This window comes from Giraffa tippelskirchi, chromosome 6 (assembly GCF_054371585.1).
Source record: "Giraffa tippelskirchi isolate mGirTip1 chromosome 6, T2T-mGirTip1v1.2.pri, whole genome shotgun sequence".
Taxonomy (NCBI): Eukaryota; Metazoa; Chordata; class Mammalia; order Artiodactyla; family Giraffidae; genus Giraffa; species Giraffa tippelskirchi.
Window position 1 is genome coordinate 156,472,738 of NC_137280.1, and position 576,716 is coordinate 157,049,453.

Genomic DNA, 576,716 nt, shown 5'->3' on the forward strand with positions numbered 1-576,716 from the left:
GTTCAGTTCAGTCGCTCAGTTGTGTCCAACTCTTTGTGACCCCATGTACTGTAGCACACCAGGCCTCCCTGTCCATCACCAACTCCCGGAGTTTACTCAAACTCATGTCCATTGAGTTGGTGATGCCATCAAACCATCTCATTCTATGTCATCCCCTTCTCCTCCTGCCTTCAGTCTTCCCCAGCATCAGGGTCTTTTCAAATGAGTCAGTTCTTTGCATCAGGTAGCCAAAGTATTGGAGTTTCAGCTTCAAAATCAGTCCTTCCAATGAATATTCAGGACTGATTTCCTTTAGGATGGACTGGTTGGATCTCCTTGCAGTCCAAGGGACTCTCAAGAGTCTTCTCCTACACCACAGTTCAAAAGCATCAATTCTTCGGTGCTCAGCTTTCTTTATAGTCCAACTCTCACATCCATACATGACTACTAGAAAAACCATAGCTTTGACTAGACAGACCTCTGTTGACAAAGTAATGTCTCTGCTTTTTAATATGCTATATGTTAAAATTTCAATTTCTTTTTATCTCAATGCAATAGCATAATAATATACACATACAATCACATATATGATATTTGTAAAGTGAATAGAATAATGTGACTGTATCATATAGCTCACATAAGTTAATGCATTTCTTTTGTAAATTTCAGTGGCGAATAAGATGTTTGTTTAAGACCCCTCCCCCCCACACACATTTAAAAGTAAACATTTAGATACTTGTAACAGAAATTTTTTTTCTTTTTGAAATCCACTTATAATTAACTCAATTTTCTATATTACTTTACAAATAAAGACAGACTTTGTTTCAATAATCACAAGAATATCACAGTTAAGAAAAAAATAGTTTTATATTCTTTGTTTTTGCTTTCAAGATCACATCCCTAGCATTGATCCAGCATAATTTCTGTGAGGGTAAAACAAATCTTAAATTCTCAAATGATGTTAGAACTGCTTTTCCCCTCAATTAACTTGAAATGCATTTAAATACAGTTTCTTATACTAATAATTAGACATTACTATTATCAACTACTTTTACATGAAGTAGCATAACATAATAGAGTAATGTTGAAAATAAAGTTATATTAATTTGGAGTTATTGAGGTTTGTTTTCTAACCAACTTCTGTCAACTTTTTTAAAATTAACAGAATTCTTCTGATAAGCAAGAAACAAGAAGCCTTTCTCATTAAAACAAATAGTCTATCCTGAAGCTGACACTCCTGGTAGAGCAATAATTATTATGTCAGTTCAGTTCAGTCTCTCAGTCACGTCTGACTCTTTGCAACCCCATGGACTGCAGCATACCAGGCTTCCCTGTCCATCACCAAATCTCTGAGCTTGCTCAAACTCATGTCCAGCGAGTCGGTGATGCCATCCTACCATCTCACCCTCTGTCGTCCCCATCACCTCCTGTCTTCAATCCTTCCCAGCATCAGGGTCTTTTCCAATGAGTCAGGTCTTCATATCAAGTGGCCAAAGTACTGGAGTTTCAGCTTCAGCATCAGTCCTTCCAATGAATATTCAGGACTAACTTCGTTTAGAATTGACTGGTTTTATCTCCTTGCAGTCCAGGGGACTCTCAAGAGCCATCAGGGAATCCCATATTTAATTATAACCGTGTATAAAACTGATGACCTTTGGTTTATTTGTTGATGTCCTCAGAGAATAGAATCTTTAACATAGATGGATGCTATTTCTGATCTTGACAATCAGAGTCATATAAATCTTCAAATATATCAAAATATTTTTAAAGATAATTGTAAATATTTACAGTATTTGTTAAATAAAACTCAGTTTTCAAGCATATGGATAACTTTCACCAAATCTTAATCAACTGTAATGGGGAAAAATCCTTTTTGTTAAAGCAATTAAAGAAGAACATTATTTACAGAAGCTGATAGTTATTTATCAGGTAATACTGAATTTGCCTGGTAACTGAGATAACCTGCAATAATTGTAAGATAAATTGGTATTTATATTTAATTATAAGAAATCCATGCTTCATTTAGTTTGTACATACAGCCAGCTGAAGACAACCGAAGTGCAGCACATATCTTTGTATTTACATATAATTGAATATGTAATGTAATTTACATATGGGCTTCCCTGATAGCTCAGTTGATAAGGAATCCGCCTGCAATGTGGGAGACCGGCGTTCAGTCCCTGGGTTTGGAAGATCCCCTGGAGAAGGAAAAGGCTACCCACTCCAGTATTCTGGCCTGGAGAATTCCATGGACTGTATAGTCCACGGGGTCACAAAGAGTCGGACATGACTGAGCAAATTTACTTCAAATAAATCACATTTTAGTGTTCATTAATTCAGTAATTTTGATGGCTTCATTATGAGACTAAATAACTATTCTGTACTAAAGTGTTTTCATTTTATATCTAGTAAATTAATTATGGATTCAGTTTTCCACTATACCTTTCATCTGTAGTATTAAATGAAAACTCCGAATAGCTGATTATATTTAAGCAGATTGGGTGTCGTGTCTGACAAGATACATCGTTTTATTTTGGAATTCCCTTACCCTTGCAGGACTATTCAAAGTGATATCCTTGACTACTCAAGGGATAGACAACATGGACATTCAGATAACATGAAAGTCCTTTAAAAGTCACCATGTTAATTTTTTTTTTTTTTTTAATTTCCAAGGAAATCACTTCCTTATTTAAATGAAGCATCATTCTAGACTTAAAATTGGAGAATGAAAACAGAAGGATGGGGTATAAAGAATCTGTTAAGACATGAGAAAAACCACTGAAAGCACGAATAGGTGTGTTTCATGTTTAACAATGGAAGAAAAAGGTATCAGAGCACGTGGCCAGTGTGACATACATACTAGAATGCATGGTTCTAGTGATGCACTCCACTGTGTAAATCTCGATTTTCACTTTATTCTGCAGTTTTGATCTTCTGAGGATTGTTTTCAGGAATACAGCTACATATTACAAAAATCTCCTGTTAAAGTGTAGAAATAAATATTTCAAAGTTGGAATAATACTTTTAGCATTTTATAGTTAGGCATAAAAAATGTGATGAAAAGTCCCTTTCACAGTAAAATACATATCTGCTGCCTGTGGCTGATACATGTTGAAGTTTGACAGAAAACAACAAAATTCTGTAAAGCAGCTATCCTTCAGTAAAAAAGTTAATTAATTAAAAAATAAAAATTGCATACAATAATCTTCAGGATTTTTAAGCTTTCTGTACTTTATTCTAAAGATAAATGCAATTGAGAAATACAGTAAAAAGACTTCCCTGGTGGTACGGTGGCTACGAATTTCCTTGTCAATGTAGGTGACAAGAGTTTGATCCCTTGTCTGGGAAGATTCCACATGCTGTGAAGCAACTAAGCCCACGTACTGCAACTGCTGAGCCTGTGCTCCACAGCCCATGAGCCGCAACTTCTGAAACCACATGCTGAAACCACTGAAGGCCATGCACATAAAGCATGTAATAAAAGAAGCTCTGTAATAAAAGAAGCCACCGCAACGAGAAGCCGGTGCACTGCAACTAGACAGTAGGCCCCCCTCTCTGCAACTCCAGAAAGCCCTCACACAGCAATGAAGAACCAGTACAACCAAAAATAAAATAAATACTTTTAAAAAATAATTAAAAACAGAAAACCCACTTTTTTCAATAAGAAAAACTGAATTTTAAAACATATATGTTGGGCTTCCCTTGTGGTTCAGCTGGTAAAGAATCTGCCTGTAATGCGAGAGACCTGGGTTCAATCCCTGGGGTTGGGAAGATCCCCTGGAGAAGGGAAAGCCTACTCACTCCAGTATTCTGGCTTAGACAATTTCATGGAGTGTATAGTCCCATGGGGTTACAAAGAGTCAGACACAACTGAACATCTTTCAATTCACTTCAATATATATGTTATTTCTTTTTTGGCAACCATAAACTTGTGTTAAAAAAAAAAAATCACTATTCCAGCTAAGTTGAAACATGTGTCCTTAACATAAAAACAGAAATTCAGAGAATAGCTTTTAAAGGGCAAATTTATATTTGACACTCAAAAAATAAAAATTAAGAAATATTATACTAAGATTTACTTCTAAAGTTAAAAGCAAATTAATGTTATCTTTACTTGTCAGGACAATAAACAAGTAATTTAAAAATTAGTCTGCTTAATAATTGGCATGATATGCACGAAGATATATTACTTCTGAAAAATATAATAAAAGATAATATAAGTTTAACATTTATTCTATTCCAGATGATTATACTATGATTCTTTTTAAATTAATACATGGACTGGTGTGGAATAACTAGCCCAAGGTGCCCAGGAGTAAATAAAGCTAAGCTGTGTAATTCTACGCAGTCTGGCTCCGATTTCATGTCCACAAACACTGGGCTAAATGTTTTAGTAACTGAAGGACTTTGATAACAAGAAACATGTTTTTTATGAAGACAATCTCAACGGTGAACACTTGCAGAGGTTGTGAAAATTGTTCTTTATATTAAGCTAAATTTTGTTTGTGAACATAAAATATACTTTAAACAGCTTTTGTTCTCTTAGCCGTTTCCATTTCTTTCTCATCAAAACTCCTTTACATTTTATAAAGTTGCCTGTCACATTTAGCTAAATGTAATGTTGGTGTGTTTGACATTTGGGTTTACGTATATAGAACTGAGTTTATTCTGTCAACTCACCAGGTAAAGAGACTATCTATGAATTCATCTTGTAGAACCAAGGCTATGTTCCTACAATTTGCATGTATATGAGAAAAAGTTAATTGGTTTCAACATCTAGTTAGAATTACTAGAAAGTCAAGAAAATTTCAGATTCAGAAAATGAAGAGAAATCAAATGATGTGATATACTGAATGTCTTAAACGTCATTAGGAATAACCTATTTCTAACGTGTCTGAATGACAATAAACAACATGTAAAAGATAAAAGTTGATAAAAGATGGGAAAGAAGACTAAGAGATTAATATATATATTTGAACAGAGACTGTTTAGACCTGGTAAATTTTATTACCACCAAATTGACTCTATAAATAAATACTAAAAAAGAAAATGAGTTTTGCATTCATAATTTACTCAAAAACACATATTCATGGGAATAACAGAAACCAGACATTAAATACAAAAGAAAAAATGAGGCATCTTTTGAAAGCTTTTCTTTTCCTTTTATATATTAATTTCTAATGGAGTTATATACACTTGAGACATGGAACCTACTATGTGCCAGAAATTGTTCTAAATAACTTGAATATCATCTGTTTTAATACTTGAAACTAAATGTAGGTTGATGATCAGAATAGTGAGGCTGAGACTTTAGGTAATTTTCCCATAGAGAATTCAATTAATAGCAGTTACAGCCAGAATTCAGGCTCAGCTTTATCTGATTTAAAACCTCAAGTTTTTCCCGTCACTCTATGCTATTTCTTGAATATCAGACTTAATAATGCCATAATATTCCAATTAAAAGAAGACATATATTATAATTACAAAGGAGTTTACAGCATTACTTCTGAAATCAGGAGCCTCTTTTTATTTCAGGAAGTAAAACATCACTTCTGAAATTCAAATTAATTGTAATTCATAATCATGATGCTGTAAATGTCAAACAACTTTGCAGAGAGGGAAAAACAAAGATAATTTTTTAAAAAAGGAAAATATACCATCTTACAACTTCTAAAATAGTAAGAAAAATGTTCCTCTCAAAACCAAATATGATTTTAAATTCAGACACTGGAGAAGTTTCACTGCATCAATCTATATGTCTCTTTGTGTGTGTATACATTTATATATGTGTATATATATACACACACACAAAGTATATTAAATTATTTTCTGTCAGTATGAATTTTCTTTGGATCTATTAATGCACCCAAAACCAACTTGGTGGTACATTTGGAAAGACCAAAGGAAAAGTTTTATCACAAAATTATATAATTGAAAGAATAAATACTATTGGGGTAAAAAAAAATTGGCTAATATAGGAAACATTTCTCCAATGTCAAATAGTTAACCAGGAATCTTTCCTTTTGGGCTGCTTCACTTTGATTAACAAATTAATACATGATACTTTAACCCTGTAAGAATTTTCAGTTTATATTCACTATTTATACTTTCACAAGTGATGGCTGAAAGAATATGTTAATTTTCCCTTTCAAATATTCTCTCTGAACAAATAACTAAATGGTTGAAAAACTGCCTAGAGACTATAAGGTCTCTGATTATAAAAGTCTCAAATGATGTATTATTGAAATTTTTTTTTGAATGAAATGGGGAACTGTGTAAAAGTAATGAAATGTGACTTCCCACTCAATAGAGACTAGTTTAAATGAATGGAGCTTGTAGAGTTCCTGTGTTTTTTACGGACTGAAGCATTTCAAATACACTCTCACAATTGCACTATATAATCCTCAGCTAGCTGAATGAGGGCCAGGCTAATCAATTTGATATGAAATTTTTGCCCATGACAGTTGCTGAAGGAACTCAACAGGTTCTTCACAATGTATTTTGGCTTCATTAATTGTAAACCTGTTTTTGATTCTGCTCTCCATGACATCTCCAGTCTCCAGAGGATCATTGAAATGACAAGCTTCCTTGATCAGCTCATCTGAATGTTACAGCTGCTTTTCAGGGAAAGTGAAAGCCATGAATCCATCAGTCAAAGGGAAATATGCTAATCCCTATTGTTTAGTGTCTACTGACACAGAAGTGAAAAACTAAAATGTTGTATCATGAAATCATGTCCTGTGAAATATTTTCTTAAAATATATGCAGTTAAAATCCATATGAAAACTGCACTAATCTGTAACTGATACAAAATGAAATAACACATTTTAATGAGACAAAATCTAATAAATGAATGACAGTGAAAGTGTTAGTCACTCAGTTGTGTCTCTTAGAGACCCCATGGACTGTAGCCCACCAGGTTCCTCTGCCATGGAATTCTCCAGGCAAGAATGATGGAGTGGGTAGCCATTCCCTTTTCCAGGGGATCTTCCTGACCCAGGGATTGAACCCGGGTCTCCTGCATTACAGGCAGATTCTTTACCATCTGAGCCACCAGGGAATGAGTACTGATTTAAAAATAATACTCTGTATTTCATTTGCAAAAATATTTTTGGAAATGCATGTCTTTTAACCTCACTTCCAATATATCTTACAGACATATAAGAAAGAGGTTAGGTTAAGATTTTCAATTTTGGGTATTAATGCCTGAAGATATGTCTCAGTAGATACTTCAAAGTTTTGTTGTTATTCAGTCACTCAGTCCTGTCCAACTCTTTGTGACCTCATAGACGCAGCACACCACATTTCCCTGTGTTTTACTATCTCCCAGAGTTTGCTCAAACTCATGTCCATTGAGTCAATGATGCACTCCAACCATCTCATCCTCTAAAGCACCCTTCTCTTCCTGCCCTCAATCTTTCCCAGCATTGGGATCATTTTCAACGAGTCAGCTGTTTGCATCAGGTGGCCAAAATATTGGAGCTTCACCTTCAGCATCAGTCCTTCCAATCAATATTTAGGGTTAATTTCCTTTAGGATGGACTGGTTGGATCTCCTGGCAGTCCAAGGGACTCTCAAGAGTCTTCTCCAACACCACAGTTCAAAAGCATCAATTCTTCGGTGCTCAGCTTTCTTTATAGTCCAACTCTCACATCCATACATGACCACTGGAAAAACCATAGCTTTGACCAGCTGGACCTTTGTTGGCAAAGAAATGTCCCTGCTTTTTAATATGTTGTCTAGGTTGGTCATAACTTTCCTTCCAAGGAGTAAGTGTCTTTTAATTTCATGGCTGCAGTCACCATCTGCAGTGATTTTGGAGCCCAGAAAAATAAAATCAGCCACTGTTTCCCCATCTATTTGCCATGAAGTGATGGGACCAGATGTCATGATCTTAGCTTTCAGAATATTGAGTTTTAAGCCAGCTTTTTCACTCTCTTCTATCACCTTCATGAGGAGGTTCTTTAGTTTCCTTTCACTTTCTACCATTAAGGTGGTATCATCTGCATACCTGGGAATACCAGACCACCTTACCTGCCTCCAGAGAAACCTGTATGCAGGTCAAGAAGCAGCAGTTATAACCAGACATGGAAATATGGACTGGTTCCAAATTGGGAAAGGAGAACATCAAGGATGTATATTGTCACCCTGCTTATTTAACTTATATGCAGAGTACAACATGTGAAATGCTGGGCTGGATGAAACTCAAGCTGGAATCAAGATTGCTGGGAGAAATATCAATAACTTCAGTCTGTCCGTATGACTTTACTTGGCATGATAATCTATAGGTCCATCCATGTTGTTACAAATGGCTTTATTTCCTTCTTTTTTATTGCTGAGTAATATTCATATACATATAATTTGTGGCATGTATATAATTTATATTTATTTTATGTACAAATTATACACCACACACACACACACACACACACACACACACACACACACACACACCCCACATATTCTTTATCCCTGATAATATGGATAGTTTCTCAAAGCAAATTTGGAAAACTTAGCAGTGGCAACATGACTGGAAAGTCAGTTTTCATTCCATCCCAAAGAAGGGCAATGCCATGGAATGTTCAAACTATTGCAAAATTGCACTCATTTCACATGCTAGCAAGGTAATGCTCAAAATCCTTCAAGCTAGGTTTCAACAGTACATGAACTGAGAACTTTTGGATGTACAAGCTGGGCTTAGAAAAGGCAGAGGAATCAGAGATCAAAATGCCAACATCTGTTGGATCACAGAAATAGCAAGAGAATTTCAGAAAAAACATCTACTTCTGCTTTATTGACTACACCAGTGCCAATGTCCATATTTCTGTGGGTCAGGGATCTGCAAATGACTTAAATTCATTGGTTGATTTGACTTAAGGCCTTTCATGAAGTTGCAGTCAATGTGTCCCCTAGGGCTCCAGTCATCTGTAAGACTGATTGGTGCTGGAGGATCTACTTCCAAGGCAAATTAGTGTGTGTGTTGACAATAGATCTCTGTTCCTCACCCTGTTGATTTTCCATGATAGTTAAGCATTCTCATAACATGGGAGCTGGCTTCACCTAAAGCGTATGAGGAGAAGGCAAAGCCAAATGTAGCCTTACAAGTCAAACACTGCCATTTCCACAATAATCTACTGGTAAAAACAGATCATCTCTGTTTAATGTGAGAAGGAGATAAACAACAGTGTGACTACCATGAGGTTGGCATAATGGGGGGGCTTCCCTGGCAGCTCAGTTGGTAAAGAATGCACCTGCAATGCAGGAGACCCTGATTCGATTTCTGGGTCGGGAAGATCTGCTGGTATTCTTGGGCTTCCCTGGTGGCTCAGTTGGTAAAGAATCCACTGGCAATGGGGGATCCAGGGTTCGATCCCTGGGTTGGGAAGATCCCCTGGAGAAGGGAAAGGCTACCCACTCCAGTATTCCAGCCTGAAGAATTCCAAGGACTATACAGTGTTGCAAGAGTTAGACATGACTGAGTGACTTTCACTTTTACAATGTAGAGGCTGGCTACCAATGATGACTTCAGTTCTTTTAGTGAAATGTTAAAGAATAATATTGATGAGAATCTAAACTAATGAATTAGAGAAGACAATAGAATGTAAGCAATGGATATTATAAAACTATTTCATAGGTGTAATAAGCAAAATTGAAGGATATTTTGGTTCAGGAATAATGGTTGTCAAGCCATGATGAAAAGAAAGATTGAATGTTGCACATTTTTGTTTTAGGTGGAAATGGAAAACACGCAGCAACAACAACAACAAAAAAACACCTCTGATAATAGTTGATACAGGAGAAAAATATTTTAAGCAAGTGAAGAATCGTGAGTTCATCCATTTATTAATTAACTCACTCATTCAAGAAATATTTATGATGGTACATTATGTTCAGGAAATTGGGCTAGAAGACAGAACTGAATAAGAGACATAGAATTGAAAAAGACGAATAGCCCTTGCCTTCACGGAGCTCACATTTAATAAGGAAAGAAGTGAGCACATCTATGTTTTATAATCTATTATTTTAGGAAAAAATCTACCCATGATTCAACATCTTTTAGATACAGCCCCATTTATCTGCTTTCTATTATAGCAGCTCTCTCAAATACATTACCTATACTTACTCTATTTGCTTCTAATCTATAGGTTTCTTCCAGTTCATTTTATTCAAATATCTATTTCCATCCACTTGACAGATTTTTTTTTTTTTTTAAACCCAGTGACTAATAGCTCCCTCTTTGGCAAAGTCAATTGTCTTACTTTACCTCTAAACAGACTTTATTTTTTTGGGCTCCAAAATCACTGTGGATGGTGACTGCAGTCATGAAATAAAAACACACTTGCTCCTTGGAAGAAAAGCTGTGACAAAAACTCAGTTCAGTTCAGTTCAGTTGCTCAGTCGTGTCCGACTCTTTGCGACCCCATGAATCGCAGCACGCCAGGCCTCCCTGTCCATCACCAACTCCCGGAGTTTACCCAAACCCATGTCCATCGAGTCAGTGATGCCATCCAGCCATCTCATCCTCTGTTGTCCCCTTCTCCTCCTGCCCCCAATCCTTCCTAGCATTAGGGTCTTTTCCAATGAGTCAACTCTTCGCATGAGGTGGCCAAAGTATTGGAGTTTCAGCTTCAACATCAGTCCTTCCAATGAACACCCAGAACTGATCTCCTTTAGGATGGACTGGTTGGATATTCTTGCAGTCCAAGGGACTCTCAAGAGTCTTCTCCAACACCATAGTTCAAAAGCATCAATTCTTCAGTGCTCAGCTTTCTTCACCGTCCAGCTCTCACATCCATACATGACTACTGGAAAAACCATAGCCTTGACTAGACGGACCTTTGTTGGCAAAGTAATGTCTCTGCTTTTAACTATGCTATCTAGGTTCGTCATAACCTTCCTTCCAAGGAGTAAGCATCTTTTAATTTCATGGCTGCAATCACCATCTGCAGTGATTTTGGAGCCCCTAGACAGTGTATTAAAAAGCAGAAACATCACTTTTCTGATAAAGGTCAGTATAGTCAAAGTTACGTTTTTTCCAGTAGTCATGTACAGATGTGAGAGTCAGATCATAAAGAAGGCTGAGCACCAAAGGATTGATATTTTCACACTGCAGTTCTAAAGAAGACTCTTGAGAATCTGTTGGACTGCAAGGAGATCAGACTAGTCAATCCTAAAAGAAATCAACCCTGAATATTCATTGGAATGGCTGATGTTGAAGTTGAAGCTGCAATACAATACTTTGGCCACCTGATGTGAAGAGCTGACTGATGGAAAAAGACCCTGATGCTGGGAAAGACTGAAGGCAAAAGAAGAAGAGGGTGGCAGAGGATGAGGTGGTTAGATAACATCATCAACTCAATGGACATGAATTTGAGCAAACTCTGGGAGGCAGTGAAGGATGGGGAAGGCTGGGTGCTGCAGTCCCTGGGGTCACTAGGAGTTGAACATGATTTAGGGACTGAACAACAACAACATTGAAGTATAGTTGATTTACTATGTTGTGTTAGTTTCTGGTATACAGAAAAGTGATACAATTATATATATATATATATATACACACACACATATATATATATAATTTTTAAATATTTTTCTCAATCTTGTTTTATTACAGGATTTTGACTGTAGTTCCCTGTGCTATACAGTAGGTCCTTGTTGTCTATCAATTTTATATATAGCAGTTTGTATCTGCTAATCATAAACTCCTAATTTATCCTTCTCCCACTCCGTTTCCTCTTCGATAACCAAAAATTTGTTTAATATGTATGTGAGTTTGTTTTGTGAATAGGTTTATTTGTATCATATCTTAGAGTCCACATGTACATGATTTGTTAGACTACATTTTTTGAAGTACCTATAATTAAAGCAATCATTCAGAAGGAAAATTTGTATATGAGCATGTTGAAAGATGAAAACTGATTTTTTCAAGAATTATGCTAACTTCCTATTTCCACTTTTTTGATTAAGGCCTAATATTTTATTAAAATTGTCATGTAATTGATTTTTCTCTATTGATCTGTATAAAATAATATAAAAAATCATTGTCATGAAAACCTAATTATTTAATCTTTTCACAACTTTACATATAATTTTCAATTTTATACACTATAATAGAGCAGTGTATAAACATTTATATAGGAGAACAAAAATAAACTTCTAAGCAGCCACAGTGTGCTAATACCTTATTCTTAGGGGAGAGAGTATGTGATTATTTGCCACTATTCTGGGTGATTGGTGTACTAGAATATATAGTCAAACTCATTTACCCAGCTTCCTAGGGAGAGTGGTATTCTTTTGTTGTGTCTTTTTGATGGCAACTTAACTTCACATGTCTGGCATTGAACTGAGTAACCCCTGTTGGGATTTGAAAATCCTTTCACAATAGGCAGAATTTTTCTATGTGTAGACTGGGAGAACTAGGATGGGCTCAAAGTAAGAAGATTTAAGAACTGTAGGTTTGGAAAGGAATAAATTGAAGAAAGAATTTTAGTATGCATTATGACTGCTTTTTGTTCAAAATTCTAATTCAATGAAAATCAATTTGTTCATACTAAATGGATAAATGAGGTTGCAACAATAGTAGAGTTAAAAGGCATTTTAAGGAAAATATTAATAACAAATTAATTTAGCTTACAATTCAATCCTCACTTGTTTCAAAGATTAAATAATATGGATAGTATAATATTAATGCCAAATCTCATAATATTCTTTATATATTATTGATGTACATATCTTTACTTCAGGTATGCTAGTGAATCTTAGTGATCTTTATCTCCCTTCCATAATTTATAAAGCCAGTCTTTCTCTCTGATTTATGGAAAAGCCAAAAATTGTATCTACATTTTTTTTTCTTTAAATCAGGGGAAAGAAACTCTCTTGCCTTTTCTTCCTATTGCATCAGTTCAGATTTTCTCATTGTATATTCATTTGTACCAAAATATTGTCCCTCACTTCTTTCCATGGATTATATATATAGTAATACATTGCATCCCCCTAAACTTGACCACTCACTTCCTTTCCAGTCACTAATGTTCATAGCCCTTTCAATCTAGGGAATCTTTTGTTTCATTTATAAACCTATCACACAGAAAATACCAATTTATACTTTATAAAATATTTCTTTCAAAAAATAAAAAAATAATTTCTAAAGAAAAATATAGTAAACTATTGCAATCAGATTAAGGTTATCAGCAGGAATTATTTTGCCAGTCACATTTTTCTTCTACCTGAACATGCCAATCAATTTCCTCATAACAACCCTTACAAATCCTGCTCTAGTCATTATTATCATTCCAGTGAGATTTTGATTCAAAAAATTTTAAATGACATGATATTAATTGACACAAATATAATCCAATTCACACAAATATAGCAATGCTACAAATACTGGATAACATAACATAACGGGAATAAGAATATTTCTAGGCTTTAGGCAAAGTAAAATATGGATAGGTTCTCTTTCTATACATGTAGAGTGTTACTTGTTTTATAGTACATGAAAGGAAACATCAGTCAGTTGTTTGCCACACAAAGATAATCATCTATGTAGCACAAAACAAGATGAAACTCAGGTCTGCATACTTATATGTGTTCATCTCATCTAAAATCCAGTCACAATCTGAACACAAAGCCAGGATATGAGCACTCACAATCCCTGAAACATCTGCACAACAGGCAGGGTCAATGACCCAGGAATAAGCATGCATATGGCAATGAAAATTGGACACCACTCCCTTATTTCAGTAGCAGAAGAAACACCAGGAATCTGTATGACATAAATTTTAATGGGAAAAAAAAAAAGCCTCTTTTAAACAATAGTCATTAAATTTATAGACTGATATTATTTTCCACCCAGGCAGAAGCAAAAGAATCTATTTATAAGCCAGAAAATTGCCCACTAAATTAGATAAGGTGCACATACTGACAAGATTTCAAGGGTTAGCACTGATTATAATTTGAAATCTTCTTAATTCTATGGTTTAACTTAGGCTCTGGTACCAAGAGTAATGAAATGAAGTATATTTAGTTCCAAAACTGAATCTTTCAAAGAGAAGAATTAGAGTGATAAGTGATAGATAACATAAAAGGTAATAAGGAGATGCATTAGATGCACTCACTTAAATTTTCAATATTTCAATTTGTGGTAATTAGATATAAGATAGGCAGATATTATTTTGTCATCACATATGAAATAAGGCTTTGAAGAAAAAATAAGATAAAAGGTATTATTTAACGTGTATATAGTATATGTGCGTGTTGTACATATATTTTTTCTGCTAAGTCGCTTCAGTCGTGTCCGACTCTGTGCGACCCCATAGACGGCAGCCCACCAGGCTCCTCTGTCCCTGGGATTCTCCAGGCAAGAATACTGGAGTGGGTTGCCATTTCCTTCTCCAATATATTTTTTCAGATGCCCCCAAAATAGAAGGAAGGTATGAATTTTAAAACTATGTTGAAATTATGGCATTTGAATAAGGTCTTTAGGGAGGTGAAGAATTCCATCAGTCAAGAAAATGAGAAATAATCTGTATGACTATGACTTCTGTCATCTAGAGTAATATCTTAAAACATAAAAAAGACAGTTATTCAAGCTTTCATTTATAGGAATACAGAAGAAAAGAATAACTAATTTGATAATTTATATAGTCATGATTCAACTTTTTGCAGGTTGGCATTCTACATAAGATGAGTGATAGAGTGTTAGAGAAACATATTTAAGCTTTGCATTTAAATTACAGTACTGCTGATGGAAAGCTCACTATTTAATTGTATTATTGTAATACTTTGATAGAAAATTAAAGTGATCCAAAATCTGATCCTCCACCACTGGCTATAGATATAAATGGAGGAATACTGGTTTTTTAAAAGGAATATTTAAAAGGAATATCATGCCTAATAAGGCATGTGTTCATGTTTTATGTCTTCCAAACCCTGAAAATAAAGGCACTTGCTAAAATGGTAGAAAATAAAGTCATTGCTCTCTATAACTGTTTGTCAAAATCATACAGTTATAAAATTTAATTGTGAGCTTTCCACTGTCATCTGCACACAGATAATTTTCCTAGAATTTATGTTGTTAACATTATGTAAGTAATTTATAACATATACTAAATTGGACAGCTTCATGCAAAAAATAAACCACTTGGGTTTTCTTTGTTTTTTGTTTCTTTTTTCTTACTAATCTCTCTCGCCTAGATTAATATCTGAAACAAAACAGATCTTGATAAATATTGATTAAAAGAATGCATGAATAAGATAAGAAATAGTTACAATTAAATTACACAATTCTTATACATTATATATTCAGTTTATGCTTATAGAATAAATGTATGATATTAAAAATGTCTTCCAAATACAACCTCCTATATTTTTCTCTTCTGCTATATTTTATAGCCTCAAATAAATATTCCAAATATATACTATATGAATAAAGCTTATATATAAGATACTACATGAACAAGGATTGATTTCAGGGATTTTCCATTTTGGAAAAATATATACTAGGGATCTCTAGATAATAGTCAAATTAGCCTTTGGTGAATTGATTCAACTATTTAACAATAATTACTTTTATTTTTATTTTTTTTTTCTTATTAGGAAGTTTGAATGTGAATAATTTCAGATATAATACATTTTAAATGAAACATGAAAGCAGATGTTACTCATTTGAAATAGGTAATTTCAGCTACAAAACAGATTGATAAGAACTGTATAAATTAATATAAAAAGAGTAAAGGAAAATACTTTTAGACTTTTGTTTCACTAGGTGACAATCTCTTAAATAACCAGAAGAATTTACCACATTAAAAAAAGACTCATTATGTTATGCTTATGCTCGGCGGCTGAGAAGGTAAATACTCTGCCTGCAATGCGAGAGACCTGGGTTCAGTCTCTGGGTTGGGAAGATCCACTGAAGGGCATGGCAACCCACTCCAGTATTCTTGCCTGAAGAATCCCCATGGACAGAGGAGCCTGGCAGGCTACCACAGTTCATGGGATGCAAAGAGTAGGATATAACTGAGTGACTAAGCACACACACGTTATGCTTTATAAAAACCACTAATTTTCACAGCTTTGTCACTCAAGTGGAAACTTGCATTAAAAACATCCAGTAGCACTGGTAACTGTAACATTTCTTATTTATTCTTTAAGTTTTCTGCCTGTCACTTTTGCAATTAAGGCTGTTCTGATACAGTTACATTTTTCTGGCTTTCTAAACATTTATTTTCTTTTTCTCTATCTTTTCAATGATGTTACTCTTCCCTTACCTCCCTAAGTCTTTTCTGTCATTCACTCATTTTACTAAACCCTATTGGGTACAAATAACATACCATAACTGTATTAGACTTTGAGAATAAAAATAACTACTGTATGGTTTCTGAGTTCAGACGAGTATGGAATACAGAAAATAAACCCAGTGTTTAACAGGGAGCTTGTTATGAAACACTGGATGATACAGAAATACAAGATCAGAGACTAGAATAAAGATGTCTAATAAAAAAAAAAAGCTTTATGACATATAAAGATAAAAATTGAGCTAGCAAAGTTAAGGAATAAATGAAAACAAATTGTCTATATGCAGTTGTCAACATAAGTATTTAAGGACACAGAGCGCAAAATTATATTGTAAAGGTTACTAGAAATCATAGTGATTACTGACAGCCCAAAGCCTCAGAAGGAGGAAAGTCATAAGACCTACACAAATGGGGTAATCTGTTTTAAATAATTACATTAGTAAGAGAGAGAAAAGAAGTTTACCTGCAGAAAAATTTGGTTTGGTCAGAAAAATGGAGAGATTTCCTGGATGATGATCTCAAATTGTAAAGTGTACTGTAGTGTGTGTGTGTCTGTGTCTGTGTGTGTATGTGAAGAAAAAAAGATACCTGTTAAAAGTGAACTTGGTGTGAGTATGAAAAATTGGATGAGAATGGTCGCTGATCAAGACTCCTGAGAATGACTGGGAGGTAGCAGTGAATGACAACTGAAACTGGGAATAAGTACTGGTGCTTATTTGGACAATTGTATGCTTTCCTTCAGCAATGTTCAGGGGTTTAGTATTAAGGCAGAGAAAGCATAAAGTTGGATTTATCTAGAGGGGTGCTTTGAAGTTGGGAATATTGCAAGTGTACAGTATAGAGATAGGTTAGATTAATGATAAAGTGATCATAGGTGTACTGGGAAAGACAAAATACTGAATGGATTGATTCATCAGGTTGGGGGGAGAAAAATGTTGATAGTCTCACAGTAGTAAAGAACAACTTCTTGATAAATAAAAACATCTGGGATCTTTAAAGTGTTTCTCCATTCTCTAATATTGCATTAGTCAGCAAGAGCTATCAGATTTTCTTTAAAATATCTCTAGCACATCTTTACTGTCTAGACAGTAATTTTTTATTCAATTTTTGCAAAATTGTCATGATTTTCAGGGGGCATCACTGACCACAAAACCTTTCTATTCAATACAACCCTGGGTCTACTTCCTTCTATTTCAGTGACAAATTCAAGGTCAGCATGTAAAATAAAATCCTAGGCTGCCACTGACCTAATCAAAACAGATGTCTATTCAAATATTATTATAACTTTTTTTTTCTAAACTCAATAGAAGAATTTGAAGCACATTTCCCTTAATGATAATACCTCCACCTGGGCACTGTGATCTCATTTTACTGAACATTAAGGATATTTTTCTATTATGTGCTGATGACTTCATTACATAAGAGGAACTCTCACTCTTTCTCTAACTGCAACTCCTACAACTGCTTATTCCATTCAGCTACACTGACTTGTCTCATTACTTCATGGCAAATAGATGGGGAAACAGTGGAAACAGTGAATGACTTTATTTTTCTGGGCTCCAAAATCACTGCAGATGGTGACTGCAGCCATGAAATTAAAAGACGCTTACTCCTTGAAAGGAAAGTTATGACCAACCTAGACAGCATATTGAAAAGCAGACACATTACTTTGTCAACAAAGGTCCATCTAGTCAAGGCTATGGTTTTTCCAGTAGTCATATAAAGATGTGAGAGTTGGACTATAGAGAAAGCTGAGTGCTGAAGAATTGATGCTTTTGAACTGTGGTGTTGGAGAAGACTCTTGAGAGTCCCTTGGACTGCAAGGAGATCCAACCAGTCCATCCTAAAGGAGATCAGTCCTGGGTGTTCATTGGAAGGACTGATGCTAAAGCTGAAACTCCAATACTTTGGCCACCTGATGCAAAGAGCTGACTCACTGGAAAAGACTCTGATGCTGGGAAAGATTGAGGGCATGAGGAGAAGGGGACAACAGAGGATGAGATGGTTGGATGGCATCACTGACTCAATGGACTCAATGTGGGTTTGGGTGGACTCCGGGAGTTGGTGATGGACAGGGAGGCCTGGTGTGCTGCGGTCCATGGGGTCGCAAAGAGTAGGAGACTACTGAGTGACTGAACTTCATCACAAAAAACTTTTTATACTCTGAAGCTCTGCTTCTATATTACATGCTAACAGATTTTTTTTTTCCTAAAAATATGTCACTCCAAATCCTACTGCATTAGGCTAAATGTTTTCAGCTGCAGTTATAATTTCCCAGTATATTTTATACTACGTACCACAGCGCCTCAATGTGTTTCATAGCAAGTTTCTAATCTACCCTTGCTCTTCTCACTCTATGAAGTGAAGTGAACTCGCTCAGTCGTGTCTGACTCTTTGCGACCCCACAGACTGTAGACTGCCAGGTTCCTTCATCCATGGAATTTTCCAGGCAAGGATACTGAAGTGGGTTGCCATTTCCTTCTCCAGGGGATCTTTCTGACCCAGGGATCGAACCTAGGTCTCCCGCACCACAGGCAGACTCTTTACTGTCTAAGCCACCAGGCAAGTCCCCAAGCTCACTCTGTAGCAACCAACAAATATTTAAGGGTAGTGTTACCATCTATTTTCCACACCTACACAAGGAAGTGAAATGCGCTTGAACAAACATGCTTTTTAGAGGGCTAGCTGGCTCCTTATTAATCAGGCTTCTTTGTGATGCCAGTATAAATCAAGGGTCCTTGTGACACACATAAGTGCTTTAGAAGTCAGAATTGATGACTAGAGCAGGTTTAGATTTCTCAGTTATCCTGTGGTAAATCTTTATTTAGCTTTAAAACATTTTTCCACAGGCCTGAACATCATTTCAGTAATGGAAAAGGATATTAACTATAGTTGTCATTAAACTATCTTTATGCTAGGTTATTAAAGTTTCTTGGATCCATTTTATTAAAAAAATTACTTAGCTGATACACACATATTGTAACATGCCAAACCTTGATGACCTGTCAGAAATGACCGAAGTTTGTGCTACACAAGGACTGGAGTCTGGAAAATATTATAACTGTAGGAAAGTCCCTGGATTGAATCTTGTCCCAGCTATCTTAAGTAACCAATTTCTGGCATTGAGAGAACTCTTCAGTTCTCTGGTTCTATTTCTCTAATTGAAGAATGAATTAATTATAAAATTAGATTTGAGATAATCATATGGTTTTTATCATTCAATTTGTTAATATGGTGTATCACTTTGATTTATTTGTGAATATTGAAGAATCCTTGCATCCCTGGGATAAAGCTCATTTGGTCATGATGTATGATCTTTTTAACATGTTGTTGGATTCTGTTTGCCAGAATTTTGTTTAGGATTTTTGCATCTATTTTCACCTGTGATACTGGCTTGTAGTTTTCTTTTTTTGTGGCATCTTTGTCTGGTTTTGGTATTAGAGTGATGGTGGCCTCATAGAATGAGATTGGGAGTTTACCTTTCTCTGCAATATTCTGGAAGAGTTTGAGCCTAAGGATAGGTGTTAGCTCTTCTCTAAATTTTTGGTAGAATTCACCTGTGAAGCCATCTGGTCTTTCGGTTTTGTTTGTTGGAAGATTTTTGATTACAGTTTTGATTTCCATGCTTGTGATAGGTCTGTTAAAATTTTCTATTTCTTTCTGGTTCAGTTTTGGGAGCTTATTTTTTCCTAAGAATTTTTCCATTTTTTTCCAAGTTGTCCATTTAATTGGCATATAATTGCTCATAGTAATCTCTTATGATCTTTTGTATTTCTGTGTTGCCTGTTGTGATTTCTCTACTTTCATTTCTAATTTTATTGATTTGATTCTTCTCCCTTTTTTTCTTGATGAGTATGGCTAGTGGTTTGTCTGTTTTATTTATCTTCTCTAAGAACCAGCTTTTAGTTTTGTTGATATTTACTATAGTCTCCTTCATTTATTTTTCATTTATTTCTGGTCTGTTTTTTATGATTTCTTTCCATCTACTAATGTTGGGGTTCTTTTATTTTTTTTTCTAGTTGCTTTAGTTGTAAAGTTAGGATGTTTATTTGATGTTTCTCTTGCTTGAGGTAGGGCTTGCATTGCTATGAACCTCCCTTTTAGCACTGTTTGTACTGAATCCCATAGGTTTTGGGTTGTTGTGTTTTCATTTTCATTTGTTTCTATGCATATTCTGATTTCCTTTTTGATATCTTCTGTGATCTGTCAGTTATTCAGAAGCATATTGTTTAGCCTCCATATGTTTTTATTTTTTATAGTTTTTTTTTTCTGTAGTTGACATCTAATCTTACCACATTGTGATCAGAAAAGATGCTTGAAATTATTTAATTTTTTAAAAATTTACCAAGGCTATGTTTATGGCCAAGGATATGATCTGTCCTAGAGAATGTTCCATGTGCACTTGAGAAAAAGGTGAAATCCATTGTCTTTGGGTGAAATGCTCTGTAGATATCAATTAGGTCTAACTGGTCTATTCTATCATTTAAAGCTTGTGTTTCCTTGCTAATTTTCTGTTTGGTTGATCTATCCACAGGTGTGAGTGGGGTATTAAATTCCCCCACTATTATTGTGTTACTGTTTATTTCCCCTTTCATACTTGTTAGCATTTGCCTTGTGTATTGAGGTATTCCTATGTTGGGTTCATATATATTTATAATTGTTATATCTTCTTCTTGAATTGATCCTTTGATCATTATGTAGTATCTTTCTTTGTCTTTTATCACAGTTTTTATTTCAAAGTCTATTTTATCTTTTATGAGTATTGCTACTCTTGCTTTCTCTTGGTCCCCATTTGCATGAAATATATTTTTCCAGCCCTTCACTTTCAGTCTGTGTGTGTCCCTAGGTTTGAGGTGGGTCTGGTCAGAATGGCTGCCATCAAAAACTCTACAAATAATAAATGCTGGAGAGGGAGTGAAGAAAAGGGTTCCCTCTTACACTGCTGGTGGGAATGCAAACTATACAGCCACTATAGAAATCAGTGTGGAGATTCCTTAAAAAACTGGAAATAGAACTGCCATATGACCCAGTAATACCACTTCTGGGCATACATATCAAGAAAACCAGAATTGAAAAAGACACAAGTAACCCAACATCCATTGTAGCACTGTTTATAATAGCTAGGACATGGAAGCAACCTAGATGTCCATCCACAGATGAATGGATAAGGAATTTGTGGTACATATATACAACGGAATATTACTCAGATATAAAAAAGAACACATTTGAGTCAGTTCTAATGAGGTGGATGAAACTAGAGCCTATTATACAGAGTGAAGTAAGTTAGAAAGAGAAACACCAATACAGTATATTGACAGATATATATGGAATTTAGAAAGACGGTAATAACCAACCTATATGCAAGACAGCAAAAGAGACACAGATGTAAAGAACAGACTTTTGGACTATGTGGGAGAAGGTGAGGGTGGGACAATTTGAGAGACTAGCATTGAAACATGTATATTACTATATGTAAAATAGATGACCAGCGCAAGTTCAATGATGAAGCAGGGAACGCAAAGCTGGTGCTTTGGGACAACCCAAAGGGATGGGGTGGGGAGGGAGGTGTGTGAGGGTTTCAGGTTGGGGTGATACATGTACACCTGTGGCTAATACATGTCAATGTATGGCAAAAACTACCCCAGTACTATAAAGTAATTAGCCTCCAATTAAAATAAATTAATTAAAAAAAATGTAGAATTGAAAACAATTCCTGTTCTCAACTTCTATCATGTCAATATTTCACAACTGTTAAAGTAGTAATTATTCAGATGATAGAGAGCAATAACAGATTGCAGTTAGAAATTATTCTTTGAGTTTTCATACAAGGCATACTTTTGTCTGCACTTCATTCAGGTCCTAGAGGATGAGGACCAAAAGGAATTCATGTTCTCTTCTTCATACTCATGCTCAGTCATGTCCAACTCTTTGCAACCCCATGGACTGTAGCCTGCCAGGCTCCTCTGCCCATGGAATTTTCCAGGCAACAGTACTGGAGCAGGTTTCCATTTCCTACTTCTGGGGATCTTCTCAATCCAGAGATCAAACCCTCGCCTGTTTTATCTCCTGCACTGGCAGGTGGGTTCTTTACCACTAGCACCACCATTCTACCCTTAGGCTCCATTCAACACTGTGCAATCTAGAGTGGATAATAGTGGACCTTCTGAAAAGCATATGTCACAGGGAGTGTAATCTATACAAAATTATAACTAGTATCAAATATAGATTACTTAACACAGTTATCACCCAATGGCTTTCAAAACAGTAATAACAAGACAGATCATGTGATAATTCAGAACAGTCTCATCTCACTTTTTACCTGTGATCTTCCAAATTAATTTCATTTGCAAGGTATATTGCTGTTTTGGGGTATCAATACAATGGAATAATTTAATAAAGTATCTTTCATACTAAAACAACTGTTTAAAACAAGACTAATAGCCAGGACATGGAAGCAACCTAGATGTCCATCGGCAGATGAATGGATAAGAAAGCTGTGGTACATATACACAATAGGATATTACTCAGCCATTAAAAAGAATACATTTGAATCAGTTCTAATGAGGTGGATGAAACTGGAGCCTATTATAAAGAGTGAAGTAAGTCAGAAATAAAAACATCAATACAGTATACTAATGCATATATATGGAATTTAGAAAGATGGTAACGATGACCCTATACACAAGACAGCAAAAGAGACACAGATATATAGAACAGTCTTTTGGACTCTGTGGGAGAAGGCGAGGGTGGGATGATTTGAGAGAATAGCATTGAAACATGTATATTATCATATGTGAAACAGATCGCCGGTTCAGGTTCAATGCATGAGACAGAGTGCTCAGGGCTGGTGCACTGGGATGACCCTGAGGGATGGGATGGGAAGGGAGGTGGGAGGGGGGTTCAGGATGGGGAACACATGTATACCCATGGCTGATTCATGTCAGTGTATGGCCAAAAACCACTACGATATTGTAAAGTAATTAGCCTCCAATTAAAATAAATAAATTAAAAATAAAAAATAAAGAAAGAAAAAGAAAAACAACCATGCTTAAGACAAAAAAAAAAAAAAAAAAAAAAAGACTAAAAGCCTCAAATGGAGTCATTTATGCAAAGCCCCAGCCACCAAACAGAGACCTGACTTAAAAGAGTTTCATCCTTCTCCAAAACAGAATCTTAAATCAGTCAATCAGGAATCACCGAACCAGCACCAGTTAGGTATTCTGATAGCCCCCTGCCTTCCCCTAAAAGAAAGTTATCTTGAAATAACAACCCTTCTTTTTTGTCAAACAACTTCTTTGTTTCTATTCCTTTCTGACTATAGAAGTCTTTTTATACAGCTCCTCAGAACTACTTTACCTGAGACTGGATGATGCCCAACTCATGAATCATTGAATAAACTCATAACATCTTTAAAACTTACTCAGTTGAATTTTGATTTTTAATACACCAAAACATGAAAAGTGGAAAAGTTATTAATCAGAAATATATTTTATTATTTCTCTATAAGTATATTTGTTTTGTTAGAGCCATGTTCAAAAGTTATGAAGATAAACCAAAATGGAAAAAGCTAACATTTAGATTCTATATTTTATCTAATAAAAAAATCTTCCTAAAATATATAATTTAACAATATTTATTTTTTAATTTTAAAAATTTGAACTGAACTGAAATTTTTTTTGCTTGCCTATACTTCTAGACCTATATGTATATATGTCTAGGCTTTTGTGATATTTCATGTTCCAAGGGATGTTGTCAACAATACTTAAGTATGTATTGCAAAAATCCATGTGTGTGAAATAAATGATCCTATTTTATAGACATTGTGCAAATTTGTTGTTTCACTCCCATGCTTTCAGTTTATCTTTTTGTCTCCAGGACCAGTTCAAAATTTTACTTTGCAAGACTATGTGAAATTATTATTTTAATTTTTGAAATATTCTGAGACTGAGATTCTTTCACAGCAGCAAATAAATCATAAAGAGAGCAAAGGAGACTACTGCTTCTTACCTAGGTCAAATCACTAAAATGATCACAGCCAGAGATAAATTCTGCCATTTTCTAGTTTGGAGTCTAATTTATTTATTATATTTTTCTATACAGCAATGACACCTGTCATAAATAATAGGTAGGAAAACACGAATTCAAAAAGCAATCTCCCTTTACTTAAGCAGGGGGAACGATGATCTTCTCCTCAAAAAGCTCCCAGGCTATAAGATTCAGAAAGACCACAGTTCTTTACAAAAGTAAAGAATCTTTTTAGTCATTTTTCCATATTCTATCCACTGCTCAAGCTTCTCCCAAATAACTTTCTCATGTACTGAGGGTGCAGTCTTTAATTCCTCTGGTTTCTTCTAAAATTCTAAGTTCTAGCTGGAGACCTCTTGTAAGTTTAAGCCTTGTCTACTGGCTCTGCAAGTGGCTTCTGGGTACTGACACAAGCAAATTACTCCCAAGGTATATGAAACTTTAAAGGACTGCTTATCACATGGGTTTGCAGATTCAGCTTAGATATTGGTCTCTGTTTCTTGCTGAATTTCTTGAGAAATTAAATAAAATTTTATTTATTCATCCTTTACCTCTGTTTGCAATGCTAAATTTTCGAAATACCTAATCTGCCATATTGCTTGACATAGAAGTGTTCACTGGTCTTTACCTCTTATATTCCATTTTTATTCTCCAACTCCTTTGGACAAAGCCCAGGGAAGATCTCCTGACACCACAGTGAATGACTGGCCTCTATCAAATTTTGCAATAATAACAACAACTGAAGCAGTAGCCAATCCACCATTTTGTTATTTGACTCCCTCATTCACTCTAGCTTTTAAAGATATTTCTGTACTATACTTTTTCAATGACATTACACAAAGTATGAGATACCAAGTAATGCTCTGTAAATGCATCTATGTCCTGACAATGATATGTCGAGTATACTTTAAAATGTCTGATTAAAACAAAATCTTCCTTATATTCTTATTGTTATAAAATACATGGCGGTGACTAGTATCAGATATAGTCCATAATTAAGAGAGGATAAGAAAGAGAAATGGTGATGTGGTTGAGTATATCCAAAGTTAGAATATATAAACTAGGAATTTCAAAGTTGAGAAAATCTGAACACTAATTAAAATTGCTCTCACTATTTACAGTGCAGACATGTATACACAGACACACACACTCTCCATACTACTGCTCATATATTCTGTTTAAATGTACAGAACTGTTATTTTCTCACTCTCAATTTCTTTTCTTTACTACACCAAAAAGTTCAGTTTGTTTCTCCCACTTCAGGTCTTTTTTTTTTTTTTTTTTAATATGGTGTTCCTCTGCCTAAAATTAATTTCCTATTCACCCGAATCCCCTCATTTCTTACACAACTATCTTGCCTCCATTTTTCATGCTTTAAATTAAATGTCATCTCCTCGGAAAAGCCTTAGTTGGCTACCAATATAGACACTTGCCTTTATTATTCACAATTTCTTCATACTACTGTTTTCTTCATAATATTTAGGAAATACAGCATCGTGCTTTTGTTGCTTCACCTCTAATTAAATGATTTATCTGTTTAACTGTTTATTTTGTGTTACTAATATCAGGTTATAAACTCTTGTCAGAGTTTGTTCACTAATAATATATTCAGCATTCAAAAGGGAATCTACTCATCTAGTAGGCTCTGAATATCATTAACTGAATAAACAAAAAAGTTAATCTAATTTTATACGGTACGCTATATTATTCATCAGAGATGTGAACTAAACTCTTTCATTTATAGAATGAATAACAATATGACCAATTGTAACATCCTCCACTCAAAAAAATCCCCAGTTGTTTGTAAGAACGTTTTACCATCTACTTTCAGAGGATTACTTACCACTGATTATTTGGAAGCAAAATATCAAACATCTGTGTCTTGTCCTTGATCTGTTCAGTGTGGTTTCCTTGTCCTTAGTTCACTCTTTAGGCTTCATGCAGAGAACTGAGGAGAGATGAAAACAAAATATATTTCACAATGCCATAAACAAACTTATAAAATCATATGTTTAGATATCTACTCAATTTTATAAAAAAAAATCAAAAAGCTTCATCTTACTGAATTTTACAAATACAATAAGGAAATCTGTGACATTTTTAACTGATTTATTTTTTCTCAATAGATTTTCTTTGTCTATGGGTTTTGAAAATCTGTTGTGCCTTTAGGAAAAGGGAATTTAACATTATTTTGTGAGTCATTTAGTAGATATATTTAATCAAATGGCTCATATTGTTTCTGAATTCTGATAATTTGTTACTGCTGCTGCTGCTGCTGCTAAGTCGCTTCAGTCGTGTCTGACTCTGTGCGACCCCATAGACTGCAGCCCACCAGGCTCCCCCGTCCTTGGGGTTCTCCAGACAAGAACACTGGAGTGGGTTGCCATTTCCTTCTCCAATGCATGAAAGTGAAACGTGAAAGTGAAGTCGTTCAGTCATGTCCAACTCCTAGCGACCCCATGGACTGCAGCCCACCAGGCTCCTCCGTCCATGGGATTTTCCAGGCAAGAGTACTGGAGTGGGGTGCCATTGCCTTCTTCGAATTTGTTACTAATATTTCCATATTTTTTCTATCTGATTGTTGAAGCTACTTGGATGGATATTTTACATCCACGAATTTTTTGTGATACTTTTCACATTATTTTTTTTTCCTTGATTCAGGAAATTTTTTCTCAATGTTAGCCTAAAAACTTTAAAATTTAAAAAAATCAATCTTATGATTTTAGACTTACAGAGTTGCAAAATCATTACAGACAGTTCTATTGTATCCTCTAAATTTTCTTTTGTGAATATTTATCTTACATAATATAGGACAATTATCAAAACTAAGAAATTAACCTTGGTATAGTACTATTAATGAAACTAAGAAACCAACTTTGGTTTAATACTATTAATAAAACTAGGAAAATAACTCTGGTTCAAACTGGTAAACAGTAGAATTTGTGCACAGTCCACCCTCCCCCTGCCCAACAACCAATTAATAGACTTTCACGACTGAGTGACTTTCACTTTCACTTTCCTGTTCCAGGATTCAATCTAGAATCTCACCTTGCATTTAGTTGTTATATCACTTATCTGTGAAAATTCGCTGGTCTTTTCATGTATTTCAAGACTTCGAAGAGTAATGGCCAGTTTATTTTTGCAATGTCCCTCATTTTGAGTTTGTCTAGTATTTTCTTAAGCGTATACTAAGGTAATACATTTTGGGGAAAGGGTATCATAGAAGTGATGGCTCTCATTGCACCATATTAGAGTATACATTATGATGACAAGTATTACTCATGTTACTTTACCTTGATGAAGCATGTATCTGTGAGGATTCTACATTATAAAGCCTATATTATTCCTTTTTTAATTACTAAATAATTGGGGGGAAATATTTTTGACAATACAAATATGACCAGTTCTCCTTAAATATTCACTGGTTTTACCACCCACTGAGGATCTTGCCTGTAATAATTATTACTGTAGTGTTCTAATGATGATTTTCTCTATATCTCATTCCTTCTACATTTATTTTTCTATAAGGAAGAGACATGCTTTCTCCCCATTTATTTGTCCAGTTATTTATTTATACACGTGGACTCATTTATTTATTTTATTTGGAGGTTATAATTCTATTCTATCATTCATTATTCTGTTACTCAAGTTATTCCAACAGCATTGTCCAGTGGGAGCTCTTTCAGGTTGGCTCCTGTGTTCTTTTAACATTCCCCCTCCTATTCTTCATGAAATTTATTCATCTGATACTGCTAGATGCTCTAGGCTCATCTCCTATTTTTCTTCCCACAGCCCTGAAATCAATATTTTCATGAAGGATCTCTGAATTTTTCTATTGGAAAATTATATTTAGAAACCAAGATCTGGACATTAGGTGTACTTATTGTTATTGCTTCTATTTCCTCTTAGTGAAAAGATCTAAGCATATGTATTTACCAACCCCTGCATACATACACATCTGTAATTATGTATGCATGTTTGCATGTAATCTGTCATCTCACTTCTCTGTCACTTATCATCTATATGTCTAGGCTGATACTCCAATCCAGCACCACAGGGCTTATTCTAATTTCCCCCCTTTAGTTATTTATAAACTTTTCCCCCAAAAGTCAAAATCTGCCTCTCATTGTGTACAAAGAATTTACTTATTTGTTAAACTCTCTTATAACAATAAAGTAGTTTTAGATTTTTTAAGCCATATCCAAGGGAGAAACACATTTACCAGAGTATTTAGATACATTTCTTTATACATTCACCCTTATAATATCCAATCAAAACACTACTTTCCAAAATTCTTAAAGACCAGATTCTCTTTTCTTCCATCCCCTTCAGTACGTTTTTTAAATCTCAGTCGTAGTTGTTATTTTGTCACACTCCATCTATGTCACCATCCTGATTTTTTAATTTAAAATTATATATAAAAATCAGTCAGTCATGTATGGTCCCACAGGTTTTGACAAATTCACAGAACAGTTTATTCATCACTACAGTTTCACAAAGAACAGTTCAATCCCCAAAACAGGCTCTTTATATTCAGTATCTGCCTCTCAAAACCCAATGCATGGCACCAACTGATTCAATTGATCTAATTTTCCAACCTTACAGTATTATATTTAGAAACCAAGATCGGGACATCAGGTGTACGTATTGTTATCGCTTATATTACTTCAAAAAGCATAGATTGATGGAATCATGGAAAGTATAGTATCTGGTGTCTAACTGCATTTACTTAGCCAGTTATATTAGAGATTTGGGAATCATCTATTTGCAAGGATATACAAAAGTTTGTCCATCCATTCACTGGTTAGAAAAGATTTGTTTTGTTTTCAATATTTGGTGACTGGGAATAAAGCTGTTATAAATATTCAGAGTGTGTGTGTGAACATACATTTTCATTTCTCTTAGAGTAATACTGTTGGTTCATATGGAAAGCAGAATTACATTTGACTTTATAAAATACTGCCAAATGCTTTCTAATGTGGCTGTATAGTTTTGCATTTCTAATAGAAATACATGAAATTTCTAGTGCATTGCATTATTGATATAACCTGGTATTGCCAGTACTGTTATTGTTATTTTGCTTGTTTTGTCATTTTGATAGCTATATAGTTTACCTTACTGAAGTTTTAATTTGCAACTCTCTAATGATTAATAATGCTGAGTTTCTTATAATACGTTTATTTGCCACAATGCCACCTTCTTTGGTGATAACCTCTGGTGATACCTATCTTCAGCTCTTTCTAGCATATTTTATTGATTTTATTGAGTTTTGAGATTTAGATTTGTTTTTATATTTTAAAAGCAAGTCCTGAGATGGAAATTTTATTTGTAAATATTTTTTTTGACTGTATCTCTCTCAATTCACTTAATGGTATCATTGGCAGAAAAGTAATTTTAATTTAAAAATTTCAATTTATCTTTATAAAAAGTTCAGTTTATCTTTTACTTTCTTTAACAGATTATACTTTTGCTGTTTGATCTAATATCTCTTTGCCTAAATCACAGTCAGGTAAATTTTCTCCTAAATTTTTTTCTAAAAAGAACATTTTTGTAGATATTATAGCTTTATATTTTTCACTTAGAGCTACAGATAGTTTTGCATTATTAAGATGTCCTGAAGAAGGAGGCTGAGAGCTGTCACTGCCTGTACGGCTTCCAGATAACTCACTCCCTGCCATGGAGGGGCTGGATCTGGGATGATACTCTCCTTACCAGCAAGATCCAGGACTACCCAGATAGGAACATGAATATTTTTAGTACGGCACCCCTGCTTGAGGTGTTGGACAGGAGAGTGGAGCCCTACACCACCACCTACTCAGTACACCAGCCAGTAGAAAACACAAATGAGACCTATTGCACTGATAATGATTCTCTCCATTATATCTGATTCAGAACCATAAAGCTGACCTGGCCCACCTAACAGTGACCTGAACCATCTGGCATTGGCCACCATAAGTGGGGTCATTACCTGCCTGTCCTTCCTTGAACAACTTAATGCTGACCTGCTCAAGCCAGCATGAACATGGTTCCCTTTCCCTACCTGCATTTCTTCATGCCTGCTTTGCTCTGCTAAGCATCCAGGGCAGCCAGCAGTACCGGGCTCTGACAGTGTTGGAGCTCACCCAGCCGATGGCAGACACCAAGCATGTGATGTCACCTGTGACCTCTGCAGTGGTTGCTATCTGACTGTGGCCATCGTTTTCAGAAACTACATGTCCATGAAGCAGATGGACGAGCAGATGCTTAAGTTCCAAAACAAGAACAGCAGCCATTTTGTCAGGCGGATGACCAATATTATGAACACAGCTGTCTGTGACATTCTGTCCCTGGGGGCCTAAAAATGTCCGCCATCTTCATTGGCAACAGCACAATACATAATATTTCTTATAATAGTCCAGTCAGATGGTGGGAGTTTACCGCAGAGGATAAGGAGGAAGCCAGCGGAGAGCAGCCAGGATCCCTCATTGTTGTGTCTTGCCCCTCTCTCCCCAAGGCTTGGCCTGAGGCAGCTCCTGTGACTGCCTAGCGACAGAACGACATCCGCCAGGCTTTTACCAGCAAACGGCTCTAAGTGGACCCAGGTGAGCCCAATTAACCTCGGGCCTTTTGAGCGGTGGAGAGCCACAGCCCCACCTGCCCTGGGGAGGGCTGACAAGGAGCAGAGAAGTGCACTCAGGAGCAGGAAGCTACTGACTAAAGTGCCCCTGAAGGCCCGCTGGGTGAGAAAAGGCAGCGTCTTCAGCAGCAGCGTCTCCAAGGAAGACGTGGAACTGGCCCCAGAGATGACTTCCAGTGGTTCTGAGCGAGACCGCCCATTAAGCCCTACAACTCCTCTGCCCCCAGAATCCTCCACAAAAGCGGACTCCTGCTGATCCTGCTCAAGGCCTGCACCCAGCTCCAGCTGATTTTTCTGGCGTTGAGGTTCAGAGGGTTGCAGATATGCCTTATCTTCAAGCGCTCCTTCTGGAACTTTTGTTGGTGTCATTAATTTCCTCTTCCACCCGCAGCAGCATCCAGCACAGGACCAGCATGACACCTTCTGCCTGGGATATCCAGTCAAGGCCCTGGAGTTACCAGTGAACTACATCCAACGGGTCAAGCAGGCCTGGTCCCGGGTCTGCCGTGAGACGCTCCCTGGGGAACAACCTGGACTGCGAGAGCCGGAAAGAGGCAGGTTTAAAAAAAAAAAAACACACCACTGTGCGCACATGCGCACCACGTCGTTCACGTCCTTCAGTCCGCGCGCTCTGCCGACCCGCCCTGAGGAAGCCAGTGGCGCTATGCCGAGTACCTCACCACAGACGGTGTGTTCCTGAACCACAGCCTGGACGCCTCACACCTAGTGAGCTCCTCTAGACAGAGGAAGGTGTGGCTGACCACCACCTCACCCCAGGCCATCTCAATGTGTCGTGAAGGAGGTCTTCGCCAAGCTGGTATCATTCGCCTCAAAGTGGCCTACACGGAGCCCAGCAAGGAGGCGTTCAGCTACCACCAAGGCATGCGAAAGTGGGTGGAGATTGGGTGTACGGGCTCTAATGTCCCAAGATACTCCTGTCTCTGGGACTCCCTGAAAACCTATTGGTTGTTGCCTGGGACCTCTCGCTGGAGCACCTGACTATGATCAACTCTGGCATCAATAATATCTGGGAACTGGTGAGCCCAGGATGAACCTGCAGATGCTGGTAGACAGTCGCTTAAGCCGCTTGAGCCGCTGAACCGGGATTCAGGTAAATATACTATGATTTGTTGGAGAGAAAGTGTTGATGGGGTGGAAGAAAAATGGAAGAGGGAAAAGGGGAGAAGGAGAGGCATCTTGTAGATTTCTTTATAACTTTGTTTAGAAATATTCTGTTGACTAAATTTCGGGAAATCTACTTTTTAGTTCCAATTCTATTCCATCAATCTATGGATGTATCTTCTTTCCAATACCAAAGTAACTTGATAGTGTAGCTTATAGTAAACACTTAAATTGAAATATGTAAATCTTCCAAATTTATTCTTCAGTTTTAAAATCATTTTGTGTCAATTCAAGTTTCATTGTCTTACCATAAAATTTTTACAGTCAGCCTTCAGATATTTACAAAAATCTTGCTGAAACTTTAATTAGAATTGCACAGAATCTTCAGATCGAGTTGGGAATAATTTTTTCTAACAATATTGAGGCTTCCAATCTCAGAAAATGGTATTTCTCTTCAGTTACTTGTTGCTTAATCGTTTTGTGCTTTATAGTTTTCAACAGACAGATCCTGAACATATTTGTGTTAGGTATTTACCTAATATTTCAATTTTATTTAGTGCTCTAGTAAACAAAATTTATTTTTTTAAAATTCCAATTGTTCATTGCTCGTAGGTAGGAATAAAATTGGTATTTTTATGTTGACTTTATATACTAAGACTTGATAAAATTGATTAATTCTAGAAAAATTCCCGAGTTTTTCAGATTTTCCACATAGAAAATCATTTTCATCTGTAAATAGAAGATGGTTATCTCTACTTTTATATTCTGTGTTCTTTGAATTTATTTCACTATATCAGTATATTGGCTAGCATATCCAGCACAATGTTGACTATTAGGAGAGTGATTGCCCTTCCCTTGATGCTGATTTTAGAGATGAGCATACAGGTCTTCACTATTAAGTATGATGTTAGCAGGGTTTATTTTAGATACCCTTGTCAGGTGAAGGAATCCCCTTTTATTCCAAATTTACTGAGAGTTTATCATAAACTGATAAACTTGTTGTCATTGTTTCAAATGCTTTCTCTGCGTGTATTTAGGATCTTGAGCTTGTTAAGTCTGTTAATATGAATCACGTTGATTGATATATAGATGTCTTTTATGGAAGACATTTGAGTTTATGTTCATGAGGATTATTAATCTGTATAATTTTTTCCGTGTAATATCTTTGCATAGTAGTGGTATTAGGGCAGTGCAAAGCTCATAAAAATAATTGGGAAATAGTTACCCCTACCCTATTTTCCAGAAGAGAGTATAAAAAAGTGAATGTTTAGTAAAAATAATCAATGAAATTATTTGGGATTGGGGTTTTCCTTATTCAAAGCATTTTGAATAAATTTCAGTCTCTTAAAAAGAAATATATCTTAGAAAGACACCCAGGTTATCTATTTCTTCTTGAGTGAGATTTCATGATTTGTATTTTTCAAAGAATTATGACAATTTCATGTAAAGTGTTAAATTTATGAGCATAAAATTGTTCCTAGTGTACTACTTTAAACACATGTTAAATAGTATCTTTTCTTCTCTTTCATTGTTTCAGTAATTTGTATCTTCTCTGGTGTTTGTTTTATTTTGTTTTTTGAGTTTTTTGTCAGAAATTGAAAACATTTATGAATTCTATTAAAACATTTAAAACCTAGTTTTGAAATTGCTTTTCTACTCTTTTTACTGTATTCATCATCACTGTCATCTTCTCTATCTTACCTTCCTTATGTCTCAGTTTGGTTTAGCTCACTTCTCAAGTTTCTTAAGGTTGAAACTAAGATAACTCATTTGGAGGTGTTTCTTCTTGTCTGATACAACATTTAATGCTATAAGTTTTATTCTATGTACTGATATTAATGCATTTTAAATTTTTTGGTGTGTTACATTTTTCTTTTAATTCAGTTCAAAATATTTTTTTCTCTTGAGTATTTTGACCATAAGTTATTTAGAATTGAATTAATTTCAAAATTGTGTGGATTTTCCATATTTCTTGCTTTTACTGGTTTTTAACTTTTTTCTGTCCCAGCTACATACTTCATTTGATTTTCATTCTTATCAATTTGTTGAGCTGTTTTATGATGCAGAATAAGGTCAGTATTGAAGAATGTTTCCTATATATGTACTTGAAAAGAAAGCTTGTTCCGCTTTTGTTGAGTGACGTTTCTCTGCAATTGTCTTATCAATTAATTATCAATAGAAAAGAGTATTGAACTCTTTAACTATAGTTTTACCGTTGCTATTTCTTTTTTCACTTTTACCTTTTTTTTGAAACTTCATATTTAGACACATTCAAATTTAAGTTTACTCTATGTTTTGGAGAATTGACCACTTCATCATTATACGATGTCTTTCTGTACCTGTGATTTTCTGTGTGTGTGTAACTTTCTTTGAACTGAAAGCTACTTTGTCTGATATTTGTATGGTAATCATCTTTAAAGATGTTGCTGTATAAAAAAGAATTTATTTGATTACTGTTTACTTGGTATGCATTTCTCTTTTCCTTTTCTATTATATTTGAAATGGGATTCTTATGGACAGCATAGTTTTGTTTCATGGTTTTTATTCGGTCTTGCAGTCATTGTCTTACTGGTTTGGGAGATCACCTGGACTTGAAATTTATTGCAGCTATGTTTATTCTCAGGGCACCATACTCTTTAAATTTCTGTAGTAATAACTTGTATTTAGGGTTAGGTTTTTCAGATCACTGCCTGCTTGACTCTGAGTTTTAAGTTTCCCCTTTGATCTGTATCTGAGAGTCTTTTTGTATTCTCTTATACCTTTCCAACAGTTCTCACTTTACTTCTCATTCAGCACTTGGTAACTTGGTGGTGGGAGGGACTGTGAAGATTGAGCATTCTTTGTTGTTTTAATTAAACATCCTTTTCAGGCAAGCTCCAGGTCAGTGTCTCAGGGGTGTTGCACTCTCTTTTTTCTTGCCTCTCCCATGGTTTTATGTGGCTGAGAGCCACTTATCCAGGAACGTTCTTTACCTATTCCCTTTCTGTTCCCCAGTTACAATGAGTTTTAAATCTAAGGGTGACAGAGTCTGTTGCTCTTCTCTTCACAAATTATATAGAGGAAATATAGGAAATGTAGGGGTGAAAGTTCTGAGTGGAATCTTCTATCCTGCCTACATAGATGCAGTTTCCTTCTCCCAGGTCTATATCAAATTGGATACTTAGTGGTCTTCCTGATATTTTCTGTGAATATCTAATAGATTTTGTTCAGAAAGAACCTACAAAAGAATGGGGATTACCCCAATTTTGTGATGCTCCAAGGATTTCACACTGCCCAACACACTGGAGTTGACTTAAGTAAACATATCAGCTATTCTGGCTAAAATCTTTCAGATGTCTTGTTTATATTCCTTGGGCATGTATGTGATCTCATCTCTTTTCCAGAAGATATCCATCTTTCCTTAGGTTGGAGGCCAGTTCTTCCTCAGCTTTACAATGGGTTTGAAAAGAAGTCATGAATTTTAAAGTTAATCTAGGTCTTCTACATTATAAGGATGAGAGTGACACTCCTTTTAGCCTGGGCTTCCCTTGTAGCTCAGCTGGCAAAGAATCTGCCTGCAATGCGGGAGACCTGGGTTCGATCCCTGGGTTGGAAAGATCCCCTGGAGAAGGGGAAGGCTACCCACTCCAGTATTCTGGCCTAGAGAATTCCATGAAACATACAGTCCATGGGATCACAAAGAATCAGACACGACTGAGCGATTTTGACTTTGACTTTTGACTCCAGAGGGGAAGCCAAATGTTTTATTATCATACTTTTAATTTTCAGAAATACTTTCTTTCTCTGATTATTTTTTTCTGCCTTTGAATAAAAACCTGCTGTTGCTTTAAGGATGTACAATCTACTCTAAGAATATTTATAAGAATGTTAAATATTATATTTCCAAAATTATTTCTTCTTTCTCTGCTGTCATCTGTTCTGTTTGTCCATCTTATACCTTTTACCTTATTGTTTTATTTTTCTCTACTGTTCATTTTTAAATTTCCATCTCTCTTTATGAATTAAGGTTAGGATAATTAATGAAAGTGACTGACCATCTTCTAGTATATTTCCCCAACAGTCTTCCCCTTCGAATGTAAGACTTGCATGTGTGTCTGCATGCTCAGTCACACCCAACTCTTTCTGACCCCATGATCTGCAGCCCACCAGGCTTCTCTGTCCTTGGGATTTTCCAGACAAGAATGCTGGAGTGAATTGCCAGTTCCTCCTCCAGAGGATCTTCCTGACCCAGGGATCGAATTTTCGTCTCTTGCACCTCCTGCATTGGCAGGCAGATTCTTTATCACTGAGCCACCTAGTAAGTCCATAAGACTTGCATAGAACCCCTCTACACATATTTTTGAAAAGGTTTTACTTAGGTGTGAAAATGGAACGGATGCAATAAGCTGTCACCTTCTCCATAGCCAAGTTAAGATGAGATTTATTCTGAAGCACTGATCTGTATTCTTAGAGCCCTCCTCTACTCCCTAGTGTATCTTCGCTTTTCTGAAGGAATCCCACTTTAGTTTTAATGAAAAAATATCACACTGCACTAGTTACAGTCCTTTGTGCCTGCTAATTTTAAATATAGTTGAGTTCATTGAGCAGAATGTGTTTTATACCTATTGGAGATTTTTCTGTGGGTGAATTTTCTTCATTTTGGCTTATTTATTTCCTCAATTCCATCTACTTTAAATTATCTAGAGATTTTTTTTGCAGTGAAATGTGTTCAGCTACTATGGTCTGCATGTTTGTGGCTCCTAAGAATTCATGTGTTGAAATTCAACCCCAAAGTGATACTATTAGGAAATGAGCTCTTTGGAAGTTATTAGGTTGTGAGGGCTGAGCCCCCACAAATGTGATTAGTGTCCTTATAAAAGATTAGTGTCCTTTCAATATGTGAGATTATAGTGAAAAGTCAGCCCTCCTAAGCAGTGGACCCTCACTAGACACAAAGTCTGCCAGTGCCATGATCTTGTGCCAACCAGCTTCCAGATCTATGAGGAATAAATATTTACTATTTATAAGCCACCCAGTCTATTGTATTTTTGTTATAGCAGCCTGAACAGAATAAGACAGAGTGGTTTTTATAATTTTCTCTGTGTTCTTCTGGATTTATTCTTCCTTTCTATTTTTTTAATATATTTACTGTAATTTCAGTGGAATTTTTCAGGAGGAAACAACTCTCTAAATATAATTTTTAAGACCATCATATTGAATTTAAATTCTTATTGAACTTTTAAAGCATTCATTTCTCCTTTAAAAAGGAAATGAACTTCTTTTAACAGGAAAAGTGTGACATATTGTAATACTTCAAGTTTTGGTTCCAATTTGTAAATTAATGAAGAAATTTTTGTTACATTTTTTCAAGTATAAAATAAATTTGCACAAAAATATAGGATAGTCATGAGGAAATGTTATATAGATACCATGTAGAGACTAAAATATGTATCTCCTATTTCAAACATTTTATAAGGTTTCTCTTGAAATGTACTTCTATAGAATCTTTTACTTCTCCATGGGATTTTATAATCAACTTATGTTTTCATCTTCTCTATAAGAGTAGGCACTGAAGGGATAAATAGCATCCTCTAAGTATAGTTTGAGTAAAACAGAGTTTTAAGGAAAGCTCTTAAGAATCTGAGAGTCTAAGGCCTGTTACCCTACTCAAATAAAGGCAATAAGCAGCATAACAATGGTGGAAGCAACAACAATAAGCAAACCATTATAGGTTTAAAATTTTACTTTTAAAGATATTGGAAGCTGAAGAACATCAGTACAGAATAGGAGTCTAGTGTTTCAATCTGAATTTGTTTTAGGAAGTTAAATTACATTCAAAACTGAACAGTATTTTTTTCTTCCATTTTACTTGTAACCATTATGTCTTTTGTTTGTCTCAGTAACAAATTATGTTATACAATGTATATTTCTCACCTGAGATTCACTTGACAACCATTTCAAGAAAGTTTTCTTTTCATTTTGTTGTTATTGTTGCTTTTAATAACATTTTATCTTTATTTTATAAGATGCAGTAATTTCAACAGGAACATTTTTCTTGGGGTGGGGGACTAAGGTTTATAAGACAAGGGAGAAATTCCCTTTGTAATACCTCATTCATTACTCATTTGTTCTCCTTATAACCTCTCTGGCTGCTGTTACTTCCTCTATGAGAGAAAACAATCTGCAAATTTTATACATGTATGCCCAACTTGCTCAGAAATATAACGAGTATCAAGGATCAGAAAAGAAGAGTGAAGGGAGGAAGGAAGAGAAAGAGAAGCACGTGAGGATGAATAATCAAGAAATAAATGCATTCAATTTGTTAATCAAACAACCATTCTATTGTTACTTACAGAGTAGATGGAAAAACACTCACAGAATGAGAGAGGAGACCAGATTATATCTTAAATCAGCGAAGATGCTTATTAACTCTTTTCTCTTTCCTGCTGGTACTGTGGGACGAGAACAATTCATATATATTGAATTTAAGAATAATCTCCAACTTTCTCTTGGAGACCCCATGAATTCTGATGAACAGGGAGACTCAGTACTGAATGACAACGTAGAGGTGAATGTATTGAGCTGACCAAAACGTTCCCCAAAGTTTTTCTGTAAGGTGTTATGGAAAAACCTAAAGGAACCTTTTGGCTAAATAATACTTACATTTCCATCAGCATCCTGTGGGCCAGGGCAGGTATGAATGTTCCCTTCTATAATTTTCAGGTAAGTAGCATATATGTAAGATTCCAAATGTTATCAATATATAAAAACTGAAAGACCTAGAGAGCCTAGGTCTGAAAGACCCATAGACCAATAAGATATGAAGACAGTAACAGTTCGGAAAGAATGAAGAATCCTCAAGAAATCCTCATTTTTGGGGTCTTAAAAAATAATCTACTTATGACCTAAATTTGTAGGCATGATTTTTCATGAGAGAGCAACAGAGCCAAATGTTTGTAGGGTTTTGTTGTTTTTTTTTTTAATCTCCATGTGTCTCTTTCAGCTATGAACTCAAAGAAGAGCACAGTGTTACTACCCAATTTTTAATTACCTATACTTACTTTCCTTAGAAGTGAATTTATCAGAAGAGAAATCTAGGCTTTCTAGTATTGTCTCTGAGTTGCTTGTCTGTTGTTTCTGCCCTCACTTACATTGCTGAGTTCTCCTACAGATGTGTTATTCCACAGCAGGTACTAATCCCAGGTCTTTCATATTAATGCATTTATGTTAAACATCTAATGAAACAAAATACCATTCATGATGTTAGAAGTGTGTTTCCTCGTAGTTGTAGTACCTCACAGTGGGTAGATATGTATCTTTCTGGTGAAACAAACTTTTCCTGGGGAACAGTGTTAGGAACACGACACAGATTGAAATAAAATCTGGTAACCTCACATCATCACATCCACCTCTGTCTAGAACCTCAGATGCTTGTATCAAATTTCCTACAGTCTAGGATGCATCCTATAGTTTCTTTATAAACTAAGATCGTTAAAACCAGAGTGCGACCACATCAGCTTTGAACATGCATTCCTCTTTAGCCCTACCTTACTTGGATGTATAAGTGGCAATTAATATTATTTGTCAAAACAATGAATGGATAGATGAATAAGTAAATAACAGTTATCATGTAACTGGCTTCCATAACATAACATAGATCATAACTTAGCTGTTTGTGAAATATGCATTATTTTCATCTCTACAATATAGTGAGCTATTAGCTTTTTATTTGCTATTCTCTTTTATCTGTGTCTAAGGGGCTAAGTCGGAGAAGGCAATGGCACCCCACTCCAGTACTCTTGCCTGGAAAATCCCATGGACAGAGGAGCCTGGTAGGCTACAGTCCATGGGGTCGCTAAGAGTCGGACACCACTGAACGACTTCACATTCACTTTTCCCTTTCATGCACTGGAGAAGGAAATGGCAACCTACTCTAGTACTCTTGCCTGGAGAATCCTAGGGATGGCGGAGCCTGGTGAGCTGCCGTCTATGGGGTCGTACAGAGTCGGACACGACTAAAGCTTCTTAGCAGCAGCAAGGGGCTAAGTAAAGCAGAAATCTATCTGAAGTCAAAAAGTCTAATCCACTGAGCACACAAAATGTAGCATATTTTACAACTAATGAAAAAGTGCAGGAAGTTCCATTGTAGAGCCTTGGTAAATTACCTAATTGTCAGATTGTTTTGTCTACTTAACTTCAACCTGCATCAACTATCAAGTGCAGTGTTTCTCTGTAGCTACCATCTTTTAGCTACTTTTAAAAATTATCTTGCACTTTCATTTGTAACTACCTAGGGGTGAAATGCAATAGCTATTTTTGTGGTGGTTAGAGCACTCCCTGAAGAGATGCATTTACATTTGCAAAGTACTTTTGTTCCTTTTGAGACTTAAATTACTGCTCAGCAAATGCAGCATACTGCAAATACCAAGGCTCCTATAAAATAATATATTAAGACAGATTGTAGATTTGTCTAAGATTACTGTTTTTGTTTTTATACTTACTATTTCTATTTTGTACCAAGCTTCTTCTCTTTGTATTGAGTGAAAAAAGTTAAAGGAATTTATTGTCATTCCCCATTCCAAATGCAAGCTATATAAGCAGGTAAAAATATTTGATTATCATAGAAGGTCATTTTGGAATATCAGTTCCATTTTCAGTAGATTCTTTCCATTTGGGAAACAATTTGTGCTTCATGGGAAAAGCAATTTTTTGTTTTAATGATTATCCAGTGAACTCAAAGCGGGCAACATTATCTTAGTGAGTATGTCAAATTCTCTACATATACATCATTGAAATATTTGGCTTCGTCTGGGTTCTTATTTTGAAATGGTTCCAAACTAAACCTCTTTTGTTTGTGGTAGTCAAAATGGTCTCTCCAGTCTACGTCCTGAATTACTTTAGTTCAGCTAATATGCACCTACTTATGAAGACCCGATAACCTCAATTTTTATAGCCAAGTAAGCGGGAAACAAACAAAAAGCATCAATGTAAGATAAAAAAATAATTCTGTGACAAATGCTCTATGATATTGTTAAGAGATACTGGAGAGATAGAGTAGATTCTTCTATTATAGATGTAGGTACATACCTTCTAAACTCTCCTGATGTGTACATATATAAAACAGATTTAAAAAACAAAACAAAACTTTGATTAAGATCTAACCAAAATCCTTTTCTGGGAAAATTTTCCAGCTTTATCCAGTTAATTCTGCTTGTTTACTTATGCAATATTCCCTTTGCAATTAATTACTATGAAAGAATTATAGTCACTTTCTTATTTCATAAGTGGCTTTATATATACATTAATATTTCTTTAAGTATTCTATTTATTTTCCTAGTTTTTTTTTTTATAAAGTCTATGAAGTAAAGAGGTTTGGCATCCTTCATTTCCATATTGTCTCATAACTCGTAGTCATTTATACTAAAGAGGTCTTCCCTAGTGGCTCAGACAGTAAAGAACCTGCGTGCAATGTAGGAGACCTGGGTTCGATCACTGGGTTGGGAAGATACCCTGGAGAAGGGAATGGCTACCCACTCTAGTATTCATGTCTGGAGAATTCTGTGGACAAGGAGAAGAACAGGGTTAGAATATTTCTCCAGTTTTAATTTTAGTAATTATTGGTATGTATTAAAAAAGTAAATATGAGAAGTATAAAATTTGTATCACTATCAGTGTTTTTTATTTGAGATAAAAAGTATAACATAAATACATCTTTAACACAAATTACATGTTTAAAATTTCACAGTAAGGAAAGCAGTCATAGAATGGTAGAAATCTAAGAATAAAATTATAATAAAATTTTATGCTTTATTTTTCATTACTTTTTTCCTATTTTTGTAGTGATTTTAGTAAGTGGCACAAATTGCTTGGAATACTGAATCTGATCTTTATATATAATTAAATAATGCATTTAAAAATGTAATTACTAACAAAGAGATTAAAATATAATCATAACTTTGTGAAAACATAAAACACATATTCATATTCTCATTTACTATTTTCTTTAATAAAGCTTTTGTTCTTTAAGAGTTAGACACTCTGAGCATCTTTCAAGTTCTGGGGAAATTGTTCTTTGTGTGCTTCTTTTAATCTTTTAATCCCTTAATGAGCCTAATAATGTTCTGTGTTCTAAATATAAATTGTCTTGTAACCTAAAAATTCTGCATATTTGTTGCCTTTTTCATTAACCACTTCTTCATTGCTTTAAAATAATATTTTTGTGTTTTAACTTTCTTAATATTTATCCCACATATGATTGTTTAGTTTTCTACTTTAACATGAAACATTATTTTTCAGTCAACCACTTCTTATAGCACTACCCTAAAAGGATTTCTTCAAATTATGCCATAGCTACTTCTAAGACATTAGTACTCAGTTCAGTTCAGTCACTCAGTCATGTCCGACTCTTTGTGACACCATGGTCTGTAGACCCCCAGGCTCCTCTATCCGTGGAATTCTCCAGACAAGAATACTGAAGTGGGTTGCCATTCCCTTCTGCAGGGGATCCTCCCAACCCAGGGGTCAAACCCAGGTTTCCTGCATTGAAGGCAGATTCTTTCACATCTGAGCCACCGGGGAAGCCCCAGGTTTTTTGTTTTATTCAAGTTTAATTAACAAAAATAAAAATAAAAGCTTATTATTGTGTTTCAGTCTCTCTTCTAAGTTCTGTCAGTGTGTATTTTAAAGATCATATCAAATTTATGTGGCTGCCCTGGTGAGTCAGATGGTAAAGAGTTTGCCTGCAGTGCAGGAGACCAGGTTTGATACCTGGGGTGGGAAGATCCCCTGGAGAAGGAAATGGCAACTCATTCCACTATTCATGCCTAGAAAATCCCATGGGTGAAGAAGCCTGGCAGGCTACAGTACATGGGGTCGCAAAGAGTCAATATTATTTTTTTCAGTCTTAATCTAATGGTCACTGAGGCTCACTAGTTAAAACATTAAGCAAAGTTTACAATGGCAGATATCAGAATTTAATCTCCACAAGGCCCGATGCAAAAGCCATTGTGTGGAATTTACCCTATACCAGGAAAAATGGTATTTATAAATTTTACTTTCATTATGCTTCTAACCTCAAAACTGAGTGCATGTTTCCAGTTGCATCTTTGTTCAGATAAAGAGAGAATATAAATTTGAGAGATCTTTTATCAGCATAATCATATTGTCTTACCGGTCATTATCACACATTGAAATTTTCTTCATACTACAATGTGTACCAGAAAAATTATCAGTTGTTAAATATGCTTCACTCTGTCTGTAATTTCATAATCCTATTCATCACAAACTTTTGATTCCTACTTATAAGCCTAGCTATATGTGATTTTTACACACCTTCGATTTACTGTTGATCTAAATAATCCTGTATCACTCATTATTTGGTGAGTATAGAGTAGTATACTATGTAAGAAAATAATCATAAATGATAGAACTTTTTAATATATGCATAAATATATATGAATGCATTTACATGCATATATAAAATAATATATATATCTACTTATATACTTCATGTATAATTAATATGTAATAAATGAGTTGACATTTAAGATTGCATTGTAAAACCCATACAGATTTAGAGATCTTAAGCATTTTTAGGATTTTCTGATAATTTCAAGGATATAGGCAATCAAGTGACACAAAGAAGTTGGAAGGAGAAAGAGAAGCTCCTCAGGTCCTTCCTTCCTGTTTAGGATATGTTCTGGGCTATAATCATACAGCAGATATGTGAGATTATTCTCCTCACATAGTAGGAAAAATTTCAGTTATAAAACATCTTCTTTATAGTCTAAAAAGTTTAGCACTTAGGCACAATTCTCCAGGGAGCTCTGACTGAAATCCATACATCCTGGTTTGTTCTCTTAGGTATTTTTTGTAAGCTATGATAATCAACTTTCAGTGATCCAGTTCAGACATAAACATACCAGACCAAAAAAAAAAGGGGGGAGGGACAACATAATATATTAAATAATTATGCATATATTCATGCTTTAATATAAAAATGTGGAGTTTAATATTATATATTAACCTATATATTTAGTTTCCTGTTAAATAAATACTGTTATTTAAAAATAGGGCCAGTGAACAGAGACAATTAGTAGTAATTAACAGTAGGACTTATTATACTAATAATATCTGTGAGAAAACTAGAGAAACATGTTTAAATGTTTACTTCTGTCACCTAATATAACAATTTATTTTACCTCTTTTATTAATCTACATTCTTTTGTATCTGGCTTATTTCACTTTGCATTATATAAGTGAGATTCATTTTTGTTGCATATACAGTTCACTCATTTTCTTGACAGAATAGTATTATATAAACACCAAAATTAGCTTATTCATTTACTATTCTGGACATTTAAATTGTTTCCAGCTTTGCCCTCATATAAAAATTGCCGTTACACCTGTGTGTATACAGAGAGAAATGTGTGTGTGAAAATGTATGAATAAAAAATGAATATTTTTATTCATTTATGCCTGTGTTACACTCAGTTGTGTCCAACTCTTTGCAACCCCATGGACTGTAGCCCATCAGGCTCCTCTGCTCATGGAATTCCCCAGGCAAGAACACTGGAGTGGGTAGCCATTTCCTTCTCCGGGGGATCTTCCCGACTCAGGGATTAAATCCAGGTCTCGTGCATTGTAGGTGGATACTTTATCATCCGAGCCACCAAGGAAGCCCCATTGTATGCCAAGGGATGGTAAAATTCTAGGTCACATGATATAGGAGGTAGTTTGTCACTAAAGATGATTGTCAACAAGTCCTCCCATGCCTGAATGTTTTTAAACTCTTCCTAAACTCTTGCTGGGAAAGATTGAGGGCAGGAGGAGAGGGAGATGAGAGAGGATGAGATGGTTGAATGGCATCACTGACTCAATGGACATGAGTTTGGGTAGACTCCAGGAGTTCGTGATGGACAGGGAAGACTGGCATGCTACGGTCCATGGGGTCGCAAAGAGTTGGACACGACTGAATGACTGAACAGAACTGAACTGAAACTCTTTCTTAGATAGGCTATGTTACTGTATATTTTCAAGTTACATAAGTGTAAGATTTAAAAAAAAAAAAATACAGAAGAGACACTAATAAGACCAGTGGTGGGACAAAATATTTACAGAAGACACACCTCTAAAATTCTTACTTTCCAAAATATGCAAAGAACTTTTTCTGTTTGTTTGTTTTTGAGGCCTACCTGGGATCCAAATATACAAAGAACTCTTGAAACTCAATCATAAAAAAATGAAAAACCAGATTAAAAAATGGGCCCAAGACTTTGACATCTCCCCCTGCAAAAGATATATAGATGACCAATAGGTGTGTGTAGAGATGCCTCACATCGTATATTATCAAAGAAATGCAAACTAAAACAACAGTGAGATACCATTGCACATTAATAGAATGCCCAAAATCTGGAACACTGACACCACCACATGCTGTGGAAGGCAGAACAACTGGAATTCTATTACTTTGCTGTTGGGAATGCAAATGGTACAGCTACTGTGGAAAACAGTTTAGCAGTTTCTTGAAAAACTAACATACTCTTACCATACAATCCAGCAATTGCACTCCCTGGTATTTGACCAAAGGAACTGAAAACTTATGTTCACACAAAAACCTGTGTGAGACTATTCATAGCTGCATTATTCATAATTGCTAAAACTTGGAAGCAACCAAGATGTGTCCTTCAGTAGGTGAATGGATAAACTATGGTATATCCAGACAATGGAATATTATTCAGCTATAAGACAAAATTAGTTATTAAGTTATGAAAACGCATGGATGAAAGTTAAATGCATATTATTAAGTAAAATAAGTCAATCTGACAGGTTATATACTGTATGATTCTGACTATATGACATTCTGGAAAAGGGAAAACTAGGAGACAGTAAAAAAATAAGTAGTTGCTAGTGTTTGGTGAGGGAAGATGAATAGGCAGAGGATTTTTAGGGCAGTGAAAATACTCTATATGATGTTATAATGATAGATAAATGTCATTATACGTTTGTCCAAACCCATGGAATGTACTACATGAAGAATGAAACTGAATGCACACTATGAACTTTGGTTGATTAGGATGTGTTAGTATAGGTTCTTCCTTGATTAAAAAAAAAAAAAAAAGTACCATTCTGGTGAGGGATGTTGTCAGTGTGGGAGGCTGTGCTTGTTTTGGGGCAAAGGGTATATGGGAAATCTCTGTACTTCCCCTGAATTTTGCTGTGAATTCAATGCTGCTCCAAAAACTACATGCTATTACAAAGAAAAAAAGATTATTTGATACCATTTGGCTAATTAAACCGATATTACCTATATTTAATGACATATTTCTTTCTATACTGTAATACAGTAGGCTATTTTTACTCTTTGTTTCCTTTTCTAATAATACTTCTCTAAGCCACCTAAAGTATTTAGGACACTCTTCTCTTATGTAGTGGTAAACCTGAATTCAGTCAAACATAAAATTCATTTTGATTTGTAGCTCAGCTCTTATCAACCTCACAGTACACTGATTTCTGACGTCAGTCCAGTGTGATGATTTCCAGCTATAGTCTCTCAACAAAATCATTTGAGAATGCAATTTGTAGGATTTTACTTACCAGCACCAGCAAGTTAGGCTTGCGGGAATCACTTTCCATGTCACTGAAAATGTCTATACACATTATATCTACAGGCTTGTTTTGGTAGACCAGCTGTTTGTTAATCATGTTCTTTGTGTCTATTCATCATAGGCTATTCATGTTTTAAAATGCTCATTATTTTCACATACTACAAAGCATGTTGAAAGTTTTTATTAGCTAAACCTCTGTTTTTCAAAGAAATTTGTTTTGAGAAGGGAGATGATTTGAACTCTTGAAAATGAAACTGGATTTTAAGTAAGTTACAGTCTTAATGAAGAAATTGAGAAAGTTCTATTTAACTCACCTGCCCTTTTCTAGTGATATTTGTATATAGGAGTTCTAAAAGAGTCTTATTACCCCAAATGAGTCATTTTTAGTGTATACGTTATATTGTGACCCACACTAACATCAGACACCCTTGTGCAATCAATTCATCCTTTCCTAGACTATAGCCACTTCAAAGATTATCAGATTCTTTGAAGAAACAGCATATATATATATAATCTTTCTCAGTGCATTTTCAAATTAGAGAAGGTCATTCTTCTTTCCCCATGCTTTGAAAATATGATTTCATGCCAGACCCACATTTTAACATCTTTATGACCAGCCACAATGATAGCAGTCTTGTACGTACAGGTCTAGAAATTTATCTTTTGACATTTTTATAATGTACAAAATATATCAATAAGTGATTCTGTAACTTTTGAGACAACCAAAGATGTTTATTATGATATCCTAGATATCACACGTACACAAATCACACTCCTTTTTAGCATACAGGCTATAAATTTTGGAGAACATTTAGTAGGTATGACTTTGCATTTTCTTTGCTAAGAACTCTACAGTTGAATGAAATTTTAGACTTTTTATTTGCACTGTCTATTGAATATACACATTGATTGGCAAAGTCTACTTTGTATTTGGATACAATATCAGTAATCTTTTATGTTTTCTGTGGTTTTATTAAATGTTTGTATGAGTAGGTGATATCAAAGTGCATTTTCCAACCATATATGTTAGAACTGGGTCAGGTTTTGTTGTTGCTTTGATTTGACACACCACCTGATGCACAACAGAAATAATTAGGTCTGATGGAATCAGCTACATGTTGGAATGGGCCAGTCCATCTCATATCAAAATGCTCCCTTCTTCCCCAGTTTTAATTTCCAAATCAGACAGTGTTACTTAACTCAGATTCATAGAATAGTTAAGGAAAAAAATAGAATAATGTGTTTGTGTAGTATATCCAAAATAATTCAGCTGTCATTATTTGTGATTGAGCATAATTGTCTATATGGAACACAAAGCCCTTTGCCTGATTTAGAGGTTCATGCCTTTGTTGTCCTAGAGCTGTGAGTTTTGGTACCTGTGTGTACTTTGGTATTTGTTTCTCTATCATGCCAGTCTCAAATTCCTTCCTGTATATTGTGCAATATGCTCTGTCTTGGTTATACTTCCCTAACCCAGTTGCATATGAGCTTCCATAAATGTAGCAGATTTACTTAGCCTTCATTTATGGTAATATCTGTATAACACTTGCATAGATATGTTTATGATTCTCATTTTCATTATCTTATGAAACATGGTCATAATATTACAAATATTAAACTAGTATTATATTGATAGCATAATATTTTATTATAGACAAAGTCAAAGGACTATTAACACTTCTACACTTAAGTTGTACACTAAGTCACATCACTCAGAGTGATACAGTAATGGACAATCCATTACTGTGTACCACAAATTATGATTGCCTACAGCAGATGATGTGGCACAAAATAGCAACAGCTACCATGGAAGTTGGGATTCCCAGGTGGTGCAGTGATTAAAATAAAAAAATCCTCCTGCCAATGTAAGAGACACAAATGACTCAGGTTTGATCCCTGGGTCGGAAAGAACCCCTGGAGTAGGAAATGGCTGCCCACTCCAGTATTCTTGCCTGGAAAGTTCCATGGACAGAGGAGCCTGGTGAGCTACAGTCCATGGGGTCACAAAGATTCCGACATGACTAACGCAACCAGCACCACCAAGAAGGTGGATAATCTTTACCCTATCTGGTTGGATTGCATCACCAACTCGATGGACATCAATTTGAGCAAACTTCAGGAGATGGTGAGGGACAAAGAAGCCTGGTGTGCTGCAGTCCATGGGGTTGCAAAGAGTTGGACATGACTGAGTGACTGAACAATAATAATCTAGTAGTTGATACTAAAGAGAGTGTTTCTTTTAGCCTGTATTTTTTGGCTACTTTATGAGTTTTCTATCAAGGAGAGAAAAGAAAGGCTTTTTAAGTGAATGATGCGAAGAAATAAAGGAAAACAATAGAATGGGAAAGACTAGAGATCTCTCCAAGAAAGTTAGAGATACCAACGGAATGGTTCTTACAAAGATAGGCACAATAAAGGACAGAAACAGTATGGACCTAACAGAAACAGAAGATATTAAGAAGAGGTGGCAAGAATACACAGAAGAACTGTACAAAAAAGATCTTCATGACCCAGATAATCACGATGGTGTGATCACTCACCTAGAGCCAGACATCCTGGAGTGTGAAGTCAAGTGGGCCTTAGGAAGTATCACTATGAATAAAGCTAGTGGAGGTGATGGAATTCCAGCTGAGCTATTTCAAATCCTAAAAGATGAAGCGGTTAAAGTGCCAGCAAATTTGGAAAACTCAGCAGTGGCCACAGGACTATCGGAAAAAGGCAGTTTTCATTCCAACCCCAAAGAAGAGCAATGCCAAAGAATGTTCATACTACCACACAGTTGCAATCCTTTCACATGCTAACAAAATGATGCTCAAAATCCTTCAATCTAGGCTTCAATCCTTTAATGCTCAAAATCCTTCAATCCTTCACATACAACACTATGTGAGCCAAGAACTTCCAGATGTAGAAGCTGGATTTAGAAAAGGCAGAGGAGCCAGAGATCAAATTGCCAACATCTATCGGGTCATAGGAAACACAAGGGAATTCCAGAAAAAACATCTGCTTCATTGACCACACTAATGCCTTTGTGTAGATCACAACACACTGTGGAAAATTCTTAAATAGATGGGAATACCAGACCACCTAACCTGCCTCCTGCAAAACCTGTATGCAGGTCAAGAGGAAACAGTTAGAACTGGACATGGAACAACAGACTGGTTCCAAATAGGAAAAAGAGTATGTCAAGTCTGTATATTGTCACCGTGCTTATTTTACTTCTCTGCAGAATACATCATTTGAAATATCCATCTGGTTGAAACACAATCTGGAATCAAGATTTCTGGGAGAAACATCAACAACATCATATGTTCAGATGATACCAACCTAAGGGCAGAAAGCAAAGAGGAACTAAAGAGCCTCTTGATGAGGACTCATGGGCTTGAGTTTGAGCAAACTCCAGGAGATAATAAAGGACAGGGAAGCCTGGTGTGCTGCAGTCCATGAGGTCGCAAGGAATCAGACATGACTTAGAGATTGACCAACAACAACAACACATGTAATTAAGTGAAGATAACATTAATAGTGTGGAACCTAATGCGATAATGCCAGTGTCCTTATAAGGAATATAAATTTGAACACAGAGATAGACAAGCAGAGGAAAGAGTGAAGCAGAGATTGGAATGATGCATATATGAGCCGAGAAACATCGAGGCTCACCAGGATGAGCCAGAAAATAGGAATAGGCAGGAAATAATTCCTCCCATAGAACCATCACAGAGAGTATGACCATGCCCACCTCTTGATTTTGGTCTGGTCTCCAAACTTGTGAAGAAATAATTTTCTATTGTTTTAAACCATGTGATTTGTGGTACTTTGTTACAAAACCCTAGGAAATGGGTATACTCACTGATTATTATCCTTCCCAATTTGAAATACAAAAAGAGTTCCTGTTTGGGCAAGTAGAAGCCATATTCCTCATGTGACTCTATATGAAAAATAAGTTTATCTGGTAGGGCATTGTATCATTTACTGAGACCGTTATAACAAAAGATCACAAATGCAGTACTGTAAAACAACAATTAATTTTTTTCTCTTAGAATTCTGGAGGCCAGAAGTCCAAAAACAAGATGTGAGCAAAGCCATACTTTCTTTAGAGGTTCTTTTAGCTTTGGCTGATTGTCAACATTCCAGGACTTATGCATACATCACTCCAGATCTCTGCCTTTGTGGTCATGTTGCCTCCTACTCTTTCATCTGTCTACTTTTTTATTAGCCATAGTATTTATTGCCCACCTGAATAATTAGCTGAAATTCTTTATCTCAAAATCCTTAACTTATTTTCATGTTTCGCCAGATAAGATATACTCTTTCATCATATAAGGTAGTATTCACAAGCATTGTATATTAGAACATGAAAATATCTTTTTTGAGACCAACATTCAGCCCACTACAAGATTACAAGGAATGTAACCCTTTGTACATCATGGTTTATAATTCCTTAATGATACTATTAAATGTCTACCATTTTTGTTCTATTGCACTCTTATCTATAGCTTAATATCGATGTTACTAGAAAGTAAAATTTTATTGAAAATGCATTAATTAACGTAATTTTTATTGGATACTTTATTTTGCATGTTTTCTAAAATGATGAGGACATATGTATAAAACATAGTTTTATCATTTACTTTAAAAAAATCAACCAAATTCCAAAGTGTTTACCTTAGTGGTATTGTGTATTCTATGGATTTGGACAAATATATAATGATATGTATGTATTTACCATTATAGTATAGCTGTAGTTTTACTGCCCTAAAAATTTTCTGTGCACTGTTTACTTTTCCCACCTAACCACAAGCAACCATTGATCTTTTTACTGTCTCTATAATTTTGACTTTCCAGAATGTCATATGATTGGAATTGTATATTATGTCACATTTTCACCTTGGCTTCTTTCGTTTATTAATATGCATTTGTTTCATCCAAGTGTTTTCATGATTCATGACTTGATAGCTTATTTCATGTAGCACTGAATATTCCACTATCTGGATGTTTATTTGTCTATTCATCTCCTGAAGGACATCTTGCTTCTGAGTTTTGACAATTATGAATGAAACTATTATAAATATCTGTGTGCAGTTTTTGTGTGGACATAAGTTTTCTGTTCCTCTTGGTAAACACCAAAGTGTGAATGCTGGATCATAAAGTAAGATTATATTTAGTTTTGTAAGAAACTTCCAAAATAATCTTCTGAAGGGACTGCGCCATTTTTTGTTCCCATTAGAAGTAAATGAAAGGTCCTATGACTCCACATTATAGCCAGCATTTGGACCTGAGAGTGTTCTAGATTTTTGGCCATTTTAATAGATGTATAGTATCTCATTGCTGTTTTATTTATTTCCCTGATGATGTATGACTTTTCATATGCTTATTTGCCTCCTGTATATCTTTTTTGACAATCTGTCTGTTCAGATCATTTTTGTTGAAAAAGTAAAAGGAATAAAAATGTAACCATTAATAATTATTTAAATATGTTTTGTAATAAAGTGTTTCAGTGGTTGCTCACTTTATTTTTCCTGTACTGACTAAAGGGAACAGATTCATTTGGAAAGAATGAAAAAGATTAATATAACTCTCCTTTAGACATACTAATGAAATAAAGAGCTAAAATTTAAAGTAGGATAATTATATAGACAAAAATATCTTTAAATCCTTTAAAATTTGTCTTGTATTATCAGTGACATTTTTATTAGATTTTGAAATATTATGTAAAATTTTGTGTTTTAGATATATAAACACATTCAGTTCATGTCACGGAATGGTCATCGACTAATAATAGATGATATATTTAATTTTATTAGTGGTGCTATTAATGATAGTAGTAGCAGTAGTAGTGTCATGGGAAACTACCAAAATGTACTTGTTGTGAGGTTACTTTTATACTGAATTTGAATATCAGTAAACTGGATGCTTTTGGTATTCACAACATTTAAAATACAAGCATGTCTCCAAAGAGTGATCACCTGATTTGAAGAGCAGCTGGTAAACTGATCATTTTCCCATCACCCTTCCAATTGCTTTGAATTTTCTGCTGGAGAGAACTTTTTTTTTTCAGAATGATGAAAAACAGAAGAGTTTGTCTTTTATCATAGCTAGATGTAACAATAATGGAGTCAGGGGAGAAGATTAAGCAGAGTAGTATTCTAAAAAGGTATTATAATAGCGAAATTGCACCCGTTAAACAGGCAAGGAGAATTTAATCAAAGCTCATGCAGTAGGGAAGAGAGGCCAAGACTCAGTCTCAACTCAGTCTGCTCATACATACAGGAGAATTTTAAAGGTCACAGTACAAGGGCCATCTGAGTTTGCTGACTGACTTTAATCAAAGAAAAAGTAAACTTTTCTATATACCTGTGATAAGAGATGATTTTACAACTTAGAGCTAGGTGCCCACTGGATGTAGGCACCAACATGTTCCTTTCAACAGAAAGAGGGAGATGGGGTTGTATCTACCTTAACATTCCTTCTCAAAGAGATGTCTCATCCCCCAAGTACTTGAGAATGACAGTCCTGGATGGTAAAATGATAAGAACCTGAAAAGATTTATATACATCTGAATGGGGCAGAGAGAGAGAATTGACAAGTTTTGGGTTTTTTTTTTTTTTTGAGTAAATGTTCTAAGAAAGGTTAAAGACTAGAGCTTAGAAGTCAGTCTAAAATTCAGTCAAGCTTAAGGGGACACCGAGGCCTCTTGGTCAGTTTTATTAGTCTCTTTTATCACAAAAAAGGCTTAAATATATGTAATATTAATGTTATACCAAGAAGGCATTATTTACTAAGAAATATCATTTATAAATATTTACAACATGAATATATCTGAAAATATTTTCAATTTATTTGAAATAATTCTATAATGAAAAATTAGTTTTGTTAAACTTATAAAATTAATGTTCACCCTATTATTAGCTTTTTTAGTTTTATTGAGATATGTTTGTTGTATCATTGTATAAGTATAAGGTACACAATATATTGATTTGATATATGTATATATTGTAAAATGATTACCAGAGTAGTTTTAGTTAATATTCATAACCTTACACACATAGTTATTAATATAACTTTTTCCTTGTGATGAGAACTTTGAAGATTTACCCTTGTAAGAACTTCCATATGTACAATACGTTAACTATTGTCATTATGTACATTACATCCCCAGCACATATTTAGCTTATAACTGGAGACTTTTACTCTTTGGCCCTCTACCCCCTTCCTCTGGCAACCAACAATCTACTGTTTCCATAAGTTTGATTTTATTAGAGTCTACCTACCTTTCTCTGTCTGACCTATTTTACTCAATATCCATTAATGTTGTTACAGATGACAGGATTTCCTTCTTTTTGTGGCTGGTAAAGTTCTAATATCCAAAATATACAAGAAACTCATACTTAATAGAAAAAAATAGCAATCCAATTTTTAAAATGGATTAAGTATTCTATCGTGTATACACATATACACAACACATTTTCTTTATCCATTCGTTTGTTGATGGACATGGGTTGTTTCCAAGACTTGGCTATTGTAAATAATACTCAATGAATGTTCAAGATGCAGTTATCTTTTGGAGATAATGATTTCAGTTTCCTTTAGGTATATATGTAGAATGGAATTGCAAGATCATGGGGTAGTTCTAATTTTCTTTGAGAAACTTCCATACTGTTGTTCATAGTGACTATACTAGTTTGCATTCCCAATGCCTACCAACAGTGCACAAGGAAACCCTTTTCTCCTTGTCCATATTTATCATCTTTTGTCTTTTTGATGATAGCCATACTAAGAGGTATGTAGTGACATCTCATTGTAGGTTTGATTTGCATTTCCCTGATAATGAGTGTTCTTGAGCACCTTTTTATTGGTGGCTGTAGGTCTTTTGAATATATTCTATGTGTATTATCTATTCAGAACATTTGCATGTTTTAAAAAGTTATTAATTTTTCCATTGAGTTATTTTAGTAGGTTATATATTGTGGATAAATAACCCTGTATTTTATGTATGATTTGCCAGTATTTTCTCCCATTTCAGGTTAACTTTTCATTTTTTTTATCATTTATTCTGCTCTGCAGGAAATTTTTAGTTTAATGTAATCCTGCTTGTTTATTTTTGCTTTTGTTTCTTGAGCTTTAAGAATTATATCCAAAAAATCATTGTGGGGATTCATGATAAACTTTTCCCCTACATTTTCTTCTAGGAGTTTTAATAGTAATTTAATAGGCTTCTAGTAATTTAATAGGCTTATTTAATTAAATTACCATCTGTACAAATCTGAGATAAAATATAGCTTTCAGAATAACTAAGGAAATCATCAGGTAACAAACTGAACACAACAGTTTAAAAAAAATTCAATCTATCTGAAAGCAAAAGGTGGCACATAGACATCTATTACCTTTTCTTAAGGGCTTAATACATAGTAAGAAAGTCAGGTGACTTCAAGCTTTTGATCATGTTATCTGAAGTATGAAATGAAAATAAATTTCTTCCAGAAGAAATTGATTTTTAAAAATAGCTTGATGCTCTGTTTTGTCATTTGTTTATCTAAAATAAGAGAAAATCTTAGTCTGGTGGCTGTTACATGGGAAGGTATAAAACAAAAGGTGCAGGATGGCAAAAGAAAATCATTTTCCTTGCAAATTAGTAACAGAAAGTTAATGCAGTTTTTCAGATCCTTTCTTAAATGTTTCACATTCAGAGAACAGTGTGGTCTATCTAGCCTCTGAAAAAAATGTTCTATTTCAGGAGGCTCCATTAAGGTTTTAGAGGTATTCAGCTTTTGATATGTCCTCAGTTGTGTACTGTCCATAAGCCAAAGTTTCCCTGGTTCGAATATATCTAATATCTGTGCTCTACCACTGGCAATGTGAGAGCCTACTTCAAAAGTACTTGGTAAATCATTTTGAACTACTGCCATAAAAGAATCATGCTGAAAAGTATTTTGTTTTTGTGTGTTTTCCTTAAATCTTCCCTTAATTCACTGCCATAGGCAGAAAACATATCCTAATGAGAGATAATAGCTTCTATATTCTGAATAGATAAATATATACAAAATGATAATTAACTACAAGTGATAATTGTACACTTTGTATGCAACAACAGTTTTCAAGAAGTAAGGTTTTTGTGCATTTCTCTTTCCTACATTTATTGGTTTGTTAAATAACCTTATATCATAGCAAAATTTCTTTTATTAGCCAAAAGGAGAATAGAGATTTTTAGCAATTATAAGTTGATTCAATTTCAAAACAACAGCAGTTAATGCAATTATGCACAATTACTTAAAAAAAGAATTGACTGCTCAAAAATCAATGGGAAAGAAAAGACTCTCTTCAACAGATAAGCAAGTTAGTAATTATTATTAACCTCCACAGGAGACAAAGTATAACACCAAAAGGGATCAAAGTATAACACCAAATGGGATGTGATCTCTGTTCTGGGATATCATTTCTTTGAATTTTTTTTTTTTTCTTTAAAAGGAACTTTCAAGGTTACTTACTTAACTAACTTACTAGAATGTGTTCAGCATATATTTAATGTTTATTTTGTAGGTGAGAATCATGATTATGTGTGGCTTTTTAGTTATAACAACAAAATATGTCTAAACCAATTGTTTAAGGAATTTCAGTGAAAGATTACCTTGATGACATCTATTTGTTAAATATTAAAACAGCCCAGTGAAGACATATTTCATTGGCTTTCACCCTGTGTCTATGTTCTACTGGGTTGGAAGGGTTATGATTTTCATGCCAGTCACAAAGGTATCTAAGCTGCCACCTCAACGACACATTGTTCTTCACTACTGATGCCTTGTGCATGCTGACTCAGGGTGAAGTTAAAAAAAGACATTCTGACTTTGAGGACACTACATTTGTTTTGCATGTCTTCTTCAAGATAAGATATCACAACGTGCATTTCTGAAGGGTGAGTGCAAACCCGAAAAGGTTGAACTGGTCAAAAATAATATTGACAGTTCTTTATGTTATACTGATTGAAAGGTAACATATGATGAGAAAATAGACATAACTGCCCAATAATAAATTAGGCAAGTTTTATTTCCTGAAAATTAAATTGACATAAGATTGATGAAAGATAAACAAAACATAAGTTACATATTCGCCTCTTATAATCTGAGGCAGATATGACTGTCAACTGAATGATACCTCGGAGAATGAAGATTTTAGAAATAATGGTTCTCAGTATCATCACTGCTACTGGCAGTGTAGGCTTGACAGCCATCATTTGGTGTATTTCAAATGTTCTAACTGATCGTCCCCAGACAGAAAATCTCATCTTGAATCATCTCTTTGTTCCCCTTTGCTTACAGTTCAGTTCAATCTCTCAGTTGTGTCCCCGTGGACTGCAGCATACCAGGCTTCCCTGTCCATCACCAACTTACTCAAACTCATCTCCATCGAGTTGGTCATGCCATCCAACCATCTCAACCTATGTTGTCCCTTTCTCCACCTGCCTTCAATCTTTCCCAGCATCAAGGTCTTTTCCAATGACTCAATTCTTCACATCAGGTGGCCAAAGTATCGGCGTTTCAGCTTCAGCCTCAGTCCTTCCAATGAATATTCAGGACTGATTTCCTTTAGGATTGATTGGTTGGATCTCCTTGCAGTCCAAGGGACTCTCAGAGTCTTCTCCAACACCACAGTTCAAAAGCATCAATGCTTCAACACTCAGCTTTCTTTATAGTCCAACTCTCACATTCATACATGACTACTGGAAAAGCCATAGCTTTGACTAGATGGACATTTGTTGCCAAAGTAATGTCTCTGCTTCTTAATATGCTGTCTAGGTTGTTCTTAGCTTTTCTTCCAAGGAGCAAGCGCCTTTTAATTTCATGGCTACACTCACCATCTGCAGTGATTTTGGAGCCCCAAAAAGTAAAGTCCCTCACTGTTTCCATTGTTTCCCCATCTATGTGCCATGCAGTGATGTGACCAGATGCTATGATCTTAGTTTTCTGCATGTTGAGTTTTAAGCCAACATTTTTACTCTCCTCTTTCACTTTCATCAAGAGGCTTTTTAGTTCCTCTTTACTTTCTGCCATAAGGGTGGTGCTATCTGCATATCTGACATTATTGATATTTCTCCCAGAAATCTTGATTCCTGCTTGTGCTTCCTCCAGTCCAACATTTCACCTGACGTACTCTGCATATAAGTTAATTACATAGGGTGACAACGTACAGCCTTGAGGTACTCCTTTCCTGACTTGGAACCAGTCTGTTGTTCCACGTCCAGTTCTAACTGTTGCTTCTTGACCTCCATACAGATTTCTCAGGAGGCAGGTCGGGTGGTCTGGTATTCCCATCTCTGAAGAATCTTCCAACAGTTTGTTGTGATCCACACAGTCAAAGGCTTTGGCGTAGTCAATAAAGCAAATTAGATGTTTTTCTGGAACTCTCTTGCTTTTATGATGATCCAGTGGATATTGGCAATTTGATCTCTGGTTTCTCTGCCTTTCCTCTGCCAGCTTGTTCATCTGGAAGTTCACAGTTCGCGGACTGTTGAAGCCTGATCCAGTGTATCATTCAGGGATTCTTATGTGTACTTATTTCTCTAATTATATACCTTGCTACGTATCACCACCCCTTTGATGCCCATTGCAAGTCATACCTCAATCTTTGAGATGTATTCCTAGTTTCTGAGGTAATGCTCAAAATCCTTCAAGCTAGGTTTCAACAGTTTGTGAACCAGGAACTTCCAGAGATCACATTGCCAACATCCATTGGATCATAGAAAAAGTAAGAGAATTCCAGAAAAACATCTACTTCTGCTTCATTGACTACACTAAAGCCTTTGACTGTGTGGGCTTGTGCTCATGCTGAGTTGTTTCAGTTGTGCCCAGCTCTTTGTGACACTATGGACTCTAGCCCTCCAGGCTCCTCTGTCCATGGGATTCTCCAGGCAAGAATACTGACGTGGGTTGCCAGGGATCTTCCTGACCCAGAGGTCACAGCAAACTGTGGAAAATTCTGAAAGAGATGGGAATACCAGACCACCTCACTTGCCTCTTGCAAAACCTGTGCACAAGTCAAGAAGAAACAGTTGGAGCCAGACATGGAACAACAGAATGGTTCAAAATGGGGAAAGAAGTACACCAAGGCTGTATATTGTCACCCTGCTTATTTAACTTCTATGCAGAGTACATCGTGTGAAATGCCCAGCTGGATGAAGCACAAGCTGTAATCAAGACTGCCAGGAGAAATATCAGTAACCTCAGATATGCAGAATACACCACCCTGATGGCAAAAGGGGAAGAGAAACTAAAGAGCCTCTTGATGAAGGTGAAAGAGGAGAGTGGAAAAGCTGGCTTCAAACCCAACACTCAAAAAACTAAGGTCATGGCATCTGTCCCATCACTTCATTGCAAATAGATGGAGAAACAGTGGAAATAGTGATAGATTTTATTTCCTTTATCTCCAAAATCACTAATCACTACAGTGACTGCAGTCAGGAAATTAAAAGATGTTTGCTCCTTGGAAGAAAAGCTATGACTAACCTAGACAGTGTATTAAAAAGCAGAAACATTACTTTACTGGCAAAGTTCCATATAGTCCATATACTGTTTTTCCAATAGTCATGTTCAGATGTGAGAGTTGGACTATAAAGAAAGCTGAGCACCAAAGAATTGATGCTTTTGATTTGTGGTGTTGAAGAAGACTCTTGAGAGTCCCTTGGACTGCAAAGAGATCAAACCAGTCAGTCCTAAAGGAAATCAGTCCTGAATATTCATTGGAAGGACTGAGGCTGAAGCTGAAACTCCAATACTTTGGCCACCTGATGCGAACGGCCAACTCATTGGAAAAGACCCTAATGCTATGAAACTTTAAAGGCAGGAGAAGGATACAACAGAGGACAAGATTGTTGGTTAGCATCACAGACTCAGTGGACATGAGTTTGAGCAAACTCTGGGAGATGATGAAGGACCGGGAAGCCTTTCTTCCATGGTGCTGCACTCCATGGGATCTCAAAGAGTCAGACACAACTGAGCAACTGAACAATAACATAACTTCTGAATCATCCTGTTGTATAAGTTTGTAATTTTTCACACTATTCTATTAGGCAAGAGTATACCCATATCCCTGTTTTCTTACAAAGCACCTCTCAAACTTCAGTGTGTAACTCCAGTATACACCTTTCTATGATGCTTTTGATGGCCACGATGATAGAATTTAGCACTCTCTCCTTAGACTTGTCACTACACTCTGTTGAAGTTTCCATCTTAGCATTAATCACCTTGTAGATTTAAAAATTGCATTTTCCTCTACTTTTTTATAAACTTCTAGAAGATTGGCTTACATATTATTTACATTTCTACCCATGATATATCATGTAGAGTAGATGTTTAATATAGACAATGAATTAGTGAGATTGATCTAAGTATTATAAGAGAACTAAAGGAAAAGGGAAGTGTTCCAGTGTGGGAAAGGACTGATTAGCACGTTATAGTTGCTCAAGCCCTTTACTCCTTTATCTTGTAAATCCCTTGGTCATATTATTTTAATGACTTACAGTATAATCCTACCTGTTCAAAAATTCACTGCTTTGTTTTTTCCACATAATTTTTAAACTAAGGCATTGGTACTAGAGATTCTGATTTAGGAGTTTTTAGCCAGGGTTCAATATATAGCAGTGTGTATTTAAATTAAAATAAGTCATTTTCAAACATATCTATAATGGAAAAATATATTTAAAAGCCAGAGTCCCTGACCTTTAGTGTTGCATGTTACCCAAACATCCAAAGTCCTTTGCTATCTGGTCTCAAACTAGCTTTACAGCAATATATCCCACTATTGTGCCACACAAACAATTTGTTCTAATGGAGGAGGAAGAATCATTCCATGTGTCTTAAAATCTGCATGTTGTTTTAGCCACTTGACTAACTTTTAATTTTATTAGTACTGAATGAAGAATTTGTGAATGAGAATAAGGCATAGTACAAATATGATTTTAGAGTCAAATCCTGCTTTCAATCCATTCGTATGTCTGTATTATCTCTGAGATTCTCAGTTTCCTATCTTTAACTTTTACAGATTAAATATGATAGAAGTGAAGCACTTGGTAAAGTATAAGTTTTAAATGAAAATTAGTTGTTTTCCCCATCATCTAACTATGAATATTTGTATGCTGTTCAACAGCATTTACATGTTTGTGCATAAATCATCTTCAGCTTTAAAATAACTTTTAAATAGAATTATAAATTGCATGACCGATTAAGACTTTGCAAGCCAAACACTATAAAGTTCTAGGTAGCATCTTTCACAGCCTTAGAGAAAATGCTCCTTTCCATCACTTTGAGGCTGAACCATGTATTGCTACATTTGAAGCCTAGTAAGTTGTATATATAGGACATTTGGCTTTGAGATAACAATCAAACTTTTGACTCAAATAATAAGTGATCAAAATTTTGAGAGAGAAAAAACTTCATTTTGTGTGCTTTCATCTGTTAAAATTGTATATTTGTAAGATGACGTCTTCCTCAGTCTGTCTTTTAGAGTTTATTACTAACCTCACCAGGAAAATTAATGATGTAGGACAAAAGGCTTGAAGTTATTTAGGAAATAAGTGTCTTATATGAGAGTTGGTAATATGACAAATGTCTTTTGAAACAGCATGAGTACTAGTCAGCATACAATAGACATGTGCATTAATATATTAGTGGATGCATTTGAAATGATGATATCATTGCCTGTGACATGACTGTGATAGTACAGTGTCATGGAGGTGTTAACCATTTATTTCTTCAAATTTTATGGTTGCTTACTGTGGGTCTTGGTGGACCAATGTATTGATTGCTGAAAGACACAAGTTAATAGAAAGGCAGTCAGCTAATATTGCCACTTTTTGATTTTCCACTTGGATAGTTAGATGCTCAAATGTTATTTAGACATCAAGATACCCACCAAAGAAGCCTTGGGTTGAAAAATTGCTATTGGGGTATAGTTGATTTAAAGTGTTATGTGTGTGTGTAAATATATATTTCCACTGTTTTAAAGATTTTTTCCCATATAGACCCACTACAGAGTACCGAGTACAGTCCCCCCCTCAGCTATACACTATGTCTTCATTAATTATCTGTTTTACATATCGTAGTGTGTATATGTCAATCCCAATCTCCCAAATTATTGCTCCTCTCCCTTTCCTCCCTAGTAGCCATGAGTTTATTTTCTGCATCCATGACTCTTTTGTATAAGTCAATTTGTGCCATATTTTTTATCAATACATTCCACATATATGCAATATCATATGATATTTGTCATTCTCTGTCTGATTTTCCTCACTCAGCTTGTTTGGAAACAATAGTCTTTGCATTAAATAATTGTGCACTCATATTTTGCAGAGATAATTTAGCTCTAGGTCTTTGAAATATATATACATATATATATATTTTTTTTCCTCAGTGAGATTTTGTATTTTCTCTCCTGTCCCTAATTCTCACACTCTTTCACTGCAAGGAAAGTTGACTTTAATCAGTTTCTTAAAAGAGCAAGCACTTTCTGGTTCACTGTTTTGTTGAATTTTTCAAACCTTTAAAGATGTGTTATGGTAATTTTCTAATTGAATCTGGCTTAATCGGCCACTTCAGAATGGTTTTATGCATTTTAAATGTGTGGCAAGGCTCTTATCAGTGAGCTTGTATTTAAAAATGATTTGTGTGGAGGCTAAAATGCTGTAAACAGTGCTGTTGGCCTTTGGCTGTCTATTACAAGTGCAGTATACGCTAATGGCTCAGTAAGTGTTTGTCTCTTTCAGAGAAGAATCTGAGCAGAATTTTCATTTAAGTTGTGAACAAGGGCCTAGAAAGCTATTTTGAAAGTGAACATGTTGAAAAATAAGTTTGTCAGCTTTCTTATGAATGAAATTTCCATTGTATGTGTTATATAGGCTACCTACACATGTCTTCTATTTTTCAGGTACCAGTGATCCGTCCCATGATAGCCTGAAAGTAGGAAAACTGTTAAAAATAGGTTTTACAAGAAACTGTAAAAAAGCTATTTTATAGTGTGTGCGTGTGTGTGCTCAGTTGTGTCTCTTTGTGACCCCATGGACTGTACTCCGCCAGGCTCTTCTGTCCGTGGAATTTTCCAGGCAAGAATACTGGAGTAGGTTGCCGTTTCTTGTTCCAGGGGCTCTTCCAGACCCAGGGATCAAACTTGTGCCTCCTGCTTGGCAGATGGATTCTTTACCACTGAGTTGCACACGAACATAATTCAGCCTGTAACTAGACTTTGGTTTAAGATACAGTGTTTGTAATATTCAAAATGTATCACATTTATTCCAGAACTTTATTCCAAACTTCTCTTCAAAATTATGAGTTATGATATTTAAACTCTGCACAATAATGTTGTTCAGTTCAGTTCAGTCATTCGGTCGTGTCCGACTTTTTGCGACCCCATGGACTGCAGGACGCCAGACATCCTGAGCTATCACCAACTCCCGCTCAAACTCATGTCAATCGAGTTGGTGATGCCATCCAACCATCTCATCCTCTGTCATCAGCTTCTCCTCCTGCCTTCAAACTTTCCCAGCATCAGAGTCTTTTCAAATCAGTCAGTTCTTTGCATCAGGTGGCCAAAGTATTGGAGTTACAGCTTCAGCATCAGTCCTTCCCATGAATTTTCAGGACTGATTTCCTTTATGATTGACTGGTTGGATCTCCTAGCCATCCAAGGGACTCTCAAGAGTCTTCTCCAACACCACAGTTCAAAAGCATCAATTCTTCAGCACTCGGCTTTCTTTATAATCCAATTCTCACATCCGTACATGACTAAAAGAAACCATAGCTTTGATTAGACAGACCTTTGTTGCCAAAGTAATGTCTCTGCTTTTTAATATGCTGTCTAGGTTGATCTTAGCATTTCTTCTAAGGAGCAAGTGCCTTTTTAATTTCATGACTGCAGTCACCAGAATTCTATCAGATTTTCTCTTTTTCTACCTCTGTACACTTATAAAATAGCTATCTCTCTGTAATGTATCAGCATTTACATTAAATTATGAATTACTTGATGACATACTGAGATCCTCTATCTTTTATACTCCCAGTGTATGACAGGCTAATGATATGATGCTGGGACCTAGTGAATATTTGTTGAGTAAATTTTATCGCTCATCACTGGGGCACAAGCATAGCACAGAATGAACTTTTGTGCTAATTAGAATAAGGTGAACTTTCTGGGAAGACAATTAGATGAAGTGCTGTTTCCTTCAGAGCTATTATAATACTGCCAGAGTTCATTATTTGGAAAGTAGAGAGAAACCTGGATTTCATGCTTCTCAGTAGATTATCTTTGTGCAGTTTTTTGCTGATCACGTCTTCAAACATATTTTGCTTTGCTGTTTCCTGAAGAAGGTTTTAGCTATGTATTAATGTAGGCAGCATCAATAAAGCCATGGAAAAGAAGACAACTTGTCACTTATTATCTGCTCATTAATGTGGTTTAATTACATAATGAATTTAACACTATAAATTGTAACCATCTATGGTTTAGCCAGGTTTATTCTTGTTGCACAATTATGGTAAACACATTCATTATAAAAATTACCAAGGTAAGCCAGTACAGAAAGAATCAAGTTAAATTCATTACCACTAGTAGAAATAGAACTCAAAACATTTCCCCTACTCTTAAATGGAGTTACTTGTCCCTTAGAGAAGTACAGGTTTCTGAGTCAACAGATAATCAAAACTACTAGATAAAGACGGTTATCTTTCTGAAGAGTATCAGTATTGCTTAGAGTTTAGAAGAAGAAAGTACCCAAATTTTATGCTATGATAAGATTTCATCAGTCATAATCAATGCAGAATTATCAGTCAATATGCACTGGGTTGCCAGAGAAAACTTGCTTTTTACGAGTAGTTTTTATAGGATGTAGTGTTTGAAAAGTTAGAATATTTCTGTAATATGGATCTCTGACAGCACTAATGTCACAGTTCAATTCCAGTAAAAAGATATGTTACTGCTGATATAAAGGTGCTAATGCCATAGGCCCCATAGAAAGTCCTAGTCCAACCAAAACAAGATGGAATGTTTAGCTTCTCTGCTGGTAGTCAGCATGCCCTAAATCACAAACACACTTTTAACAACATTTTTTTATTCTTTTAAAGAGGGTTTGATACCATATAAATCCATATTTTTTTCTCAACTAATTCATTCTCTCTCCCTCCTCCTCCACAGTCCCCCTCACTCCGTTACACACACACACACACAATTTTCATACATATCAAAAATGTATTCAATCATTTGAGGTCTAATGAAATTGCAGCTGTAGAGTTCCAGATCCACTCCAAAACACAATGAGTTAATTGATTTTAGTGTTAACTTTTTTTAACTTTTAAAGAATATTAGTAGTTAACTTATATTTTTCTCAGGATTTTGGTGACTAGAAATAGAAAGTTTGAAATCTGAGCATTAAGACTGTAAATTATAAAATACATTAAGACGGATTCAGAATAACTTGATATCAATTTTTATCATAGATGTTATAGTTTTCCTGAGCCTTTAGAGGAGAAGCAGCTCCCAAATGCTAAATATGACAGATGAATCACTAGTAGACAAGATCAATCAATCTGAGAAACAAACAAACAAAATAATAATTTAATTAAGCTTTTTATTTTGAGGTGATTAAAGTTTTAAATTAAGTTGTTAAAAGGAGTAATAGATGTTCCATGTATACTTTACCCAGTTTCATCCAATGGAATCATCTTGCCAGACTATAGTATAATATCAAAGCCAGGATATTGACCTTGATACAGTAAAATGGAATATTTTCATTACCACAAGGATCCCTCATGTTGCAGTTTTATAACCACACACACACACACACACACACACACACACACATAAATTTACTTATACATTTACAGGGTTTACTCTGATCCCCAGCCCCTCCATAAACTGTGGTAACCATTTCTATAAATTTGTGATGTCAAGAATGTCACACAAATGGAGTCAAACAATATGAGACCTTTTGGGATTGGATTTTTCACTCAGCATAAATCTCTGGATATCCATCCAGCTTTTTGGATGAATCAGTAGCTTATTCCTGTTATTGTTGAGTTACAATTCATGACGCAATTTTTTTCCGGTTTATTTAACCACTCACATTGAAAAATTCTGAATTGTTTTAGAGTGAGCAAGTTTTTATTGGCGTTATTTTGTTAGCACTGTTGTGTTTCTGCTGTCCACTTCTACTCCGTCTCTGAATGTATGAGGCAAAAAACCAGAAACCAGAGAACTTACTGTTACCTCGTTTCTTGAGTCTGCCTTCTGCTCTCTACTTCTCAAAGTCTTACGTTTGCTTTATATGTCACGTCTATAGATTTTAGTTGTACTTAGAGGATTATAGAATATATGTTTGCCTCATGTTCTGGACGTGCAATTTAAGGAAGGAATTTTAATCGATCACAGTTGAAAATCAACCTGAACAAAAAGTGAAAGTGTTAGTTGCTCAGTCATGTCCAACTCTTAGCAACCCCATGGACTGTCTTCTCTGTCCATGGGTTTTCCAGGGAAAAATACTGGAGTGGATAGCCATTCCCTTCTCCAGGGGATCTCCCCAGGGATTGAACCTGTGTCTCCTGCTTTGCAGGTAGATTCTTTACCATCTGATCCACCAGGGAAACCTATCTTGTCTAGAGACAAGATTTATATGAATTTTAGATCCTTCGATTATGTTCTATGCATTTTGACATATGTTTTGTGCTCTTGCTATCAGATATCCCACTTTTTATCTTTAGGAAAAGTTGGAAGAAGGAGCTTCTTGGATTACTAGTAGCATTCATTTTATTTATGGAATTTAGCATTATTATAAGCTGAGTTCCATTGTGCACTGTGTGAATTTTTTAGACCTACTATACACCAATTTTCATTAATCACACTTAATAGCACATTCTCATAAGCACACTTTTTCACCAATTTGGAATATTTAAATTCAAATTCTCATATTACATTGTTACTTGGAAAATATGTGAAGCCATATGGATATGCAAATTATTGATTTATTGGCAGTGGGTGTGAATAAAACACTGGGAGCTGCAATAAGGATGCACTGTGCCTCCAAAATCTCTTGAGTGCAAAGTCTTGTATTTCATAGATTGTTGTACAAAGTTTTGCTAATTCCCACCAGGGGTGTTGATACTAGATAGACTAGGGAGGAAACATTGCTTCTAAACACTATTTTCTTCATTTGCATGTGATTTTTATCACCATAATAACATTATCATAAGGTGAGGACTTTAGCATCTTAGCAACTGGTAATAGCTCTTCAGTTATTTAGGCTCTACTAACACATTAATTCTCTCCAAACTCGAGCATCTTTCTAGGTACATCACTCACATAACTGAATGTGTACATGCTCAGTCATGTCTGACTCTTTGTAACCCCATGAGCTGTAGCCTACCATGCTCCTCTGCCTATGGGATTCTCCACTCAAGAATCCTGGAGTGGGTGCCATTTCCTATTCCAGGTGATCTTCCCAACCCAGGGATCAAATGTGTCTTCTGTGTTGGCAGGCAGATTCTTACACCAGTGAGCCACCTGGAAAGTCCCTACTCACATAGTTGATAGAGTACAAAACATTCTGTACATGAACTAGATTCTTGTATTTCTCTTTCTTTATAATCTGTTTCTCCTTATAAATCTCTATAATATTTCCTAAATTTACTAACTTTACACATTTTTATTTTTACTAATATTATCTTCTCTTTTAAATAAATAGCTTCTCTTTCTAAACATCACTATCCACTCAAAATTAGGAGATAAGTAAACAGATGAAAAGTATTAGCTTCAGTTGGAGGTTCTACATTTGTCTGTTTCTTTTACTTGAACAAAATGTTAAAGATGTTGATTATTTGGACTATTGTATTGCTAATAAGAAGTGAATTTAGATTATACCTGTAAAATAATTTACATAAATAGGACTAAACTACTCAGAAGACCACATAAATAATATTTCACTCTGAGATTGTATCCTTTATCTGATGTAAGTCTCCTACTGAATAACTGAGCCATAGTCCAGTGGAGAATACCATACACCATTGAGAGAGCTATTAGTTGCCTGTGATCATAGCCGTTAGGCTGCCGATGGAAGTTGAGAGATGCCACTTCTAAGATTATCACATCTCTCTGGAGAAAATCTACACTGTTATAATCTTTACAGCTTCATACAATGGCATTATTAAATGACTTAAACCATCTACACTTTATTTGAATAGAATAGTATATTAAATTAACATTGAATTGCTATAGAATTTTTATGAAAGTATGTGTGACAGCCACATTAATTCTGAATGAATTCATTATGACTAGTGCTATTACAGTGAATATAAATGAGTTAACAATGACATAATGCTAAAAAAAATCAGTTTGCAAAAACAGGACACAAATACTCCTTTATAGTGTCCAGACTATTTTTTTTTTAATTAGAGGATAATAACTTTACAATATTGCGCTGGTTTCTGCCATGCATTAACATGAATCAGCCGCAGGTATACATATGTCACAGCAAGATCCTCTTTGATCCACCTTCTAGAGTAATGGAAATAAAAACAAAAGTAAACAAATGTGACAATTAAACTTAAAACTTTTGCACAGCAAGTGTTAGTCACTCAGTTGTGTCCTACTCTTTGTGACCCCACGGACTGTAGCCTACCACACTCCTCTGTCCATGGAATGCTCCAGGAAAGAATACTGAAGTGGGTTGTCATTTCCCACTCCAGGGGATCTTCCTGACCCAGGGATCGACCCTGGATCTCCTGCATTGCCGGCAGTTCTTTACTGTCTGAGCCATTTTGCATAGCAAAAGAAACAATAAACAAGATTAAAAGACAACCCTCAGAATGGTAGAAAATAATTGCAGACCATTTTTTGTTTTATAGCAGTTTTGTGCATATCCCCTTAAATCCTAATAACAATGTTTCAATAAGATATAATTTTTAGTGTTAGCAAAGGATTGATAATTGATGAATCATCTTATTTAAACTCTGGTTGTTGGTTGGTTTAGTCACCAAGTCATGTCCAACTCTTGCAACCCATGGAAGTTCCTCTGTCCATGGAATTTCCTAAGCAAGAATACTGGAGTAGGTTGCCATTTCCTTTTCCAGGGGATCTTCCCGACCCAAGGATTGAACCCCTATCTCCTGCATTGCAGGCGGATACTTTACTGCATAGCCCACCAGGAAAGCCCCTCTTTAAGCCATGCAGCCATGCTTCAAGGTAATAATGTGAACACTCCCTTCACTCTGCATATCTCAAACTTTTCTGAGCCATTCAATTAAACTAGTAAAAACCTTCAGTTGTTTTGGAGCTAAGAAATATTCTATCAGTAGGTATCCATCCTCCAGCCACATGGTCTGGCAACAGATATAGCAGATTAATGAGAACTGCCATGTTTACTTTGTCACTCCTTGAAATACTGCCATGTTGACAGCTCCCCTGCAATAAAATCCCAATTCAGTATCTAGTCTGTGCTGCATCTCAGGATTATATTCAATACATGTGTCTGTTCAGGAGCATCATGGCCAAAAATGTTGATGTCCCAGATGACTATACTTGCTAACAAAAAGCAGAAATCATTGAATCAAAATGCTTCTGATGTTTCCCATAGGTCCCTTTTCTGAAAGCTTACAATATCAATCAGTGAGCATACCTCAGTAACATAATGAAGTTTAATGAATGAATAGTATTTAAACTTACAAAATTGTAGCTATAAACATGCCTAGGGAAAGACAGCATTTCTCACTCATTAGGTCAATATTCTTTGAAACCTACTATGCCCTAGCCCTTATGGACTGAGAATATACTTATTGATAAGGTCAGGGCATCTTTTACTCATGGAGCTTGTAGCATAGTGGGGGCTCTCCTGACCTCTTAACTGTCCTTTACTCAGTTCAAATATCACTTATTATTAGAAGTAAAATGACTGTATGTCCTTTGAACTATTTTCACATCTTTCAGCATGGCTTTATTTATTTTTGACTTACATAATATCAATATTTTCTTAACCATATAAGCGTATGTCCAATGTTATTGTTACTTAAGAGGAATTATACATGACAAGCGGTCTAAGAAGATGGTTATTATCCAAAATAGCACCCCCATGACTGTTAATTTTTATATTTACTTCTTATTATTCAAGAGATTTTTGTTGTTGTTGTTCTTTGCCCTAAATGTTTCCAAGATATGCTTAATACTTAAGCTGCCTAAGAAATGAGTCCTTGATCCACTCAGTTTCATTGCCTTTCATCCAGGTTAAAAACTGTGTAAGAGGTATGGGGAGCATGACACCTTAAGTTCCCAAATGTATACTATGGAAAACATTTTAAAAAATACTTATTTTTATTGATCACACTAATATTAATCACTCGCTTATATATGGCACTACTATGTCAGCATCTCATATCTTGTGGTTTCAAACCACTGCCTCTCTACTCTTTCCTCCAGCGCTGATATCAGCAAGTTCTCTTCACTAATATAAGCAAGATTATCAGTTTTCCTGCACCAGGTGGCAGGGGGGGGACCTAATTTGTACATCCATCAGTCCATTTACCTCTAAAGAACTCACATATTCACTCCCAAAACGTTGACTACCTGTGATCTTGGTCTTATCACTACAGCTTCTGAGACTTTCCTTGAGAAGTAAACCTTATACTGTATCCAGTCTCTTTTTCATCTCTGACATCCTAGAATTGGAATCTTCAGTAAATAAAAAGCAAGTGGATAGGATAAGATGGTTGGATGGTATCACCGATTCAATGGACATGAACTTGGGCAAACTCTGGGTGATGGTTAGGGACAGGGAGGCCTGGAGTGCTGCAGTCCATGGAGTCACAAAGAGTTACACATGACTTGGCAACTGAACAATAACAGTAACAACAACAAGATAGACAGAGAAATGCATTAATAATACATAAAGGTAGCAAAGAGAATACATGCATTTTAAGCTGGATTTTTTGCTATTATTACCAAGTTGAAATAAATATATAAAAATGTGGAAAGTAGCAATTATAAAATATGTAGATCTTACCATGTTGGAATTGACTATTAATATATGAATCCTATAGTGTTACTTAAAATATGCCACCAACCATGTGCTAAGGTCCATAGCAGTTATTTTTATATTATGTTAGGGAAGTTACACTTTGGGGTTTTTCTAACTGTGGGAGCAAGAAAAATCAGCCCCATGTGAAAAGAGTGTCCAAGAGCATCACCTGTACGACTTCTTGGATCTCTTGGTAAATGGATTGTCTTTAAAATATGGCAAATGGCATACAATAACTTAGTTACATCACTACTGAGTCTTTGAAATGGAAATAATTGCTTAGTTGATCAATTCCAGATTCTCAATGAATCTATAAATAAGGATGATAGTAAGGTAAATTTTAAAAGCGTTGTGATGAAGTAGAAATAGCAATAAACTGGTTGTCTAAATTTAAATCTCTACTCCAGATTACTGCCTACTGTATCTTTAAAAATATATTTATTTTTACAACTCTAAAACTATTGGGTAAAATCTAAAATACACCTTGTATGTATATTAATTCATTAGATAATTTATTTTGTATAATAGTATAGAGTTTATGGGCTTCCCCAGTGGCTCAGCGCTAAAGAATCCACCTGCAGTGCAGGAAATGCGAATTCAATTCCTGGGTTGGGAAGATCCCCTGGAGAAGGAAATGGCAACTCACTCCAGTATTCTTGCCTGGGAAATCCCATGGATCAAGGAACTTGGTGGGCTATACAGTCCATGGGGTTGCAAGAGTCAGATACGACTTAGTGATTCCAACAACAACAATAGAAGTTATAGATATATAGGTTATACATATATTTGTTTATACCTATATTTGGTTATAGATATATTTATAGATTATCTGATGGTTCTCAACATTTTGTCCTTCTGTTCTTGCCTTAATGTGACATACTCAAAGAACTGGTTCCCTCCTAGTGTCATGACAGAAGAATGCACCACCCAAAGCCAAATAGCAACTACACAGAAGTGATTCCAATGGACAGGGAAGCCTGGCGTGCTGCAGTCTATGGGGTCACAAAGAGTCAGACATACTGAGTGACTGAACTGACGGAGCAGTGATTCCAATATTCATTAGCAGTTGATGAGATACATTAGCTTCATGTTGATTAGTAAAGTTGCTTATTTAGAAAATATGTCATGTTTACCAGGCAAGACATTTTATATCCCAGATTGTTTTCACACCTCAGTATCTGTGATATGAAGGATACTTCTTTGTGGTCTTCTAAAAGATGGTGACTGCTTATGTCTCTAGGGGATGAGGTACTGGCTTGAGGAAGAAAAGGGAGAGTGATAAATCTAAAAACCTTAGAAGAGGAAGAGAGAACACATAATGTTTTTCTTCTCCAAATGGACAGCAGGAACAGATTTCAGCTTCTATCAAGAGAAAGGCTGAAGGCATAAGTGTCATAGGCCATCCTTCTTGATCGATCTAATGAAATATGGAGCAAACACGGAGCTCTTTGTGTTTATCATAGCAAGTACTGGTAGCAGATCAGGGTGTCGTTGTGAATAACTGATGGATGATTCTACAAAGGAACCTATAAGATTGTGAAGGAGTCTTTTGAAATGATTGAAAGAAGTCATAAGAGGAAATTGGATAATTGAATAGAAGTTGAAATTTTGCATCAGTAAGTCAACTTTTACTGTTATCAGTTTTCTTTTTTATAATATAGATACTATATGTATACTATTTAAATTAAATTTATTAATTTCTAAATATTAATGATGGTTAAATTGTTACAATAGTGAGTATTATGATAAAATACTAATATTAATTATACTGCATTTTTTACTTCATTTGCAATATTTGCATATGTAGTTGTAAATGGATTGATATTTAATTGTATTTATACTCTGTTTTTAAGTATTGAACCTAAGCATTGGTATGCAATCCTTAATATACTTATCCATAAATTATATTATGATTATTTATGAATGGACTCTAGAGTCCAGCTACCTACATTAAAGGGTTTCCCTGATAGCTCAGCTGGTAAAGAATCCGCCTGCAATGCAGGAGACCCTGGTTTGATTCCCGGGTTGGGAAGATCCACTGGAGAAGGGATAGGCTACACACTGCAGTAGTCTTGGGCTTCCCAGGTGGCTCAGCTGATAAAGAATTCTCCTTCAATGCAGGAGACCTGGGTTCAATCCCTGGGTTGGGAAGACCTCTTGGAGAAGGGAATGGCTATCCATAACATATTCTGCAGAAAAAATGATTTTTCTTTAGTTCTTCTTCACATTCTGCCATAAGGGTGGTGTCATCTGCATATCTGTTGTTTTTGATATTTCTCCCTGCAATCTTGATTCCAGCTGTCTTTCATCCAGCCTGGCATTTCACATGAGATACTCTGCATATAAGTTAGATAAGCAGGGTGACAGTATACAGACTTGACGTACTCCTTTCCCAATTTGGAACCAGTCTGCTCCAACTCCGGTTCTAACTCTTGCTTCTTGACCTGCATACGTATTTCTCAGGAGGCAGGTAAGGTGGTCTGTTATTCCCTTCTCTTTAATAATTTTCTACAAATTGTTGTGATCCACAGAGTTAAAGGCTTTGGCATAGTCAATAAAACAGAAGTAGATGTTTTCCTGGAACTCTCTTGCTTTTTTGATGAGCCAACAGTTGTTGGCATTTTGATCTCTGGTTTCTCTGCCTTTTCTAAATCCAGCTTGAACATCTACTCACTCCAATATTCTAGCCTGGAGAATTCCATGGACTCCATAGTCCATGGGGTCACAAAGAGTCAGACATGACTGAGCAACTTTCAGTTTCACCTACATTAAAATCCCAAATTCCAAATGCAATAGTAGATGTGCAAAACCAGATATTCATAATATTTATGTCTAAATTTCCTTATCTGCAAAATGTTGAGTATAATACTTTGATACTTTAGTATAAATATTCTTAGTACTTTAGAAACTTTGTACTATTCTTTAAACAGAGTCTTATGGTAAAATAGTACAAAGTTTCTAAAGTATTAATATTAATTACTCAGAAAATATTACAAATAACCATATAGGTTATGCTTAGGTTTAAATAAATTGAAATTCTTTCCATATTTTGCTATTCTAATCAATTTAAGTACTGACAAAATTTTGTATAGCACTTAATTTTTCAGTTATTATGAAATCAGTTCAGTCACTCAGTCATGTCTGACTCTTTGCCACCCCCTGGACTGCAGCATGCCAGACTGAGGCAATATCAGTAGATTCAGAAATTCCAATCAACAGCCTAGGAACCTTACTCTCAGCAGAGCTTTGATGAAATGGTTCTCTGTGACTTGGGACTCTTCAACTGAGTCATGATTTCCAGTCTCCTTCATTGCTTCTCAACTGTTTTTTATATCCACTCAGGACTGAAGCACAGTGCTTCAGCCTCAGGGCTGAGGAATGTTCTGTTTGTCACTAGGTCAAAGCTTCTTTTAGAAATAAAATTTTCTATTCTCCTGCCTCCTAAATTTCAGCTGCTTCTTTTCTAAGTAGCCTACACCTAAAGGATCAGTGATGCCCTACCTTGCTGTCAATTGTATTACTTTATGAATGTAAAATTAAATCTAAGCACAAACTGTTGACTGGAGTCACTGTTACCTGTAAATGGATATCTAGGATGTCCTTGTCTCAGCTCTAGTGTCTTTTAATTCTGGACGGTGATGGAGAATGCAGGTTGAACTGTGTCTGAATTAGCCTGGCCAAGAGAAATCTAGAGCTTAACTAGAATATGTGCTGCTTGTATCACCTCTGCTGTGGGTCCCTTGTTGCACCTGGACTTCTTCTCAACATCCTCTGTGATACAGAGAGGATACTATGCTTTACTACTGAGCCACAACTTGAAAATTCCAAAATATCAAGTAAATTTAATTGCTTTAACTAGTATTTCTAAAGCACATGTGTTTTATAGTTATAATCTTTGATATATAATGTTTATGTAATTAAATTTTATAATACTAATAGGGCAGGTATAATTTACTGACTTGAGATAAGAGAAACAAAATAAAACTCATGCTTTCTAGAGGACAAACAGAAAATAAAACATTAGCATGCAGATGCAGCTCACTTTAATTAGTATTAGTATATGTATGTATATTTCCTCAACAAAGCCATTATCATTTTAAGTAAATTGGAAAATGACTTCACCAGTTGAAAAATAGCATATGAAGTTTTTTAACACTCAATCAAATACATTTTGAAATTCACATTCATGTATATAATGATTGAATTAAAATATAAATTGTCCAAGAAGTTTATAAAAGAATATTATTAAATTGAATGCCAATATGAATTTTTAATACCTTAAACTATTTTATGGTTGTAATTATCTTTCAGTGTGTATATATGAATTTTGTTTTTGTGTGGCCTCATTGTAAAATGGTTCACATTGTAAATTCTATGCATTTGTTATATTGCATAGTCAATTTGAATATTTCTTTTTTTTCCCACTCCAAAGTAAGTGGAAATAGTCCTCAACTTTTAGAAACTATACTAACAATAATCATTGTCCACAGAAAACCTTTGGTATAGCAATGGAATAAATATTTTCTTCCAAATTAATGTATCGGCTACAGTTTTAAGCTGTGTAGAATCTGTGGGTGAATTCAAGTAGTTATTCAAACTCCTTTAAACAGTATGGTGTTTTTAATGTAAGTCCATATGATAATTTTCCTAAAATACCATTGTGTTTTTCAAGACAATTATAAATTTTTAAAATGAAGGACCACTGCCTTAGGGAAAATCTGGCTATTCTATAACACATTTCAGAATTTGAATATACAGTTATATGCTTAAAGAATACTTTTTCCTTGGTCATTGATTCTCAAATTATATACTGTCAACCTTTTAGTTGGGTAATGCCAACATGACTTGAGGCCCCAGGTTGGTTGGCCCTGATCACAAGTAGTTATGCCTGAGGCTTCTTGGAGAACAAAGCTGCTTTGAAAAACATGCTTCTTAATCTTGTTGTAATACAGTACCTCTGACAATCCCTGTTCTGGCCTAGGATGCTGAGTAACAAAGAGACCCTTTTATACCTATGCAGTGATAGTGAACATGCTGCTGTTCATTGTGGACAAAGGTCATATTTTGGTTGCCTATTGTTGTATATGAAAGTGCCTCAAAATGTAGCAGCTTAGTACAGCAAACACTTATTATCTCAAGCAGTTCTGAATGTTAGGAATGCAGGAGCATCTTAGTTTGGTGCTTCTGGTTCAGAGTCTCTCATGAAGTTGCAGTCAGCATGACAGCTAAGACTTCAGTTATCTGAAAACTTGACAAACTGGACGAATAAACTTCAAATCTCAGTTACCTGGCTGTTAGGAAGAGAATTTAGTTTCTCCCTATGTAGGCCTCTTCCCAGAGCAAGTGCTTTGACAGATGCAAGAGTAATATCACACTGCCTTTATGACTTAGTCAAGTCACACACCACTATTTTTGCCTTATTCTACTAATTAGAAACAAGTCACCAAGTTCAGTCCACTCTCGATGAAGAGTTTACATAAGGGTATGTATACTAGGAGGTCGGGATCATTGAAGGCCATCAACTCTCCCAAGCCTGTGGGCCACATTCAACACATCACTAGTTAGATTTCTGAACGTGAATGGAGTTCCCTTCTGACTCCCTACATTCAACTGGGAACCACAAACATGGGGAAAACTGTGAAAACACAAACATACCAGTATCTAACATCCTCATAGGTAAAGGAGCATACCATAACTAGAGCATTGACCCAAAATCATATATGAACACACACAGTAGGTATGGCTCTGGTTCCTGAGTGTGTAGTTGAAATAAGTATTACAAATATCTGACAGAATCTTTGCTTGAGAGCTATTATCATGGGGATGACCCATGGGGAAGTCCCAGGAACATTTTCTTCCTCAAGGGTAAAATCATAGATTGAATTAGAACAAACACAGGAAAAACACAGAAATCTTTATTCCTCTCACATTTTCATTTAATTATTCAGTTTTGCCAGAAGAAAATACAAATGGATATTAATATTAGTTTATCTATAGAGATTGTTCTAGACATAGGCTCTTTACTAAAAAAAAGTGAATATTCTGGTATCTGCTGTACAAATGTAAGTTTGGAAAATGTCTTATTCTCCATCATGATAAGGAGAAAATACCATGGTTTTTATCTGACAAGAACTTTCATTTCTATTGACTGTCATACCTCCTGGGACATATAAATTATCTGACTCTGTGCCACAATAAAATCTGTGAAGAAAGTTGATGCTCTCATTTTATTTTCTACATAATTTTCTACATAAATGGTATCATCTATATTGGACTAAGGAGCAAAAATATTTGTTAACTGTATACCTTGGTGACATGCACGACAGACTATATAAGATAAATTCCATGAAAATTCAGAGAGTCTTCAATAATGAATCAGTTCAGTGCAGTGTCTCAGTCGTGTCCGACTCTTTGTGACCCCATGAATTGCAGCACGCCAGGCCTCCCTGTCCATCACCAACTCTCAGAGATTACCCAAACCCATGTCCATTGAGTCGGTGATGCCATCCAACCATCTCATCCTCTGCTGGCCCCTTCTCCTTCTGCCTCCAGTCCTACCCAGCATTAGGGTTTTTCCAATGAGTCAACACTTCGCATGAGGTGGCCAAAGTATTGGAGTTTCAGCTTCAACTTCAATCCTTCCAATGAACACCCACGACTGATCTCCTTTAGGATGGACTGGTTGGATCTCCTTGCAGTCCAAGGGACTCTCAAGAGTCTTCTCCAACACCACAGTTCAAAAGCATCAATTCTTCAGCGCTCAGCTTTCTTTATAGTCCAACTCTCACATCCATACATGACCACTGGAAAAACCATAGCCTTGACTAGAGGGACATTTGTTGGCAAAGTAATGTCTCTGCTTTTAAATATGCTATCTAGGTTGGTCATAACCTTCCTTCCAAGGAGTAAGCGTCTTTTAATTTCATGGCTGCAATCACCATCAGCAGTGATTTGGGACCCCCAAAAAATAAAGTCTGACACTGTTTCCACTGTTACCCCATCTATTTCCCGTGAAGTGATGGGACCAGATGCCGTGATCTTAGTTTTCTGAACGTTGAGCTTTAAGCCAACTGTTTCACTCTCCTCTTTCACTTTCATCAAGAGGCTCTTTAGTTCTTCTTCGCTTTCTGCCATAAGGGTGCTGTCATCTGCATATCTGAGATAATCGATATTTCTCCTGGCAATCTTGATTCCAGCTTGTGTTTCTTCCAACCCAGCGTTTCTCATGATGTACTCTGCATATAAGTTAAATAAGCAGGGTGACAATATACAGCCTTGACGTAGTCCTTTTCTTATTTGGAACCAGTCTGTTGTTCCATGTCCAGTTCTAACTGTTGCTTCCTGACCTGCATACAGGTTTCTCAAGACACAGGTAGGATGGTCTGGTATTCCCATCTCTTTCAGAATTTTCCACAGTTTATTGTGATCCTCACAGTCAAAGGCTTTGGCATAGTCAATAAAGCAGAAATAGATGTTTTTCTGGAACTCTCTTGCTTTTTCTGTGATCCAGCAGATGTTGGCAATTTGATCTCTGGTTCCTCTGCCTTTTCTAAAACCAGTTTGAACATCTGGAAGTTCATGGTTCACGTATTGCTTAAGACTGGCTTAGAGAATTTTGAGCATTACTTTACTCGCGTGTGAGATGAGTGCAATTGTGCAGTAGTTTGAGCATTCTTTGGCATTGCCTTTCTTTGAGATTGGAATGAAAACTGACCTTTTCCAGTCCTGTGGCCACTGCTGAGTTTTCCAGATTTGCTGGCATATCAAGTGCAGCACTTTCACAGCATCATCTTTGAGGATTTGAAATAGCTCAACTGGAATTCCATTACCTCCACTATCTTTGTTTGTAGTGATGCTTTCTAAGGCCCATTTGAGTTCACATTCCAGGATGTCTGGCTTTAGCTGAGTGATCACACCATCATGATTATCTGGGTCGTGAAGATCTTTTTTGTACAGTTCTTCTGTGTATTCTTGCCACCTCTTCTTAATATCTTCTGCTTCTGTTAGGTCCATACCATTTCTGTCCTTTATCGAGCCCATCTTTGCATGAAATGTTCCCTTTGCATCTCTAATTTTCTTGAAGAGATCTCTAGTCTTTCCCAATCCGTTGTTTTCCTCTATTTCTTTGCATTGATCACTGAGGAAGGCTTTCTTATCTCTCCTTGCTATTCTTTGAAACTCTGCATTCAGATGGGACTGTCTTTCTTTTTCTCCTTTGCTTTTCGCTTCTCTTCTTTTCCCAGGTATTTGTAAGGCCTCCTCAGACAGCCATTTTGCTTTTTTGCATTTCTTTTCCATGGGAATGGTCTTGATCCCTGTCTCCTGTACAATGTCATGAACCTCTGTCCATAGTTCATCAGGCACTCTGTCTATCAGATCTAGCCCCTTAAATCTATTTGTCACTTCCGCTGTATACTCATAAGGGATTTGATCTAGGTCATACCTGAATGGACTAGTGGTTTTCCCTACTTTCTTCAATTTAAGTCTGAATTTGGCAATAAGCAATTAATGATCTGAGCCACAGTCTGCTCCTGGTCTTGTTGTTGCTGACTGTATAGAGCTTCTCCATCTTTGGCTGCAAAGAATATAATCAATCTGATTTCGGTGTTGACCATCTGGTGATGTCTACGTGTAGAGTCTTCTCTTGTGTAGTTGGAATAGGGTGTTTGCTATTACCAGTGCGTTCTCATGGCAAAACTCTATTAGCCTTTGCCCTGCTTCATTCTGTACTCCAAGGCCAAACTTGCCTGTTATGCCAGGTGTTTCTTGACTTCCTACTTTTGCATTCCAGTCCCCTATAATGAAAAGGACATCTTTTTTGGGTGTTAGTTCTAGAAGGTCTTGTAGGTCTTCATAGAACCATTTAACTTCAGCTTCTTCGTCGTTACTGGTCGGGGCATAGACTTGGATTACCGTGATATTGAATGGTTTGCCTTGGAAAGGAACAGAGATCATTCTGTCGTTTTTGAGATTGCATCCAAGTACTGCATTTTGGACTCTTTTGTTGACCATGATGGCTACTCCATTTCTTCTAAGGGATTCTTGCCCACAGTAGTAGATATAATGGTCATCCCAGTTAAATTCACCCATTCCAGTCCATCTTAGTTCGCTGATTCATAGAATATTGATGTTCACTCTTGCCATCTCCTGTTTGACCACTTCCAATTTTCCTTGATTCATGGACCTAACATTCCAGGTTCCTATGCAATATTGCTCTTACAGCATCGGACTTTGCTTCTATCACCAGTCACTTCCACAACTGGATATTGTTTTTGCTTTGGCTCCATCCCATCATTCTTTCTGGAGTTATTTCTCCACTGATCTCCAGTAGCATATTGGGCACCTATCGCCCTGGGGATTTCATCTCTCAGTGTCCTATCTTTTTGCCTTTTCATACTGTTCATGGGCTTCTCAAGGCAAGAATACTGAAGTGGTTTGCCATGCCCTTCTCCAGTGGATCACATTCTGTCAGACCTCTCCACCATGACCCATCCGTCTTGGGTGGCCCCACACGGCATGGCTTAGTTTCATTGATATAGACAAGGCTGTGGTCCCTGTGATCAGATTAGCTAGTTTTCTGTGATTTGCATTCTAATAGTTGGGGTATGTCAGGATATCATTTAAAGTGATAGAACAGGTTCTATTAATAGAACCTGCTGTCCAAGGGACTCACAAGAGTCTTTCACCACGGTTTGAATGCATCAATTGTTTGGCGCTCAGCTTCTTTATGGTCCAACTCTCACATCTGTACATGACTACTGTACCTTCTACCATTAAGAAATAAAATCTTTGGTGGACTTCTGATGGCTGATTGTGTACCTCTGATTCATATACTGGCTAATACAGAATCTTCTGACTTTGAATAGAGCCAGGGCAAAGGAAAAATATTTCCAACCTTGTCAGGTTGCAAGTAAGATAGTCCATCATTTAGATATTTTGGAAATTGAGATTATGGTACTCTAAAAGGAAACTTACTATGGAGACCCCACAGTTTTAGAGAAAAGACATTTCCTCTTTGGAAAATATGAATTCTGCTTTTGACAAACATACTTTGGATTGTTACGGGGCCTTAGTAGAGACTCAAATCATGGGACACCAGATGATAATCAACATAAAGATGCTGTGCCGTTCAGTCACTCAGTTATGTCAAACTCTTTAGGATTGACCAGTTTGATCTCCTTGCTGTCTAAGGGGCTCACAAGGGTCTTTCACCACAGTTGGAAAGTATCAATCATTTGGTGCTCAACCTTCTTTACGGTCCAACTCTCACATCCGTATATGACCACTGGAACGACCATAGGTTTGACTATACCCAACTTTTTTGTCAAAGTGATTTTTCTACTTTTTAATACACTGTCTAGGTTTATCATAGCTTTTCTTCCAAGGAGCAAGCATCTTTTAATTTCATGGCTGCAATCACTGTCCACAGTGATTTTGAAGCCCAAGAAAATAAAGTCTGTCACTGTTTCCATTTTTTTCCCTATCTGTTTGCCATGTAGTGATGGGACCAGATGCCATGATCTTAGTTTTTTGAATGTTGAGTTTTAAGCTTGCTTTTTCATTTTCCTCTTTCACATTCATCAAGAGCTCTTCAGTTCCTCTTTTTTTTTTTTTTTCCTAGCAGTATGAAAAGTAAAGATGGTCTGGGAATTGTTTTATCATCTAATCTTAGGATTAAGTGGTAATACTTCTTGTATTTACAATAACAGCTCTTCATTAATTGGACTTGATATCTAGCAGATTATGGGCTTCCCAGGTGGATCAGATGATAAAGGATCCGGCTATAATGGAGGAGACCTGGCTTTAGGTCCCTGGGTCGGGAAGATGCCCCAGAGAAGGGAAAGGCTACCCACTCCAGTATTCTTGCCTGGAGATTTCCATGGACAGAGGAGCCTGACGGACTACATTCATAGTGTCACAAAGAGTTGGACACGACTGAGCAACTAATACACACACATACACATACCCCTAGCATATCATATCAAGTAAAGGTTGGTATACATGTGTAAGTCAATGAATATCATATTCATATACTCAGAATATCAAATTTGCTAAATTTCTGATGCCCAATAATTTTGCACCAGTTATTTTGAGAATCTGATAATATAATTCAAGTATCTTCTTTAAATAGAAGGGAGAAGGAAAGAATTCACATAGGTATCTGTAATCAGTACATCTTATTTTTCACAATGCTTTTAAAGAGAGATAAACTCTTCTTGTTTCAGATTGTCTAATTTCAACAGCAGTGATCAATCCTGAATAACTTATATAGTAATATGTATCTTGGTAACCAGACAAATAGTACCTTATACATTGGTAATGTTTTTGTTCATGGAGAGATATCTTATTTTACTGGAAAACTAGATTTCAGTTTGCTACCTTGACTCATATTTCTACCGTAACTTTAAGTGCTGTTAAAAGTGCATCATGCTTCAATGCAGTGTGCAGAATATGCTTTTGTTTCTGTGAAAAAAGAAACTAGTTTTGAAGTAAAAGAAAATATGTAAATTAACATAGAATTGACTGTGAATCACAAACTGTATCACTAAGCTGGTCTTATAAGAGAGGAATGGATTATTAAAGATATAATTTTAGATTATGTGGTCAATTAGATTATGTATTCTGATATAAGGGCTTCCCTGGTGGCTCAAGCAGTAGAGAATCTGCCTTCACTCTAATATAAAATATCAAGGATTAATGAATGAAATAAGAGAAAAGCCTTTTATATACACAAAGGAAGTTGTGAACCAAAGTGATAAACTGAGATCTGTATTACAGCCACTCTGGGTATATTTGACAGTCTTGGTAACCAAGACCCTAGTGTGTAAATGGTTAATATTATAAAAGCAAGCAAGAACTTGGAGACTTGCAAGGTGGGATGTTACAATTGAGTAACCACATATGGTTCCTACTCTGGAAAGGCTACTGTCTCAATGAAACATGTATAAGAAAAAAGCCCTCCCTCCTCTAGCAACATGTTCGTAACAAATTCTAATAGATTCATGAAAGTATGAGTTTCATGTTGTGATTGCCACAAGAATTTACGTGGTATTCTATATCATTCTCAGTCTCTAAGTACAGAAGTCAACAAATTATGACCTATAGGTGGCTGGCTGCTTTTGTAGATTAAGTTTTATTGAAACACAGCCATGACTGTTGATTTGTGTATTGTCTGAGGCTGCTTTTGGGGCTGTAAAGACACAGTTGAATAAAATTTTAACAGGAACTGTCTGGCCTAAAAGCCTAAAATATTTATTAGATAGCCCTTACAGAAAACATTTGCTGACCCCTGCTCTAGTGGTTCACCTTTATTGGCACTGCAAACCTAACTTAGACAGTAGTAACTTTATAACAAATAAGTGTCTCATCGGTGATTTGCCATGGGAATCCTGTTTTTGAAAAATTTCTTTAAGACAGCTAAACCTCTGTCATACCAGCCAAGACCCCTGCAACAAGTTCAGAATAGATCTGACATTAATATAATAGACAACAAAAAAGGTTTGTAAGATGACTGAGATGTCACCACTCTTTTTAACAATATGTGCTGCACTTTCTTACCATCAAGGAAACTTGCCAATGATTTAATGATTCATCTTGTTACAGACCGTAGAATTCATGAATTTACTTCCTTTTATGCTCAGTTCACATCTTCATGACTGCTGTCTGAGAGATGGTAGAAACTTCTGCCAGCCCAAGCTGGCAAGGAAGTTTTCCCATCTAGAAGATAGATATCAACTACTTGAAAACAATTTGAGCAGCTGTCTTTCAGCCTACTTCTGGTCCTTAGCCTGCAACCCTCTACCAATTCTTCCTCTTTATCGTTTAATAGAGTGGGGGACTTTTTATTTTCCAACTGACCATAAAATTTGGTGAAAATATCCTGTATTAATTGCCATGGACTTACCTCAAATCACATGACTCATTCCATGAGATTATTTTACCTCTTGAAGGCCATATCTCTGTCACCTTCTCATTCTTGTCACCAAAACTGTCAAGAGCCAAGAATGTTCTAAGATTTTATCCTACTTTCAAGCTAAGGAGTTAACCTTCCAGTTTTACAGGTGCTGCCAGAAGATAGGAAACTCCAAGTTTGGGGACAAAGGATTCAGTTATTCACAGCACAACCAGCAACCTGAACTTCAACGTATTTGATTCTGTTCCTCTTACCCCTTGGCCCACTGAGATGATGAATTTGGACCCAGAAGGGTGCTTGTATACAAAGTAGGATGCTTTCCTGAGTTTAGGCACCCACATCTTTTTATAATGGAAAATAAATATTCCTAACATTTGCTCTATCTTCCCAAGTTTCTATCTTCCAAAGTTATTCACTTACACTGCTGAAAAAAAAATAGTCTGAAACAAAGACATTCAGTGCTTCTGGTTCCAAACACACAGAAACACAAGGAACCCATGGGAAATTGTCCTGTAACAAATAAGGGATGAAAACATGCAAATATAGAGCTAAACAAAAATATAGATGGTAAGAATATACACATACAAAGTGATCTTTTCATGTTTGGAAACTGCTTGCTACTATCTGCCCCTCTAGTAAGGGACATGTTTTATCTGGGTGCAGACTAATTCATGATGTCCAGCGCATATGTACTGCCTCTAAATTAATCACCAAAATAATTTCTTTCTATTTTATTTTTCTGTTTATAATCATTGAGTACAAATTTTGTTCTAAATAAACTGTTTTTTTTCAAATTGTCTAAACAAATGAAATATGTTTTCAGTAATTTAAATTTATATCCTTCAAAGTGTAAGTAGATCAGTTAAATCAAATATTACAGATTCTTATTCTTCTATTTCTTCTGGAGGGGAGTAAGAATAGAGGACAGCAATGCTCTATAAAGTCAGATGTTTCATAAGCCCCATGCTTCCTCATATAATGTAAAGAATAATGTCTTTCTAAAATAAGTTGTATCACACTATATTTCTGTTTTTCATCTCAAAAGGATAGGCCTCATGCTGTGAATTCAATTCAAATATAAGTGGTGTGTTGTACCCTTGAACATAGTCACGTTGCTAAAGACCAGTTTCACAGTTGGAATTAAATGTTTTTTAATGGTGATGAAATATGTACATGATAACTATCATTTTTGGAAGTAAAATAGAGATTTTCAGCAGGAAGGCAAAAGGATACTGTTACTAAGTTCAGTAGGTTTTTTGCACAAAATGAACAATAATTTTCATTGGTTTCAGATAAAGTCTACATTTTATTATAACTCAATGTTGTTAACACCCTATTCATTATTTAATACAAATTAATCATATCAATATATCCCCAAGCAAAATTTCCCTTCATTTATTTGGTTATTCATTGAATGTTTTCTACTCTTTCCCTCTAATTATTTTTCCTAGGGTTATTAAGATATTTTCAGTATTTAGAAATAGCACATTTCAATTTACTGATTTCTAACTACCACACACATTAAAAGTGAAACTTTTGAGATATCTTTTAACTTTGAAGTAATTATTATGTTTTTAATGGTGAGACAGGCAATAAAACTTCCTCTGTGAAGTTAAAAAACAGATAAGAATTAAAATAGTGAATAAGTGGAGAATGAAGTGTTAGATTTAAGGATAGTATAGCTTTAAATGCATGACTGATGAGGCTTTTAGTTATACATAGGTACATCCTAGTCACCAGATCAATTGAACAGCTACAAGATTTTCCCATAGGTGGAAAATAGACCCTGTTTCTCTTATCATATAGTAGAGAGCTCATCAGGCTGTTTTCTTTTTGTGGGCAAATAATCCTTAAAATAAGTGTTGAAAGAGCTGAGCAAGACAGCATGTGTATGTGCATGTATTCAGTCATGTCTGACTCTTTGTGACCCTATGGGCTAAAGCCCACCATGTTCCTCTTTCGATGAGATTTCCTAGGCAAGAATGCTGGAATGGGCTGTCATTTCCTCCTCCAGGGGATCTTCCTAACCCAGGAATCATATCTGTGTCTCTTACATTGGCAGGCAGATTCTTAACACTGAACCATTTCAGAAGCCTGAGCCAAACAGCTTCAGTTCCTTATTCCAAACCCACTGTCAGGGAGGAGTAAATGAGCAATGAATGGAGCTATTACTCTGGACCTTTTCCTATGGAAACATGATTTGATTGGAGTCTCACATAACAGTAAATTTATTAGCAATCCCATCTAAGTGAAAGAAAACTAGGTAAGAAGTCAAAAGATATGTATTTACACATCAGTTCTATAACTGATATGTGCTTTTTTTTCAAATTATAACTCATTATGTTAGTTTTAATCCATGAAACAGACATAATGAAGCATTCCCTAGCAATTATAGCACATGTCCTATTGAATTATTGGTTTCTTGTTTAAGTTTTTTGGTCTAAGATCCAATCTGGCAATAATGCATAGAAATAATCACACTGAAATGGAAAATAAACTGGAAAGGTGAACAGCAGTGTGAAATATTTATAATTATATAGACATGGGGTGCTTCCCCAATGTCTCAGCTGATAAAGAGTTCACTTGTGATTCAGGAGACACAGGTTCAAACCCTGGGTCCGGAAGATTCCCTGGAGGAGGAAATAGAAACCCACTTCAGTATTCTTGCCCGGAGAATCCCATGGACAGAGAAGCCTGGCAGGCTACAGTCCAAAGGGTCTCAAAGAGTCAGACGCAATCAAGCAACAGAGCAAGCATGCATAGACATGGGTATACTTGAGGGAATAGTTGAGATCTTAGTATTGCTTTCCACTGATTTATTGATATTATGAGTAATGATTCTCACTGATATGTACTTTTGCCATAAGGAAATTAAATTTACCATATCTATTTACTATAAATTTTAATCATTGAAAACATGAGATTCTATTCAGCCATTTAAAAACAGAAAAAGGAAACTGTGCCATTTGCAACAACATAGATCTTAAGGATATCATGCTAAATGAAGTAAGTCACATAGAAAGACAAGGTCTGTATGATCTCATATGTGAAATCTAAACAAACCAAACTCAGAAACTTGAGAGTGGATTGGTCGTTTTCAGGGGTGGGAGTGGGGAGATAAGGTGATAGTGGTCAAAAGGTGCAAACTTCCAGTTAGAAAATAAATAAGTTCTGGGATGCAACATACATCATGATGGCTATAGTTAACAATATTATATTTTGTATTTGGAAATTTCTATGAGAGTTAATCTTAAAAGTCCCCATTGGATTTTTGTGTATTTACAAAAGACACTGTATGTCTAGAACCGTAATGTCTATTTATAGTTGAAATAGACATTATGGCTGACTTTATTTTAGGGGTTATCTCGTATCCACTCCAGCTTACATTACTGCAGTTAAGGAAGCGTCTCTATTATGCATCCACTCTGAATATGTAGGGGCTTCCCTTGTGGCTCAGCTGGTAAAGAATCTGCCTACAATGCAGGAGACCTAGGTTCGATCCCTGGGTTGGGAAGATACCCTGGAGAAGGGAAAGGCTACCCACTCCAGTATTCTGGCCTAGAGAATGCCATGAACTCTATAGTCCATAGGATCACAAAGAGTTGGACACGGCTTAGCAACTTTCACTTCACTTCACTTCTGAATATGTAGGAAGACTCACTTAGGAGGATAAACAACTTTCCTCTTTCTCCTTTTCTTATTTATTCTCTTCTAAGGGAAGAGGGGAATATCATTAATCTAAAAAGTGAAAACTGTTGACTTGTTTTGGTTTAGCTCTCCCCTTAAGCAAAGCCTTACAATTAGTTAAGTGTGGGGAGTTTACTTGAGAGGAGATCCCAAGACACAGAAGAGATAGGAAGGAAAGTAGCAATGGAAGAATAAATGTTAATAAAGTTTATATTAATAAGCTGATGGCAGCTGTGGGGAGCAGAGGAGGGAAACTTGCTGAGGAGGCTCTGAAGAATCTTATAGAATGTACATCATTGAATTTCCTTTTAGAGGACAGAAAAGATGGCGGTTATCATCCAGGGCTTGATCCCAGAAGATTACTCCCCCAGCTAAGTGGTGGACCTTCATGTAGGCAGGAAGTAGCAAAGCAGAGCCATCAACTTTATCAGCACAGAAATCAGGCCAAGAGATATCCCAATGCATAGTAAGCTTTTGCTGCAAGGCATCATTTTAATAAGGGATCTGAGTAATCACTGTATTGAAAAGCCCAATTATCTTTGCTCTCCCTATTCCATATTTCTTGTTGTGTTCCAGTTGAACTCATTCAGGGTGAGTTTTGGGAGTGACTAGGAGGCCTCTGCTTAAGTCAGGCTCTCTAACATATTTTTATTAATTGTCTGAGTTTGGGAAGTTATCAGGAAATTGCATAGTTGTTAATAAAGATGGTAACTTTGGATCTCATTTGCTTACTGATCCTTTTGTTTACTGAATAGGTCTTAACCCTGAGGGGGGAAAGAGGGGTAAGACTTAAGGATGGAAACTTCCAAGATAATGATACTTTGTATGCATAGCAATAAATCTCAGGCTTCTGCATCTAATAAATTCTTTCATTTAGTAATTTTGACTGAGCAAGAGCATGCAACCTTGAAGAGTTAGCTATTTTGAACTTTTATCCCTAATTAATAATATTCAGCCCTCAGTGCTCAGACTCTAGGTTGTGTCCAACTCTCTGTGACCCTCATGGACTATAGCCCACCAGGCTCCTCTGTCCATAGATTCTCCTGGCAAGAATACTGGAGTGGGACGCCATTTCATATTCCAGGTTCTCCCAACCCAGGGATCGAACCCGCATCTCTTATCTCTCCTGCACTGTCAGGCAGATTCTTTACCACTAGCAACACGTATAAAATTAATATATGTGTATATATATATATATATATATATATTCTAAAATAGAACGCAATTATGATATATACAATAATATGTATTCATATATGTATCAAACATTTAATAATATATAAATGAACCAAGTTAGTGATAAAAAGTCAAAACACAGTGGCTTAAGAAAGATAGAATGTAATCTTTCTCTAAAATAAATGTCAGCAAGTCCATTGTTCAGGACAGCTATGGCAGGTGTGTCACATAAAGTACTGTCCTGGCCTTTCTCTTGTTCTTGTATTAAAGTGGGCTTCCATTCACAAGATCATTTAATGTGCTAAGATGAGTCCTCCAAATTAAGCTATCATAAATGTACTCTATGTAACAGAGAGGGGAAGAAACAAAGAAGTAGGGGCCAAGGCTCATGCTGGTTGTTGTATAGGAAAGACTCACACAATATTGTTCTCAACACATTGTTCAATTTTGTCACTTGTTCATAGCTTAGCTATAAATCAGATGGGCCAATACAGTTCTTATTTTGGGGAGCAATGTTTCCAGCAAACATTATTGATGTATGACAAAAACCAATGCAACACTGTAAGCAATTACCCTCTAGTTAAAAATAAATAATTTATTTTAAAAAGAATCCTTTGAAAGTGGAGTAGAGAAAGATGAAAACAGAAGACTCTACACATGGACATCACCAGACGGTCAATGCCGAAATCAGATTGATATATATTCTTTGCAGCCAAAGATGGAGAAACTCTATATAGTCAGCAAAAACACGACCAGGAGCTGACCGTGGAGCAGATCATGAATTCTTTGTTTCTAAATTCAGACGTAAATTTAAAAAAGTAGGGAAAACCACTAGACCATTCAGGTATGACCTAAATCAAATCCCTTACGATTATACAGTGGAAGTGACAAAGAGATTCAAGTGATTAGATCTGATAGACAGAGTGCCTGAAGAACTATGGACAGAGATTCATGACATTATACAGGAGACAGTGATCAAGACCACTCCCAAGAAAAAGAAATGCAAAAAGGCAAAATAGTTGTCTGAGGAGGCCTTACAAATAGCAGAGAGAAGAAAAGAAGTGAAAGGCAAAGGAGAAAAAGAAAGATAAACCCATTTGAATGCAGAGTTCCAAAGAACAGCAAAGAGAGCTAAGAAAGCCTTCCTCAGCAATCAATGCAAAGAAACAGAGGGAAAAAAATAGAATGGGGAAGACTAGAGATCTCTTCAAGAAAACTAGAGATACCAAGGGAACGTTTCATGTAAAGATGGGCACAATAAAGGACAGAAACTGTATGGCCCTAACAAAAGCAGAAGATATTAAGACGTGGTGGAAAGAATGCACACAAGAACTGTACAAAAAAGATTTTCATGACCCAGATAACCACAATGCTGTGATCACTCACCTAGAGTCACACATCCTGGAATACGAAGTCAGTGTGGGCTTTAGGAAGCGTCACTACAAACAAAGCTAGTGGAGGTGGTGGAATTCCAGTTGAGCTATTTCAAATCCTCAAAGATGATGCTGTGAAAGTGCTGCACTCAATATGCCAGCAAATTTGGAAAATTCAGCAGTGGCCACAAGGCTGGAAAAGGTCAGTTTTCATTCCAGTCCCAAAGGCAATGACAAAAAATGTTCAAACTACCACACAATTGCACTCATCTCACATGCTAGCAAAGCTTCTCAACATTTTCCAAGCCAGGCTTCAACAGTACATAAACCGTGAACTTGCAGATGTTCAAGCTGGTTTTAGAAAAGGCAGAGGAACCAGAGATCAAATTGCCAGCATCTGTTGGATCATTGAAAAAGCAAGAGTTCCAGAAAAACATCTACTTCTGCCTTATTGACTATGCCAAAGTCTTTGTGTGGATTACAAGAAACTGTGGAGAATTCTGAAAGAGATGGGAATACCAGACCACCTTACCTGCCTCCTGAGAAATCTGTATGCAGGTCAAGAAGCTAGAGTTAGAACTGGACATGGAACAACAGATTGGTTTCAAATCAGGAAAGGAGTATTGTAAGGCTGTATATTGTCACCCTGCTTATTTAACTTATATGCAGAGTACATATATATGTATGTATACATATATATGCGGAATGCCAGGCTGGATGAAGCACAAGCTGGACTCAAGATTGCCAGGAGGAATGCCAATAACCTCAGATTTGCAGATGACACCACCCTTATGGCAGAAAGCAAAGAAGATCTAAAGAGCCTCTTGATGAAATTGAAACAAGAGAGCGAAAATATTGGCTTTAAACTCAACATTCAGAAAACTAAGATCATGTCATCCTATCTCATCTGCTACTACTGCTACTGCTAAGTCACCTCAGTCGTGTCTGACTCTGTGCGACCCCATAGACGGCAGCCCAGCAGGCTCCGCCGTCCCTGGGATTCTCCAGGCAGGAACACTGGAGTGGGTTGCCATTTCCTTCTCCAGTGCATGAAAGTGAAAAGTGAAAGTGAAGTCGCTCAGTCATGTCCGACTCTTAGCGACCCCATGGACTGCAGCCTACCAGGCTCCTCCATCCGTGGGATTTTCCAGGCAAGAGTACTGGAGTGAGGTGCCATTGCCTTCTCCGAATCTCATCATTTCATGGCAAATAGATATGGAAATAATGGAAACAGTGACAGACTTTATTTTTCTGGGCTCCAAAATCACTGCAGATGGTGACCGCAGCTTGCTCCTTGGAAGTAAAGCTATGTCCAACCTAGACAGCATATTAAAAAGCAGAGACATTTCTTTGCCAACAAAGGTCCGTCTTGTCAAAGCTATGATTTTTTCAGTAGTCATGTATGGAAGTAAGTTGCACTCTAAAGAAAGCTGAGTGCTGAAGAATTGATGCTTTTGAACTGTGGTGTTGGAGAAGACTCTTGAGAGTTCCTTGGACTGTAAGATGACCCAACCAGTCAATCAAAAAGAAATCATTCCTGAATATTCATTGGAAGGACTGATGCTGGAGCTGAAGCTCCATAACTTTGGCCATCTGATGCGAAGAACTAACTCATTGGAAAAGACCCTGATGCTGGGGAAGATTGAAAGCAGGAGGAGAAGAGGATGACAGAGGATTAGATGGTTAAATGGTATCACCAACTTGATGGACATGAGTTTGATCAAGCTCCAGGAGTTGGTGATGGACAGGGAAGCCTGACGTGCTGCAGTCCCTGGGGTCGCCAAGAGTCAGACATGACTGAGTGACTGAACTGAACTGAAAGAAAGATGACTGTCCACAGTTAGCTTAATGGTATTATAAAGAGCAATTAGATATAAAGAACAATTGGAGAAATGCATATGAACAGCTTAGCAAAGGGCCTATTACAAGGAGACAGTTCAGTATAGTTTATTTTTAATAATCGTCATTATCTTCATCTTCATCATTGTTAATTATTAAAAGATTTTATTTGTAGAAATCTATGTCTATATTCTTTCAATATATCTCTAATTCTTGAATATGTGTAGTACTGGCTTTTGCATTATCGTTTCAGATAGTGGAATGAATTATACCTGGATAGAGATAATCAAATTAATTAGAGACTTGTTACCTATAACACATCACTATCAGAGAAGACCTCAAAAAAGAAGTTTGCTTATTAAGTAGTTCATGCATTCAATCTCAGGTTTTTTCTTTGATTACTGATGCAGTTGTATATATATGTGTATTGTTGTATTAGTTGCTCAGTCATGTCCAACTCTTTTGAGACCCCATGAACTGTAGTCTGCCAGGTTCCTCTGTCCATGAAATTCTCTAGGAAAGAATACTGAAGTGGGCTGCCATTCCCTTCTCCAGGAGATCTTCCCAACCCAGGGATTGAACCCATGTCTGCTGCATTGCAGGCAGATTCTTTTCTGTCTGAGCCACAAGGGAAGCCCATTTATAGCCACATCTTATTTCTTTTTTAGATATTATGATATTAAAATATTCTGCCAGCTCCTCTTTCTGTGTATAACATTTTCATAATCCAAGTTAACCAGATATATATTTTAGAAACATTCATATTAATATCTGGTCAGATTTGTTGCTCTACTATATGGAGTAAAATAAATTTTTATCAAACCTTATGAGATTTATTCTACTCTCATAACTCTTTGTTTAAACCTTTAAAATATTTTCTTTAGTTTTTTTATCTCATTTCAGAAATAACTGTCCTAGACGTCAAATTTAAAAAGTAATCACCAGACACATCCACAACTGGGTGTCACATCTCCTTTGGCCCAGCCGCTTCACTCCTTCTGGGGCTACTGATAATTCTCCTCTGCTCTTCCCCAGTAGCATATCGGACACCCTCAGACCTGGGGGACTCATCTTTTGGTGTCATATCTTTTGGCCTTTCATATAGTTCATGAGGTTCTCACAGCAAGTATACTGGGATTGTTTGCCATTCCCTCCTCCAGTGGATCACGTTTTGTCAGAACTGTCTGCTATGTCCTGTCTGTCTTGGGTGGTCCTGCATAGCATGGCTCATAGCTTCATTGAGATATGCAAGCCCCTTCACCACAACAATGCAGAAATCCATGAAGGGAAATTTAATTAATGATGATAGTAATTATCCACATATCTTAAGTTTTAAGTCAGATAACCAGCATTAGCAGATTGGACCTGTATAAGTTCTGAATTTTTTAAAAAACATAAATATATTTTAAATGTCTAAATTAAAATTTAAATAACATAATATTAGAATAATATTTCTGAAAATATCTTTGAGTTCTAGTCTTTCTGGGCCTTTGAACTTCTTGCTTTTTATTTTCTTTAGTTTTCTAGCTTGTTAATAAAAAGAGTAATGTTAGTAAAATAACAAAAAGGTTTACAAAGCCTTGCCTTAATTTTTCTTTCAACATAAGAAAATCTTTTTAGCAGGCTACTACATTTGTGTTCATAATCATATGTAAACTGTGACAAGTAGTTTAAATGGAAACTGGTTCTTTGAGTCTGAATTGGGAAAAAATATCAAGTTTCAACAATTATGGGAGGAGAGGATTCTGCCATGCTAGCAGTTTCTAAAACCAAAACTTATAAGCCAAAAAAATAAAAAATCAAATCCTTAAGAATTATTGTTATTTACTGAGCCTTCCAAACAGACAACAAAGAGACGTTTCCTGATTACTACATGCATATATAAAAAAATCTATGTGCTCCCACCCTCATTTTCTCTTTTATGCCTCTTCTTAATGTAAATATTAAAGTAAATTTATCCACATAAAATGTGTGATTTGTGAAACATGTTAGAAGCAACTGCTTTGAGTAACACAGACTCTAAAATACCTAGAGGAAGCTTAACATCTGGAGTGATCTTGAAAGAGAAATTATCAAACTCTTTTCCTGCTCATTCAGTTAAACTAAATATGTTATAGGTATTGATAATCTTTCTATTCACCAGACATTGTAGTAGGGGTTATACAGATAAGTCTCAATTCAGCCTCTTTTCCTCTGTTTTTAGCCAAGTGCTCTAAAGGGTCAGTCATCTTTACTTGTAACCCCTTTGTCTCAGCCCAGTCACACCTACCCCAAAGTATTGTAGTTTCAGCTGCAGCATCAGTCCTTCCAATGAACACTCAGGACTGATCTCCTTTAGGAGGGACTGATTGGATCACCTTGCAGTCCAAGGGACCCTCAAGAGTCTTCTCCAACACCACAGTTCAAAAGCATCAATTCTTTGGTGCTCAGCTTTCTTTATAATCCAACTCTCACATCCATACGTGACTCCTGGAAAAAGCATAGCTTTGAATAGACGGACCTTAGTTGGCAAAGTAATGTCTCTGCTTTTTAATATGCTATCTAGGTTGGTCATAACTTTCCTTCCAAGGAGCAAGCATCTTTTAATTTCATGGCTGCAGTCACCATCTGCTGTTTTCTTGGAGCCCCCCAAAATAGAGTCTGCCACTGTTTCCCCGTCTATGTGCCATGAAGTGATGGGACTGGATGCCATGATCTTAGTTTTCTGAATGTTGAGCTTTAAGCCCACTTTTTCACTCTTCTCTTTCACTTTCATCAAGAGGCTCTTTAGTTCTTCACTTTCTGCCATAAGGGTGGTGTCATCTGCATATGTGAGGTTATTGATATTTCTCCTGGCAATCTTGATTCCAGCTTGTGATTCATCCATCCAAGAGTTTCTCATGATGTACTCTGCATATAAGTTAAATAAGCAGGGTGACAATATACAGCCTTGACAAACTTCTTTTCCTATTTGGAACCAGTGACATGGAGTATAAAAATTAAGATCAAAGCAAATAAAAAATGAAACATTAAAAATACTTCTAAATTCTCATCTACTATATAGAAGAAGCAAACTAAATAAAGACCACCTTGGATGTTTAATCTAATGAGCATATATGAAATTGTGCACTCAGAATTTAGAGAATACATGTTATTTCAAGTAAAAAATGGAGCAGTTTTAACCCATTATCAGGAACCATACTAAGCACATTTCAATGAAAATAAACTATCAATGCCATGCAGACCACCTACACTAATAGGTCAGAAATGAACATGGCCAGCAAAAGGCTATACCTCTTTTTTTCTTGGGATGGATCCTTTAATAAATGGTACTGATAAAAATGGATGCCATCTGGGTAAAAGAAAATAGATTCCCTACCTCATTATAAATATAATGTCCAGATGGATGAAAATGAAAACGTAAGCAGCAAAAATTAAACAACTTATGAAAACATAGAATACAATGTATTTCTGATCCTTTATAAGGAAGAGTTTCATAAGGATTAAATGCATATGTAAGAAAATATATTTATTTCTAAGTGTTAAAATTATAAATTTATAATAATAGAATGTTTTATAATAGATTTCTATATCATTTATTTAAATTAATGTATTAAAATTAAACAAAACACTCACAGTTCAGAGCGTAAAGACAAAGAACTCAATTGAAACTAGATGAAAAATACACACACAGTTCACAGAAACTGAGCCGTATCCTCCCACTTTATACATGGTTTAGCTTTCTGCAGTTTCAGTTACCTGAGATCACCTGCAGTCTGAAAATGTTAAATGGAAAACTCTAGATATAAACATTTTGTAAGTTTTAAACCGCTTGCCTTTCTGAGTGGCAGAATGAAATCTCATGCCCTCTTGCACCATCCCACCTGGGGTGTGAATCATCCCTTTGTCCAAGGGTATCCACGCTGTATGCATTACTGCCCTTTCTAACAATATAGGAAAAATATAGTATATAGAGAGTTCAGTCTGAAGTTTCAAGCATCCAGTGGAGGTCTTGTTACGTATTTTCCACACCATGAATAAGGGGGAGGTGCTGTATGTACATTTTGTTTATCATGACAATTTTAATTCTAGTTAGAGCAACTCTCTCATACAGATGTACTGGAGGCAGATGGAGATCTTTTGTTGCTGTATTATTTGTAAGGACAAAAACTTGGAAAATAATTAAATGTCTTTCAATTTCAATATAGTAATAAATTATGGGATGTTCATATAGTGGTACTCTATGAAATAGTTAACAAGAATGAACTACAGCTGTAAGTATCAAAATGGCTTATCTTGAAAATATCATGCTTGTGAAAGTAGAGAATTGTAAAAGAATATTTACAGGATGATAGCACTTATGGAAATTTTACAAACACACAATGGTACTGTATATTTTAGGGTACATAAACAGGTAATGAAATATATATTCATGCACAGAGAGAATAAACAGCTTCAGGATAAATGGATCAAGAAGAGAAGAATAGAGTGCTTTAACTTGTTCTGTAACATTTTTGTTTTTATTTTAAAATATTACAAGGAAAATATTATACAAAATATTTACATCTAAATTCTGGATACATGAGATGTATTACATATTTTAAAGTAATAAACATTTAAAAACTTTAAAAATAATTTCATAATTTATCAGTTTAGAACTTAATGAGTTAAACAGCATTAATTTATACTGTTTTTTTGTACTGGTAATAGATCACAAAGATACTATGATTGAAATATTAGGCAAGCACTTTCAGGTTTCCTATATTATTAAATTTTTTGTATTTCTGTGGTGGGGGGAAAACTAAATAATTTCTGTCTCTTATGCTTAATACATACTGTACTGGATTTCTATATTAGCTATCCCTGCCAGAGAGCCTCATAAGACCAGAAATATTTTTACATTAGTAGCATTATTAGTTCAGTACAGTAGTACTCTGACATATATATATATGTTTTTTTTTTACTTTTTTGTATATTTTTATTTTCCTGAGAAAGTTTTGTATGATATCTAATTTAATTTCATTCTGTGAGATACAACAACTAATAGTATGCAATTACATGAAGAGATGAGGCATATTTTACTTAGTTTTTTCTTTGAAAATATAAAAGGACTATTTGTAAGAAAAAAATGAAATCATACACTTATAATACTTTTATAGAATTTAAATGGAGTTAAAATTAAGCAAATATAGTTAATTTATGTGAGAACACCGTTTCAAACTTCAAAGAAATAATTCAAAACTGCTTATGTTTCAGATTCAATTCTATGAACTTTATAAATATTAACTCATATAACCTCATATGGTTCTGTGAGGTAGGTATTGAGACTGTCCTCCTTTTTACATGTGTCAACACTAAGGCACAGAAAAGTAACGAAATTACTTAATATCATAGAGCTCAACAGTGATGGATTTAAGTAATGAACCTGACCCCAGACACACTACTTCTCACCACTTTCTATGTCCTATTGCTCAGGCAGTATTATTTTTAATATATTTTTGCCTTGATGCCAGTCTGCAATTGAATATATGATTTGAGGTCACCCTATTGGACTGCTTGTAGATACCTGCACTTATTTAGGGACACATGAGCTAGTGTAAGCAGTGCAATTATCAATGATAATACATTCAAACAAGGAATTCAGTGACCTGCTGCATAGGTCCCCAGTCACAGGTCTATTTTCCTTTTTGCTGAAAGAAGAGGTAAACTAATAACAACGTGGAGTCAGCAATGGGATTGATCTCTTTACAACTAAAATAACTCACAAACCTTAATTAAAGCAAGAAATGTGGTCAAATAAGAAATAACCTAGAGTATGGGATCTTGTAAATAGTGTAAAGCTTTCATTTCCTAAAGCTTCTAGATCAACACCTCAGGCAGTGTAAGTAGCCAGTTTAATTTTTACTGAATAAACTAAATGGATGTTACTGTTGTTGTTTAGTTGCTAAGTCATGTCCAACTCTTTGCATTCCAGATCATCAGTTTCTCTGAATTTAGAATTGTTTTAAGATGACATTACTGCCAAGGAAAAACTTGAAAAACTTGAGCCATGGATTGTTAAAGAGAATTGCCAGATTTATCAGAATGGCAGATAAATGTTTGGGGAAATAGCATTCAATGCAGACTTATAAAGATAGCAATAAAACATTAGTAGAAACTGAGGTTACAAAAAGTGCGTAGCAGAAAAGAAGTCTAAGAGATTATCCTTTGGTTCATCCTCACTGTCTTTGTTAATTTTTTTTTCCATCAAAGATTCATTTTGCTTTCTCCTAAATCTTCCTTTCAGCTTGCTGTACTTAAACTGTATTGCAATTCAGTTCTAATAAGAGTCTGTGTAGGTTGTTATATACTATTTTAAAGAAAAAGATTTTTAAAAAGCAGAAAATTGTCTTGCTGTTTCATATTACATTTAATCTGACTTCAAATCAATATTAATTTTCAAATTTCTTAAATCACCTCCATTCAACTAAATTGTAAAACTCTACCTTTCATAGGCATGTCTGTTTTCTAAATAAATTAAAATATTTATATATATATATATATATATTAATGCTAGCACAAATTAAAGCTTTTATCCTTCTTTCTTAAAAACTACTTGATTGGTCTAATTCTCCCTTACTTTCACAGGCAAGTGTCATTCACACTTCTATACAGTAGCCTAGCAACAGCAAATTTCAAGGCCTTTATATAATAGCATTCTCTGAAATAATTTCAAAATGATGCCACTCTCTGAAAGCCAAAAGAATACTGCTAGCAGAACTTTCCTCCTTGTTAAAGATTTAGTTAGGTGGACTTCCTAATTACTCAAAAACAGATTTGAAATCCAAAAATATCAAATACCTATTTATAAAACTACTTTGAACAGCAACAACATAAATCAAATAATGAGGAAGTTTGCAACCTAGGGGGCATTAATACCACTTTCTGGTTTCTAACTCTTTCAAGGATAAGTAATGCAATCAATGCACTTAGATAATCAGATTAAATCAGTTGTAATTATTGAGTAATGTGCACAAAAATATAGCCAAACTAGTCAAGTAAGATTGATTTCCAAAAGCCACAAAAGAGATCTGAATTTAAGTTAAATCACCCATAAGAATTAACTTACATTATTATAATACAAAATGATTATAGGGTAGAGTGAAAAGTGACAATCACCACATATTTGGCAATTTTTTCATTAATTGTCTAGAGAATAGAATTGTCAGAGATAAAATCTGGGCCTCCTAGTAAAATTTGAAATTCAGATTAGCAACAAATAATTTTAGTGTAAGTATGTCACAAGCAATATTTAGGACAGACTTATGCCCTAAAAAATTTTTTTGTTGATTACCTGAAATTCATATTTAACTGAGTTAGCCTATAGTTTTATTTGCTAAATATAGAAACTCTTATTACACAGTGATTTGGAAAAAAAAACTATAAAATAAGTTAATTGGTCACCTTGCAGACATTAGAGACCAAATAAATGTTTAACAACCTGAGAGTACTGCTAAAGAATTTAACCTTTTTTAAAAACTGAAGCATCACAGTATTCACTAGGTACTTTGACTAGAAAATAATATACTAAACAAATCTGATTTATGAGATGTTTCAGAATTATAATCTTTGAAATGTCCAGTTTGCACATATTTTCTGTTTATTCAATAAGTAATAGTCTTATGGGAATATTTAATATATACTTCTTTTCTTAAAATCATTTTATACTTGAATAAAACAAAAATACAATGAAAGAAAATGTCATGATGTATTATCCAATAACATAGTGGATAATAGCAATGCTTTCAGATTGAGGGATAGAATAAGGCTATGTCAACAGCACTAACTGACCTAATTGAAATGAAATGATGTAGTTGAATATTTAAGAAAGCATAGTAGTGGATGCAGGTTCACTCAGGGATTGAAATGAGGAAATCCTTGTTACTTTTATTTCACTAGTTACAGTAAGTTTTCAGCTTATAAAAAGTGGAGCACAGATCCTGGAAATTGAAATCCTGTACTAAAGCACAGCCAAGTGCAGGACAATCAATGGCAAAATCAAATTGAAGTTGATGCCTGTTAATCAATGTGACTTAACTCTGATTTGGGAGTAAGTTCTTTTGACGGTGAGAATATAAACTCTATTTACTCCCCTACATTTCTGCTAAAAGTGACAGTCATTTCTTATCAGTGATGATACGGAGCCTTTCCAAACATAGAATGTTCAAGAATGATGACTGCCGGTGGATGGGAGAGGGATGGGAGCTGGTTGTAAGCCAATTCTGCTGCTACAAACATGCTGTTTACAAACACTAAGCAAGATAACAGTTGATGTCATATATTCTCGGTATCTAATGGTAGGGGAACAGCTTACGTGGAGACTTACATAAGTTGTTTAACCTGTCAGCTTCTTTCTCTTAAATGAGATAAACCCTAAGTCTTTCTTGCTGTTACCAACTCTGGCTGTACCAATGACCAAGACCCTTATCAATGAGGTGTGATTGCCTTACATAAATTGCCTAGACACAGAAGTATTCATAAGCATAGAAATACTAAAATCTATTCCCTAGGCTAACATGTTAAGGGAAGGTATTCTGAATATTTCTGGAGTCCCCACTGTATCTTTTATATGAACCAAATTTCAGTCATTTATGCAAGTGTATTGGACCTACCTATGTGTATTAAAAGAGGTTGGACACTTTAAAAAACATTAATAATATTTGACTTAGGAACCTGTGTTTCTTTCAGTAGAGCTATGTTACAAATTATATATATAAGCATGCATTTTTATCAGTTGGATTCTTGTGAGCCAAAGCCAGGACTAAAACCATTATGCAAGGATTCCATATTATGATTTTTCTTAAACCCTCAACTTAGTGCTCTGTATTGGAATGGAGATAATGCGCATGTAAATAAAGCTCTGGTTAGAGTATTTTTCATTAAAGCAAATAGACATGGAGCATAGTAGCTATGTGAATTTGAGCAAGGTATCTTGTTCTCTTGTGCCTCTTTTTAAACATAGTATATAATATTTTACCAATCTCATAGGACTGTTGTGAATGTAACTAAGAACAGCACAATACAGTCTTGTGGTAAATGCTCAGTAAACGTAAGTTATTGTTACCAACATGAAAGCTACAACTATTATCAAAATAATTATTTTTAATATTTCCAATAGAGAAAGCAAAGGCATTTGATAAAATTTAACATCTTTTTTGTTAAGACCTATCAAAAACTGGGTATGGAGGGAAGGAACATATCTTAACATTAATAAAGGCCATATATGACAAACCAACAGCTGAAAGCTTTTCCTCTAAGATCAGGAACAAGATAAGGATGTGCACTCTTGCCACTTTTATTAAACTAGTATTAGAATTCCTAGCTACACCATTTAGAAAGGAAAATGAAATAAAAGTCATCCATATTAGAAAGGAAGAAGTATAACTGTCACTATTTGCAGATGATATGATACTATATATAGAAAACTCTAAAAACACCAAAAAACTGTTAGAACTAATAAATGAATTCAGTAAAGTTATAGGATACAAAATCAATAGATATAAATACATGATATTTCTATATACTGATAATGAACTATCAGAAAAGGAAATTAAAAAAACAATTTCATTTATAATTACATCCAAAAAATAAAATATCTAGGAATAAATTTAACCAAGGAAGTGAAAGGCATGTATGCTGAAAAGTATAAGAATCATATCAAAGAAATTGAAGAATGCACAAATATAAGAATAAAATATTCTGTATTCATGGATTGGAAAAAAGTGACATAGTATATCAGCTGAACAGAACATATATTTATAGAACATTGTATCCTCCAAAATCAGAATACATTCGTTTCAAATGCACATGAAACATTCTCCAGGTCTATCACATTCTAGGCTACAAAACCAGACTCCAAAAATTAAGTTTGAAATCATATAAAGTATCCTCACTACCTCAACACTAGGAAATTAAAAATCAAGTAAGGAAAATAACTAGGAAAAAGCACAAACATTTAAAACTAAACAACATACAACTAAACAGTATTGCTAAAATGTTACTACCAGCTAAAGCTATCTATAGATTCAGTGTAATCCCTATCAATATACAAGTGACATATTTCACAGAACTAAAATAAATAATTCTTAAATAGTATTGAAATTCAAAAGACCCCAAATAGCCAAATCAATCTTGAGAAAGAAAAATAAAGCTGGAGGTATTATGGCCCCTAATTAAAAACTACACTGCAAAGCTCTAGTAATGAAAACAGTATAGCACTGGCTCAAAACCAGAGACACATATCAACAGAACAGCTTGGACAAAAACCTACACATATATGAAAAATTAATTTATAACAAAGGAGCAAAGAACATACAATGGAAAAGGAATAGTCTCATCAATAAATGGTGTAGGTAAAGTTATACAACCACATACAAAATTATGAAACTAGACCACCTGTCTTACACCATAGACAGAAATAAACTGAAAATGAATTATAAACTTGAATATAATACCTTAAACCATAAAATTCCTAGAAGAATATGTAGGTAATAACATCATTCACATCTTTTTGTGAATCTGATTCCAAAGCAAGGAAGATAAAAGCAAAAGTAAACAAATGGGATTACATCAAGCTATTATAATAAGTTGCCACACGGTAAAAGACACCATTATCAAAATGAAAAGGCAGCCTACTGAATGGGAGAAATTATTTGCAAATCATATATTCAATAAGGGATGAGTGTCAAAAATATAAGAACTCACACAATTCAACAACAAAAACACAAACAACCCAATTAAAAATTAGGTAAAGATCTGAACAGATATTTTTCAAAAGAAAACAAACATATGATCAATAGACACATGAAAAGATGTTCAATGTCACTCATTATTAGGGTAATATAAATCAAAACCATAATGAGATATCACCTCACACCAGTTCGAATTGACTATTATCAAAAAGAGAAGAAATAACAAGTGTTGAAAAGGATATGAAGCAAAGAAAACCCTCATACACTGCTGGTGAAACTATAAATTAGTGCAGTCACTATGGAAAACAGTATAGAGATTCTTCAAATTAAGAATAGAATTATCATATGATGCAGCTATTCCACTTTTGGAGCTTATCCGAAAAACACAAAAGAATACATAATTCCAAAAGATACATGCACCTCGATGTTCATTGCAGAAGTTTTTACGGTAGCCAAGACATGGAAACAACCTAACTGTTCATTGATGGATGAATGGATAAAAAAATATGTTTTGTGTACACACACACACACAAAGATACACACACTGGAGTATTACTCAACCACGCACACAAAAAAAGAATGAAGTCCTGTCATTTGCAGCAACATGGATGGACTATGAAGATATTCTGCTAAGTGAAATAAGTCAGATGTAGAAATACAAATACCATGTGATTTCACTAATATGTGGAATCTAAAAAAAAAGAAGCAAACAAAATTAAAACAACAAACTCATACAGAGAACAGATTACCAGTTACCAGAAAAGAAAGGGCTTTGGTGGTGAGTGAAATTGGTGAGGAGGGACAATTGTTTGGTGAGGTTTGGTAACTAGACTTGTGATGGTTAACACTATGTGTGTGCTAAATCACTTGTCATGTCTGACTCTTTGCGATGCTATGTACGTTAGCCCACCAGGCTCCTCTGTCCATGGGATTCTCCAGGCAAGAATACTGGAGTCAGTTTCCATCTCCTCTTCCAGGAGATCTTCCTGACCCAGGGACTGAACCCACATCTCTTAAATCTACTGCATTGGCAGGCAGATTCTTTACCATTAGTAACAGTTTTTAGTGGATGCAATATTGAATTATACTACCATAGTACCCCTGAAACTTATGTACTTAAAAAATTAAATAGGTAAATATATTATTACAAATCTGGGAAGATCAGAGCTAATTAGAAGTCGATTCTGGTTTTTTGCTTGTCCAGTGAATCCTCTACACAGATATCAATAAATTCAGGTTTAAATAACCTGGTGAAGAGAAAAGGAGAGCTTTTCACTTTATCTATATTCATGGACTATTTATAAAATATAGCAGAATGTAAGAGAGATAATATGAGGACAGTTTTAAAGAAAAAGATGAACACGGAAAGCAAATTTATTTGCCTGTACCATTGCCAATCACCAGTCAAATCCACAACTGAGATGCATCCTTGCCTTGAGAACCCCATGAATAGTATGATATGGCAAAAAGATATGACACTGAAAGATGGATTCCCCAGGTCAGTAGGTGCCCGATATGCTACTAGAGAAGAGTGGAGAAATAACTCCAGAAAGTTTGAAGAGACAGAGCCATTGTGAAAACAACGCCCAGATGTGGATGTGACAGTGATGGAAGTAAAGTCCAATGCTGTAAAGTACAATATTGCATAGGAACCTGAAATGTTAGGTCTGTGAATCAAGGTAAATTGGAAGCTGTCAAACAGGAGACAGCAAGAATGAACATTGACAATTTAGACATCACAAACTGGAATCAAGATTTCCAGGAAAAATATAAATAACCTCAGATATACAGATGACACCACCCTTATGGCAGAAAGCAAAGAGGAACTAAAGAGCCTCTTGATAAAAGTGAAAGAGGAGAGTGAAAAAGCTGGCTTAAAACTCAGCATTCAAAAAACAAAGGTCATGGCATCCAGTCTCATCACTTCATGGCAAATAGATGGGGAAACAATGGAAACAGGGAGAGACTTTATTTTCTTGGGCTCCAAAGTCACTGTAGATGGTGACTGCAGACAGTCTTTTAATTATGTTAAAAGACTTGCTCCTTGGAAGAGAAGTTATGACAAACTTAGATGGCATATTAGAAAGCAGAGATATTACTTTGCCAATGAGGTCCATATAGTCTAAGCTATGGTTTCACCAGTACTCGTGTATGGATGTGAGAGTTGGATCATGAAGAAGTCTGAGCTGAGCGCCAAAGAATTGATGGTTTTGAACTGTTGCATTGGAGAAGATTCTTGAAAGTCCTTTGGACTGCAAGGAGATCCAACCAGTCAATCCTAAAGAAAACCATGCCTGAATATTCACTGGAAGAACTAATGCTGAAGCTGAAGCCCCAATACTTTGGCTACCTGATGTGAAATGCTGACTCATTAGAAAAGACCCTGATTCTGGGAAATACTGAAGGCAGGAGGAGAAGGGGACAACAGAGGATGAGATGGTTGGATGGCATCACCAACTCAATGGACATGAGTTTGAGCAAATTCTGGGTGATGGTGAAAGACAGGGAAGGCTGACATGCTGCAGTCGCAAAGGGTCAGACATAACTGAGCTACTGAACAACAACATTTTCTCTCCACAAGAAAATTAAGTTATATGTTGTTAAAAAAAAAAAAAAAAATGATAGGAACTTCCCTGATAGTCCAGTGGTTAAAAACCTCTGCATTTCCAATGCAGGGAGGCAGAGGTGAGGGTTCTATCCCTGGTCAACGAACTAAGATCCTACATGCTGCGTGGGTCAGCCAAAATAATAATAATAAAGTAATCCCACGTTTCTAAAAAGAAAAAAAAAATAGCTAAAACTTCTCCAAATGATTGTGATTATCATACAACATGCTTCTAAAATGAAGAATACACATGTAAAGTAATTTAGAAACTATTTTGAATAAAATTTAAAACTCATCAGCTATGTAGCTAAAAATAGGACTTGCATATAAAATTAAGGACTTATGTTAGGGAAAAAAACGATAGTTCTAAAATGAATTTTTAAATTTAACAGATTTGCTTTTCCACTTATTTAATCTGATTAGAATAAAATTCAATATTTTCTTTTTTTTATCTCTGAAATGCAGAGACTTCTTTGCATATTAACAGTTAATATCAATGTTGATTGTCAATCATATATTTTGGATTATCTTATTGCTATGAAATATATATATATATATTAACTTTTCTCACCACCATCCCATAGTGTACATGATTGTTCAAAGAACTCTATTTTCTGTGTCAAATTTCCCTCCATCATTTCCTCACTTTATTTAACTTCTTTTTAGCAGATTTTTAATGATACTAAAGAGTACCTTTAGTAATAAGGTGGGAAACCATTTCCTTCTCCTTGGAGAAGATGATGAGTGGAAAAAAAAACAATGTCCATAAAGCTAATACTATCAGCTGCCTCCTCAGAACTCTTCAATCCTGTCAAGAGTACAATAGACTTGAACATTTTCTTCCGAAAGAAAACTGGTTAGAATGCTGTGGATAGCTATCCCATCTCTTCTTTTTTTGAACACTTAATCTTAAACATTACATCAGCTCTAATGAACTACCTATTCAGCAATTTCTCATTGATGGGTTTAAATTCACTTAGTCGAATAATCTGTTTTTGTATTTTTATGACCTATGTTTTGTTAGTGGTAGGAAATGAAGGAATCCTTACATTCACAAAAGACATTGTTAAATGCCAGGAAAATAACAGATTATGTGATACTTTCCTCTATGCATACTTAGTTGTGAAGGAAGAAATAAAGAAAAAACTTTTTACAACTAATATTATTAGTACCCTCTGACCTAGCCATGTGAAATTCCTTGTAGGTAAAACACTTGTTCTCTTTTTACTCCTATTTTTTGATACCTCCATCTTTCTACTTTACAGATTAATAATTTTCCTTTTCATGTAATTTTTTAAAGACTTTACTGGCTACTCTGTTTTAAAAAGAAAAAAAGAAGCTATTAGTGTCTTGTCTAATGATTTAATGCAAGTAATTGGACATTAAAAATATCTCAGTAAGCATCTTAGCTGAGGATTTTCAATACTGTAGTGAGACAGAAGAACAGAAAAATTGGGCAAAAACAAAATCTTGTTTTATGTACCCTTCATAAATCATCTTCCATCAAGCTTGTCCTACTTACTAAAAATAACATTGTTTCTTATAGATCCTGACATTTCATATATTATATGAAATGGGATACTCAAGTATTTCAGCTTTGCTGCTCTCTCATCTAGTAGACATTTTCTTTTTTGTCAAATAAAATACTTTATCACTTAGGTATCCATTGATAGATAAATAGACAAATGCCATTCCTTGTGTTCCATTTAAAAAAAGCAGATACAATTAAATTTTTGTTATATGATATAAAATTAATTCACAGCTGAGGATGAGTTTTAAATTACTTGTACTGAAATTGAGATCATTCATCATTACAAATAATTGCATCTGGCAGGAATTCATAGAAACAACTTCACACCATGACTCTTGATAAGTTCACTATTCCTAACTGTGACATATCTTTTCATCTTAACTGGAAACCTCAGGAGGTAGACTGTGTTCCTAATTGAAAACATAATTGAAAACAAAATATCACACAATGTCATTTGGAAAGTCAAAGTTATGATTTACACATGCAATGAAGTAAAATTAACCATGTACCGAAAAATAAAGATGTCAAATTCAAGAGTGTTTTAATAATCCATGAGCAATGGATGTAAGGGGAAAAAAGATAGTTGAAATAAATTTATTTTCTTAATACATTGTTTTGTTTATTCATAAAAGACCTTTGTATCTGAAAGTGAGTCAATATTTTCTCTGGATATTGAAAACCATTATTTATATCTACATTTATATAATGTAGTCATTCAAGACACTGACTCTGAACAGAATAGACAAACTGCTGTAGTTTGAATACTGTCTCTACTTACTAAATATGTGACCTTGGACAAGTATCTGAACATCTTCAGGTCTCAGCTTCCATATCAACAGAAGGAGAATATCAGTATTAACCATGGGATAAGGTGGCACAGTGTTAAAGAATCTGCCTCCCAGTGTAGGAGATGCAAGAAATGCAGGTTTGATCCCTGCATAGGGGAGATCCTCAGGAGTAGGAAATGGAAATTCACTCTGGTATTCTTCCCTGGGAAATTCCATGGACAGAGGAGCCTGGTGGACTACAGTCCATAGGGTCACAAAGAGTCAGACACAATTGAGCGACTGAGCACACACACACAAGAATGCTACAAAGACTAAATTAGATCATGTGTGCAAAGTGCAGAACATGGTGGTACAACTAAATGAACACACTTAATCATGAGGTGCTCTTGCCAGCCTGGTAGTGAGTGATCCACTGAAAAATCATCATCTTATCACCCCCTTGCTCAGATCACTTTAGGTACCAACTGCTATAATTCAGATTTTCCAATTGTGGAAACTGAAGTAAAGTAAATAGAGCAAATGTCTGTTAGGGATCAGCATCAGTGAAATGAAAGCAAAAAGCAGAATTAGGTAGAGGGGACAGAGTAATAAAACCCTTGGTAAATCTACTAGAGAGCTCCAGAGCCTATCAGAGCTATCCTGTGTCAGGTAGAAATGACCTGTCCGTAACACCCTACCTAGCCCCCAATCCATCATCTTCAAATGCATGCCTGTCCTATGGAAAGGATGACCTCAGGCAAGTGAGCTCCCTCCTGGCCTACCCTGAAGGGGCTGGCTGCTGCAGCAAATATTTCCTTGAAGCGGAGGCCTATGTAGCACATCTCTATGCATGCTGCATTCACATCCACTGTCTTAAAATATATAGATATGTATGTGAAAGTCGCTCAGTTGTGTCCTACTCTTTGCGACCTCATGGACTATACAGTCCTCGGGATTCTTCAGACCAGAATCCTGGAGTGGGTAGCTTTTCCCTTCTCCAAGGGATCTTCCCAACCCAGGGATCAAACCCAGGTCCCCTGCATTGCAGGTGGATTCTTTACCAGCTGAGCCAGGAGGGAAGCCCATAGGTACGTATATTTATATTTAATAATTTTAAAAGTACTCGAAATCCCCAAAGTAAATTTAACAGCCTCCTGCTGTACCTTTCCCAACAATAATAAATTGAATAAGAAAAATAATTTGATGACATGAATAAATGAATACTCGCTAGCATCTAAACTTTTAAATAAGAATTTTATTTTACCTCAATATTTCACCTATTTCTACACATTTAATATTCTCTCCCTGTTTTTAATACCTCATTTATTTTTCTTCAGACCTCTTTCTATTCTTTATTTTATTCACTCCATTCTACTTTCTTAAGTTTCTCTCATCTACTGAGATCTCATTAGCATTATAAATATTCCTTGGCAAGAGCTGACTTATTTTACATTTCTATACTCTACTATTTTCTTTCCTGAAATACTCAAAGAGCAAACGTACTTGCACGTGAATATTCTATCAAAAGAGAAACAAAGAAGGAAGATGGTATCTTTCATTTCCAATGGCCTTTTGCCCCGTTATCCTGGCTCTGGGGCTACCTAATGCTCCATGTTTTCTTCCCCACAGATCAGTAGCTACTTTTGTACAGAACTATTCATCTAGGAACCAGATGAACATGTCTCTTCTCTGGAGACATTTCTTGCTTACGTTCTATTAACTCAGAGACTTTCATGCTGTCCTTTCTAGATCCTTCTGGTTTCAAAGCCTTTAAACATCTTATCTTCACTACCTAGAAATACTGCCTACCCTCTTTAGGGAATAAAATGTCTATTTCTCTCAGTTCTTTATCAAAAAATCCAGCCATGACCATCCATAGTCTATGTTCTCAGAGCTCCTTTTTCTTTTCCTTTGTAACATTGATCACAAGTACAGTAAGCACATGTTAGTGTAATTAGTTATTAATAATGATCTTACAGTATGAAGAGTTGCATATCAATAATAAGATGTTTGTTGCTATAATTTCAATTCTTAGCACTGAGAATATACCCCAATTCTGGAATACACTCAGTGATTAACAAATATGTGGTTGATTAATTAATAAATAAGTAAAAAATAAGGAGCCTTATAAATAATAAAAAAGTAAACATAAGATGCTCAAAATTATCTTGGTCTTTTTCCATATCTATATAAAAATCCTATGAAGTAAAAGACTTCAAAAAACAAAAACCTCATAAATGGCAAATAAAGAAATTTCTGTTTTAAAATTGGCCCTTATTTAGCTTTCTCTGGTACTCTCAGGAAATCTATTAGTGATTTCTTTCACTGTGAAACTCGGGGTTATTGTCAAATCATTCTTAAGCTTCCAGTATGAAAGGAGTATGAAGTCAGTAGGCATACAGATTTTAATAAAAAAAAAAGCACTTCTATTTCTATGCTTAAAGAAAAGTTGGTTTATATCCCATTATGCAATTTACTATATGCCCATCAACAATATGGATTAATGTATTTCCAAAGTATTTCTTTAGTCTATAAACATATTTTTTGTAAGTACTTTTTAAAATGCTTGACTTATTTTTTGTTATTTCAAAACCCCAAAAGAACAATATGATATATCATATATCTATGTTCAAAGGAATGAAGTTTGATAGATTCCGAGTATAATTATCACTAGCTATGTTATTTGAAGCATTCTCAAAATTTACTTGCTCGCTGAACCCTTCTAATGTGGAAAGTCTAAACTTGTTTATTCTTTCAACAAATAGTACTTTAACACATACTGTACTACACTTACATTTTATTATTAATTATAACACTTAATTATTAATTTTTGTCATAAAAATAAATGTAATAGGAAAGAGTTATATTTCTGTGAAATACTAATTTTAAACCAATAGATGAACTCTCAGGGTTATTCATTTCCTTTCCTACCTCTGTCAGATGTTCTGGTACTTTAATCTGTGATGAACATGGGGAGGTATAACTGTGTGTATTCAAATAGCACATCTTTTTTGGCTTTGCTCATGTCTGGTGAACTGGAAATTAAACTTCAACTATAGGAAGGTTATGGCCAACCTAGATGGTATATTGAAAAGCAGAGACATTACTTTGCCAACAAAAGTCTGTCTAGTCAAGTCTATGGTTTTTCCAGTGGTCATGTATGGATGTGAGAGTTGGATGGTGAAGAAAGCTGAGCGCCGCAGAATCGATGCTTTTGAACTGTGGTGTTGGAGAAGACTCTTGAGAGTCCCTTGGACTGCAAGGAGATCCAATCAATCCATCCTAAAGGAGATCAGTCGTGGGTGTTCATTGGAAGGACTGATGTTGAAGCTGAAACTCCAATACTTTGGCCACCTCATGCGAAGAGTTGACTCATTGGAAAAGACCCTGATGCTGGGAGGGATTGGGGGCAGGAGGAGAAGGGGACGACAGAGGATGAGATGGTTGGATGGCATCACCGACTCAATGGACATGGGTTTGGGTGGAATCCGGGAGTTGGTGGTGGACAGAGAGACCTGGCATGCTGCAATTCATGGGGTCACAAAGAGTCGGACATGACTGAGCGACTGAACTGAACTGAACTGATAGTTGTACTTTGCTTTTCTTTTGAGATACAATAATCCCATTTTAGTAAAAAGCTGATTGAAAAAAGTTCACTGGAAACATTTGTTAAGTGTTTGCTAGAGTAAGTTAAGGGTTTACTATTGACAAATTTTTGGTCAAAGGAGTTCTGAACCTGATGTCCTCTGCTTTTAATCTAAGCACCCTTGAGAGGTCACTTTCCTGTCTATTTAGATGAACTAAACATGTTCAACATTTTTGGGCTCCAAAATCACTGCAGATGGTGACTGCAGCCATTAAGTTAAAAGGCTCTTGCTCCTTGGAAGAAAAGCTATGACCAACCTAAACTGCATATTAAAAAACAGAGACATTACTTTGCCAACAAAGGCCCATCTAGTCAAGGCTATGGTTTTTCCAGTAGCCATGTATAGATGTGAGAGTTGGACTATAAAGAAAGCTGAGTGCCAAAGAATTGATGCTCTTGAATGTTGAATACTTAAAAAATGATGCTCTTGAACTCTCAAGATTCTTGAGAGTCCCTTGGACTGCAAGAAGATCCAACCAGTTAATCCTAAAGGAAATTAGTCCTGAATGTTCATTGGAAGGAATGATGCTAAAGCTGAAGCCCCAATACTTTGGCCATCTGACGTGAAGAGCTGACACATTAGAAAAGACCCTGATTCTGGGAAATACTGAAGGCAGGAGGAGAAGGGGACAACAGAGGATAAGATGGTTGGATGGCATCACCGACTCAATGGACATGAGTTTGAGCAAATTCTGGGTGATGGTGAAGGACAGGGACGGCTGACATGCTGCAGTCGCAAAGGGTCAGACATAACTGAGCTACTGAACAACAACGTTTGTTGGTGATGATGGACAGGGAAGCCTGGTGTGCTGCAGTCCATGGGGTCACAAAGAGTCAGGCATGACTGAGCGACTGAACTGAATTGAAACATGTTGAACATGGTTCACTTGGACAGAAATTACAAGTAACAGAATATTTCAATTTTACAGATGAGGCTACTGTGTCAGAGAAATAAAGATGCAGAGTCAGATTATTATCTAAAAGTCTAAGCATAAATCCAGTGGGAAATACTCCATCTGGGAAAGACAAGAGAGGGTTCCAAGATAGTCACCAGTATAAAAAAAAAAAAAACACAAAGACATAAAACTTGAGTACAATACATATTTAGATAGGTGGAGAAGTAAAAGCAGGTTATCAAGAGGGAGTTTTTAAATAACTATATTTATTGATTTCTGCAGTGTGGATTCTCACCTGGAGATATTTCTCAGATCTTTCCCTTTTAGGTTTGACTTCTGTGAGATATTAGAAAAATTTGAACTAACTGATTAATTAAATCTCTTAATGTGCCTTGCTTGATGCCATCTTCCCAGATCAGCACTGTAAAGAGAAAGAAACTAAAAGCACTATTACCCCTGTATTTCTTATATCCTGGGTAAATTCTTACTCTTTGACTATTATAGTCATATTGGCTTCTAAGAAAAAAGAAATAACATTTTTATGCAGAGCTTCCCCTCCTGTTATAGCTGAGGTAAGGATGAATATTTAAACAGAACTTTAATTTTATTTTAGCCTCCACAAGGCAGAGAGAGCAGCATAGATAGACAGTTCTCTCAGGATCAGGCCCCTATGTTTTCCCATCTTCTGGCTTGCCTTGTTGTAGAAATGTATACATTTCCATCTTCATCTTTACTACCTGAACATCCACATTTTAAAATAAATTCTCAAAAGTCTGTTCCTGAAAAATCATAATCTCAAGAGTAGTTATACTTCCCTCTCAACAGCCAAAAGCTGAAATTTTATTTTCAGTTTTGTGCCTAGAAAAGTCTTCCCTAAACAATTGATAACAGAAATAGCCATCTCCTTTAGATATTTCTTTAACTTATTTCTAATTTCCATAAGAAAAGCTATATAAGAATTCATATATGGTTAACAAAGTGAAATAGCAGTTCAGTGAAATGTTATTAGATAGCCATTAAATTATTTGACATATATTGTACAGAAAAGTAGATTAAAGGAATTGTTTTAACTTTTTAAATTTCTTTTTAATTTTTCTATTCACTTAAAAAATTTAATTTTTATTGGTGTATGGTTGATTTACAATGTTGTATTAGTTTCTGTTATATAGCAAAGTGAATCAGTTATGCATATATTAATACATATATCTACTCTTTTTTAGATTCTATTCCCATATAGGTCATTGTGCATGTATGGTCAGTTGTGTCTGACTGTGTGATCCTATAGACTGTAGCTTCTGACTCCTCTGTCCTTAGGTCATTTCAGATGGGTAATAACTGATTGCGTAGGGTTGTTGAGTAGAGTTCGCTGTGTTATACAATAGGTCCTTATTAGTTATCTACTTTATGTATAGTAGTATGTATATGTGTTTTAATCTTTTAATAGAAAGTTAGTAAACAGTATATATCCCTGTGGTTATTTATGTTTAAATCTCTGTCTGCCCCTGAATTTCACTGTACCTAATTAAAGATCATGTCTTTGCTACAAAATCATAGCTAGAATTAGTACATTTCAACTCTTAAGAGAGGAGAAATGCCATGAAATGTAATCTGTTGATTCATAAAAATATTTATTAGAGCTTACTACATGGCAGGTGCTCTTTTAGTTTATGCACATCCAAAACATACAAGCAAACAAAAAAACAGGTCTTTTTAGAAGTAACAGCTATGTTAATGGGAGAAAGGAAACTAAGGTCATTAATAGTGTGATAATGTCAAGTAAAAGAAACTTCTATTTGAAATATTATTTTTGTACTTAGAAAAAATTTAAAACAAATTAAAATATTGAAATGTTGACAACCAGAGTTGAGTTTTTTAATATCTGTATTGTTTAAAATTTTATAAATGTTTCAAATACGTTGATAATAACACGTGAATATACAACATCACAACTCATAAAATCTGGCATATTTATTCAGTATAATTTTATTAATTGCACAAGTAGCAGGGCAACAGAATTAATAGATGATGTGACCAGAGTACTGAGTAATTAGAATGAGAATGTTAAAATTAGATCATTAACCGCCTGTCTTTTTGCCTAATGACTAGGTATCCAACGAAACTAGAAACAAAGGAAGGAATAATAAATTAAGTAAAGAATTGTGTTTAATTGCACATAGTGAGTTTGTATATTAGAAAGCTAAAAAAAGGGGGGGGGGACTTGGGAAAGATTATAATTTATATGGAATGCAGAGTTTATTTAGTTGGATTTACTGTTAACTGAAAAAAATAAAACGAGCTACTGTACAAAGCCTCTCTTACTTGAAACATTGCTGTTCATTGTTAACATTCTCAAAAGTATAGAGTCATATACTGTCATAGAAATCTTACTGAATATCACAAGTTTTCACTGGTAATTGCAGATGTGATGCTTATTTCTAGTTTTCCCCTCTAGATCCAATTTCTGTTCTTTGCCCTCCTATGTGCCCTGGGGAGATATGATCTTCATGAACTGCATCAGGGAGCCCCTTTACCTCTAGCTTGCTCTTGCATTTTTAACAAAAGGCATACACTTACAGTAACAAGGGAAAAGGGCAAATGAAGAGGTAGGGTATTTTTGCCAGTCTCTATCCCTCCGGAGCGGACAGAGGTAGGTGTGTTCATCCAGTGGGCCCTCCCACACTTACACCCGTTTTGGGGAAGCAGTTAACTACTCTGTGGGCTGGCTACTTCACACTTAGGAACTAGGAGTTTCTAGCCCTGGGTGCTTCCCACTTCATTTGATGTTTTATATCCTCGGTCACATCTTTGGATTTCCCTGGTAGCTCAACTGGTAAAGAACCTGCTGCAATTGAGGAGAACTTGGTTTGATTCCTGGATTGGGAAGATATGCTGGAAAAGGGATAGGCTAGCCACCCCAGTATTCTTGGGCTTCTCTGATGGCACAGCTGGTAAACAATCCACGTGCAGTGTGGGAGACCTGGATTTGATCCCTGGGTTGAGAAGATCACCTAGAGAAGGGAGCAGCTATATACTTCAGTATTCTTGCCTGGAGAGTTCCATGGAATGTATAATCCATGTTGTCACAAAGAGTTGGACATGACTAAGCAACTTTCACATTCACTGCATATTTTTGTTAGCTTTATATTTATACACATATATTTTTAAAAAACTTGCAAATTGTCAACAGAAAATTATAAACAGAAACTAGGTCTCATATGTTATATTTTGAATAACTGAAATATAAATTAATATAAATGTCTCAAGGGATATTGTATCTCTTTACTTTAATGGGGATATTGTTTTAAAACTTACATATATTGATTCAAAAATGGTATGTTATAAACTATGATGTATAATTAGAAGTATTTATAACTCCTACACAAAAGATCTTCACTACCCAGATAATCACGATGATGTGATCACTCACCTAGAGCCAGACATCCTGGAATGTGAAGTCAAGTGGGCCTTAGGAAGCATCACTACGAACAAAGCTAGTGGAGGTGATGGAATCCAGTTGAGCTACTTAGAATCCTGAAAGATGATGCTTGAAAGTGCTGCACTCAATATGCCAGAAAATTTGGAAACCTCAGCAGTGGCCACAGGACTAGAAAATGTCAGTATTCATTCCAATCCCAAAGAAAGGCAATGCCAAAGAATGCTCAAACTACCGCACAATTGCATTCATCTCACACGCTATTAAAGTATGCACAAAATTCTCCAAGCCAACCTTCAGCAATACGTGAACCATGAACTTCCAGATGTTCAAGTGTCTTTTAGAAAAGTCAGAGGAACCAGAGATCAAATTGCCAACATCCACTGGATCATCGAAAAAGCAAGAGAGTTTCAGAAAAACATCTATTTCTGCCTTATTGACTATACCAAAGCCTGTGACTGTGTGGATCACAACAAACTGTGGAAATTTTTCAAGAGATGAGAATACCAGACCACCTGACCTGTCTCTTGAGAAACCTGTATGCAGGTCAGGAAGCATCAGTTAGAACTGGACATGGAACAACAGACTGGTTCCAAATAGGTAAAGGAGCATGTCAAGGCTGTATATTGTCATCCTGCTTATTTAACTTATATGCAAAGTACATCATGAGATATGCTGGGCTGGATGAAGCACAAGCTGGAATCAAGATTGCTGGGAGAAATATCAATTACCTCAGGTATGCAGATGACACCACCCTTATGCGAGAAAGTGAAAAGGAACTAAAGAGCCTCTTGATGAAAGTGAAAGAGGAGAGTGAAAAAGTTGGCTTAAAGCTCAACGTTCAGAAAGCTAAGATCATGGCATCTGGCCCATCAATTCATGGCAAATACATGGGGAAACAGTGGAAACAGTGATAGACTTTGTTTTTCTGGGCTCCAAAATCACTGCAGATGGTGACTGCAGCCACGAAATTAAAAGACACTTGCTCCTTGGAAGGAAAGTTATGACCAACCTAGACAGCACATTAAAAAGCAGAGACATTACTTTGCCAACAAAGGTCCATCTAGTCAAGGCTATGGTTTTTCCCGTAGTCATGTATGGATGTGAGAGTTGGACTATAAAGAAGACTGAGCACCGAAGAATTGATGCTTTTGACCTGTGATGTTGGAGAAGACTCTTGAGAGTCCCTTGGACTGCAAGGAGATCTCACCAGTCCATCCTAAAGGACAGTCCTGAATATTCATTAGGAGGACTGATGCTGAAGCTGAAACTCCAATACTTTGGCCACCTGAGGAGAAGAACTGACTCATTTGAAAAGACCCTGATGCTGGGAAAGATTGAATGTAGGAGGAGAAGGGGACGACAGAGGATGAGATGGTTGAACGGCATCACCGATTCAATGGACATGAGTTTGAGTAACTCCGGGAGTTGGTGATGGACCGGGAGGCCTGGCGATCTGTGGTCCATGGGATCGTGAAGAGTTGGACATGACTGAATGACTGAACTGAACTGAACTGAAGGGGTTCTTTGCTTTGACTTTGGCAAGTAACTTTAAATGAGCAACTCAAGTTAATTTAATACAGCTAGGTTTGTGTTTGTGTGTGTGTGTGATCAGTCATGTCTGAATCTGTGACCCCATGGACTGTAGCCCACCAGGCTTCTCTGTCCATTTGATTCTCTAGGCAAGAATACTAGAGTGGTTGCCATTTCCTACTCCAGGGGATTTCCTGACCCAGGAATCGAACCCGCTTCTGTTCTGTCTCCTGCATTGATAGGCAGGCTCTTTGCCACTCTGTCCCCTGGGAAACTCAAGGAATTTTTTTTTTTTTTTTTGATTCATGAGAAATTATTCTTCTAAGAAGTTTAAAATTATTTTCTAAGACAATTAACAATATTTATCTTAGATATTTAAGGTATTGATAAACCAGGTTCTCATTTTTTTCCGTAAGTTAAAGATTTTTAATAAAGTTGGTTTTAGACTTAAACACATAACAGGCAAAATTGCAGCATCTTTTATTGAAATGTGACATTGCAGCACAGTTCTTCGAGGCACTGGAAATATTCTGACAGAAGAAGTAGGAGTACTGAGAAATACATATATTGGACCCAAGTTTTCCCAGATCCATTATTTATTAGTAAATGTTTCAAGTGAATTTTTCTTATAGTTTATATTTCCAAAACTAAGCAGTGCACATTTGTCAGAAAAACATATTAAATCCTTTTCTCAATGATTGAGAAACTTAATTCATTTATCCACTCATTCAGCACACAATTATTGAGTATTTTAATATTAGGCCTTATGTTAGGAACTGGATATAGAATACTGTTTGTAAATCTCAATATATATTATCTACTCTCAAGAATTATACAGACTAAGAAATGTAGACAATGTAAAAAACACAAATTGCAAAATTCAAGCTATTATACTATAAGGACATAAAGTAGGTGCTATTATAGTCGATGAAATAATCAGCAAATTTTGCTATTGATAAGGGTATTCTCACTTGGGAGATGACATTTAAACTGAAACCTGAAGTATGAGAAATGCTGCCTGGGAGGATCTGGGGAAAGAGCATTCTTGGCAGGTAGAACAGCCAGTGCAGAGATTATGGTATATTTTAATAATATAAACAGTCATGTGTAACAAATGCAGAGGAGACTGCCATGAAATGAGGTTTGGATTGATATAGTAAAACCACACCTTACTGAGGTTTGTAAGTCACTTAGTGTATCTTGGTTTCCTAGCATTGCTGTTACAAATTACCACAAATTTGGTGGCTAAAAAATTTATAAATTTGTTCTTTGACAGTTCTAACAGATAAAAGTCTGAAATCAAGGTGTCTGCAGAACCACACTCCCTCTAAGGATGCTAAGGAAGCGTTCATCCCTCCTACCTACTGGTGATTGCTGGAGTTCCTTTGCATTCCTTGACTTGTGATTGTCTTCCAGTCAGCTTGCATCATCAGCTCACCTTCTCCTATGACTCCTTGTGCCCTAAAACTTTTCTTATGGTGTCAGTCATTGCATTAAAATCCACTCTAAATCCAGAAGGGTCTTATTTGAAAATTTTAGCTTAATTACATCGGAAAATACCTATTTTCAAAAGATCATATTTAGAGATAGAGGGAGTTAGGGCTTGGGCATATCTTTTGGGGGGCACACCTCAACCTACTACACTAAGAGTTCAGAGTTATTCTGAATAATATGAGTAGCAATTGAAAATTTATAAGCAGGAAACTATCAATATAGATTTAATAAAAATAGCTCTTTTAGCTGCTATGTAGGAAGAAGTGGTACTAGAAAAAGCAAGAGAATAATCTATTTAGGGAACTGCTTTCACAGTTTAGATGAGCAACTACAATGGCCAATGGCTCAAACTAGAGTATTACCAGTGGAGTTAAAGAAAAAATATATCGATTCAAGATACATTCTGAAGGTAAAATAATTAGCATGTAGCAGTGGATACTATAGTCCATGTGTCAAGGTAAGGAAGAAGAGAGAATGATTATCACATTTCTGATTTGAACATTTCAGTGAGTAACACTACTGAAATGGAGATAGCAGGTTTATCTAGTCTATAAAAATGTCTATTTCCAAGACATTTTACTTGAGAGCTAATAATAGAATATGAAATTAATGTAATTTTGTTTACCGGAATTAGTTAACTAAATATTGGACCAAATTAGATCCAACTTTCTAGATGAGTAATATGTAATTTTTTAAAAGAAAATATACAACTCTATTGGATATTTGCATTAAAGCAGAGTGACATTCCTAATTGACAAATAGGGATTGGACAAAATAGGAATCATCTTTAATTCAATTATTTAGATCTTTAATTCATAAAGAAACGTGTGCTATTTCTTAGAGAATAGCTGGATGGTCAAATTCTATTGATGTTTAATGTTTTGAGGAAGCTAATGTCCTGTATAAAAGGCAACCACTGTGGGCTTTATGTAGCTTTCATGCATATAATAAATACAAACTCACATGCAAGTTGCAGTCAAAGAAAGCATTAAATGTATGAAAATTTCTACTGTCAACACTGTTGTGTCAACTACCCCAGTAAATAAACCAGTGAAAACCCATCATCACCTAGAATTCTTGCTGCCCTCCAAGGGACTTATTCAAAACAACCTTTTCCAGCTTTCTCCTTTTCTCTATTAAATAAAGTTCCTCTTTGATGGACATGCCTATGGCTTTTTCTATAGCCTGCTTGTCCCAAATTGAAATAGTTTCCCAAATGAACCCATTTTTCTGGTGAAAAACAAACAAACAAAAAAACCTCAGTGTCACCATGAAAACTAAAGATATACTTTCAGTAATTTTTCACTATTCATAATATGTTAAATATTTGCATTTATGGGTAATAGTTCTTAATTATCTTTAACAAAAGCATAAGTTTAGAAAGCCCTATAGCAAATCCATTAACAAGGTTTATTTTAGGTAAATCTCTTATGAAAAGCCCCAGTCCATCTTAAAGGGAGGCTTGGAGACTAACAGATTAGAAATAAAATATGAACAGAATACAGCTATCAAAGTACAAATAATACTATCACCTCCTTAGCTATAAAATTAAGATATTCTTGATTCTTATCTTGGGTCATGTTCCCTTGAAGCAGAGTTTGGTATGAAAATTCAGATGTGAAAATTTATATTTTACTTCCCAATACTCACTTTCATTAAAACTGTGTCTCTGGCTTCCAAACATTCTGGATATTTTAATCATAATGGACTACTAAACTCTTTCAGAGTTGCCTCTCTTTTGTAGGAGTACACTTTACCTTCTTTAGAACCTTCTTTATTTTATAAAGTAGCTTTTTCATGTACCATTGTTCAACATTTAGCTTGTCACAAGGAATTCACTGATAATTTTTTTAAAAGTTAGGACATCTGTGGTAGTCCAGTGGTTAAGAATTAGCCTGCCAGTTGAGAGGACATGGGTTGGATCCCTGCTGTTAGATTCCAAGTGTCTGCAGGGTGGCTAAGCCGGTGCCTGACAACTGAGCCAATGCTCTAGAACCCTTGAGCTACAACTTCTAAAACCTGTGGGCCTAAAGCCTGTGCTCTACAACAAGAGAAGCCACATCAATGAGAAGCCCACATACCACAAGTAGAGAGCAGCCTCTGATCACTAAACTAGAGAACGCTCACATAGCAACCAAGACATAGGTCAGCCAAAAATAAAGATACTTTTTTTAAATTCAAAAAATTAATATATACTATTGAATATTTATACTATTTTTATTCAAATTTTAGCTTTTCTTAGCATATTTTTCCTATTGAGTATTATTTCAACAATTATCAACAAGACCGTCAGAAAACAAAATGTCGGTAGTGATAAAGGAATGTGAAATATGTTAGCAAGAAAAAAATTGGATAATACTAATGAAATAAATGCATAGTTGAAATAACCTCTTTTGTATAACATTTATGTACTAGACTGTATTATACTATAAAAATTGTATAACATTATGAGGAACAGTTTTGGTTTTTAAAACTGAGACATACAGTGGCAAACATATATAATACTACCATTACTAATTTAAGTTCAGAATCTGAGGCAATGTCATGTGTTGTTCACTTGCCATAAAGCACTAGTATCTCCTCTTGTCTGCCCTTACTGCCTTCTGTGATCCATGACTTAGCACTTCTTTCTGAATATCTAATAATGTATATACTGCAGACACTCAATTTACTTTTTGGAATCCAACTTGACTGGAGTCAGGAGATGGTTCTGGGAACTTAATGATGAAGCATGTCTTAGAGTTGGTGGCTGCATCATTCTATCTTCACAGGTACTTTTCTAAACTTTGTAAATGAAACTAGGAATTTAAGGTATAAACAAGGAACCTCCCTTGCCAGGTAGCCCACTGGAAGCTTATGAAACCAGATTTTCAATTAATTGTAAATGGACCGGATGGACTACGGCAAGAGGGAAGATAAAGCTAACAAAAACTAAATAATAGTTTAATTATTAAGATTACTAAATAATCTTAATAGTTTAAGATTGAAAAAAGTTTATTATTTAAATAAAAGTTTATTATTTAAACTTAAAATAATAAATAATAAACTTTAAAGTTTATTATTTAAAAGTTTAAACTTTAAAGTTTATTATTAAAAAGTTTATTTAAAGTTTATTATTTAAATAAACATTAAAATCTGTTATGGTTTCTCTGAAAACATGAAAAAACAAAAATAATGATGTGCCAAATAGGAATATGTTATTAAAAATCGACACAGCAGACCTAGGATAAATGGTCAAAACTTTCTTGAACTTCAGAACACATTTCTATGAAAGCATGTTTCTGTGCTTTTAGAAATCCACTGGATTTATTCCACTGGTTAAGATAAAGAATATGTCAATCATTTTGCTCTTTGAACATGCCTCTCCTCTTAGTTCTTCCATACAGTTCAGTTTGTGCTATTCTCTGAAAGATGTATGCATCATTTGTCTCCTCAGTCTTCCTTGAGCACATATAGACATCTCATTTTCATCTTTACAAAGTGGTAAAACTGATTGGATATGCTGTTTTTCCCAAACCTAAGTAGTTGTTGTACAAAATATACTAAATATAGTCTTCATTAGTGATGTAGGTGAAACAAAATTTTGCCTTTAACCTCTTGGAAGTTAAACCCCTTTAACCTTTTTCCAAATGTGCCTGAGAATTAAATTGACATAAAACCCCCTGATACTGGTAAAGTTTAAAGACAGTAGGATAAGGGGATGACAATGGACAAGATGGTTGGATGGCATTACCAACTCAATGGACATGAGTTTGAGCAGGCTCTGGGAGTTGGCTATGGACAGGGAGCCCTGGTGTACTTCAGTCCATGTGGTCACAAAGAGTCGAACAGGACTGAGTGACGGAACAACAACAAAAAATAGATTAACAACTGAAAAGCATACATATTTATGTAAGTTGTGACAGAGGAGCCCTCATAAGAACATGAAAAAAGACCCAGCAAAATCTAAATACATTTATACTAGTTTGAACAGAGGGAGACAATTGTAGAAAAGTAACTGAAATATATATGGGGAGATCAAAGGAAGATAAGAATTATTTTAACAAAGTTTGAAGCCAGTAGGAACCTGAAATGTCTTATAGTTGTCTGAAGATTCTTCAATTACTATGTCAAACGACACAGATGTTTCTCTTGCTTCATATGATAAAGATCAGGGATCTACATTTATCCAAAAAGCTAGAGAGGCACCATTTGTCCCCATTGGAATGGTAGGTTTTGCAGCAATTGTTGCATATGGATTATATAGATTGAAGAACAGGGGAAATACTAAAATGTCTGTTCACCTGATCCACGTGTGTGTGGCAGGCCAAGGCTTCATTGTGGGAGCAATGACTCTTGGTATGGCCTATTCCCTGTATCAAGAATTCTGGACAAAGCCTAAACATTAGAAGAGAAGATGCCATCTTGGGCTTGGTGGTGGTAGTGCTTGCTTTAGTTAGACATCTCATATTGAGATTATATGTTTATGCTGAAAATAAGTTGTTTGGGTCAGACAAGAACATGGTAATTTGAATATTTGCTTCCTTTCTTGCAGGCATGATTTGCCTGGTGACCAAGTTACTAGTGACTAGTTCACTAGCTAGGTCATTCAGGGGAGTCAGATCAGCACAAAAGAAACATGTCACTTTCAATAAAGTTGATAACGGTACCTGTCCACCTTCTTAAACTCTTCTGTTGAAATAAGTTCTAAAGAAGACAACAAGCCAATCCTGAAAATGCTCCCAGTTGCTGCAGAATATCATATATTTTTGATGTAATGTAGGAATACCATCCGGAGAAGGCAATGGCACCCCACTCCAGTACTCTTGCCTGGAAAATCCCATGGATGGAGGAGCCTGGTAGGCTGTAGTCCATGGGGTCGCTAAGAGTCGGACACGACTGAGCAACTTCACTTTCAGTTTTCCCTTTCATGCACTGGAGAAGGAAATGGCAACCCACTCCAGTATTCTTGCCTGGAGAATCCCAGGGATGGGGGAGCCTGGTGGGCTGCCGTCTATGGGGTCGCACAGAGTCGGACACGACAGAAGCGACTTAACAGCAGCAGGAATAGTATCTACCCCAGTTAATTTAATTTTCTCTCTTGTAGACTGAGTGCTGTTTTAAGGTCTGGTTGGCTCTTGAGGAACCTTTCAGAACACTGCATGGAATGCAACATTTTAAACCTCACTGCAAGTCTGTGTGTTTTTAAACCAAACCTGAAAAGCTGGTGACAGAGCCACTTTGAGGTAGTATTTATCTTAGAATCATAGTTGTGGGCATGAGAATAGCTTAAATTGTAGATCCCTTTTAGCTCTTTTGTAATTGCAGAATTATATTTTGCTGCTGTTATATTAGAATAATTTTAAATGTTATTTTGAAACAAATGTATGTTTTAAGTGCTAATGCAAAGATAAACAAAAAACACGTTTTAAATGTGTGCAGTAGGTTTATTTTCTCCAAAAGAATCATCAGCTAAATAAAATGCCTATAATGGAAGTGATTGATGAGCAAACTGGTTTGGTCAGACATTATACAAACTTTTGGTATATCACAGAATGCTTTGCTGTACTTGTGAAATTCTCTTGTCTAATCTGAATTTACATTCCATGGTGATAACATGGTAAATGTAGTGTTATTAAAGTAAGTGAACCCATCAAAAAAAAAAAAAGAATTGTTTTAACAAAGTCTGTTTATTCTCTCTGCAGAATTCTTATTTTCTCTCAGCTTTGATTCCAAGTCGAAAAATATTTCTTTTCTCCTAGTACATGGAACATATCTCTCACATGGGAATTTTTAATCTCTTGTTTCAGGAATAAAAGGAGATTTAAATGCTCACTCTTCTTGCATCTACTGTTTTTAGTGCCTTTAGCTCAAAATAATTCTTATGCCAAAGTCACATATTTTGAGGTGGGATATTCTTCTACCCTTCAATGTCATACAGTATAGTAAACTTTGGTTGATTGAATATTATAATCTGAGACTAGCTCAATGTCTTACTCTCTAAATTAGTTGGATAAAATAGAGACACCTTAACACACAGGTCTGTTTATACCACTGTAATAAAATCAAAGAATTATTTTACTAACGCCTTTTTCCCCTGGCAGATAATGAAAACTTGTAGCCATTTTTCCAAACAAACCTCTCTACACATCATTTACTTTCTCAGATGCAAAGTTGACATCACTATTAAACATCTGTACAGTGGAGTAGTATGTTTTAAATTACTTACAGCACTGTTAGAAGCTTGGATCATCATTATCATCATTCCTAGTAGCTGTCTGGACAGTAACCAGCTATCGTGTGCAGGCAGACAGCCTTGTTACAATTAATGAGTTTGATCCTTCCAGCAATTGCTTCAGACATTATATCTCATTCTTAAGAGAATCTCTATAAAATACCATGTTCTTGAAGTTCAGAAACATTTGAAAATTCTTTATGGAGCACTAGTAAATCCTTTGTTTAAAAGAAAAAAATGAGAGAAATAAAAAGAGAAAAAAAAAAATTCACATAGGTGCAATTTTGGATTCTTATAGATAGAAAATTCCCTGACGGGCCTGTGGTATTTTTTGAATGATTAAAAACACAGACTACATGTTATTGATAAACTAAGGCTAATTCAAAAGTTGAAAAGTCCTTTCTAGTAATGATGTTTTATTTGATTTATAATGATGACTTATTGATACAATAACTGAGACATTCTACTAGCATTTTTGACATGGGAAAATAATTAGCTCTGATATGCAATCTATGAATATACATGTCCATAATGGCCAATATAGAATATTAAGCGTTCTGGGTTTAATAAATGTTCCACATAGGATAGCATATAGAAGTCATGTAAGAATATAAAAGGAAGCTTAACTTAAAATAATGGGTTATACTCATGGGCAGTCAATGGGAAAGGTTAGGGAGATTAAATTTTGTGCATAAAGGTTCTCTAAAACAGATGTAGTATTTTATGAATATATACTTTATAATATAGCATATACATTATTTCCCTAAATGTATGTTAAAGAATATAATTTCTCTAAATATTATCTAATCTTCAGAAATTAAAAAGTATAGAATTCTTACAAATATTAGTAATGTAATTAAGAGAACTGTATAATACAATTAAATTATGCTACATTTTCTCTTATAAATAAAAAAAAACCCAGTGTTAACAATCAGTCAGCTAAAGTGAGAAAGCCAAGCCAAAGTTCATATTTCCTTACATCATAGAATTTTTAACTTAAGTAATCTGGATGGTTACATAATGTTATGGTGTTTTATTCCCTTAACATATCTAAGAAAACATTTGACATATAACATATAAAGAGGATATTTATAAAATACAAACAATTAAATGTTGAAAATTATGAGAACACAATGCAATTTTAAAAGGATGTTTAGGACTTGTATTTGGTTTTTAAAGGAGTTTTATTAATGAAGACAATGATAATTAAGTATGATAAATCTCACGTGCCGATCTCTCTCCATTATGGCCCTGATGGTTTTGTAGTTAGTGGCATCAAAATTTTCAGTACCTTTCTGTTTATATTTCTAGTAGCCTATATGAGTTCAAATATTTAATGCATTAATTATTGTACACTATCCACTGGTTTGATGGTTAATTTATGTATCAACTTGACTGGATTAAGGGGTTCCCAGATATTTGGCTAAACATTATCACTGAGTAAGGTTTCCCAGGTAGCTCAGTGGTAAAGAATTTGCATATCAATGCTGGAGATGCAAGAGACAAGGTTTTGAGGTTTTGATCTCTAGGTTGGGAAGATCACCTGGAGAAGGAAATGGCAACCCACTCCAGTATTCTTGCCTGGGAAATCCCCTGGACAGAGGAGCTTGATGGGTTCCAGTGCCCTGGGTCGGTATTACTGAGTATTTCCGTGATGGTGTCTTCAGATGAAATTAGCATTTAAATCAGTAAACTGAACAGAGGAGATTGCCTTCTGTTTAGGGCATTGCCCTCTGTTTGGGAGATTGTAGATGAGAATCATCCAGTTGATTGAGGGCCTGAATAGAACAAAAAGCAGAGGAAAGGAAAATTTGCTCTTTTCTTGATTTACTCTTTTCTTTCATTTTTTTCCTGCACTTGGATTGGGACATACACAACAGTTCTCTTTGATTTTCAAGCCTTAAACTTGAACTATCACTCCAGGTTTGCTGAGTAGACTCTGCAAACAACCTAGTTGGCATTTGGGAAGGAAATTTCAAGTTCTCTGTATTCAGAGTATGGCCAAGCCTGAGTTTTTTCTTTTTTTTTTTTATGGAGGGAAATAGTCAGAAGAAGGATTTTCTAAATAAATAAACAGAAATAATGAAGGCAATCACAAAGAAAATTATTTTTAGGTTTGATCAAATAAAACTAAAATATTTCTGTATATTTAAAACCCCAACAATAAGATAATTTCCAAAGGTAAAGTTAAAATACTATGTGAAATATGACAAAAATACAAATGCTTTAACAAAAATTTGAGGAGATAATTTCATTTAAAGATGAAAATGAATAAAACGTGTATGAGTTAACCCTAACTAATAAACAAACAGCTGAAAATTACGGTGGCTCAGACAGTTAAGAATCTTCCTGCAATACAGGAGACTCAGGTTTGATCCCTGTGTTGGGAAGATCCCCTGGAGAAGGAAATGGTAATCCACTCCAATATTCTTGCCTTGAGAATCCTTTGGACAGAGGAGTCCATGGGGTCACAAAGAGTCGGACACAACTGAGTGACTAACACACACACACGCAATTGTATGTCTATTTCCAATTCTCAATACCAAAAAATAGTAGGCTTCAGTACAGAAAGATGATCACCTTATGTTACTGGTTATAATGTAAAGGACAACTTTTTAGGAAGGTGAATGGGTAAGATAAATCAGAAGTCTTGAAAAATTAAAAGCACTTTGATTTTATATTTCCACTTTCAGGAATATTTAAAAACAAAATTCATGCACATGAATAAAGATTTATGCAATTGTTGCTCATCACATCATAGTAAAAAAAGCAGAAACAATGTTAAGTGCCCAGTAAGAATGATGGCTGGGTGAGATTATTTAATATAAGTGGTTTAAAGTCAGTTAATCCCTGATAAATCAGTAAGTGTTTGGTGATATTGAGTCATCTGTCTGTAGTACAGATTTTTTTGCACATCAAAAATTTAAAATAAATTTTTGCCTCCATCAATATGAAGGCATTCATACTCTTATTATTTTCCAAATGAAAAAAGCCATTTTTTATTATTTTCTCTCATGTCATTTTAATATTATATAAAAATAATCTGAAATAAAGGCATTGAATAAATTTAAAATATAACTTTTTTAAAAATACAATATAACACAAAATTAGCATGCTCAAATAAATTTGATCAGCTGTTAAGTCTTTCTCTAAATATCACCGTCTGCCAAATCAAGACAGATGACATTTGCCTTCAATTATGACCATCCATTTTGCAAATCTGACTGTATTTGACCAGAAAATTAGATCTTAAGTACTTATAAATACATGTGCTTCTCTCCTGTTTCTGAAAATACATAGGATAAACATGCTAACCAAATGTTATCCTGTATGTTCAGCCCTAATGGAAGTAGATTGCACTTCTGAATATGAAATTCTAACAAAATTTAGCAAAACAAAACATATTACCTGCTAGCACACTTTATAGAAAAATATTTTAATTCAAACTGAATATTATTAGCATTATATTGACAATGGAATTACAAGCATATCTCAGGGAGATAGTGGTTTAGTTCCACACCATCCCAGTAAAGTATATATTGCAATAGAGTCACATGAATTTGGAGGTTTCTTTTTTTTCTTTTTTTAAATAAATCTATTTATTTTAGATGGGGGCTAATTACTTTACAATATTGTAATAGTTTTTGCCATACATTGACATGAATCAGCCATGGGTTTACATGCGTTCCCCTTCCTGGACCCCCCACCCACCTCCCTCCCCATCCCATCCCTCTGGGTCATCCCATTGCCCCGGCCCTGAGCCCTTGTCTCATGCATCGAACATGGAATGGTGTTCTGTTTCACATATGATAATATACATGTTTCAATGCTATTCTCCCAGAACGTCCCACCCTCACCTTCTCCCTCAGAGTCCATAAGACTGTTCTATGCATCTGTGTCTCTTATTCTGTCTCGCATATAGGGGTATCGTTACCATCTTTCAAATTCCATATATATGCATTAGTATACTGTATTGGTGTTTTTCTTTCTGGCTTACTTCTCTCTGTATAATGGGCTCCAGTTTCATCCATCTCAATAGAACCGATTCAAATGTATTTTTTTTAATGGCTGAGTAATATTCCATTGTGTATATATACCACAGCTTCCTTATCCATTCGTCTGCTGATGGACATCTAGGTTGCTTCCATGTCCTGGCTATTGTAAACAGTGCTGCGATGAACATTGGGGTACACGCGTCTCTTTCAATTCTGGTTTCCTCGGTGTATATGCCCAGCAGTGGGATTGCTGGGTCATTTGGCAGTTCTATTCCCAGTTTTTTAAGGAATCTCCACACTGTTCTCCAAAGTGGCTGTACTAGTTTGCATTCCCACCAACAGTGTAAGAGTGTTCCCTTTTCTCCACACCCTCTCCAGCATTTATTGCTTGTAGACTTTTGGATAGCAGCCATTCTGACTGGTGTGAAATGATACCTCATTGTGGTTTTGATTTGCATTTCTCTAATAATGAGTGATGTTGAGCATCTTTTCATGTGTTTGTTAGCCATCTGTATGTCTTCTTTGGAGAAATGTCTATTTAGTTCTTTGGCCCATTTTTTGATTGGGTCGTTTATTTTTCTGGAATTCAGCTGCAGAAGTTGCTTGTATATTTTTGAGATTAATTGTTTGTCTGTTACTTCGTTTGCTATTATTTTCTCCCATTCTGAAGGCTGTCTTTTCCTCTTGCTTATAGTTTCCTTTGTTGTGCAAAAGCTTTTAATTTTAATTAGGTCCCATTTGTTTATTTTTGCTTTTATTTCCAATATTCTGGGAGAAACAAAAGACTTATATATAGAAAACTATAAAACACTGATGAAAGAAATCAAAGAGGACACAAACAGATGGAGAAATATACCGTGTTCATGGATTGGAAGAATTAATATAGTGAAAATGAGTATACTACCCAAAGCAATCTATAGATTCAATGCAATCCCTATCAAGCTACCAATGGTATTTTTCACAGAACTAGAACAAATCATCTCACAATTTGTATGGAAATATAAGAAACCTCGAATAGCCAAAGCAATCTTGAGGAAGAAGAATGGAACTGGAGGAATCAACCTGCCTGACTTCAGGCTCTACTACAAAGCCACAGTCATCAAGACAGTATGGTACTGGCACAGAGATAGAAATATAGATCAATGGAACAAAATAGAAAGCCCAGAGATAAACCCACGCACCTATGGACACCTTACCTTCGACAAAGGAGGCAAGAATATACAATGGAGAAAAGACAATCTCTTTAACAAGTGGTGCTGGGAAAACTGGTCAACCACTTGTAAAAGAATGAAACTAGAACACTCCCTAACACCATACACCAAAATAAACTCAAAATGGATTAAAGATCTAAACGTAAGACCAGAAACTATAAAACTCCTAGAGGAAAACATAGGCAAAACACTCTCCGACATAAATCACAGCAGGATCCTCCATGACCCACCTCCCAGAATTTGGAGGTTTCTAAGAACATAAACTGTGAAAAATTCTGAAAGAGATGGGAATACTAGGCCACTTGACCTGTCTCTTGAGAAACCTGTATGCAGGACAGGAAGCAACAGTTAGAGCTGGACATGGAACAACAGTTCAGTTCAGTTCAGCCGCTCAGTCATGTCCGACTCTTTGCGACCCCATGAACTGCAACACGCCAGGCCTCCCTGTCCATCACCAACTCCCTGAGTCCACCCAAACCCATGTCCATCGAGTCGGTGATGCCATCCAGCCATCTCATCCTTTGTCGTCCCCTTCTCTTCCTGCCCTCAATCTTTCCCAGCATCAGGGTCTTTTCCAATGAGTCAGCTCTTTGCATCAGGTGGACAAAGTATTGGAGTTTCAGCTTCAACATCAGTCCTTCCAATGAACACCCAGGACTGATCTTCTTTAGGATGGACTGGTTGGATCTCCTTGTAGTCCAAGGGACTCTCAAGAGTCTTCTCCAACACCACAGTTCAAAAGCATCAATTCTTCGGTGCTCAGCTTTCTTTATAGTCCAACTCTCAGATCCATACATGACCACTGGAAAAACCATAGCCTTGACTAGACAGCCCTTTGTTGGCAAAGTAATGTCTCTGCTTTTTAATATGCTATCTAGATTGGTCATAACTTTCCTTCCAAGGAGTAAGCATCTTTTAATTTCATTGCTGCAGTCACCATCTGCAGTGATTTTGGAGCCCAGAAAAATAAAGTCAGACACTGTTTCCACTGTTTCCCCATCTATCTGCCATGAAGTGTTGGGACTGGGTGCCATGATCTTAGTTTTCTGAATGTTGAGCTTTAAGCCAACTTTTTCACCCTCTTCTTTCATTTTCATCAAGGGGCTCTTTCGTTCTTCTTCACTTTCTGCCATAATGGTGGTGTCATCAGACTGATTCCAAATAGGAAAAGGAGTATGTCAAGGCTGTATATTGTCACCCTGCTTATTTAACTTATATGCAGAGAACATCGTGAGAAACACTGGGCTGGAAGAAGCACAAGCTGGAATCAAGATTACTGGGAGAAATATCAATAACCTCAGATATGCAGGTGATACCACCCTTATGACAGAAAGTGAAGAAGAACTAAAAAGGGCTAAAAAGGACTGATATTGAAGCTGAAACTCCAATACTTTGGCCATCTGATGCGAAGAGCTGACTCATTGGAAAAGACCCTGATGCTGGGAAAGATTGGGGGCAGGAGGAGAAGGGGATGACGGGGGTGAGATGGTTAGATGGCATCACCGACTCAATGGACATGGGTGGACTCCGCGAGTTGGTGATGGACAGGGAGGCCTGGCGTGCTGCAGTTCATGGGGTTGCAGAGAGTCGGACACCACTGAGTGACTGAACTGAACTGAACCAGATGACCAAAAATTATATAATGATAAAGTTTGTATCACTTATTTTTTTATTTCAAAAGATAAACTAAATTTATGAAAAGGTGTTTTTAAGGCCATGTATCTAATAAATAATGCTCTGAGAATGTTTGTAATCAGGTATTACATTTAGTCTCATTCTTCTTCTTTAAAATAATTGAGCAAACACTACCAGTAACCATCCTATCATCAACTCATTAAAATTTATTTTAGTTTTTGATAGGTCATTCTATACCAAGCTTTTAATTAATTTTAATGTCACTTGTTTTAGAAAGGTGTAGCACACATTATCTAATCTACTAATTTGTGGTGAGACTGTCTATATTGGTCTCTGCTCAACAAGATTATGAAAATATTTAAAAAAAAATAATAACAGGAATAGAGACAAATAGAGATAAAGTGTGTTTGCTTAATAAGTGTCATTTGTGGTAGCATTTCTAATAACAGAATTTAAATAAGACTATTGAAATCACCTAACACCATTGCCATTTGGGAATATTTTTCAAATCACTGCCAAGTTCCACATGAAACGTACTGTAGCCTTTTTAGCATGAAACTGGAAAAAGTTTTCTTTTTGTTACTCTTCCACAATTTTACAATGTGACTTTTGCCTTTTTTTTTTAAATCTATCAGTGGAATTCCTGGCCTAATGAAATTTGCTTTTTTTTTTTTTTTTCTGTTGTGTGTGTCTACCTTCTTCCCTGTGGCATCCATACTTCAAAATGACAAGCACAGTTTTAAAAACATGCTTTCACCTTTGGGCCATACTAATATAAAACATCTAAAACCTATTTGTCCGTCCACCTTGCCCTTAAATTTAAGTCTTCATAATAGTCAGTTATCCTCATACGTGAGCAAAGCTAATGGGCATGGAGGTCAGCAGTGTTTCTATGACAGATTGCTTTACTATGGTTCCTTTTACTTGTGGTATGCTTGATCTTTATCATTTCTGGAATTAGTTTGTAAACTAATTTTTGACCAGGGAAACCTTCCTCACTTTATGTTAACTCTCATTGTTTTCCTAAAAAGGAAATACGTAAGTTTTCTGTATTATTAGAAGTTGTATTAATACGCTACTAATGTTATTATTTTTATCAAATAAACATTTACATATATATGTACTGACATCGGTTCAGTTCAGTTCAGTCTCTCAGTCGTGTCCAACTCTTTGCGACCCCATGAATTGCAGCACGCCAGGCCTCTCTGTCCATCACCAACTCCGGGAGTCTACCCAAACCCATGTCCATCGAGTCGGTGATGCCATCCAACCATCTCATCCTCTGTTGTCCCCTTCTCCTCCCGCCCCCAATCCTACCCAGCATTAGGGTCTTTTCCAATGAGTCAACCCTTCGCATGAGGTGGCCAAAGTATTGGAGTTTCAGCTTCAACATCAGTCCTTCCAATGAACACCCAGGACTGATCTCCTTTAGGATGGACTGGTTGGATTTCCTTGCTGTCCAAGGGACCCTCAAGAGTCTTCTCCAACACCACAATTCAAAACCATCAATTCTTCGGCACTCAGCTTTCTTTACAGTCCGACTCTCACATCCATACGTGACAACTGGAAAAACCATAGCTTTGACTAGACAGACCTTTGTTGGCAAAGTAATGTCTCTGCTTTTTAATATGCTGTCTAGGTTGATCATAACTTTTCTTCCAAGGAGCAAAAATCTTTTAATTTCATGGCTGCAGTCACCATCTGCTGTGATTATGGAACCCCCCAAAATGAAGGTCTGTCACTTTTCCACTGTCTCCCCTCTATTTGCCAAGAAATGATGGGACTAGATGCCATGATTTTTGTTTTCTCAATGTTGAGCATCAAGCCAACTTTTTCACTCTCCGCTTTCACTTTCATCAAGAGGGTCTTTAGTTCCTCTTCACTTTCTGCCATAACAGTGGTGTCATCTACATATCTGAGGTTATTGATATTTCTCACGGCAATCTTGATTACAGCTTGTGATTCCTCCAGCCCAGCATTTCTCATGATGTACTTTGCATATAAGTTAAATAAGCAGGGTGACAATATACATACAACCACAATGTACTGCTTTCCCTATTTGGAACCAGTCTGTTGTTCCATGTCCAGTTCTAACTGTTGCTTCCTGACCTGCATACAGATTTCTCAAGAGACAGATCAGGTGGTCTGGTATTCCCATCTCTTTAAGAATTTCCAGTTTGTTGTGGTCCACACAGTCAAAGGCTTTGGCATAGTCAATAAAGCAGAAGTAGATGCTTTTCTGGAACTCTAGCTTTTTCGATGATCCAGTGAATGTTGACAACTTGATCTCTGGTTCCTCTGCCTTTTCTAAAACCAGCTTGAACATCTGGGATTTCATGGTTCACATACTGTTGAAGCCTGGCTTGGAGAATTTTGAGCATTACTTTACTAGCGTGTAAGATGAGTATAACTGTGCAGTAGTTTGAGCATTCTTTGGCACTGCCTTTCTTAGGGACTGGAATGAAAGCTGACCTTTTCCAGTGCTATGGCCACTGCTGAGGTTTCCAAATTTGCTGGCATATCGAGTGCAGCACTTTTACAGCATCATCTTATAGGATTTGAAATAGTTCCACTGGAGATCTAGCACCTCCACTGGCTTTGTTCATAGTGACACTTCCTAAAGCCCACTTGACTTTGCATTCCAGGATTTCTGGCTCTAAGTTGGTGATAACACCATTGTGATTATCTGGGTTGTGAAGATCTTTTTTGTACAGTTCTTCTATATATTCTTGCCACCTCTTAGTATCTTCTGTTTCTGTTAGGTCCATACCATTTGTATCCTTTATTGTGCCTATCTTTACATGAAATATCCCCTTGGTATCTCTCATTTTCTGGAAGGGATCGCTAGACTCCCATTCTATTGTTTTCGTCTATTTCTTTGCATTGATCCCTGAGGAAAGCTTTCTTATCTCTCCTCACTATTCTTTGGAACTCTGCATTCAAATGGGTATATCTTTCCTTTCTCTTTTGCCTTTTACTTCTCTTCTAGTCACATCTATTTGTAAGGCCTCCTCAGACAACAATTTGCCTTTTTGCATTTCTTTTTAATTTCATATTCCATTAAATAATAAATGATAATAATAATACTTTAAAATAATCATAAGTGGGTTTGTAAATGCAAATGAAAATGTATTGATGAAATTTCTTGTTAATTCCAAAGAGAAATCCAGCACTTATTTGGCAACTTCTTGATAGTGTGTTAGTTTCACTTTGTTTCAATTCATATATACTTTAAATATACTTTAAATTCTTTACATGGAAACAAGATTATATGAGCAAAGGAGGTATAAACTGCCTAACAAAATTAAGGGGAGGAAGATATAACAAATTTCTAACTTAACAGTAAAATTAATTTTGCCACAAAATAATTTTTTTTCTTATATAGAACATAGATATATTAAACAAGTAAAATTAAATTCTGGCAGAATTCCCTTGCTGTGCAGTGGTCAAGACTCAGACTGAGCCCTGTTATGGCCTGGGTTCAATAGATTCGGGGGAACTACAATCCCATATGCTATACAGTGCTGCCAAAATAAAGAGCAGGGTCCAATGGCATAATGGATAACACATCTGACTATGCATCAAAATAAATAAATTAAAATAGCATAAAATTAGATTCTGGCATATCACCTTTTTACATAGTCTAAGAAATAAAAATTTTATTGCAGATCTTCCTAAGCTTTGTAAAAATTTGTACTACAACCAGAAATAATGTTTGGAATGGCATAGGCTGAATCACAAAGCAGGCTTTTTAAAAGAACTAAATGCTTAGCTTAATCTTGCATAATCTAAATCTCATGCAGTGTTGGGCAGACATCTGCGTCTGCTTTATATAGCAGTAAAGCTGCATCATTTTACAAAAGTCAAACATCAAATGATGACTCATTTTAAAGAACCAGTCACTTCATAAGCTATAAAATGGATACAACTGATTATTGATAATGATTTTATTCCTATTTGAAAATAGACTTGAGTTTATTACCCTATGTTAATGTGCCAGGGTCAAACAGGCTTAGGTAATTTCACCGTGAGTATTTTATCCCTGAGTTATTTAACTTGTCTCTGCCTCCCTACACACTAATGTTAGAGGTTAATAGCAATGTTCTATTTTATCCAGTGCTTTACTTCACTTAAAGCAATGATGCATGACTTTCATTAAAAAATAAAGTAAAAGGAAGTACAGAAAAAATTACCATTTGAATTCAGGGCAAAATAACCTTACCGCAAAAGAATATATTGGTGGTGACTATCTACCTCAAGTTTAGCTAGGCATACAACATAATTGTAAAATAAACTATATTTAGAATTTTATCATACGAAAGCAGATAGAATATCAAATTACAGAATTTCCAAAGTACTGAGCCGTATTGCTTCTAATACATGAATATCTATCAAAAATACCAGGTAGACAAAACATTTTCTATTGCCACAGTTTATTTATTGTGGAGGTGTGTTTTTACCATTCTCATAAAGTACATTGCTTAATAAAATGATTAGTGGGATGATGCTGAAATTAAAGTGTTACTGAAAAACAAATAATAGATATTAGCACATAAATATGGACTCTAGAAAAATGATATAAACTATCTTATTTGCAAAGCAAAAGTAGACACACAGACATAGAGAACAAATGTATGGACAGCAAGAGGGGGGTTAGGATGAATTAGGATATTGAGATTAACATATAAACAATATTGATACCCTATTCAGTTAAGTCACTCAGTCATGTCCAACTCTTTGCGACCCCATGGACTACTGCATGCCAGACCTCGCTGTCCATCACCAACTCCTGAAGTTTACTCAAACTCACATCCATTGAGTCACTGATGCCATCCAACCATCTCATCCTCTGCTGTCCCTTCTCCTCCTGCCTTCAATCTTTTCTAGCATCAGGGTCTTTTCCAAGGATGGACTGGTGGGATCTCCTTGCTGTCCAAGGGACTCTCAAGAGTCTTCTCCAACATCACAGTTCAAAAGCATCAATACTTTAGTGCACAGCTTTCTTTATAGTCCAACTATCACATCCATACGTGACTAAACCATAGCTTTGACTAGATGGACCTTTGTTGGCAAAGTAATGTCTCTGCTTTTTAATATGCTGTCTAGGTTGGTCATAACTTTTCTTCCAAGGAGCAAGCATCTTTTAATTCCATGGCTGCAATTAACATATGCAGTGATTTTGGAGCCCAAGAAAATGAAGTCGCTCACTGTTTCCACTGTTTCCCCATCTATTTGCTATAAAGTGATGGAACCAGATGCCATGATCTTAGTTTTCTGAATGTTGAGCTTTAAACCAACTATTTCACTCTTCTCTTTCACTTTCCTCAAGAGGCTCTTTAGTTCTTCTTCACTTTCTGCCATAACAGTGGTGTCATCTTCATATCTGAGGTTATTGATATTTCTCGTGGCAATCTTGATTCCAGCTTGTGCTTCTTCCAGCCCAGCGTTTCTCGTGATGTACTCTGCGTATAAGTTAAATAAGCAGGGTGACAATATACAGCCTTACGGTACTCCTTTCCCAATTTGAAACCAGTCTGTTGTTCCATGTCAAGTTCTAACTGTTGCTCCTTGACATGCATGCAGATTTCTCAAGAGACAGGTCAGGTGATCTGGTATTCCCATCTCTAAGAATTTTCCACAGTTTCTTGTGATCCACACAGCCAAAGGCTTTGGCATAGTCAATAAAGCAGAAGTAGATGCTTTCCTGGAACTCTCTTGCTTTTTCAACGCTCCAACGGATGTTGGCAATTTGATCTCTGGTTCCTCTGCCTTTTCTAAAACCAGCTTGAATATCTGGAAGTTCACGGTTCATGTACTGTTGAAGCCTGGCTTGCAGAATTTTGAGCATTACTTTGCTAGCATGTGAGATGAGTGCAATTGTGCGGTAGTTTGGGCATTCTTTGGCATTCCCTTTCTTTGGGATTCAAATGAATACTGACCGTTTCCAGTTCTGTGACCACTGCTGAGGTTTCCAAATTTGCTGGCATATCAAGTGCAGCACTTTCACAGCATCATCTTGTAGGATTTGAAACAACTCATTTGGAATTCCATCAGCTCCACTAGTTTTGTTCATAATGACACTGCCTAAAGCCCACTTGACTTCGCATTCCAGGATATCTGGCTCTAGGTGAGTGACCACGCCATTGTGGTTATCTGCGTCATGAAAATCTGTTTTGTAGAGTTCTTCTGTGTATTCTTGCCACCTCTTCTTAATATTTTCTGCTTCTCTCAGATCCATAGCATTTCTGTCCTTTATTATGCCCATCTTTACATGAAATGTTCCTTTAGCATCTCGAATTTTCTTGAAGAGATCTCTAGTCTTTCCCAGTCTATTGTTTTCCTCTATTTCGTTGCACTGATTGCTGAGGAAAGCTTTCTTTTTTTTATATTTTATTTATTTTTTTTAATTAATTTATTTATTTTAGTTGGGGGCTAATTACTTTACAATATTGTAGTGGTTTTTGCCATGCCTTGACATTTCTTATCTCTCCTGGTTATTCTTTGGAACTCTGCATTCACATGGGTATATCTTTCCTTTTCTCCTTTGCTTTTCACTTCTCTTCTTTTCACAGCTATTTGTAAGCCCCCCTCAGACAACCGTTTTGCCTTTTTGCATTTCTTTTCTTGGGAGTGGTCTTGATCACTGCCTCCTGTACAATGTCACAAACCTCTGTCCATAGTTCTTCAGGCACTCTATCAATTCTGATCCCTTGAATCTATTTGTCACTTTCCCTATATAATCGTAAAAGATTGATTTAGGTCATACCTGAATGGTCTAGTGGTTTTCCCTACCTTCTTCAGTTTTAGTCTGCATTTTGCCATAAGGAGTTCATGATCTGAGCCACAGTCAGATCTTGTTTTTGCTGACTGTATGGAGCTTCTCCATCTTTGGCTGCAAAGAATGAAATCAGTCTGATTTTGTTATTGACCATCTAGTGATGTCCATGGTTAGTGTCTTCTCTTGTGGTGTTGGAAGATGTTTGCTATGACCAGTGCGTTTTCTTGGCAAAACTCTATTACCCTTTGCCTTGCTTCATTCTGTGCTCCAAGGCCATATTTGCCTGTTACTCCAGGTATCTCCTGATTTCCTACTTTTGTATTCTAGTCCCCTATAATGAAAAGGATATCTTTTCCAGGTGTTAATTCTAGAAGGTCCTGTAGGTCTTCATAGAATCATTCACCTTCATCTTCTTTAGCATTACTGCTCTGGGCATAGGCTTGGATTACTGTGATATTGAATGGTTTGCCTTGGAAATGAACAGAGATCGTTCTGTCATTTTTGAGATTGCATCCAAGTACTGCATTTCAGACTCTTCTGTTGACTATGATGGCTACTCCATTTCTTCTAATGCATTCTTGCCCACAGTAATAGGTATAATGGTCATCTGAGTTAAATTCACCCACTGCAGTCCATTTTAGTTCGCTGATTCCTAGGATGTCAACGTTCACTCTTGCCATCTCTTGTTTGACCACTTCCAATTTGCCTTGATTCATGGACCTGACATTCCAGGTTCCTATGCAATATTGCTATTTATAGCATCGGACCTTGCTTCCATCACCAGTCACACCCACAACTGGATGTTATTTTTGCTTTGGCTCCATCTCTTCATTCTTTCTGGAGTTATTTATACTCTGTATAGTTAGATTTTGAAGGTAAGTTGTTGCTGTTGTTCAATGTCTACTTATATCCAACTTTTTGTGACCTCATGGACTGTAGGCTCCTCTGTCCTCCACTAACTCCTGGTGTTTTCTCAGATTTATGTCCATTTAGTCTGTGATGCTATCTAACCATCTCATCCTTTGCCACCCCCTTCTCCTTTTGCCTTCGGTCTTTCCCAGCATCAGGATCTTTTCTAGTGAGTCAGTTCTTTGCATCAGGTGGTCAAAGTATTAGAGCTTCAGCTTCAACATGAGTCCTTCCAATGAATACTTAGGGTTGATTTCCTTTAGGATTGACTGATTTGATCTCCTTGCAGTCGAAGGGACTCTCAAATTTTCTCCAGCACCACAGTTTGAAAGCATCAGTTATTTGGTGCTCAGATGTCTTTATGGTCAAGCTTTCACATCCATACATGACTACTGTAAAAGTGATAGCTTTGAGTATACAGACATTTGTTGGCAAAGTTATGGCACTGATTTTTCTATCTAGAGTTGTTATAGCTTTCCTTCCAAGAGCAAGTGTCCTTTAATTTCATGACCATAGTCACTGTCCACAGTGAATTTGGAGCCCAATAAAATAAAATCTGTTCCTTCTTCCATGTTTTTCCCAATCTAATTGTCATTAAATGGTGGTACTGGAGGTCATGAATATAGTTATTTTTTTTTTAATTTAGATATTCAAGCCAGCCTTTTCACTCTCCTCTTTTGCCCTCATTGAGAGGCTCTTTAGTTCCTCTGCACCTTCTACCATTAGAGTGGTAGATGTGAAGTTGTTGTGTAGTAGTGTATATGTGTATATATGCATATATACACATACATATATGTATATATGGTAGTGTATATGTGAAGTTGTTGATATTTCTCCAGCAGCAATCTTGATTCCAACTTGTGTTTCATCCAGCCTGGTGTTTCACATGATGTACACTACATATAAGTTAAATAAGCAGGGTGACAATATAAAACCTTGTCATACTCCTTTCCTAATTTTCACCAGTCAGTTGTTCCCTGTCTGGTTCTAACTGTTGCTTCTTGACCTGAATAGAAGTTTCTCAAGAGACAGGTAAAGTGGTCTAGTATTCCCATCTTTTTAGGAATATTCCATTTTGTTGTGATCCATACAGTTAAAGGCTTTAGCATGGTCAATGAAGCAGATGTAGATGGTTTCCTCGAATCCCTTGTTTTTGCCATGATCCAACGAATGGTGGCAATTTGAACTCTGGTTCCTCTACCTCTTTGAAACCCAGCTTGTACATCTGCAAGTTCTTGGTTCATGTACTGCTGAAACCTTGCTAGAAGGAGTTTCAGCATAACCTTGTGAGCATGTGAAATGATCATAATAGTATAGTAGTTTGAACATTCTTTGACATGGCCCTTCTTTGGGATTGGAATGAAAACTGAGGTTTTCCAGTCTTGAAACCACTGATGTGTTTTCCAGATTTGTAGGCATGTTGAGTGCAGCACTTTCACAGCATCATCTTGTAGGATTTTAAATAGCTCAGCTGGAATTCCATCACCTCCACTAGCTTTGCTCATAGTGATGCTTCCTAAGGCCCACTTGACTTCACATTCCAGGATATCCAGCTCTAGATGAGTCACCATACCATCTTAGTTATCTGGATCATTAAGACCATTTTTTGGTCTGGTCTTTCTGTATATTCTAGCCACCTCTTCTTAATCTCTTGAGGTTCTATTAGGACCTTTCAATTTCTGTCCTTTTTCATGTCTGTTGCATGTCTAATTCTTGCATGAAATACTCTGTTGATGTCTCCAGTTTTACTGAAGAGATCTCTAATCTTTCCAATTCTACTGTTTTCCTCTATTTCTTTTGCATTGTTCATTTAAAAAGTCCTAGTCCTTCTTATTTCTCCTTGCTATTCATTGGAGCTCTTCATTCAGTTGGGGGTATCTTTCCTTTTCTCCCTTGCTTTTAACTCTCTTCTTTTCTCAGCTATTTGCAAAGCCTCCTCAGACAACCACTTTGCCTTCTTGCATTTATTTTTCTTTGAAATAGTTTTGTTCATTGCCTCCCTATACAACGTTACAAAGCTCCATCCATACTTCTTCAGGCACTCCGTCTATCAGATCTAGTCCTTTGAATCTATTCTTCACCTCCACTGTATAATCATTAGGGATTTGATTTAGTTCATACCTGAATGACCAAGTGGTTTTCCTATTTTCTTCAATTTAAGCCTGAATTTTGCAATAAGGAGCTCATGACTGTCAGCTTCAGGTCTTGTTTTTGATGACTATATAGAGTTTCTCCATCTTCAGCTACAAAGAATATAATCAACCTGATTTTGGTATTGACCATCTGGTGATGTTCATGTGTAGAGTCATCTCTTATGTTGTTGGAAAAGGATGTTTGCTACGACCAATGTGTTCTCTTGTCAAAGCTCAGTTAGCCCTTGTACTGCTTCAGTTTCTACTCCAAAGCCAGATTTACCTGTTATTTCAGGTATCTCTTCACTTCCTACTTTTCATTCCAGTCTCCTATGATGAGAAGGACATCTTTTTTTGGTGTTAGTTCTAGAAGGTGTTGTAAGTCTTCATAGAGCCATTCAACTTTAGCTTCTTCAACATCAGTGGTTGGGGCATTGACTTGGATTACTGTGATGCTGAATGATTTGCCTTGGAAACAAACAGAGATCATTCTGTCATTTTTGAGATTGCAACCAAGTACTGAATTTTGGACTTTTCATTGACTATGAGCGCTACTCTGTTTCTTCTAAGGGATTCTTGCCCACAGTAGTATATATGGTGGTCCTCTGAATTAAATTTACCCATTCCTGCCATTTTGGTTCACTGATTCCTGAGATGTAGATGTTCACTCTTGTCATCTCCTTCTTGACCACATTCAGTTCAGCTTGATACATGTACTTGACATTCCAGGTTCCTCTGAAATATTGTTCTTTACACAGCATTGGACTTTCTTTTCACCACCAGACACATTCACAACTAAGTACTTGTCATTTCCACTTTGGCCCAGGTGCTTAATTCCTACTGGAGCAATTAGTAATCACCCTCTGCTTTTCCTCAGTGGTATATCAGACACTTTCCAACCTGAGGAGCTCATCTTCTGGCACCATATCTTTGCCTTTTCATGCTGTCCATGGGGCTCTCCAGGCATGAATACTGGAGTGGGTTGCCATTTCCTTCTCCAGTGAACCGTGTTTTGTCAGAACTCTTCACCATGACATGTTCATTTTTGGTGGCCCTGCACAGCTTGGCTCATGACTTCACTGAGTTACACAAGCCTCTTGCCATGACAAGGCTGTGTTCCACCAAGGGGGTTTAAGATTAGAGGGGAATATAAATAGGTAAAAAGGAAAGGATCAAAAGAGTTTCTTTTATAAGATGGTATAATTGGCTATGTGAAATTTTTACATCCCATTTTATGCTATCAGTTCTCATATTAACTCTATTTTTACATATACATTTTGTTTTGAAAGTACAACAGTGGTTCAATTATTCACCATTTTTAGGAAATACAGTATCTTTATCAATTGAGGGATGCAAAATGATTTCTACTTCTAACTGCAGAGTCTACTATTCTGGCCTTAACTCTGAGCTCTGCTTGTATCTGTTTACGACATTTTGGCTGTATTTTATTTTCATAGTTTTCACCATTACATTCATTGTAAATGTTTCCTTGTGTAAATAATCACAAATGAAATCTGTAAAAGGATTGAAATTGGTTGTCCTCTCACCTGCAAGCATCCACTGTATATTAGTTTTGCCTGTTTTTACATTTCACATAGTCATACATTATATACTCAGCATAATACGTTTGAAAGTATCTATTTTCTTGAGTTTATCGATGATGCATTTTATTTTACTGTTGACTAGTATTAATGAGTGGCATCTCTGATGGTTCATCAGTAAAGAATCCAACTCCAGTGCAGGAGATGTGGGTTCAATACCTGGTTTGGGAAGATCCCTTGAAGAAGGAAATGGCAAACCATTCCAGTATTCTTGCCTGGGAAATCCCATGGACAGAGGCATCTGATGGGCTACAGTCCATGAGGTCGCAGAAGAGTCAGATATGATTTAGCGACTAAACAAGTATTAATGAGTACATGAATATAGCCAAGTATAATTTTGATGATGGACAAAGGTAATGTTTTAAGTTTTTAGCTGTCATGAACAAAAGTGGTATAACCGTTCTTGAGCAAGTCTTTCTAGGAAAGTTTGTTTTCATTCCTATTGAGTAAAATCCTAGCAGCGGAATTTCTAGGTCTTTTAAAGACATGTATGAGAAACTGCCAAACTCTTTCCAAAGTGGTATTGTTTCTTAACTCTTTTCCAAAGGCATTGATTTTTACATTTTGAGTGTGAAAATGAACATGAAGACTACCAGTATTGTTTGCTCACACTGCAGTGATCCATGCTAAAAGAACAATACCTGTCATTGCTTTTTCAATATCTATACAAATGCCAACAAAAGAAAAAAGGCAAACATCTTACTATTGCTATAAAAATAGTTTTTACCTCATATGTCTCTTGAAAAGAACTTAGGGACTCTAACTCTAACCCTAACTCTGTGTGTCTATGGACTGTAATTTGCCAACCATATCTCTTGATTTATTGGAAATATTGGAAAATTTATATTATCCTGGATATAACACAGTGAGTTAATGCATTTTCGTTTAGTCTCTCTCTTTAGAAATGATTGAAACATTCAGGAAAGAAGAAAGGGAAAGAGATGATTGAAATACAAATGAAGTCAATATAATTATTGTTTATATTTCACTTTCACTTTCAGTTGATTTCAGATGATTTTCAGATAAAGTTAACAGATTACCTTGTTTTACATAAGTACTATCAGTAAAATAAATGCTTAAAAATCAAAACTAATTAAATCTTAATACCTGCTAAATATGTTAATTTTAATATGGTTCCTTTTGAGGTTTATAGGTTGCTAAATATAAATATGTTAAATCTGCAATATAAATGCAAAATGATAATGACAATAATATACTTTCACTGACTATGGAAAAGCAAAATTTCTACATAATGAAAATGACAGACTGAAAATTATGACTTAAGAATTAAAATGTCTTTAGCAAGGCTTTATTTTCCATACAAAATACAGTCACCATATAAAGAACACCAAATAGAACAAATACAAGTATTAATGATCTGTAGAAATGCAAATTTTTAAAGAAACTTCCTCAGCTGCATTTTTACATTATAATATTATATTATTATATGTATAAATTTATCACGTTAGAAAATAAATAAGATTACTACCTAAAGATAAAAGTAGAAAGTAGAAAGAAAAAAATATATATAAAGTAGAAAAAAAAAAAACATATCTCAGTGGATTAAGAAACAACAGAAGTTTATTTCTCTCTCATATCTGATATAGCCATCAGTAGAACAGCTGCAGTTCTGCTTCACCATTCTGTTCAATCCAGAACCCAAGCTGAATGAATAGTACCAGTCAGGGATATACCATTCCAGAGGCATCAAGGAAGAGCAAGAAATTTGGTGGAACCCGAAAAGAATCCTTAGGGCATCAGCTTGTGGCATGAGCCATATGTGCTTACATGTCATAGACTAAAGCACATTTTGTGGCAAACCCAAAGTCAGTGCATGCAGCAACATAATTCTCTTTCAGGGAAGGCAATAATTGCAAACAATAATACAGTCTACCAGACTGTCAAAATTGTATAGACCATTCTATATATTAAAATTATATCCATATTGATACTTCATTCATTTTGTATATTTTATAGAATTCCATTATATAAACAGCAATTCACTGTTCCATTTTATTGCTATTAAAAATGTCCTAACTATAATTTACATTTCAGTACATTTATGCCTTTGTGCACACACAATTAACAATTTATTTATTAAAACGGGTCTTACAGTTTTACAACCAACAGGTCAGATGTGACCCTGGAGATGGTGAAGCAAGCCCAGCAGCCACTTACCTACATTAGTGTCATGCTCACATGTTTGGCTGCACCTTACTGAGTGACTAACACTTCCATGAGGGCAGTAAGCACCTCCAACAGTGTGTCAGGCAGCAGAGTATGGGATGGGTGGCACCACTCTCTCAAGATTCCCAGAAATGGCAGGCTCATCAGAAAGGCAGTGAATTATCCTATGCAATTATTTTATTTAAAAACAGTTATGGTACAGAAGAGTTCAAGTCCAAGAGCACAAATGTACAGTAATTTAGGACAGAGGTTGGTGACCTTGCCCATGGCCTGCTGGAACAGACACTGTTTGATATCTGCATGGATTCTGTCACCTTGGCAGCAACCAGTTAGGGAGTCACAGGCTGGGGCCAGGAGTTATATATTATAATTGTGTCACTGTTGTATTGCTATTTTTTATTTAGCTTGGGTCTATGTGTGTTAAGATCTTTGTATTTGCCTGTTTTAATATGTTTACATTGCTCCTCTTCCCCTGGATGAATGGTTGGCTGGCTATAGAAGTATATATCGACAGTTATTTTCAACTGTCTTCAACATCCATTGTTGCTGATGACAAAGAATGTTACTGTTCTAATAATTGTAGTGACATTTTTTCTCTCTGAAAGCAATTTAGACTGTTCATTTTAAATGATAGTCATTAGTTTCACACCAATGTTTCTACATTTACAATGTATCCTGACCAAAATTCCACTGTACACTTTCATTCTAAGGCATTTATATTCATTCTAAGGTATTTATTTATATTTCATGTTGTATTTCTCCAAGCCACTTCCTTATCTTTTTTTAGATTACATGGTAGAGCTTTTAAATCTATCCTCCGTGTCTCTTCATCTCTCTTTTTAAAACATTTTATTTATTATTTTTGGCTGTGCTGGGTCTTCCTTGCTACACAGGCTTTTCTCTAGTTGTGGAAAGTAGGGGTTACTCTCTAGTTGCCGCGCATGGTCTTCTCATCGTGGTGGCTCTCTTGTTGTGGAGCATGGGCTCTAGAACATGGGGATTCAGTAGTTGTAGTTTTCTGTCTCTAGAACACAGGCTTAGTAGTTGATCTGCAGCATGTGGAATCTTGCAGTATCAGGGATCGAACCTGTGTCTCTTGCATTGGCAGGCAGATTCTTTACCACTGAGCCACCTGGGAAGTCCATCTCTTATTGAAAAAAAAACATTTTTTACAACAAGGACCTACTGTATAGCACAGGGAACTAACTATACTCAACATGTTATAATAACCTATATACGAAAATAATTTGAGGAATATATATATAAATGTGTGTGTGTATATATATATATATATATATATATGAATCACTTTGCTGTACCCAACTAACACAAAATTGTAAATAAGTGTACTTCAATAAAAATGTTTTTAAGGGTAAGAAATATCATAACACTTTAAAATAACAATAATGTATACATAAAATGAAGTTAGAAAGATCTTTCTGGTGATTATCTCAGGAGGATTTATGAAGTATTTACACATTCTATGTAATTCAGCTCTTCATGTCCAAAATGTTTTGAAGCAGAAATTACAGTTGCTAAAACAAAAATGATAAAGATGTAAGTAATAAAAAAAATCTTTTTGTCTTTCAGCAGAAGACCCTGAGTGAGTTCCTAAATGTTAGCTTCCAATTAACTGAATTCTTCGAGTCCAGAGAAAAAGTTACCTTGTCTGTTTTATATTTTTAGAAAATTCCAATTCTTTCTTTTTTAAAAAATCATGTTTTAATTTATGTTTGTTTATTTGGTTTCAAAATGCCATTTTTATTTTGTATTAGAAATTTTGTCTCATTCATCATTTTGAACACCTTTGTCAGAAAAATTTTATAAAATTACTGGCTCCTGAAGAAAATCCACATTTTGATTGTTGATTTTGGTGATTATGTTTCTCCGTGTGTATTAGTCACTAAGTTGTGTCTGACTCTTTTGCAACCCCATGGTTTGTAGCCCACCAGGCTCCTCTGTCCATGGAATTCTCCAGGCAAGAATACTGGAGTAGATTTCTGTCCCCTTCTCCAGGAGTTCTTCCCAACCCAGGGATCAAACCTGGGTCTCCTGCATTGCTGGCAGATTCTTTACCATCTGAGCCATCAGGGAAGCCCTGGTGTTATTTTTCTCTGGACTATATTTATTTCTGTATTTTGGAATGTAGGTTTTCAGGCTCATTTTATTGGAAAGGATAGTGTGACTATTATTGTTGATTTTTTTTTCTCTCCCTCCGCAGCTTCTTCCCTTTTTCTAGTATTTTTTGCTTGTGTGTGTGTGTGTGTGCGAGTCACTCAGCCAGGTCCAACTCTTTGTGACCCCATGGACTGTAGCCTGCCAAGCACCTCTGTCCATTGGATTTTCCAGGCAAGAATACTGGAATGGGTTGCCATTTCCTTTTCCAGGGGATCTTCAGGTCCCAGGGATCGAACCTGCATCTTTTTCTTGTTTCTGCTTTAATCTTTAGGTACCTATGCAAAATGGGGCTTCCCAGATGGTGCAGTAATATAGAATCTGCCTGCCAATGCAGGAGTTGCAGGAGACATGGGTTCAATCACTGGGTTGGATCGAAAAGAGTCAGACAATACTCAGCTACTGAGCATGCATACTCATACACACATGTACAGAATAGGTCTTACTATGGCATATAGTGGAGCTTCCCAGGTGGCTCAGTGATAAAGAATCCGCCTGCGATGCAGGAGACGGGGATTACAGAACCTTTTGGCATTTTACATTATTTCCTGTATAGGAGAATGTGTCTGTGCCCTAGTCTTTTAGGTCTGCAGTTTTTTGGGAACATGTGATCTGAACAAAGACTGGTATAGCTTGGGACAGGTGAATGCAGTCACCACTATCCACTGTCAGAGAAAGAATATAACTGCAGTTTCAGTTTCAGCTGTAGCTTCAAGTGCTGATTTTTATTTTTGTGTTGTCCAGGGCCTACAAAAGTTTTATTTTCTGTTTTTTAAGCCAAGCTAGAGTTTTAATTTTATCTTTTTACATTTTATTTATTATCATTGTGTGTTTGAAAAAATAAATTATTGGGACATCAACTCGCTATACCCCTCTGGCCTGGAAATCAGCATGGAAATAACTGCCAATTCATAAATTTTTTGAGGGTAAATAATTTCTAGGGAGAGAGAGACCTGAGTGAATAGAGCAGAAGTCCACTGGCAAAATATAAATTTGTTGGTGAAGGGAGCAGGGAAGAATTGTGGCCATTTCCTCAGCATGTGCTATAGTCCTATGCTTTTGATAAGTTTATGAGCTGAAAAATAGGATTATAGCTTCCCAGGTGGCACAGTGATAAAAAATCCACCTACCAGTGCAGGAGATGCAAGAGACGCAGGCTTGATCCCTGGGTTGGGAAGATCCCCTGGAAAAGGAAATGGCAACCCACTCCAGTATTCTTGCCTGGAAAATCTCATGGACAGAGGTGCATGGTGGGCTATAGTCCAGGGGGTCACAAGAATCAGATACAACTGAGAACAGCATATACACAGTGATTAGCTAGATGGAAATAGACTTTTTTGGCCCTACTCATCCCAGCTCTTAATAGCATCATTTATTGCCTTGTCTGTAATCTGATATTGGAGGAAGGAATAAATATTCTCTGGAAATAAAATATTTGAAAGAAATACACCTTTTAGAGTAGTTCTGAGTTGGCCAAAAAGTTTGTTCGGAGTTTTGCATAAGGTGTTATGAAAACACTTGACTGAACTTTTTGGCCAATCCAATATTTGAGGTTGAGGAAGAACTAATGTACCAGATGGCACCATTTAAGTCTCAAAGAGTTCATTTGCCTCCAACGGATCATTTCTTTAACACTAGTTATTTCCAGCCATTCTGATTAGCAATACAGTTGAGATCTCTTTACTTGACTGAACCATGTAAAAAGGAACCTTTGCTCAATTTTGCAATGACTTTCATGATGAAGACTAGAGATAATATGTAGAACTATAGCTAAAATGATTTGCACGTTGGCATTTTCCTTTTTCTTTCTGTGAAGACATTTGTAATCCCCTAAGTACCCTCTCCTTTTGGGTCCTGAGGTTATAACATATGCTTATAAATTTTCTGTAGAGAAATTTTTGATAAAGACTGAGAAAATGAGTGAGATATACCGTAAAAGTCAAGCTTCCAGTGAAGCATCAATCAGTTCAGCATGTAGATCTGAAAGTGTAATTATGTTTAAGATATCTTGGCAATCTTAGAATGAATGATAAAATATCTTGACATGAAAATCAAATACTTTATTCTACATGTTTTGTTCATGACTTAATTGAATTTTACACTGCAGTTCTTAATATTTTTGATTATCTGTTTTATCCACCTATAGTGAATAAGACTATAAATATTAATAATAAAATAGTAAAAGTGAACAAGGAAGTTGCTAAAGAGAAAACTGTAGAAAAAGGGGAAAACATGACAGGCTACCAAAATACAATGAAAACAAAAGGATACAATAACAACCATTCATTGAGAAAATATTTGCATTATATTTGGAAAACTATTAAAATTAATAGTAAAATATATAATGAAATTGAAAAAATTTCTAGAAAATGGAAAATATTAAGAAAAAATGTTTAGAATGTAATAGAGAACATTTTCATTAGCATATTTCAGCAAGCAGGTCATGGAACACTGGTTCTATGTGATGTGAATATATTACAGAACGCCAACATTTTTCACTGTTTGAAGTCTTGGGGTGTACAGAGGCAGTACTAAAAGACCTCCAGAGTTCATTTTCTAAAGTAAAAACATCCTTTCCTGTTTATCCTCTGCACTTGGAATTGAAGGTATTAGGAAATATTATTCTGTATAATTGTTAACAAATAAGAACAGAAATACTCAAAGAAATAAAGCCATTAATATCATCTAAATTGTAAACTTTTTGTTGGCGGAAATTATAGAGTATTACTCATCTTTGTGTCCCACATTCAGCAGGTCCCTGACACATAGAAAGTGTGCAGTAAATATCTGTGAGTGAATGGCAATGAGGGATAGAGGCAAAAAAATGTGGTACAAACTGAAGCTTGAAGAAAAGGAATGAGAGAAGAATAGGAATAGAGAGAGAGATTAAAGTAATAGCCAATGACACAAGCAAAGTCATAGAAGATGTGAGAAATATAAGTAGGAGAGAGCAGAAACTAAGACTGTGGGGAAATGTTGAATTGTATTGATATATGTTTTAGATTGAGCTTCACTGGTGGCTCAGCAGTAAAGAATCTGCCTGCAATGCAGGAGACCTGGGTTCAATCCCTGCGTCAGGGAGATCCCCTAGAGAAGGGCATGGCAACCCACTCCAGTACTCTTGCCTAGAAAATCCTAGAAAAATGGATAGACAAGACTGGCAGGCTGCCGTCCGTAGGGTCATACAGTCAGACATGACTGAAGTGACTAAACAGCAGCAGCAGCATATTTTAAATTGAATGATACATCAGCATAGCATATTGCTTTCAGATTAATGGGGAAAAAAGCCAAGCTTGGCATAAGGCACAGGAAAGTAAGTGCCCTGCAAGATGTAAGCATCTAATTTTGCTTCACTGACTACACTAAAACCTTTAACTGTGTGGATCACAACAAACTGTGGAAAATTCTTAAAGATATGGAAATACCAGACTACCATTACCTGCCTCCTGAGAAATCTGTATGGAGGACAAGAAGTAGCAGTCAGAATTGAACATAGAACAATAGACTGGTTCCAAATTGGGAAAGGAGTTTGTCAAGGTTGTATCTTGTCACCTTGCTTTTTTAACTTACATGCAGAGTACACCATGCGAAATACTGAGCTGGATGAAGCACAAGCTGGAATCCATATTGCTGGGAGAAATACAAAAAACCTCAGATATGCAGATGAAAGTGAAAGTGAAAGTCACTCAGTCGTGTCTGACTCTTTGTGACCCCATGGACTGTCCATGGTATTCTCTAGGCCAGAATACTGGAGTGAGTAGCCTTTCCTTTCTCCAGGAGATCCTCCCAACCCAGGAATCGAACCCAGATCTCCCTCACTGCAGGTGGATTCTTTATCAGCTGAGCCACCAGGGTAGCCTAAGAATACTGGAGTGGGTAGCCTATCCCTTCTCCAGCAGATCTTCCCGACCAAAAATCGAACCGGGGTCTCGTGTATTGCTGGCGGATTCTTTACCAGCTGAGCTACCAGGGAAACCCAAGACTGTAGCCTGCCAGGATCCTCTGTCCATGTAATTCTCTAGGCAAGAATCCTGGAGTGGGTTGCTATGCCCTCCTCCAGGGTATGTTTCCGACCCAGAGATTTAACACAGGTACCCGCGTTGCAGGTGGATTCTTTACTGTTTGAGCCACCAGGGAAGCCCCAGATATGCAGATGACACCACCCTTATGGCAGAAAGCGAAGAGGAACTAAAGAGCCTCTTGATGAAAGTGAAGGAAGAGGGTGGAAAAGCTGGCTTAAAACTCAACATTCAAAAAATGAAGATCATGGCATCCAGTGCCATGATTTCATGGCAAATAGATAGGAAAACAGTGCAAATAGAAACTTTCTTGGGCTCCAAAATCACTGCAGATGGTGACTGCAGATGTGAAATTAAAAGAGGCTTACTCCTTGGAAGAAAAGCTGTGACAAACCTAAACAGCATATTAAAAAACAGAGTCATTACTTTTCCTACAAAGGTCGATAGAATCAAAGCTTTGGTTTTTCCAATAGTCAGGAATGGATGTGAGATTTGGACCATAAAGAAAGCTGAGCACCGAAGAGTTGATGCTTTTGAACTGTGATGTTGGAGAAGACTCTTGAGAGTCCCTTGGACTGCAAGGAGATCCAACCAGTCCATCCTAAAGGAAATCAGTCCTGGGTGTTCATTGGAAGGACTGATGCTGAAGCTCCAATTCTTTGGCCACCTGATGCGAAGAACTGACTCATTAGAAAAGACTCCAATGCTGGGAAAGATTGAAGGCAGGAGGAGAAGGGGATGACAGAGGATGAGATGGTTGGATGGCATCACTGACTCAATGGACATGAGTTTCAGCAAGCTCTGGGAGTTGGTGATGGACAGGGAAGCCTGGCACGCTGCAGTCTATGTGGTCGCAGAGTAGGACACGACAGAGTGACTGAAGTAACTGACTGAAGATGTAGGAATAATATACTTGCTTTCATACATATTTGTTAAAATCTTTTATAAAAATAAATATGCCATATTATTTTTATGAAGTCCAGCATTAAGATAATTCTGGAGGAGAAAGCAAATGAAACTGCTTAAACTGTGTATATCTGGTGGGGGAAAAAAAAAAAACTGGAATATTTTTTTTTTTTTTTAATGTGGTATTAAATTGACCACAATCAACTGCTGCCATTTTTTTAAAAAAATAGATATTCCCCAATTTACCCCTTGAGAATTCGATTACAGGATAAAGCCTAATAATTAGGGTATCTCATCTCATCAGGACTTTCTAATAGTTTATCACCTTTAGAAAATGGGTTTAGCAAATGACATGAAAGTGGAAGTGGGTTCTTCTAACATCTAGTATTCACTTTAATAACATTCTTGAGAACTGCTTTTAAAAGACATAGATGAAAGCCAGTCTAGGTCAATACAACTATCATTTTATTTTTCCAGGCAATATGTGATTTATTTTCATATCAGTCATTAACTGAAGACAAAAATTTTCCAGAACTTGACCTCCTAGGCAACCAGTTATTTAAAAATGGACAACATGAAAACTAATACTAAAAATATCCTAATGCCATTTTTGTGAATCACCTTACATTCATATATTTTATGCATTTCTTTATCCATCATACTGTTAGAGACAATTCTTGATTCACGCATGTGTGAATCCTATGAACATTTTTTAGTAGAAAGTGAATCACCTCCCTGGTGGATTCACTAACTTGAAAATCCAACCCTGATTGGCCCCAACAAATAATGCATTGTGGATTTTGCTTACTATAGGTTATTTTGGTTTAATTATGTTGTTTTCACTGTAATTATATGCTTTGAAATCACTGAACCAAGAACCTTTCCATAATGAAAGGAAAATTAGTTGCCTACATAAAGCTATAAAAGTTTAAATTATTTAAAGAAAATTAGAGTATTGTCTGTAGATAGGATGATGAGAAATGGTTTTAATGATCATGTATAATTTTTAAGAAATTGGTGCTAAAGGCTAATTACCTATAAGCTGTTTAGAATTTACAGCCACTTCCACATGTCATAGAACAGTGGCATTTTGAGGATTATTCACCAAATGATTACTTCTGATATTTTTAAGATAAGTGTACTCTATTTTGAGGGCTACTTTTCTCAGTGTAGTGACCTTAACTATACAGTTATCAACTTTTATGGTGTCCTGTCTTGAAGTTACACACTTTATCTTTCCTGGGTATTTACATTATGTAATTATGGGAATTATTGATGGTCTTTTCAATATGATGGCTCCATGTTCTTAAAATGTAAAACTTTGAACCTTTAATTTTACATTTTAGTTTTATTATTTGACGTCAGTAAAAGAAAAATGAGGCTTTTGAAAGAAATTCATTATAAACATTTCTTCTTGTTACAGTTATTCCACTTAACTGTTTCAGTTATATCAAAGGACAAGCAAGAATGATCATTTGAGAATTTTGAAAACCATAAAAGATATTATAAGAAACTTGATCATTTTTCAGTAACTGAACTAGAACTACATTAGACATTTAATATATCCAGTAAAAGTGCAGATAAAATGAAAGCAGTATCATAGTAATATATAACTAGAAACTAACATTTCAATGACTTCTTCAAGTACTGAATATAACATCAATTGCAGAAAAATGGTCTTAACAGCTCATTAGGCAGCTACAAAAGGGAAATTCCCCAAATAATTTTGTACATCATTCTCAGATATTGGCCATTAATAAAGTGGTAAACATTTCTCAGGATAGAAAATATTTAGAGATTGAGTTATAAAAAATAGAGTTATTTAGATTTCAGTGACTCAGAATCACCTTTTAGTATTTTTCTGAGAGCATTCTACAGAACATGCTGTTTAAAAGGATAACTGTCATTACAGGTTTTAGGAGTATATGTCTGTAACTAAATTTAAATGTTTTATACAATAACATTTTAGAGAGTTGTTTCTTTTTAAAGTAATACAAATTCTGAGAATTGATTTATCAAAAATTAAGGGAAACTTTGTATTATGATAAAATATACTTTAAAATAAACCTTTTATTTCAATTTTATTTACCTAAAATTTAGTCATCATTTAATATCTTTATAGGTTATTACTGCAACCATTTATATTTTATTTCAGTAAATATGTAGAATTTAGATTAATAGATTTTTCAGCCCTATCTTATGCAAAGTTTTGGAAATATTCTGATACTTTAAATCTCTCTCATCTCCTTATTTGTATTAAGAACACAAGGAACAAATGATACTAACTGAAGAAATTTTTCAAGAGTTTTGTCACATGATAAAATATGCTTTTTTTCCCCCTATTTTTCCCATTAAAATAAAAAAAAAAAAAGGAGAGCTCACACAAGTGGAATTTAAAATTTGTGGAGGGAAAGAGTTAGGGGACAAAGTTTTTATTACTTGCATAAATTCACTTAAATAGCTTGTTTTCTTTAATGTAAAACAGAGATATCATAGAGATCATAAAGACAAAATCAGTGACATTTTGGGCTTCCCTTGTGGATCAGCTGATAAAGATTCTGCTTTTAATGAAGGAGACCTGGGTTCAATCCCTGGGTTGGGAAGATCCCCTGGAGAAGGAAAAGGCTACCCACTCCAGTACTCTACCCTGGAGTATTCCATGGACTGTATAGTCCATAGGATTTCAAACAGTTGGACATGACTGAGCGACTTTCACTCACTTCACTCACTCAGTGACATTTTACATTCTTTAAATCTTTAGTTACCTTGATTCTGGGAAAGACTGGGGGCAGGAGGAAAAGAGGGCTACAGAGGATGAGATGGTTGGATGGCATCACTGACTCAGTGGACATGAGTTTGAGCGAACTCTGGGAAATAGTGAAGGACAGGGAAGCCTTGTGTGCTGCAGTCCATGGGATCACAGAGTCAGACATGACTTAACAAATGAACGACAACTTTTTTTAGACTTCCTTCCCATTTAGATCACCACAGATCACTGAGTATAGTTTCTTGTGCTAAATAATAATATGTTCTCATTAGTTATCTATTTTATACATAGTGGTATTTCCCAATTCAGCCTGCCCTCCTTGATAACCATAACTTTGTTCTCTATATCTGTGACTCTATTTCTGCATTTCCAATAAGTTCATCTGTACAGTTTTTCTAGATTCCACATTTAAGCAATATTTTTCTCTTTCTGACTTACTTCTCTCTGTATGACAGTCTCTAGGTCCATCCATGTCTCTGCAAATGGCACTATTTCATTCCTTTTTATAGCTGTAAGTATGAAAATATTAGGCGCTACCCACTCCAGTATTCTTGCCTCAGTTGAACACAACTGAGTGTGCTTTACAATTTTATAGTTGAGTAATACCACTAGTCATTTCAGTCTTGTCTGACTCTTTGCGACCCCGTGAACTGTAGCCTGCCAGACTCCTCTGCCCATGGGATTCTGCAGTCAAGAATACTGGAGTGGGTTGCCATTTCCTTCTCCAGGGGATCTTCCTGACCCAGGGATCAAACACAGGCATCTCCTGTGCCTCCTGCACTGGCAGGCAGATTCTTTACCTCTGAGCTACCTGGGAGGCCACAGAGCTCATTCTTAACTTCATCTTCACCTTATCCCCACTTTAAGAGACATTGTATATATGTACTACATCTTCTTTACCTGTTCCTCTGTCAATGGATATTTTGGTTGCTTCCATCTTCTGGCTATTGTAAATAGTGCTTCAATGAACATTGGGGTGAATGTATCCTTTCAAATTATGGTTTTCTTTAGATGTATGCTTAGGAGTAGGATTGCTGGGTTACATAGTAGCTCTACTTTAAGTTTTTTAAGGAACCTCTATACAGTTCTCTGTAGTGGCTGTACTAATTTACATTCCCACCAAGAGTGTAGGAGGTTGCCTTTACTCCACACCCTTTTCAGCATTTTATTGTTTGAAGAATTTTTGTTGATGACCATTCTGACCAGTATGAGGTGATACCTCACTGTAGTTTTGATTTACATTTTTCTAATAATTAGTGATGTTGAACATTTTTTCATGTGCTTTTTGGCCATCTATATGTCTTCTTCAAAGAAATGTCTATTTAGATCTCCGTCCCATTTTTTTAATTTTTTATATAAGCTACCTGAGCTATTGGTATATTTTGGAGATTAATCCCTTGTTAGTTAATTCATTTGCAGATACTGTCTTCCATTCTGAGGTCTTCTTTGTTTTGTGTATGGCTTCCTTTGCTGTGCAAAATGTCTGTAAGTTTAATTAGATGCCATTTGTTTATTTTTGTTGTTTTTAGTACTCTAAGGGTTGGATCAAAAAAGATCTTGCTGAGATTTATGTCAAAGAGTGTTCTGCCTGTGGTTTCCTCTAAGACTTTTATAGTGTCCAGCCTTACATTTAGATCTTTAATTCATTTTGAGCTTATTTTTGTATCTGGTGTTAGTGAGTGTTCTAATTCCTTCTTTTACATGTAGCTGTCAAGTTTTCCCAGCACCACTTATTGAAGAGACTGTCTTCTCTACATTGTATATTCTCCCCTTTATTTTGTCACAGGTTAGGTAAATATAAATGTGTGGGCTTACAATTTGGGCTTTCTAATATGTTTCATTGATCTATATTTCTGTTTTTGTGCAATTATATAGTCTCGATTACTGTAGCTGTGTACTGTAATAGTCTGAAGTCAGCGAGCCTAATGCCTCAAGCTCTGTATTTTTTCCTTAATATTGTTTGGCTATTCAGGGTCTTTTGCGTTTACATACAAATTGTCATTTTTTTGTTGTTGTTCTAATTCTGTGAAAAATGCCATTGGTAATTTGATAGAGATTGCATTGAATATGTAGATTTTCTTGGGTAGCATAGTCATTTTCACAATATTGACTCTTCAAATCCAAGAATATGGTATATCAAAAAGAGATTTATTTATTTATTTATTTATTTATTTATTTATTTATTTCATTGCCTTATTAAATTTTTATTCATTCTGATCCATCCATTTGAGATTTTTCTAAAAGTATGTGAGGATTGATAAATAATTTGATTTGAATAATGACTAAAAATTTTAGTTGCGTGATTTTTGTTTTCAATGAACGAATTAGCAAAAAAAAGATGGGAATCTATGAGTAATCATTTGAAATCTTACAATTTATTTACTCTTTGAGGATGTAATAGCTAAAAATAGTAATTTTAAATTAATAAATCACACTGATATTCTAGAAAATATAATGATTATGAATCTTTTTATATTATGTGATAAATATGCTATGCTTTTTTCCTTCTATTTTTTAGTTAGGGTATAATTGTTCTATGATATTGTGTTGTTAGTTTCATGTGTACAACAAAGTGATTCAGTTATATATCTTTTGACTAGTGTGATGTAATATGTCGTTGTGGTTTTTACATTTTTGTAATAACTAATGATGTTGAGCATCTTTTCATGTGCCTGTTCACCATCTGTATGTCTTCTTCTTTGGAGAAATATCTGTTTAGATCTTCTGTCCTTTTTTTTTTTTTTGAGTTCTGTGAACTCTTATATATTTTTGATATTAAGCCCTTATTGGCCACATGATTTGCAAATATTTTCTCCCATTCCATAGATTGTCTTTTAATTTTGTTGATGATTTCTTTGGCTGTGCAAAAGGTTTTAAGCTTGATTAGGTCTCATTTGTTTATTTTTTTATTTTATTGATTTTGCCCTGAGAAACGGATCTAAGAAAATATTGCTACAATTTATATCTGAGAATGTTTTGCTCTTCCAGGATTTCTATGGTATTATGCCTTACATTTAGGTCTTTAAACCACTTGAATTTACTTTTGCATATGGTATGAGGGACAGTTCTAATTTTATTGATACACATATAACTGTCCAGCTTTCCCAACATTACTTGCTGAAGAAACAGACTTTTTCCTGTTTTATTTATTTTTTCTCCTTTGTTGAAGATTAATTGACCATAGATGTGTATATTTATTCTAGGCTATCTGTTCCATTGATCTTTATGTCTCTTTTTGTGCCAATACAGATATTTGAATGTCTGTTTTTTGATTACTATAGCTTTGTAATATTGCCAAAATTCTGTGACGGGTATGCTTTCAGATTTATTCTTTTTTCTCAAGATTGCTTTGACAATTTCGGGTCTTTTGGGGTTCTCTGTAAATTTTGGGTTTATTTATTCTAGTTTGGGTAGTATGGTCTTTTTAGTTACACTGATTCTTCCAATCCAAGAGCATCGGATATCTTTTCATTTCTTTAATTATCTTCAGTTTCCCATATCGATATTTTATTATTTTCAATGTGTAGGTTCTAACTTCCTTGGTTAACTTTATCCCTAGGTATTTTTTGATGCAGTTTTAAAAAGGATATTTTTAACTTTCTATTTTTTATATTTTATTGTAAAGAAATGTAACAGATTTCTTTATATTAATCTTGTATTCTGCTACCTTGCTGAATTTATTCAGTAGTTCTGGTGAGGAGATTTTGAAATTCTATATATAGAGCAACATGACATCTGCAACAAAAGTGACAGCAAATTTACCTCTTCTTTTCCTTTGGAAACCTTTTATTTCTTTTACCTGTCTGATTGCAGTAGCTAGATAGGACTTCCAATACTATATTAAATAGAAATGGAATAGTTTGAGAAAAGTAGGTAGAAGTTCTTCTTTGTATTATTTGTAGAATTCCCCAGAATTCCCCATCTGGTCATGGACCTTTGTTTGCAGGACTTTTTAAATTATTATTATTACAGATTCTTTCATTTCTAGTGATCATTCTGCTCAAATTGTCTGTTTATTATTGACAATTTTAGCAGTCTGTATGTTTCTAGAAACTTACAAATGTCTTCTAGGTTTTCAGTTTGTTGGCATTAATTGTTCATTGTATTATCTAATAACTTTTTTGGTATTTCTGAAGTATCAATTGTTATGTTTCCTTTTGCACTGTTTTTGCTTATTTGAGTTATCTTACTTTTCTTCTTGGTAAACCTGGCTAGAGATTAAACAATTTTGTGTATCCTGCAAAAAAAAAAAAAAAGATTAAAAAACCCTCTTGGTTTTAAAGAACTTGTCTGTTGCTTTTAAAATTTCTATTTTGTGTATTTCCTATCTGCTTATCTTTGTCCTTCTACTGACTTTGGGTGTTGTTTGTTCTTCTTTCTCAAAGTCCTTTAGTTGATAGGTTAGGCTGTTTATTTGAGATTTTTCTTGTTTCTTGGGGATGGCCTGTAACATTTTGAACTTCTCTCTCAGAATTGCTTTTGCTGCATACCATAGATTTTCTAAGGTTGTGTGTTCATTGTTATTTGTCTTAAGGTATTTTCTGATTTCCTTATTGATTTGATCTTTGATCCATTGGTTTTTTAGTAGTGTATTGTTTAGTCTCAGAGTGTTCATTGATTTTCACTTTTGTTTGTGTGGTTTCATGCTGTTGTGATCAGAAAAGATGCTTGAAATAATTTCTGTCTTTTTAATTTGTTTAGGTTTATTTTGTGATCTAATTTGAGGTCTATCCTAGAGAATATTCCATGCACATTTGAAAAGAATGTGTAATCTAGGGGGATTTTTTGGATGTAGTGTCCTGTAGATAGCAATTATGTCCAACTAGTCTATTGTGTCTTTTAGAATCTCTGTTGCCTTGTTGATTTTCTGTATGTATTGCCTTGTTGATTTTCTGTATGGAATATCTGTCCATTGATGTCAGTGATGTGTTAAAGTCTCCTACTATTATTATAGTTCTGTCAAGTTCTCCCTTTTTATCTGTTAGTATTTTTTTAATTTTTTGTTGCTCAGTTGGTAAGTCATGTCCCAACTTTTTGTGACCCCATGGACTGCAACATGCTGGGCTTCCCCGTCCTTCATTATCGCCCCAAGTGTGCTCAAACTCATGCCCATTCAGTTGGTGATGCCATCCAACCATCTCATCCTCTATCACCCTCTTCTCCTCTTGCCCTCAACCCTTCCCAGCATCAGGGTCTTTTCCAGTGAGTTGGTCTTCTCATCAAGTGGCCAAAATGTTGGAGCTTCAGCTTCAGCAGTAGTTCTTCCATCAACTATTCATGAGTGATTACCTTTAGGATTGACTTGTTTGTCTCCTTGTAGTCCAAGAGACTCTAAGAGTGTTCTCCAGCATCACGATTATAAACCATCAATTCTTTGGTACTCAAATTTCTTTATGGTCCAACTCTCACATCCATATATGAGTACTGGAAAAACCATAGCTTTGACTATATGGACCTTTGTTGGCAGAGTTATGTATTTAGGTGGTCCTATATTGGGTGCATATATGTTAACAAATGTAATATCCTCTTCTTGTATTGATATCTTTATCATTATATATGCTCTTATTTGTCTTTGTGGGCTGGATTTTAAAGTCTGTTTTGTCTACCATGATAATTGTTGTTTAGTCACTAAGTTGTGTCTGACTCTTTGGGATCCCATGGACTGTAGCCTGTCAGGCTCCCCTGTCCATGGAATTTTCCAGGCAAGAGTACTGGAGTGGGTTGCCATTACCTCCTTCAGGGAATCTTCCTAACCCGGGGGTTGAATCCAAGCCTCTTTTATCTCCTGTATTGTCATGTGGGTTCTTTTACCACTACACTTCCTGGGAAGCCCAAATATATTGCTACCCCTGTACTCTTGCCATTTCTATTTGCATGAAATATCTTTCTCCATTCTTTAACTTTCAATCTATGCATTTTGTTCTAAAATGGGTCTCCTATAGGCAGTTCTTATAGATTCCTTATTTTTCTTTTATCCAATCTGCCATTCTTTACCTTTTTGTTAGAGCATTATGTGATTGACATTTGAGATGATCATAAATAATTATCTGCATATTGCCACTTTTTAAACCTTGTTTTCCCTTTGAATTTTGTAGTTCTTATTTGATCGTTTTTTCTTTTTAATTTTGCTTGTGTGGTTTAATGGTTTTCTTTTGTATTATCCCTGATTTTCTTTTTTTTTTTTAGTTTTTGTGAGTCTATTGTATGCTTTTGATTTGTGTTTACCCCAGTTTTAGACCATAAATGTATCTCCTTGCTGTTAACTAATAGTCATACAAGTTCAAATACATCCTAAAAGATTTGCATTTTTTATTTAACTCCCCTATGTTTTGTGGGTTTGATATCCTATTTTAAATTTTCCTTTTTATCCTCTTGCTATTAAATGTAGCTATTATCACTTTTACAATGTTTGTTTTCTAAACTATGTACTGGCTTATTTGGACAAGGAACTGGCAACCCACTCCAGTATTCTTGCCTGGAGAATCTCATGGGCAAAGGAGCCTGGCAGGCTACAGTCCACAGGGTCGCAAGAGTCGGACATGACTTAACGACTAAACCACCACCACCAACAACACCAATACCACTGGCTTATTTAAATGATCTTCAATACATTTATATCTTTATCTATTGTGATTTTCTTACCTATAGATTCTTTCTTCCTTTCTATTTAGAAAAGACCTTTCAATATTTATTTTCAGTTCAGTTCAGTTCAGTCGCTCAGTTGTGTCTGACTCTCTGCAACCCCATGAATCGCAGCATGCCAGGCCTCCCTGTCCATCCCAACTCCTGGAGTCTACACAAACCCGTGTCCATCAAGTTGGTGATGCCATCCAATCATCTCATCCTCTGTCGTCCCCTTCTCCTCCTGCCCCCAATCCTTCCCAGCATCAGGGTCTTTTCCAATGTGTCAACTCTTCGCATGAGGTGGCCAAAGTATTGAAGTTTCAGCTTAAACATCAGTCCTTCCAATGAACACCCAGGACTAATCTCCCCTAGGATGGACTGGTTGGATCTTCTTGCAGTCCAAGCGACTCTCAAGAGTCTTCTCTAACACCACAGTTCAAAAATATCAATTCTTCAGTGCTTAGCTTTCTTCACTGTCCAACTCTCACATCCATACATGACCACTGGAAAAACCACAGCCTTGACTAGATGGACCTTTGTTGGCAAAGTAATGTCTCTGCTTTTAAATGTGCTATCTAGGTTGGTCATAACCTTCCTTCCAAGGAGTAAGCGTCTTTTAATTTCATGGCTGCAATCACTATCTGCAGTGATTTTGGAGCCCCAAAAAATAAAGTCTGACTATTTCCACTGTTTCCCCATCTATTTCCCATGAAGTAATGGGACCAGATGCCATGATCTTAGTTTTCTGAACACTGAGCTTTAAGCCAACTTTTTCACTCTCCTCTTTCACCTTCAGCACGAGGCCCTTTAGTTCTTCTTCGCTTTCTGCCATAAGGGTGCTGTCATCCGCATATCTGAGGTTATTGATATTTCTCCCAGCAATCTTGATACCAGCTTGTGCTTCTTCCAGCCCAGCGTTTCTCATGATGTACTCTGCATAGAAGTTAAATAAGCAGGGTGACAATATACAGCCTTGGCATACTCCTTTTCCTGTTTGGAACCAGTCTGTTGTTCCATGTCCAGTTCTAACTGTTGCTTCCTGACCTGCATACAGGTTTCTCAAGAGACAGGTCAGATGGTCTGGTATTCCCATCTCTTTGAGAATTTTCCACAGTTTATTGTGATCCACACAGTCAAAGGCTTTGGCATAGTCAATAAAGCAGAAGTAGATGTTTTTCTGGAACTCTCTTGCTTTTTCGATGATCCAGCAGATGTTGACAATTTGATCTCTGGTTCCTCTGCCTTTTCTAAAACCAGCTTGAACATCTAGAAGTTCATGGTTCACGTATTGTTGAAGCCTGGCTTGGAGAATTTTGAGCATTACTTTACTAGCGTGTGAGATGAGTGTAATTGTGCAGTAGTTTGAGCATTCTTTGGCATTGCCTTTCTTTGGGATTGGAATGAAAACTGACCTTTTCCAGTCCTGTGACCACTGCTGAGTTTTCCAGATTTGCTGATGTATCGAGTGCTGCACTTTCACAGCATCATCTTTGAGGATTTGAAATAGCTCAACTGGAATTCCATCACCTCCACTAGCTTTGTTCATAGTGATGCTTTCTAAGGCCCACTTGACTTCACATTCCAGGATGTCTGGCTCTAAGTGATTGATCACACCATCGTGATTATCTGGGTCGTGAAGATCTTTTTTGTACAGTTGTTCTGTGTATTCTTGCCACCTCTTCTTAATATCTTCTGCTTCTGTTAAGTCCATACCATTGCTGTCCTTTATCAAGCCCATCTTTGCATAAAATGTTCCCTTAGTATCTCTAATTTTCCTGAAGAGATCTCTAGTCTTTCCCATTCTGTTAGTTTCCTCTATTTCTTTGCATTGATTGCTGAGGAAGGCTTTCTTATCTCTCCTTGCTCTTCTTTGGAACTCTGCATTCAGATGGGAATATCTTTCCTTTTATCGTTTGCTTTTCGCTTCTCTTCTCTTCCCAGGTATTTGTAAGGCCTCCTCAGACAGCCATTTTGCTTTTTTGCATTTCTTTTCCGTGGGGATTTTCTCGATCCCTGTCTCCTGTACAGTGTCTTGAACCTCTGTCCATAGTTCATCAGGCACTCTGTCTATCAGATCTAGTCCTTTATATCTATTTGTCACTTCCACTGTATAATCATAAGGGATTTGATTTAGGTCATACCTGAATGGTCTAGTGGTTTTCCCTACTTTCTTCAATTTCAGTCTGAATTTGGCAATAAGGAGTTCATGATCTGAGCCACAGTCCACTCCCAGTCTTTTGCTGACTGTATAGAGCTTCTCCATCTTTGGCTGCAAAGAATGTAATCAGTCTGATTTCGGTTTTGACCATCTGGTGATGTCCATGTGTAGTCTTCTCTTGTGTTGTTGGAAGAGGGTGTTTGCTATTACCAGTACGTTCTCTTGGCAAAACTCTGTTCGCCTTTGCCCTGCTTCATTCTGTACTCCAAGGTCAAATTTGCCTGTTACGCCAGGTGTTTCCTGACTTCCTACTTTTGCATTCCAGTCCCCTATAATGAAAAGGACATCTTTTTTTGGGTGTTAATTCTAAAAGGTCTTGTAGGTCTTCATAGAACCATTCAAGTTCAGCTTCTTCAGCGTTACTGGTTGGGGCACAGACTTGGATTACCATGATATTGAATAGTTTACCTTGGAAACGAACAGAGATCATTCTGTCGTTTTTGAGATTTCATCCAAGTACTGCCTTTCGGACTCTTTTGTTGACCAGGATGGCTACTCCATTTCTTCTAAGGGATTCCTGCCCACAGTAGTAGATATAATGGTCATCTGAGTTAAATTCACCCATTTCAGTCCATCTTAGTTCGCTTAATCCTAGAATGTCGACGTTCACTCTTACCATCTCCTGTTTGACCACTTCCAATTTGCCTTGATTCATGGACCTAACATTCCAGGTTCCTATGCAATAGTGCTCTTTACAGCATCGGACTTTGCTTCTATCACCAGTCACATCCATAGATGGGTATTGTTTTTGCTTTGGCTCCATCCCATCATTCTTTCTGGAGTTATTTCTCCGCTAATCTCCTGTAGGTTAGGTTTAATATTGCTCTATTCTTTAAGTTTTTGCTTGTCTAAGAAATTTTTTTATCCCTCTTTCTATTCTAAATGATAAACATTCTGGGTAGAGTGTCGTATATGGCAGGCTTTCCCTTCCCAGGACTTTGAATACACCATGTAATTCCATTCTGACCTTCAAAGTTGCTGCAGAGAAATCTGCTGATAACTTTATGGGGGTCCCTGTAACTGACTCTTTATTTTTCTATGGCTGCCTTTAGAATCCTCTATCTTTAATTTTTGCCATTTTCATTATATGTCTCGGGGTGAATCTTTTGGGGTTCACCATGTTTGGGACCATCTGTGCCTCCTGTGGAGAAGGCAATGGCACCCCACTCTGGTACTCTTGCCTGGAGAATCCCAGGATCGGGGGAGCCTGGTGGCCTGCCATCTATGCGGTCGCACAGAGTCAGACATGACTGAAGCGACTTAGCAGCAGTAGCAGCAGTGCCTCCTGTACCTCTACCTTCCTTCCTTAGGTTTGGGAACTTTGCAGCCATGATTTCTCCAAATGCATTTTTAATCCTTTTATCTCTCTTTTATTCTTCTGGAGCCCCTATGCATTGGTTGACATGCTTTATATTATCTCATGGGTCTTATAATTTGCTTTCATTTTTTAATTTGTCTTTATCTGCTGTTCTGATTGAGTGGTTTACATTATTCTATATCCCAGGTCACTTATTTATTCTTCTGCATTATTTGGTCTCTATTTATTACTTCTAGATTCATTTTTATCTTAGCATTTTAGTTGTCTAATTTGGATTGGCTCCTCTGTATAGTTTCAAGTTCCTTGTTACAGTGATCTGTATTTTTGTTGATAATCTTAGTACCTTTAAGACTTTTATTACCTGATTTTCGAACTCAGGGTTGAGTACATTGGTGAAGTCTGTCATTAGTTGTTCTTTCACAGTATTTCTCTTGTTCTCTTAATCAGGAGTAGTTCCTTTGCTTTTTGAAAAATTTTCCTTAACTTTGTCTCTGAATTTATGAGAAACATTTGTTGACTGTGGTCATGAAGGGGTGTTTTTATGTGGGAATATTACTGTGTAGATTGTGTGAGTTCAATATTTTTGGTCCAAGGGCTATTCTTGATATGGATTCCGGGCATGTCTTTCCTCAGAGCGAGCTGGCTGTTATCTTGATAGTTGGTGTGACTGGTTTTGTTGTGTCCAGAGCCCACGCTAGATGCTGGATGGGGCTTCCTCTTTGGTCTGTGGCCCTTTTGGGGGTGGGGTTTGCTCCCAAGCTTTTGGAGTAGAAGCCCTGCGAATGTGGTTCAATAAAGCTCCATTGCCTTTAAATGTATTCCCTGTCTCAAAGGAGTTGACTCCTGTAGTAAGTGAGGCCTATGTGGTCATAGCAAACCTGTGTGTCTCCTGTGCATGTATTCAAGGTTCTACTCAGAAGCCCAAAGTTGTATTCCTTTCTCTGCTGTGTTCACCCCAGACTTTTAGTGCTAGGTTGGTGCAAGGGGTTGGAGAGCTGCGGCTGCAAGAATCAAAGTCGTTATGCTATTGCCTGGGTCCTGGGCTCCCTCTGTGGCAGAGCTTTTCCAGGATTTGTACACCCCTAGCTCTGGCACCTAACTGCAGTGTAGGGTAGGCAGAATCAGAGTGCTCCAGCTGAGAAAAAACCTTCCCTGGGGCTGTCCACAGGAGATGTGCCATTCTATGTCACCAGGTATGCTTCCCAACAAAGGCTGATGCTAATGGACATTCCCCCTCTGTGCAAGGCTTACAATGAGCTTTGCTGCTTGAGCCAGACCACACCCCAGGTTGTCCAGGGTGGTTCCTCCCAGCTAAACTGAGTCTTTTCATAGGTCTTCTCTGAGATGTAGCACCTAGTCATCGGGCATACTAGTAGCCCTGCCCAGGGGACATTTCAGGGTAGGAATTGCAACAAGGTGGCAGCTATCAATGTGAAGTATCTCTCTGCCATGGTTGCCATCAATCAAGCAGATTCCAGGCCTCCCTAGCCAGTCTATCTCAGCAGACTTCCCAGAAGGCAAGGGGAAAGTTCCTAGGACGAGGATTCCTAGGATGAGTCTACCTGTGTAGACTTGTCCTCTTTCTTCCTCACAGCTCCCTTCCAGGGGTGCCAGTATGGTCCCATCCCAGTGTTCTTTGTTTTGTTTTGTTTTTCCATTCTACCTGATTATATGGTGATCTTTCTGCAGCTTTGGTTATATAAAAGATCTGCCAGTTTCCAGTTGGTTTTCTGTGAATATTGCATAGGTAAGTGTACCTTTGATATGTGTTTGTAGTGGGAGATGAGTTTTACATCCTCCTACTCTTCCATCTCGATCTCTGTTAGATTTTTATTTTTTCCTTATTGATACTTTCTGATAGCTCTTTATAGGATATTTCATTCAGTTTTTACAGTAACTAAATATGTTATGCGTTACCACTTTTAAATATTCAAGGAGAGAACTATGACTCAGCTTGATAAGGAAATGAGAGGTTTCCCTCTAATCAATATGCTCAAATGAAAAATCTGAATTCTGATCTAATTTGGACTAATTAGTTTTTTTGGACTAATTTGTTTTTCAGCTAAAATGTTGAAAAGAACTTGATCAAAATCTTGTCTTTGGTCAGCCATCTGGAAAACAAGCTTCGTATTCCTCATACCAAAGAGCTTCAGATGAAGTGAACATTAATCCCCTAGATCACCTCCCTGGTTATAGAATATTTCCTGTTATAATCCTGCACTATCCTTTGAAGTTTACATCCTACAGCAAAAGAACTATCAATTTCTGTTTGTTTGGTCATTGTTTAAACACTCATTTTGAATTTTGATTAGGAATATCTTTACATATAGTGGATGAAGAATTATAAAAAAAACCACTTGTGATTTGAGTTTCTAACCATGTTTAGAAAAGCTTAATGTGTTTAATTTTAAAGATGAGGTTAGCAAAACATTGTGGGGAGAATAAATGAGAACATTGAAACAAAATGTACATTCTCTCTCTTTCTCTCAAATGTAGAAAATATCTATATCTTACATAACTTTTGAAAATCTATTCAAATATTTTATGATTTTAGACCCAGCACCATGATGTGCTATATATAACTAGGTAGTTAGTGGAAATAGTGGCAATAGAGAATGAAAGGTCAAGTAGAAGACAGGAAGAGTAAGCTGAGATAAGAAGTGACACAATTAACAAATTGTAGAATAACATAAAAGAAACATTTCTTAAGAAATATTCAACCTTGATTTATCGAGTATTGTAATAATAATTTGCATCCATATATAGTAATATAGACATTTCAAAGCCTTTCAATATACTATTATGTTAACAATACATTGCAGATGTAGAAGCAATTGAAATTCATCAGAAAGATAAAATGTCTTGGATAAATAAAAAACAAAAATGGCTGTTTACTCTTTGGAAAATTTTTGCTTGACATGATAAGCCATGAAAAGGCAAAAAAAGTAAGTATCTTCAAAGGAGTAACTTGCTAAATAAAGAAATTATTATTTAATTAACTTTAGTCATCAGTAAGGACAGTGTCTTCTCTGGATAGGATTTTAAAATAGCATATTTGTTTAATTAAAGAAAAGCAATTACCATTTTCAACAAAAAGTCAATTAATAGCTTTGTGAAAAGGATAAGCAATTTTATTGAAACATTTGCACACTATGAAATTAAAATGGCAGAACCAACTTAATGCCAAATAGTAAGAAACTGACCATCATATCAAATTGTTTAGTCTTTCTTGCAGTACCAAGTTATTTTTCTGTATCATTATTTACTAAAGTTATAATTACGACTGTAAACATTGTTTTAATTAAAAAAAACAATGAACTTGTTCAAACATGGATTACACCACCAAGTTACAGGACATCATGATTTAAAGAACCAAAAATGAGTGTGCCAGCAGGACTGGTGTATATTCAGTTGATTCCAATCTGACCAAGAAGCAAGATGCTTCTAAATTTATTTGATCCATTTATGTTAAATTTAAATTAACATTTTCTAATTAAAATTACATTTTCTAACTATTAATTTGTGTTTTGAAGAGGTTAATAGCATTATTGGCTTTTCCATATTTTAGAGTAAGACAACACACAGGAAAGAGAGAAAGAAAATTATATCTGGAAAAGTTGTTTGAGCAATTGAATAGATTAAGAAATAAAACCAATCTGTAAAATGTGAAGTTTTAATCAGGCAGGAGGATAACAATTATCCTAGCTTGTGGAATCATGCTAATTGTGCATTGTTTCATGCAAAGTTAAATGCATGGGTATTCATCAATCTTCATGTGAAACATTCTCTAGTAACCCTTAGTAGAAGAGAAAAAATATGTTGAAGGCTTTTCTAAATATCTGTTTTCTCCTGAAATAGAATGTTTTAAGCCTCTGTATATAGTGGACATATAGGGAGCTTATACTATAATTATTTTATATATATATTAATATAAATTGTTTCAATGTTTAAAAATAGAAATTCCCCACCTTATGAAAAATGGACCAGTGTCTTCAATGACTAATTGTGAAATTATGGGGAATTTTGTGAAGATGTTTCATGCTCAAAGGCAAAATCTTCCACCTTTTATAATTTTCAAATTCACAATTTCATTGGTTAATATTGGTCACTAATCAAGTAGTGAACTAGCAAAACACAGCTAGATGGCATGGTATCTATGCACAATTTTCTGTTTGCTCCTACATTAGGAAATTAAGCTGACTGTATGATAAGACTAATGGAACCTATGATTTCAATATTTTTTAAAAAATTAAAAGAAGATTGAACCTTTTAATTATATATTTTCGTTATTACTTCTGATATCAAAGAGAATTAAAAAAAAATATAAATCTAAAACATGTTTTTAATTCCAAAAGTTTTTGTTTAAAAGTGAGGTTGGAAATTTAATATCCTGAGTTTCTACCCTTTTCTATACCTTTTTTCTTCTCTCTGATTTAACTCCATGGGCTCCATTATCATTGTTTAGCTAGATTTTTATCTGTCAAAATTCTAAAAAAGAAATAGTTTGCCCCACATCTTTGTACCACCTGTCTATTTCAGCTCTTAGTAACTTTATTCTAACAGATCATCTATCATCTGTTAAGGAGATATTTTATTTGACTCACTAATGATCTGGACCATCAAGTTGGTAAATAATGTTGAAATAGAATAACCACTAGAGACCATATTTAAGATGTACAGTGTGACTTTTGTAAACATGTATTGTGAAATGACTACTTCAATCAATCTAAACATGCGCATCACCTCATATAGTTACCCTTTTATGGGTGTAAGAGCTCTAAAAAATACTCATTTAGCAGATTTAATGTATATATAATTATTAATCATAATCACCATGATTAACATTAGGTTTCCAGAACTTATTTATTTTAACTGAAAGTCTCTTTTTTTGACCAACATCTCCCATTTCCCCACTTAAACACCATTCTACTCTCTTTTACTTTGAGTTCAACATTTTAGATTAAATACATAAGTGACTTATGTAACAGTTATCTTCCTGTGTCTGGCTTATTTCACTTAGCGTATTGTCCTCCAAATTAATCCATGTTGTTGTGAATGTCAGCAACTCCTTTCTTTATAAGGCTGAATAATATTCTAGTATATTTTATTTATTCATTCATCTGTTGATGGACACTTAAGTTGTTTTCTTATCTTGGCTTCCATTAATAAAGCTTCAGTGAACATGTGGATGCACATATCTCTTGGAAATAGTGATTTTATTTCCTTTGGATATATGCCCACAAGTGGGATTGTTGGATTATATGGTAGTTCTATTTTTAATTTTTACTGGAACTTTACTGTTTTCCCTATTGGCTGTGCCGGTTTACATTCCCACCAACAGAATATCATGTTCTCTTTTTCTACATCTTTGCCAACACTTGCTTAATTCTGACTTTTTGGTAATGGCCATCTCAACAGTTGTGAAGTGATAAAAAATAAATAAGAGAAACTACATCAATCTTGCCTTTGTACAGCAAAGGAAATAACAATATGAAAAGGCAGTCTATGAAATAGGAGAAAATATTTTCAAAACAAATATTCAATAAGGAGTTAATATCCAAACCATAAAAGGAATTCATGTAATTCAATAGCAAAAGAAAAAAATTCAATGAAAAATGCTCAATTGATAGACATTTTTCCCAAAGACATACAAATGGCCTACAGGTATATGTAAATGCTCAACATCACTAATCATCTGAGAAATGCAAGTCAAAGAAAGCTTTAATCACATGCTGGCTGGGGAGAAGGTCTTGATGAATCACAGAAAACCAAATAGTCACAGAAGTCAGTGTTGACAAGAACCCGTTCTCTCATCTTTCTATGGAGAGGCGGCTCATCTAACAGAGTTCAAATATTATGGCCCAATTGTTGAAATAATTTTTTGGGTGTGAAGAAACAGGAGCTTGTAAACATGGTAGATATTTGGTCCCATTGATAAGACCATTCATAGAGTAAATGGACTGTGAGTAAGAATAGGCTTTTTTAGCATTTATTAAGATTTTATCATATAATTGTTTAACTTCCATTTTTCTAATATCATGCTCTAAATCTCCTGATTATTTCTTAGCTCTCAATAGCTTTCCTACATCTGTTATCATCTGTAGTATAGACCTGAAGTGTGGTTTTATTTGATAGTCATTTCTCATTTTAAGTTAATGTATCATTTGATTATGTTTTATTTATTCTTATTTCTTCATGGAAAGAAAATGAGCTGAATGGAGGTATAACTGTCCCCAAGTCTATGAAAGATATAAATCTCATTAATTTTACAAAGTGGTTTCATAAACTTGGGTAATAAGAGTTTGCCTCTGAAAAATAGATTTGGTTTCTGTGTACTGAGAAATCAAGATTCTGAGCCTATAATGCCAATAGACAGCACTCAGACCATGGCAAATTCACCAGATAACAAATGTCACTCACGAGGTTATTGGGAAATAGTTTTTTCTAGGGACACCTGAAATTGCCACATGATGCTCTTTTTAAACCACAACTAGGACATCTGGAACATAAACCAAATGACAGAGAAACTTAGAATCAAAATTCTTTGCAATTTGTAGCATGTACTATCACTTTTGCTTCTTTCAGACTTTATCTGCTGCAACTTTTGAATTTCATGATTCAAAGATGAAACCAGATTTTAAAGAGGCAATGGTCTAGGGAGGGCGAATGACATCTGAGGCAATATGACACGTTTTCCTTTCTCCAATACACATTGCCACTGTGCTAGAATTGGCTTAGATTTGATATACTCTTTTGTATGCATAGAAGTGTGCTTGGGAATACACATCCTCCTCTACTTCTTAACTATGCCTTGTCAAACAGATATTACTTTTACTTTTCCTCTCAGAAAATCTCTGATAAGTTATTTTATAGTGTGTATTATTTAATTATCATCAGAGTCAGACAGACCAGGATTCCAACATCATTTTTGCTATTTTTCATTATGTAAGTAGAGGAAAGTTAAGAATTATATTAGTCTTCACTCTGTTATGCCAGTGAGGGATCACCAGGATTTAAGCTTCTCCAGAGTATTATTTAGGTTCCTTCTGTGGTTAGTGAAAATGTAGAACAGGAACGTTTTCCTAGATAGAGAAGATGTTTAGTCAGATACAAAAGTATGGTTTATAATAGGCATTACATTCGGGGGAGAATATATCTCTTTAAATTAATGTATGGATTATACCCCTTAACGTTGAAGAAATACTTTACCTAACTCTGAGCAACTTCTACTCTAAGGTAATATTTATATTTTTTAAATAGTGGAAGTCTCTTATATATGTGTGCTTATTAAGGCAATTGGGTGTCTACCCAGTCTATTTATCAGCAGGTTTTCTGGTCATAGTTAGGAAAGATTTTCTTCTGAGTTTTTGGTTGTTTGTTTTATAATCCTTTTAAATGAGCAATTTCAAAATTGGGCTTTAGACTCACCATACCATCTGATGAATATTTGCAGAATTTAATAAGTCTATCACAAGTTACAAGCCTCACAGCTCCAACAAAAGTATAATTAATAATTTTACTTATTATTGAACAGAATGTACAAATATAAATTTTCCTTTTTTAGAAAATAATACTTTGAAATACATCTCTAGGGTTTAAGGTGACCTACTATTTTCCATAAATTAGTTTAGCAAAACAATCTTTTCCTAGAGTTTATTTTGAAATATTTTTTGCCCATGCTTTGTCAGGGCTGTACTGGTATGCTACTAGTGGGATAATCAAAATTGATACAAATGACTAAGGACAGAGTGTAAGAGTTCCACATATACAGATTAGAGGATAGCTTGATATTGTTTCTAGTCGACATATCAGTGCAACATAATCAGTTATCTAAGAAAATGACAAGTTATTTGCAAACATACATTTAACCTTGCTCTTCTTAAAGACATAGTTTAAGTGACCTAAAGAAGTGTCAGCAATATGTTTCTTTAAAAGATCACCAAGGTAAACTGACAGTCAGAAAAGTTCAGTTGAAATAAAATGAAGCATGTCTGTCCCCTTGAAATGGCAGTCTTTTATTCCCATCTGTTGCCTGCATGCTAAGTTGCTTCAGTCGTGTTTGACTCTTTGTGACCCTATGGACTGTAGCCTGCCAGGCTCCTCTGTCCTTTGGGTTTCCCAGGCAAGAATACTGGAGTGGGTTGCCATTTCCTTCTCCAGAGGATCTTCCTGACCCACATCTCCTGTGGCTTCTACACTGCAGGTGAATTCTTTACTACTGTGTTGCAGGGGAAGCCTGCCATCTGTTGCAGATTGGTTTAAAGATTTTTACAAGCTCCGAGTTCTGAAAGTGATCCTTAAGAGGTTGTTAAAGGGTCTGAAGATAGCAGGATCAAGGCAGCACAAAAAGATTTCTTACTACCTAATATCCTGAAACTTGGATGGAGTTTCCTTCAAAAATGCAGTTCAATGACAATAGATCCACAAAGTGAAAGAAAGTGAGGTCACTCAGTCGTGTCCGACTCTTTGTGACTCCGTGGACTATAGCGTACCAGGCTCCTCTGTCCATAGGATTTTCCAGGCAAGAGTACTGGAGTGGGTTGCCATTTCCTTCTCCAGGAGATCTTCCCGACCCAGGCATCAAACCCAGGTCTCCCGCATTGTAGGCAGATGCTTTACAGTCTGAGCCACCGGGGAAGTCCAGACCACAAAGATCCATGTTTAATTCCAACAGTGTGTTGGCACACTCTGTAAAAATAATAGAATAATAATAATTGGTCTCAGTAGCTTACAGATCTATATCCTTAAAAAAAAAAAAAAACTCAAGGCTTTCTTTCTGGACACAAAAATTATGTTACTTTATTAAGGAGGGAAATTTGAGACTGCAACTCTTAGCTACTTTTGCTTTTAGTTCACACTGTGATGGCAGATTTTGAGATAGTATCATGTAATCGCAGTTCTATAAAACTGGGTTTCTGCAAGTGATTTCAGTGGAAGACCTGTCTCAAAAAAATTAAAAACTAAATGTCTGTAGCAAATATATTTGAAACTCATTGCAAAGAAAATCCTCTCAAGACCTACAACAGTAACATATTAAAGCTCAGAGTATCCTCTTTTGTTCTTTAATTTCTTAAATATGCTTAATTACAGACCTTCATTTTTGTGAACACTTATTGATATCCACTGGTACAAAGATTTATAGTGATGTTGAAGCCACAAAGATCAATGAGCAATAGAATAACGCTCCAAAGCCAGGGGAAGTGATCATTCATGTTTCTTAACAGCTACTTTCACCTTCAACAGCTCTCTCACTTCTAAAGAATATATAGGAATGTGATACATCAAGCCTGAAGAAATTAAAGCTATATATTCAATAAAGTCAAGAAATTGTAAATAACCCAAACTAAGTGTAAAGTTATCTAAATTAGTTAAAAGCCCTGTACCACAAATTATAAAAATTTTTAAAAATCTTAAAATGAGTGTCCTCTGTATATTTCATCACTCAGTGTGAGAGAATGATTAAAATTTTAGTACTGTACCTCATTATGTTTTATGTACAATATCAATAAAACACACTGAGGAAATTACCTTTATTATAAAGGTTAATTCTGCTATTTGGACTATTTGCCAAGACTCCATTTCTAATTTTATATTCAGAGAAGGAAACAGATAACAGACATTCTATTTAATTATTACCATACTACTGTACTCTAGAGGAGAAATCAAATGCATTAGCCTTTATAACTCACAAGGACAAGAAAAGACACAAAACACCTGTTTTTATATGTTTATTTAATTATTTCTGGAATTTGAAATCTATTTTTTGAAGCATGAACAAAGAGAAGGATGGAAAATGCATTTTTTTAAAGGGCACAGTCAGCATTCAATGTATTAAAACCATTACAGCCTAGAGATTTAATATTGCTTCTGAAATCAGTCCAGATAATAAAGATTAGTTTTTATTTTTGTATAAAGAATATATATTTAAATGATACCAGTGACCCAGCTGAATCAAAAATATTCTTCCAAAACTTAATAAGGAAGAAAGAGTACATAAGAGTACCAAGTCAACATTTTTCAGAGATCATTTTTATCTGAAGAAACCATAACAGAACTATCAAGATTACACTTGGTGATAGCATCAAGGTGTGGTTTAGTAAGAAAAAATAACACCATATTCTACTTCTGCTAAACTTATTAAAGATCAATTCAGTCTTCTCTGGACTCTATTCACATTCTTTCAGTTTTGTATTAAAATTGTTTCATTGAAAAAGTTATTTTAAAAGATGATTAAAAAGTTATTTTTAAAAGATGATCACCAGCAATCAAAGAGAAATTGCTAATCAAATAGGTTCTGACCAGTAGCTGAATTTTCATCATTTCTATCAAAGGCTGGAGGTTAAAGGGAAATGAAGAGGACTTCCCTGGCAGTTCAGTGGTGAAGACTCCGGCTCCCAGTGCAGGGAGTGGAGGTTGATCCCTTGTTGCAGAACTAAGATTCCAAATGTCACAAGGCATGGCCAAAAAATAAAAAGAATTTTAAAAAATGAAGTATATTTGGTCTAAATTGATCACCTCTACGTATAAACCACTAACAATCTGTACATAAAATGCCAGTGTTGTATAATTAATTTTGAAATAAATAATTTTAAAATCTAGAGTATGAAAAGTCATTATTGATACAATAAGGTAATAAATGCTATTAATTTGAAGATCCATCAAATATAGTCTCAATACCTAGGTAAATGGCACTGATAAGTTATAGAGATACACATTCCACAGTAGTCTAGTAACCTATAATAGATACGAGTATCACAGCATAAATCCACTAGGTAAGTCTTCTAATTATCAAATAGATAATACTTGAAGAATAACATATAATAGATGTTATAAACTTTTAATGAATTCCATCATAAACTTTTCATTAGAAAGAAAAGAAAGACGACCTAGTATAAGAGCTTCATCATACAGGTAAATAAATGTCAGAACTACTTTGTGATTTTCTGAGTGGGGCTTAGCTATCTGTAGAATAAATAAGTAAGAAAGGTAGTTTAATACATAAATCCAGTTCATATTAAGTGATACGTGTTTAGGACATTAGGAATGGATGATAAGTTTCAACTTCATCACCTAGTTCCAAGAAATAACATTTAAAGAATTAATGTTGTTATAATTATACAAATTCTCAGTATCACTGGCATGTTGTTGTCGTTGCCAATTCATGTCTGACTCTTTGTGACCCCATGGACTGCAAAACACCAGACTTCCCTGTCCCTCACCAACTCCCAGAGTTTGCCCAAGATCACCGGTGTATTCTTATTCAAATAATTAAACATTAATATAGGATTAGTGCCCTTTATATTTCACACCATTGTCTTGTGAAAAATCAATATCACGAAGAAGTTTTATGTATATGACTTCAAAATTGTTGCTGTTTGTCTACTTAATGTAATGTTATTTCTATAATAGTGTTTTTCAGATGAAATCCAACTTGATAAGGATAATTGCATCAATTAGTCCCCTTTTCATCCTTCTTGAAAGATCTTTGCCTCACTGTTCAGTTCTCTGATAGCTCTTTGTTACTCTTAAAAAGCAGTTGCAAATGAAAAACTTCAAAACTAATCAAACACAAAACCATGAATAGAGTTGGCATTTAAAAAGAAATCTATTAAGTAGTACTTTTAGAAAGTAAGAAAAACAAAACTCAATTACATACCTGATATTTTCATGCCTATCTCCTTCGAGTGGTTCAATAAAAATAAGTACTTGAGATTTTGTCTGTTACTTTAAATGATCACCATCCATTCATCTGCTTATTTATCATATAAAATTTGAAATATTCATTCAAAAATATAATAGGTTAAGATGAATGCTTAATAACTAGGGGGATGATATTTCAGAGATTTCTCTGATATTCTTTCCTTTTCAGTCATTCAGCATGGTAGAGATGTTTTCAGATAATCAAAGCTGATGAAATATTCTTAATTTTCATAATTTTTCAAATTCTGCTTGTGCTTTGTACATCCACTTAGCAGCTGAAGACTTGTTAAGCAACACAGAGAAATTTCAATGGCCATGATCTATAAATACTAACAATTACTGGATTCAAGGATTTGTCTCACCAGTTTCTTATAGGTATAGTACAAAGAATCTGCTTACTTAATATACTCAGAATATTATTAAAATTTTAGATTTTCATTTAACATTATTTTTAGCCCACGTACGTACCTCCAAACTTCCAAAGTCCCTCTGAATCATCACAATTAAAAACTTTCTCTATGAAGTGAAGTGAAGTGAAGTTGCTCAGTTGTGTCCGACTCTTTGCAGCCGCATGGACTGTAGCCTACCAGGCTCCTCTGTCCATGGGATTTTCCAGGCAAGAATACTGGAGTGGGTTGCCATTTCCTTCTCAAGGAGATCTTCCCAACAAACACCATTAACAAAGTGAAAATAAGTCACAGATTGGGAAAAAACACACAACATACATCTGATAAAGATCTTATATCTAAAATATAGAATAAGCTCTTAAAACGCAATAATGAGAAAAAATTAAGCTAATTTTTGCAATAGGAAAAATATTTGAATAACCAAAGATGATATACAAATGCTTAATATGCATGAAAAAAGTTGCTTGATATTACTAATGTTAAAGAAATGCAAATTAAAACAATGACATACTTATACACCCTCACTAGAATGGCTAAAATTAAAAATGAAACTTACTTTACCAAGTCAGTTTGGCAAAAATATGAAATAGGTGAAAGCCTCATATATTGCTGGTGAATATTGATACTATAGAAAACAGTTTGACAGTTTCCTAAAATGTTAAACATATACCTATTATATGTCCCAGAGATCTGACCTTTAGGTATTTACCCCCAAAATATGAAAATTTATATTCACTCAAAGAGTTGAGTTAATATTCATGGAAACATTATTTATAATAATCTGGAAGTAGAAATAAGCAAATATCCATCAGCTGGTGAATGTATAAACAAAACTATGAAATACCTTTACAACCTAATACACGTCCATAATAAACAGAAACAAAGTGTGACTTTTGTTCACTTTTTAACAGCTAATCATTGAGATATAATTCACATATCATATAATTTCTCCGTTTAAAATGTCAATGGTTTTTAATATATTCATAGATCTATTTAACCACCACCACAGTCATATATATAAAAATTTTAGCAGATTTGTTGAAGAGTGGCATAGCAGAGCTCTCTTATTCTATCTCAATGAAGTCTATCTCTACAAGTATTATTAAATGTAAAAATATGGATGAATCTCAGAAACATCTTGCTAAGTAAAAGAAGATAGACCAAAAATACTACAAATTGAATTAATATATATATATGTAAAATTTATTAAATAAGCCAAACTGTACAGAGAGAAGGCATATCAGTAGCTGCCTAGGATCAGGTGTGGGGGCAGGATGGAGTGGAAATAAGCATGAGAATCATTGTTTGTGTAAGAGAAGTTCTATAAAAGTGAATATGGATGAAAGTCCACCTATATAAGTCTGTTAAAACATAAAGACAGCTCTTACCCATAAACTGAGTTATTCTTATAGCACAAAAACTATACCTCATTAAGGCTGCTTTTCTTTAATATATCACTGAAATTATATAACAATAATAAATAATATAATGAGCATAATTAAACAAAATGCTTTCTGAATGAGTATAAGATCAAGAAAAAGATCAAAGTTTCAATTATTTTAGTTAGAAAGGTAAATGTAAGGCCAGTGTAGTATAAGGATTAAGTACCTAAATTGTGTAATCTGCTTATTAGATTTCAGGTATAAGAAAGAAAGAAAGAAAGAAAGTGAAGTCGCTCAGTCGTGTCCTACTCTTTGCGACCCCATGGACTGTAGCCTACCAGGCTCCTCCATCCATGGGATTTTCCAGGCAAGAATACTGGAGTGGGTTACCATTTCCTTCTCCAGGAGATCTTCCCAACCCAGGGTTTGAACCTGGGTTTCCCACATTGTAGGCAGAAGCTTTACCGTCTGAGCCACCAGGGAAGTCTCATAAGATCTACCTCTTATTAGATGTGTGATCTTTGACTATTATATATGTTCAGTTTACTCATCTAAAAACAGAACCATTGTAAAACCTTCCTTATGTGTTTTTTTGAAAATTATGAGTTAATAAATTTTAAAAACTGAGAGGAGTGCCAGTAATGAATATTGACATTCTAGCTCAAAAAAGGGAGAAAATGGAAAGGTAAAAGTAACTGGTCCTTGACAATTCTCAGTCCAAGTGGGTAAAGTGTGGAGAAAAGTTGTAATAATATCAGGAAAAATATGAGGAAACTACACACAACTTTCATTTAAATACATGCATTAATTCTGCCATAACACTTCCAGAAAGATTATTTCTTTGCTGAGGATATCAAAATGAACAAGAATAGCCATTCTTCACACTCAGGAAACTTGAATATTATTTGAGGAAGCTAAAAGACATGAAAATGCATTAAGATATAAAACTAAAAGGAAAGTGGATGAAAATTATCATTATATATAAATGCATCCGCTTCATACTTGGGGAGATGGTGAGGGACAGGGAGGGCTGGTGTGCTGCAGTCCATGGGGTCTCGAAGAGTCGAACATGACTTGGCAACTGAATAACATAGGATGCTGTCATTCTCTTCCTGGAAAATCTGTAAGAGTCTACTGGTGGAGTTTGAAGGAAGGAGATTATTATAAATAATAAGAACATTTAACTCATTATTATGGTGAAGTGCTGCAAAAAAGACATAAAATTCTGTCCTATATTCCATTAAAAACCAGTTGAGTTTTTGCTTAGTAGCGAAGTCGTGTCTGACTCTTTGCGACCTCCAGGACTGTAGCCCTCTAGGCTCCTCTGCCCATGGGACTTCCAAGCAAGAATACTGGAGTGGATTGCTGTTTCCTCCTCCAGAGCATCCTCCTGACTCAGGGAATGGACCCAAGCCTCCTCTATCTCCTAGGTCTCCTCCATTGGCAGGCAGGTTCTTTATCACTGAGCCACTGGGAAAGCCCAAAACCCAGCTAGAAAATTAATTTGACAACATATACCATTCACATAAATAATAGAATCTAACATATCTAAGAAAAACTGTTAGGTAAAAAATGTAATATCAGCATTTATATAGGTGAAATTAAATAAAGATGTAAACTGAGGTATGGTTTGGAATAATATATCCAGTTCAAGGAAAAATAATTTACCTAATTTTTATTCTGTAAAATTGATGCAGAAATAGTGACACAAACTTTGTGATATTGGCCTGATAATGGAGGAAAAAAAGAAATGTTACTGCACTTTGTGTATTGCATTTTATATATTAATAAGGTGTTTTCAACTATTAAAATCATCATATAAAGTAAAAAATAGAAAATGTATTCATTTAGAAACTATAGAAGCCAATGGATAGTCTATGGAAGTAAAAGGAAAACAGAAGTGAAGGAATGATAATAACATTAATTTACCTAGTGAGGAAATATTGACTTACTATAAAAATATAAGGCAACAAATAAAATTTTAAAATTTCAGGGTACTTAATAGAACATAAGACAATAACAAAGTTATTGTAATATTGAAAAGTACAATATACAAATATTAGATGTTGGTGGAAAGAACTCTGACATCTTTTAGTTGACAAGTGGAGAGTCACAGTTGAATGTGTAAAGTAGAAAAATCAGAGGGAAGTCTAGGCCTTGCATTTAGTCCTAGAAAAGTAAGGACCAATGAACCAAAACATTAAATGATTTTATATGGATGCTACTGATTAGAGGGCTGTATGTAGAGATTAGGTCAGACAGAGACCATTACATTTAAAAGCCCTTATGCTATATTAGTATTTTAAAGTTTGCATATAAGACTTGTAATGAATTATTAAAAATAAAATCTGTGATCAAGCCCTGAAATAATCAAACAGGAGAGCCACAAATGCTCTTCATCTGCATCCTCCCCTAGGATGTACCAAACTAACAAGAAAATTATTTTTCTTAATTTTTTGAGATATTATTTCTGAAAAGGTAATCTCAGAAAAACTGTAGCTGACTCCCACTTGTAATGAATGGGAAGTTTCATTAGAATCAAAATTCACTACCAGTCTTATAAACTGCAATTGAATAGAAGTATCAACACCATTTCAGAGAAATTGGGGTAAACTTAAAGGTAAAAAAGAGGCAAGATTTATTCTGGGAGAAAAATTACATTATGTTTACCCAAAACAGGTCTGGAATTTTTTGAATACTAAAGATGGATAAAGAGAATTGTTTGGAAGAGGAGAAAAGAAGAAGGTGAGTGAGGAGTAAGGAAGGGAACATAAGAAAGACGTCCAAGGACATTGAAGCTGGATCAGATGTGGAAGAAGTGTCTGTAAGCAATCTTTCCTAGTGAAGATGTAACCCATAAAATTACTCTTACTGTGAGAAGCAAGACCACGGTAGCTATTTCACAGTACATAGTACATTAACTTCTATCACTCCTACATCTAATTCTCATCTTTAAAGAAAAAGAAACTGAATTTTTCAAAATTAATCACTTCAATGAATTGTTTTCTACACCAAATAATTAGATAACTGATAAAATTTCAATAGAAACATAAAATTAAGTACTTCCTAATCATAAGAACAAATGCAGCACCAAAAGCAAGATATTGATAAATTTATCTAAATGAAAATATGAAGTTATAGTGTAGTAAAAACCATCACATACAAGAGTATAAACAAAGAGAAATTGAGGAAAAAATATATTTGTAATAGGCATGAAATTGTATACAAATTTTAATAATAAAGAGTTGATACAAATTTAAAAGAACAATATAAATATGTAAATGTCAATACTTGAAAAATCTACCCTCAAAAGAAAGTGACAAAACATAATGTGTAAGTGTACTTATTAAAGCACTGTTCATATTAGCAACTAATTTTACAGAGTTTTAAGCGAGAGTAGGGGTCGCTAAGAGTCGGACACGACTGAGCGACTTCACTTTCACTTTTCACTTTCATGCGCTGGAGAAGGAAATGGCAACCCACTCCAGTATTCTTGCCTGGAGAATCCCAGGGACGGCGGAGCCTGGTGGGCTGCCGTCTATGGGGTCGCACAGAGTCGGACACGACTGAAGTGACGCAGCAGCAGCAGCAGCAGCAGTTAAATGATGCTAATATATGGGGACATTAAATTAAATATAATGGGGTGTGGGGTGTGGAGTGGAGGGGTCGGAGGTGGGAGGGAGGTTTAAGAAGGAGGGGACATGTGTACACCTATGGCTGATTCATGCTGATGTATGGCAGAAACCAACACAATTGTAAAGTAGTTATCTTTCAATTAAAAATAAATATAATTTTTTAAATAAAAAAAATTCAGTAGAGAAATACATGTAATAATATAGAAAGTTGTCATATTATAATAGGGACAAAATGTTTGGCCAAACAAAATTATATTCCATTATACTCACAGAAGAATGTAAACATTTAAAAGACTAAATTGGCAGTACTGTTTATTCCTAGATGCTGATTTTTTCCTTATCTGTATTTTCTTTTTTGTCCACAAATATGACGTACATGCTTAAAAATAAAATAGCTTAAACGTGTCAATATAGCTATCTACTGTTTTATCCCAAACTTTTAAAATATTATGCAAAACATTTATCCCAATGTTTCTGTGTGTTGTGAATAAATTTAATAGAAAAAGTAATCTGCATACTTTATATTTAATGCAGATAATTGGGTAAACCTTTTTTCTGCATTTATGTAGAAAAAGAAGGAAAGGGATTTATGCTAATGTCAGTCTTGTAAACAATGGGCATCCTTGGTGGCTCAGCAGCAAAGAATCCACCTTCCATTGTAGGAGGCGTAGAAGATGCTAGTTTGATCCCTGGGTCTGGAAGATCCTCTGGAGAAGGAAATGGCAACCCATGCCAGTACTTTTGCCTGGGAAATCCCATGGACAGAGGAGCCTGACGGGCTACAGTCCATGAGGTCACAAAGAGTTGGACACGACTTACAGACTGAGAATGCACACACACATGTAAAAAATACACTTGTTTCCCTCACTATTGAAACACAGTAATTCCTCAGTAAATTAGCAGTTTTAAGTCATACCAGCTGCTGAAAAAGCTGTAGCTGAGTTTGAATATATTTGGGGAAACATATATGTCCTGTTTATTAATCAAAAAGAAAGTATTGCAAATTATTGCTTTGCTGTTGTATGCATTTATGAAACACTTGCAAATATTATTTCTTCTGTTTCTTTTTAGTGTCAGGAACTATATTTTTTAAAGATTGCATTATACAAATTACCATTCATTCCTCAAAACACTCAGTCAGCCAACGGAAAAATACATTAAATAAATCATTACTTTCACTTTGGGGGAAAGGAGCTATTCCTTAGTTCCATCAACTAAGGTTAAATCAAAAATGGCAAAATATATTTCTCAGTTTGCAAGATGGAGAACTATGAAGTTGAAAAACTAAAATCCGCAAGCAGTATATTCTCTTTCCTGTCACATTTGTAACCAACAGAACTATAGTTACTCACTGTAAGTCTGAACTTCATAACATTTTTCTTACTTGCTGTATATGGTACATGCCTTTTACAGTCTGTTTCATTCCACGTACTATAAATTTAAAGCTGAAACACAAATCTCAGAAATTTAATTGTGCATCACTACAGGCTTTTATTTAGGATATTTTAAGAATGTTTAATATTTTTTTCCAGAGTACAAGACTGACATTAGCATAAATCTCTTTCCTTCTTTTTCTACATAAATGCAGAAAAAAGGTTTACCCAATTATCTTATTTTTTTCAATATAAAATATCAATAGAAAAAATGGGAATCTGTACTACATCTCAAAAATAATAGATATTTGCATCTATGTGAAAGGAATCAGAATTACTTTGTTTCCTTTTCCAAATAAAGTTTGTGCGCATGTGTGTAATAAAGAATTTAACCTTTATGAAGAAGAGGTTTGGCTTTGTCAAACCTCAGCTTTAGGCTCCGTATGTCGTACATAAGTATCTTTTCCCAGAGTTGACCCCAACTCTGGTGGAAGGTTTTAATGACATGGTATCTGATCTGTCTTTAGAGGGCCTAGAGGTTAAAGGTGAGCCACTTAAGTAGCCCAAAATATCGACATGATTGAGCCTTAATAAATTCTGGACACAAAACTTAGGTCAGCTTGTATCATTGCAAAAATTCCATACATATTTTTTCACACTTCATTGTCAGGAAATTTAGCACTGTTCATGAATCCACAGGACAAGGACAATGGAAAGCAGATTTTTTTCTAGATTCTGTTCCATGCATCCCTTGGATTGGCTGGTTTTAATCTGTAATCTTTCACTGTGATAAACTGTTCAGTTCAGTCACTCAGTTGTGTCTGACTTTTTGCAGTCCCACAGACTGCAGCACACCAGGCTTCCCAATCCATCACCAACTCCCGGAACTTGCTCAAACTCATGTCCATCAAGTTGGTGATGCCATCCAACAATCTCATCCTCTGTCATCCCCTTCTCCTGCCTTCAATCTTTCCCAGCATCAGGGTCTTTTCAAATGAGTCAGTTCTTTGCATCAGCTGGCCAAAGTATTGGAGTTTCAGCTTTAGCATCGGTCCTTCCAATGAATATTCAGGACTGATTTCCTTTAGGATTGACTGGTTTGATCTCCGTGTTGTCCAAAGGACTCTCAAGAGTCTTCTCCAACACCACAGTTCAAAAGCATCAGTTCTTTGGTGCTCAGCTTTCTTTATGGTCCAACTCTCACATCTGTACATGAGTACTTACAGTAATAAAATTTAAGCATTGGTATAATACATTTAAGTAGCTTCTATGAGTTCTTTTAGTGAGTTGCTACAACAGAGGATGGTATTGGATACCTCCAAATTACAATTGGTGTCAAAAGTATGTGTGGTCTCATGGAACTGCTTACTAGCTTTACAGTCATAAAGAGTGCCTCAAGAACTATGGATAGAACTTCATAATATTTTATAGGTGGAAGTGGCTAAAACCATCCCAAAGAAAAAGAAATGCAAGAAGGAAAATAGCCATCTGAGGAGGCTTTACAGATAGCTGGTTAAAGAAGATAAACAAAATGGAAGGAAGAAAGAGGAAAATATACCCAACTGAATACAGAGTTTCAGAGAAACATAAAGAGAGATAAGAAGGCCTTCTTAAATGAACACTGCAAAGAAACAGAAGAAAACTGGTAGAATAGGAAAAAAATAATAGAATGGGGAAAACTAGAGATTTATTAAAGAAAATTGGAGATATCAAAGGAACATTTCATGCAAGTAGGGGCACAGTAAAGGACTGAAACAGTAAGGTCCTTACTTATATGGAGAGTGCTGTGCTGTGATATCAGGAAAAATACTGGAAAATTCACAAACATCTGGTAATTGAAAACATACCCCTGGGCAATCAGTGGTCAAGAAAAAAAATCCAAAGGAAAATAAAAAACATCTTGAAGCAAAAATGAAAATAAAACATACCAAAACTTATGAGTTGTAGCAAAAGTGATTCCAAGAAGGAAGTATACTAAGAAATGCTTACATTAAGAAAAAGGAACTGTATTGAATGAATAGCCTAACTTTCCACCTCAGAGAACTCAAAATGAAAACCAAACTAAATCCAAAGTTAGCAGAAGAAGGAGAAACAAAGATGAGAACAGAATGATAAAAGTATAAAATATAAGAACAATAGAAAAGATCAACAAAATTAAGAAGTTTTTAGGGTAAAATAGAGACACCTTTAGCTTGTTAAGAAAAAACAGAAAAGACTGAAATAAATAAAATCAAAAATGAAAGCAAAAGATAGTTCAACTGATACCACAAAAATATAAAGGATCATAAGAGATCACTATGAACAGTCTTACACCAACAAATTGCATAACCTAGAAAAAGTGAATAAATTCCTGAAACCATATAGAATCATAAAGACTGATTAATGACTCCATAAGACATGGACAACTGGAAGCAGAACTTTTCTACTCTATTCCATGCATCTCTTGCCTTGGCTGATTTTAATCTTTATCCTTTCACTGTAATAAACTATAAACATGAATATAATAACTTTCAGTGAGTTCTTTTAGTAAGTAGTTATGACTGAGGATGGTCTTGGGAACCATGAACTTGCAGGTGGTGAGAAAGTTGTGTGTGGTCTTATGAACTGCTCAGTAACTCTGCAAATTGCAAAAATACAAGCATAGGAGCTAACATTAATAATAGATTATTAATTAGTAATTAGCCACATGCACGAATCAAAATAGATAATTTATCAAAATGGAAATTTAACTAATGCATGAATATCCTGATTCATTTTCTTTTTTAATCCAAAATAAAGTTAAGGGCTTATTTTCTAGAAATCCTTTAGGTTCATAATGTCTCCATGTATAATTTTTCTTAGACATTCAATTGTCAGAGGCATGGGAAGTTGGAGAACTCTTGGCCTGCATGAGCTATACTTCTACTTGAGTATACTTTTGCTTCAAAACAATGCAAATATATATATATATATATATATATATATTTTTTTTTTTTTACCAATATCTTAAGTTTTCAAACTCATTACTCTTCTGCTTTTGAACCTCGACTATTCAGTGGACCTGGAAGTCAAATTAATTTGCTTATGACTCAGCATGATAGGATTTATATCAGTCTTCAGTATATTAAAAGTATAGAAGATCTGATAGTTCTTCAAGAAAACGGAAGTCTGAGTAAAAAACAAATTATGAAAATTCAATTTGAGTTCAAAGTTCTGTCCCCAATCTCATTTACTATCTGGAGGGACAAGAGTTTTCTTTTGATGAACAGATTAAAAATTAGTTTGTCTAAAGTCATTCAGTGATTATCATACATCTAGGATTTAGTTTTCCTTATCACATGATGAAGGTAAAAAAAAGTCAAAATTAGGTTTAAACAAATATTGTCCAAGAGTTTAGGTTAAATTAAATGTAGAACCAGATTTTTTTCCCAACACTTACCATGTTTTCATCTGATTCTTTGAAAGATTTGCTAAAGATATCTATACTGTATTTCTTTAACAATTTCTTTTCATGCAAAGTCAAATTATAGCATACACATCTACAATGGTCCTTAAACCTGAGGTATGCCCAATCTAATTTCTTTAATATATAACATGTTCACATTATTGTTAATTTGTTTTGTATTCTATGTTAACTATACACTCTTTAGAAAAGTATTAAAAATTCATAATGCCTAAGAAAAGCATAAAAATAATGAACAGATTTCATTTTTGAAATTACATATTAGAGACCAGACCTTCTAATAAGGGAAAAAGGATCTGTCCATTCAATTTTTCTATTTTTATCTCACTGTCCTCCTTTATAGCATTTGTCACAATGTTACATTGCTAATTAATTGTTTAATTATTAGAGTTGAAATTTGTTGCTATCAGCAAAAAATAACAATCCACTGTTTAGATAATTATTAGTTTATTATTTGAATTCCTTGTGAAACTATAAGCTTCATAGATGCAAACTTACTGTGGATGTGCTCATTAGCATTTATATACACTAACTCAGCACCTGGCGTGGAGCCTGGCATCAACAAGGGCTCAGTACTTTTTTAATAGAAAAAAGAATGAATGGATTAAACTTTGGATCAAACCATGGAATTAGTTATAACAGTTACTATAACATGTGGGCTTGTGTGTAGGTGATTGAATATGTGTGCAAAAACTGTAGATTATATATTCAAAAGTCTTCTTTCGTTCATTTAAAAAGAAAGCCTCCAAGAGTTTAATCGAAGATTGTGGTGTTGCTGGTGGACAATGAATGGGAGAAGACTTGATGCTCTATAGATGCTCTGCTCGTAGGAACACTTACTAGTACATGGCTCATGGTTTGATTAACCCCTGTTCATTTTAAAACCTTTTCTGTACAGTAACCAATGCTAACTTCCACCTGGGCAGAACCTATGTTTTCAAAACTGAACAATTTGACTGCATACAACTAATTCATGATGAATGGTAGATATCTCGTTTCAGGCTCAGAGCTCAATCTCAGCCTGTTTTTATTTTTCATTATTAAGATTAATATACCATATATTACATGAAATGGTTTGATGTGAAAACACCATTATCTTACTGATATTAAATAATATACAAAAATTTTATAATATGTTTACTCATGTGGAAATCATGTTAAAGAATTTATACTTCCAAAGTTGCCCTCAATATATTCTGTCAGTGTTAACACTAATGTTATTATCTTGAAATCTGACATCCAAAGGAAAAATAGAATGTGAATCTTCCTCACAAAAGTGTAGAAGCAGTAATTTTCTTCTACAATGCTAATAATTCGGTCACAAAGAAAACATAATCTTATTTGCCCTTATTCTACTGGAAGTTAGGCAGTATACCTACATTTAAAGGCTATTGATTAATTTGATTTTCTTTTTAAATTAAAGAGAAATATTTAAAGAGTTAGGAAACATTTTCTTTGTATTATCTACCTCTTATACATACAATCACTAAAATGGATGTAAAAATTGAAATTACTGTTTCATATATTCATCAGATCACATTTAGAAAGAAGCTGTGTTTTGTGAAGAAACATCACCTGATTTATATATATGTATATATAAATATAAATCAAAATTAGAATCTTTAGATAAGAACATTTTAATTTATTTAAGATAAATATAGTAATTAAAGCAACTCTGAACTACTTGTTTTTAATGTAACATCTTTTGAAGAAACTATTTTGTTCTTTTTGAAATATTGTAAATGTACAAATCACAGTACCTTACATTCTTTTTTTTCAATAACAAAATTCCATTGATTAAACTCACTGTATTAGTTATTTCCATTGTATGTGACTAAAAACCAGTTCAGTTCAGTCGCTCAGCCATGTCCAACTCTTTGCGACCCCATGAATCGCAGCACACCAGGCCTCCCTGTCCATCACTAACTCCCAGAGTTTACGCAAACTCATGTCCATCGAGTCAGTGATGCCATCCAGCCATCTCATCCTCTGTCGTCCCCTTCTCCTCCTGCCCCCAATCCTTCCCAGCATCAGGGTCTTTTCCAATGAGTCAACTCTTCCCATGAGGTGGCCAAAGTATTGGAGTTTCAGCTTCAACATCAGTCCCTCCAGTGAACACCCAGGACTGATCTCCTTTAGGATGGACTGGTTGGATCTCCTGGCAGTCCAAGGGACTCTCAAGAGTCTTCTCCAACACCACAGTTCAAAAGCATCAATTCTTTGGCACTCAGCTTTCTTCACCGTCCAACTCTCACATCCACACATGACCACTGGAAAAACCATAGCCTTGACTAGACGGACCTTTGTTGGCAAAGTAATATCTCAGGTTTTAAATATGCTATCTAGGTTGGTGATAACCTTCCTTCCAAGAAGCAAGCATCTTTTAATCTCATGGATGCAATCACCATCAGCAGTGATTTTGGAGACCAAAATAATAAAGTCTGATACCGTTTGCACTGTTTCCCCATCAATTTCCCAAGAGGTGATGTGACCAGATGCCATGATCTTAGTTTTGTGAACGTTGAGCTTTAAGCCAACTTTTTCACTCCCCTCCTTCACTTTCATCAAGAGGCTCTTAAGTTCCTCTTCACTTTCCAATAAGGATAGTGTCATCTGCATATCTGAGATTATTGATATTTCTCCCGGCAATCTTGATTCCAGCTTGTGCTTCTTCCAGCTCAGCATTTATCATGATATACTCTGCATATAAGTTAAATAAGCAGGGTGACAATATACAGCCTTGGCATACTCCTTTTCCTATTTGTAACCAGTCTATTGTTCCATGTCCAGTTCTAACTGTTGCTTCCTGACCTGCATACAGGTTTCTCAAGAGACAGGTCAGATGGTCTGGTATTCCCATCTCTTTGAGAATTTTCCACAGTTTAGTGTGATCCGCACAGTCAAAGGCTTTGGCATAGTCAATAAAGCAGAAGTAGATGTTTTTCTGGAACTCTCTTGCTTTTTCGATGATCCAGCGGATGTTGGCAATTTGATCTCTGGTTCCTCTGCCTTTTCTAAAACCAGCTTGAACATCTGGAAGTTCACGGTTCACGTATTGCTGAAGGCTGGCTTGGAGAATTTTGAGCATTACTTTACTAGCATGTGAGATGAGTGCAATTGTGTGGTGGTTTCAGCATTCCTTGGCATTGCCTTTCTTTGGGACTGGAATGAAAACTAACCTTTTCCAGTCCTGTGGCCACTGCTGAGTCTTCCAGATTTGCTGGCATGTCGAGTGCAGAACTTTCACAGCATCATCTTTGAGGATTTGAAATAGCTCAACTGGAATTCCATCACCTCCACTAGCTTTGTTCATAGTGATGCTTTCTAAGGCCCACTTGACTTCACATTCCAGGATGTCTGGCTCTAGGTAAGTGATCACGCCTTCTTGATTATCTGGGTAGTGAAGATCTTTTTTGTACAGTTGTTCTGTGTATTCTTGCCACCTCTTCTTAATATCTTCTGCTTCTGTTAGGTCCATACCATTGCTGTCCTTTATCGAGCCCATCTTTGCATGAAATGTTCCCTTGGTATCTCTAATTTTCTTGAAGAGATCTCTAGTCTTTCCAAATCTGTTGTTTTCTCAATTTCTTTACATTGATCCCTGAGGAAGATTTTCTTATCTCTCCATGATATTCTTTGGAACTCTGCATTCAGATGGGAATATCTTTCCTTTTCTCCTTTGCTTTTCACTTCTCTTCTTTTCCTAGCCATTTGTAAGGCCTCCTCAGACAGCCATTTTGCTTTTTTGCATTTCTTTTCCATGGGAATGGTCTTGATCCTTGCCTCCTGTACAATGTCATGAACCTCCGTCCATAGTTCATCAGGCACTCTGTCTATCAGATCTAGTCCCATAAATCTATTTGTCACTTCCACTGTATAATCATAAGGTATTTGATTTAGGTCATACCTGAATGGTCTAGTGGTTTTCCCTACTTTCTTCAATTTAAGTCTGAATTTGGCAATAAGGAGTTCATGATCTGAGCCACAGTCTGCTCCTGGTCTTGTTTTTGCTGACTATATAGAGATTCTCCATCTTTGGCTGCAAAGAATATAATTAATCTGATTTCGGTGTTGACCATCTGGTGATGTCCATGTGTAGAGTCTTCTCTTGTGTTGTTGGAAGAGGGTGTTTGCTATGACCAGTACATTCTCTTGGCAAACCTCTATTAGCCTTTGTCCTGCTTCATTCTGTACTCCAAGGCCAAATTTGCCTGTTACGCCAGGTGTTTCCTGGCTTCCTGCTTTTGCATTCCAGTCCCCTGTAATGGAAAGTACATCTTTTTTGGGTGTTAGTTCTAAAAGGTCTTGTAGGTCTTCATAGAACCATTCAAGTTCAGCTTCTTCAGCATTACTGGTCGGGGCATAGACTTGGATTACCATGATATTGAATAGTTTGCCTTGGAAACGAACAGAGATCATTCTGTCATTTTTGAGATTTCATTCAAGTACTGCATTTCGGACTCTTTTGTTGACTATGAGGGCTACTCTATTTCTTCTAAGAGATTCCTGCCCACAGTAGTAGATATAATGGTCATCTGAGTTAAATTCATCCATTCCAGTCCATCTTAGTTCGCTGATTCCTAGAATGTCAATGTTCACTCTTGCCATCTCCTATTTGACCACTTCCAATTTGCCCTGATTCATGGACGTAACATTCCAGGTTCCTATGCAATATTGCTCTTATAGCATCGGACTTTGCTTCTGTCACCAGTCACATCCACAGCTGGGTATTGTTTTTGCTTTGGCTCCATCCCATCATTCTTTCTGGAGTTATTTCTCCACTGATCTCCAGTACCATATTGGGCACCTACTGACCTGGGGAGTTCATCTTTCAGTGTCCTATCTTTTTGCCTTTTCATACTGTTCATGGGCTTCTCAAGGCAAGAATAATGAAGTGGTTTGTCATGCCCTTCTCCAGTGGACCACATTCTGTCCGACCTCTCCACCATGACCCATCCGTCTTGGGTGGCCCCACACGGCATGGCTTAGTTTCACTGAGATAGACAAGGCTGTGGTCCGTGTGATCAGATTAGCTAGTTTTCTGTAATTATAGTTTCAGTGTGTCTGCCCTCTGATGCCCTCTCGCAACACCTACTGTCTTACTTTGTTTTCTCTTACCTTGGACTTGGGGTATCTCTCCACAGCTGCTCCAGCAAAGTGCAGCCGTTGCTTCTTACCTTGGACAAGGGGTATCTACTCACAATGGCCCCTCCTGACCTTGAATGTGGAGTAACTCCTTTTGGCCCTCCTGTGCCCATGGAGCCGCTGCTCCTTGGACCTGGGGTAACTCCTTTTGTCCTCCAGCCCGGGTTAGCTCCTCTTGGCCACACTTCTGCACGGACCATCGCAGCCACCTTTGAAATAAATAGAAAATAGAAAGAAGAATAGAATAGAAAAAAAATTATTTTTTATCTTCAAAGCAATTTCATCATTTCAAAATATCTATTAGCAAATTTATTGAAATTTAAAAATACAACTTTTGACTTACTATATAAAAGTTTAACAATATAGTACATTATATCACTATACCAGGAATATGTTTAAATTATTCATGAAGGATAATTTGATTCTAAAAATGAATTAATAGATAAACCTTATGTAAGTAATACATTTCATTATCTTGATGCATTCTCTTATTGGAAATGCATATTTTAACAGTAAATAGATTTTCCCTGTATCATTTGACAGATTTTTTATCCTACTGTGGCTCAGATCATGAGATGCTTATTACAAAAACCAGGCTTACATTAAGAAAGTAGGGAAAACCACTAGGCCATTCAGGTATGACCTAAATCAAATCTCTTATGATTATATAGTGGAAATGATGAATAGATTCAAGGAATTAGATCTGTTAGACAGTACCTGAAGAACTATGGATGAAAGTATGTAACATTGTAACATTTTACAGCAGTGACCAAAACCATCCCAAAGGAAAAGAAAAGCAAGAAGGCTGTGGTTGTCTTAGGAGGCTATACAAATAGCTGAGGAAAGAAAAGAAGTGAAAGGCAAGGGAGAAGGGGAAAAATAACCCAACTGAATGCAGTGTTCCAGAGAATAGCAAGGAGAGATAAGAAGGCCTTCTTAAAGGAACAATGCAAAGAAGTAGAAAATGAATAATGCAAAGAAATAGAGAAACAATGCAAAGAAATGGGAAAGACTAGAGATTTCTTCAAGAAAATTGGAGATATAAAGGGAAAATTTCATATGAGGATGGGCACCATAAAGGAAAGAAATGGTAAGGACCTAACAGAAGCAGAAGAGATTAGGAGGAGGTAGCAAGAATACACAGAAGAACTATACAAAAAGGTCTTAATGACCTGGATAACCACAATGGTGTGGTCATACACCTAGAGCCAGACATCCTGGAGTGTGCAGTCAGGTGGGCCTTAGGAAGCATTACTATCAACAAAGCTAGTGGAAGTGACTGAATTCCAGCTTAAAAGTAAAGCGAGGCACTCAGTTGTGTCCAACTATTTGCGACCCCATGGACTGTAGCTTATCAGATTCTTCTGTCCTTTTATTTTCCAGGCAAGAGTACTGGAGTGGGTTTCCATTTCCTTCTCCAGAGGATCTTCCCAACCCAGGGATTGAACCCGGGTCTCCCGCATTATAGGCAGACAGCTTTACCGTCTGAGCCACTAGGGAAGTCCAGCTTAGCTATTTAAAAACCTAAAAGATGATGCTGATAAAGTGTCGCACTCAATGTGTCAGCAAATTTGGAAAAGTAAGCAGTGGCTTACAGGACTGGAAAACATCGATTTTCATTCCAATCCCAAAGAAAAGCAATGCCAAAAAATGTTCAAATTACCATTTAGTTGTGTGCATTTCACAGGCTAGTAAGTTTATGCTCAAAATTCTTCAAGCTAGGTTACAGCAGTATATGAGCTGAGAAATTCCAGATGTAAGAGCTGGTTTACAAAAGGCAGAGGAAAGCCAGAGATCAAATTGCCAATATCCATTGGATCATAGAAAAAGCAAAATAATTCCAGAAAAGCATCTACTTGTGCTTCATTGACTACCTTTGTGGACCACAGAAACAGTGGAAAATTCTTAAAGTGATGGGAATACCAGACCACTTTACCTGCCTCTTGAGAAACCTGTATGTGGTCAAGAAGCACCAGTTAGAACCGATCATGGAACAACAGACTGGTTCCACATTGGGAAAGGAGTCCCACAAAGCTACATATTTTCACCCTGTTTATTTAACTTATATGTAGAGTATATCATGTGAAATGCCAGTTGGATGCATCACAAGCAGGAAACAAGATTGCTGGGAGAATTATCAACACCTCAGATGTGCAGGTGATACCACTCTAATAAGGACAGGGAAGCCTGGGGTTGCAAAGAGTTGGACATGACTTAGCTACTGAGCAACAATGGCAGAATGTGAAGAGGAACTAAAGAGCCTCATGATGAATGTGAAAGAGGAAAGTGAAAAAGGTGGCTTAAAGCTCAACATTCAAAAAAACTAAAATCAAGGCATCCGGTTCCATCACTTCGTGGCAAATACAAGGGGGAAACGTGGAAGCGGTGACAAATTTTATTTTCTTGGGCTCCAAAATCACTGCAGATGGTGACTGTAGCCACAGTATTAAAATGTGCTTGCTCCTTGGAAGAAAAGCTGTAACAAACCTAGACAGCATGTTAAAAAGCAGAGACATTACTTTGCCAACAAAGATCCATCTAGTCAAAGCTATGGTTTTTCCAGTAGCCATGCATGTATGTGAGAGTTGGACCATAAGGAAGTCTGAGCACTGTAGAACTGATGCTTTTGAACTGTGGTGCTGGAGAAGCCTCTTGAGAGTCCCTTGGCCAGCAAGGAGATCCAACTAGTCAATCCTGAAGGAAATCACTCCTATATATTCATTGGAAGGACTGATGTTAAAGCTAAAGCTCCAATACTTTGGCCATCTGATGTGAAGAACTGACTCTTAGAAAAAAAGCCATGCTGAGAAAGATAGAAGGCAAAAGGAGAGGTGGCAGCAGAGGATAAGATGATTAGACAGTGCTACCAACTCGGTTGACGTGAATTTAAGCAAACTTTGGGAGACAGTGAAGGTCAGGGGAGCATGGCATGATGCAGTCCATTTGGCCACGAAGAGTTATTCACAACTTAGTGACTGAATAACAATAAATAATAGTTTTTCTGTTTGAAATTACATTCTTTACAGTGACTAGAAGACTTTTTTTTGACTCTTTTTAAGTGTAAAATATTTATATTTCACTGCATTTTATCCCAGAGTAAATAGGGAAGCAGAATAGTGGTAATAGTTTTTTAAAAGATTCAGAATCACCATTTTGTTAAACGTGCAATTTTTTGTTTTAATTTTAAAAAGTAAAGACTCCTGGGATCAGTCAAAACATACATGAAAAATTTTCTTTTGGTGCAGATTATCATTTTAAGTTAGTTTTTGCTGATGTATAAAATGCTATTGCTGCTTACCTATTTATTGTATTTATCTATTTGCTAAATTCTTAATAATGTTAGTAGGTTTGTATTAGCTATTTAGAACAAAGCAAACACTATTTTAATTTTATCTTTAGTTCCGATATTGGCACTGTTTTTTACTCATACCTCACTTTTTCCACTCATCAGTTCATTCATTCAAGAAATAGGGAGAGCATGAGACTTGTGCCAAGCATTTTCCTAATTTCTAGGGCTGAAGGAGTGAAAGCAATAACCACAGACTTTGGTTCTTATGAAACTCAGAATCTAACAAGGAGGTTGGAAAACTCAAAATTTAATTCCAACTGCTATAGTATTATAAACATAAGTAGCAATAGAAGCGTATGCTGGAAATTCTTATTACATGGTTCACATTTAAGGGAAATAATATAACTAAATAAGGAAATCACAGTAATACTGAAAGGTACAATTTTTAAAGCAGCAGCTGCTTTTTCTGAAGAAATTTTGATAGCTTGAGAAATGAAGGACTTCAAAATAATAAAAGGAGACTTAGATAACTCAGTAGGAAATTACTTTCTCTCTGCCAAATGCCAAAGTGATATATCAAGGTGTTTTCATTGTAGCACCAGTGAGTAATATACCCATATAGTAGTGGTAAGCCTTAAGACAATTGATTATACGCATATATGTAGTATTTACATCCATTTTTATGAATTTATACAATGGCAAATAGGAAATAAAAAAGAACATTTCTACTGAAATACAGTCCTTGAAGGCTTCATACTTCTAAGTCTCAACTTTGACAGAGACCAAGAAATTTTTGCAATTCCCATATCAGCCATGTCCTAAAGAAATAATAAATCTAATATAAATCAGCATGGTTGTCCAGGCAATGTGAGTAAAGTCAGAAGAGACATTCTGAAAAACAGAAGATGGGGCAAAAATGGGCAGCTAAAAATACACACAAGTGTAGCAGAAAGGAAAATAAAACCATAATTGTAAAAAATGTATATGTCCCCTTTCTGTTAAGAGATATATTTTTAATGTTATTTGGAAAAGAGTCAAATATCACAACTAAAAAATCAAAATTATTTATATTAAATATTTTAAAGAGCATTTATAGAACAGACCAGACATAAAGAGAGAATTCAAATTTGAATGTGAATATTAGCAAGGTTTTGAAAATCATAACATAAATATGGTGAGAAAGAATACATGAAACAAAGGTCAGGAAAAATACATTGAGAGGGCAAGCATATGATAAATGAAGTTCCAAAAGAAAATAGTGAATAAAGGTATATGCCATATTGAAAACAGTAATTGATAATTTTCAGGGAGTATATAAAACACCAATCTTCAGATTAAGGAGAAGATTAATAACTTGTGAGTTAGTTATCCAATAACTCACAAGAAGGAAAAATTTTAAACTTCATCCACCTAGATACATTATAGGATAGGTACATAAAATCAAATGCATGGAAAAATTTTAAGCAGGTCATTAATTTATAAATTTTATTTAGCCTGTGGCTTCACATAAATAAAAATGTATTGAAATGAAAACAGTCAGAATGTATTAGAATAGTATCTTCAGTGTGCTGAGAAAAAATTTAACTGCCAGCTAAGAATTATATAGCCAGAAAAGTTGATTTCAAGGATAAAGCCAAAATAAAGACATTTTCAGACATGCCAAATCTAAGAAAATTTGAAATTAATAAGCCTCACCAAAGAAACTACAAAATGTCATAGCTCTTGAAATAGAGAAAAGTGATCACAGAAAGAAATTATGAAATGTAAAAACCACAGAGTAAAGAAAATAGTAACATATATCTAAAGGTAAACACACATCTGATGAAATAATAAAAGTAACTTGTAATTTATAGAATTTCAAAATGAAATGATAGTAGGTAGAAAACAAATGCAGGAAAACAGAGAAGTAGATAAAGATATAATTATTAGTACTAGACTTTATTAGATACGCATTTTAAAATTTCAACGCTAACCACTAAAAGAATATGCCATATAAATAAGATGGCAGAAAACAGAGCAGAAATCATAAAGATGTAAATGTACTACATTCTTTTGTTATATACATATTTTTAAGACTGCGAATAAAACAAATATAAAGCTAACATCCAAAAAAACTTCAAATAATTTCTTCTGAAACTGCAATACTCCACAAACACTCAATTTATTGTGATGAGAATGCAAAATGCTGCAGCCACTTTGGAAGACAGCTTCTAGCAAAGCTAAATATAGTCTTAACACAAAATGTAGTGGTCATTTTCCTAGTTGTTGTTTAACCACTAAGTTGTGTCTGACTCTTTTGTGACCCTACAGACTGTGGCACGCCAGGCTCCTCTGTCCATGGGATTTCCAAGGCAAGAATACTGGACTGGGTTTCCATTTCCTTCTCTAGAGGATCTTCCCGACCCAGGGATCAAACCCATGTCTTCTGTACTGCAGGTGGATTCTTTACTACGCAGCCACCTGGGAAGCCCCATGCTCCTAAGTTTTCACCCAAATAATTTGATTATTTTTGACCACAAACAAAAGGAAAAAAAACAAGAAAATATCCATAGCAGATTTATTCATAATCACAAAATATTGAAAGTTATCAAGATACATTTAGTAGGTAAATGGATAAACAGTTTCATATCTAATAATGTAGACTACTATTCAGCAATAAAAAGGAATGTACTATCAAGACATGTAAGACATGCATAAATTATTAATGTGTAACAAGTATAAAAGCCACCATGAAAATACTACAGTGTATGATTCCATTGATATACGTTTTGAAAAAACTGAAAATATAAAATAATGAACAGATCAGTGGTTTCCAGGATTTCAAAAGGAGAAAGGTAGATTAAGTAAAGCACAAGGTGTTTTTTAAGGCAGTGAATATATTCTGTATTATGCTGCAATATTGACTATGCGCACCTATGCATTTTTCCAAATCTGTAGAATTTGTAGCACAAATAGCGAACCATAATGTATGCAAAGCAAGCAAACAAAAACCTTAGGAGGTAGAGGATCCCAGAATGGAATGCAAAATGTTAAAAATATTGAACTATACTACCAATGATTAAGACAATCTCACTGAAGGGTGAGAATGATAACTTTGCAAATGAGCAGACTCTGCAAGATGAATGACAAAAAAATTGCATAAGCACTGTACTGTACTCCAGGGGATAAACTCTTCCACATGGGGGAATGGGTAGACAATTCTAAAACTATTTTACTTGTATACTGGAAATGAACAATTTAATATATGGATGGTGGATAGTGGAAATATTTGTCACCGTTGGAATGGAGGATACAAATAAGGGGATAACTCTGGAGTAATCCATGTAGTAATAAACTAGAGTTGCAGATATCATATAAACAAATGTTTGATGTAAGAGTTGGAGCAAAGAAGGCTGAGCACCGAAGAACTGATGTTTTCAAACTGTGGTGCTGGAAAAGACTCTTGAGAGTCCCTTGGATAGCAAGGAAATCAAACCAGTAAATCCTAGAGAAAACCAACCCTGAATATTCATTGGAAGGATTGGTGCTAAAGCTGAATTTCCAAAACTTTGGCCACCTGATGCAAAGAACCAATTTATTGGAAAAGACCCTGATGCTGGGAAAGACTGAGGGCAAGAGGAGAAGGGGGTGACAGAGGATGAAATTGTTGGATGGCATCACTGACTCAATGGATGTGAGTTTGAGCAAACTCTGGGAGATAGTGAAGGACAGGGAAGCCTGGCATGCTGTTCATGGGGTCACAAAGAGTAAGATATGACTTAGTGACTAAACAGCAACATGTTTAGCTTATTATAAGCATATATGTTTATTGTAGTTTATAGAAATATGTAAATACATGAGTTTGTATGAACAGATATATTACCTTGCTCTATGAACTGAACAGGCCTAAAAGTAGGACTCCCCAGTATAAAGAGCATCCAGATTTAATACCATTCCCCAATAAAAGAAGCCAGAACTTCTTAGAGAAAAGGCAGGTTATAGAACCAGGGCAGGAAATATACATGAGACTGGAGCTTCTTATAGTAACAGAAATTATGGAAATACTTAAAAAATTTACATGGATGAGGTTAAGCCAAGGGGACATAGGACCAAACTGAAATAGCTCCTAAAGGCAAATAATGCAACACTTTGAACAACAAAATACATAAATTATAGAAAACACATAAATTACAACCCAAAGTATAAAATGAATGTCATTGTGTTCATACTGACATAAGTGATTGAATTAATAAATCGGGGAAAGAGATGCATCTCCCTTGCAGAAGAATTTCAAATAATTTATCTAAATACTCTACCCTCAAAGAGGGGAGGAATAGCTCACTATTCCTGAAGTATGGTGTACTTAAGTAGGAGTGACTTCCTTTTAAAGAGTAGAATATGAAGTGGAGACAGGAGGGTTGGGGAACAAGACTATCTTTACAGTTAAGAAACCTAACAAATACTACCTCAGCTGGAAGATCAATGTTAGTATCAGTGATAAGTTGATATTACATAATCTTGATATGATGTAATAAAAATTATACTCTGGTCTGTGGTCTTCCTCACAAAAGCCATTTCCTTATTCTAATCATGAAAAACACACCAGAAAAATCCTGATAAAAAGGCATCCTACAAAATACTTTATTCATCAAAAATAAGAAGGATCTGCAAAACAATCAGAGTGAAGAGCCTAAGGAGACATAAGTAAATGTAATGTGGTATATTGTATGGGATCCTGGAATAGAAAAAAAAAAAAAATAGGAAAAAGCTATGGAAATTTGAAGTATGTAATTTAGTTAATAATAATGTACAATATTGGTTCATTAAGTGTGAAAATTGTACCATACTAAGATAAGATGTTAACAAGGGAAACTGAGAATAAGGTATATTGGAACTCATCTTGCTATTTTCTCAAAAATTTTCTGTAAATCCAAAACTGTCCTAAAAATAAGTCCTATTTTTGTAAGTACTCAGAAACACTTAAGAATTATTGTGGTGTAAGCCCTGACAGTTGGTTTTCCTTTTTTTGTTTTGTAAGTGCATGATTTAAGCTTTTAATTGCTGAGGCATCCACTTCAAAGATGGCTATCTTGAACAAACACATTGCCAGCCATAGGACTAGATAAAGAGTCAAGTTGCCTAGCCCCCAACCCCCAACCAGCCTTCTTTATTTTAGAGATCTTGTTTCATTTCATAAACTGACCATTTTGGCTACTTATTTTTTCTCTTCCTATATTTAAATACTGCTCTTAAGTTTTAAATTCATCGATAAATAGTCTATGAAACTCTAGGGCCCCACCATGGTCCCCAGTGAAAGCAGAATCTCAGGCCCTCAGTAGCTTGCTTTCTTTCTGTCTCCAAAAATTTCACTGTGTGGTTCCAGTCATGCTCCAAGATCTGTGAATAATAAATCTTTTGTCCAAAGTTTCCTAATGATTATTGCTGAGGACATCGTGAAAACATAATAAGAACCAATTATAAAATAAATTAACAAATAAAATGTTTACATAGATGTAATGTATAGCACAAAGAATATTATCAATAGAGAATATTGTGGTAACTGTGTATTACACCAGTTTCTAGTTTACAGATTAACGTAAAATATCAAATAACTATGTTGTACACCAGAAATTAACATAATATTGAAAGTTGACTATGCTCCAATAGATAAATAAAGTGAATCAAGTCAGAGAAAGAAAGAAAGGAGAGAAATAAAAGAAAGGAAAGGAGGAAGGGAAAGAAGGTAAGTAGGCAGACAAATAACAAGGGCTGGTCTAGCAACATTAGTTGTCTTCAATAGGCTCTACAAGCATAAAACAGCTGTATACTGTTGAGATTATGAGCTAAATCACTCATTCAGACAGATTTTACACCTTATAGTATACATGACTATAGGCAAAGTGCTCATCTCCTTAAATTTCTGCTTCCATTGCAAAATGGGGAAAACATTATCTACCTCACAGGTTTTACTGACATTAATGTGCCCATGGTAAGAGCACAGTAAATGGTTTCCTTTATTACCTTCATCAAAAACTTTTTGATAAATTGTTATAAAGAGAGGTGCATAAACATATAAACACTCATACATACAATCATAAAACCGAACATAAATTAAATAGAGCAAATACATAAGAAAAAAATAGGATTAGAATGGTTCTTATTGGAAAAAAAATAATGAATTTGGTAGTCCATAAATTCAAATTTTTAGACTAGATTAAGATGTTATTTAATCGAACATAGAAAAAGTCTTTTATGAGAAGACTGATCACAATTTGTTTTAAATAGAATACCCTGGAGTACATGACAAATATTACATGTTTTGCAAATGTATTTGAATTAAAATTTTCACAAACGTTCATGTAGCAAGCTATTAACCCCATGTGTTACTATCTGTAAAAAAAAAACACCTGTTATTTATACTATAGGTAAGGCTAAGAATATCTCTAAAAACTTTGCATCATAGCACAACTCTCTTATTTCTAAAATCTTTAATATCTTTGAAACTTTATGTCCAAGGAAATAATAAATGTAAAACACAGATTTTTTGAATGCTTTCCATTTGTGTATTTGAGAAGATAGAACACTATTGTATATCTTTTGTATGTGTTTGGGGAAAATAATTTGAATAGTAAGTTGATAATAAAATATTTATGTGAAATACTTTATTGAAAAGCAGTACTTACCTGAACCTCATGTTATTTTAGAAAAGTAATATACAGAATATTTCTTAAATATCTGAAATATGACATATTGTTGAAAATTATGTTTTTTTATTAACTGAACTTGAAAACATCCCTGGCTAACAAAAGAATTTTGGTAAAAATTTTCATTTAATTACAGAAATATTAAATAGTTCCATTTGGTTTTCTAACATGTCATGTATGCCTATACTTTCTGGTAAATATTAAGATCTATATGGTCATGCTGATAATGGCCAAAGTTTGGACTTTATCCCAGGAGCACTCCCTTTCCTTTGTCCCTAGTTATGTATTGGTCCTACTCTCTAACCATTGGCCATCGATCAAACTGTAACCAAAATTTTCATAACTAGTAGTGTGAAGCCATGTTTCTAAAGAGTTTTGTCAGATCTTGAAGAAATAAGAGTATAATATTGTTCTTTTATTTATGAGTGGGTAAGCATGTTCAAGCAAGCAATTTTTTAAGTTTTCAAGTCAAAAATACTTTCTAACACCATTAATATGTTGATTGTAAAATATGTGCAAATTCACCATTGTGATAGGAAAAATAATGCAAGACTCTCCATCCTATGGATAATAATCAAGATGAAAATAAAATGCAAACCTAATTCGAGGACTATAAATGATTCCAGGAAGGCAGAGTGATTCAGTAGGTTTTGTACAACTTCTAAGGGATATAGCAGTGTTATCTATCCACAATTCTCCTTAACTATCCACTCCATATAACTGCTTTGTTACAACAATCATACTGAATCACTGTCAGTTGACACAAAACTATATAAGGATAGAGATCAATATAAGATCAGAATCCCTAAATTCAATGAATGATAGCTAAATTCATGAAATTGGTTCAAGACTCCAGATAGGAGTCTGCCCCTAATTTGTACCTTGATCCTAAACTTTTTTTAAACATCTTTGAACTGAATTACTTCATTTGTTACTTTAAAATAACAATGACATTAATTACTCCCCAAGACTGTATAGTTAGAGTATTTTTGGTCATAAATATATTATTGATATGTTTCTTTTGTAAGATTATTAACTTCGAAAGTATAACAATAACCTATGTTTCAGTTGTATAATTGTATATAAGATATATATGGCTTTATAATAGTGTAGAGTTCCACATGTTCTATAAGTTAAAATTCTACTGAAAAGTTCCCTCTTCATATATTTTTAAAATAAAGGAAACAATTATCAAAAAAATACTTTAAAATTTTAATAATAATTTTGAAAAAATAATAATTTTGAATGTTTTGATCAAAGTAAAAGTAAAAGGCAATCAGCAATGCACTAAACTCTCATTGTCACTAAATTAGACATAGCAAAGCTGTTTAACACAAAAAATATTTTACAACAGTCTCAGAATATGTGGAATATTAACAAGATTGATTTTCTTGAACACTTTATCCCTTGAAATTATGTCAAGAGAAAAAGAAAATAACATGATATTTTAAAAGTGTCAATATGCTTTAATATAAAGAACAAATGCAGAGGAATAGTCAGTCTTTACAAGCATCAGCTTGTCATTTTCTTAGTATATCAAATAATGCACATTCTGTAGAATAAATAACTTGGCAAGTACATAGAGGTTAAACATGTGCATAACCACACAATCAAAGAAATCTGACCACCCCTGTCAATAAACTCAACATGAAGTGGCAATAAGATCATTTATAATAATCTCCAAAAGAAAATGAAATGCCAAAAGCAATAGGTCAAGAGGAAAGCAGAGTGAGGATGGGGAAGGACATCTGAGTTGCAATAAATTCTCACAAAATACATCTAAAATCTACAAATGGCTCAAAGAAGACATTTGAAATCACGGACATGGGACAGAAATAATTTCCCTATCAATTCAAATATCAGGGAATATTCTCAAGGTTTAATTTTCTGCTTTTCCTTTGCCTAAATGTCTTTCCTATCCGTTTCCCTGCAGAAGAATTAATGATTGATAGTCAGTATGTATGTCAACAGAAGCCATAAATGTTAATTTTAGATTTCAATAATGACTAAATCACAGTCAAAACCTAATGGAATAGGCACTGTGATAAGGAAATAAGGCCTAAACCAGCATAGATTATTTGAAAGAGATAAGCATGGAAAAGAGAAGTGGTGTTATCCTATTGTATATTGTGACTATACACAGACATTTAAGATGAGCAATCACAGGGAATCTGATAGAGAGTATTAAAGTTAGTAGGGAAGAACCAGTAAGAAATGGTAGTGTGGTAGGAATTGTAACTGGGACTTCTAGGTGGGGTAGAGAAAGCAGATCATGTTTTGTCCAATCAGTTTATCAGATCTGTTTTGTGTCATAATATGTTGGTTTTGGGAATAAACAGAAAGCCAATCATTAGCATGGCATGATATTAAAGGTTCTCCCAGTATGCTGTGACATTTATAGTATTTAAATCATTAAAGAAGTAAACTAGGAACAGTCAGTATTCTTGATTATTATCTTATCAATGAGGACAAGCTGATTTAGCATCAAACACTGCAAAGAAGAAAAGCGGCAGGTTAAGCCACTAAAAAATGAGTCCAAAGAGATATGATTGTTTATTTAAGGGAAAAGTCAAGCAATTTGAAAAAGGAAACTGGAGATATAAGAAGTACGTAAGAGAAAAACATTATGAAATTATAATCAAATCTTGGTTATATAATTACCCTTTCTGTAGACACCAAGACCTGAGACATGACCTTCTCCCTAGCTAGACTTTGCTTAAGCATATTACCAGCCCCCTTCTCTTACCACCCCTCACTGAAAGAAGGAAAAAATGAAACCACTCTTGTGGACTGTGCACAGGGTATATAAACAAGGAGGACTCAGTCACTGTTTCCGTTTCTTAACCTTCATGAGTACAGCATAATTTATAAATGTCTGTGTATGCAAGTCAGTTTTGTCCAATGACAAGCATCTTGGGAAGATGAGCATCTTCAGTTAGCAGCTGTTATTTTTTAAATAATTTATTGGGGTGAAATTCACATAACATAAAGTAAACCATTTTAAAGTGAATAATTTAGTAGTAGTTAATATGTTCACAATGCTGTGTAACCAATATTTGTATCTAGTTCCAAATATTTCAATCACTCCAGACTAAGGCCCTTACCTATTAAGCAGTTTCTCCCTTTCCTTCCCTGCTGGGCCCTGGAAACCACCAATCTGCATTCTGTTGCTATAAATTTCATCTATTTCAGGTATTTTGTATATGGCCTTTTTTGTTTGGCTTCTTTCACTTACCATTATGTTTTGTGTGTTATTCCATGTAGTTTCACGTATTAGTACTTTATTTCATTTTATAACTGAATAATATTGCCAAATCCAGAGATGTGAAGTTTTACCCATATGTTTTCTTCTAAAAATCTTAAGATTTTAGCACTTATATTTATGTTATTGATCCATTCTGTGTAAATATCTATATATAGTGTGAGACGTGAATCCAGCTTTTTTTTGCAAGTGGAAATCTATTAATCCAAGTATCATTTGATAAAAAAAAAAAAAAAGATTATTCTTTGCTCTATTGAGAAGTCTTAGTTTTTGAAAATTAATTGACCATAGAGGTATGGGCTTCTCTGGTGGCTCAGATGGTAAAGAATCCACCTGTAATGCAGGAGACCTGGGTTTGATCCCTGGGTTGGGAAGATGCCCTGGAGAACATGGCAACCCACTCCGTTATTCTTGCCTGCAGAATCCACATGGACAGAGATGCCTGACGGATCACAGTCCATGGGTCGCAAAAAGTCAGACACAACTTATCAACTAAGCACAGCACAGCACAGAGGTATGTGTTTATTTCTGTACTCTCAATTCTATTTGATTATTCTATGTTTATCCTTATGCTAAGACCACATTTCTTTGATTAGTAAGTTTTGTAGTAACTTTTGAAAATTTAATGTCTTAAACTTCATTCTTCTTTTTCAAGATTTTTTTTATCACTCAAGTCCTTTATAATTACATATGAAGTTGAGGTTTGGATTTTTCATTTTGTGAAAAAAAAAAAAAACTATTGGTATTATGATAGGAATTACATTGAATCTGTACATCACTTTGGGTAGTACTGACATCTTAACAACATTGTCTTTTACAATCTATAAACACAGGATATATTTTCATTTATTTAGGACTTTAATTTCTTTTGCCAATAGTTTATAAATTTCAGTATATAACTCTTTCACTTAGAAGAGTAAATTTATTCCAAAGTATTTTATTCTTTTGGACGCTATTGTAAATGAAATTATTTTCGTAATTTTCTTTTCAAGTTATTAATTCCTTTTCAGATTATATATAATACAAATGAAATTTTTGTTTTGATCTTACAACTTGCACCTTTACTGAATTAGTACCAGAGTTTGTGTGAATATGTGTATATGTATGTGTATATATTTATTCTTTGTGGTTTTCTATATATAGAAAGAAAATCTGTATAGAAGGAAATTCCCTTCTATTCCTAATTTTCTGAGAGTTTTTGAAATGAAAGGATGTTGGATTTGTCGAATTATTTTTTCAAATGTTATCTTTGTGAAATCATATTATTTTGGGGAAAAACATTAAAAAAAAAACTCTCTCAAAAATGGTCCAGAGACCATAATACAAGTAAACTCTAAAAAAAACAAAAGAGGAAAGGAATAGGATTGATAATCATAGAAATATCAACCCCTGAAAAGATTCTAAAATAAATAATCTAATAATAAATCATCTAATAAATCTAATAAATCATCTAATAATCAATTTACAATCATCTAGCTGTATATGATCCTAGATAGCAATGTATATGAATTTAGAAAGTGGAAATAAAGCCCCTCAAAATGTATTAGTTTCTATGATGAAAGACTACATAAATGGAGAGAATAAGATGAGATAATAATTGATAATCTTATATTTTAATTATAATTTTTACTATAATTTATGCCATTGTAATCTATTAACAAGAACCAAGTAGAATTAGACTGATTTTTAGTGTTGAAGATTGATATGAAATTTTAAGTGTCTTTGGTATACAAGTGAAATATTTCTTGTTATCCATTTATTAGCTAAAGGATATTTAGGTCATTTTCAGTTTGGGGTAGTTATAAATAAAGCTAGAATAAACATTTGCTTGCAAGTGTTTGTGTAAAATGTTTTGATTTCTTTGGGGCAACTATGTGGTATGTTGATATTTCATTGCTTCTATTGCAAAGTATCATGAATTTAGGGGCTTTGGACAACATCTATTTTTTTTACCTAGTGGATTCCCTGGTGGCTCAGTGGGTAAACAACCCACCTGTAAATGCAGGGGATGCAGATTCAGTCCCTAGGTTGGGAAGATTACCTGGAGAAGGAAATGATAACCCACTATAGTACTCTTTCCTGGGAAATCCCTTGGACAGAGGAGGCTGGAGGCTACAGTCCATAGGGTCACAAAAGAGTCGGACACGATTTATTTACTGACCAACAACAACAAACTTATTTGCTAACAGAATTTCATAGGTCACAATTTCAACCACAGAGTCTCTCAACTGATTTTTCTGTTTAGGGTCTCTCAAGGCTGAAATCAAGGTCAAATCAGCATGCCTGCATTGCTTATAGACTCTCTGAAAGAATCTGTTTTCAAGTACTTCCAGGATGTTTGGGAGAAATCTGTTTGTTCCATTTTTCATGTGGCCCCCTCCATTTTCAAACCAGCAAAGGTACCTTGGGTCTTTCTCGTACTTGGACTATCTCCAACTTCCTCTTCTGCCCTCAGCAAGGAGAAGGCTCAGCTTTTAAGAATTCATGCAATAGAATTAGCTGCTTGGATAATCTGAAATAATCTCCCGAAAATTGTGATAAATAACCTTAATTACATTTTCAAAGTCCCCGATGTCTTGTAAGACAACAGTCCCCATCCTCTTTGGTACCAGGGACTGGTTTTGTGAAAGACAGTTTTTCCACTGACCAGGGGTAGGGGAATGGTTTCAGGATGATTCTCATAAGGAGCACGCAACCTCAATCCCTCATGTACACAGTTCACAGTGGGGTTTGCACGCCTATAAGAATAAAATGCCACTGCTGATCTGACAAGAGGCCAAGCTTAGGCAGTAACAGGGGTGATGGGGAGTGGCTGTAAGTACAGATGAATCTTAACTTGCTTGCTGGTCCCTCAACTCCTGCTATAAGGCCTGGTTCCTAACAGGCCAGGGACCAGTACTGCTACTGGTCTGTGCCCCAGGGATTGGGGACCTCTGCTGTAAGGTAGCATTCAAGAGTGTCCAGTTGGAACTCCAACCACACTTCAGCCAGATGTGGTGCTGGAGCTGACTCTGGGGGGAAAAAAAATCAAAGAACCGATTCAAATGTATTTTTTTAATGGCTGAGTAAATTCCATTGTGTATATGTACCACAGCTTCCTTATCCATTCGTCTGCTGATGGACATCTAGGTTGCTTCCATGTCCTGGCTATTGTAAACAGTGCTGCGATGAACACTGGGGTACATTTGAATCGGTTCTATTGAGATGGATGAAACTGGAGCCCATTATACAGAGTAAAGTAAGCCAGAAAGAAAAACACCAATACAGTATACTAATGCATATATATGGAATTTGAAAGATGGTAACGATAACCCTATATGCGAGACAGAATAAGAGACACAGATGCATAGAACAGTCTTATGGACCTTGAGGGAGAAGGGGAGGGTGGGACGTTCTGGGAGAATAGCATTGAAACATGTATATTATCATATGTGAAACAGAACACCATTCCATGTTCGATGCATGAGACAAATGCTCAGGACTGGGGCAGTGGGATGACCCAGAGGGATGGGATGGGGAAGGAGGTGGGAGGGGGATCCAGGAAGGGGAACACATGTAAACCCATGGCTGATTCATGTCAATATATGGCAAAAACTACTACAATATTGTAAAGTAATTGGCCCCCAACTAAAATAAATAAATTTATTAAAAAAAATCAAAGAAAACAACAGTAACAACAATAAAAACTTCAAACAGTTGTCTTCTGTCTTTCATAGTTTTTGCCAAGTACTATCTTGTATTTTCTCTATTCTTCTATATCTGCTGTATCTATTTTTCAACTGTTGGTTTTCATGTTTTTTTCTCTTCATATCTGTATTGTATGAAATATTTTCAATTAAATCTCACTACTGCTTTAATCAGTTTGAGTATGCTATGTCTATGTATGGATTTCTATTGTTTTCTTCTGTTTGTTTGGTTTTGATTTTCACTGTTTGAAATTCTCTGAGCATGAAATTTAAATTTAATATCGGTTCAATATTTATGGAAATCCTTAGCCATAACCTTTTCAAATCTTTCTTTTGTCCTCTCGTGTCTATACTGTCCTGTGATTCCAATTAAACATATGTTCACATTTTATATTATTCTACATCTCCTGATGTTCTGTTCTAGTGTGTGTGTTTTTTTTTTCTCTTCTCTTTTTGTTTCAAAGTGTAATCGTTATTGACCTGATTAAAATTCCATTAGTTCTTTTCTTACCTGTGTTGAGTCCATCAGCATCATACTTCATCTCTCTCACTTAACTCTATTTAACTCTAGATTTGATTCATTCTTGTGTTTTTCCACTTTGCTGAAATTCCCTAAGTGTTCATATATGTCATCCACCTTTTCTATTAACATAATTTGAGGGCTTTTTCCTTAGTTTATACTTTCAACATCTAAGTAATTTCTTAGTCTTCTGTTGAATACTTTGTTTCTTATTTATTTTTTATGATCTTACTCCTTTGCATATCTCATAATTTTTAATTTCATGTCATACATAATGTGTAGAACAACAGAGACCCAGGGAAAGAGGATTGTGACTAAAAACAGACATGCCTATTCTTTTTCTGCTAGGCCTTTAGTGGGGGAGATCAACCAATGTTGTTAGGAACTATGCACAATTTGGGTATTATTTTCATTATAGATAGTTTTGTCATACCACCAGCTTCAAACCTTTATGGCATTATCTGTGTGTGCTCAGTAGTTTCAGTCATCTCCGACTCTTTGTGACCCCATGAACTGTAGTCCACTAGGCTCCTCTGCCCATGGGATTCTCCAGGCAAAGACACTGGAGTGGGTTGCCATATCCTCCTCCAGGTATTATCTGTACTAAGGCTTTTAGTTGGTTTATCAGTGGGTTCTCCTCAATGTTCTAGTTCTATCCTCAGTTTTAGGCCTTCTCTATGTTCCTGCATATCAGAGAAGTTCTCTGCATTTTCTTTACCATTCCCCAGTAGATACATTGTTGTTGCTTTCCTTCACTGACCTAAGCATAAGAGACAAGAAGCATTATCTCTTTTCCTGGCTCAGCCTCATTTTTAAGTAGGTTCTACATCTTTGGTTCTTAGGGGTGAGACTTTCTCAGTTTATTCTTTCTTTCCACAGTGAGAGGAGAATTTTAGTTGTATTGATTCATCCTTTAGTGACTTCTGCCTTTAGCTCTTTTGGGAAGAATGGACTGGGTGGTTCTTTGTGCTTTCCTTGTAGCTATGGCAGCTTCACTTCTTCAAGCTGAACTACTAAGGGAGAATTTCTCTGCTGTTTATCCTGCCCCCGGTATTGCTCATGCACATCCAGGGAAGTTGTAAAGTCGAGCCTGCAAGTATAAGCTGCTCCCATGTTCCGTGTTTACATGCCAACCTTCACTCAGAGTAGCAGTGTGTTAAAATTGTAATGAGGTTCTTCTTACCTGTGTGTAAGCTTTGTCTGTGTACACTGCCACGGGTGAACTAGTGCTCATGCCACATCTTTCCTAGTGCTTCAGGCTAGCTTTCTCTATGATCTTAGATTCTGTTGGATTCAAGAAAAATATAACTGTACACTATCCAGTTTTCTCTTATTGTTAGGGTGAGAGCAGCATTTTTTTTCAGGTTTCTAAATGCTTGACAGAAGCCCAAAGTGAGTTATCTTGAAGATAAAATGAAAACTGTATGTCTGTATAGATAGATCCTAAAGGCCAGGGACCATGTCTTTTTTACTTATATAACAGTAGCCTCTGGATTAAGAGGAGGCATATAGTAAAAACTCAATAAGTGTTATTGCATTAGATTTATAATCTTGTCAATAGCAGAATGAATATATTCTTAGCTCACTGGCTTACAACTAGGGTGACTTTACTCTCCCTCCACCCAGGGGACATTTGATACTGTGTCTAGACATTTTTCACTGTTGTCAGGTCCAGGGACTAGTGTGTGTGTGTGTGTGTGTGTGTGTGTGTGTGTGTGTGTAACATAGACAATTATTGATATTTGTATTTCATATAAACATCAGTTTTGCTGAGACTGACAAATTCTCAGTTCAGTTTAGTTCGGTGCTCAGTCGCATCCGACTATTTGCAACCCAACGACTACAGCATTCCAGGCTTCCCTGTCCATCACCAACTCCCAGAGCTTACTCAAACTCATCTCCACCAAGTCAATGATGACATCCAATCATCTCATCCTCTGCCATCCACTTCTCCTCCTGCCTTCAATCTTTCCCAGCATCAGAGTCTTTTCAAATGAGTCAGATCTTCATTTCAGGTGGCCAAAGTATTGGAGCTTCAACATTAGTCCTTCCAAGGAGTATTCAGGACTGACTTCCTTTAGGATTGATTAGTTGGATCTCCTTGCAGTCCAAGGGACTCTTAAGAGTCTTCTCCAACACTACAGTTCAAAAGCATCAATTCTTCAGCACTCAGCTGTCTTTATGGTCCAACTCTCACATCCATACATGACTAATGGAAAAACCATAGCTTTGACTAGATGGACTTTTGTCAGCAAAGTAATGTCTCTGTTTTTTAATATGCTATCTGGGTTGGTCCAAGCTTGTCTTCCAAGGAGCAAGCATCTTTTAATTTCCTGACTGCAGTCACCATCTGCAGTGATTTTGGAGCCCCAAATAATAAAGTCTCTCACTGTTTTCACTGTTTCCCCATCTATTTGCCATGAAGTGATGCGACTGGATGCCATGATCTTAGTTTTCTGAACGTTGAGCTTTAAGCCAACTTTTTCACTCTCCTCTTTCACTTTCATCAAGAGGCTCTTTAATTCCTCTTCACTTTCTGTCACAAGGGTGGTGTCATCTGCATATCTGAGGTTATTGATATTTCTCCTGGCAATCCTGATTCCAGCTTGTGCTTCATCCAGTCCAGCATTTCACATGATGTGGTTTGCAATTAAGTTAAATAAGCAGGGTGACAATATGCAGCCTTGACATGCTCCTTTAACAATTTGGAACCAGTCTGTTGTTCCATGTTCAGTTCTTACTGTTATTTCTTGATCTGCAAACAGATTTCTCAGGAGGCAGGAAAGGTGGTCTGGTATTCCCATCTCTTGAAGAATTTTTCACAATTTGTTGTGATCCACACAGTCAGAGGCTTTGGTATAATCAACAGAGCAGAATTAGATGTTTTCTGGGACTCTCTTGCTTTTGCTATGATCCAATGGATGTTGGCAATTTGATCTCTGGTTCCTCTGCCTTTTCTATATCCAGCTTGAACATCTGGAAGTTCACAGTTCATGTACTGTTGAAACCTGGCTTGGAGAATTTTGAGCATTACTTTGCTAGTGTGTGAGATGAGTGCAATCGTTGTGGTAGTTTGAACATTCTTTGGTATTGGAATGAAAACTGACCTTTTCCAGTCCTGTGGTCACTGCTGTGTTTTCCAAATTTGCTGGCATATTTAATGCAGCACTTTCCCCTGTAGTCAACAAAAGAGTTCAAAATTCAGTACTTGCGTGCAGTCTCAAAAACGACAGAATGATCTCTGTTCGTTTCCAAGGCAAGCCATTCAGTATCGCAGTTATCCAAAGTCTGTGCCACAACCAGTAATGCTGCACAAGCCAAAGTTGAATTCTTAGTTATAGAAATAGAAATTATAGAAAAAATTTTATATAGACTAAGATAATAAAGAGTCGTGAATAGACAAATGTATCAGAATATCTAATAAGATGTGTTAAAACCACTGACTTCTCTTTGTGTGTAGGACAGATTTAGCTGCATGTAATGGAAACTCCAATTCAAAAGGATATAAACAATAAAGAAAGTTATTATACCAACTTAACAGGAAATATAAAAGTGAGGAGACTTTAGATAGGGTAGCTTTAGACTTGTAGTTGCTTTCCTTTATGATTTTCCTGGTTCCATTTTTCTTTCTTTTTTCACAAATAGTCTTTCAGTTATTCACGTGAGACAATAAAACATATCATTCTGAAGGACTATATACATTTTATTGCCATTCTTATAAGCAACTTTGGTTAGAGACAGAAACACTTCCAGACATATAGAAAAATATGCTATTTTTATACAGTATGTACCATAAAACAAACATTATAATATTAAAATCAGAGTTGAATTCATTTAACCTACAAATCAGATTTCTATTTTAAAAGTTAATGAGAAACTATATAGAAGAATTATATAGGTGCATTGGGGGAAAACCAATTAGTTTAATGTGCTGAATGGGTTGTTGGCTTTGAATTAAGGAAATAAGTTAAATGCCAAAAGCAAATGCTAAAACTCACTTTTCTATGTTTAATCTTATGATTTTAAACCAAACTAGTAAGTTGACTTCATAGGCAATTCTCCTATGCAAGAAAGTAAATATCAGAGGTCATTTTTGGCTTATATCTCTAAACTGATGCACTACTTTTTGCTTTCAAATGATTTAAAGTAGAGAGAAAAAAGATTATAGTCATTCATCTTCCTAATGTTATCTGCCTTCCAGACTGTACTCTGCATCTCTAAGTTGAATTTTTCAATAGGCAAATAATTCAATAGAGAAAAGGAAAGAGAAATATTCCCTTAGAAAGGAAATATTTGAACTTTCCCTTAAAAAGGGAACATTTGTGTGGCAAGATAATTTGGGAGATATTCATTTATGATTGCTCCCTGCTGTTCTGATTGCCTTATGAAAGATTTGTGATGGGTTTTCTAAACTTTTGTTTATAAACAAAAACTACTGAAACAAATTGAGGAATACAGATTTTTGAGATAATACAGCATTCAGTGAGAATAGGAAAAAAATGATTTATTTAAAAATATAGAAACAATATATATAATATAAAAATATATAATGTTTTAAAATTACCCTTATTTATAATCATACTTCAGGCATTAGAAAGCAGAGAAAAGTGGAGAGTTTGGGTCATCCCCCAAAAGAGCATCCACTGAATGCTGTGTATAGATTTTTAAAAAAATGGAAAATATTACCGTGAGGAATATTGCTGTAGTATCACAAAACTTTATGCAAGATGACCTATTGTTTGAAAACTTAATGTTCTACTCCTACTGGTTGACCTGAGGAATCATTGCACATACACATGTGTGTGTGTGTGTGTGTTTAAATGTGAATTTATCTTTTATCATCAGCTGTTTATGTACTTGGTCCCCCATTGACTGAGGATCCCCTAGCTTGCATTAATAGCATCTTAATTTTTTGATTGTACACAGAAGAGTCTAGCAGGCATCCCCAAAAGGGCCACTATTTTTTTTTTTTTTTCACTGCAGGAAATAAGTGACTTGCAGAAAACACAAATGTAGAGGCTATATTAGTGCCACAGGGCAGGCAGGAGGATACTACATGCAATTGCCCATGACTAAACCTGAAACCCAGAGAAGGCAATGGCACCCCACTCCAGTACTCCTGCCTGGAAAATCCCATGGACGGAGGAGCGTGGTAGGCTACAGTCCATGGGGTCGCTAAGAGTCGGACACGACTGAGCGGCTTCACTTTCACTTTTCACTTTCATGCACTGGAGAAGGAACTGGCAACCCATTCCAGTGTTCTTGCCTGGAGAATCCCAGAGACAGGGGAGCCTGGTGGGCTGCCGTCTATGGGGTCGCACAGAGTCGGACACGACTGAAGCGACTTAGCAGCAGAAACCTGAAACCAGAAATAAAGTTGAAAGAACGAGAAATGTCAATAAAGCCAAACTGGCAGTTTAAAGAGCTCTGGTGGTAAAGTGGAGGATGGATTAGAAATGTTATTGGAGGTTGTAGGAGAAAATTGACAAGATATGATGAGCTCAAAATTAAAATTCTGACAGGGGGGATAAGATAAGCAGAAGGACTGGGGCAATATTGAGGGGATTCACAGTGTAAGCCACCGGGGAAGCAAATAGATTTGAGTAACAATCAAAAAGAGAGTGCAGAGTTGAAAGTCATGTTTCTAAGAATCTGGTAGGAGGATAGTTAGGCTTTTTCTAACCTAAGAGGGATAGAGAATATTTGAAAGAAAAGTTTATACATTTCAGTTGTGACATGTTTTTATGAGAAATCTATGAGATATACACATATTGAGGTTTGGAGTTAAAGGAGACAATTCTGAGCTATATATAGCAAGATTTGAGGCTTTTTCTTTACATTTTTAAGAGAGACATGTCTTAGCAGTAGGAAGTTAAAGAAATATAAATAATCAGCAGGATCCATAATTCAGTTCAGTTCAGTCGCTCAGTCGTGTCCGACTCTTTGCGACCCCATGAAATTGCAGCATGCCAGGCCTCTCTGTCCACCACCAACTCCCGGAGTCCACCCAAACCCATGTCCATCAAGTTGGTTATGCCATCCAACCATCTCATCCTCTGTCGTCCCCTTCTCCTTCCGCCCCCAATCCTACCCAGCATTAGGGTCTTTTCCAATGAGTCAACTCTTCGCATGAGGTGGCCAAAGTATTGGAGTTTCAGCTTCAACATCAGACCTTCCAATGAACACCCAGGATTGATCTCTTTTAGGATGGATTGATTGGATCTCCTTGCAGTCCAAGGGACTCTCAAGAGTCTTCTCCAACACCACAGTTCAAAAGCATCAATACTTCGGCACTCAGCTTTCTTCACCGTCCAACTCTCACATCCATACATGACTACTGGAAAAACCGTAGCCTTGACTAGACGTACTTTTGTTGGCAAAGTAATGTCTCTGCTTTTCAATATGCTATCTAGGTTGGCCATAACCTTCTTTCCAAGGAATAAGCGTCTTTTAATTTCACAGCTGCAATCACCATCAGCAGTGATTTTGGAGCCCAAAAAAATAAAGTCTGACACTGTTTCCACTGTTTCCCCATCTATTTCCCATGAACTGATGGGACCAGATGCCATGATCTTAGTTTTCTGAACGTTGAGCTTTAAGCCAACTTTTTCACTCTCCTCTTTCACCTTCATCAAGAGGCACTTTAGTTCTTCTTCACTTTCTGCCATAAGGGTGGTGTCATCCGCATATCTGAGGTTATTGATATTTCTCCCGGCAATCTTGATTCCAGCTTGTGTTTCTTCCAGCCCAGCATTTCTCATGATGTACTCTGCATATAAGTTAAATAAGCAGGGTGACAATATACAGCCTTGGCATACTCCTTTTCCTATTTGGAACCAGTCTGTTGTTCCATCCCCAGTTCTAACTGTTGCTTCCTGAGCTGCATACAGGTTCCTCAAGAGACAGGTCAGATGGTCTGGTATTCCCATCTCTTTGAGAATTTTCCACAGTTTAGTGTGATCCACACAGTCAAAGGCTTTGGCATAGTCAATAAAGCAGAAATAGATGTTTTTCTGGAACTCTCTTGCTTTTTCGATGATCCAGCGGATATTGGCAATTTGATCTCTGGTTCCTCTGCCTTTTCTAAAACCAGCTTGATCATCTGGAAGTTCACCATTCACGTATTGCTGAAGCCTGGCTTGGAGAATTTTGAGCATTACTTTACTAGCGTGTGACATGAGTGCAATTGTGCGGTAGTTTGAGCATTCCTTGGCATTGCCTTTCTTTGGGACTGGAATGAAAACTAACCTTTTCCAGTCCTGTGGCCACTGCTGAGTTTTCCAGATTTGCTGGCATGTCAAGTGCAGCACTTTCACAGCATCACCTTTGAGGATTTGAAATAGCTCAACTGGAATTCCATCACCTCCACTAGCTTTGTTCGTAGTGATGCTTTCTATGGCCCACTTGACTTCACATTCCAGGATGTCTGGCTCTAGGTGAGTGATCACACCATCGTGATTATCTGGGTATTGAAGATCTTTTTTGTACAGTTGTTCTGTGTATTCTTGCCACCTCTTCTTAATATCTTCTGCTTCTGTTAGGTCCATACAATTTCTCTCCTTTATCGAGCCTATCTTTGCATGAAATTTTCCTTTGGTATCTCTAATTTTCTTGAGAATAGCAAGGAGAGATAAGAAAGCCTTCCTCAGTGATCAGTGCAAAGAAATAGAGGAAAACAACAGATTTGGAAAGACTAGAGATCTCTTCAAGGAAATTAGAGATACCAAAGGAACATTTCATGCAAAGATGGGCTCGATAAAGGACAGAAATGGTATGGACCTAACAGAAGCAGAAGATCCATAATCAATGGAGTACAAATGATCATAAATGGTACTGAATCTGTTTTGACTCTTGTTTAATGAATTTAGCCACAAAGCAAGAATAATTAAATCTGAACACGCACATGCTTATGCAGAGGAGAAGCCTATATGACGGTGTTTTCATAGGCTGGCACATGCTTTTAACTTTCAACCAATTTGGCAAATATGACCTTGTTTAATATTCAAATTGACTTTAGAACTACACAGAGAGGCATTGTCTTTATTTATTGAATGGAGAAACAGTAGCCCAGGGAGAAGAAAGGTCTTCTACAAGTAATAAATAGAGCACATTACATAGACTCAGTTTCTTGATTCTCCATGAGTACTCTGTCCATTATACCTTATTTGTTTTTACTCAATGAAATTATAGGCAAGTGATAATTATTTAGTACTTAATTATTCACTACAAATTTATAATATTATTTTTAAATATTATATTAAGAAAGTAATTGCTGTTATCTAGATTCAAGAATTGATATTTGAGCCTAGTCATAACAACAACAGCAGCAACAAAACCTGGGTAATTTACCACAACAGAAATTTATTATCTCTAGGAGTCCAAAAGAAAGCTGAATGCCAGGGAATTGATCCTTTTGAACTGTGGTGTTGGAGAGGACTCTTGAGAGTCCTTTGGTCATCAAGGAGATCAAACCAGTCAATCCTAAAGCAAATCAGTCCTGAATATTCATTGGAAAGACTGATGCTGAAGCTAAAACTTCAATACTTTGACCAGTTGATGCAAAGAACTGACTCACTGGAAAAGACCCTGTTACTGGGAAATATTGAAGACAAGAGGAGAAGGGGATGGCAGAGCATGAGATGGTTGGATAGCATCAACCAACTCAATGGACATGAGTTTGAACAAGCTCCAGGAGCTGGTGATGGACAGGGAAGCCTGATATGCTGCAGTCCATCGGGTCGCAAAGAGTCGGACACGACCGAGTGACTGAATTGAACTGAGGAGTCCAAGATCAAGATACTGGCCTATATAACCTCCCTCTAAATCCTACAGAGGAATTCTTTCTTTTATCTTCCTAGATTCAAGTGATTTCTAGCAGTCTCTTGTTCCCTGTCTTGCAGACACTTAATTTCAGTCTTTATCTTCCTTGTAGCACAGTGTTCTTCCTTTGTCTCTGTCTTCAGATGGCCTTCCTATAAGCTCACCAGTCATACCCGACTTGGGGCCCTCCCTGCTATAGGATGACTTCATCTTAACAAATTATATCTACAACAACTCAATTTCCAAATAAGATGGCATTTTGGGAAACACGAAGTTAGGACTTCCATATGATTTTGGTGGGTGTGGGGATGCAAAAATTCAACCCATAAAACCAATATACCTAATTATATTAGTAAAATACTATATACTTGCTATTAAATTTAATGAATATATTTTAAATATTAGAAGAGGCATTCAGAACATTCAGATAGATAAAACCCACTTTAAATTACATTGACAAAAAATTCTTAAATGACTTCAGGATATGATATTTAATTGACAAAGAGAAAACGGTGATTTACAGAGTCTTGAATTCTAATTTATATGTTAACCAGTAATTTTATTTTTCTTGATATAAAACTACATAATTTTGTATTTTAGCTTATTTTCTTTAATATAAAAATACTTCCATGACAAAGACATATGAAAGATTGTTATTCACTAAATAGATTAAAAGAGAGACAAAGAGAAATTTGCATTTTTTTTGTAGATAAGGAAGAGTGTTGCCATAAGAAAATATTAAAATATATTTCTGCATGCAAATATATTTATTATATACAAATGTATGGTTTAATTTAATGTTTTTTTTCATTTCATATAAATTCAAATAATCCATTTAAACATCATAATAATGATGTAGTTTGGCACCTGCAATGAAGGAGACCCCAGTTCAATTCTTGGGTCAAGAAGATCTGCTGGAGCAAGGGTAGGCTACCCACTCGAGTATTCTTGGGCTTCTCTCATGGCTCAGCCAGTACAGAATGTGCCAGTAATGCAGAAGACCTGGATTCGATCCCTGGGTTGGGAAGATCCCATGGAGAAGGGAACAGCTACCCACTCTAGTATTCTGGCCTGGAGAATTCCATGAACTGTATATTCCATAGGGTCACAAAGAGTTGGACACAACTGACTGATTTTCACTTCACTTGATCTTCATCTACTTGATAAAGGGTAAAACAGTATCTCTTTGCTGTGAAAAGAAGAGAAGCTAAAGGCAAAGGAGAAAAAGAAATATATACCCATTTGAAAATAGAGTTCCAAAGAATAGCAAGGAGAGATAAGAAAGTCTTCCTCAGAGATCAATACAAACAAATAGAGAAAAACAATAGAATGGGAAAGACTAGAGATCTCTTCAAGAAAATTAGAGAGACCAAGGGAACATTTCATGCAAAGATGGGCTCAATAAACGACAGAAATGGTATGGACCTAACAGAAGCAGAAGATATTAAGAAGAGATGGCAAGAACATACAGAAGAACTATGCAAAAAATCTTCATGACCCAGATAACCGTGATCACTCAGCTAGAGCCAGACATCCTGGAATGTGAAGTCAGTTGGGCCTTAGAAAGCATCACTATGAACAAAGATAGTGGAGGTGATGGAATTCCAGCTTGGATATTTCAAGATGATGCTACGAAAGTGCTGCACTCAATATGCCAGCAAATTTGGAAAACTCAGCAGTGGCCATAGGACTGGAAAAGGTAAGTTTTCATTCTAATCCCAAAGAAAGGCAATGCCAAAGAATACTCAAACTACCTCACAATTGCACTCATCTCACATACTAGCAAAGTAATGATCAAAATTCTCCAAGCTAGGTTTCAACAGTACATGAACCATGAACTTCCAGATGTTCAAGCTGGATTTAGAAAAGGCAGAGAAACCGAGATCAAATTACCAGCATCCGTTGGATCAATCGAAAAAGCAAGAGAGTTCCAGAAAAATGTTTACTTCTGCTTTATTTACTACGCCAAAGCCTTTGACTGTGTGGATCACAACAAACTGGAAAATTCTTAAAGAGATGGGAATACCACACCACCTTACCTGCCTCCTGAGAAATCTGTATGCAGGTCAAGAAACAACAGTAAGCACTGGACATGGAACAGCAGACTGGTTCCAAATAGGAAAAGGAGTATGTCAAGGCTGTATAATGACACCCTGCTTATTTAACTAATATGCAGAGTACATCATGCGAAATGCTGGACTTGATGAAGCACAAGCTGAAATCAAGATTGCTGGGAGAAATATCAATTACCTCAGGTATGCAGATGACACCACCCTTATGGCAGAAAGTGAAGAAGAACTAAAGAGCCTCTTGATGAAAGTGAGAGAGGAGAGTGAAAAAGTTGGCTTAAAACTCAGCATTCAGGAAACTAAGATCATGGCATCCCATCACTTCATGGCAAATAGATGGAGAAATAGTGAAAATAGTGAGACTTTATTTTTTTGAGCTCAAAATCACAGCAAATCATGGCTGCAGCTATGAAATTAAAACATGCTTGCTCCTTGAAAGAAAATCTATGACCAACCTAGACAGCATATTAAAAAACAGAGAGATTACTTGCCAACAAAGGTCCATCTAGTCAAAGCTATAGTTTTTCCATTAGTCATTTATGGATGTGAGAGTTGGACTATAAAGAAAGCTGAGCGCCAAAGAATTGATGCTTTTGAACTGTGGTGTTGCGAAGACTTTTGAGAGTTCCTTGGACTGCAAGGAGATCCAACCAGTTCATCCTAAAGGAAATCAGTCCTGAATATTCATTGGAAGGACTGATATTGAAACTGAAACTCCAATACTTTGGCACCTGATGCAAAGAACTTACTCATTTGAAAAGACTCTGATGCTGGGAAAGACTGAAGGCAGGAAGAGAAAGGGATGGCAGAGGATGAGATGGTTGGATGGCATCACTGACTTGATGGACATGAGTTTGAGTAAGCTCTAGCAGTTGGTGATGGACAGGGAGGTCTCTCATGCTGCGGTCCATGCGTAAGCAAAGAGTTGGACATGACTGAATGACTGAACTTAACTGAACTGAAAACAGTTTCTCTTTGCAAAGTGACATAGAAAATGTATTCATATCATGCTGTAACCAAAGTTATATATACTATTAATAAATTCCATTCAAAACACCAAAAATTTTTACTGCATTTGCCTCTTCATGTATTAAAGGAAAGTACATGTGTATCATGCTGCAGGGGGAAAAATTTTAGGGCAGCTATATCTGAACACAGAGAAAACTGCAAATTTAATAAACCTTGCATGCCATTTCCTTCCAAGATATAGTTGGTGTATATTACATCAACTATAGTAACTCAAATTTGTGAGGTAAACGGAAATTTGGGCAGTGGGGAGTTTTTCTCTTTTTTTCTCCCTTTTCTTCTTAAATATAAAATAAATTGTTTCTTTGTCATTGCTCAGAAATAAAGAATTAAATAATGACTATTTATCTGCATAATGCCTTGGAATTATAGAAGGAAAAGAAAATATGTTTTACTTTTATAAGTATTTGTCGTTCAGTGGTATACTATGTTAATCATTAACAAATATAGGCAAGGAAAACACACAAAAACACACACACATACACAAACAATTAAAGACAAATAACTCTCTGAGTGGCAGAAGTACTCTGAAAAACACTGTTTCCAAAGATCTTAATTATGTTGGCAAATCCCACTCTAGTGCCAGGTTTGAAGAGGCAACCTGACTTTGTTAGCCAATCCTGAACTCTTGGAAAGTGATTCAGTGACAGCCCTAGTCCTTCTTGTATGCAAATTAAAGAATGAGTCAGGTATTATTCCTTAGGCTTCTCCAGCAAGGGCCATTGCCTAAAGCCCTTAGAGCTTAAGGTACAGTCCTGGCCCTTCAAAAGTTAATACTTTGAAAAAATAAAATGAACGAAGTTAAGTCAGTCAAAGTTTCTCTTTTATAGGTTAAACAGGTTTTGTGGGGAAATCTAAAACCGTCCTCAAGATAAATATAGAAGAAATTGGGTGAAATAGGTAAAAACTAGAAATATGTAGCTTCAGAGTTAGGCAAAATAGTCTTCCATCTGGATTTCCTTCTTTGAGCTATTTACGTTTTTAGAGCCTTAGTTTCCTCATCTTGTAAATGGAAGAGATAACTATAACCATATATCCAGATAATTAGACCATCCTTATAAGTCTGTTGTTAAGTCTAAATAAAAAATTCCATGTAAATCAGTTGGCACATAAAAAAAGTGCCTTATACATTTTAGCTATAGCAATAATTAATATAATCGTTTTATATAGTTGTTTATATGAGAAAAATATTGAGCAAATGCTCAGAAGACATTTCTTTCAAATGTTGAGATCCTGTGTATTTTAATTTGACAAAATCATTAAATAAACATATAATTCCATGGGGCATTGTTTAATTCATTTCTTTCATGCCGGTTATTCATAATCATCATTATATAAATATATATTAATATTGGGACCTGTCCAGTCCATACCTCTGCCCTCTATGTTTAGTCATGACCTTACTGTGGTTGCAAGTGGGAAAAATTATCAGTATACTTAACAAAATCTGAACAAATTTTATTGGACCCTTGCATGCATACATGCTAAGTCACTCTTGTCCAACTCTTTGCGACCCCATGGACTGTAGCCTGCCAGGCTCCTCTGTCCATGAGTTTTTCCAGGCAGGAATACTGGGGTAGGTTGCCATTTCCTGCTCCAGAGGATCTTCCCAACCCAGGGATTAAACCTGCTTCTCTTGCTCATCTTTCATTGGCAGGCAGATTCTTTACCACTATGCCACCTGGGAGGCCCTGAAAGAGAATACTTTGACAAATATAAAAATAGACAGTGGTTCACTAGATCATTTGCAGTATCCAGAATTAAATGAGCAAGCTGTCTCATGTTACCCTTACCTTCTAGAATAATAGCTAAACTATATTGTGCTTTTATGTTACATCAAGTACCATGCAGAGTAAATTAATTGCATCATCTAATCCTAATCACCTACCAAAAGTCCCACCTCAAAATATACTGGAGGTTAAGATTTCAGAATATGAATTTTTCAGGGGCTGTAAACATTCAGTCCATAGCACTAGTTAATTTGAATATGATAGGTTCTATTTTATATACAGTAGTATGTATATGTGAATCCCAATCTCTCACTTTATCCTCCCTCCCTTTTTCCCCCATGGTAGCCATAAGATTGTTTTCTACATATTACATGAAACAGATAACTAATAAGAACCTACGGTATAGCACAGGGAACTCTACTCAATACTTTATAATGAACTATATTGAAAAGGAACCTAAAATAAGTGTGGATATATGACATCTGGTCCATTACTTCATGGCAAATAAAAGGGGGAATGTGGAAACAGTGACAGATTTTATTTTCTTGGGCTCCAAAATCACTACAGACAGTGACTGCAACTGTGAAATTAAGATGCTTACTCCTTGAAGAAAAGCTATGAAAAACCTAGACAGTGTATTAAAAAGCAGAGACATCACTTTGCCAACAAAGGTCCATATCGTTGAAGCTATGGTTTTTTAGGAGTCATGTATGGAAGTGAGAGTTGGACCATAAAGAAGGCTGAGCACCAAAGAATTGATGCTTTTGAACTGTGATGCTGGAGAAGACTCATGAGACTCCCTTGGACTGCAAGGATATCGAACAAGTCAAAGGAAATCAACCCTGAATATTTACTGAAAGGACTGATGCTGAAGCTGAAGCTCCAATACTTCGGCAACCTGATGCAAAGAGCTGACTCTCCGGAAAAGACCCCAATGCTGGGAAAGATTGAGGGCAGGAGGTGAAGGGAGTGACAGTGGATGAGATGGTTGGATGGCATCACTGACTCAATGGATGTGAGTTTGAGTAAACTGTGGGAGATAATGAAGAACAGGGAAACCTGGAGTGCTGCAGTTCATGCGGTCACAAAGAGTTGGACACAACTTAGCAACTGAACAGCAACAATAAATATGTATATATACAACTGACTCACTTTGCTGTACACCTGAATAACGCAACATTATTGTTTAACTATACTCCAATAAAAAATAAATAAAATGTTTAGCTGATATAAAAAATATTTCTACTTGTTATATATATAGCAAATTATGTTTTTATTAGACCAACTTATGCATCATAATACATATGAGAGTTTCTACTGCTAATATCTGTATCATAAAGGGCATGTCTAATAAATCATAGAATTTTCTTTTATTGTATAAGATATTAAAAGTAAGCCTTTTTGATTGAATTATGCTGCTGCTGCTGCTGCTGCTAAGTCGCTTCAGTCGTGTCCAACTCTGTGCGACCCCATAGACGGCAGCCACCAGGCTCCGCCGTCCCTGGGATTCTCCAGGCAAGAATACTGGAGTGGGTTGCCATTTCCTTCTCCAGTGCATGAAAGGGAAAAGTGAAAGTGAAGTCGCTCAGTCGTGTCCGACTCTTAGCGACCCCATGGACTGCAGCCTACCAGGCTCCTCCATCCATGGGATTTTCCAGGCAAGAGTACTGGAGTGGGGTGCCATTGCCTTCTCCGAGGTTGATGCAAAAGTCACTGCAATTCTGCATTGTTGAAATTTGCCATGTGATATTGGAATACATTCTTAAATAAATGTGATTATATTATACTTCACTGTCATGACATGTCTTTTATGTGTTTTTTTTTTCTAATGACTTATTACTTATTGCTTGTTATATTTACTTTAGACTATGAAAATGATGCTAGACAAAAAGCAAATTCAAGTGATTTTCTTACTCAAGTTCAAAATGGGTTGTAAAGAAGCAAAGACAGCTCCCAACATCAATAATAACTTTGGCCCAGAAACTGCTAATGAACATATAGCTCTCAAAGACTCTATGTTGGTTCAAGAAGTTTTGCAAAGGAAACTGAGCCTTGAAGATGAGGAGTACAGTGGCCAGCCATCAAAAGTTGACAATAACCACAGCTAATCCTTTTACAGCTACATGAGAAGTTGCCGAAGAACTAAACGTAGACCGTTTTAGGATCATTCAGCATTTGAAGCAAATTGGAAAGATGAAAAGCTCGTAAGTGAGTGCCTCATGAGCTGACTGAAAATCAAGAGAGTCATGTTTTGAAATATTATCTTCTATCCTACACAGCAGCAGTGAACCATTCCTTGATCGGACTGTGATGTGCAACGAAAAGTGGGTCGTGTATGACAACTAGAGATGACCAGTTCAGTGTGATTGAACTGACAAGAAGCTCCAAAGCACTTCCCAAAGCTGAACTTGCACCCAAAAATGATCATGGTCACTGTTTGATGATCTGCTGCCCATTTGATCCACTTCAGCTTTCTGAATCCCAGTGAAACAATTACATCTGCGAAGTATGCTCAGCAAATCGATGAGATGCACCAAAAACTGCAGTACTGCAGCCCGCATTGGTCAACAGAAAGGGCCCAATTCTGCACGACAACCCCTGACCTCACATGGCACAACCAATGCTTCAAACATTGAACGCATTGGACGACGAAGTTCTGCTTCATCCATCATATTCACATTCTCACCAACTGACTACCACTTCTTGAAGCATCTCAAAAATTTTTTGCAGGGAATATGTTTCCACAACCTGCAGGAGGCAGAAAATGCTTTCCAAGAGTTGGTCAAATCCCAAAGCACGGATTTTTATGCTATTAGAATAAACAAACTTATTTCTCATTGTCTAAAATGTGTTGATTGTAATGGTTCCTATTTTGATTAATAAAGATATGTTTGAGCCTAGTTATAATGATTTAAAACTCACAGTCCAAAACAGCAATTACTTTTGTAAATCTTGTGAACATAAGAGCCTGGTGGTCTATAGACTGTGGGGTCGCAAAAAGTTGGACACGACTGAAGTGTCTGAGCACGTGTGCAGTCTATATATACTTTGTTGGGCTTAACAGTTGCTGCCTAAAATGTACTGTTATGTGAAGATGAGGTAGGTGGAAATGCATAGATGTGGTGAAATGGCGGGGAAACAACTGATTTGTGCAAAGGTGAATTTAGTTGAATATGTCATTGCTAGTGTCTGCTTCCATAAGCATTAGCAAAAACTTACCTCTGCGTAGAGCTCAAGGACCTTCTAATCAGGACTAACTAACCACAATCTAAGACCCTTTTTCTGTTGTCCCATTCTTAGGAAAACTTGTGCTTAAGAAAGAAGACAAAATTCAACAGGCATTTATAATAAAAACTCTCAACAAAGTGGGTATAAAGGGAAGGTACCTCAACATACTGTATTTGACATACCTACAGCCAACATCATACTCAATGGTAAAAACCTTTCACTAAGCCAAGAATGCCTGCTCTTGCCATTTTTATTCAACACAGTATTGGAAGTTCTAGCCACAGTAATCAGACAAAAAAAATAAATAAAAGGAATCCAGATTGGGAAGCAAGTAGTAAAACTGTCACTGCTTATAGATGAAATGAAAGTGAAAGTGAAAGTTGCTCAATTGTGTCTGACTCTTTGTGACCCCATGGACTCTACAGTCCATGCAATTTTCCAGGCCAGAATACTGGAGTGGGTAGCTTTTCCCTTCTCCAGGGGATCTTCCCAACCCAGGGATCAAACCAGGGTCTCTACATTGCAGGCGGATTGTTTACCAGCTGAGCCACCATGATACTATATATACAAAATCCTTAAGATGCCTCTAAAGGACTGTTAGAACTAATCAATGAATTTAATAAAGTTGCAAGAAAATTAATGTACAGAAATCTTTTATGTTTCTATACAGTACAAATGAACTATCATAAAGAGAAATTAAGGAAAATGCATTTACATTTGCATCAGAAAGAATAAAATGCCTAGGAATAAATCTAACCCAAAAGGTAAAAGAGCTGTACTTAGAAAATTATAAGCCCTGGTAAAAGAAATTGAATATAACACAAACAAATGGAAAGATACACTATGATCCTAGATTAGAAGAATTAATATTGTTAAAATGACCATACTACCCATGACAATCTACAAATTCAATGCAATCCCTATCAAAATTTCAGTGGCATGTGTCACAGAGTTACAACAAATAATTCTAAAATGTGTATGGCAACACAAAAAACTCTGAATGGCCAAAACACTTTTGAGACAGGACAAAGCTGAAAGTATCATACTTGCTTTAAAACTGTACTACAAAGCTACATTAATCAAAACACTATGGTACTGGTACAAAACAGACATACAAATCAGTGGAACAGATTTGAGACCCCAGAAATAAACTCATATTTATCAACTAATCTACACATAAGAGTTTAGAATGTACAATGGGTAAAGATTGTCTTCAAAAATGCTTTTGGGAAAAGCAGAGTTTAAATAGCATAAGAAAAGACCTAGTTGATGAGTTCCTATGGTGAACAATATCATAAAGGGAATCTTCACCCTATAATTCATCTGATTATAAATGTTTTGTATTACCAGATTGACTTAAAGTGATTATACTCCCACATACATCTTTTCATTATCTTTGATTTCAACTCACTAAGTATAAGAGAGCTCATGCATATAGTTCTTCCTCTGAAAGATTTTAATTGAGGATCTTACTCAACTTTAGGATATTACTTTTTGAAGTTTTTAAGTTCTCTCTTTCAGAAGTGAGTATGCTACAGATTTAAGTTTTTTATGGCCAGCCTAGTTCCTCTTACGAACATTTCTCTTCATCTTATTTTTCCTTTCATGAAAAATATTTTAAAACTGGATGTGGGGATAGAAAATTACTATGTATCACATCCATATTCTCACTTCTAAGTCCTGACAGATCAACTGAACTTAAAATGAGCAAATAATATCAGTGTGACTGGTGTCATTCCTTCCAATAATAAGTTTGACTGAGAATTATTTATCAACATGAATCCTCTTAATCCTTGGTGCCAATATGATATGATGTTTGCTTTTAGTAAGTGCAATAATTTTTTTCTAAATTCTAAATTCCCATTCAACTGTATATTTTCAGCCTCATTATCATAGTAGTTATATAATAAGCACTAAATGTATGTGAAGCACTTGACTAAGATTCTTAGATGTATTGAATATATTGCCTCAGTTAACACTGATAATGACACTATGAAGGAGTTATTACCTCTATCATCTAGGTAAGAACAGTCAAGTGTTTAGAGGGATTAAGTATCATGGCAACCCACTCCAGTACTCTTGCCTGGAAAATCCCATGGATGGAGGAGCCTGGCAGGCTGCAGTTCATGTGGTCGCTAAGAGTCGGACACGACTGAGCGGCTTCACTTGCACTCTTCACTTTCATGCATTGGAGAAGGACATGGCAACCCACTCCAGCGTTCTTGCCTGGAGAATCCCAGGGACGGGGGAGCCTGGTGGGCTGCCGTCTATGGGGTCACACAGAGTCGGACACGACTGAAGCGACTTAGCAGCAGCAGCAGCAGCAGCAGCAGCAGCAGCAGGGCCATACAGAGTATGAACAGAGTAGACTAGAACTCGTGTTTTTAGAAATGACTGTATTTTAACTTAAAAAAGAGATTTTAAAGTTGGAGTTAACTTTGAGATAGAGTTGATAAAAAGAATCTGCAATCATAAGCTATTTCTTAGAATTGTAGTAGAACATATTGAAAGCTTTATAAGGTGCTAATTTGTGCTTTATCTTTAAAAAAATTTGTTTTGTCCAAAGTGTTAAATACAGCAGAGTGGACTTCACGAGGTTAGGAAATGCAGTCATTTTTAGGACTTCTGTAAGCACAGTTAAATTTAAAACATAAATGGAATTATGAGTGTAGCACTTTACTTACAATACATTATTTATGACAATTAAGAGTCCTATATAGAAATTTGCATAACTATTTTTTCTTGGACTTTTTTTGTCAAGTGATAAGTAACTTTGGAGAATGCTATCTTTCAAAGTTACTTTAAATCATGTATTCAAGGACCTATTAACACAGGTTCTACTGCCATAAAGTAAAACTATAAAGAATGTGGTACATGTATGCAATAGAATATTACTCAGCCATAAAAGAGAATGCCATATGCAGCAATATGAATGGGACCTACAGGTTCTCATACTGAGTGAAGTAAGTTAGAAAGAGAAAGACAAATATGATATTGCTTATATGTGGAACCTAAAAAAGGGCTTCAAATGAACTTATCTATAAAATATGTAGAAAATAAACTTATAGTTCCTGAGGCTAAAGGGGAGAGGGATAAATTGGAAGATTGGAGTTGACACATGCACACTACTATATTTAAAATTAATAACTAACAAGCATATACTGTACCGCATAGGAACTCTACTCAGTACTCTGTAATGGCCAATATGGGAAAAGAATCTTAAAAAGAGTGGATATAGGTATTTGTATAACAGATTCACTTTTCTGTACATCTGAAAGTGATACAACATTGTATATCTATTACACTCCAATAAAAATTTTAAAAATAAATAAATATAAAGAATGAATGAGAAAGAGGGAAAAATTAATCAACTATGAAAGTATTTGACTTTTACACTTGAATGGGTGTAAATTCATCTGGAAAAGACCAAACATCATTGATGATACTAAATGACAATTTGCTGCTGTCATTTACTCTTCCACAAGTTTCAGTGGCTCTCTAAGGTTAATTTACCATGTGTAATGATAGTTTAATTCAATATCTTACCATAGATATGCACTCACACATGAAATTCAGTTTTAAAATTTCATTAACATTAAAGTTAAAATACATATGTGTGCATGAATGTGTCAGGGGAGGGGTGCTAGTCGTCCATGATTTTCCTGGTCTAGTCAACTTTTTATTTAAAATATGTTCATAGTAATATTTCACTGATGTGTATCACTGCTTTTGATATGTTTCTGAGCTGTTGCCAGATGTCACTCAATATTTTCTACTAGTCTCTCATAACTTTATAAATGGACATTTACATTCTACTACATTCTTTATTTCTCTCACCTTTCTTAATAGATGCTGCCCATTAATTTACTTTAGAAAATAGCTTCACAAAACACTAAAATTAACTCAGAAGTTTTCAAAATTATACAACATATACTAATGTACCAGTTATGAATTTAGTTTCTCAGCTCCAAATCCCTATCCATATTGGACTCTGTGATCCTAGACCTGGGTCTTGTAAACATATGTCCTTTGTCAGCTGTCATGAAGCTATGCTTCATCGATAGAGTATACTGGAGGGTCACTGGAAAACAAAGGGATTTCTCTTTTAGAATTGGGTAAATTGCTATAGGCAGGATATTGGAGTGCATATGATTTCTGCAGTGTCAAGCTTTTGCAACACCACCAGGTTCTGTACTGCTAGGCTTCTATAGCACCTGGTGAACAGAGTCAGGTAGACTGGTGCCTCCTCTGAACAGCCTACACCAGCACCCACTCAGGCAGTTTTGTAGCTTCAGTGAATGCCTTTACTACCCAGAGTCACAACTATTTACCTTCCAATGAGTTATGGATCTCAGTCCTTACAAATAATCAGGCTTTTGGTTGGGAAACTCTGTCTCAGCCATGAGGTTAGTATCTGTACTCTACATCACCTGCTCTTACGTTATTTAGAATTATCTGTATTCCTTTCTAGCCAATCCTCTGTTACTCTAATTCCATGTTATGGTTAGTAACTCTTTATGTTAAACTTTTCCTGTCCAAATTATTGTAAGATTTCTATCTCCTGGTTGGTTTCTCATTAATATCAGTTCAATCACTCAGTCATGTCTGACTCTTTGTGATCCCTTGGACCACAGCACATCAGGCTTCCCTGTCTGTCCATCACCAACTCCCGGAGCTTGCTCAGTCTCATTTCCATTGAGTCAGTAATGCCATCCAACCATCTCATCCTCCGTCAGCTCCTTCTCCTTCTGCCTTCAATCTTTCCCAGCATCAGGGTCCTTTCTAATGAGCCAGTTTTTTGCATCAAGTGGCCAAAGTATTGGAGCTTCATCATCAGTCCTTCCAATGAACACTCAGGACTCATCTCCTTTAAAATGGACTGGTTAGATCTGCTTGCAGTCCAAGGGATTCTCAAGAATCTTCTCCAGTACTACAGTTCAAAAGCATCAATTCTTCAGCGTTCAGCTTTCTTTATGATCCAACTCTTACATCCATACATGACTAATGGAAAAAACATAGCTTTGACTAGATGGACATTTGTTGGTAAAGTAGTGTCTCTGCTTTTTAATATGCTGTCTAGGTTGGTCATAGTTTTTCTTCCAAGGAGCAAGCATCTTTTAATTTCATGGTAGCAGTCACCATCTGCAGTGATTTTGGAGGCCAAGAAAATAAAGTCTCTCACTGTTTCCATTGTTTCCCCATTTATTTGCCATGAAGTGATGGGACCAGATGCCATGATCTTAGTTTTTTGGATGTTGAATTTTAAGCCAGCTTTTTCACTCTCCTCTTTCACTTTCATCAAGAGGCTCTTTAGTTCTTCTTTGTTTTCTGCCATTAGGGTGGTGTCATCTGCATATCTGAGGTTATTGATATTTCTCCCTGCAATTTTCATTCCAGCTTGTGCTTCATTGAGTCTGGCCTTTTGCATGGTGTTTTCTGCATATAAGTTAATTAAGCAAGGTGACAATATACAGCCTTGACGTACGTACTCCTTTCCCAATGTAGAGGCAGTCCATTGTTCCATGTCCAGTTCTAACTGTTGCTTCTTGACCTGCATACAGATTCCTCAGGAGGCAGGTAATGTGGTCTTGTATTCCTGTCTCTTTAAGAATTTTCCACAGTTTGTTGTGATCCACACAGTCAAAGGCTTTGGCGTAGTCAGTAAAGCAGAAGTAGACTTTTCTCTGAAATTTCCTTGCCTTTTCAATGATCCCATGGATGTTGGGAATTTGATCTCTGGTTCTTCTGCCTTTTCTAAATCCAGCTTGAACATCTAGAAGTTCTCAGTTCATGTACTGTTGAAGTCTAGCTTGGAGAATTTTGAGCATTACTTTGCTAGCGTGTGAGATGAGTGCTATTGTGCAGTAGTTTGAACCTTCTCTAGCATTGCCCTTCTTTGGGATTGGAATGAAAACTCGCCTTTTCCAGTCCTGTGGCCACTGCTGAATTTTCAAATTTGCTGACATATAGAGTGCAGCACTTTCACAGCATCATCTTTTGGATTTGAAATATCTAAGCTGGAATTACATCACCTCCACTAGGTTTGTTCATAGTGATGCTTTATAAGGCTCATTTGACTTCGCATTCCAAGATGTCTGGCTCTAGGTGAGTGGTCACACCATTGCGGTTATCTGGGTCATGAAGATCTTTTTGTATAGTTCTTCTGTGTATTCTTGCCACATCTTCTTAATATCTTCTGCTTCTGTTCAGTCCATACCATTTCTTTCCTTTATAGTGCCTACCTTTGCATGAAATGTTCCCTTAGTATCTATAATTCTCTTGAAGAGACCTCTAGTCTTTCCCATTCTATTGTTTTTCTCTATTTGTTTGCATTAATCACTGAAGAAGGCTTTCTTATCTCTCCTTGCTGTTCTTTGGAATTCTGCATTCGCATATATTTTTCCTTTTCTCCCTTGTCTTTTCTCTTCTCTTCTTTTCCCAACTATTTGTAAGTCCTCCTCAGACAACCATTTTGCCTTTTTGCATTTCTTTTTCTTGGGGATGGCCATTCATAGTTTTTCAGGCACTCATTAATATAATCAATAACAAAACAGTTGTGTATACTATACATCCTCAGTGAAACTGAAGATCTTTCGGTCAATATGGTTGAGGAAGCATTTGTGTATTAGATATACTTAAGATATCTATGGAGTAGATAGAAGCAGAGGAACACACCAAGACAAGGATTTGTTTATAATACAACTTTCTTTTAATAATTTAGTTTAGTGTGACATTGAAACATAGCTAATAAGGCACTGGGAAGCATTTAATTGGAGAAGGTAACTTGCCTAGGCAAAGTAATTAATGCAAGTCATTATAACAAGATAGTTTTAAACATGTAAATGTGGCAAGTTCCAGGTCAATCTTACTTTTACATTGAAATAAATGAATTTAATTTATAAATGTGCAGGAGAAGTAGTCATTCCCAGGCAATTTTATATTCCCATTGTAAGTGATGCAGGAGTCAACTGCAGACTTAGAAGCTTTAAAACAGAATACATGTCAATGTGAAAAGTATTTAACTTCACTTCAGATAGCTCTACTCTAAAAAATACCTGTTAAGTGAGAAGTCAGTGGAATCCTAAACAAGAGAAAGTAAATGCTAATCAAGGGACTGACTTCATCTATGCATTCCTGGCAGCTCATACAGGTCCTTATGCATTTTGGGCACTCAATAAAATTTTGTTGAATGGATGAGTTCATTAAGCTATATGTGGCTAGGATTTTACTTTGCTCTTTATAAAGTACAATATTAAAAATTATAATGCTGTGAGAAAGAGATTAGAATTATAAAATTATATACCTAATATAACAAACTAATCTTTACACATAAAATAATTTTAATTGTAGGTAGTACTGCAAATAAAGTAGTGGCTATGTTAACCCTTTTTTTCCCAGCATGAAGAGAGTGGTGAAGATAAAAGCTTTGTTTTGAAACCACTGGTAGATGTTTATGGATTTTATAACATTATAAAATGGTTATAAATTTAAAACACTGTAACCATTATTATTGCAAGTCACCTGTTGACTTGTTATCAGCATGTTACATTTTTACCGTATGTGTGTTTATCATATTCTTTCTAGACAAATAGTTTTGTTCTAATGAATACTAAGGAAATTCTTGCCTTCTAATGATCAGTATAGTGAGAACACAAAGAAACATTAAACCAAGAGCTAAAAGATGTGGGTTTTGTCCTCACCCCTCCAAATTTCACATCAACCCCTGCCCCACACCACGTCATCTCTTGTCTGTAGGATAAAGTAAGATAAGTGTTAATTTCTCCTTTTGCAATTTCTCCTTTTACAATGATAATTTGCTTAGTTTCATGTCAAGAATTGTTTGGGGCATGCAAAGAGATAGTGTAAGTAAATATGTTTTAGAAACTGTTAAGAAATAACAGGTATAAAATATTCTATAACAAGACCATATTACAAGGCAAGGCTTAAAGTCATGTTTCCACAAGGTTGGTACATATGTATTGATTGGTATTTGCATGGGAGCCTGCTTGTGTGGCAATACTTAGTGCTATATAGGTGTATTGGACATTATTATACAGTGTTAAGTTGTTCAACAGTTCTCAGTTTAAAAATCACCTGGGCCCTTGTTATCTTCTGGGGCACTTGCAGATTCTCAAGTTTTAGTTCCAGAGATTTGATTTTGGAGATCTGATGCATATGCTGGGATTAATGCCTAAAAGCAGCTTGGGTGAATTTTATGTGTGTGATGCTACTTTGAGAACTATTTTTCTAATGTATGTCATGTTCACGAAGATGATGCTGGTTAATACATGACTGCCACTCTTTCTTTGTGTGTGTATTTTATCATAATCTACAATTTCTACTTTTCTCCTAAAAGGTTTTCCTTTTGTTACATTAAAACAAAAGAGAAAACATTTGGATTCAGATGATATGATATAGTTGAAATAGTTGCATTAGAAAAACAGATGCTAAATATCATGGCATAACATATAAGATTGAGAAAGTTTCAAGAGTTCGAAAAGGCTTAAAGAAATAAATCTAGGGAACTGTAGAATCACTTTTGTAACTATTTCTGTGCATTTTGAATTGCTCTATTTTGTGATATTGATTTATCTTCCAGTTACATTTATGACAGTTTTTAGAGGGTCACAATAAAAATAGGAAGCAGAAAAACAATTAGTTTCCTAGATAAAATAAAATCCCTGAGGGTATTTCCAGTGTTTATTTGCTCAATTTTTGTGTTGTTTGCATAATATATTCTAACAACTTAGTGATTTCCCAGCCTTCATAATGATTTCATTGATTTGTGTGTGGTTCATGTCTCAATTTGAATGCTTGTATTAATAAATATGTTTTCTAAGTAGTATCAAGTTTAACAAATAAAAAAAGAAGTTGTTTATTTAAGCTTATCTCTATAAAACACAATAACCTCCCACTCAGAATTACTGTAAGAATTTAGAATGAAGCTAAAGGATTTGTTGAACAACTGAGATTAGTGGTATTTCCATTGATTTTATTATTGCAATAATAATAATAAAATAGCATAATTTTGATAGTTAACATTGACTGAACACTTATTATGTGCCATTTCAACTTGTAACAATTTGTGAAATTGATGATATTATCATTCTGTTTTAAGGATGAGGAAACTGAGGTTTAGACTAGTATGCCCAAGGTTACACAGATTGTTAAGTGATAGCCCTGGGAGTTGGATCACCTTATCTGATTGCAAAAATTGAAAAAGTTCTAAATGTTAAAAAAGAGGAAAAAATCTCACAAATTTTCAATGACAGAATAAAGCATGTTTCTTACCATTTAGATGGAAAATAAAAATACGTACTTAGTTCCTTTTAAAAATCTAAATAAATTTTCTTGGTAAATACACAAATACATTCCAAATAGCTTTCTTTAGGGTGATAATCCTTTAAAGTCATCAGAAAAGTTAACTCTGGGTTTTCCTCTAGGCTTTTTTCTCCTTTGGCTATTTGCGACTAGATGTAGAGCAAAGGGGGCTTCCCAGGTGGCGCTAGTGGTATAGAACCCGCCTGTCAATGCAGGAGACATGAGAGACATGGGTTTGATCCCTGGGTCAGGAAGATCCCGTTGAACAGGGCATGGCAGCCCAATCCAGTATTCTTGTCTGGAGAAGCCCATGCTCAGAGGAGCCTGGCAGGCTATAGTCTTTAGGGTTGCACACAGTTGGACATGACTGAAGCTACTTAGCAGGCACACAGGTAGAACAATGGCTTGGTCTGATGTCTTGTCATGATTATGGGTAAGCCTTCAAGCAATTGTAAGAATAATTGAAAGATAAGTGCACATTCACTCTGAAGATTTACATATTCATGCCCATATACATATTTATCACAACTGTAAGTTTGAGAACAAGTAAAGGCTTTTCACTTGGGGCTTCCCTGGTAGCTCAGATGGTAAAGCATCTGCCTGCAATGCAGGAGACCTGGGTTCAATCCCAGGGTCAGGAAAATCCCCTGGAGAAGGAAATGGCAACCCACTCCAGTACTCTTGCCTGGAAAATTCCATGGGTGGAGGAGCCTGGTAGACTACAGTACATGGGATCGCAAAGAGTTGGACATGACTGAGCAACTTCACTGGTTCAAAGGCTTTTCACAACACATTTCTGTGTGAATACCTTGAGTAGGGCAGAATCAGGCTTCCCTCCTCGCTCAGCTGGTAAAGAATCAGCCTGCAAGGCAGGAGACTTGGAAAGATCTGTTGGAGAAGGGAATGGCCACCCGCTCCAGTATTCTTGCCTGGAGAATTCCATAGACTGTATATTATCCATGGGGTCGCAAAGACTCGGACACAAATTAGTTTTGAATTTCATACACTAAGAAGAACCACATCTCAGGGCCTAATTAAAATCCTATTCCCATTTAGCTAAAATTATCTAAACATTTGGCAAGATGACTGTGAAAATTAGAGTTTATTTCAACATTAACTCGTTATTTAGAAATGATTTGAATTATGTTAAACTTTGAACAAAATAGAGAAAACTAGTTTTGTCAATTTGTAAAGAAAATTTGAGAACACCTGAAAAAGTGTTATTAAGTTATATTTTGCTTTTCTGAGTGCATCAATAATGTGTTTAAAAATGGGGAAAAGAGTTTAGGCAGAAGACAAAATTGATAAATTCTTCACCCCACAAGAGACTGACCGAAACTTGCCCAGGAGTGTCCGTGAGTCTCCAGCAGAGGCATGCGTTGGCCTGCTGCAGGGTTGAGGGCAGTGAGTGTAGCAGTACATGCATGGGATCTTTTGAAGGAGGTCTCCATTATCTTAATTACTTCTACTATAGTTTGGCCCCAGGTAAATAGCAGGAAGGACATAGTTCCACCCATCAACAGAAAATTCCATTAAAGATTTACTGAGCATGGCCCACCCATCAGAACAAGACCCAGTTTCCCTTTCAGTCAGTCCCTCCCATCAGGAAGCTTCAATAGTCTCTTATTCTTCTCCATCAGAGGTCAGAGAGACTGAAAATCATAATCACAGAAAACTAATGTATCTGATCACATGGGCCACAGCCTTGTCTAGCTCAATGAAACTATTAGCCATGCCATGTAGGGCCACCCAAGACGGACGGGTCATGGTGAAGAGTTCTGACAAAATGTGGTCCCCTGGGGAAGGGAATGGCAAACCACTTCAGTATTCTTGCTTTGAGAACCCCATGAACAGTATGAAAAGGCAAAAAGGTAGGACACTGAAAGATGATCTCCCCAGGTCAGTAGGTACCCAATATGCTACTGAAAATCAGTGGAGAAATAATTCCAGAAAGAAAGAAGAGATGGAGCCAAAGCAAAAACAACACCCAGTTGTGGATGTGACTGGTGATAGAACCAAAGTCCAATGCTATAAGAGCACTATAGCATAGGAACCTGGAATGTTAGGTCCACTAATCAAAGCATATTCAGTTCAGTCACTCAGTCGTGTCCGACTCTTTGTGACCCCATGAATTGCAGCACGCCAGGCCTCTCTGTCCACCACCAACTCCCGGAGTTCACCCAAACCCATCTCCATTGAGTTGGTGATGCCATCCAACCATCTCATCCTCTGTCGTCCGCTTCTCCTCCTGCCCCCAATCCTACCCAGCATTAGGGTCTTTTCCAATGAATCAACTCTTCGCATGAGGTGGCCAAAGTATTGGAGTTTCAGCTTCAACATCAGTCCTTCCAATGAACACCCAGGACTGATCTCCTTTAGGATGGACTGGTTGGATTTCCTTGCAGTCCAAGGGACTCTCAAGAGTCTTCTCCAACACCACGGTTCAAAAACATCAATTCTGCGGCGCTCAGCTTTCTTCACCGTCCAATTCTCACATCCATACATGACCACTGGAAAAACCATAGCCTTGACTAGACGGACCTTTGTTGGCAAAGTAATGTCTCTGCTTTTCAATATGCTATCTAGGTTGGCCATAACCTTCCTTCCAAGAAGTAAGCGTCTTTTAATTTCATGGCTGCAATCACCATCAGCAGTGATCTTGGAGCCCCAAAAAATAAAGTCTGACACTGTTTCCCCATCTATTTCCCATGAAGTGATGGGACCAGATGCCATGATCTTAGTTTTCTGAACGTTGAGCTTTAAGACAACTTTTTCACTCTCCTCTTTCACTTTGATCAAGAGGCTCTTTAGTTCTTCTTCACTTTCTGCCATAAGGCTGGTGTCATCTGCATATCTGAGGTTATTGATATTTCTCCCAGCAATCTTGATTCCAGCTTGTATTTCTTCCAGCCCAGCTTTTCTCATGATGTACTCTGCATATAAGCTAAATAACCAGGGTGACAATATACAGCCTTGGTGTACTCCTTTTCCTATTTGGAGCAAATTGGAAGTGGTCAAACAGGAGATGGCAAGAGTGAACATTGACATTTTAAGAATCAGCAAACTAAAATGGATTGAATGGGTGAATTTAACTCAGATAACCATTATATCTACTACTGTGGAAAACAATCCCTTAGAAGAAATAGAGTAGCCCTCATAGTCAACAAAAGAGTCTGAAATGCAGTACTTGAATGAAATCTCAAAAATGACAGAATGATCTCTGTTCGTTTCCAAGGCAAACCATTCAATATCATGGTAGTCGAAGTCTATGCCCTGACCAGTAATGCTGAAGGAGCTGAAGTTGAACAGTTCTATGAAGACCTACAAGACCTTCTAGAACTAAAACACAAAAAAGAAGTCCTTTTCATTATAGGGGCCTGGAATGCAAAAGTAGGAAGTCAAGAAACACCTGGAGTAACAGGCAAATTTGGCCTTGGAGTACAGAATGAAGCAGGGCAAAGGCTAATAGAGTTTTGCCAAGAGAATGCACTGGTCATAGCAAACACCCTCTTCCAACAACACAAGAGAAGGCTCTACACATGGACATCACCAGATGGTCAATACCAAAATAAGATTGATTATATTCTTTGTGGCCAACGGTGGAGAAGCTCTATATAATCAGCAAAAATAAGACCGGGAGCAGACTGTGGCTCAGATCATGAACTCCTTATTGCCAAATTGAGACTTAAATTGAAGAAAATAGGGAAAACCACTAGACCATTTAGGTATGACCTAAATCTTATCCCTTACGATTACACAATGGAAGTAAGAAACAGATTTAAGGGGTTAGATGTTATAGACAGAGTCCCTGATGAACTATGGATGGAGGTTCATGACATTGTACAGGAGACAGGGATTAAGACCATCCCCAATAAAAACAAATGAAAAAAAGCAAAATGGCTGTCTGAGGAGACCTTACAGATAGCTGGGAAGAGAAGAGAAGTGAAAAGCAAAGGAGAAAAGGCAAGATACCAATATGAATGCAAAGTTCCAAAGAATAGCAAGGAGAGATAAGAAAGCCTTCCTCAGTGATCAGTGCAAAGAAATAGAGGAAAACAACAGAATGGGAAAGACTAGAGATCTCTTCAAGAAAATTAGAGATACTAAGGGAACATTTCATGCAAAGATGGGCTCGATAAAGGACAGAAATGGTATGGACCTACCAGAATCAGAAGATATTAAGAAGAGGTGGCAAGAATACACAGAAGAACAATACAAAAAAGATCTTCACGACCCAGATCATCATGATGGTATGGTCACTCACCTAGAGCCAGACATGAAATGTGAAGTCAAGTGGGCCTTAGGAAGCATCACTGTGAATAAAGCTAGTGGAGGTGATGGAATTCCAATTGAGCTATTTCTAATCCTAGAAGATGATGCTGTGAAAGTGCTGCACTCAATATGCCAGCAAATTAGGAAAATGCAGCAGTGGCCACAGGACTGGAAAAGGTCAGTTTTCATTCCAATCCCAAAGAAAGGCAATGCCAAAGAATGCTCAAACTACCACACAACTGCACTGGGTCTCACATGCTAGTAAAGTAATGATCAAAATTCTCCTAGCCAGGCTTCAAAACAGCACGTGAACCATGAACTTCCAGATGTTCAAGCTGATTTTAGAAGAGGCAGAGGAACCAGAGATCAAATTGCCAACATTAGTTGCATTATTGAAAAAGCAATAGTGTTCCAGAAAAGCATCTACTTCTGCTTTATTGTCTATGCCAAAGCCTTTGACTGTGTGGATCGCCATAAACTGTGGAAAATTCTGAAAGAGTTGGGAATACTAGGCCACCTGACCTGCCTCTTGAGAAATCTGTTTGCAGGTCAAGAAGCAACAGTTAGAACTGGACATGGAACAACGGACTGGTTCCAAATAGGGAAAGGAGTACGTCAAGGCTGTATATTGTCACCCTGCTTATTTAACTTATATGCAGAGTACATCATGAGAAACCCTGGTCTTGATGAAGCAAAAGCTGGAATCAAGATTGCTGAGAGAAATATCAATAAACTCAGATATACAGTTGACACCACCCTTATGGCAGAAAGTGAAGAACTAAAGAGCCCCTTGATAAAAGTGAAAGAGGAGAGTGAAAAAATTGGCTTAAAACTCAACATTCAGAAAACGAAGATCATGGCATCTGGTCCCATCACTTCATGGCAAATAGATGGGGAAACAGTGGAAACAGTGTCAGACTTTATTTTTTTGGATTCCAAAATCAGTGCATATTTTGACTGCAGCCATGATATTAAGACACTTGCTCCTTAGAAGAAAAGTTATGACCAATCTAGGCAGCATATTAAAAAGCAGAGATATTACTTTGCCAACAAAGGTCCATCTAGTCAAGGCTACGTTTTTTCCAGTAGTCATGTACGGATGTGAGTGTTTGACTATAAACAAAACTGAGCACCAAAGAAAATGATGCTTTTGAACTGTGGTGTTGGAAAAGCCTCTTGAGAATCCCTTGGACTACAAGGAGATCCAACCAGCCCATCCTAAAGGAAATCGGTCCTGAATATTCATTGGAAGGACTGATGCTGGAGCTTAAACTCCAATACTTTGGCCACCTGGTGCAAAGAACTGACTCATTTGAAAAGACCCTGATGCTGGGAAAGATTGAAGGCGGGAGGCGAAGGTGAGGCCATAGGATGAGATGGTTGGATGACATCACTGACTCAGTGGACATGAATAAACTCTGGGAGTTGTTGATGGACAGGGAGGCCTGTCTTGCACAGTCCATGGGGTCACAAAGAGGCAGACACGACTGAGTGACTGAACTGAACTCCTCCCTTTCTTCTGCTTATGGTATCCTCTAATGTTAGTATGCTCAACATTGTCTCAAAATCTGTTGTTAGCCTCATTTTTTTTAATTCTTTTTTTTTTCTGTTCAACTTGATTGATTTCCACTACTGTCTTCCAGTTTGCTGTTCCATTCCTCTGTATTATATCATCTACTGCTGATTCTTCCTAGTGTACATTTTATACGTTGTATTCTTCAGCTCTGTTTGGTCCTTTGTATTTTCTAATTCTTTGTTAATCTGTATAACTCTTATCTTGAACTCTTTATCAGACAGATTACTCATCTCCACTTTACTTAATTCTTCTGGGGTTGTGTCTTCTTTCTTCTATTGCAACATATTCCTTTGACTCCTCATTTGGTCTAATTCTCTTGGCTAGTTTTATCTTTTAGGTAGGCAGATTAAAATTCTCATTCTTGGAGAAGTGGCCTCAGTAGGAGACATGCTATGGGGCCCAAGCACACTGCCCTTTGGTCGCCAGTCTTTATGTCTAAGTGTACATTCTATGAGGGTGAATGGGTCCTTTTACTGTGGTAGGACAACTTCTGTAGGCTTACTGCTATGCAGGACTGGCCCCCAGCCCAGTTGGTTGGTGCAGTGGCTGCCTGTTCACTGGTACATGAGGCCAGGTCCAGTGTGGCTAACTAGGTAGGGAACACTAGGGTACCAGATCTGCTACTAGGGGGTAGGATGGGATCCCAGTGCAGCTGGCTTCTTAGCCCCAGGGATCTCATAACTGACGCTAGCTTCTGGTAGGGGTGTAAGTCCCTAGTACAAAGAGGCTGAAAGGATGATTCCACAATAGCACTTGTCAGAACCAGTGTTCTCATCATACAGTGAACTTCCCAAATAGTTCCTGCCAGCATCTGTGTCCCCAGAGTGAGTACCAATTGCCTCCTCCTTCTCCAGGAAGCTCTCCAGCAAGTGGGCTGACCCAGGCTCCTTTGAAATCACTGTCTCTGCACTGCAGACTCAGAGCATGTGAGATCATGCACACCTTTTAAGTGAAGTAGAGTCTCTGTTTCCTACAGCCCTCTGACCCTCCTATACACCAGTCCTGCTGCCCTTCAAAGTCAGACCTTTTGGAGGCTCATTTTCCTGGTGCAGGACTCCAAGTCTGGGGAGCCCAGTGGGAGGCTCAGATCCCTTGCTACGTGGGGAGCATTTATATTGTTGTTATTCAGTTGTCAAGTTGTGTCAGACTCTTCTGTGACCCCATGAACTACAGCACGCCCTGCTTCCCTGTCCTTCACTATCTCCTGGAGTTTACTCAAACTCATGTCCACTGAGTCAGTGATGCCATCCAACCATCTCATCCTCTGTTGTCCCCTTCTCCTCTTGCCCTCAATCTTTCCCAGCATCAGAATCTTTTCCAGTGAATTAGCTCTTTGCATCACGTGACCAAAATATTGGAGCTTCAGCTTCAGCATCAATCCTTACAATGAATATTCAGGGTTGATTACTTTTAGGATTAACTGGTTTGATATCTTTGCTGTCCAAAGGACTCTCAAGAGTCTTTTCCAGGGCTTTGTCAATTGTAGTTATCTTCCTGTTTGTGTGTCACCCACCCAGGGTGTGGGTCTTAATTATTTCACATCTCTGCTCCTTCTATCCATCTCATTGTGATCCATTCTTTATATCTTTAGCTGTAGATAATGTTTTCTGCTAGTCTTCAGAGCATTCTTATACCACAGTTTATTTCAGTGTTGGGATTTTTATAAAAAATTAGCTCTCCACTCATTCTCTTATCATTTATACTAGATATATATATATATATATATTTTTTTTAACTTTTCAGTGTCTTAAACTAGAAGCTCTTAGAAAAACAAAAATTGTTTGTGCAGCTTCTATGACCCAGCAACTCAGCAGAGCTATGTTTCATAGGTGCTAGAAGAGGAAATTCTGTAGTAGAATTTCAAGCTAGCATTCTTTGGCAATTGGAATATTGTACATTTTAATTAGCTAAGTTTTTAAACTTCCAAACATTCCTCTTTAAGAAGAGAACTAGTTTAAAATGTTTTCCAAGTATTCTCACATATATAAAATACTAAACTAGAAAAAATGAGACAGACTTTAGAATGATGATTCTTTCTGTGTTTGAGTATCTTGCATTTTATAACATGATCGCTGGACTTGGTTTTCTTTAAAGCATCATTGTTCGTTTACCTTTTATTCAACATTTTCTCATTTGCTCGGAAAATGAGAAACTCCATGATGTTCAATGAAACTTTTGACAATTTAATAAAGAAACCTCAGGAGTGCAGAGGGTAAGCAAAGAGATTTTTTTCCCTCATATCAGGAAGTAGCACTGAAGTGGTAAATATGTGGTTTTATTTCTGTTCTTAGTACTGTATCCTGGCCTGCCTGCCCTTAGTTTTAAATTGGGAAGCATCTCAGAGAATCCTCTGAACAATAACTAGCTTTTCCATTTTCTTGTGATTTTCTACCTCTATTACCTGAGAGTAGCAGGCACGCACAGCTAGTTCAGGTTCACTTCCTCCCAACCATTTTCTTAGTGTTCTACTTCCCCTCTCCCCACCTCTGGCCAGCCAGAGGGACATGTTAGAACCTATATTCTCACAAAGGAATATCTGACTGTATTCTGTTGTACTGTGAAAACATATACACAAGACACGACACTGGATAGGCAGGGGTAGCAGTATACCTTGGGTCTGTGCTTTTCTATGCTTCTATTTAAAATTATCTAAGGTATATTTTTCTCTGAGGGAGGAAAAAAAAAGGTGATCTGTATCACTAGATGATATATCCAAGCCAGGCCAAATTACCTAGAAAATCTTGTATATGATAAAAGAAAAAAGCACTTCTCTCTCCTTAGAAATTACAGTCCAGACACAAAATAATAATGCTAGTAATAGTAATATTGTGCTAAAGGACAAGAATGATTCTAGGACAGTATCTGATTTTTAAAAGTGAAAAACAGTGCTTAAAAACATTGGAATTAAATCAATAATTCTCAACTGAGGTGACTTCGCCCCCGAGGAACACTTAGTAATGTCATGATGATTTTGGTTGTCACAGCTAAGGGGTTCTACTGGCATCTGGTAAGTAAAGGCCAGAGATGCTGCCAGACATTCTTAACACACAAAGTAACCTCAACACAACAAAAATTACTGGCTTAAAATGTTAATAGTGCCAGGATAAAGGAGCCCTAGATAGGTGTTACTAAAGACTGCATGTTTGTGTATCCCCACATTTTATATATTGAAGCCTAGTCCCCACTGGATGGTGTTTGGAGGTGGAGCCTTCCAGAACTGATGAGGCCTTGAGAGTGAGCCCTCATGAATGGGATCAGGATCCCTATCAAGGAGGCTCCAGAGAGCGCCCTGCCCTTTTCTGCCCCATGAGGTTAGCGAAAAGACAGCTGTCTGTCAATCAGGAAGCAAATCCTCACCAGACACCAAATCTGCTAGTGTTTTGCCCATGGATTCCCCAGCCTCTAGAACTATGAGAAATAAACTTTTGTTGTTTAGAAGCTACCTAGTTTATGGTATTCTGTTACAGATGCCTAAACAAACTAAATCAGATGTTAATTTTAAAATCTGTTTTTTCCAGGAGGCAATGGCAAAATTAAAAGAATACAAACAATATAGTACATTATTTTGAATCTTAAAATGAGATAAGTATGATAAGCCATATTATACTTTCAAATCAGACAGGAAATATATAAAATAAAATACATCTTCTAAAACCTCTGGATATTTCACTGGAAGCAAATGCAGGTCATTTCAGCACTGTCAGCCCTTTCAGTAACTAATAAGTTTAGCTTCTATTGCTATTCTGATATTTTTAAGAATTCTTAGAAATTTTATACATAGAGAGCAAAGAACTCTTTAGGAAACATTGTTCCATATGTAACAGAAGTGTATCTTCTGCTTCTAGCTGAAATTAATCTTTTCTAACAACTGTATTTTAAGTACCTTCCCTGTTTAAATGTCACCTTCTCACTAAGGGCTTCCCAACTTCCCCAGGAGAGAATTAGTCACTTTTCCCCTGGTGCTACAAGGATACTTAGTGCACATCTCAGTTATAACTCTTTCAAGATAGTATTTAAAAATCTTGCTTATCATTATCCCAAAGCCCCAAACCTGGAGTTCATCCAAGACTGAACTTGGATGAACTCTTATTTTTCTTAAAACTGATCATAGTGCCTGAAATGTAGTGGATGCTTAATAAATATTGATGAAGTGAATGAATGAGAATGCATATGTGATTTGGGTTGTAAATTTCAGGAAGTCTTAACTTGAACTTTTAGACTTCATGATACTGAGTATGGATTAAAAGTTCATCTATCCATCCATTTCATAAATATATAAAACACATCACAAGTTACGCTCTCATAAGAATTTAATATCAGAAACTTGTAGAGTACACAGTGTTTGATAGCTTCAGAGATCATAAAATACCATTGTGCATTCAGGGACCAAAAGGAAAAAAGGAAAAGGGGGAAGACAGAAGAAAAAGAAGTTCCTCAAAAGCCACTGGGCATATAGTTCTATATCATCCTCCACTTTCCACCCCCAGAGGCTGTCCTCATGAAACAGGCCTTAAAGCAGAGAACAATGGGGATTAAACTATTTTTTTACCCCAAAAAAGAGACTGGAGTATTACCTTAAAAATTGTTGATATCAACGGACTTCAAGTATTAGAATTACATGTGTCCCAGAGGTTAATGAAAGAGACAGACAATTTTAACAAAATTAATTCTATGTCCTAAAATTCTTTATGTCCTCTTAAAGTGAAGTGTCAGGCCATTAACCTTCCCATGTCCATATTCATAACAGCTCTGTTTCTACTTTAGAAAAGAGAGACATACATTTAACTCAACCAAAATTTTACTATGGTGTAATAAGGTGTACTTGAAGGCAGTATTTACTTAAAGGAGGGTAAAACTATCAGTTTGAAATATTAGTCTTTATACAGCCTCCTTGAATTAAGGCATCATAATCCCATCATAGAATTTCATGCCTTTTCCTAGCTGACACATATTTTGGTTAGAGGTGAAGCACAGCATTGAAAATGAGGTAGGGATCTTCTGAGTTCAGATATCCTGTAGAATAGAATGAAGACAACTTTTAATTTATGTAATTTACTTTTCCTTCCTCCACAACTTACAAAGAATATATCCCTCTTGAGAGAGAATCCTGTGAGAGCAATGCATAGATAGATTCCATATGAAATACTGAAAGTGTCAGAATCTTATTACATCTAGGAAACAAATCTCATTGCAAAAGACCGTACTTATTATCTGTCTTATATCTACAATGATTAAGGTATATATGAAACAAACTGTGAAATGTCTATTTTATTGCCTGTGTGTGCTTAGTCTTGTACAACTTTTTGAGACCCCCATGGACGGTAGCATGCCAGGCTCCTCTGTCCATGTAATTTTCCAGGCAAGAATACTGGAGTGAGTTGCCATTACCTACTCCAGGTGATATTCTCAACCCAAGGACCGAAACTGCGTCTCTTGCATTTCCTGCATAGGCAGGTGGATTTTTTTACCACTGTGCCACCTGGGAAGCCCATTTTACTGCAGAACTTTGTGACAATTCCCAGAAAAGCTTGGTGATGACCCTCACTTACTCTTGTTGACGTCTGTGTGTTCATTGCATATTGCATGATTCTACATTAACTTTCAAAACACCAGTGTCACATATTCAGGTGAAAGAAATAGATCCAAACTAAGTTGATATTTTGGTTTCTCCTGGCCCTTTACTTAGACTTAAAGGAAGAATATATTTCTATTAACTTTTGTCCCTAAATTCTTAAATATTAGAAATCCATATTCAGTTTTTACTCAGGTTACTTTGCAGATTTCTATCACATTTTAATACATTTATCTTATGTTACAAGGATATATATTGGATTCTGCTGCAAATAATATATTTAGCAACAATAATTGGGCTTCCTTAATAGTTAAATTGGTAAAGAATCCACCTGGAATGCAGGAAACCCTGGTTTGATTCCTGGGTTGGGAAGATCCGCTGGAGAAGGGATAAGCTACCCACTCCAGTATTCTTGGACTTCCCTTGTGTCTCAGCTGTTAAAGAATCCACCTGCAATGGAAGAAACTGGGATTTGACCCTGGGTTGGGAAGATACCCTGGAGAAGGGAAAGGCCACCCACTCCAGTATTCTGGCCTGGAGAATTCCATGAACTGTATAGTTCTTGGGGTCGCAAAGAGCTGGACATAACTGAGTGACTTTCACTTTCAGTAACAATAATTCATATACATTTTAGTCCTATTCTTCTAAATTGTCTAATAAGTCCTCCTCTCTCTCCACTCTCCCCTCTGTTTTCTTAATTTTTACAGTTAGTTAAAACTTTCTTCTGAAAAGAAAAACATTTATTTATGTATGGGTACAGTTAATGTACATTTATTTATGTATAGGTACATTCCTTAAATGCAATCAAATGTGTGATGCCTGAACACTAGAATAGGAGTTTCACATAATTTAGATTAATCGTTCTAAATGTTGAAATGATGTTCTAAATCTTCTTTCAACATGTTATTCCAGCCTCCCCAAACTACCACAACTCTAAAGATTGCATATTTTTTCTGTCCTACACTCCTCAATGAATCAAAATGGCACTTTATCATTTCTGTACATATATATGAAGAAGAAGAAATGTTTTCAACCATAGATGGTTAAAAGTATCATTTAGACCTGGTAAAAATTATTAAGGACATTCAAGTTTTCTGTGAAGTTTGACTAACTGCTAAATGAAAAATTATTTTTCCTTGAAACCTAGAAATGTACAGTTCAGTTCAGTTCAGTTCAGTCGCTCAGTCGTGTCCGACTCTTTGCGACCCCATGAATTGCAGCACACCAGGCCTCCCTGTCCAACACCAACTCCCGGAGTTTACCCAAACCCATGTCCATCGAGTCGGTGATGCCATCCAACCATCTCATCCTCTGTCGTCCCCTTCTCTTCCTGCCACCAATCCTTCCCAGCATTAGGGTCTTTTCCAATGAGTCAACTCTTCGCATGAGGTGGCCAAAGTATTGGAGTTTCAGCTTCAACATCAGTCCTTCCAATGAACACCCAGGACTGATCTCCTTTAGGATGGACTGGTTGGATTTCCTTGCAGTCCAAGGGACTCTCAAGAGTCTTCTCCAACACCACAGTTCAAAAGCATCAATTCTTCGTCACTCAACTTTCTTCACCGTCCAGCTCTCACATCCATACATGACCACTGGAAAAACCATAGCCTTGACTAGACAGACCTTTTTTGGCAAAGTAATGTCTCTTCTTTTTAATAAGCTATCTAGGTTGGTGATAACCTTCCTTCCAAGGAGTAAGCGTCTTTTAATTTCACGGCTGCAATCACCATCAGCAGTGATTTTGGAGCCCCCAAAAATAAAGCCTGACACTGTTTGCACTGTTTCCCCACCTATTTGCCATGAAGTCATGGGACCAGATGCCATGATGTTAGTTTTCTGAACGTTGAGCTTTAAGCCAACTTTTTCACTCTCCTCTTTCACTTTCATCAAGAGGCTCTTTAGTTCTTCTTCACTTTCTGCCATAAGGGTGCTGTCATCTGCATATCTCAGGTTATTGATATTTCTCCCGGCAATCTTGATTCTAGCTTGTGTTTCTTCCAGCCCAGCACTTTCTCATGATGTACTCTGCATATAAGTTAAATAAGCAGGGTGACAATATACAGTCTTGATGGACTCCTTTTCCTATTTGGAACCAGTCTGTTGTTCCATCCCCAGTTCTAACTGTTGCTTCCTGACCTGCATACAGGTTTCTCAAGAGACAGGTCAGGTGGTGTGGTATTCCCATCTCTTTCAGAATTTTTCACAGTTTATTGTGATCCACACAGTCAGAGGCTTTGGCATAGTCAATAAAGCAGAAATAGATGTTTTTCTGGAACTCTCTTGCTTTTTCCATGATCCAGCGGATATTGGCAATTTGATCTCTGGTTCCTCTGCCTTTTCTAAAACCAGCTTGAACATCTGCAAGTTCACGGTTCACGTATTGCTGAAGCCTGGCTTGGAGAATTTTGAGCATTACTTTTATTATTAAGGACCTAATATAAAGTCACAATAAAATCAACTATAAATAAAGTATTTAATTACAGTCACATGGAGAGCAGTCCCTTAAAAAGAGAAAGCTAAATAAAAAGAAAGAAATATGAACTCTATTGAGAAAATAAAATGCCTAAATATATTTAAAAATAGAACAATAGGAACATCAAAAAACCTCTGACCCATATAATATAGTGCATTTGAAAAGTGACATAGGTGGAATTGCATCAATTAGAAGATATGTTCATGAGGAAAGGGGGAAAATTGAAGTGATATGTTTTCCAGGTAAATATTATGGATAAAATTTTTTCAGTTGACTCACTGATATGTTTCCCTCTGAGATTTAAAAGTATACCAAACTACATAAATGAGAGAAAAGCAAAAGCTGAGACAAGTGAAAAACAAATATGCTTATAAATTCTGGAACTTATTCTGTTTGATGGATAAGCACTGAGTTTATGTAAAATGTGAACATATGTTTAATACAGTGATAAATAGTTCTGCTTCTGAGACCAGACATACCTAAGATTCCTTACACAACAAAGCCTTTATTTCCTATTTTTAATGTGAGTCTGGTAGATCTATTGAGAGAAATAATATTCAGCACATAAAGAGCTTATCTCAGTGTCTGGTACAAAAGAAGCCTTCTAAAGTTAGATATACTATAGGTAGAAACAAATTGTGTGGTCTTCCTTGAAAGATGATTTTTATTTGGGAGATGATCTGAATATGTTCACGTCTGGATTGACAGAAATGCTTAAGGTAAGTTTTGAAAAGAATTTATTCTAGCTCTACAATTGCATGGCCACATTTTCAAAGAGTCAGAAGTTCTGCATATGGACAATATGACGAGAGTATAGACTACAAGCTACTGAATGTCAGTTTTTCATTCTCTAACACATTCCCCAAATCATTTTATACTAGTATATGTTCAAAGAGCATAAGAAAAATTTTGACTCAATATATGGATCAATGATCTTATATATCTAAACACAGATTGTTATTTCTATTAATCCATCCCTCAATTTTCAGAAGATTTCTTTTCTATCAGGACAGCAACCCCTGTCATGTGAAAGGCAACGTCTCAGTAATAAAACCAGCACAAGCACAAAAAGACATTGTACACAGGAACCGTGCACTGCTAAGATGAAGACATTATAATGATGCAAAGTAATGAGCAGAATAACAATTTGCCTACAGAAGACAAATTTTCTTCCCTTAGAAGGAAAGCCTACAAAGAATACCAACAAGAAAGCATAACATCTCAAACTGCTCAAACGGGGATATATTTTCTTATCAAGCAGTACTTTTCTTATCGTGATGAAAAGGAAAATGGATTCATGGCTAACTCTGATAAGTTAACAGAGATAATGTGTTGTAGTAAACATTAATTTATCATTCCATTGCTAGGAAACAAAAGGAAATAAAATAATAAAGAAAGAAGTAATGTTTTGGAACAGAACTGTATAACCAAACAATGAAAAACTGAATAAAACTGGATAGCTGGCAATTAAATAAAATATTTAAAATTAAATTCTCTACTTTTGAAACAAAACATTCTAGTTCCTCTTTAAAATAAAGTAGCCATAATTAAGTAAAAGTTAGAAACAATATCCATCGAAAAAAGAATAAATGAAATTGTCAGGTACAATTTAGTAGCATGTTGAAAATCTCATTTGTGAGTGGAAATTCTCATTAACCAAGAAGTTTTTTCCAAATAAACATGTTAGCCTTCTGTTAGCTGATCATTGCAGACATCTTCAACTATCCAATGAAGTAATCTGTCTTCCTTTTGAAATGCAAAAAAGTTTAAGGATATTATCAATAATGTTGTAAAGTTATAGGCTACTCTATGAAACTGAAAACAAAGGACAAAAATTAGATTTACAGTAATTCTAAACTAGATCCCTCTGTTATCAAGTACCATAGGAGTAATACAGATGTATAAGAGACACTGTTGTACAAAGCAATTAGATTAGCACTTGCAGCCATGCTATTGTTGAGAAGAATACATATCTCAACATTATTTTACCAATTTTAGCAACATAATCAATACACATAATTCCTGCCAACATACCACTTATCTGTATTTTGTTGTATCTTGTTACCATTAAAATTGTCACATGTTTATCATGTATGCCCCTCTTTGTGGCTTAAGTAGCTTAAATATGCATTCACATATTTCATTCAAATTTTTGTTAAGACATGTCAAGAGTTCTTTAAGAGATATACTCAAATGAAAAAACTGAAAACTAAATATGACTTTGTTGTTTATATCAAATTAACACAGATGTGATCTTACCCCGTTCGAGCCCCTGGCAACTACTAATCTACTTTGCATCTCTGAGTTTGTTTATTCTGGACATTTCATATAAATGAAATCATATAAGTTATCATTAAAACTTAACCAAAACAGTTCAAAATATAGGGAACTTATAGACTCTTGAGAATAAGAATGAGAGTAAGAAATATTAAGAAAAAACAGTAAAAATAGGAAGACAAGGCATCTGGGAATAATGTATGATGTCTACCGAAGGAAACTCTAGAGGCAGATGACTTGAGTTCCTTTACATATTCATTCATTCAGTCAAAAATATTTATGTGCTTCCATGTACCATTTTTTTGTTTTCTGTTGTTTTAGTTGTTCAGTCACATCCAACTCTTAGCAACCCCATGGACCCCTGCCCTGCTTCTCTGTCCATGGAATTTCTCAGGCAAGAATACTTGAGTGGATAGCCATTCCCTTCTCCAAGGGATCTTCCCAGCCCAAGGATTGAAACTGTGTTTCCAGAATCTCCTGCATTGCAGGGGGATTCTTTACTCCTGAGCCACCAGGGAAGCCCAAGAGGGTTATTACATATTGATAAAATGTTAAATCTCTACTGTCATGTATCAGTTCTGATTTTATATCAACAAATAATAGTTTAAAATATGCAAAGCTAAAATTAAAAGGAATAAATTGAGAAATCAACTGTCAAGGCAGATTTTAAACCTCAAACCCTAATAATTGATAGAACAAGGAGATAAAATAGTTAAGCGTATGGCAAAATGTACAACATATACTTGATCTAAGGACACATATAAAGCAATGCCAACAACAAGTGGAGAATACATATAATATCCCATGCGTATAATCTGGCTCAAACTTTTAATTGTTCATCATACTAACATCTCATTTTTAGTTACAGAAAACAATTTAGTAACATTCAGTAATAATTTCTGAGAAAAATTCTCAGTAAAGTAGAATCCAAGAGGATTCCTTTATTGGTTTGTTTTCTTCACTCTAGTGAAGAACCTCAGCAAAATTCAGACCCACAAGAAATGATGTATTTGCACACAAAGCAGGCCTGACTACTGACCTTCACCATTGTATATGAGGGATTTGTGGTTTTTGGTATCATCAAGAGTCCCGGAACTAATGTCCTGTGAATACTGAGGAACAACTGTGTATACTATTGTCTTAGCTTTTCCTGCTATTGGCATCCCTGTGAGGAAGAAACCTTGATGAAAGTTTTTTTTTTTTTTTTTTGACATTTTACATTTTTGTTGTTGTTGTTTAATTGCTAAATTGTGTTTGACTCTTTTGCGAGCCCATGGACTGTAGCCTGTCAGGCTCCTCTGTCCATGTGATTCTCCTGCCTAGAATACAGGAGTGGATAGCCATTTCCTTCTCTAGGGGATCTTTCTGACCCAGAGATCAAACCTGAGTCTCCTGCGTTAGTAGGTGGATTCTTTACCACTGAGCCACCAGGGAAGCCCTACCATTTTTTAGGTCCTGCCATTTTTGACTTTTGGTAGTGTTTTTGTTTTTTGTTGTTTTTACCATGGTCAAGTTATGTAAGTTATCTATGTCTCAGTTTCCTCTACTGTTAAAGGGAACTATAAATAGAATTCATACAGTGCATGCATTCACATGCATTGCATTTACACAATGTAAACCCCCAGTAAGCTGGCTTTATTTATTAACCAACAAGTTGAGAAAAAATGCTCCCACTGCAATATTGTAAGGATTCATCCCTGGGAATTCCCATCCCTGGGAATTTTACTTTTTAATATGACTTGCATTTAACATTATGTTATTATATATCATACATCATACATAATGACATATATGAATTCTCCTTTTATATAAGGTCCTGAATATGTTTCTTGGATAACTGTTTCATAACAAAATAAAATATTCACTTAATGTCCATATTTGTTGGTAATTCAATTCTTGCCTTTCCACATCGTATGGAAAGTATATATTTTTTTAAAAAATGGAAATATTACTAACACCAAAAATCACTTTTCCAGTTAAAATCCTTCACCCAAAAAGAACTCAGAAAAATAAGCATATTTATAGGGTTGAGTGGTATGTGGAAAACCCTAGAATCAGTCATTTTATACCTTCTGTTTCATATGAAGCTTCACTTTAAAGTCATATAATAAAATTTTGAAGAAAATCCCTAGGTGATTAAAGACAGCATAAACAAAGATAACCTGATTATTTTTAATGTTGTGTAGTTTTGACCATCCTTTTTAATTTCCGAGGTACATTTAAAAAAATTACAAGTATAAATGATATAGAAAAAAAAGAAGAGAAGGGTTTTAAAAGCAGAAGCGTAGATCCAAAGGTGGGACAATCTGTCACAGCAACAACAGCCAAGAAAGGAAAATTTCCATAAAGGAAATTGTCCCACATGAATAAAAGAAAATTAGCTTGATTCAAATGACCTGTACATACCAACTTAATTTCAAGGGTGATTTTGCTTTGTGAAAACCAAATTGGTCATCATAACATGAATATGATGCTGACACTGTCATGCAGTCTTTGAGTCTGGCACATCTATTTAGTATAAATACTACAAATATTCAATTCCATTCCAATTTTCCCTATTTGAAAAGCTGCAACCTATTTGGCTTTGACTTGTCCACATATATTCTTTATACATAAAGTTTTCCTCTTTTTTTATTTTTCATTTGCTTCTGATTGTGTGCATGCTAAGTTGCTTCAGTCATGTCTGACTCTTTGAGACCCTTTGGACTATAGCCTACCAGGCTCTCCTGTCCATGGGATTCTCCAGGCAATAATACGGGAGTGGGTTGCCATGCCCTCCTCCAGGGGATCTTCCCAACTCAGAGATCAAACTCCAGTCTCTTATGTCTGCTGCATTGACAGGCAGGTTCTTTACCACTGGCGCCACCTGAAAGCCCATAGAATAGTACATGTTAATTCTAATGGATTCAAACAAAGCTGGGTTATTTGGCAGTAATCTAGGTAATCCAGAACATACTAATATCAAATTTTATTTTATAATAAGAAATTATTCTGCTTCATCACATTTTAAAATTGATATGTAATTAACATAGCATAAAATCCACCTTTTTATATGATACTCCAATGACTTTTAGTATATTTGTAAGGTTATGCAACCATCACCAGTCCCTCCCATTTTCCCTCTCCCCTCAGTCAATGGCAACCACTAATCTACTGTCTATGAATATGCTTTTTCTGAACAGTTACTATAGAAAGGATTGTGTGTGCTCAGTCACTCAGTTGTATTCAACTCTTTGCCACCCCATGGACAGTAGCTTGCCAGGCTCCTCTGTCCATGGAATTCTCCAGGCATGAATACTGGAGCGGGTTGCCATTTCCTAGTCCAAGGAATCTTCCTGATCCAGGAATTGAACCTGCATCTCTTGAGTTGCCTGTGTTGGCAGGTGGATTCTTTACCACTGTGTCACCTGAAAAGCCCAGAAGGGATTATACAATATCATCAAAGTACTATCACAAAATTTGAAAACCTAAAGAATCTGCATGATTTTGAGAATACAATAGTAGAGCAAAATTAAATATTTATATAGAATAGTACTGATAGGCAGAGAAATGTGATATAGAAAGATTTGTAGAAAAGATTGTTCTAAATAGAATGCTTAATGGACTTGTGGACACAGAGTGGGAAAGAGAGGGTGGGATGAATTGAAAAAGTAGCATTGACATATATGCACTATCATATGCAAAATAGATAGCTAGTGAGGATTTGCCATGTATTAATAACACTAGGAGCCCAGCCTGGCACTCTCTGATGACCTAGAGGAGTGGGGTGGGTGGATGGGAGGGAGGCTCTAGAAGGAGGGAATACATATATATAATTATGACTGATTTATGTTGTTGCACAGCAGAAACTACCACAACATTGTAAAGCAATTTTGCCATTATTAAAAAAAAAAGATACAACTTTAAAAAATTTGATTTCCACCTCTTATTGAATCAAAATCTCCAAGAAGAAAGCCCAGTCATCCATATTTTTAAAAAGTATTTCTGGGGATTATATATTTAACCAGGTTTTGGAAGCTTTACCATATTTGGATTCATTTCTAATGAAAGTTATTTCTAGTCATTGATTGAATCAGTGACACATTTGCAAGATTTTAAGTCATTGAATTATTCACTTGAAGAAAAGAAAAATATATGAATAATAGATTCAATAACAATCATACTCCATGATAATGTTTTCATAACCTTTTAACTTGTTTATGCAAAGATTTATTTCTTTACTGTGTTTCTCAGACATATACAGATGTGCATAATTAAAAATTTTTGAAATGAAAATTAAATTCATATTTATTTAGCTTTCTTTGTTCTTTCCTTCATTTGTTTTGCATAAACAATGCTACACTTACTCATCCAAATCAGTGCAAACAGAGAAATTATGCTCCTGCAAATTATTTCATTTATACTTCTAAGTAGAATCATAATTACCAGAGGAAAATATTTACTTGATAATTCAAGTGTCATGAACATTCTACATAAAATTTATTTCTTCACATAAAAAAGTGATCAGTATTGAATTGAATATCCTTCACAAATTTTGCCATTAGTGTCTGCTTCAAATTTATCTCAGTAACTGAGTGCTTCCATTTATTTTAATGTGTACTTTCTTTTTTAATTCATCTTTTTGTATTTAACCTCTCTGATACAAGATTTGTGAAATTGAGTTGCCAGAAGGTTTTAAATGATACATAACGTTTATTGCTAAAATAGAAGCTCTGGCATGAAACTACTTGACTGATGTGGCAAAATCAGAAACATTTTTACCCTCTTTGCTCCACAGAAACAAATTATATAGTTTAGTTTCAGAGTTACATTGCAGTTTTTTAATTAAAATTAACTTTCCATTAGCTCTGCTTCTAATTCTTCAGTTATAGATTTCTTTTGCCCAAGAAAAGAAAAAAAAAATATATATATATATACACATACACACACATATATACCACACGTGTGATTTTTTCCATGTGAAAGGCAAGGGAGGGAGCAAAGAGAGCAGTGGTTGTATCTAGATGAGCAGTGAAGGTGAGAGGGAGAATTAAAAGTTTACAAGCAACTTAACTTTGAGATTGAATCTTCATCACAAATATAATTTCAGATAAAGTTCTATCTCAGAGCTAACCTTGAATATCCAAACGTATCAAAGAGCATGTGACTTCCATATGGTTCTTAACTACTCTAATACTTTTCAGAGGGATAATATACTGCCTCAAGCCAATTCTTTGTAAATTATTTACTCCCAATGTTAGATGATGTAATGTACTCACTTCCTAAAACATTTTAAGTGTCTTGATTATCCTTAACTGAGTACTATGTACTCCAACAAAATTCTAATATTTAACATCCCTACTTCCTGTTATTTCCTGGGCAATCTTTACAACTGAGGTTAGTAGGCAGAAAGCTACATCAGTATTTGGAACTAAAAAAAGATTTGGTCAATGTTATTGCAATGAATTGAGGAAATCCTAAATATGCCTCCACATTTAAAAAATAGAAAGTCTTTCTTCACTGACTTAATCTTAGTTTAGTTTCAGAGTTACATTACTGTTTATTTTTTAATTAAAATTAACTTTACATTAGCTCTGCTTCTAATTCTTCAGTTATAGATTTCTTTTTCCCAAGGCAAAGTAGATAATATTTTATAAAACATTTAAGGCATTATTAAGGGGTCCTTCAGGTTAATCTTTTTATAATACTAGAAATACTTTCCATTGAAATTAATCACCAGTTTTCTAGTTAATCAGTTTTACAATTTCAGTCTTTCATGTGCAGAATTTAGTCCATCAGTTACGTATACTGTAAGAATTTTTCCTTTTTTTTTTTTTTATTTGCTCTTGTTCTCTTGCTTCACTCTGTCTTCCCTTGATCCTACTGACAGTTTGGATTTTTTGAACACTTTTAAATAGCTGATTAGCCACTTCTTTTACTTCTAATCTCACTATATCCAAAATAATTTTTTTCCAATTTTTACAAGGTTGTAATCCACACATGTACCTATAGAATACACCCTTTACTGCTGAGTCTTTATTGTCAGATCATTACTCATATCTTAAAATAAAACCTGCATTGTGATGTCAAATTGTGCCGATACAATATTTTCACTACAGTAGCCTGAAGCAATATTGCATTCTGGAACTCAGTTGCTTGTGTCTCTTAATAATCTTGTTGTTTTTATATCTATATCCAAATTATTAAATGATTTAGAATATATTGGAGTTTATCTTAAACTAGAGTAAATCGTGCAATATGACAATGATGTTTGATTTGAAAGCACAGATGTGTGTATTGAAATGATACATATGACCCAGATCCAAGGACAATCTTTTAATCAAATAATTACAAAAGCAAATTTAATACTCTAGCCATAAACGTGGCTCCTGTGCGGGATTCCTTTTTTTTTTTTTTTTGCCACTGATTCTGACACATGGAAAATTCTAGTTATCTCTCTTCTCCCCTAAGGAATTCAATAGCTGATTGCATAAAGCATCTTGTTCTCATTCCGACAAGGTGAAAGAATTAGTGCTCTACATAGTGATCTTGTTACCACTACCTCACTTCCTAGCTGTTGCCTGCTTACTTTTTTTGCTCCTATACTACAGAAAAAGAAAGTGACTTAAGTTTTATTTTTCTCCTTTAGAGTCATGATGAATAATCATAAGGATGAGCCAATATGTTTTAAAAATCCAAAGGATAATAACTCTGTTGCATCCATTTTCTTAAAACAGATGCTCCATAGAAAGCGTATTTCATTTTGAAACCTTAAAAATATTGCCCAGCATGAGTTTGGATAGATATATAGTTTATAAGTCACAAGCATTTTAAAAATCACAATAAACAAACTTACAAAATCAAAATAAACTGTTAATATGTATAAGATGCTATAGTGCCTGTTACCTAGATTAATATATACTGAAACTGCATTTCTTTATGAAACTGAAATATAATTTATTTTTTAAATGACTAAGAACAATAAAAAAGTATAATAATTTCACAGTAACAAGGTAAACAATATGAATGTCATTGTGGAAACCTGCCTCTATCTTGTTGGCACCAGGACCCATCCCCACCTACCAGCCTGTCAGTATCATTACTGAAACATATCAGGCCAAGGAACTAACTGGGCAGAGACGCAGTCCCAACCACTGCCAGACTTGCTGCCTTCAGACCTCCTGAGTCCATAGCCACCCTAGGATTCATCCCTCTCCAGCAGTGAGCCTAGGACCTAGCCCTATTCACAAGCGTTCAACAAACCAACTCCAAGACACTCCACGCAACAGTGAGACAGCACTAGCCACAGGATGCCCTGACCCTCAGCCCTGAGCACCAGCAGGCTGAAACCAGCTCTGGGTCCCCTGGGCCTTACAGACAGAGGTACCAGGACGTGGCTCCACTCAGAAGCAGACAGACCCCAGCCCCAGGACATCTGGAACTCCACAGACTGCTCTATTAGGACCCAGACCACCTACTAAGAAATAAGCATCAGGAACCCTTAAGCCCCAGTCCTCCCCACCAGTAGGCCAACACAATCACTGGAACACCTTGGGCCTCCAAGCCAATGGCCCCAGGATCCAACCCTAACCACTTTTGACCTGACACCAGCTTTAGTTCTCCCCAGAGACCCTGGGACCAAACTCTGCCCACCAAGTAGGCATGTGCCCTAGCTCCAGTTCCACTCATGGCAGGCAATACCTGCACCAGACATGTTGGGCTACTCAACCAATCACCCAGGATCAAGCCCCCCATTCACCAGTGAGTCGGCATCAGCTATGGGACACCTCAGACCCCACAGCCAGCTGTGTCAAGAACTAGGCCCACCCACTAACAGGCCAACACTAGATCTAGGAACATGAATCTACCCATCAGTGGGCCAGCATTAGCATTGGGACTTCCTGGGGATCTGCAACCAGCAGCCTTATGACCCTGTGCTGCCCAATAATAGCCATCTACCTCCAGACAAGATCAGGTGTGGCAACCAACTGGATCAGAGACCAGGCACACCTGGCAGAGTGCCTACAGTTAACCCACCACACATAAAGACCCTTGCAGCACACATAGGGGTCACTCCCAGAGCAAATATCTGGTGACTGAGTGTTGAGTGTGCTTCTGGGACACATAAAACATCTCCTGCAAGGAGGAACTACTTCAAGATTGGGAAATGTAACCAAACTACCAAATACATAGGAATAAAAACAGCAAATTAGGTAAAATGAGGCAACAGAGTAATACGTTCCAAAAAAAAAAAGAAAAAGACAAAATACCAGTAAAAGAACTAAGTGAAGTAGAGATAAATTGTTGTTGCTGTTCAGTCCCTCAGTCTTGTTTGACTCTTTGCAATCCCATGGACTGCAGGAGGCCAGGCTTCCCTGTCCTTCACTATCTCCCAGAGTTTGCTCAAACTCATGTCCATTTGGAGTCAATGATGACGTCCAACCATCTCATCGCCTGTCACCCCTTCTCCTCTTGCCCTCAATCTTTCCCAGCACCAGGGTCTTTTCTAACGACAGTTCTTCACATCAGGTGGCCCAGGTATTGGAGCTTCAGCTTCAGCCTCACTCCTTCCAATGAATATCCAGGGTTGATTTCCTTTAGGATTGACTGGTTAAACTCCTTGCTGTCCAGTTCAGTTCAGTTCAGTAGCTCAGTCATGTTCGACTCTTTGTGACCCCATGGCTGAGCTGGTAAAGAATCTGCCTGCAACACATGAGACCTGGGTTTGATCCCTGTGTTGGGAAGATCCCCTGGAGAAAGGAAAGGCTACCCACTCCAGTATTCTAGCCTGGAGAATTCCATGGACAACATTCCATGAGCAACTTGCTGTTCAAGGGACTTTCAAAAGTCTTCTCCAGCACCACAGTTTGAAAACATCAATTCTTTGGGGCTTAGCCTTCTTTATGGTAAAACTTTCACATCCATACATGACTACTGAAAAACACATAGTTTTGACTAGATGGACCTTTGTCAGCAACCGATGTGTCTGTTTTTAAATATGCTGTCTAGATTTTTCACAGCTTTCCTTCTAAGGAACAAGTGTCTTTGAATTTCGTATCACGCTCATGGTCCGCAGTGATTTTGGAGGCCAAGAAAGTAAAATCTGCCATTGTTTCCATTGTTTCCCCATCTATTTGCCATGAAGTGATGGGACCAGATGCCATGATCTTAGTTTTTTTGAATGCTGAGTTTTAAGCCAGTTTTTACTCTCCTCTTTCACATTCATCAGGAGGCTCTTTATTTCCTCTTTGATTTCTGCCATTAGAGTGGTGTCATCTGCATATCTGAGGTTATTGATATTTCTCCCAGCGATCTTGATTCCAGCTTGTGCTTCATCTACACCGGCATTTTACTGATGTATTCTGCATAGAAGTTAAATGATCAGGATCACCTTACTGATATACTCCTTTCCCAATTTTGAACTAGTTGGTTGTTCCATGTCTGGTTCTAACTGTTGCTTCTTGATCTGCATACAGGTTTCTCAGGAGGCAGGTAAGGTGGACTGTTTTTCCCATCTATGTATTCTTGCCATCTCTTCTTCTTAATATCTTCTGCTTCTGTTAGGTCCATACCATTTCTGTTGTCAAAAAGACAACAAATAACCAGTGCTGATGAGTATGTGAAGAAAAGGGAAGCCTTGTACACTATTGGTGGGAATGTAAATTGGTGCAGCTGCTATGGAAAACAGTATAGCAATACCTCAAAAAACTAAAAATAGAACTGTCATATGAGCCAGCAGTTCTACCCTTGGGTGTTTATACAAAGAACACAAAACACTAATTTTGGAAGAAGATACACACTACTATGCTCATTGATAAGATTGTATAGTTGATCGGATATGACCAATGAGAAAGAGGACAAAACCAAGATTTCATTCAGATTTTTTTTCCCTGTGGATTCAAAATGAATGGTGATGCCACTAGATCTGCAACTCATAAGGGAGGGAAAAGATAAGCTCAATTTTGAACATACTAAGTTATTTTGGCACGGGTGAAGTTACCCAGAAGGCAACTGGATATTTGCTTCTGGAGCATGGAAGAAAGATCTAAGCTGAGGATACAGACATGAAGATCAAATCCAGATAGTTGGTAACAGAGATTATGTGATTAAATAGTGGCTCAGATGGTAAAGCATCTGCCTACAATGCGGGAGACCCGGGTTCAATCCCAGGGTTGGGAAGATCTCCTGGAGAAGGAAATGGCAACCCACTCCAGTACTGTTGCCTGGAAAATCCCATGGACAGAGAAACCTGGTAGCCTACAGTCCATGGGGTCGCAAAGAGTCGGACACAACTGAGTAACTTCACTTTCACTTTCAGTTATACAAAATGAGGCTTTTCCAAAAGGAATATATTTCCAAAAATAATGTTCTCTCATAGTTTGAAATCCCCACCATACCAAATATTTTCTCATTTTGAGCCACCAACAATGATGGGTACATTTAAAAATCTCCAATTTTAATAGTCATATTGCAGTCAAATTTTCTGTATATTTCTTCAGTATAAGTGAAATCTTTTGAATGTATCTTATTTGCTGTGGATATATTTTAAGTAACATTTAATGTATATTCCCAAATCTTATATTTCAGGTCCCTATTTTAAGATATTTAACTATATTTATTTTGAACATTTTCATTAAAATTGGTATGTTCATATTTAAATTGTCTCTAAATTAAGAGTTCTCATTCAGCAATTTTTCTTCATTCCTAAAGACTTCTTCTCAGCTGACTGGTAAATAAAACATAAGATGTAAGAATAGTAACTTACTTAAGATTTTTTTTAAACCTTCATTTTTTTTTCCTATGCCCATCAGTTGTGTTGGCTTCATTAAGATCACTTACTTAATATTCTTAAAGAAAATAAATTGCTGAATGACTGAATTTTCCAAGAAAAAAAACTTTTTAATTTTTGGTACTTACTTTTTCTTTCATTATTGTAGACTCATAGAAGAAAAATGTAGAGAAGTTCAGAATATCAAATAAAGTACAAATTTATTGGATTCATATCGAAAATGCTAACAAAGACAAAATATGCCCAGTTGTCTGCCATAAAGGTAGGAATTTGTTTCATTCATTTAGGTATGACCAACCTTATTTGGCCAGAATTATTTTAAAATGACCCAAATATTGTCTGCTTTAAATTATTCCATCTCTATGAGTGGTCCCACCATAGCTCCATGTGAATCAGCAAAGCTGGCACGCGAGGCTAGTAGCAGCATAATATGCCAGAAAGTTCTCACTTCCCTCACGATTCTCTATTTTTCTCTTCCCTCCTTCAGATTGCAAGATTTTCAAGGATAGAACTCTCCTCCAAATGCAAATTCTCATTCTAAGTGAAATGTTTGCTAAATTTCTGATATTAGCCACATTTCCTGAGACTTCAGCTCAGTTGCTAAAAGAATCTTCCTGCAATGCAGGAGACCCTGGTTCGATTCCTGGGTCGGGAAGATCTGCTGGCAGAGGGATAGGCTACCCACTCCAGTATTCTTGGGTTTCTCTTGTGGCTCAGCCAATAAAGAATCTGCCCGCAATGTGGAAGACCTGAGTTTGATCCCTGGGTTGGGAAAATCCCCTGGAGAAGGGAAAGGCTACCCACTCCAGTATTCTGCCCTGGAGAATTCCATGGACTATACAGTCCATGGGGTTACAAAGAGTCAGACACAACTGAGCGACCTTCACTTCACTTCACCTGAGACTTACAGCACGTTGTTTCTTCTGTAGCCAGCACACCATGGACACAAAATAACACACAAAAACATGTTTCATAACTATTAAACAAAAGTTCCTAATTTCCTGAGTATTAGAAGAAAAATGCATTTATTTTTCCTTCCCTTTTCCCTAATGACTGATGCTACTCAGTTCAAGTGTCCCAGGTAGTCTTTTACAATGCTAGACGTTAAGGAAGGCATGTGTGTTCAGTCGTGTCCAACTCTGTGTGACCTCAGGGACTGTAGCCCACTAGGCTCCTCTCCATGGCAAGGATGGAGGCAAGGATACTAGGGTGGGTTTCCATTTCCTTCTCCAGGGGATCTTCCAGACTCTGGGATCAAATCTGCATCTTCTTGGTCTTCTGCATTGGCAAGCATATTCTTTACCACTGAGCCACCCGAAAAGCCCTTAGCATCACAGTGCTTAGCACCAGCAACCAAAATCTCCGTAGTCATACATAAATTAATCAAATTCTTAATAGTTTATTTGTTTATGTGTTGGCCTGATTTGATATCACTGATTTCGGTATATTCATCACTTACTTGTTTCTCTACATTTATACCTATACTCCCACTTAAATTGAATTAGTTTCAAAATGAACATGCTTGAAATACAGCAATAACTCCATCACCTGCAAGGTGAAATGTAAAATCTTTATTCCAGTTCTTTGTAATTTGGCCCAAACATTTCTTCCCCATCCTGTTCTATTGAGGTGCACTGTCTCATAAGAATCCATCAGTGTACCACTGTGAAATCTGGACATTTGCCATGTAGATTCACAAATACAACCTTTGGCCTGTGCTCTTTGCTCTGAGAAAAAGATTGTTCATGAGATTGTTCTTTCCTGTGCCTTTTCCTAGAGAATCTTTAATTGTCCTTGAAGCCTTGGCACTAAACCTCAGAACTCTAAACGCCTTGCAGCTCCAAACTAATTGCACTAGCACAACACAGAATCGGCTTACTGCTTAGTCTCTCAGTGAACCTTCAGCACATATTGACTGACCTGCTTTTGTCTTCCTGATGTACTGAAGCTAATGTGGCAAACAAGACAAAACCCCTGCTCTCATGAAGCTCCTGCTCTTGTGACAAAGGCAGAAAATCAGTGCAAATAAAATGTAGTGACAGATAGTAATGCTACCATGTGCTAATCCTTCAGTTGAATCCAACTCTTTGTAGCCCACCAGGCTTCTCTGTCAGTGGCGCCATGAAGAAAAATAAATTATGGATTGGGGAATAAAAAGATGAAAGAAGGGTTAATTTAGCTAGGATCATCTGATAAGATCTGGGGTGTGGTTTTTAAACACTTGAATAAGGTATTCTTGTAGATACCCTCTTCAAATTGTAATTGTAATTAAGTTTGAAATTCTTTTATACATTATCCTTGAATTGGGTAGTTTTCCATTCAAAGGAAAAAAAATGGCTTTGAAGACAGGAAATTGAAATGTCATACATTTACATCAGAAGCACATTATTTATTCTACAACATATTGGGCCAAAGTCCTTTATTTCAGTATGAATCTGCTCATTAAAGGTTTAATATCATTTTTCATACAACTCAAATATTGATCTCATTCAAGTGTAATGAGAAATCAAAGATAAAAGTTCTAAATAAAGATGTATTTCATGATTTTTAGAATTTTTTTCTCAACCTTTGAAAGCTTTTCACTTATACTCTAAATCAATAATAATTTTAGTGACCTATTTTTATGAATTATCATTTGATAAAATTATTTTTGTTTTTATTAATTATTTCCAAAACATTTTCACAGTTCTCATACAATGACACAATTTTCTTCCCTACACATTTATGTAATTTATGTCCATATGTAATATTATTTAAATTATGAAATTATAAAAAGCACAATTCACAGAGACATTGTTGCAAAATACTGGTATTACTTTTTTTATTAAGTTAGTTGTAGATAGATGGACATTTCATTATTATTATTATTTGAGCTGTATCACTCTACTATGTATACTATTATATGTGTCATTTAAAAAAAATAAATTAATAGTAGGTTCAGTTGACATAAGCATGATTAGGAAAAATAGCCAATTCTCTTGGTAAGCATGTACCACTGTTTGTAGTGAAAGCAGAAAAGCATCTCCAAATTACCCTTTCAGTGTACATGGATATCCATCAGTTATGTGTTATAGTAGGAATGAGAATGCCAGTTCATGTGCTACAATTCAATTAACTACTAGGTAGAATTTCTTTAAGAAAATTTCTCTTACATTTGGAGGCAGGCATCTGTCTCATCTAGTCATTTGTGACCTCTTTACATTTAGAGCCTGACTTTTATTCAGATCTGTATAATTTTCAGGACTTATAATGGTAATGACACAGTATGCACTTAATATTAAAATACTTGTTCAATGAATAAAGGAATGTTGAATGATTGAAACATATGCACATTTGTTTTACATATGCTTTTCTCTGTCACTTGAAAAACTGAGTAGTTCTTGTTCTAATATTTTGTTATTTGCATCTTGCTGCTTCACTTAGTAACTTGGAATTAATTGAGTAATAGTATTTTCAGTCTGCAAGTTGTAGTCACAGGAAAATGAGTTTCAAAAATGCACATGATTTCCTATTTTGGGGCATGAAATGAAGTTGTGTTTATAATGTCTGGTTGGGGAAAAAAAAAGCTATATTGCATTATGAAGTTTCTATAGAATTATAGCAATTATTTAAAGAGTTACAAAGAAGTTATAATCACAGTTTACCCAGAAACTGTTAAATATTTAAAATCCCTTGTAGAATCCTAAAAACATTAATATATTTAGACAGGTATTTTATGATAAAATTAAGCACCATGGCTAACAGTCCTGAATGATGTTGACAGGCTATAAAGCCAAAACCTTGTTGTATTAACATTTGCATCCAGGATTAATTTTGTTCATGTACAGAAATAAATGCCTTATTGAATTCCATAGAACATAATAGCTGCTCTATAGGCATAGAGCCATACCACAATATCAGCTTATTAGTCTTAGAAATTACAGAATTCCAGCTCTAGCTATTCTTTGTTAGGTTCAAAGACCAAACTATTAAACAGGAATACATTTATATTTCTAAATGCTCAAAGTATGTTGTCTCTTTGGTATTCTCCATTATGGAGAATTATATAAAATTAATCCTTAAAAACATCTTCTGACGCTGTGTCTACATGATGCCAGAGCACTAAGATGAAAAGTAAAAAAAAATTAGCTATCCAAATGTCTGTTAATATCTGGTGTCTCAGCATCATGTGGATAGGACACTGAAAATTTTCCTTCATTGTATATGCTCTGAATCACTTGTATGCATTAAAAAAGTAAATTTGAGCAGGCTGCTCGCTGAGCAAAGTCATCCTCACATCAAACTACAGTCTTGAATATGAGCATCCTTCTAGGAGCTAGGAAATACCCCTAAATAAATTTAAAGTCTCAGCTGGCCAAACCTAAGTTAGCTAAATTTGATAAGCATATATATATATATATATATATATATATGGGTTTCCCAGGTGGCACTAGTGGTAAAGAACCTGCCTGCCAATGTAGGAGATGTAGGAGACACAGGTTCAATCCCCTGGAGGAGGGCGTGGCAACCCACTCCAGGATACTTGCCTGGGAAATCCCATGGACAGAGGAACCTCATGGGCTACAAGCTCATGGGGTAACAAAAGAGTCCTCAGACACGACTTGTGATAAACAACCTCAAATTTTTTCTATCGGAGATTGCATACAAAAGCATGGAAGTATAAATGTGATGCCTTTGGGTAACAGAGTACTTTGATGTGGCTGAGATGTAGGATGCAGAGGAACTTTAAGTCACAGAGCAAATGAAATGGTACAGTTCCCCATAATCAATGGGAAAAAATCCTTGATACAGCTCTGAAGATCCATGTAGTGAAGCAAAAAATCTTACTTATTGGGGCATATCTTTGATACCACAAAAACTTTAATTTGATTTTTGGCACTCTCACTTGCCTATCTATTTAACGGGATAACTATATATTAAGTAGCTCTCTCTCTCTCTCTCTCCCCCTCTCTCTCTATATATATATACTATTATATATATAATATTACTGTTATATACACTGTGCCTGAAGAACTATGGTTAGAGGGTGATAACATTGTACAGGAGGCAGCGACCAAAACTATCCCAAAGGAAAAGAAATGCAGGAAGGCAAACTGGTTGTCTGGAGAGGCCTTAAAATAGCTGAGGAAAGAAAATCCAAAGGCAAGGGAGAAAGGGAAAGATATACCCAACTGAACTCAAGAGTTTCAGAGAATAGCAAGGACAGATAAGAAGGCCTTCTTAAATGAACAATGCAAAGAAATAAAGGAAAACAGTAGAATGGGAAAGACTAGAGATTTCTTCAAGAAAAGTAGAGAGATCAAGGAAACATTTCATATGAGGATGGGCATGATAAAGGACATAAATAGTAAAGACCTAACAGAAGCAGAAGAGATTAAAAAGAGGTTGCAAGGATACAGAAGAACTATTCAAAAAAGATCTTAATGACTCAGATAACCACGATGGTGTGGTTACTCACCTAGAGCCAGACATCCTGGATTGTGAAGTCAGTGGGCCTTAGGAAGCATTAATAAAATAAAAGCTAGTGAAGGTGATGGAAATCCAGCTGAGCTATTTCAAATCCTAAAAGATGATGTTATTAAAGTGCTGCACTCAATACGTCAGCAAATTTGGAAAATAACAGTGGCCACAGAACTACAATAAGTCAGTTTTCATTCCAATCCCAAAAAAGGGCAGTGCAAAAGAATGTTCAAATGACCATACAATTGTACTCAGTTCATAATGCTAGTAAGGTTATTCTCAAAATCCTTCAAGCTAGGTTTCAGCAGCATGTGAACCCAGAACTTCCAGGTGTACAGTTCAGTTCAGTTCAGTCACTCAGTCGTGTCCGACTCTTTGCGACCCCATGAATTGCAGAACACTAGGCCTCCCTGTCCATCACCAGCTCCGGGAGTTTACCCAAACCCATGTCCATCGAGTCGGTGATGCCATCCAGCCATCTCGTCCTCTGTCGTCCCCTTCTCCTCCTGCCCCCAATCCTACCCAGCATTAGGGTCCTTTCCAATGAGTCAACCCTTCACATGAGGTGTCCAAAGTATTGGAGTTTCAGCTTCAGCATCAGTCCTTCCAATGAACACCCAGGACTGATCTCCTTTAGGATGAACTGGTTGAATCTCCTTGCAGTCCAAGGGACTCTCAAGAGTCTTCTCCAACACCACAGTTCAAAAGCATCAATTCTGTGGCACTCAGCTTTCTTCACCGTCCAACTCTCACATCCATACATGACCACTGGAAAAACCATAGCCTTGACTAGACGGACCTTTGTTGGCAAAGTAATGGCTCTGCTTTTAAATATGCTATCTAGGTTGGCCATAACCTTCCTTCCAAGGAGTAAGTGTCTTTTAATTTCATGGCTACAATCACCATCAGCAGTGAGTTTGGAGCCCCAAAAAATAAAGTCTGACACTGTTTCCCCATCTATTTGCCATGAAGTGATGGGACCAGATGCCATGATCTTAGTTTTCTGAACTTGAGCTTTAAGGCAACTTTTTCACTCTCCTCTTTCACTTTCATCAAGAGGCTCTTTAGTTCTTCTTCACTTTCTGCCATAAGGGTGGTGTCATCTGCATATCTGAGGTTATTGATATTTCTCCCAGCAGTCTTGATTCCAGCTTGTGTTTCTTCCAGCCCAGCGTTTCTCATGATGTACTCTGCATATGAGTTAAATCAGCACGGTGACAATATACAGCCTTGACGTACTCCTTTTCGTATTTGCAACCAGTCTGTTGTTCCATGTCCAGTTCTAACTGTTGCTTCCTGACCTGCATACAGGTTTCTCAAGAGACAGGTCAGATGGTCTGGTATACCCATCTCTTTCAGAATTTTCCACAGTTTATTGTGATCCACACAGTCAAAGGCTTTGGCATAGTCAATAAAGCAGACAAGCTGAGCTTATAAAAGTCAGAGGAACAACAGGTCAAATTGTCAACCTTTGTTGGATCATAGAGAAAGCAAGGGAATTCCAGGAAACATCTACTTTTGCTTCATTGACTACACTAAACCCTTTGACTGAGTGGATCACAACATATTGTGGAAAATTGTTAAAGAAATGGGAATATCAGACCACCTTACCTGTCTCCTGAGAAACCTGTATGCAGATCAAGAAGCAACAGTTAGAACCAGACATTGAACAACTGACTGGTTCAAATTTGGGAAAGTAGTATAGCAAGAGTATATATTGTCACCCTGCTTATTTAACTCATATGCAGAGTACATCATGCGAAATGCTGGACTGGATGAATCAAAAGCTGGATTCAAGATTTCTGGGAGAAATATCAATAACTTCACATATGCAGATGATGCCTCCCTAATGGCAAGAAGTAAAGAGGAGCTAAAAAGCCTCTTGATGAAAGTGAAAGTGGAGAGTGAAAAAGCTAACTTAAAACTCAGCAGTCCAAAAACTATCATGGCTTCTGGTCCCATCCCTTCATGGCAAATAGATGGGGAAAAAATGGAAGCAGTGACAGACTTTATTTTCTTGGGCTCCAAAATCACTGTGGACAGTGAGTGAGTCATGAAATTCAAAGACGCTTATTCCTTGGAAGGAAAGCTATGAGAAACGTAGACAGCATATTAAAAAGCAGAGACATCACTTTGCCGATAAAGGTCCATCTAGTCAAAGCTGATTTTTCCAGTAGTTATGTATGGATGTGAGAATTGAATCTTAAAGAAGGCTCAGCTTCAAAGATTTAATGCTTTCAAAGTGTGTTGCTGGAGAAGACTCTTGAGAGTCCCTTGGGCAGCAACATCAAACCAGTCAATTCTAAAGGAAATCAACCCTGCATATTTATTGAAGGACTGATGCTGAAGCTGAAGCTCCAATATTTTGGCCACCTAAATGAAAGAGCCAATTAACTGGAAAAGACCTTGGTCCTGGGAAAGATTGAGGGCATGAGGAGAAGGGGATGACAGGGGATGAGATGGTTGTATGGCATCGCTGACTCAATTGACATGAGTTTGGGCAAACCCTGGGAGATAGTGAAGGACAGGGAAGCCTGACATGCTGCAGTCCATGGGGTTGCAAAGAGTCAGGCAAGACGGAGTGACTGAATAGCAAGAAAATATTTAATACTTATACGTCTGTATAGTTTGCCTCCCAAACTAGTTTGTTCTCTCTGTAAAGACAGTAGTAATGTTTGTTTCTTTGCAAACCTTCATGCCCCAACACGCTTTAAGTACTAGCTACAAAATAGCTCTATTTTCTTTGCTTGTTTTTTTCCCCACAGCCTACTTAGAGTTCATCAAGACCTCCATTATTTCAAACACTCCTATTTTCCCATTTGTTATTTCCATGTCATTTAGCTTTCTGCCTAGCTTGGAAGGACACAGTAATTCCTTTCAACAATATCTTATATGCATCCTGGAATTATTTGTCCCCATGGCCATTTCCAACAAATCTGTCCTGCCAACTTCAAGACTGTGACAAGCAGGTGTATGTTTTACCCCCTCCTGCTTCCTCACAGGTGTTGCTATAGAAAATCATGAAAATTTGCTAATGTTTTCACAACATATTCATGTACCCTGAATACAGAGAGGTTTTCAGTTCTATCTAGATACTCTCTAATTTTTTAAGTGAATTCTAATTTCATTCACCACAGATATGATCACCATCTAACAACACTTATTCTACAGGCCTTTGTCTACAGAATAATTTCACTGCTCTAATAATCTGTGTTCCATCTGTTCTTCCCTTTCCACATAAAGCCCAGACTACCACTAGGTATTTTTTCAGGTTATTATTATTATTATTACTATTTAATTTTCTATTTTATGACAATTTTTAGAACATTAGGCTTACAACAAAATTCAAATAAAAGTGAAGAGATAACCATGTTTCCCCATGCCCCCACACATGCATAGCTTCTCCCATTATCAACATATCCCATCAGGGAGATACATTTATTACAACTTATGAGCCTACATTGACACATCATAATCACCCGAAGTCCATCATTTACTTTACTGTTTACTTTTGGGGTTATACATCCTTTGAGTGTGGACAAATGTGTAATGACATATTCATTCTTATGATTTCATACTAAGTTATTTCTCTGACCTAAAAATCCTCAGTGCTCTGTCTATTCATTCTTCCCTCCTAACTACCATTTGTCAACCCCTGAAAAACACTGATCTTTTTTTTTTTAACTTTTATTTATTTATTTATTTTTTTTTTAACTTTACAATATTGTATTTATTTTGCCATACATTGACATGAATCCACCATGGGTATACATGTTTTCCCCTTCCAGAACCCCCCTTCCACCTCCCTCCCCATCCCATCCCTCCAGGTCATCCTGGTGCACCAGCCCTGAGCACCCTGTATCATGCATTGAACCTGGACTGGCGATTCGTTTCACATATGATAATTTACATGCTTCCATGCCATTCTCACATATCATCCCACCCTCACCCTCTCCCATAGAGGGTGATCTTTTTAATGCCTCTGTAGTTTTGCCTTATCCACAATGTCTTATATGTAGAATCTTTCTCTTAGTAATATCCATCTAAGTTTCCTCCATGTCTTTTCATGGTCTGATTACTCATTTCTCTTCACAACTGAATAATATTCTATTGTCTGAATGTACAATTTTTTTTTTTTCATTCACCTACTGAGAGACGTCTTGGTTCCTTCCAGGTTTTGGCAATCATAAATAAAGCTGCTATAAACATTCATGTGCAGGTTTTTGTGTGGACATAAGTTTCCAACAATTTTGGATCAATACCACGGAGCATGATTGCCAGATCATGTGGTAAAAGCATATTTAGTTTTATAAGAAACAACCAAACTGTGTTCCACACTGGCTGCATTTTCCACAGCAATGAATGAGAGTTCCTCTGTTGCTCCACATTCGTCCCAGGATTTGGTGTTGTCAGTGTTCCACATTGTGGCCATTCTAATAAATGTTTAATGGTATCTTATTATTGTTTTAATTTGCATTTCTCTGGTGACAATATATGTGGACCATGTTTTCATATGCTTATTTTCCATTTATGTATCTTCTTTGATGAGTTGTCTTTAAGGTCATTGGTCCACTTCAAGTTTTTCATTTTTTTACTCCTGAGTCTTAAGAATTCTTTATACATTTTGGATAACAGTACTTTATCACTTTTGTCTTTTGCAAATATTTTTATTTTATTTTTAAGATGATGGGCTTCCCTGGTGGCTCATCTGCTAAAGAATCTGCCTGCAATGTGGGAGACCTGAGTTCGATCCCTGAGTTGGGAAGATCCCCTGGAGAAGGGAAAGGCTACCTACTTTAGTATTCTGGCCTGGAGAATTCCATGGACTATACAATCCATGGGGTCTCAAAGAGTTGGACATGACTGAGTGACTTTCCCTTTCACTTTCTTTTCAAGATGAGGTTGAGTTTCTACTTGTTTTAATTTTCCCTTCATTAGAAGTTTTAAGTTTGGAAGACAGGTGCTTATGTAGATTCCTGGCACTATCGTTATGTTCTCACATCTTTTTTGCTAGACCTATCCTTCTTCCCAGCTGCTAGGTCCATGAATTTTACTATCCCCAAATTGCTTCTTCTACCATCATTGTACAATCACCCCAAAGCTCTGATGTTTTCCTTTGATCTTCATACTTCCTTCTCCTGCACATTGCAACTCAGTCAAATATAGCTTTTCAATGACTATAGCAACTCTTCAATTTTTTTTCCATTCCTACCTGCAGCTCTGGGTTATGTCCTCATCATTTCTTATTTCCAACTACTCTAATAAATTTCTAACTGGTACCTATGGTTTAAGTCTTCTCTAACCCATTTTGATGCATAGTGATGATATTTAGAAAAGTCTTAAAAACACAAATCTACTTATGTTAGTTCTCATTACAATAATTTTGCCTCATTGCCTATTATCTAAATAAAACTCCTTACACTTTTAAGCCTGTTCTTCAAGTCCTATCTTAATTGTCCTCAATATATCCATCTAGCTTCATATTCTATTGACTTGTTTATGCATTCTATATGATTGACAAACAGAATTGGGTCAACATTATTCAGAATACTGTGCTTTCCACTCTATGCCGCTAATCACATTTGTCCTCTGCTTAGAATCCTTTCCATTGTCATTGCTTTTCAGAATTCTGCTATCTCTCAATGATCAACATAAAGGTCACCTCCAGAAGACAAATTTATTAACCTTCTCAACTAAATCAAGCTATTTCCTTGTTAACACTTTCATTGTTGTCTTAAGCATTTTTGCTATGGCATTTATAATAAGATTTTTATGTATTATACATCTTATTTTATAATTATTAATATTTGTTATTTTTATATTTATTTTATGCTTTAAATTTATTTTTATTTGTTTACTGGTAATAAGACCTAGTATTTTTCAAATGATTATGTTCCTGGATATATGATCATTTAAAAAATAAGATATGATCTACTCTTCCTACTGCCATTATATTTATCTTTGTTAAACAGTTTTGAGCCTATGGCTGTGTTGGCTTAAAACTCATACACAAGCACTGTGTGATTGAAAATGAAAGTCACTCATTCATGTCCGACTCTTTGAGACCCCATGGACTATACAGTGCATGGAATTCTCCAGGCCAGAATACAGGAGTGGGTAGCCTTTCCCTTCTCCAGGGGATCTTCCCAACCCAGGGATCAAACCCAGGTCTCCCACATTGCAGGCGGATTCTTTAGCAGCTGAGCCACCAGGGAAGCCCAATTATGTAAGTGTGATTATGTAGCCTAAATCCATACCTCACTTCTTTTGTTAATTAATGTATCAATCTACCAAATATTTGGTAAATGAGTAAGGTGCAAGGAATTCTGAGAAAAATAAATTTTTTTTTTAAAGTTTTATTTATTGATTGAAGAAGAGATAAATGTGTCAACATTTCATTCAGTGTTTTCCTGATGTTTTATATTCCTTATCCTGAAAAACCTATCAATAATGAATTTTCCCCAGTATTCTTTCTATAACTGAGAAGCAAAATGACAATTTTTCATGTGGTTCAATGATTAAAAGGAAATCAACACCTCAACTTTACTTACTTAAACTTAAAAAGTAACAATATATTAGCTTTTATATTTCCACCTCCAGCAAAGGGAAAATCAGTGTCTCTGTCTGAGAACAAAAAACTAAATTAATTTTTAATTTTAAAAATGTTTTAAATATCAGATTTTAAAATGCAGTAATGTAATTAAATCACTGTGCTATACACCTGAAACTAGCTCAACATTGCAAATCAACTATACTTCAATAAACTACAAAAGAAAAATAAAATAAAATGCAAAAATATGTTCTAAAATCTGAAATTTCTGTTTTCAAATAAAAGCATCTATTATTTATTTAAGACCAACATATCTGTTTTTCAAAAACTGTTTAAATTAGGAATTCAGCTTGGAAATTGTTAACACAGGATGTAGTAGTATTTTTAAAATGGTTATTATTCTCTGACTTACATAAATCTTAGATATAAATCCAAGTCTTCCTCATGAAATTCTACTATATTATAGTATTCTCTACATATAAATTAATAGCAATAGAATAAATTTACCATGTAACAAAAGAAATCTTTCGGTATTCAATCAAAAATTTAGATAATACATTTACCAAATATTTGGTAGATTAATACATTAATTAACAAAAGAAGTGAAGTATGGATTTAGGCTACATAATCACACTTACATAATTGGGCTTCCCTGGTGGCTCAGCTGCTAAAGAATCCACTTGCAATGTGGGAGACCTGGGTTTGATCCCTAGGTTGGGAAGATCCCCTGGAGAAGGGAAAGGCTACCCACTCCTGTATTCTGGCCTGGAGAATTCCATGCACTGTATAGTCCATGGGGTCTCAAAGAATCAGACATGACTGAGTGGCTTTCACTTTCAATCAAAGTGCTATCTACATTGATGAGCATGGGGAAAATATAAAATGTGATACCAGCCCTGGACAAAAAACATTTTCTTGAACCCACTCCAACTGATCCCCACAACTACCTCTGAGTATATACCTATTGTCTTTGAAACCCTCTGGGTTAATCAGAGAACTAGACACCATCAGCTTTATTCTAAATCAGTTGTCAGGCTCTTTACCAAATTAGTTAGTAAATAGGCATCTAGATTTATTATTCCTTCTGGAGTACTTGCATTTTAAGAGACTTTGCTCGTTAACCTAAAAAAAATGTATCATGAAGGGGAGATATAGGGAATGTATTAGAAAAATAATCAATTTTTGGAGCAGCTTTTCCCATGCATCAAAATCAAAGTACCATAGATATACTTCAGAACGCAACTTCCATACCATCAAAGTATTTTGCATACTCAGTTCACTTCAGTTCAGTCGCTCAGTCATGTCCGACTTTTCGACCCCATGAATCGCAGCACGCCAGGCCTCCCTGTCCATCACCAACTCCTGGAGTTTACCCAAACCCATGTCCATCGAGTCGGTGATGCCATCCAGCCATCTCATCCTCTGTCATCCCCTTCTCCTCCTGCCCCCAATCCTTCCCAGCATTAGGGTCTTTTCCAATGAGTCAACTCTTCGCATGAGGTGGCCAAAGTATTGGAGTTTCAGCTTCAACATCAGTGCTTCCAATGAACAGCCAGGACTGATCTCCTTTAGGATGGACTGGTTGGATCTCCTTGCAGTCCAAGGGACTCTCAAGAGCCTTCTCCAACACCACAGTTCAAAAGCATCAATTCTTCGGCGCTCAGCTTTCTTCACTGTCCAACTCTCACATCCATACATGACCCCTGGAGAAAGCATAGCCTTGACTAGACGGACCTTTGTTGGCAGAGTAATGTCTCTGCTTTTAAATATGCTATCTAGGTTGGTCATAACCTTCCTTCCAAGGAGTAAGCATCTTTTAATTTCATGGCTGCAATCACCATCAGTAGTGATTTTGGAGCCCAAAAAAATAAAGTCTGACATTGTTTCCACTGTTTCCCCATCTTTTCCCCATGAAGTGATGGGACCAGATGCCATGATCTTAGTTGTCTGAACTTTGAGCTTTAAGCCAACTTTTTCACTCTCCTCTTTTACTTTCATCAAGAGGCTCTTTAGTTCTTCTTCACTTTCTGCCATAAGGGTGATGTCATCTGCATATCTGAGGTTATTGATTTTTCTCCCGGCAATCTCAATTCCAGCTTGTGTTTCTTCCAGCCCAGCGTTTCTCATGATGTACTCTGCATAAAAGTTAAATCATCACGATGACAATATACAGCCTTGACGTAATCCTTTTCCTATTTGGAACCAGTGTATTGTTCCATGTCTAGTTCTATCTGTTGCTTCCTGCCCTGTATACAGGTTTCTCAAGAGACAGGTCAGGTGGTCTGGTATTCCCATCTCTTTCAGAATTTTCCACAGTTTATTGTGATCCACACAGTCAAAGGCTTTGGCATAGTCAATAAAGCAGAAATAGATGTTTTTCTGGAACTCTCTTGCTTTTTTGATGATCCAGCAGATGTTGGCAATTTGATCTCTGGTTCCTCTGCCTTTTCTAAAACCAGCTTGAACATCTGGAAGTTCACGGTTCACATATTGTTGAAGGCTGGCTTGGAGAATTTTGAGCATCGCTTTACTAACGTGTGAGATGAGTGCAATTGTGCAGTAGTTTGAGCTTTCTTTGGCATTGCCTTTCTTTGGGATTGGAATGAAAACTGACCTTTTCCAGTCCTGTGGCCACTGCTGCGTTTTCCAGATTTGCTGGCATATTGAGTGGAGCACTTTCACAGCATCATCTTTGAGGATTTGAAATAGCTCAACTGGAATTCCATCACCTCCACTATCTTTATTCATAGTGATGCTTTCTAAGGCCCACTTGACTTCATATTCCAGGATGTCTGGCTCTAGACACTCATTCGAGTGTCTGTGATCACTCGACGGAGTGATCACACCGTCGTGATTATCTGGGTCGTGAAGATCTGATCTTTTTTGTACAGTTCTTCTGTGTATTCTTGCCACCTCTTCTTAATATCTTCTGCTTCTGTTAGGTCCATACCATTTCTATCCTTTATCGAGCCCATCTTTGCATGAAATGTTCCCTTGCTATCTCTAATTTTCTTGAAGAGATCCCAATCTTTCCCATTCTGTTATTTTCCTCTATTTCTTTGCTTTGATCGCTGAGGAAGGCTTTCTTATTTCTCCTTGCTATTCTTTGGAACTCTGATTCAGATGGGAATATCTTTCCTTTTCTCCTTTGCTTTTCACTTCTCTTCTTTTTCCAGCTATTTGTAAGGCCTCCTCAGACAGCCATTTTGCTTTTTTTCATACTAAAGGAAAATAATTTATAGTTTTTGTACTTTAATATGGTAACTGCCAGGTTCATTTTGATACTTCAATTTTAAAAAGAGGTAGATAATGATTATAATACAAAGGAAAAATAATCAAAATTATAAAATATAAGAAAGAAATTTTGAGTGATTAAAAGAGAAATTAAAAAAATAAATGAGGCTTGAAACATCTAATCCAATTCTGAGTAAATAAAGAAATTTTATGTTGTAAAAATAAAAAATAGGAAATTAACATGTGATACAATATTATTAACTGAAGTACAGATTTTGTTCAGTCCTCACAAAATTTTATGCTAGTGTCCATTATTTGTTTTCATACCTTATTCAATACTCCACATAGTATTTAATTGCCCTAAGTAACTTCAGCTGCATGCAACAAATACTGGTAAATACTCTTTTCATTATTATTCTATTACAAATATTTTCTAATTTTCCTTGTTATAGTTTCTTAGATTTTCACCTCATTTATAAGCACACATTTAATTTCCAGATTCATCAGATTTTTAAAGTGTCTTTAATATTAATTTTTCATTTAAATGCTTTCTTCTCTGCAATCACCCTCTGTGTTTTTTCAATCTTCTAACTTTACTAAGTCTTTCAATGGCTAAGTCAAAAATCCCTCTTGGTGAATGTCACACTGCACTTGAAAACATGTGGGTTATTTTCAAATGTCTTTTGATATTGATCTCTATCATAATTCCATGGTAATAAGAGAACAGACTCTGTATGATTTCGATACCTTTAGACTATGAAATTTTGCTCCTGGTCTTATGTCTCTGGATATGTTCTAGTGTCTCCTAGTTTATAGTCTCTCCTACTGTTGTGTGAAAATTACAAAAAATTAATTATGTAAAATTTGTTCATAATGCTTTTCAAGTCTAGTATATTCTTCTACTTATCTGTACACTCATTCTATTAATTTCTGAGAGTTTGATATTGAAACTACAACTAAAAGCTTAGTATATCCACTTAAACAATTGTAACATATAGTGGAACTATATGTAACTTTGTTCTGTATTTTCCAAGTCTTCTGTAAATGAGTTGTCATGTTTTCATAATTTAAAAAATAAGCAAAGAAGATAAAAAATAAAGATGAATTTGGAGAGAACTGAAAAAAAGAAATTATGTCTACTTCAGTTTTGGATTGATATTGAACCATAATTCATTCATTAAAATCCACTGAATCTATAATCTACTCTGTAGAAAAAAACTAAACATTTGTAAAAGTGAAAGTTAGTCACTCAGTTGTGTCCAACTCTTTGCTATCTCATGGACAGTAGTAGCCTGCCAGGCTCCTCTGTTCATGGAATTCTCTAGGCAAGCATACTGGAGTGGGTTGCCATTTCCTTCTCCAGGAGATCTTCTGAACCAAGGGATTGAACCTGGGTGTCTTACTTTGCAGGCAGATTCTTTACTGTTTGAGCCAGCAGGGAAACCATATCTTATAAACTTTACAACGCAAAGTTTCCAGACATTATAAAAGAATTGAATAATGCTTTGCATTATTACTGCAAATGCAGATCACTAGGTAGTCTATAAACTTTAAAATACAATGCCATTTTTTTTTTTTTAATGAAATCTATGGGCTACCCTTGTGGCTCAGACAGTAAAGAAACTGCCTGCAATGTGGGAGACCTGGGTTCAGTCTCTGAGTTGGGAAGATCCCCTGCAGAAGGAAATGTAACCCATTCCAGTATTCTTGCCTGAAGAATCCCATAGATGAAGAATCCCATGGACAGAGGAGCCTGGCAGGCTACAGTCCCTGGGGTCACAAAGAGTCAGACACGACTGAGCAACTAACACTATGGCTTTAATCCTTCAAGTAGATTTTTTTGTTCCTTTTGTTCAGTACTCAGCACACTCTTAAACACTAAAAATAAGATCATATAAGCAGTAATGGCCTTGTCTATAAGACCCTATTTTCTGAAATAAATTTTAATTCTTCACAAAATGCCTTGCCACTCATTTATTGAAATTGAATGAAAACTAGTAAATACTTGGTGTTTCATTTTAAAGATAATAAAATTTTCCCTTTAATAAAAGCAGATGCAGTTTTGTTTTATGGTGAAGACTTCGCAAACATAAATGAGAATAAGGAAAAGAAAATGAGTTTGTGGTTGTAGACAGGCAAGGTTAACCGAAAACACAGAAAATCAAGCCCAAAACTTGGTAGTGTGAAGGGGGATGACCCAGTGGATGATGTAAGGAGCTTGGTCTCTTAGGAAGAAGGAAATGAGTCGATTTCCTGATACTGTAACAGGTTAGCACTGTGGGCAAACATTTAATATCTAACGACCCAGCACCAGTCCCCCACTGTCACCTTACCTAGTGAAAACAGCTGAGTTGTATGGAGCCTAAGGGACAAAGAAAGAATGAGAAGGGTGGAAACAGGAGAGAGAAAGACACAGAGTAAGAGAGAAATTACCCTCGGTTGGAATAAATAGAATTACCCAACTACAGAGGCGAGGTCAGACCAGCTTCGTATACCAGACATCAGCAGACTCAATTTAGCCTGAAGAAATGCCCTCAGGTAGGTAAGTGTGAAAGAGAGGGTAATATACCATACTTCCTTTACTTTCTCATGGGTTGGTCCTCCTTCCATAACCTGAGAAAGTGGCTTGTGTGTTAGATGTGTTTCCTGAAAATAGCAAAAATCGTAAATTTACCACCAAGGAGTATTTGAACTATACTTCCTGGTTAATTCTTGCTGTGGAAAATCTTTTTACTGCATTTCTCACCTAGGTCAAATTTTATATGCTTGCATCATATCCATGACAGGAACATAAAATATCAGATGTACCCTCTTAGTTTTTATTTAGATTATGTTGTAACCTTTGAAAACAGGTGTTTTCCTACTTTAAAACTGACCCAGAGAAAGATACTTCTAGATCTACAGCAAAAAAGTTCTTTCTTCCAATCAACTTTTCAAGATTCATACCCTGAAAAGTATGTAATGAAAAAGATCTTTCTTCTCTATAAACAAGTCTCTCAAGAAGCTCATTCTCTGTCTTAATTTTTTTTCAGTGCATATAAGAGTTTCATAGACAACATTCTAATCACCCCCTGAGCCTTCAGTACTCCATACTAAGAGTTTTCTGCATATTTTAACATTTTGATTAAATGCCTACATATTTTCTAGTCACTTTAATGATTAAACAAAACAGTGTGAATAATTGTAATCATATAATTTATTACTTGACTCAAATTTGACTTCTTTGTTTAAATTGACTCAAATTTGATTTCTTTGTTTCAAATCTGACCAGGCAATTTGTTTCCACAATTACTAAATAAAAGAAAGTAAACATTTTCTTATTGAAAAGTCAATAAATATATCTATTTTTCAATTATACTTCAAAAATACACCCAGGAGTGCATTTGCAAATAAGATGCTTTAGCTACTCATTTTATTAATTTTGCCATTTGAACTTGGCAAGCCAGTTTTTCAAAGCACTGGTGTGTAAAAAAAGGGCTTATTTTTGTGTTTTTTATATAGTAAGTTTCAGCTGCTGATTTATTTCATGCAAATAATTAAATACCAAATTACAATATGTGGTGAGTAGAAAATTGCTAACAGAATATGCCTATCAAACCTGAGGAATATTAAAATGTGCATATGGGTTCAGTTCAGTTAACAGAAAAATTGGATCCCAATCATTTGCTCTTGATAGCAATTTTGCCCTCTGTTCTTAGGTTCACTTGATATAACATATCAAGACAAGCTATATTTGCAAAATACCACCTGGGAACATGCCTTGCACAAAATCCATTCTTTGCTTAATAGTTCTATGCATGTTTTGTATATTATTTGAAAAGTCTTCAAGTACACAGTTGACATGTAACTAAGGGATTCTGTTTCTCAACTTTTCAATAAAAAGTAGCACAGCTAAAAATCACAGCTAAATTTCTGTGGAGTAATATATCAAAGAAGCTGATTAAAAATGGAAAGGTTTCTTATGCTTCATAAAGTCCTGTCTAATATCTGTGAAAGTTGAAATACTAATTAACAGCATAATTGTGTGAGAGCAGCTAAAAATAATATTTTCTAATTAATCCTTCCATTTAAAGAAAGGCTTTTTCACACCTGCTACTCAGGTTGTTGTATACTTTCATTAACTTCATTTCTTATCAGAATAAGACTGTGGCTTTACTATGGTAATACAGGGTCTGAAAACATTACCAATGCTTGCTGTATAAATATATGGGTACTGAGAAAAAAAACAAATTTTAAGTGTGATTATTATATGTTATAATAATGACACCTCTCAACAAATTCCATTCATATTTTTGGCACATTTGATCTTCATAATTACTTAGTTATATTCTATCTTAAACTGAAAAAATATTCCACTGAAATCTTTAAAAATGCATATTATATAGTCACAAGGGATTTGTATATGAAAGAAATGAGAGACTAGAGTAGCTAGTAACTAGTAGACTATCAATTTATCATAAACAAAGTCATTACTGTCTTTCATACAATGAATTCATGTTATCATATTTGTACACATATAAATTAGCATAATGTATATGCTAATACTCAGTAGGTTTATCCATATTGTCTCTTTTAATATAAAGGCTTTATCCATATTACTCTTTTACTATAAAACAATCCTATGAGTAGTTACTACTGTATTTTTTCTTTTCATTTCACAAATAAAGAGATTGAGGGCTATATTTTCAATTCCTTTGAAACTCTTAAAAGGGAAAAAAGATAAAAATTACTTGACAATTTTCACATTAATCAAGAATAGCTCAGCCTCTTATCCTCAGTGGATACCCAATAACTAAATAAACATTTCTGTCTTCTAAGAATGTTCCACTGGATCCTGGTTTCAGGAATTCTAAGTATTACATGAAAATATTGCAGCATCCAATATGTTTGGAAAGTTTTAGTCAAAGTTAAAAATAATTTCTTTTACTTAGGACTTCTTAGAACCTAAAGTATGTCAATGTACTAAGAAGACTACAATTTGATCTATTTTTCAAAATTTTTAAACTAGAGAACCTTCCTTTTGCAGGCCTTCTCTTGAAAAACTAGTTTTTGGCAAAACATGTTTTCAGAACATTGCTTTAGACTTTTGTGTATCCTAGTGATTACTCATATGTTCTTTGAAAATGTTAGTCCTTTGAAAACAATATGTCATTTCAAGTTGCAGTTTTTGTGCCTGAATTATTTGTCCTATAAGGGAAGAAAACTGATCATAAACCTGTAGATTTATATAATAAATGAAAACAGTGTTCACTGCTCAGTTTTAATATTTGGTGTGTTTCAGTCAGGTATTTTAGTTCTAAGCCACAAAGACAAATTCAAGTTGATATCAGCAGAAAAGAAATGTACTAAAAAAATATTAGTAGCTCATACAATCTACAGGAGAACTGGGGAACCAGGCTCAAGCTTAAGACAGCTTAAGATGGTCTTTAAGATTACATTGTAAAACTGCTGCCACCCAACCAGTTCCAGTTCAAACCATTGCTAAGACTAGCATTACTGCTGTGTGACAGTGACAGCTGACAGTGGGTACTATAGTTGGTACCGCTACAACACTTGCCCCAGAAACTCAACCATGTTTTCACTAACTCCACTATCAGGAGGAAGTTTATAGTTTCCTCTTGCTTGTTATTAGCTTCTGAATCATTCTCTGGGATGGATCCATTTGATTGGTGAATCCACGGACATGTACCTGCAACCTACCTGAAGGGAGGCTGGAAAAGAAAGTATTTGACAATTTCCTATTCCACCCTCCCATCAAGACTCATAATGTAAGGAATTCCTCAATCCCTAAGAAGCAGTTCAGGTTCTAAATAGTTAAAATGGATTAGAAATATTCACCAAATGGAGGCACAAATCTCCTGTGTAAATTTAGCTCAAATGTCTATGGCTTGCTTCATGTCTAGCCATCCATTTCCTAATTTGATGAGGCTATGGAATTCTACAAAGGTTTTGTCTCTTTAATTCACGTATATAATAGCATTTGTATATTTATCAGGAATGCCTAAGTCCTGTAGCAGGAGCTTGAGGCTCCTAACATGACGCTTAAGTTAGATAAAGTTATTTTTTTGTCTAAACTTTATTGTAAACTAAAACTATAATCAAGTGATAAGCCTCTGAAAATTTATCTTCTAGTTTATCTGCTCTGAAAAAGTGAAGGGCTCGCTCATGTCCGACTCTTTGCCTCCCTATGGACTGTAGCCTGCATCAGGCTTCTCTGTCCATTGGATTCTCCAGGCAAGAATACTGGAGTGGGTTGCCATTTCCTCCTCCAGGGGATCTTCCCAACCCAGGGATTGAACCCGGGTATCCCGCATTGCAGGCAATGCTCTGAGAAAACATAATCTATCTTCTACTCTCATCTCCTACTCCAAGGTAGAGATCAACAATTAATTGCAGTTTATGTTTAAACATTCAAAACTGGGCTTCCCTTGTGGCTCAGCTGGTAAAGAATCTGCCTTGCAATGTGGGAGACCTAGGTTCTATCCCTGGGTTGGGAAAATCCCCTGGAGAAGGGAAAGGCTACCCACTCCAGTATTCTGGCCTGGAGAAATCCATGGGGTCGCAAAGAATCGGACACGACTGAGTGACTTGCCCCCATAGAATGTCTCAAGTGTCAAGCCCAGCCCTCAAGAAAGTAAAGTGTTACTCCAGGGAGAATTATATGTACATCCATTCATCAGATATCAAAGTATCTAATATGGCACTCAATTAATCTATATTATTTTATGCTGTAATTTTCAAAAGGAAAGTTTTTCTATAAGATAATACAATTTAATGTCCCCTAACTCTATCTTTTTAGACTCCATGGTTCCAATTATAGAGGACATTATAGAGTGCCTTAGGGGTTCCCTGGTGGCTCAGATGGTAAAGAATTCACCTGCAATGCAAGAGACCTGAGTTTGACCCCTGGGTCAGGAAGATTCCATGGAGGAGGGCATGGCAACCCAGTCCAGTATTCTTGCCTGGAGAATTTCAAGGACAGAGGAACTTGGTGGGCTACAGTCCACGGGGTCAAGGAGTCGGACATGACTGAACGACTAACATACATAGTATGTCTTAGCAGCACACACACCCCACACACTCCCTAGAATTTAATGGCTGCTTTCTTTATTGTGAGATTATATAAGCTTCCTTTATTTTCATTCAGAGCCTCTCTCCCTGCAGGAAGCTTCTTTCCACAATGAGAAAGTGGCCCTCAATTTTACATTCTCTTCACTAAAATTTGCCTGTGTTAGAGACTGTATTTATTATATAGTCTGTAGGTGGATTATTACCTCATCCCTAGACTACAGGAAGCAATCCATTCGTTTAAATCTAGCTTCCTGATCTCACTTAGGAATAGAAAGATAGGGAAGAACCACACAATTCTATTTATTTAAACCATGTTCCTTCACTCTCCTTGAGGGCAATACTCGAGAGGTACAGTTATTTAGAACATTCTTTACTGAAGCTATGGGCGAATTTTTAATGAAAATATAATGGGAACCTGCTGTATAGCACAAGGAACTTTTGTGATGACTTAGAGGGTTGGGATACAGGGGGAGGGAGGTCCAAGAGGGAGGAAATATATGTGTACATACAGCTGATTTGTTATACAGCAGAAACTAACACAACATAGTAAAGCAATCATACTCCAATTTAAAAAAAATAAAGTATAATGGGGCAAATTTAAAGCTTTTCTTAAAACTTTTCTCAATCCCAAAACAGTCACTTAGAAAATCAAGCCCTTCACAAATTTCCATTTAAATATCTTTATTCTCTTTCACACATTCCCACTACCAATTGGATTTCTTTTATAGGCTCCTTAGCACCCTGAAAAGCAACACCTTTAGAAAATTCCTCTGTGCAAATCTCTATTCATCTGTTTAGAAATGTCTGCAACAGAAAATGGTTTTGCTGCCTGGATTCTTCTGCCTCCTTCTTTAGTTTATTTTCTCAGTCTGAGTAGCTTCAATTCTAATTAGCCCACTCAAAGGCTTCATCATAAGAACAAGATAAATATTGGGAAAGGACCAGGTGCTGAATGTTACGTTCCTTTAGATATGATTTCCTCTCTCAATCTCCTCTCCAGTTTAATTTGAAGACTTGGGTTTTATTAGCTGATACCCCTGTTATATTCACCAACTTTACATTTTATAAGAAAATACGTAATTTATTAGGAGAGAACAATGTAACAAAATGAAAATCACATTTTCTAAAAATCATCTATTCTGAAATGCCCTTGCTATCTCACAAAATAAGTCACACTTTTTATGTAAAGTCAAGCTTAAATTTTATCTTTCTTCCTCCTTAAACTTGACAGAATAAGAGCATTTTACAGGATGCATGTCACTGCTCTTCTCTTTGAAATTAGCCAGAATTGGGAATGTTTTCCCTCTGTCATATTTCCTGGAAATATCATCAGTTTTGTCTTTTAAAGTAGTAAGCTGAAAATTGCTCATACAGTGCCAAAGACCAGTACTGATAACTAATGTCCAATGAAGAAGAAATAATGATGATTTTTTTGCGACAATGAAGAAAAATGTATATATAATGATTTAATGAATTATCAAAATGTTCTAATAACTGGTCTAAGGAAGAATTATTACATACATATTATTCTGTGTTCAAAGTCATTAAAACATCTAAAAAGATTATTTCTCAAAATAGCTACTTTGACTTAACTATTGATAAAGTAATTAACTAAAATGAGCAATTTCAAATCCACTCTCCATGTCCTGCTTACATAAGATTTCTTATTATTTCATTTCCTTGCCATAGTAAAGCTACAACTGAAGAATATGGTTAAAGCATGGGACAAATTTTCAATCTTTTTCCAAATTTAATACAAGGAGAAAATATAGATTTTATTTATTTATTTATTTTTTGAAAATATAGATTTTAAAAACAAATGAAAACAAACACAAGATGTTGCAAATCAACAAATCAGTACTTTTAAAATTCAAAGGAGAAAAGTGCATTTTTAAATTTCTAGTCACCGGAAGAAACATAATTCTAATTAATAGGATATACAATGTCATTTCATGCATGCCTGCGTACTCAGTCACTCAGTCTTGTCTGACTCTAGACAGGTAAAATAGCAATGATAAGTAAAAATGTGTTGTAGAGCTAAGTCACACTGAAATTGTTATGTGGTTATAAAAAGGCTCTCGAGAGAGAGATTTTCTAACTACCTGGCTTTAACAAGTTAAATTCTCTGTGACTCAGTATTTCCTATAAAGTAGAGATAGTAGGGCTATTGTAATGATTTGATAAGTTTATACATAGAGGCACCTAAGAAATAACCTGGCGAAAATAGGACAAAATGTGTGTTATTTTTTATTGTTATGTGTCGTTGTTGCTGTTGTTTGTATTTGCAGTACTACGCACTGTAAGACAACAGCACACTATATTAACTAAGCTTTGTAAAAAAGATTTTTTTAGTTTATGGCTGTACTGGATCCTCATCGCTGCACGCAGGCTTGCTCCAGTTGAGGTGAGAGGAGGCCACTCTTCATTGCGGGGTGCAGGTTTCTCATTGTGGTGACTCCTCTCATTGCAGAGCAGGGGCTCTAGGCATGTGAGCTTCAGTAGTTGCATCACCTTGTCTAGTAGTTGCTGCTAGGGGGCTCTAGAGCACTGGCTCAGTAGTTGTGGTACACGGGGTTTAGTTGCCACAGGGCATGTGGAATCTTCCTGGGGCAGGGATCAAACCCGTGTCCCCTGCATTGGCAGAAGGATTCCTAACCACTGGACCACCCAGGGAAGCCCCTAAAATAAACTTTTAAAGAGAAATATGCATGGCCCATCTTTCTTTAAATTCTCAAAAATACATCCTGTGAAAAATATACATTAATAACAGCAGATTCTTGATAAGACTACCTTTTGAAAATACCATTATTGTATGTAATTTCAAAAATAAACCTATGTTATCTCAAGCATTTAGATCAGAAGTCATTTAGGACCTAATATGTGCTAAGTCGCTTCCCTCATGTCTGATTCTGTGCAACCCTATGGACTGTAGCCTGCCAAGCTCCTCTATCCATGGGATTTCCCAGACAAGAGTACTAGAGAGGGTTGCCATTTCCTTCTCCAGGGGATCTTCCAGATGCAGGGATCAAACCGCATCTCCTGCATTAGCAGGTAGGTTCTTGACCACTAGTGCCACCTGTGGAGAAGGAAATGGCAACCCACTCCAGTATTCTTGCCTGAAGAATCCCAGGGACAGAGGAGCCTGGTGGGCTGCCGTCTATGGGGTCGCACAGAGTCGGACACGACTGAAGCGACTTAGCAGCCGCAGCAGCAGTGCCACCTGGGAAGCTAAGATGGATGGATCCAAATTTATCACAGGAGAATGATGCTAGAATTTAGCGTAATAAAGACAAACCTCAGATTATTCTTAAGTAGAAGTTCTAGAACATGCTTACCATGATGCACAATTCCCTAAAAGGAAGAAAAATAGGGTTTCACATTTGGCCAAAATGCTTAAATGTCTCATCAGGCTATGAGGTTAATTGTCAAGAACAATGAATTATTGTAACCTAAATGGAGGGGACTCTTTATATTGACTCAGAAAGATTAACTGTGGTATTTTTCTGCTTACTAACCCAAACATATTAGTCTTTTCACTTTCTCATTTTCTCTTATTTATTAGATATTACCTGCTCTTAAAAGTCAGTCTCAAAGCCTATCTCTTCCAAAAGCTCTGACTAATTGTTATCCCTTTCCCCAGGGGAAGTCATCCCACTCATTTGAATTCAGACTGCAGCTGTTTTCTCTTTATCCATGTGTCCATTTATTCTGAGCAGCCTTTTACTTTTAGCTAACTTTTCATAGGCATGTTTCTTCTGTAAATAGAAAAAATATAAAGTTCCTTGAGGTCCAAGACACACTTCAATAGGTTCTATTCCCCTAATATATCTATGATATCACTTTGAACACTGTAATTTCATCAATATGTGTTACTTGATGAAAGAAAGGAAAAGAGAAATAGACAGATTATCCACTTTTTTATATTAGAAAATCCTAGAATTGTCCGTTTGAAGTTAAAATACAATACTATTGCAAATGACTTAATATTTGCTAATGGATCAATGACAGTAAGAATGTGATATGAAAACAATCTCAGAGTTAAATAAAACATAAAATAAGAAAAAGTGAGCCAATTGTTATTATAATATTTGTTTTTAGAGAAACAAAACATTTCTTTTATTTTCAAATTATTGCAAAGAAATTCCAGTGGACTTTCCTTAAGATATTTTCATTGACTTCTTTAACTGATGGATAGATGGCAGCCTGCAAAATTATGCCCTCCTCCTAAGTAGTACTCTGCTTCTATGTCATTCAACCATTAAATGCCCCATAACCAGGTGACAGTTTCAGCAAAATACATCTAGTATTATATCAGAGCTTGTCATTCTTCTTGCCAGTTGCCTGACCATAAAAGGTATCTGAATCAGAGCAAGCTACTGAAATTCAGTCAAAATAGAGAGGGTGTAATTGGGAGACTGGGGACAATAGAGATCAGAGTGACAAGGAGGGCAGGATTTTATAACTACTGTAAAGGGTAAGGACAAATTTCTCACAATGAAAATAGATATTTTAATTAGAAATAGAATGACTGTTTACAACTGTCTATAAAATATAATGTGCATAAGTAGTCATTATTCAAATAATTTAGGCTCCTTTGGAGTATTGTGCAACTAGTGTATAAAAAACCAAAGGAATTTGGAAATACCAACAGTGGACACAAAATGGTAATTCTGTGTGATAAACAGAGTGTTCTAATAAATGCAGTTAAGACTTCTTTTTTTTTCATTCTTCTTTTCAGTAAATGGTATTTAGGAACTGAAGAGGAGTTATTTGGAGAAAAATAAAATTCCATCTATAAACTACATTTATAACACAATAAACTAAAAGCAGTATAAGGAGCAAATGTGAAAAATGAAACCATGAAAAATTATAAGAAAATGTGGTACTAAAAAGTCTACATTCCATAAAAGAAAAGATGAATAATTTTAATTAATTAAAAAAATTTCTTGCCTGGCCAAAAACGAAGAGTGAAGTCAAAAGACAAATAACAAAGAAGAAAATGTGGTAATGTCTGTTATAGAAAAATAGGAATAATATTTCTAGATATAAAATTCCTAGAAATAAAAAAAAAATCATTACAGTAAAAAGCATTATGTGGAATGTGTTTATTGAATACAAGGATGTTGATCCTAAATGTTTTAAAAATTCAAATTAAAACTGTGCAGAGTTATTTCTCTTCTATCAAAGTGGCAAAAATGACGTGTTGGCACACTCTTGCACTGGCTATACAGAAACCACCACTCTGCACAGCTGGAGGGAATGAGAAACGGTACAAGTCTACAAAGGGCAATTTAATAACATTTAACAACGTTACAAAAAAACTTACCTATTACTATGAAAGTATACACTTAAGAACTTTTAAATAAACCAACATATTTATTAAATGAATGGACAAGGTATGCTATGCAGCACTGTTTGTAATAGTAAAAGACTAGAAAAAACCCAAATGATCCTCTGTATGTGACTAAATAATGGAAAATTACAAAAACGAGAATTCGATGGAACCACTACCATAAGAACTATATTCATGTATAAGGAGGTATCTCCATGATATCTCATTAAGAGAAAAAAGCAGGGAGCAAAGCAATATAGAATGTTACTGTTTTTTTCTATATAAATTAAAAAAGAAAGCAGAATTATATATTCATATTCACTGGCAATGTTATACATGATATTAAATAATACACAGAAAGGCTTTTAGAAATGGTTAACCATTGGCTCAGAGAGAAAGAACATAAGTGAATAGGAGGAAAATAAGATTTTCATTGACTCAGTTTTGTGTTTAAAGAATCATGCAAATATATAGTGTATTTTTAAAATCTTTAAAGCCTCTTATTATTGTGTAGCATGTAACATATTGTTTCCTTAAATGACATTTGAAATATATTGGCTCGCATAGAAGATGGCTGCCTGTAGAATTGTTTATAGTTCTCATTCCACAATCATCAAATTCATTCATTGTCTGGGCATTTATAGAACATATTGCAGAAGGAAATGCTCACTAATTTAGATCATTTAACAGAAAACAAAACATAGAGAATACAGTTTTTCATCTCTTGTCAAGGCAAAGATTATACCAGTTCTAAGGAGCATCTGTCAGATGCTATTATCCTTATGCTCAAATAACCTCTCTCAAGAAGTTCACAAGTATAGTACTGGGTAAATTTTCCATGTCTTTTTATAATATTTAAAATTCTACCCTTTCAAAAATTTATTTAGCCCTATGATATAAGCAAGAATAATATGGCTATTTCTACTTTCAAAAAGGGAAACAGTTGCAATATAACACTGAAACATTTTAGTCCGGCTTATTTATACAGAATAGAAGAGAATCAAGCCTTGAAGGTAAATTATCTGACTCCTAATTAGCACTATCAATCATGTCCAATGGCTCTTGACTACCGTGAAATGATATATCAATGTGTTTGGCCAGCACATATAGCCCTCCATAAATAGATTCCTATCTATTTTTCCATTGCTGCCATATATATCTGTTATGCACCACCCATACTGAGATTTTCTGTTTTTCCACCTTGGATTTTTCAGTTGTTTTCCCTTAAGATTGCCGTGGCCTCAAATTAACCACCATCTCAAATGCTGTCTTTTAAAAATTATTTTTTCAATGGAAGATAATTGTTTTACAATGCTGTATTAGTTTCTGCTGTATAACAACATGAATTAACTCTAGTATACATATATCCTCTCCCTCTTGAGTCTCCCTCCCACTGCCCCCCCCACCATCCTACCCCTCTGGGTCATCACAGAGCACTGGGCTGAGCTCCCTGTGCTATATAGCAGCTTTGCTATATAAATATATAGATAGATAGATTTTATACATGGTAGTGTATATATATCATCTATTTCTGCTTTATTGACTATGCCAAAGCCTTTGACTGTGTGGATCACAATAAACTGTGGACAATTCTGAAAGAGATGGGAATACCAGACCACCTGACCTGCCTCTTGAGAAACCTGTGTGCAGGTCAGGAAGCAACAGTTAGAACTGGACATGGAACAACAGACTGGTTCCAAATAGGAAAAGGAGTACATGAAGGCTGTATATTGTCACCCTGCTTATTTAACTTATATGCAGAGTACATCATGAGAAACGCTGGGCTGGAGGAAGCACAAGCTGGAATCAAGATTGCCAGGAGAAATATCAATAACCTCAGATATGCAGATGATACCACCCTTATGGCAGAAAGTGAAGAAGAACTAAAGGGCCTCTTGAAGAAAGTGAAAGAGGAGAGTTAAAAAGTTTGCTTAAAGCTAAACATTCAAAAATTAAGATCATGGCATCAGGTCCAATCACTTCGTGGCAAATAGATGGGGAAACAGTGGCTGACTTTATTTTTCTGGGCTCCAAAATCACTGCTGATGGTGATTGCAGCCATGACATTAAAAGATGCTTACTCCTTGGAAGAAAAGTTATGACCAACCTAGACAGCATATTAAAAAGCAGAGACATTACTTTGCCAACAAAGGTCCATCTAGTCAAGGCTATGGTTTTTCCAGTGGTCGTGTATGGATGTGAGAGTTGGACTATAAAGAAAGCTGAGCACCAAAGTATTGATGCTTTTGAACTGTGGTGTTGGAGAAGACTCTTGAGAGTCCCTTGGACTGCAAGGAGATCCAACCAGTCCATCCTAAAGGAGATCAGTCCTGGGTATTCATTGGAAGGACTGATGTTGAAGCTGAAACGCCAATACTTTGGCCACCTCATGCAAAGAGCTGACTCATTTGAAAAGACCCTGATGCTGCGAAAGATTGAGGGCAGGAGGAGAAGGGGACGACAGAGGATGAGATGGTTGGATGGCCTCACCGACTCAATGGAGATGGGTTTGGATGGACTCCGGGAGTTGAGGATGGACAGGGATGCGTGGCGTGCTGCAGTTCATGGTGTCGCAGAGAGTCGGACATGACTGAGCGACTGAACTGAACTGACATTCTCAGTTCACCCCACCCTCTCCTTCCCCTGCTGTGCTATCTTCTCAGTGACATCTTCCCTAATCATTCACTCTGTAGTGTGGGTCTTCCTTCACTTAAAATATGAAAAATATCATCTTTTATGATCACTTTTCTTGGCATATCTTGTCCTTCCATCTAGATTAAAAACTTTATGTGGATAGGTTTGCAATTTTTTAATCTTACTGTTTCCTATTATACATCCATAATAAAATTTTGTTGAGAATGAATAAATATTCAGAGACAATAATAAAAGCTTAAGGAAGGATAGATTTGAAGACAAGAGGGTAATATAGAAATGGAAAAAAAAATAGCAACATGAAAAAAAGTGATTGAAATTGAGGACCAATTCAATGTGGGAAGATAAAAGAAGTAAAAGAAGGCCGATGAAAAGAAATGTGTTATTGCTGTTAATGCAGAGACTATTTGTAAATGAAAGCTGGTTTCAGGGGAGCTTTCCAGGTCTAGTTTGAAAAGTCTAAAAAATAAATGGAAATAAAATATATATCCTCATGATAAAAGTAAGTATCCCAAATATAGAGTGTGTTTCTATCTAAGTGGATATTATTGTTAACAATAAGGGAATGAATGAGATCAGAGAAGGAGAGAGTGTACAGAGAGGAAAAAACCGATCCTAGGAAAAGCACAGCATTCTCCAACAAGGGTCGGAGGGTAAAACAGACCCATGAAAGAGACTGATGTACTAGGATGGGTAAAAGGAAGGAAACCAACACACTCCAGCACTACATGTCCTAAGAATTGAGAGGTTTTTACAAGAAAATGAAGGAAGGAAACAACTCTGTCAAATTCCATGGTTCAAGTATAGTTCCATCAGGGTAGTCATATGTTTGTATGAAGAATAGTATATATATGTATGTATACACACATATGTATATATACACACACACGCACACATGTGTGTGTGTGTTTATAATATATGCTAATAGAGGTAAATATAATTCAGTCATGCTTGTTACCATCTACTCTAATAAATTTCTTAATTCTAGCATGTAGTAACAAAGAATATTGGGAAATTTTCTGTATCTGTCGTTTTTCACCCTAACTTTTACTGTGGAAAGCTAACACTCATATGCTATTGACTTTCGAAGCACCATTTGAGGCATAATGAGCCTGGATCATTTTGAGGATACCAAGAAAAAAGCTAAGTTTATCACTAATGCATTTAATGGGAAAACTTTCTTGTACATTCATTTTCAGAGCTTGCAAGGTCATTATAGTCTATTAGGAGTACTTTAAAGACAAAAGATGAAACATTCTATTTGAAGCCACTATATTCAATGCATTATCATTATTCCACTAGTGTAATAGGGGTTACCTGTTTCAAAGAGTAAGACTACTTTGTAATAATAGGTGATTTTTTTTCCCATTACCTTTTAAGTAGGTCCTGTTACAGCCCCCTCTCACCAAAATCTCTGCCTACCATAATGAATGAGAATAACAAACAATTCAGACAAGGATAACTGTAATCGAAAATAAATATCCCTAATGCCATTTTACATATTACTTCAAAGATCTTACATTTAATTTTCTTGAATATATCCTATGCAATGATTGCTTACAAGAAAAGAATTCACATTTTTTTGAAATTCAGTCTTTTCAAAATGGAAAGGAAAGTGTGAGATAAACACATCTATTCCATGCATGTCTAATGTGCTGTTGTTTAGATTAAAAAAAAGTGTTTTTAGCTTAAAATGAAAATGCAGTGATCAGAATGTTTCAATGTAATTTTTTGAATAGAATTCTGCTCTTGTTCCTTCAGTAGAAAGGCACTCACTTTTTAACAAATTATATAGGTTTTGAGCAGTCCTTTATCAAAGCAGGAGAAAATGACTTAGGATGATATGCACTGATTTCCTGCTTTTTTTAAATTGTAAATGTGAACATTGTGGGTGAAATGTATACAAGTATATTTGTTGTTATTGTTCAGTCACTAAGTCGTATCCAATTGTTTGTGACCCCTTGGACTGTAGCAATTCAGGCTCCTCCTCTTCCAGTATCTCCCGGAGTTTGCTCAAATTCATGTCCATAGAGTCAGTGATGCTATTTAACCATCTCATCCTCTGCCACCCCCTTCTCCTTTTGCCTCCCAATTTTGAACCAGTCCCTTGTTCTATATCTGGTTTTAACTGTTGCTTCTTGCCCTGCATACCTTTCAGGAGGCAGGTAAGGTGGTCTAGTATTCCCATCCCTTTGAGAATTTTCCACAGTTTGTTGTGATCCATACAGGCAAGGGCTCTAGCATAGTCAATGAAGCAGAAGAAGATGTTTCACTGGAATTCCCTTGTTTTTTCTATGATCCAACCAATTTTGGCAATTTGATCTCTAGTTCCTCTGCATTTTCTAAGCCCAGGTTTTACATCAGAGGTTCTTGATTCAAATACTGTTGAACCCTAGCTTGAAAGATTTTGAGTATTACCTTGGTAGAGTGTGAAATGAGCCCAATTTATCGTAGCTTATATAAGAAAGTGGGGACAATTACTAGACCATTCAGGTATGACCGAAATCAAATCCATTATGATTATACAGTGGAAGTGAGAAACAGATTTAAGGGACTAGATCTGATAGAGTGCCTGATGAACTATGGATTGAGGTTCATATCATTGTGCAGGAGACAGGCATTAAGACCATCCCCAAGAAAAAGAAATCCAAAAAAGCCAAATAGCTGTCTGAGGAGGCCTTACAAATAGCTGTGCAAAAAAGACAAGCGAAAAGCAAAGGAGAAAAGGAAACATATACCCATTTGAATGCAGAGTTCCAAAGAATAGCAAGGAGAGATAAGAAAGCCTTCCTCAGCGATAAATGCAAAGAAATAGAGGAAAACAACAGAATGAGGAAGACTAGAGATCTCTTCCAGGAAATTAGAGATACCAAGGGAACATTTCATGCAAAGATGGGCTCAATAAAGGACAGAAATGGTAGGGACCTAACAGAAGCAGAAGATATTAAGAAGAGGTGGCAAGAATACACAGAAACTGTACAAAAAAGATCTTCACGACCCAGATAATCACGATGGTGTGATCACTCACCTAGAGCCAGATATCCTGGAATATGAAGTCAAGTGGGCCTTAGGAAGCATCACTATGAACAAAGCTAGTGGAGGTGATGGAATTCCAGTTGAGCTATTTCAAATCTTCAAAGATGGTGCTGTGAAAGTGCTGCACTCACTATGTCAGCAAATTTGGAAAACTCAGCAGTGGCCACAGGACTGGAAAAGGTCAGTTTTCATTTCAATCCCAAAGAAAGGCAATGCCAAAGAATGCTCAAACTACTGCACAGTTGCACTCATCTCACATGCCAGTAAAGTAATGCTCAAAATTCTCCAAGCTAGGCTTCAGCAATACATGAACCATGAACTTCCAGATGTTCAAGCTGGATTTAATAAAGGCAGAGGAACCAGAGATCAAATTGCCAACATCTACCGGATCATCGAAAAAGCAAGAGAGTTCCAGAAAAACATCTATTTCTGCTTTATTGACTATGCCAAAATCTTTGACTGTGTAGATCACAATAAACTGTGGAAAATTCTGAAAGAGATGGGAATATCAGACCACCTGACCTGTCTCTTGAGAAACCTGTATGCAAGTCAGGAAGCAACAGTTAAAACTGGACATGGAACAACAGACTGGTTCCAAATAGGAAAAGGAGTATGTAAAGGCTGTATACAGTAATAATCCTGCTTATTTAACTTATATTCAGAGTACATCATGAGAAACGCTGGGCTGGATGAAGCACAACCTGGAATCAAGATTGCCGGGAGAAATATCAATAACCTCAGACATGCAGATGACACCACCCTTATGGCAGAAAGTGAAGAAGAACTAAAGGGCCTCTTGATGAAAGTGAAGGTGGAGAGTTAAAAAGCTGGCTTAAAGCTCAACCTTCAAAAACTAAGATCATGGCATCAGGTCCCATCACTTCATGACAAATAGATGGGGAAACAGGAGAAACAATGGCTGACTTTATTTTTCTGGGCTCCAAAATCACTGCAGATGGTGATTGCAGCCATGAAATTAAAAGACACTAACTCCTTGGAAAGAGAGTTATGACCAACCTAGACCACATATTAAAAAGCAGAGACATTACTTTGCCAGCAAAGGTCCATCTAGTCAAGGCTATGGTTTTTCCAGTCGTCATGTATGGATGTGAGAGTTGGACTGTAAAGAAAGCTGAGCACCGAAGAATTGATGCTTTTGAACTGTGGTATTGGAGACGACTCCTGAGAGTCCCTTGGACTGCAAGGAGATCCAAGCAGTCCATCCTAAAGGAGATCAGTCCTGGATGTTCCCTGGAAGGACTGATGTTGAAGCTGAAACTTCAATACTTTGGTCACCTAATGCGAAGAGCTGACTCATTAGAAAAGACCCTGATGCTGTGAAAGATTGAGGGCAGGAGAAGAAGGGGACGACAGAGGATGAGATGGTTGGATGGCATCACTGACTCAATGGACATGAGTTTGGGTAAACTCCAGGAGTTGGTGATGGAGCAGAGAGTCCTAGCGTGCTGTGGTTCATGGGGTTGCAGAGTCAGACACCACTGAGTGACTGAACTGAACGATATAGTAGTTAGAACATTCTTTGTCATTGCCCTTCTTAGGAGTTGGAATGAAAACTGACATTTTCCAGTCCTATGGCCATTGCTGAGTTTTCCAAATTTTCTGGCATATTGAATTCAGCACTTTAGCAGCAGCATCTTTTAGGATTTCAGATAGCTCACCTGGAAGTCCATCATCTCCTCTAGCTTTCTTCATAGTAATTCTTCCTAAGGCCCACTTGACTTCAGGCTCTAAGATGTCTGTCTTTAGGTAAGTGACCACACCATTCTGCTTATCTGGGACAATAAGACCTTTGTTGTATAGTTCTTCTGTGTATCCTTGCCACCTCTTCTTAATCTCTTCTGCTTCTGTTAGATCTTTGCCATTTCTGTTCCTCATTATGTCCATCTTTGCATGAAATAGTCCTTGCTATCTCCAATTTTCTTGAAGAGATCTCTAAGCCATTCCCATTCTGTTGCTTCCCTCTATTTCTTTGCATTATTCATTTAAGAAGGCATTCTTATCTCTCCTTACTATTCTCTGGATCTCTGCTTTCAGTAGAGTATATCTATCCCTTTGTTCTTTGCCTTTTGCTTCTCTTCTTTCCTCAGTTATTTGTAAGGCCTACTCAGACAAACATTTTGCCCTTTTGCATTTCTTTTTTTGGAGATGGTTTTGTTCACCGCCTCCTTCCTGTACAGTATTACAACTTCTGTCCATAGTTGTTCAGGCACTCTGTTTATCAGATCTAATCCCTTGATTCTGTCACCTCCATTGTATAATCATAAGGGATTTGATTTAGGTCATACTTGAATGATCAAGTGGTTTTCCCTACTTTCTTCAATTTAAGCCTAAATTTTGCAATAAAGAGTTCATGGTCTGAGTCATAGTCAACTCCAGGTCTTGTTCTTGCTGGCTGTATAGAGCTTCTCCATCTTCAGCTCCAAAGAATATGATCAATCTGATTTCAGTTTGATCATTTGGTGATGTCCATGTGCAGAGTTGTCACTTGTGTTGTTGTAAGAGGGTTTTTGCTATGACCAGTATGTTCTCTTGTCCACAGTCTATTATCTTTTGCCCTGCTTCATTTTGTACTCCAAGGCCAAACTTGCCTGTTATCCCAGGTATCTCTTGACTCCCTACTTTTGCATTCCAACACCTATGATGAAAAAGACTTATTTTTTTGGTGTTAGTTCCAAAAGGTCTTGTAGGTCTTCATAGAACCATCCAACTTCAGCTTTTTGACATCAGTTGTTGGGGCATAGACTTGGATTACTGTGATGTTGCTTGGTTTGCCCTAGAAATGAACCAAGATCGTTCTGTCATTTTTGAGATTGAACCCAAGTGTTGGATTCGGCCTCTTTTGTTAACTGTGAAGGCTACTCCATTTTTTCTAAGAGATTCTTGCCCACAGTAGTGGATATAATAGTCACCTGAATTAAATTCACCCATTCCCATCCATTTTCATTCGGTGATTCCTAAGATGTCAGTGTTCACTCTTGCCATCTTGTGTTTGACCACAACCAATTTATCTTGATTCATGGACCTAAAATTTCAGGTTCCTATGCTAGATTGTTCTTTACAGCATCAGACTTTACCTTCACCACCAGACACATTCACAATTGAGCGTTGTTTCTGCTTTGGCCCAGCCTCTTCATTCTTTCTGGAGCTATTTTTCTGCTCTTCCCCAACAATGTATTTGACACCTAATGACCTGGGGGGGGGGGGTGCTCATCTTCCAGTGTCATACTTTTTGCCTTATTACACTGTTTGTGTTAATGTGCCATTTTTGTATTGAAAAGCATTTTTACCTAAAGCAAGGATTGTCTATATTTTCTAATAAGAAGCCCACATAGTAAATATTGTAGGGTTTGCAGATATTAGAGTTCCAGCATGAAGCGGCCATAACAATACATAAGAATTGATGAGACAGTATCCCAGTAAAACTTTAGTTGCAAAACCAAGTGGCAGGCCAGTTTTACCCTAAGGCTCATGGTTTCCCAATCCCTGGCCTAGGGCATAACAGCAATGTCTTTCTTCCTGCCTTATTGTTTGATTGTCTCCCACTCATTAACCTCTCAAGCACAGAATATTTGTTTTCAGGATATATAATTTGAGTCTAGAGGTATCACTCCCACCTATCCTTGTGTTGTACAATGATTTCTAACCTTTAACATATTGGTTGGAAATCTTAAAAACACAAGGCTACTATTACTTCACTATGAGATCTTAGATTCCCTTTAATTTATAGAAGTTGAATTTATGTTGTTTGACACACTGTTTTCTGCCAATAGTCTTAAGTATCAAACAATTAATCTTTTAAATGACAATGGAGAGTAATGAATGAACATATATTTGTCATATTTTTTTTTAATTATGGTCCTGTTGATGTTAAAGTACCATTAACATCATTTGTGATCTTAATTTGCTTTAAAAATAGTCAGTATTAAGCATTTTATTGTATGTGTGAATGTTAGAAAAAATAAGTCCTAAGACAAAGGGCAAGTATAAGCACTAATAGTTTCCCTTTGCAAAATTATGTTTTCCTCCTCTCTTATTTTCATGGGAACCAGCTCTCCTAAAAGGTATGCTTAGTCAAGGAGTAAATAACTTCCTTCAGAAACCACATAAATCTTATCTACACCACTTGCATCCTTCAGTGCTCTGGGAAGCAATATAAGTTCTGACCCTCAGGTCTTTATGTATTTTGTACTATCTCTGGAATTTTCCCTCCCTATCTCATTTTCTCAGTTCCATGTTGAAGACCTCTGATCTCTGTTTGGTATTGCCATAATGAAATCTTGCTTGGAACTCTTTTTCAGAAGAGTTTTTATAAACATTGAAAAAATAGAGGATTAGAAGTAATTTTAATAGATAAAAATGTTGTGTTCAGAAAAATTTATAAAATATTGAAAGAAACTATTTTTTTTTTCTTAAAGTACAATTCTTTTAAAATATAAAACAGTCATCAAGAGGATCCAGTTAGATTTTCTAAACTGGTAAAATCACGAAAGCAAGAAGTCTAATATATTCAAAGATGGGGTCGTCTCTGTAGACCCCACAGACAAGCTAGATTTAGACTTCCTACAGAAATACAGTAGACAATCAATAAAGTATGAGATAACTCACGCTTGATATACAATATTCATCACTGTTAGAAAATAGCTCTATTTCCATATATAGTACAATCATCTTTTGTTTCTTTTAAATGTTTTTTTCTTAAAAAAAATATAAGAAGAAATATAAATAAATAAATAAAACTTTTAAAAATTTATATCTTCTGCTGACCTAATATAAAATAGTGAAAGATAAAGCAAAAAATTAATTAAATAAAGACAGAGTCAGCAGAGACATATTGTACAACAAATTCAGAAAGCAAATCGGGATAGGAATGATAGTCAAAAGACCACTAATATTGAATGGTCAAAAAGATTAAGATTAAATTCTTAATTGACACAAGCCAGAAGCACCAGATAATCAATATTGAATAGCATTGATAAGAAAGGAGTACATTAGGTAAATGACCTTGGTGTAGGCCTTGGTATATACGAATTCTACTCTTAGGATTATTCCTAACTACTTACTATTTGTTACCTACATCTAAGCAGTATATTGTATAAAACAATTCATTGAAGTATAGTCAGAAATCTTGTATCATTTTAATAAAGATTATAGCACTCTGTGATGTGGTCAGATTTCTAGGGATTCATTTTATCCTTTCTGTAAGCCCGTCTTGCATCTTCCATGCACCTTGCTTTTAACTGGTGACGCTCTTCAAAGCCCATATTGTAATTACTTTGCCTTTTCTGCACGGAGAATTGGGGTGTCTTGGAGTGAGTTTACTTTGTCCCCACAGGATAGTCTTAGTGAATAATCAGCTAGAACAGTGGATTAGGAGCCTAACGGCCTTGCCTCAAATCAAGACAGACTCTAATGCATAGGTTTCATCCAAAGGTTCCCCATGGGATGGATCTGAAGCTGGGATTTTCTATAAAATTACATCCTTTTGTGACTTCCTTTATTTCTCTTTCTTGCTTTCTCCATCCCTTTAAAGATTTATCTTAGCAACATTTTCTTAATAAGTTGCTTTCATGAAATCATTTTGTCAGTGTATGCTTTTAGACAACATGATTTAAAGAGAGATTATGAAAGTTTGGATTGATTTCTAGTAATTTTGTATATTTCCTCTTATTTGTTATTTTCATTGCATCTATCTTCCTTGTCCTGATCTATTTTCCTATGGTAAATGTTAGTTTTAAAAAAATGCTGGAACCTAGCAGTCAGAAGTTGGAGATATGGGAAAAGATTATACCATAATTTGTATTCAACTTTATTTGAGAATGGAAGAAGAAAGGGTGGGAAAATCAGATTCCAGTTCAGAGACTTAACCAAAAAAATGAAAAGTCAGATGTAAGGCTTGCAAAGGAAAGAGAAGGTATGTGGACTTAATCCAGGGTTGCAAAAGATGTGGCTAAAAATTTACTTGGTTGGAGTTCTACCACGATCCTGTTGAAAGATGATTCAAGAAGAGGTGGTCTACAATGTGGCAGAAATCAGGCATCTAGTCTGTCAGCTCATAAAGATAATTATGTATGTCAGGGTGAAGCTAAGGAACACATACATATATTCAACTAAATGCCCTGAAATGCCTATATGAAATGGAATCCACTATTCCCAACTTCTACAGTATCACTTTATCCCAAATTTGAAATAATATCTCACTTTGTCTTTAGTTTAATATTCATATTTATTTATGTAACTTGATTTCACTAATATTTTTGGAGGTCAGAGACTATGGAGGTGGTGTAAGATAGGATGCAAACAGTTGGGTATGATAAACAATATGCTTTTTATCAGACTCTGAATCTCCTTACATATCTAAAGAAATCTCTAGAGATTCCTTTATTGTATAGATATCTCTCTTTCTTACAAGCCTGCAAAAATTAGCTTGAGACAAAGAAAAACACTACACAGAGGAAGCCACGTCAGTCTATTGCCCTGACACTCTCAGGAGAAATTCAGATACTGAATAGTTTAATGAATACACTGATTGAGATACAATTCCTTTAAAACACATAGGAAGTGTATCAGAAGCCAGAATCTTTCAAAGCTACTCCCATCTGTTCTCTTAACTTGTCACCTCAGTTCTATAAATACCTTGGCAGTCAGTAAATAACCATTGGCCAGTTGGACTTGATAGACTGTATATTATGTATCCCTCAAAAGACTAATTTACAATCAGGTTCTCAATGTATACTTTTTCATGTTTTTTTCTAGAAATTGAAGTATAGGTGATGTACAATGTTCTATAAGTTAAAGTTGTACAATATAGTGTTTCACAATTTTTAAAAGTTATACTCCATTTATAGTTATTATAAACTAAGTGCTGCCTGTGGGCTAAGTCATTTCAGTCGTTTCCAACTGTTTGCAACCCTGTGGACTATAGCCCACCAGAATCCATAGGATTCTCCAGGTGAGAACACTGGAGTGGGTTGTCATGCCCTCCTCTAAGGGATCTTTGCAACTCAGGGATTTAACCCGCATCTGCATCTCTTAAGTCTCCTGCATTGATAGGTAAATTCTTTATCACCTGCATCTTTTAAGTCTCCTGCATTGATAGGTAAATTCTTTATCACCAGCGCCACCTGGGAAGCCTAAAACTAATGGTTATATTCCCTATATTGTATAATATATCCTTGTAGTTTATTTTATACCTAATAGTTTGTAACCCTTACTCCCCTACTCCTATATTGCTCCTCTTCTGTGCCCTCTCCATACTGATAACCACTAGTTTGTTCTCTATATCTGTCCATCTACTTGCTTGTTATATTCACTAGTGTTTTGTATTTTTAAATTCCACATGCAGATTAATACAGTATTTGCTTTCCTCTGTCTCACATTTCACTTAGTATAATACCCTCCAAGTCCATCCATGTTGCTACAAATGACAAAATTTCATTCGTTTTTATTCTGAATAATATTTCATTTTATGTAAATACCACATCATTATCCATTCATCTGTTGATGGACACTTAGATCGCTTCCATTTCTTGGCAATTGTAAATGCAGCTATGAACATTGGGGTACATGTATCTTTTCAAATTAGTATTTTTGCTTTTTTTGGATATATACCCAGAAGAGGAATTTGTGGGTCATATGATAGCTCTATTTTCAGTTTATTGAGGAATTCCATATTGTTTTCCACAGGGGTTGCACGAATTTAATATCTCCATCAGCAGTGTACAAGGGCACCCTTTGCTCCACATCCTTGCCAAAATTTGTTATTTGTGTTCTTTTTGATAACAGTCATTCTGACAGGTGTGAGGTGATACCTCAATGTGATTTTGATTTGCATTTCCCTAATAATTAACAATATTGAGCATCTTTTCATGGTAGCCATCTGTATTTCCTCTTTGAAAATGGTCTATTCTGGTGTTCTGCCCATTTTTTTAATCAGTTCTTTTTTTTTCTGACATTGAGTTTTTGTGTGTTGGATATCAACCCCTTATTGGTCATATCGTGTGCAAATATTTTATCCCATTCAGTAGTTTGTCTTTTTGTTTTGTTGATGGTTTCCTTTGCTGCATAAAAGCTTTTAGGTATATTAGGTTCCATTTGTTTATTTTACTTTCATTTCCTTTGTTTTAGGAGACAGATCTAAAAAAAATATTGCTGTGATTTATGTCAAGGAGTGTTCTGCCTGTGTTTTCCTCTAGGAGTTTTATGGCTTCTGGTTTTACATTTAGGTCTTTAATTCATTTTGAATTTATTGATGTAGTGGTATCAGAGAATGTTCTAATTTCATTCTCTTATGTGTAGCTTTCCAGTTTTACAGCACCACTTATTGAAGACACAGTCCTTTTTGTACTGTATATTCTTGCCTCCCTTGTCATAGATTAATTTACAGTAAGTGGATGGGTTTATTTCTGGGCTCTCTATTCTGTTCCATTGATCTTGATTGTACTGCTTAATTGATAGCATTCATCCCAGGTGCAGCTAATATTTTATTTTATAAGAAACACTTAACTTTAAATATTTCAGATAAATCTTAGAGATTTTCATACATGATCAAAATCAAATATTCAATAAAAGATATTGATTTTAATGTGGATTATAAAATTTAGCAAGAATATCTCTAGCACATGAGGAATAATTTTACTATGTAATTCATGATTACTAACAAGGAAAAATACATACTATCAAGAAAGAACTTATTAATCATTAATAATCAGTTTATTCCTTAGTGTTAAAATATCTTTTACATTTAAAAAGTAAAAAATTGTACAAAATAAGAAAATATTAAAATTTATAGTGGTATGTTAAATGAGAGGTGAAAGACCCTCCCACTTCTGAGAAATTAAGACTGATTGACATTTAGGTATGTGTGCTTCAGGATAATTTTTCAGGTCTTATGTATGCCTTATTTTAAATTATGCTTTAACAATTGTATAATATTTCATTCTATCAAAGAATGAAAATTGTTTAATCTTTAATTGATGGTCTTCTAAATTACTTCCAATAATGCTTTCTATATATATTCAATCATCACATTTTCATGTGTAAAACTATATATAAAATAACTATTTTATATTAGGAAAATGTTTTGTATATTACATAAATTTTAAATTAGGGAAATGCAAGTCAAAATCACATTGAGGTATCACATCGTACCTGTTATTCTTTTATCTATAGCAAGAAAAATTACTATTTTTTACAGATATATGTCTTTATACTTAAAGCAAGAAACAAATGATTCCTAAAGAGTCTTGTTTAAGGAGAGTAACAAGAAATTTTCTGCAAGTTCTAAATATGTTTACTTCACTAAGTATCATGATTCACATTTTTTGGGTAGCGAATTTACTTATAATGAAGAATAAATCAGGATTTCTCTAGTTTTAGAAATACTAATATAAGCACCTGCTTCATTTTATCAAAATGGTTTGAGTTAATCTACAGGTGTTATTTATCCACTGTATACTATTTGGGAAATGATTGTGATTGAGAGATTGTCACTTTGACATTGGAAAAGCCACACCACCTGTTTGCCAGGAGAGTACACAAAGAAATATTTTCCTTTAAAGGAATAGCCACCAATACATTAAAAAGTATCAGTGTAAGAATAATGTATCATACTTTTTTGCTGAAATGAAATATATGAGACTACTAAGGTCATATTTAAGAAAAATATAACATAATTAGGAAAGAATGACTAAAATAAATTAAAAACAATAGGAAGCTAAAAATTGGAGATAAATATTTTTGTTATTATAAATTTGAACTGCTTTTCTGTATTTTCAATATAGTAAAAATTTAACTCAACCATTTTTTCCTAAAGAAATCAAAATATTTCAAGGAAATAATATGTTAAAAATGATTCAGTTGATGCATATTTTTATATATTTAATAGAAGATGAATACTGGAAATTTAGAGATTTTGTTATGCATAATGCCATAACCATAGATCAGTGTTAAGGAGTCTGTCAATGCCTCTTAATGTTTGCATATGTTATTTTAAATGAAGATTTGGTTAAAAAAAAAAAGAATGATAATTTCCTCTATGCATGAACAATAGTCCATGACTAATTGTAAGAACCGACAATCTGCAAAGGCCTTTATGCAGCCAACTTAATAGACTTTCAATACTTCACTATATGAAAAATATGTGTTTTCTTTTGTACACTTCTAAATATATTTAGTTTGCTCTTTATTTTATAAACATTTAAAATTATCCTTATGTGTATGCAGTGCTAATACAATAATAACATTGATCCTTTTGAACATTTAATTTATACTCTATCTGAAGTATATTCATGCATATGGTGTGAGGTTGGGGTTAGACACATTTATTTTTAATGAGAATATCCAATTGATTCAAAGCAATTTATTGAAAAGATATCCTTTATTTCTGCCTCTCGTTATTTCTATCATAAATAATTTTTTTCTAAATGTGCAGACCTGTTTTTGAATTTCTTATTGCTTCATCCCTTTGCTTATTCTTTCCCCAGTACCACACTGTCTTAAGTGTTATAAATTTATAATAATTTGTGAAATCTGGTAATGCAAATTCTTCAACTTTATTCTTCAAGTGCTCTTAGGTATTCTAGATACTTTGTATCTTCATATAAATTATAGCATCACCTGATCAATTTGCACTCACAAAAATATTTGTTAGAAATTTGATTGTTATTACATTGAACTGTAAATCAATTTGTGAAAAAAATGGCTCAGCAATATTTAGTTTACCAATCTATAGCCATAATATATCCCTCCAGTCAGTTGGGTTTATTCAGCCCATTTTGTTGTTATTGTGAGAACTTACCCATCTGTATTTTTTACAATTATTTTCAAGTGTTTGATATTTCAAACACTACACTATTGTAAGTAGTATCTCCCTTAAATTTCATTTAATTTTTCTCTACCTATAAAATGATTTTTTAAATATATTTGAACTTATATCCCACAAACTTGCTAATTTTACTTGTAATCTGTGACTTCTAATACATTGCTCACAAACTGATTTTATTTTTATATACATATAATAATATCTGAAAATAATAACCATTTTTCTTCCTTCTGTATACCTCCTATTTGTTTTTCTTGCATTATTGTTTTTAATAAAAACTCTGTACAAGATTAAAAAGAAATATTGATAACAAACATCCTTGTCTCCTCTCAGACCTCATAAGCAAGCTTTTAGTATTTTACTATTAAGCATAATATTTGCTATAAGATTTTTGTAGATACTCTTTATTAATTTAAGGAAGTTCCCTATCATATCTCTTTTGCTAAAAGTGCTTTCATTATTGACCATAGAATTATATTAAGAGATTTTTGCATTTATTGAGATTAATATATGATTTTTCTCCTTTGTTAACTTGGTGAATTACATTGAATAATACTCAAATGCTAAATTAAAGATGAATTCCTGGAACATGATGTCACTTTGGCATCATAGGTCATTTCTAGCTTCGGTCCCCCTCACAAGCAGACCAGCTAGCAACTTTCTGTAGATGAAAAGATGCCACTGTGAAAATCCCAGAACCAGGGGTGAACTGAAGATGGAGAAGTACTGCATGAGAAAGATAAGAGTGGTTTTATTTTGACACATTACCACTGCCCCCATGCCAGCTCAGTGCCTCCCTGAAAGGGCCTCTCTCCACTCCAAGCCTACTGTTTCTCCAGAGGGAAAAAAGAGCCCAATTGGACATCCAGCTTCTCCAGCCTTGTGGAACACTTCCTGGGAAGCTCACTCCAGTTTGACTTTGTGGGAATTGTACTGGGGGAACCTGCAGAACTCAACCAGGGGGAATCAAATAAAGGTGAAGGGTAGTTGAGTTAATAGTAACCAGAGCTCAGATCTTGGCCTACTGTGTTTTTGCTTGCAGCAGTACCACTGAGTAGAGACCCCAGCCAGTAACTCTGCCCTTTTATAGAACCAAGTCAGGGCCCATTCTGGCCAGGGACCTTAGTTGTCAGTTCTGCCTGATTTGTATCCGCAACCAGTGGACCATATCAACCACCAGGAAGTCCATTCTATGGCACCACCTGAGCAGGAAACAAACACAGTCCCTCCCAACTTCTCAGCCTGGCCCCCAGTCCCACCACTATAAGAAGTGAGGCTACAGATACCCTCAGCCACAAAGCACATCTACAGAATGTGCCTGGGCAAGGAGCCAAACTACCATTTCTAACCAACTATTGAGTGCAGCCTCTGGACCCACACAACTATGGAACCTGAACAGTGACCTTGAGAAGACTTGAAGCCCAGCCTGCAGTAGTGCTCAGCCATAGAGCCCAGTCTACAATCTCATCTAACAGAGGAGCCCAGCATAAGGTCCAGCTCAATTGGTAAACACAAACAGCCTGTAGCCTTGCCCAGTTAGAAGCTGAGACAATGACCTGGGCCAATTGCAGAGCCTATCCTTTGGCCGCACCCAGCCAGGAAGCCACCCACCTGGGCACAGCTAAAGGTCCCATCAAAACAGAGAGTAATTGCTGTGACCTCACCTCACACTAGAGCAGAGTCAATAGCCTACTTAATCACAAAGATCAGTCTATGGCCCTGCCTAACATCAGGGTACAGCCTGTGGCCAAAACTGAACATAGAGTCCAACCAGCAGCACCAACTGGTTGGGAAGCACAGCTTAAGGTCCCAATCCACCAGGAGAGATTATCCAAACACAGGATCCAATCAGACTTGCTGGTGGCTCAAGTGGTAAAAATATCTACCTGCAATGGAGGGAGACTAGGTTCTATCCCTGGGTGGGGAAGATACCCTGGAGAAGGAAATGAGAACCCACTCCAGTATTCTTGCCTGGAAAATCCCATGAACAAAGGAACCTGATGGACTATAGTCCATGGGGTTGCAAAGAGTTGGACAAGACTTAGCGACTAGACCACCACAACCAGTATCGCATTGCCAGGAAACACAGCCTGAAACCTCACCCAACCAGAAGTGATTCAACAAAATGAAAAGACAACATACAGAATGGGAGAAAATATTTGGAAACCATTTATCTCATGAATTTATCTGATATCTGGTTTGTCTCATAGAACTCAAGAGCAAAAAAAAAAAAATCAATTAAAAAAATTGGCAAAGGACCCCAATAGATAATTTCTCAAAGAAGATATACAAATGACCAACAGATGTATGAAAAGATGCTCAAAAGCACTAATCATCAGGGAAATGCAAATCAAAACCATGTCATCAGTGTTCAGTCACTCAGTTGTGTCCGACTCTTTGTGACCACATGGACTACAGAATGCCAGGATTTCCTGTCCTTCACTATCTCCTGGAGTTTGCCAAACTCATGTCCATTGAATCAATGATGCCATCCAACCATCTCATCTTCTGTCACCCCCTTCCCCTCCTGCCCTTAATCTTTCCCAGCATCAGGATCTTTTCCAATGTGTCGGCTCTTCCCATCAGGTGATCAGGGTATTGGAGCTTTAACTTCAGCTTCAATCCTTCCAATTAATATTCATGCTTGATTTCCTTTAGGATTGACTGGTTTGATCTCCTTGCTGTCCAAGGAACTCTCCAGAGTCTTCTCCAGCACCACAGTTTCAAAGCATTAGTTCTTCAGCTCTCAGCCTTCTTTATAGTCCAACTCTCACATCCGTACATGACTACTGGAAAAACCATAGCTTCAACTATATGGACCTTTGTTGGTTAAGTGATTTCTCTGCTTTTTACTACACTGTCTAGGTTTGTCAGAGCTTTTCTTCCAAGGAACAAGCATCTTTTAATTTCATGGTGACAGTCACTGTCTGCAGTGATTTTGGAACTAAGAAAATAAAATCTGTCACCGCTTCCAGTTTGTTCCCATCTATTTGCCATGAAATGATGGGATCAGACACCATGACCTTAGTTTTTGGGGTTTTATTTATTTATTTATTTATTTGATTGAAGGATAATTGCTTCACAGAATTTTGTTTTCTGTCAAACCTCAACATGAATCAGCCATAGGTATACATTTGTCCCCTTCCTCTTGAACCTCCATCATCTCCCTCCCCTTCCCACCCCTCAAGATTGATATAGAGCCCATATTTGAGTTCCCTGAGATATACAGCAAATTCCCATTGGCCATCTATTTTACATATGGTAATGTAAGTTTCCATGTTACTCTCTCCATATATCTTGTTGAGTTTTAAGCCAGCTTTTTCACTTTCCTCTTTCACACTCATCAAGAGGCTCTTTAGTTCCTCTTTGCTTTCTTCCATTAGGGTGGTGTCATCTATATGTCTGAGATTCTTGATATTTCTCCCAGCAATCTTGATTTTGATATTTCTCCCAGCAATCTTGATTTCAGCTTGTGATTCATCCAACCTGGCATTTTGCATGATATACTCTGCATAGAAGTTAGATAAGCAGGGTGACAATATACAGCCTTTGCATCCTCCTTTCTCAATTAGGAACCAGTCCATTGTTTCATGTCCTATTCTAACTGTCACTTCTTGACCTGCACACAGTTTTCTCAGGAGACAGGTAAAGTGGTATGGTATTCCCATCTCTTGAAGAATTTTCCAGTTTGTTGTGATTCAAGTCAAAGGCTTTAGTATAGTCAATGAAGCAGAAGTAGATGTTTTACAGGAATGCCCTTTCTTTTTCTATGATCCAAGGATGTTGGCAATTTGATCTCTTGTTCCTCTCCCTTTTCTAAATCCAGCTTGTACATCTGGAAGTTCTTACTTCACACACTGTTGAAGCCTAGCTTGAAGTATTTTGAGCATTACCTTGCCAGCATATGAAATAAGCACAATTGTGCAGTACTTTGAACCTTCTTTGGCATTGGCCTTCTTTGGGATTGGAATGAAAACTGACCTTTTCCAGTCCTGTGGTCACTCACTGCTGAGTTTTCCAAATTTGCTGGCATGTGGAGTGCAGCACTTTAAAAGCATCATCTTTTAGGAATTGAAATAGCTCAGCTAGAATTCCATCACCTCCACAAGCTTTGTTCATACTAATGCTTCCTAAGGGCAACTTGACTTCACACTCCAGGATGTCTGGCTCAAACCATGATGTGATATAATTTCATACCTGTTAGAGTAACTATTATCAAAAAAAAACAAGATATAACAAGCGTTGGAGAGGATATGGAGAAAAGAGAAACCTTATGCCCTGTGGATGGGAATGTAAATTTGTTCAGCAATTCTGAAAAATAGTATTGAGGTTTACCAAAAAATTCACAATAGAACTACCATATGATCCAGCAATCCCACTGTTGTGTATATAGCCAAAGGAAATAAAATCACTATATTGAAGATATATCCACACCTTCCCATTCACTGTAGCACTATTTATAGTAGCCAAGATATAGATAGAGATGAATAAATAGAAAAATGCGGTACATATACATAGACAAAGGAACATTGTTCAACCATAAACAGAAGGAAATCATGCTGTTTTCAACAACATGCAGATGAAACTTTAGGGTATTATGCTAAGGGAAATAAGACAGAGAAAGGCAAATACTGTATGATCTCACTTATATGTGGAATCCAAAAATAAAAATCGAACACATAGAAAGAATGATCATTGGTGGCTTCCAGGGGAAGGGAATTGGGGAAATGGGTGAAGGTAGGTAGTCCATGGGTACAAACTTACAGTTATAATATTAGTGAGTTCTAGTGATCTAATGTACAGCATAATGACTATCAATACTGTATTGTATGTGCTGTGCTTAGTCTGACTCTGTGACATCATGGACTGTAGCCCACCAGGCTCCTCTGTCCATGGGGATTACCCAGACAAGAATACTGGAGTGGGTTGCCATGCCCTTCTCCAGAGGATCTTCCCAACCCAGGAATCAAACCCAGGTCTCCCGTAATGCAGGCAGATTCTTTACTACCTGAGCCACCAGGGAAGCCCAAGAATACTGGAGTGGGTATCCCTTCTCCAGAGGATCTTCCCGACCCAGGAATTGAGCCAGGGTCTTCTGCGTTACAAGCAGATCCTTTACGAGCTGAGTCACCAGGGGATATAATTGCTATATAACACATATTGTATTGAAAGTTGAAAGAGAGTAAATTTTCATAGTTCTAATCACATTACACACAAAAAACAAAAACTATTGTAATGATTTCATGATTATAAGTATATCCCATTCACAAGTATATCAAATTCCACATTGTACACCTTCAATTTGCATAATGGTATATGTTATCCTTCATTCCAATCCCAAAGAAATCACCATCTGCAGTGATTTTTTTGGGCTCCAAAATCACTGCGGATGGTGATTGCAGCCATGAAATTAAAAGACACTTACTCCTTGGAAGGAGATATGACCAACCTAGATAGCATATTAAAAAGCAGAGACATTACTTTGCCAGCAAAGATCCGTCTAGTCAAGGCTATGGTTTTTCCAGTGGTCATGTATGGATGTGAGAGTTGGATGGTGAAGAAAGCTGAGCACTGAAGAATTGATGCTTTTGAACTGTGGTGTTGGAGAAGACTCTTGAGAGTCCCCTGGACTGCAAAGAGATCCAACCAGTCCATCCTAAAGGAGATCAGTCCTGGTGTTCATTGGAGGGACTGATGTTGAAGCTGAAACTCCAATACTTTGGCCACCTCATGCGAAGAGCTGACTCATTTGAAAAGACCCTAATGCTGGGAAGGCTTGGGGGCAGGAGGAGAAGGGGACGACAGAGGATGAGATGGCTGGATGGCATCACCGACTCGATGGACATGAGTTTGGGTAAACTCCGGGAGTTGGTGTTGGACAGGGAGGCCTGGCGTGCTGCAGTTCATGGGGTCACAAAGAGTCGGACACGACTGAGCAACTGAACTGAACTGAACTGAACTGATATGTTAACCACATTTCAGTAGAGCTGGAAAAAAGTTACATAAAACTGTCTCCAGCATTTCACAGCACATACGTGGCGGAGCCAGCTCTTGAAAGAACATTGTAATTTGCTTAATTCCTGGGATGCACTAGGCATGCTGCTGCTGCTGCTGCTGCTAAGTTGCTTCAGTCATGTCCAACTCTGTGCGACCCCATAGACCGCAGCCCACCAGGCTCTGCCGTCCCTTGGATTCTCCAGGCAAGAACGCTGGAGTGGGTTGCCATTTCCTTCTCCAAAGCATGAAAGTGAAAAGTGAAAGTGAAGTCACTCAGTCGTGTCCGACTCTTCACGACCCCATGGACTTCAGCCTACCAGGCTCCTCTGTCCATGGGTTTTTCCAGGCAAGAGTACTGGAATGGGTTGCCAGTGCCTTCTCCGGCACTAGGCATAATATAATGTAAACATAGATGGCAGGAAGGGAGAGAAGAAAAGTGAAAGAATGGGAAAGAAATGGTTAAAATTAGTTTAACATTTTAAAATAAAAAGATACAAAATATTCACAAATTATAAATGAGATTTCCCAGCTAAACTAAAGTGTATGCACATAAACAATGACTAAGTTTACTCTACTTGCTGCTTTTTTTAACTTATCATTTATACTCATAAAATTCATGATCTATTAGCTGTTTATTTACATTAATGCCTTGCTAGTTCACATTTATTTAAACTGAGGTTACTCATTGAAGAAAAATATTACTGTTTAGAAAGAATTCAACAAGTTCATATTTCAGATATATCCTGGGTGCTTCTAATTTTATATTTCTTGTTTTCAAATCCTTTTTCCATTTCAAATCCATTGCACTAAACAAAAAGTATGTTTATTTTATGTTTGAGGATTTTGCCTTATTTAACACTATTTAGAATTTTCCCTGTTTAAAATAGTTCCCCATAAATCATATAGCCCAATAAAGAAAGATTTTGTGAACTTAGACACTTTTGTACTGGGCAGTAAATTGTTTCACAAAATTATAGGTATGTATACAATTTATTTTTTATAATTGTCAAAACCACAGTATTTTAGAATTATGTCTTTTGAAAATAGGAAGACTTGTGAATGTTTCTGTCAAGATGACAACTACATAATGACTTTGCTTTAGTATATATGCAGTTTGAAAATCAAAATAAGTCTCACATCTTGGGAAAAGAGCAGCAGGGTTAAGATTTCCCCACATTTTCAGTATCTCTTACAACAAATTAACAAATTCACCAGCTGATTTATAGGTGTTTAGAAGATATTAAATGAGTTTCCTGTACATTTTTTCTACTGTTTGATTAATTAAGTACAATTCATTTGGGAGAACATTAAAAACTGGTGTTTGTTTTGCCCTTCAAAAATCATTCAGGAAAACCATTTTACAGTTTGTTGCACTGCCTTGCCAATTCTAATACGATCTGTCCCAGACAAACCAGGGTTGGAAACTGGTCACAACACTTAACTATCCCTAAGAGCCTGAGTAATTTCACATAACTATTTTTATGGTGTGTTCTCATCTGTAAAAGGGGATTAATACCTCCCTAGGCAAAGTTAGTGTGGAGAGTAAGTAAGATCAAGTGCTCCTGACACTGCCCGGTTCCCAGCAGGTGCCCTTGCACCCTCAGAGGGAGTTAGGCAATACTGTGAGTAGCTTAAATTTCAATCTGGCATTATGCTGCCTAGGTTTATAGACCTACTTCTACATTTCCTGGCTCAGTGACCTTGGGCAAGCCACAAATTCTCTCAACCTGAATTTTCTCATTTTTAAAATAAGGGTAATAATACTGCATGCCTTGTGGGTGGATGCTGTGATGTTTAATCAAAATAATGTATGTAAAGCATTATTAAATTAAACAAGGAGGCCAATAGAGTCAGGTGTTTCTAACACCTTGTCATCCAAAATAAGTAAATCCTAAGGCTGTAAATGCCTCTAGATTAAGGATCAAAACTTAAGGACAACTAATCACAAAGAACCAATTAATTTTTTCCAAATAATACAACCACTTAAGCGATAGCCAATCAAATCATTTCTTTGCTCCCCACTCTTGTTTATAAAAGTCTTTCCCCTAGTTCCTATCCATGGAGTGCTCCTAATCACTTTGGTTTGGAATTGCCTCATTCAAATGGATTTTTTGCTCAAATGAAAAAAGTATTAAACAAAGGTGAAAAAATTCCTATTTGTTATCTACTATTGAATGTTTCTTATGTATCTTATTACCTTAGGTAATTAGTAAAAGCAGTTGAAATAATTCTGAGAGTCTGGGCTTGTTCTAATGAAATTGAATGCCCAAGAAAAGGTGGAAAGGTGGAGTATTGTTTTTGTAATTGATCAACTCCTGGAAAGTGTAATTGATAAAAAATTTTGTATATATAGTATAAATATAATTTAAATAGCATATTACAAGAGATTGTATACATGAGAGTGTAAGTGCCAGTCATGTGCCAAGTCACTTCAGTTGTGTCTGACTCTTAGTGACCTCATGGACTGTAGCCCGCCAGGCTCCTCTATCCATGAGCTTCTCCAGGCAAGAATACTAGAGTGGGTTGCCATGCCCTTCTCTAGGGGATCTTTCCAAACCAGGGATTGAAGTCATCTTTAGTCTCATGCATTGGCAGGTGGGGTCTTTACCACTATTGCCACCTGGGAAGTCCAAGAGTGTAAGTACACACCAGTAATTACATAGAGATAGATATCTACAGGCAAGTGGTCAGTTTATATTCAAATAGAAAATAAGATTACATGATAAAGTGAAATAGAGAGGATCTCCTCTAAATCTTTCAATTGTGTAACAAACTAAGAAAAAAAATTAACAAAGACAAACCATTCTTAAAAATATTGACAAAGATTCATAACAATGTCTTATTTTAGGTTTGCTATATCAGTTCAGTTCAGTCGCTCAGTCGTGTCCGACTCTCTGCGACCCCATGAATTGCAGCACGCCAGGCCTCTCTGTCCATCACCAACTCCCGGAGTCTACCCAAACCCATGTTCATCGAGTCGGTGATGCCATCCAACCATCTCATCCTCTGTCGTCCCCTTCTCCTCCCGCCCCCAATCCTACCCAGCATTAGGGTCTTTTCCAATGAGTCAACCCTTCGCATGAGGTGACCAAAGTATTGGAGCTTCAGCTTCAACATCAGTCCTTCCAATGAACACCCAGGATTGATCTCTTTTAGGATGGATTGATTGGATCTCCTTGCAGTCCAAGAAACTCTCAAGAGTCTTCTCCAACACCACAGTGCAAAAGCATCAATTCTGTGGCGCTCAGCTTTCTTCACTGTCCAACTCTCACATCCATACATGACCACTAGAAAAACCATAGTCTTGACTAGACAGACTTTTGTTGGCAAAGTAATGTCTCTGCTTTTAAACATGCTATCTAGGTTGGCCATAACCTTCCTTCCAAGTAGTAAGCGTCTTTTAATTTCATGGCTGCAGTCACCATCAGCAGTGATTCTGGAGCCCAAAAAAGTAAAGTCTGACACTGTTTCCACTGTTTCCCCATCTATTTCCCATGGAGTGATGGGACCAGATGCCATGATCTTAGTTTTCTGAAGTTGAGCTTTAAGCCAACTTTTTCACTTTCCTCCTTCACCTTCATCAAGAGGCTCTTTAGTTCTTCTTCACTTTCTGCCATAAGGGTGGTGTCATCCGCATATCTGAGGTTATTGATATTTCTCCCGGCAATCTTGATTCCAGCTTGTGTTTCTTCCAGCCCAGCGTTTCTCATGATGTACTCTGCATATAAGTTAAATAAGCAGGGTGACAATATACAGCCTTGACGTACTCCTTTTCCTATTTGGAACCAGTCTGTTGTTCCATGTCCAGTTCTAACTGTTGCTTCCTCACCTGCATACAGGTTTCTCAAGAGACAGGTCAGATGATCTGGTATTCCCATCTCTTTCAGAATTTTCCACAGTTTATTGTGATCCACACAGTCAAAGGCTTTGGCATAGTCAATAAAGCAGAAATAGATGTTTTTCTGGAACTCTCTTGCTTTTTCGATGATCCAGCGGATATTGGCAATTTGATCTCTGGTACCTCTGCCTTTTCTAAAACCAGATTGAACATCTGGAAGTTCACGGTTCACGTATTGCTGAAGCCTGGCTTGGAGAATTTTGAGCATTACTTTACTAGCATGTGAGATGAGTGCAATTGTGCGGTAGTTTGAGCATTCTTTGGCATTGCCTTTCTTTGGGATTGGAACGAAGACTGACCTCTTCCAGTCCTGTGGCCACTGCTGAGTTTTCCAAATTTGCTGGCATATCGAGTGCAGCACTTTCACAGCATCACCTTTGAGGATTTGAAATAGCTCAACTGGAATTCCATCACCTCCACTAGCTTTGTTCGTAGTGATGCTTTCTAAGGCCCACTTGACTTCACATTCCAGGATGTCTGGCTCTAGGTGAGTGATCACACCATCGTGATTATCTGTGTCGTGAAGATCTTTTTTGTACAGTTCTTCTGTGTATTCTTGCCACCTCTTCTTAATATCTTCTGCTTCTGTTAGGTCCATACCATTTCTGTCCTTTATCGAGCCTATCTTTGCGTGAAATGTTCCCTTGGTATCTCTAATTTTCTTGAAGAGGTCTCTAGTCTTTCCCAATCTGTTGTTTTCCTCTATTTGTTTGCACTGATCGCTGAGGAAGGCTTTCTTATCTCTCCTTGCTATTCTTTGGAACTCTGCATTCAGATGAGAATATCTTTCCTTTTCTCCTTTGCTTTTCACTTCTCTTCTCTTCCCAGCTATCTGTAAGGCCTCCTCAGACATATAGGTTTGCTATATATGTACTGCTAAAAGAAATACATATTGTCCAGAGCTAATTCCTTCAGAAAACCGAAATCATTTATTTTAAAACACCAGAGAGAATAAGATGAGCTTAAAATATACCCAGTTGATATTATGGATTGTTATGATACCTTCACGATCAAAGATTTTCAAGATGGCAAAGTAGAAGAATGTGCACTCTTCTTCTCCTGCAAGAACTCCAAAATTACAACTCACTGCTGGACAACCATCAACAGGAGAATGTTGGATCCCAGCAAAAAAAGATGCCCCAGGTCCAAGGGCAAAGGAGAAGTCCCAGAAAGACAGTAGGAATGGAGAAATCATGTTTAGAATCAAACCCCATACCCACCAGAGATGCTTAGAGGCCTCACACAAAACCTTGTGTGCACCAGGACCCAGAGACCCCATGGAGACTGAGCCAGACCTGCCTTTGAGTCTTTGAGTGTCTCCTGCTGAGGTATGGGTCAGCAGTCATCTGCTGCAGGGGCAGGGGCTCTGGGTGCAGCAGACCTGGTTCACACAGCTTGTGCCATAAGCCCTCTTGGAAGAGGTCACCATTCACCCCACCATAGAGCCACCGAGCAGGTGACCCACAAACTGCAGAACAATTGTACCATATAAATTCTCACACTGTTAAGAAAGTTCTAGGACCCATGACAGATTTCCCAATCTGGGAATCTGGCAAATGGACTGAGAACCCCCAGGGAATTTGACTTTGGAGGGCAGTGGGATTAAATTACAGAAAATCCACAGGACGGGGGAAACAAACTCTTGGATGGCACAAACAAAACCTTGTGCACACCAGGACCAAAGAGAAAGGGGCAATGACCCCACAAGAAACTGATCCAGACTTGCCTGTGTATGTCCAGGAGTCTCTGGCAGAGGCATGGATCAGTGATGTCCTGCTGCAGGTTCAGAGGCACTGAGTGCAGCAGTGCGTGCATAGTACCTTTTAAAGGAGGTTGCCATTATCTTCATTACCTCAACCATTGTTTGGTCTCAGGTCAAACAAAAGGGAGGGAACACAGCCCCACCCATCGTCAGGAAATTGGATTAAAGATTTACTGAGCATGGCCCTGAACAAGACCTGGTTTTTCCCCACAGTCTCTCCCATCAGGAAGCTTCCATAAGCTTTTTATCCTTATCCATCAGAGGGCAGACAGAATGAAAACCATAATCACAGAAAACTAATCAAACTGATCACATGGACCACAGCCTTGTCTAACTCTATGAAACTATGAACCATGCCATGTAGGGCCACCCAAAACGGACGGGTCATGGTGGAGAGTTCTGACATAACATGGCCCACTGGAGAAGGGAATGGCAAACCACTTCAGTATTCTTGCCTTGAGAACCCCATGAACAGTATGAAAAGGCAGAAAGATAGGACACTGAAAGATGAACTCCCCCGGTAGGTAAGTACCCAATATACTACTGGAGAAGAGTAATGAAATAACTCCAGAAAGAATGAAGAGATGGGACCAAAGCAAAAACAACGCCCAGTTGTGGATGTGACTGGTGATGGAAGTAAAGTCCCATGCTGTAAAGAACAATATTCATAGGAACCAGGAATGTTTGGTCCATGAATCAAGGTAAATTGGAAGTGGTCAAACAGGAGATGACAAGAGTGAACATTGACATTTTAGGAATCACTGAAATAAAATGGACTGGAATGGGCGAATTTAATTCAGATGATCATTATATCTACTATTGCGGGCAAGAATCACTTAGAAGAAATGGAGTAGCCCTCATAGTCAACAAGAATCCGAAATGCAGTACTTGGGTGCAATCTCAAGAACGATAGAATAATCTCTGTTTGTTTCCAAGGCAAACCATTCAATATCACAGTAATCCAAGTCTATGGCCCAAAGAGTAATGCTAAAGAAGCTAGTTGAACAATTCATGAAGATCTACCAGACCTTCTAGAACTAACACCCAAAAAAAATGTCCTTTTCATCATAGGGGACTGGAATGCAAAAGTAGGAAGTCAAGAAATACCTGGAGTAACAGACAAATTTGCCCTTGGAGCACAAAATGAAGCAGGGCAAAGTTTAACAGAGGGTTGCCAGGAGTATGCACTGGTGATAGCAAACACCCTCTTCCAACAACACAAGAGAAGACTCTACTCATGGACATAACCAGATGGTCAATCCTGAAATCAGATTGATTATATTCTTTGCAGTCAAAGATGGAGAAGCTCTATACAGTCAGCAAAAACAAGACCAGGAGCTGACTGGCTCAGATCATGAACTCCTTATTTCAAAATGCAGACTTAAATTGAAGAAAGTAAGTAAAACCACTAGACCATTCATGTATGACCTAAATCAAATCCCTTATGATTATACAGTGGAAGTGATAAATAGATCAAGGGATCAGATCTGATAGACAGAGTGCCTGAGGAACTATGGATGGAAGTTTGTGACATTGTTCAGGAGGCAGTGATCAAGACCATCCCCAAGAAAAAGAAATGCAAAAAGGCACAATGGTTGTCTGAGGAAGCCTTACAAAAGCCGAGAAAAGAAGACAAGGGAAAGGCAAAGGAGAAAAGGAAAGATATACCCATTTGAATGCAGAGTTCCAAAGAATAGCAAGGAGAGAGAAGAAAGCCTCCTTCAGTGATAGTTGTAAAGAAATAGAGGAAAACAATAGAATGGAAAAGACTAGAGATCTTTGGGAATGGGAAAGCCTATCTTCAAGAAAATTTGAGATACTGGGGAGTATTTCATGCAAAAACGTGCACAATAAAGGACAGAAATGATATGGACCTAACGGAAGCAGAAGAGGTGGCAAGAATACACAGATCTATTAAAAAAAAAAAAAAAAACTTCATGACCCAGATAACCAAGATGGTGTGATCACTCACCTAGAGCCAGACATCTGGAATGCAAAGTCAAGTGGGCCTTAGGCAGCATCACTATGAACAAAGCTAATGGAAGTGATGGAACTCCAGTTGAACTATTTTAAATCCTAAAAAATGATGCTGTGAAAGTGCTGCACTCAATGTGTCAGCAAATTTGGAAAACTCAGCAGTTGCCACAGGACTGGAAAAGGTCAGTTTTCTTTCCAATCCTAAAGAAAGGCAATGCCAAAGGATGTTCAAACTACTGCACAATTGCACTCATCTCACATGCTAGCAAAATAATGATCAAAATTCTCCAAGCCAGGGTTCAACAGTGGGGTGAACTATGAACTTACAGATGTTCAAACTGGATTTAAAAATGGTTGAGGAGCCATAGATCAAATTGTCAACATCCGTTGGATCGTAGGAAAAGCAAGAGAATTCCAGAAAAACATCTACTTTTGCTTTATTGACTACGGCAAAGCCTTCGACTGTGTGAATCACAACAAACTGTGGAAAATTCTTACAGATGGGGAATACCAGACCACCTGACCTGCCTCCTGAGAAATCTGTATGCAGGTCAAGAAACAACAGTTAGAACCAAATATGGAACCACGGTCTGGTTCCAAATTGGGAAAGGAGTGTGTCAATGCTGTATATTGTCACCCAGCTTATTTAACTTATACGCAGTGTATATCATGCGAAATGCGGGGTTGGAGCACAAACTGGAATCAATATTGCTGGGAGAAATATCAATAACCTCAGATATGCGGATGACACCACCCTTATGGCAGAAAGTGAAGAAGAACTAAAGAGCCTCTTGATGAGAGTGACAGAGGAGAGTGAATGACTGAGCGACTAAACTGAACTGAATGATATAAGTGATTAACTGAATTGACCCAGGGATTGAACCTGTGTCTCCTGCATTGCAGGCAAATTCTTTACCCTTTGAGCTATAGGGAAGTCCTTAAACCTTCACTTACCTTCCCGCTCAATTGTTGTTGTTGTTTAGTTGCTAAGTCATGTACAACTGTTTTGCAACCCCATGGACTGTGGCCCGCCAGGCTCCTCTGTCCATGAAATTTCCCAGGCAAGAATAGTGGAGTGGGTGACCATTTTCTTTTCCAGAGAATCTTCCCATCCCAGGGATTGAATCCATGTATCTTACATTGGCAGATAGATTCTTTACCACTGAGCCACCAAGGATCTGCTATATAGTATATGCCTAATGGATATTTGCTGAATCAATGAATTATTTTATGAAACTTGTTCCATGTTAGGTATAATATTTGTAGTTTTAAATTAGAAACCAGTATGATCTCAATATTTTGGTATAATCTGATTTCCTCTAGGTAAAATATTCATGAAATTTAAACATTAGCTTCTCCAGTGCACACTACCAATTTCTGCTATGAAACTAACACTTTTGCCCTCAAACAAGAACTTTCTTATTCAACACTGAGACTCACTTGTATTTTGGCTTATAAATATATGGGAGTTCTGTTTTCCATCCTCACTGCCAGACTTTTTGATTTGTTACTTCAAATATGCACTTTCAAGAATTGTCCCAACAAAATACAAAGCATTAGCATATTTACCTATGACTGCTTTTTTTTAGATGTAGGATATGTAGAAAATCCTTATATTTCCTAGGTTTTTAAATTATTGAAAATGTATTCCCCTTATCCTGAGAGTTCCACAATACAAACATACATTTCTGTATTTATTGATGAAAAATGTATATCTTATGAATAATTAATTTAGACAGAATAAATATCCAGTACCTTTGACAACAGAACAACCTATACCTCCATCTTAGCATCTTAAACAAAGTGTCTTCCTTATCTTCCTCAAGTTGTCAAACTTCAAAAGTCTTTTTTTGGGGACAGTTGTGGGGCTACATCAAATGTAGTACAATTTTTGTCTGAGCTTATGCTACTATTCCTCGATGAAAATTTAGAGCACACTTCACACTGAAAGAGAAAATGTAAGTTCAGTATTGACAGTGACTCCTCTGTTAACAACTTATCAATATAGTAGTTAAGAGTCTAGTTTCTAAAGTGGTACTGCCTAGTTCACGTTCTGCTCTTCCTAGTATTTGGCAGGTTGCCAAATCTCCATGTGCCCCAGTTTTCTTGTCCATAAAATGATGATAATACTAATTACTAGTTATATTTATTTAGGATCTTCTATGTACCAGTAAAATCTCTCATCCCTTGGGATGCAGCAGTTAATTAAAGAGGTATGCTAAATTGTATTCTGTTTACTAAAATGTAGTCCCCTTTCCAGTGCTGTTGAATTCACACATGGCCATCTGACATCCTTTGCCTAAAAAAATAAAAGTGGAAGTGACATGTATCTCTTTTGAAACATTAATCTCCAGTGAGCTATTTATTATACTTGCTTTTCCAAGCCTTTGTGATTATAGGAGCACATTTGGAAATGAAATCTCTGAATTTCTGAGTATAGAACCTCCTACAGATTCATAGTGTAATATTTCCAGAGGAAAAAATAGACTTCATTGTTTTCATTCATTAAAATTTGGGATTGTTTGTTACTGCAGCATAATCTAGACTATTCTGACTTTAAAACAAAGATACCTGTACTTGAGAAGTACTCATTGTAGTAAAAACAGGAAAATAAAACATAATGAATAAGTAAGGTACCTAATATGATAGAAGGTAATAAACACTATGGGATTTTAAGACAAAGAGAAGGTAAGGAGCCAAGGATTAATTCATATTTAAAGGGAAAAGAAAGGAGAGAGGATGCAGGTTATAGAATTAATTAGGAAGGTCAGCTAATTAATGATCTCTGAGTACTTATAAAACTTTCTTATACATAGTACGCACTCAAAAACATTTATTTTTACATTATGTGGATCTAATATAATAGATTTGTTGACTATAGTACTAACTTTTGATCTTTTCTTCCCATAACTTTTCTTAAAAATTAAGACAAAGCCTCACTTGATAGTTCAGAGGTTAGGGTTACATTGCCAAGTTTCTGAACCTTACTTATTTACTTCAGCACATATAAATCTTATTAATAGTAGGTCTTAAGGCATCAATGTTACCTTATCTGTGCTATGGGAATAATTATTTTCAATACCATGGAGAAAATCCAGGGGCAGTATGCTTGATAATTCACACTATACGTTTATCTGCTTGGCAGGAACAGCCTGTAAGGAAATAGCATGTTAATGTTGCTATAATGTACCTTTCTTCGACTTGCTGTCAGGGTCAATACTGTATATGAAAGCAAAAACAGTGAAAGAGAAAGAAACAGTTGCCTAAGTTAGGTTTGATTTTCTTCATTATACCTAAATTTGAATCGGAGGGGTTTTATAATCAATATGGAATCATCTTCAAGTTAATATTTTAAAGGTAAACAAACGCAATTCTGGGTATAAAAGGAATAATATCCATTAAAATAATAGAGGTTAAAAAATCACTTTTAGATATTTAAAATAGAATTTTTAATTAAAAAATTAAGATTTCAAACTAAAGTTCTATTTTCCTCATTTAACCAATCATCTTTGTGAAGCTGTTAAACCATTCTACTTCTCCAAATCAAAATGTAAGAAACTTTTGTTTTTCTATCAAAAACACTAAAAAGTCTTTGATTTCCCATGAAGTGATGGGACCAGATGCCATGATCTTAGTTTTCTGAACGTTGAGCTTTAAGCCAACTTTTTCACTCTCCTCTTTCACCTTCATCAAGAGGCTCTTTAGTTCTTTTTCACTTTCTGCCATAAGGGTGGTGTCATCCGCATATCTGAGGTTATTGATATTTCTCCCATCAATCTTGATTCCAGCTTGTGTTTCTTCCAGCCCAGCATTTCTCATGATGTACTCTGCATATAAGGTAAATAAGCAGGGTGACAATATACAGCCTTGACGGACTGCTTTTCCTGTTTGGAACCAGTCTGTTGTTTCATGTGTACATACCATAGTATGTATTTATATCTGAGTGTAAGTGGACGCATGAAGTTCAATCCCATGTTATTCTAGGGTCAAATAATTCATGCTCTTAACTCATATCAGAATACACACATATGTCTGCCAAAAGATATATACTAGACTATCCATAGCAGAAATATTATGTAATAAATGAAAGTTGAAAACTATTCAAGTATCTATTAATAGATGTATGGGTAAATAAATCGTAGTATGTTTACACCGTGGAACACTACACAGCAATAGTGTTGAATGGACTAGACAAATCTCACAAACACTATTGACTAAAATAATCCACTCCAAAAGAAAATATATTATGTCTCTTTATTTATGAAGTATGGAAACAGACAAAGTCTCTGAGAGTATTATGACTGAAAAAGGGTAAGGTAATGGACTTTAAGGTGTTAGTAATATCCTACTTCTTGACCTGAGTGCTGGTTACACGGATGTATTCAGTATGAACATTCTTTAAACTGTGTCAGTTCAGTTCAGCTCAGTCACTCAATCATGTCAGACTCTTTGTGACCACATGGATTGCCTTTTAAATGTACTATGTATGTATTTTTTAACAATTATATAAGTGCTTATTTACTTCTGAAAAAATCAGAACAGTGCTTCTTTAAGACATTATAATCTAATTTATTAATATCCTCCCATTCCAATATCTTCCAAAAGTTGGATAGCATTTCCCACTTTCACAGTTATAGAATAGAACCTTTTTAAGTTACAGACAGAGAGGTACATAAGCACATAGAGAACTAATGGCTTCAGTCTCACACTTCAGCTGAGTCAAGAATAAATACAGGAATACAAAATCTAACTGGTCTAGATCTTATAGCATTATCCTTCTTCCCAATGGCCACAAAATTCTGTATAAATGTGAGCTCACAAATAGATGAACAGAAAAACAAACATAAAAGACCAATCAGTTTCTCTGTTGTTTCTCACCCAGCTGGGTGAGATATAATTTAAATTATATCCATTATTTAAAAGACCATCAAATGGCCGTGCTATAAAATTTCCAAAAACTGATGCAACCAAATGAGAATATGTTAATCAGCTCAGTTCAGTCACTCAGTCATGTCCAACTCTTTAGGACCCCATGGACGGCAGAACACCAGGCTTCCCTGTCCATCACCAACTCCTGGAGCTTATCAAACTCATGTCCGTAGAGTCAGTGATGCCATCCAACCGTCTCATCTTCTGTCATCCCCTTCTCCTGCCTTCAATCTTTCCCAGCATCAGGGTCTTATGTTTATTTCTTGTATGTAGAGCATGCTAAAATAAAAGGTTGAAATAAAGTAAAATAAACTTAATTTCAAAACTATTTAAAATACAAAGGGCCCCAAGACTAAGCCCTACCACTCTACAATTCAGAGATGTAACATAGGCTAAAAAGGTGCAGCCTATAAAATTAAAGGAATACTAAAGAGGGTTTTCCTCAAGAGATAGGAATACCAGACCACCTGACCTGCCTCTTGAGATATCTGTATGCAGGTCAAGAAGCAACAGTTGGAACCGAACATGAGATGACAGACTGGTTCCAAATTAGGAAACGCGTATGTCAAGGCTATATATTGTCACCCTGCTTATTTAACTTATATGCAGAGGACATCAGGAGAAATACTGGACTGTATGAAGCACTAGCTGGAATTAAGATTGCCGGGAGAAATAGCAATAACCAAAAAAAGAAAAAGAACTAGAAATAACCTCAGATATGCAGATGACACCACCCTTATGGCAGGAAGCAAAGAACTAAAGAGCCTCTTGATGAAAGTGAAAGAGGAGAGTGAAAAGCCTACCTTAAAACTCAACATTCAGAAAGCTAAGATCATGGCATCTGGTCCCATCACTTCATGGCAAATAGGTGGGGAAACACTGGAAACAGTGACAGACTTTATTTTTAGGGCTCCAAAATCACTGCAGATGGTGAATGCAGCCATGAAATTAAAGGACGCTTGCTCCTTGGAAGACAAGCTATGACCAAAACCTAGACAGCATATTAAAAAGCAGAGACATTACTTTGCTGATAAATGTCCATAAAGTCAAAGCTCTGGCTTTTCCAGTAGTCATGTGTGGATGAGAGAGTTGGACCATAAAGAAGGCTAAGTACCAAAGAATTGATGCTTTTGAACTGTGGTGTTAGAGAATAATCTCGAGAGATCCTTGGACTGCAAGAAGATAAAACCAGTCAATCCTAAAGGAAATCAATCCTAAATATTCATTGGAAGGACTGATGCTGAAGCTGAAGCTCCAATACTTTGGTTACCAGATGGGAAGAACTGACTCATTGGAATAGACCCTGATGCTGGGAAAGATTGAAGGCGGGACAAGAAGGGTATGACAGAGGATGAGGTGGTTGGATGACATCACAGTTGCAGTGGACATGAGTTTGAGCAAACTCTGGGAGTTGGTGATGGACAGGGAAGCCTGGCATGCTGCAGTCCATGGGGTTTCAGAAAGTCGGACACGTCTGAGTGAACTGAACTGAAAGAGGATTTAGGATTGAGTGATCAATAGTGGTAACTGATGTCAAAATATCACAGAATATGAGGGCATAAAAATGTTCATGACTTAATATTTAACTCCTAAGCTTCTTCCCTTTGCTAAATCTGACATATAAAGTCAGTTATTTTTATTCTGACATATTTTTATTTGTGTATCACTCCACTATACCTTACTTATGATCTGAGTAGAAGACTAGAAAATAAATCTTAACTCCATGTTTGGAATTAAATTGTTTAATAATTATTATAAGATTTAAACTACAATACTAATGTGATCATTCCCCTGGTACCAATGAAGACTGCCTAAAAATCAGAATTATATCAAATAATGCCTTGGAATGTAAACATCATTTATTATTAATCATTCCTTAATTAAGATCAGTTCAGTTATATAATTTCAGTTTTTGAGTGTGAGAGAACCTGAAGTAGAGGACTCAACTATGCAGTGCCTTAATTCCTTACCCAAAGAGCCTATGAGAAAATATATATGTTTGAGGGTTTTCATTTGTTTTATTTTCTAAATTTTATTTTAAATTATTTTTATTGAGGTATAATTGACAAATGAAATTGTAAGATACAATGTTATATAGAGAGTATACAATGTGGTGATTTGATAAATGTAATATTGTGAAAAGCTTTCCCCTATTGAGTGAATACAACCATCCATTTTTGATTACGCTATAAGATGGAGGTTCTGTTTTATTCTTTTGCACGTGACTGTCCAGTTCTCTCAAAATCATTTGTTGGAGATGTTATCTGGTCTCCATTACATATCCCTGACTCCTTTGTCACAAATTAATTGACCATATATTCATGGCTTTACTTATGATGCTTTATTTGATTCCATTGGCTTATGTGTTTTTTATGTCGATACCATATGATTTTAATTACTATCACTTTGTAATATAGCTTGAAAGTCGGAGTGTGATGTCTCCAGCTTTCTTCTCTCTCAAGTTGCTTTGGCAATTCAGTCTCTTGTTATTCCATACAATTCTTACAGTTTTTTGTTTTTATTTCTCAGTAAAGTGCCATTGGAATTTGGTAGAAATTGTATTGAATGTGGAGATTGCTTCCTGTCATATGGACATTTAATAATATGAATTCTTGTAATACTTGAATATCTATTTATTTGTTTCTTCTTCAGGTTCCTTCATCAATGTCTTATAGGTTTGCCTCCTTTGTTGACTTTATTCATAAGTATTGTATTGTTTTGATGCTATTATAAATGGGCATCATCTTTATTTCCCCTTCTGACAGTTTACTGTTGGTTGCTTTAAGCTGCTAAATTTGGAGGGTAAATTATCATGTGACATTTGCTAACTAATGCATGAGAAGTATTTTAACTTAGAAAATAAAAATATGAAGGAAATTTATATCATAGAGAAGAGGTTTATAAATTTTAATCATAAATCAGTTATATTGACAAGAATTGAGATTAATATCTTTTACAATGCCTAAAATATATGTGACACTGTTGCATTCTTTTGGCAGATTGTCTTTGCATAAATTCATAACTTACTATTAATTTATACATAAGAAAATTAACCAATAAAAATCCAAATAATTTAACCTGATAAGCAAAATTATGTTATTTTTAATTTCCTCTTTTCTAGTGGTAGTAGTGTGTTTATAAAGCAGTTACATCTCTAGAAAATATGCATATGAAACTGTAAAATGATTAGGTATATGTGTTAAAGATGTGTTTTTGGAATGATGAGGTCAGATGATGATGCACAGCATAAATACTACAAAGTTACAAATCACACATACATAGAGACACACACACATATACCACTATATATATATATACACGGCAGCAGCAGCATACACATACATAGAAGGCCATGTTTCCTAAGCTGAATATCCCAGATTTAGATGATTCTGCCGGACAGCTGAAGATGTATTGTTATATTTAGCTGACCTAATAGATAAAGTGAATTAACTTGGATTAGTAGGATTAAAAAGGAACAGTCTATCCTTTATACAGTGGCATTTCCTGATCTTCTAGAGGAAAGTGCTTTAGCCCTTTAGCACTAAATTCAATTTCCTATCTTGAAATGGAAAGACCACTTTTGAGGACACATATCCACTCTTCACTTGAAATCTAGACACTTTGCAGTTTTCAAAATCCTTGGAAAATAGTATCATATCTCTGAAACCTCTAAGTTCCTTTAAAGGGAGATTTAAAGCAGTGAGTCACTTAAAATGGTGGTTTAATTTTTACTCTGTTCAGCGTGTTTATAAACAGTTATGTATATTAACTGCGTAAAAATAAATACTTGAATCTAAAATTGATTACAATTATTCATTTATTTTTAAGTTATATAAGCGTTGGTCACTCAGTCATGTCTGACTCTTTGCAACCCCATGGACTGTAGCCCTCCAGGCTGCTCTGCCAATGGAGGTCTCCAGGCAAGAATACCAGAGTGGGTTGCCATTACATTATGTAATATTATGTAAATTTCTCCAATTTAAAATATGACTATATATGTTCAAATTAAATTGTTTTAAAAAAATTTTTCTAAGGAACAAATGAATTGCAGACACAAAAGCTTTCTCTATTAAAGCTAGAAAATAGCCTTTTCCATCTCCGTTTTTAAGCCAAAGGAAATAAACACATCTTCTGATAGAAACTGAAGCAGACACAAATTGCTTACGTGACACGCAGAAGATATGTGCCAACCAGAAATCATTAGTAAAAGGGCAATCTCTTTTTAGTTTCATCTTTTCATACTTAGAAAGACATCTTTTTTTCTCAAGAATATCAGCTTAACAAATATAATAGATTTTTAATGGCTAGGCAAGCTCATCCTTCCTAGGAAAGATTCATTTTGCTGAATCAGATAGAGCTCTTTATAGCAAGTAGTAGAATTTGCTTCTGGATATCAGGTCACAAAAAGGAATTTTCTGGATGGATTTTAAAGAATATATTGGATAAAACCCATTGGGCCCAGTTTGGGAAACGGGGAGGCATCAGAACAATTCTGAAGGGTGAATTAGCTGGAAATGAGAGAGTGAGACTACCATCTTTAGCAGAACAATCTGTTCTGGACACTGCTGCTGCAGGTCACTAGCATGGTGGAAACTGTAACAAGTGAATTCTGACCATCAGCATTCCAGCTCCTGAGTTGGGGACTATGATTGGCAGAACTTAAATGACATGCCAATACCCTCTCTCCCAAGGGGCAAGAAATGGAGCATCTGAGTCTCTGACTTTTGATATTGGAAAAAAGTATATTAAGACTACACATATTGAGAAGTTCCCTAGTATATGTATTATAGGAGCTCTTATGTGGGGCAAGCAAGCAAAAGAAATTATCAAACAAAACTAGCTCATGTCCTCTCACCCCTTTTAATAGTAACAGAACTTCATTAAGGACTACTCTAGTATATGTTTCTGTTATTAGAAAAATGTCACTACTGGATTGAGATGCAGTGATTGATTTTATTAGGTAAATGGATAAATAGCTATTTAATGTGTTTCCCATTCTAAATGTACTTAAATACTGCACAAGCCCTGGTTTTGAGGGGAGAACTCTGATGATTAAATTCTCCATATTGGATGGCTTCTTTACATACATTGCCTAATCTTTTTTTTTCTATGTGTGTTTATTGAATTAATTTCAATTGCCAAATATCTAAATATTTTGTTCATAATAGATATTTTTTCCTCCCTTTCTCTCTTTCTTATTTTTCAGACACACATACCACTCTTCTTTTCATGAGTACTTCTGAACTCCTGTTTGTCCACTGGGTTTACATCTCTTCATTTCTTTACCCCTCCAATATGCTGGCAGTAACATTTTAAGTGATTCAAGCACAACAGCACTCTGCTCTTTGCTACTCACAGCATGATTTTGATCTATACACATAAAATAAAAAAATAATGTATGACAAGCCCTGGAAAAGTCCTTTAAAGGGCAGATAAATCAGTTTTTTTGAGGAATGGGAAGGAACGTGGGGAAGGGGAAAATATAAAGAAAGAAGCCCTGTAGCCGCACCTCCATTCCCGTTTTCATACTGAGCTTATTAAATGTAATTCCACCTCAAGACAACTATATTTCACAGGAAATTACAGTCTGCGTTAAGATTTGTCAAAGTAATACCAAGAAATTGCAGAGTTTTTCATTGATCAATGGACAGCAAATATTTAACTTTAGGGCAAAAAAAATCAAAACTAAATTAAAGTCTTACCAGCTCTTGTCAGGTCCTCCATCTGAAAAGCTTTAGCAGCCTAAGAATTGATGGAATGGGTGCCTGGATTCACAGAGCACATTCAAATAAGAGGCCTTTTCCTCAGAGGTAGCGTTCTCTAAAGAGTCCGATAAATTTCCAGCAAATTTGTGGTCTTTTTAAGGTGCATGCTAGAAAATGTATTTCTCTATTTGCTGCAGAAGGAAAAGTCTGCCAAAGTCTCTGTAAAGTTTTATATTAAGATTTTCATCTTGCTTACGATTTAAAGGCCAATTTTTTAAAAAAGTGTTCACGTTGAATGTAACTTCTGGTTTCAAAAGAAGTAAATCATCTCATTTTCAATTTAGCTACTACTTTAAATTTTTTTTTCTTAATTTTTAAGAGGTAGTAGAAGTCGGTTTCTCACAACCTATCAACTAGAATATAATACTCCTATTTAGAGAGAAATCTCATAATGTTTTCTGAGAAGGAAAAATAGGGTTAAAATAAAGGGGTAAGGTGTCTTAAAATGAAAGTGAATGCAAAGGGGAACCTATGGAAGAGGTTTATTATGTGAAAAGGTGGTTAAAATGGAGCTGATACTGCATAATTATACAAAAGTCAAAGTAATATCACTCTAGGTTGGAACTGAACACTTATTAAAATTCATCCTGTGTCCAGAGTATGCAATTTAGGGTCATCAAGAAAAATCTCTCTGCAGAACTGGTTTGAATACACCTCAAGTGAACTATCATGCTCAAAATGCCTAGCCCTTGAAAAACCAGAGCTTTTTAAAAATGTCTGTTTTTACCTAAACATGGAAACAAACAAAAATCCCAATGGAGGTCAAAGAATGTTTGTACAAAACACATCTACATAAAGGTTTTCATTTCAGCCTTAGCAAGGATTCTGCATACATAATATGGAGGGGATAAAATGTGATTACTTCCAAGCATCTCAGAAAAGATATTTGGATGATAGCAAAGTAAAATTTTCTAGTCATCTCTGGATAGGCAACATCTGACTAATAATGAAGCAAATATATAATGTAGAGATTGGGTGAATGAAAAGAAATGTATGTTTCCATTCATTCCCTTTGTATAACAAGACCAAAGAAAAACATTTTCCTTTACTCAGAACCCAAGGAAAGACCTTTATCTCAGTGGTACAGATGCTTATCTGTTACATTTCAGGGCCCACCATGTGAACCCTTGAGAATTTACAATGCTTTCTCTATGTAGATTTAGAAGTCTTATGAGAGCCATGAAGTTCTTTTGCATATATTGCACTACATACACGGTAACTTAATTCATTTGTGTAAGTGGCTTCTGTCCTTCCTCTGCTACCTCACAAACTAGGGAGCCATATAAAAATGCACACTTCAAAGAGTCAGATCAAATCTAATTTTAGCAATATGTGGTTCTTTAAAATGCAATGATGCTTACATGGACAGGTTTATGCAAGCCAAGGGAAAACTTCTATACTCTATATTATACAAACACATCAGCTTTAAGTTTAATACTTTTTAATTTTAGAGATGTTTCTGGAATTATTCATGATCCTGAAATTTTCCCTAAGAGAAAGCAAAGCACATTCTTTTCCTAAAATTAATTTCAGTTTTTTACTTTTTGATGTATAATTCTATAAATGTTGACACATGCATTGCCCTGTGTAACCACCACCACAATCAAGACACCACCTCCAAATCTCTCATATTATCCCTCTGTAGTCACCACCTACTTCCATGTTTAAGCCAGGCAGCCACTAATATATTCTCTAACACTAGAGTATTATCTCTGCTTTTTCTGTTTAAAATATTACCTTATCATATTAAATGCAGTTTTATTGACATATAATTGACATTACACATATTTAATGGGTACACTTTGGTGAATTTGCTGCTGCTGCTAAGTCGCTTCAGTCATGTCTGACTCTTTGCGACCCCATGGACTGTAGCCTGCCAAGCTCCTCTGTCCATGGAATTCTCCAGGCAAGAATACTGGAGTGGGTTACCATTCCCTTCTCCAGGAGATCTTCCTGACCCAGGGATCGAACAGGGGTCTCCTGTATTGTAGGTAGATTCTTTACCACTGAGCCACCAGGGAAACCCCTTGGTGAGTTTGGATGTATGCAAACACATACAATATGTGTAGATGTATCCAACACCTCCCAAAGCTTCCTGTGTCTCTCTGTTTTTGTTCGTTTGTGAAGAGAACACTTAACATGAAATCTCCCAGCTTATATTTTGAAGTGCATGATATTATTGATAACTATAGGCACTGTATTGTACAGCAGATCTCTAGAAATTATTCACCTAGCATAACTGAAAATTTTTGCCCATGAACAGCTACTCCCTATTTCTCCCATCCCCCAACCCCAGGCAATCAATGCCTTCTATGTTTCTATGAGTTTGATTTTTTTGGATTCCTCATACATGTAGACTCGTGCAGTATTTGTCTTTCTATGATTGGCTTATTTCACCTAGCATAATGTCCTCCAAATTCATCCATGTTGTCACAAATGGCAGGATATCCTTTTGTAAGGTTGAATTATGTTCCATATATATGTATGCTTCTTTGGTGGCTCAGAAGGTAAAGAATCTGCCTTCAATGTGGAAGACTTGGGTTTGATCCCCTGAGTGGGGAAGATCTCCTGGAGGAGAGCGCATGGCAACCAACTCCAGTATTCTTGCCTGGAGTATACCCCTGGACAGAGGAGCCTGGAGGGTTACAGTCCATTGGATCACAGAGTTGGACACGACTGAGTGACTAAGCACAGCACAGCACATACATATACACGTGTGTATATATATATGTGTGTGTATATATATATATATATGTATGTATACATACCACGTTTTCTTTATCCATTCATCTGCCAATAGACATTTGAGTTGCTTTTATGTGTTATCTATTGTGAAAATTTCTCAAAAAATATGTTATAGAAATGTAATCATATAAGAATATATCTGAGACTGGCTTTCTTCACTTATTATGCTTTTGAAATTCACCCAAGTTAGTACATATATCAATATTTTATTCTTTTAATTGCTGAGTATCAGTTCTCACAGTTTGCTTACCCATTCCTGCTTGAAAAACATTTGTTTTTAATTTTTGATGATTATGACTAGAGCTTCAATAAATATTCATGTATAGGATTTTTGTTTAAAGACTATAAGTTTCCACTTCTATATTGTTAAGTATTCATGAGTAAAATGTCTGGGAAGTTATGAGTAGGTTTAACTTATAAAAAACTGCAAAAGTTTTTCAGAGCACCCATACCACTTTGTTTAGCAATGTATGAAAGTTCCAATCATTCTGCACAATCACTAGCCATTGGTACTGTCAATAATTTTTATTTTAGCCATTCAAATACGTATGTGACAACACACTATATGGTATTAATTTGCAATTCCTTAATGACTACATGGTGTTTGCTACATTTTATATTATTATATGCGAGGCACATACCTTTCTCATAAGGGGTCTGTTCAAATTTTTAGCCATTTTTTTTGAGATTTTTGTATTTTTGTTGTTAAATTTTGAGAATTCTTCCTATGATATTGATATAAATGCTCCTAGATATGTGATTGCAAATATTTAACCTAGTCTATGACTTATATTTCATTCTCCCAAATATGCCTTTCATAATTGTGTTTTGTTAACATTTTTAGGTTTATTTGCATATATAAATACAAACACATACATATATATTAAATAGTGCTTTGGTGTCAGTTGAAGAATTCTTTGCCAAATGCAAGGTCACAAGATTTTTCTCCAATTTTTTTACTGGGTTTTATCTGTCATGTTTTACACTTGATCTATAACCAATTTTGAGGTAATGTTTATATTAATATATGGTGTGAGATTGAGACTGAAATTGAGGTCCAAATTTATTTGCATATGGATGTCTGTTTGTTCTGATACCATTTGTTTAAGCGACTTTACTTTCTCTATTGATTTGTTCTTGTATTTTTGCCAAAAATCAATTAACCATATGTACAGTCTGTTTCTGGCCTCTCTGTTCTTTCTCATGATCTGTGTTGCTTAATATAGCATTATACTGTTATCTTTACTGTAAAATTCTTCTACCTTTAGTCTTATTTTTCAAAATTATTTTATCCAGTTTAGCCCCTTTGTCTTTCCACATAAAACTTGAAATTAGCTTATTTATTTTGACAAAAATATCCTTCTGGGGATTGTTGTTGTTCAGTTGCTAAGTTGTGTCCGACTCTGAGATGCCATGGACAGCAACGCGCCAGGCTACCTTGTCCTTCACTATCTCCAGGAGTTTGCTCAGATTCATGCACATTGAGTTGGCGATGACATCCAACTGTCTCAACCTCTGTCACACCCTTCTCCTCCTGCCCTCAGTCTTTCCCAGCATCAGGGTCTTTTCCAGTGAGTAAGCTCTTCAAAACAGTTGGTCAAAGTGTTGGAGCTTCACCTTCAGCATCAGTCCTTCCAGTGAATATTCAGGGCTGATTTCCTCTAAGATTAACTGGGTTGATCTCCTTGCAGTCCAAGGGAATCTCAAGAGTCTTCTCCTGCACCACAGTTCAAAAACATCAATTCTTCAGTGCTTAGCGTTCTTTATGATCCACCTCTCACATCGGTACATGAATACTGGAAAATCCGTAGCTTTGACTATACAGACCTTCGTTGCAAAAGGGATGTCTCTGTTTTTTAATATGCTGTCTAGGTTTGTCATAGCTTTCCTTCCAAGGAGCAAGTGTCTTTTAAATTTGTGGCTTCAGTCACTGTCTACGGTGATTTTGGAGCCCAAGAAAATAAAATCTGCCACAGTTTCCATTGTTTTCCAATCTATTTGCCATGAAGTGATGAGACCAGATGCCATGATCTTAGCTTTTTGAATGTTGAGCTTTAAGCCAGCTTTTCACTCTCCTCTTTCACCTTCATCAAGAGGCTCATTAGTTCATCTTCACTTTCTGTCGTTGTTGTTCTGTCACTAAATCATGTCTGACTCTTTGTGACTTGATGGGCTGCAGCATACCAGGCCTCTTTGTTCCTCACCATCTCTTGGAGTTCACCCAAGTTCATGTCCATTGAATTGGTGATGCCATGCAACCATCTCATCCTCTGCTGCCCTCTTCTCCTTTGCCTATCAACTGCATATCTTAAGTTGTTGATATTTCTCCTGGAAATCTTGATTCTAGATTGTGAGTCATTGGCCTGGCATTTCACATGATGTACTTTGCATAGAAGATAAATAAGCAGGGTGACAATGTAAAGCCTTGATGTACTCCTTTCCAAATTGTGAATGAATCCCTTGTTCCATGTCCAGTTCTAACTGTTGCTTCTTGACCTGCATACAGGTTTCTCAGGAGGCAGGTAAGGTGGTCTGGTATTCCAATCTCTTTAAGAATTTTCCACAGTTTGCTGTGATCCACACAGTCAAAGACTTTAGTGCTGATTTTTTTTAGCAACAAATTGCAGTGCTGGAGAAGGCTCCTGAGAGTCCCTTGGACTGCAAGGTGATCAAACCTGTCAATCCTAAAGGAAATAAACCCTAAATTAGATGATTTCCTAGACATCCCTTGCTCTCTCAATGATCCAACAAATGTTGGCAATTTGATATCTGGTTCCTCTGCCTTTTTCTGAACCTAGCTTGTACATCTGGAAGTCTCAGTTCATGTACTGCTAAAACCCAGCTTGAAGGATTTTGAGCATAACCTTACTAGCAGGTGAAATGAACAAAATTTTACAGTAGTTTAAACATTTTTTCTTTTGCATTGCCCTTCTTTGGGATTAGAATGAAAATGGACCTTTTCCAGTCCTGTAGCAACTACTGAGTTTTCCAGACTTGCTGGGATATCGAGTGTAGCACTTTAACAGCATCATCTTTTGGGATTTTAAATAGTTCAGTTGGAATACCATCACTTCCACCCTCTTCATTCGCAGTAATGCTTCCAAAGGCCCACTTGACTTCACGCTCCAGGATATCTGGCTCTAGGTGAGTGACCACACCATTGTGGTATCTGGCCATTCAGGCTTTTTGATGTAGTTCTTCTGTGTATTCTTACCACCTCTTCTTCATGTCTGCTGCTACTCTTATGTCCTTACTGATTCTGTGCTTTATCATGCTTATCCTTGCATGAAATATTCCCTTTGTATCTCCAATTTTCTTGAAGAGATCTCTAGTCTTTCCCTTTCTACTCTTTTCCTCTATTTCTTTGCATTGTTCACTTAAGAAGGCTTTCTCATCTCTCCTTGCTACTGTCAGGAACTCTTCATACATTTGAATATAACTTTCCCTTTCTCCCGTGACTTTCGCTTCTCTTCTCTCAACTGTTTGTAAGGCCTCCTCAGACAACCACTTTGCCTTCTTGTAATCTTTTTCTTTGGAATGATTTTGGTCACTGCCTCCTGTACAATGTTATAAACCTCCGTAACTTGAATATTTACCCAACCTTGACTTTCTTGGAAATAAAAACTTATTTGGTTTGGTGTTTTATGCCTTTTTATATATTGCCACAACAAACTTCCCTGGTGGCTTAGATGGAAAAGTGTCTGCCTACAATGCGGGAGACCCAGTTTCGATCCCTGGGTTGCAAAGACCGTCTAGAGAAGGAAATGGCAACCCACTGCGGTATTCCTGCCTGGAAAATCCCATGGATGGAGTAGCATGGTAGGCTACAGTCCATGGGGTCACAAAGAGTCGGACACGACTGAACAACTTCACTTTCACTCTTCACAATTAGTTTGGTGCTATTTTGTAGAGGATGTTTTATCTATGTTCACGAGGAACACTTTTTTTATCAGTCTGTCTAGTTTTGATATCAGAGTTATGCTTCACACATAAAATTAGATGAGAAAGGCTGTCTTTTCTGTTATCCATAGAATTACCAGTATTTCTTCTACAAGTATTTGGTAGAATTCAACACTAAAGCCAGCTGGGCCTGATATTTTATCTGTAGGGAAGATTTTAAAATACATTTTCAAATTATTTAGTAGTTATAGGGATTTTCAAGTAATCTATATCATCTTGGGTGAGCTTTGGTAATTTGTGATTGCCAAGAAATTAACTCATTTATTCAAGCTTACCAAATGGATCTGCAAATTACTGTCTATGGTTATACCATATATATATATGATAAACAACACTTTGCACATAAATCCTTCTGTAGTTCTTTTATTTCTAATGTAGATAACTTGTATCTTTACTATGCTATTTTTCTTTGTCAGAATTGCTACAGGTTTATCTTTATTAATCTTCTCAAAGAAACAGCATTTGGTTTCATTGGTTTTCTCTATTTTTTCTGTTTTCAACATCTGAGGCTCTAAATTTTAAATGCTATTTTACTTTTGTTTACATTAAATCTTATTTTGTTCTTCTTTTTCTAGTTTCTTAAGATAGAAGATTGTTGATCTGAGACCTTTCTATTACAAGTGTTTAATGCTATAAAATTTTCTCTAAGTACTACTTTAGCTACAACTTGCCAGTTTTGATATATTTTTATTTTTGTTCTACCTAAAATATATTCTTATTTCTTTAACCCATGAATCACTAAGAATTGCAAGTTAGTTCAAGTTTGGGATATTTTTCTATTACCTTTTTTTAAAAAAATGACTTCTTGAATTCCATTCTAAATTAGAGAATATATTTTAACTGATTTTAGTTCTTTTAATACTGTGAAGATTTATTTTATGGTGAAGGATATAGTCTATCTTGGGGAATGTTCGATGTACACTTGAATATGTATTCTGCTGTTTAGGGTTGGAGATTTCTATAAATGTTCAGTAGACTCAGTTGATTGGTGATAATGTTTAGTTCTTTTATATCCTTTCTGATATTTTGAATATCTAGTCCCATGTATTTCTGACAGAGCGGTATTGAAGTCTCCAAACATAATTGCATGTTTGTCTGTTTCTCCTTTTGATTATGTCAGTTTTACTTCATGTGTTTTGAACATCAAGTGTTAGAAGGTGGGATTTTTTTTTATTCTTGGTGAATTGGCCCTTCATTTATAATGTAATGTCTATTATTATCTTTTAATTTTCATTGTTCTGTAGTCTACTTTTATATTATTAATACAGCAAGCCACATCAATTTTCTTTCTGTATTTTATTTTCAATTAACTTTTATTGGAGTATAGTTGCTTTACAATATTTTGTTAGTTTCTTCTGTACAGCAAAGTGAATCAGCTATATGTCTACATATATCCCCTCATTTTTGGATTCCCTTCCCATTTATGTCACTACAGAGCATTGAGTGGAGTTCCTCTTGCTATACATTAGATTCTCATTAGTTATCTATTTTATACATAGCATCAATATTTTATAAATGTCCATCTCAATCTCCCAGTTCATTCCATCCTCTCCTTTTTCCCTTGGTATCCATACATTTTTTTATCTACATCTGTGTATCTGCTTCTGATTTGCAAATAAGATCATCTATACCATTTGTCTAGATTCCACATATATGTGTTAATATATAATATTTGTTTTCTCTTACAGAGAAATGGATAAAGATGATGTGGTACATATATACAATGGAGTATTACTCAGCCATAAAAAGAAATGAAATTGTGCCATTTGCAGAGAAATGGATGGATCTAGAGACTGTCATACAGAATGAAGTAAGTCAGAAACACACCAATTTTCTTTTGATTACATTTTGCATGGTGTATCTTTTTCTACACTTTTAACCTATGTACATAATTACATTTAAAGTTAGTTTCTTGTAGACTCATATAATTGAGTAATTTTTATCCGATCTGATTATCTCTGTCTTTTAATTGGTGCCATTTTATGTAATTGCTGATATGTTTACCTTTAGGGTAATTATTTTAGCATATCTTTTTTCAGTTTTCTCTCATCATTTTATGAACCTCTATCGCCCTTTCCCTGAATTCTTTATCTTACATTCTACTTAGTATCAATTTCTACCACGTAGAAATCTTACCACTGTATATGCCCCCTATTATATATAAATATTAATATTATACTTTAACATATATCCTGTATGTTTTATATATTAATATATACTATATATCCTCTTCTTATATTTTAGTTCTTGTATATTATATGTACTTTTATTGAAAATTAGATATTATAATTTTTATTTTCAATAACCAAATATATTTTAAAGAACTCAAAGGATAAGAAGTTCATTATGTTTACTGAGATAGTCACAATTTCTGTTGTTATTCATTCCTGATGCCTAAGTTTCCTTCTGATATCAGTTTCTTTTTGTCTTAAGAATGTCCTTTCACAGATCTTTTAGAACAGGTGAGTTAGAAATACATTCTCATAGTTTCCCTTTATATGAGAATAAGAATGTATTTATATTACCTTAATTCCTAATATTTTCACTGGATATAAAATTCTGGTTGACAGGTGTTTCAGCACTTTTAAATGCTGTGACATTTCTTCTCAGTCTCTATGGCTTTTGATAGGAAATCCTCATTGAAGCATTGTTTCCCTGCAAATAATGCCCTGGTTTTCTCTTGCTACTTTTGATTAGTTGTTCATTGATTTGAAGCTAAAGCTAAAGTTTAATTATGATGTGGTTAGGCATGAATTTCTTTGGGTTAATTCTGTTTGGAATTTGCTAAACTTCTTGAACATCTAGGTTTATGTCCTTTAATAAAGGACATGGAGGGTTTTCAGGAATTATTCCTTCAAATCTTTACTGTACATTTTGTCTTATGTCTCCCTTTAATGACATGAATATTTGACTTTTGTTGTCTCACATGTCCCTGAGCTTTTGTTAATTTTATCAGTAATCTGTCTCTCTATTGTTCATATTGCTATTATTATTGCTATTATTGCTATTATTATGGACTAAATGTTTTTGTCAGTGGGAAAGATCCAATAGGTATACTTACTCTGGCTTTTCCAGAATCATAACCCTCCAGAATTCATTCTTTATGTGTTCATTGTTATTATTCTGTCTCTTCAGTAGTTAGTCATAATAGGATACCTGATGAAAGTAAACTTTTTCAATTGCCATTTTCCTTTTCCATCAAGGTTTCCACCAATTCATGAGCACCCACAAGCAATTCATGCATGACAATGACACATTACACTAATGTAAAATTACAGAAAATTTAAAAATAGTTGTTATAAAGTTTGTATGAATTTTCAATTATAGTAGTGCTCTTAGCTTGTAAAATAAATGTTTATGTGTTACCTTCCACAAGCTTCAAATTAAGCAGCGAGAATCCAGAGACTATAGAATATATCTTGGGGGTTTTTTCGGTTTTTGTTTTTTATCCAAATGGCTTGAATTTAATCCCTTTTTGCCACCATGAGGATAATATGAAATGGATTCAACTGTAAAAGAGACCTGCTCTTGTCAAGCTGCCAGCTACTGTCAGTATACTTCTTTTCCTTTGGAAATAACAAGATACAGTTTAAACAAATGAAAGTGCTGGCCATGATAAATTTATAATACTATATGGTTAGTGTTAAAAATGCTTCATAATCACAAATAAAAAGCTAAAACTATGGCAGGTTTTTGGTTGGAATTTTGTGTGTATTTTGCCAATTCAATAATTACTATAAGAATATATTTTCCTAGTTGTATATATTTTGGCTGAAACTGTATTAATTATTGAAATGCAATATTATAAAAACTTGGTTTGTGGCTATAGAGTCCATTATTCTTTTCCAATATACATGATCTTTTATACCATTTCTGCTTTATATTCATTTGGCTTAAAGAAATATCTATTCTAAAACTCTAAATAATTTACACTAAGATCAATTAGCTCATATTTCTGAAGTTGGAAAGAATTTTAGGATCATGTAATCACATTGCTCCCATTTAAGAGGTGAGACTTCTCAGACTCTGAGATTCATGTTACAGTAAGCAAAAGTCTGGGGCCCAAGTCCCTAAATCTGGTCTTTGTATTCTTTATACAATAAGAAAGTGATTTTGTGAGTCTCCTGTCCCTTTGAAAACAGTGAACATACATGCAAAAGTTTGCTGAAACTTTAGAGATTCCCTAAATACTCACAGATGCCATGAGAGTCTCTAAATTAGGAACCCATGTACAGGGACAATTAACTAGCCATCTTGATGAAGAGAAATGGGTCTATAATATATCTTATAGTAAAATAACTTCCAGGGGAATTGAAATTTTCAATATAAAAAGAGACATTTAATATTCTGGAATAAAACACAGCATAATAATTCAGTTTCCTTGAAATGAGAGTTGATTCTAAAAGTAACTCAAAAATCTACCAGAAAGTAAACAGTAGTAAATGTGACTATGGAAATACCTGTAAGAAACATTGAAAGACAAAATCTGGAAGGGGAAAACATGTACACCCATGGTGGATTCATGTCAACGTATGGCAAAACAAATACAATATTGTAAAGTTAAAAAATAGAAAATAAACTGATTTAAAAAATAATAATAAATAAATAAAAGGAACAACCAGGCACTAAATAGAAAAGTAATGTCAACAGCAACCTAATAAAGATAATGTTAACAATCAAAAAATCCTTTGCCGTTTAAAAAACTAATTTCTCTTATTGTGACTTGTAAGCATACTTTTCATATCTTGGATACAAGTTCCTTATCATATATCAGATACCCGATTTGCAAATATTTTTCTTCCATTCTGTGTGTTGTCTTTTCACTTTATGTGATGGTGTCCTTTAAAGAACAAGGGTTTCCTAATTTGATAAAGTACAATTTGTGTAAAAAAATAAAAAAACCTGTTTAATACTACACATTTTAAGGACTAAGCTTGTGTGGTAATTGTAATGGCTCCCTAGCAAAGTTCATGCCCTAATCTCCAGAATCGATAAATATGTTATGTTAAATGTCAAAGAGAATTTTCAGATATTGTGGTGTTATCTTAAGTTGCTAAGTTTGTGGCAACTTGTTATAGCCATGATAGAAAAATAATATAGCAAAGTAGTATTTGAGAGTACCTATAGATATAACATGGGCTTCACTGGTAGCTCAGCTGGTAAAGAATCCACCTGCAGTGCAGGAGACCCCAGTTCAATTCCTGGATTGGGAAGATCTGCTGAAGAAGGGATAGGCTACTCACTCCAGTATTCTTGACTCAGACAGTAAAGAATCCATCTGTAATGCAAGAGACCTTGGTTTGATCCCTGGGTCGGAAAGATTCCCTGGAGGAGGGCATGGCAACCCACTCTAGTATTCTTGCCTGGAGAATTCCCATGGACGGAGGAGCCTGGCAGGCTACAGCCCATAAGGTCACAGAGAGCTGGACACAACTGAGTGACTAAGCACAGCAGAGAGATATATTAAATAATTTTTGCAAACTGTTTTCCATTCAAGCTTTGCTTACTACTGTCCCAGTAAAAGAAAAAAACACCTAAATAGCCATGAAGAGAAATGTGTTAAATAAATTGTGCTATGCACATATTATAGAATAGTACTCAGCTATAAAGAATGAAAAAGCTTTTCATCCCTGTGAAATGATATCCAAGATATACCATTAAATAAAATGCAAGTTCAGTACCATATGTATAAAGGAGAGAAAAAATTTAATCTATTTATACTTTTAAGTTTTTTTTTAAAATAAATTTATTTATTTTAGTTGGGGGCTAATTACTTTACAATATTGTAGTAGTTTTTGCCATACATTGACGTGAATCAGCCATGGGTTTACATGTGCTCCCCTTCCTGGACCCTCCCTCCCACTTCCCTCCCCATCCCATCCCTCTGGGTCATCCCATTGCCCCAGCCCTGAGCATCTGTCTCATGCATCAAACCTGGAATGGTGTTCTGTTTCACATATGATAATATACATGTTTCAATGCTATTGTCCCAGAACATCCCACCCTCACCTTCTCCCTCAGAGTCCATAAGACTGTTCTATGCATCTGTGTCTCTTATTCTGTCTCGCATATAGGGTTATCGTTACCATCTTTCAAATTCCATATATATGCATTAGCATACTGTATTGGTGTTTTTCTTTCTGGCTTACTTCACTCTGTATAATGGGCTCCAGTTTCATCCATCTCAATAGAACCGATTCAAATGTATTTTTTTAATGGCTGAGTAATATTCCATTGTGTATACGTACCACAGCTTCCTTATCCATTCATCTGCTGATGGACATCTAGGTTGCTTCCATGTCCTGGCTATTATAAACAGTGCTGCTATGAACATTGGGGTACACGCGTCTCTTTTGATTCTGGTTTCCTTGGTGTGTATGCCTAGCAGTGGGATTGCTGGGTCGTATGGCAGTTCTATTCCCAGGTGTTTAAGGAATCTCCACACTGTTCTCCATAGTGGCTGTACTAGGTTGCATTTCCACCAACAGTGTAAGAGGGTTCCGTTTTCTCCACACCCTCTCCAGCATTTATTGCTTGTAGACTTTTGGATAGCAGCCATTCTGACTGGTGTGAAATGATACCTCATTGTGGTTTTGATTTGCATTTCTCTAATAATGAGTGATGTTGAGCATCTTTTCATGTGTTTGTTAGCCATCTGTATGTCTTCTTTGGAGAAATGTCTGTTTAGTTCTTTGGCCCATTTTTTGATTGGGTCGTTTATTTTTCTGGAATTCAGCTGCAGGAGTTGCTTGTATATTTTTGAGATTAATTGTTTGTCTGTTGCTTCGTTTGCTATTATTTTCTCCCATTCTGAAGGCTGTCTTTTCCCCTTGCTTATAGTTTCCTTTGTTGTGCAAAAGCTTTTAATTTTAATTAGGTCCCGTTTGTTTATTTTTGCTTTTATTTCCAATATTCTGGGAGGTGGGTCTATTTTTAAGTTTTTGCATAAAATCCTTTGGGAGGATATAGAAGAAAGCAATAATCATGGCTACCTATTTGTAGTGGAAGAGAAGAAAGTGGGTAGCTGGAGTTCATAGGTAGAAGGAATATTACGCTAGACATATTTAATAATTTGTAGTCCTGCAAATGCATTGCCTTTCTAACATATAGATAGGTAATAGACAATAATGATGTTGAAGATAGATAGCTATATAGATAATATATTTAAATTACATATATCATAGTATGTTTACATTTCTCCTATACTATTGTGGGCTTCCTTTCATATATGTGAGTGTTTATTGGTGTGATTCGTCAATAAGGACAAAATATTGCTTGTTTTAAGGAAGGAAAAAGAAAAGAGAAGAATGAGAGAAAGGAAAAAATACTTTTAAATTTGTCATTAATACTATATGTCTGTTATTGGTAAATAAAATATTTGCTTTTCCCAATTTCATTGGGGCTGTAATATAAATACACCCTGAGGAGATAGCATAAATATCTTCTCCATATTTCATATGAAGAGATGCAACATAAAGTTTCATGACACACTATATACTTTTAAAGGGGAGAGGAGGACTAGAAAAGAAAATAATGACTATTTAATAAAGGTCAAGTACTGAAAAGGATACCAAAGACAAACCGCTTTCCTAATAGCTAGTCCCTTCCTCCCCTCAACATTTAGCATCTCAAACATTTCTTTGATCATCACTCTGAAAAGAAGGTCTCTCTCCTCATATCAGGAAATGTATTCAATGGCATAAATCCTGAAAGTAAATCAGACTTTCCCAATATTCATAGAGTACAAAACGGAGGCCAAGGAAACAGCAGAAATCCAAGCCTTTCAGTTCTCTGCTAGATTTTTAGAGGATCCCTGACTGATGCAGTTCTGGCTGGCGGCTAAGAGCACAAGCAAAGACATGGGAAGGGTAGCTCTGGGTAAATCTGGCCTCTTCAAATAGCTAGGAAAGCATTTAGAATAAGATTGAACAGGTGATATCAAGCAACATTTGGAGGGTCTTGAAAACTAAGTAATGCTAACTAAGCAATCAGACACTTTGAAAGGTTGTTCAGAAAAGAGTGACAGATCAGAGATATGCTTTAGAGATTAACCCGGCAATATGAAGAAGGTGGATGGGACGGGGAAGACAAGAGGCCAGAAAGTTTGTAGGCAAGAGCATGAGAAATTCTAAATTTATTTTAGCCTCTTAAAATTAGCTAGGATCCTTGGCAGTTGCATTACTTACAGCTAAATTTGATTAAATTCCAAAAGCATTTTTAAAGGACAGAGTGTAGGAAGTGAAGTTAGAAGCTAGGGCCAAATGCAAGTATCTGCAATTTTTCAAAAAATTGTTTCTTAAGGGTCATTCAGTTAATTTAAGAAACACTCTGATGCTTCCAAAGCTAAAATTCTGATATTTCTTATGTGTCATTTCTAAAGTGTAATTGCATAACACGTTGCTAAAATAGTAATGAAAGAATCTTAGAGCATCCATCAAAGGACATCGAATGTGAAATAAACAGTGTTGGTTGTGAGTCAGGGGATTGCCGTGTAGCACATTAGACAGAACTGCCCTCTGCAGTTAAATGTTTTCTACTATCTGATTCCTGTGAAGCTTGGCAAAAACCCCCCATGTTTAAAACCACTCAAATATTTTGTCATTTCATGTATAATACCCAGGCAATGATCACACAACCAAAGTCTCCAAGTGGATTCCTGCAGAAAAAAATTATTTGTAATGATGGAAAGTAGGATAAAAGTATAAGGCTGAGGAGGACCATGGCTTCCGGTTGTTCAGTGGTAAAGAATCTGTCTGCCAAAGCATGAGATGCAGATTTGATCCCTGGATCAGGAAGATCCCCTGGAGAAGGAAATGGCAACCCACTCCAGTATTCTTGCCTGGGAAATCCTATGGACAGAGGAGCCTGGTGGGGTCACAAAAAAATCAGACATGACTTAGTGTCTAAACAATGAGGAGGGCAAACCCGGTTTTGTTTTGTTGTTGCTGTTTACTATGTAGACACTATTCCCTGTGAATAAGAGTGGCAATTTTCCTCCTGAATTTTTGGCAGTTCTACTTCCTGGAAGAGTAGAAGCAGTCAATAAAGAAATCATCAGACAATTAAGTAAAATACTTGTAAATTATTAATAAAGTCATAAAGTAAGCCAAAAAGGAAGCTAAGACAGATGGATCACATAAATGGAAGCAATATTTCAACTGAGACCTGAAGGATAAGAAGAACCTAAGCATGTGAGGAGTGGGGAAAAGTAGCTGGGATAATACGTGCAAAAGTCCTGGGACAGAAACCTAGTTATATGTTCCAAAAATATAAGAAAGACAGTGCTGCTAAAGATACTGGACAAATGGGACACTACTTTCAAAGCTAAAAAGCTGAGATAGATCATAAAGGTACACTGTTTACCTTTATTACTTAGTAAGAAAATTTAATTTTATTCTAAATTCAATGAGATATATTTGAATGTTTTTAATTGAAAAAGTGGAGAAGATCACTTACACTGCTCTGTGGCAAATAATTTCTAGAGCAACAACAGAAGAAAGTAGGGGTGCAGACTATTTCAGACAACTTGTGTATAATTTAACACTCATCCTAGTTTGAGTCCTTGTGTTATGATGTTGGAAGACTGTTAGCAAAGAGAGAGGGTATATTTGTTTTTAACAAATCAATTCATAACCTTAAACTGATAAATCACTTGCCCTGCAATTATGACATTATCTTCAGCAAAAGAAGATACTTTAGGGACTAATTAATTACAATCTTAAAAACAGGTCATAAAATCATATGTTAAATTTCAAGCAAAAGGATTTCACAATAATTTAGTTTATTATCTCCTGTAAAATGGAAAAGACCATCTTGTGCTAATAGATTTCACTGTATAGATCTAACCTTAAATTAGAAACATCGATAGATGGTACATGGATTCTCTATTATCCTTGTGCAGTCAGGAAGTTTGTCTTAAACTATAAATCCCTCTCACAAATTAACATGAAAAATATTAAAAATTCCCACAAATATCTAGAATTCCCCAACCAAGAGGCCCTTTCTCATCCATTTTCTAGGGTAAATGGCAGGTTCGTTTCTAGTCTAGAATAAGGGAATGGAATAAAACTACTGATTTTTCCCCCCAGGAGACTGAATGTCAGTTCACTTATTTTGAGCCTATTATCTTTTCTCTCTTATGTGAAAAGAGGAAGACAAGAACAGAGAGGAAAATTTTACTCACCATAACTTATCCAGAATAACTTTATTGTCATTTAAGGCAATTCATCAGTATTATCCATGTTACAGTTCCACAGAGAGGGAAATTCATTTTCCATAAAAAGTGATACATTAAACATTCTACTTTCTGGCTACAGCATTAATGAACAATATAAGGACTTCTGAGATTGAATTAGCTGCCCCAATATTTTGAAATTATTCAGATTTCTTAGTCCAGGCTTTCATAGCTTCTAAGTACATGTATGAAAATGAAATCATGGAGGCAATATTAACAGATTGATTAAGAACCTTTCAACTGTTGACAGACTCTACTAGTATAAATAACTAAATGACATTAATACTGTATTGATAATATTCCCTACAGTTTGATATACACCATTATCTAACACATCTGCTATGCTGTTTATTTTTATTTTTTAAAAGAGTATAAATAGCAGAAAGCCAACCTCCATGTAATACTAACTCCTTGTCTGCAGTAATGAGTTAAAATTTGACTCCATGGATATTAACTTCACTTAATCTAATGTTGGAGTGTGTGTGTGTGTGTGTGTGTGTGTGTGTGTGTGTGTGTTAGGTTAACAGTTCCAAGAGTCTAAGAAATGTTAAAATCTTAAGAGATATTTGAGGCCTAACAAATTTAGCAGTACTTCTATTTATTTCCCTTCTTCCCAATGGTGGAAATATATAAATTATTTAGTCCAAGTTTTGAATTAGGTATTGTTAAGACTATAGAATTATCTAATGCTCTCAAGGGCACATCTTTGCTGCCATGAGGTGGGTAAACCATGAAAATTCTGTTCAACATTCCAAATAGGCACTGAATTAGGAAGGCTGAAGTCAAGCTTCTGAGACTGTTATGGCCTAATTAGCAACATAATTTCAAAACAGATCTTCCCTTATGGCTTCTACTGTTAGAAACCAAACACCAAGGAAATTTGTTCATGGAGTGACATTTCTTCATTCTTGTATTTCTCTTCTCTTTCCTGCCTAAAGAACTACATTTTCTTTATGTCTTCATAGTTAAGTCTCTTTAATATAAATAATTCTGCCAATACCAACATTTAAATTTTTTCTACTGGTTCTTAACAAATAATTACTGAAACAAGTAAATTGAATTTAAGTCCAATACAAGCATGCCAAGAAAAGAAAAACACAAATTATACAGAGTCATGATTCAGGAACCCAGTGCTCAAAATAGAAGCAGGTAATGAGATCATGGGATTTGAACAAGTATTTTATTCATATCCTTCATGGTTATAAACATTGGAACTCCAGTGAAGAAACAAAAGTCTGTGTATCTTTATTGGAGTCTATTAATAATTAATATTTAGTGAGTACCTTATACATGAAAGTCATAAAATCCAGCACATCTCTTACACTGTTTCATTTAATTTTCAAGAACCCAGTGAAATTTGTTTTTAGTTTTCCCTTTGACAAGTGGGAAAACAGAGGTTTAGAGAGTTTTAATGACCTGCACAAGGTCATAGAGCTCACAAGTGTTGAAGCAGGGATTTGAAATCCAAGCTGCCCCATTCTAACTCATTGTTCCCTATTTTCTAAAAGTATTTGTCCAGCACATGTTATAGCTTCTCATATGGTGTTATTTTCCTTCAATGATTGAGGATACTTAGGCTAAAACAAAAGAAGAAGTAACATTTAAAATTACAAACCATGTAAGTGCAAGAGCCAGATCTAAACTTTCAAGTTTAGCCTGAAGGACATGGAGCTCATGTCCTTTAAGATTAAAATTGCAGAAGGGACTATACTTACAACCTTTACATTGTTTGTATCAATTTACTTGATTTTTTGTAATTATAGTTTCTTAATATTTTTGCAAGTTTTAGTATGAAAGATAAAGCAGATCCTGATTTACATGGACTCTTTCCCACATACATACCTATGTTCCTGAACAACAGCAACAATCAGGTTCAACTTCTGCGGTTTCTGGGTTCTATTGGCTTCAGTATCACATGCCCCAGTGTCTGTACTTTGTTTTTATGAGTCATGGCATAGATGGGATTGAAGCAATGTGGTCCCAGACCCAGCAATTTGAGCAGCTAATTCCTAATTCCTATAGGTTGTTGATCTCGGGCAGAAATAACCACTTACTTAAGCTAGGTCAGCACCTGGAGGATTAAATTAGCTAATATATGAGAAGATGTAGAATGATCTCTGTACCATAGGAATACTTACTATACATCTGTTTTTTGTTGTTGTTGCAGTGCTTTTCTGGAAATGATTTTTATAAGCTTAGCCTAGAGCCTATACCTCCATCCCTTTCGACAGTTGTGTAAACATCCAATTCCCTGCATTAAATCTCTTTTTACTTAAGCAGAATAAAGTAGTTTTATTGTTTTCAGTTGAACCTTTACTGATACACTGGCCATTCTATTTCTTTTTGAGAGCTAATAACTAGTTCAAAACTAGTTATTAAATTCAATAACTAGTACAAAACAAGTTATTGTACAAAACTAGTACACTAACTAGTACAAAATTCAAGAAAATAGAGAATGTGAGGCAGTCAAAAGAATAAAAGGATATTCTGCAGTTTACTTACAAAGTCAGGTACAACATAAATGCAGGATTGTATGTGCATGAGTATAGGAAATTATTTCTAAAAAAGTGTTTGCTAGGAGTTTTGAATTTATTTCCAGCGATGCTTTTTCAGGCACAATTCTTTAAAGCTAGTTGTCTTCAATAGTTCACTAATTCTGTTTCTTCTTGTTGCTAAATTGACATAGGACATCATCCATAAAACCTTACTGGAAAATCAAATGAAATATTCTCTGTTAAGCTTATTAATTCTTAAAAGATTAGAGATTTAAGAGTCTCCCAAAACCATTAGTGAATCCCAGACTCAGACTCCTACGGTTTGCTGTGTAGTTCACATCTCTGTTTGGATTAAAGAAGCATTTAAACATAAAGAGAACCTCCTTACTTAGTTCCAACATCTAGTAAATGATGCTGCGATTCACCTAGTTGCTAGGACTGAAAACCCACAATTAATCCTCATCTTCTCTCTTTCCCTCACTCCCCAGACACAGCTCATCTGACTTTTGGCTGAACTCAAAATATATCCTGAATCAAATCTTTTATTACCACACTCTCAGTGAAGCATGCAGTCAGGTTCACAGTATGAAATAGTTACAGTTTTCAAGAAGAAAGAATTTAATGAGTATAACATGTTCTTTGAAAAATGCCAATATCTCATTTGGGGACTTAGAAGTTTCTGATCCCGTTTACCGTCATTGCTCTTTCCCAGGTCTTGCCTGGCTGGTTCCCTCACTTCACTATGAATGGATTTCAAATGTCACCTTCTTTAGGAGGCCTTCCCTAAGAGCCCAGTCTAAAAGAGTGCCCAAACTCTCGCTCTCAGAACTTTTGGACTATTTCCCTTGCTTTTTTTTTTTTTTTCCCAGAATATTTGGCATAGTATTTTCTATTAATTAATTCAATTATTTTGTATTTCCCCAACTAGAATAATAGTGCCATGTGGCTAAGAACTCTGTGGTTCATCACTTAATTTCTGGCACATAGTAAGAATGCATATAACATTTGGGAAAAGCAGAACATCCATGTAATCTTAAGTGTTATTATCTTATTCAAAAACACGAAAGTTTTAGGTTGCTCTGTCTTCACCATTACAATAAAAATCAGAACATTGGCCCAGACCATACATGATATTCTTTATTTATTTTCTGTACATGCTATATGACAGTCACCACTGAGTTCAAGATGAATCAGGAAAACTCAATGAATCAAAAAAGCATTTATCATTTCTGAAAAATTTCTTAACATAGACTTATAGCAGTAGAGGATTATCTGAAAAGAAGGGCATCAGTAATTATACTGGAGTTAAAGGAAGAAGTGTAGAGAATTGCTCTACTATGTACTCTGTATAAAGACTTGATATTTGTGTACATTGCCTTATGGCTTCAAACTGAAATTAATTTAGCATTTTTTGAGATTACTACAAGTATGAAATATTTGCATGGACCTGCCATGTTATGTGAGACTCATCTAGCTAAACACTTAGGCCCTGGTATTTTCCTTATGTGTCATTCATTTGACCCCCAAAAGTAACAAATAATCTTGAACATTACATTCCTTCTTTCTGGAATACTTTAAATATTTATTTTCTATTATTATTAACTATTAAAATGTTATTAACTAGAGAAATAGATACTTTAATTTTCTACAAATATATAATTTTATATATTTATATATAAAATATATTTATATACAACTTTGTTTATATGCAAAGTTTATATAAAATTTGTTTATAAATTTTATACAAATATATAATTTTGAAGCCTGTTTGTAAATGTTGCATTTCTTAATTCTTTCTTTTAATAGCCCAAGAGGTGTTTTTGTTTCCATCTTATAGATGAAGAAACAGGCTGACAAGATCAAGTGTTTACAGATACATAAGAAACAATATTAAATTATCTGATAGCAAATTTAATATTCTTTTCACTATGAGAAATCATAGACCTGAGCAGAGACACAAAAGATAGAGTCCCTATCATGGAAGTAATAACCTACCAGTTAGAGAAATAAGATACACAACAAAATTCAACTGAGTATTAATGTAAATGGGAGAGAATTGGGAGCTACCATTTAAGCAAGGTTCCTATGGCTCCCACTGTGGTAGATATGTGACACTCACCTCATTTAATTCTGGAAACAAAGACTAGAGATAAGTGTTGTCATATCCAATTTACAAGAGAGCAAACTGCCTCAGAGTACAGGTCTACACAGTTTTTTTAGTACTGAAATCAGGATTCAAATCTATATCTTCACATTTCCAGAGCCTATACTCTAATATCATGCTTTACCCCATAATTAAAAAAAATATATACACACAAACACACATTTTCCTAGATTTCAGACAAAGAAGAATATTGTCCTTGGATGGAGAATCCATAGAGTTTTAAACTGTTACCTGAACAAAGAGTGAAATTGGCGGAACCAATACAAACATTCTACGTAGACAGTAAGAATTTTATAATGACCATGGCATTTCTGAAGAGAATGAGATTAGTCCAGAGTAGGAAATATTTTATGTTGAGAGGTAGGGAGAGAAGACGATAAAATCAGATTATGGAGGCCTAGAAAATTTGAATTTTTTCAATAAATAACGGGAAATGACTTAAATGACATTTGTGTTTAAGATTAGACTAATGAAGGTTAATGGAAAAATAATTGTCAGAGGAAGCCTTACAAGTCGCTGAGAAAAGAGAAGCTAAAGGCAAAGGAGGAAAGGAAAGATATTCCCATCTGAATGCAGAGTGCCGAAGAATACCAAGGAAAGATAAAAAGCCTTCCTCAGTGAGCAATGTAATGAAATAGAGGAAAACAATAGAATAGGAAAGACTAGAGGTCTCTTCAAGAAAATTAGAGATACCAAGAGAACATTTCATGCAAAGATGGGCACAAGAAAGGACAGAAATATTATGGACCTAACAGAAGCAAAAGATATTAAGAACAGGTGACAAGAACACAGAGAACAATACAAAAAAGATCTTCATGACCCAGAAAACCACAATGGTGTGATCATTCACCTAGAGCCAGACATCCTGGAATGCAAAGTCAAGTGGGCTATAGGAAGCATCACTACAAACAAAGCTAGTGGAGGTGATGGAATTCCAGTTGAACTATTTCAAATCCTGAAAGATGATGCTGTTAAAGTGCTGCACTCAATATGCCAGCAAATTTGGAAAACTCAGCAGTGGCCACAGGACTGGAAAACGTCAGTTTTTATTCCAATCACAAAAAAAGGCAACGCCAAAGAATGTTCAAACTACTGCACAATTGCACTCATCTCACACGCTAGCAAGTAATCCTAAAAATTCTCCAAGTGAGACTTCAACAGTATGTGAACTGAGAACTTCCAGATGTTCAAGATGGATTTACAAAAGGAAGAGGAAACAGAGATCAAATTGCCAACATCTGTTGGATCATAGAGTTCCAAAAAAACATCTTCTGCTTTATTGACTATGCTAAAGCCTTTGACTGTGTGGATCTCAACAAACTGTGGAAAATTCTTAAAGAGATGGGAATACCAGACCACCTGACCTGCCTCCTGAGAAATCTGTATGCAAGTCAAGAAACAAGAGTTAGAACCAGTCATGGAACAACAGACTGGTTCCAAACTGGGAAAGGAGAATGCCACAGCTGTATATTGTCACCCTGCTTATTTAACTTATATGCAGAGCACATCATGTGAAATGCCAGTCTGGAAGAATCACAAGCTGGAATCAAAATTTCTGGGAGAAATATCAATAACATCAGATATGCAGATGACACCACCCTTATGGCAGAAAGTGAAGAACTAAAGAGCCTCTTGATGAAAGTGAAAGAGGAGAGTGAAAAAACTGGCTCAAAATTCAACATTCAAAAAACTGATATTGTGGCATCCAATCCCATCACTTCATGGCAAATAGATGGGGAAACAATGGAAACAGTGAGAGACTTTATTTTCTTGGGCTCCAAAATTATTGCAGATGGTGTCTGCAGCCATGAAATTAAAAGACGCTCACTCCTTGGAAGAAAAGCTATGACCAACCTAGACAGCATATTAAAAAGCAGAAACATTACTTTGGCAGCAAAGGTCCATCTAGTCAGGCTATGATTTTTCCAGTGGTCATGTATGGATGTGAGAGTTGGACTATAAAGAAAGCTGAGTGCAGAAGAATTGATGCGTTTGAACTGTGGTGTTGAAGAAGACTCTTGCGAGTCCCTTGGACTGCAAGGAGATCTAACCAGTCCATCCTAAAAGAAATCAGTCCTGAATATTCATTGGAAGGACTGATGCTGAACCTGAAATTCCAATACTTTGGCCACCTGATTCGAAGAAGTGACTCATTGGAAAAGACCCTGATGCTGGGAAAGATTGAAGATGGAAGGAGAAGGGGACGACAGAGGATGAGATAGTTGGATGGCATCACTGACTCAATGGACATGAGTTTGAGCAAGCTCTGGGAGATGATGAAGGACAGGGAAGCCTGGCGTGTTGCAACCCATGGGATCGCAAAGAGTCAGATATGTCTGAGCAACTGAACTGAACTGAATGAAGGTTAATAGGAATCAGTTTATGGAAAGAATAAGGAAAGACCAGGTACAAGGACTAATCAGATTTTTGCCACAATACAATGTGTATTATATAAAAACCCATTGCTGAAGAAACAATAAAGTAGGATTAAATACCCAAAACACTGTCAAGAAAAAGCTTTGTTTTATGCTTCTTTGATTTGGATAGCAATGAAGTAAATTGAGAAAAATAAGATTTTATTGAGTTGTTGAGAGAGAACAGAATTTTAGGTCTGAGTAGTTAAATAGGTCTTTTTAAAGAGAGCAAAGATGTTTTCCTCTTCCCTACTTTCTGGGGCAGTGAACCCAGTGATTATCCTTTGGTACAAAACTGAAAGCAAATCCAAGCCAAATTAATTCCTTGGGCCTAAAAATGCGTGTCTCATTTTCATTTCTTCCTTTTACTGTCAATTTTGGAATGCTGGCACTTGTAGCCCCAGTTTCAGCATTTGGTAAAATGAGTTTTCAGGATAAATCATCTCAAAGATTCTTCCTGCTATATATGAAATTCAAACAAACAAAAACCATCTCACTGTCTTTCCATCTTAGTAGCACAAGACAGCATGATTAATTCAGGTATACTCAGCACCATCAATTTTTTAATAAATTATGTTTACCAGCTCAGCTTATATCACAATACCTGGGAAAGGTGAACAGTAAAGAATTAGTCGGATAAAAGGAAAGAAAAGGTGAAACATGTTATGTATTTTCGGGGACACTACAGAAAAACACAAATGAACTTTCTGGCTAACCCAATATATGTAAAATTTTGTTAAGACTTAGCTTTGTCTAGATACTTTATAAGAGAATTTTGCCAGCCTCCTTGATTTTTAAGGTTTGTTGGTATCATTTTAAAAGGGATCTCTTACTGAGAAAAACTAGGTTTCATCTCTTGTTGCAATTCTTCTAAGTAATACTTAGAATGAAATACTAACATGATTGATTCGTAATGTCTGCCAGGTATAAGGTTAGAAATTAATGTCAGTAAGTAATATCTGCTACTGCTAAGTCGCTTCAGTCATGTCCGACTCTGTGCGACCCCATAGACGGCAGCCCACCAGGCTCTGCCGTCCCTGGGATTCTCCAGGCAAGAATACTGGAGTGGGTTGCCATTTCCTTCTCCAGTGCATGAAAGTGAAAAGTGAAAAGTGTAAGTAAAGTCACTCAGTCGTGTCCGACTCTTAACGACCCCATGGACTGCAGCCTACCAGGCTCCTTCATCCATGGGATTTTCCAGGCAAGAGTACTGGAGTGGGGTGCCATTGCCTTCTCCGAAGTAATATCAGATCAGTATATATTCTGATCTCTGAGCAATATTTATCCATTCTAATTAAAAATTATTTTTTAAATCCTATCAACCTTAATCCAGGGAGTCAAATATTTTTTATTTCCTAGTTTACTATTGAGTTTCTGAATTTTATAATATCTAGATCTTTTCATCTTTGTTTTTATAGCCATATTTGCCATCCTAAAAGTAATACTTTCTCCAATATAGAAAACATTGTTAATAAAAAGAGATTTAATTCTGAAAGCAATTGCAATCTTCAAAGCCAAATGATGTTTCTAATTATCTGTTAACTTTACTTACATATTTTAGAGTATTTTCCATTAACATGAAAACAATTAAAACTCAGTCAGCATTATTTCTTTACACTCTTTTAACATTACTGTCTTTAATGTGTTTATCTTTGTGGGATTTATTAATCTAAGTTACAGTAATATAGAGAATTCTGATATTAACATCATAAAAATCTAGATTTATGAAGTATGTCCAGCAGTAAGGAACATTCTTACATAAAAGTTTAATTTTTATTACCCCAGGAATCTGCCTTTTTAAGCTGGACACACAAAACAAAATTTATTGCATAAGGTACAGTCTAATTGGGTATTCAGTATGAATAACTTCATTAAGACTTCAATATAAAGACATTACTTTCAAGCAAGGTTAGAGGGCTAAATTAAGTAACGAAGAAAGTGATTAACAGGAAATAGTCTTTGTAATTTACTTTAATCATAATCATTTTTAATAAAAACAACTAATCAACAGGATTAATTCCTCATAATCAATTGGGTTGGGAAAGAAAGCTTATTAGGTGGTTAGGAATATAGTAACAACTTTTAAGTAATTATTCAGTAACTATTTACTCATTTTTAACTATATGCATGGTACTGTGGAGAATACAAATATAGATAAAACACACTACTTACCCTCAAGGGACTTAAAGTTGTAGCAGAGGCCATAAAATTTGACAATGAATACTGTTTATAACTTTCTACTTAGGTGAATAGTGCCAAAATTTGGTACAGCTATAGGATTTCTGAGAGCAGTTACAAAATGCTTCATGAGAAGTTGCTCTCAAAAAGTTTGGAAGCATGGATAGAATTTTGTTGTGGGAAAATGAGAGAAAAGGACCTTCTGATAGAAATAAAATTATATACAAGGGTGCATAAGCAGGAAAATGTTCAAAAGATCAAGGAATTAATTTGGCTAGAGCCTATAATTAATGAGAGAGTGTGGCAAAAGGTAATTCCAGAAAGATGGTTTTGATGCAGATTATGATGGACGTTTCATACAAATAAACTTAGTCTTATTTAAGAGGCACTAGGGAAACAGTAAAAGATTTTGAGTAATGGAGTTTCAGTGATCATAATTGTGCTTGAAGGTACTGTCACAGTTAGGTGGCAGAAATACAAGAAGCAGAGACTTCTACTGAGAAGCTACTATAAGAGTTTGAAGGAGAGAAAATGAGGGTGTGAGTTAGGAAAATGTCATGTGAAAACTGAATAGAATGTAATTTCGCCATGTGTCACTATCAATAGCAAAAATTAATTTTCTATTAGCATTCTTTAGGAGGCAGAACTAAGAAATGGCCCTTAAGATTTCTGCCTTTGGGATGCACAAGCTCTGTATAATCCCCAGGGCTTGAATGTTTGATAGAAAATTCACTCCTGTGATTATATAATAATAGGGTACAGTTGACTCTAAGAATGAGAGATTTGGTGGACATGACCACCAGGTACTCTTTTAAGGTTTTGAGTCATAAAAAGTGACTGTGCTATTCCTGAAGAAAGAGTCAAATGTAAGACAGATTTGATCCTACAGAGATTCACCATTTCTGCGCATGAAGATTTAGAGGGCCTGTGGCAATGAATGTGGGTGATTTTAGGACCTGAAGGCGACCCCTGACTATAGCCAAAGGAAATAGCCAAGGTTGTCCTACAACCGCGGTTCTACAACCACAAGGAACTGAACTTGGCCATCAACTTGAATGAGCTTGGAAATGGATTCTTACTCAGAGTCTCTAGAAAGGAGTACAACCGAAACTTTATTTCAATCTGAGTAGAAAATTCAGCCACACCATGCCTGGACTTCTGACACAATAAATAATTGCTTGTTTAAGCCACCAAATAGGGGCTTCCCAGGTAGTGCAGTGGTAAAAAATCTGCCTGCCAAGCAGGAGACTCGGGATCAATCCCTGGGATGGGAAGATCCCCTGGAAAAGAAAATGGCAGTCCATTCCAGTGTTCTTGCCTGGGAATTCTCATGGGCAAAGGAGCCTGGCAGGCTACACTCCATGGTGTCACTAAAGGTCAAACATGACTTAGTGAAGAACAACAACAAGGCAACTAAATTCATGATAAATTTTAATGCATTAGAAAACAAAAGTAATCTCAGAAATAATGAAATGTCTCATAATGTGAACTAGAAAATGTTTTATATTGAGGGAAGCTAGAAAATTAAATACCAGTATAAAGTAGAAAAATCTTGACCTAGACAATGTGAAAATCATCACCTGTTTGTAATGCACTATAAAATAAGAATTTATGTGCTTCAATACTTTCATCCTCTTTTCTTTAAAAACAAAAAACAAAAAAACTTTTTCTTGAGTTCATTTAGATGTTCTTACGGGAGTCACTGTAACCTGATGTGGATTTACAGTCAAACCTAGACAAAGTTGTGAAGTATGCTATATTGTCTTTTGTGTATTCCCCTCATTTTCATCTAAATTATGGTCCCTAGATTCCCTAAGGTCTGTGACTCAACAGGCTTGAGCATCACCATAATGTGACACCTGTGACAGAACCTTGGGACCTGAATTTCTTCCTATGATCCCTTAACAGACTGGGTCTATGTTTTGCTGTTTCCATTTTCACAGCTCTCACCGGTAGTTATACCTCTCTATGCTAAAACATGAATGTGTCAATCTTCAAAAACACGTATTTGCAACTAGAGCTTTTTGAGAGAATGACTTTCACTATGGAGCCGATTTTAATGGTAGGGGCCAAAATTACTGATTGAACAGTAGAAAAAATAAATAAATAAACCTGAGAGAATATGGATTATTTGGCATCTTGTCTCTTAACTTATTTATATTGTCGTTGAATGACATCAATCCTTCGTAGCTATCTTGTTTGTCAATAGGTATCTTCAGTAATATAATTCTTCTACACTATATGAAATAACTAAATAGTAAGTAGGATATTCTGATACCTGAACAAAAATTTCTAGAAAATTAATTTTCTTAGTCATGGTACAATTATTATATATAGTAAAGCAAATGACCTTTAAAGCTATTTAAACATTAATATATATTACATATTATAGAATGTTACAAATTTAGCATAAAATGTAATTTCTATTTCTAAAGAAGAGCAATGTGGTTCAGTTCAGTTCAGTCGCTCAGTCGTGTTCAACTGTTTGTGACCCCATGGACTGCAGCACACCAGGCTTTCCTGTCCATTATCAACTCCCACAGCTTGCACAAACTCACGTCCAGTGAGTCAGTGATCTCATCAAACCATCTCATCCTCCATTGTCCCCTTCTCCTCCTGCCTTCAATTTTTCCCAGCATCAGGGATTTTTCCAATGAGTCAATTCTTGATATCAGGCGGCCAAATTATTGGAGATTCAGCTTCAAAATCAGTCCTTCCAATGAATATTCATGATTGATTTCCTTTAAGATTGGGGGTTTGTTCTCCTTGCAGTCCAAGGGACTCTCAAGAGTCTTCTCCAACACCACAGTTCAAAAGCATCAATTCTTCAGCGCTCAGCTTTCTTTATGGTCCAACTCTCACATCCATACATGACTACTGGAAAAACCACAGCTTTGACTATATGGACCTTCATCAACAAAATAACGTCTCTGCTTTTAAATATGCTGTCTACGTTTGTCATAGCTTTTCTTCCAAGGAGCAAGTGCCATTTAATTTCATGCCGGCAGTCACCATCTGCAGTGATTTTGGAGCCCAAGAAAATAAAGTCTCTCACTGTTTGTATTGTTTCCCCATCTACTTGACATGAAGTAATGGGACCAGATGTCATGATCTTAGTTTTTTGAATGTTGAGTTTTAAGCCAGAATTTTCACTCTCCTTTTTCACTTTTGTCAAGAAGCTCTTTAGTTCCTCTTCACTTTCTGCCATAAGGGTGGTGTCATATGCATAGCTGAGGTTATTGATATTTCTCCTGGCAATCTTTATTCCAGCTTGTGCTTCACCCAACCCAGCATTTTGCTAGATGTACTCTGCATATAAGTTAAATAAGCAGGGTGACAATATACAGCTTTGATGTACTCCTTTCCCAGTTTGGAACCAGTCCCTTGTTCCATGTCCGGTTCTAACTGTTTCTTCTTAACCTGCATACAGATTTCTCAGGAGGCAGGTAAGGTAGTCTGGTATTCCCATCTTTTTAAGTGTTTTCCACAGTTTGTTGTGATCCATACAGTCAAATGCTTTGGTGTATTCAATAAAGCAGAAGTAGATGTTTTCCTGGAATTTTCTTACTTTTTCTATGATCCCATGGATGTTGGAGAGTGAAAAAGAAGAGTGAAAAAAAATAGGCTTAAAACTCAACATTCAAAAAACTAAGATCATGGCATCCAGTCCCATCACTTCATGATAAATAGATGGGGAAACAATGGAAACAATGAGAAACTTTATTCTCAGGGCTCCAAAATCACTGCTGATGGTGATTGCAGCCATGAAATTAAAAGACACTTGCTCCTTGGAAGGGAAGCTATGACCAACCTGACAGTATATTAAAAAGCAGAAATATTACTTTGCCAACAAAGGTCCGTCTAGTCAAAGCTATGGGTTTTTCCAGTAGTCATGTATGGATGTGAGAGTTGGACCATAAAGAAAGCTGAGCGCAGAAGAATTAACACTTTTGAACTGTAGTGTTGGACAAGACTCTTGAGAGCCCCTTGGACTGGAGAGATCAAACCAGTCCATCCTAAAGGAAATTAGTCCTGAATATTCATTGGAAGGACTGATGCTAAAGCTCCAATACTTTGGTCACCTGATGAGAAGAGCTGGCTCATTGGAAAAGACCCTGATGCTGGGAAATATTGAAGGCAAGAGGAGAAGGGGATGGCAGAGGATGAGATGATTAGATGGCATCACCAACTCAATGGACCTAAGTTTGAGCAAACTCCAGGAATTGGTGATGGGCAGGGAAGCCTGGTGTGCTGCAGTCCATGGATCGCAAAGAGTCACACACTACTGAGTGACTGAACTGAACTGAACAGATGTTGGCAATTTGATCTCTGGCTCCTCTGCCTTTTCTAGATCTAGCTTGAACATCTGGAAGATCTTGGTTCACCTACTGTTAAAGCTTTGCTTGGACAATTTTAAGCATTACTTGGCTAGCATGTGAGATGAGTGCAATTGTGTGGCAGATTGAACATTCTTTGGCATTACTTCTCTTTGGGATTGTAATGAAAACTGACCTTTTCTAGTCCTGTGGCCACTGCTGAGTTTTTTCACATTTGCTGGCATATTGAGTGCAGCACTTTCACAGCATCATCTTTTAGGATTTGAAATAGCACAACTGGAATTCTATCACCTCCACTAGCTTTGTTTGCAGTGAAGCTTCCTAAGGCCCACTTTACTTTGCATTCCAGGATGTCTGGCTCTAGGTGAGTAATCACACCATCGTGGTTATCTGGGTCATGAAGATCTTTTTTGTATAGTTTTTCTGTGTATTCTTGTCACCCCTTTTATATCTTCTGCTTCTATTAGGTCCATACTATTTTTGTCCTTTATTGTGCCCATCTTTTCATGAAATGTTCCCTTGGTATCTCTAATTCTCTTGAAGAGATCGCTAGTCTTTCCCATTCTTTTTTTTTTTTTTTCTCTATTTCTTTGCATTGATCACTAAGGAAGGCTCTCTTATCTCTCCTTGCTATCTTGGAACTCTGAATTCAGGTGGGTATATCTTTCCTTTTCTCCTTTGCCTTTAGCTTCTCTTCTTTTCTCAGCTATTTGTAAGGCCTCCTCAGACAACCATTGTGCTTTTTGGCATCTGCTTTTCTTGGGCATGGTCTTGATCACTGCCTCCTATACAATGTCATGAACTTCTGTTCATAGTTCTTCAGGCGCTCTGCCTATCAGATCTAATCCTTTGAATCTATTTCTCACTTCCACTGTAAAATCAAAAGGGATTTGATTTAGGTCATAGCTGAATGGTTAGTGGTTTTCCATACTTTCTTAAGTTCAAGTCTGAGTTTTGCAATAAGGAGTTCATGATCTGAGCCACAGTCCACTCCCGCTCTGCAATAAATAAAGATACTGCAATAAATGCTATTAAGAATCTGAATTTAGCTCATGGGTTCAAGATGTCAGAGTAGAAGAATGTGTGCTCATCTCCTTCTACAAGAACACCAAAGTCACAACTAGCTGTTGCACAACCATCAACTGGAGCATACTGGAACCCACCGAGAAACATGCATCATGTCCAAAGACAAAGGAGAAGCTGCAGTGAGACGGTAAGCGGGGTACATACATGAAAAAATTAAATCCCATACCCACTGGGTGGGCAACCCACAAACTGGAGAACAAGAATACCAAAGAAGTTCTCCCACCGTTTTGAAGGTTCTAATGGAGAAATCAAAAGCTTTCCAGACAAGTGAAAGTTAAGAGAATTCAGAGCCACCAAACCAGCTTTACTACAAATGCCAAAGGAACTTCTTTAAGCAGGAAACACCAGGAAAAGATCTATATCAAATATACCCAAAGCAATTAGAAAATGGTAAAGGCTCATATATATCATAATTACCTTAAATGGTTTAAATGCACCATCCAAAAGACAGACTGGCTGGGTGGATGAAAACATGTGCATGTATACACTTCCACTTACCATATCACTCTACTTAACCCCAAACTGTATATAATTATTTTATATTGTTAGGTTAATCACATTTCCATTATGGCTTGCAATTATATTTAACAGTTATCTTTTGTTTTTATCTGATTATTGATTGTGAAAACTGATAAACATCTTTTACTATTGTGGTTATGTAGCTATTATTCTATTTTGTACCATTGTATCATGACTGCTCAAAAGAAAATAATTGAATTTCTATATCACTAAAACTACCATTTAATAGAAAAACGTGTAATCACTTTTTAAAATCTATTTGCATATTAGAATTATCTTGGAATTTTTTGCAAAATACAAATGCCCAGATATTGTTTTTTTTCTCCAAAGCTCCAGATGTGAGTCTAATGAGCATGCATGTTTAAAAACCAACTGGACTATATGACTATATGATGATCTTTTATATAGTTTGTTTCACTTTTTCCATTTCATATTCAGTGCTCCCATTTCATTAAGTTTATGTTTTGCAATCTCTCCATCTCTTTTTTGTTGTTCTTTATTCTCAAGCTTTAACCATGTGTAGCAGAAAAGTTTTTGTATAGCATGTATAGTATGTATAATACATACATATTTTAGAAAACTTATGAATTTTTGCTTAGCTAAAAAATTTATCATATTTTGGTTTCACTTGTTTAAATAAATATGAATACAATGCTAGATTTCTGATTTATATTCCCTTAAAACTCTGATACAGTTCTATTTATTCTGGCATCTAATATTACTTCTATAAGTCTAGAAAGCTTATTATTTTAGTGACTTAAAAAAAATTTGAGTGAGCCTTGAAACATCTAATCCAATTCTGAGAATGTGAAGAAATGCTATGTTGTAAAAAACAGCAACAACAACAACAACAAGAAGTTAACATATGATGCAGTATTATTGACTGAAGTACATATTTTATTCAAATTTCACAAAATTTTATGCTAGTGTCCTTTATTTGCTTTCATACCTTATTCAAGATTCCACATATATTTAGCTTCAGCTGCATGCAACAAGTTCTGATAAATTCTCTTCTCATTTTTATTCTGTTATAAACATTTTCTAATTTTCCTTGTATGGCTTCTTAGATACATTCTTTATTTAAAAATGGACATTTAATTTCCAAATACAGAGGGTTTTGAAAATGTCTTTGTTATTAATTTCTCATTTTGATATTAATTTCTCATTTAATTGCTTTCTTCTCTGCAAACACCCTTTGTTTTTTTTTCAGTCTGTTAACTTTATTGAAGCTTTCAGGGGCTAAGTCAAAGATCTCTCTTTGTAGATGTCACATTGCACTTAAAAATATGTGGGTTATTTTCAAATATCTTTTGATATTGATTGCTAACATAATTTCATTGTGATAAGAGAATAGACTCTGTATGGTTTCAGTACCTTCAAACCATGAAATTGGTTGCACCTTGTTTTATGTCCCTAGATATGTTCCAGTGTCTCCTGGTTTACAGTCTATGGGAACTTGAGTAGAATTTGTTTCTCACCATTGTGAAAATTGTATAAATCTTAATTATGTTACATTGCTTCATAGTCCTCTTCAGGTCTGCTTTATCTTTCTACTTTTCTGTCTATCTGTTGTATTATTTTTTGAGAGTTTGCTATTGAAACTCCAATTAAAAATCTTACTTTATCTACTTAAAAAAAATAACTGCAATATGTAGTACGTAACTTCGTTCTGTATTTTCCAAGTCTTCCATAAATATGTTGACATACTTTCATAATTTAAAAAAGAAAAGATTCTGAATTTAGAAAAAATGAATCTGAATAAAATATTATAAAAACATTCAAATAATAAATGCCCGTTAGTAATAATTACTAAGGCTCCAAAGAAAATATATCATTTAAACTTCCTTTTAGGGCTGGATTTTCCCAAATAGAGCAAAAGTAAAGAGTATTTCAAACTCAGGGAACACCTTATGCAAATGAAGAGGAGCATTTACCTCTGAATATCCCAGAGCAAGCAGAAGGCACTGGAGACGCTGGTTCAATCCCTGGATTGCGTCTCCTGGAGGAGAAATGGCAACCCACTTCAGCAGTCTAGCCTGAAAACTCCCACAGGCAGAGGCTGTGGGAGGCTATAGTCCATGGGGTCACAAATCCATGGGGTCAAAAACCCACGGAGTCGTAAAGAGTTGAACGCACGACTGAGTGACTAATCACACAAGCACATCCCAGAGCAGCAGCCAAAGGCCTGTGGACTATTTCAGGATCACGTGTTAGAAGGTAAAAAGGAAAGGAAGTTGAGGTTAGTTTGTGGATCCTCAGAGAAATCACTTATATATTTAATACAACAACTATCCTGATGTTAATTGAAGACCATCAGATATTTTTCAGTGAGAGAATTACTACTTCCCTCCCATATTTTGTAAAGAAATGTCAAGGAATGAGGGACAGAAAAGATACAAAGAACTCAGGGAGTTGACTTTATTGGAATTGTAAGTATTAGAGGAGACTCAGTTTCACATTCTTTCCACTTTTTATATTATTTTACATTAACATGATCATTGATGTCTACACTTCTGAGAAATTAATTTCAAAGTATGTCTTCACAAATAATTTGCTGATAATAAAGTGTAAAATGCATACTTACACAGGAGAAACTTACCAGATACCATTTTGACAAAGAAAGTAAAGTTAACATCATTTATAATTGGATAACTAAAATCATGTGGCTTCTGATATGGTTTACAGAGGACACATCATTTTTGTAGTATTTCTGACAAAAGTCTATAACATGATCTAATCAAGAGGAAACATCAGACAAGGCCAAATAGAGGCATATTCTACAAAACAACTAACCTATAAGGTAAAAGAAAAATCAATGTCTTGAAAGACAAAAGGGGCAAGGGAACTCTCCTAAAATATAGGAGATGAAAGTAAAATGTGTGACCCTGGATTAGATACTCAATCAGAAGAAACATCACAACAAAGGAAATTACTTTACTGGAAAGCAGACAATTTCAAAATTTGAACATGCACTATATATTACGGAATAATATTGTACTCTGTTAAATTTTCTAATTTTAATCATTGTAATTCAATCAGCATCAGGATAGCTGTTGTATTAAATATGTTAATGACTAATAAATATCTCTTTAGAAAATACGCTCCAAAGTATAGGACCATACTGTCTCTATCAAATGACTCAAAAGTAAATACGGATATAATATATATAGTATAAAATACAAGTATATATAATGTATATATATAATACAAAATCTATGTATATGCACATACATATACACATGACTATGAATAAACATATACATACAGAGGTAAGGGAGAGAGAGAAAACAAAATAAGTGTGGTTAAAGATTAAACAATTGGAAAAATCTATGCAGAAATTCTTTATTCTATTCTTGCAAATTTTCTGTAAATTTAAAATTATTTTGAAATAAATCTTTTTTAAAAGCACTATAGAATTTCAAAATCAATAACTAAGTATTTCTTACTTCCTTATTATACTTTCCATTTCAAATACATAAGTAACATAACCTAAACTTGGCTATAGGATTAATCAAATAGAAACTTTTAAATTCTAACTTTCTGTTATATATAGGCAAATTTGTGAAACATATTAAATTTTTATTTTGGAATATATAAATAAATTTGTGTATATGGTTGTTATTTCTAATTTTACAGTTAATATATAGTTAAGGCATTATCTTTAACCCTCTTCCATCTTTCAAATAGTGATCAGAAGTTGATAATTTTCTTAAGTAGTGTTGTTCTGAATTGAAAATGTGCTGCTTTACTATTATCATTAACCAAAATCTTAATTGAATTTTGATGCTGTCAGTGACATAATTCAGTATCTGGAATATTAATTTGATGAAAAACTCAGTGCATCTTTAAATGTCTAAGGCAATTAAACCAAGGTGTCACCAACCATTTCGAAATAGTGCATGTTTTTATTTCCTTTAAGTGTAGAAATTTAACTGGGATTTGTAGAAATTTGTGGAGTGACAGAGAGAGAGAGGAGGAGAAAAGATAGGGGAGGGAAGAGAGCAGAGAAAAAGGGAAAGAGAGGAGCAGGAAAGAATCGTTAGCAAGGATACGTATTTATTTTTCTCTGCTAACTAGGAATACTATCAATATAAACCATAGTATTCTACTGCAAAATGCTTTAAGATCCATTAGTAAGAAATAATAAAATGTATTTATTATTTAAACAGAAATCATTAAGTATGAAGGCTGTATAGAATCATGTGATGGATGCAAATATACTGCTATTACCCATTGGATATTATTCATAGATGATGTGGAACTTTTTCAGATTTAGCCTCAAAATCAGTACTCCCAGTGCCCCTCATCCTGAAAATTAACTTAGGCATAAAAGATGTAACCAATTTGCCATTCAGTTCAACAATGGATAATATAAGTAAAACATTTAGCATTAGGTTTTAGAATCAAATAGACTTACTGCTAACATTGTTTTCCTACTTACAAACTATATGATCTTGAAAATTTTATGTAACTCCTAAAACAGCAGTTTCCTCACATGTAAAATGGGAATCATAGTATCCGTGTTTCAGGGTAATGATAATGATAAGTAAGATAATGTAAATATTACATTTAGCGTAACTCACGGTATGTAATAGGACTTCCCAGGTGGCTCAGACGGTAAAGTGTCTGCCTACAATGCGGAGGTCCAGGTTCAATCCCTGGGTTGGGAAGATCTCCTGGAGAAGGAAATGGCAACCCACTCCAGTATTCTTGCCTGGAAAATCCCATGGACAGTGGAACCTGGTAGGCTACAGTCCATGGGGTCTCAAAGAGTTGGACACGACTGAGTGACTTCACTTTCACTTTCACAGGGTATGTAATAAATATTGTCTCTAGAGTAGAGCTGCACTCAATATGCCAGCAAATTTGGAAAACGCAGCAGTGGCCACAGGATTGGAAAAGGTCAGTTTTCGTTCCAATCCCAAAGAAAGGCAATGCCAAAGAATGCTCAAACTACCGCACAATTGCACTCTTCTCACAGGCTAGTAAAGTAATGCTCAAAATTCTCCAAGCTAGCCTTCAGCAATACATGAACTGTGAACTTCCAGATGCTCAAGCTGGTTTTAGAAAAGGCAGAGGAACCAGAGATCAAATTGCCAATATCCACTGGATCATCAAAAAAGCAAGAGAGTTTCAGAAAAACATCTATTTCTGCTTTATTGACTATGCCAAAGCCTTTGACTGTGTGGATCACAATAAACTGTGGAAAATTCTGAAAGAGATGGGAATACCAGACCATCTGACCTGTCTCTTGAGAAACCTGTATGCAGATCAGGAAGCAACAGTTAGAACTGGACATGGAACAACAGACTGGTTCCAAATAGGAAAAGGAGTACGTCAAGGCTGTGTATTGTCACCCTGCTTATTTACCTTATATGCAGAGTACATCATGAGAAATGCTGGGCTGGAAGAAACACAAGCTGGAATCAAGATTGCTGGGAGAAATATCAATAACCTCAGATATGCAGATGACACCACCCTTATGGCAGAAAGTGAAGAAGAACTAAAGTGCCTCTTGATGAAAGTGAAAGAGGAGAGTGAAAAAGTTGGCTTAAAGCTCAACGTTCAGAAAACTAAGATCATGGCATCTGGTCCCATCACTTCATGGCAAATAGATGGGGAAACGGTGGAAACAGTGTCAGATTTTATTTTGGGGGGCTCCAAAATCACTGCTGATGGTGATTGCAGCCATGAAATTAAAAGATGCTTACTCCTTGGAAGGAAGGTTATGGCCAACCTAGCTAGCATATTTAAAAGCAGAGACATTACTTTGCCAACAAAAGTCCGTCTAGTCAAGGCTATGGTTTTTCCAGTGGTCATGAATGGATGTGAGAGTTGGACAGTGAAGAAAGCTGAGCACCACAGAATTGATGCTTTTGAACTGTGGTGTTGGAGAAGACTGTTGAGAGTCCCTTGGACTGCAAGGAGATCCAACCAATCCACCCTAAAGGACATCAATCCTGGGTGTTCACTGGAAGGACTGATGTTGAAGCTGAAACTCCATTACTTTGGACACCTCATGCAAAAAGTTGACTGATTGGAAAAGACTCTAATGCTGGGTAGGATTATGGGCAAGAGGAGAAGGGGACAACAGAGGATGAGATGGTTGGATGGCATCACCGACTCGATGGACATGGGTTTGGGTAAACTCCAGGAGTTGGTGATGGACAGAGAGGCCTGGCGTGCTGCAATTCATGGGGTCGCAAAGAGTCGGACACGACTGAGCGACTGAACTGAACTGAATATTCCATTGTGTATATGTACCACAGCTTTCTTATACAGTGTGCTTGGAGCTGGTGCACCAGGATGACCCAGAGGGATGGGATGGGGAGGGAGGTGGGAGGAGGGTTCTGGAAGGGGAAATCTTGTACACCCATGGTGGATTCATGTCAATGTATGCCAAAACAAATACAATATTGTAAAGTTAAAAAATAGATAAATAAACTAACTAAAAAAAAAAATAGGTGGAAGATGATGATTCGATGAGGAGAATGAGATATAGAGTAACAAGAGGGAAACCGAATTAGATAACAGCACCAGCACCAAGGTAGAATTTGGGGGTTTCAAATGCCATAGAGTGCCCCAATGAGAAATGGACTAAAAATTACCAGTCAATTACACAGAGTAAATGCCATCACCAAGAATGATTTCAATGGTTAAAATGGTTTAAGTTTGATTGATAAACAGTAAGTAGTAAATAGAGAGTGAAATAACAGTGTTTTCAGCCAAAACTGAGAATTTGGGTTGTGAAGGTGCCATAGATGTGCAGTTATTGGGGTCAAAATTTGAATAGAGGTACTTATTCCTTTATTTGCACATATTCTAAAAGGACTGGAAGTTTACAAGTTTAATAAAATTGTGCTTCTTCAAGTACTTACTTTGTGAAACATAAATAATCACAAGTTCACCCGCTTTGTTTTGTGATAACTTATCAACTATAGGCCACAAGGGACCTAACTCCTACCTACTGACTACTAACCAGTCATTGCCAGCCTGCCCAGTCTCTCAGGAAAGGAGACTGTCAACATCTACTTCTATAGCAGTCTTTTAAAAATCATTTTTAAAGTAATACATTTCTTAAATATAATTTCGTTACTTGCCTGCTTAAATTATTTCAAGCACGTTAGCATTCATTTTCTGAAACACTGTACTATACACACTACTTACTTTTCTACATGCATCTCCCTCAGTACTTCTCCTTCTACTCTGCCTTTTCATTTTATTGCTATGACTTACTGTCATGTTGCTGTTTTATTTCACTAAGATGCACTGAATGCCTGTGTTGGATGCTTGGTATGCCTGAAATGTTCTTGTCAATCTATGGAAGCTTCCCTCACCTAGCCAAACTCTCTTCTGAATAATTCATTACCAAATCTTCTTATCCATTATTATACCTTACACATGCATATCATGATGTGTTTATCGTATTTCACAGCAAATATTTGTATATCCATTTTACACTCTAGACTATGAGCTGCTCCACATTTACATATCACTTCTACCTAAGATAAGCCTGGAATACAGCCAATAATTGTTTTTGAAATGAAGTAATGAATTCATGCATGTGTAGGACTATATATTATTTTAGTAATAATTTTAATTAAATTTCCTGTTTCAATCATCTTCTACACAGCATATTCTTCATACCAAAAAAAAAAAAGTCTCTCAGTCATGTCCGACTCTTTGTGACCCCATAAACGATAGACTGCCAGGCTCCTCTATCCATGGAATTCTCCAGGCAACAATATTGGAGTGGGTTTCCATTCCCTTCTCCAGGGAATCTTCCCACTCCAGGGATCAAACTCTCATTTCCAGCATTGTAGGCTGATTGTTTACCATCTGAACCACCAGGGAAGCCCTCTTCATACAAAAACTGTCGCTAAATATTGTTATCATATAAATAGAATTTAGTACACTGAAAAGAGCCATGTTTTTCTATTATTCTAGATTCGATAGCTAAATATATATGATGTCTATTATCCCTAACACCCTAAAAAAAAATGTCCTTTTCATTATAGGGGACTGGAATCCAAAAGTAGGGAGCCAAGAAATACCTGGAGTAACAGGCAAATTTGGCCTCGGAGTAAAGAATGAAGCAGGGCAAAGGCTAACAGATTTTTGCCAAGAGAACACACTGGTCATAGCAAACATACTCTTCCAACAACACAAGAGAAGACTCTACACATGGACATCACCAGACGGTCAATACTGAAATCAGATTGATTATATTCTTTGCAGTCAAAGATGGAGAAGCTCTATGCAGTCAGCAAAAACAAGACCAGGAGCTGACTGTGGCTCAGATCATGAACTCCTTGTTGCCAAATTCAGACTTAAATTGAAGAAAGTAGGGAAAACCACTAGACAATTCAAGTATGACCTAAATCAAAACCCTTACGATTATACAATGGAAGTGAGAAATAGATTCAAGGGATTAGATCTGACAGAGTGCCTGTGGACAGAGGTTTGTGACATTGTACAGGTGACAGGGATCAAGACCATCTCCAAGAAAAAGAAATGCAAAAAGGCAAAATGGTTGTCTGAGGAGGCCTTACAAATAGCTGTGAAAAGAAGAGACATGAAAGGCAAAGGAGAAAAGGAAAGATATACCCAATTGAATTCAGAATTCCAAAGGATAGCAAGGAGAGATAAGCAAACCTTCCTCAGTGATCAGTGAAAATAAATAGAGGAAAACAATTGAATGGAAAAGACTAGAGATCTCTTCAAGAAAATTTGAGATACCAAGGGAATATATCATGCAAAGATGGGCTCAATAAAGGACAGAAATGGTACGGACCTAACAGGAGCAGAAGATATTAGGAAGACGTGGCAAGAATACACAGAAGAACTATACAAAATATCTTCACAACCTAGATAATCATGATAGTGTGATCATTCACCTAGAGCCAGACATCCTGGAATGTGAAGTCAAGTTGGTCTCAGGAAGCATCACTACAAACAAAGCTAGTGGAGATGATGGAATTCCAGTTGAGCTACTTCAAATCCTAAAAGATGATGCTGTGAAAGTGCTGCACTCAATATGCCAGCAAATTTGGAAAACTCAGCAGTGGCCACAGGACTGGAAAAAGTAGTTTTTGTTCCAATCCCAAAGAAAGGCAATGCCAGAGAATGCTCAAACTACCACACAATTGCACTCATCTCACACGCTAGCAAAACAATGCTCAAAATTCTCCAAGCCATACTTCAACAGTACCTGAACAGTGAACTTCCAGATTTTCAAGCTGAATTTAGAAAAGGCAGAGGAACCAGAGATAAAATTGAAAACATCTGTGGATCATCGAAAAAGCGAGAGAAATCCAAAAAAAATCTACTTCTGCTTTATTGACTATGCCAAAGCCTTAGACTGTGTGGATCACAACAAATTGTGGAAAATTCTTCAAGAGATGGGAATATCAGACCACCTGATCTGCCTCCTGTGTGCAGGTCAAAAAGCAACAGTTAGGACTGGACATGGAACAACAGACTGGTTCCAAATCAGGAAAGGAGTATGTCAAGGCTGTACATTGTCACCCTGCTTATTTAACTTCTATGCAGAGTACATTATGAGAAATGCTGGACTGGATGAAGCACAAGCTGGAATCAAGACCGCTGGGAGAAATATCAATAACCTCAGATATGCAGATGACACCAGCCTTATGGCAGAAAGTGAAGAAGAACTAAAGTGCCTCTTGATGAAAGTGAAAGAGGAGAGTGAAAAAGTTTGCTTAAAGCTCAACATTCAGAAAACTAAGATCATGGCATCTGGTCCCATCACTTCATGGCAAATAGATGGGGAAACAATGAAAACAATGACAGACTTTATCTTTTTGGGCTCCAAAATCACTGCAATTGGTGACTGCAGCCATGAAATTAAAATACCCTTGCTCCTTGGAAGAAACGTTATGACCAACCTAGACAGCATATTAAAAAGCATATCATTACTTTGCCAACAAACATTCCTCTAGTCAAAGCTATGGTTTTTCCAGTAGTCATGTATGGATGTGAGAGTTGGAGTATAAAGAAAGCTGAGTGCTAAAGAATTGATGCTTTTGAACTGTGGTTTTGCAGAAGACTCTTGAGAGTCCCTTGGACAGCAAGAGATCCAACCAGTCTATCCTAAAGCAAATCAATCCTGAATATTCATTAGAAGGACTTTTGCTGAAGCTGAAATTCCCATACTTTGGCCACCTGATGCGAAGAAATGACTCATCGGAAATGACCCTGATGCTGGGAAAGATTGAAGGCAGGAGGAGAAGGGGACCACAGAGGATGAGATGGTTGGATGGCATCACTGACTCAATGGACATGAGTTTGAGTAAGCTCCGAGAGTTGGTGATGGACAGGGAAGCCTGGTGTTCTGCAGTCCTTGGGGTCGTAAGGAGTTGGGCATGACTGAGTGACTGAACTGAACTGATCCCTAAAATAACTTATTCATATTTAACTAATGTTATCCCATCAAATAAAAGCACCTAATTTTTCAAGACTGTCCAAGCCAGAAAACTCTGACAACATAACAAAGGCTGTATTTTCAATGAAATGATTTAGCCCCACATTAAATATGGGTTATTATTTTCCAGTTAGTATAAATAAGAAAATCCATATGTACCTATAATATATTTCCAATTATGCCCTCAGAAATTTGATCATAGGACTTCAAAAATCCCTGAATTAGAGCTTTCTATTTTGATCTGGGCCCTCAATTTCCTCAGTGCTAGACTGACGGCATGTAATTCTTCTTCTGTGCTACTCTGATAATAAATGCATTCAATCATCAATTAGGAATTAGCACACGTATGGTTTTAATTATATTGATTTATCACCAGCAACTTTTTAATACAAGATTTAGTTACAGTCTATCATGCTTTGATAATTAAAATGCACTTTGGTTTATTGTTTCTTACTGCCTTGTGAGAAAGCAAGTAAAGTTATAAAAGCTTCTTGAATTGTCTGCTTATTTATTTTGACTAATCATGAGTCAGAGTTTTCCTGTTAGCATTGTAAAATCCATATAAATATTGTCACTATCATTACCACCTCCAACTCTCTGTGTATCATTTCTCCACTACAGTATAATTATGAGCAATGTTTTCCTTAACTATCCCATATACAGGAAAACATAACTCTTAATTCTTTTCAGATAAGAGGCACAGCCTGGGAAAAATTCGGAGACCTTCAAAATCAGTCGACAGAGGGCCAGTATTCTGCTTTTGCACCTGCTCCCCTCTCTTTTATAGTATTTATACTCCCCTAAGCACCCAAGTCAGAGCATCTGCAGAGCCATTCTGCTTTTAATCCTTTACCACTAGCAAAAATGAGATGATTTGAGTTCATGCATTATGTCTGCTGATTTATTAAATATACTTAGGTGTGAATGGGTTTCATTGTATTATCAATCCTGGTTGTTTGCATGGTATGCCTAGGCATAAAGTATTACAGGTTGAACATTTTCTCTCCTTCAAAGAACCGAGTAGGTAGTAATTTTTCCTTGTTGTCCTTGAACTATTATGACCACTTATATGCCTTTTTTGCGAAGCGTGACATTCTGCAGTTCATGGGATTGCAAAGAGTAGGATGTGACTTAGTGACTGAACAACAATGCCTTATTTCAAGTTTAAGCCTAATTTATTTATTTTAGAGGAGCATTTTGATAGTAAAAGTAATAATTCTGGAAATGACCCAGCTGCAGCTACCACAGTATTATTTCCAGAAGTTCTTGGGAGCTGGAAATGCATATACAGTTATCCATAGTCATGTTTTTCTGGCTCCCTGTAACTAAATCTACTCTAACTAACCTTTCCAATTAATTGGTGATGTCACTCTTGAGAACCTCCAAACTTTTTTTCACCAAACTTCTTTACGCTTATATAAACAGCTATCTTTGTTCTCCCATAACTTTGCTCAGTCAAGTCCAAGTACTCAGACCACAGTCAGAATTCCTGGATTTCCACAATCCTAGGTCTGCCCAGTCAGTCCAGTGAGCTATCCAAGCATAAGATCTAGAAGGCCCCTAGCTTTCCAGATCTGGGATAGCTAAGATGAGGGAACTAGGCTGATGCAAGGGCCTTCCTGGTGGCTCAGTGGTAAAGAATCTCCCTGCCAACACAGGAGACGTGGGTTTGATCCCTGAGTCAGGAAGATTCCCCTGGAGAAGGAAACGGCAACCCACTCCAGGGTTCTTGCCTGCAAGATCCCATGGACCGAGGAGCCTGGTGGGTTGCAGACTATGGGGTCGCAAAGAGTCAGGCTCAACTGACCACCACCAACAACAACAACAACAGGCTGATGCAAGGCTAACAACATCAGTTACAAATTATTGAGCAACAGCTATGCCTGGGCCAAATTCTTTACATCTGGTGGCTATGTAATTCACACAGTACCACTTCCAATTAGGTCTAAGCTTTATTAGATTTTAAAGAAACTGAGGTTCAGAAGTTTAGGTACACTGTTGAATTTCATCCAACTAGAAAGTAATCAGAGATTAAACTCAAAGCCAGATTTACCTTACTACATAGCCATTCTTTTAAAAATTACCTTTTATTTACTTCTTAGGTAGAGGAAGATTGTGTAGAAGGGAAAACGGGTCTCAATCCTGGTGTGTAGTTGCAGGGACAGAAAGAGAAGAGATACCATAGTAATAGAACTCTAACAGTAGAAGAGTCAGATTCAGATCTTGTAGGTGGGGGCCCATCGCTATGGGGTTAGAATGTATATGTGTGACCATAGACATACCGAAGATGGAGTGGGTTCAGTTCTAGATCACCACAGTAAAGTGAATATATTTAACGTAAAGTCTCCAGCTGCATTAGCCCCTCACAAGAGAGTCAGCTTGTCTGTGCTCCTTTCTAGCTATCAAAGAATATGACATCTTCCTCCAACAGAAAAATGTTTCATCTACATTGGAAATCTACTGCCACCTTCATTAATTATCTTAGCTAGATCTTCCAAATAACTTGCAACAGCTTTTACATCAGCACTTGGCTGCTTCACCTTGTATTTTGGTATTATGGAGATGGCTTCTTTCCTTTGGCCTCATGAACCAACTTCTGCTAGCTTCAGAATTTTCTGAAGTTTCTTCATCTCTCTTAACCTTGACAAAATCAAAGACAGAGAATTAGAGCATTTTTCTTAATTAGCCTTTGGTTTAAGGGAATGTTATGGCTGCTTTGATCTTCTATCCAGACCACTAAAACTTTCTCCATATCAACACCAAGGCTGCTTGCTTTCTTGCTTTCTTGTCATTTGTGTGTCCACTGAAGTAGCACTTTCAACTTCCTTCAAGAACTTTTCCTTCGCCTTCACACCCTGATTTGACACAAGAGACCTAGCTTTCAGCCTGTCTCAGCTTTGGACATGCCTTCCTCACTGAGTTTAATCATTTCTAACTTTTGATTTTAAATCCCAAGTGGGATTCTTGCTTTCACTTGAACAATTAGAGGCCATTGTACGATTGTCAATCAGACTAATTTCTGTGTCTCAGAGAATAGGGAGGCCTGAGGAGAGAGAGAAAGATGGGAATAAATGATTGGTGGAGCAATCAGGACACACACAGCATTTATTAAGTTTGCTGTCTTACATGGGTGCAGTTCACTGTGCCTCAAAATAATTGCAATAGTAATATTAAAGATCACTGATCACAGATCACCATAGCAAGTATAATAATAATGAAAGTGTGAAATATTGAGAAGATTACCAAAATGTGACACGCAGGCACAAAGTAAACAAATGTTGAAAAATAGTGCCAACAAACTTGTTAGAGGTAGGGTTGCCACAGAACTTCAATTTGTTAAAAAAAAAAAAAGCAACAATAACCCATAATATCTGAAAATCTCAATATAGCTAGGTACAGTAAAATGAGGTATGCTTGTAATGAGGATTAAGTTTTATGTGGTATCAGATAAAATTGTCAGCACTACCAGTGATGAAAGTACAAAAGAAGTTACAAAGAGAAGAGCTACAGAATTTTAGCTTTGCTATGTAAAATTATAATCATCTGTTGTCCATTCAGGCTTAATTACCATGTAGCACAACAGCAATTATGCAGATCATTAAATAGATGCTAGATTAAATTATGTACATTTTATTTGATCAAAGCAGTAAAACAGAGTTTGCAGTATGTTCAGTCTTTATATTTGTGGCTCATGTAACATAATAACTTACTCAAAGTAAAAAAATATTAGAAGATGTGTTGATTATGAAACTTCATAATACTGTGTTGGCTGATCAATTTTATAGCCTTATATAAGCAGTGTAAATATAGCTGTTAATCTGGTTCTATGTTATCGACTCTGATAAACAGAAAGAAAATATCTTCCTTAAAGGCAGAATTGATGTCTGGCAATTATCTTCAAACCTCAGCTTTTTAACACTGTTACCATTTTCTGATACCACCCAAAATACTGAATTTATTTTATCTAGGAAAAAAGCCTAGAAAAATAAAACTAAGTGAACTTTGGCTAATACTATGTGGAAGGTGGATATAATTTTTGCTATATATATATATATATATATACTTCTATATTTAAAATTCTTGTTTTAATTTCATAATAGAGTAGTGTAGAAACCAGCATATCTGTGCTACTACACATCAATTGAATGAGGTATTGCAATGTACTGGTGAAACTCGTGACCCCTGGGGAAACGGGAGATTAAACCGTTAGTTCTTGTTCTTCAAACTATGTGGCCTTCATGTGTGTGAACTTCAGTTTCCTTATCTATAGAATGCTCATTAATAATAGTACCAGATAGTGTCTACTCATGAGATCTCTAGAAAGACTGCAATAAACAGTCCATTTAATGCACTCAATCCTGTTCCTAACACACAGAAAGTGATCAATAAATGTAACCAACTATTACTGAGTGCTTTTATTTTTCTAATTTGTCTTGCTCAATCTTCTTTAAGTCTGTCTGACATTTTACAAATTCCATTAAAAGGAAAACTAAATGTACAAAACTGATCAATTGACAGGTGTTCATATAAAAATATTCAAAATACAGCTTTACAAAAAGAAAAGAACACTGTTGAATAAAACCGGCCATTCCAAAACTAGCACCAGTTCTACTACCTGCTGCTCAAGCCCCAAATGGATCCTGTGACAGATTTCTAGTGCCGTACTAATGAAGAGTCTTGAAAAAAAAAAATGGGAGGAAGGATGGATAAAGAACCATCTGAGAAATCTGAAAATATGCTTTAAAGTAAGGTTAACAGCACACAGCGCATGACTGTGAAGTACTGTTGAAAGAAGTAACACATGTCATTAATTAATTATCTGGGGCCTCAATTTTATCATTTGTAAACTGAAAGATTTAATCTAAAATGTTTAATAAGTTCTGGTCTCCTCTTCCTCTCTAATGTTCTAAGAATCTAAGAAAAACGTTAAAATCTGTGATCTAAAATAGGGAAAGAATTTTTCCCTATTCTAATTCTAGACTATTCAAAAAAAAATCAGAAATAATTCATAGAATTTAGAGGGAGGCAAAATTTTAATTACACTGTAAAGTAGAAATTTCAGACAACAAAAACAGAAAAGAGAGCTAGGTAATCAGTATTGGTTGGTTGGTTGCTTGCTTTAGTCGCTGTCGTGTCCCCAACTCTTGTGACCCCATGTACTATAGCCTGCCAGGCTCCTCTGTCCATGGAGATAGGATTTTTAAACACATGAGCAGTGATTTTTAAGTAGGTAATTAGAAAAGTGAGTTCTGTTATCACATCCAGCTTCTACCATATATATTCATGTTAAATAAAGGATTGCTCACATTATTTATGGGGCTTCCCAGGTGGTACTAGTGGTAAAGAACCTGCCTGCCAATGCAGGAGATATAAGAGATCTGGGTTCAATCCCTGGATCAGGAAGATCCCCTAGAGGAGGGCATAGCAACCCACTCCAGTATTCTTGCCCAGAGAATCCCATGGACAGAAGAGCCTGGTGGGCTACAGTCGTGTCGCTGAGTAGGACACGACTGATGCTACTTGGTGTGCACACACACATAAGGATTCCTGAAAATAAGGATTCAGGAATAATTATCTGCATCTTTTTTTATAGTGCACATCAAAACAAGATAAATTTAGTCATAAATTTACTTGAAATCAGAGATTCTCTACCTGATATTCTTGGACCCCAAGAAGAAGGGTTCAAAAGATAAACCTTGAAATTGTATTTAAAAATTATGTGCATGTGCATTTTTTCGGGGAGGAATGTCCTTCGTTTTTATAAGATTCTCAAACAAAGCAATATTGGAATCTGAATCACTGATTTAATTGATACTTTCTCTGTTATACAAAAAGCTAGAAGATAAAGCCAGTGCATAAAATAAGAAACTTCTAAAATGGGTTTTATTAAAAACATTTATCTGCAGGCTTTTTTTTTTCACTAAACGCTTTTTGACAAAGCCTATTTAAAATGAATTTATAGATTAGATTTGAAAAATGACCAAGTGAATGTAGTGATTAAATATCTAACAACTTTTTAAATTATATCTGATAAACCAAGATAGATGAAAATATTTCTGTCAGCTGATTATCTCACTGTGATTGACTTTATCTTGTTTTGATGTGCACTATAAAAAAAGATGCATATAATTATTCCTGAATCCTTATTTTCATCTCTAACAATGATGAATCATTGAATGATGAGGGTAGCTCCTAGTAATTAAAAAAAAAAAGTTAGAAACATTCCTATTTTGAATTAAAATCGCCAAAAGGAAGCAAATTGCCAATATGACAATATTCTTTCTTCCAATGTATGTACGTATGTGTGCCTAATATCAGAAAGAGATGCCCTACCTAGTTTTTAAATTATGTGAGCGCATGTAATTTTAACAAAGAGTTGGACACGACTGAGTGACTGAACACAACAGAAAATATAATTGTCTACCCATTTAAAAGAGCAAGAACAAGCCTGAAGGAATGTTAGGCAAGGAGGTCAACCTTCCCTGATATTCCATTCAATTTGAATAACATTGGCAATGCAAAGCAAAGACAGTACTGCCAAAGTCAATATCCCAGATCTCTATGTCTGTGCAACAGCTTTCTCTGTGCTAATAGTGTTTATGCCATCTGTCTGTTTTCAATTAAAGTCCATTCTTGATTCAATGACCAGATGTTCCACATTGTGGGGCAGTTACCCTCTCCCTCTGCCTCAAAATTAGTATATTTACTCCACTGTTAATGCTGTTTGCTTTCTCTTTTTTATCCCTTGAATTTTTTGCAGGTTGTGAAATATATTTTCTATTTCTTCCTTTAGATTTTATTGCCTACAAAATCAGTCTTCTGAATGCACTCATATATCTAATTTGGTTAATGATTTTTCATTCACAATGTCTGTTTATTTGACTTCTCATATAATGGCTATATGAATAAAATTTTTAACTTTAAATATTCTGCATAAGTAATACATTTTTTCCCATGGTCATGTATGGATGTGAGAGTTGGACTGTAAAGAAAGCTGAGCGCCGAAGAATTGATGCTTTTGAACTGTAGTGTTGGAGAAGACTCTTGAGAGTCCCTTGAACTGCAAAGAGATCCAACCAGTTCATCCTAAAGGAAATCAGTCCTGAATATTCATTGGAAGGACTGATGCTGAAGCTGAAACTCCAATACTTTGGCCACCTGATGCGAAGAGCTGACTCATTTGAAAAGGCCCTGATGCTGGGAAAGATTGAGGCAGGAGGAAAAGGGGACGACAGAGAATGAGATGGTTGGATGGCATCACCAACTCAATGGACATGGGTTTGGGTGGACTCCGGGAGTTGGTGATGGACAGGGAGGCCTGGCGCGCTGCAGTTCATGGGGTCGCAAAGAGTTGGACACGACTGAGTGACTGAACTGACTGAATATGTTTTAAATTAAAATCACTTAATTTGTAATTCTTCAATGAAGGTCAAAAGACTATGTCAATCACATTTTCTGTGCTTTATTACTTTTAAATTTTTCTGAATTCTATCCGTAAACCTTATATATTTCCAATCCTAACTACTTGAAAAACCAACTTTGATAATTTTTAGTTAATAAAATAAAAACGAAAAATTGTAAAGCTTAGATTATATTGCAATCTCATTTTCTCCTCAGATTTTATTGACTTTTCTAATACTGAAGAAAAACTTTTCAAAACTGTTCTTGATGATGATTTAGAGGGCATTATTATTCTCATACCTTTGGCATGCTACCATTTCATGAAGGATAGATATATAACAGCTGTAATTTTTTGTCTTCTACTTTGTCATTGACGTTAGTGAACAAGTTGGAACTTCTTTGGAAATGTCTCTATGCTTGCTATATAATAATGGGCAATTTGAATGCCCTTTCTGGCGTAAGAGCCAGGTTCTAACTTTCTCTCATATCTATAGAGGTCTGGCTCTAGAAAAGGCATTGTTTTGTTAAAGAAGCAAACATAATAACATTTTAGGCTGTACAACAATGAAGAGATAACGTCAACCTTAAAATGCCCCTCAGAACATATGTCCACTTAGTGTACTGGCTGCCTGAGTTAAGTTACTTTATAGCAGAGATTTTGATTAGATTAAAACCACAGATTTCAGTTTCTCATTTCATTTCCCATGTCATACACAGAACCATGTATCTGAATTTTTTAAAACCTTGATATGAGGGGAAAAAATGTGTGTTTTGTTACAGTTTTCATTTAGTTCCCTATTCTAAGCTTTCATTCCCCCTTAGTGGACACTTGGCTCCTCTAAAATCCACATTGAATGGTATCAGATTCTCCTCTGAAGTTTTCATATATCCTAATTTTTTCCACTTTAAAGGTCAGGATTAAGTGTTAGGTCCTCCAAAGAACTTTATGAACTATTGCAGCTGAGGAGTTACTACCTCCTCTGTACTCTCCATACATTCCTTGTGGCAGAGTACACCTAATATGATGGAATATACTGGAACATAGCTTACTTCTTTTATACATTTTAAATCCCATGTCAGGGACAAAGTTTATCTATGAGCTTTCCCATAACATCTAGTACAACTGCAAGAATCCTTTGCGAATTGAATTGATAGATTTTTTTCTCAACCTGTGTTTAGCTGAGTTTCCTTGTGCTCTGAACTCTTTCCACAGGTTCAGTTCAGTTCAGTTCAGTCGCTCAGTCGTGTCCGACTCTCTGCGACCCCATGAATTGCAGCACGCCAGGCCTCTCTGTCCATCACCAACTCCCGGAGTCTACCCAAACCCATGTTCATCGAGTCGGTGATGCCCTCCAACCATCTCATCCTCTGTCGTCCCCTTCTCCTCCCACCCCCAATCCTACCCAGCATCAGGGTCTTTTCCAATGAGTCAACCCTTCGCATGAGGTGGCCAAAGTATTGGAGCTTCAGCTTCAACATCAGACCTTCCAATGAACACCCAGGATTGATCTCTTTTAGGATGGATTGATTGGATCTCCTTGCAGTCCAAGGGACTCTCAAGAGTCTTCTCCAACACCACAGTTCAAAAGCATCAATTCTGCGGCGGTCAGCTTTCTTCACCGTCCAACTCTCACATCCATACATGACCACTGGAAAAACCATAGCCTTGACTAGACGGACTTTTGTTGGCAAAGTAATGTCTCTGCTTTTAAACATGCTATCTAGGTTGGCCATAACCTTCCTTCCAAGGAGTAAGCGTCTTTTAATTTCATGGCTGCAGTCACCATCAGCAGTGATTCTGGAGCCCAAAAAAGTAAAGTCTGACACTGTTCCCACTGTTTCCCCATCTATTTCCCATGGTGTGATGGGACCAGATGCCATGATCTTAGTTTTCTGAACGTTGAGCTTTAAGCCAACTTTTTCACTCTCCTCCTTCACCTTCATCAAGAGGCTCTTTAGCTCTTCTTCACTTTCTGCCATAAGGGTGGTGTCATCCGCATATCTGAGGTTATTGATATTTCTCCCAGCAATCTTGATTCCAGCTTGTGTTTATTCCAGCCCAGCATTTCTCATGATATACTCTGCATATAAGTTAAATAAGCAGGGTGACAATATACAGCCTTGACGTACTCCTTTTCCTATTTGGAACCATTCTGTTGTTCCATGTCCAGTTCTAACTGTTGCTTCCTGACCTGCATACAGGTTTCTCAAGAGACAGGTCAGATGGTCTGGTATTCCCATCTCTTTGAGAATTTTCCACAGTTTATTGTGATCCACACAGTCAAAGGCTTTGGCATAGTCAATCAAGCAGAAATAGATGTTTTTCTGGAACTCTCTTGCTTTTTCGATGATCCAGCGGATGTTGGCAATTTGATCTCTGGTTCCTCTGCCTTTTCTAAAACCAGCTTGAACATCTGGAAGTTCACGGTTCACATATTGCTGAAGGCTGGCTTGGAGAATTTTGAGCATTACTTTACTAGCATGTGAGATGAGTGCAACTGTGCGGTAGTTTGAGCATTCTTTGGCATTGCCTTTCTTTGGGATTGGAATGAAAACTGACCTTTTCCAGTCCTGTGGCCACTGCTGAGTTTTCCAGATTTGCTGGCATATCGAGTGCAGCACTTTCACAGCATCACCTTTGAGGATTTGAAATAGCTCAACTGGAATTCCATCACTTCCACTAGCTTTGTTCGTAGTGATGCTTTCTAAGGCCCACTTGACTTCACATTCCAGGATGTCTGGCTCTAGGTGAGTGATCACACCATCGTGATTATCTGGGTAATGTTTCCACAGGTAACATTCAACTATTTCTGATTCAATCATTGCGGTCTTGCTATGTTACAGAAATTACTCTAATAAAATAATTCATGACAAAGTGTTAATAGCCTAAATTATTCCTTTCTTAAAGCGGCATTTTAATTTTAACTCAATCTTAATTTTTTTAAACCTAAAATATTTACAGAAAAGGATTTCCAAGTCCAAAGATGGAGTAAATAGGAGAGCCTTTGGAGTTTAAACATGACACTGTCACATAATGTTGCCTACTTTCCTTCAGGTAAAGCTGCTACAATTTGTTTTAAATCAAATTATACTCCACCTGCCAATGCAGGAGACACAAAAGACACAGTTTGATCTCTGTGGGAAGATCCTCTAGAGTAGGAAATGGCAACCCCTTCCAGTATTCTTACCTAAAAAATTCTATGGACAGAGGAGACTGGTGGGTTATAGTCCATGAGGTCGCAAAGAGTTGGACAGGACAGCAACTGAGTACACATGCACACACACTTTAAATATTGTAGGGATGTTTGCACAAAGACTATTAAAGTCTGCTTTAAATGATTTTAAACTTCATTACAAACATTGATTTCAAAACTTTAGCTTATGTAAAACAAATCACCCTGAGTTTTTTAAATACAGATTTTTTCTGCCCCATCCCCAGAAACTTAATTTTATAAGGAAGAGCTTCAGGAATCTCAATTTTCACAAAGACCCAGTTGAGTCTGATACTGGTAGTCTGATACTGACAGAGGACCATCCAGGGAGAAATTCTGCTTTAGATGATCTAAAGATCATGCCCCTAACATTAAAATTTGTTGCCCAAGAACAGTGATTAACACATTTTTATGTTCTTCAGATTTTATTTTTTATTTCATCCAATTCCATAAAACATGAATATAACGTGCTATAAAATTTTGATGCAGAAAGGATAGAAAATAGTAGCTGAAATTTCAAAACTGAAAGCAGTGAAATTATAAAAGTATGCATTTACCCACATTTTATACAAATTTTATAGCTAAGAGTAAAACATAAAAATTTTTAAGAATATACATTGCAATAAAGGCTTACACATAAATTTTAAATATACCTATTTTTATGTTGAGTAAAAATATAAATCGTGTTTTTCACAATGAAAAGTGGAAAAATACTGAGTTTCATTACTGGGGACTTTTTATTAAATTTGTAGTTCCTTTGTGTGATATCAAATTATAGATTTGAAAAAACCCATTGTTTTCAACAATGCTATGGTGAATCTTAGAGGCAGTCTTTTTCTGATTCAAAGGAAAAAGCAAGCATAGTGCCCCCAGACTCATGAAATTTTCAGTAAGTGAATGAACAAATGAATTTTTCCATAATTCTCATTTCAATTGTATCTACGATTGCATTCTCTAATCTTAAGAAGTTAGATTAAAACTCCCACTCTTGCCCATATCTTACTTAAATTTCATGGATCATGGGTAAAAGCAAGAAAGATGGGAATATACTGAAAGTGAAAATTATCTTTCTTTTGATAATTCTTTCATGTCAATTCATTGAGACAGTTCTTAACAATTCCCCACTATGTGCTAGGTATGTTTTTGGAACTGGAGATAAAGTGATGAAGACAATAAATGGTATTTTGATTCTCAAAGAAATTAAATTCTCATTAGAGAAATAGAGTAATAAATTCTAGATGAGCAAGAGGGAATTGGCAGTGAACACTATTCAGATAATTAACAAATGCTATGTGGTTGAGATCCAAAGAGAGTCCAGATACTACCTTGATTTGTTTGATGAAGGGAGGGAGGTAATTCTACGTTGAGTATCAATGTCCAGGTAGAGTCATCCATGGTGTGACCAAAAGCAGAGCATCTTAGAGAGTAGCTTGAAAAAATACTTAAAGTAAGATTGTTCTGTTCTGTTAGAAAAATAAAAGGAGTTAGAGTGATTAAGCATAGTAGATGAGGGGAAATATGTAACAAGGTCAGGAGATAAGCAGCAGCCAGATCATGTAGAGTTTGTAAACCAGGATAAGTTCAAATTTTGTTCTATGACCAATGGAAGTCATGGAGAGTTTGAGTTTAAAGCAAAAGAAAACCATGACCTAATTTACATTTTAAATAAATTCCACTGGCTGCTCTGCAAAGAAGCAGTTAAGAGGACAAACTGAAAGGTGAATTAGAGAACTATGAAAGAAAGACGATGGCTTTGACCATGGTGGTAATACTGAGATAAAATGAAATGGACTAACTTAGTATATATATAAATGAATTTTATGTATGCATTCAATTATTAAATAAATCATATTTTGACAAAGCAGATAGGACTGGAGATGTATGGTGAGAGAGAGACTTATAAATCATGACTTTAGACAATCACTGTTCAATAAAATCTCCTGTAATGATGGAAATGTTCTGCATCTGTGCTGTCTAATATGCTAGCCACTACCCATGTGCCTATTGAGAACTCAAATGAGAAATTTAGTAATAATTTTTGTCTTATTGAATTTTAATTAATTTGAATTTAAATACAGTTAGGTCCCCTACATACGAACAAGTTCTATTCTGAGAGCTTGTTCATAAGTCCAGTTTGTTTCTAAGTTCCAAAGTTAGCCTAGGTACCCAACTAACACAACTGGCTATATAGTACTGTACTATAATAGGTTTATAATGTTTTTCACATAAATAATGCATAAAAGCAAACATAAGAAATTAAGAAAACATTTCTAATCTTACAACAGAATATCTTGAAAAGCACAGTAGTACCAGAAACATCACTGCTGCTTTTATGCTTGCTTCTGGACATGCTGGGCTTGAAATTAAGATACCATACTACTGCCCTCTATACAATACTACACAATAAGGTACACAAAAGCACAACGACTTGTAGGGGAGACATACACACAACAGTGTACACTAGACAATGTGAACTAACTTACATAATTGGACACGTGAGTGCATGTTCACATCTTTGAAAGTCTGCAACTTGAAGATTCAGATTTAGGGGACTTACTGGTTTTAGAAAAGGCAGAGGAACCAGGGATCAAATTGCCAGCATCCAATGGATCATCGAAAAAGCAAGAGAGTTCCAGAAAAATATCTACTTCTGCTTTATTGACTATGCCAAAGCCTTTGACTGTGTGGATCATGACAAACTGTGGAAAATTCTTGAAGAGATGGGAATACCAGACCACCTGACCTGCCTCGTGAGAAATCTGTATGCAGGTCAGGAAGCAACAGTTAGAACTGGACATGGAACAACAGACTGGTTCCAGATAGAAAAAGGAGTACGTCAAGGCTGTATATTGTCACCCTGCTTATTTAACTTATTTGCAGAGTACATCATGAGAAATGCTGGGCTGGAAGAAAGACAAGCTGGAATCAAGATTGTTGGGAGAAATATCAGTAACCTCAGATATGCACACGACACCCTTATGGCAGAAAGTGAAGAATAACTAAAGAGCCTCTTGATGAAAGTGAGAGAGGAGGGTGAAAAAGTTGTCTTAAAGCTCAACATTCAGAAAACTAAGATCATGGCATCCGGTCCCATCACTTCATGGCAAATAGGTGGGGAAACAGTGGCTGACTTTACTTTTCTGGGCTCCAAAATCACTGCAGATGGTGACTGCAGCCATGAAATTAAAAGACGCTTACTCCTTGGAAGGAAAGTTATGACCAACCTAGACAGCATATTGAAAAGCAGAGATATTACTTGTCAACAAAAGTCAGTCTGGTCAAGGCTGTGGTTTTTCAAGTGGTCATGTACGGTTGTGAGAGTTGGACTATAAAGAAAGCTAACCACCAAAGAATTGATGCTTTTGAACTGTGGTGTTGGAGAAGCCTCTTGAGAGTCCCTTGGGCTGCAAGGAGATCCAACCAGTCCATCCTAAAGGAGATCAGTCCTGAGTGTTCATTGGAAGGACTGATGTTGAAGCTGAAATTCCAATACTTTGGCCACCTGATGCGAAGAGCTGACTCATTGGAAAAGACCCTGATGCTGGGAAGGATTGAGGGCAGGAGGAGAAGGGGACGACATGATGAGATGGTTGGATGACATCACTAACTCAATGGACATGGGTTTGGGTGGACTCCAGGAGTTGGTGATGGACAGGGAGGCCTGGCGTGCTGCAGTTCATGGAGTCGCAAAGAGTTGGACACGACTGAGCAACTGAACTGAACTGAACTGAACTGTAGCCACATGCAAGTGGTACCATACTGGATAGCACAGCTCTAGAAAACTGGCTTGAGCAAATGAGTGAATTGTAGTGCCATTTACTGAAATAAGCAAGAGTAAGAGAAGAAAAGCAGACTTGGAATAAAAATCAAGAGTTCTATGTGGATCATGTTAAGTTTGATATACCTAGTGGTTATCCATGTGGATATATCAAGTAGTAGGCAGAGCATGGAAATCTGAAGTTCCTGGAAAGATAAGGAATAGAGCTATGTATTTGAGAATTATTAACACAGAGATCTTATTTATACCCTTGAAACTCCATAGAGTCACCTAGAAAGAGTTTATAAAGAGGATTCAATGACAGAGGTTAGCGTTCTAACATATGATAGTCAAATAAAATAGAATCCAGCATAAGACACTGGGAAAGGAAAGTCATTTTCATCAGGTATACACTGAAATAGAGCCAAACAAGGCCAAGGACTTTTGCTCTTCAATTAGAGTCATTCCTTTGGGTAGTATACTCATTTTCACTATAGTGATTCTTCTGACCCATGAACATGGTGTATTACTCCATCTATTTGTGTCGTCTTTGATTTCTCTCATCAATGTTTTATAGTTTTTTCTATATATAGGTCTTTTGTTTCTTTAGGTAGATTTATTCCTAACTATTTTATTCTTTTCATCACAATAGTGAATGAAATTGTTTCCTTAATTTCTCTTTCTGTTTTCTCATTCTTAGTGTATAGGAATGCAAGGGATTTCTGTGTGTTAATTTTATATCTTACAACTTTACTATATTCATTGATTAGATCTAGTAGTTTTCTGGTGGTATCTTTAGGGTTTTCTATGTAGATGATCATGTCATCTACAAACAGTGAGAGTTTTACTTCTTCTTTTCCCATCTGGATTCCCTTTATTTCTCTTTCTTCTCTGATTGCTGCAGCTAAAACTTCCAAAATTATGTTGAATAGTAGTGGTGAGAGTGGGCACCCTTCCCCTTAGCACTGCTTTTATTGAATCCCATAGGTTTTGGATCAATATAGTGAAAATATGTATACTACCCAAAGCAATCTATAGATTCAATGCAATCCCTATCAAGCTACCAATGGTATGTTTCACAGAACTAGAACAAATAATTTCACACTTTGTATGGAAATATAAAAAACAATCTTGAGATTGTTGAGAAATAAGCAATCTTGAGAAAGAAGAATGGAACTGAAGGAATCAACCTGGCTGACTTCAGACTATACCACAAAGCTACAGTCATCAAGACAGTATGGTACTGACACAAAGACAGAAACATAGATCAATGGAACAACATAGAAAGCCCAGAGATAAATTCACACACCTGTGGACAGCTTATCTTTGACAAAGGAGGCAAGAATATATAATGGAGAATAGAAAATCTCTTTAACAAGTGGTGCTGGGAAAACTGATCAACTGCCAGTGAAAGAATGAAACTAGAACACTTTCTACACTACACACAAAAATAAACTCAAATGGATTAAAGATATAAATGTAACATCAGAAACTATAAAACTCCTAGAGGAAAACATAGGCAAAACACTCTCTGATAAGTCACAACAGGATCCTCTATGACCCACCTCCCAGAGTAATGGAAAGAAAAGCAAAAATAAACGAATGGTACCTAATTAAACTTAAAAGCTTTTGCACAATGAAGGAAACTATAAGCAAGGTGAAAAGATAGTCTTCAGAATGGGAGAAAATAATAGCAAACAGCAACTGACAAAAAATTAATCTCAAAAAATATACAAGCAGCTCATGCAGCTCAATACCAGAAAAATAAATGACCCAATCAAAAATGGACCAAAAAACTAAACAGACATTTCTCCAAAGACATACAGATGGATAACAAACACATGGAAAGATTCTCAACATCACTCATTATCAGAGAAATGCAGATCAAAACCACAATGAGGTACCATCTCACGTTGGTCAGAATGGCTGCTATCAAAAAGTCTACAAACAAAATAAATGCTGGAGAGGGTGCAGAGAAAAGAGAACCTCTTACACTGTTAGTGGGAAAGCAAACTAGTACAGCCACTATGGAGAACAGTGTGGAGATTCCTTAAAAAACTGGAAATAGAATTGCCATCTGACCCAGCGATCCCACTGCTGGGCATACACACCGAGGAAACCAGAATTGAAAGAGACACATGTACCCCAGTGTTCATTGCAGCACTGTTTACAATAGCGAGGACATTGAAGCAACCTAGATATCCATCGGCAGACAAATGGATAAGAAAGCTGTGGTACATATACACAATGGAATATTACTCAGCTATTCAGAAGAATGCATTTCAATCAATTCTAACGAGGTAAATGAAACTGTAGCCTATTATACAGAGTGAAGTAAGTCAGAAAGAAAAACACCAATACAGTATATTAATGCATATATATGAAATTTAGAAAGATGGTAATGATGACCCTATATGCAAGACAGCAAAAGAGACATAGATATAAAAAACAGACTTTTGGACTCTGTGGGAGAAGGTGAGGGTGGGATTATTTGAGAGAATATCACTGAAACATGTATATTACCATATGTGAAATAAATCACCAGTCCAAGGTCAGTGCATGAAACAGGGCACTCAAAGCCGGTGCACTGGGACAGCATGAGAGATGGGATGGGGAAGGAGGTAGGAGGGGGGTTCAGGATGGGGGAAACCCGTACACCTATGGCTGATCCATGTCAATGTATGGCAAAAATCACTACAATATTGTAAAGTAATTAGCCTCCAATTAAAATAAATTAATTAATTTTTTAAAAAAAGAGCCATTCCTTAAAAAATCACTTTTGGAAAGCACTCTCACCTTTGTAATGCAAGTAAGACCAAGAAGGGGCCCAGAGGGAATTTAAAGCCTTTGCTTGACAGGTTTTAAGCTATATGGAGCAGGAATGGATTTTGGTAGGAATTCGGATCTGAAGCTGTGGCTAATATAAAGTGCGATATTAAGCTTATATAGATTATTCTGAAACCATGATGCAGAAGCATCCCTGGTTCCAGAAGCAAGAAGCAGCTGCAAGATGATTTAAAACCTTCACCATTTCCCTTTCAGAAATAGCTGACTATAAATTTCTCCTCATAATAATAATGATACATAAAGCATATTTTTATTAAAAAAAAAAACAACCTTGCATTACTCTTTCAAGAACAGATCCTCTAAATGTAAACATTAAAAATCTCTGAGTTTTTGTCAAACCTTATAGTTTCAGGAGGACCATCTGTACACCAAGAATTGTACCAGATATAAAAAAAATAGTGTGGAATTTTATCAGATATAAAGAATCAAGATAAGACGTTTTTAAAAAATTAAAGAGAAGTAGAAAAAATTGTAAGTAATAGAAAATAGCTTTATCTTCCTCAGATAGGTTTTTCCTAGAATTTTGCCAGAGTTCTTCTTAAAATCATTCTCTTTGAAGTATACCCCTAGGTTTAATGTGGTATAGTTGTGGATTTTGCAATTACGTGATATTGTTTGAGCTTGATAGAAAAGATGTATTTTTCATTCTGAGGACTTATGTATTTACTTCTCACTCCAGAAAAAAGTAAAAATGAAATCAGTAGCAAAGGAAGACAGGCTGAAACCTGCCACCACAGACTGAAGAGCTACATAAACATTGCTTTATTATGATAAACTATCATTTGCAGATACACAGAACTTTTTTCTAGGATCATAATGAGAATTTCATAGTACATTCAGGAGTTGTTGCTCATTTCAATGTCTCTGTAAAATAAATTGGCTTCCCTGGTGCCTCACTGGTAAAGAATCAGTCTGCCAATGCAGGAGACCCTGGTTCAATCCCTGAGTCAAGAAGATCCCGTGGAGAACGCAATGGCAACCCACTCCAGTATACTTGCCTGAGAAATCCCATGGACTGAGGAGCCTGGTGGGCTACAGTACATGGGGTCACAAAACAGTCAAACACAGCTTAGTGGCTAAACAACAGCAAATAAATAGCAAATTCAGATCATGTTTAGTGGAAAAATACATATTATTACCCTTTATTTATCAGACCAACAATTTTCCTTTTTGTGAGAAGTGGTCAGTCATAGCCCTTCCATGCTATGTATTATGAAATAAATATATACAGAGAGAGAGTCATACATCACACATATGTTTATAAAATAATAATACTTATAAATATATAGTATGTATAATACTATAAATATACTTATAAATATATAGTATTTTTAATTTAAAAGATAGATTAAAAAGATAGATAAAAATTTAATTTCAAATTCTAACTAAGTTTACCAGCCACCGAAAATGAAAATGTAGAGATGTTCTTATGGTCTATACAACAGTGCTCATGAAAAGATTACACAGTAGTAATAAAACTTCAAGATGCTACAGCCAGAGGGCGTGTTTAATTTATTAATGTAGGACATACAGCTTCCTAGACTCTGTCTTATAGGATCATTTCATACCTCTGATTCAAACTGGAAGTCATTCTCTACCCACAAAATGAAAAACCTCTAACTAGAACCATGGAACCAATTAATAAAATAATGCACAGACAGATGACAAGTCAATGCAAGACAGAGTTGTAATTGGCTTTTGCCCAGATGCAGAAATACAGATCAGACTACAATCAAGAGATAGAGAAAAGTGTTAGCTCCAAAACAATGGTAGAAAAGTCCATGTGATAATGAACAGATATTTTTGGCAATTTCAAGAAGAAGCAAAGTGCCATAAAAATTCTGTTGATTTAGACTCAAACTTAAAATCTAAATTTATTATAAATAATTACAGAAAAAGAAATTTAGCTTCTTTTACTATTGTAATAATATTGATACAAAAATAGTTTCCAATCAGCCCAGTGGTCTAAAATAGCAAGAAACACAGAAATAGACACCTAGAATTTGAATGCAAGGAGAAAAGACAAACTTTTTATTTGTTCACATCTTATTAAGAGTATTTCCATTTGATGATATGATGATAAAGAATAGAAATTCTAGAATTAAAAATGTATTGTTTTAATCTTTGGTATAATTATAGATAATATTATGGTAACAGCTTTGATCATGCAATTTTCATTCTTTATTGAAAAAGGCTACAAACAGATACACAGAAATGAGCTGTAGTCATAGTGTGTAGGTCAGTCAAAAGAGTTCATTTCATTATAGGTTGAAATCAAACAACCTGAAAAAGAACATATATATATATATATATATATATACACACACACACGTATAACTGAATCACTTTTCTGTATACTTGAAGCATCGTGAATTAACTATAGTTTAAAAAAGAATATCAAAGGGAAATGATAAAGGTAAAAAACGAGTTCATTAAAGTATTTAACAAACCTTAAAAATATAGGATGTACATAAAGATAATATACATAAAGGTAATAAAAATATACATGAAATAGATTAAAACACTGTGTACCATATTTTGCCTTAAAATATAAGCATCCATTTACCAACTTCATATTGGCCAGAGATAAATTGGAATATTGACCAGACTTTCTTGTATAAACCATCTCTAATGCATCATCTCCAATTTCCAGTGTCAGTGTCTTTGAAGTAAAAATAGAACTAAACACATTTGTAAGGCAATATGAGATGGGACTGGTGATAGAAGCAAGATTCGATGCTGTAAAGAGCAATATTGCATAGGAACCTGAAATGTTAGGTCCATGAATCAGGGCAAATTGAAACTGGTCAAACAGGAGATGACAAGAGTGAACATCGACATTCTAGGAATCAGTGAACAAAGATGGACTGGAATGGGTGAATTTAACTCAGATGACCATTATGTCTACTACCATGGGCAGGAATTCCTTAGAAGAAATGGAGTAGCCATCATGGTCAACAAAAGAGTCCGAAATGCAGTACTTGGATGCAATCTCAAAAATGACAGAATGATCTCTGTTCGTTTCCAAGGCAAACCATTCAATATCACGGTGATTCAAGTCTATGCCCCGACCAGTAACGCTGAAGAAGCTGAAGTTGAACAGTTCTATGAAGACCTACAAAACTTTATAGAACTAACACCCAAAAAGAGGTCCTTTTCATTATAGGGGACTGTAATGCAAAAGTAGGAAGTCAAGAAACACCTGGAGTAACAGGCAAATTTGGCCTTGGAGTACAGAATGAAGCAGGGCAAAGGCTAATAGAGTTCTGCAAAGGGAACACACTGGTCATAGCAAACACCCTCTTCCAACAACACAAGAGTGGACATCACCAGATGGGCGACACCAAAATCAGTTTGATTATATTCTTTGCAGCCAAAGATGGAGAATCTCCATACAGTCAGCAAAAACAAGACCAAGAGCTGACTGTGGATCAGATCATGAACTCCTTATTGCCAAATTCAGACTTAAATTGAAGAAAGTGGAGAAAAATACTAGACCATTCAGGTATGACCTAAATCAAATCCCTTATGACTATACATTAGAAGTGAGAAATAGATTTAAAGGACTAGCTAGATCTGATAGACAGAATGCCTGATGAACTATGGATGGAGGTTCGTGACACTGTGCAGGAGATAGGAATCCAGACCATCCCCAAGAAAAAGAAATGCAAAAAAGCAAAATGGCTGTCTAAGGAGGCCTTACAAATAGCTGTGAAAAGACGGGAAGCAAAAAGCAAAGGAGAAAAGGAAAGATATACCCATTTGAATGCAGAGTTACAAAGAAGAGCAAGGAGAGATAAGAAAACCTTCCTCAGTGATCAATGCAAAGAAATAGAGGAAAACAATAGAATGGGAAAGACTAGAGATCTTTTCAAGAACATTAGAGATAACAAGGGAACATTTCATGCAAAGATGGGCTCAATAAAGGACAGAAATGGTAGGGACCTAACAGAAGCAGAAGATATTAAGAAGAGGTGGCAAGAATACACAGAAGAATTGTGCAAAAAAGTTCTTCACGACCCAGACAACCATGATGGTGTGATCACTCACCTAGAACCAGACATCCTGGAATGCGAAATCAAGTGGGCCTTAGGAGGCATCACTACGAACGAAGCTAGTGGAGGTGATGGAATTCCAGTTGAGCTATTTCAAATCCTCAAAGATGATGCTGTGAAAGTGCTGCACTCAATATGCCAGCAAATTTGGAAAACTCAACAGTGGCTACAGGACTGGAAAAGGTCGCTTTTCATTCCAATCCCAAAGAAAGGCAATGCCAAAGAATGCTCAAACTACTGCACAATTGCACTCATCTCACATGCTATTAAAGTAATGCTTAAAACTCTCCAAGCCAGGCTTTAGCAATACGTGAACCATGAACTTCCAGATGTTCAAGCTGGTTTTAGAAAAGGCAGAGGAACCAGAGATCAAATTGCCAACACCTGCTGGATCATCGAAAAAGCAAGAGAGTACCAGAAAAACATCTATTTCTGCTTTATTGACTATGCCAAAGCCTTTGACTGTGTAGATCACAATAAACTGTGGAAAATTCTGAAAGAGATGGGAACACCAGACCACCTGACCTGCCTCTTGTGAAACCTGTGTGCAGGTCAGGAAGCAACAGTTAGAACTGGACATGGAACAACAGACTGGTTCCAAATAGGAAAAGGAGTACGTCAAGGCTGTATATTGTCACCCTGCTTATTTACCTTATATGCAGAGTACATCATGAGAAACGCTGGGCTGGAGGAAGCAGAAGCTGGAATCAAGATTGTTGGGAGAAATATCAATAACCTCAGATATGCAGATGACACCACCCTTATGGCAGAAAGTGAAGAAGAACTAAAGAGCCTCTTGATGAAAGTGAAAGAGGAAGGTGAAAAAGTTGTCTTAAAGCTCAACATTCTGAGAACTAAGATCATGGCATCCGGTCCCATCACTTCATGGCAAATCGATGGGGAAACAGTGGAAACAGTGGCTGACTTTATTTTTCTGGATTCCAAAATCACTGCAGAATGTGACTGTAGCCATGAAATTAAAAGACTCTTACTCCTTGGAAGGAAAGTTATGACCAATGTAGATAGCATATTAAAAAGCTGAGACATTACTTTGCCAACAAAGTCCATCTCATCAAGGCTATGGTTTTTCCAGTGGTCATGTATGGATGTGAAAGTTGGACTATAAAGAAAGCTGAGCGCCAAAGAATTGATGCTTTTGAACTGTGGTGTTGGAGAAGACTCTTGAGAGTCCCTTGGACTGCAAGGAGATCCAACCAGTCCATCCTAATGGAGATCAGTCCTGGGTGTTCATTGGAAGGACTGATGTTGAAGCTGAAACTCCAATACTTTGGCCACCTGATGTGAAGAGCTGACTCATTGGTAGATTGAGGGCAGGAGGAGAAAGGAACAACAGAGGATGAGATGGCTGGATGGCATCACCGACTCGATGAGCATGGGTTTGCGTGGACCGAGGGAGCTGATGATGGACAGGAAGGCCTGCCGGGCTGCGGTTCATGGATTCGCAAAGAGTCGAACACAACTGAGCAATTGAACTGAACTGATGAGAGTCAAACCTTTCCAATTTTTTACTGTTTCTTCAGTTTTTTATAATCATAACAAAATTTTTAGCTATTTACATATAACAAGTCTTTCCAAAGCATTCATTTTAGATTTCATTACAATGGCTTTTTCTTTATATATTTCATCAGTTTACATTATATTTATTTAAGCTTTTGTGATTGCAGGAAGTTATCAGTCCAATTGCCAGAAGTAAATATTCCATGGCAAAATAGAGCATATCCTATGAGTAATACACTTTTAGCATGCCAGGGGCATTAGGTAGCAGATGTTGTGTGGAAAACTTAATTCATCTAAATTGATTAAGAAGAGGTTTATGAAAAGTTCTACTACAGATAATTAATTGATGGATGACTATATAAATGTATACATTAATATTGGCAAGTACCTAATGTAAAGAACAGGTAGAAAAGGAAAATGTCACATCTTAAAAATTGTTAAGAATTTCTAAATTAGAAACAAGATTAGCATCCCATATTTCCATATTTTTTAAAGAGCAAAAAAATATATAGTTTCTACAATTGTTTATTGATCTTGCAATTATATGGAAGAAAACCGTATAAAAAGAAGAACCAGTTTATTTCTGAAATCCTTATGTAATCTCTCACTCAATAGTGTTAATTTGCATTAATGTGAAAAACATTCTACTGACATTCTTTGCAGTAAAATTGCTACTTAGAAATTGTGGTCTTCGTGTGGTTGTTCTTTCTTTCCACGCAAGGTGCAAAGTTAAACAACCATTTGTGATTGGTTTAACTTTTTTGAGATCAATGGCAGTGCTCACTTGTTTTATGTAGAGATCAGTTTGTCTGAAATGAAGAGAGTCTGTAGAACAACTTCACCTACCTGGTAAGAAACTACTATTAGGCAATTCCAGCCCTGGCAATTGATAAGCAGGAAAAAACCATATTGGGTATCAAGATTAGCTAATAAAATTTTTACTCAAGCTGCTACTTGGAATCAGGACAGGGTTGAAGAGTTTTTTAATTAATTAATTCAATTAATTAATTAATTCATCCATGAAACAATAATCATTACAAACCTCTCCCAAGTTCAGACAAACACATACCTAGATATTTCCCTCTATTACTTACTTAGAGTAGTGAGAGAAATTCAGTTAATCACTTATATCATTCAGTTCAATTTAGTTGCTCAGTCATTCACTCTCCTCTGTCACTTTCATCAAGAGGCTCTTTAGTTCCTCTTCACTTTCTGTCATAAGGGTGGTGTCATCTTCATATCTGAGGTTATTGATATTTCTCCCGGCAGTCTTGATTCCAGCTTGTGTTTCTTCCAGCCCAGCTTTTCTCATGGTGTACTCTGCATATAAGGTAAATGAGCAGGGTGACAATATACAGCCTTGACGTACTCCTTTTCCTATTTGCAGCCAATCTGTTGTTCCATGTCCAGTTCTAACTGTTGCTTCCTGACCTGCATACAGGTTTCTCAAGAGACAGGTCAGATGGTCTGGTGTTCCCATCTCTTTCAGAATTTTCCACAGTTTATTGTGATCCACACAGTCAAAGGCTTTGGCATAGTCAATAAAGCAGAAATAGTTGTTTTTCTGGAACTCTCTTGCTTTTTCGATGATCCAGCAGGTGTTGGCAATTTGATCTCTGGTTCCTCTGCCTTTTCTAAAACCAGCTTGAACATCTGGAAGTTCATGGTTCATGTATTGCTGAAGCCTGGCTTGGAGAATCTTGAGCATTACTTTACTAGCTTGTGAGATGAGTGCAATTGTGCGGTAGTTTGAGCATTCTTTGGCATTGCCTTTCTTTGGGATTGGAATGAAAACTGACCTTTTCCAGTCCTGTAGCCACTGCTGAGTTTTCCAGATTTGCTGGCATATTGAGTGCAGCACTTTCACAGCATCATCTTTGAGGATTTGAAATAGCTCAACTGGAATTCCATCACCTCCACTAGCTTTGTTCGTAGTGATGCTTTAAAGTGTCTAATTTGCAACGGACAAATTTAAAGTCCCTGTTCTGATCCAGAGGTGATGGGCTATGCAGTGAGGAAAATATATGCTAAATTGATGGTTAATATTTGTTTCAACTTTATCAGTTTGACTTAATTCAAGTTAGATGAAACCAATATAAAGAAAGTCAGAGTTTATTTCCGATCCATAAATTTTGGATAACTCTCAGTTTTTTATTCATATATTTACCTCTCCAATCTCTTTATGTAAATAAAGGTCCAAGATAGGATGCTACAGGCTGAAGCAAGGACAGTGCACCTGCTTCAGCAGCACATGTTATTAAAATGAGAACAATAACAGGAAGTCCTAATGAGAACTGTGATTGGTGTTCACAGGCTCTGACCAAGGTCTGCCAACACCCCACCTCCAATTATCACATATTTAAACGTGTGTGTCAGTTTTCCCATTGACTAGTAAAATTATATTAATAGACACAAATCTGGGAAGAAAATCTCCCTTTTCCAAAGGATTAGTAGCTGTTTGTCATGAAAGGAAATAATCCTTAAAAAGTTAGGCTTTAGATCAAGAACAAAGGCTTAGCCAACTCAAAGGCAAAGAAAACCTTTATAAACCTGTCTATTGTAATTTAGGGATGAGCCTATCTTTATCCACAGCTTCCAAGGTGACACAATGGTAAAGAAAATTCATGCCAATGCAGGAGACACCATAGACAAGGGTTTTATCCCTGGGTTGGGAAAATCCCTTGGAGTAGGAAATGACAACCCACTCCAGTATTCTTGCCTGGAAAATTCCAAGGACAGAGGAGCCTGGTGGGCTGCAATCCATGGAGTCACAAAGAGTCAGACACTACTGAGTATGCAAACTCCAACTTTATCCACCATGAACTGTCAAACTGATAACCTTCTCATGATTAACAAAAAGGCTGTGGCTCCTGGACTTGCTTACACTTGCTTTCAATCTATCTCCTGACTGTGCTTGTTATACATCAATGTCTATAAAACAGCTGGGTATACCTCACTATCTATTGTCTCCATGTTGCCAATTTTCCTGTGAAGTAGGTGTAGCCATAAAAAAAAAATCCCTGAACGATAAGATATTGAGAAATTTGAGTTGTTAAAGAGAGCCAGTCTTTACACTTTGCCTTGTAAATTACAATAGTAGATAATATGTGCACTGTAATTCATCCTCAGCTGTTACCAAAGTATTAAAATATTCATCCTTAACTATATCAAAATATGAACTGAACTAGTACAAATTAGAATACTCAAAAAGCAGGGTGGAAATTTGAGGGTGTTTCCAGCATATAGCAGTTAATACCACGAAATAACAACAAGAAACATCAACAACCTCAGAAATGTGGATGATACCACTCTAATGATAGAAAGCAAAGAGGAACTAAAAAGCCTTTTGATGAGGGTGAAGGAGGAGAGTGAAAGAGTCGGCTTTAAACTATATATTAAAAAAACAAAGATCATGTCATCTGGCCCCATTACTTCATGGCAAATAGAAGGGGAAAAGGTGTAAGTACTGACAGATTTCCTCTTCTTGGGCTCTAAACTCAATGCGGATGGTGACTGCAGCCATGAAATCAGAAGACGATTGCTTCCTGGCAGGAAAGTTATGACAAACCTAGACAGTGTGCTGAGAAACAGAGACATTACTCTGACGACAAAGGTCCATATAGTCAAGGCTATGGTCTTCCCAGTGGTTACTTAGGGTTGAGAGAGCTGCTCTATAAAGAAAGCAGAAAGCCCAAGAATTGATGCCTTCAAACTGTGGTGCTGGAGAAGACTCCTGAAAGACTCTTGGACAGCAAGAAAATCAAACCAGTCAGTCTTAAGGGAAATCAACCCTGAATATTCACTGGAAGGACTGATGCTGAAACTTCAGTATTTTTCATCATCTGATGCAAAAACTAACTCACTAGAAAAGTCCCTGATGCTGGGAAAGATTGAAGGGAGAAGGAGAAGAGGGCATCAGAGGATGAGATGGCTAGATGGCATCACCGATGCAGTGGGCATGAACTTTGGCAAACTTTGGGAGAGAGTAAGGGACAAGGAGGCCTGACGTGCTGCAGTCCTTGGGGTCACAAAGAGTTGGACCCAACTGGGCGACTGAACAACAACAACAACAGCAACAACAATGAAATAAAAATCCTAACATCATATGTGACATATGTTTTATTTATATAATTTATACAGATATGTTTATATATACACATTGTATATATATATATATGTATATACAGAAATTAAATCTTACATGTATATACATATTTATATATACAATAACGGCATAATTCTCTAAAGAAGTACAATTAATAAAGAAGTTTTAGAAGCATAATTATCAAGCAAGCAAAAATTATCAGGAAAAGACTTTCAAAAACTGCTTAAGTCTCCTTTCTATAAAGAAGACTCCTTTCACTAAGATATACATACAACTTATTTCTTGGAATGGGTGCATAGGCCTTAACTTACTTTGTTTGAAAATAATACTTTCAACCAATTAAATCTCTTTTTTCCCTACAAAAAGGAAACAAAACCAGGTCCAATTTGGGAGATTATCTTGAGGTCCCCCCATAACAATTACATAATTCAAACTTATCTATACCCTTCAGTTCAGTTCAGTTCAGTTGTTCAGTCATGTCCAACTCTTTGCAACCCCATGGACTGAAGCATGCCAGGCCTCCCTGTCCATCACCAACTCCCGGAGCTTGCTCAAACTCATGTCCATGAAGTCAGTGATGCCATCCAACCATCTCATCCTCTGTCGTCCCCTTCTCCTCCTCCCTTCAGTCTTTCCCAGCATCAGAGTCCTTTCCAATGAGTCAGCTCTTTGCATCAGGTGGCCAAAGCATTGGAGTTTCAGCTTCAGCATTAGTCTTTCCAGTGAATATTCAGGACTGATTTCCTTTAAGATTGACCAGTTTGATCTCCTTGCAGTCCAAGGGACTCTCAAGAGTCTTCTCCAACACCACAGCTCAAAAGCATAAATTCTTCAGCTCTCACCTTTCTTTATAGTCCAACTCTCAAATCCATACATGACTACTGTATACCCTTACTTGTTTTTACCTACTTTTTATCTAATCTCTCAAAGTTGTCAAAGTAAAATTGAAGTTTCTACAACTGTTCTCAATTTATTCTATGTTTTTAGCTACATTATCTTTTTTGCTATAATAGTCATAGCCTGTAAAAGCACTCAGAACTCACTTGGTACTACTGCTTGTGATCTGTACAACTTGGATGCTCAGTTTTTTACTCAGTGAAAAGGATTTGATAATCAATGTTTTCTGAAAGTGAAATGTAATAATGAATTTTCCATAAGGCCTGATATATGTTAAACATTTGAATGATAGCTACTACCATTGCACATTTTCATTAAACTCAGGTTTATGAATTTCATAACTTTCATTTTATGTTTCATTTTATCAATTTAAAATTAACCTCTGGTCACTGACTTGATTGTCTTGATTTTCACTTTGATTGAAATTAATATTTTTAGGCTGGATCCTTTTGCTCTTTATTTTATTACTGATCTTCCTGGGTCATTCTGATTGGATATTCTTAGTGCAGTGGAGAAGAGTTAAAAGTTTTTAGATAAGGGAGTGACTTGATCTGACTTATCTTTGTTAGAAAATTACTCTGGCTCCTAGTTAGCAAATGGATCATCAGTGACGAACAATAAGAAGCAGAGAAGTATTTGAAAAGGCAAAATATAAGAATATAGTGACTTGGACCAGGATGGTAGTAATGTTTTGGTTAGGCAAGGGGAAGACGCCAGTAAAAGAAAAGATTGTAGCTTTCCTAAATTGAGTAATTGGGAGGCTTGTGGAAACTTTATTAAATTGAGAACTATTTGAGGAGGAATGGGTATAAAGGAGTACAGAACTTTGGGGGTGTGTCATGTTAGGTTTTAGAGTTTATTTCCTAGTGGAATCATATCAGCGATAACAAATATGAATCCGAGATCTAAATTTGACGATCTAAATTAGTGAGATCACTAGGGAGATGTAGATCATGTGACTCTAGATAGAGAAAGGACGTTATCCAGACTGCAGTGCACCTTTCAGTATTTGATAATTGTACAAAGGAGGAAACAGCAAAGAGGACTGAGAAAAAAAATCCAGAAACAGTAGAATATTCAGAAGTGCTATGTTATGGAACTTAAAAGAAGGAAGACTTTCAATAACGAAGGTGCTGATAAGTAGACTTAAAAAAAAGACTATGAAATGACTACTAACTTTAGCCTGAAGAAATAGATATGGTCTCAATTATAGTAGAATCAGTAGAATAATAATGAAGAAGGCCTATGCAGACAGAGAACGTAGGTTGATCAGAATGAACTAAAAACTTTAGAAAAGAACAAGCAGATACTGGTTTCAAGGTGTTTCCCCTCTTAGTATCACTTACCCAAGCTAAGGTTATCTCTTCATTCTCTTTCCTCCACATTTATGATCATCTTGTCCCTTTAGTTCTTATATTTTACATTTTCGGAAAGTTCATCTTCTCTATTACTGATTAGATTTTGACATTGTTCTTGCTCTGTGTTTAAACCAAGATACACTTGAATTCTATAATTGAAGATTAAATATCCTAATACTTCCTTCTAAATCTCAATAAGATCACTTTTAATATCAACTACTATAGGCTTCCCTGATGGCTCAGTGTTAAAGAATCCACCTGCAATGCAGGAGACTTACAGGAAACATGGATTTGATCCCTGAGTCAGGAAGATCCCTTGGAGAAGGAAATAGCAACCCACTCCAGTATTCTTGCCTCTTGCCTAGAAAATCACATGGATAGAAGAACCTTGCGGGCTACAGTCCATGGGGTCACAAAAGAGTTGGACATGATTGAGTGACTAAACAACAAACAACAACAACAACAACAACAAAAATAGTCCTTGAAACTTAGTTATATTGTCATATTGGCCTGGTCTCTCTCCTGTATCATAATGGGCATGTCTCTTTTCTAAAATATTTTTCCAGTTCTTATAATAAATCACTTTAGAAAATTATATGTATTTCCTCTGAGTCTTCACGATAATTTCCTCTTCCTTTCAACCATGGTAATTTCCCCAGAGGCTTCATAAGACATCTAGTGTAATCTGATGGTTGACAAAGTACAGTAGGCAAGGCTAGCGTTTTCCCTACTTATTTGTCTATTTTAGGACTAGTTGAAACCCCGTCTTAAATCCACAGCTAGTGGATTGATGTATATGAATTTTAATCTGGTTTCTAGTGTTTATTACATTTTTATGTATCAAGACTGCTGGTCTGAGATGAACTATCAGGTAGGCAGGCTTTTTCTGCTCTATGTGAAAAAAAGTTGATATGTCTCCCTTTTACTTCTGATTTTCTGAATCTTGTTCCATAGATTTCATGTTAGTGAGTATTCCTCCCAGAGCCCAGAAGTATATGGACTGTGATTCACATAATTTAATATTAAAGTATATTCTCATCTTTTTTTCTTTGTCTGTTTTTAGGTATCCCACTAGGAATCTGTGTCATTTTGAGTAAGGGTTTGTTTATCAAATGGTATTTTAATCAGGATTTCCACAATTCATATTCAATCTGGTCTATAAAATACTTTTTTTTTTAATTTGGGGAATTTTAAAAGATTCATACAGCTGAATACAGAAAAAATAGTACTATTATAAGAGTGAATTTAAAAGGTCTCTTACAGCAAATGAATTCACTAAAAGTCTACATGCCAATAAAATAATTATGTATATAATTAATATGAGACAAAAATGAGTAGTCTATATTTATATCAAGAGATTGAGAGTATTGTGTAAACTGTAAAAAAATTAAGTCCTTTTTAAGCCTTCCAAACCAGCATTCAATGTGCTTCAGAGGAGTTCTAATCCACTTTTCTATATATTATTAATTCAATTTACCCTGACATAAGGATAATCCCAGAGTTGTAGCAACCTGATTTTGAAAGTTGTTTGAGTTGTTGTTTATTCTGATTCACACTTAAACAGATGTTCACTTTGGCAGAGTCTGCTGTTAATGTGTATTATATGACTCTAAAGCACCAAATAATCATTGTTACTTTCAGTGGTGACTCATTCTTGTCATATGGGACTGTTATCAGTCTTCTGTAATGAGACTCTTAGTGAAGAGAAATTTTATTTACCATTGACTCTCACACAGTTCTACTCAGAAAGAAAGAGTCATATCTGTGAATTTTAAAATGATACATACATCCCTTAATCATTAACATCTTTTCCTAATCACTGAGGCAAAAATTCAGCTTATGAAATCAATTCCAAAGGACATAACTTTGGATGATAAGATTCAGGGTGATAAGAGTACTCCTCATCAGCTTAACAGTGTGAATACATGATGATTTATGTCCCAGAGACAAACAGCAACGACAACAAAAACACAAAGAAGAAATTGATATTTGGAATGAAAAATACAAAATGTTCCAAATGATTGCCCTAAATATTGAGGAAAACAAAGTTGGCCATAATGACAACTTTACACAGATGACAATGTCCAGCATATTCCTTTTTAAAAGCAAAATTACATGTTAATGTATCTGCTCAATATCATTTTTGTTAATGTGACATCCAGGGAAGCTCTCCTTCTGGAACCATAAACCATGCTCAAGGACAAAAATCAAAACTGTTACCCACTGCTTCTTACTAGTAGTTGGAACTGAATCCCTGGGTCAGAATGGTCACCGTTACCATAAGTGGCTGCTTAGCCATTTAGAATTAGGGCTGTAGGCCTTATTTTTTCCTCTCCTGATGAATATCAACCATGTGTATATACTTGCAAAACATTCTTAGGATAGCACTCTAGGACTCATAAAAGGAGAAGACACCTCTTCCTTTGCCTGCAAATGTCCCAAATTTAATTTCTACTTCTTCAGAAATCAACTTGAATATCTTTCCTTTGTAAACTTTTTTTCTGCATTGAGAGAAGGGCATCTCAGAATCTAGGTGAAGGTAGAAAAAATTAGGATAATAATAGGGTGTTAGGAATAGTTAGTTGAGCATAACCTTGAGGGAATGGACATGCGTGTGGTAAATCTTCATCCTAATATCCTCAGTGTGGAGACTGAAGTCACTCGGGCTGATAATGTTGGTCAGAAAAGACAGACTGTGGACCTGGGGCTAAGACACTAAGGACACTGGCCAATTGTCCAGTATTTGTGTGCTTCTTGTCATTGCCCAACAGGGACAATTATCCAATCACTCTGAAGTGCTCAGGACACGGATATTCCTTAAAATCCCCTTGATAATGCTCTGTCCATTAGCTTCTTTATCTCATATCTCAACCAGTAAACTTCTGAGTGTTCCTTAGTGTACACTCACGAAGTTTTATCCCATGTCTGTTAACCATCTGACTGTTCAAGATGAGTGAAAATATATGTATTTCTCAGTTTGTACTAACAACTTTGGATATGATAGTATTGATGGGTGTAATTTTTATAACTCTCTGATGCAAGATTATCTTCCCCCTTTTAGAGGTAAGGTCAGTAAGTCTTAATACAGTTAAGTAATGTGCCTAGACTAGTAAGAAAGGAGCCAAGGCTCTCAATCAAGTCTATTTTACACTAAAGACTGTTTGTCTGTTGTGCATACAACTCCATCTGCTTTATTTATTCAAGAGAGGATATCTCTCAGATGTTTGACAGCTTTGCCCAAAAGGAAGAGTGTAATATTTTTCCATGGTAAGAGAAACAAAGAAGCTAGAGATATGTGTGTATGTGTGTGTATGTATATATGTGTGTGTGTGTGTGTTTAAAATTGGAGAACCACCTCAACCAAAGTCAGTGTTCCCAAAGAGTGATAAAATGTAATGAAAAGTTCGTCCTATTTGCAATATTTTCAGTTTTAATTTCAACCTCTAATTTCAATTTTCAGAGCTTTTCTAAAATGAGTTACTCTTTATATCTTAAAATATATTTTGTGTCATGTACGATGTGTGTGCTTTAGATGTTGGTTTTTAAAAGGGGCTATGTACAAAATTCACAGGACAATGTGGGCTAAAAAGAAGCTGATATGTACAGTTTCTGATTTTGGTAAAATGAAAATTTCTGTCAATGAGAAAATAGCTATATTTAGACAAATATTTGCATTATTTTTATTCTAATATACTAGAATATACATATGAACCAACTATTATTAACATATGAACCAAACAAATTTTATGGGTCAAAGAAATTTTTGAAAAAGGTTTCAATTATACTTTAAGACTATGGACATTCAAATGTTAGCAAATATTATCTATGAAAATTGGTTAATAATAAAAATACAAAAAAATAGCAATTTTGCCATTAATAATATCATTATTATGTGGCAATAATAGCATAGCTATAGTTAACATTTAGTGGGTAAGTTTTTCTTTAGCTCACTCACTGCTCCATAGTTTCTCCTTTCTCCTACCTGCAATATCTTATCTTTCTAATTTTTCTCTTCAGATATCCAATGTGCTTCAATTCAAACTATTCTATTCAAAAACCATTTCACACTGTAATACTTAAAATATATAACCAACAAGGACCTACTGTATAGCACAGGGAACTCCACTCAATATTCTGTAATAACCTGAACAAGAAAAGAATTTGAAAAGTAATTGATACATGTATATGTGTACATGTATAGGAATCACTTTGCTGTCCACCTGAAACTAACACAACATTGTTAATCAACTATACTCCAATATAAAATAATAATTTTAAAAATATATATCCAAGGAATCAGAGATATAGACTGAAGAGTAAATAACTAAGTAGTCCAAAATTACCCTCATAGAAAATTTTACTTTGTAATAATTACAGTATAATGGAAATCCAGATAACTTATTATCATTATTATTTTATTTCCTATCACTTAATACTTATTATATGCCCGTGCTTATGTGCTTGTGGTTAGTCCTTCATTCATGTCTGACTCTTTGTTACTCTGTGGACGGTAAACCCACCAGGCTCCTCTGTCCATTCTCCATTCAAGAACACTGGAATGGGTTGCCATGTCCTCCTCCAGGGGATCTTCCCAACCCAGGTATCAAACCCAAGATTCCCGCATTGCGTGAAGATTCTTTACTGTCTGAACCACCGAGAAAGCCCAAGAATAATGGAGTGGGTAGCCTATCCCTTCTCCAGGGGATCTTCCAGACCCAGGAATTGAACCGGGGTCTCCTGCAATGCAAGCAGATTCTTTACCACCTGAGCTCCCAGGAAAGCCCTATTGTATGCCTGCTTAACATTAAATATTACTGCAACTCTAAGTGGCAGGTACTGTTATCATTTTCATTTTACCAATAAAGAAGCTAAAGATTTCTAGTGACTCATGCACATTCACACAGTTAATAAGTGGAGAAGTCTGTATTTTAAAATTATTTCTCTGAATGTGTGTGTTTATGTGTAAAAGATGTATATTTCTTATAAAAGTAGCCATTTAAAAAAAACCTGTATTTTGTCTACATGTAAGGCTAGCTCAATTCAAATACATGGAAACTTTCACTGAAGTTACAGTTGCATAACTTGCTTTTCTACTCCAATTTTGTGGTACATTTTCAGTATAGCCTCTGGTCTTACTATCCTATTTGAAATTAAAGTAATTTTAATTTTATAAGCATTCTGTTCATTTTCCCAAGTAATATTATACTAAATATATATTAGAGAGCTATGTCTGCTTTTTAAAAGTATTTAGTAACCAATAACAATAAATCAAAGAATCAAATACAGAACTTAGATGTTTTTGAGTTTATGATCATTAGTTTGGCTTGTCTAGATAGTAGGTAAATACAGAATCATTACCTTATAGTTTCCTCATCGCAGTTCTATATGAAATGAGTAGACTGGACACTCTATTTCTTTAAAAATAATACCCTGTCAAAATCATAAACTTTACTGTCACAACTGACACTAATTGGAATCCTTCTTAGCACTCTCAAAAGAAAGGTCAAAACTGGAGGTTCATAGAAGCTGAATTACCCCATCTTCTAAGTGGTTCCTCTGGGTTGAAGAGCAGAGATGTGGAAACTTTAAAAAAAGTTTTGAATGAAACTTTATTATAAGGAGAACAAAAGATGTTGATGCTGATCTGTGAGAAATGATTGACATCTTAGTAGAGCGTTATATAGGAAACTTATGAACAGATGTCTAAAATAACTGAAAAGATGAGATAGTAATAATTCAATTCCACAATGTCTTAATCAAAGCCTTTGAGGCTGGATGTTAATATGTATAGAATTTCAGAGAGGTATCTGTGAGGGAAAACAGTACATATAACCTGATGTTATGTAATACCCCAGGATAGTAAGGGGCAACATTACATTAATATTTTTACAACAAAATTATATCACTGTGCATAACTAGTGCAATAAAGGCTATATATGATGTCAATTTAGATCAAAGTTTACCACCAAAAAAGTAAGTTTATGATTTGCTACCAAATATGTTATTTTTAAAATTTCTGTTGTAAAAGATTTTGGAACTTCTGAATTGCAGAAATGGTACTGTAGACTTATATAAGAATTGGGATTATTTTATTAGGAGGAAAGGTCCTGAAAATTAATTAAAATGTGGACTTATTTTTTAATTTATGCTTTTGATAAATATTTAACAAACACCTACTACATGCCACTTACTATGACAGATGATACACTGATGAACAAGACAAATGTAGTCCTATTCTCGAACAGTGTTTTGTGACCAGCGCTCTTCATCCCCCATGAAATCAGAAAGGAAGCAAACATTTTAACTCATAGAAATTAAGTAAAAATGAAATAATGCTTCTCATTTCCAGATTTATTTAGTACAGGAAAACCTAAGAAGCTTATGGAATCCACTCTTTTCTTAAAGTCTTAAAAGATAAATCACCTGTCTTGGATGATTTGGAGACAGAATCAACAGTATGCTTTTTGTAATCCTCTTATTAACCAAGACTCAACAATTCAATGTTAATTTTCCAAACTCTGATTCTTATAATAGAATAGTTTTCAGAGTACCAGGTCTATATGTTCATATGATTCTAGAAATTATTTTGCACACACACCATACAGAGACAAATTAAATAGCCACAAGTTAGGAGATTTGATATATATTAATCAACAAAAATCCAATTAATTTTTGGTTATCTAAACCGACTAAACATGAACATGATAAAGATATAGAGTAATAAATGAAAAAGTCAATATATTCATTCTGATTTCTCTCATTTTCAATGAAGAATTGAAATAAATCCCTGTTTTGTCATTCAAAACATAGCACCAAGGACTTTGTTATTGTCACTAGTATTTTGATAGCCAGAGACCAGTGACACAGGAAGCCAGCAATATAAATACCTACATGACTCTTTAGTTATATGGAAAAGATATTTTCTATTCTGTATCCTTTAGAAATACCATTACCTTCTCACTAAGATTTTTTAGAGAATCTATATGTGCCAAAATATTAGCATATGCAATAGTGATTTCAACTTTTCCTAAATATTTTTTTGCTTCCTTACAATTTAGTAATGGTCATTTTCTATAGCCATGTATATAAAAATAATTAAAAATTCACACATATACACTTTTGCAAATATATGCCTACATTTGATGGACAAATAAACATTAAATTTTATTTACTGAGATTTAGTGACCAAAGCTGTAACGCTACCCTCATGTAGCCCCTTGCTGGATATACTGGAACACCATGAGGCATCTTCCAAGAGCGGTCCCTAAAGATGCTACGATATGAGTTACTCTTGTAGAAAAATAATGATTGTTACCTCTAGAGCAAAATAAAACTTTTGGGGAGTGGGTCAGGTTCAAGGTCATCCATAAAAAAGATTTTTCCCATATAAATGGAAATTGAAACATTCCTTAGACCATATTGCACCAGCATGGGAGAAATCTGTGATTGTTTACATTGCCACTGAGTCATATATTCTGGACCACCTGGGAAAATTAAACTACTATGAAATTCCTCTAAGTCATTAATCTAACCCTTTTCACAGATAGGAGAGGGACACAATCAGCAGGACCAAAGTTTGATATGTTCTTTACTATCAAACACAAAGACAGGAAAGGAGAGGAAAGCAATGCTCATTCAAGATTATTAAGCAAACACTTTGAACAGTGCACAATCAAAGTAGATGGGATTAAAGCAAATACTTGATATGTCAAGCATAATTCCACAGGCTGCTTGTTTCTCAGAAACAGCCGCCTAGTAGGTGTACTCCTTTCATACTGAGTTGCCTCAGATTGCATATAATCTTGGCCTTGCTAGACATGTACTAGGTATTCTCCTGCTAATGAGTATTGATAGTAAACATGGCAAGTAAAACTCAATCCTAGAGATTGAATATTGAGCAGATGTTGATGACTAAAAATCTAGGAATTTATAAGGAAATGTTAAAAGGGAACTTCCCCAGACAAATATCAAAGATTGCAAGACCAAGATGATTAATCCTAAATTACTTAAAAATGATTTACCCAACTGGCTTGTATGAGTGGGTACAGGATTGAAAAGAGTCAGACTGAAAGATTCAATTTTGTATTGGGAAAAGGTGTTTTTTTGTGAGACTCTTAAAAATATCCATCACTAAGACCAGTTTTGGGTGATGGGCTGTTTCTGCCTCTTATTCTGCACAAAGGTAAAAATAAGTGACCTCTGCATGATTAGACTTTGTCTTATTTTAAGTTATCCCTGTAGTTGTTGCCTCAAAGGCCCACAATTACAAAAACTTAGAGATGGATTCTGCGTGATGAATAGATTTACCTTCTGTGAAAGCTAGTCTAATCACATTAAGAGAGACGGGAAGCATTAATAAAGCCTCCATCATAAAGTTGTTGTGACAAATAAGTGAACTAATACAAGTAGAAAGTTTACTACAGTGCCCAAGGAAAGCTCAATACATTTTAACTATCATGATTTTAAGAATTGTGAGGTATGCTGCTTTACACACACATGCCATATTCCTTTTTAGAATGGCACTTTCCTAACTAATGCTTATGCATTGATGAGAGTACTATATTCCATTAAAAATAGCCCTAGATTGAAGATAGGTAAAAATTCTATTGTGGTTCCTGCTTTGCCAGGAACTTTTTATATGACCTGATACAAGTCCCTTCAAAAGTGCAGAATTGTTTCCTTGTCTGTGAGATGCACAATTGGGCTCAACATCTCTAAGTTGCCTTCCTGGCCTCTGGAATCATTTAATTCTTATGATCCATATACTATATTGTTTATGCAATAGTAACCTAAACTGAATAAATATAGTTCATCCTTCTGGCTTTCTAGATGAGGTTTGAACAAATATAATTTTCATGTTTACCACATTTATCTACATTTTTTTAAATGCTTAGTTATCGTTTCTTTACACAAATGTCAAAGTTGCTAGTAATTGCACCCACATCAATAGCACCCTCTAATAAGATTAAATGTGTACCTACTGCCTCACTTTGGATCTATGAATTGCACAGATAAGCAGTGCTACTTTTTATTATTCAGGCACTTCCCTTGAACTAGTATGTTGTTATATTATGTATCTGACCAGAGTAAGTTGAGAATATCTGCAATTTTTTTTTTACTTCAATAAACCTTAAAGGATCTGAATATATACTGTAGGTTGCCTGAAAGCCATCCTTATTTTCTTCGTTGCCAAAAGAATCCTGGTTTTGTTTAGGTATTACTAACCACAAGTTTCAGAAAAGACCTAAGATTCCAAAGACTGTATCTTGATTAACTTACACCATTCCCCTTCTGAGTGGATGGTTTATAAACGGGTGTATGATGCAATTTGGGGAAATGAAGCGTAAGATAAAGTCTGCAAGGTGGCGTCTGAGGAAGCTTCTTTGCTCTTAAAAAACACAAGAGGAGAGAAATGCAGTTTTACTCCCTCTGGTCATTATTGCCGTGCAGTGTGAAACTGCAGGAGCTGTTTTGTGTCCAAGAGGTGAGGCAGCCTAAGAAAGCTGCAGAAAAAGATGCCGGGGGGTGGGGTGGGGAGCTGCAGTGGAAAGATGCAAAAATCTAGGTGCTTCAGGACTTTACTAAGTCACTAAATTTATCAACACTGAAATTTAACCAACTCTAGACTTCTTGTCATGTGAGATAATAAATGACCTAATTTCATCTGAAAGCATCCTACTTAGTATATAATTTATCAATCAGAAAAACTAGCTACTATAACAAACATACAAGATCTTAGTGTCTTAACCCAATGGGAATTCATTCCTTGATCACTGTAGTCAGATTTGAGTCAGCAGAAGTCTCTGTTCCATGCCGCCATCCACAACCCAGGCTTCTTCCAGTGTGTTTTCACCTCTATCACATGCAGCCAAGTAATGAGGAAAGAGTGGAAGGGGAAAAAATTCCAATACCTGGACCTTTGTCATGTAACTCAGTCTAATCACTTGGGACATGCAGTCAAGTTATATACCCAGGAGTAAAAAGAAATTGGTTTGACACACACAGTGTTATCTCCAATTTTCCTTTAATAGTTCTAATATGGTAACAAGTTTTTAAACAACATGTCAGTGTTGGCTTAATTACATAGGGTTAAGTTCAGTTCAGTTCAGTCACCCAGTCATATCCAACTCTTTGCGACCCCATGGACTGCAGCACACCAGGCCTCCCTGTCCATCACCAACTCCCAGAGTTTACTCAAATTCATGTCCATCACTTAGGTGATGCTATCCAACCACCTCATCCTCTGTCGTACCCTTCTTGTCCCGCCTTCGATCTTTCCTAGCATCAGGGTCTTTTCAAATAAGTCAGGTTTTCACATCAGGTAGCCAAAGTATTGGAGTTTCAGCTTCAACATCAGTCCTTCCAAGAATATTCAGGACTGATTTCCTTTAGGATGGACTGATTGGATCTGCTGGCTGTCCAAGGGACTCTCAAGAGTCTTCTCCAACACCACAGTTCAAAAGCATCAATTCTTCAGCTCTCAGATTTCTTTATAGTCCAACTCTCACATTCATACGTGACTACTGGAAAAACCATAGCTTTGACTAGATGGACCTTTGTTGGCAAAGTAATGTACCTTCTTTTTAATATTGCTGTCTAGTTGTCATAACTTTTCTTCCAAGGAGCAAGCGTCTTTTAATTTCATGACTGCAGTCACCATCTGCAGTGATTTTGGAGCCCCAAAAAATAAAGTCTGTCACTCTTCCACTGTTTCCTCATCTATTTGTCATGAAGTGAGGGGGCCAGGTGCCATGATCTTAGTTTTCTGAATGTTGAGTTTTAAGCCAACTTTTTCACTCTCCTCTTTCACTTTCATTAAAAGGCTCTTTAGTTCTTCTTCACTTTCTGCCATAAGAGTGGTGTCACCTGCATATCTGAGCTTATTGATATTTCACCCGGCAATCTTGATTCCACCTTGTGCTTCATCCAGCCTGGCATTTCGCATGATGTACTCTTCATATAAGTTAAATAAGTAGGGTGACAATATACAGCCTTGACATACACCTTTCCCAATTTGGAACCAGTCTGTTGTTCCATGTCCAGTTCTAACTGTTACTTCTTGACCTGCATACAGGTTTCTCAGGAGGCAGGTCAGGTGGTCTGGTATTCCCATCTCTTTCAGAATTTTCCACAGTTTATTGTGATCCACACAGTCAATGGCTTTGGCATAGTCAATAAAGCAGAAATAGACGTTTTTCTGGAACTCTCTTGCTTTTTCGATGATCCAGTGGATGTTGGCAATTTGCTCTCTGGTTCCTCTGCCTTTTCTAAAACCAGCTTGAACATCTGGAAGTTCATGGTTCACGTACTATTGAAGCCTGGCTTGGAGAATTTTGAGCATTATTTTGCTAGCGTGTGAGATGAGTGCAATTATGCAATAGTTTGAACATTTTTTGGCATTGCCTTTCTTTGGGATCGGAATGAAAACTGACCTTTTATAGTCCTGTGGCCACTATTGAGTTTTCCAAATTTGCTGGCATATTGAGTGCAGCACTTTCCCAGCATCACCTTTCAGGATTTGAAACAGCTCAACTGGAATTCCATCACCTCCACTAGCTTTGCTCGTAGTGATGCTTCCTAAGGCCCACCTGACTACACAATCCAGGATGTCTGGCTCTAGGTGAGTGATCACACCATCATGATTATGTGGGTTGTGAAGATCTTTTTTGTATAGTTCTTCTGTGTATTCTTGTCACCTCTTCTTAATATCTTCTGCTTCTGTTAGGTCCATACCATTTCTGTCCTCTCTTGTGCCTGTATTTGCATGAAAAGTTCCCTTGGTATCTGTAATTTTCTTGAGTAGATCCCTAGTCTTTCCCATTCTATTGTTTCCCTCTATTTCTTTGCATTGACCACTGAGGAAGGCTTTCTTATCTCTCCTTGCTATTCTCTGGAACTCTGCATTTTAATGGGTATATCTTCCCTTTTCTCTTTAGGGTGGTAAGCACAAAAATCACCTCCTTTACCACCTGTACCATTGAAAAAATGCTTTATCTTAATAGTGTCATGTTTTGAAAATAAACTTTTTATTTACATATAAAGTTAATAAAGAATTCTTCTTTCCCCACCAATAAAATCTAGTATATTCTCTCTATACACTAGATGATACAAAGTGGATTGGGATTAATTATATGATGGGCTTTCCTGGTGACTTAGTAGCAAAGTATCCTCCCGACAATGCAGAAGATGTAAGTTGGATTCCTGGGTTGGAAAGATCCCTTGGAGAAGAAATTGGCAACCCACTCCAGTGTTCTTGCCTGGGAAATTCCATGGACAGAGGAGCCTGGCAGGGTACTGTCCATGGGGTGACAAAGAGTTGGACATAACTTAGCACCTCAAAACAACAAAATTATATGGTATCTTCCAAAAATCAAGTTTATTTTTGAATTAAAAGAAGTCTTTTCAATTATATCGATTATTTAATAAAGCGAATAATAAAAAAGGATGACTTCAAATCATTGGTTTAGAATGCAAAACTGAATGTTATATTTATTAAGTGAGTCTTAGCCAATAGAATCTACTTTCTCTGCATGGTTTCTGAAAACCTAAGAAGTGTCTCTAGTATCACTTTTGATTTGTTTCTCCTTTCATGTTCCTTTGTTACACTACTAGCATCAAAGATTAAAAGAAATTGTTGGATATATTGTCCATGGTCTCTCACATACATCTTTAAGTGTGTATGTATGTAGGGGTCTGTATATTCTCAGTGGCCTCATTTTACATATTCTATTTCAGAAATAAAATTTTTCATGAAATAGAAAATTTCACAGATCAATCGCAAACACTATCCTATTGTTATCCGTAGCCAATATCTAATATTTATAGGAAAAACAAACACTCAGGAATAAAAGATAACATTGAGCCACTTGTAGGAAATTTCTCATGTCTGGAGGGTGACAGAGAAAGTGAAGCAAGACCAATCCCATTACCACTAGTTATGCTTCAATCACCTCAATTTCATTCATTTTGCTTTTATTTCTGATGTGCAGAAGCCGTTTGATAAATTCCCTTCTGGGAACAGGCCAGTCTTGGAAGGATGTACATTAAAAAGTTATGAAGAGTACATAATTTATTAAACTCAACTCATTATTGGAAACGGTTAGCATACAATTCATTTAATAGGAATCATTGGTGGAGAAAATGACTGTTGTTTTGATCTGATCATATAAGTTATGGCATAATTTTCCTTGTCTGTGGTGATTTACCTAATCGTGAACAACATGAATACTCACTCAAACTCTGCTTGCTACTGGAAAACAGACACATATGTTATGTTATTTATTAATGGCAATGATTTTAATTTTTTATTATGTTCAGTTAGAAATAGACTCTCCCAGTTTTCAGCAAGATGATTGAATAATTGAATAGAGTAGATATACCCCTCAATGCACAATGGAACAGGAAAAGGAAATGGTTTTACTGATAAACACCAAGACCTCGGGTCTATATTAAGTTTTACTCAGGGAAACAACCAGCCAATCAAAAAAGATTTCCTGTCTGCCTACTAAGCACAGATAGTAAGCCTTAGCATTATGAAGTGCAGTACATGCATGCTCAGTCATGTCTTGACTCTTTGCAGCCCTGTGGACTGTAGCCCACGAGGCTCTTCTGTCCATGGAGTTCCTTAGGCAAGAATACTGGAGTGAGTTGCCATTTCCTCCTCCAGGGGATCTTCCCAACACAGGGATCCAACCTGCATCTCTGGCATCTCCTCCATTGGCAGGCAGATTCTTTACCACCGAGCCACCTGCGAAGCCCATAACATTGTGAAGAGAAAACATAAAATGTCAAGGGACTAAGGAGGCAAGATATACACATTAAAATAGCTAGCTAGAGATACAAAGTACCATGTCAACGAATTCTAAATGATACAGACAAATACTAGAAGAGGTTAGGGGAAGTGAGAGCTCAGTGAGCTGGGATGGCCAGAAATAATCTTTACCTTTAGCCTCATCTATGACTCTAAAGACTCTTTCTTCATGTAATTTTGAACATTATTTTGTGAGCCAAAATTTACAGAACTAAGTCTTTTACTGGCAGGATAATTTCAAGTAATATATTAAAATGTATTTAGCCATTCACCTACTAGCGTGCTTTTAGTTTATTTCAAGCTTTTCCCACTACAAAGATACTGTAATAATCAATCTAGCAGGATTTTTTTATCTTACTTCTTCTATAGGATACATTCCCAAAAGTGGAAATGATGGGTCAAAAGTAACACTCTTTTATTCTTATTATGTTGTCATATAGCTTTAAGAAGTCACTCAAGCTCATCTCTCTCACTGGAGGTTCAGGAAGGACCATTTTGCCCACATCACTGCCAGAGGTTATGCTATCACTATCTTTTTTAGTTTTGCCAGTCTGATGAGTGGGAAGTAATCTCACATCATAATTTTCTTTCTCATTTCCCCAATCTCTCAGTGAGTTTGGTACCCTTTCAAATACATTTTGTAGCCATTTAGATTTGCTCTTTTATGAAATTCTTATTTCCGTTCTTTGCCTACTTTCCAACTGTGTTGTCTTTCTTCTAATAAATAAAATGTCTAAAATTTTACTTACAGATTTTCAATATTTAGTCAAGTGATCTGTAAGCAGAGCAAAAATTATCTATTTGATAGTGTTACTGAGCATCAGCTGTCTACCATGTCCAGTACTAGAGACCGCATCTTGGGAGATACAACATGCTCATGCTCAGTTGCTCAGCCATGTTCAATTCTTTGTGACCCCATGGACTGTAGCCCACCAGGCTCCTCTATCTGTGATATTTCCCAGGCAGGAGTATTGGAGTGGGTTGCCGTTTCCTACTCCAAAGGATCTTCCCAACCCAGGGATCAAATCTGTGTCTCCTGCATTGGCAGGCAGATTTTTTACCACTGAGCCACCTAGGAAGCCCGTATAACATGCTCAGATTTGGTAATAGAGCCAAGACAGGTGTTGAAGCATGTATATTACCAAGTATTCCATAAAAAATACTACGAAATAAAATGCATCAAACAATTCAATTACAACTGGAGGTAAGAAGAAGAATCTATTTCTGGTTCATATGGTCAAGAGAAATTTCTCAGGGAAGAGAATATTAGTCTGGTTTTAACAGATTTTAGATTCTGATATGACTGCTATAAATTAGTTATAGGAGAGAACAACTTTTATAGAAAGAATAACATAAATCGAAAAACAGATAAGCAATTGAAGTGCCAAACGAATTAACTTAAGAACCATGAACTTTTTGTAATTTTTGATAAAACTTCATGTAGTAACAATACGATGTATAATTTTCAGATTCTAAAAATAGAATTTAGGAGACTACAGATGTTTTCTAGTTGTAGTTTCCATAAAAAATACATTAGGCTTCTCATTAAGAAATGTAGGAAAATTTTTGTTTCTGTGCTTAGAATTTAAAGTTTTAGCAATTACTAAGCAATTAAGTATAATATTTTAAAATTCAGGAAAATCTGAAAGTTATACGAACACTTTGATTCATTCAGTAACACTAAAATTACTATCTTTTGATGTTCTGAAAATTAATACCACTTTCTAAAACTTATAACTTTAAAGTAGCTAGAATCTCTGATTCAACCCGAATTGTGATTGCATTTAACTTCTTAACATACCATTATCTACTCTATTTATCATTTAAAGGTTATTGAAATTCACAAATAACCTATGTTTTTGAAGAGCCTTGTCAGCTACATGGAACAACATAAATAGTAGTAACATTGATGGCTCACTTGGAGGCTGGATCTTTCTCTCAGCTGTGCAAATCTGAATATATAACTACTTCACAGTCTCCTAAAATAAGCATAGAGGTTCCCTAGGTACCTAAACCATTCTTGGACCTAGAGTGCTACCCATTTAATGCTCTGCCTTTGCTGGGCAAGGTAGCCCCTGCAGTGCCATTACTACCATCTGACACCCTCGCATTTTTCACATGACATTGCTGCTATGACTCACGACTGAGTCCTGCTGCTTCAGCCCTGAACATTCCATTTTACCACACAAAGCTGCTTCTTATTTCATGTCTGCTAAGGGCCGTGTCATTAGGATCTAGTATCAGAATTTTCACAATCTTCTTCCAGACAACACACTCACCTATAAGTTGCTGCCACTGACACAACAGAAAGCACAAATGCCAAATCTGTAACATGGTCCTGATGAAAAAAGGAAAATAATCCCTCTTTTCCTTCTTGGTGTTATGATCTGTTATGAGAGTTCCTGTCCTAGTGGGTCTGTAAGTTTTTAATGAAAACCCTCTGTCCTCCAGGAACTTAAACAGAATGAGGACTGAAAGATGGGGGCAGATTGTAATAATGCCCTAACTGTAGACTCCTCCCACTGTTTGGCCACTCAAGGATGAGGAATTTCCAGGATAAACAGGATGGTCACCCAGCTTTAGTTATCTTAAAGGACCATTTAAATGGTTCAGGCCTGGCAAAGTGAAGGGGATCTTAGCAAATTCCTGGGTCTAAGGAGGGGTGGGAGGTCAAGAGAGGTTTAGAGTTCCACATCCAAGCTGCTGAAACTTTCAGTGCATCAGCCTGTAAACAATTAAAAATGCTTGCCAAGAAAACAAGTCAGCTGTTTTTTTGGCTCTACTGGGTCTTAGTTACAGCACGTGAGACCTTTAGTTGTGGCATGTGGGATCTACTTCCCTGACCAGGATTTGGACCACCAGGGAAGTCCCCAAAACAAGTCAGTTTTGAGCATCAATATACCTATAAAGTTCAATTGTTGTTGTGTTCAGTCCCCCAGTTGTGTCCAACTCTTCATGACCCTATGGACTGCAGCATGCCGGGCCTCCCTGTCCCTCACCATCTCCCAAAGGTTGACCAAGTTCATGTCCATTGCATTGGTGATGCCATCCAGCCATCTCATCCTCTGACTCCCTCTTCTCCTTCTGCCCTCAATCTTTCCCACTATCATGGACTTTTCCAATGAGTTATCTGTTCGCATCAGGTGGCCAAATTATGGTAGCTTCAGCTTCAGCATCAGTCCCTCTTACAAGAATTCAGGGTTTATTTCTCTTTAGATTGACTTGTTTGATCTCCTTGCTGTCCGAGGGACTCTCAGGAGTCTTCTCTAGCACCAAATCCAAAGGCATCAATTCTTTGGCCCTCCACCTTTTTTACGGTCCAGTTCTCGCAACCATATGCGACCACTGGGAAGACCATAGCCTTGACTATATGGACCTTGGTCAGCAGAGTGATGTCTCTGCTTTTCAACACTGTCTAGGTTTGTCATAGCTTTCCTGCCAACAAGTAGTTGCCTTCTGATTTCATGGCTGCAATCACCATCTGCAGTGATTTTAGACCCCAAGAAGAGGAAATCTGTCACTACTTCCACATTTTCCCCTTGTATTTGCCATGAAGTAATGGGGCTGGATGCTATGATCTTAGTTTTTTTAATATTTAGTTTTAAGTCGGGTCTTTCACTCTTTCTGTCCTCCTTCCTCATCAAGAGGCTCTTTAGTTCCTCTTCACTTTCTGCCATTCAGTTCAGTTCAGTTGCTCAGTCGTGTCCGACTCTTTGTGACCCCATGAATCGCAGCACGCCAGGCCTCCCTGTCCATCACCAACTCCCGGAGTTTACCCAAACCCATGTCCATGGAGTCAGTGATGCCATCCAACCATCTCATCCTCTGTCGTCCCCTTCTCCTCCTGCCCCCAATCCTACCCAGCATCAGGGTCTTTTCCAATGAGTCAACTCTTCACATGAGGTGGCCAAAGTACTGGAGTTTCAGCTTCAACATCAGTCCTTCCAATGAACATCCAGGATTGATCTCCTTTAGGATGGATTGATTGGATCTCCTTGCAGTCCAAGGGACTCTCAAGAGTCTTCTCCAACACCACAGTTAAAAAGCATCAATTCTGCGGCGCTCAGCTTTCTTCACCGTCCAACTCTCACATCCATACATGACCACTGGAAAAACCATAGCCTTGACTGGATGGACTTTCGTTGGCAAAGTAATGTCTCTGCTTTTAAATATGCTATCTAGGTTGGCCATAACCTTCCTTCCAAGGAGTAAGCGTCTTTTAATTTCATGGCTGCAATCACCACCAGCAGTGATTTTGGAGCCCAAAAAAGTAAAGTCTGACACCGTTTGCACTGTTTCTCCATCTATTTCCCATGAAGTGATGGGACCAGATGCCATGATCTTAGTTTTCTGAACATTGAGCTTTAAGCCAACTTTTTCACTCTCCTCTTTCACTTTCATCAAGAGGCTCTTTAGTTCTTCTTCACTTTCTGCCATTAGAGTGGTATCATCTGTGTAGCTGTGGTTGTTGATGTTTCTGCCGCCTATCTGGATTCCAGCTTGTAAGTCATCTAGCCCAGCATTTCTCATGATGTGCTCAGTGTATAGGTTAAACAAACAGGAAGACAACAAGACAACCTTGTCCTACTCCTTTCTCAATCTTGAACCAATCAGTTGTTCCATACAGGGTTCTAACTACTGCTTCTTTACCCTCATACAGGTTTCTCAGGAGGCAGGTAAGATGGCCAGTATTCCCATCTCTTTAAGAGTTTTCCAGAGTTTGTTATGATCCACATATTCAAAAGCTTTAGTGTAGTCGATGTAAGAGGTAGATGTTTTTCCGGAATTCCCTTGATTTCTCTATGAGCCAGTGAATGTTGGGAATTTGATCTCTGGTTCCTCTACCTTTCCTAAACCCAACTTAGACATCTGGAAGTTCTTGGTTTGCATAATGCTGAACTCTAGCATAGAAAATTTAAGCATGAACTTATTAGCATGGGAGATGAGTGCAATCATCCAGTGGTCTGAACATTCTTTAGTACTACCCTTCTTGGGAACTGGGATGAGGATTGACCTTTTCCAGTCCTGTGGCCACTGCTGGGTCTTCCAGATTTGCTGACATATTGAGTACAACACCTTGATGGCATCATCCTTTAGAGTTTTGAATAGCTCTACTGGAATTCTGTTGCATCCACTAGCTTTATTAACAGCAGTGCTTCCTAAGGCCCACTTGACTTCACACTCCAGACCACAACTTTGTAGTAATCCAATTCATTAAGATCTTTTTGGTTCAGCTCTTCCATAGATTCTTTCCATCTCTTCTTGACCTCTTCAGCATCTACTAGGTCTCTACCATTTCAGTCCCTTATTGTGCCCATCTCAGGGCAAAATGTTACCTTGATATTTCCAATTTTTCTCAAGAGATCTCTAGTCTTTTCCCTTCTGTTGTTTTCCTCTAGTTTTATGCACTGTTCATTGCAAAAGGCTTTATTGTCTCTGCTTGCTATTCTTTGGAAATCTGCATTTAGTTGAATGTACCTTTCCCTTTCTCTCTTGCTTTTCACTTTTCTTCTTTCTTCAACTATTTGTGAAGCCTCCTCTGACAACCATTTGGCCTGTTGCTTTTCTTTTTTGGGGGATGGTTTTGTGTGCTGCCTCCTGTACAATACTACAGACCTCCATCCATAGTTTTTAGGCACACTGTTTACTAGATCTAATCCCTTGAATCTATTCACTACCTCCACTGCATATTCATAAGGGATTTGATTTAAGTCGTATCTGGCTTGCCTAGTAGTTTTCCCCACTTTCTTTAGTTTAAGCCTGGATTTTGTTGTGAGGTGCTGATGATCTGAGCTGCAGTCAGCTCCAGGTCTTGTTTTGCTGACTGTATATAGCTTCTCTATCTTCAACTACAAAGAATGTAATCAATTTGATTTCGGTATTGATCATTTGGTGACGTCTATGTGTAAAGTCTTATCTTGTGTTGTTGAAAGAGAGTATTTGCTATGACCAGTGAAGTCTCTTGGCAGAATTCAGTTAGCCTTTCCCCTGCTTCATTTTGTTCTCCAAGGCCAAACTTGCCTGTTACTCCAGGTATATCTTGACTTGCTACTTTTGCATTCTAATCCCCAATGATGAATAGAATATCTTTTTTTGGTATTAGTTCTAGGAGGTCTTCGAGGTCTTCATAGAACTGATCAACTTTAGCTTTTTTGGCATCAGTGGTAAGGGCATAGACTTGAATTATTATGATGTTGAATGGTTTGCCTTGGGAACAAACTGAGATCATTCTGTCATTTTTGAGGTTGCATCCAAGTACTGCATTTCAGACTCTTTTGTTGATTATAAGGGCTACTCCATTTCTTCTATGGGATTCTTGCCCACAGTAGTAGATATAAGGGTCATCTAAATTAAATTCGCCCATTCCCGTCCCTTTTAGTTCACTGATTCCTAAGATGTCGATGTTTATTCTTACCATCTCCAGCCTGACCACACACAATTTACCTTGATTTATGGACCTAACATTCTAGGTTCCTATGCAATATTGTTCTTTACAGCATTGGATTTTACTTTCATCACCAGTGAAAGTGAAAGTGGCTCAGTTGTGTCCAACTCTTTGCAACCCCATGCATGGAATTCTCCAGGCCAGAATACTGGAGTGGGTAGCCTTTCCCTTCTCTAGGGGATCTTAAATGAGCAGTGTTTCCTCTTTGGCCCAACCACGTCATTCTTTCTGGGGCCATCAGTAGTTCTCCTCCACTTTTCCCTAGTAGCGTATTGGACACCTTCCGACCTGGGGGACTCATCTTTTGATGTCGTATCTTTTTGTCCTTTTACACAGTTCATAAAATTCTCATGGCAAGTATATTGGAGTGTGTTGCCATTCCCTCCTCCAGTGGATCACATTTTGTCAGAACTCTCTGCTATGACCCACCTGTCTTGGGTGGCCCTATACAGCATGGCTTATACCTTCACTGAGTTATGCAAGCCCCTTCACCATGACAAGGCAGTGAGCTGTGAAGGGAAAGTTCCAATACCAGGTCACATTAGAACCAACCTGTTAAGACTTTTTCTGCATATTGGTTCTCCCTGCTTACCCTCCATAATCTTGAGCACCAGTTCTGAAAAGGATCAGAAACTGGGCCAGTGAGCAAGGAGGGAGGAGGAAGACTACAAAGCTCAGGAAACATGAAAGATGCTGATAAAGTTACTTTACTCACTACGGACATTGAGCCTGAAGCCATTCAAACTGCAGGGAAGGAGAGGCTTTAACTTTAAGGCATTTATAAACATTTTAGTTCTTAAAACAAGATTCTGTGATTTGCCAGAGAATTGTTTTAACTATACTAGAGTGATCAGAAAAGTCATGAGACTTGCGCTAGTAGAAGAGAACCACTCTTATATAGCAAATTAAAATGAGCCATGGATAGAAAAAAATAAAACTTTTTTTCCCCCTAGAAACTAACCTTTCTTCTTCTTTCCTTTCAATGTAATGATTATTGAATTTCCGCTTTATGGCACGTACTCTTCTTAGCCAAGATGAAGAAAAAAATATATTGACAAACTTAATCATCAAAACAACTCAATGAGATGAACACTATTATTATAAACCCTATTTTATAGATAAGGGCATTTTGGAACAAAGAATCAAGACAATTTGTCAAAGATCACTCAGCTAGTGAATGGTAGGGCTGGGAGAGACGGTTGCCTGTAAGAATGAGTAAAAACAGAAGCACGGAAAGCCATGGAGAAAAACTCCGAATTTCAAAGAATACAGTCTTCACTACTGTAAAGATTCTGAATTGTTTTTCTTTAAAATAGAAAAAAGGACAAAAAAAACAGCTTAAAATATCTTCATGTTTACACGGAGGCACTGAACATATAAATCTAGAATAAATTACCAGTAAAATGAAAAGCTAAAATAAGTACAATTGAACATATTTTACTTTTTTCTAAATTACAGTATCTGAATTTTATATATAATTAAGTGGAAAACATATTAGATATTACAAAAACTCAAATTAATTATGTAGAAGAAAATATTAGAAATTATTCTAAAGCCTAAAAAAAAGGAATAAAAAAGTGAAAGAAAAAATAAACCATATGGAAAACAGATTGGCAATGCTAAATCAAAGTATATAAGAATAGACGGAGCAGAAACAATAATCAAATACATAATGGGAAACTCTCTTCATCTAATAAAATTCATTCTGAAATCTGAGTAAGTGTTATATTTCAGGAAATCAATAAAAAGAAAGTAACATCAAAATATACCTAGAAGAATTATCTCAGTTAAAAGGTAAAGAAAGAATCCTACAGCCATCTAGGGGAAAAAAAAATAGCAACATAAGAAGAATAAGATACAATTGGCCCAGATTTCTCTGCAACATTAAAGGCCAGAAGACTGTGTGTGGGTGCACACCAAGTCACTTCAGTGGTGTCTGACTCTTTACGACCCTGTGGACTGTAGCCCATCAGTCTCCTCTGTCCATAGAATTCTCCAGGCAAGAATACTGGAGTAGGTTGCCATGCTCTGGGAGGCAACTGCAAAAGAAGGAGAGTAAAACTTGAAACATCCAGAAAGATTCTATCTACAAATTACCTCATAAGTGTCCAAGATTTCACTCTACTTGAGTAAACAGAAACTGAAAATTATTGATGATGTTTTCAGAATGCAGCATATGTAAGAAATAACAAAGTGGAATTGCAATTAGTAGAAATGTACTTAAAAAATGTTTCAACCCTACATCTAAATATTAGTGAATAAAATATATTTACATGTTTTAAGTTCAAATAAACATAAACAAAATATGTCTCATTTTAACACATGAGCCAACTTTTTGGCTACTTGAGCAATTAGTGATTGCAATCATATCATATAATAAGGATTCTCCTGTATTTATTTTTTAATATTTTTATTGAAATATAGTTGATGTATAATATTATGATACAGATGTATGATATAGGGTTTCACAAATTGAAAGGTTGCATTCCATTTATAATTTTTATAAAATGCTATATTCTCCACATTGTTCATTATATCCTTGTAGCTTATTTTATACCTAATAGTTTGTCCCTCTTGATCCCTGACTCCTATGTTGCCTCCCTTCCCTTTTCTCATCTTCCTGGTAACCAGTAGTTTGTTTTCTATATCTGTGAGTCGGTTCTTTTTTTGTTATATTCACTAGTTTGTTGTATATTTTTAGATTTCACGTATAAGTGATATTATACAGTGTTTGTCCTTGTTTGACTTATTGACTTTGCATGATGCTCTCCAAGTCCATCCATGTTTCTGATAAAGGTGAAGTTTTGGTTTTTTATGGCTGAATAGTATTCCATCTTCTTTATCCATTCATCTGTTGATGGACAGATGGACTGAGGTTACTTCCATATCTTGGCAATTTTAAATAATCCCACTATGAACATTGGTCGGCGGGGGCGGGGGGAAGGGCTTTCTTGGTGGCTCAGTGATAAAGAATCTGTCTGTCAATGCAGGACATGTGGGTTCGATCTGGAGAAGGAAATGGCAACCCACTCCAGTATGTTTTTCTTGGAAATCCTATGAACATAGGAGCTTGGTGGGCTACAGTCCATGGGGTCGCAAGAGTCAGATATGACTCAGCAACTAAAAACAACAAAAACATGAACACTGGAGTACATGTATCTTTTCAGATTAATGTTATTTGTTTGTTTGTTTGGATGCAACTGCAGAAGTGGAATGGCTGACTCATATGGTAGTTCTACTTCTTTTAGTTTTTTGAAAAACCACCATACTATTTTCCACAGTGACTGCACCAGTTTACATTCTCACCAACAGTGTATGAGGATTCCATTTTATCCACATCCTTGCCAACATTCATTATTTATGTTCTCTTTGATTATAGCTATTTTGACAAGTGCGAGGTAATATCTCATTGTGGTTTTGATTTGCATTTCCTGATGAATAGCAATGTTGCTAACCATACACAGCTGACTATCAAAAATTTTATTTGCAAAAATATTTATATATTTGTTTTAATAACAGCTTATAGCCCCGAGTTCCATTAAAATAAAGTTATCAGGATGATGGAGAAGGCTGCACAATCTTTATATTTAAGTATTGTAGTTGTAATTTTTCTAGGGGATAGAAGGATTGGAGGGGCCTTATCAAGGAAAAAGATATGAAGTGACATACACAAGTTTTATCGGGCTGTACTTGGACAGAGCTACTTAACAGCAGCGTGAGGTTATCTAGAGGTACGTGATGATGACGACAAGGTAACTCTTGGGAGGAAAGGGACAGCAGGGAGAGCAAACATTTCAAGGTGTGCTGCTCAGCAGCAGGGCTAGGAGTCTCTGAGAGTCAGAGGATTCCAATGGGCCATAGCAGCTTGTAGTGTTAGTGTTAGTCGCTCAGTCGTGTCCAGCTCTCTGCGACCCCAAGGACTGTGGCCTGCAAGTTCCTCTGTCCACGGGATTCTCCAGGCAAGAATACTGGGGTGGATTGCCATTCCCTTCTCCAACAGCAGCTTGAGGTCTATTTTATCAATGACCAGCAGAAGTGAGAAGGCAATGGCACCCCACTTCAGTACTCTTGCCTGGAAAATCCCATGGACGGCGGAGCCTGGTAGGCTGCAGTCCGTGGGGTCGCTGAGAGTCGGACATGACAGCGACTTCACTTTTTTTCACTTTTCACTTTCACACATTGGAGAAGGAAATGGCAACCCACTCCAGTGTTCTTGCCTGGAGAATCCCAGCAACAGGGGAGCCTGGTGGGCTGCCGTCTATGGGGTCACAAAGAGTCGGCCACGACTGAAGTGACTTAGCAGCAGCAGCAGCAGCAGCAGAAGTGAGGTAATTTCCTCAGTGAAGTATGCAAAGCAGGAAGATTCTAATTAGCTAAAAATCTATTTTAGGGGCTACTTTAAAAATAATTGGATTCCTGAAAATCTAAGTTTGGGAGTGACAGGCTTTTGAGCCACCATGTCTCAACCTGAAGTGAAGAAATAAACAGCCCAGGGCCACTACACAATGGCCAACTGTGGCTCTTTTATATAACAATTATACTGCTGCTGCTGCTAAGTCTCTTCAGTCGTGTCCGACTCTGTGCGACCCCATAGATGGCAGCCTACCAGGCTCCTCCATCCCTGGGATTCTCCAGGCAAGAACACATAGCGTAGTATATATTTGTATGTACATAATTACTACATATGCATATAAATATATATACTGATACAATTTAAAACCAATATTTGTGATATTCAGCAATGAAATTGTCAAGCTTCCTAGGTGTCCCTAGTGGTAAGAGCCTGCCTGCGAATGCAGGAAGCCTAAGAAATGCGAGTTCAATCCCTGGGTTGGGAAGATCCCCTGGAGAAGGAAATGGCAACCCAATCCCATGGATAGCAGAGTCTGGCAGGTTACAGTCCATAGGGTTGCATAGAGTTGCACATGACTGAAGTGACTTAGCAGGCTATTGCCATAAATGAGCATGAACAAGAAAAGTTTGAATATTTATTCCCCCTTAGTGAAAACAATTCTAGTGAATGAAAATACTATATAGGAAATATCTCTACTTAAGCATCATTATTGACTATAAATGTATATTTTAATGTGTATAATTTTACATAAATTATTTTAGTTTGTTTAAACTTACCAAAAGAATAGTCTTTTGTCATGTTTTTCAGAGGAAATTTTAATTATTTTCTCCTCTCTCATCCTTATTTTTATTCTTCTGCTTGTCATTTCGTTAGAGTCACTCTAGCACTGCTTCCCGGAAAGGAAAGTCAATTGAAATACACATTAGTGCTGTTATATTAATAGACTCCACAGATAATAATATGAACCGTGAATATAACCACATAAAATACAGATGTCCTCAATATTGAGTGGCAGAGGTGGAGATAATACACAGATGTCCTCAATATTGGTGGAGAGGAGGAGATAATATATAAAAGTCTTAATATTTTGTGAAAAGGAAATAAAACATCATTCCAATAAATTAACAAATAGGACCCATTAGACTTATAAAAATGCAAAGCGCTATGCACTTTGAATGAAGTTGATAAAATCAGATGGGAAATATTTTATTAAGAAGCTGTTAAAAATAAAAACTTCTTAAGATAACTGGGCTGAAAATTGGCTCTGAAACTAAAATAATGATGATGTAATAATAATAATAATAGTAATAATAAAGATTGGGACGTGCTAGCAGAAGAAGCAGCATATCATTAGGAACCTATTATGCAGTAGGTGCCCAGAATGTCAAGATGAATAGAAACATGTTCTTTCCAGAGCCATGACAAATGGGCAGCCATTATTCTCACCCTAAAGTAGCTCAGAAGCTTACTAGATGAGAAACAAAACAAAATCTGTGCAAAGAATAATTGTTCTTTCTCTTCATAATTAGCATATTTTCTGTCTTCCTCACAAAACTAAGCACACTTTAAATATAGGAGCTATGTTTGCAAGTTCTCCATTGTATTTATAATTCTTGCCCAGTGATGTTTGCATAGGAGGCACTCAGCAAGTATGTGTTAAATTGATTAATAAATACTATAGGAAAAACACCATCCTGGATTCCTGTACTAACTCAGGCATAAAACGAAGGTTTAGCCAAGTGACTCTGCTACCTCTTTTTAGTTTCTACTATATAGATTTTTTTTCCCATTCATCTGACTCTCAATCTGAACTTAGAATTTCCCAAAACTCAAATTCACTGTATTTCTCCTCATCTGCAGAGACCTTCTCTTATGTGTGAGTTGGAGAAATGTTATATAGTTTCCTCAGTTAACCTGAGTAAGCATCTTTAGATTATCAAAGCAAAGGAGAAACTTCAGAGCATATATCTGAAGCTCAGCTAGAAACCAGTAGATGGAAAAGCCAGAATGCTGGGTCACCTGTGCTCAACCTGGCATCTCTACCAGCCCCTTTCAGGAGCTCTTATGTGGCTCAGAAAAGAAATAAAGGTCCACATTTCACAGGATTCCCTTCCCTATTTGGTTCTATAGAAAGTTAGAGTTTTCCAGTGAGAGGCACTATCATGAAATTTTGAGAGCCAGAGAATCTGGATTTGTTTAGACAAGTACAGTCAGTTGCATGAACAGATCTGCATTTCACAGCAGCTTCCTGGCGAGTTTTGGCAAACCATCCACTTCACGAATGCAGACTGAGGGAACGAGTGACAGTTTCCCAGAGTTTCTACAGCAGTAAAGCTGCTCCAGGCACATTGAGGACTATCCATTTTGATATATTAGACTGAGGTCTTTGATAGAAGCTTTCCTGACATTTGTTCCCTCAGCTCCTCTAACAATTGTTTGAACCTGTTCTTTCCTTTTGTAGTCCTTTGTGTTCAAATCATATAGGGGATGAATAATTAAGTGAATGCTGCTGCTGCTGCTAAGTCACTTCAGTCGTGTCCGACTCTGTGCGACCCCATAGATGGCAGCCGACCAGGCTCCCCCGTTCCTGGGATTCTCCAGGCAAGAACACTGGAGTGGATTGCCATTTCCTTCTCCAGTGCGTGAAAGTGAAGTCGTTCAGTCGTGTCCGACTCGTAGCGACCCCATGGACTGTAGCCTACCAGGCTCCTCTGTCCATGGGATTTTCCAGGCAAGACTACTGGAGTGGGGTGCCATTGCCTGAATAATCTCAGGCAATTCTATTGTCTTTGTCCACCTCCAGTTCTCAAGTGCAGATAAAAAGCAAGAATGAAAGACCTCACATAATTACCTTTCTGTCAACCACATTTTGTTTAGTCGCTAAATCCTGTCCGACTCTTTTACAACCCCATAGACTATAGACCACCAGGCTTCTCTGTCCATGAGATTTCCCAGGCAAGAATACTGCCATTTCCTTCTCTAGGGAATCTTCCTGGTCCGTGAATCAAACCCTCATTCCCTGCACTGCAGATGGATTCTTTGCCAGTGAGCTACCAGGGAAGCCCACGTCAACCACATTAGCTGATGTTAAGATTAGTTGTGTGAGCAGTAAAAATAAATCTCTTCTGCATGGGTTTCTTAGCCTTTTCTGAGAATGGGACCTAGTGTGAGCGGTGAGATTGACCCAAACAACTTCCTGAGCTTGTAGGCAAATGAGTTTACCTTGTGGTGCTCCTTACCCAGCAGGGAAATAAGAAAACTTGCTCCTTGCTCATTGTTTTCACTCTTTCAAATACATGTAATTGTGGTAAAGTAGATTATTCATCTCAGCTATTGGACTGCTGTACTCAGCTAGAGATTCTCTTTTCCATACCTATACTTCAGTCATTCAGTCGTGACCAACTCTTTGCAACCCCATGAACCGCAGCACACCAGGCCTCCCTGTCCATCACCAACTCCCGGAGTCTACCCAAACTCATGTCCATCGAGACAGTGATGCCATCCAGCCGTCTCATCCTCTGTCGTCCCCTTCTCCTCCTGCCCTCAATCTTTCCCAGCATCAGGGTCTTTTCCAATGAGTCAGCACTTTGCATCAGGTGGCCAAAGGATTGGAGTTTCAGCTTCAACATCAGTCCTACCAATGAACACCCATGACTGATCTCCTTTAGGATGGACTGGTTGGATCTCCTTGTAGTCCAAGGGACTCTCAAGAGTCTTCTCCAACACCACAGTTCAAAAGCATCAATTCTTCAGCACTCAGCTTTCTTTATAGTTCAACTCTCATATCCATACATGACCACTGGAAAAACCATATCCTTGACTAAATGGACCTTTGTTGGCAAAGTAATGTCTCTGCTTTTTCATATGCTGTCTAGATTGGTCATAAGTTTCCTTCCAAGGAGTAAGTGTCTTTTAATTTCATGGCTGCATTCACCATCTGCAGTGATTTTGGAGCCCAGAAAAATACAGTCAGCCACTGTTTCCACTGTTTCCCCATCTATTTGCCATGAAGTGATGGGACCGGATGCCATGATCTTAGTTTTCTGAATGTTGAGCTTTAAGCCAACTTCTTCACTCTCCTCTTTCACTTTCATCAAGAGGCTCTTTAGTTTTTCTTCACTTTCTGCCATTGTCTATTATTTATTTTCTACACGCAAACCCCCTGCCTTGACAAATGGTTCTTAGTATTACTAAAAACCAAGCGACTGCTTAATATTTTTAGTTTTGTCATTTCTCTGCCATTAACTTCTGATTAATGCAGGTAGACTGATTATGTTGTTGTGTTAGTCACTCAGTTGTGTCCGACTTTGCAATCCCATAGACTGTAGGCTACCAGGCTTCTCCATCCATGGAATTCTCCAGGCAAGAATACTGGAATGGATAACCATTTCCTTCTCCAAAGGATGTTCCCTTCCCAGGGATTGACCCCAGGTTTCCTACATTGCAGGCAGATTCTTTACCATCTGAACCAACAGGGAAACTGGCTATAAATCCATATATTCTGATAAATACAAGGGATGCCTTAATTTATCTTTTTCACAAGTCACATTTTAAACAATATCATAACAGTATCTCTGAATTAGAAATGCAGTCACCTCAAAATACTGAGTGGAAGTATATAAGTTGCAGGTTTTTGCCCTAGGCCTCTCTATAACAAGATCCTAATCATTAGATTACTCTGGACCTTTGAATTACTCTGTTAACTGGACTCTCCATATCCAAATGCTCCCTTCCTCCATCCCAAATTTCTTCCAGACTATCTATCATGCATAATCTCTGAGATTAGGTGGGACCATGTGGATCAGTTATGAGACAATGGAAGCAGAAGAGAAATGCCCTTTCAGTCTTGCCCCTGCAAACTTTCTTATGCCTTAAGTTAGTGGGACGTTCTGGGAGAATAGCATTGAAACATGTATATTATCATATGTGAAACAGAACACCATTCCATGTTCGATGCATGTGACAAGGGCTCAGGGCCGGGGCAATGGGATGATCCAGAAGGATGGGATGGGGAGGGAGGTGGGTGGGGGGTCCAGGAAGGGGAACACATGTAAACCCATGGCTGATTCATGTCAATGTATGGCAAAAACTATTACAATATTGTAAAGTAATTAGCCCCCAACTAAAATAAATAAATTTATTAAAAAAAAAAAAAAAAAGTTAGATGCACAGGATTTATTGGAAGACACTGAAGCCCTAGCAGCTGTTGGAAGAAGCTTGGATCCATGAATGACTGTATGAAACAGAGGTTCTCACTGACCCACGTTGAATTATGGTATGAGCAGGGGGAAAAATTTTGTTTGTGAAGCCACTGAAATTTTGTAGGTAATTTGTTAAGAGTATGTGGCCTAATCTGATTAAACAGGTTGGCCTATTCTGTCTATAATCTTCAGTAGGCCCCTACTCTTCACAGACTAGAACCTAAATATTTTAGAGTGATTTTCTAAGTCATCATTTCAACAAAATGTTCTAGTGTAATCATCTCCTCCCTTTCACAGATGTCATGGTAATATTGGAGTCATAATTAACTTAATTAAGCTATTCACATGATCTGAATATTCTGAGAATATATCCATCTCTTTTTCTCTATTTAGAATTTCTTTTCTCAAATATTCTCCACTTGAAATTCCACATACAGATCCATTAAGGTAATTAAAGTGTCATGGGCTCTGTATTTTTGTGAATGTGTGAGTGTGTATGACCACACATAAGTATATACATTTTAACAGTTGTCATGATAATTTTTGTTCCTTTTTATGGCTGAGTAATATTCCACTGTATATATGTACCACATCTTCTTTATCCATTCCTCTGTTGACAGACATTTAGGTTGCTTCCATGTCCTGGCTATTGTAAATCATGCTGCAATGAACATTGGGGTGCATGTATCTTTTCAAATTATGGTTTTCTCCAGGTGTATGCCTAGAAGTGGGATTGCTGGATCATATGGTAGTTCTAGTTTTAGTTTTCTTAGGAACCTCCATACTGTCTTCCATAGCGCCTGTACCAATTTACATTCCCCCCAACAGTGTAGGAGGGTTGTGAAACAGTGAAGTAAGTCAGCAAGAGAAAAACAAATATCATATAATATTGATTTCATGTGGAATCTAGAAAAATGGTAGAGATGAACTTAGTTGCAAAACAGAAATAGAGATACAGTTATACAGAACAAATTTCTGGATACCAAGCGGGGAAGGGAGAGTGGGATAAATTGGGATATTGGGATTAACATACATGCATTGCTATGTATAAAGTAGATAACTAATGAAAACTTACTCTATAGCATAGGGGACTCCCTAAACACGAAGTAAATCCAAAAAATAGGGGATATATGTATATGTATACCTGATTCACTTTGCTGTATAGCAGATACTAACATTAGTATAATAAGGCAACTATACTCCAATGGAAAATTTTAAAAAGCAGAGTTGTCATGACAATAAAATGAGATCTTCCAGGTAAAGGTAAAGGTATTTTGTCACACAAAAATATGTATTCTCATCTGTGAATCTACCCTAGATTCTCATCTAGGGTATTCAGGATTCTGGTATTTAAATGATCTGTAGATTAGTTTCTTATAAAGAAAATATATTCTGGTGCCATATGAAAAACCAAGCTTCACATTATATTCCATACTCAGTATCATGGTGTATTAGACAGAATATTAAGCAAAAAGTTGAACATCAATCCTGCTTTTTCAAATCTTCTGATTTCCCTTACTGACACAGGTAATGTATTTTGGAAATGGCATTGTTTTGCAGCTATGTATTACCCAAACAGAGATAGGATTCAATACAGAAAATGAAAGACATCCACCTTAAATAGTAATGGTTCATGTTGTTTTTATAGACTCATACAGAAAATTTGCATAAATGCTCTTACACTGCTTGAGCCAAAGTTAAATAACTAATCATTCCAAGATATCCTAAAATATGTGTATTTACAGATCAGTCAGTCAGCATTCTGAAGTGTGAAAGCCATCTTCTTTATGTTATATAAGAGTTGGTTTCATACATGAGAAAACATTTAGCCTTAAGGCTCAACTGACATTTGTAAGAAACAAAGTTTACACATAGTACCATCTGTTTACTATCAAAAGAATAAAAGAATCATTATCTTATGAACAATCATTCCAAAAGCAATTGTTGCATCATTCTCACTGAGTAACTCAGCAGCAGAAAAATATCATTTTGTTCCAAAGTTCACCTGATTTCCATTTAGGAAAAAAAATATGGAAGCTTGATTGCCCTCTTTTCAGACTTGAAGTAATTTCTTTAAAATGCTTAAATTGTATATAGCAACCAAGAGGACAGGTTTACTTCCTTTTTCCTGAATGCTTGGAATCATTAGAGATGACCAAGAATGGTTTGAGGACGATATTCAGTCTTTATACCCCAGACAATGCCTGTCAAAGTTTTTCATATATAATAAGTAGCTAAATATTTTCTGAATTTAATGGAAGAAACCGATGTGGCATCTAAACATACAAATTGACTTTTTTTAAAAAAACATAAATATAATTAAATTAAATGAACTATTTGCTTCCTATGTTGTTTTGGCATAAACATAGCACAATAAAAACTAGCAAAGATGACAATCTAGTGCCTATTATTTTGGAGAAGCGCAAAAGCAATATAAGCCCTGCTGCTTGTGAACATAAAAGAAAATTGCTTATCTGAGTCACGAAGGAGTTGAACTAACTCTGAAAACACCATTCCTTTTATACCTGTGGTCTTTTGTTTTTTTCACTGAGTCCTGAATCTTTTTCTGACTTTTAATCTGAGATCATTGATGTGCAGACTTGACAACATAGTTAAGAGGGAACAAGGCTCAATAAATCGAATGACTTTTTACTTACAATTTGAATGTCAATGATGCACAATTTTCTATAAACAATGATTATAATCAAGTTCACTCCCCAACTTTTTTAGCTGAAGTGATAGCATGACAAAACTGTACTTATATAAAACTACACATTTCCCAGATTATGCACAGTAAAGACATTAAAGATATTTTTAAAGTAACACAAGTAAAAGAGGAAAAGACTGTTATCTAATTCTTCAGATGAAATTATCCATTATCCAACTTACACCTTTTTGAACTTAAACACATGTTCATGAGTTATTTCCTCTATGTTTTCAATTTGCTTATATTCCCAAATTACTCTTTGCCTATATCTGCAAGATAGTAAGTATTTGGATAAATATGACTCTAAAATTTAATTTTATACTATCTTTAGATAGAAAGATATAATAACCTAAGAAAGTACTGAAATTGATTAAAATATATTGATAAATTTAACTAGCCATTATCTCTAATAATTAATTTTATATATTAAAAGTAAAAAATTGTGGCACACTGCTAAAGCAGAACAGAGAGGATTTTATAGCACTAAATGTTTACATTAGGAAAAAAAAAAAAAGGATATTTTCAAATCAACAATCTACCCCTTAGCTTTTGTGAAGTTAATATGATCTTGATACAAAAGCTAGACAAAGAGAATACTAAAAAAATAAAAAGAACTACAGTCCATTATCTCTCATGAATATAGGTATAAAAATCCTCAACAAAATATTAGCTGATAGAGTTCAACAATATATGCAAAGAATCATATAACATGACCAAATGAAGTTTATTCCAAAGATGTAAGACTTGTTCAGTATTTGAAAATCAAACAATGTAATTCATTGAATTAGCAATCTGAAGAAGAAAATCATGTGATGGTATCAATTGCTGCAGAAAACTCATTTGACAAAATTTAAACACCCATGCATGATAAAAAAAAAAAAATATCTCTCATAAAACAGGGAACTTCAACTTGATAAAGAATATCTACAAAAACCCTACAGCCAAAATAATATATAATGATGAAAGACTTAATACTTATTCCCAAAGATCAAGAAAAGACATGATATCCACTCTCACCATTGCTACTGAACATGATATTGAAGGTTTAAGCCAATGTCATAAAGCAGGAAAAGAATACAAGACATGCAGATGGGAACGGGAGACATAATGGTCTATGCAGAAAATTATGCTCAGTTGCAAAAGCTAGTTCCCAAAAGCCACATGCTGTATGATTTCATTTACATACTTCCTCAAAATAACAAAATTATAGGGTTGGATAACAAATTAATAGTTGCCAGGAGTTAGGGATTATGGATAAAAGGGATAGCATGATGGAGATGTCTGTGTTAATAGTTTTCTCTCTTGACTGTGGCAGTGGATACAAACTGACATATCAAAGATAAATGACATAGAACCATACACACACCTTGTACCAATGTCAATTTCCTGGTCTTGATATTGTTCTGTAGTTATATTCTGGGAAACTAGGTGAAGGACACATGGGACTTCTTTATATTATTTTTGCTGCTTCCTGTGAAACTACAGTCATTTCAAAATAAACAGAAAACAAAAGACACAGACTAGGAGAAGATGTTTGTTATTAATATCAGCAAAAGAATTGTTAGATAAAATTTATAAAAAATCTAAAAATTAATAAGAAAATGCAAATATCCAATTATAAAAATGTCCAGAAGCTGAAAGGAAATTTCTAGAGGAGGAAAAAATGCTAGAAGACATTGTAATCCACCATTACTCATTATGCTACACTCTCTGCTTCCTGTATATTTGGAATATTCCATTGATAAAGCCATGAATTTCTTCTAAGCTATAAATGAAAAAACTGGAGACATAGACTTGTCCATATAGTAACTATGTGAGTTCATCATTTCATTCAAATTTATGAAAATTCATAATTAAGAATAAAAACTATTTCAATCAGAAATTCTTTGAAATATTAAATGTCAGTATATAACAGTATTTCTAAACTCCTAGTATAGAAGTCAGGATCTCCTACTTCTAACTCATTTAAAATATTATGCAATGAAATAAGACCACCTTATTTAATTTGTTGAATAAGTTGTGTATGAAGTACATGTTAAGAGAAATGAGGGCACAAGAATGCTTGGGATGGTGGGGAGAAGTATAGTTTTACAGAGCTAAACAAAATTGCAATCTATATAGGGTATACAGGGTTTAGCAACAGACTGACAGGGATTTTTTTTTTTTATTTCAAGTAGTCACTTCTGAGCAAAAATGCCATGATTTCCTCTTCAATTCAACTAAATTACCATGTGTGTCTAGTTCTGACCTGAAGAGAAGTAAACTTTCTACTAAGGTTCCTATTACAACCAGATATCTCTCAGAGCTCAAGAATAATGAGAAAATAAATCTCAGATCAAACCAAAAGGAAAGAGACATACCATTTGACAAACCTAATCAACTTGATTTTTAGCCTAGCTTCTTAACGCACCCGAGATGAGTGCATATTTTCTGTAACAGTATACCTTTCCAGGAAGAAAGCATGCCCAGAAGATGAAGATTTAGGATTTTCAGTGGGAAAATCATCCTCAGGATGTCAGCTAAATCATTCCTCAACAGTCTAGGCCCTAAACACCTTCCTGGGATTACAGGGGGAAGAGCTGGGGTCCAGTGCAGGGCGGTTCTAGGGTCACTGAGTTAAAATTTCTTTGCTTGAAGCAACAAATTTTTCAGTGTGGTAGTTTTAGTTTGAGTATTATGCATTCATTGTGACTTCCCAGGTGGCACTAGTGGTAAAGAATCTGCCTGCCAAGGCAGGAGACACAAGAGATGAGGGTTCAATCTCTGGGTCCAGGAGATCATCTGGAGGAGAGCATGGCAACCCACTCCAGTTTCTTGCCTAGAAAATTCCATGGACAAAGGAGCCTGGTGGGCTACAGTCCATGAGGCCTGCACAGAGTGGGACACAACTGAGCACACACCCATGTATTATGCATTCAAGATAACCTGAGAAGTCATTAGAAGGAGAAAACGTAAGAAAAACGGTATCATCATGTGGCATCATTTGCAAAGAGAATAGTGTGTGTACTTTATGATTTCAAAAAATTTAAAATTGGTCCACAAGTGGTTTATTAATAATAATAGGAAATAGGGGATGTTTCAGATATTTTGAAGTTTATACATACTGAATATACTAATATCAGCTAATATAGATTTATTTACAGTGTGTAATAAAATGAATTTCTGGAAACATTTTTGAAAAACAGATTTTCCAATATATGTTTATATATCCAGAAAAATTTTTTACCCAGATTATATCTACCACAAATGAAAAACATATGTCTTATTGTGCTTTGAATTTTTCTACAATGAATTCCAAAGGAAAGGTATTTTATCATTGATTACTTTGTAATTTATTTATCATTTTCTCAAAAACCTAAATTGGAAAATCTGGTTATCAAATATCCTTTGAAAATATAAATTAACTACAAAAGATTAATGGAAACTCTTTCCATTCTTTCCGCATATATATAAAAAACTTGAATCCATTCTTTGAATCACTTTCTGTTTTGTTCACAAAAATGAATAATGTATGTCAGTAAAAGATGATACTCAAGCGAAAGAATATTTTCAGAGTAATTAAGTAGTTTGCTACATTTAAGGGTACAAAAATGATTCTGGTTTTTTCCTTTGTTTCCACACTTCTTTTCTCCACATGTAAAAAATATTTCAATGAAATTATGCAGCCTAATATCCACATAAATTAGTACTATTAGACTATTAGGAAGATGCCATTCATCTAAGAACCTTTATGGCAAATGAATGTTTTTCATTTTCTGATTCTAAGTATATAAATGCTAGCATACTTTCTATATGTATATATTCTTTTTTCCCAATGCAAGTATGGTATACATCTTGTTATTTAGTTCCCTACCGTGGGTTTATACATTTACTAAAACATTTTTTTAAATTCCATTTGTTTAGAGTGTAAAGAAACACTATTATTTACTGCAACCTCAAATAGTAAAGCATTTCAAAAGCAGCTAAGGGGGAAGAATGAATGTGATATTCCCAGATAACAGCAAAGCACTAAATGAATTTCATAGCTGTAGCAAAACTTTTAAGATAGCAGAAAGACATTTATGTCAAACTTCATCATCATAATCAAATATAGCATTATTATACTTAATATTGACTTTATACGTCATGCAAGACTTTGCTATTGCTGAAATGTATTATTAAGAGTAGAATGACAGTTGTGACAAAATCTACTGCTTGTGTGCCTTCAACTACATTAAGTCTCATCACAATCTGAAAGAAAAATGCATCACATGGGATAAAAAATAAAAGGAACCACTCCAAGAGTTATTATCTTGTCACTTCCTATATATCCAGACTTATTCTATAGCCATTCTTTTAAGTGAATAAAGAACTAAAATACATTATAGGCTATAGTATGTTTCTTCCTAAGACCTCTCTTTCAATTTACCCTTCTGACCTTAAGTGATCATATCTAAGTCCATTGCCTCAAATCAATTCTAAATTAATAATTCTCTAAAGTAGTTCTATCTCAGAATTCTCCTCTGAGGTCTATATCCCACTATGGGCAATATCTATTCAGTATTTCTATTTGAATGTCTCAGGAGCTCCTCAGGGATATCAGCACGTTCAAAACTGAACTAAAGCCCTTCAGTCCCCAAGAACTTCCAGTTTTACCTCATATCATTTTCATATTCATTTCTATTTATCACCATTGTGAACACCTGAATCCAATCTACTATTTCTGTTGTCAAACTTCTACTATCACCAACAACCTTCCCATAGGTCTCCTAAAATACTTTCTTGGCCCCTTCCTGGTCATTCTTAACTCAATAGCCAGTATTTTTAAGACAAAGGGGGAAAAAAAGAACTTGAAACAAAGGGAATGGTCAAATAGATCTCGCACTACTTTCAAATAAGATGATAAGTGACAAGAGAAAAATGAACAGAGGAGTTGTCAAAATGTAGAACACCAGTAAAGCTGACAAGATTCAGTACAGTGGTAGAGATGGAACTGGAATGGAATGAGATGGAGAAATAAAAGATAACAAAGTAGATAAACTATCTGAAGACAAGGAATTTGAAGAGCTTAGGGACTGACAACAGAGACACAAAACAGTAACAACACTGAAACACTAAATCAAGGGAGAATTTTTGAGGGTGCAAAGTTATAGAAAATATTTGTATGCTAGGGGATCCATCATGCCCTAATAGGACAGAACAGGACAGATTTAAAAAAGACATGTTTCTAAGTTTTGAGAGGGACATTTTTTAGATAAAATTTGCGGTTCACAGAACACTTTATCAACTAAAACTTTGGCCCTATAAACAAAACAGTGATCAGAAAGGGGCAATTTAGTAGCTAGAATAATGGATTTCCACCCCCTTCCCTTTGGCCTCACTCCAGGGCTGATGAATGTAAGGAACCAACTATTTGAAATGGCTCTTCACTAAGAACTCTAACTGAAAGACATTAGAGAACAATTATTGTAAAACTGCACCAGATTATGAACTACAGCCACTTGCTCCTTCATCTGTCATCTGAGTGCTAATAATACCCAATTGTACTGATTCTTACTAAAAAATAAATAACAAATTAACATGAAGGATAATTAGCATCAGCCTAATGGAGTCCCTAGTAACCAAATTTTCTCAGATTTCTGGGTGTAGAAGTTGTACTCCTAATATCTATACACTTTCTGTCATGAAGTTCTACCAAAATAAGAAAGTAAAAGCAGTGGAGCCCTAGAGCCACCCCCAAAGTGTAGACTAGGGATCTAGTGAAAGTAGCTCGGTCATGTCTGACTCTTTGTGGCCCCACGGACTATATAGTCCATGGAATTCTCCAGGTCATAATACTGGAGTGGGTAGCTGTTCCCTTCTCCAGGGGATCTACCCAACCCAGGGATCAAACCCAGGTCTCCCACATTGCAGACGGATTCTTTACCAGCTGAGCCACCAGCGAACAGCTTAAAGGGTAGACAAAGGGATGAAATAATGAAATTATAATAATGAAACAATAAAAGCAAAACTAACGTTTCTGTCCTTGTAAACTTAAAAACTTCCATATGTTTTTATTTAAAAACCCAGGCTTTCTAGTTAAGCTGAGTTCAAAACCCATGCAGACTGCACCACTTACATGTAGGGTAACAATGAGCAACCGGTGTTCTGGAAACGTCAGATTTCTTTGCCTAAACAATAGAACCTTTTTTTTTTTTTTTTCAATTTCACATTGACATATCTATGAATACCATTTTTTAATTATTATTTTTAAAACAATAGCACAGGAATGTTTCAAGGAAACAGTCTCACATTTTGATGACCTTCTGAGATACTGTCCTGCCACACCACATACGAATTCCTGTTAATAACACATGAAAAATTTTCTTCAGTAAAAATAAAAGGAAAAAGAAAGAGAAGAAAAGAGATGGGGAAAGAAGAAAGAAATGAGATTTAGAATTTTTTAACCAGTTCCTACTAATATACAGACCCTGCAGCAGATACCACTGACTAACTTCTCACATACCCAAAATGAGCCAGGAGAAGCCAGAGCTGATACTGTCACAAAGAGGTTCAATACTTGACCTTATCAGACAACCAAGACCAGTTTTTAACAAAATAACTCCTTCAAAAAGGCCAGGCCGAAAACCTTTTTATTTCTATTGTCTAACCTATATGCATTTCAGGGTTCTTATAAGTCTCTTAAAAAAAAAGAAAAAAGGATGCATATCATTTTTTCATATTTAATGTGGCTGTAAAAGGCACTTAATAAAAGTATTTGCCAAACCCCGTTCTAGATTGACTTGGGGAAAAGAGCTAGCATTCTTTCTGTGAATCAATTAACCTAATATTTCTGTTTCATCCTTATTATTGTATTTTCTAAATATAGAGTATAGCTATAGTAAGGAGAGGGCTTCCCCAGTGATTCAGTGGTAAAGACTGCCTGTAATGCAGGAGATGCATGTTCAACACCTGGGTCAGGAAGATCCCCTTGAGGAGGGCATGGCAACTCACTCCAGTATTCCTGCCTGTAGAATCCCATGGACAGAGGAGCCTGGAGGGCTAAGAGTCACATGCAACTGAGCACACATGATAGGAGAAGTCAACTAAAGTTACTTTTTAATTGCATAATATTAAGAATACAAGAAATTGGATGAACTGGTGAAGTACTATGTAACCATTCATATACATAATATGAATACATGTAAATATTTGACTAAAGAAAAAAGTAAAACATTTTTGCTTTAGCAAAACTTTAGTCAAACTTGCTATTTTAAGGGTCAGTCAGTTCAGTTCAGTTCAGTCACTCAGTTGTGTCCAACTCTTCATGACCCCATGGTCTGCAGCACGCCAGGCTTCCCTGTCCATCACCAACTCCCAGAGCTTGCTCAAGCTCAGATCCATGGATTGGTGATGCCATCAAACCATCTCATCCTCTGTCGTCCCTTTCTCCTGCCTTCAATGTTTCCCAGAATCAGGGTTCTTTCCAATGAGTCAGTTCTTTGCATCAGGTGGCCACAGTATTGGAATTTCAGCTTCAGCATCAGTCCTTCCAATGATTATTTAAGACTCATTTCCTTTAGGATTGACTGACTTCATCTCCTTTCAGTTCAAGGGACTCTCAAGAGTCTTCCTCAACACCACAGTTCAAAAGCATCAATTCTTCAGTGCTCAGCTTTCTTTATGGTCCAACTCTCACATCCATCCATACATAACTACTGGAAAAATCATAGCTTTGACTAGACAGACCTTTGTGGGCAAAGTAATGTCTCTGCTTGTTAATACGCTGTCTAGGTTGGTCACAGCTTTTCTTCCAAGGAGCAAGTGTCTTTTAATTTCATGGCTGCAGTCAGTGATTTTGGAGCCCAAGAAAATAAAGTCTCTCACTGTTCCCATTGTTTCTCCATCTATTTGCCATGGAGTGATGGGACCAGATGCCATGATCTTCGTTTTTTGAATGTTGAGTTTTAAGTCAGCTTTTTCACTCTCCCTTTTCACTTTCATCAAGTCTCTTTAGTTCCTCTTCACTTTCTGCCATAAGGGTGGTGTCATCTGCATATCTGAGGTTAATGATATTTCTCCCGGCAATCTTAATTCCAGCTTGTGCTTCATCCAGCCCAGTTTCACATGATGTACTCTGCATATAAGTTAAATAAGCAGGGTGACAATATACAGCCTTGATGTACTCCTTTCCCAATTTGGAACCAGTCCACTGTTCCATGTTAGGTTCCAACTGTTGCTTCTTGACCTGCATACAGATTTCTCAAAGGCAACTCAGGTGGTCTGGTATTCCCCGCTCTTTAAGAATTTTAAGGGTAATCATATTAAAACCCTGGTGGCTCAGATGGTAAAGAATCTACCTGTGATGTGGGAATCCTGGGTTTGATCCACAGGGTCGGGAAGATCCCCTGGTGAAGGAAACGGAAATCCACTCCAGTACTTCTGCCTAGGAAATCCTATGGACAGAGAAGTCTGGCAGGCTACAGTCTATGGGTCACAAATAATCAGACATGACTGATCAACTAACACTTTTACTTTCATATTAAAACCAATCTATCAAAGCTCAGTGTGGATTTTTATTGTCAGTCTTTGAAGGCTGGTGCCTTCCTTCACATTTTACTGCACTGTCAGTAGAAAGTTGAATATTTTATCAGCTTTTGGAGAAAAGGCAGAATTCTAAACATAAATAATGGTTGACATACATTTTTAAAAATAATGAACAGCTTATTTCCATTAAGACAAGAAAATTGCTATTGCAGACAATCATCACTTGTAACTCTAATTGCAGGCATTCTAAAATGCCTGTTTAGGAAAATTACCTTTAGAATATTTAAGGTCTGCTTTGAGATATACAGATTGCAGATTGACAAAATTTTCTCTAGGAAGCAATAAATTCTAGATAAATAAAGCTTGATCAACAGTTCAAAATAAGTTGCTCCATTAACTTTAAAGAAGTTAAGTATATTTTAGTCCATTACTTTACTTACTGTTTGTTTTAAAACAGTTCAGACATATGTTTGACAGAACTTAAGTCAGTATCTCAATCCAGAAATAGCTGTCAAATTTAATGAATGAATGACTCATTGAATGAATTAATTAAACAGCTAAGTATCTAGCAGAGAATATTTATAGGGTCAAAAATAGGTGCTTCATTAAAGGACTGATTTAGAACTATTTTTTGCATTTAAAATGTTAATCTCATTGTATCAAAATTCTTGTGTCATCCCTTGCACCTTTGTCGGCATTTACCTACCATTTACCTGGGCTTGGTATTCTTCCTTAAGTGATCATAGCATGCTGTGATCACTTTATCATTTATTAAGCTTTGTTATAATTATTTTTTGTGTTCTCTACTAGCCTGTAACCTACCTTAGAGGTAAGGTCTGTTTTCCTAATAACCTAGCTCCATATCTAGTATTTATCACTGTGCCACATAATATGCATTAAAATTATTTGAATGAACTAGTAAACACACTCATCTGGAATGGAGTGAGTGACTTGGAATAGAGAGACTTGGGAGGGCCAGGGAAGGCTGCCTCCAGGATATGATAGTACATCCTAAAGATAAGAAGAATTTCACAAAGGGGGAAAGGGACATAGCTTAGGCAAAAAGAATATTCAAAGATATGAAAATTGCAACCTGAAAATTATTCAGTAAGTCAATAATTCAATATATCTCTAGAGGAAAATGGAAACTTAGAAAGCTTCTGCAGTCATTGGTCTTGGTGCCCTGGCCAGATCCCCTCTGCTTTTTTGGTGCTCCATTGTTATGGGTTAAATTGTACCTCCTGAAAAGATACCTTGAAGTTGGACCACCTGGTACCTCTGAATATGACCTTATTTGGATATAAGGTCTTTGCAGATATAATCAAGTTAAGATGAGGCCATTAGGATGTGACTAGTATGGCTGGTTTTCTTTCAAAAAGAAGGAAATCTGGGCGCAAGACACACAGAATGCCATGTGACAGCTGAGATACAAGCCCACTGCCTGGTCCCCAAAACAATGGCAGCATCTCATTCTGTTCCAGTTATCCATTGATGTATTAAAAACCACCCCACGCTTAGTGGTAAAAATAACCATTTCATTATGCTGGGGGAAGTAAGATATACTCCAGAATAAAGTTTCACTGGTGAAATCCATACAGATTCTGATCTTTAAGAACCACATTCATGTGCTCCTCTAAAGTGACTAGATGTCGTTATCAGAGACAGGCTGCTGGGCTGGGAATACCCATGGTCTCACAAACTGGAAAGCTCTTTTTGGCTGCACCTTGTGTGTCTGCATCTATATCTCTTTTCCTTTGAAGACAGAATTTAATGACCAGCAAGAAAAACTGAAATCTGCATTACTAGCAGGTAGAACACATTCCTACTACAAAAATCCTGCTTTTTAAGTCTGGTTAATTTTCTGCTTAATCTCTTTAAATTACTTTATAGTTCAAAGTTACACACAGTTGTAATTAAAATGAGATAAAAACATCCATCATTCTTTATGATTTCTGGTCTCATTTATGCATACGTAGGCAAGAATATTCACACACATAGCAAACTGGTCGTTTTTTAATGTACTGTTAAACAGAATGCGAACGAATTGTTAGCCATTTTCCTTTTTTCATTTACATTTTTATTAGTTCTGAAATGTTCTTTGTACTACACATTATAAAATAAGTATTTGAAATCAACTGGCTGAAAGTATTGACACTCATTAGGAAAAATTGGAATCAAGGTAATTAAATGTTGAATATCTTCCAAAACATTCTCTTTTACCCTCTGCTTGCATCAGAGTATGCTCTAAAGAAGCACTGCAATTACCTCTCAGTTCTCTCTGTCATGCCTAAAACCAGTGCTCATTTAATAATAAAATGGGATGGATTTTTTAAAGTGATATACTTTGGGAGATTTTTCTTCGGTTCCTTCATACTTTAATTACTTAATCAATGTCTTCCTTTTAAGCAAATTACCTCATACTTCAGGAATAAATGTTTGTTTTAAATAAACAAAGTATTAAGATGAATATGGTCACAGTGCTGTAGTTGCTAAGTCATATTCAACTCTTTGTGACTCCATGGACTGTAGCCCACCAGGTTCCTCTGTGCATGGGATTTCTCAGGCAAGAATGCTGGAGTGGGTTACCATTTTCTTCTCCAATTAGGCTGAATAAGATGAATAAAATTCCATACTTTATTCTTTTTATTTCAGTACTGAAGCACTTGTCAGTCCATCTTAGTCTCAAAAACACTTCTGAAAAGGAGCAAACAAGTTTAAGCAACATTTTCCTTTTTTTCTTATCAACTGAAAATTGATGAACTTAGAAACTTTAGCTCTGTCTGGTCTCTTATAGGCCAGTTTCTATTCAAAGAAAATCTATGCACTGTTAACAAATTTTAGATAACACTGGAAACCTTCTATATACTTCAATTTTAAAATTAGTTACTTCTTAATAAATACCTAAAATATTGTATTCTATTAAAGAAAAATTAACTACTGTTTATTGTTTGATCATTTCCCCTTTCAAAATAAATTTTTAGAGTTAATTTTGTCTTTAAAAACTTTATTAAAAATTCTTAATATGCTTATTTCTATAGGTACCAATAGCTCAGTTGGTAAAGAATCCACCTGCAATGTAGGAGACCCTGGTTTGATCCCTGGATTGGGAAAATCCCTTGAAAAAGGGAAAGGCTGCCCCCTCCAGTATTCTGTCCTAGAGAATTCCACGGACTATATGTCCATGGGGTCGCAAAGAGTCGGACATGACTGAGTGACTTGCACTATTACTACAGGCACCAAAGTAAAGTGAAATGTAACATTAAGGCTTGTGCTAAAATCCGTTTCTTTGTTTCAGTTATTTGTATAACACAAGGGAAAGATATGACCTAAATCCTATATTCCATCTTGGCTATCTTTTTACTTTTAATGTTATTCCATTATTCCCTTAAAATCATTTTATATGCTATAACCAAAACATAATATGCTACATATTATTAAAGATATGAGGTAGCATTTTCTGGGAGCAATGATTATAAATTATCTGTATTTGTTTTCTTCAGCATGACCAAATTTTCCTTATATTATTTATAATCTTAACTGGCTCATTAATAAAATCACATACGCTTAGCCTATGGTACCTAACATTATGTACTGCATTCATAAATAGAATCATTAGGGGGAAAAAAAAACTAAAATTATAAAGTTTCAGCATGGATGCCTTAAATTTTTCTTTAAAGTTATATTTGCATAGAAATATGTTTGAAAGAGATAAAAATGATTTAATATTGCCAGAAACAATAATATTTTATTAAAACTTAATAAAAATATATCATTTTCTTATATTTTCAAGTTGGACATACCTTGCTAACCAACACTGAAAAACTGAAACTGTTGGATTGTTTAAAAATTATTATTGAAGATACTAATTTCAAATATCTAAATAAAAATCAGTGTAATCTAAAATGTGACATGTAAATTATATAGTTGCATTCATGCCAAGGAAAGAAACTGTCTAAAATCTACCATAACTTTATAACACTTACATTGTACAGAAACCATCTGAATATTTAAAAGTTTGTCCACAACATTCTCTCCTGATTAAACAAAAACAGACACAAAGAGCTGTTCTCCTCCTCATGTTGTCTGAAATTATCTGTAGAAGTATTATTATTTCTTTTATTTTATTTATGATTCAGTTCTTGTTAATTTGGACAGTCTTCAAAGAACGTTAATGCTTCAATATAATGTTAATGGTTTATATATGTAAAATGTATTAATTTTAGATCTCATAAAAGTATTTTTTTATCTCAAAGAGAGAATGTGGTTTCTGGAATCCTAGAGAGGAATACGCAGAAGAGTCAGAGTGATAAGAACGGAGTAGAGTTCAGAAGCTGAGAGACAAACAGCAACATTTCTCTACCTACAAGTTGAGTTTAGTGTAGGTAGAGTTTTCATCCACAACCAGGTGTGACCTTGAAATTAGAAGCTACAAAATCAGTGTAAAGCTTCTTTCTTAGAGTAAAGCTGGAGGAATATTTTACTATCTTCCCTCTATTTGGACTAAAAGAAATATAACCAGCTATTGTCTGCACTCAGATACCCACTTAAAATATCATCATTGTAAGACTAGGTAACCATGTGCACCAGTGAGGAAAAGAAGACTCAGTCTTGTGTCTAGATCCTCCTGTTTCTAGTAATTAAAAACATGTTATGATTTTTTTCCCTCTATTAGTTTGAATATTCTTTCCACCCTACCCCCATTAAGTGGTAAGTCCTTTGGAAAGAGAAAAAGGAGTCAAAGACAATTCTCAGATTCTGGGTTGGGATGACCTGGAAATGGAAACTACACCCATAAAAAAGAAAATTGAGAAGAGGGGTAGATTTGAGGTATAGGATGGAGGTAAACTAACGTAGGGCTTTCCATGTGGCTCAGTGGTAAAGAATCTGCCTGCAAGTGCAGGAGACACAAGAGATACAGGTTTAATCCCTGGGTCATTAATCCCCTGGAGGATAAAAATGGCAACTCACTCCAGTATCCTAGCCTGGGAAACCCATGGACAGAAGAGCCTGGCAGGCTACAGTTCATGGGGCTGCAAAGAGTCAGACATGACTGAGCACGCATGCATACATGAATGTAACACATTCACTTTCTATGGTGTCATTATGACTTCAAGGGAGGGTTTATCATTAAAACTCTTTAATGATGGCAGCATTGAGGGAAGTCAGATTAAGCACAGGAGATGGCCAATCTGGTACCTAAGAGGGGAAGGTATGAGAACTTGTTATCCTATTATATTTATCAAATCACCTTGTCAGACTTCTTTGGTCTTTATGATTCAGACTTTTGAATCTGTCATCTTATTTTCTGGATATATTTAAAGTTGGCATTGTTAATCTTTAACACTTGTTTCTGTAATTTTTTGTGGAATTCCAATTTATTTAGCACTGTAAAGTGATTTCAATTCTGTGTCTGTATATTTTCAACCAAATTTTCATAGTTTGTATAAAAGACGGAGAGAAAGCAAAAAATTTTGTTCTAAACAACATTATGCAGTTTTTGCAAATGTTGTCTTTTTTCATCTTGCATGTTGTTCTAATCCCTTGCTGCTTCCAGATGTGAATCCCTTCCTCCCTAGGTAATCATGCCTTTTAGAAAGGCCTAGCATTGTGATTTTAAGTAAAACTCTTACTTCTCTTAATATTTATCTAAGCCTTTGTCTCTAGTAGTATAAACAAAGGTTTCACTTTTCTTTTGAGAATGATAGGAAATGTACTGAAATTTTTTATTCCCCTGAAGTCAGGTTTGTCTGCATCCCCAATACTGATGCAAGACAACTCTCAGAAGTAGATATAACACATCAGTCATTTTACTTCAGGTAGTAAAAATCTGTGTCCTGGGAAAATCATTTTTAATTTATCACCTGTTTTATCAACAATAAATTGCCATTAGAACTATCCTCTACCACCATTTTCGCCACTTTAGGACAGGATTTCTACAACAGGAATGAAAAGTGAATGGAAAAACAAACAAACAAAAAAATTTCAGCTTTTGAGTTTCTGAAAAGACTGGAAAATTCCAGTTAACATAATAGTTTGAGCAATAGGTGTTTTGGATGTCACAAATTTGGAAAACTAGGCAGAGGCCAGAGGACTGGAAAAGGTCAGCTTTCCTTCCAATCCCAAGGAAAGACAATGCCAAAGGTTCAAACTACCGCACAATTGTGCTCATTTCACATGCTACTAAGGTAATGCTCAAAATCCTTCTAGCTAGGCTTCAGTAGTGTGTGAACCGGGAGCTTTCAGATGTTCAAGCTGGGTTTAGAAAAGGCAGAAGAACCAGAGATCAAAATGCCAAAAACCCTTGGATCATAGAGAAAGCAAGGGAATTCCAGAAAAACATCTACTTCTGCTTCATTGACTAAGCTAAAGCCTTTGACTGTGTGGATCACAACAAACTGTGGAAAACTCTTAAAGAGATGGGACTACCAGACCACCTTAGCTGCCTCCTGAGAAGCCGGTATGTGAGTCTTCAAGAAGCAACAGTTGGAACCAGACATGAACAACCGACTAATTCCAAATCGGGAAAGGAGTACATCAAGGCTGTATATTGTCACCCTGCTTATTTAAAATACTTGCAGAGTACATCATGCAAAATGCCAGGCTGGATGAATCACAAGCTGGAATAAAGATTGCTGGGATAAATATAAACAACCTCAGATATGCAGATGATACCACCCTTATGGCAGAAAGTGAAGAGGAACTAGAGTCTCTTGATGAGGGTGAAAGAGGAGAGTGAAAAACCTAGCTTAAAACTCAACATTCAGAAACTAAGATCATGGCATCCAGTCCCATCAGTTCAGTTCAATTCAGTCTCTCAGGCTTGTCTGCCTCTTTGTGACCCCATGAACTGCAGCACGCCAGGCCTCCCTACCCATCACCGACTCCCAGAGTCCACCCAAACCCATGTCCATTGAGTTCATGATGCCATCCAACCATCTCATCCTCTGTCGTCCCCTTCTCCTCCTGCCCTCAATCTTTCCCAGCGTCAGGCTCTTTTCCAATGAGTCAGCTCTTCACATCAGGTGGACAAAGTATTGGAGTTTCGGCTTCAACATCAGTCTTTCCAATGAATATTCAGGACTGATCTCCTTTAGGATGGACTGGTTGGATCTCCTTGCAGTCCAAGCAACTCTCAAGAGTCTTCTCCAACACCACAGTTCAAAAGCACCAATTCTTCAGTGCTCAGCTTTCTTTATAGTACAACTCTCACATACATACATGACCACTGGAAAAACCATAGCCTTGACTAAACAGACCTCTGCTGACAAAGTAATGTCTCTGCTTTTCAATATGCTGTCTAGGTTGGTCATAACTTTCCTTCCAAGGAGTAAGCATCTTTTAATTTCACGGTTGCAATCACCATCTGCAGTGATTTTGGAGCCCAGAAAAATAAAGTCAGCCACTATTTCCACTGTTTCCCCATCTATTTGCCATGAAGTGATGGGACCGGATGCCACGATCTTAGTGCTCTGAATGTTGAGCTTTAAGCCAACTTTTTCACTCTCCTCTTTCAACTTCATCAAGAGTCTATTTAGTTCTTCTTCACTTTCTGCCATAAGGGTGGTGTCATCTGTATATCCAAGGTTACTGGTATTTCTCCCAGCAATCTTGATTCCAGGTTGTGCTTCCTCCAGCCCAGCGTTTCTCATGATGTATTCTGCATATAAGTTAAATAAGCAGGATGACAATATACAGCCTTGTGTTAACAGTGACAGATTTTATTTTCTTGGACTGCAAAATCACTGTGGACAGTGACTGCAGCCATGAAATTAAAAGACACTTGTCATTGAAAGAAAATCTATGACAAACCTAGAGACTGTGTTATTAAAAAGCAAAGGCATCACTCTAGCAACAAAGGTCCATATAGTCAAAGCTATGATGTTTAGAAATATCAATAACCTCAGATGTGCAGATGACACCACCCTTATGGCAGAAAGTGAAGAGAAACTGAAGAGCATCTTGATGAAAATGAAAGAGGAAAGTGAAAAAGCTGGCTAAAAACTCAGCATTCAAAAAACTAAGATTATGGCATCTAGTCACACCACTTCATGACACATAGATAGGAAAACAATGGAAACAGTGACAGACTTTATTTTCTTGGGCTCCAAAATCACTGCAGATGGTGACTGCAGCCATGAAATTAAAAGCCACTTATTGCTTAGAAGAAAAGCTATGACCAACCTAAACTGCATATTAAAAAGCAGAGACAATACTTTGCCATAAAAGGTCTGTCTAGTCAAAGCTATGATTTTTCCAGTAGTCATGTATGGATGTGAGAATTGGGCCATAAAGGAAGCTGAATGCTAAAGAATTGATGCTTTTGTGCTGTGGTGCTGGAGAAGACTCTTGAGGGTCTTTTGGACTACAAGGAGATCAAACCAGTCAATCCTAAAGAAAATCAGTCCTGAATATTCATTGGAAGGGCTGATTATGAAGCTGAAGCTCGAATACTTTGGCCACCTGATGTGAAGAGCTGACACATTGGAAAAGACCCTGACCTGGGAAAAATTGAAGGCAGGAGAAGAAGGGGACAACAGAGGATGAGATGGTTGGATGGCATCACTGACTCGATGGACATAAGTTTGAGCAAGCTCCAGGAGTTGGTGATGGACAGGGAAGCCTGGCGTGCTGCAGTCCATGGGGTCGCAGAATCATACACAACTGAGTGACTGAAATGAATTGAACTGATGGTGTTTCCAGTAGTCATGTATGGATGTGAGAGTTGGTAGATAAAGAAGGCTGAGCACTAAAGAATTAATGCTTTTGAACTGTCGTGCTAGAGAAGACTCTTGAGAGTCCCTTGGACAGCAAGGAGATCAAACCAGTTAATCCTAAAGAAAATCAACCCTGAGTAGTCACTGGAAGGACTGATGCTGAAGCTGAAACTCCAATACTTTGGCCTCCTGATGCAAATAACTGACTCACTGGAAAAGACTCTGATGCTGGGAAAGATTGAAGGCAAAAGGAGAAGAGGACAGCAGAGGATGAGATGATTAGATAGCAACAAAAGGTAGAACTAAGGATAGTTTCACAGAGAACACAGATTCATACAACAGGAATAAAACAAAAACAAGTGTTAATACCAATTTTTATGTGCCCTGGATTCAGTGTGGAAACTAAGGGAGGATCAACAGAAGTTTATAAATGTTCAACAGAGAAGAGAGTGAGTTTCCCTGGTAACTGACGGTTTTCCTGATAATTGATGTGCCTACCTGACGTCAGTTCCCTCTTATAAATGTAAGCCTCCTTCTTCCCCTGGGTACTGAGAGTAGTGATGTTGCTGTTGAGTTCTTCCTGCCATCCACTGGCTGCCTTCTGCAGTGGGAGTGTCGCTCCAGGATCTTTTGTTGAGAACTCCTAAGATCCTCTATCCAAAAAACCATTGATGTCTCTCTCTATCTCTGGGCTCTTTTTTGTTTGTTTGTTTGTTTCAAGACTGGGCAGTTAAAGGCTTGTAGGCGTGAGGGGTGCAGCTTGATGGTGGTGATTTAGTCGCTAAGTCATGTCCAACTCTTGGGACCCCGTGGACGGTAGCCTGCCAGGCTCCTCTGTCCATGGGATTCTGCAGGCAAGAATACTGGAAAGGGTTTCCATTTCCTTCTCCAGGGGATCTTCCCGACCCAGGAATCGAACCCGGGTCTTATGCATTGCAGGCAGATTCTTTACCAACTGAGCTACAAGGGAAACCCAAGTGAAAGTGAAAGTCACTCGGTCTTATCTGACTTTTGCAATCCCATGGACTATACAGTCCCTGGCATTCTCTAGGCCAGAATACTGGAGTGGGTAGCCTTTCTCTTCACCAGGTGATCTTCCCAACCCAGGGATTGAACCCAGGTCTCCCATGTTGAGGGCAGATTCTTTACCAACTCAGTCTGCTGTCTGCCTCTTGCAGTGGGAGTGTTGCTCCAGGATCTTTTGTTGAGAACTCCTAAGATCCCCTTTGATTATATTCTTTTCAGCCAAAGATGGAGAAGCTCTATACAGTCAGCAAAAACAAGACCGGGAGCTGACTGTGGCTCAGATCATGAACTCCTTATTGCCAAATTCATATTGAAATTGAAGAAAGTGGGAAAACCACTAGACCTTTCAGATATGACCTAAATCAAATCCCTTATGACTATACAGTGGAAGTGAGAAATAGATTTAAGGGACTAGATCTGATAGACAGATTGCTTGATAAACTATGGATGGAGGTTCGTGACACTGTACAGGAGACAGGAATCTAGACCATCCCCAGGAAAAAGAAATGCAAAAAAGCAAAATGGCTGTCTGAGGAGGGCTTACAAATAGCTGTGAAAAGACGGGAAGTGAAAAGCAAAGGAGAAAAGGAAAGATATACCCATTTGAACGCAGAGTTCCAAAGAATAGCAAGGAGAGATAAGAAAGCCTTCTTTGTGATCAATGCAAAGAAATACAGGAAAACAATAGAATGGGAAAGACTAGAGATCTCTTCAAGAAAATTAGAGATACCAAGGGAATATTTCATGCAAAGATGGGCTCAATAAAGGACAGAAATGGTATGGGCCTAAAAGAAGCAGAAGATATTAAGAAGAGGTGGCAATAATACACAGAAGAACTGTATAAAAATATCTTCATGACCCAGATAATCACAATGATCACTCACACTCACCTAGAGCCAGACATTCTGGAATGTGAATTCAAGTGGGCCTTAGGAAGCATCACTACGGACAAAGCTAGTGGAGGTGATGGAATTCCAGTTGAGCTATTTCAAATCCTCAAAGGTGATGCTGGGAAAGTGCTGCACTCAATATGTCAGCAAATTTGGAAAACTCAGCAGTGGCCACAGGACTGGAAAAGGTCAGTTTTCATTCCAATCCCAAAGAAAGGCAATGCCAAAGAATGTTCAAACTAGTGCACAATTGCACTCATCTCACATGCTAGTAAAGTAATGCTTAAAATTCTCCAAGCCAGGCTTCAGCAGTATGTGAACCGTGAACTTCCAGATGTTCAAGCTGGTTTTAGAAAAGGCAAAGGAACCAGAGATCAAATTGCCAACATCCACTGGATCATCAAAAAAGCAAGGGAGTTCCAGAAAAACAACTACTTCTGCTTTATTGACTATGCCAAAGCCTTTGACTGTGTGGATCACAACAAACTGTGCAAAATTCTGAAAGAGATGGGCATACCAGACCACCTGACCTGTCTCTTGAGAAACCTGTATGCAGGTCAGGAGGCAACAGTTAGAACTGGACATGGAACAACAGACTGGTTCCAAATAGGAAAAGGAGTCCATTAATGCTGTATATTGTCACCCTACTTACTTAACTTATATGCAGAGTACATCATGAGAAACGCTAGGCTGGAGGAAGCACAAGCTGGAATCAAGATTGCTGGGAGAAATATCAATAACCTCAGATATGCAGATGACACCACCCTTATGGCAGAAAGTAAAGAGGAAATAAAGAGCCTCTTGATGAAAGTGAAAGAGGAGAGTGAAAAAGTTGGCTTAAAGCTCAACATTCAGAAAAGTAAGATCATGGCATCTGGTCCCATCACTTCATGGCAAATAGATGGGGAAACAGTGGAAATAGTGGCTGCTTTATTTTTCTGGGCTCCAAAATCACTGCAGATGGTGATTGTAACCGTGAAATTAAAAGATGCTTACTCCTTGGAAGGAAAGTTATAACCAACCTAGACAACATATTAAAAAGCAGAGACATTACTTTGTCAACAAAGGTCCATCTAGTGATGGCTATGGTTTTTCCAGTGGTCATGTATGTATTTGAGAGTTGTACTATAAAGAAATCTGAACGCTGAATAATTGATGCTTTTAAACTGTGGTGTTGGAGAAGACTCTTGAGAGTCCCTTGGACTGCAAGAAGATTCAACCAGTCCATCCTAAAGTAGATCAGTCCTGAATATTCATTGGAAGGACTGATGTTGAAGCCGAAACTCCAATACTTTGTCCACCTGATGTGAAGAGCTGACTCATTGGAAAAGAGCCTGATGCTGGGAAAGACTGAATGCGGGAGGAGAAGGGGATGACAGAGGATGAGATGGTTGGATGGCATCACTGACTCAATGCACATGGGTTTGGGTGGAGTCCAGGAGTTGGTTATGGACAGGGAGGCCTGGCGTGCTGCAGTTCATGGGGCTGCAAAGAGTCGGACACGACTGAGCGACTGAACTGAATTGAACTGAAGATCCCCTATCCAATAAACTGTTGATGTCTCAGTCTATCTCTGGGCTGATGTTCAGTGTAGATCTTTAATTTGAGCCCAGGTCATTCTGTGCAAATCTGGCAAAATGTGCAGAATAGGAAGTTAATGGATTATGAGCATCTGCAGCACTGTAGCAAAGTCCCAAGGTAATATATAACCACAGGATGCTGAATTCCTGCAGAGGTACTCCATAAGATCCCAGCAAGAAACAAGAAGGTCTCTGCAGAGTAGATGGTGTATTCAACCAAACCATTTCCAATTTCCTCTCAGACACACAGAAATCTGTATATCATTTAATTGGGTTTCGATAATAGAATATAGACATGAGTAGTGCTTGCCACCTGCCCACCTGGCCCTAGTGTGAATCTCTACCTTCTTAGCACGGTGGCAGGGAGGGTCAATCCAGAACACTAAGTGAGAATCTGGTGACACTAGGATTATGCAATGGAAGCTTGCAAGCCAAACATTGGATTCAGATTGTGACATAGTAAGAAATAAATCTTCATTGTGTTAAGCCATTAAAATGTGGGGCTCATTTGTTACATTAGCTAGCTTTAATTGCCTTACCTAGCCCAGGTTCTGGAGAAGGCAATGGCACCCCACTCCAGTACTCTTGCCTGGGCAACCCCATGGACGGAGGAGCCTGGTGGGCTGCAGCCCATGGGGTTGCAAAGAGTCGGACACGACTGAGCGACTTCAATTTCACTTTTAACTTTCATGCACTGGAGAAGGAAATGGCAACCCACTCCAGTGTTCTTGCCTGGAGAATCCCAGGGAAGGAGGAGCCTGATGGGCTGCCGTCTATGGGGTCGCGCAGAGTCGGACACGACTGATGCAACTTAGTAGCAGCAGCAGCAGCAGCAGCAGCAGCCCAGGTTCTATAAAGCAAAGAGCAAAATCAATAAAGTAACACTACAACAACTTTCTCTGTGAGAATTCATGATTTATTAGCTTATTTACATGTGCTAATACTGTTCCAGAAAACATTTGAGGTATAGAACAAAGACACGTACTATAGAGTATGATAAAATAAAATTGGATAGAAAAGTGAAGCAAAGCTAAGTAAATTAAGAAGAGAAGATGGAGCTAAGAGTAAAGTACACAAAATACCTTCACAGTCTCCATGGAAGGTAGGTCACACATTTGGCTCTAAGCTCTCTAGGAATCACTATATGGGAAAAAAAAAATTGGAATAAAGTTTGTTATTCACAGCATTCATAAGGAAAAAGCAAATCAGCTACTCAGGAGAAGCATGTTTATTTTAGTTCTAAGACCAGAGAGAAATTTCTCCTATGGGTCCTCATAAAAATGACACCATGAAATACATTGAAACATATCCTCAGAGGGAAAACAAAATCCTCACAGTAAACACAGCAATGAGTTTCATAAGTCTGTTGTTTAAAAAAAAATCCCTTGGTACAAACTGGTAAGAAGATGCTGAATCTGATTTAAGACAAAGATAGAGTTTTTAATGCTGTTAGTGAGGGTACAGATTATCTGAGAGATGTGAAGAGAACTGGGAAATTAAACCTAAGCCACTTTGTATAATTTTATAATTAGTTGAAATATTTGAAAGAACTGTGAGTTCACTAACAATTTACTCAAAGTGAATAAATGTTATCTCAAGAAAACCCTATTTCTCTTAATTATAAGCCCAAACTGAAAAGCCAGATACAAAAGCTATTACAGCATAAACAAACACATCTTTCTGGACTGTATTAACCATGTCATTGCCAGTCTATTCTCTAGAGGAACAAAGTGCCTTTGGTTGGAACCCTGTAATCTCACCTGAATCTGGTAGACATATAAAAGCACTTCATATGCATTGATCAGTAAAAAAAGAGCTTAGTTATAGACCAAGATTTCCAGATAGTCCTTACGTGCACAGTTCTTTACAAAACTAAACAACATAAGTATTGCGACAAAGTCGGTTTATTTTCAAATATCTCCTATGTTTTACTTACTTCTGTCAAAAAAGGATTTTTTAGAATGATGCATCGAATTTGTTTTCAATATTCCCTTCCTCATTTAAATTATGTGTTCCCCTAAAATAAATGAATGAAACTATTTAATTATTCAGTATTACAGTTACAGACACAAGCAGGAAATGCCATAGTGAATTTAAAGAAACCTGGCCAAAGCAATACAAAGTATCATTGTAAGTTAAGTCAAGAAGGAGATGGCCCATAAACATAAATACAGTGATTTTCAAATTGAGAAATGTTAGTTTCTGTGTTCACCTTGTAAAAATGTATCTAACTATACTTAGCAATTCTCAGTGATAAATAATTAAACTACAAATTAATCTTCAAAAAGTGAATCATTCTTACACTTTCATTGAGATTAAGCAATAAATTTAGAATGAAAAACATGACATGCTTTTAGGGAAAAATTGGTATTCAAAAGTAATAAAATGAGTAAAATATACAACTTGATCATATAAGCATTTTTTTTTTGCAGAAATTTTTCTTCCAGTTGGTCATCACTAAACCATTCAGAAGACTGGCAGAATATTCTCCAACTATAACTGCCTCAGTGGAATCACATTTTATTCTTTCCTAAAACCAGGTTTGTTTTTTTTTCCTTTCTCTCTACAAATGTAAAAATTAAAAAAGGCTAGCATGCTATTCTGATTTTAATTCTACAGTAGCAGGAATTTCTAAAATCTTGAGAACCAAAAAACTTGTTAACTTGAGTTTTAAATGTAGAACAGAAACATAAACTTCTTCAGTAAACAATTTACTTTTGAATTCTAACCTAGTTCCTAAAAATCTAATGTAGTAGCTGTTGACAGACATGACACATACTGTTCTTTAATTTCTAGATATATTGTTCTATATAATGCAATTTCAGTCTCCAAAGATTTATGTGGGTCTAGAAAGTGCATTGCTCACTCTATGATATACACCCTATTCACTATTAAAATAATTGGATTTTATTTTTAAAATACAACCTGGGAGTAAACCTTGTGTCCCTAAAGATCTTTTCTGTTTTGTTCAAATCCATGAAATGTCTCATTTCTCTTGAAATTCATTTTATAGCAAAAGAGTATCATACTGAATCAAAACGTTCTCAAGGATGATATGCATTTTCCTTGCCAGTAACTATGACTGAATTTAGAATGTTAGGTTATGTGTATAAGAAAATGGGCATGGTACCTGTTCCAGATCTCTACTCCTTTATAATAAACTATCCCAAAATTAAGCATCTTAAAACCATTTATTATTTTCTTTTATATTTCTGGAGGCTATAGGTTCAGCTGAGCAGTTGTTGTTCCAGTTATTTACTGTTGCATAACAAACTACCCCAAACTTACTGGCTTGAAAGAATGACCATCTAATTATGTCTCACAAATCTGTAGATCAGCGTTTTGGGCAAGGCTAAACTGGGCATCTCTTCTCTACACAGCACTCACTGGGGTCCTTCAGTGTTATTCAGCTAGCAGCTGGACTGGACTGGACTGGAGAATCCAAGATACCTTTACTCACATACTTGACATCTAAGCTGATGCCTCACTTTTTTTCTAATGAATTCTTGAGTACTCTCCAGGGGGCCTCTCCAACAGAGTAATCAAAACTTCTTAACATGAAGTTCAGAGTTGCAAGGGGAAACCTTCCAAAGACAGGAAAGGAAGCTGCCAATTTCGTAAGGACTGGGCAGGATACTAACACAGTATCACTTATACCAAATTCTCTTGGTCAAAATAGTCACACAGAGTGTATCCAGATCCAGGGAGAAAAGGAATATCCCTCCCCCACCCCCCACCCCATGTCATGATAAAATGAGTTCACAGAGTCCGTGAGGGGCAGATAAGTTCATAGCCACACACTAGAATTTCTCCTGTAGTTCCCTTTGGAGTTAACTTACAGATACACAGAGGAGAATCAATTAATATGAATTAGAAGTAACAATGAACCAAATATACAGGAAGTATTATTTACATTAGAATGAAAAAGAGAATTCAGAAAACCTTAATTATTAACTGTGAAAACATTTCCCAGTTATAGTTAAATTAGAATCCTTTAATACATAAAGACACTGATGGTGACTTTTAAAAAAACCAAATATCATATAGTCTCTGTCAATAAGAAGAAAACACCAGTTATGCTTTACATGTATCTCTACTCAGTTACAAGCTCCTTGTAGAAATAAAATTTCTTCACTTTATATTTTTTGTGTTTTGATCGAAGTAAAACATGGCTTTTCTCTTTTAAAAGCTAAAGGAAGATGAAAGCATACACTTTATATCCAGTTTTCAAAGACTTAAATCTTATTCAACTTTGTTTACTACTATTGCATAAATGAGTCATCTGTGCACTCTGCCATAGATGAATAACATAAAACTTAGGTTAGCAGGGCCCTTCACAATTTAACCTAATGCTGCTTTCCTGGCCTCATTTATCACCAATTTCTTCCCAATACCCACTAGTCAAAGACTACCAGCAGTGAGTGAGTGAAAGTCTCTCAGTCATGTCCGACTCTTTGTGACCCCATGGACTATACAGTCCATGCAATTCTCCAGGTAGGAATACTGAAGTGAGCTCAGTTCCTCAGTCTCATTGTGTCGGACTCCTTGCAAACCCATGGACTGCAGCACGCCAGACCTCCCTGTCCATCACCAACTCCCAGAGTTTGCTCAAACTCATGCCCATTGAGTCAGTGATGCCATCCAACCATCTCATTCTCTGTTGTCCCCTTCTCCTCCCACCTTCAATCTTTCCCAGCATGAGGGTCTTTTCCAATGAGTCAGTTCTTCCTATCTGGTGACCAAAGTATTGGAGCTTCAGCTTCAGCATCAGTCCTTCCAATGAATATTCAGGATTGATTTCCTTTAGGATTGACTGGTTGGATCTCCTCGCAGTCCAAGGGACTCTCAAGAGTCTTCTCCAGCACTACAGTTCAAAAGCATAAATTCTTCAGCTCTCAGCTTTACAGTCCAACTCTCACATCCATACAAGAATACTGGAAAAACCATAGCTTTGGCTAGACAGACCTTTGTCAGCACTGACATGGATAGCCATTCCCTTCTATAAATGAAGAAGTTGGGTTTATTATTGGTTGCAGTAAGGGAGATCAAATACCTAGAGGAACCCTCGGGATCTCAATAAGGTGTTAGAATTACAGGATTTCATCTTGTTTCCAGTGACTTTTACTATCTTAACTAAATTTTACCTAGGAGAAAGAATGACTAGTTTATGATTAACGGTGTAATTGACAAAGAAGCAGAAATCATATTGATGAGATACGGTGATGTTTGGTCGTTTTCGTGATTTGAACAATGCTCATGTTTTGTCTATGTTCATATATAATAGAGTGATCTTATGTTCTTGAGGCATCACTGAGGACAGTCACTTTGATGCGCATGTCCTGTTAAATTGTTTAGGTTCAGCAGAAAAGCACCAGATCCTAGTCCAGGCTGGCCGGGATCACAGGCTGTTTTCTCTTTCACACACCCAACACGCCACACTAATGCTGGCCTTGAATTTTCTCTGCCCTCTCTCCCTATTTCTGTTCCATTTAGTTCTCTATACTTCCAAGGGGGGCTTCCCTTGTGGCCTAGACAGTAAAGAATCTGCCTGCAATGCGGGGGACCAAGGTTCGATCCCTGGGATGGGAAGATCCCCCGGAGGAGGGAATGGCAATCCACTCCAGTATTCTTGCCTGGAGAATTCCGTGGACAGACGAGTCTGGGGGGAGGTTCGACAGGACTGAGCAACTACAATTACTTCCAATAACCCTTCCCTTGACACTTCAACTCAGTTTTCTCTCTGAAATCCTTTGCACCGCATATTATTTGATTATTTATTGTTATACTTTCTTCAAACATTTCAGAGCGACAGAGTAGTAGTGCAAATTAGAGACACTTAGCATATAGTCACACAAAAAAAAGAAAAGGGAGAGGTTTATTTTCGTTTTCCATAAACTGCTGCTTCTGCTGCTAAGTCGCTTCAGTCGTGTCCGACTCTGTGCGACCCCATAGACGGCAGCCCACCAGGCTCCCCCGTCCCTGGGATTCTCCAGGCAAGAACACTGGAGTGGGTTGCCATTGCCTTCTCCAAAGCATGAAAGTGAAGTCGCTCAGTCATATCTGACCCTTAGCGACCCCATGGACTGCAGCCTACCAGGCTCCTCCGTCCATGGGAGTTTCCAGGCAAGAGTACTGGAGTGGGTTGCCATTTCCTTCTCCGTTCCATAAACTAGAACACACGTAAAGTGCTTCCTTAACGTCAGTAAAATCGTTTTAGAAACAAGCCTTATGAACTCAGCTCCAAAAGAATCACTGCGAGTATCTGCTGCCAGACTACGTTTCCCACAATCCTTCAGGGCCGACAAGGCGCCTATAAACTAAAACTCCCACAATCCTCGGGGCGCCGTTTTCTCGCGGTTTCCGAGAACTGTGCCGCATTTCCCATCTTCCCTTTCGATCCTTGCAGTTAGGGGAACAAGGTCGTGAGGTAAGGATCGCGCGGTTTGCAGCCGCCATTTCTGCCGTCTTCAGTCTCTGAATCTTTTGTAGAGCTTCCAACAGCGCTATGTTGGGACAGAGCATCCGGAGGTTCACAACCTCTGTGGTTCGTCGGAGCCACTACGAGGAGGGTCCAGGGAAGGTTAGTATGGAAGGGGCCTGCTTCATTGGGTAGGGAGCATTTGGCGGCGACTGCCTGAACGCCGAGGCCGACTATGCGCCGTGAAGAGAGAAATGGGAAGCCAGGGTTTTGAGCTGGGATGTCGACTGGCATTCCGCTTCCCCCAGGGACCCGGGAGAAAGTTCAGGAGTGTGACTGAGCGCTTTAGTCATGACTAAGTTTGAGTAAATGAAGCCAGAGGCCTTATTTCGCTCTAGCACTCCCCTTATTTCCCCTTGCGTCCACCCTGCCCTTCAAAATTCGGGGGACCTTAGAGCCTCTGACTGCAGGTATAGTGGCTTAAATCTAGCTAAAGGTCACCAGCTTCGAAGTGAAGGTCATTGAAAACTCGGGGTTGTGAGGGCCTATGCTGTGGGTCTAGTCTTAAACTAATTGACGAAATTAGAAGTATTAATCGTCCTTGAGGTTGGTTTTAGCTTTAATTATAAATAGCTTCAAGCGGGTAGTTAGCTGTAACAGCCTCCTGGGGTTACCCTGAGGCCTAGAAAGGGTGTAGAGGGATAGAATCGAAGAGGAAAGCCAGGAATTTTTTTTACCATCTAGTGTTTGCGGTGAAGGTCATATGATTTTAAAGATGTTTAAAAGTGCTATGGTTAAGTTGCCCAGTATTCCATACATAGCAATGGTGGACCAGGATTTTTATCCAGGGAGTCCTGGTCCAGAGCTCAGGTACTTGACCAGGCATATATAACCTGATTATATAAAAATTAGCATTTCCTCTGTAATTATTTTTAATCTGTAAAATCAGATGGTTTGAAGTTCAGTATTTGTTGTTTGTTCTCTTTTGTTCCCAACAGAATATACCATTTTCAGTGGAAAACAAGTGGAGGTTACTAGCTATGATGACTTTGTTCTTTGGGTCTGGATTTGCTGCACCTTTCTTTATAGTAAGACACCAACTGCTTAAAAAGTAATCCATGAGACAGGTAAATTTAATGGATTTATAACCTTCACAGAAGTTTCTCCTTTATTCCTTTCTTCCCTTACCACCCACCCCCTCAAGATCACGAATACACCTGAAGTTAGGTGGGCATGTGACATTGGTGGAGACAGGTTAAACCTATAGACAAACATATCTTTGCCTGAAAGCCAGTGTTTATTGAATGCTGCTGTTAATTAGGCACACCTAATATTAATAGGCTCAGATTGCTTCCCAGGCAAGACTGTGAGGTGTTAACCTGATTTGAGACCAAAAAAAAACAGTCAACTTGCATAGTATTCCATAGCTAGCGGTGGTGGATCAGGATTTCTATCCAGGCAGTCTTGTTCCAGAGCTGAGGTTCTTGACGAGGAAAAGTTTTAGTAAACTGATTAATGTTCATCTGTCTTGAGGGTGGTGTATGTTAGTCTATAAATGAAGGAATCATGTGTGCTGCAAGATTAGTAGAGTCCCTGAGTAAGGAGGAAATGGCAGACCACTCCAGTATTCTTGCATGGAAAAATCCCATTGACAGAGGAGCCTGGTGGCTACATTCCACGGGATCTCAAGAGTCATACACGACTTAGCAACTAAAGCACCACTGAGTGAGAAGATTAATATTTTAATTAGAATTTTCATCAAAAACAACACTATAGGAGGCTCTGTGAGTTGGTTGGAATAAATTCCAAAATATACTTTAGAAAAGAAGGACTTCACTTGTCTTAGTTTAGAAGGGAAATGGTTTATCCAAGCCATTACTTGGTGCATATGATGAAGCAAATTAGTATGAGTAAAATCATGATACTGTAAACGCTTTCTGATGCACCAGTCATAAATTGAAGGACAGACAATACATTAATGACACTGCATGGTTTCTGTTACATGAGTTTTAAGTGTCATTAATTTTTTGTGTTTTTATTCACAGATAGGAAGAGGAGCATATTAAGAGGTGCAGTCTTTTAAAAGGATCAAACCCTTGAACTCAGCATCCTGGATATGTTTGTAAATAAACTTATGGCATAAATCCTTAACGCTTCTCTGAAGTATGGGGCATGATAATTGAACATGTGCTTACATTTTATTTGGGTAATATCACATTATTAGTTTCTTAATATGTATTTGATTTAGCTTGTTTCTTGGTCTTAAATTCTGTTTTTTTTTTGATTCATGGGTCAGGAATTTGTTGGCAATTCATTATAAAAGAGAAGTGCAGACTTATCCTGTGATTTTTATTTTAAAGGGAAAAAAAAAGATGTATTTGTAGTCTTTTTGTTGTTTTTTTTTACTTTGAAGGAGTAAATTCATTTTTCTTTATGAGTGATAATTAAACATTAGGAAAATCAGTAGTGTATGGAGATTTAAGTTCAAGAGCTTCATTTTCTTCCTCTGTACCATAACACTGAAATTTTCACTTTCATAGATGTGCTACTGACCAATATTAGTCTTGTTTAGACTAAAAGAATATTTGAAATGAATTGTAATAGCATGTGAGATAATATAGGAAATACTCCCTTTTTTATTCTCATGCTTTGACTAAGAGAAATGTGTTGTGAGATGGCTCTGATTAGTAATTGTATCAGTAATAAGTCATGGTATTCTGTGCTTGGGGAGATTTTCTGTATAACATTAAGGATTCCTACCTTTGGGAACCATAGAAGCAAGAATAAGAGTTTAGGGTTTTTAAAATGATTTTGAATTTTTTGTTTGAATCATTGCTAAATTACAAATTTAGCTGTCTGGATTTTCTTGGAGGAAAGGGGGCTAGAGCCTCCTTCCTATTTTAAGATTCATCGAGCTATATTAATCATTTTAAACGTCCTGGCAAGTCCTGGGGCCTGCTTTCCAACCCCCCCCCCCCAATTTACAGTCTGTATCAAGAGCCAAAAGTAACGGGTTTTATTTTACAACAGGGTCAAGGTAGAAAATGTCATTTATTAGATTTGTCTATTTGAATTAAGCATTTGAGTGGTATACATGAATGAGAGAAAAATCTTTAACTCTCCTGAAATAGGAGTGCAGTTTACCCAGTCTCTGTAAAGGACTTCAGTGGGCTGGCTGTTAGTATGGAAGTATATTGAGTGATAGCGACTAGACAACTTTTTAGTTTTTGTATTGATGTTCTCCAGATAAACAGCCAACAGCATGTGTCTATAGAGAGATTTATTTTAAGAAATTGGTTCTTGCAATTGTGAATTTGTCAGGTCAACAGTCTTATGGGATAAAGTGAAAGCGGGAGACACAAGGAAGAGTTGATGTTCCAATTGCAAACCATCTGCTAGCGGAATTTCCTCAGAAGTCCGTCTTTTCCTATTAATGCCTTCAACTATTGGATGTGGCCTGCTCATGTGGAGAGTAAGTTTTACTGAAACTAAATGGGTAATCTCATGAATTCCCAGAAAGTCTAGTGGTTATGACTTGGCATTTTTCACTGCCCTGGTCAAATCATTCCCTGGTCAGGGAACTAAGATTCTGCAAGCTGTGCAGTGCAGCTGAAGGGGAAAAAAAAGGAAATCTCATCCCCAAAAATACCTTCACAGAAATATCCAAAGTAATGTTTAGACAGATATCCAGACACCATTTCTCAGTCAGCGATGTAAAATTAATCATTGCAATTTCACAGAAATGTGTGATTCCATCCAGTTTAATTTTTTTTTTAATGTTGGCTTGAATTTTTAAAACCACCACAATTATTTTTTCAATTTTATGTATTTTCCTCCACTAGTTTTTCAAAATTCAAGCTGATATTTAAAACCACAAGATTCCCGTAAAAATCCAGATTCTCTTACACAAATATGAGCTAAATGGGCCCATACATACTTAGTGAAACTGCCAGGCCAAGTGTACCTTATGCAGAGGGTTCCCTAACCAGAATACCTGGGTAGGGAGGGGAGGGATTTTGGTTGGGGACTGCAACCCATGAATCATTTTTGAAGGGACCTAGTAGTATTGGTTACACAGCAAAGTTTTGGCCATCCTAGTGAAAAATCAAAACCTATATTTTGATGTAGAAGCAGTACAAAGGGACTAAGGAATAAGATTTGATTCAAAGCCAGTCTTGACCATGTTTCAGTTCAACTAGAAAGTATCTGCTCAGCTCTCTTGTATATCAAAAGTAGCTATTTTAGGGTAGTTGTAAAGATTAAAATGGTGCTTAACTCCAAAACAAGTAGATGGAGGAAAGTCTAGCTACAGTTATAACCAGCTGTCCAGCAAATTTGTCCAAAACAAGTAGATGGAGGAAAGTAGCTACAGTTATAACCAGCTGTCCAGCAAATTTGTGTGTGTGCGGCTGTGTCCCACTCTTTGTGGGCCCCATGGTCTGTAGCCAGGCTCCTCTGCCCATGTAATTTTCCAGGCAAGAATACTAGAGTGGACTGTCATTTCCTCCAGATCTTCCCAACCCAGGGATCAAACCCTCTCTTCTGAGTTGCCAGGTGCATTCTTTACCACTAGCGCCACCTATGAAGTCCGACAATACTTCAGTCTTAGTGATGTCTCACAATGCCTGGAGTCGTGGTGGATACAAGTCTGATAATAAGGTGTCACCATCAGTAAAATTGGCTTCCTTGATAGCTCAATTGGTAAAGAATCTACCTGCAATGCAGGAGACCTGGATTTAGTTCCTGGGTCAGGAAGATCCGCTGGAGAAGGGATAGGCTACGCATTCCAGTGTCTCTGGGCTTCCCTTGTGTAGCTGGTAAAGAACCCGCCCACAATGCAGGAGACGTGGGTTCGATCCCTGGGTTGGGAAGATCCCCTGGAGAAGGGAAAGGCTACCCACTCTAGTATTCTGGCTTGGAGAATTACATGGACTGTATAGTCTGTGGAGTCCCAAAGAGTCAGACACGACCGAGCGATTTACACTTTCATCAGTAAAATTATAGCTCCTTAGCATGTTGTTCAGTCATTTTTCTGGTTTCAGTCACCCTGGTGATTCCTCCCTTTTTTCCCAAGCAATACACTTAGGTTTCCAATACCCTGTAAACGGCTTTGCAATTGCCTTGGCGTGTACTGTAATCACTGATTCTTATCTCCTGCTTTCTTGTTGACTCAGATGATAAAGAATGTGCTTGCAATGCAGGAGACCCATGTTCAATCCCTGGGTCAGGAAGATTCCCTGGAGAAAGGGAATGGCAACCCACTCCAGTATTCTGGCTTGGAGAATCCCATGGACAGAGGAGCCTGGTGGGTTACAGTCCATAGGATCACAAAGAGTTGGACACAACTGAGGGACTTAACACTTTCATTTTCACTTTCCTATCTTCCAACATTGTGTGCGTGCTCAGTCGTGTCCAACTGCAATCCCATGAACTATAGCCCACCAGGCTCTGTCCATGGAATTTTCCAGGCTAGAATACTGGAGTGGGTGCCATTTCCTACTCCAAGGGATCTTCCTGACCCAGAGATTGAACCCACATCTCCTGTGTTGGCAGGCGCCACCTAGGAAACCCTATCTCCCATACCAACTTGTAAATTTTGGAGACCAGGGAAGCTTTTATTTATTCATTTGTCCTACATATATAATTTTATGTGATCAGTAAATATTTATTGAGTAGATTATTGAATTGAAGCCAACAGTAGCAAATTTACCTTAAAACCCAGGCTTTCTAGTCTGTACAGTGTTTTCTTCTGAAAAATGAATTTTTCCCAGGTAACTATTGAGTTCTCAAATACAGTTTTTGCAGACTCAGTGAGTTTAAGCTTTTCTGCTAAAATATAACTCAATTATGTCACCACACAGTTTAGTCCATCTGATGTTCTTTGTAGGTACCCTTACTTGATTTACATTCTGGCAGTAGCTGTTAGTCCTGTTTGAGACCAATATTTTGAGAAGCATTGGCTTAAAGGATTAGGGCTGAATGCTGCCCTTTGTTAAATACATAGAATGAACAAGACACTTTCTCATTGCTATCAGCCCCTGGAGTTTGAGAATTGTTACTGCAGCAAAGCTTGGCCTACCCTCTCTGAAACATTGGGTACCTCATAAGATCTCAAAAAGGATTACTTCTCTATATCTCTGAATCTTTAATTGTAAACTTCTTTGTTAACTCAGTATTATAAGGACTCTTCCAATTGGAAATGAGTTGCATCTATAATTGCAAAGATGGGTACCATATGAAAGCATGACTTGGTAGTAAGGAGAGATCTCTTTTCAGCCCTTCCCATGTGTGGACAAGGGTCAGAATGTAGGTAAAGAGCTTTCAGCTTTCTAAGTGTTTTTTAAAGCAGCAGTTTTGAGTAGCTATCTATGAGGCATTTTCACCATGTCTTTCATTTTGATGAATCCCACTTACCCAATGGGCACCTTTGTAAAAATGAGTCCCTTCCAGGTGGACACAGCTTCATGCCAAAACACACTTGCTCCCTTTTCCAATCATCTTCATTGTGTATTGTCCACTGAAAAACAGTACAACTCTGTAGCATTTCTGTATAAAATCATCTCAAATTTGAATTTTTCAGCTAAAATTCATCATTCCCTGCCAGTTTTCCCAGATCTGACAAAAGACATATCACAGTAATTGATATTGAATAATTATTTAAGATTTTAATGGCTCCATATTGTGGATCAGCTGGTAAAGAATCTGCCTGCAACACAGGAGACCTGGGTTCGATCCCTGTGTTGGGAAGATCCCTTGGAGAAGGGAAAGGCTACCCACTCCAGTATTCTGGCTTGGAGATTCCATGGAACTGTCCATGGCGTCGCAAAGAGTCGGACACAACTGTCACTTTCACTTTCATATCATTTAGAATAAACTTTATGTGTTTTCTTTGTTGGATTCCAAAACTTGCTACAGTGCCAGGTAAATATTAGGATTTCAACAGCTGTATTTAGATAGATGGAGACAGGATGACTATCAATTTGGTTTAATAGCATTTCCCCAGTATATGAGGAGCCAGTCAGGGAAATTCTTGATGCTTAGTAACAGGAAATGATCAATTAAATATCTATGTATTGATAAGTTTATCAGGCTTACATCTTACCCTTCATTGGTTCAAATTAATGCAATCAACAAAATTCTTCATCTTTACATTCTGACAGCTTTACTCAATGCAGTTATATTTATAAATTATAATGTATGAAATCTTCATGCTCAGGCTCTCGTGCTAACTACCAAAATCAATCACTTTTCTCAGACTGGGTGTGTATTAAATTGAGTCATATGAAACTAACTTTCAGATTTTGAGCTATAGATGGCAATTTTTGATGGTTCCATGATTATAATTAGCTACTGGGCCACTCATAAAAGTCCTTTCCTCCATATACTTAGCCTACCTGAGAAACCATGGATTTTCCCACCACCAGAAATTAAGTAGGTTGTATACACTTGGACTTTCCTGGTGGCTCAGACGGTAAAAGCATCTGCCTGCAATGCAGGAGACCCGGGTTTGATCTCGGTCAGGAAGATCCCCTGGAGGAAATGGCAACCCACTCCAGTACTCTTGCCTGGAAAATTCCATGGATGGAGGAGCCTGGTGGGCTACAGTCCATGGGGTTGCAAAGAGTCGGACACGGCTGAGCGACTTCACTTTCACTTTTTTTCTTTTCATACACTCCGTGTGGGCTTCCCTGGTGACACAGAGGTAAAGAAACCACCTAGCAATGCAGTTAACTCTCTTTGAGCCCTGGATCAGAAAGATACGCTGGAGGAGGAAAAGGCAACCCACTCCAGTATACTTACCTGGAAAATCCCATGGACAGGAGCCTGCGGGCTGCTGTCCATGGGGCTACAAAATAGTTGGACATGACTCAGTGAGTACACAGCAACATATACTCTGTATAGCAGAACTGAAACTGTTTAACCTGGGCATCATCATTACCAATTAAAGAGCAAGATAATTTGAAATTCTTAAATGCTGCCTTTTTCCCTATTAGGGCTTTGGGGAACATTGCTCTCAATTATAGTACCAACAGTTCATTTTGAGGCACAAAATTTGATGAGTTTACAGAAAGACTGGCTCACAATGTTTGCCTGTGTGGAAATTGATACAAATTATCTGGGGGAAAAAATGTTGGAATTTTAGAGGGGAAATTCTAGCTATCTCCCAAGATGTAGAACAAAGAGAACTTCCCGCTATAGACAATGTGTCTCTCTCAAAATTCATATGTTGAAACCTGATCCCTAATGTGACAATATTGATAGGTAGGGCATTTGGAACGTGATTACCTCATGATACTGGAGTTCTCATGAAGGGAATTGGTGCCCTTATAAAAGAGCCCCCATATGAAAAATTAAATCCAAAATTCGAGTCAGTCAACCAGAGGGGTTCCCAGGTAGACGAGTGGTAACGGATCCACCTGCTGGAAACACAGGTTCAACCCCTGGCTCTTAATGATCCCCTTGAGTAGGAAATGGCAACTCACTCCAGTATTCTTGCCTGGGAAATCGCATGGACAGAGGAGCATGGTGGGCTAGTGTCCACAGGGCCAAGAAGAGTTGGACACGACTGAGCAATGGAGCACGCACACACAGGAGACCAGAAGGAGGAGCTCGGCCAACCTATGACAGCTGAGCCCAACAGGAAGACAAGCCCTTTCCTTTCCTGGCAAGGACTCAATTATAGCCCTCCCAACTTCCTTTTACTCTCTATAAAAGCATTCACCTTGCTTTGTGAATACTTGCATGTGGCTTTCCATGGCTGCAGATCTCTAATTGCAATTCTCTGCTGTTCCTGAATAAACCCGTAATTGATAGAGAAATGTCAGGCAGTCTGTTTCAGATTAACACCCCTGAATGTTCCCTAACCACCTCAGCCATTTGAGGACACTGCAAGAAGACATATCTTTAAATCAGGACGCAGGCCCTCACTAGACACCGAATCTGCCAGCAATTGCTAGAGAAATATCAGGCAGTCTGTTTGTTTCAGATTAACACCCCGGAATGTTCCCTAACCACCTCAGCCATTTGCGGACACTGCAAGAAGACATGTTTAAATCAGGAAGCAGGCCCTCACTAGACACCAAATCTGCCAGCACTTTGATCTTGGGGAATAAACTAAGGAATAAATTCTTGTTGTTTATAAGCCACAGAGTCTGTGATATTGTGAGGCTTCCTTGGCTCAGCAGTAAAGAATCCACCTGTAATGCAGGAGATGTTAAGTTTGATCCCTGGGTTGGGAAGATCCCCTAGAGGAGGAAATGACAACCCACTCCAGTATTCTTGCCTGGAGAATCCCATGGACAGGGGAGCCTAACAGGCTACAGTCCATGGGGTCATAAAGAGTCAGACACGACTGAAGTGACTGAGCACATATGCACGTGCTATTATAGCACGTGCTATTCTCTTATGGCAACTCAAACTAAGACATGTCCTAAATCTAACTTTCCCCGCATGCCCTCCAAAGAACATTACTGATCAGTAGGAAATGCCCCCATAGCCTATGCCTTTAATGTAACTGTGATACAGTGATGTATAGGATATATATATATATGTCTTTGGTCATTCAAATGACCACAATATATTTCTCATGTATATTTGGTCTTTATCCACAGGTCCTGGCTCATATTTCCCCAAACTTTTGCAATTTTCTGAAACATGAGAGCAATGGGAACATTTTTTTATTATAAATCTTGGTCTCTTGTCCTCAGTTCCTGAAAATACTTCTGAGCCATAATGGTGTCTTGTTTTTCATTACAGCCCCTTTGCCCCACAAGTAGGTTTATGTTAACGAATATGACTTTTTGGAAAGCTCCAAAGGAATGTGACTAATTGCTAGGGGAAATGAACCTTGCATAGAAGGTTGGAACTCAGTCCTCCCTGATTTCTCGAGAGGGGAGAAGAGACTAGAAGGTGAATCAATCACCAGTGGTTGATGAATTAATGAATCATGCCTGTATAATGAATCCTCCATAAAAACCCCAAAAGGGGCAAGTTGCAGAGAGCTGCTAGGTTGAGGAACCAGAATGCTTCCACGTGCCCCAGTGCTGGACCCCAAGCTTAAGGAGGACAGAAGCTCCTTAGTTTTGGGCTGTACCCTAGGTATCTCTTCATCTGGCTGTTGATTGGTATCCTTTAATATCTTTTGTAATGAATCTGTAATCGAGTAAATAGATGGGTTCCCTGAATTTTGTGATCTGCTCTAGCAAATTAATCAAACCCAAGCAGGAGTTTGTGGGAACCTCTGACTTATAACCAATTGATCAGAAGCACAGGCAAAGTGGAGAATGGTCTTATGGGACTGGAATTTCTTGCTCTCCCTGGGTAATGTCAGAATTTAGTTGAATTCTCAGACACCCTGCTGGTGTTTGAGAAGTGCTTGTGTGGGAAGCATGGGTGCTCAGTCGCTTCAGTCGTGTCCAACTCTTTGCAACCCTATGGACTGTAGCCCGCCAGGCTCCTCTGTCTATGGGATTCTCCAGGCAAGAATCCTGGAGTGGGTTGCCATGCCCTCCTTCAGATCTTCCCAACCCAGGGATAGAACCCTGATCTCCTGCATCTTCTGCATCACAGGTGGATTTTTTACCACTGAGCCAACCAGGGAAGCCCTGTGGAAAGCCTACACACAGAGAAATTTGGTTCAGGAACCCAAAACACTAAGAGACAAATTTTAAGTTACATATAACTAGAAAAATAAGCACTCAGACCAGCAAAATCACATATATAGAGCCTACACCCAAGAGGAGACTTATGTAGAGATGTGGATAGGGTCAGAAGGTATAGATAAAGGGTGGAAGTAGGGAGACTGGAGATGTTGGGGTACGGATAAAATCACTCTCAAAAACCAGTTGTACTCGGAGTGAGAAAACACTGAGAATCAGCTTGAGATTTTGTGGACGGGAGAACTGGCTACAGCGAAAATGAAAGGATTTGAAAATGAGCAGAACACGAGGCAGGCATTTCAGAATGGCACCACTTCTGAGTAAATGAAAGTGTCAGGAAGATACACTCTCGGAGGCTTGCTGTTAAATGAAGAAAAGGAAGCAAAAGGGCAAAATTATTTCCTGTAAAAACAGAGTACAAAATCAGAAGTAAGCCTTCTCCCATCAAAACAAGTGCAAAATTTGTTTTTTAAAAAAGTAATAGTTCACCACATGAAAGAAGAGAATCCCTTTGAACAAAAACCCTACTTAGCCTCCTTAATCTCTCACTCTGGCTACATATAATTGTATTACTACTACAGGAAGACAGGATTTCAAAGTGAATAGCCTATGACAGCATTCATACAAAGTTACCATGAAAATTTATCAAATTTAAATTCATAGCATTTCATGATGAAAATTCTGCTGCCAATAAACACTATCCTTGTAGCAGAAGCAATCTTAATACAATCTAATCTGAATTAAATATTCTTAAACATTTGCATGTGCTTCCCAGGTGGCTCAGTGATAAAGAATCCACCTGCCAAGCAGGAGACATGGGGTTCAATCCCTGGATTGGGAAGATCCCCTGGAGAAAATGTCAGCCCACTACAGTATTCTTGCCTGGGAAATCTCATTGACATAGGAGCCTAGTGGGCTATAATCCATGGAGTTGCAAAAGAGTCAAACATGACTTAGCAACTAAACAACAACAATAAATATTTGCAAATGGTAAAGGGAAAAAAAAAAAAAAAACTTGAATTTAAAAATTCAAAAACTTAGAAGTTCCGGTTGGAAGGTATGAAATAACTGACCAAACAAAAAATAAATAAGAAAAAGACACAATGATCTTTGAAATTATAAGATGTCTAAGGAAAGACAGATTCCCCTGAAATTTAGTAAAGGAACTGAATGAAAAGCATAAAACAGCTAAGAAATAAATACAAAATGACATAAAAAGGTAAAATCCACATACTATGAAATGGACAAAATCTTAATTATTTGGTGAGTTTAGATAAATACATAAAACTATATAATACAAATCTTATGTGCAGAAAGTTCTCTCATACCCTTTCCCAGTCAATCCCTGTTCATATCTCCAAAGGCAGCAGCTCTTTTTATTATTGACCAGATTAGTTTCTTCTAGAACTTCACAGGGTATATAGTTTCTACATATGATAGTTTCAGACACACACAAAGATGCTTTAGACCTATCCAGTGCTGTTATTTTAGGGTATGTATATATACCCTATTATATATAAAATGACTATACATTCTCTAACTCCATAGTTCTTCAATTGTATTATGTCATCTGTAACTTCTTAGGTCAGATTTTCTCCAGGAAATACTTTGAAAGTGTTAGAACTGATCATATTATATAGAACTGATAGTATTTTATATATATATATATATATATATATATATATATATATGTTTCAGTTCAGTTCAGTAGCTCAATCATGTCTCACTCCTTTCAACCCCATAGACTGCAGTACGCCAGACCTCCCTGTCCATCACCAACTCCCAGAGTTTATTCAAATTCATATCCATTGAGTCAGTGATGCCATCCAACCATCTCATCCTCTGTTGTCCGCTTCTCCTCCTGCCTTCAATCTTTCCCAGCATCAGGCTGTTTTCCAATGAGTCAGTTCTTAGCATCAGGTGGCCAAAGTATTGGAGTTTCACCTTTGGCATCAGTCCTTCCAATGAACACCCAGGACTGATCTCCTTTAGCATAGACTGATTGGATTTCCTTGCAGTCCAAGGGACTCTCAAGAGTCTTCTCCAACACCACAGTTCAAAAGCATCAATTCTGAGGCGCTCAGCTTTCTTTATAGTCCAACTCTCACATTCATACATGACTACTGGAAAAACCATAGTTTTAACTAGACAGACCTTTGTTGGCAAAGAAATGTCTCTGCTTTTTAATATGCTGTCTAGGTTGGTCATAGTTTTTCTTCCACAGAGCAAACATCTTTTAATTTCATGGCTGCAGTCACCATCTGCAGTGATTTTGGAGCCCCTCAAAATAAAGTCTACCGCTGTTTCCACTCTTTCCCCAATTATTTGCCATGAAGTGATGGGCCCGGATGTGATGATCTTAGTTTTCTGAATGTTGAGCTTTAAGCCAACTTTTTCACTCTCCTCTTTCACTTTCATCAAGAGGCTCTTTAGTTCTTCTTCACTTTCTGCCATAAGGGTGGTGTGATATGCATAGCTGAGCTTATTGATATTTCTCCTAGCAATGTTGTTTCTAGCTTGTGCTTCATCCAGCCTGGCATTTTGCATGATATACTCTGCATATAAGTTAAATAAGTAGGATGACAATATACAGCCTTGATGTACTCCTTTCCCAATTTGGAACCAGTCTGTTCTTCCATGTCCAGTTCTAACTGTTGCTTCTTGACCTGCATACAGATTTTTCAGGATACAGGTCAGGTGGTCTGGTATTTTCATCTCTTTCAGAATTTTCCACAGTTTGTTGTGATCCACACAGTCAAAAGCTTTGGGGTAGTCAGTAAAGCAGAAGTAGATGTTTTTCTGGAACTCGCATGATTTATCAATGATCCAGCGGATGTTGGCAATTTGATCTCTGGTTCCTCTGCCTTTTCTAAATCCAACTTAAACATGTGGAAGTTCACAATTCACGTACTGTTGAAGCCTGACTTGGAGAATTTTGAGCCTCACTTTGTTATAGTGTGAGATGAGTGCAATTGTGCTGTAGTTTGAGCATTCTTTAGCATTGCCTTTCTTTGGGATTGGAATGAAAACAGACTTTTTCCAGTCCTGTGGCCACTGCTGAGTTTTCCAAATTTGCTGTCATATTGAGTGCAGCATTTTAACAGCATTATCTTTTAGGATTTGAAATAGCTCAACTGGGATTGTATCACCTCCACTAGTTTTGTTCATAATGTTGCTTCCTAAGGCCCACTTGACTTCGCATTTCAGGATGTCTAGCTCTAGGTGAGTCATCACACCATCATGGTTATCTGGGTCATGAAGATCTTTTTTGTATACTTCTTCTGTGTATTCTTGTCACCTCTTCTTAATATCTTCTGCTTCTGTTAGGTCCATACCATTTCTGTCCTTTATTGTGCCCATCTTTGCATGAAATAGTCCCTTGGTATCTCTAATTTTCTTGAAGAGATCTCTAGTCTTTCCCATTCTATTGTTTTCCTGTATTTCTTTGCATTGATCACTGAGGAAGGCTTTCTTACCTCTCCTTGCTATTCTTTGGAACGCTGCATTCAAATGGGTATATCTTTCCTTTTCTCCTTTGCCTTTTGTGTCTTGTCTTTTCTCAGCTATTTGTCAGGCCTCCTTAGAGAACCATTTTGCCTTTTTGCATTTCTTTTTCTTGGGGATGGTCTTGATCACTGCCTCCTGTACAATGTCATGAACCTCGGTCCAAAGTTCTTCAGCCACTCTTGTCTATCAGATCTAATCCCTTGAATATATATGTATAAATCCTGTTATATAGAACAACTGAAGCACTATGGACTATGGAGTTACATAATGTATGATCAAGCTACTCAAGATGGTTATTCTCTGTACTTCCCCTGCTCAACCTGTGCCTGATTCACCTACACCCTCCTCACAAGACTGACCTTCCCACATACTTGCCCCCTGTGGCCCCAGCGGCTGACTGTTTTTATTAAAGGGGTGGTGAGGGGTGTGCTTCTCTGCTGATTTCCCTGGCAACTAATGACCCAAACTGTCATAATTCACCTATAGCTGGCAGCCTCCCATTTCTCCCAGGAGCAAAGACTGTCACCATGCCCTGCCTGCTGTTCACTGCACACGGTGGGGTGTAGCTCTATGACCTTGCTTCAGGCATGTAAGCTCCTCCATCCATTAAACCATTGATGTCTCCCACCCGGATTCTTCCATCTTAAGGCTGAGCAAGTGCAGCCCTTGTAGGTCCACGGTGTGCAGCCCAACAGAGAATATACGGAGTGAAAAATCAGCAGCGCCAGGTGAGGTGAATTAGAAAAGTTTTTCCTCAGAATTCACTCAAGTAGCATGTAAAGACAAGAAAGAACTGACAATGATGAAAAGTGTCCCTAGTGACTAGCGTAGTCGTTGGTAAACAGTAAGTACTCAATTAATGTTTGTGGAAGTGAATTAAATTGAAGAACATTACAAATATAGAAATGAGTGTGAATGTAATTTAAGATTTCAGGAAGTGTGAAGAGGACTTTGGCTTAACTGAGTACCCTAAAATGAGACCAGATGAATACGTGTGGCAAAGAGGAAAGGCCTTGGTGGAGTGGGGATGGGAACTAGGAGCGAGGCTGAAGTGGCAACTGAAGGTCTAGGACTGATGGTGGATTTCAGTCTTTACAAATCTGAGCTTGTAGGTTACAAGAGTAGTATTAATTTGTCACTACCTGCCTAATGGCCTAGTAATAAGAGAAACTGGGAAAGAATAACCAGGAAGAAGTAATCTGAGGGTTTAGTTAGGGTTAGAACATGAAAAGTGGAGGGGTAGAGTATTCAATATAAGAGAGCTTCATAATGAAATACAGGAAAATAAAGCTTCCCATTGTTTCTAGTTGTCTTGTTTTGAATTTGTCATATCTACCTGCTTTATTAAATTCTTTAGCAATTCTATTATACCATGTACCTGTACAAAATGCAAAAACTGAATCTTTACATTGTGAATTGAGAAAGAAATGAGAATACAAACTTCTCCAAGAGGCCAGCCAATGTAAAAAATATTTTGGTCCCTCTGTCTCTACAGTTAATTAGTTCTGGTCTTAAAATCTTAAGATTTCTACATTGTAAGACCTGTGGTAAAGTCTTTTGATGTCTTGAATACTTAGCACCTTCTCTGGCATTATAAAATAACTTTATAGTACAGTTAATCAAATGACAGTAAGAGGCAGTACTCTACAGAGAGCTCATTTTAATACTTAATAAGATGAATGTTAAACTCTAAAGTTTAAGACAGCTCTATTTGCATATGTACATAGGATGTCAGTACTCCATCAAAGCAGAACTCTAGTACCCTGCACAAGGCATTGTTTGACAGACATTCATTCATTCATTCCACTCAATATCTACTTGAGTCCTGTCTTTTAAGGTATAGTTAGTGATCTTTAAGAAAAATATGAAGAGGAGCAAGATGATATTTCCCATCTTTCAGGAAAGATAGATACTTATGCACATGAGTACAAATTAGGATAGAATAAGCACTGGAAATAAGGCTCAGAAAGGACTGTGAAAGCATGGCAGAGCTGGGAACCTAGGGTATCTGAGACAATTTTGTGGAGTTTGGTTGGGCCTTAAAGTATGGACAAAAATTTGAGGTCATAGAGATATGGAAAAGAGGATGGGTCATACAGGTATAGATAAACACATACATATATTTATATAGAGAGGTTTACGTATACAAAATACAGATATGTTTATTTATAGGAAATTCCTTAAGCATTCCTCTTTAATGCTCAAGGTAAACTTTTCATTTATTTTACAGGTGGTTTAAAGCAATGCAGAAAGATATTACTTAACATTAAATCTCAAAATTTGGAATACTAAGCCACTAAGCTCTGGTTGTTATGACAACGTATTTTGTATAGTTTGTAAGCAGTTATGATAGACTCCAAAAATATCACATTGTTAGAAGGAGTCTTAAGACAAAACTTTGGACTTCTTTGCCCTGGAATCAAATTGATCTTCAATTTGCAAATGTGAAAAACTTCCAAAGTAACAAACAGAAAAACATGTTAAGAGAATTTTAAAAGGCTAAAATTCAGCTTCTAAAATGTAGCCTATGAGAAATAAAACTGTTTGTTAAAAGGAATTGAGCAAGAGTTGCATATTTAGAGATAATTTTGGCCACATTTGTTTTTATTTAGTGTCTATAGTCATAAAGATAGATATCTTTGAATTGCTCTCAAGGATAATTTAGATACTTCAGTATTTTAACTTTTTAATCTGTGTGTATTTGTGTGTGTGTATACACACATATATGTCTCACAATTATTTCAAATGAATGAATAAGAAAATTAATGGGTCTTTGAGTACATTAAGAATTTCCTGGAGAAGGGAGATTATGATCTGAAACAATGAAAGATTGTAATCACACCTAGGATGCGGTAGAGACAAACTAGTTGGTCATTTCAGTCTGTGTTTCATGAGAGATATATACCAAGAGATATATACCACGGTCTTTTTCTTTAGAAAAGACCCTAATGCTGGGAAGGATTGAGGGCAGGAGGCGAAGGGGACGACAGAGGATGAGATGGTTGGATGGCATCACCGACTCGATGGACATGGGTTTGGGTAAACTCCAGGAGTTGGTGATGGACAGGGAGGCCTGGCGTGCTGTGATTCATGGGGTCACACAGAGTCAGACATGACTGAAGTGACTTAGCAGCAGCAGCAGTAGCAGCATGCAGTAAACTACGCTGTTAATGTTAACTGAGATGAAAATATTTATATGTCAATATATTTGTTACCTTTTTATGATATTACTGATTTTCCTTCACTCAATCTTAAAATTTGCCCTTGTTCTTGATTATGAGTATGTGCTTAGCATTTCCAGAGAGGCTTTGTCTCTTCAGGATGTTCTGTTAGCAGTAGATTGAGCAAAGGATTGACTAAAATGCATCTAATAAAGGTATGAATGTTGATGGCACAACATTTTATGTCTCAAAGCATGCATACTAGTGAAACTAAAAAATAGCTCATTCTAATCTTTTGTGTATATAGTGTTTTTCCAGTAGTCATGTGTGGATGTGAGAGTTGGACTATAAAGAAAGCTGAAGAATTGGCTGGAGCCGCCACTGCCAGCAACATGTTCAAGGTAATTCAGAGGTTTGTGGGGCCATCCAGCCTGAGCCTGCTCACCTTCAAGGTCTATGCATCATCGAAAAAGGACTCACCTCACAAAGATACTGTGAAGGTTCATGAGCTTTCACTCTCCTCTGTTCCTGAGGATCAGTCTAAATATGTGGAAGAACCAAGGACCCAACTTGAAGAAAGTGTCTCTCATTTCCGACATTATTGCAAACCATATATAAGTTGGTGTCAGGAAAAGTACTCCCAAAATAAGCCCAAGATGCAAAGTTTGGTTCAATGGGGGTTAGACAGCTATGATTGTCTCCAAAATGCACCTCCTGGATTTTTTCCAAGACTTGGTGTTATTGGTTTTGCTGGAGTTGTTGGACTTGTTTTGGCTAGAGGTTCAAAGATAAAGAAGCTGGTGTATCCACCTGCTTTCATGGGATTTGCTGCCTCTCTTTATTATCCACAACAAGCCATTGTATTTGTCCAGGTCAGTGGAGAGAAATTATATGACTGGGATATACAAGGATACATTGTCGTAGAAGATTTGTGGAAGGAGAACTTTCAAAAGTCAGGAAATGTGAAGAACTCACCTGGAAATAAGTAGAATACTCCAGGCTCTGCCCATCTTAATCAGTTATAGGTAAACATTGGAAACTCCATATGGTAAACCGGTATTTCTACAGAAAAATGGCAGAGAAGTCAGTATTGGATGTGGTAAATTGGCATGCTTCTTCTGGAAAAACCATCCTAGGCCTCTTTGTTATCTTGGTTGATGCCATACTCCAAGTGGACTAATCTGAAATTCTTCCACCTAGAGATAATGTATATGCCTTAGAACTTGTTCTCATGTTGCTATTTATGTACATAATTAAAGATCTAAGTTAAAAAAAAAAGAAAGCTGAAGAATTGATGCTTTTGAACTGTGGTGTCGGAGAAGACTCTTGAGGGTCCCTTGGGACAGCAAGGAGATCCAACCAGTCCATCCTAAAGGAGATCAATCCAGAGTGTTCATTAGAAGGACTGATGTTGAAGCTGAAACTCTAATACTTTGGCCACCTGATGCGAAGAGCTGACTCATTTCAAAAGACCCTGATGCTGGGAAAGATTGAAGGCAGGAGGAGAAGGGGACAACAGAGGATGAGGTGGTTGGATGGCATCACCAACTCAATGGACATGAGTTTGGGTAGATTGTGGGAGCTGGTGATGGACAGGGAGGCCTGGTGTGCTGTGGTCCATGGAGTCGCAAAGAGTCGGACATGACTGAGCAACTGAACTGAACTGAACTGATGTTTATTTTATAATTGAGAATATGGGGAGGACTGATGACATTTTATAAATAGGAAAGTTTAGGAATATCTAGGCAAGAATTTAGTAGTAGTATTAAACAACTGAACTTAATCTTCAAAATAATATGGTATATATAGCCATTCATTCATTCATTTAATGTATTTTTGTTGCGTACGTACTAGGTTCAATGTATTGATCTAAGAGCTGGATATACATCAGTGAACAAAACAGTAAAATCCCTGCTTTTGTTAAGTTTGCATATCAAAGGGTAAAGAGAGATAACAAATATTGACTGTAATAAGCAAATTATATAATATCTTAGAAGTTAAAGGGCCATGGGGGAAAAATAATAGAACTGGGGCAGAGTGATTGTGGGTAGGGTATGGAGAGGTAAATTGTAAGTTTTAAAAAAGTGATCACTGTAGGCCTTATTGAGAAGTTAACATTTAAGCAAAAGCTTGAGATATTTGGAATAATAGTGTTCTTAAGGAAGGAGTTTGTCTTTTGGGTTTAAGGAATAGCAAAGATGTCAGAGAAGCCAGAGCAAAGCCTTGAGAGTCTAGTTAGAGAGAGGTCACGGGGGGGGGGGCTAGGGCAGGTAGAACCTTGTCAGCCTTTGTAAGAACCATGTCTTGTATTCTGAATGAGAAGGGGAGTCACTGGATCGATTTAGATGAGAGAAGTGACACCATCTGACCTGAATTTTCAAAGGTTCACTGTGGCTGCAGCATTGAGAACAAACAGTAGGGAGCAAGATTGGAAGCAAAGAGGCAAAGGATAACATATGGCAGTGTTCAGATAAAGAATAATGATGGAGACTTAGAGAGATATATTTTGAAGGTAGAGCTAACAGGATTTCTTGAAAAGGATTTCCTAGCAAATAACCTGTTAAAGGATGAGAGATAGAAGAAAGATACTTTTTAACATATTAAGAAATTGTGGCTCAGAGAGTACCCAAGTGTGTCCAAGGATATGTACCTATTAAATGATATATGGACATTTATATTCATGTCTCACCCTTGCCACAGCAGCTCTTAGTCACATAGGGTAGGGAAGGAAGAAAGTGGAGGGATGCTATACAGTGACTCACTCCCTCCCCTCCAAAATAAGTATCTTTTGTAAATAATTTCTCTCTTTATGTCTCTACACCCTCTGAGTCTCACTCATTTCTCTGTTTTTGTCAGATAGCATTTGCTTGCCTCCTCTTCAGTTTTCAATATATCACTTAGCATTTGAATCTTATCAAGGCTAAGATAAATACTCTTATTTTGAGCCAAACATTTCTCATAATTATGAGAAAAAAATAAGCTATTGAAAAAGCTCTGTCAAAAGTCTTACAAGGAAAATACTTCTTATTTACTTTCAATTTTTGATATGGAAATTCATATGTGCTTTTCATCCATAAGCATATTGTTTATATGTCAATTAAATTCACAATACCTACAAATACTTTAACTATACACTATTAAGGGCTGGAAAATTATAACTAGGCATGCTTCATATATTCATTTCTAGACATCCAACTAAGTTACAGATGAAAAAACAAACAGCATGTGAAATGCCATAATAATATGCATAACTGATATGAGAAATACAATCACTATTTACTTACCCCAACTTTTTGAGTATATGGATTTTATGGGAGAAAAAAAATTACTTTTATTATTTTCATTGGCAAGTCTAATCTCAGGACAGAATATTAGAGGTTTAAAGACAGACCCCTGTGGCTCTGTATTGATGAGCCAAATTCAAAATGAAAAGACTAAAGTGAAGGACAAGTTCATGTTGTTTCATGCTGTGTTCTGCTAGGCTTTCTGTTACAAAAAGAGGAATCTTTGGCACAGGGTACACCAAAGATTCATGTTCATAAAACCCTGATTTGTCAAGAGAACCTCATATCTCCCTTGAAACCTGAATTAGGATTTACATGAGTTAGAATTTACATTAGAAAGATATTTTCTACAGCTGGTATTTAGATCTCTGTTTAGTTTCACTTAATGATATAATAATTACCTTAGCTTGAGAGTTTTAGCCTTTAAAGGAAAAAAAAAATAAGCTTTCTCTTGGTCCTTTAGATACCAATTCCAATTTAGAGTCAGTTTGAATGGCAACTACTGGAGGTCATCACTGGAGAAAAGTATAGTAAAAGTGACAGTGGAAGCCAAGCCTGGGGAGGTGGTTGTCCCCTGAAGGCACATTCTAGGTCGAGACCATGTAGTTAAGTTACTCTAAGTTATCATACTAAGACTGTGTCAGACTCTAAGGTGTCAGCGGCTAAAATTTTCAGAGCCTGAAAATTTCTCAGCCTCTTCTAGAGACTGGCTTTTTCAGAATTTATCCAAGGAAGTTCCTTTCCTTCACTAGCTTACTACTGCTTTGAGGCTCCCTCACACTGAAACATATCAGACATTTGTTAGAAATATTTGAATTGATATATAGACACCTTTGGATAACAAGTCCTCGAAAATCATTGTAATGCTTTTGGATGAATACAATACAAAACCCTTGGTCTGACATGCTTAGCCCTCAAAAATATATATATGCAGGCTACCTTTTCAGGCTCATCTTTTCTATTTTGTTATAACTATGCTTTTCTTTTGCCAGATTAGTCTGATCTTTAACCCTTTTATTATTCAGATGAGGCTTGACCATCATAAAGGTAGGGAAGTAAAATATCCCTGGATTTCTCAATGCTCCTGCTGCCTTTTACATTCTAAGAGAAGGGAAAACAGATATAAAGTTAGAGAATGTCTGTTTTCACTCCTCTTAGAATATAAAAAGCATTTTCTCATACCACAAAAATTAGCTTTGTAGTCACTTACCTAGTTAATTTCTTTGATTTGAAAGGATGAAACTCTTATCTTTCAAGAAGACCAATAGGTTTAAAGCCTGGACCATGTCCCTAGCCTAAATCCCAAGGTAGCTGGAAGACTAGGGAGCTCTCTCAGGGATTTACATGTCAAAAAGGGATAAAAATCCAGAAGTTGAAGACCTCTCTAGGTAGGTGGGTTTTAAAAGCTGAAATCTGGCTCTGCTATTTGGCTTCCAACATTCCACTCTAAGATAAGGACTAAGACAAATGGGGTCCAGTGTATTTGTTATATACTGTGAGGAATTTATTGAGAAATCTGTCTCTGACCCAGAACACCTAATATGTGCATTCCAGATGAAATGAATAAAAAGGGACATTGAAAATGTAGCAGTAATGAAACAAAATAATCCCCAAATCAAATAGTTTAACAAAACAAAACAAAAAATTTTCTTCCTCATGATGATTATTCATTAGGTTGAGTGGGAGAGGTCTGCTTCTTGTTCAGTGACCCAGAATGACAAAGGTTCTGCCCTGTCATGGCACCATCACCACAGTAAAGTTCTAGGACTTGCTGTGGCAGGGAACGAGAATGCAGAAGAGGCAGTGTGGAAGACACAATTACCAGGCTTCTACCAAAAGAGTTAATATCACTTTTGATCAGACATCATTGGCTAGAACAAGTTACATGGCCCTGCCTAACTACAACGAGGCTGGGAAATCTTGGAGAGGATGTGAAAATTAATACGTTGTAAATATCTAGCCTGTATCTTGGCTCCATACTGAATGTTCCACGGGCTCTTGACAAAGAGGAAAACAGAATATTAACCTAAGCAAAGGGTAGCTCAAGACCTTTAATTTTTCCCTTGATGAAACTCTCCACCCTCTCAACCCCTTGACATATGACAAATTCATTTCCTGTCAAGTCTTGATTATGCATTTGGAATACTGACACTTGTTAAAGTTCTTGCTGAAGGACTACCATTGAATCCTAATCTGATGTGCCATTAGTGGTAAAGAATTCACCTGCTAATGCAGGAGACACAAGAGACGCAGATTCCATCCCTGAGTGGGAAAGATCTCCTGGAGGAGGGCATAGCAACCCATTCCAGTATTCTCGCCTGGAGAATCCCACGGTCAGGGCAGCCTGTCAACTTACAGGCCATAGGGTCACAAAGAGCTGGACACAACTGAAGCAACATGGCACATATGCTAGCAAAGTTTGGGATCATGAATTTCAAGAATGGCTTAATTTTTGTTCGGACCATATTTCTCTGTCACATTGCTGCTCAATTTCTTTTTGTCAACTGATCAATACATAGCTTTGTTTTATGTGTGTTTTTGTTTAAAGATAATCTTATTAAGTACGTATCATTGGTTCATTAACGTTGAACCCAAGAGCAACAACACTATAACTCATGCTAAATGAAGTTTACCAAAACAAATATTTTCCTGTGAGGTACAGCACAGCTTTCCTGGTTCAGAAACACTGTAGACAGTTCTTCAGCATATCTTGAGGGCTATGGTAGGTAAAATCACCAACACAAAACACAAAAATGCCAAAAACATGGCACTTAACACCTCCCCCACCAAAAGGACACTTTTTTTACAGTGTGATATTTGAAACCAGGCAGTGTCATTTTGTAACTCAGCTGGGAATGTGGACATCCTGCAATTCAAAAGTGTTGACACTTTGTGCATGTCTATAAGTGATGTGAAAATGCCATGAGTATTGATTTTGAGGTTACAAATACATAAAATTTAAAGTACAGAATCCACAAATAATGAGAATTGACTGTCTGCAAAGACACTGAAAATGAAACAGACACCACCATTGCTGGGTACAGGTGACTATGCTTTGCCCTTTCTCTGGATTTAAAAGCAGAAACTGAACAACTTTGGTGAGACATTTTGTGAAATAATTAAAAACACAGAAGAAGTTTGAGGCTAGATGATTTTTTAAAACCTCTATAAACACTGAAATTTTAAGACGTTGTTTTGTGCAGATTATTACCAGAATATCAAGCGTAAAAGATGCCTTTTGACCTCAGGTTTTTTAAATAAAATATTTTTAATAATTAGCTGAGTTTTTAAGTTGTCATATAATTATAACTTTTCTTGAGAAAATAAATGCCTTCTTCTGGCAATAGTTTAGATGTTGTCTTGATCTTCAAAGAGAATGTTTTAGAATAATGGGGAGGCTTACACACACACATATACACACAACTGTATAGGTTATACAGTAAAGCACTTAAGATTCTGTTCAAATTCACATAATCAATATATTCTTTCTAATAAGTTCCCTGGAAGAGCTGAACTAAGTGTCTTTTATAGCCTTGCTGCTGTGGTCTAAAAACTTGCTTTCTCTTTAGAACTCTTTTCTTTGGATTATTTCAGGAGAGTTTATAAATACAAAGGAAAGTGAGTCTCTCTACTTTTTTTTCTTAAACTTTCCTTTGGCCTCAAAATAGTAACATTCAGTTTTCTTTTTATCAGATTCATGTAACACTAAGTTCTTCATGAATTCCCTACTCTAAGACTTATATCTGCTACTTGCATTGAAGGTTTGTCTCACACACAAGCTATTAAAAAGCACAGTTCTGAGTGTGCACATGTACAATGTATTCAATGAGGGCAAGCATTATGTCTGCCACTTCATTCTTACCATCTTATATACTGCTTGCATGCATACTAAGTCACTTCAATCATGTCTGACTCTTTGTGACCCTGTGGACAATAGACTGTCAGGCTCCTCTGTCCATGGGATTCTCCAGGCAAGAATACTGGAGTGGATTGCCATGCCCTCGTCCAGGGGATCTTCCCAACCCAGGGATCGAACTCATGTCTCTTACATCTGCATTGTGGATTCTTCTCCACTAGCACTACCTGGGAAGGTCATATACTGCTTACTACTGATCCAAAAAAATCTCTTGAACAAAACAATGAGAAAACATAAGAATTCAATGTATAAATGAAATGGAAACAATTATGTATGGAAAACTGTCACTTGATGCCATTTTTCATCAAACAGAAGAAAATCCTCCATTGGTGGTGATATTTAGGACACTCAGTATGTCAGCAAATTTGGAAAACTCAGCAGTGGCCACAGGACTGGAAAAGGTCAGTTTTCATTCCAATCCCAAAGAAAGGCAATGCCAAAGAATGCTCAAACTACCGCACAATTGCACTCATCTCACACGCTAGTAAAGTAATGCTCAAAATTCTCCAAGCCAGGCTTCAGCAATACATGAATCGTGAACTTCCAGATGTTCAAGCTGGTTTTAGAAAAGAGAGAGGAACCAGAGATCAAATTGCCAACATCCACTGTATCATCGAAAAAGCAAGAGAGTTCCAGAAAAACATCTTCTTCTGCTTTATTGACTATGCCAAAGCCTTTGACTGTGTGGATCACAATAAACTGTGGAAAATTCTGAAAGAGATGGGAATACCAGACCACCTGACCTTCCTCTTGAGAAACCTGTATGCAGGTCAGGAAGTAACAGTTAGAACTGGACATGGAACAACAGACTGGTTCCAAATAGGAAAAGGAGTATGTCAAGGCTGTATATTGTCACCCTGCTTATTTAACTTATGTGCAGGGTACATCATGAGAAACGCTGGGCTGGAGGAAGCACAAGCTGGAATCAAGATTGCCGGGAGAAATATCAGTAACCTCAGATATACAGATGACAGCAGCCTTATGGCAGAAAGTGAAGAAGAACTAAAGAGCCTCTTGATAAAAGTGAAAGAGGAGACTGAAAAAGTTGGCCTAAAGGTCAACATTCAGAAAACTAAGATCATGGCATCTGGTCCCATCACTTCATGGCAAATAGATGGGGAAACAGTGAAAACAGTGGCTGACTTTATTTTTCTGGGTTCCAAAATCACTGCAGATGGTGAACGCAGCCATGAAATTAAAAGACACTTACTCCTTGGAAGGAAAGTTGTGACCAACCTAAACAGCATATTAAAAAGCAGAGACATTACTTTGTCCACAAAGGTCCATCTAGTCAAGGCTATGGTTTTTCCAGTAGTCATGTATAGATATGAGAGTTGGACTATAAAGAAAGCTGAGCACAGAGGAATCGATGCTTTTGAACTGTGGTGTTGGAGAAGACTCTTGAGAGTCGCTTGGACTGCAAGGAGATCCAACCAGTCCATGCTAAAGGAGATCAGTCCTGAGTGTTCATTGGAAGGACTGATGTTGAAGCTGAAACTCCAATACTTTGGCCACCTGATGCAATGAACTGACTCATTTGAAAAGACCCTGATGCTGGGAAAGATTGAGGGCAGAAGGAGAAGGGGACGACAGAGGATGAGATGGTTGGATGGCATCACCGACTCAATTGACATGGATTAGGGTGGGCTCTGGGAGTTGGTGATGGACAGGGAGGCCTGGTGTGCTACAGTCCATGGGGTCACAGAGTCGGACACAACTCAGCGACTGAACTGAACTGATTACTGTCCTGAATATCATTGTATAGGAAAAGATCTGAGTGTGAGTCTCAGCCAAACTTTTGCTAGTGTGGCAAATCATATTATCTGACGATATATACACCAATACATAATCCATGCCACAATTTTACTATATGACATTGACCCTCCTCCACCGAATATTGCTGTCTATGTTCCTTTCCCCTTGAACCTGAGCAGAAAATTTTAACTGACTTCATCAATAAATCTGGTAGAAGGCAAGGTCCTAAAAGGTGATACATTCTGTCTGACTCTCACTTTCTTGGGACACACACCTTGGGAGTTCTGGGACAATATATAAGAAGCCTCTCACCCATGCTGGAGAGATCATGTGGACAGACTACAGAGAGATGGCAAAAGATGCTCAAGGCCCCAGTTGGTTTGGTGCTTGACTTTTTGACTCTTCCCAGATCAAATGCTTGATGTGAGTAAATAAAGCTGAGACAGAACTGTACAGCTGAGCTTCTCGAAATCATGACCCATGAAAATCATGAGATGAATGATTATTGATATTTAAACCACTAAATTTGGGGGTGATTTTGTACACACACATCACTCTAATCAAAGCAGCTCAGAAGGGCAAAAGGAACAACTGCCAAAGCTCTAAGAGCAGGGGCACAATGTGAGATCTTATAGATTTTACTAATTGAAAGTCCTAATGCCATACCATTGTTGATTATCTGAAAATCCAGAGTTTTGCACCCAATTTTCAAGTGTTGTCTCTTAGGAACTACCTTAAAATTTCAGTACTTTATGTAAGTTATCTGTATTCTAGTTTTCTCTGTGTGTGTGTTTATAAACCTGGGACAGATTTCAAATATATATCTAATGGTATAAAATTTAAGGGTATAGCCACAAAACTTATAATGAGAAGTTCTATATCTTGATTGAAATTAGAGGTGTCTCTTTAATTTCTCAAGTATTTCAAAGAAGTCCATTTTTGCTTCTTTGCAGTAGAATGGACTTTGATGGAAAAATTGGCTTCTTATTTAAAAAATAGTTCAAATTAATAGTTCTTTCTATTTTGCATCAAATGGATACATTTTCTGTTCTACTCAAGGCTTCTCAGCCCACATACTCCATCAACATTCTTTTTTATTTTTTTAAAGCTGTTTCTGATGGGTTATTATTTTGAGAGTGGGTTGGTAGAGATTCAATTTAATACAGTTTCTTAACTCCAAAAATAATTTCTTTTCATACTACTTTTGCTGCTTTTGAATTTGTTATATCAAGATGTGCCTCTTAAATCCATTTTCACAAAGTAAATATATTTTTTAAGTGATAATTACCTCCAGCTAATTCTGTCACTAATTTATTTCTGATGGCTGAAGGAAAAACAAACAGACATGAAGACCAAGAGACAAAAGATAGAGACTTTAATGCAACAATATTTGCCATCAAGCAGGGAATTCAGTTCAGCACTGAATCTGGGTTCCAAGCTTCAGAGGAAGAGATATGGCTAGGTCTTTTAAAGCCAAACTGTCTCTATCTCATTTTAGGAAAACAATATTTCCAAAAGTTTCAGGCTTGATGACCAATAAATGGATTTATCAATGGTTTGATGGGAAGGTGGCTTCTATTAGTACTTGCAAGGCATAATACCCACCTAAGGAACATGGTGTCCAACTGCCTCTACTGCATGTGTGACCATTTCAGGATTATGACTCTAGTCAGAGCTGCACCATTGTCAGCAAATGAGGTGCCAGCTAATAGTTGATCAGCTGTGTTAGACATTGATTACTCTGGTGTAAAAGAGCAATACGTGGTCCAATATATTTTCCTCATGTGTTCACATGAGGGCCGTCTTTGGACCTAATTTCAACAACTATTGGTAAAACCTTTTGTCACTACCACATATCTCCCTCTGCTGGCTGATCTGTCTATCCTAGAGAGTTAAATTCTTATCGGTGAGCCAGTAATGAAATATGTGAGTCATCATGTAGGTAAAAAGTTGGAAATATCTAGATCTGATACTTTGGCAGTTAGAATAGAGCTTCATCAAAGGAAAATTTAATTAAAAAAAAATCAAGTAAGTGCCTTTGTGAAGAGGACAGAGGAAACATTTCTTCATTTAACTCCTTATCCTTTACCTAGAAACTGCTTCAGGTCCTCTTCGTATTAGACTTCGGCCTGACTTTCAGGCTTACTCTGATCAATCATTTCTTTTTCAGGAAAAAAAAAGTAGTTCTTAGTTTCTGAACTTCCAAAGCTTAGTTTCTGGATGTACAAGAATAATTTAAGGAATTTTTCAAAGAAATGTTATCCTAAGAGTAATTTCCCTGTTACCTGCTGGATGCCACTCACAGTTTTCACTTCTACAATGCCATTTTGAGAGCACTTTCCTTGAAATGAATTCTCAAAACTTTTCTACACCTTTCAAGGAAAAGAACATATTTAATGTTCAATGGTATTATTAATTAGGTTTCCCTTTTGGGAATTATAAGAAAAGCTTAGACATTTTTATAGGTAGAGAAATGCAGAAGGGCCTATAATAATAAATACAGAAGAAAATTCAAAACGTAGATCAATTAGAAGCTGGGAAAATAAGAGCCATCACAAAGAAAATTTAGAGAATGTATCCAAAAAGATCAAGGGGGAGAGGGAGCTAAGAATTGGTGGTGTATAATTAGGACCAGCAATACTCCCTTCCATTTCATCACTTTCCTTCCACTTAGCTCTGAAGGGATTCTGTTTGCCGATAAATTTGGAGACTCAAGAGAAATAGTTTAGGTGGCTAAGGAAAGGAAATGAATAATCAGTGATATACAGAATTACATGGCAGGTTTCTAAATATTAGAATTTACTATTCAAAAATAAAAAGTATTTGGAAAAAGCAGAGTACAGTGTGTATAAATTAAAGCTAAGTATCTTTTTTATGAGAACTTCCTGTTTCTACTCTTTGCCTTTTTAAGCTTGGGATGTGCATTATTATTTATTGATTCATTAATTTATAAGGACTTTTGTCTATTAAGGAATTGACCTTTTGTCTTTCATACCCTTTATGTAAAGAAGTCTAAAGTGTTTATCTTAGAATCCCAATGAGGAGGAAATAAACGTGAAACACTAGAATCTATTATAAAAAAGAAAGAACTTATTGTTAACAAAAGAAGCTTCTGTTTCCAGTTTCTACCATCTTCTGTTTTCCTCAGTTAGGAATAAACTTTAAACAAAGTTTTCCCCAGCAACTCTGTTATCTTTGGAATTAAAACAATTAATTAAATGGGCTTAAAATTAATTAAATGGATTTAAAACCTTGTTCTTAATTGGAAATCAATTGGTTCTGGATAGATCAGAAACTAAATGGTAACAGGACATAATCAAAGTAAATTTAGATGGTAAAACTTCTGTCTTCCCTTTCAGTCTGATAAAGAACAGCATTAGGTGAAGGTATGCCTGGAAAATATTGCACAGTTATAAAGCACAACAATGAAGACTTAAATTAAGCTACAACTAAAACCATGTATTTTCAGAGGCACACTTCATAGCTTCTCTCCCCATCTGTATCACTTCATTAAATCAGCACAAAGAACTTTAAAATACCATGGCAAGTAATTTAATAAGAATTACTCAATGTACCTGATCCAATTTTTCTGCAGCTAGATAATAAAAAGGTGAATGTGAAAGCATTTAAGATTTTACTCAGTCTCGTGATTTTAAGTACCATCTATAAACTGAAGTCTCCCAAATCTCCATTTCAACCTTGACATCTCCACTGAAATGCAGCCACACATACAACTGAATTGTTGCAAATTGTTGCAAATGCATACAACTAAGCCTATATGTTATCTCTACAGATAAAACCATATATTTGATCAGATCAGTAACTAGGCATCTCTCTCTCTTTTTTTCACATCCCACCTCCAATCAATTAACAAGTCTTGTTTTCACTTCCTCCTGAATCTATACTGAAGTTGATTGTTTCTCACCATGGTCTCACTGCTGAAGGACTTGTCTGTATCATTATCCTCACCCTTTTATTTTCCTGCTTCCACTCTTGCTTCTCTGCAGTCTGTTCCCCAGGTAGCAACCACAAGTGATTGTCTTCAAGCTTAAATCAGATCATATCACTTTCCAGTAATAAACTCTTCAATGGCTTCCCTATATCAAGTCTTAAACTCAAACCCAAACTCCATACCATAGACTCACTTCCCCAATGTCATTTCCTGTCACTACCACAGCCCACACAGTGGCCTTTCCCTTGCTTTGAGGTGTTTGCATTTTATGTTCTCTCTTCCTAGCACACTCCCATATTATCATATGCCTAGTTTCAGCTTAAATGTCACCATCTCACTCCTAGTCACTCTTTAGGCTTTATTACCTATATTTATCATTATCTCAAATTATATTACTAATTTACAGGTTCATTGTCTGTTTCTCCCTAAGAGAAAGAAAGCAGAAAGGGCCCATAATGACCACGTGATTCAACTTCCTTTTATAGTGTAAGGAGAAACTGAGGTTCACAGAAGTTATATGTTTTGCCGATATATTTAGGGAGGAAGTCAGAAAGAAAAAGGAATTCTCCTAAGACAGCAATAGAAGAGTTCTTCCTGCTCTATTCTCCTAAGTAACACTCATCAATGTTTATTTACTCCAATTACCCCTCCTTTTCCAAGATATCCAGTGAGGGAGAGAGAGCTCCACCATTTCACCACAAACCTGTTTTTAACCTACCACAGCTTTAACAAAACTGTCATTCTTATGCACTTGATAGAGTATATAGATAGATAGATAATTTATATAGCTGTCCATGTCTAGAACACTTACAAAAACTGAGATGCTTTATCCAATAACTTTTGTTTATTTGGTGGTACCAGACAACTATTTTCCTTTTTTAAATTTTCGGTTTCCTCCTACTCCAGCTCTACCTCATGGAGTAGAAAATGGTGGGAAACTCTCAATTAGAGCGTGCTATGGCTTTAATTACTTAGTAAGCCATTGTAACCTAAATTCAAAGAGGTTGTGATATATGGTGTCTCCTTAATGCTATTATTCAAAAGCACTGTAAGTATGAACTTCTACTTTTGAAAATTGAAAATGTATAAAGTACTTATTTGTTTTACGAGACACAGGAGACAGAATCAAGCAGGGCTTGGCAGTGCCCCTGGTCTGTCATTATGAATATGAGTCCTCATGTGCAGCAAGACAACATAAGACAAAGAATTAGTAAGGCAAGGAGTGTCAGAGATGTGGCCTTGTGTATACTTACTACCTGGGAGTTATTTACATGAATTCAGTTGCTGAAATTAGCTTCTTTTGTTATGACATTGGTGTTTCTCCTTAGAGGGTTGAAAACAAATCTGGATATTGGAGGACTCTGATCAGCTGATTTTAAAATAGTGTTATTATTGGAGGAATTTTGGAAACAAATATTGTAGTTTATATAAATTATTCATTTAGCAAGAGTGTATTAGTCAAAGCATGATCAGTGTTGTATGAACTTCTGTGTGGTGTGCATAAAGGAGACAGAAAGCATGCTTCCTGTCTTTTTAAGTTTCAGGATCAACCTTGCTGTACATTTTGACTTTAATGCCCTTAGAGGCCAATAATGCCTGGGCAATATCTGGCTGCTGTCACCTTGGTAGTCATATTAACATGACCATTTCAGTCAACATGGAAGGAATGTAGAGAATTTTTCAGAATTACCACAAAGATGTGTTAAAATTAATTGAACATATAAAGCTCTACACTGTTAAAAATACAGTGCCATGTTTTGTGAATGAGAAATAGGAAATATTAAATAGATTGCAAATCTTGCCTTCTTTCCTAAAATGGGGATCCCATAAGTATACAAATAGTCACTAAATATATATATGTATATATATTCACATGTGGTAAGTGTTCTATAAGAAGTATTGACAAATGTTTTAGATATTAATTAAAAAGAGGCTGTAATATGATGAAGGCATGAGTAAGACAGTCTCTTGAAAACCTGTGTCGTTTGTGTAATGTGTTGAAGGATGGGGGTATTTTTATGGGATGAAGGATGGGAAAAGGGCTATGAAAAGGGGATATTCTAGATGAAGAGAAACATTATAAAAAACAGGCAAGAGATTCTGGATTTTATTTGGGAAGTGGGAAATAACTTACTTTGACTAGAGATTAGGGATATGTTATAGACAATTCAGACAAAAGTCATAAAGGCCAAATAAAATAGTTTGTATTTAATTATCGGTAATGGGGAGCTACTGTGTGATGTACTTAGAGTTGTGCATTAGGAAGATTGCTCAATAGCAGGAGGCAAAATTGGAGCAGAGAAAGACAGCTCAGCTGAGGGATAATGAAGGAAGAGACCATGGGAATGGGATAAAAGAGACCAATTCAAGAGATTAGAGAAGTCAAACCAATACAATTCTATTTTAGACATGTTTGAGGTCTTGTGCAACCTTAAATGCAGATCCAGACACAGGTAAAAGATCAGAACTCATGATACAGTATGTGTGTGTGCGTGTATGTGTGTGTGTGTGTGTATGATATATAAGTTTAAGTTGACATAAGAGTTGATGATCTCACTAAAGGAGTAACAATGAACATTATCCCTTGCATGTAAGAGATGAAAAGAAGCAGGGGCATTTAAGAAGATGGGGGCTTTGTCAGAGTAGTTGAAGGAAAATCAGCAGACCAGCATCACTAAATCAAGAGCGCTTTTCTTTCTTTAAAACATATATGTGGCATTAGAAGATTTTTTTTTTTAGATTGTGCTTTAGATTTTCTAAATGACTCAGATGATAAAGAATCTGCCTGCAATGCAGGAGACCTGGGTTCAATCCCTGGGTCAGGAAGATCCCCTGGAGAAGGGAATGACTACCCACTTCAGTATTCTTGCCTGAGAAATCCTATGGACAGAGGAGCCTGGCGGGCCACAGTCCATGGTATTGCAAAGAATTGGACATGACTAAGTGACTAACACTTTCACTTAGATTTTCTTTAATTTCAGAAAGGATTTTTTTAAACATATTTATCCCTATCCTAGTAATAGCATAATTAATTAAAATAACAGGGAAATAATTATAGATCAGAAATCTTAAAACATTCCTTTTCTATCGAGAAAAAAATGAGTACATATTTTATCAGCAACCTAAGTAAATAGTGAATTTTGCATCCATCCATTCAAGTAGTAGTTTCTAACCATAGAAGACAATTTGGAATTGTTTCTGAGCAGAGAAATAGGATTAGAGATTATTAATGGGAGAAATGAAAATTATACGCCTCATTCTTTGGCAAACAGATATTTGTAGTTTATTAGCATGAAAAGTAAGTAAACAATTTAAAGCCATTATAATTTACATATGATGGTGCACACACTTTCCTAATGTGGGTTCTTAACTCACATTGGTGACAAATAACCAGACTGGAATTTCTTCTTTGTTCTCTTTTCCTTTGATGTAATCACTGTTAACTACTCATTTCTTGAAATTATCTCACTCATTAATTCAATATTGATTCAATAGATATTTACCAAGAGCCTATGATGTTCCAAGCATCTGTCTAGGTCTGGACAATCCAGCACAGAAAAAAACAGACAAAAATTTCTGACTTCTTGTGATATACTAATGGATATTTATACTAATGAAATTTAATTAAAATTTTAATTTTTGGTTAAATGTCTATTGCATTATATCATTGTACAGTATTCACATATAATTTGCTGTTACACATTTATATACTTGTGTCCCAGATGGTTGTTCTTTTTGACAGTACGTTTATGTGCTCCAGGGAACTGAATCAATTGGTTGTTGTTGCTATTTTCCAGCAAAGGACAACAGAAAATCCGCTTGTTTCTTCCTTATTTCCTACTTCAAAATCATTGCCATTGTTTTAAATAATAGTCTTTTGTTTTTTGAGAAGGTAAAAACATCACAAGAGTATTCAGGGAAATAAGTGTTATATATGTTGTTCATATATTGATCATATTAACAGAAATGTATAGAAGAAATATAACAAATAGGTAAGGAATAATAGAATTAAAAAATCTTCATTTTACAAGATTTAATATAAAAACTGATCTGGGTAGCAGTCATCAATGGTTGCTAAAACCATTAGGTAGGTGGTTGATGGCCATTTTATAATGGATGAAGCTGAACCTCTTGATCAATTTTAATATCACTAAAAAGTAGGAAAATCAGATATCATGTGTTTCCTAATGTAAAACAATAAGAAGCACATAGAACCACTTATGTTTTGCAAATTAAATAAAATGAAATTTGAATCCCTGAATCTAATCAAAATTATAGATACAACCACTATACAGAGAAAATAAGTCTGAATAAATATGCTAAATTGATCCACAAAATTGTCAGTCAAATGTGTAATGGGTAAAATCCTATAAAACAAATGACTAATTTAAAAGAAATGACCTTGAGAGGAAGATAAAGAGAAATAGCGGAAAGAGGGCAAGTGTTATAGATTAAAAAAGATTTAAGTCATAAATCATTCAATTGTGATCTGTGAGACTTGTTTGGATTCAAATTCAAGTAAATAAACTATAAAAAGATATTTTTAGACAACCAGGAAGGTTTAAACATGAACTGGATATGGGCTGATATAAAATAATTACTGCTAATTTTATTAGATATGAGAATATACTGTGATTATATTTTAAATTCTTCTCTGTTAGACATATTATGGAAGAAATTATATCATATCTAGAATTTTATTTAAAATATACTTGCAGTAAAATAACAATTATAAGGTGAGAAATAAGATAAAAGGTGTTCAAAAGTTCAGTATTTGTGATTCATGGGGCTTCATTCTTATACTTTTCTTTTAAAACTTTTTATTATAAAATATAATTTTAATTTAAAAAATTTTTTCTCATGTTGATGTTATGAAGTCCACATTGGTGTGATACTTGGGTGCAGGGACATCATGTCAAATAGGACGTTAGAAAGCATTTGCTTTTCATTCTCATGACTGGCAGCTAAAGAGAAAGCAAACAAAAAGACTTCAGAATGCTGAAGGATATAATAAGCTGGATTCAAAAGAAATTGGAGAGATGGAATATCCTAATTCACATCCATGTTAAGTGATATTCAAAGATTTCTGAAAAAACTCCCTAATCCCTCCTTGATTATCAGTTGTATATTTACTTAACTACTTTGCCTGAAACTGACAGTCAGTTTGGTGATGTCTGGTCACTAAATCATCTTCACAGTGCCAGAACACTATCAGTCAAATGAAGTGACCTTTCCCAGAATAAAATCTTCCTGTGTGTGTCTTAGCAAATGTTGACAAAAGTATACGAGAACAAGAGTGATGATAAAATTTATCATATTGAGGCACTGGGTAATAGGAATTCTTCTATAAATTAACAACCATAGTTGACATTATTTGTACCTTTGTGAAAATGCCAACACAGCCTAACATCTGTCCTGTCAGACAAAAAAGACACAACTCATTTGATATAGTTAGAGCTCCCCCTCATTCCTGAAAAGGTCACTTGCTCTTTAACCTGCTCTGCATAATTAGCAACCAGCAGATAACATCACTAGAAATCAAGGCCTCCTGTTCAGATTGTACTGACAAGGAAAACACTATTTGTCCTATCTCTAAATAAATTGTTTCATGGTGTGAAAGCCTCAAATGTTTACCACTACTATGCAATAACTAATATTATCACTACTCTTTACATACATACATAAATCAGGAACCTTTACAATCTACTACTTTAATGCTCTTTTTCTCTTTCAGAAAGGGTTCACTTTCACTTGAAAATATTTCATAGTTCTAAATAATTCCCATGAATTTCTTTTTGTAAACACTGTTTTATCCCCTTCAGCAAAACAATGCTAAGTAAATCTGATGGCTCTGAAATTTTGATCATGCAATAACAGATAAAACATTTTTTGTGTAATTTCTAACAAGTTGGATTATCTTTATATTATGCAAAGGTATACATATCCTTCTCAGAATAAAAAGGAAGAAAATTATATTCTTCCTTCTATCCAATCTGCGAACTTTAGTTTGTCCTCCAGCAAGCAAAAATGTGATGGTAGCTCTGCAGACAAAAATGAAATTCGAAACCATGTATTTAGCAAATCTTGATCATCTTCTTTGTTCAAGCTTTAGACTAAGCAATATCGAAGATCTATCAGACTCAGATCCCTCCCTTAGTTCATAATTTAGGTAAAGAGCCCAGACCAACATTTTAAGTGTTACAACTTTGATGCAAGGTAGAAAGTAATTTTTTTTTTTTTTTTACAAAGCTGTAGAGTTAAAAAATAAGTTATCACACTGATCAATGAAACAGAATGTTTGGTCCAGAAATAGAACCACTCATTATATGGTCAATTGACTTTCAATCACATTGCAAAGACATTTCAAGGAAGAAAGGCTAGTCTTTCCATCCAAAGGAACCTCTACTTGACTAGTGCACAAACTCAAAACGGATCATGGACCAGACTGTAAAATAAAACTTCTAGAAGAAAACAAAGGAGCCAATATTTATGGCCTTGGATTCAGCAAAAATTTCTTAAAAGTTCAGTCTATTAAAATATGCATAAATTGAACTTCATGAAAATTTAACAGCTTCTGCTCTTTGAAAGAAACTATTGAGAAAAGGAAAATACAAGCCACAGACTTGGAAAAATATTTGTAAAACCTATATGTAATAAAGGACATGTATCTAGGATATTTAAAGTACTCTCAAAACTCAAGGAAATAAACCACTTAATAAAAATAGATGTATACGCAGAGGTTTGAATAAGCACAAGACCATAGAAGATATATGGATGACAAATAGACACATAAATATATTTAGCATCATTAGTCATTAAGGAAATGCAAATTAAAACCACAATGAGATACTAACACATAGCATCAGAAAGATGTACAGCACTGGATTTCTCAAATACTGCTAGTAAGAATGCAAAACAGTTTGAAAAAATACTCTGACAGTCTTTTGTAAAGTTAAAAGGTAGTTACCATACAACCCATAAATTCTAATCTTTGATATTTACTTCAGAGAAATAAAAAACTTACACAAAAATCTGTATCCTGTATGCAAGTGTTTATAGTAGCTATATTCATCTAAATAGTGGAAATTATCCAAATGCCCTTTGATTGGTGAATGTATTAAGGAAATACACATTCACACAATGAAATAATAAGCAAGCAAGAGGAATAAATAAGTGATTTATAATATAATATGAATGACTATCAAATGTTTTGTGCTCAGTGTACGAAGCCAGGCTCAGGAGACTACATACTGTATGATTTGACTTGAATGACATTCAGAATATGCAGAACTATAGGGATGGGAAACCGATGAGCCAGACTCTGAGGGTAGAGAGGAGGCATTCCCCACAAAGGGGCCTAAGGGAGATCCTGAAGGATGAAACTTCAGTGTTCCTGAAGTTTCACCACTATTGTAGTGGCTATATGACTACATGCATTTGTCAAAAGTCATAGAACTAAAACTGAAAAGGGGGCTGTCAGTTCAGAGGAAGGAGAACATCTCACTGATAAAGAGAAATTAGGCAATAGAAGTAATGGCAATTCATGGTTGGAAATATCCTAAGGAAGAAAACTGCAGACTATACACAGGAATCAACGTGAAAAGTAGTTGTAAGGAACTAACTGGGGAATACTGGCTAGGGAAAAACTAGAAAGCTTTGAGTTATATGCCAGAAAAGTGAACCTGTCTATGAGACCATCATAAACATAGGAGAATTTTAGAATGGAAATAACATATATTTGTACTCAAGACAAGGGAATCATTTATAGTTTCTCAAAATGTCTTGTGCCTGAGAGACTGTATTTCTGCTTCAGTAAATAGAATTAATGGCCCAGAAACATGCATTTTTAACAGAAGGCCCAACACCAAGCCCAGGTATTTCTGATGCAATGTTTTCTTGAAACTTGGAAGAAAATTATTTGGATATTCTGTCAACCAGTGAAGTGGTTTTATCCGTTGTTTGACAAAAGTGCTAACAGCTCTCTACTCTACATGTCTGTGCAGGGGAGAGGTTCAGAATGCCATCTGCAGCTTCATCCCTTGAATGTTACCGGCTCTATGAGCAGGTGGAGCTACTGGGCACTTGTGTGTTGTGAGTTACAAATATATATATTACATCTACTTTTTGAGGTGTCAGTGGTGAAAGTAAGAATGCTGAATCAGGAGTCACCAGACCTCTGTCGATATCTTAGTATTTACTGTGTGGCTCTAAGGCAGCTACTAAACTTCCCAAGTTTTCAACAGTGTGCATGTAAATTAAAATGCCTACTCTCTCTGCCTCAGGGTGACTTAAAGGTTCATAAGAAATCTTGTTTGTGAAAGCTTCTTGAAATAATCTACCAAGTGCTATACAAATGTGAGACATTTTAATCCCTTTGGGTTAAATCATTAAATCTCCAGACAACTCTATTTAAATGCAAATATGTTGTATGAAAAGGTATAACATTAGCACATATATTAAAATTTCAGCTATGCATTAGGCTACATGGTATTTTCACAAACATCTGACACTGAAGAAATGGGTAGTAGTAAGACAATTACATTTTGATAGGAGAGGGGACGAAACTGTAGACGAGGCAAAACTCTACCTTAACCCTCTTAGGGTCTCCAGCTGGACCCAAGAATGAAATTGATACAAGACAGGCTAACAGGAGGAAAACAGATTTCAGTTAATACAAGTTTCATATAACATGGAAGCCCATATATGGAAATAAAGCTCTAAAGAAGGGGCAAAGCCTAAAGCCTTTGATACTAGGTTAAACAAAGACAAGCAATTGAGGAAAAGTAGCTAAAATATTGGGAGAGGCTAAAGGAATTTAAGAATTATTTCTAAAATGTGTTTTTGTAAAGAATTCTCTTCAGCCTCGAGTCATTTTCTCCGGTGATAAGAATGTTTCTTTTCTTCAGGTATAGGAAGGATGTTTTCACATGGGAGTCTTATCTCTTGCTTTTAGGACAAAAAAGGAGGTCAAAACATTCTTCTTATACCTGGTGTTTTTTAAATGCCTTTAGCTCAAAATAATTTTTACGCCAAAGTGGCATATTTGGGGATGGCATATACTGGTACCCTTCAGAAGCACTGGGTCTTCCCTGGTGGCTGAGATGGTAAACAATCTGCTTGCAATGCAGGAGACCCGGGTTCGGTCCCTGGGTGGGAAAGATCTCCTGGAGAAGGGAATGGCTACCCACTCTAGTATTCTTGCCTATAGAATTCCATAGACAGAGGAGCCTGCTGGGCTACGGTCCATGGAGTCACAATGAGTAGGAGGCAACTGACTAACACTTTCAGAAGCATAAAGAAGGGACTAGGAAGAGAGTTGGGAAAAATTCAGTGTGTGAATCTGAAGAATAGGCCTAGGAAACTTACATTGCTTGAAGTCCAAAAATAGACATGAAAGGATTTGAAAGCCCACAGGCTTACTTTAAGCTATTCCTGAGGCCTGGTACTGATCCTCAAAAAGAAAATATGTTTCAAAAGACATAACTTTTTATTTTTCCTAGAAGCAAACAATGAAGGGAATAATATATATATATATATACCTCAGCAATATGTTACATACAATCTCTTTGTTGGTATATATGTGTATATATAGGTACTGTGCTGTGCTAAGTTGCTTCAGTCGTGTCCAACTCTTTGCAACCCTATGGACTGTAGCCCACTAGGCTCCTCTCTGCATGGGATCCTCCAGGCAAGAATACTGGAGTGGGTTGCCATTTCCTTCTCCAGGGGATCTTCTCAACCCAGGGATCGAACCCACGTCTCTTATGTCACCTGCATTGGCAGACAGGTTCTTTACCACTAGCGTCACCTGGGGACTTATGTATATATAGGTACATATGTTTGGCCCAAGGATGCTCTGTGGATGTGCCAAACTGTGTGGAACACAAAGTAATATCCCTATTGGGCTGATGGAACCATTATATGTATGAATGCCCCACTACTCTACCTTGTCCAGGGTTTTAAATTTAGATACCCAGTATATTGAGGGGAGAATTGGGACCTGATGTTTTTCAGTTTCCATTTTAGACCCTCCCAATAAAGTGAACTGGGCTATGGTATTGACAGAAAGAACCTGTAGGCACCAGCTTTCACAGATACTCAAAGGCCTTAGGCCTCCAGAAAACAGGGAAAGGACAAAAGTCAAACCAGGCCCTGTAGCTTATTTGAACATACTCAATGTCATCCTCTCCTTATCTGTAACTCAAGTTGAAGGCTTTTATGTGACATTAGTAAAATCAGAGTTCTGATTATAACTAGGGAGGGCAATGACACAGTCTAACAAAGAAGGCTATTCTGATGAAGAGCATTTGAATCACTTAGATGGCTTGGTAGTTGCTTGAGTTAAAGGCAGCCAAGTGTGTTGACCCTTGGGGTTTACATGTGCATCTCAATTACAAAGACAGTTTCACCTTTGGAATTAGCCCTGAAAACTGGTGTAGGTTCTAAAATCTCCCATGCAGAATAACTTTCCCAAACAGAGCCAGATTTAGCTGGGGTGCGTTAGAACTTCCCCTGGGCATTTCACCTGCCATCTATAAAGGCTGATAAACAAACAGGAGCTATGAAAGGAGTACAAGAAAATCATAGAAAAAAAATCTTGTTTCAAGAATAACTACCTGTCTGGACTCTTATTCAATCACTGTTTTACAAAAGAAAAATGAGTTCCAAATGTAGAATTAATTTTGCACAAAACCTCCGTACTTGTCTTCATACTCATATCTGACATTTGGCAGTAAGACACAAGTTCAGCTCCTTATAATTCTTTTTTTTTTTCCTTTAAATATTAATTAATTAGTGAAAGATTTCTGAAAAGCAGAGCATTCCCATGACAGCAAATGCATAATGTACAAAAGGATGCAGAGAGGCAAAATAGTCTTCTCTTTCATCTTTGCCCCAGCCACTTGTTCCTTTTCTAGAAGCTACCACCATTGTCAATTTCAGAAATAGTCTACAGGATGCAGAGAGGCAAAATAGTCTTCTCTTTCATCTTTGCCCCAGCCACTTGTTCCTTTTCTAGAAGCTACCACCATTGTCAATTTCAGAAATAGTCTACATATACAAATATGTGTGTGTGTATTTCCTTTCTTCTGAATAATCTGTTTTTCTACAGTATGAAAGGTCTCTTGTATCATGATCATATTCCCTTACATATTTGGCTTTATTGCTGAACCAAAAATAATCTGTTCCATTAATTCATCTGTTTTTTTTTCCAGTAGCATTCTAACTCTTTTAACTTGATATATATATAATAAACATAATCATATAATAAATATTTTAAACACATAATAAGCATAATAATTATATATATAACAAGCATTAGTATTTGATACATCAAATTTTCCTCTTTTCTCTCTGTTTCTTCTCTCTCTTTCATGTGCACTCATTACTTTTTCAAAGTATCCTGTGTATTCTTGCATGTTTTGTTTTTTGTTTCCCAAATGAATTTTAGAACCAATTTCTCATATACCCAAACATTCTATTGGCATTTTATTGGTACAATATTAAGTTCTAGATAATAATTCATTTTCTCTGGATTTTTAATAACTTAAAGAATAGTCTGGAGTATTAAGATATGTACCAACCACAATGCACACGTGACAAAGATTCACACAGACATATACAGAATTCTCCCTCCTCTCTTCCCTAACTTCCTGATTGGAAACTGAGTTCTTGTGTCCTGGTTCTGGAGAAATGTAGAGAGAAATACATTTTCTCTGTGAGGTATAAAGGATCTGCCTGCAACGCGGGAGACCCCGGTTCAATCCCTAGGTTGGAAAGATCCCCTGGAGAAGGAAATGGCAACCCACTCCAGTATTCTTGCCTGGAGAATTCCATGGACAGAGGAGTTTGGCAGGGTGCAGTCCATAGGGTTGCAAAGACTCAGGCAGGAGAGAGCAACTTTCAATTTCACTTTCATGAGCTGTGAAGAGAAACACATGTCCTTTGAGAGACTGCATGGCACTACCAATATAAGAACCAGTGGGAGAACTTTCACTAATGAGCCATCTTTTGAAAAGACTCAGAAGTATTCCTACATATACAAGGCAGAACTTTTGTATAGATTGAGACATGTCTATTCAGGTTCTTTGTCTATTATTCAGATTAATTATTTTCTTGATACTGAATTATTTGAGTTTCTTACATATTTTAGATATGCTGACAAAGGTCTGTATAGTCAAAGCTATGGTTTTTCTAGTAGTCATGTACAAATGTGAGAGATGGGCCATAAAGAAGGCTGAGCACTGAAGAATTGATGCTTTTGAACTGTGGTGTTGGAGAAGACTCTTGAGAGTCCCTTGGACTGCAAAGAGATCCAACCAGTCCATCCTAAAGGAATTCAACCTTGAATACTCACTGGAAGGACTGCTTATTGAAGCTGAAGCTCCAATACTTTGGTGTGAAGTATTGGAGCTGTGAAGAGCCAGCTCATTGGAAAAGACCCTGATACTGGGAAAGATTGAAGGCAGGAGGAGAAGGGGGCGACAGAGGATGAGATGGTTAAATGTCATCACCAACTCAATGCACATGAGTTCAAACAAACTCCAGGACATAGTGAAGGACAGGAAGCCTGATGTGCTGCAGGATCACAAAGAGTCAGACATGACTTAGCAACTAGCCAACAACAGATAAATAGTTTGCAAGTATTTTCTTCCATCCTGTAGGCTATCTCCTAACTCTGTTAATTGCTTTGTTTGCCGTGCAGGACATTTTTACCTTGATATAATCCCATTTCTCCATTTTTGCTTTTATTTCCTGTGGTCTGGGGTATATATCCAAAAATCCATTACCCAGATGAATTTCAAGAATGTTTACCTTGTGTTTCCTTCTTGTAAAATTAGTTTTAAATTTTCAGTTCTTACATTTAAATCTTCATCCATTTTGATTTGATTATTGTATATGGTTGGAGAAGGAAATGGCAACCCACTCCAGTATTCTTGTCTGGAGAATCCCGTGGACAGAGGAGCCTGGTGGGCTTCTGTCCATGGGATCACACAGAGTCCGACACGACTGAAGCGACTTAGCATGCATGCATGCTTTGTATATGGTATGAGATAGTTGGTCCAATTTCATTTTTCTGCATGTGGATATCCAATTTTCTCAACACCATTTGTTAAAGAGACTATCCTTTCCCCACTGTGTGTTCTTGACATCTTTGTCAAAGATCAATTGACCATGAATGTTTGGATTTATTTCTAGGTTCTCTATTCTGTTCCATGGATCTATGTGTCTGTTTTTATTTTATTTTATTCCTGAAGCTATTGTAAATTTGCTTAATTTGTTTTTCAGATAGTTCATTGTTGGTGTACAGAAATACTGTTGATTTCTGAATGTTGTATCCTGCAACTTTACCGAATACATTTATTAGTTCTAACACGTATTTTTGGTGGAGTCTTTAGGGTTTTCTATGTATAAGACCATGACATCTGCAAACAGATAATTTTACTTAATCTTTTCTGATTTAGATGCCTTTTATTTCTTTTTCCTCTTGTAGCTTTGGCTAGGAATTCCAGGGGAATTTTCAGTAGAAGTAGGAAGAGTCAACATACTTTTCTCATCTTGAGTAGCTTTCAGCTTTCTATCATTGTGTATCATATTAGCTGTGAGTATGTCATATATAGTCTTTCTTATGTCCAGGTATGGTTCCTCTGTACCCACATTGTTGAGAGTGCTCATAATGAGAGGATGTTGAATTTTGTCAGATGCTTTTTTTTTGTACTTATTGAGATGATCATCTGATTTTTATCCCTCATTCTGTTAATGTGGTGTATCATACTGATTGATTTGTGAATGTTAAACCATCCTTTAATCCCAGGGATAAATACCACTTGATTATGGTATATGACCCTCCTAGTGTATTGTTGAACTCAATTTGCTAATTTTGTGTTGGAGGTTTTGTATCTAATTTCATCAAGAATATTGGTCTGAAGTTTTCTTGTACTCTTTCTCTCACTTTGATACCAGGTAATGCTGGCTTTTTGAAGTGTTTCTTTCTCTTCAGTTTTTTGAAAGAATTTGAGAGGGATTGGTGTTAATTGTTCTTTAAATATTTGGTAGAATTCATCCATGGAACCATCAGCTCCTGGACTTTTCTTTGTTGGGAGTCTTTTGATTGATGATTTAATCTCCTTATTATATTTCTTCATGATTCAGATGTATAACTAGCACATAAAAAAAAAAGGTCAGCATTATTAATCAACAGGGAAATGTAAATCAAAACCACAGTGAGATCTTACACCTGTTGGAAAAGTCATTATTAAAAAGATAAAAGATAATTATTGATAAGAATATGAACAAAATGAAGCATTTGTACACTGTTGGTGTGAATATAAAATGGTGAAACTGCTATGGAAAACAGTATGGAGAGTCATCAAAAAAAAAGCAAAACAAAAAATAGAGCTACCATTTTACCCAGCAATCCCACTTCTGGGTATATATACAAAGGAAGTGAAATCAGTATCTCAAAGAGATAACCATACTCCCATGCTCATTGCCGCATTATTCACATTAGCCAAGATACAGAAGCAACCTAAGTGTCCATTGGAGATAATGAAAATGTGACATAGATATAGATATAGGTGAGCATTTCAGTTTTAAGAAGGAAGGAGATCCTGCAGCATCACAGATGGGCCTACAGGAGCATTATGCCAAGTGAAATAAGCTAGACACAGCAAGATAAATACTATAGGATCTCAATTCTGTGTAGAATCTAGGAAAGTCAAATACCCATTTGCAGAGAATAAAATGGTAGTTCCTAAGAGCTAATAGGGATGTGGTGAGGTGAGCAGCAGGTATGTGAAGATGCTGGTCAAAGGGCACGAGGTTTCAGTTATGCAGGATTAGTAAGTTCTGGAGATCTAATATACAGCACTGTGACTATAGTTAATAATATTGTATTATATATTTAAAATTTTCTAAGAGAGTAAGTGTTTAACGTTTTCAGTAAACAAAAAAATTAACTATATGAGGTGATTAATCTGTCAACTAACTTTACAAATGCAAAAAAATAAATATGCAATTTCTATGAAAACATTCTAGGAAAGTTTTAAATGATGCTTTAAAATTATTTTCTCCAGGGTTATGACTTATTCTATAATTTTCTGTATTTTCTTAAAGCTCTATGATGAGCACATGTTAGCCTTATAATTACTACACTGCATAAAATATTACCTACATCAAAAAAAAAAAACCCTGTTGTTATTGATTTCTTAGAGTACAATTCCATCAATTAAAATGCATTAATGGGAAAAAATATCCCAGAAGGAAAAGAAAGAAAGCAGAAAGGCCAGAGCAGGGATGAGGCTAAGGAAGGAGATGAAGAAAGTGGGAAAGGTAAGGCGGGTCTAAAAAGGCAGGAGGACATTGGGCCCGCATCTCAATCCTCAAAGAGCTTCAAATTTATGTTTTTTATGTTGTCTCCAAATGAAGTTTTAAGACAGACATTGCATATTTAAATTAAAATATTATTTTGATATATAAAAATATTTAAAATATGCCACAGTTTTTCATGCAATTTTGCTATTTCTTGGCCGCCTCTTCCTCTTTCTTTCTCTTCTCCTTTTCTCCCTTTCTCTTTTGTCTCAAAACATGGATGTGCACAGAGCCTGTTTTGAACCTTAATAGATTCCATCTGTATTTGTAGTGTAACACATTAATACACTTGAGTGATTTTTTTCACATCATCATGTATTTGGCGAAAGAAAAATAAAATCATAACGCTGAAGAAACATCTCATTTTTCTTAAGGTCTTTTCCAAAAGCCCTGCAAAAGAAAATATTACAGAGTAGGACTAGAGGTGGAGAAAATTAAATAAATAGAAACTAACAACAAGGAACCACAAACAGTAATGGATGATGTGGAGTTTAAATTGAGTGGGAGAAAATGGCTGATTTTGTATGTTTTTGTTAAATCAAAAAAAAAAAAAAGGAAGGCTGAAATATAAACAAGAACATTTTAATATGCCACTACACATCTCACCTTTTTAAAATATAAATTTGTGCTTATTTAATATGATATTTGCTTTTCATCATGGTCAGATATTGAAAAGAAAAGCTGGGTCTAAAATTGCTAGAAGAAAATGATAGCAGCTGTAGTGGGAGAAAGGCCTAAATTTCTGAATAAAAGGAAAGTTCAAACTATATTATAGCATTTTACTAGTACAACATAACTTTCTTCAGGGTTTTTGAACTGATCTTTTCAAAACAGTTTCTTCAGTTTTAGTTTAGAATTAACAAGTCTCCAACTATCCATATCACCAGTCACCATGGAATTTGGACAAAGGCAACTTCAGTTGCTTCACTGGCAGAGAAGGAGATAGAATCATATAAATTCAAACCTTATCTCCTCCAAGAAAAGTAAGATGTCATGTTAGCAGATTAAGAGGCTCATTTTGTACCATGGTTTATTATCAGTATGGTTGAGGCCAGAAAATGTTTTCTCTTAATATAAAGCTTGACTTTATGTTCAATGGAAAAGGATATATCATTGTGTAAGTAGCACGACTTCATAGTCCTCAGAAAGCTAGTTTTCATTTAAGTAGAACAATTCACAGCGAGCCTGATGAAATATGTCAGAAAGCCAAATTGTTTACTTTTAAATTTAAAAAAAATGGCTATTAAAATTTTCTTCTGTCATTGATATACTCTAGAGAAAAATCTCATTGGTTTAGAATCAAATCAATTTAATTTACCCTCTCTTACTTAGATACTTTAGGGTTTATAAGAGTAATAAGAAATTGCTCATAGGCCTTAACAAAAGGAAGATACTACATGATTCTTAAAACTGATCATTTTTACCCCCTTTGAATGAGTGAGTGCATGTTCAGTCATTTTTAACTCTGCAATCCCAAGGACTGTAGCCTGCCAGGCTCCTCTGTCCATGAGATTTTCCTGGAAAGAATGAGTGAGTGAGTTGCCATTTCCAACTCCAGGAGATCTTCCTGACCCAGGGATCAAACCTGCTTTTCCTGTGTCCCCTGAATTGGCAGGTGATTCTTTACTACTGAGCCAACAGGGAAGCCCATTTTGAATACATGGAAGCAAAGAGCTTATCAACAGCCCTTTTCAAAAACTGGAGTGAACTAATGAATAAGATTTTGTGTACTAACCCTTAGCTTTAATTTGTTTTCTTCCCTGGTTTCTTCTTACTCCAGTTTCCTCACTTATTTTATTATGTTGTAGATAGCTCCTTGAAGTGAATTCCTTAAAAGATTAATGTTGAAATGTATTGTGATGAACATTTCTTAATTGTTTAAAAACAAGGCTATATTATAGGATTAACATGCAAACTATATATTAATACCTTACTGGAACATTGAGAGGGTATATACAATCCAAAAGTAATTTTTTTATATACAATAAATATATACTGATACAAAAATTTCAGCCATAAAGTAAGATGGAAGGTGGAAAGAGAAAGATACCTTCCCAACAAGATCCCAAATCCTACTCCCAGGAAGTGATAAGTGTTCACAATTTTTAATTTATCCTTCTAGAATTCATCATGAGAAACTCTGGGCTGGATGAAGCACAAGCTGGAATCAAGATTGCTGGGAGAAATATCAATAACCTCAGATATGCAGATGACACCACCCTTATGGCAGAAAGCAAAGAACTAAAGAGCCTCTTGATGAAAGTGAAAGAGAAGAGTAAAAAAGTTGGCTTAAAACTCAACGTTCAGAAAACTAAAATCATGGCATCTGGTCCCATCATTTCATGGCAAATAGATGGGGAAACAATGGAAACAGTGACAGACCATTTTTTTGGGCTACAAAATCACTGCAGATGGTGACTGCAGCCGTGAAATTAAAAGACACCTGATTCTTGGAAGAAAAGTTATAACCAACCTAGACAGCATATTAAAAAACAGAGACATTACCAAAAAAGGTCTGTCTAGTCAAACAATAGTCATGCATGGATGTGAGAGTTGGACTATAAAGAAAGCTGAGCACTGAAGAATCGATGCTTTTGAACTGTGGTGTTGGAGAAGACTCTTGAGAGTCCCTTGGACTGCAAGGAGATCCAACCAGTCCATCCTAAAGGAAATCAGTCCTTAGTGTTCATTGGAAGGACTCATGTTGAAGCTGAAACTCCAATACTTTGGCCACCTGATGCAAAGAGGTGACTCATTTGAAAAGACCCTGATGCTGGGAAAGATTGAAGGTGAGAGGAGAAGGGGACAACAGAGGATGAGACAGTGGGATGGCATCACCAATTCAATGGACATGAGTTTGAGTAAACTCTGGGAGTTGGTGGTGGATAGCGAGCCTGGAATGCTGCACTCCATGGCGTCGCAAAGAGTCGGACAAAAATGCGCGACTGAACTGAACTTAGAATTCATCTATGCATTTCAAAATAAATGTATGCATATAAACATTTTTATAACATAAATGGGGTCATTCCATACCTACTGAACTGAAATTTGTTCATATCCATACTCTGTGCCCCTACATCACTTCTGAGACAGTTACTTAATCTCTTTTGATATATACTATAATGGATTTATGGAGTAGGAAATGGCAACCTACTTCAGTATTCTTGCCTGGAAATTTCCATGGACAGAGGAGACTAGTGGGCTACAGTCCATGGGGTTGCAAAGAGTCAAACCTGACTGAATGACTGAGTACACATGTGTGTGCATGCATGTGCACACGCGCATGCGCGTACACGCACACACACACACACACACACACACACACACACACACACACACACACACACACACACACACACACACACACACACACACACACACACACACACACACTGGGTAGTTAAGATATTCTCCTTAATAGATTATAGGGTTTTATTTTTCAAAATATTGCAATAGTGAGTTTCTTTGTATATGATTTTCTCTTCCACTTCTACATTGAAATTTATAGTGAGAAATCTATATTACATGAAATAAAAGGAGGCTTTAACCTGGAAAAAGCAAATGGTAAACTTCGAAAAAAGCTCAGTTTTTTTCTCTTTTAGTCTCTATATTTAAATATCAACAATTATTTCATACTAGAAAAGGTTAGAATAAAGAAAATAACACTTTAAAAAGGAAGGAAATAAAACTTTCTTCACACTTTTGTTGCTTCTAATTCTACTTAGTGAGTCAGTGACATTTTTAGCGAGTGTCAAAAAGTGGATATGAGTAGTGTTGAAAGCTTTGGTCAGAATTCAGGATTTTCAGATTGTTGGTCCTTATTCCACAGACCATTAAGGCTGAAATTGCTTGTTACACTCTAGCTTGATAATAAATTGAGGTCAATCTTGATTTCAATTTTCTCTATAGACCTAATAAGTATACAAATTTGAAAAACAGAATGTAATCCTTCCAATAATAATTTAGTTAAGCCTTCCTAAGTGATTGGCAGGAATGCATATTACTAATAGTTCTCTCAAGTTAATCACTAAGATCTCCAGGGGTGCCTGCTCAACCCAAACAAGATGATTTTAAGCCTCAAGGTTTCTGTTGGTATAATGCTGGTGTCTTTCAACTGGAATCCTTTGCAAGGGTTCACAGGCATGCGAATCAATTGTCTGATCCCCCAGTTTTTCCTAAAACTGATCTACCTAGAATGAACTTCTCAGGTTCTGTTACTTACCGACTCCTTCCCTATCTCCCCTTTCTCATTCCTTGCCCCCAGTTTGCACTTTACTAAAGAAAGATTTTTACCTGTCATCCATGCTAGATGCTACTATAGTGCACCACCCCAAACTGTTTAAAAACAAAAAACACCTGAATAGGAAAAAAAAAAAAAAAACCCCACAGTGAAATACAAGATTTTGGTATTTTTGCTGGCTAAATGATTTCCAATTATTTGAATAAAACTGAAGGTGACATAATAGAATTTTCAACTTACAGTTATTAAAAATAATTCCTGATGAGAGTTCAGTATGTGATAAATACATACATACACAATGGTTTATTTTTGATAACATTAAAAAAAAAGAGAACTGGCTAGTAACACCCATCAAAGGGAACAATGTAACATTTCTGACTGTAAAATTTTGCATGTGTTATGAACCCTCATCAGTCAAATGAAGGAACAGAATTAGTTGTAAGATTCCATGTTGTATGTTCTAAAATCACAGAGCTTATTTCCCCCAATCCACAGAGCAGAGACACTGACTACATCATCCTTCAAATAATCAGCTGAGTAACTTTTCTAAACATAGAAATAAGGCCAATTTAGTCATAATTTGACAGTCTATAATAGAAACTGTCATTTATTGAAAGCCTACTGTCAGGTACTGTATTTGATTCTACTTATGTTTACATTTAATCACTAAATTGCAGATATTACTTTGAAATATTTTAAAAGATGATTTGCTGTATCGCCAACTTATATTTTGCTCCATGTATTTCTTCCCCTTAACAAGGATTCAGCCAGGCTTTTCCTGGTTTGCTTCAGGGGTATTAATGTTTCAGATTTAAAGCAGATGTTGTTAAATCACAACTTCTCTCTCCACCTCTCCTTTCTGAAAACAGAAATCCATTTAATGGATTAAGCCAGTTCCTTCGAGAGAGTAGGATGGGAGAGAGACCCCATGTGGTGGGAGGTATGGAGTAAGTAGCGTTGGATAGAACTATTGTTGTTGTTTAGTCACTTAATCATGTCCAACTATTTTGAGACCCCATGGACTATAGCCCTCCAGGCTCCCCTGTCCATGGGATTTTCCAAGCAAGAATACTGGAGTGGGTTGCCTGGGAATCCTCCTGACCCAGGAATCAAACCTGCATCTCCTGCATTGGCAGGCAGATTCTTTACCCCTGAGTCACCAGGGAAGCCCAGAGAGAACCATAGCATTAAAGTATTCCTTAAGACTATGGTAGAAGGTGTATAACCACAATGGTGGAAATTATGTTCCTGTGTAGTAACCTAAGGCGGGAACAAATCTTGTTCCAAAGGGGTGGCTGCAAGGTGCAGTCAAAGCCCATTTTCTAATGGATCACAAAGGATTGGGTAATTTATTTCTTAGCTGTGACCATGATATAATGAAGAGCAGAGGATCTTTCTTTACTTTCAAGGCAGGATGAAAGCTCTTTGGATACTTGTGCAACATTATTTTTTAAGGATCGATTTTATTTATTTATTTATTTATTGGCAGCACCACAAGGCATGCAGGATCTTAATTCCCTGACCAGAGATTGAACTCTTACCCTGTGCAGTGGAAACATAGAGTCCTAATCACTGGACCACTTGTGCAACCTTAAGGAGATAAATACTGTCATTCTCCCAACAGTCCCACCAAAAACAGAATTAGTATTAAATTACTCACCAGCTTAGGCACTGGTGGCTCAGCATTAAATATCAATTGACTCAGAAAAACAGTGTTATGACATTTTCTTGTTAAAACAACAAAAAAAAAGATAGTTATAACAGATAGCTATATTGTAATTGTATTATAACCCACATGTTGTTCTTGTTTAGTCACTCTGTTGTGAGCGACTCTTTTGCAACTCCATAGACTGTAGCCCTACAGGCTCTTCTGTCCATGGGATTTCCCAGGAAAGAATATTGGAATGGGTTGTCATTTCTTTCTCCAGGAGATCTCCCCATACAGGGATTGAATCCGCCACTCCTGCGTTGCAGGCAGATCCTAAGCTGAGCCATGGGGGAAGGCCATAACCCACCTAACAGATAGCTATTATAATTTCCATGTTACACAATAAGATGACTATGGTAGCCACGGGTACTTTTGACTAGATTTTTCTGGTCTTCCTCCTGGATACCAGGTAAGTTCACATTTCCTCTTCACTCTTTGAAAGCAGGTGTAGCCATATGACTTGTTAGAGCAATGGAAGGAAGGGGGAGGCATACATCCATTCCAGGTGGTAGCTGTTAAGAATGAATTTGCCAGTCCTCACAGGTTTCTCTCTTTCTCTCTGCCTCTAGGAGCAGTGTTTCATATGGTGGCTTGAGTTCTGGAGTAAAGATGCCACGGAGCAGCATCCACAGCCCACCACAAGGATGTGACCTATGAGCAAAAAAGTAAGTGATTTTGCAAAAAGCACTACAATATTGTAAGGTAATTAGCCTCCAATTAAAATAAATAAATAATTTTTTTAAAAAGTAAGTGATTATGATTAATTGCTGACTTATAGACTGCTCAACCATTGTTCAAAAATTTGACTAGAAGCTTACACTGAGTTTTTAATTTTTCAAATCTGTTTCCTCTGCCCCTCACCCACACATCCACTGTAAGAAACAGGGATTGAATTTGCCCAGTTCTAGACTTTTGGAGCCGCCTTCTTCTCTGTGATTTCTTAGAGTTTAACAACAATAGTTTCTTGATCACATCTGCAAGTTATTTAAATATCCTGGGATATAATTTATCTGGGCCTAAAGGCTTGAATTAATTTAAAGCTGTAAAGCACTGCCTTATTATCTCTGCACCTATCTTGCGCTTCAATTCCCTCCTAATGGTGTTTGTTCTAGATTTGCCAGCTTGAAAATTATTTTCCTTGATGGAAAAAAAGAAGCAAAACAGAATACGAATAAATCTATTCTCTCTGCTTTGTTCCTTAACATTATATTTTTTTTTGTCGTAAATTGCAAACTTTTCCCCAGGGGTGTGGATTGTTTTGAACAAGTGAGTCTTTCTGCAACATAGCCCAGAAAGACTACTTATCAGGGGTCCAGGCCAGTTAATAACCAGTGAAGCTGAAACTAAAAATTTATACAGAAGTGCTCAAATTGCCCAGGTGAGCTTGATGAAATTAATCAATATTTGGGAAAAGTCAGTGGAGAAGCTTCTGGGATTTTTGGTTCTATAGAACACTCCAGCTGAATGCAGTTTTTTAATCTGGGGCAGCCTAAGGTAGAGCTTCCATATATTAGCAAGTATATAGTTACAAGTTTAGTTAACATCTATGAAGCGCCTCCTCTGTATTTGGCACAGTGTCTATGTGGTTGCTATTACCCTAGCATGCGGCCAATGATCTAAATTGTGTCCCTGTATTTGTACTATAACACAGGGAAGATTGTGGGCTCAGTTTGGGCCAGGGAAAGCTTTATTCCTCAGAATTGATTGATTGATTATCTCATCAGATTCTTGGACACAGTTCTGATTGTTGAATTTTTATTCTATTTGAATCCCTTTCCTTTTCTACTTAATCTATACAAAAGTCCTTGTTATTTTGCCCTAGAACTTTCAAATGCTCTAGGCCTTTGTAGACTTCCTTCATATTCTCTCAGTCTTTGATATTATTGTGTTTTCTCAGTCTTAAATGTCTGAGCTCTGGGAACTCCCTGTTTAGTCATGAATGTTTTATCTTTGATTTTTGATGAATACATTTAGTCAGGGCTCACACTAAGTTCACAATAACTTAGAATCTCTGATTTTTTTCAGGCCAAATGTACAAGCCCACCTGTTTCAGAACTTTGGGGATGTTCTTTAATAAGAGTATAGTGTTTGGCTTTTCTGAGTCTGACTCCTGGGCTTTTATAAAAACTTGGATGACATGGTTACTATCTCCCATGGTGTCTGTTGCCTCTATGCTCATAGCCCCTTCTTCCTAGAGATAAGAAGTATGTCCACAGTAACATTTCTTTTCTTTGCTTTCTTACCTTCAATGTCACCTGTTCTCAATCTTCAACATGTATCACAGTGTGGTCTGCAGACATCTGAATTGAAATCAGGTGCAGTGGGTGTTTAAAATGCTGACTCTGGAGTATTCATTCCCAGGGACAGCTACATCATGGCACACTAAAATGAAAGTGTGAAGCCCCTTGTTTAGAAGTCTTTAAGAATTTCGAGATGATAATAGCAGAACATTAGACCATGCATGGGCCCCTTGTTTGCTGGCGCATGAAGACAGCCTCAGAGATTCTCATTTAGAGAGTTTGGTTTGGGGCTAGAAAGCTGGATTTTAAGCAAGCTCACTGGCTTTTTAGATAAATGCTGCCCTGTAGACTTCTGTTTAAAAGCTCTGTTCTCCAATATTCTAGGTTGCACACTTTCAAAAGGTAAACATTTCACTAATCTTGCATGTTGCCTGTTTTCCAAGATATTTTAGGAAATTATTATTCACATATTTTCTGAGTTGTTTATAATACTCTTCCATTGGCATATCATACCTACTCCTCACCATTTTAATCAAACAAATGCTTCCTTTCAGGTGGTTCAATCTTCATATTATTACCTATATACTTTGTGTGTGTGTGTGATGCAGATATATTGGTATGGAAACATGGTTATAGATATGAAAATCTGTATTCAAATACTCAAAATAGCTTAAACTTCTAGATTTTTCCTTTGAAAAAAACAAAAGCAAAGCAATATGTAACAAATAGGGAAAATTGTTGTAGTAGAACAAATATTGAAATGCTAAACTGACTTCTACTGAATATAGAAATCCTAGAATTTTTTTCTTCTACATAAGCATAAAATATTTATATACTTTTAAAGAATAAAAATGTTAAATTTAAAAAATGTTCTAGATACATTAAAATACCTTGGCCCAAAATGCAATATATATGCTAATATCACCTTTGAAATTATGTTTGCCAATTGATGGTAATGATTTAAATTTTATTAATTCCTAGATACTATGTGCTGTTATGTAAACATTTAAATTTACCCTTTTTTCATGAACTTAACTACTTGTAGGTACTTTCTCTCCTATTGTTTTATGATACAAAATCCTGTCATTATTTTCCCTTTATATGTTTCAACATTTCCATTGAGATTTCAGTTCAATTCCACAGCCATATATATTCATTGAGCACATGCCATATACCATGCTAAACACAGAGGTTATAAGGACCAAAACTACAAGGATATAGTCTCTTTCTTTAATGAATCCAGAGGGACATTCAAATTATCAGATGGAGTTTATACTGAACCCCAAATTTATGTTGAAGTCAAGAAGTTGTTAGAGTTCCATAAAAGGATGCCTACCAAACCTAGTTAAACTGGTGAAAATAGGAAAGGCTTTCTGAATTAGGTGTAAACTGAGATGAGACTAGAAGGATGAGGAATTAACAAGGAAAGAAGTAATAAAGGCTATTTTTAGCATAGTCAAGTACCCAGAGACAAAACAAAACCAGTCACACTGTGAGGACCATATAAGTTAGTTTAGGTGGCTGAAGCCCTGTGTATGTGTTTTTGTTTGCTTTGCTATAGGCTGGGTATAGAGAACTGAGGGGTAGATTGAAAGATGCTGAGAACTTGGGAGTAGGATAAAGAAAGTTCTATATATTTCAAGTTCTATATATTTACTAGAGTACAGAACGTTCCAGTTAAGTGAATAAGTTTTAACTTTGTCCTAAAGAAATGGGAATGTTGGTAAAGAATTTTAACTAAGTGATAGGATCGGATTTTTGTATATGGTCTACAAGCCTCATGAATTACCCAATCATCTCACTTCTAAAGAATATATTAGAAGTGAGAATATTTTAGAAGTGTAATTCACAAATGGTAAACACTTTCCAGGTTTCTTTAGATGTCATTCAGTGCATCAACTGTTTAGCTATAACTAGGAAAAATTGCTTGGGATTGATCCCATCTGGTTTGCTCTCAAAACCCCCAAATTTCTTACTTCCTTAGAGAGCACACACATTCCCATCTACCATATCATATTTTCATATGGTTGCTCAATTTTTCACTACTCACACATCTACTCTTACCTGGGGGAGAAAAAAAATAAGCCAAATCTTACATAAGAGTAGGCTATTTTTATAAACTAATTAAAAAAAAAAAGAGTAAGCTATTTTTAAGTAGCATGCATGTTTATTTGTGTCTGACTCTGCAACCCCATGGATGGTAGCATGCCAAGCTCCTCTATCCATGGGATTTTCCTGGCAAGAATACTAGAGTGGGTTGTCATTTCCTCCTCCAATTTTTAAGTAGAAATAATCCAAATATAAGAGACAGAGTTGGTTGCTGTTTGTTATGGAGTTTTGACATTTGATCACTTTGCCTAAAAATAGAGAAAAGCTTCTCCTAAGTCCTCCTTATTTCACATAAGATTTAGAAAAATATATATTGGAAGATCATCATTGACTCATATCTAGTTGCTTTATAGCATTACAAAAATCAATGTACAGCCAACAACCTCTAAATTGGTGATATAAGCTATTCAAAGTTAAGGAAGAGATATTTGAACTATGGGATCCTCATTGCCTATGAGGATGTTATTGCCAATTTTCAGTAATGTATATTTTCAAGAACTTATAATTATGTTACATTTCTATGAATTCTATGCTATTATGAATCTAAAAGATTGTAGAGACAATGTTACTTTCTGGATGTTAGTATTTTCAACCATTGGGGTTCATGTCAGAAGTTATTTTTAAGAGTTTCAATTTTTTGCACTTCTAATATTTTGAGTTAATTACTAGTACTTCCTGAACCTGCTTTATAAATCTAACTTTGTATTTTAAAATTTACTTTTCACATAACATAATAGGCTCACTCTTTCCCAGAGGCATGACGTTTTTCTTTCTAACATAAAAATGAGTTCATCAATAAAACATTCTTTAAATTGTGTTTCCTTCATCACTTCCACATTTAAGGTGATGTCGTGGGAGGAACAGTTATTGCCTTGTTCGTTTTGATTTATTTGGCCCCACACCTCCTCACCTTGCTAATGAAAAATAAACTGTTCTACATGGATCATTTATGATGTGATTTAATAGGATGCTTTTTGTATTGTCAGTCTGCAGCCTAATATACTAACTTAAAGCCTCCTTACAGGAAAGAATTTGGTTGTTTTTTTTTTTTTTTTTTTCCATTTTTCCTGTCTGTCAAATAGGTAACTTTAAGCAAAGATGTATTTACCACCATTATTAGGACCTAGGTGCAAAGGACAAATGATGGCTATTGTCAAAATAAGAACTTTTGTTAAGCCATGTTCTCCTACTCCCTAATTTCCTGTGAGTCCTACTACTTAAATAGAATCTTACTCTTGTTCACTGTGTCAAACTGTCACAGGGCAGTTTCAGGGCAGACTATTTATTTACCAACAAGTCAGATAACAACTTTTATTTCAACAGAAATGTTTGAATGTGGCTACTTTTCCAATAAAGGGGCTGATGTCTAAAAGCACAGTTAAAACTGTGGATTTTCCAGTCACCATGGAATTTGGACAAAGGCAACTTCAGTTGCTTCACTGGCAGAGAAGGAGATAAAATCATATAAATTCAAACTTTATCTCCTCCAAGAAAAGTAAGATGTCATGTTAGCAGATTAAGAGGCTCATTTTGTACCATGGTTTATTATCAGTATGGTTGAGGCCAGACAATGTTTTCTCTTAATATAAAGCTTGACTTTATGTTCAATGGAAAAGGATATATCATTGTGTAAGTAGCACGACTTCATAGTCCTCAGAAAGCTAGTTTTCATTTAAGTACCTGAGTCTTCATCTTTAGCCAAGAGTTGATTTTAGTCCTTTAATGGACAGCTCATTGACATTGTTTTGTTCATATGTGAACCACTAAGTCTAGGTGGAAAGATTTTGTGAGTAGAAACCAGGGCATGAAGCCACACTTGCCTTTGGGAATCGATTGTTTCTGGTTCAGCTTGGGACTGAGGACTGCATGTGAAAAGGAGATATCAGGGTCTTCTGTCTTTCAGAGGACTGATGAGAAGGGTAATCTACAAACTCACCCAGAACTTTGAGTCCATGTGAAAATCTAGACAGGTTTCATTCATGTTGGTTTTAGATTTCTGCATCAAATCTGACACAATTCAAAATGTCAAATTTTATGTATATATGTGTCAAAGTGAGTGTTAGTCACTCAGTAGTGTCCAACTCTTTATGACCCTATGGACTGTAGCCCGCCAGGCTCCTCTGTCTATAGAATTCTCTAGGCAAGAATACTGGAGTGGGTTGCCATTTCCTTCTCCAGGGAATCTTCCTGACTCAGGGATCGAACCTGGGTCTCCCGCATTGCAGGCAGAGTCTTAACTGTCTGAGCCATGTGTACAATATATATAACTTGGAGAATGACATTAATATAACCTGTATCTTTATCCCAATTCACAGGAACTAACTATAGCTATTTTGACTTACAGTGCTTAATTTTGTGGTTTTTTTCTTTATGAACACAGACAAAGTCTAAATAACCAAGACATTATATATTTAGACTAAGGACTACTATGTTTGTTTCCACTTTTTCCTACTGGCCACATTTGTAGAAAATATTTTTCAGCATTAATAATTCAAAACTTAGTTTCAAACAGTCAGCTCACTGTGGTCTGATTCTAGTAAATACAAATTCTGTTTTTCCTTTCTTCCACAAACCTACCAGTATGAACTTAATTTAAAAACTATTACAATGTTGTAAAGTAATTAGCCCCCAACTAAAATAAATAAATTTATTTAAAAAAAAATTGTTGATCTCTTTCTACCGGATCATCCTCTGTCCTAGGTTTTCATAGTTTGTTTAAAAAGTTGTTTTGCATAGAGAGAGATGTAAGACAAATGAATACAAAGATTTCTGTGATGAGAAAAAGATGTACTCTCATTATTCATGAACTTTATAATTTTGTTGAGGGAGTGATTGCATGAAAATACCCACCTGAAAGATGTACTACAATCATAATAATCTGCGATAATTCAGCATTCTTCTGTAGCCATAACACAGTACTCTTTTGCCTGTGTTGTTGGATTGCTATGTGTTTGCAGATACTGTAAATTCAAAGGCTCAGAGATGGTCATTATAACCTGACATGCTCTGTTGTAGAAGAGCTTCTTAAATTTCATCAATCACATTAAAAAAGACATGAACATCTAAACCAAGAGAATTCCTTCTGACTATTTTAGAAATCAGTAATAACCTAATAACAGTAATACCTCTTTTGAGAATCAGATGGAAACAGTATGTTTTCTGAAAAGGATTAGTTATAAGGAATTTATTACTTATGATACTGAATGGGGGAAAACTGAAAATCTGATTATTGTAATTATTGTAGCAACATTACAGATAGCTGGACAACCAGAGCAGCAGAAAGTACAGCCTTGACAGCAGATACTGTATGCAGAAGGAAAACTACTTTTGAAAAGGAGTCTCAGAATTAGTTGTAAAACCTAAAGGAGGCAGTAAACTGAAGAACTATCCATTCATCCATAGCCTGGAAGTCCTCTAACCATACATGTATGAGAACAGTAGCATCATTTTTGGAGTAGGATAATTATGCTATGGAGATAATATGTATAATCTGACATCTCATTTATTTTGTAGTGGTGATATTATGTGTATATTATTGCACTTATATAGAACTGATTATGTAGGCTTTTATATGTATATAACAAAGATATTATTGAGTGTACCCTGAAAAAAACCCAAATGAAATCCTCAAAAATTAACCTTCCTAAACTCAATCTTTCGAATACTACTTCATCCATACTATACTACTAACTCAAATCCTCCAGAGGGTTTTTAGACTGGAGAAGAAACTGAATAGCTAAATAATAGAAATGGGAGACTAGGGATTTTTGCTGAAGTTCAAGTTATCTGGGGAAATAGAGGAGAAGTTGAACAATCAATACTTTCTGGAACAGGCCAACTAGGGTTGGATGACTACCCTTATAAAATGAGCAGCTATATATTTCCATGATGTTTTGCTTTTGTTTTTTCGTATTTGCTTCTGGCAGGGCAACCAAAAATCCCAGCTGTGCACATGCTAATCATTCCATTTTATTGGATACTATGTTACATGAATGAAGTTATATGCATATACACTTTCACTCATGTTCATTTATTTAGTTATTCCAAATAATAAACTACCTTTGATATACTTCACATCAAATAGCATTTAGACATACACTGATGATACTTTTGTAGCAAAGTTTATGATTTTATTGCAAGAATTTTCCTAAGTGTTAGAAGTAACCTGAAATAAAAACTCTTGGAAGGAACGGTACCACAAAGCCTAACTTATCTATCCTACCAATTACCATATTAACCTAATTATAAGGAAAAATCATTTTGGGTGTATGAATATAACCAAAGTCCACCATGTGAGGGAATTTCCATGGACTGCATTTAACAGAAAAGCAAATGGTTTTCCAAACTTGAGCCAGGTAGACGGTACTTAAGTTTGGACAAAAACAACTTATTATAATTTATAAATACAACCCAACTGCAATCCACCCTGTTTTAAACTTTCGCCCTTTAGTAGTTGTGTAGTGTGTATGTTTGTATGTGTTTATGTGTAATGGTACTAGCAGCTGGCAAATAAAAAATGATTTCTTAAATAATGTTACAATGTTCCTGTCTCCAAAGTACTGCCCTACTGAATTTTCTTGGTAAATGTTGCCCCCTTCAGTTCATTCTGAGGGTGTGCATGGTAATAAATGGAGAACTTGGTCTTTCCCTGGACTGTGTTGAACTTTGCACCAGAAAGATTCCCAGATGCTCTAGGCTGCTATGATCTCATTAGACAATCTAGTTCTTTCCTAGGCATTATTTCCATGTGAGGAAAGGCATTGCTGTGTTTCAGGAAATCAGGAACTGAAACCAGTATCTACATCAAGGAAATCATTGAAAATTACCTTACCATTAGTGACAATGAGTGATTTTGAAATGTGTGCTCATTTTTCCTAAAACTATTTTTAAAAAATCATATGGGTCCATTTGTGTTAATTATAATACATATATAGGAATACAAGTGACTATATAAATGAGAAATATATTAAAAGGCATAAATTTTCCTCCCTAAAGCTGTGTAAGTTAGAAGCTGAGATTGTGAGAATCCTATTTCTTTAAGGGCAGAGAGAGAAATGAAAGCTGGAGAGCATTAAATTCATTCAGCCAACACTTCCTTATTGGTTTAATATCTTTAGTAACATTCAGTTATTTCCAAGCACTCTGTGTATCAAAGATAGACAGGATATTTCAGAAAAGACTCCTTGTAAGAGGGCTTAGGAGAACTTCTGAGAAAATTTTGAAAAAAACAAAAGAACTGCTTTTACAAAGAATATATAATTTGACAATTTATTTTTTTAACTATTAATCATTTTTAACAACCACGAAAATAAAGTTGTAGATATTTTGAAGTACTCATTATAGTCTAGGAAACTATTCAGTGATTTCACAAAGCATTTCAGACTTATACCAACCTTGAAAATATTTTCCAGAAGGCAAAATTCTCACACACACTGTCACTAGGCAACACTGAATTGCTTAAGTATTAATTCTATCATTTATTCTGCTGGTTTCTTTTACAGTATTCATTTTTCACCAGTAATAAAACTTAAACATAACTTTACATTCTAGAATTTCAAGCATTGGAAATTCAATGAAATTAAGCTAACACTATAGACAGAGAATCTTTATATGACAGAACATAAATATAGTTTTAATTTTTAAAGAAAGATGTAGATAGAAGATGTTAAATTACTTTGGCCTCTAATGCCAATTTTGACAACTTGATTACCTTTGATTATGGAACTACAGATTAATGTTTTATTCACTATTACTGAATTTCTATTATGTACTACTGGCAGTATTTGTGATGTTTTTAATAATAAAAAACTACAAAAATATTTGCATTATTTGTATCTGCACTTTCATCTGGGGTATTACATAAAAGAAATATGGCTTAAATTTAATATCCATGGCAATTAATTACTTAAAAACACTAGTGCGGCAGGTTTCATACTTTATTTTAGAATTTTTCTTTTATTCCTTCATGTTGATGTGTGTATGTGAGAACACATGTTTTGTTTTTTTTTTTTTCCCCCAATCAAAACCAAAACATCCTAACTCTAAATGTTTGGAGACTCTAGGGAAATAGTAGCAGGAAAAGAAAGAGAATCTGATTGTCTTTTGCTATTCCAAATGATGTTTTATGTATGGCTTTTTGTTTCATGATACTTTATAAAAACTATATCATCTTATCTTTCTTGAACATTTATACACAGTCACCTAAGATACTCTTGTCCCTAAATTTATGCTCTACTCAGAAGCCTTCAAGCAAACACTGAATTGCTACTGACGTCTATAAGTCCCCACATGATATTGGCACACCTCACTATCTCACTATCCATTTTAGTCCTCAAACGCCTTTTCCTGCTTCAGGAAAATTAAACTCCATACATAGCAAACTCTGCATTCTGCATGTTGTGGTTTAATGCCTTCTCAGGCCATTCATTTAAGTTGAATCCTCCAACTTATTCTCCATCACTGTGCTGTTTCTTCCCCTCAAAGCGCATATCATTTTATAAAATATGTTCACTTATGTATATGTGTACATGTTAAGTGTCTGTTCACTAATGTGTCTCTAGAGAAGCTGAATGAATAGATATGTACCTAATCAAATTTTAAAGAGCATTGATTGATGTACAGAGTCTGACATAGATTCCAGTGTAAACATGGAATGTCGGTAATTTATTCATTGATTTTGTTATCTAATAAATATTTATTGGCTATTATGTGTGACGAATCATCCTAGATTCAGAGACTACAGCAATTAAAAACAAACCTGTTCTCATTGAGTTTATATTCTGGGGATGATGATGGTGGGGAGTGAGTGTTGGAGGCAAGTTATGAGGTAAATTAAAAGGTCAAAATTGCTATAGAAATGAAAGAGGAAAGAAAAACGAGGAGCATGGGCTAAGAGGGAACACTTTTAAATAAAATGACCAGGGAACTCCTCAACTGGGAGAGAAATCATTCCAAACAAGTAAAAGAAAGCAAAATAATCATAAGAAGTGCAAACACCACGAGGTTGGGAGTTGTGCCAAGAAAGAAGGAGTAGAAGGAGAAGCTAGGGATATCCGAAGGTCTTTTAGGCCCTTTAAAGGACTTCAGCTTTTACTCTGCATGAAAATAACGGTAAGCAGGGTCCTCTGGCTGTCCTGTTAGGAGTAGTCAGTAGGGGATCAAGAGTGGGATCTGGGAGACCACTCAGAGGACTCATCCACGTGAGACATGTTGGTGACTGGGACTAGAGTGGTTGCTGTGGAAGAGGTAAAAAGTGGTCAGATCCTGGGTTTGCTATAAATGTTGAATGTTTACTGCCAAAGTTTTTCCTGGTAAATGACGCAGCAGAGAAGGTAGCACTAGCAATGAATAGGGCAGTTAATAATCATAGCATGAAGGAAGTTTTACTTACAGATTTCCTTTAAGGGAGCTTCCTGTATTTGGAAAAATATCCTTAAGAGGCTTAATTGTGGGAAAAAGCCAGCAATGGCGGTTGAATTTAGGAGCAAAAAACATGTTGTAGCTGAGAAAATGGAAGAAGATATCGTTTATTCTGAAGAAGCAAAGTACTGAGTGAAAATGAGAGGACAGGGTTTTGGAAACTATGAGGTAATGGAAGACACTGTACTCCATGATGTGGCCATTTCCTCAATGGTTAGATTTTTCAGCAAAGCTACTAAAATCATGAAATGTTTAATGTGAGTAAGCATATACTGAAATTGTCCTTATTGTAATAAATGAGTTGACAACACAGAGAAACAGGAAGTTAGTTAGGCAAACTCAACAAAAGGAAGAGCTTTTCTTCTTTCATAAGATCATGAAATTGGGTGCTAAAAGCAATTGGTTTAGATCTTGGCAAGTTAGGCTGCAATTGGCTGCTGCAAAGTCCTAATAAGTTTTAAATCTAAAACGTCTGATTTGGGGATCTGACTAGGGTACAGGAACCATCCAGCTGAGGTGAACAAGGAAGGTGTCAAGTTATGGGTGAGGTCAAGTTTGCCTATTGTCATTTAAAACAAAATCACACAAAATAAAACATTTTGAGATGATTAGGCCACCAGAACTAGAACACTTGACAACAAATGCAATGTTCATATTGATAATAATTACCATATTTCAAGAAAGACAAAGGTGCCAAGTAATTATTTGATAAAATAATGGTGTCAAAAAGCTAAACTAATTTCTAATAGCTACTTTCTAAAATTGTGTGAAGATTAAGGGAAACATTCTTTGGAATATTTCTCCCTAAGACTCAGGTTCTGAAGATAATTAACGATTATCTTAAGATAACTTTAAAATCTTTTAAAATGAAGAGTATCAGAGTGTATTTATCACTATTTTTAATGATCATAATAATAGTTAGCAATGTATAGACTCTGAAACTTTTATCCATTATGCTGAATTAAAGGAGCTAGTCACAAAAGACTACATACCTATTGTAGGATCCCATTTATATGAAATATTCAGGATAGGCAAGTTAGTATATTCAGAAAGCAAATTGGTGATTGTTTAGGGCCTATTGGGACAGGTAGAAAAAAATGGGAATTGATTATAAATAGGTACGTAGATTCTTTCATGGAGTACAGAAATGTTCAAAAATTACATGGTAGTCATAGTAGTGAATGCTTAAAAATTACATGGTAGTCATAGTAGTGACGGTTGCATAAGCCTATGACTTTACTAAAAAAAAAAACACATTGAATCATACACTTAAGTAGTAGATTATATGGTACGTGAATTATATCTCAATAAAGTTGTTTGAGAAATGAGATTTAGGTGAAGACAGTCCATCTTAACAATGAGAATACATTTAATTTTATAGCAAATCCAACAAGATATATTGCTCAAACCTGAAGTCCAGAGTTGTTTAAAGATGTAACGTGTTTCACAGGACATAATGAGCTTCTTGTCTCAAGAAGCATTCAACCATAGGCAAACTGCCTGGCAGGGTGTCAACTGGAGATTTGAGCATAGGATGAGTGTTTAGTTTAAATGACCTTTGGGGATACATTCAATTCCAAGATTCTGATTCAGCAATTCTGTGATCAGTGTTGCAAGAAAGCCAGAAAAACTAATGCAATCTAACTTATATCAGTAAAAGCAGAGTATTAGATCAATAGAGGTAAAAGTCCTATTGTAATATTTCTGTTCAGATGTCACCGAGTTGCAAGAGCAGGGTAGATCAGGAGTTTAGGTTTTGTAGACCTTAAAACATATACGATTTGGGGGGCCTGTTTAAAAATTAAAAATACAAAACCAAGTATAAAAATTAATGGTTAATTAAAATGAAAAAGATCACAGATGCTAAAGCTTTTATAAGTGCCACAAATATCACAAAATTCATAATATTTTTGTTAGTTGACATACTTTTAAAAAATGTGACTGCAAAGCCTTAGATTACATCTTTATAAAACTGAAGTTTTTTGAGTTGTCTTTGTAGAGGGAAGAGATAATTCAATCTTCTTAGTACGGTTGGATGAAATGTGTTTTTAGTATATCACTTAGAAATATTTTTTCAGCTTCACAATTCATTGTCAACTTCAGGAAAACTGTTCTTTAGTTTCTTTGATGTATAAGCTGTTAAGATTTCCTATGCACTAACTTTAATACCCTTTAAACTTCAGTGATACTCACTATCTAGGTTGTCTTCAATTCATTCAAGTTAGGATGCCAGGAATTGGCACAGCAGATAAAGAAAGATTCCTACAAGCCTTTTTTATTCTGGGACTGCTAATGAAAGCTTAATGGTCACAGTGGTAACTGCAAACACTCATGTGAACCCCACTAAACCACTGAAAGATACCCCCAATTAGCCAAATCCAGAAATGCCTATGGCCAATCCAAAGCTACCTGGCATTTCCACCTAAAGTCTGAAAAGTCAGAGCAATCTTAACCCAATGAGGTTTAAATATCTTTCTTTTGCAAGTTTTGCTGTGTAAACACATGGCTCAGTGCCCTCTGAGCACTGAGCTCCTTCCACAGAGGCTGTGGAAGAGGCCCAGGCAAGTGGAGCCCTGAAGCTCTTAACTTCATGGTAAATCCACTTCTTTCAGAGGGTGATTTTTAAAGACAAACTGGCTACTAGGATGCTAAAACCATGCAGCATGGGAGACAGTTGAGGGAACTAGGGATGTTTAGCCTGGAGCATGAAAGACCTAGAGGGACATGATTACTGCCCTCAAATATTTGAAGGACTGTCATGTAGACATCTGTCCAGGCAGTCACTCTGAGTAGCTCTGGAGGACAAAACTAAGAACAATGGAAAGAAGTTACAAGCGAGGAGATTTCAACCAACTACAAGAAAGAAGTTTCTAAACGATTAAAGTTGCTCAAAATGGAATGAATTGCCTTATGTGGTAATGAGCTCCCTGTCACTTGAAATGTTCCAGAGGTCAAATGATTACCTGTCAAAAGAGTGCTATAGATAAGATTTCTACAATGAATAGAAGTTCAGACCAAGTTACAATTCATTTAACTCTTTAATATACCCAAGAAGTCAGTTTATCAGGAAAAAAATAAGCCTTCCATGTGTCTATGGTCAGAGTAGTTTATTAAGCACATTTAAGAAGGAAATATTGTAGAGTTTTCTATGTATATCAAATCATACCTTTCAAAATTCAAAAGCTAAATTCCATAGAATTATCCAATAATACTTGAGTCTATCTCCAAAATCCCAATCTGTATTTGACATCAGCATACAACCCCATTAATAACATTTATTTGTTCATAAATAATTACTGATTACCTTGCATGTGGCAAATACTATGTTACACTACTGGGCACTAGGAAAAAATGAATAAAACAGGTCATAGTCTCTTCAGGTGTCTTATAATCAAGTTACATTTCTATATAGGAAAAATTTATGCATTCAGAAAAGCATATCCAGTTTATAGAATTTTATTAAGCAATATTGTCAAAAGCATGAGCTCTCAAGCCAGACATCCAGAGTTCAAATCCTAGCTTGCAACTTGCATGGGCCATTTACTAGTCTCTGAGTAGCTATTTCCTTGTCTATAAAATGAGGATAATACATACTTTGCAGGATTTCCATGAATATAGATGATGTCTGTAAAAATGCCTGGTAGAATATCTGGCACATATAAATGCTCTGTACATATTAGCTTTTATTATCATAAATATTGTGGCATGCACAAGTCTTCTCAGTGTTGTATAGTATGAGAGGCTTTAAAAGCAATAAGCTGTAACGTGTGTGTGTTAGTTGCTCAGTTGTGTCCGACTCTGGCGACCCCATGGACTTCAGCCCACCAGGCTCCTCTGTCCATGGAATTCTCCAGGAGAGAATACTGGAGTAGGTAGCCATTCCCTCCCCCAGGTGGATTCTTTACCATCTGGAAGGGTCCAGAAGAGAAACTTCTACGTTCCTCAAGCTGTTGTATTTTTTCTTGAAAAGTCAGCATAGCTGAAATAATTTATCTGAATAAAAACAGGTAGTTAAAAATAAAAATTCTTAACAATAAACTACATAAAACCTTTATCAATCACTAAATGGAAAACACATTTTGAGAGAGAGAATAATTTGTAGTGACTCAGAGTAACAATTAGCTCAGTGGTTACAGAATACAGTACTGCTGAGATGAGGTGAAACTGCTCAGTGAAGACTGTAAGGTATTCCTAAAGAAATTGAAATACTGCTTTTTGGTGAGTATCACTGAAGCCACTATGTTTTCAGAAACTTTTTCATTCATTGACTGCTGTCATTTTAAGGAATCTTAAAAAAAAAAAGATTTGTTCTTGTACTTTCAGCAGCCGTATGGTTACCACCTTACATAGGCTGAAGTATGTTTCAGTCAAACAGCTAAAACCATAGGCTTCTGAATGTGGAGGCCACCATGACTGTGTGCAATTGGATTGTAATTGCACTTATTGTACCAAAAATGTCAACTATTTTGATTGATTATATTCATTTCAAATGTTCCGACAAACAAGGGAGACCTAGAGATGACGACACGAAGAATTTATCAAAAAAAATGGGAAACCACATTTTTCATCAGGTTAGGGTTTTGCATCTCTGCATTCAAACACAGGCAAGCTTTATGGGAAGGCACAGTAGTTATTGTTTCCCGTTTCTGGCCATTTTAGCCTGCCTTAATGCTTATATATTCAAACTGTCACTGCAACTTCAAGTCATCTCCACACTTTCTTATTCTGTAACTGCTCAGCCTGATCACTTAAAACTTTGGATAGACTTAAATCCTTCAGCGACCTGTATTTTGGTCTCAATCATTACAGTCAGCTTTCCCTAAATTGATTCTGTTTTTAGTCAAACTTTTCCAACTGCAATTAACAGAAAACCAACTCAAACTTAGTTAGTATTAATACAACTGAATTTATTAGCTCAAATGACAGGAGTGCAAGTTTCAGTTATACTGTCTAGGGGTTCAGACTATGTTTTCAGGTCTCAACTACCTCTTCTTTCCTGTGGGTTGATCTTTAATTCCAGCACTCTTACTTATGGAAGTTCCTGCTTCTGTTTCCTTAGTGTTGAGATTTGGAAGTGAGCCTCTTTGGCCATGGTGGTTTTACACAACATCCCTGAGATTAAGGATGAGGTAGGGTTATCATAAGGTAGACTGAGTTTGCAAGAAGGATGACTTCTTAAAAGAAAAACAGGGAAGTTATATAAAAAGAATATGTACATCAAAAGAATAGGGAAGTGATTCTCAAATTAGAATGTGCTTCAGAATCACCAAGAGGGCTTGTAAAAATGATTCCTGGGTCAGATCCCCAGAGTTTCTGACCTTAACGGGTTTAGAATAAGGCGTGAAATTTTGCGTTTTTAACAAGTTCCTGATGACGGTCCAAGGACCACACTTGGAGAGATACTACTATAGGAAAAAAAACTAGTTGTATAAAATATCAGATGTTCACTATTTTTTTTTCAGATGTTCCTATGCTTTGTGGCTTGATCTGCTGCCTCAGATGAGAGCTTACATTTTTGCCCTTAATCCTATAGAACAATGGCCACTTTGTTGGTGCCCTAGACAAACTCTTGAGATTGTTACTACCTATGGAATCATTTACCAAAATTAGAACTATTTCACTCAATATTTAATTTAACAAATCTGTACTAGCCACTCCGACTCACAATACATTTTTTTCTTACTTTGAGGCTTAAAGCAACAACTCATTTAGTTGCACTTTATGATTTTGTGGGTCAGGAATTCTGGCAGGGCTAGTCTGGGTGATTCCTCTGCTCAACATGATCATACAGGGTAACCCACTGGTTTTTACCTGGTGGCTGGTCTCACTTGGAAAAGCAAAGACAGCTTCACCCCCATGCCTGGCAGAAAAGAGAGGATGACTCTAAAGCTGGCTCAGCCAGGCTCTTCTTGCACTCCATGTAATCGTAGGGTCTTTCCACATGGTCCAGGAATCCCAGAAACCAAGGCTAGACCTAGAACTGGCATAGCAGCACTTCATTGTTCAGAGACAGCAATGGCCAATTTCAAGGCAAGGAGACACAAACCCCACCTATTGATGGGAGAAATGTCAAAGAATTTGTGGCCATCTTTTATCCACTACAATACAAATAGCAGAGTTCTACTCCCAGAAATTCTGACTTAGTAGGTGTATGTTGTGGTTCACGATTCTGCATTTTCGAAAACCATGAGGTTTTATGCAATAAAAAGCAGCTACTACTTTACATAAATGATACTAAATAATATGACAACTTTTATAGGTGAGGGTTTTTGGTTTTATTAAAGAGCTTAGACTAATACATATAGGAAAAGTTAACAGTGATTTTAGGTAATTTTTGTCCAACTTACCTGTTAAATATCTGTAACATTATATAAAATATGTCAGTATATGTGTCATATTTAGATAAAGCTAAATAAGAAATGGTATTGGAATTCTAATTCAGAAGCTTGCATTCTTGAAGTACCTACCACAAATGCTTTTGTTCTCATAATTGTAATTAACAAGGCTTTTGCAATTAGCATACTGTCAGATATAGGTTTGTAGTGAACAACATAGTGCCTTGTAAATAGCATAAATATTAAAGTGGGATTTTTTTTGTTCAGATTAAAGGCATTTGAGGCATATGGCTAAGAATAGCTCTAACACATGCATAGATAAGATATAGGAATTAAAGGAAATTGAACTTTTTTATCTCATTTGAAGGCATAGGTTAAATCTCTAAATTGTCCTTTATTCCAAGATGAACACTGGAGGACTTTGTTTGCCTGAGGCTGACTTTTTACAGCTAAGAGAATTCTGTACCTAGAGTCTTCAGGTTTTCTTCAAGTCAACTTTTTTATGCAAGGTGATGATTGAAACTTCTAAAAATCAAGATGAGTTCCTAGAGAGTCAAAACAGGTTGTATTTGAGCTCATTTGCTAATAAAAAATAGTTAGTGAGTATATGGACAAATAATGGTTTTCTGTTTGAGAGCCAGTAGAGGGAATAGTTAACTCTCATTCAAAACTTCTTTGAGCAAAGCCACTAAACAGAACCTAAGAACCAATATGTTATGGTCAAACTGGCTCAGCTCTCAACCCTCTCTCTATCACCTCAGCTCAGCCAGCCTCCCACGCACCTTTGCTGTGGGTATCACGAGAGACCTGTGAGTAATAGTCTTGGTAAAAACTCTGAACCACCTTTCCTCTGCCAGATCCCCTGTTTCTCTCTGGAACCCTGATGCTTGGATCCCACATTCTATACCCTTTGTTCCCAGCAGAAATCTTTTCCTCAGGTTCTCCTTGGTACCTTCTAACCTTAACCAGGCTCTATGTTTCCTTCTGTTGTATACAAATTCTGCCTTTACGGATGCATATGGAACGTTTTGATTGAGTCACTTTATTGGTCCTGATGTAGTTACCAGATTGCTTCAACAAATTGGTGAGCTTCTGAACATTACACAGAAAATATATTGACAAAGTTACATCTTACTGACTTTGGGCTTATATGCATTTCTTTCATTTTTTTTTTTAATATTATTCTGGAACATTTTCATAAAGTTCAAACACCAGACAGCCGTTCAGTACCAGACATTTGGCAAATCTATGGCCTTAAAACATGCTGGTCACTCTGTAGTCCCCACTCCCTTCCAAGCTTCTCTACCCATTCTAGTAAAGTAGACAAGATTGCACTTATGCTGAATTTCTTCCGATCATATATATGCAACATATGTATGCAATGGCCAGAATTGTACTTGTCTCAGATAATGAGTACACATGTGAAATGGTTACCATATTTGATTCAACTATAATAACATGTCCAGATTCCATCCTCTTTTTTTCTTTAAGGAAATGGGAAATTAAGAATAGGTGTGAGATCAAGAGTGCTAAAGGACACACACAATCCCCAGGGGCTGTGTCTTTGTTAAATATATTGTTAAAGTGCTTCCATAAAGATCATGAAGTTATAAAGATAATTGTGTGTCTTGGGGTCCTGTTGGGAATTGAGGGCAAGTGATTTTAGTGAAGAATAGACAATATATTTGAAAATTATCTACAAATGATTCCATGGCAAAAGTAGCATGACAACTGCTGAAAATTTCCATGCACATATAGATGCCATTCTGCTACTTCTGCTATTCATACATGAGACATCAAACCAAACAAAACCCTGATGACATGCAGACACAGAGTGAAAGGGACTTCAGGGACTGCTGGCACCTCTGTGCAGTTTATCAGAGCATAAAACCTCCCTGGATAGTCAGTGCTACATTATGGACTGAACCAATGCTTCTAATTGAAAAATTAAGAAAGATTATTATGAATAGACAAGTAGGAATCAGGAGGAAAGAAGAAATAATTTTTAAAAGAAAACCCCAAATTCATTATGGGTTGGTATCTTGCTGTATTTTTCCATGGTCCTCAGTCTTAGCCAGTTTAGTGTAAAATAAACTTTACAAGCTTTGGTTGGGAAATTAACATGACCAGAAAGAAATTGGCTGTAGTACATTCCTAAGCCTTCCAATTTAAACTTAAATCAAGGCATCTCATCCAGTCATGTTTCAATCACTTTTTAAGATGAACTATGCATGTGCAACAGACTTGAACAGTCTTCTGTCCCTAAATCATGTTTGCAAACTCTGTTGCAATCTTATTTAATTGCATTAAATGCTTTCAATTATTTCTTTTTTCCCCCTTTTTCCAGGGAGATTTCTTGACTCTATTCTAACTCTTTGATGCTTTCTAACTTTCTATAACCATTCACAGCTTACTAGAGTAGACAAGCATGAAATTAATGCTGTGTAGTAGTAATTCACTAATGCCAAGAAAGTTTGTTGCTTGATTATTAGGTAACACTGCTAGCATTTCAGGTCCTGATTTTTCTTCAGTGAAATGTAGCCAGAAGTTTGTAACTCTTGAACCAAATAATTTTAGTTTTATGAACAAATAAAGGACTTGTTTGTTTTTTTTCTAATATTGGTAGGGGAGGATTACATGATAATTGCTTAAGCAAAAAGAGCTCCATTTATTTTTTAACTTCAATTATATCTTTAGGAAACATGTTTTTTAATTATTTTGTTGTTGTTGGTTTCTTTACTAAATGTCTCTCTGACTGAAGCCCAACTGTAGGTTCAAATGACTTAGTCCTTGTGTATATCATCAATGAAACGATCACTTGGGAGATTTAGCCACAGCCTTTTTCTTTTTTTGGCAGTTTCTTCAAACACTTTCTGCACAGTGATTCCAGTCATGCAAGTGACTGTTGATAAGGTAAAATTATCAGGACAAACATTTCTGAACCTACTGTGGAAAAATCACACACACTGTCTTTGTAAGCAGCTCTGATAATTTCCTTTTTGGTGCCTGAAACTTCCTAAATAAATGTCACTTTGTAATGAGACTTTCTTTGGTCTCCAGACTATTCCTTTAAAAATCGTAGTCTGGAATCCTTGCATATGTAGTCCTTGCATTGTTGATGCAACTTGGTTGTTCTATAGAAATTTTAATTTTGGTGTAAATGCTATATTTGAAATATCAAAGTCTAATAGGCTTTGTTGTCTGTTAAAAGGATTGAGTTACATGTATCTAGGTGACCTGACCGCTGAATGACAGGCCATTCACAGGAAGAATTACTATTATACCTGGCAGGACCCCATAAATAAGAGGGCTGGATACCCACAGGGCATTGAAAACATTTCAATCTCCTAGTTCAAACTCTGGAGTCATAGAATCTATAACTCCCAGTTGATCAGGGAGCTTCTGTTTTCTTCCCACTGTGTCTTGGGAAGACTTAGGTCAGCATTTGGTTTTTCAGTTTCTCTGTCATCAGTGTGTTAAAGGTCCACGTGCTTAGGGAAAAAACAATGCAACTCCATCTACTTCTGTCTTTAAAAATTAACCATCAGCCACACTCGTATACAGACAAATAGCCTATTACCCCTACTATAGTAATTTTGTTAAATTTTGGTCTTTCTGGAAAGACAATCCTGGAATTCACAATCCTGGAAAACTAGTATTTTCTTGTATATCATAGTATCACAGAACTTGTCATAGTCACTCATGTGTTAATTTTGTTTGCCAACGCCCCCCCCCCCCCCCCCCGCCATTGTGAGACTGAGAAATGAGACTTTACGCTGTGAGGCAAAATAAACACACACAGACAGAGAAATACTAAACTTTGTAACTGTATAGAAATTACAGGATAAGGGAATGGATCAAAGTCCAAGATGATGCTACAGAAGTAAGTGGAATCATCATAGGAAAAACAGAATAGTTGGAAATCAGAGCATGTTTTAGAAGTATGTTCAATTTGAAAGAAAAAAATCACAGATTTAAAAATTGTAAATAACTTTAAAAATTATGGAGTTAACTAACATCCATTTGTAGACAAAAAGCTTGAAATCCATAGATTTTAAGTGGCATTTTTAAAACTAAGTAGTTAATAATGAATCCAGAACAATAGCCTAGAATTCCTGACTCTGGATCTAGCTTTGTGTTATAGCTTAATGTGTCTTCTATTGAGTTTCATATGACAGAGAAACATTTAGAGATATTCAAGAGGCTACTTGAAATATGGAACTGGAGTTAAAGTGTTGCCTAAAATACACAAAATAGAGAAAATAAAGCAAGTCAGTAAACCATGAGGAACACTAATGAAATAGTGAAAATATAAGACAAAAAACAGTAGCTGCAGGGAAGAATAAAAATTCAAAGTAGCAATCCTATTAAAAGAAATTATAGAAAGAAGTAATCAAGAACTTGACCTCTAGAAACAGAAAGAATAATGTTAAGTTGTGTACCACTTAACTGTTGAATAATGTTAGTCAGCTCTTAAACTGAAATACAATGTCCTGGTCTATTAAATAGCATAGAAACAATATCTACTTCAAATACTGTTATGAACACACATGGTTAAAAATGTATAATTAGTACATTGTCCATTAAAAATTTTTTATAAATTGTGATTATGACTATTATTGGCTAATCCGGAAGCCAAGAGGATAGTAGTTTTTAATGAGCATAGTGATATTAAATGCTAACATGAAGGTTTGAGAAATAATCCCACCAAATTTTTAAATATAGTAATTTTGGGCCATTTTTAACCAGTTAGAGTCAGTTTAAATAAAAATTCAGTTGTATTGTTACTTTTAGAAAAGAGAAAATTGTATCTTTAACTTGGGGTATATTTTGAAAAGATTACTAATGTGTTGTGTAAAATAAATCAGGCATCTATATTTCATTTCTAAGTGGCATGTATTTACCTAAAAATCTTACTGGATGTGTTTTTGCAAGTCATGAAACAAGTACTGCTTACATGTTTAGATATTTTAATAGGCTTTTGAAGTACTAGAAATTTTTAATGTAGCCAACACTGATGTCCAAAGTCAACAGAAGTTCTGAGTGTTTTCACCTCATAATTTATTTATAGCATATTCACATTTCACTCACAAATAGTTGACTGGGAAAATTAGGCAACTGAGAATCAGCTTAAAAATATCCATACTTCTTATTTCCTTCCAAATACATTTTATTTGATTAGCATTTATGGACCACTGAGTATGATTACTGATTCAAGGCAGTTCAGCAAGAGTTAATAGAGGCAGAAAGCTAATAACTCTGTGTTAGGCATAGAACAAAGTGACCTGATACTATCTTCTGTTATTTATTTTGACTCACATGAGTCACTCAGGTCTCTCCTAAGAGGATTTTGAAATTCTCAAGATAGGAGGATAGAACAGAAAGTTTGCTTTTGCTTTTGTGACCTCATTCCTAATTGCAAAGAGTCTTCAAAAAGCATTTAATTCAAGATATTCCTTATTCCTTATATGCATCTCTTAGAAGATACAGTTATGCCAGTTCTGCAAAGGCCAGAGGTCCTGACTATAACATTTATGCTGTGTTTAAGCCTGTTTGTGCCATTATATGTTATACTCAATACCCTTTTCTATATTTTTCTCCCTTCTGTTTATGGGATCACTGCATCTCTTCAAGCACTCACCCTCAAGCTCTGTCCATTGCAAAATCTACCTTCTGGATTATGACTGCCAGCAGGGAGCAACAGAGGAAAGGGATGGTTAGGGAGTTTGGGATCAGCATGTACACACTGCTGTATTTAAAATAAATAATCAACAAGATCCTACTATATAGCACAGGAAACTCTACTCTGTTATGTGGCAACCTGAATAAGAGGGAATTGTGGAGGGAGAAAGGATACCTGTATATGTATGGCTGAGTTGCTCTGCTGTCCACCTAAAACTGTTGAGTCGTTTAGTCACTCAGTCGTGTCCAAATCTTTTGCGGCCCTCTAGATTGTAGCCTACCACGCTCCTCTGTCCATGAGATTTCTCAGCAAGAATGCTGGAGTGGATTGCCATTTCCTTCTCCAGGAGATCTTTCTGACCCAGGGATCGAACCCACATCTCCTGCATAGGCAGGCAGATTCTTTACCACTGAGCCACGAGAGAAGCCCTCTTGAAACTGCTATAACATTGTAATCAGCTATATTCCAATATAAAATAAAAAGTTAAACAAAAAGACCTACTTTCTGGGAGGGATGTTCTTCAGCCATTTTTACTATAGTATGAATATAAGTCATCATGTTTCCTCTCCCAGAGTTGTCTGCTTTATATATCTTATCTGATGACAGATTTTTTAAAAATTGTATATTCTGCTAGATCCATCTTAAAGAGACAAATTCCTGGGTGCTTAAAGTTACATCATGCTATAGACTGTTGGTGTCTCTCCCAAATTTGTTAAATCCTAACTCTCAACGTGATGGTTTTTGAAAGTGGGATTTCTGGGAACTGATTAGATCATGTGGGCAAAGCCCTCATTAATTAGTACAATTTGTGCCTTACAAAATTGGTGCCCAGGGGGCTCATGTTTGTTTATAAGTCACCCAGTCTAGGGTAATTTTGTTAAAGCAGCCCAGATGGACTAAGACATAACATGAGTAGACATGGACACAACTGTAGTTTATCTTGATGTTGTGCATTTGGTTCTTCTGTCTACTAATGTGCAAGGAACATGTGATCACAAGCATGGATTACAGACTTCGGGAGACCTTTTTCTTCAGATTTATAGTAAAAACACTTTAATATTAAAAAAAAGTCACACCAATTTGGCATCAACAGTGAGAAAGACATTTTTAGTTATTGAAAAGTAACCCTGTGGGAAATTGGAACTTACTGGCTCTGTCTTTGGATGGTCAGTACATATATATAAAGATTCCAAACTTGTATGAAAATAGAACATTAGTCACTTTATTTGATGTCACCAGCCCATATTTTCCTTATACCTCAACATCATTCAGGTGCCTTCTGAGGTGTCCTTGCCCCACATAAATGCATTGTGCATGCAGATATTTGTTCATACTCTGTGGCTTTTCTCTCATCTACCACTGAAAGGAAAATCAAATTTGCTCTTTATCTGATGTTTAAGTATTAAATCAGATATTCTTGGTTACCAAGCTCAGGAGGATGTTCTGTAAAGAAAAGCATCATGTTATATAGCTATGCTAGAAAAGCCTGTGTTATGGGATTGCTTTTAAGGAAAAATAAGATTATTATGAGGTCTTCAATATATTTTAGTAACTGAGGCTTTTCTTGGATATAATGTGATTTAGCGCTGCCTTCTGTTGAAAGTCATACATTATCAAAGAAGTTACACAGTGAGATCCCACTGAAATGAATGTGGTCTAATGTTAAAATGACCCTCTATAATACAAATTATAGACCAATTATTTAGCCTTTAAAACAATTGGAGAAAGAATGGATATATGTATAACTGAATCACTTTGCTGTACACCTGAAACTAACATAATACTGTAAATCAGCTATACTCCAATATGAAATTAAAATTTAGACTATTATAGAAAAAGTTAATGCTAATGCAAAAGGGTATAAATGGGAAAAAACTGAAAAATAAACAATAAAAGACTGTAAGTAGCATGTTGCATATAAAGAAACACAGATTATTAAAAATTCATTTAATCTTGAGTACTTCTTCCAAACATTTAGCACCTTTACACATTGATGTTAATTTGGAAATAAACTGGATCAAAATGAAACCTTTTTTTAGTTCCATAATGCAGAAAATTGTTACATTAATAAATTTTTACTTCAATGATCTGTTCTAGTGTTATAGCATTTGGAAATTCAATAAAAATGTTCTCAGAAAGGATTTTATGAAGACAGTATATAGACTCATCTATCAACTGTTTCATGTGCACATATAAGTAATAAAGGTATAAGGATTAGAATCTGTTTTTAATAACAGTCATATATTTAACTAAAGGGAAGATCCAAAGAGTGGACATGTTCATTTAGAGCTTTGGAAAAGTACTATAAAAAATGATTCTTGGACTTTAATTATGCCAAGGAAAAGAGAAAATTTACTCCCCCTTCATACATGCCACTTAGAATTTAATTTTAGGTGTTCTGCTTGGTGGGTATTTGAAAATAAAGTTTGACAAAACGTATGGCTTAAAATTTAATCTAATCCTACTGTGACCTATGTCTTGAAAATAAGAGTGAAAGATGTAAGTTGACGTCCTCTTTAAGCTGAGGAATGAGTGGCACATTTCCTAGTAATAATAAATAGGAAAAATTTAACCCACCCAGAGAGCAGATTAGCTATGTTATCAATAATGAGTTCTCATTGATATAATACTTACATTTTGCAAACTCTATGACTGAATGTGTGACTTTCATTTTAAAATACTTTCAGAAAAAACTTTGCAAAGCAATTCAATATCTTGATATAAACAACTTTTTATTAAGAACAGTAACACAAATCTTAAGTGTCTATAAGATACTCTATTCAAGTTTTAGGCTGACCAATAGTGCCTTGTAGTATAAACCAATGTCTAAAATGTTCAGAACACAAGGAAGTATTTTCTCAAGATGGCATGTTGTTCTACTACCAATTTAGAGAAGGTGGTTATTAGAAGTCTTCTTCGAGAAGAGCTGGAAGAGCAAGGTGGGTTACCAAAGGTGGTAGCCGCACCCTTCATGCATTCTTTCGAATCTCCTTTGAATGAGACACATAAGGGTAATGGAGAAAATTAATCAAGAATCTTGAAATAAAACTTGTAAATTTGAAAGTTCATTGATACATCAACCTTTCAAAATCCTTTAGACTCAAGTCAAAGACACTTTGATTCTCTCCTGCCCATGCTGTAGTCTTGCTGTGATGTTCTCTGCAATTTGAGAGCAAGTCAGATATTAGGTGCTGAGCTTGAATCAGACTGCGGTTGAGGTGATACTGTGTCATTGTTACGGTTCAAAGTCAGTGATGTAAACATATGAGAATATTGAAAATCAGAAGGAAGTTATAACATTACCATCTCCATTTTAATCCAGGCTTTTCTGAAGACTTTTGGTGGAATATATGCTTAGTCGCTCAGCCATGTCTGACTCTTTGCAACCCCAAGGACTGTAACCCACCAGGCACCTCTGTCCATGGGGATTCTCCAGGCAAGAATACTGGAGTGGTTTGCCATTTCCTTCTCCAGGGGATCTCCCTGACCCAGGGATCGAACCCAGGTCTCCTGCATTGCAGGCAGATTCTTTACCAACTAAACAATGAGGGAAGCCCTTTGGTGAAATAACATGTAAAGGGGAATTTGGCAGTTTCCTTCTTTTTGTGGAACAGAGCAGAGGGTAAAACAACACATCTGATTCAAAGAGAAAATAAAAAAATAGCAGTTGAGACAGTTCCAACTTGCTCTGATGACCCTCACTCAGAAGTGTCAGGTAGGCTCCTGGTTACAGCTTGCCACAGGACACTGGAGTCTGTTTATTTGAACATATCATATCAAAATGACATATCAGAATTGCCTCAATATTGTTTGTTATTTTAGAAAGTAGCAAGGTAAACCCAGCCTCAAAGAGACTGGTATCCCTATTCATCTAAACATTGTCATTGTATCTAATATCTCTTTAAAACTGAGCAGCCAATTTTTTTTGGCACAAAAATATTAGATTTTTGTGGGGAAAAAAGAGCCACAGCTAACAAAATGTAAGCTGAGAGAACCAACATAGAATTCCAAGTATTGTCTTACTATTCTGCCTCAATGCTTCTTGGCAAGGATAACTTATTGTCAAAGACATCGCCACTGAACTCGCACAACATAAATTGAATAACCACAAGAATGTTAACTTGATCCCTAACTGTAAAAGTGTTATTGTTGATTTAACATATTTTAGACACATTTATTAAATTTTATCTACTCTACAGGTATTAATAGATATTGTAACCCAAAGAAACCGGGGTTTACAGACATATGTGAGATGGTTTTAGCAGCCATTTGAGTTTTTCTGCCAAAGCTGGGTAAATACAAGATGTCTTCTCTTAAGTAATATCTTGAAGAGAAATTTTCTTCCAGAATACTAAGCATAATGTCAGCTTAACCAACCGTGCCAAGTATCTGTTGTGTGCTGGGTATTGTTAGAATCACTGAGGGAGAGACAAAAGATTTGAAAATGATTGTAGCCGCTGTTCATTAAGGACCTACACACTTTGCCAGCACCAGGCATTCTGCCTGGTGGCACCGCTAACAGCCTTTGCAAGGTTAAGAAGTTACAGGGACTAGAGAGTTTATATTGGTAAAGGGTTAAGAGAAAACTCAGGTTCTAAAACCCAAAGGGGTCTATACCTCTTACACTTGTCATCTTTATGGGTAAAGTGGAGAATATTAGAATGGAAAGAAGAGATAGAATTTGTGCCAGTTCTCCTTTACCCTAGAGTCCACACAGAGCAGGGAGAACAGACAGATCCAAGATATAGTGGCTGGGGTGAAGTATCTGAAAAGTTGTGGGCTGGAAGCTTCCAGGAGTCAGATTGTGTTTAACTGAGGTGAATTTAGAATATAAAGAGAGTCTTGCCAGTAGATCAGAATATCTTTCTCTATGAGTTTGTGCTCATTATACAAATCTGGGCGAGACTTAAAGTAGTGATTCATTGCAGCTCTTCAATTAGGCTCTGTTCTAAAGAAGGATATTCAGCTGCAGGCTCTCTGCTAGCTCTGCAAACTTCCAGGCTGATATTAACAAGTTACTCTTTGGAATATCTTCTGAAGTGATCCATTCACTAAGTATATACAGAAACACAGTGAAAAATCAACAAGGCTTCTCTCTACAGTATATATTACACTTTTTAAAAGAAGTTTTCTTGTTTCTTGACAGGTTTCTAAACCTAAGAAATAGTAATGCATGACTTAGATATAATAAATAAATTTGCAATTTCTTCTAAAAATAACTGGAGTTAATACTATAAAAATTCAGCAGACTGCCCTCATAGTGAAAATAAATCCCAGAATTTCCTATAGGTTTCACCCCTTGCAAACACAAGGTCCTATAACTTAGCTGAGAAAGGCTTATTGAAAAATCACATCCTGACCCTAACACATTTACAGTGAAGATGACTTTGGCTGTAGAATGATTTTTTTTGGTGCAGGGGTGGGGGGCATGGAGGATAGGTGTCATCTTTCACTCCATGGTGTCTCAAAGATACCTCACTCTTGAATAACTCAACCAGTATTTATTGAAAACAAATGATCTAGCATTTATTCACTTCTCACTTACTATCTAATTGACAAGATAAAACACATGAAACAATTTAGAAAAGAAAATAGCATAGCTTCCAAGGACTTTCCTAGAAGAGCAAAGAAAAGGCAAGTCAGAATAATCTAGAAGAGTTGGCAAAGATTTAGGAAGGATTGGAGCTAGAGTTGGTATCAAAAATTGAGTGGAACTTGAGTAAACTAGAAAGTGAAAATAGAAGGAAAAGAATTTTAAAGGAGAGTAATAGGATTTTTGAGTATGCAGATAATCATGCCATTAGAAGTGGAGGAACGTGAGGAAACTGGCCTGAGGCAGGGCGTGGGGGCGGTCCAAGTAGTTGGGTAAATAAGTGAAACCAGGTTAGAGGTCTTGAAACTTGGAGTAGTTCCAGAATTTAGAATTGATACCACGAGAAGTAGAAAGTATTGTAGATCCTTGAGCTATTTGTTGCCATTCAGTCACGATTTCATGTTTCTTTGCAACCCCATGAACCACAGCATGCCAGGCTTCTCTGTCCTTCACTATCTCCTGGAGTTTACTCAGATTCATGTCCATTGTGTTGGTGATGCCATCCACCATCTCATTCTCTGTCATCCCCTTCTCCTGCCCTCAGTCTTTCCCAGCAGCAGGGTCTTTTCCAATGAGTTGACTCTTTGCATCAGGTGGTCAAACTATTAGAGCTTCAGCATCAGTTCTTCCAATGAATTTCAAGATTGATTTCCTTTGAGATTCACTGGTTTGATCTCCTTGCTGTCCAAGGGACTCTCAAGAGTCTTCTCCAGCACCATAATTCGAAAGCCTCAATTCTTCGGTGCTCAGCCTTCTTCATGGGCCAACTCTCACATCCATAAATGACTACTGGAAAAACCATAGCTTTGACTATATGGACCTTTGTTGGCAAAGTGATGTCTCTGCTTTTCAATACACTATCTAGGTTTGTCATATCTTTGTTTTCAAGGAAACGCTTTTTAATTTTGTGGCTTCAGTCACCATCCACAGTGATTTTGGAGCCCAAGAAAGTAAAATCTGTTATTCTTTCCACTTTTCCCCCATCTAGTCCTCAGAGTTTAGAATTGATACCATTAGAGGTAGAAAATATTGTAGATCCTTGAGCTATAGAATAATGCTGTCTACTTATTTGCCTTCATGTGCTTTCTTCCTCTACTTAAGCCCCAAGTAATGGATGGGAGGGATGGATATTCAGTCTTGAGTCACAGAAAGTTGGCTTGATCTAGTAGACAGAAGAAGCAGAAAGTTCTGAGGTGAAGTACAACAAAAAGGGGAGGAAGCACAATACAAGATTTTAGGCACTGATTCCTATTCCAACTTTAACATTTTCATGTTGTATACTGGGGAAAGGGAGGCTTAACTTTTCTATGTCTCAGTTCTCTTATTTTGAAGATGGAAATAAAATCTTTTAGATTTTAATGAGAATATTAAAAATTATGCATGATACCTATTATAGTACCTGGAACCAAGCACACACGAACATCTTTCTTAACCTTGCTGGAGATCTTTCAAAATCTATTAGAATGACAGTACTCTTGGGTAGACTAAGACTGTGGTAGTATTTAGAGAGTGTGTGTGTGTGTGTGTGTGTGTGTGTGTGTGTGTGTGTGTGTGTGTTAGTCCTTCAGTTGTGTCTGACTCTTTGCAACCCCTTGGACTGTAGTCAGCCAGGCTTCTTTGTCCATGGGATTCTCCAGGCAAGAATGCTACAGTGGGTTGCCATCCCCTTTTCCAAGTATTTTGAGTAACACATCAGAAAGAACAAAACTAGCTAACATAAATAATTCCATAAAAAAAACTAGAAGGGAAAGATGGAGGAGGGTCAGAGGAAATTGATTTATAAGTTGGCCTAGGATGGACCTTGAAAAGAGTTTGAATTGGGAAGTGAGGTATTGCAAGTTTCTTCTCTTCATCTCAAAGTCTTAGTTCACTAAAGTCAAGAATCCATCTTTGAAGTTGAATTCTCTGCCAGAAGTTGTCATATTGACAGGGATAGCCCCGAACAGTTTCATTTTCTCCTCCAGTTTGAATACAGTCTCTCACTCAGTGTTGCCCATGCACTGAAAAAGATTAGAATCTGTTCCTCAGCCTCCCGTAAAGAATTTTGTCAAAAATATTTCCTCAGGTCTGAGAAGACTCTGCAGGTAGTCGATAAACAGAATCAGCTCCTACCTAATTTTCCACACTGAAGTCTTTCCCATAGGAGTAAATTAAAATCTCAGTACTGCTTTTTTTTTTTTTTGGTTGCTTTTTTCTTTTGTGAGTGTGGTATCTAGACCAAGTCATGTATTATTTGAAAAGATCATATTTTTGAAATGAATAGTCAAGCTTGTTTAGAGTCCAGTACCTCTTCCTTTGTTTCAAATGTTGGATGGGTTGTGTTCAGGTGTTAGAGGGCAGAAGGAGGCTTTGTATGCTCACAATGACCTAGTATTGATTAACCTGAATTTTCTCAGATATTTATTTAAGCATTTCCTTGCTTCAAAATTTCAACTGGGATGCAGCAGATGAAAACTGAAAAATTGTTGTAAAGTATTATGTCTCTGGTCTGAATATAATCACAACTAAAAGTCTTTAAATATGACATTTTATTTTTTGTGGGCTACAAAGCTGTTTGCCCTGGAAAATTAACTGGTATATTACTTTAAGGCCCATCTTTGTTAGGAAATGGATTGACTTGTGGGCAATATCAAATTAGATTGAGGAACAGTAAAGATTGGATTACTGAAGTTACATTCTCAAAGTCCCTATTAATACAAACTATTTAACAAATTACAATATATGTGTTTGTAATTCATGAGTTCTGTGAAAGTATATACACTTTGATTTGTCTTTCTTTTGTAAAAGTAGCTTAATTCTCATTTCTCTGATAGAAGTGGCTCCCCTCCTAATATGTATTTTCTCTCCCATTCTGTTTTTTCACATTACAAATACCAGATAAACTCAATTCTGACAATAAAAGATTATAGAATCATATATTTATGCCAAACAACTCAGGTTCCACATTAGGAAGTTAAGACTGAGTCAGTTTAAGTGATATACTGGCAATGTCAAACTAGTTAGTGGTGAAATTAATAATGGATCCCAGTCCTCTTGAATCCTAAGGGTCTTGACAAGTTTCCCATCTCACTGTATTATCTTCACTAGGCCAGGCAACTGAAAAAATACAGAGAGTGCTAGTTTACAGAGGAATTATTTTTCACACATGGCATGGGAGGATATTGTAGTACATGAGGATCCTCCTACCCCCAAACAGGAGGCTGTGTGGTGCCATCCATGGGGTCACAAAGAGTTGCACACAATAGTGACTGAACATCAACACAACTACTCCCAAATGTCTGCTGTATAGTGTATATTTTTGCCTGAAAAAAATTTTAAAACATGGTGCAGCTATATAAAAGCTGCTTTTAAAATACCAGCATTCTTTTAAAAATAATTAAACTTCTAGCACTTTAGCAAGAATTAGTTCATTTCATTGGGTTACTGACCTGAGAAATACTGTAAGGATGTGGTATTTTGTCTTAAACAGAAGACAGATCAGTTCAGAGCAAAGGGCCATATGTCCAGTAGAAAAAGTATGTGTGTGTGTGTGTGTGTATGTGTAGTAACTGTTATAGTGCAATTGTGGAAAAATGACTTTAGACAATTTAGTTGTCATATGAAACACTCTGAATTCTAACAGTTCCCAGTATAAAATATACATCAAAGCTTCAATTCAGAGATATGTACAAAAACTCACAAATTTAAACATGAACACAGATATAAGAGGGCACAAGACTTCTGGGAACATCCCCACATCAATGCCAGTGAGTGTATCTCCAATAAGATAACATAGGGCTGGCACCACAAGACACAGGTGCTTAATAGAACAAGTCAGAACCTAAAAAGAAAAAATTACTCAAGAACTTTGAGGAACTCCACATGCCTATGAAAATGTGGATGTGGCAGTAGATGCCATCTCTTTTGCATGAGAAGCATGACAGCCTGAACTAGGAAATACTGAGAATTTAGCTTGGGCTTCAAGCCCACAGTATTATTCACCCACGTTTGCCCTGTGAGACTCAAGTGTTACACTATAGAAAACTAGTGTTCTTTTCCCTGAGATGAGACATTTTCTTTCCAGAGATCTGAATGATTCTGACTTAATACTGGGGGATAAAAGGCCTTTGGGCAGGGATGGCGTGGAAGGAATAAAAGAGAATAAGGCAAACGAAATATATCAGGAAAGTGGAAGAACATGGTGAGAGGAATTAATGAAGACATGGAAAGAAAATGCATGGTGAGACTCCATTTAAATGTATTCAAGCGTTTTGGAAGGGTTCAGGCCTGAGCACATTTCTATAGCCAGTATAACCTAAGGATGAAGCAATACAATGCATACTTGCTGCAATCAATCTAGTTTTTTAATTCTTTCCTCAGACCTCCACCTTGCCTACCACCCACACAAAAAGTTTTTTATAAAAAGACTAATAATGACTTAATATATTTTCCATGAAAGTAAAAGATTATTTAGCAAGTGCAAAACCACTTTAAAGCAGTATATTGCTAAAGTCGAATAAACTTCCATTTTTCTCATCCTACTCACATTTTTTGCAAGACTGACATTGAAAACTTTCATCCTTATGCACCATTAATTTCAAATATACCTTCTTAGACATTTCAAGTTCTCAAATATTTGAAACTATAGACAACACTTTTACTAAATTCTGTCTTATTTACCTCATTTATTTTGTATGACTAAGTTGGAATTTGCCTTAGAGACCTAAATCTCAGAGAGAAAACAGTATTTTATTACTTACAGCTACATAAATCCTTTCTTAATGATTCAACCATTGTTAGCCACTATTGGGTCAGAATAATTGAAGTTCTGTGTGCTTAGTGCTTTTAGCATTTGCAAGTAACTTTATCAGCTGCCTACTCATCCTAAATAAAGGCTATATTTTTGGTAAAGCTAGTGCTAGAACTTGAATAGTGACTCAAATTTTAGCTGGCCAGTGGAAGTTTATTTTCTAGTGATTCTAGTTTCAAAAACAACTGGATTGTGACATTCTAATGACCTACATGTGTGACATGGCAAAGTGTGCACATGCTGCCTGCCTTCTTATGTAACCCAGAAGCTCCCACACTTGTATAAGCCCCAAGTTCTGCTGTGATCAGTGCAAAGGGATGGTGTTCAGTGGCTTTCAGTTTTGACTCTTCAGCCTCTGGTGCTATGTGCTAAGTTGCTTCAGTTGTGTCCTACTCTTGACAACCCCATGGACTGTAGCTTTCAGGCTCCTCTCGCCTGGGATTTGCCAGGCAGGAATACTGGAGTGGGTTGCCATTTCCTTCTTCAGGGAATCTCTTCAGTTAGGATCTCTCCTAACCCAGAGATCGAACCTGGGTCTCTTGCATTGAAGGAGGAATCTTTACCACTGTGCCACCAGGGAAACCTTGGGCAAAGTGCTTGAACTCTCATGTCAGAGCTAATCCACTGGTAAGCAGGTTTAATGATACCTATTTTATATTGTTGATGTGATGTTAGAATGTAAATCTTAGGAAAATGCCTGGCACATAGTTCACATTCAATAGAGCAATTATTTTTTTAAGGCCATAAAGTCAGATCTCTGGGTTTCATGTGAATACTTTTGAATGACCTCTAGGATAGGACTAGTGTCCTGTCTGGTGATGATTAAGGGCTTGGGGAAGGACTTTCTACAAGTTGCTAAAACATGTTCTTGTTTAGAGATTCTTTGGGAGAAGAACATTTTAGAAATAGCTAGCCAAATGCTCAAGTACAAAACAAATTTCATTCTCTTTCTTTCGTTTCTTTCTTCTCTACTCATCCCTACCTACACCACTCTCACTCTAGGGCTACAGAAAATATTTGTCCAATATCCTTTATCTAGAAGCTATATACAACTTACACTATTGAATCACATCAGCTTTTTCATATATAGAAGTTACTCTAATTTGGTAATATTTCTTATTATATCTGATTTTTTAATTTAAAATGAATTGTTCTGCTATCTCACTTCCCCCCAAATCCACATTCTCCCTAGCTTATGGAAGTAAAATCTGGAAATAATATTTAAATAAAATTCTAACTAATGCTAACTATAATAGGAGATGTCCTGTGGTTCTTTTATATTGTGTCATATTTATCCAAATACTGTGTTTTTTCAATGTTTACAGACCAGACAATCCCCATTTAGCATTTGTGATAGACTTTTTCCCTAAATATATAAGTGGTCTTAGTGTCTATAAAATTTAATAAAACAACTAACTACTCAACATAACTATATGATGTCCTGAGTAAGTTCGCAGTGATGAACCTGAAGCCCTGTACCATGTATACCCTGTAGGAATCCATAGTAACAAAGTAGGCCTGTTATGAATGACACACATGAATGGTTTTACCATGTTGTAATCCTTTAAACTAATCAACAGTAAGACAGCTTGGTATTGACCAAATTAGATTTAGGAAGAACTATAATATATGCTCAATAAATATTTGTGCAATAAATAAGTGATTAAGTAAAAAAAAATGAATGCTTTGAATAAATATTCCTTATAAAGGAGGAATATATTGCTCTGAGAAACTAAAAGCAACTAGTGTATTAACTAAGAAAGCTGATCAGGATTTTTTCAAGAAAGAAAAAAGCATACAATATCTTTTTACAGCTCAGAGGGCTTCCCTGGTGACTCAGATGGTTAAGAATCCACCTACAATGCAGGAGACCTGGGTTTGATCCTTGGGTTGGGATGATCCCCTGGAGGAGGGCATGGCAACCTGCTCCAGTATTCTTGCCCAGAGAAACCCCATGAACAGAGGAGCCTGGCAGGCTACAGTCCATGAGGTCACAGAGAGTCGGATACGACTGAGTGACACAGCACAGCACATTGCTCAGAGTTTGACAAGTCTTAATTATTTTTTTATCCCACAGCTCTGTCTGCCATCACTTGACACATGTAGATCTGAGGTTTGTAAAATAGTGTGGCCTGTAGCAGAACTAGGTAGTAAACCAGAACATTAAAATTTTATTCCTCTTGCTATGTCCCAATCTTAACATCATTTTAATACAAATCTTTAAGTGTCAGTGATTCATTAAAGTAGAGTTCTGACCTCTGCAATATCTTCTGTGTGTGCTCAGTCACTCATTTGTGTCTAACTCTTTGCAGCCCTACGGGCTGTAGCCTGCTAGGCTCCTCTGTCCATGGGATTTTCCAGGAAAGAATACTGTAGTGGAGTGCCATTTTTCCTCCAGGGAATCTTCTTGACCCAGGGTCCTCTATAGAGCTGTTAGGTTTCATCATACACGTTTGTGTTTATAAATTTTTCTCATGTGTCAAAAGTAATTGTGTGTCTCCTTAGCTTGCATATTCCTTGTCAGAGTTTAAACTCATTACAAGTACAGTTTGTTTTTTTCCTGTAAACTAGGTCACAGACTTCCAGTGGTGTCCACTGGGTACCAAATTAAGTGACTTTATGTTGATTTGCTTTCTTTTTCTTCATAGCATTAAGGATTTTTAGAATTATTATTTTAATCTATTTGTTTACTTATGTGTTCTCATTATACTTCTCTAGGAAACAAGTGACATAAGAGCAGAAACTTGAATTCTCCACTGGTAACCAAGCATTTACAAAGTAATCAGCAAATAGTTGGAGCTTAATAGTTATTTAAAGGATGGATCAATGAAGACCTCCAAACTAGAAAGTTCATGTTCCAAATAGTATACTTTGATTTGGCTATTTTGTCCTTACTGTTGCAAGAATTCTACTATTGAAGCCTCATTAATTGGCAACTGAGGAAAAAAACAGCTGAGATTGTCCTATTTATGAGAAGTAGTGTCTGACTTACTAGGAACCAAATGAATATGTGTTATATCCAATGTCCAAATACTCTGTTAAAACCAAATGTTTTCATATATATTTTCCAAAATTTTTGGAATAGTTTCCAAATATTTATCAGCTATATTGTGGGCCAAAGAAGATTGTTTTACTATGTCAACAGTCTTGAGGATAATGAAGGTTTGTGACTAGTTTTATTAATCCATTTATTCTTACTCAATGAAGTCAAATGTCCTACCCAGTTTTTTGCCTGCATTTTGATTACTTGATTACAAAGCTAAACAAATTAAAAGAAGGCAAGAGATCTTGGTTTTAGTTTTTTTTCCATCAAAGAATCTCCTCTTGATCAACGAATAGTAACTTAAAATTTAAGTATTTAATTATTAGTCTTAAGAGTTTAACTGATGCCCTGCTTAAATTTAATGCTCATTTAGCCAAAGATATCTATGAGTCCATTCATGAAACGTTTTATTTTAACCAGGTAATTTATTCAAACAAGGATAGTTTGGAGAAAATACTTATCACCTAAATATTTGCCCTAATATAGTCTTTATCTAAGATCAGTTCCAAGACCAGGATTTGGAGGAGTCTATAAGAGTTTATAGCTATCAAATGAAAGAGTCAATTAAATCAGAATCTAATATTCCTAACGTAATTCTTCAAATGAATGTCAAGAAATCACTGCCTTACATAGCACAGTTATGGGTCTTGGGAAGATGTCTCATAGATAAAAATGCACTAAAAACAAAATCTTTTGATGCTTAAATACATCAGCTGCTTTTAGTGAAAAAATATCTTTGGATCAATATCCCTGGTTGTCAGCATATAAAAATTGTTGAAAAATCTATTGAACTGGTTAAAAGTACATACAAATCAAAGGCTTTTTAAGGTTGTTGAGGACAGTATTTTAAATGTGTAGTAGATTTTGTGTACCTGAAGCTGTTCTCATCCACATATTTTCCTTGTCACCATTAACCATCTTTCTGAACAGTGGAAATAATGTTAATTCCCACAAATATCCCAGATTCCCAATACATATACTTTATGTAAAGTCTTAATGCAATCCATAATACATTTCTGTTTCACATATTGTACTTCATTTTATTCCCTTAAAATTGAATGAATTATATAAAAGTTAAACTCATATTCCAGCTTACAAATGTGGACTTTCAACCTATTTATGTTTACTTATAATGGACTATTTCAAGTTAAAGACTGAGACACGTACGTGTTGTCACTGTCAGTGCCTATAATAAAGTTTGCACAGAATAGATGTTTGCTGGTGCTTGGAAGATTTACATACTGTGGCGGCAGCAGAAGACACACATATACTTGAACATGTTTTCTTGTTCCTAGAGTACTTTTGCCCACATTTCAACCATGAATTTGTGTTTAGCTTGTTTTTTAAAATGATCAATTTCTATCTGTAAGAATTAAACCAAGTATCCATAAACTTAGGTTTTAAAAATGACTAATTTAACAGCAATTTTAAGTGCATTATCTTCCTATTAACTAAAATTGCATCTCTATATACTTAAAAGGTAAGGAAGCATACCTATGTGAGACATACTTATTCAGTGTATAGGCAATGATTAATAGTCAAGTTGGTGAGGAGGGGGCTCTCAAAAGATTAAATTCCATGCAGACCATGGGTATCCATTGATGGGAAATGTCTAGATTTTCGCCAACATTAAAGAGGTTGTTTAGAACCATCTGGAGATTTAATCAGTGAGTCTTGGCATGAGTGGTGGAGAAAGGGAAAAATACTTTATCCAAACCCACTTACATCAGGTCAAATAACTTATATGGCTAAACCAACTCATTTGAGAAGAGTGAACAAACTGAGCAAGTTATTATTCATATTTCCATTATGACAAAATGACCTTTTGTATTTTAAGAGTTTGTGTTTGAATAAAAAAATAATTTTACATGTGAATTTGTAGACAAAGGGTATTTATTCATTTAGGGTTTCCCTTGTAGCTCATTTGATAAAGAATATGCCTGCAATGCAGGAGACTTGGGTTCAGTTCCTGGGTTGGGTAGTTCCCCTGGAGAAGGAAATGGCAACCCACTCCAATATTCTTGCCTGGTGAATCCCATGGACAGAGGAGCCTGGCAGGCTACAGTCCATGGGGTCGAAAGAGTCAGACACGACTTAGCAACCAAACCAATGCCACCATTTGTGGCTGCACTGGGTCTTCATCACTTTGCATGGGCTTTCTCTAGTTGTGGAAAGTGGAGGCTACTCTTCATTGTGGTGTGTGGGCTTCTCATTGTGGTGGTTTTTCTTGTTGTGGAGTACAGGCTCTAGGTGTGTGGGCTTCAATGTAGTGGCACGCAGAGAGGAGTTGCAGCTGGCGGACCCTAGAACGTGGCTCAGTAGTTGTGGTGCATGGGCTCAGTTGTTCCACAGCATGTGGGATCTTCCCAGAGGACCAGAGATCAAACCCTTGTCCCCTGCATTGGCAGGCAGATTCTTATCCACTGCACCACCAGGCAAGTCCAGGATGTTTCCTTTCTTCAAATACACAGTATATTTAGGTGAAACTTAAGCAATCTTAAGGAAATGCAAATACATTTTTATTGTACACAGAAGAATCTAGCTTTATTTAGGACGTGTACTTTTTAAAAATATAAGGCCTGATATATACACATGAAGTCTGATATATAGAAGCTAAAACTTTGAGTAGTGGTTTATTTTGTTTTTAAAGATTTTTGATAGTACAGCATCTTACCCATTGTTTAGTCTAGAACTAGCCATCATCTTCCAGAGAAGGCAACAGCAACCCACTCCAGTACTCTTGCCTGGAAAATGCCATGGATGGAGGAGCCTGGTAGGCTGCAGTTCATGGGGTCACTAAGAGTCTGACACGACTGAATGACTTCACTTTCACTTTTCACTTTCATGCATTGGAGAAGGAAATGGCAACCCACTCCAGTGTTCTTGCCTGGAGAATCCCAGGGACGGGGGAGCCTGGTGGGCTGCCGTCTATGGGGTTGCACAGAGTTAGACACGACTGAAGAGATTTAGCAGCAGCAGCAGCAGCCACCATCTTCAGAAAGAACTTTCAGCAGACATACAGGTCTACAGGTGTTTTGAGAGGAGCTGTTTCTGATTCTGTAAACATGAAATGATTTCCTAAGATTTCCTAAGCTAATTCTTAAGGCTCATACGCTATAATGTTTTTCTTGAGAGGACATATTCAAACCATAATATTTGAAAATACAGAATGCACCATTCAGTTCAAACACAATCGATTTTCTGAGTCTTTGGGAGACCACTCAGCTTCACATCAAAACTCAAGCAAAACCTCCACAAATCTCCGTGTGTAATTTGATACCTCTGATTCATAGGAGGCCAGGATAATGGTGGAGTAGAGCTAATGGAAGTTAGAATACTAGTGCCTAGGTGTAGTATTTGCATAATGAGTTTGGAACCAACAGTGTATTTCCTATGGGTGGTAGGGGTAACAGAGTAAATGAATGAAATGTTAAGGTAAAAGCAATAGATCATCTTGCAGTGTGCCTAAAACATTAAGCAATTTGAAAGGTTAATGAACAAAACAGTGGTTCTCTATGAGGACCTCCAGAAAACATTAGTGAAACAGCAAAATGAAACTGCCTAAAGCATGAGAAAAGATCTATAGAACTCATTCTCTTTTCCCCTCAGTGCTCTGTGGATGAAACAATAGCAACCTCAACATAAGGCATGTGTTAAGAATTAATAACTTGTTGGATTAATTGTAGTCAGTCTTGTCTCAAGCCAGCCATTCCTTCTAACTTATCATTAATCCTCAAGAAATGCCATGTACTGCAATCATACCTGCCAAAATCATGCTAGTTTAAATTAACAATATAATAAACAAATAAATCTTCCTAGGACTTAAAAGTTATTATTATCAGACAAATTAGATACAGGACCCCCCCCCCAAAAAAAAGAAAATAACTATTTCTAAGAATAGTGTAATTGTAGCTTGGAAATAAAATGATCAGTCTCTCCAAAAGAGGTCAGCAACCTTCTATTTCTCTCCTACAATATAATTTATTCCCTTGCTATTATATCTTTACAGGAAGTAAAATGTATATCTAATGTGCATTTGATATGGACCCAGGACTAGTGCTTCTCAAAATCTTTAATGTGCATATGAATCACCCTGGGATCTTGTTAAATGTAGATTCTGATTCAGTAGGTCTGGGGTGACCAGATATTCTACAAGTCTAATAAGCTCCCGGTTGATGCTGTTGCTGCTGATATGGGGAACATGTTGGCAGTAAGTCCCCAGAAGGCTTCCACAGGACCTGGTGGAAATACTTGTGTACTTGTGCATCAAGAAAAGGCAGGGATGGGGACTGCGAGTGGAGGGCAGAGGGAGGTTTGAGCTGGGTGCCAGGCTGGCTGCTCAAAAAAAGCTGGGAGAAGGAAAGATAATCTGATAATCCACTTGCACCATTGTGAATGGGGTGAGTGGTGATGGCCCCTCTCACCTACAACGTTCCAGGCACTTCAATATCTGCTAGGTTACAGATGAACTAAACCCACACTGGTGAAGCCTCAAGTCTATTATAAAGACCCTGTTTTTTCTCCCTGCATCTGAAGGATGGGATACATATATAACAATATAGAAATCATGAGTTTTTAAATAATTAGATGACAGACTAGTTCTCTCTCTATTAGGTCTATACATTTGGGAAACTCAGCCTCTCTGGGTCTAGTTTTCTTATGAATTTTTAAGTGAAGGGGATATCTTCAGGCTCCCTCTTAGCTTTGTTATCTAATCATACTTGGGTCTGCTTTCCTCCTGCACAGTAAAGCCAATTTACTGACACTGGGTTGTGATGAAGGAAAGTACAATGTTTATATCAGGGCCCAGAAAGGAGTATAGGTGGTTCATGCTCAAAAGGTCCAAAAATCTTGGTGGTTTGTAGGGAAGCATTTTTAAAGACAATATTTGGGAGTAAAGGCTACAGGATTCATGGCTTTGTTATGATTGGTAATAGGGTGGTGTTCCAGGAATCTGGATTACCAACCTTCTGGTTCCAACCACTCTAGGGTCTGCTCAGCATGTAGCTGCCACTCTCCACCTGCTGGCTGCAGATGTGGGGGAGGGGGGAGAGAGGGGTTCAGCTAGGGGGAGAAGGGGATGTTTTAGTTCCTGAAGAATAACTCAGAGATACTCATAAGATTGCTATGTATATCCCTTGAGGAGGGACTAGGACCCTGTTTTATAGCAAACTATTGTCATTACTTTATTAACTGTTTTTTTCTTTGTTTCTACATTCCCTCACTTCTCTAATTAGTATGGCTTGTGCCTGCTCTTTGGAACTCAGGGAAAGCTTAGGAGACTAAAACTTTTTTCTATAAACAAGAAATGGGAAGATATAGAGGGGCTTTGTATCTGGGAGGTCCCCTAGAGACCTGCTTGGTTCCAGCTTCAAAATTACATGCTTATAACTATCAGTCATGTGACTTTAAAGTAATGGATTTTTTCTAATAACACCAAGTTTTGTTTTGTGTTTTTTTTTTTTTTTTTTTTAATACGTTTTTTGCTTGGAATTAGCCCTCTGGGAAATCAGTTACTCCAAATATTTTAAGAACTGCATTTTTGAAGTTTCTTGCAGTGTTAGTTTTGGTGTTATCTAAAAATGTCAAAGGCATTATATTCTAGTTCCACTTAACTGAACTATAAAGTTGTCTGAATTATCCTTTCAAATGTTAAAAAAAAAATCTAATCAAGAATGTTTGAGAGGATGTAAAATCCTAGAGAGTGGGTTTTATATTTACTTTATTTTTGTATTTTTAAAGCAAGATTTCCCAAATTTCTTTGTTTATAAGAATCTTCTGCAGCGGGTGCTTAAAGTACTTAGTTCGAGAGTGTACTCTAGCCTTACTTAATAAAATTCTTTAAGAGCAGCTATATTTTCCCTGTAAAGTTGATTCTAATTGTTGCAAAAATTTAGGTAAATTATTTTACAGTTCACACAATGTTTAGTACAGAGTAATTGGTCAACTGTCAATAAATGAAGGAAGAATGAATAACCAAAATCTGTCATATAAGTGGTGAATTGCCATTTTTGCAACTATAAACAATGCATTAATTAACTTCAGAATCTAAGACTTAAATTTTCTGTGCCACCATTTCAAATCTTACTTTATCCAGATTAAAAGTCATAAATGAACCCCTCTCCACCATCAGCCTTTAGATTCCATGAGGGTCAAGATCATATATTTATGTTCTTATATCCTCAGGACCCAGAGTAGCAATTGATACCCATGTATCTGATATCTAAATATTTGGTGACTCGCATAACTTAGCTGAGAATCTGGCTAGTTTAACTGTAAATAAGACTGTGACAATCACAATCACCCGAAATATCTCCACTTAAGGATTTCTTCAACTCATCCTAGCTGGGTTTATCTTCCAGGCCCCAGAAATTAGCTGTACTTTTATTTTGAAGAACAACCCTGATCCCAGAGCCATGAAATTCTTTGACCAAATCGCTAAGGAATTATCAATCACTTGGACATTAAAAAAAAAAATAGTATTTAGTGGCCAAATAAGGAAACAAATGTGTTTTGCATCATTCCACCAGGAAAAGCGTGACTGTCCATGAGAAGTTAGTAGAATAATGTTTTTTTCTAGAAAAGATTATGTTTAAATTCATAAACCCCAGGAATAGAATGACCTGAGTTCAGTTCCAACTCTGTTCACCTACTAAATTCATGACCTTTGGAAAGCAACCAAACCTCTTCTTCTGTAATATGATACCTACCATACCTTTATAAAGAGAATGAGTTGACATTTGTGTATCAGAGAGAGTATTTTTATATATTAGATGATTATTTTCTTTTTCAGAAAGAACTTAGAAAGTCAAAGTCATTCAGTCATGTCTGACTCTTTGTGACCCCATGAACTGTAGCCTACCAGGCTCCTCCATCCATGGAATTTCCCAGGCAAGGGTACTGGAATGGGTTGCCATTTCCTGCTCCAGGCCATCTTCCCGATCCAGGGATTGACCCTGGGTCTCCCACATTGCAGGCAGACACTTTACCACCTGAGCCACCAGGGAAGCATAAGCTGATTATTTTCTTTTTCAGAAAGAACTTAGCCCAATATCAGAACCAAAAAGTTATTTCTCGTTATTTAAAAACACCAGAGATTTGAAGAACTAGCTGCTGAATCTGATTTTTCTGTTGCAGTGGCTAAAGCGTACCCTGGGATAGGAGAAAAGATGGGCAATGTGAAAGGGGAACACTTATGTTGATGAGAAAGAAATTCTGAGAATTTTTTAGGAAGGAGGCCATGCCTCCCTCCTCAGTACGATTTCCGCAGATACATTTGGTGATCTCAGATTAGAAAGGACATCACCATGGTGTGAGAGGAACAGAGGAGGAGTGATTGATGCTATTTCTAGACAAAGGACTCTGAGGTTGGCAGACATCCAGTTCTGTCTGTCTTGGGGAGCTCTGACTGGTTTTCAGTGTGATCAGCATGGAATAGAAGGGACATTGGCAGTGTGGAATCTGAAGGGTTATTTCAGTCCATGGAGAGGATGAAACAGCAGGTACCAGAGAATTAAGTAAGACAGGGAAAGGTCAATTAGGAAGGATGAAGATCATCACAGTCAAATGAGACAATAAATAGCTCAGGAGAGGTCAGCCTATATGAGAAATGGCTGAGGACAAAATAATTTCTTTTACCAAAAACTAGATACTACATGAATATCTCCAAACTGTGCTACCCACCCCAGTGGCAATAGAAGTTTGAAGATAAGAATGAAAAGAAATTCTGAATCGACTTAGTTCATTCCAAAATTAGGATTCTATCTTTGCCACCAGTGGAGTGGGTTTTGAAATAGAAGTTCAGTCATGGAAAAAATAAAGTTACATCTTTGGTTCACTAAATTTATAGTCAGTGAAGCTTGTACTTTAGCTACTCATAAAGAACTAAGCCCCATGACTGGCACAGAGAATTAAATCTATAAAAACACAGTTGGGGTTACTATCAAGAAGGAGAACTCATAGAAGTGGAGGAAATTTAAAGTTTAAGAAATAAAACTAGAAAAGTTTATGCTTGGTACAAAGTAGGGTCTCAGTCAATATTAAAGAAACTTGGCAAGTAAAAGGTAGAAGCAAGTTGGCTGGATTGTAATCTTAGTGGGCAAGGGCAAGCCTTAATCCTTCTTTTGTTCTTGTAACACCTAGCAGAGTGTTGGACTCCTTGTTTTCGCTTCATACATGGTTACTAAAATAGTAGAAACTGGGGAAGGTAAGTACACAGTTGGTGGCATTGAAATAGGAGAATCAAATATTACAGGGTTATTTCTTCAAAGAGAGATTCATAGCTATTCATGAAGACTTAAGTAGGTCCACTGTCAAGGCTTTATAGATGATGATGTGAAGAGTCAGGGAAGGGAGCATGTCTGTCTTTAGCAGATTATAGTTGTGGTAGATGGAGAGGAATGGAGAAATCACTAGAAATGGTTGAGAAAAATCCTAAAAAATTGTTATGCTTGAAGCAATAATTTTCTAGAGCATGCAGGATATTTCTGCGGAAAATCTCATGGGAGTTTTTTCAGCCACACCAGAGCAAGAAGACCACCTTTTCAATCCTTTCTGAACTTACATAACATGAGTGCTAGTTGCCAGACAGTGCAAAACGGTTTCCATCACCCTAGTATGTCCTGTTACGCTGGAATTATTTTGTTGTATTTGTCTTTAAAACTAACTTATTTCCTTGGAGTCCTAAAATTTTTGAATAGGTAATAATTTCTGTTTCAGAAATTACAAACTATAAAAATAAATATGGTGAAATGGCTTCCTATCCTACATCCTCCATCCATCCAATTTCAAGAAAACTTGCCCCCAAAGCAAAATAATGGTTATTAGTTTCTTCATGTTCTGTATGCGTAAATAACAAATATAAGTATATTGTCTTGAAACCCTTTTTACACAAAAGATAGCTTTCTACACAAAATGATCTGCACCTTTGTTTCATTTAACCATGTATATTTTTTATTTCTAATTATCAGTTTACAGAGAATTTTCTCTTTTTAAAGTTGTATCATGCTCCATTTTATCCATCTATCATAATGTATTTTGTCCATTCCACTAATGTTGGAGTGACTTATATTACTCCCTGTCATTGAAATTAAGCAATGTGAAAGTGAATAAATTTGCAGTCATGTCATTTCTCACTTATATAGTATTTCTTATATAGGCTAGTATTTCTTATATAGGCTAGTATTTCTATAGCATACATTTTCAGAATTTTTTGACCAGGGATTACAGGGTCAAGGATTATACATTTATACTTTTGATGATATTGTCAAATTGCCCTCCACAGGGTTTGTTTCTCTGGAGTCATTTTGAACCTCATCATCTAGAGCAGACTTCTTTTGAGAAAATCCTCAAGATCCATAAATTGACAAGACTAGAAAACCAATAAGGGAGTTCTTTGTTAAAAGAAATACTTTTTTAAAGAATTTTTAATGTTAAAAAAATAAAAGGCACTGCTCACTTTTATCATTAAAGATTAATAACTGAACTCAAATTACTCAGAAAGGTAACCACAAGACAGGTGTGATACGATATTTTGTAACCCCAAAGGGATGCTGAATGTCAAGGTAATCTTAGACACTGATATAATGCTTGAGTTATTTGTCTAGTTATTTTAGTTTTACTATGGACTTGAGAGTTACCCACCTTTATAAAACTCAGAGGTACTATACTTATTAAGTTTTCCACCTTAGTTCAATAAAAATGTCATTAAAGGAAGAAGTTAACACCAATGTTAATAACTAAAAATCCTAATTCACACTTGCATCTAAAAATGCAGTGGAAAGTTAAACCCCAAAGATCGTCTAGTGCAGGTGCTTAGAGATATTTCAGTAGGCTATAATTTTAGTTGGAAGACTTTTTTTAGAACTTAATACAAAAATATTCCTGTTTTTACACAGATGCACCCCACATAAACATACATACATCAAATAATTATTTGTAAACCTTAGCATCTCCACACAAGGAATCCTCAGAGTCTCAGCTCCAAGAGGTAGATGCTGATGTGTTTTCACACTTGAAGGAATGTTTTTTCACACAAAACATGCAGAGGGTCATGGAACAGCTGTGGAGTCCTAAGGCAAGAAGAGAAAAATAGGCTGAAAATGAGAGTCCTACCATGGAGAAACGAGGATAGTCCCCTTACTATGTATCCACACACCGACTCTACAGCAAAGAAAGGACGAAAGAATAAATAGATGAATGCCACGATTCATAATTTTAATAGACACAGTGAAATCTATTTTGTGATAACAGTGTTTCAGTAATTTTTCCCCTTTTAAACTTGTAATTTTTTCCTTGAATATGCAAGTGTTCTCTAAGATAATTCAAAGATATATTCTTTTGATTTTGATCCATGATAAAAGACAATAAAATGGATGTGGAAGGCATAGGCAAAATTTATGTCGTGGGCCTGAAAGCACATCATTGAGTTACAGAACTTTATATACATATATTTCAATTTCCCCACACTTTTCTTACATAAATAAAATAAAGGTCAGTAGAAAAGAGCTGGCTTTGGCAATTGTACATTTCATTTGCTGAATTGGAATAGAAATTATAGCACCAATGGTCTTTCCATTAAAAGCTTATTCAAGAGTCTCACAGTTCTGCTTTTTGTGCAGTGGTAGAAGATATTTAAGTAATTCAATTTTAATTTTAAAGCAGTATTAGGTCAGCATAAAATGGAGCCTGTATTTATGCTACAATGATTGGGTCAAGAGCGGTAGAATTCAGGATCTCATCAGAACACACAGTCATATAATTTCAGAGCTTTGGATAAATATCCTTAGTGAATGCCAACTAGTTTATTTGGCTGAGTGTTTTTCTTCCAACTGTGTTAACTATTACAGTATTCTTGAGTCACTGGGGCCAGAGTTACTTGTAATCATACCTCCATTTCCTAAGCTGTCAGCTACAGTATCTCAGTGATAATGCTGAGAGGTTGTCCACAGGAACAAAGAGCAGAGTTTAGAGAATCCATGTCATTCTCTTGCTGATCCAGTCCATTATCTCCTGGCTTGAATGCATTAGCTTAGCCTCTTTTTTTTCTCCATATTTTGTTTGTTTCCTTTGAGCACAAGAAAGTACTGATAAAGCCTTTTTGATAGTCCCAAAGGGGAAAAACACTGCTCAATAATTTCCTCAAAGTTTTGATTATATCACGCTACATACTATTTACCATGGATAGGAATATGAACAAGACTTGTCTTCAAAGAACTTACTGGTTTGTAGACCAGGAAATTATTTCAGTTAAATAAAGAATGTGGGTCTACTGTCAGAGCCTTTGTGGGAAAAGGTGAGAATCCAGAAGATGAATTCACAAGATTTTCCCTAAGAGCATAAAGGTCAAGAAAGACCCTCCCCCTACTCTCTCAAGTCCAAGGAAAGAGTTCAGATTAATGACTTGTTAGCTAAAGGAAATCCTAAATATTACCACTTGACAATGTAGAACAACATTCCTTGGGAGGAATTCTGAAGAAGGTTACTCCTTGACTGCTTAGTTGATCTTTTCTAGGCTTTGGGGTGTCGGATCAGCATTAGTTTCTGAGGCCTGTCATTACAAAGTACCATAAACTGAGCTGTTTAAAACAACAGAAATAAATTGTCTTACAGTTCTGAAGGCTAGAAGTCTGAAATCAAGGGCCATGCTCCCTCTGAAGGTGGTATGGAAGGAACTGTTCTTTTATAGCTTCTGGTAGCCTCAGAAGTCCCTTGGCTTATAGATATGTCACTCTAATTGTTCTTCTTCATATGGCATTGTCCCTGTCCCTGATCACAGCATGTCCCCTTTGTCATGCCTGCCTCTGTGTTCACATGTCCCCTTCTTACAAGGACAGTAATTACATTGATTTAAGGAAAGATAGTGAGGAACAGAGACACCTAGCATGCTGCAGTCCATGGGACAGCAAAGAGTCAGACATGACTTAGTGGCTGAACCACAACAAAGGAAAGACCACATCCCGAGATGCTGAGAGTTAAGACTCCAAAATATCTTTTATTATTATTATTTGTGTGTGTGTGGTGTGGGGATGGAGACACAAGTCAACACAAATAATTAAGTTAAAATGAAATCGTCCTAAGTACAGTGCATCCTAATCCACATGATTAGTGTTCTTTATACAATTCAACCCATAATGGGGTCTGCAGTGAATACTGTTGCTATTCTGCCCAGATTCTCTTCAGCCAAGTGAGGCACCAAATCCTCACTTGCTGTGAATGTTGCCTCATGATGGCTCAAACAGCCCTTCTCCTGGTAATTGCTTTTGGACACATGGGAGCCACCTTGGCTTGTAGGCTACAGCCTTGCCCATGCCTTTAGTAGGTCTTCTGCCTCAAATTGGAATAATTTTGTGGTTCATTTTCTGAGCTTTCATTTGGGCTCAGGCTGAACCAAGTCTCCAGCTGAGCTCACATCTTGATTTAGCTTTGTTCTATCCTGCTCCCCTTCCTTCTGTTCTACTGAAAACACTCTCCTAATAAATCATGTGAATAAGAATGCTGTGGTAGGCAGAATAACGGCCCTCAGAGTTGTCCAAATCCTGACTTCCAGAATAGGTGAATAGGTTGCACAGCAAAGGGGAAAAGTTGCAGATAGAATTAAGATTGCTAAACTGATGATGTTAATAGAGGGAGATCACCCAGGTAAACCCAGTGTAATAATAGTAACCTCCATTTTGTAACCTCTAAAAGTGGAATATAGAAGAAGAGGTCAGAGTAAGAGGGAGATGTGGCTACAGGGAAATGTTCAGAGAGATGCAACATTGCTGGCTTCCAGGATGAAGTGGGCTATATGTGGAATCTAAAATATGGCTCAAATGAACCCATCTATGAAAAAGAAGCAGACTCACAGACAAGACATAAAGGACAGACTTGTGGTTGCCAAGGGAGGGGGTGGAAGAAGGTTGGATTGGAAGTTTAGGATTAGCAGATGCCAACTATTATACATAGACTGAATAAACAACAAGGTCCTACTTTATAGCACAAGGAACTATATTCAATATCCTATGATAAGCCATAATAGAAAAGAATATTAAAAAAAATACATGTATATATACTAATATGCATAACTGAGTCACTTTGCTGTATAGCAGAAATTAACACAGCACTGTAAATCAACTATACTTCAATTTTAAAAAAGTTTTAATGAAGTAGGCCATGTGCCTAGGATTACAGGCCACTTCTAAAAGCTGGGAAGGGAAAGGTGACCTTTACCCCTAGAGCCCTGAGAAAGAAATACCACCTCATCTAACATTTTGATTTTAGCTTAGGGAGGCCATGTCAGACTTCTGACCTACTGGAGTGTGAGGTAATAAATTGGTGCCATTTTGAAAGCCACCAAGTTTGTGGTAATTTGTTACAGAAACAAAGGGTAACCACTGCAAATCCATGTTTTGGGTTTTGTTTTCGTGAAAAGTATTAGTCACTCAGTCATGTCTGACTTTTTGTGACCCTATGGACCATAGCCACCAGGCTCATCTGTTCATGGAATTCTCCAGGCCACAATACTGAAGTGGGTTGCCCTTCCCTTCTCCAGGGGATCTTCCCAACCCAGGGATTGAACTTGGGTCTCCTGCGTTGCAGTCAGATTCTTTACCATCAAGACCATAGTTAGGGTTCTTCTTCCCAGGTAACATAGAAGTGCCGCTTTTAATCGTCTTGGTTCCCCTAAATTAAAATAATGAAATAAATGTAACTAAATAAATATACAAACAGCTTGTTGGTCAACAGTAGCACAATGATTAAGGGCCTGAACTATGTATGCCAATAGTCTGTATTCCAATCATACATAGCACCATCGCTTCCTAAAATAACAAAATATTTTTGGGGGGGATTGGGGAGTGATTCACTTCCTTCCCTCTTTAAGAGGGTGGTAGTAGCAACTAACTTAAATGACTTGTTGAGAGTTAATACACAAAGTAATTAGAATGAGTGTTGAATAAGTTTAGTCATCTTTATTTCCTTTGCCCAGGAAGCTCTGCATTTTGTTTCTCTCTGAAGATAAAGGAGTGATCATGAAATGAGACTACATTAACAAGATGTGCAAATATATTCCAGTTTAAAATTTGTATTTTAGTATTTACTGCAGAAAATTTATTTTATCAAGAAAAAAGACATTGCATGATTAGGGGAATGTCTGCTTTATTTCCAGTTTATCACCAAAGGCTTAGATAAATGACAAAAGCAGAAGACATTCAGAACTGAGATGATTTATTTCAATCATGTTTAAATTTATTTTACAGAGAATGCCCTGCATAAAGCAGCGTTTCTCAGATGTGCTCTTAAAGTCTAAAAGAGAACTACTTGGAGCTGTTGTTTAAAATGCAGATTTTAAAGGCCTAAATAGTAGAATTCCTAGTGATTGCCCCCAGAATTTTGAGGACAATCCTCAAGTTGCTGAGTGATTTTGCATAACACACCTCAATTACGCATGCCTCGGTTTCTCCATCATTAACATACTATAGTAACCTATATAAGAGAGACTCTGCATGTTCTTTTTAGTTCATAAAATAATGAACAGTATCACTGAAATACAATTAGAATTGATTAGCCTGAACCGTACATTTGGATTTAAGCAATTAAAAATATCAACAAATTTCTATTTCCTTAAGTTACATCTTGTCCCTACGCCATTATTTGAATAGCACATGAAAGTACAAGTGCAGTCATTTGTATTGCTTGAAAAGGATAGAGAGCATAAATACCTAATTTTGAAACTTCTTCAAATATATTAAAGTGATTTGCTTCAAAAAGGTAAAAGCAATACCAAGGCAACCAGCCACCTAAAGATGAACACTTATTATAGAACTGGTGAAAGTTCTTGGTAGGAAATGGCTCGGTAGAGGGAAATAGGGATGCAAAGAGTTCATTGGGTTTATGTTCTATTGGCTTATAAATCTTTATTGATAATGTGGACTTGGTAAGGTAATTGTCATAATATTTAGTGGTACTTTCTATTAAGGAATATGTTTTTCTCTTTTGCCATACAGTGTGCTCACAATTGTAGCAAATAGCAAAGAAGTGTGAGGTATGGTTTCTGCTCTCAGAGACCTTAATGTATAATAGCAGAAATGAGGCAAATAATAAAGCAGTTGAAGTATACAAATGTGTGTGTTCATGGGTATAAATATATATTAGAAATATTTTAATATATATTGATATTAAGTTTATATTTCTATAAAATAATACTTAAGGAATGGGTAATGATTAGATGATAAATTATATCATTTGAATGCAAATTTGCAATAAAATTCAGAGAAGGAAAGATTAGTAGGAACTGAAATAATTAGAAACTTAATTCAGGACTTAATGACCTGTGCTGCCCCTATCCAATATTTTCAACATTTTAAGTCTGTGAATCTTTGGTTTGAAAATAGATGCCTTGATGTTTATCAGAAGTTGGATCTCTTTTTTAATTTAAGCCCCACTTATTTATTATTCACAATGACAAACCCAAAAAAAAGCATCAACAATTAGGCAACTTTTAGAATATTTTTTCCTTTAAAATATATCAGTGTAATAGCTCTGCCAGATAGATAAGGATACTGCATAGTATTGGACTAACACAAGAAGGAGCTTTGGAAGCATTCATTTACTTAGGTTTGTTCCTTAGAAGTATCATTTGAAGTGCAAGAGCAAAATAACTTTCTGCTGCTTCTCAGCTAGTACAGAACAGTTTGTGACTCAGCCCTTGCCTGAGGTATTGCAGCCACTTAAGGTATTTATTAATTAAAATTTAGATTTTAAAGTATCGTCAACAATCTATCTTTCAAAGACATTATATCCTTGGAAGTATGTCTGAGATGAATCATCTTATTGGTCCTGAAAGAAGTCCACTCTAATTATATCATTTGAAAAAGGCAATGCAGCACTTTGAAAAACATTATTAAATCTCAAAATAGGACATTGCTTTTTAAAAAAAATACAAACCAACATTTTCAAATTACTCTTGTCTGTTTCAAAACTCATTCAACAAGGTTTGTGAAACTTTTATTTTGTATACAGGTTAGTGGACTTGGAAAATTCAAAGAATTTTAATATTTAAAATATTAAGAAGTTTAATATTATGGAGGGCATAAATATAGAGTTAACTTTTATTACACTTAAAATTGATTAGTGATAGAATAGGTAAAATATGCATTTATAATTTTAAAATCTATTTAATATCTATATAAATATCTAATTTAAATGCCTAATATTTCTATTTAGGGAAGCCCTGGTGGCTCAGTAGTAAAGAATTCACCTGCCAGTGCAGGAGACATGGGTTCCATCCCTGGGTTGGGACGATCCCCTGGAGAAGGGAATAGCTACCTATTCCAGTATTCTTGCCTGGAGAATTCCATGGACAGAGGAGCATGGCGGGCTACAGTCCATGGGGTTGCAAAGAGGCTGGCATGACTTAGTGACTAAACAACAAAATCTATTTAAGGGTTTTACTTCTCTCTCAACCATCTAATTCTAGGAGATATCTCCTATTACCAGACCTAGTGTATCTTGCAGACATGTTGGAATTCTCACAAAACATTGACATCAAAAACAAAAAAAATTTGAACTTTATAATGGATGAATACAAAAGAAGGCAGAGAAACATGAGAATGAGAAATTTAACAAGTTAGAAATCTTTAGGTCTTACCGATGTTGCTAATTATAGAAGTTTGGCTGTCAAACCTGGGATAGCAAGAAGAGTTAGACCAATGGTAGTTTGAATTAAGTTAGGGGTCAATAAAGAGAATGACTTGAGGTGGAGAATTCATAAACTTTGGCCTTTGGCCATTCTCTGACACCTGCAGCAAATTGTACCCAAATAATGGACATAAGAGTTCCAGAAAAACATCTATTTCTGCTTTATTGACTATGCCAAAGCCTTTGGCTGTGTGGATCACAATAAACTGTGGAAAATTCTGAAAGAGATGGGAATACCAGACCATCTGACCTGCCTCTTGAGAAACCTGTATGCAGGTCAGGAAGCAACAGTTAGAACTGGACGTGGAACAACAGACTGGTTCCAAATAGAAAAAGGAGTACGTCAAGGCTGTATATTGTCACCCTGCTCATTTAACTTATATGCAGAGTACATCATGAGAAACACTTGGCTGGATGAAGCATAATCTGGAATCAAGATTGTTGGGAGAAATATCAATAACCTCAGATATGCAGATGACACCACCCTTATGGCAGAAATTGAAGAAGGACTAAAGAGCCTCTTGATGAAAGTGAGAGAGGAGAGTGAAAAAGTTGGCTTAAAACTCAACATTCAGAAAACTAAGATCATGGCATCCAGCCCCATCACTTCATGGCAAATAGATGGAGAAACAGTGGAAACAGTGGCTGAATGTATTTTGGGGGGCTCCAAAATCACTGCTGATGGTGATTGCAGCCATGAAATTAAAAGACGCTTACTCCTTGGAAGGAAAGTTATGACCAACCTAGAGAGCATATTAAAAAGCAGAGACATTACTTTGCCAACAAACGTCTGTCTAGTCAAGGCTATGGTTTTTCCAGTGGTCATGTATGGATGTGAGAGTCGGACAGTGAAGAAAGCTGAGCACCGAAGAATTGATGCTTTTGAACTGTGGTGTTGGAGAAGACTCTTGTGAGTCCCTTGAACTGTAAGGAGATCCAACCAGTCCATCCTAAAGGAGATCAGTCCTGGGTGTTCATTGGAAGGACTTGATGTTGAAGCTGAAACTCCAACACTTTGGCCACCTGATGCGAAGAGCTGACTCATTGGAAAAGACCCTGATGCTGGGAAGGATTGGGGGCAGGAGGAGAAGGGGATGACAGAGGATGAGATGGCTGGATGGGATCACTGATTCGATAGACATGGGTTTGGGTGGACCCCGGGAGTTGGTGACGGACAGGGAAGCCTGGTGCGCTGTGGTTCATGGGGTCGCAAAGAGTCGGACACGACTGAACCACTGAACTGAACTGAATGGACATAATTCCTGTTTCTCACTTTTCTTATCACTGTTATGTTTACTAAGCCTAAAAAACTATATTTTATAGAATTCTATCAGCAAAGTATTTCTCCACTAATGTTCCACAGGGGAGTGGTATTGAAACTTGAGTATGCATCAGAATCATCCTGACAGCCATTAAAATGCTTTTTTCAAGTTCTATCCACAAGGGATTTTGACCCAGAATATTTCAGTTAAGACTTGGTATCTTCCTTTTTTCCTTCAGCACAGCTCAAGTGATCCCAATGTAATGATTTCACATCACTGGAGAAGGTTCAAGGTCAAGGATAAGAAACATTAAGAATTCTTTGAGTTGTCCAGGCCCAGTGTCAGGTAAAGATGAAATGCATGCTGGTACTGGAGTTTACCTTCAGTCCCCTCCCTGGTTTTTCACGTTTTTTCAGTGATGTTTGAAATAACTGGAGAACAGCTATAAGGCGAAATATTCACACAACTTTTATTCAGACTAAAATTGCAACCATAAATTGAAGGTTCATTTTTCCTTGCTGAAGCCTTAATTTTTCCTCACACAATATGAGGTCTAGTTTACATGAATAAATGAGAAAATTTATGTGAGCAATTTTAGAAGCTGGTGGGTGAAAATTAACCTCCTGTACCTTATGCTTCTTTGGCATTGCCTTTCTTTGGGATTGGAACGAAGACTGACCTCTTCCGGTCCTGTGGCCACTGCTGAGTTTTCCAAATTTGCTGGCATATCGAGTGCAGCACTTTCACAGCATCGCCTTTGAGGATTTGAAATAGCTCAACTGGAATTCTATCACCTCCACTAGCTTTGTTCGTAGTGATGCTTTCTAAGGCCCACTTGACTTCACATTCCAAGATGTCTGGCTCTAGGTGAGTGATCACACCATCGTGATTATCTGTGTCGTGAAGATCTTTTTTGTACAGTTCTTCTGTGTATTCTTGCCACCTCTTCTTAATATATTCTGCTTCTGTTAGGTCCATACCATTTCTGTCCTTTATCGAGCCTATCTTTGCGTGAAATGTTCCCTTGGTATCTCTAATTTTCTTGAAGAGGTCTCTAGTCTTTCCCAATCTGTTGTTTTCCTCTATTTGTTTGCACTGATTGCTGAGGAAGGCTTTCTTATCTCTCCTTGCTATTCTTTGGAACTCTGCATTGAGATGGGAATATCTTTCCTTTTCTCCTTTGCTTTTCGCTTCTCTTCTCTTCCCAGCTATCCATAAGGCCTCCTCAGACAGCCATTTTGCTTTTTTGCATTTCTTTTCCATGGGGATTTTCTTGATCTCTGTCTCCTGTACAATGTCACGAACCTCTGTCCATAGTTCATCAGGCATTCTGTCTATCAGGTCTAGTCCCTTAAATCTATTTGTCACTTCCACTGTATACTCATAAGGGATTTGATCTAGGTCATACCTGAATGGTCTAGTGGTTTTCCCTACTTTCTTCAATTTAAGTCTGAATTTGGCAATAAGCAGTTCATGATCTGAGCCACAGTCTGCTCCCGGTCTTGTTTTTGCACAATTGCACTCATCTCACATGCTAGTAAAGTAATGCTCAAAATTCTCCAAGCCAGGCTTCAGCAATACGTGAACCGTGAACTTCCAGATGTTCAAGCTGGTTTTAGAAAAGGCAGAGGAACCAGAGATCAAATTGCCAATATCCGCTGGATCATCGAAAAAGCAAGAGAGTTCCAGAAAAACATCTATTTCTGCTTTATTGACTATGCCAAAGCCTTTGACTGTGTGGATCACAATAAACTGTGGAAAATTCTGAAAGAGATGGGAATACCAGACCATCTGACCTGTCTCTTGAGAAACCTGTATGCAGGTCAGGAAGCAACTGTTAGAACTGGACATGGAACAACACACTGGTTCCAAATAGGAAAAGGAGTACGTCAAGGCTGTATATTGTCACCCTGCTTATTTAACTTATATGCAGAGTACATCATGAGAAACGCTGGGCTGGAAGAAACACAAGCTGGAATCAAGATTGCCGGGAGAAATATCAATAACCTCAGATATGCAGATGGCACCACCCTTATGGCAGAAAGTGAAGAAGAACTAAAGAGCCTCTTGATGAAGGTGAAGGAGGAGAGTGAAAAAGTTGGCTTAAAGCTCAACGTTCAGAAAACTAAGATCATGGCATCTGGTCCCATCACTCCATGGGAAATAGATGGGGAAACAGTGGAAACAGTGTCAGACTTTACTTTTTTGGGCTCCAGAATCACTGCTGATGGTGACTGCAGCCATGAAATTAAAAGACGCTTACTCCTTGGAAGGAAGGTTATGGCCAACCTAGATAGCATGTTTAAAAGCAGAGACATTTCTTTGCCAACAAAAGTCCATCTAGTCAAGACTATGGTTTTTCCAGTGGTCATGTATGGATGTGAGAGTTGGACGGTGAAGAAAGCTGAGCGCCGCAGAATTGATGCTTTTGAACTGTGGTGTTGGAGAAGACTCTTGAGAGTTTCTTGGACTGCAAGGAGATCCAATCAATCCACCCTAAAAGAGATCAATCCTGGGTGTTCATTGGAAGGTCTGATGTTGAAGCTGATGCTCCAATACTTTGGTCACCTCATGCGAAGGGTTGACTCATTGGAAAAGACCCTAATGCTGGGTAGGATTGGGGGCGGGAGGAGAAGGGGACGACAGAGGATGAGACGGTTGGATGGCATTACCAACTCGATGAACATGGGTTTGGGTAGACTCCGGGAGTTGGTGATGGACAGATAGGCCTGGCGTGCTGCAATTCATGGGGTCGCAGAGAGTCGGACACGACTGAGCGACTGAACTGAACTGAACCTTATGCTTCAACACTGACTCATTCCCTCTAATCAGTGGTCCTTTATATTCCTTTTGTTACAAATGGGGCTGTGATCTGCTTTTGCAATAGGACTTTTCTTTAATATCACAATATAATTTTCTTGAAAATGTAATATTCATTGGAGCTTAATATGAGAAAATTATATCAGCTGGAATTGGCCTTGGCACCTGCATTTCAAAATTTTATGTTTAAATTAATTGTGCATATATAATATCATGCTGGGATTCATTTTCCCCAGAATATAGCCTATCTTTTGGTAGGTTACCAAGAGTTAAGCATTTTGGCAATATTTATTAACTTTTTAAAGTCACCAGGACCAAAAGTAACAATTCTTCATGTACATTTCATGCCATTCTGTAGTCTTTACTTTTGCCTTCAGGTCAGTACTACTGATCTAAAATTCCATTTGTTCCTTCCTCTTTGACCCCTCTGTCTGGTTAGTTGGCATTGACAGGGTTTTCTGCCCAGGAAATCCAAGACTTCTATTTGAACAAAAACTGTATTCATTTGCCAACTAGTCCCCCTACCCAAATTGCCATTGCAACCAAAATGATTGTAGCTGTCTATATTATAGAATCAGGTACTACACAGGTGTCATCATTTACAAAATGGTGGTTTGTTGAATCTGAATGTTTCAGGCAGCTACAAACAGAATAGCTCCTTCTTGAGAGATTTCAGGGTGTCAAATTGCAAAACATCCATGACTTGTTATGGTAAGGAGCCAAGTGGAATAGAAAGGCTAACTCACCCTGGAGGCACATGAGCTGGTGTACACAGACACACACACACCCCTCCTTCTCCTCTTCCTTGCTCACTAAGCAAGCCATTATGAAAGGAATATAACAAATGAGTATGTAAAGGACCTGAACTGTTTGCCTTTAGGACTGGGATGCTGATCTGGTTCAAATACAGCAAGAAAGAAAAAGAGGTGTTTATCCAAAAGGGGTAGTGTCTAAAAATGGAGGTGGCAGATAACTGATAGGATAGGAGAGGTTTTGCTGAGCTTCCTTAACAAACACATAGTACCAGAAATGTTATCACTGGTTAGTCCCTCCTTCAGATTTAGAGATTGAAAACTTTAAACAACTACAAATATGGTATCTCCCTGAAAAGGAGGTAACATATATGTGGTTATGTATTAATGTAATTTGTATGAATGAATTTATAAGATTATTAGTAATTAGATTACAGGAAAGGTAATGAAGCAGTCAAAGTGATAATTTGTAGAGATCTTCTGCAGAGTATCTACAGGTGGAGTACCCAATTTAAACACTGCACAAAAAACAACACGCAGATATGAGATCAACTGTGATTGACAAAGACCAAAAAGAAGTTCAAGGAATATTGGAGTGAACTTCCAAGTTGGTTATATTAGTTTCCTAGAAACCAAATGATTTTCCCTCTCCTGTGACCCATGAAGGTAGATTTCTAGTGGCTTTCCAAATGAAATGGGGGCAATCTAGGCAGATAGTCAAAAACCAGAACATTCTCCTTTGTATGTTACTTTAATAATAGATTTAAATGTCCATTCTGTATACTCATGAGATGGGTTAGCCTGATATTCTCTAGCATAGTTCATCAATGAAGACAGATAAGATGCTACAAGTATTACAGACTTTAGGCTAGTCATATATTTTCTTATGATAAGAACAAAATAAAAGTTTAATATTCAATAGGGACATTTACTGACCATGCCCTTGTAACTGCTGTCAATTGTGTACACAGAGACTATATGAAGCCAGTGAGTTTCACTCCTAGAGAAAGACTTTAAGAAGATGAGTCTAAAATCCAAAAAGGGAATTTAATCTAAGGCCAGTTAAGGTTTAAGAAAGTGAAGAAATAGAATCCCTCTCTTGGTAGGAGAAGCTGCAAAGAACTGTGACAATCTTCACCACAAATAGTATGTTCAGGGGTAATGTAAGAAGATATACCCTTCACCAACTTTCCAGAGAAAAAAATACAGCTTTTTAGAGCACTTAGTATTATAGAGCTGTCTAAAATTTCTGGAGGCATCTACCACTTTGAGTTGAAATACTTGAACCCCACCTTCTAGACAATTTTAAACAAGCTATGAAATAAACTAATTCGTTCAGGGACACATTAAGGGACATTTTGAGGTGCTGAGTAAATGTTACTGAACTGACCTGGAAAAATTGTGAAAAGCTGAAGAAAAAGAAGTTATGAGAAATCCATCAATATCAAACATAAGTTGTCTCAGGTTCTGAAATATTCAGTGATACATCCCTGATTTTTTCCTTTAGGCTATGAAAGTTCTTGTCTGGTATAAAGATAGAAAATTGTACTGAGTCTTTGGCAGGCTTGTAATTACATCCTGATGCCATCTTGGAACCTCAAGATCTAGAATCTTTATTGGTGCTTTACAGAAATATTAAGAAATATTAATAAACTTACATCATACTGATCTTAAGTAAATTTTTATTTGTTGAACATTGTTTAAAATCACTGAAATGTATATTATAGAAAATTTGTAAGTAAATGTATTTTAATTTTTTTTATTTATCCCGTAACTAGTTCCAAACTAGGTTTAAAAACAATTAGAAGCAATATAAGTTAAACACAATTTAAAATAAATTTAAAAGAAAAAAGACAAGGAAAAAAGAAGGCATCATAATTAAGATTAATACACATCTTGAATACCCATATAGTTACCAAATATTTGGCAGTAGAACTCCTGGTAATTAATGCAAAGAAGTAAACAACCAAATTTAGCATTGTACGGTGGACTGTGGGAGTTAATGGTTTTTTTCCTGCCTCTCATGTTTTCATATCCCCCATGATAAAAAGAGATCTACTTTCACACTCCTGATAGGAATCATCAACCTTGGTAAAACTGGATCTAAATATTGAGTCAGTAATTTCTAACTCAATTGATCTGGTTTATGAATTTAGAAGAATTACTATCTTGAGTTTGTAAATTCCTTACATCATCCACTGAAAATAGATATTTTGTAAGTTAAAAACCTTAGCAAATAAATAATATGGTACTTAGAAGAATACCAATAAACACAACTTCTGTTTCAGATTAAATAACCTTTTGAACAATGAAAAAATATATATATATATATATTTGCAACCTCATTGTCTAGGAAAGTATTCATCACCTAGAAGTATGGGTCTGTATTTAGCTACAGTCCATAGCCTTACTTTAACACTTGGTCTGTGGGAAATGGCCTTGGTATAATGAATACCAAGTCAATGAAAGAATAGTCAACTAGTCAAGAAAATCTACATTTGGCAATCAACATCCGTGGGTCATGATTAACAACAAGTGAACAGTCAAGATTTGGAGTCAAAGCAGGTCTTAACTTTAAAAGTTTTATTATTTTCTATTTTAATATAAGTGACATAAACTGATTTTGTTTCTTTAAAATTTATTTTCCCCCAAAGCAACAACTCCAAAAAAGTAAGGAAACATTTATGGTTTCTTTATGTCTTTTCTCTTTGCCTTTCTTTAAAAATAATCAACAGAGATTTCATTGGTACCAAAATCAAGTAAATTCTCTCTTGGTGACACAGTCCAAATGTTTTAGCATTACTTGCTGACAGACTCACCCAAGCATAATGCAATCTCCATGCCCTTTGACCTGATACAGACTTGTGTACAGCATGAGTCCTACCTTTCTCACATGGAGCAGACAGCCTTGTCTCAGTGGAGTTGCAGTTACCAGCCAAGCATTAAAAGTAGCACATAGATTAGAGAGCATGACAGAGAAAAGAGACCGAGTTCCACAGTACATTATTATTGTAAAGAGAGAGAATGTAATCAAGAGTACATTATTAAGGGATCACTGGTTTGGGGAATGAAATTCATTAGAATGAATTCCAGAACTATGTACAGTGAGTCTGTAAAGTTGGAATGTCACCCTACTGCTCAGTCATGGCTTTTCTGATACTTCATCTCTAAAGAGGGAAGAAATCGAGGTATATCAGCACCAGTTTCCATTGTTCCTTGAAATAAAAATCCCCTCAGTTATTGTTTATGTTAATATCAAAGGCAGAAAATCTTTCAAGCAAACATGGTGTTATATAAATGCCTCATAAACTGAGTATTATCGTGTGTGTGTGTGTTTGTTAGTCACTCAGTTGTGTTCGCCTCTTTGTGACCCCATGGACTGCTCTGGCAATAGGATTTTCAAGGCAAGAATACTGGAGAGGGTTGCCATTTCCTTCTCCAGGGGATCTTCCCAAACCAGGGATCAAACCTGGGTCTCCTGCATTGCAGGTGGATACTTTACCATCTGAGCCACCAGGGAAGCCACACAACTATGTGGATTCCAAGTTGGCACTATTCCTAGTCACTGGTTCCTCTAGTCCATAGTTATCAGAAAGAAAGTGGGGGCAATAATGAAATTAGGACCAGAATCATAACTGGGAAACTATGACCCTTTTTAATTTTTTTTTTTTTTTTTGTATTTTGCCCTTATGTGTGTGTTAGTCACTCAATGTGGTCCGACTCTTTGTGACCCTATGGACTGTAGCCCAGGCTCCCCTGTCTATGGAATTTTCCAGGCAAGAATACTGGAGTGGGTAACCATTCCCTTCTCCAGGGCATCTTCCCAGCCCAAGGATCGAACCAAGGTCTTCCACATTGCGGGCAGATTCTTTTACCATCTGAGCCACCAGGGAAGCTCTTTTGCAGGTATGCTATAGGGCAAAAGCAATTATAATTCAGTGTGGAATTATAATTGGATTGCAAAA

The 576,716-nt window shown here is 36.3% G+C and overlaps 1 protein-coding gene, 1 long non-coding RNA gene, 1 other non-coding gene and 3 pseudogenes across 4 annotated transcripts; all 6 read left to right on the forward strand.

The window, feature by feature from the left end:
* The first annotated feature begins 28,991 nt into the window (after window positions 1-28,991).
* Window positions 28,992-30,825, forward strand: LOC145510936 (tubulin beta chain-like; annotated as a pseudogene).
* A 63-nt stretch (window positions 30,826-30,888) lies between these two features.
* Window positions 30,889-461,493, forward strand: LOC145511165 (uncharacterized). The gene is made up of 4 exons (XR_014057564.1): window positions 30,889-32,026; window positions 205,684-205,776; window positions 339,497-339,618; window positions 458,494-461,493. It is a non-coding gene; the product is annotated as an uncharacterized LOC145511165 (long non-coding RNA).
* On the forward strand, window positions 122,362-122,643 carry LOC145509408 (HIG1 domain family member 1A, mitochondrial pseudogene; annotated as a pseudogene).
* A 970-nt stretch (window positions 461,494-462,463) lies between the features above and the next one.
* Window positions 462,464-464,942, forward strand: COX7C (cytochrome c oxidase subunit 7C). The gene is made up of 3 exons (XM_081503930.1): window positions 462,464-462,641; window positions 463,478-463,606; window positions 464,525-464,942. Exons 1-2 carry the CDS (start codon window positions 462,567-462,569, stop codon window positions 463,592-463,594), a joined length of 192 nt encoding a protein of 63 aa, XP_081360056.1. The 5' UTR covers window positions 462,464-462,566; the 3' UTR covers window positions 463,595-463,606; window positions 464,525-464,942.
* On the forward strand, window positions 464,362-464,424 carry LOC145511824 (small nucleolar RNA Z39). The gene has a single exon (XR_014058199.1). It is a non-coding gene; the product is annotated as a small nucleolar RNA Z39 (small nucleolar RNA).
* A 15,169-nt stretch (window positions 464,943-480,111) lies between the features above and the next one.
* On the forward strand, window positions 480,112-481,600 carry LOC145511166 (MICOS complex subunit MIC26 pseudogene; annotated as a pseudogene). Its single transcript, XR_014057565.1, has one exon. The product of XR_014057565.1 is annotated as an MICOS complex subunit MIC26 pseudogene (transcript).
* Window positions 481,601-576,716: the final 95,116 nt, after the last annotated feature.

Bases quoted from the DNA above. Each gene is read 5' to 3' on its own strand.
- COX7C (XM_081503930.1), top strand. From the start codon at position 462,567: ATGTTGGGACAGAGCATCCGGAGGTTCACAACCTCTGTGGTTCGTCGG. The intron at 462,642-463,477 runs GTTAGTATGGAA...TGTTCCCAACAG, and splicing joins ACGAGGAGGGTCCAGGGAAG to AATATACCATTTTCAGTGGA.